This window comes from Hyaena hyaena, unplaced genomic scaffold (assembly GCF_003009895.1).
Source record: "Hyaena hyaena isolate Hyena2069 unplaced genomic scaffold, ASM300989v1 scaffold_229, whole genome shotgun sequence".
NCBI lineage: Eukaryota > Metazoa > Chordata > Mammalia > Carnivora > Hyaenidae > Hyaena > Hyaena hyaena.
The window spans coordinates 1547013-2123728 of record NW_024080861.1 but is presented as its reverse complement, the minus strand read 5'-3'; the positions used below and the strand labels follow the sequence as shown (position 1 = coordinate 2123728).

The following is a 576716-nucleotide window of genomic DNA, read 5'->3' as shown; positions in this document are numbered from 1 at the left end:
TGGATTCAAGGCCCACATCGAGCTCTGCATTGACGGTGCCACACCTGCTTGGGATTCTCTCTCTCTCCCTCTCTCTCTGCCCCTCCCCTCCTTGTGCTCTCTCTCTCAAAGTAAGTAAATAAACTTTAAAAAGAAAAAAAGGAGTTGCCTAGGTGGCTCAGTCAGTTAAGCATCCAACTTCGGCTCAGGTCACGATGCCATAGTTCGTGAGTTTGAGCCCCACGTCGGGCTGGGCTGTGCTAACAGCTCAGAGCCTGGAGCCTGTTTCAGATTCTGTGTCTCCCTCTCTCTCTCTGCCCCACCCCTGCTTGTGCACACACACACACACACACACACACACACACACACACTCTCTCTCTCTCTCTCTCTCTCTCTAAAAGTAAATAAACATTAAAAATAAATAAAGGGAGTGTAACATGGAGCTTCTTAAACACCTGATAGTCCTCAGTCAAAAATCTATGGCACCTACTAGTTGTTTGGCTTCCGGCAACTTAGCCTCAGTTTCCTTATCTGCAAAATGGGAACAGTACTGTTGTAATCCTGCACAGTGCTGCAGGAGGACCCAGTCTGAAGTACTCAGCAGTGGCCGGCTCACGCTGAATGCTCAGCCAGTGGCATTGGCTCAGTTATGAGTGAGAGAAGTGGGGGAGTGTGCCAAGGTCACAGACACATATGAGGGAAACAAGTGTGGGAGCAGGATATAGGTGGCTAATTCACTCACCTCCAATAAACCATGTCAGACGAGAAGAAGGAAATAAGTTTGTAAAGGGAACAAGAGACTTTGTCCATGCCTGGCTTGTTTAAACTTTGACTTTTAAACTTCCAGCAGCAACAAGAATCTTTAACTGGTCACAGAAACAGGAGCCGCCGGGTAAACTTGAACAGGGCCTCCAAGCTCTCTGAGCTGCACTTACCTCATCCATACAATGAGGGTCAAAGAACCCCTCACAGATTGTTGCAAAGATGAAAAGATAGAATAGATGCAAAGGCTTTTATGGAGATCTCAGCATATGGTAAATTCTCCATTCAGGTCACATTTAAAAAAATTTTTTTTAATGTTTATTATTTTTGAGAGAGAGAGAGACAGAGAGACAGAGATCAAGCAAGGGAGGGGCAGAGAGAGAGGGAGACACAGAATTGGAAGCAGGCTTCAGGCTCTGAGTGGCCAGCACAGAGCCCCAAATGGGGCATGAACCCACAGACCGAGAGATCATGACCTGAGCAAAAGTCAGCCGCTTAACCAACTGAGCCACCCAGGCACCCCCAGGTTAAATTTTTTAAAGGCACCAGAAGCAGAAATCTGGGTATAATCTTGGAGCTCTGCCCACTCACTCTTCAACCTCACAAGTGATTCCACTTCCTTTGTATCTTCTGTCGCTCTAGTCTCCTCTCCATGGACAGTTAATTTCTTGGTTCAGACTGGAATTGATTCTCATGTGGATTCACTGCAAGACTCCTCACCAGCCTCCCCTTCTCCATTTCTGCCCCCAGTACATCCTCCATATTGGTGCAGAATAAAAAATGTGAAGGAAACCTTTAAGATACAAATCTGATTGATTTTTTTTAAGTAAACTCTACCCCCAACGTGGGGCTTGAACTCATGACCCCAAGATCAAGAGTCACATGCTCCGTGACTAAGCCAGCCAGGTGCCCCTGACTGATACTCTTCCACTTGAATCTTTCAATAGCTCCGTACCACCTTCAACTAGCGATGCCTGTGGCACAGTAGGTAAGACCCTTCATCCTCTGACCTTGCACTCTCTCATCTTGTCTCTGCCATAGCATTCTATGCACCTTTTGATCCAGGCAAAATCAACGACTTGCTGTTACCCAAGGCGACATGAGAGCACCCCTGCCCTAGCGGTTCTGCCGAAGTCGAGCCATCGGCCCAGCCTCCCAGACCCCTTTCTCCAGCTAAATTCTTTTTCTTCAAGAATGGGCTCAAATGTCGCCTTTTCTGAGAAGTCCTCTGTGATTCCCTCAGTTGAGTTAATAACTCTTCTTATAAAATTAAGTATATATCAAAGCACTCACCATCAATTATAGTAATAACAGCTAACGTGTATTGAGTACTATGTTCCTAGAACTGTTCAATGCATTTTATAGCCATTAAAGCTCAATCCTCCTTTCATGGAAGGTAAGGCACAATTGAATGGTGCAAGAAACACCATTATTTTATGTTCTAATTAAACTTCCAGGGGCGCCTGGTTGGCTCAGTAGGCTGAGCATCTGTCTGACTTTGGCTCAGGTCATGATCTCATGGCTCGTGAGCTCAAGCCCTGCATCGGCTTCTGTGCTGACAATGCAGAGCCTGGTGTCTGTTTCACATTCTGTGTCTCCCTCTTTGAATCATTGAAATAGGGTATTTTAATCCAAATAAGGGAACCAAGGCACAAAAATGTTTAGCAATGTGCCCAGGGTCACAATGTAAGTGGTAAGCGAGCTGGGATTCATTCCTAAAGAGTCTGACTCCAGAGCCCATGCTCTAAACCACTTCCCAATATGAGTGTCCAGTTCATCTCTCTGTCTTTGCACTACCTACAGAGGTCCACAGGGGTGGAATTTTATTTATTTTCACATTTTCTGCACTTGAGCACAAAAGGCAGCACTCAGGAAACAGTTGCCAAATGAGAGAATTTAAATCTCCAAATAATCTTTATCCACTTATTTTTTTCCCAGTGGATGAAAAACGAAAGACTTTAAAGGACTTTATTTCATTTTACTTTTTATATTTAAAATTTTTTTAATATTTTATTTATTTCTGTGTGAGAGAGAGAGAGCGAGAGACAGCATGAGCAGGGGAGGGTCAGAGAGAGAGGGAGACACAAGATCTTAAACAGGCTCCAGGCTCCGAGCTGGCAGTCAGCACAGAGCCAGACGCAGGGCTTCAACCCATAAACCATGAGATCATGACCTGAGCCGAAGTTGGACGCTTAACCGACTGAGCCACCCAGGCACCCTTATTTAAAATTTTTAACATTTATTTATTTTTAAGAGACAGTGTGAGTGGGAGAGGGGCAGAGAGAGAGGGAGACACAGAATCCGAAGTAGGCTCCGGATAGGTGCTGATAGCCCAGAGCCTGACACAGGGCTTAAGCCCATGAGCTGTGAGATCATGACCTGAGCTGAAGTTGGACGCTAAATTGACTGAGCCACGCAGGCATCCCTTAAAGGACTTTATCTTAAAAGAAATAGATAAAACTAAGTCCATCAATTTCTAACTTCACCTAGTACATCATATTTAGATTAGTCTAAAAATAATTATTCTAAATCATAATTTACATTAGTCAAAATTATCCTAGACACAATTTATATAGTTAATCATAACGTATCCCCATAGATGCCTTCCAGCTCAAGAGGTCATCTATTTCCAGGAACACGTTAGTTTAGGAGGCCTGGTGAAGTGGCAAAGTTCAAAATGTTTCATCCTTACAGAAATTATGATGATTACGCTGTAGTCTCCTAGTTTGGAAAGTTGCTAATTTTAAGTGCAGGTTCAGTTTGCCCTTGTAGAATAATAATGCTGTTTTAGGGTATTTGATGTGACCAATAAACCCTAGGCTAACATGGAGAAAGATCTGAGAAGAAAATCCTACAAAGCACTGGAAATACATCTTTAATATCTTTAACAATCTAAACAATAGTACTACTCTTAAGAGCAACATGACCTTACAGAGCCCCAGAGAAATTGGAAAGGTAGAAATGAGGAACACAGGTAGAGAAATCCCTGTTGGAAATAATACTCAGGAAACTTCCATCAAATGGATGTAGTGAACTGGGTGGGAGAAAAATGGGGTTAGGAAAGATGGTCCATTTGATTGGAAAAGTAAGTACGTTACATTCTCCACATCTCTCCAGTGTTCTCCACAAACACCCCAAATTCACCTCATGCATTTCCTCCTATACTGACCTGCTGTATATTTCAAATTCTTGCCTGTTATTCAAGGCTTTATTGAGTGCCCCAATTACGATAGCTTCCAATAATCTACTTTTCTGGGACCATACTGAATTTGAATGTTAGCCTCCACAGGGCTCCCCGAAGATTCCCATGTCCTAATCCCAAGAAACCATATGTTATCTTATTGGCAAATGGAACTCTGTAGATGTGATCAAATGAAGGGCCTTGAAATGGCGAGATTATCCTGGACTTATCTGGGTGAGCCCAATTACACTGGGTAATCACAAGTGTCCTTAAGAATGGAAGGGAGAGGCTGAAGAGGAGGTCAGAGTGATGCAAAATGAGGGCACAACCAGCTGTTGCCAGCTTTGAAGATGGAGAAAGGGGGCCACAAACCAAAGAATGCAGGTTGACTCTAGGAGCTAGAGAGAGGCTAGGAAACAGACGTTCCAGAACCTCTAGGCAGGAACACACTGCCAACACCTTGATTTTAGCCCAAGGAGATGTTTATCAGAATTTGCTATGGTCTGAGTGTTTGTATCCCCCCAATATTCATATGCAAATCCTAACCCCCAAAGGTAATGATATTAGTAGGTGGGGACTTCGGGAGGTGCTAAAGTCATGAGTGTGTACAGATATAACGTCGTGAGTCACAACGATCAGTTCCTTATAAGAGAGGCTGCGAAGAGATCCCTAGCCCCTTCCACCATGTGAGGCTACAACAAATCTACAAGTGGAAGAGGGCTCTCGCCTGACTGGCCAGGCATCCTGACGGTGGACTTCCAGCCTCTAGAACTATAGGAGAAATACACTTCCGCTGCTTATAAGCCACCCAGCCTGAGGTAATTTGTTACAGCAGCCTAAAGAGATTAAGACCGGACACCCAACCTACGTTAGTGTTAAGATATTCAACGTGTTGTTTTATGACACTCAGTTTGTGGTAATGTTACATCAAGAGTAGAGACCTACTACAGGGGACATTTGAAACTAATGGCTCAATGGAATTCCAAGGATGTCTTATTTCAAATGATTTGTGATTTGAAAGCAGACAGAGTTTTAAAAGAGTCAAACTGTGATGACAAAACAACTCTTCTGAGGTATTTTTCATTTATTTACTTATTTTCTTTTTATGAAAACATTTTTAAGGCATTTTTATTTTTGAGAGAGAGTGTGAGCAGGGGAAGAGGCAGAGAGAGAGGAGATAGAAAATATGAAACAGGCTTATGAGGTACTTTTTAAAGCTATTTTTCACTTACATGATGTCCTTTTAACATTTTAAAAAAATTTTTTTTTGAGAGACAGAGTGATCAGAGGAGGGGCAGAGAGAGAGAGAGAGGGAGACATAGAATCCGAAGCAGGCTCCAGGCTCTGAGCTGTCAGCACAGAGCCTGACATGGGACTTGAACCCACGAACCATGAGATCATGGCCTGAGCCAAAGTTGGACGCTTAACCGACTGAGCCACCCAGGCGCCCCACGTGATGTCATTTTAAAACTCAGAGTTCCATTACCCTAGCTGTTGCTGAATATGTCTATGGCTCTTATGATTTTCAGAATGTTCCCCAAACTCTATATATCTTATCTGAGATGTGCAAATACTGAGAGCCACAAACATAATGGTTATTTTCATCAATAAGGATTGATGAAATCGTTGGAAAAGGATACTAAACCTACCAATTTTACATGGCACTGATTTCACAGTAGCTGTTTATATGTTGCTGAAGGGAAAGCTGACTTAAAAAAATTACCTAAAGTTTAGTTATATGTACATAAAACTGTACAAAAGTCAAGAACTTGGAGAAAATAAAGACAATTTAATATAATTTCAATCTGAGTCCGTAGTCATTTGGAAGTTTATGAGATGGTGGCAAGATAAAGCAGAAAAAGGTGAATTTTAATAGTGTGGCAAATGAAAATTTCACTGTGATTTAATTCCCAGATTTCAGTGCAGCCAGAATAAAAAGCATAGCAATTTTCTTTGCATTCAAAGGATAATGAAATAACTCAACTGTTCCTTGCATAGAGAATCACAATATCCCCCAAGACTCTGTGTCTCCAAAATCCACTCCATGGCTGAGGACAGAGCTTCTATAACTATGTCCTGAAGTCCGGTGACTCTTTCATTGGCTTCTACCAAAAAAGTTGGTCCTTCCTGCTCTGAGGTGAATGCAGAATACTGTGTCTATGTTATAATACTTACTTTTTAATTTTTTAAAAAAGTTTTATTTATTTTTACTTGGAGAGAGAGAGAGAGAGAGAGAGCACAAGCTGGGGAGGGGCAGAGAGAAGGAGAGACAAAATCCCAAGCAGGCTCTGGACCATCAGCGCAGAGCCCAATGCGGGGCTTGAACTCATGAACTGTGAGGTGATGATCTGAGCTGAGATCAAGAGTTGGACACTTCACCAACGGAGCCACCCAGGTGCCCCTCATACTTACTTTTTGAACCCAAACGATGAATTTCCTCCACTAGGAGGTTAACTTCGTGATCCACATTCATTGCTGCCTGGGGAAGAAAGTAAGTGTATTATTACCATTTCTATATCCCATTAACCACATCTTGCCAAATCTAAGGGCCATTTCTTATTTTCATATTGCATTTGTCATTGTTAATTTGCCATGTCCTTCTTCCTAAAAGTACTTGTGTGGTGTACATGACACCAGACTACCTCCATTTCCTCTTTATATCTTTACACCTGTCCCTTTGTGCTGACCCTATTCCTATTCTACAGAGGATATTGGGGAGAGTGCAGCTATTTTCCTTGTACCCACTATTAACTCTAAGCCCATCCTCACGGTGCTCTGCTTTGCACCAAAAATACAAAGGCGAGTGACACAGGTCCTGCTGTCAGGGAACTCACTGTTCAGAACATAGAAAGATGTGGGTTGGATAATAGCTATGTGATAGCATTCTCAGACTCGTGAGTCCAAGGCATTATGGGAGCACAAAGGAGGGAGCCACAGAAGACTTCGTAGAGGTCAGTGGAGAGATGTGGACTGGGCAGACCATTGGCAAAGGGGGCTCTATGAATGGGGATGAGCGCATGCAAGAAGCACAGAAACCAAGGAGGAAAAAGCACAGCACATTTGAGGCAGCTCCTGAGCTAGAAGCTGGAGTGCCAAGATAAAGGAACACACTCCCAACCTTCCCGGAGCCGCACCAGTGGGGAAAACAGATCAATACAGGACAATGATTCATGCGATGATGCCACTGGGTCACACGCAGGGCACGGCATCCTTCCCTGGGCAGTGTCCAGTACAGCCTGATTGCAATGGAGACCTGTGGTGAGGACCATTCATCTCAGAGAGGAGTCCAGGACCCACAGGAGCTGGGAGACCTCCCTGGGTTCACTAGGTCTTCTTCAGGCTTGTACGCCAAAGACTCCTGACCCATAAAGTCAGTCTAGAGAAGACTTGCCACTATTTTTTAAAGTTAAAGCTTCCTTTACACACTTATGCGATGTGCTTCATGTTGCTCTACTGGGAAGGATGGATAGATCGAATAGGCAGATTTGGGAGCCATATAAAATTTTCCTAACAATCAAAACTGTCTAACAATGAATCAGGTTTGCACCCGTTATTGGTAGCATTGATGCAGTAGTATGGATCTGTGAGGGCTACTGAGGAAACTAGCCCACACTGGACAGAAGAGGGAGTCAAATATCCAATTCTGACTTTCTGGCTTCCCCCCACTTTGAACATTTATCTCTTTAACACTATCCCCCCACTCACCCCTATCATCAGCAGTACATTTCCGACCTAGCTCTCCTTTAATAATGAGACTCAGCGAGGAAATTCCACTATTAATGTGAATACCTGCATCAAATTAAGCGGATGTATGCAGGTGCAGTTTAAAGAAAGGAAGGCAGGGATGCCTGGGTGGCTTAGTCCAGGCTTAGTCGGTTAAGCGTCCGACTTTCGCTTAGGTCATGATCTCGGGTTCGTGGGTTCGAGCCCCGTGTCAGGCTCTGTGCTGACTGCCAGCTCGGAACCTGGAGCCTATTTCAGAGTTTGTATCTCCCTCTCCCTCTGACCCTCCCCTGCTCACGCTGTCTCTCTCTCTCCTAGAAATAAATAAAAATATTAAAAATAAAATAAAGGAAGGCAACCAGCATTTCTTTATAGTGAATTACACACGAAATTCCTCATCTCTGTTAATTCATGTAATCCCAAGAAAACTTTGCAAAGTATTTCTTATTTATCCCCATTTTATGGATGATGAAACTGGCTCAGTTAAATGCTGTTGTCCCACAATTAACTGCTGTTTCTACAACATCATTTTGGTTTTTTTCTTTTCTTCTTTTTCTTCATCTTCTTCCTGGTTAGTATGCAAAGTGTGCTAAATATAATAGCGAGTTGTGTTTGTGGGAAATATTATATGCTGAGTACTCACTAAGGCAGAACACTTACAAAGAAGAAAGGCTCCCTGCCCAGACCCCTACCAGTAGGAATATAACAGGCTTAGGAACTATTGCTAGCATACACAATTTGCCATGATTTATTTCTTTATTTTATTACTTAGCAAGGACAAAGGGGAGAGAGATACTCATTGTTGTTACACATTGGAAAGCCCATGACATTTTATAAGGACAGAAGCCTGGGACTGGGGAAAGCCACAAGATCAAGAACAATGAAGAGAGAAGCCATCAGCAAAGCAAGTCTAAGGGGAAGAAAGAGATTTTCAGTGGGAGGCTCAAGGGAAGGCGGTGGTGGCAGATGCTAGCCGGGCCCTCTAACTGTGTCAGAATCTAATTAGGCATTGTGCGTGGGCATCACAAAGAAAGCGGAATGTCGGAGGATTGGGCCATATGCTGAAATATACACTTAAGAATATATTTAAGGACCTTCTTACAGTTTTTGTTTTAAGTTTAGAGGCAGTACATGGAGATTTTCTAATGCTCGAGGAAGAAAGCCGGCTGGAGCGGCGACGCCTGGGAACCAGCCCCAGCTCCCCCAGCTCCACAGCGGCACACAAGGGCTGGCCACTTTTTTCTGCGGCCCTTCGCAATCCCCGACCAGCAGCTGGTGGGGGTCAGAGGAAGACTCGGGTTCCTTCCTGCCAGCCCTCTGGCGCGCACACGCTCCATATTTGGTCATCCGTGCTCCAAGTTAGGGAGCCGGCCCGGAAGGGGTCCCAAACCCCTGTTCCCTGCAGGCCATCACACGGTCACCACCCTCCCCAGGGCAGGGTCGGGGCCAGGGAAGTCGGGGCCAGGGCCGCACTGCTGACTCCGGGGCAGCCCCCGCGGGCAGGGCCGCGTCCCGGAAGCCTTTGTCTCGGCCAGTCCCGCGCCAGTGCCGCCCGCCCAGCGCTCCCCCGGTGGCCGGTGCGCCCCGGCGAGCCGAGAACGCCCGCGCCCAAGGGGCGACGGCAACCGACCCCGCCCGGGGCTCCCCGCGCCCCCAGAGTCTCTCACCACCCCCACCCTCCACACCCACGATGTGGAGCCTACGGGGCCGCACCTACCGCCCGCGCCGCCGAGTCCGCGGCCGCGGGGCCACCACAGTCCCCGGGGGAGCCTGTCCCCTCGCCCCCAGCCCTCGCCCGCCCCGCGCTGCAGAACGCGCTCCTGCGCCGCCGGCACATGCAAAGCGGACACGCTGCACCGCGGAGCACACCTTCACCTCGCTGCCGGCTTCCCGGTGCCCCCCCCTCCCTCCGCCGGCCGGCACTATGTCACGTGAGCCGATGCGGAAGTCGGCAGAAGTGGGGGCGTAGGGGCGCGCCACCCCATCCGCCCTGCCGGGTCTCAGCCCAATTCCCAGTTACAACCTCCACGCGCCTCGGTCCTTCCCTCCCGGTCCCGGCTCCCATTCGCAGCCCCCGATCCCCCGGCCGCCTAGCTTCCACCGGACACCCCTGTCCATCCTTTGTAACTGCCCATCACCTTCCCGGGAGACCCACTCACCTAGCCGCCTCTTTATCTTCTCTCGGAAAAGCTGGTGCAGAGTCGGTCCGGACCTGGCTAATGTCTTCAACTCACCGAGGAGGAAGAGGCTGGGGAAGGAAGTGACTGAGGCGAAGAGAAAGGCTGGTGTGTAGGAGGGGGGTGGGAGGTGAGTTTAAGCGCTCGGGAAAGGGGCCGCCCACACTCCCAGGGACAAGCCTATGAGAAGCAAACTCGGGAGAGGAGACGCTCTAGAAGGGGACCGACTCCAGACAGGTGGCGGGGCGCCCGAGGCTTCTAGGAATACAGACTCAGAACTTCGAGGACCGTCACCTTTCCTTCGCTCTCTCGGTGCCAATGATTCCCAACCCCCACCTCCTATCCTGGGCGTTGATTTCCTGCCAGGATCTCTCTCTTTTAACATAAGAAATAAAGCGCCCACAACGTGATGACTGCTGAGGTCTCCCGGACTGAACGTGACATTGGTCCTCTATGCCTGGAGCAGGGGTGTTCAGAAAACCAGGAACAGGGCAGCAGGATAGACTGATGGGGGGAGGGGGGAGGGCAGTATTCTTGAAAACTAATTTTTTCTAGTACATAGAAATTTTACTTGGGCAATGTTAGTTCTTGATCCCAAGTGAATATAACTTTCTTCTCCTCTTCATTCATTATTTCCTACATTTAACTGCATAATTCGGTGTATTCATACTTCCTTTATTTTGGTCACTGTTGTTTTACTGTGTGTGTGTGTGTGTGTGTGTGTGTGTGTGTGTGACCGCGCACGAGCACGCGAACAAAAAGAAAGGAGAGAGAAAAGGAGAGATGCTTGCTATATCCAGAGTCCCTTCAGAAAGGAAATCTGGAGGGGCGCCTAGGTGGCCCAGTCAGTTAAAGGTGGGACTCTTGATTTCAGCTCAGGTCATGATCTCACTTTGTGAAGTGGAGCCCACCTAGTTGGGCTCTGTTCTCAGAGCCTGGAGCCTACTTGGGATTCTCTCTCTCTCTCTCTCTCTCTCTCTCTTGCTCGCTCTCTCTCTCAAATAAATAAATACATTTTGAAAATTAAAAAAAAAAAAAAAAAGGGAAGCTGAAGCCCTGCTCAGAGAAATGACCCAAACTTTCCTAAGGCAAACATGGAACAAATAAGTGCCAACCCCTCTCTGAGCTGATTGGATTAAGGGTGATCCTGTGACCCACAAGCACACAATCCATCAACTGGCCACCATCCAAGAAGGTGGCCTGGAACAAACAAACAGTCCTCACCAAACAGGGACTCTGATAATTAAGTGAGCAATCAGATTCTCCCTCGGAAATTGAAAGAGGAGAGCAGAGAATGAGCTATCTCATAGAAAAGCTGGAGCTGAGAGAGGGCTTCAGGCTGGGTAGAGAAAATGGGCCCGCAGAAAGCAAAACATTTGAGTAAGCAGAAACCCCCTGGGGTGAAGCAGAAGGTGGGCAGGGGCAGAAATGGTAGAAGCGAAGTCTGAGAAGCTGAGACCCAGTGATGGAATAAGAGCAATGAACACCCGCTCCCCAGGGGGTTTGACTATCCAGGTCCCCAAGGTTGTGCAGGATCCATCCGTTTTCCCAGACTGTATTCTAGTTACCCTTTCATAGTGGACACTGGTTATGTTGGGGTGACTTTGAATGTGTCTCTGTTCCCTATCACCAAAAGATTCTAATTCAGCCTAGGTTTCTCATGTCAGATGAAGTAGAAGATGACTCTGAGATCCTTTGAAGCCCATCTTTTTCTCACTGATAGTGAGAAAACTGAGAGGCTACATTTTATGTCTTTCAAAGTCTGCATAATGCAAAATCATAATGCAAGAGGATCTCATATTGAACAATTCTCCAAGCAGGCCCTGACTCTTTGGCCTGTGGCAGTGAACGTCGTTCTTCATTCAGATAACATCCGGTGAAATGAATAATCAATCTGTAGTGTGCTACTTCTGTTATGACTAAGTAATTCTGTTTCAGAGTACTGTATCAATGGGCAAAAGAAAAGAAAAGAAAAGAAAAGAAATAGATGATGGAAACAAGTAGAAGTCCCTACTAATATAAAAATGGATTCAGTCTTTGAAAATACTTTGCTTATCCATAGGCTGCGCTAACTATAGCATAGACTTTGTATTACTCTATACTCCAAGAAAATTGTTTCTGATGAAAGAAACATTAAAATGGTCGCCAATTAACATTTTTCATACTCAATTCCTACTCTTCCATTTCTCTACAGAATTTTGCCATCTTTTCTTATTCTCTCAGGAATATCATCATGTAGCTGAACAATGTGGAATTTTAACTGAAGAAAGCAATAAATAGGGTTTATCAGGCAGTTAAGAAGTATCTATTAAATATCAAGGATGTACCAGCAACAGTTTGTCAGTATGGGACGGTATTAAGTATCCTATGGCATGATCTTTGTCAAAAAGAACTTTCAGTAATATACATATGAGATATTAAGACAATCTTTATCCATTTATTTAATTGCATAATATATACCAGCACTGTCCAATGGAAATACAATTGTGAGCCACACATGTAATTTAAAATTTTCTATTAGCCACATTAAAAAATGTGATATTAATGTTAATAATATGTTCTAACCCAGCATATCCAAAATACTATCATTACCTCCTGTAAAAATTATTAATGAGATATTATATATTCCTTGTTTTGTACTAAGTCTTTGGAGTCTTTGGTATATTTTATACTTACAGTACCTTTCAGGTGCTTGATAGCCTTATATACCTAATGGCTACTGTATTAGTCAGTGTAGCTATGCACAATTCCAGAATTAAGCATGACATACATGCTAGTGATTTTACTTAAGAAATTACATGTTCCTGGAATGAGAAAAAGAGTAACATTATATTTAAAGTTGCCTGACAAATTGAAGTTTTCATCTTAAAAACATAATTGCTCCATTGTAATGAATAGAAAGCAGTATTTGTAAGAAATCTTGAGGATAACCATTCTATCCCCAAGAGAAAAGGGAGGGATTCATCTAAAAATATGACAAGAAGTGGCTCCTGAGTAGCTCAGTTGGTTAAGCATTCGACTTCGACTCAAGTCATGATCTCATAGTATATGGCTTTGAGCCCTGCGTTGGATTCTGTGCTGACAGCTCAGAGCCTGGAGCCTGCTTCGGATTCTGTTTCCCTCTCTCTCCGCCCCTCCCCTACTCACACTCTGTCTCCTCTCTCAAAAATAAGTTAATATTTTAAAAATGTAAAGAAAAAAATATGACAGAAATAGGGTTGCACTATTCATAATATTTATAAACTCAAGCTACCCAAATGCCCAATAACATTAAAAGAGTTAATAAATTGTGACATATTCATAAACTGGAAAATTATCTGCCAAGGAGAAGACCCACCAATAACTACATGCGACAATACAGATGAACCTCACAAACACAGTGTTGAGTGAAATGATCCTGACTGCTCTTGTTTTTACATAAAGTTTTCAAAGCAGGCAAAACTAATCAGAGGGGTTAAAAATTAGGATAGTGGTAGGGGCACCTGGGTGGCTTAATCTGACTTCAGCTCAGGTCATGATCTCAGGTTCTTGAGTTCGAGCCCCACATCAGGCTCTGTGCTGACAGCTCTGTGTCTCCCTCTCTCTCTCTGCCCCTCCCGGACTCATGTTTTGTCTCTCCCCCTCTCATAAACATTAAAAAAAAATTAGGATAGTGGTTATCTTTCTTGGGTGGTAAGGTGACTAAAATGGGGCACAACAGGGGGCTTAGGGATAGTGATCATGTTCTGCTTCTTTGTCTATTCACTGGTTAAACAGAAATTTTGAGAATTCATTAAGCTGGGCACTTAAGATTTTTTCTTGTGGTTATGCTCTATTTAAATAAAACAGTTAAAAAAAAAAAAAAAGAATAGAGGATCTTGGCCAAGCAAGGCCTATTCCAGGAATGTAAGGATTATTCAACAACATTAGAAAATTTGAAAGTCCTCTATGGCTAAAAGTCTTTAACTTTTATCTTATTAAATCATAAGGTCCATAAAATCAGTTGGGCCTGTCATTCTAGTTGAACCTATCAACACCTTGTGCTCATGTTAATGTGAAAGATGATGGTACTATTAATGATGACTGCGTGTCTGGGGTACTAATTCTGGATCCAATGGTAGTATTGTTTGAGTGCTTTGGTGACACAAAGAAGTAAAAGTAAAGTCTGTGCTGTCAAGAAATAATGGGGAAGAAAAGAAATAATGGAACTCAAGTTCTCTAGTTTTCCTTCGGTTTCTTGAGCTTTTGGTGTCATATCTTATTTTTTTTAAATTTTTTAATGTTTTTTATTTATTTTTAGGAGAGAGAGAGAGAGACAGCGTGAGCAGGGGAGGGTCAGAGAGAGAGGGAGTCACAGGCTGAAACAGGCTCCAGGCTCTGAGCTGGCAGTCAGCACAGAGCCCGACGCGGGGCTCGAACCCACGAACCGCGAGATCATGACCTAAGCGAAAGTCGGATGCTTAACCGACTAAGCCACCCAGGCGCCCCAGTAGAAAATGTTGTTTATTCCTAGGTCATGAAGATTTACACCTATGTGTTCACATAAGCAAGTGAGATTTATTCCAGGAATAAAAGTTCATTCAACAAATGGAAAATAATCATTGTATTGTGTAATACAATATTTTAATAGAATAAAGGGGGAAATCTACATAATCATTTCAGTAGATGAAAAAAAAAGAAGCGGTTGATAAAATGCAGAACTCTTTTACAATAAAAACCTTCAACAATCTAGTTAAAGAAGGAAATTTTCTCAACCTAAAATAACAAGGGCAATATAAAAAACTCATAGCTAGCATCACAGTTAATTGTGAAAGACTGGAAGCATTTCCCCTAAGGTCAGGAACAAGTCAAGAATGTCTGCTAAAGAATTCACACACAAAAAAGAGACAATAAGCCAGTTCATCAAGGTTGCAGGATATATCAATATATAAAAATCAGTTGTAGAGGCACCTGGTTGGCTCAGTCAGTGGGACATATGACTCTTGATCTAAGGGTTGTGAGTTGGAGCCCCACTCTGGGTGTAGAGATTACTTTTAAAAGATAACATCTTTTAAAAACATCAATTGTATTTCTCTTTACTAGAAATGAAAAATCTGAAAATGAAACTAAGAAATAAGTTGTGCTTATAATAACATGAAAAGAATAAAATACTTAGGAATAAGTTTAGAGAAGTGCAAGACTTGTATACTTGTGAAAATATTGTTGAGAGAAAAAAATTTTTCAATGTAAGTAAATTAGAAAAACACCCTGTGTTCATAGATTGAAATGTTTAATATTGTGAGATGGCACTATTTCTCCAAATGATCTACAGATTGAAGGCAATCTCTATAAAAATTCTAACTTTTTTTGACAAGCTAATCCTAAAATTCACATGGAAATTGAAGAGATCCAGAAGAGCCAAAAGAATCTTGAAAAAGAACAAAGTTGGAGGACTTGCAGTCCCTGATTTCAAAGCTTACTACAAAGCTATAGTAAGTAATGTAAAACTTAACTATATAGGTAAAGTAAGTGGTACTATAGACATATAGAAAATGGAATGGAATTGACAGTCTAGTAATGAAGTTATTCACTTATGGTCAATTGGGTTTTATAAGGTGCCAAGACCATTCAGTGGGAAGGAATGGTATTTTCTTCTTCTTTTAATTTTTTAATGTTTTATTTATTTCTGAGAGAGAGAGACAGCATGAGCAGGGGAGGGTCAGGGAGAGAGAGAGACACAGAATCCGAAACAGGCTCCAGGCTCTGAGCTAGCTGTCAGCACAGAGCCTGATGTGGGGCTCGTACCCATGAACCATGAGATCATGACTTGAGCCAAAGTTGGATGCTTAACTGACTGAGCCACCCAGATGCCCCAAGAATGGTATTTTCAACAAATGATGCTGGGACACTGGATTTCCATAAGGAAAATAATTGGATCCCTATCTCATTTAATACAAAAACTTAAAATGGATCAAAGATATAGGAGTAGAAATATAATATAGGAGTATATACAGGAGTACAATTATAGGAGTAGAAACTATTAATCTCTCAGAGCACATAGGTGTAAATCTGCATGACCTTGGATTAGACAACATTTTCTAAGATATGACACCAAAGGCAAGCAACCGAAGGAAAACTAGAGAACTTGAATTTCATAAAAATTGAAAATGTCTATGCATCGAGGACAGCACCAGAAGTAAAATCTGGGTCAGTCCCAGTCAATTTAGGACAACTGGTCACCCTACCCATATTTCACCCTTCTCTTTTGTAGATTTGTCTCAGTTGTTTTTCAGTTCTTCCACTTTCTTTTTCCTGAGTCTTTGTTGCTGCTCCAGTAAGGGAGAGGCTACATTATCCTTTATTGAGCCTGGGCCAAATGGTCTGTGTTGCCAGCTGAGAGTTAAAATTTCAAGATCATTGAACTTAATCATAAGAGGTTAAATGTTATTTGCAAAGAGCAACCAGATAGGCAGCTGTAGTGATCACAATGGAGTCAGGAGGCAAGGTGGGCACTGAGAAATGGAATTTCTAAACCAAATGTCCAGGGTGGCTTCTGAGGTTCACAAGGAGTGGAAGAGCTTAGTGCCACAAAGCATGGCAGTGGTAGTTAATCTGGCTGCACATTAGAATCATTTGCCAACCTTTAAGAAGTAGTGCCCATGACCCATCTAACCCCGTTAATCATACTGAGACATCTATATTTTAAGGTCCCAAAGTAATTGCAATATGCAGTCAATATTGAGGCCCAATGGCTCTAGTCAAGCCTATGAAGGCAGCAGAAATCTTGTGCAGAGGTTGCTCCAAGGAGTTCCTTGGACTTCTGCTTTTTTTTTTTTTTTCATGTTTTATTTATTTTTGAGAGGGGTGGGAGGGACAGAGGGCGAAGGGACAGAAGATTCAAAGAGCGCTCCTCACTGACAGCAGTGAGCCTGATGTGGGGCTCAAACTCACAAACCATGAGATCATGATCTGAGTTGAAGTCCACCGACCAACTGACTGAGTCCCCCAGGGTGCTTTTCAGCTGCTGCAGCTACTGTGTTTTTAGTTGATCCCACAGAATATAATGGGTCTGTTCTAGCTGATGCCCAGGCTCCCTCAATCATGTTGTCTCTCGTAGGGACGCTTTCCTAGGATGAGCAGATATCCCTTGGCAAGATAGGGACTCAGTAACATTGTAAGACTTGAGGGGTGCTCAGGAAGCCTCTTTCCCCCAAAGTATCTTTTCCACCACCATAATTTATGCCTGGAATTCCAATCAGTATAGGTTACTTTAATACAGATGTTGCAAATTTAAGTGCCTCTAGACTCAGGCAAATGAATGCAGTCTTCAGGATTTCCATTCCAGAATATTGAAAAGGTATCTGGGGTGCCTGGGTGGCTCAGTCAGTTGGGCATCTGACTTCAGCTCAGGTCATCATCTCACCATTCTGAGTCAGGGTCTGTGCTGACAGCTCAGAGCCTGGAGCTGGCTTCGGATTCTGTGTCTCCCCTCTCTGCCTTTCACCCTCTTGCTCTCTCTCTCTCTCTCAAAAATAAATAAACATTGACAAAATAATCATAAATTAAAAAGAAAAAGGGGCATCTGGGTGGCTCAATCAGTTAAGTGTCCAACTTCAGCTCAGGTCATGATCTTGCGGTTGACAGATTCAAGCCCCACGTCGGGCTCTGTGCTGACAGTTCAGAGTCTGGAGCCTGCTTCGGATTCTGTGTCTCCCTCTCTCTCTGCCTCTTGCCCTCTCATGCTTTTTCTCTCTCTGTCTCTCAAAATTAAATAAACTTTAAAAAATTCGTTAAAGAAAAAAAAGAAAAAGTATCTAACGGACCTAGTTTAGATTATTACTGATTATTACTCCCAGTTAACTCTAATGTATCCAATATATATTGCTGCATTCCAAAAGCTATACATGACATAGCTTCTCTACCAAGGAGGTGTGGGAAAGGAGTCACCCCAAAAGACAATAGTAATTCTGTAGATCTGCCCTGTACAGTAACTAGCCATCAGACCCATATGGATATTTTCATTTATTTTTTTTAATGTTTTATTTATTTCTAGGAGAGAGAGAGACAGCGTGAGCAGGGGAGGGTCAGAGAGAGAGGGAGTCACAGACTCTGAAACAGGCTCCAGGCTCTGAGCTGGCAGTCAGCACAGAGCCCGACGCAGGGCTGGANGGAGGGTCAGAGAGAGAGGGAGTCACAGACTCTGAAACAGGCTCCAGGCTCTGAGCTGGCAGTCAGCACAGAGCCCGACGCAGGGCTGGAACCCACGAACCGCAAGATCATGACCCAAGAGAAAGTCGGACGCTTGACCAACTAAGCCACCCAGGCGCCCCTGGATATTTTCATTTAAATAAATATCATTATCATTAAATTAATTGAAATGAAATAACATTGACAATTGAGGTCTTCAGTCACAGTAGCCTCATTTCAAGGGCTCAGTCGCTGCAAGTGGTTAAGGGCTGCTGTGTCATAGAGCACAGAACATTTCTATTTTTCCTGAAAGTTCTTTTGGACTGAGATAGCAAAAAAAAAATCAACAAACTCAGGAAAATTGCTAAGAATCTTAATAAGATAACCAATATTCAGCTCTTGCAATGTTTTCCCCACTCCCAACCTACCAATCAAAAAATTTACAAATTACTTTTGTTCTAGGCCTCCTACTTTTCTAACAAGAAACCTAAATTCTTACCCCAAGTGATTAATCCCCTAGGAATTTTATCCACAATTCCTCCCCTCAATCCTTAACCCTGCTGCTTGCTTGAGCTTTTTTTTCTCATCGTCTCAAGAAATTTCTTCAAGGAACACTTTAAACTTGCTGCCGCTATTCCTCATCATCAACTATTTATCTCATTACCCATAATTTGGCTTCTATCTTCACCTTTTTAGTACAGCTATTCTCTCTAGTCTTAAGGTTACTAATGACTCCCAACTGGCAAACATAATGACCTGCCCCAATTCTCACTGTCAGGCAGCTGTCTGTAGTACTTGACATTGTCACCAGTCCCCATTGTCATGATCACCACCCAATAAGGGAGAGTGAGTGGCTCCGGGGCACCACCTACCTGAAGTCTAGGCTGCTGGAGTTCAGGAAAAAGTGGAACTGTCAGAGTGGATGCCCAGGAGCAAGCAGGAGGCAGAGGACCATAGGAAGCGAGGTCAACTGAGGTCTCTTGAGAAGGAAGTGATAGTCTATGGCTGAGTCCAAAAGAAGCACAACTAACGTGGTTTGGAGTTGGAGTTATGAGCCAGAGTTTTTAGCCAGGAGAGAAGAAGATACATGGTTGTGTGCCTAGCATGGGGAACCCTAAATAAGCATTTACAGAGCAGAATTCATCTCCACCCCATCCCTTCACTAGACTCTGGACCAGATGCAGCAACAGAAGCAGATTTTGCCACTGGGTCCAGGACTGGGGATACAGGGGAGGAATCAGAATAGGGAAGCCAGGGCCCAGGGGAAGGAAATCACAGGTCCATACACCCTAAAGCTTCTAGAGGGATGTTGGAAAATACTACCCAGCTGATGGGCACTCTGCCCTTCTTCTTTTTTTTTTTTTTTAATTTTTTTAATGTTTTATTTATTTCTAGGAGAGAGAGAGAGAGAGACAGCGTGAGCAGGGGAGGGTCAGAGAGAGAGGGAGTCACAGACTCTGGAACAGGCTCCAGGCTCTGAGCTGGCAGTCAGCACAGAGCCCGACGCGGGGCTCGAACCCACGAACCGCGAGATCATGACCTAAGCGAAAGTCGGACACTTAGCCGACTAAGCCACCCAGGCGCCCCCACTCTGCCCTTCTGAGGGGACTCTGGGAGAGGCTGGAGTCCACAGCCTCAACTTCCTTTAATTATCAGTGGGAGCACTGGCAAACACTGGCACTCTGTAGGCACAGAAAGGCTAGAGAAGGAACAGCTCACCAGCTCAGACACTTGCCAGCATCAAGGGCTACCTCAATGCCATTTCTTCCTTCTTTAACTCCTTCACTGGCCTCTTTTTGCTGCTCTGGGGTTCTAAACAAGGAAGTCCTCACAGACAAGTCTACACTTGGCTTCTCATTCCACCCAACCCCACCCTAGCCCACACTCCTCTGTATGGGGGTCTCAGATCCCCTGGCTCACACCAGCTTTTCTGTGTCAGAATCTCTAAGGGAGACAGCTGGTTAGACACATGGAACCTCAGACTTCCGGAAACAGCATTGGCATCACATTCGAGTCTGGGATGCCTGCTGTGGTCCATCTTTCACTTGACTGCCGGGTTAACTTTCCAAAAGTGCAGGTTTAATCTGTCACTCCAAACCTTCAGAAGCTGCTGGTGGTCTATTAAATCAAGTATACACTCTTCACCATGCGTTTTAATCCTCCCACAACTTAGCCTCTACTACCTTCCGGATTCCTGACCATCCAAAGCCATCTTTCACTGCGAATCCGTCAAATTGCACTCCATGCTTTTCCTGCTTCTGGTGCAGAGCACAGTGTGGGGATATGGTGCAGATTAGTTTTGTTCTGTAAACATGTAGTTAGTGCTTCCTGTGTACTTGGCATATGACCTTGTACCTCCTGCTGTCCCTGTCCTGAAACCACCAAATCCCTACTTTCTTGCCTTTGCTCAGACTGTTCCCTTTGCCTGATGAGTCTCCCTTCCCTCCTCCTCCTCCACCATATCTTTGCCTCCTGAACTCCAAGACCGAAATTGAATGCCCTCACCTGAACAAAATTCCATGTGTTACACAAGGCAGAGGTGACCCAGTCACCTAGCCGGGCTCCTGTCCTAACTGCGTACATCCTTGAGAAAGGAGCTAAGTTCTATGTGTCTCAGTTTCCTTTTTATTTATGTATTCATGTGTTTACTTATTTATTTACTCACTTATTTTTTTTATTTATTTAGAGAAAGAGAATGAGAATGAGTAGGGGAGGGGCAGAGATAGAAAGATAGAGAGAATCCCAAACAGGCTCTACAGACCCAGCACAGAACCCTACCCAGAGCTCTATCCCAGGACCTCAATATTCCATCCTGAGCCAATATCAAGAGTCTGGCACTTACCAATTGAGCCACCAGGCCCCCCTATGAGCCCCAGTTTTCTAATATAAAATTAGTGATACTAAAACCTACTCACTGGATTGTTGTAATGATTAAACAAATTTGTGTCTCTTTTAAGCATCCGTCTTCATTGCAAAAGGATTCCGGGGAAATGAACTAATATAGGAACCATGTCCAGCCCTGTTCTTTTCCTTCATTCCAGTCCCCTCTGCCCCTGATGTGTAATATCCCCCTTAGAGAGTCCTCCAGTGCTTTGGACATCTTTTAGGACAATTATCTTGTGCCACCCGATGAAACACAAATATCATCATCATTTTTGAAATTTAATAAAGTCAATTCAGGTTCACTACTCCAATCCTCTAGAAGTCCAGTGCTCTGTCATATATTTTTGCAAATTCTCAGGAAATACATTCTCTTGCTTTCTGCTGGTTCTGAGTTCTCTAACCCTAATTACAACTCACGTTTCATGCATGTTCAAAATAGACATGGAAGAGCTCTATTTCTTTAGCTCACCACCCCCCCCACACACACACACCATTTCCGTCCCACCTCCCCAAAAAACCAACATTTGGCATTGGGTGAAGAATGTCAGGACAACCATAATTTATGACATGATGTGAGTTTCTAAAAAATACATACAAAGTTTATTAAAAATAGATTGCACATGACACTAACAGGCAACCAACGGAATGGAAAAGATAATTGCAAATGACGTATCAGATAAAGGGCTAGTATCCAAAATCTATAAGGAACTCACCAAACTCCACACCCGAAAAACAAACAATCCAGTGAAGAAATGGGCAGAAGATATGAACAGACACTTCTCCAAAGAGGACATCCAGATGGCCAACAGACACATGAAACGATGCTCAGCATCCCTCCTCATCAGGGAAATACAAATCAAAACCACACTGAGATACCACCTCACGCCAGTCAGAGTGGCTAAAATGAGCAGATCAGAGAACTCTAGATGCTGGCGAGGATGTGGAGAAACGGGCACCCTCCTACACTGTTGGTGGGAATATAAACTGGTGCAGCCCCTCTGGAAAACAGTGTGGAGGTTCCTCAAAAAATTAACAATAGAACTCCCCTATGACCCAGCAATAGCACTGCTAGGGATACAGGAGTGCTGATGCATAGGGGCACATGGACCCCAATGTTCATAGCAGCACTTTCAACAATAGCCAAAACATGGAAAGAGCCTAAGTGTCCATCAACTGACAAATGGATCAAGAAGATGTGGTTCATCTATACGATGGAATACTACATGGCAATTAGAAAGAATGAAATCTGGCCATGTGTAGCAACACAGACGGAACTTGAGGGTGTTATGCTGAGCGAAATAAGTCAGGCAGAGAAGGACAGATACCATATGTTTGCACGTATAGGAGGATTAGGAGGAACTTAACGAAGGACTGTGGGGAAAAGGGAGGGGAAGGGGGATGGGCATGGAGGAGGGCACTTGTAGGGATGAGCACTGGGTGTTATATGAAAACCAACTTGACAATAAACTATTAAAAAATAGATTGCACATGAAATACAGTAGGAATGGAACACCACAGCAGTTTGGATGGCTTTTCCATAGTAATACACAATTGTGAACAACACTTCTACCTGGTTGTCCAAGGATGGCCAAATCACTTGTTTATGGGTTTTACAACCACACATACAAATATCACTGTATGTAGACATTTACATGTATTTGCACGTGCTTATGTGTATTTATTATTTTCTATATATTAGAATTACTAAATAATAGTAATTTATCTACGTCTTTTTCTTTAAACAGCGTGTGGGTTGGAGAGCCTAGCTGGTTTGTTATTATTCAACTGGTTTATTCAGTTGAACATGTGACTCTTGATCTTGGCTTTGTGAGTTCAAGTCTCACACTGGGAATTAAGCCTACTTATTAAAAAAAAAAAAAAGTGGGTTTAGCCTCCATAACGTGGCCAGTATTCTTAAGATAAGGTTTAAGGATAGATAAAGGCAATTTATATTAAAGCAAAGCAGGCAATTTATAATGGGATATGAGATCCCATGTTCAAAAGTCCTTTCAGTGCCCTGGCTCTGGAATTGCTCACTGGCCCCTCTTTCTCCCTATAGCTCCTACCTGCTGCCAGGCACCGTCCTCACATCTTCCTGTCTGTTTGCCAAGGTCGTGCTTCTCAGGCACGAGAACCTTCAGTTCTCTCCTTTATTATGCAGAGAAGTTTAGCTTTCTAGTCCAAACTCCAAAGTCTCATTAATGTGCTCTGCTGAAAAGAAGCACCTTCTTTGACCGTTGAGCAACTTAGAAGACCTGGCAGAGGCTTTAGAATTTGCCTCTGTTGTTTCTTTTCTTTTCTTTTTCTTCTCTTTCCTTCTTTCTTTCTTTCTTCTTTCTTTCTTTCTTCTTTCTTCTTTCTTTCTTTCTTTCTTTCTTTCTTTCTTTCTTTCTTTCTTTTTCTCTCCTTCCACCATTAATCTCTATCCATGAAACTAAGCCCATAGCAATTTATTTTCTGTGGTGTGAATGATAACAAAACCCTCTTAAGATGACAAAAGATGCTACAGTCTTTTGTTTTAAAAAGCACCCTTACTGAAATTTGTATTGGAACTTGTACGATGGTTGTTCCCCCTTGGTAGACTATGACTAGTGAATTTTAAATGTTTTCCAGAGTGGACAGTGTCTTACTGTCCTTTCTCATTTTGTGTCCTTTGAAATGCTTGGTACCACGCCTAGCAAGGAGTGGGCACTCACCAATTGCTTAGTTGAATGGACTTGAGGGCTGACTATCTAACTTTTTGACTCCTCTCAAGGCTATTTAAAATGAAAGATTAGATGTATGAACCAGTCATCTTACATTGTAGTCTAGATCTTTTTAAATTTCATCAAAATTCGAACAAGCTTCTAGAAAAGAGGTAATATGAAAAATGTAGTGTGTATTGAGTACATATAATTATCTATATATATATGTATATATATATATGTATATATTTTTTTAAAAAAATTAAGTTCTACACCCAACATGGGGCTTGAAATCACAACCCTGAGATCAAAAGTCACATACTCAATGGACTGAGCCAGCCAGGTGCCCCCTTGGCATTTATATTCTATTTTCACTGTCCTCTTCTTGTGAGATTAATGTCTCGTCTCTACCCTCAGTATCAACGCTTCTAGATCATGTTGAACTGAAATAAGCTACTAAAATATAAAATTAGTTGAATACATGTTTAATGGGATAAAGGGAACGTTTCACTGATATTATAGTTTATAGCATGATGTGAATTTTAAATGTTTGCAATTACATGTAAAATTCTCCACAGTATCTGACTTTTAGCTGTCAGTTACGAGTAAGTATTTGTCATACACCATTCATTAAATCTTCCTGAGAAAAATTTCAGAGGAATATGATTTGATGGTTTTGTCTGTTTAAATTTAAAAGATCTATCAATGAGTAAAATTTAAAAGTCTTTTTGGCAGTTGTCATATGTATTTAATTAAGAGATGAAATGACAGAAATATGTGGGGAAGGCAGATATATTGCATTTGCTCCTTTTCTTGTCTTAGCAGTGTTGATACAACTGTTTGTGATGTTCTAAATAAGTTATAAGAAGTATTTGAGGGGTGCCTGGGGGGCTCAGTTGGTTGAGCATCTGAATTTGGCTTAGGTCATGATCTCATGGTTCATGGGTTCTAGCCCCACATTGGGTTCTGTGCTGACAGCTCAGAGCCTGGAGCCTGCTTTGGATTCTATGTCTCCCTCTCTCTCTGTGCCTCCCCTGTTGTTCTCTCTCTCTCTCTCTCTCTCTCTCTCTGTCTCTCTCTCTCTCAAAAATAAACATTTAAAAATAGAGTTATTTGATAAATAGAGATTTTCTAGGACTAATTACAATCTCTTCATTGATTTCTTAGGAACTCAGAACATGGCTTTTATTGCCACAAATTTCCTTAAAATAGCTAATTACTTCCTTGGGCTTAGAGAGTCTGATTGAGTTTGACAGGTTATGTCACTCAAGCATTTAGATTTCAATTTAAAAATTCAAACATCCAGCTGTTTCTAAATGGGTTTCTCCTCTGACTAGTTAAGTGGCTTCAGGGTGTCCCTGCAGGTCGGACACATCTCAGAAGACTGGCTAATATTAACCAAGATATAGAAGACTGTCTTTGAAATATCAATATTATCATATAGGAGGAACTGTGACTAAAAAAGCATTAGATAAGTTATCCACATGGAGGCATCTACAATTTGCAAATAGATTACTGTACTTGCAAAATCAGATTGTTTTCATAAAATGGCTTTGTATGCACAGAAATAAAGACAAAACCATTTGGATTATCCTAGAGGTTATCGAATCCCTGGAGCATTGATAGGAATTCAAAGCTTATGAGAGAGAAGAAAGGTGTGTCATAGCAATGAAAGACTTGAAGATTAATATTTTGTAAGTTCAGTTATATTTGCCTTTGGTAAATTTAACCATTAAACAAACATTTATTGAGTATCTACTGTGAACTTGATAAATCACTCTTATCTCTAGCAGGGATTTTCGGTGGGCTGTCTAGGGCCATTTACTCTGTTGGAGTAATATCTACTAGATAATGCTTGAGCTGCGATAATATAAGGCTCTTATCAAACCTTCCCTTTTTAGTATTCTACAGTGGTCTTCAGAAGCTTTGGTTTGCAGTTAAACTCTTGTGCCCATGAGTAGAGGGCCTCTGATAGCTAGCTAAATCCAGGCTTATTTTCAAACCAATTAAAGGCAGAAAAGTCCTAAGTACACACAGGGTAGAGCCCTCGGTGTGGCAAGATTTGAGATTAGAAAGACCTCCTGCTAAGAAGACTGTTTGCCAACCTATACCAAAGCACCTACTTGCATTTCCACAGGCAAAAGCTTGGAATTTGGCCATATCCGGAAGGTCACTTTATTATCAGTGAAACACTATCATTTTGTGATACTTCTTGCTTTCAGTTAATGTTATTCTGCTTTTCAATGATCATAAATGTTAAGTATGTTCATGATTAATGATAAATGACTTTTAATTAAGTATATCATTCTTGAGTTAGTGTGTATCATTACATACTGGCATCAGTTTAATTTCAGGCTCCATACTTTTCTAATAAGCCATTGCCAACTGACATGTACTTTTGAAAACACCTCAAATTTGCTGTATGGTAACAATTAACTAGTTTTATGCTCTTAATGCACCTCTACGATTTACAGGGAGCAGTTCAGGGTGAGTTCTGGCTGCTTTGGTCCCTGAGCCTAGGCAAGGGGCTTCTCCAGTGAAGAAGGAGATTCTGAGACTTAGGACTACTTTGGCTTCAAACACTGTCCCTCTTGGCAGTCCTTTCTAAGGTTGACTCACTCTGCCTTTCTTGAGCCATGGCCCAGAGCCTTCTAAGCTGCTTCTCCCCAATCAACTCCCAGGCTCCCAAAGAGTCTGGTAATCCCCTCTCATTGGAAAATCCCTCCTCTCCTACTTTCTGGCTCCCTCCAAAACATTGTCTTCCTCCACATCACTGTCTTCTCCTGTGGCATTTTGACAATAGACTTGATAATTTAGAAATTAATAAGTTAATTAAAAAACAGAAAATTTAGCTCTCCTTGAGAGCAGGAAAAGCTTAACTCCAAATTCCCTGTAGCTGTAAAGGTGAAATATTTGCATTTCATCTTTCCAGTGCAGACAAGCAAGGCAAAACAAGGCTCTCGGAGTAAGCAGTCTAAAAGTTCACAAGCCACTGCAAAATGTTCACGTAAAAAGGGATCAAAGTCTTTTAGAGGAGAACCAGACATCCTCAAACTGGGAACACAGCCAACGTGAGGCTCAGAAGTGGAGGGCGGGGATGGGGAAGTGCACAGATACAAAGTTCGATGCAGGGGACAGGAAAACTGTTAAGTGACTGTTTGTCTCCTCCATTAGACGACGAGTTTCTTAATGGCAATAATCATGTTATTCAGCAGTCTATTCTCAGCCTCTAGTACACTTATCAACATAGAATAGGTGCTCAATAAAGGTTGGCTTGAAATGAACTGAACTCCCCAAATTGTTTTCGTGATAGGAATTTATACACATCTGCAAAGCCCCCAGGTTGTCTTAAAAGCCCTACACATATCAGACAACTCTTGAACCTTTAGAGGGTTAGAGACACATTGAAATCTTAAATAAATTTGTGTCAGAACAGAATGGCAAAGTATGAAGTAAAGGAAATGGATGAGATGCATAGGGAAGTCAGTGTATAACGACTGTAATTTAAGGAGGAACTACAAGAAGAAGAATTAGTGAAAAGAGTCAGATTACAAATGTATGAGCATTGGACAAAGAGATCTTTGACGACTGCTATTTCGTTAGTCAACATCATGCAGATATAATAGTGAAATCTGCACTCAAAATATAAGCAGCTTCAACATGACTTTATCAATCTTAAGATTTGACTGCAAGTATCATATATATATGATATATATATATATATCATATATATACATGCAGCTCTGATATAAAACTAGAACTTGAACTACATGGTTAAAATGATTTATGCATAACATTGAAGTGTGTGCATTCCATAGGCTTCTACAGTAGAGTCTGAGTGACTACTGTCTCATTGATTTGTGATTAAAAGCTGCCTTTGTATTCACTTTGAGTTTTGTACGTATAAACGTTTTCTTATAGCTATGAAATAAAACATTTTATGTATTTATTTTAAAGTAATCTCTACACCCAATGTAGGGCTCCAACTCACGATCCCAAGATCAAGAGTCATATTCTCTTCTGACTGAACTAGCCAGGTGCTCCTTGAAATAAAACATTTTAAAACTGAAAAAAAAAAAAAAGAATACATGTCAATGAAGATCCTAGAAGAACAGAAAGAAAGACAACATAAAGGAAATAGGCAAAAAAAGTACCTAGGTGTAAAACACAAAGTATAAGGGGTAATTTTCTGTTCCAAAGTTAGTCCCATCAAATAATTCCTTTATTTTAACTCCAATTGGTCTAACTGACCAGTCTGTTGGGAACAGACTTAGAAACATCAGATACTAGTCTTATTTCCAAGAAACTCAACTTATTCTTAAAATAATGAAGGCAACTGGGCAGGAATTACAAAAAGGAAAAGATCAAGTAGATTCTGAAATCTGGCTAGTGTGAAGAATCAGGCATCACTCCCAGCTAAGTTCAGCCTGATCAACACCAGGATTTGTGGCAATATTGTTGTTTTTGTTATGTAGTAAGAGCACTTACCATGAGTTCTACCCATTTTCATTTTGTTCGTTAATTTTTTTAATGTGTTTCTTTATTTTAGAGAGAGACAGACAGACACAGAGAGACAGAGCATGAGCAGGGGTGGGGCAGAGAGAGAGGGAGACACAGAATCAGAAGCAGGCTCCAGGCTCTGAGCTGTCAGCACAGAGCCCAATGTGGGGCTCAAACCCTTGGAATATGAGATGATGACCTGAGCTGAAGTTGGACGCTCAACAGACTGAGCCACCCAGGTGCCCCTACACATTTAAACTTTTCAGTGCAAAATATACCATTGTTATGTGCACAGATACGTTGTACGGAAGGGTCACTAGAACTAATTCATCTTGTGTAACTCTTTTCCATCCTTCTCCTCCTTTCTCTATCTTTCGTTTACCTTACCTTCAACATCACCTCCAGTTTCAGTCTCCATCTTCCCATCTCCAATGACCTCCAATGTCATCACTTTTTTTGTTTGTTTTAAAGTTTTATTTATTTATTTTGGGGGGGGGGGAGGTAAGGAGAGGGGGAAGAGAGAGAATCCCAAGCAGGCTCAGTGCTGTCAGTGCAGATCCCAAAGCGGGGCTCAAAAACACAAACCATGAGATCATGACCTGAGCCGAAATCAAGAGTTTAACCAACTAAGCCACCCAGGTGGCTGGCACCTGAAATGTCATCATTTTTATTTCAACTCTCATATGTCCCATTCTATCTGTCAAAGAATTGACAATCACCCCCCAGTTCCTTCCTGAAGGAAAGGCCCACAGCATTTAAGACTACCTTGGCCTCAGCGTGCCTGGGTGGCTCAGCTGGTTAAGCGCCTGGCTTCAGGTCATGATTTCACGGTTTGTGGGTTTGAGCCCCATGCTGGGCTCTGTGCTAACTGAGCCCCCCAGGCACCCTGCTTCTTACCTCTTTGAAGGTAAGAAATGTTTCCTTCACATCCTCAAACTTAACATAGTGCCTGACATAAAGTAAATATTCAATCATTGATGAAAGAAACGGACAGAGGAGGGAGAAAAAGAAAGCAAAGGGGAAAAGGAAGGAAAGAGAAAGAAAGTTCATTGGGGAATTCTAGTCATAAAAGAGGAGCATGTAATACTGAATTTGTGGAAACCAACTATTTATTGGCACTCTGACAACAAAATCCTAACTGCTTCTCCACCTGGTCCCTTGAAATGTGCTGGCTAATTAGGGAGCATATCTTGAATGAGGTGGGAGGAGCCAGCTTTCACAAGAGTAAGATGTGTTCCAGCCTGCAGAGCAAGGTAGAAAATTAAAGCAACTGTTTGTTGTTTTAAGGGTCCCAAAATTTACAAATACAATCATCAACAATAAGCACTAAGCCAAACTAAACAAATACACAACAAACTTCATTGTGATTATCAGGGAATTTCAGGAAAACTTTTGGATTTGACTCTTAGCTGCACTTCTCTGTTTGTCTTATTTCTCCTGGTATAGATAATGGTTATTTTGATGACTGGATTCCACACCAATAGTCCTTTTAAAATTATTGTCTTTGAGTGAATGAACTGGTTTATTGAGTTACTTTGGTGAAATAGCTTTCTGACTCTAAATAAGGTATTATTCTGGGAAACATGGGTATTGCAAATCCTGGATCCCCGAGACTGAATCTTAGTGTGTTTATCGACTTCTTGTTGAATTGATCTTTATGAGTTTCTTTATCATATGCTACAGAAAGTAGCATACAGTTAATTATATAGTTCTTAGCTGAAATATACTTACCTTGGTAAAACCAGCTTTGCAACTGACCAAGTAATATATTTTACAGTGAGAATTTTTAAAAAAGTTTTTTAAAGACACTGTAAATCTATTTTTTTTTTACATTTTATTTATTTTTGAGAGACAGAGTGAGACAGAGTGTGAGCAGAGGAGGGACAGAGAGAAAAGGAGACGCAGAATCCAAAGCAGGCTCCAGACTCTGAGCAAACGTTCAGCACAGAGCCCGATGCGGGGCTCGAACCCATGAACCATGAGATCATGATCTGAGCTGCTGTCAGGAGCTTAACCAACTGAGCCACCCAGGCACCCCAATCCATTTTTAAATAATCCAAGAAAGGAGTGAAACTTGTCATTTATACTGAAACTTAATTATATTCTGCCTTTTAAAAAATTAACTATTTTATTTATTTTTTATTTTTTTAAGTTTATTTATTTTGGGGGAGGAGGGATGGAGAGAGAGGGAGAGAGAATTACATGCTATCAGCATGGAGGAGCTCAGATCTTATGAACCGAATCATGAAATCATAACCTGAGCTGAAAGAATGCTTAACCAACTGAGCCACCTCTATTCTGCCTTTAAAATAGTCACAAAAGGAGCACGTGGGTGGCTCAGCCAGTTGAGCATCCAACTCTAGGTTTCAGCCCAGGTCATGATCTCACGGTTTTGTGAGTTCGGGCCCTGGGTTAGGCTCTGTGCTGGTGTTGCAGAGCCCGCTTGGGATTCTCTCCTCCTTCTCTCTGCCTCTTCCCTCCTCATGCTGTCTCTGTCTCTCTCTAAATAAATAAATAAACTTAAAAAAATTAAAATAGTCACAAAAGACACATTAAAAAGATGGGCGTCAATTTTAAGATCTCAATTCAACAGACACATTTCTGAGAAAACAAATTTACTTAACAAGAAAAAGAAAATCTCGATAGGCCAATAATCCAGGGAAAAACTGATAAATTGGCAAAGAAACACCACCCCAAAAGGTCAAATGGTTATACAGGTGAACCATTCCATGGTAAAGAGAAAGACGGTCCAGTTACTTTGGAGATGAATATAATCTTAATAGGGAAGTGACAACATAGTACAGTGTCAACAACAGAAAGATGTGACGTTGAGGGAAAAGATACAAACTCGTTCTGTCCTCTAGTTATTTGTGTTCATTTTTTGTCAGTGATAGTATACATGGTTTTCAAAGACACATCATTTTACATGGCTGATTCATTATAAGCAGAAGCAGTGGGCCCTTCCATCAAGAGGTGGGATATAATTCTCTCATTAAATCCGGGCTGACCTTCGTGACTCACCTGTGATCAATAGAAGGCGTTGAAATGATGCTGAATAATCTCTTCCTTGATCTCTTGGGAAACTGGTACTCTCCCAAAGCCCAACCACCATGCTGCTGGAAGCCAAGCAAATGGAGAGGCCATAAGACACTGCAGAAGGCAACCCCAGATGAGTTTTCAGGCAGCATGAACCATTACCCATAGGAATGAGTCATCTTGGACATTTAGCCCAGTCTAGCCTTCAGATGACTGTGCCTATCAGGTATCATGAAAGCTAACTGCCTAGTCAAGCCTTTCCCAAATCCCTGACCCACAAAGTCATGTTTTGCCTCACTCAATTTGGGAGGACTATGTTATGAAGCGATAATGAAGCCACCTGCCTAAGGCCAAAGTCTCAGTTCTAAGAAATAATCTATCCCTGCCCCCACCCCCCATGCCCCCACCAAGTTTCTATATGGACAGATGGAACTACTTGTGGGAGGACTGGTGAACGACAGACGCCACCAATACGGAGACTTAAAAATTAGGGTTAAAGGCTGTGAGTGATTTTGTGATACTGCTTGATGCCCTAGAAGGCCAGACTGGACCGGCTAACTCTGAGGATACCTCAATATAGACGTGGGAACTAGGACCTACGAACCACGTTGCAGTGCAACCAGACGACAGCACAGGGACCCCCACCCCCCTTCCCAGCTTGCAGATTTAAGATTCCTTCTCGATCTTGCAATCAAGAAATCACGTGAGCTATCTCCATCCCCCACCCCCCCCATACTGCCCTCCCATGATATCTGGGAGAAGAGCAAGGAAAAGAGGAAGAAATAAGAATGGCTGAGCATTTAAGAGAAATACTGAATTACTTAAATGATTACAGTTTAAGAGGAAGATCCTGAGATATGATAACTGACAAAATTAAGTTAAATTCCATGCTGTTACTGAGGAAGATTATGTTCATTAGAGGAAATTAAAAAGCCACTTACACTATTTTCGTGTTTGATCCCACTATACTTATGTACCTGTACAGAAATAATTTTTAAAACAAGATACTTATCTTGACACAAGATTTTAAACACTAAGTGCTTACTGGTTATAACACGTGTTGAATGTACCCAAATCACTAGATACAGGTCAGGTTTTCTTTATCTAGAGGGTTTACAGTATAGTAACAACTTAAAGTCTAGGAGAAAAAGAATATGAGAGCTGATATTGATGTTTAAATAATTATACCTTACTAAAGGATATACCCGCTGGCTGTTTGGATTATTTAAACAAAGTGCAGGAATGAAGTTAAAAACAATCCAGAATCAGGGGTACCTGGATGGCTTAGTCAGTTAAGTGTCCAACTCGAGGTTTTGGCCCCGGTCATGATCTCATGGTTAGTGAGTTCCAGCCTGGCATCAGGCTCCGTGCTGGGAGGGTGGAGCCTGCTTGGGATTCTCTCCTTCTCTCCTTCTCTCTGTCCCTTCCCAGCTTGCTCTCTCTCTTTTTCAAAGTAAGTAAGTAAGTAAGTAAAAAAACAAACAAACTTTAAAAAAAAATCCAGATTTGAACTGATCATGTTTGTCACTGATAATAGCGGCTCGTTCTTCAATAGCAATTGGATAACAACCTTTTCCACTCATTCTCTCTTCTTCTTACACTGGCCAAAAAAAGCTTCCCATTTTACAGAAGAAGATGCTGCAGCTGAGAAAAATTATACTTGCCCTAGGTTCCCAGGCTTATAATTGCCAGAATCAAGTTTCAAACCCCAGTGTATTGGACCTCAAACTAGGATTATTGTGGTTCTATTACAACTTGATACCTTCCTGTCGCGATGGCCATTAAGATTTGTATTCATTCTATACATCTTTCATTTTTAAGGTTGCACAGAGATAATCTTTAAGCATCCTCAGAAAATTAAACATTGGCAACAGCAAAGCATGATATAGGGTTAAACAGGAAAAAGACTTTACAAAGCAGAAACACCATAGCTCTCTCTCTCTCTTTTTTTAATGTTTACTTATTTTGGAAGGAGAGAGAGAGAGACACAGCATGAGTGGAGGAGGAGCAGAGAGAGAGAGAGAGGGAGACACAGAATCCAAAGCAGGTTCCAGGCTCTGAGCTGACAGCACAGAACCCAACACGGGGCTCGGACCCACGAACCATGAGATCATGACCTGAACCGAAGTCTGATGCTTAACGTACTGAGCCACCCAGCAGCCCCAGCACACTGTAGCTCTTAAGCACCATGAAAGGTTATGAAATCCATGGCACTGTGAACTATTTTCATGGTAGGGTAATGAGGAGTTAGCAGAAATTAATAAAGGTTGTAGAAGTAAAATAAAGGACAGATTAATTTGTTTTATTTTTGTTAAATTAATAGTTTGAAACGTTGATGTGTTTGGAGATGACCCAGCCCAAGTGCAGCAGAGTTTTCTCTTTAGAAAATGCTACTAATGGCAAATAACTTGTTTTTAATACATTTAAAAAATTTTTTTAACATTTATTCATTTTTGAGAGACAGAGAGAGACAGAGCATGAGCAGGGGAGGGCCAGAGAGAGAGGGAGATACAGAATCTGAACCTGGCTCCAGGCTCTGAGCTGTCAGCACAGAGCCCGATGTGGGGCTCAAACTCACGGACCATGAGATCATGATCTGAGCTGAATTCAGATGCTTAACCAACTGACCCACTCAGGTGCCCCTAGAAATTTTTTCAACTACCTCTACGTGCTTCAGTATTACACAGAATAAGAAAAACATTTTGCTTTTTTCCTTGTTTAAGATTCATAATATTGAAAAAGCACTAAATTGAGAATGTTTACAAAAGAAACTAAGAGGAAAAACTGCCCTCCCTAGAGTAAGTAATAAATGTTGGGTTGATTTTTATTTGGAGAAAAGTACTTTTTCATTTTTGGCTAATCTCTTCTGAGAATTCTATTTCTATAAAGAATTGATTTATTTTTGCTGTACCAACAAATTTGTATAGATTTCTATGCCTTTGCTCCTGATGAACCTCATGCTAGTATGAAATCTTAAATTTATTTGACATTTTCTATCCCATTATTGAAACACTGATTTATAGGTGCAACATCCAAAAAAATAATCATGTTATGATTCCCTCCTAGTTAGGTAATGAAAACAGATCCCATTGGCAATATAGTCTAAGACTGCCTTAAGTGCTTTCTGGAAAAATACACTTGTGTTTTTTTCATTTGTTGATCCGATTATATCATTTATATTGATGACTCCAAAACAGGAAAAGAAAGAAGATTCAAATTAAAAGAAAAGGAAGGTTCCTTTTACAAATACAATCTTGAGTAAAAAAGATTTGCTACAAAGGATTACAAAGAAACAGGCATACAATGGCAAATAAAGGAATGAATTATATATATAATATGTACTAAAATATGTAGTAATGTGTAATACATACATTCAACTGATATATGTGACTATATAAATAGTAATCTATAAAATGTATATCTCTCTAATCCATCTCTCTATTTGATATTATATGTCTATCATTTTGGGTCAAGGGGTGCTTGGCTGGCTCAGTTAGAAGAGCATGTGACTCTTTATCTTGAGGTCATGAGTTCAAGCCCCACATCAGGTGTAGAGGTTACTTAAAAAATGAATATATAAAAACTTAAAAAAAACAAAAGATATCAAGAATATTCACCTAAATATTAATAGAAGTTGCCTGCAAACGGCAGGATTCCAGGTAATTTTTATTCTTTATCCTTTTCTGAGTTATTTTTATTCACAATGAGTGTGTATATGTTTACGAAAACAATAAGAGATTTTTCAAAAACAAAAAACCAGATATTTTGATTACAGATAGAAAACTACCCTCCATTCTAAACCCTACATCAAGGCACACACTGAATCAGCTGTGTGCCCAACACATAGATACAGTATCATGTTTTCTTCTAACTCCAGTTCTTTCTTCATGAGCCCCATAGCCAATTCAACAGCCACATTTCTCAGCAATTTACTATCATCATATCTTCCCAAAACATCAATTTTGAGTTTTATAAAATCAAAAACCATCTTCCTGTTTTCATAATTAATTTGTTTATGTAACACTTAACCCAATTATAACAATTACAGTAATAAGTACAACAGGTTGGTAAACACTAATGAACTCAATTCACTTAATAGGAGCAGAGGCGTGTGGGTGGCTTAAGTTGGTTTCCCCAGGAAACGCACTGAAGTGAAGAGTGGGGTACAGAAAGTTCATTGATAATTGCCGTCAGGAATAGCACACATATGGAACTGTAACGGAAAAAGTCCATAATTGGGTAGAGGGAGATCTGCAGTGTGGTAACATCAGAGGTCCCAACCAATTCCTGGAAGAATTCTGGAGCTGAGATGGATCTTCAAGTTGTCTCAAAACAGTGGGAAGGCCCTTAGACTCCTATATGCACTGAGTAGTCATTGGTTGTAATGCTGCCCCTAGGACGGAGGTATAAACTCAGGTGAGGAATCTCCCTTCAACCAAGGGCAATTCCTGGGGAGGGGTTCAGCTGGGAGCCCCTGACATTCCAGCATTCCTAACAGTGTAATTCCTAAAGAATTGTGTCTCTGTCCATAGGGGCAGTCATTGGGGTAGCATCCCACAGCAGCCACCACGGTCCATACTGACACCACCCATTTGCTTCATGTGATGTATTTACCCATATGGGAACAACTCTTCCAGGATTCTTCTGGATGTTACTTTCTAGACATTTTTATAAGAGGAAAGTTAGGGGAGTGAACTATATCTGCCACAATTGGAGCTCATTTCAAGGCTGCATCTGATATTCATCATCTCCTCTCTACTTCTCATTCTAGATTTCCCTTGACCTCAGCTAACTCCTCTGCAGCTCCAGATGGTTTCTCTTGTAAGGTGACACAGACCTTCATCCCCGGGTGGTCCGAGTCCTTTGTCACCATACCCTTCTCAGACTGTGACAGTTATACTTGCTTATTTATCATTAAAACTGAACAAGGGAGTACTAAGAGACTCCCCAGTGGTCTTCTGAGTGTGAAACATATTCTTTCCTACTTCAAGTGTGTAAAGTAAGCATGGTTTTCTTCTGATTAGTAGGTTCAATTAACCTCTAGTATGCTGATTCTTTTTTTCTCTACTAATCTATTGGCAGAGGTGCCCCAAGTGACTAGACTGAATTTGTAGCTTAAAGGTTAGTGGGACCTATAATACGCCTCCTAGTGAAGTCACTCTTCTTTGGGAACCAAGACCTCCAGATGCTCAAAACCTATAATTGAAGGGTTGGGAAGTGCAACACCACCTTCCCCCAAGTAGGTTGCTGAGGGCAAAGGCAAATGGGGTTGGTTTGACTTCTACTCCTTGGTTTCGTGCCCTGTTTAGTCAGTCTACCTTCTGAAGATGTGGTAGTATACAGGGATGTTGATTTAGTGTGCATGCTGTATCCTGGAGTGTAGGGATCCATAGGTGGAGAATATCATCTCCAGGCTGACATATCAACTGCCCCTTCAAAAGGCCATTCTAGACTCTGAAGTCAGTAACTTCTGGATGAGGTGGCGTGTGAGAAGTATTGCTGTAAAGTGAGTCTCTCATGAAGGGATGTTACACAGATTCTAAGTTGGTGATAAAAATGCTTAGACCTTAGATAGTATATTGCTGGCTAAGGCTTTGTGCATAGCAAAGCAAACTTATGTCCAGAATGTGTTTGACTCCAGGGCGCCTGGGTGGCTCAGTTGTTTAAGCGTAGGACTCTTGATTTCGGCTGAGGTTGCAATCTCACAGTGAGATCAAGGCTGGCGCCAGGCTCTGTGCTGGGTGTGGAGCCTGCTTAGGATTCTCTCTCCTTCTCCCTCTGTCCCTCCTCCATTTGTGCACACATGCTCACTTGCTCACACATGCTCTTCCTCTCGCTTTCTCTTCTCTCAAAAAAGAACCTGTTTGATTCCAGTACAAATAATCAACTTGTCACCAAGTATCTGATTGATATCCCTGAGGGATGATGTTGCATCAGAAACTCAACTTGGTGTTGAGCTGACCCCAGGCTGAGCTGAGCTGAACTTAACTCTTGCTTGACCTTAATGAGTGGAAACCCATAATGGAGGGCCCATGCATGCCTTCTGTTGCTGCCACAGGAGCTATTCAGTTCCCGAGCCAGTGTGCCAACACTGGGGTGACCACTTGCACAGGCTACTTGGCATCAACTAGCCAGGTTGTTTCGTCTACTTAGTTTCACTTGCCTCCTGTATAGTGGATGCTTTCCGGTGGGTGTCAGCGCACAGCACAAAGATATCTACACTCCATGCCCCGTTCCATAGATTTGATGACATGCTTTTCCCTTAGACCTCCTCCCTGGTCTTGAAAACTGCTTTCTTCCATGACCCCGCCATGCAGGCCCAAACAGTTGTCGCTCTCCATGAGTTTAATGCATATTCTAATCTCGGGCAATCTCTCCTATACAAAGTTAATGACCAGGTGCACTAAATGAAACTCTCTCCAATGGATTTCCCTTCATTAATGCCTTTTAGGGTGACCCCTGAGTTAGATAGAATCCAAAGTTTAATGATTCCATTCTGCAAAAAATAATAAGGCAAGACACAGACAGTAGAAAATGCTTACAAATAACGTCTCTGACAAAGGCTTGTATTAAAAATGTACAAAGAATTTTCAAAACTCAACAACAAGAAAACAACCCAGTAAAAGATGGGAAATGTTTAAAAACATTTTTTAAAGTTTATTTACTTTTGAGAGAGAGAGAGAGAGAGGAAGAGTGTACATGCAGGGGGGAGCAGGGCAGAGCAGAGACAGAGAGAGAGAGAGACAGACAGACAGACAAACAGACAAACAGAGTCCCAAGCAGGCTCTGCACTGTCAGCATGGAGCCCGATGTGGGGCTCAAATTCATAAACTGTGAGATCATGACCTGAGCAGAAACCAAGAGTCAGGAGCTTAACTGATGGAGCCACCCAGGCGTCCCCAGGCTGGGAAAAGTTTTGAATAGACACTTCACCAGAGAAGATAGTCAGAGGGTATGTATGCACTTGAAAAGATGCTCAATATCATTTGTCATTGGGGAAATGCAAATTAAACTCACAGGGAGAAACCACTTCCACATCCCTTAGAATGACGTTAGAACGGTTTGTGAGGATAAAGAGAAACTAGAATTCCATACATTGCTGATGGGAGGGCAATGTGGCAGAGGCATTTTGGAACAGAATCCGGCAGTTTTCTTAAAGTTAAACATACACTTACCATATGACCCAACAATCCCACTCCTAGATATTGACCCAAGAAGGAAATGTAGACCTAGGTTTGCACACAAAACCATACATACGTGTATGTATACGGTATCTTTAATAATAATCACCTAAAATTGGCAATGTCCCAAATGTCCTTCAATTACTGAATCGATGAACAAACTATAATCATTCATACAACAGAACACTATTTAGCAATTTAAAAAAACAAACCACTTTAGAAGCCAGAACATGGAAGAATCTGGGATGCATTATGCTATGTGAAAAAAAAATCCAGAGTCAAAGGCTATATAGCACACAATTCCACATATAGAACATTCTGGAAGAGGTAAAAGTGCAGAAGCAGAAAAAAAATCAGTAGTTGCTAAGGTCTGAGCGTGGAGGGCAGGGGTGAGTAAAAAGGGGCAACACAAGGGAACTTGGGGGGGAGTTTCAAAGAATGGTCCTGCATCTAGATTTTGGTGGTAGATACAGGACTATATGCATTTGTCAAAACCCATAGAACTGTGTACCAGAGACAATGAATTTTATTGTATACAGTTTATTTTAAAAACCTAGAGATTTCCAGTCAAATAACAGTTGATGCATTGGCTGGCAGTAACCAACTATTTGATCTTCCCCTGAAAGCCGGCATCTTTAAATTTGTAGCTGTATAATATAGACCATCTGTTTTAAAATAGCTTTCTCATGATGTCACTCTTAAAAACTGGTATGTCTAGAAATGTATACTAGGGGAAAAATCAGACTTGACCTCAAAGTGCATGTGTTAAATTGTAGTTTTTTCCCCTTCTTACCTGGAAATACAATTTTAAGTGACAGATGTAGAGAAAAATCTCTTTCATTTGTGAAACTGTCAAACTCTCCAGCCCCAAGCCCACCCAGAATACAGCAGGGGGCCGAGAAGGCGGCTCCCTAGAGCAGGCCTCCCTGTCTTTCTGAGCGTCTGCCTCAGCAGGGAGTGTGTGCTTGCTGGGAGGAGCTCTCACACAGGCTCCGTGCTCCTCACAAGCTGAGTGATGCTCAGGACTCCTTCGGGAGCCTGAGGAGTGGGTCTGGGGCTCAGGCAGTGGTTGCCCGCAATGGGGCCCATTTGGCTGCTTCTTAGTAAGCCCTTAGGGGTGGGGGTTTGACTTTGTTCTTTTTCTTTGGATCTTGTGGTCCTGGTGACTTTTTGTCCTCAGCTTGGTTCTGCTCCCCCTCTGTATCCAATGATAGTAGGAAGGCCTCGTAGAGAAGTGAGACCACAGAAGGAGGCCCCCCTCCACATTGCATAGCTCCCATGTAGTGTTCAATTCAGTTATAGCATTTGGCAAGGGGGAGGGGGAAGGGCAATGCAGGAGGGAATCCGGGGTGCTCTTAGGGTGAACTTGACATGTCTGACAATGAGATCTCCAGATGGAGGATTGCCGAGGACAAGACTGTGCTCTTTATTTTACACCAACTACGAGATGGCCAAGGTACACCTCAAATGCATGAAGTACGTGTTAGAATTGGGAAAGAAGAACCCCAAGTGTGTAAGGAGCCAGCTTATTCAAGGAATGGGAGGCAAAAGTAAAGGGACAGCACGTTATGGACTGAGAAGGAAATCTCAGAATCCTTGAACTTGGAAGGGAAGTAAGTGTTTTAGGTGGCTAAGGAGGAGAGGCGCTGGAAGGTGCTGGAGCTAAGGGAGCCAAATTAGGAGATTAGGGTGCTGACTGGCTCATCACATCATTAGTTCATTTGTTCACTCATTCATTCTACAAATATTCCTGCTGAACACCCTTGGCCTTGGATCCATGACAATGGACAAATATTTTCTGGTAAATACACGGATGGTAGTTGGGAGACCTAATATACAAGTAAGAAAGGCTCTAAGACAGTGATTTCAGACTTGGGATTTCCTGGGTTTTGAATCTCAGATCCAGACACTTAATACCAATGTGACTTAATAAATTAATCCATTTGTACCTCATTGTTTTCTCATCTGTCCAATAAAAATTCTAAGTGCCTCCTTCATAGGATTGTTGTGATTAATGTGGTAATTAGCGTAAAGTTTTAGAACAGTGCTGGAAACATAGTAAGCACTTGGTAACTGTTAGCTATTAAAAATGTGAACAGATATAGACTTTAATGTCATGAAGTTAAAAGTGTTACAAAGAAAACTAATTCAGGGAGGGGGATAGAGAGTGGTGGTAGAGCTGTTTCAGATCAAGTGTGGAGAGGAAGTTCTCTCTGGGGAGGTGACAGATGAGCAAGGACCTGAATGGTGTGAGAGAACAAGCCATGCAAAGGTCTCTATGGGAAGAATATTTCAGGCAGCAGAAACAAAGGCCCTGGGGCAGGAAAGACTTAAGGTCTAGGAAAGGTGGTGGAGAATAAGATGCTGAAGACAGTTGTGATCCAATCGCTCACCAGTATGCTCCTCCTATTTACACCTTTGGAAGACAAGTCATCTGTGAGGCTGTGGTCATCTCCTGCAGGTCTCCTGTTGGGGTATGTGAGATGTCTGTGTGACAAACTGAAGGTTTAGAGATAGGGCAACTTGAGCTTAATGGCAGGTTATATATGAATCTACCTAAAATGCTACTGATCAAGGGGTCAAGTTAGAAAGTATTTACAGCTCCATAGTTCTGTGTACACACACACACACACACACACACACACGGGAAAAACCCTTTATATGTTTTAAAGAAAGGTAATAAAATGCCTGTAACTATGCATGTATTAACATGCCATAAAGGCCTAGAGTAAGTGAGTAAATATTGACACTAAGTAGCACAAATAAGACTATAAATAGCTTCATGTGCCTTATGATTTTGCCTCCAAATGAGGCCGACCAGATTTTGCCTGCAAGGCGCTGGATTTTCAGTGCTTTTTGAATTTTGGATAAAGGGTTGGGAACCTGTAATAACTTCCTCCTCTGGGGCACTTATCGGATAAGAACTTTAGGGAGCAACATCTAAAAGACAAAATGAAAACCCAAATGGAAAAATCTGTATAAGAAATAGCCTTAACCACTGGCTTTGAAATATTTGCTAAGTATAAACCCTTAAGATAATCTACTCCAGGTAGCTTAAGACTCTCCTCGCTCACGCAGATCCTGATCAGAACAAGGCATGAGTTTTGTCAAGGAGAAAATTAGGAGCGGCAGGTGCCCCCGAGGTCGGCCCAGGGCCTACAGGAGTTTACGGAGTTGTTGGTATACATTTATGGCACTGAGCTCCCCGTGACCAGAATGACCTTGTACGTTAGAAGAAAACTTTGCCAGCTTTTCCCTCTATTCAGCAAATTTTGTTTCTCAGGGAAGCATGGCTTGGAGCAAGAGTGGGAGTTAAGCCTCAGTGCTAGGGTCACTGTGAAAGTTCCCAGATGGACAGAATCTCCATAGTTCTTCAGAGCCACAGAAATAGTGCATTTGTCCTCAGTAACATCTGACATCTAGAAGGTACCAACAAAGGGACCAACATATACAATCATAGTAACCTGAACAACGGTCCCCTTTGAATCAACGTTTATGAAACCTTTCTTGCCAGAAGCTTCGAAACAATCTAAACTGCACCCTTTATCTAAGTTGCCCAGGTCCCACAGAGCGGGGTGCGGTGGGCCCCTCGCCCCGGCGTCCCCGGGGGCTCCCAGCTCCTCCCTCCGGGGCTGGGGGCGGCTCGCCGCCGCGGGGCTCCGGCCACCAGGGGGAGCTGCGGCCCCCTCTCCCGGGAGCGGCCGAGCCAGCCCGGTGGGTGTTTCTCTCCCTCTCGCGCTCTCTCCTCCCGGCCTCACATCCGGGTCTGGAGCGCGGCCGCCGCTGTCAGTGCCGGTGCGGGCGCGTCGGGGGCCGGGCCGGGGCGCAGTAAATGGCGGCGGAGGGAGGCGGAGCGGCGGCCACGCTCAGCTCAGAGCCCCCGAAACTTTAGACTCGAAGCCCCACAACTTTCCGGGAAGTGCTGCCGCTCCGGGGTGGTGGTGGTGGTGGAGGGGGGGGCGTGGACGGAAGGGGAAGCCGAGGCGGGAAGTCTGGGGAGGGGGTGGGGGAGCGGCTGGGAGCCGGGGAGACTCGAACCCGCGGCGGGGGCGGGGGCGGAGTCCGCCCGTGCCTCGCGCCGCCGCGGCCCCCGCCTCCTTGCCCCGCGCCCTCGCCGCGGCCGCCGAGCCGGAGCCGGAGCCGCGCGCCGCGCCGAGCCCGGGACTGCGCGGGGCCTCGCAGGCGGCGGCGCGCCGAGCCCAGCCGGGCCCCCTCCTCGCGCCCTCCCGGCCCTGTTGCTCGGGCGCCCCCCGCGCGCGTGAGGCCGGGGCCGGGGCTCCCCGCGGCGTCGCGGGGCGAGGAGGAAGCCGGGCCGCGGGCAGCCGCCGCCGTCCCGGGATCTCGGGGCCGGGCCCCGGGCCCCGGGTCTTGCATGCGGGGCGGGGCGGCCGTGAGCCCGAGGCGAAGATGGAAGGCTTAACGCTGAGCGATGCGGAGCAGAAATACTACTCGGATCTCTTCTCCTACTGCGACATCGAGAGCACCAAGAAGGTGGCGGCCAACGGCCGGGTGCTGGAGCTGTTCCGGGCCGCGCAGCTGCCCAACGACGTGGTCCTCCAGGTAACGCCGCCGCCCGCGCCCCTGCTCGCGTCCCGGGCTCTGCCGGCGGCCGACCGGTCGCTTCCCCGCGGCTCCGGCCTCCGGCCGCCCGCCTCCCGGGGGTTGGGGGGGTGGGGCGCCGTTTCCAGCCGCACCGGCCGTGGGCCCGCGCCCCCGAGCTCCCCAGCTGCCGGCCGGGGCCGCAGGTGCCCGGGCGGCCCGGACTCGCGCCGCGGTCGAGGGGGAGGGGTCGCTGTTAGAGGACAAAAGTCACGCAGGGCTACAGTGGGGGGCGGGGGGCGGAGGGCTGGGTGTTATCGCCGAAGAACCGAAGTCCAGTATTTCTCGCCTGCTCTCAAAAGCTATTATTTTTCACAACTGGAAGAGCAACTTCAGATGAAGGATCTCGGATTGTTACCCTGTCTTCGAATCCTGATCCTGATACATAGCATAGCTCGCCGGGTGCAGCACAGTAGTAAAGTTATCAGTGTAGGTAAAATGTTTCTTAAATTCTTGAATTAGCCAGCAGGCGCGACAAAGTGGGTTTTGTAGGAATCGAAGAAGCCGTTTTCTTAAGGGAGCTGAATTCTTGGGGAGATCGAACATTTGAGTTTATAGCTGGTAGTTTGCAAGTGGCTACGGGAAGAACTTGTAATTAACTGTACAACGTGTGGCTGGTGTAGTGCTGGGCAGTTTTTGATGGACATTCGGTAACATCTAGTGGAACTTAGGGATCTGAGTTGGGAGCTGAGTATTGAGCAGCTGGAAGTCAAACGTGCATATTTGTCTCAATCTGATCCTAGATTGAGCCCTAGAGGAGCAAGCAGAGTACATTTTAAGCTTTCTCTATCCCATCTGTTTTTAAAATGGAAGGGTTCCTAGAAGTTCTTATCTAATTTATGTGGCGAACATTATTGTTACTCTGTTTAATGATTCATAGCTGCTGGTAAGAGTCTGTCTACCCAGCGTATCAGGAGCAGGTTTTTAAGCTTTCAACTTTGTGATGATCCAGGCCAGTTTACCTACCTCTCCGAAACTTAGAGCCGTATGCATAGGTGTAATGCCGTCTATACCCCAGAGGGCACTGAATCAGGAGGTTTGAGGCCCGGGTCTTTGACCCCATTTTATTGTTAACTAGCAGTGTGACTTTGGGCCAGGCACTTCCACCCTTGGAGTGTAAGTGTGTTCATCTAAAGAATGAGAGTCAGGTTTCTTCTAACAGTTCTGGAAATATAAAAATGCTCACAAAGATCTCTGTTTTAGAAGGTGACCTGTGCATTAACTATGAGAAAATTGAAGGAGTTCTGTCTTTTTGCATAGTCTTGTATGTGTCATAATGCTTTTTAAAAAAATCTTGGGAGGAAAACTTGGTTGTCTTAGATACCAGCAGCTAGGAGTCTCAACGTCATGCTCACCTAAAGGGACAAAATAAATATTTTAGGCTTTGGTGGCTCCTTATGATTGAATATTCTTCTTTTTTTGTTTTTGTTTTTGCTATTCTTTAAGAAGGTAAAAACCATTCTTAGCTCAGGGGCGTACAGAACGGGCCTGTAGCTTGCCAACCCCCGCTGAAAAGAAAGGTGGTACCAGTGTGGGGTTCTCTAATCCCTCCTATGGTTTTGGGGTTAGACTTTTAGAAAGAGCCCTGGCCAGAGCATGATCAATAATGATTTGCCCTTTTTGTAGCAATAACGAAACACACTTTCAAGTCATTTAGGAACTGAAATTAAGGAGAAACTTTACAAGTTCGGTTTTGGTTTATGTTTTTGGGGAAGGGGAGCTGAAATAAAACTGACACATATATATATTTATTTTTTAATTTTTTAAAATGCTTTTATTTATTTTTGAGAGAGACAGAGTGTGACCAGAGGAGGGGCAGAGAGAGAGGGAGACACAGAACCCGAAATTGTCAGCACAGAACCCAACATGGGGCTCAAACTCATGAACTGTGAGATCATGCATGATCTGAGCTGAAGTTGGACACTTACCCAACTGAGCCATCCAGTTGCCCCTAAACTAACATATTTTTAATAGTGCATGAAGACTTCAGGACTTTTAATGTATTATTTTAGGATAGACAAATTAGCATTACCCTTTGCTTGAAATATGTTTAATCCTAGTTATTTTTGTGTTTTGCTCAATTTTATTAATATTCAAAAAGAAATTTCTATTGCCTTTTTGTATGAAGAGAGGGCTTAAATACCATAAATATTCAGGATTCAGTTACAAGTCAGAAGCTGTAGAAACTTGCTGAAGCAGAACTCTTACAGTAATATGTACGAAGTAGTATTCTGGATATCTTGAAGGCAGTTTACTTAAAAATCGGCCTAAAATGTAAAATGTGAGAAAAAGGGGGAATATGAATTTAGTTCCTTAAACAGAGTTTGGGATTGGCTGAAAACAGTCCTTTGTTGCTTTCTAAGTGGGAAACATTTGGGTCAACTCAAATATATTGAGTGAGTTACTTAACTGGGCTAGGCTTTGTAGGGTGTCACAAGAGGAGTAAGAATGTCTCAAGGACCTTGTAAGTTACAGGGATACACGAGCGTAACATGAAGCACCCATGTGAATGCCTAGAGAGGTGCAGAGGAGGTTATGATCAGGAGAGCCTTCGTGACTTGAGATAGACGTTAAATTAGTATGGAGGGAGGGCAGTGGGATGGATGAGACTTTGAGACGGAGAAAACCCATGACCAAAGTAGGAAAGGGCAGGACCCTTTTCAAGAACTAGCAGATTTAGGTTTTGCTGAAGTTGGAGTATATTTGGGGGATAATGGAACATAGGTTAGAAAGAGACCATATTGCGAAAGACACTAAAGAAGGCAGAAGATTTCTTCTTTCAGTAAGCAGTGGAGACTCAGGATTTTTGACCTTGGGTGAGAGTTGGGGGGTGGGGTGAGGAGGCGGCTCTGCAGTGGTCTGGGATGGGTCCTGTGTAATGGGCGTTCAACCGGGGTGACAGCTGTAGAATAGGAAACAGATCTGGATGAACAGGTCTGTGTTATTGAAGGGCTGCTGGGTAGACACTATGTGAGGTGCTTTGTTGGATAATGTTTAATTGAGGCCAAATTATCAGGGCTGGGTGGAGAGCTTTGAACCAATTGTGAAGGTCACAGGGAGTTGTAGTTTAAGAGAAATGACTCATAAAAGCCATGCTTTACAAGGCCTTTAGGAGATCAGCGCAATAGGAGTTAGAGGGGTAGAGGCCTGAGATGAATTTGGGAACACATTCTCTGTTGCGTGTATGAAGTGGTGAGGAACTGGGCCACGGTACTCAAATGCAGGAGTCGGGGGGGACACTGGGGAGGATGATTTTACCTCTGGGGGGGCGGGTGTTTGACACTGGCTGGAGACATTTTTGGTTGTCATAACTTGTAGGGAAGGAGCAGTTCTCTGAGCATCTAGGGGATACAGGCTGGTGACGCTACTAAACATCTTACAGTGCATAGGACAGCCCCACAGCAGAGACGTATCCCACGCCAGCTGTCGGTCAGTGGTGCTGAGACTGAAGGATCCTCGCTTGGACGCTGGTGGTAACCGTGGAACAGCAAGAAAGGCTAGAACTTCATAGAAATTATGATGGTGGACCTGATGGGCCTGGGTTCCCTGGTGACACTTAGATGAGAGAAGAATAGAGCAAGGATTTCTTCGTTGGACTCATTCACCACCTAGAAAAGGGGCAGGAAGAAAGTTTGGTTTTAAGTCAAAGATACTGTCAATTTGACTTCTGGCATTTTGAGATGGCAGTGGAAATCTCCAGGAGGTATTTGGAAACTCATGGTATTTGTCCACACTGAGTGCTTGTTCTTACAGTGAAATTCAGGTATTTGGGGTGTCTTCTCTGCCTTTCTCACCTAAGTATTTTGGGGGAAAGGGGGCAGACAGCTTCTTAACTGGGCATGCATGTACACATCAGGGCTTTGATTGATGTAGTACTTTTCAGCATTTGTTAATAAAAGTCATGAGAAGGCTGAGTCATCTGGGAGAATGAGTACAGAAGACAAAGAACAGAAGGCTGAGAACTGAAGGGGGAAGGAGCTGGCATTTATTGAGTGCCTATTATGTTCCTTTTACTGGGCAAATCATTTTCATGCAAGAACTATTTGATCCTTACAACAACCCTGTAAAGTGTATTATTTTTATTTCTTAACCAGGAACCTGATAGGCAGAGAAGTTAAATAATTTGTTAGTGAATAAAGCATCTCTCCTTTACCATTATTCCTTACTACCTTTCAGCTCCTTCTTACTTTCACTTGTTCATGTGATTGGTTTGCTCGTAGTTCTCCTAAAGGATGGAGATTTAAGATTGTTTGAACTTGAATTACATATGGATTTCCCTCTTTGCATGATGAATAGTTTCACGTAGGATGATGTGTTTAGACATAGCCACTTAAGTGGGAAGATTCTTGTTGTTGGTGTCCTTTGCACACAGAGACACATTTTCTGTTCCTACAGCTGGCAGACATCTTCAAGTATCTCACTGCACCGGTTTTGGAATAGTAGCGTCAGCCCTGTTCTGAGATGAAAGGGTTGTTTTGGTGGGGGGGGGGAGGGGTGCCTGGGTGGCCTCAGTTGGTTGAGCGTCCCACCCTTGGTTTTGGCTCGATCTCGTGGTTTGTGAGATTCAGCCCCTCGTTGGGCCCTGCTCTGAAAATTCAGCCTGCTTCAGAGTCTCTCTCACCTTCTCTCTGCCTCTCCCCTGCTCATAGGAGCTCTCACTCTCTCTTAAAATAAATAAATTTTTTTTTTAAAGAAAGGTTTGTTTTTGGAGACAGTGTGTCAGTAGACAAGGTGAATGAGCTAAAGCTTTATAGCATTATGCTCTGCAACAGAGAGGAACGGGACTGGGTGGAGAACATTTTGGTTCATAAGATATAATCATGAGGAATTTTGTTCTTTGCTGAGCAAAAAAATGTTCATTGACTTAAAAATCACCTGATCCAGAAATAATTTATTTTATTTTATTTTTTTAAAATTAGGGAAAGTATGCTACCACACTAATCAGTATGTTTTCTTAGCTTTTACTTAAAGCCTCTACTTTGGGAAATGTTTTAAAACCTCATACAAATTTTGAGTGTGTAATTGTTTGAGAAAAGGTCCTAGTCCCGATGGTTCTTTTCTTGAAGGTTCTAACCAGTGTATCCCTATTCATGAAGCTAAGAGATCTCTTAGATCATTTGTGTTGAGCAACATCTTGGTAGAATATTTGAATAACATTAATATAATGGGTAAAAATGACAGCAGTGACACATAAACCATTTTGCATTTTTTTAAATGTTTTATTTCTGAGAGAGAGAGAGAGAGACAGCGTGAGCAGGGGAGAGTCAGAGAGAGACAGGGAGACACAGAATTTGAAGCAGGCTCCAGGCTCTGAGCTGGCTGTCAGCACAGAGCCCGACGTGGGGCTCGAACCCACAAACTGTGAGATCATGACCTGAGCTGAAGTCAAACGCTTAACCGACTGAGCCACCCAGGTGCCTCCAGTTTGCTTTTTTCTTAAAATTTGTTCAGTAATAAGATTTACTCATTAAGTGATACTACTGAAGTAAGGAATCAGAGCCTCAGTTGTTCATTGAAAGTTATAAACTTAGTATAGTAAGTGTCGGGTTTTTTATTCTGGAGCAGTGATTTCTTTTTTATTTGTAGTTTCTGAATCATTAAAACAATTACAACAAACTACAACAACAATCTTGCCTTAATCAGACACTTTTCTATACACAGCTGAAAACGTACTGTTCGCAACTGAAGTGACACTTAAGGGTTTTCTGTGTATTTTATTTACTTTTTAAATTTAGTTTTCCTATATCATGTTGTTTTAGTCTTTTCTTTTTCCTTTTAAATGAAGAGCTCAGAGTTAGAGACTTAGCATTTAGCTCATGCTGAGCATTTTGATGGCCCTGTAGAAGAGCATACAGGCTGGTCTACGGAGCTCTGCACATGGGAGGCAGGTTCCAGGCCTGCCTTTAGCCGCCTTGTGACCTTGAACAGATCACTTAATGTCTGGACTCTCTTTCTCACAGCCTGAAGTGATGGGATTGGGTTTTTCTTTTCTTTCTTTAAATGTTTATTTATTTATTTTAAGAGAGCATGAGCTTGGTTGTGCTCAAGAGGCTGAAGGAGAGAGAATCTTAAGCGGTGTCTCCCCCCTCAGCATGGAGCCTGTCCCTGTCCCCGTCCAGGAGGCTCTGCCTCAGACTGTGAGATCATGACCTGAGCTGGAAATCGAGGGTCCAGTGCTTAACCGACTTAGTGCCGCTGGATTGGGTTTTTCAAAGAAACGTGTTAAGAGTGTCGAAATGGCCATTCTGCCCAGCCACACCCTTAACATAGTGCACAGTCTTGAAATTAGTTGCTCACTGTTTTAACAGTGGAATTGATTTCTTTTACAAGTTTTGGAGATTTGAAGAGGAGAGTCTCGGCCTGGAATGCTGAAGTGAGTATGTATACAAGAGGGAACAGCTGAAAGGTTTGTAGGGCCCCCAGGTATTTGGCCAGTGAGAATTTGAAATGGGTGATAAAAGTTGGCATTTATCATCTTTTGCCTCACATAGTTTCATTTTCTGTAGCTTTTCCTGTGATAGATGCATCTTCATTCATCTTTTCCCTCCTTTACTTCTACATAAAGAATCTGGGGGGTGCCTGGGTGGCTCAAGTTGGTTGGGCATCGATCAGATCGAAGTCTCAGTTCAGATCATGAGCTCACAGCTCATGAGTTCGAGCCCTGCATCAGGGTCTGTACTGACAGCTCAGAGCCTGGAGCCTCCTTCAGATTCTGTGTCTCCTTCTCTCTATGCCCCTTCCCTGCTTGCACTCAGTTTCTCTCTCTCAAAAATAAACATTTAAAAAAAGAAGGAGAACCTTCTATCTGACGGGTTGTATATATAGGCATGACATAAAAATCAGGACATAATGAGAACTTCGGCTCAGAAATCCTTTTTTAAATTCATACCATACACTTAAGTTTCATTGAAATTTGGTAAATAGGACTTAGGGCTTTAAAAAAATACTATATCTTTTCTTCATTTTGTTTTGAGAATTGACTTTATGCTGAATTTGAATCTACCTTGTTAACTAATGAAGCCAGAATTTATTAGATCACGTATCTCCTAACTCTTGGGTTATGGATTCCTTTAAAATTCTGGTGCACATACAAGACATCTGCCTAGGAAACACAGTTACCCAAAATTTTGCATGCAATTTGAGGTTGCTAGCCTTCCTCTAGGTTAGTTAGGCTCATCCTACGGATGTCTACGTTCAGAAAGTTTTTGTTGTTGTTCTTTTCTTTTTAATGTTTTGTTTATTTTTGAGAGAGGGATAGAGACTGCGTGAGCAGGGGAGGGTCAGAGAGAGAGGGAGACACAGAACCTTGAAGCAGGCTCCAGGCTCTGAGCTATCTGTCAGCACAGAGCCTGATGCAGGGCTCGAACCCATGAACCGTGAGATCATGACCTGAGCCGAAGTCGGATGCTTAACCAACTGAGCCACCCAGGTATCCCAAGAAAGTTTTGAGGAGGAGCAGACAGACCTGTGAAATGCTAACCATAATGTGTATCTTAAGTCGGTTTTGTATATTTTCATGAATACTTCTTAATGGCTACTATTTATATTCAAGGTGTATATATAACAGAGGTAGAAAATTAGAAATTTTTCTTGCCCGCATGGATTATGCTAATGTTAAAAAGGAAAAGAACTGTGTAGTTAATGAACCGTTGCTAAGTCTGGGGACCTACTTAGCTGTAAGGGGAGGCTCCTCTGAGGAGAAGTGGGTGGAGATAAGGGAGCGAGAATGAGATGTTTCACATAGAGGGAAAGCGTGTGAAGGGCCTAGAGTTGGAAGAACCTAATGGTTTGAGGAAATGAAAAGCAGCCCTATGGGCAGGGACCGCGTGCTGCAGGGCCTTCTACCCAGCGATAAGGACGTTGGATTTTAAAATACGAAAAGTTTTTTATGAAGGGAGTAGCATCATCCATATTGTTTTTTAAAGATTCTCCTGCTGTGTAGCGAGAAGAGCAAACAAATAGATTGGCCAGTGGATATGCAGTAGCTCGGACAGGAGATGACTGTGGCGTAGGTGAGTGTGGTGGCAGTGAGATGGGGAGGGGTGGACATAGCGGAGATATTTTGAGGTGGTGAAAATCAGAGGACATGAGAATGGATTGGATATGGAACATAAAGGAGAAGGAAGAACTCAGAGATGTTGCTGGAAGTCACTATTATTGGATGGTTAGGAGGGGAATGGGTTTGGGGGGGTGGAAAGGTAATGGTGAATTCAGGAGTTTTTTGGGTTTGTTAATCCAAGGCTCTTACAATACTGTCAGATTGTCAGGTAGGCTTCTACCCGAGGGCACTGCGGATATTTGGCTTGCAGATGTCAGTTTGAAAATCATCAGTGACACTTAAAAGCCATGAAGATAGATGAAATCAGGGAGGAAGAGCCAACAAGGAAAGAAAAAAGCTGACTAGAAATAGAACCCTGAGGAATGCAGTACATTTCTAAGTGGGGTGAACTGGAAGGCTGCTACGGAGGAAGCTAAGAAGGCAGGCAGAGTGGTTGTAAGGAAATTGGGAATGTATATTGGGTCATGCCATGGGTGCCAAGCAGTGCAAGCATTTGAAAAGAAAAATAGTTAAGTATATTGAGTTTGGCCAAGAAGTTGAGAAGATGTGGGCAGAAATATGGTCGTTGGGTCTGGCAGTCTAGAGGTCATCAGTAACTTTGATGAGCCAATTTTATGGACTGGTAGAGGTGGAAGCCAGATTTGAGTGACTTGAGAGGTACCTGATGGCCCGGGAATTAGAGATAGGGTGTATAGATAGCTTTTTAAAGAAGTTTGCAGATGAAAGGAAATAGACATGGGGTAGAAACTGGAGGTGTATGAGGATATAAAGGAAGCCTGCCTGCCTGCCTGCCTGCCTTCCTTCCTTTTTGAGTATAAAAAATACTGCAGCATGATTTTAGTCATTAGGATTAAAAAGGGAAGAAAAGAAGATGAAGGAGGTATTGAAAAAGCAAGATTGTTCAGGATCCTGATTGCACAGAGAATGGTCTTAATAGTAAAGGGATCCCTTCCTCAGTTTTGGAAAGGGGGAAGAAGGAAGAATATGGATATAGAGGCAAGTAGGTACATAGATTCAGTGCAGGAAAATTATGATGTTCTAGCCTAACGGCTTCTATGTTTTGTACAGACTGAGGCAAAATTAACAGTAGTGGGAACAATCTGAATCTGAAAGAAGCAAAAAAATCTACTTACAGTAGCATCAAAAAGAATACATATTTGGGAATAAATTTAACGAAGGATAAGGTGTATGGCTAGTTCAATTGGTAGAGCATGCAGCTCTTGACCTTGGGTTGTAAGTCCAAGCCCCACTTTGGATGTAGAGATTACTTAAAAATAAAATCTTGGGGCACCTTGGTGGCTTAGCATGTTGAGTGTCTAACTTAATTTCAGCTCAGGTCATGATCCCAGGGATGTGGGATTGAGCCCCGTGTTGGGCTCTGTGCTGAACTGAGTGTAGAGCCTGCTCAGGACTCTCTCTCTCTCTTTGCCCCTCTCCCCTGCTTGCACAGGTTCTTTCTCAAAATAAATAAGTTAATTAATTAATTAATTAAAATAAAAATAAAGCATCTGACTCTTGGTTTCAGCTCAGGTCATGATCCCAGGGATGTGGGATTGAGCCCCGTGTTGGGCTCTGTGCTGAACTGAGTGTAGAGCCTGCTCAGGACTCTCTCTCTCTCTTTGCCCCTCTCCCCTGCTTGCACAGGTTCTTTCTCAAAATAAATAAGTTAATTAATTAATTAATTAAAATAAAAATAAAGCATCTGACTCTTGGTTTCAGCTCAGGTCATGATCTCGTGGTTTGTGAGTTCTAGTCCTGCATCGATCTCTGTGCTGACAGTGTGGAGCCTGCTTGGGATTCTCATTCTTTCTCTCTACTCCTCCGTATCATGCTCACTTGCTCATGGGCGCTCTCTCTCTTTCTCTCTCTCAAAATAAATAAATAATATTTAAAAAAAAAAGAAGAAGAACCAAGATTTTTATACTACAAAGTATTATTAAGAATTATTAAAGATTTAGGGACACCTGGGTGGCTCAACCAGTTGAACATCCAGCTCTTTGGCCCAGATCATGATCCCTGCATCTGCTTAAGATTCTTTCTTTCCCTCTGCCCCCTTCCCCACTCATGCACACTTTTTCTCTAAAATTAAAAAAAAATAGAGATTAAAGTTTTTTTAAGGTGATAGTTTTTTTTCTTTTTTTAAAAAAAATTTTAATGTTTTATATATTTCTGAGAGAGAGAGAGAGAGAGAGATACAGCATGAGCAGGGTAGCGTCAGAGAGAGAGGGAGACAGAATTTGAAACAGGCTCCAGGCTCTGAGCTGGCTGTCAGCACAGAGCCTGATGCGGGTCTCAAACCCACGAAACGTGAGATCACGAACTGAGCTGAAGTCGGACACCCAACCGACTGAGCCACCCAGGTGCCCTGAGATTAAAATTTTTTTTTTAATTTTTAATGTTTATTTATCCTTGAGACAATGAGAGAGACAGAGAATAAGCAGGGAAGGAGCAGAGCGAGAGAGGGACACAGAATCTGAAACAGGCTCCAGGCTCTAAGCTGTCAGCACAGAGCCCGACGTGGGGCTCGAACCCACGAACCGTGAGATCATGACCTGAGCCGAAGTCGGACGCTCAACCGACTGAGCCACCCAGGTGCCCCGATTAAAATTTTAAATAAATGTTTTAAAGTTTTTTTTATTTTGAGAGTGAGAGCACACACACACATGCATGAACAGGGTACGGATAGAGAGAGAGGGAGACAGAATCCTAAGCAGGCTCCATGGTCAGGATGGAGCCAGTCACAGGGCTCGATCTTACCACTCTGAGATCAGGACCTGAACTGAAATCAAGAGTCAGAGGCTTCCATTGACTGAGCCACCTAGGTGGCTAAAGATTTAAATAGCACAGCAAAGGAAACAACCCACAAAACTAATAGGCAACCAACGGAATAGGAGAAGATAGTTGCAAATGACATATCAGATAAAGGGTTAATATCCAGAATCTATAAGGAACTCACCAAACTCCACGCCCGAAAAACAAACAACCCAGTGAAGAAATGGGCAGAAGACATGAACAGACACTTCTCCAAAGAGGACATCCAGATGGCCAACAGACACATGAAACGATGCTCAGCATCCCTCCTCATCAGGGAAATACAAATCAAAACCACACTGAGATACCACCTCACGCCAGTCAGAGTGGCTAAAATGAGCAAATCAGAGAACTCTAGATGCTGGCGAGGATGTGGAGAAACGGGCACCCTCCTACACTGTTGGTGGGAATGTAAACTGGTACAGCCCCTCTGGAAAACAGTGTGGAGGTTCCTCAGGAAACTAACAATAGAACTCCCCTATGACCCAGCAATAGCACTGCTAGGAATTTACCCAAGGGATACAGAAATGCTGAGGCATAGGAGCACATGTACCCCAATGTTCATAGCAGCACTCTCCACAATAGCTAAAACATGGAAAGAGCCTAAGTGTCCATCAACAGATGAATGGATCAAGAAGATGTGGTTTATCTATACCATGGAATACTACATGGCAATGAGAAACAATGAAATCTGGCCATGTGTAGCAACATGGATGGACCTTGAGGGTGTTATGCTGAGCGAAATAAGTCAGGCAGAGAAGGACAAATATCATATGTTTGCACGTATAGGAGGATTAGGAGGAACTTGACGGAGGAACAAGGGGGAGAAGAAGGGGGGAAATGGTGGGGGAAAGGGAGAGAGGCAAACCATGAGAGACTCTTGAATGCTGACAAAAACTGAGGACTGATGGATGTGGGGGGGAGGGGGGATGGGCATGGAGGAGGGCACTTGTGGGGATGAGCACTGGGTGTTATGTGGAAACTAATTTGACAATAAACTATTTGTAAAAAAAAAAAAAAAAAAAAGTCTTGGGGTACCTTGCTGGCTCAGTTGGAGGATCATGTGACTCTTGACCTAAGGGTCATGAGTCCAGGCCCCTTGTTGGGTACAGAGATTACGTAAATAAAAAACCTTAAAAATAAAAAAATAAAAATAAAAAAAATAAAATGCAATCTGGAACTCAAAAAAAAAAAGGATTTAAATAAATGGAGAGACAGTCTGTGTTCATAGATCGTAAGATCGGATGTTGTGAAGAGGACAGTTGTTCCCAAACTGAACTATAGACTCAACAAAATCCCTATCAGAATTCTAGTAGGCATTTTTATAGAAATTGTGAAGCAGATTCTGAAGTTTATAGGGAAATGCAAAGGCCCTAGAATAGCCAGAACAAATTGAAGATTTGCCCTACCTAATTTTAAAACTTACTATAATATACAGTAGTCAAGATAGTGATTGGCATAAGATTAAGCATGAAAATTAATAGAACAGAAGAGTCCAGAAGTGAACCCTTAGCATTTATAATTACCTGATTATTAAAAAAGTACCAGGACAGTGTTAATGGACTTGAATGTCTAGTTGTGTATACATCACACTGTACACAGAAATTATCTCGAAATCGTCATAGACTTAATTATAATATCTAAACCTTTAAAAATTTTAGGAGACATTGGAGGAAATCTTTATGATCTTGTGTTAGGCAAAGTTCTTAGATGACACAAAAAGCCTGAATTGTAAAAGAAAATAAAATTGGACTTCATTAAAATGTTTAAAAATTTTAACACTGCAGAGGATACTTAAGAAAGTAAAAAGACAAGCCATAGACTGGCAGCAAATAGTTACATATTACAAACATAGTATAGGTCTTTAATCTAGAACATATAAAAAATTTTACAAGTCATTTATAAAGAAAAATCCCAATTAAAAATGAGCAAAAGACTTTAATAGATATTTCACTAAAGGAAATAATATAAATGGCCAAGAAGCATGTGAAAAAATGTTAAGCATTGTTAGTCATTAAGGAAATGCTGATGAAACCACAATGATATGCTGAAACACACCCACTCGAAGGGCTGTAATTAAAAAGAATGCCATTACATGGTGTTGTGGAGAAACTGGAACCCTTATACACTGCTCTTCCAAATGTAAGTGGTACAGCCATTTTGGAAAACAGTTTGGCTCTTTCGTAAAAAGTTGAACATAAGCTTATCAAATGTATCAGCAATTCCACTAATAGGGATCTACCCCAAAGTAATGAAAGTGTGTGCGCACAAAAAATTGTGTTTGTTAGAAGCATTATTCAACAACAGTCAGAAATTGGAAAGCAATCCAGCTGTCCATCAAATGGTGAATGGGTAAACAAAATATGGTCTATCCATGTGATGGAATACAATTCTGATAGGAACAGATTGCTGATAAATACTACAACCAAGATGAATGTCAAAACCATGATAAGTGATAGAAGCCAGATACAGAAGAGTACATATTGTGGGGTTGCATTTATACAAAACGTCTAGAAAAGACAAATCTATACGGAAAGAACAGTGGTTATGTGAGGCCAGGGTGGGCGTGGAAACACTGGAGGAGAACATTTGGGGCGAGAGGAAAGTTCTAACATTAGATTGTGGTGATGGTGTACAACTCTGTACATCTTCTTAAAATTCAGTGAATCATAAACTCATCATGGTTGAATTTTATGGTATATAAATTATACCTCAAACTATAAATTTTTTTGAAAATGGTTTTGCAGGGCGAGGGGAATGTATGAAATAGTCATCTTGGAGAATGTGAAAGGCAAGTGTGGTGGAGAATAATGGACCCTCTACTGTGTGTATAATACAGTTCTGATTATAAAACCTCAGTATCACTTATATAATCCGACATTTGTTAAGGGCCTTCCATTTTGGATATGGTATGAAAGGTGATATATTGATAATAATTTTTATGTGTAGAAGAGATTGCCACATGAAGATTTATTCCAACCAAGTATATTTACATGAAGCACCAGAATAATAATTCTGGCTTACATTTATTCACTGCTTCCTGAGTGCTGGCTATGCATGCCTTAGATGATATTAGGTTTTTTTATATGTACATTACTTAATACATTTAGAAGGGACTGAAAAAGTTGTGACGTAGAACAAATTGAGACCAGTTTCTGTCTGTTGACTTTAGGTCATATGCTGAATTTATACACGCTTAACTAAGATATCTTAGTTTTTTGGAGAGTTGCAGAAACACAATGCTTCAGAAATGATGTGAGTTTGAAATAATCATGCCTGGTAAGTAGTAATTTGATGAAATGGTAGTTTTAATCTATAGGAAGGACCACTTCTGGTTGCTGTCTTCTATTGGGGCCATCACTGTCACTATCGTTTACTCTTTTTGTAAGCTAAAAGTTCTGATGTTACTCTCAAGCACTGATTTGGCATCTTTGTGTTTCTAAAGTATTGTATCCATTCTGAGTTTGCATAAGTAGACAGATCTGGGACCAAATCCTCACAATTATACAGTATTAATATGCTCGTTTGTATAAAAAATAGCTGCTAACAGTGCCAATCTAAGAGTGATTTTTGCTTCGTGTCCATGCATTATATCAAATGTTGTACGTGGAAATAGAAGTATCTATATCTTTGAGAAAAGAAATCATTGTCTATAAACTATTTAAGGATTATTGATTTTTCTTCGTGTCTCATTTATGACTAGAAGGATCAGAGGTATGTTTAAACTGGAGTGTTTATTGCTATTATATTTTTTCATAGTTAACTTAGAAGAAATCATATTTTTTTCTAGAGCACTTATTCCATAGAAAAGTATTTAATTATAACACCCTTAAAATACTCTGTATTAACAAGTATTAAGTACTGTATAGTAAAAATAGCATAGACTTTGGAATGTGACAGTTTTGCATTTGAATGTCTACTTGATGCTTCTTAGCTCTCTTGCCCTGAACAAGTAACTTGACTTCTCTTAAAGACTCCCATTTCCTCATTTGTAGACTGAGGATAATACCAGAAGTTTTCATAATACCAAACCGAAATGAAGTGTAAACATCTAGCAGAGTGCCTGGTTCTAAGAGGGTGATTGACTAAGTTTCATTCAGTCCAGCTCTGCTTATATGAGAAAACTCCTCATTTATAGGATCTTGTCTTTTATAGTAAAAATCTCTCCATATTTCTTCCAACCTAGATTTATACCTTTCGTTATTTTTGTTGCACGAAATTAATAATACTGCCCCCAAATCGTTTGATCCTATCAGTAATGCCATTTGTTTCACCGTTTTACTACGTAATTAGACGATTTGTCCTTCTGAAATGAAGTATGCTGCCAAAACACTAGAATAAAGGAAGATTTTTTAGGTTGTGCTCTTATGTAGCTTGCAGCGTGGTTGTAACCACTGACAGAAATAAAGGAGAGAGGAGGGTTGCATGATCTTGTGGGGAGACATTGTGCTGAACTGTGGGTGCACTGAGGGAGATGCCGTGTCCGTCCGTCTGCGTAGCAAGAGTCAGCGGGCATTTCAGAGCTTGACAGTAGCCGCTGGTGGCTTTAGAGACTGTGCGAACTTGATGGTGATTTCTGAATGAGGCCATTCACTAAAAATGAGGATTACAGACTTCATTATATCTGACATGTTCTTTTGCAGTAAATGGTAAGTTGCACTTTTGTTTTAGAGATTTAGGTATTCTCGCTTAAGTCCTCAGAGTTCCTCTGGAAGTTTTTCGAGACTGTTAGGAAAGCAAGGTGGATGTGGAAGTATAATATTTGCCCGAAATTCGTCTAGCTTCTGAAAAGTTGAACCTTGGATGTTAAACCCAGAAGCATCTGCATATTGAATGTAAGAGGTTTTAGTTTGCATGCAATCCCCAAAGTCATGCACACATAGTGTGATTGCATTTTGGCTGAGCAGTGAATGTTGACGCTAAAGTAGAGTCTAACCTCTCTTTGGCCATCAGCATCTCATTGCAGCTTTGTGATTCTTATTTAACACAGGATCTCATTTAATCCTTATAGTAATCCTGCCGGGCATTGTTATTCCCATTGCATTAATAAGAAGATGTATGCTTTTACGGTTCTCCAGAATTAGTGAGTTCTTGGAGATTTGAGAACAAATTCCATGAATGTCAGTTACCCTGTAGCATTGCTATACCATTTTTGGGGAGATAGATAGTTCTGTTGAATTCTGCTGTCCATATATTCAAAATATTTATTTCCTATTTAATATCCTAAAATTACATTATTCGTTAATTCAACAATCACTATAAAACACCTGTTATCACCAACGTATGCATCCAGAGCACGGAGTATGTAATGATGAGTGAAAGATAGTTGGTTCTTGCCCTTTCGCCTTAGTGGTCTAAGCAGGATAACTGTGCCTGTCAGGTTCATGACCACATCCCAGACACATTTTTTGTAGTTAATGTTTGTTGGATGTTGGATGAGTGAGCATGAATTTATCTTTTTTTTTTCCAAAAGTATGTTTGCTTATCACTAACTTTAATAGATACTGTAATAATAATAAAATAACAGTAATAACAAATGCTGTTGTATAGTACCTGTGTGCCAGCTACTGTTAGTTTTATTTATTTAAACATTTTGTTTCTTGTTTGTTTATTTGAGGGGGAGGGAAAGCATGCACACATGGGCAGATGAGGGAAAGACAGAGACAAGGAGAGACAATCCCAAGCAGGCCCTGCACCATCAGCGTGGGGCCCGAACTCATAACCTGCAAGATGATGACCTGAATCGAGATCAGGAGTCAGATGCTTAACTGACTGTACCCCCCACATGTCCCTATTGTCCCTGTTTTTAAAATGAAGACTCAGAGGGGGTAAGTGACTTCTCCAAAATCATCACACAGCTAGTAAATGGTAGAGTTGGGATTTAAGTTGTCCAGCTTTCAACCACTATGTTGTATGATTAACACTTACCTACTTCCATGCTTCTGTCTTTGCCTTCTGACATATCTAAAATTCTCCAATTTCCCAAATTTCTTCTTTAAAATTACTTGACATTTCCAGACCTTGTTGAGAGGCCCCTGCCTGCGTGCAGGCCGCCCATAGTGCTGGGAGCCCTGTTAGAATCTAACAGCTACCTGTGTCATTCGGCCACATGGCTTCAAACATTTTGTAAATAAAACTTAAAAATAGGTTCTTCTACATTTATTTAGATGTCACTGATAGTTTTCAGCTAAGTATATTAATTTTATTAAAGGGATAAAATTAAAAACTTTTTATGGAAAACTTTTATTTAAAGACATTCTAATAGGTTATTAAGCTGAACACTTTTATTTGCTACAGCAAAGTTAGTCAAGATCTCTCTAGGAAGTCGGGTAACATTCATTCATTTGACTGTTTTGAGGGCCTGCTTAGCTCCAGAGGACTGACACTTAGAAGAAAGTTCCTGGAAACATGGTTTGGATCTTCTTAGCATAGAGGCAGCAGTTATGCCATAGATAGGAATAAGATCGGACAAGACGCCTTTGTTGAATGAAAGAAAGAGGAGGCAGCCTGAGGTAGCTGCTTGGGGGAAATGAACACAGAGGCCAGGAAAGAAAGCATGTCATGGAAAGATTAGTCTGTCACATGTCACAGAACTCAATATGGCGTTTCATAGAGGTGTAAGAGTGGATTCCTTGCTGACAAGTTTGTATATTACTTTCAAAAAAAATGTTTTTTAAGTTTGCTTTTTTTTTTTTGAGACCGAGAGAGCCTGCTCGTGCACGAGTTGGGGAGGGGCAGAGAGAGAATCCCAAGCTCTGTACTGTCAGCGTGGAGCCCAGCGTGGGGCTTGAACCAACGAACTTGAGATCATGACCTGAACTTGAAACCAAGAGTTGGATGCTTCATCAAGACTGAGCCACCTGGGCTCCCCTCAAAAATATTTTTCAATTTAGACTTTTGGTTAACTCATACTAGATTTTTCTTACATTCTCCCCATTGTTATTGAGATTTTTACTTTCTCTTCTGTGGTATTCAAAACAAATCCTTCTCATGATGAGTTCATTTCTGTATTGAGATATTTCCAAACTCCTTTTTTAAAGTCCTTTGGTTTCCTTTATAATTTTTATCGCAGACATGATATTTACTTAAATCTCTGAATCATCAAGAACATCTCTGTAATGTATTGTCTTCCATGGAATTTATTTGAAATGTATTGTCTTCCATGGAATTTATTTGGAATAATAATTTAAAAACTTTATAATATGCCACTTGTGGTTTGCTTCGTTTTGCTTTAAGTTGACATCCTGCTTCTTTTTCCTGATCATCCCAACAAGGTAACCCCCTCTGTAATTTTCCTGCGCTGTTCTGTATGTTTGCACTTCTATACAACCTGTGCTTTTAGCCTCCTGTTGTTGTGCAGATGTTTCCCGTGATAGGTAGACACCTAAAACCTATTGGACTGGTCATTTGGCACTTCAGGCCTTCATTCCTCATCAGTACATTGATGGGCCCTCTTCATTTTATCATGCTACTTTAAAAATTCCAAATGACAGTGTGTGAGCCTCTTGGAACAATATGAAACCTCTAAGACAAGATTGTATGGATCTTTCTGTTAGACCGTGAGTATACTAGGTAGTATTTTTGAAGTTGCTTAGGTGACTGGTCAGATACAGTGAGCATGCATAATAAGAACTTTTCTTTAAGGTACCATCTCTCAAGACTGTCCTGTTAATTTTTTTAAAGGTAATTATGGTTCATTTTAGTAGTAAACTCACAAGTTTCTCTGCCCTTCTGAGGTATAATTTCTAATTCTTGAACTTGGCAGTCAGCAGAAAGTGGTAGGCAATCCAAATAAGGAAACAAGTCAATAGTTACTAATTTAATTTTGTTGACACTTAGGGAGGGAATGCATAGCACTCTCATAAAATGCCCAGCAACAGCAGAGAGAGCTGTCAAAACTGAGGAGTCCTGTCTGCCAGTCTTAAAGTTACATACCAACTCACCCCCACAGCTCGCAGTCTTGTTTCTGATTATTCTCCAGACGTGGAGACGTGGACTTTGTGTTCCCACCCAGCAAATCTGTTTTCTGTTTGTCACACAGTTACTTGTTCTTTATCAGTTTCTTTTCATCAGGCTCCTTTCTTCATGTGCAGCACGCTCCGCCAACTTGCATCCTCCCCGTTTTTCAGAACACGACTTCACTTTTGTAGGTTTTGGAAATCTAATTTGAACAATCTCACCCTGACTCTGAGGCTTTAATTTGCCTTCCCCCCACACTTGTGTATGCGTCTTGCACTAGACTGCTTTTTGTTCGTTTATGTCGTTTAGCTGCTTTTCCAGTAGATTGACAACCCGACAATATTGCAAGTGAACGGAATGAAATTCAGGTTTCTTTTCATGATGTCTAGAGCAGCAAAAGCACATAGTAGATGTTTAGAAAACATAGCCAGCTTTGTAGGGCAAGCCAGTTGCTTAGCTCTGCCTGTTGCTGTGCATTCATAGATGCGATTGGGATGATGAATTAAGGCGAGTCTGGATTGCTCACCCAGCGGAGTGGGGCGCGGGGGCGGCAGAGCTCACAGCCCTGGATGTTCCCCTGCCAGCACTGCGGGTGCTCTCTCTCCCCACCCCAGTCAGCATTCTGGGCCTGAGAAGAGAGGAGGAGGAGGCGGCAAGCAAGAACAGGAACACATAGCACAGAATTCTCTGAGCTCTGACTTTGGTGGTTTGCTGACTGACATTGCCAGTTCCCCTTTCCTCTCTTTTGGAATCTCCCTCCCCCCCCCCGCCATTTCTTTTCTTTTTCTTTTTCTTTTTTTTTAACAGCAGTGTGACTGTAAGAAGTTTAAAGACAAACATAACTAAGAATTTGTTGGCAACTAAAATTATAGTAGAAACTGGATATATTGGCACCACAGCATATTTTGTCTCTTATAAAATGTAATAGGGGTACCTCAGTGGCTCAGTTGGTTAAGCGTCCGACTTCAGCTCAGGTCATGATCTCATGGTTCGTTGGTTCGAGCCCCATGTTGGGTTCTGTGCTGACAGCTCAGAGCCTGGAACCTGTTTCAGATTCTGCCTCTCCCTCTCTCTCTGCCCCTCCCCCGCTGGTGCTCTGTCTCTCTCTGTCTCAAAAAATAAAAGAACTATTAAAAATGTAATAAAGCACCGCCTCTGTCGCATTCCAATGTACCCACCTGAAAGTGGAAGATCACAGACCCATTTAAAGATGTGAGGCACACCCACATGACGTTGCACACGGATATAGCATATTCCCTAGCAGAGGCCATTGAGACTTGTGCCATATCAGAATGACGGGTTATACCATTTGTCATAGTCTGTATAAATCTCACAGGAATAATAGAAATTGCTGATGTGAAACTAGAAATATAAGAGCCTGCTGTTTTCTGTGCCTTCCTGCAAAAGGCTAAGGATTTTAATAGCCAGAGGGAGGGAGTTTATGGTTGGCTTTTCTGTTACTACCTTTTGAGCCCCTATGGTTAGAAATCTTTTACTTTCCTCATCATATTTCTGCAGATTCCCCCCTAGGACTTGATTCTGGAGGGAATCCAAACTTCGTGTTTCTCATTTGCATGCAACAAATGACCAAAGGGGCATTGTCATAGTTACTAATTGCATTGTGGCTGTTTTCTACATAGTGCTCTTTTTTGCTTCCTGTATTATTCATTTGACCCTGTACACCCATCTAACTGCCTTCCCCAGTTTTCTTCTTTCTTTTACTGCCAAATAACAAATGACCCAGATTTCCTCTCTGCTGCATATTCTCCCCTTACCCACTAGTACTTTAACTTTTCTATTACCCTCCTCCTCTATCCTTTTAGAAAAGGATATTCTTAAAGTTCACTTTTATGCTAGTAACCAGATTCTTAGGGTCTTACCCTGTTTTACTATTTCCCTTGCAATTGACACTGAATGACTTTTTGGTGGATATTGTGTTACTCGCTCTCTCTTTTTTTTTTTTTTTTTTGCTCACGTGATCCTAAATTATTCTGTTATTATATGTCTTTAGCATCCAGTCTTCCTAGTGTGTCTTTCTTGCTCAGAATTAGGTTTGACTCCTCCTTTCCTAATGTCCAACCTGTGAGATCCTTCAGATTTTCTTTCTTTGAAAGATACCAGCTAATCATTCTTCTCTATCTTTTGCGTTACCCACCTGAGCTCTTACTACCTTGTTGCTAACCTACTGCTGTAGCCTCCTGAATTTAAACTAGATTTTCTGTAATTGTTAAAGAATAGATAAGTGAATTTCTAAGATCTTACGGGATACTCTTCACAAATGCTCAGTAAATTTAGTCGTATTCAGAGCCCTCACCATTGAGCTAGGTCCAGTTGGCTGCATAGTCACCACTATAATCTTTGCTTTGACCTGTTACCTCCCACCCCCATTAGAATGCCCATCTTGTATAGATTTCCCAAAAAACTGTCCGTTCTTTAAGGTCCAGATCAGGCTTGCTTGTTGTTGTTGTTGTTGTTTTTCCTTCTTCTTCCTTAATAAATATTTTCAACCCATAGTAGTCCCTGTGATTGTTACAGCATCAAGTCCTAAGTATGTAGCATCTGTTATGGGCCACCATTGAGCTGTTTGACATATGATCACTTTTAAAGAGGCATTATTTCTGTTTTATAGACGAGACACCTGCGGCTCCAGAGGCTACATGCTCAACATGAGCTAGGATTTGAATCTAGTTCCATCTGATGACAAAACTTTATGTCCAAGACACCCAGCCATTCTGATGTGTAAAATGACAGCCTTCTATAATGGCTTATCTTTTTCAGTTCTGTGTTATGCTCACAACTAGGTTAGAAGTTCCTTGAGAAGAAGGGATGTGTGCTGGGACTTTTCTGTGCTGCCCACGGCCCACTGTGTACTCTGACCACTGTGTGCAGTACTTTAGAGGACATTCTGATGAGGTGTTCCTGCCGTGCTACTAATTACAGTAACCAGTCTGCCTCCTTTTTGTTTTTGAGCATTCTCCAAAATGTGAGTGGGGAAAGACTGTAGGTGTGGCTGCACACTTGAATTAAGGGAGGCAGTAGAAGAGCCTTAGGATTTGTTTCCGGAAGTGTGGGCTATGTACTCAGCAGGGTGTGAAAACGCACAGTAAGAAAGCTGTTCAGTTGTTTTACAAAATTGATAAAGGAGAAATTGCAGTTTGGTACTAGTAAGTTTTTAACACCTTCCGAACACATGTTATTGTCTTAGTAAAGAACAGGTAGGCCTTGATGTAGCCACGAGCATATTTTGCAGATAACAGTATTGAGCTGAAATTAAATAGCAGTTTGGTTTTCCTTGAACTTATTATTGCTTTTGTTATCTTCTATTTATTTCAAGTGATACTTATTTTTTATTTCTATTATGATACAAGTTCTTTTTAAAATAAATGTATTAACTTAAATGTTATGATGTAAAGAAGACCTGTTTAGGAACAGAACAGCACAAGTGGCCCGTGGACATGGCAGAATTTGTGAAGGTGGTGTGCAGATGTCTCAAGTTTGAGAAATGGTGGCATAATGGAAAAAGCCAGACTTTAGAGTTTCATAAAGCTAGGTTCATATTTTGGCCCTGCTGATTTTGAGTCTGTAAGCTTGGGCAAAAACTTTCTCTTTGCCTGTTTTGATTTGTAAAATAAATATACCAATACCCCCCCCCCTTTTAATGTTTATTTTTGAGACAGGGAGAGAGAGAGCGTGCAGGTGGGGTAGGGGGCAGAGTGGGGGACAAGGGGTCTGCAGCGGGCTCCACTCCAAGCAGCAGAGAGCCCAACAAGGGCTGAAACCCACAAACTGGGAGGTCATGGCCTGAGCCAGAGTCAGATGCTTAACTGACTGAGCTACCCAGGCGCCCCAGCAATGCCTTCTTTTTAGAGTTTTTTGAGGTTGTTTGACAAACCTCAACCTGGATAAATAGTAGCTTTTTATTATTATCAGTTTTGTTTATTATTTATTTCCTTATTTAGTCAACTGAAAATCTTTGATAGAATTTTAAAGACACAGTTTAATAGGATTTCTTACCCTGAAGCAAGTACTTAACTAATGTGGGCCTCACTTTCTCTGGACATTAGTTTTTTCATCTACATTTTGGAAATAGTGTAGCACTTGCCTTATAGGATTGTTTTGAGGGCTAAATTAATTCAGAAATGCCTAGAATAGTGCCTGGTACTTGGAGCAGTGCTGTACAGCCATTAGCTACCACTGTTAATATTTCCTTAGAAAAGATGTAGCTTCTCGGAAAATCCTAAGAATTTTTTTCTTTGTTCTTATTCTGATGTGAGGATGGAAGGTGTTTTCTGAACTTGTATATGTTTACTAAACGCCTGGTGAGTATAAAGCATTGTTGAACTGAGATCATGGTAAACTGGCAAGGGAGAATAAGGGGGTCTTCAGCAAAACTAGTCTGAGCTACCTGTACCCTAAAATTATTATAGTGTGCAGTTAAACTCAACAGAAGATTTAATAAACTCCAGAGAATTGAGGGGACTGACGTTGAGTCATTATGAGTTTTTGTATGTTACAGCATTTTCTAATTAAGTAAAATGCCACAGAAAATTTGATACTGATATATATAATTTATTAGCATTTCTTTAAGGTGGTGCCATGGGTTTGTACTAGTTCCATGGTTATATTTGCTCATATTCTTGTTCTTCAGTATTTATCTATTTTGTAAAATATACTGGTTTTAGGACAAGTCCCATTTTTTATTCCATGGATTAGTTAGGTACCTAAGATTTTGGTTGTAAAACAAATATGGAAAGCCAAATCATCTCCCTATATTCCTTCAGTAATTTAATTGGTACTCTTCTGATACAGGGGAAAATTGACCCTAAGACAAAATAAAATCAGAGTGTAGAAAGTTTTCATAATCAAATATTTAGTATGAAAATATGATAAAGCACTCATTCACAAAACTACTGATGCTTGAATTGCACACCACATATTGTTCTTTTAGAGCTAGATTTACAGGACAGGGTTTTAGCAAGTCACGTAATTATTTCCACTTAAATCCCCAATTCAAACAGTGAATTTAACTCCTTACATTTTTGCTTTTCATAACAACTTATATTTAAATATACATCCGTGTCATTTTTAAAAGGTGTTACGTAGCTAGTAATCTATTTGGTACTTTGGTAGAAATCGATTTTTAAAAATTAGATGTTTTCAGAGGGTACTTTGTGTTGTAATTATAGATTTGATATGAAATTTGCATTCAGAGAAATAATATTTCCACTAGAATGGATCTTAGAGGTAGAATCCAAACCTTTCTTTTGTTTTGGAGGAAAGTTGAGATATCTTGTGTAACTTACCTATATTCACATGACAAGTATTTATCAAAACTTGATTTTTTGGCTTACCCACCAAAACTCAAAGATTCTTGTTTTTATGATATAACATAACATAGTAAAGCTCTGGTATAATTCACCTTATTATGTGAATTTACCACTGGGCAGACATGATCCCTTATAAAATACTGTAATGGTGAAGAGAATGGGTTTCTATCCAAGTTCTGTTAATTTGCTGTGTGTCAGTTTCCTCATCTGTAAAACTGTGCCTGCTTCATAAGTCGTTTGGATGATTATATTGGTTAATGTTTTCCTGAGCTTGGATCAGTACGCGACACATTGAATGTACACTATTAACGTGAGCTTATCATAATCCTCATCATTATTGTTATCCTTATCCCGTAATAACCTGCAATAGCCCATGGAACAGTTTAGGGCACTGTCCTGAGTGAACAGACTCTTTCTCTTTATCACAAGTAACAGAAAGTTCCCAGGCCCATGTTTGCTGATGCCTGACCACTGGTAAGGAAGAATGTATACCACAGGTGCTTAGCCCTGTTCATTTGGACTCTGCTCACGGACTGCAGACACTTTAGAGCGCCACTGTATTCTGTATGTTTAGGAAGACTCACGCCCCCACCTGCCCCCAGGAAAGGAGCAATAGTAGTGACAGAGTGGGTAGGTAAGGACATTCTGTGGGGCCCCCAGCTTCCCCACTTAATTCAACCTCTCTGTCCTTTAGTTTTCCCATGTGTGAAATAGGATGAAAGACCCTGTCTTTCAGGAATAAAAGCTCCTGAATGAGCTGATTTGTAAAGTGCTTAGACTGACATCTGGTCTGTAGTGTTCAAATGTTTGACTTTTATTATTTTTTAAAAAATTTGATAAATCAGGAGTTACTGTGGTTTCAGAATAGTCTGTTAGGCCTCCATGTAAAAAAAGAAGGGTTTGATTACTAGTAACAGTTCCTAAAAGATATTATTCCTTAATCAAAAATAAATATTGGGGCGCCTGTGTGGCTCAGTCGGTTGAGCATCCGACTTTGGCTCAGGTCATAATCACATGGTCCATGAGTTTGAGTCTCACGTCGGGCCCTGTGCTGACAGCTCAGAGCCTGGATCCTGCTTCAGACTGTGGGTCTCCCCCCCAACCCCTGCTCGCACTTTGTCTCTCTCTCAAAAATAAATATTAACAAAAATTTTTTTAATATTTAAGATGGCGTATTTAAGTGAGGAAACAGGTGTTAAGTGTTGGCTTTGTCACCTTAGGAATCTTACTGGTTAACTAGGATGCTTTATCTTTAAAGGTGTTTTAGAAGGGCAGTTATAAGTCTGGGTTTGCTTGTGACAAGCTGGCTTATACCTCTTGTCCAGTTATAAGTAGTATCCCCTTTCATTCTTGCAAATGTCCTAGGTTGGATGTACATTTTATGGTCACTCTAAGTATAATTTACTGTCTGGATTTATTTCACTAGACTAGCCTCATGCCCCGGTGATATTTTATAGAGGCACACATGACTGTTGTAAGCTTAAGTTTGAGATGGTTTGTGGGATTTTTTCAAACCACTTTTGCATTTTTTTGTTGTTTTTCTTCTTAACTTTGCTCTGTATTTAAGTTTATTTTTTAAAGTCTATATTTATTGGTTAATGTAGAAGATACAAAAACTCATTATTTTAATTGGGAATTTGGGACTTGAACTACCAACGAACTTTGTAGGCAGTCATCCTAGTTTACACATCAGGGTCTTTGTGTTTAAGGCTATCAGAAGTGTTTTATTTGTTTAGATAACTAATGACTCTGATGCTATTATAAGCTGTAAAATATTTATTGGTCTATATGTACTACTCTAATCATAGTGAACTGTTAACAGGAGGTCGTATGGCCCATAGCAAGTAAAATTTGTAGTTAAAAAATTAGGAGTCAGATATTGCTAAAAGGGATGGATCTCTTTACCTATACTATCCAGAAGTTCAAGTTAAGAAATTCCATACAATTTAAAAATCTACCTCAGTCCTCTTTTGTGTTGACCATTTATTTAACTCAACACATTCTTTACGGTTCCTTTCTTTAGCAAGTAGAATAAAATCTGCGTTCTGAATATTAATAAGCTTCTTGGCCCTATAGCAATAATCTGTATTGTTACAGTGTGTTCTTTTGATAAATTTCTATGGTAATATTAGTGAGTAGAAAAGCAAATAATATATTTATACTTTTTCTATTGAATGGTTATAGGAGATATTTGTAGTTTTTCTTTGTATTGAAAAATAGACCTTTTGCAAATGTAGAAAGGGGAATAATACTTATCCATTACTTCCCTGATATTTCAGTGCCTGATATATAATAAGGGCTCGAGGAAAGACTGATATTGCTATGTAGTTGCAGCAGTTGTGACAAATTTTATACATTTCGTATTTTTGAGATGGTCTGTAAAATAATGTGTGCCATTGTCAACACAACAATATATAAACAGTTTTTTATTTTACCTAAGGACGTACTGTTGGGGAAGGATGTGGAAAACTCATCCTTAAGAGGATAGAAACATGGCTGAAATATGAAATGGAAGTTATGCATGAAGGTACAAGTGAAAGAGAAAAAAATCAAGAGAATGCCTATTCATTTATGGAAGTGTTAAGATAAAGTCATAGCAGGAGAAGGCAAAGAAGCCTTGTGATCTTGGACTGCAAGTTTGAAATCAAAGATTGTTGGAATTGCATAAGCAGAGCAATAAGCACTAAGAGTTTGGGATACAGAAGTGATGTGGCAAAAGTGAGATGAGATATTTGCACAAGTACAACTTCGGAGTATCTCGAAAAGGTTGGTGAGGTTCTATGTCACTTAGATCTGTGTTTACTAGGGCATTGGCAGTGGAGCTGGCCACAAAGTGATAGCTAAAGTCATTTAGGAATGCAAACATGCTTCCTGAGTGTAGTAATGGATATGAGTTACCCACCTGTTAGGTGGACTGGTAGCATATTTAAATTGCTTTTATAGCAAAGGAAAATACTAGAGATTAGTGTGTCTACATACTTTGTAAACAAACTAAACATCCTCTGTGTGGACAGCAGTGTTTGAAAGGAAATTAAGTCTTAATGCAGCAAATGGGGTTTGATGTTTGCCCCTGTCTTTGCCATTGACTTTAACCTTTTCTGCTTGCCACGATGTATTGCAGTGGTGAAGGTGATGTGCAGTGTGCGAGGATTGTGTGTAATCTAAATTACTTTGGACAAATCAACCAGTGTTTAGTATTAGAAAATATTTAACTTTTAAGGAAATGGTAAAAATGATCTTTCCAAGTAAGAAAGATTTTTTTTATGTTTATTTATTTTTGCAGGGGGTAGAGAGAGAGATGGAGGGGGAGAGGGAGGAGCAGAGACAGAGGATCCAAAGTGGGCTGTGCACTGACAGCAGAGAGCCCAATGTGGGGTGTGAGCTCACAAACCCTGGGATCATGACCTGAGCCAAAGCCAGACACTTAACTGACTGAGCCACCCAAGGAGTCCCCAAGTAAGAAAGATTTAATTCTTATGCCAGATAAAGAAAAAATAAAGAAAAGGAAAAGAAAAAAGAAATATTAATTCAAATGAAGACTAATAGAATGAATATGGTAAATCAGGCGGGTTTGGGCACCATGAGGGAGCGCTTCCCTTATGCACTAAGTGCCTGCCATGTTCACAGTACAGCGCCAGGTCTTGCGTTGGTTCTGGTATGACTAAGTGATAGTCTCTGCCCCCAAGGAGCTTAGTGGAAGGAGGGGGGTATTCAGAAGTATGTGGTTGGTTAACATACTTACACAGATAATTCAAGTAATTCAAATGGTAGAAGCTGGAGTACAAGTACAAAGAAAAAGTCATTTGATCATGGAGGTTCCTGGATAAAAAATGTTACAGGAAGGAGGAGGCTCTTAAGGTGTTTGTGAAGGAAGGAGTATAATTTTAATAGGCAGACATAGGTGATCTGCTGAGAGAAAACCAAAGGTATGAAGATAGGATAGTCCAGTCTAGATTGACCGAAGCCAGACTCAGGAAAGAATTTTGGGACTATAATATGGAGAATCTTGAAAAATAGACTTAGAAGTTTGTTCTTTTAAATATAATAAATAGTATTTAGAGCTGTATATTAGGATTGTTGATTTGGTAGCCTGTATATAGAAGTGGATAGCGACTGCAGCAAAGTTGATTAAAAAATATTTCTTTTGGGAGCCTGGGTGGTTCAGTCAGTTGAGCGTCCAACTTTGGCTCAGGTCATGATCTCAACGGTCTGTGGGTTCAAGCTTCATGTCGGACGCTGTGCTGACAGCTCAGAGCCTGGAACCTGCTTTGGATTCTGTGTCTCCCTCTCTCTCTCTGCCCCTCCCCTACTCAGACTATGTCTTTCTCTGTCTCAAAAAATAAATAAATATTAAAAAAATATTTCTTTCATTTATTCTCTCAGCCAACAAACATTGATACTTGTGCAAATGGAGTTCATCCACTGTTCTCTGGAGTCTCATTCTTGTGGAAGATGTTGACAATAAATTTGTAAACAGTAGGGTGCTCTAGAAAGGTCTCTGAGATTATGACGCTTGAGCTAAGACCTGTCTAGCAGAAGAAGCCAGCCAAGCAAAGATTTGAGGGGAAAGCATACAGAGGGGAGAGTAAGGGCAAGCTCCCTGAAGCAGGAGCAGTCTTGATATGCAGAAGGAAAAGAGGAAGAGGTGTTTCAGAATTCTTGTATTATTTATACTGTGCGAATCAGTGTGTAAGGATTGTACTGACAGACCAGTGAAGGGTGAGGTAACACATTTTCTTAGCATTAATTTTCCTTGGTTACTCTTCAGTTGTCTCAATACCTTGAGTCACTTTGCCAGGTAACAAGATCTTATATAAAACCATTATATAATGATTCATTAATGGCCTGAGAATATGTGTGTGTGTGTGTATATATATATATTCATATTGTGTGTGTGTGTGTCTGCATACAGAATCTTAGATAGCCTGGGGCGCCTGGGTGGCTTAGTCGGCTAAGCGTCCAACTTTCGCTTGGGTCATGATCTCGTGGTTCGTGGGTTCGAGCCCCGCGTCGGGCTCTGTGCTGACTGCCAGCTCAGAGCCTGGAGCCTGTTTCAGTCTGTGACTCCCTCTTTCTCTGACCCTCCCCTGCTTATGCTGTCTCTCTCTCTCTCTCTCTCCTAGAAATTAAAAAAAAAAAAAAAAAGAATCTTAGATAGCCTGAAACACTCTAGGACCATTATCTAAGCAGGACAGGTTAATATGTAATAATGCCTATGTAAATGATTATCGTTCCTGAAATTTGGTCTCACTTTTTCCCTACCCTACTTGCTAGGGGACCTGAAAGGACAATTGCAGGTTTGGCATTGATTTTATGCTATTTTCCTTCCCTTCCCTTGCCTTGCCTTGCCTTGCCTTGCCTCGCCTCGCCTCCCCTCCCCTCCCCCTCCCCTCCCCTTCCCCTTCCCCTTCCCCTTCCCTTTACTTATTTTTTGAGAGAGAGCACGTGCTAGCAGGAGAGGGACAGAGGGAGAGGGAGATGGGTCCCAAGCAGGCTCTGTGCCATCGCGCAGAGCCTGACAGGGGCGGGGCTTGAGCCCACAAACCACGAGATCACGACCTGACCTGAGCTTAACCGATGGAGCCACCCGGGCGCCCCATGCTGTATCTCTGCTATTAACTGTAGAACACCCTTTGGTACAGCACATGTAGGTGGATGGTTCACCAGCCAGCGTATGTCTTAAAAATTATTTTGAGTCCACATTAGCATTTAAAATTGAGAACATGTCATAGCAAAACTCCAGATTTCCAGCTTTAGAAAAAAAGATGGCATCACTTGGCAGCTCTTCTCTCTAGCAGCAGTTAGCTAGCGCTTTGTGGCCGTTGTTTCCTTCAGATCTGCTCTCCTCAGCGCATCGCATCCCCTACCTGGCCAGTGTCACTGGTGGATGCTACTTGTTTGCACCTGTTGACGGTGTGTTTTCAATGGCTGTTCTAGGGCAGGGAGTAGAGAGCATTGGCATCAAAGCAAGAGGTCCTACTGGCACTGTTCTCTGTTCTCACTCTGTAGAAGAACACAGTGTACCTTTCTGTAAATCCCTGATGTGAGGGCAAATTATTTTTATGTTGGGGCATCTGGGTGGCTCAGTTGGTTAAACGTCCAGCTTTATCTCAGCTCCAGTCTGGATCTCAGAGTGGTGAGTTCAAGCCCTGCGTTGGGCTCTGCATTGCGTGTGAAGCCTTTTTTTTTTTTTTTTTTGTAATTATTTTTATATGAACAGTAAGATGATGTGTGCTTCCCCCTCCCCATGTTGATATTTGTGTTGATAGGGCAAAAGTAGTGATAGATGAAACTGCCGGTTCCTTAGCACAAATCAGTGTAATTACCAAACTTTACTACTATTGTGTTCTTTCCGGCTGTACAGTAGAGAAGTCAGTTCACTTAAGAATGTTCTAGGTATAGAAAAAAATTTATTTTATTAAATCTTAATGCTTAAGTATATGTCTTTTAGTATGTCGTGTAATGAAATGTTAAGTATGCATAAAGCACTGCTGTATACTAAAGTATGAGGATAGTCTTAAGGAAAAGTGCTTTATTTGAGTTGTGAGCTGTACTATTTTTCCATGCAATACCATTTTTCTTGGAGAAACAGCTAGGTTGGATATTGGGCAGATATTTTCTTGAAAGTGAAGAAAGTGTGCCTAATAAAACAACTGGTGCTTCTTACTACTAATGATAAAATTCAAGCTTTCTGGAAAAAATTAGAATTTTGAAAAACTTAGGTCTGCAACCATGTGCGTGACTGCTTCCTATTTCATGACTTTTCTGATGAAATCAGTAGGGATATTAACAAATGTGATTTTTAAAATATTTTATAAATGAAATGTGTCAATATTTGGAAGGTCTGCATAATTCAGTAAACTAATAGTTCACAAATGACCAATGCAGGATGCACTGTACCAGGTACACCAATGCATTTTATTTTTTTCCAAATTTTATTTAAATTCTAACCAGGTAGTATATAGTGTAATACTGGTTTTAAGAGTAGAATTTAGTGATTCATCACTTACATGTAACACCCAGTGCTGATCATAACAAGTGCCCTCCTTAATGCCCATCACCCATTTAGCCCACACACACCTCCCCCACCTCCCTCCATCAACTCTCAGTTTGTTCTCTATAGTTAAGAGTCTCTTATGGTGGCTTCCCTCCCTCTCTTTTCCCCGTTCCCATATGTTCATCTGTTTTGTTCCTTAAATTTCCCTGTGAGTGAAATAATAGGATATTTATCTTTCTCTGAATGACTTATTTTGCTTAGCATAATACATTTTAGCTCTGTCCGTGTCATTGGAAATGGCAAAGTTTCAGCTTTTGGATGGCCGGGTAATAGTCCATTGTATGTATGTACCACATCTTTATCCATTCATCAGTTGATGGACACTTGGGCTCTTTCCATAGTTTAGCCATTGTTGATAAGGCTGCGATAAAAATAGGGGTGCATGCACCCCTTTGAATCTGGTTTTGTCTCCTTTGCATAAATATGTAGTAGTGCTGGATCGTAAGGTAGTTCTATTTTTAATTTTTTGAGGAATTTCCATACCGTTTTCCAGAGTGACTGCACCAGTTTCCATTCCCACCAACAGTGCAAAAGTGTCCCCCTTTCTCCACATCCTCGCCAACGTTTGTTGTTTTTTGTGTTGTCAATTGTAGCCATTCTGACAAGTGTGAGGTGGTGGTATCTCACCAGGGTGGGTTTGATTGTATTTCGCTGATGATGTGATGTTGAGCACCTTTTCATGTGCCTGTTAGCCGTCTGGAGGTCTTCTTTGGAAAAATGTCTGTCTTCTGCCTATTTCTTAACTGTATTATTTGTTTTTTGGGTGTTGAGTTTGATAAGTTCTTTACAGATTTTGGATACTAACCCTTTATGCCATATGTCATTTGCAAATATCTTCTCCCATTCTGTAGACTGTCTTTTAGTTTTCTTGATTATTTCTTCTGCTGTGCAGAAGCTTTTTATCTTGATGAAGTCCCAGTCATTCATTTTTGCTCTGTCTCCCTTGCCTCCAGCAACGTGTCCAGTAAATTGCTACAGCCCAGGTCAGAGAGCTTGCTGCCTGTGTTCTCCTGTAGGATCTTGATGGTTTCCTGTCTCACCTCATTTAGGTCTTTCAGCAGTTTTAAATATACTTTTGTGTATGGTATAAGAAAGTGGTCCAGGTTCATTCTTGTTGCTATCCGGTTTTCCCAACACCATTTGCTGAAGAGACTTTTTCATCCCCGGATATTCTTTCCTGCTTTATCACAGATTAGTTGTCCATATAGTTGCGGGTCCATTTCTGGGTTTTCTATTCTGTTCCATTAACCTGTGTGTCTTTTTTTGTGCCAGGACCATACTGTCTTGATGATGACAGTTTTACAGTTTTGTAGTACAGTGCCAGGTCTAGAACTGTGATGCTTCCAGCTTTGCTCTTCTTTTTCAGGATTGCTGTGGCTAGTCAGGGTCTTCTGTGGTTCTATACATATTTTAGGATTGATTATTTGTTCTAGCTTTGTGAAAAATGCTGGTGGTGTTTTGATAGGGATGCCAATGCAGTTTAAATGTAGGATATGTAAAAAGGTTTATTGATAAGGCTTTGGATTCCATATTGCAACTAAACTTTAAGCAATTACCATTTGTTGAGTTTTGGTATAGTATCAAAACATTAAGTCAAAATTATCTGAAAAGGCTATATAAATCAGCCTCTGTTTTCCAATACAAATCCTCATGAAGTGAGTGTTCTCTTATAGTTGAAATAAAGCATCATATTTCAATAAATCAAATATGAAGTAGATATGAGAATCTTATATTAAGGAAAGTTTGCTTATATAAAAAACAGTGTACTCTTTTCACTCAGTTCTGTTTTTGTTTTGGTTTTTTAATGTGTGCCCACTGTGGGGCTTGAACTCATGACCCAAGGATCATGAGTCACATGCTCTATTGACTGAGCCAGCCAGGTGCCCCCATACTGTTTTCTTTTTTTTTTCTTTAATTTTGGGAAATAAGTTATTTTCATAAAATTTTATGTTACAGGTAATGGGATTGTTCTTATTTTTAAATGAATTTATAGATACATATTCTCAAATTTCCCAGTTTAAATTCTTATATGGTAAAATCAATAAATAACCCACAAAAGCTTTGGGGGAGTCCTCAATAACTGTTTATTGAAACTTTTTTTCTCAGTAATTTTTTAAAGCATGAAATTCTAATATGGTAAACATCAATAAATACAACCCACAAACTTTGGGGGAGTCTTCAATAACTGTTTTTTAATGTTTTTATTTATTTCTGAGAGAGAGGCAGTGTGAGCAGGGAGGGTCAGAGAGAGAGGGAGACACAGAATCCGAAGCAGGCTCCAGGCTCTGAGCTAGCTGTCAGCACAGAGCCTGATGTGGGGCTCAAACCCACGAGCCATGAGATCATGACCTGAGCCGAAGTCAGACACTCAACCGACTGAGCCACCCAGGTGCCCCAATAACTGTTTATCAAAACATTTTTTTCTCAATAATTCTTTAAAGCATGTATAAGGGATTTTGAGATCAAAATATGTGAACATAACTTCTCTGAGATCTACAGCATTGATTCCCAAAGTGCTTTATACCAAGCATCTGATCTATGGACTACTAGCTCTGAAGCATTTTCGTTGAACCGAAGCCAAAAGAGGGTTTATTTCTAGACTATAGGATATTTTTAGTGTCTCATGGTTTAAAAATGCAGTGTGCATTCTCCAAGGGGGCTGTAAAATATCTCACCTTCTTTAACTACAGAGTCTTTAGCTTGACTGATGTTCTTTGGAATATATTTTGGAACTACTGTACTGTTCCATGAGCACGCCAGTATTAAGAGTTCTGCTTAGCTGTGCCTTGGAGACAGCTGGGACTGTAGCTTAAGACCAGCAAGTCTTTGAATCCTGGGGTGCCTGCATATCTCAGTCAGGTGAGCGTCTGACTCTTGATTGCAGCTCAGGTCCAAGATCTCAGGGCCTGAGATTGAGCCCTCCATCTGGCTCTGTGGGCAGTGCAGAGCCTGCTTGGGATTCTCTCTCTCTCCCTCTCTCTGTCCCTTCCCCTGCTTGCTTTTGTACATGTTAGCTCTCTTTTCTCTCTCTTTCTCTCTCAAAATAAATAAACTTTTAAAAAACTTGTTAAAAGGGGTGTCTGGGTGGCTCAGTCAGGTAAGCATCCAACTTTGGCTCAGGTCATGATCTCGCGGTTAGTGAGTTAAAGCCCCACATAGAGCTCTGTCCTGACAGCTCACAACCTGGAGCCTGCTTCAGATTCAATGTCTCCCCCTCTCTCTGTCCCTCTCCTACTCATGCTTGCTCTCTCTCACTCTCTCTCTTTCTCAAAAATAAAATAAACAATACAAAATTTTTTAAATAAAAAATTTAAAAAATTAACAAAAAATAAGACTTTGAATTCTGGCCTTGCCCCTTATTATTCTTGTCTTCCTTTCCTTTTAACTGGGGATACTGGTAGCCAACATTAGAGGGTTCTTCTGATCATTAAGTATGATAACAAGTAAATAGCCTTTCTAATCATAGGTACTGAGTATAATTGTTCTCTACTTTCTTCTGATTCTCTAGTAAATGTGAATCTTCATTACAGATATTCCCATGTTAGTAAAGCTAATGAGTCAGAATGGTGTAGAGACTAGTCTAACAAGTTAGTGGAGCAATAAAAACACACTGGTTTGGGTAGCCAGATATAGGTAGTGCATGTATGTAGACTAAGCTGTTTGCTTGAAGCCAGCAAACACAGTCTGCTTTGCCGCTGATGCAGTCCCACTTAACCTTTCATTTTAAAAACAATGAGTCACCTTATTTTTAACCTGATAATAACTATAAAGGGAAGATTTTATTTTCTATTTTATTATACAGTTGACCCTTGAACAATATGGATTTGAATAGGGTGGGTTCACTTACAGATTTTTTTTTAATAAATATAGGTACAGTACTCTAAATGTATTCTATTTTACTTATGATTTTCTTAAGAACATTTGCCTTTCTCAAGTTATTGTAAAAATGCAGAGTATAATACATATAATATACAAAATATGTATTAATTGATTTTGTTACTGGTAAGGCTTCTGGTCAAGAGTAGATTATTAAGTTTTTAGGAAGTCAAAAGTTATAAGTTTATTTTAGATTGCATGGGGGTTTGGCTCTCCTAATTCCTGTGGTGTTCAAGAGTCAGTCTTATTAAACACCCATAAAATTTCATCTTGGAGAGAATATACGCAGATGCTTCTCCATACTATGTGTAGTTACAATGTATTCCTCATTCTCTTTTTTCTGTATTCATATATTTTGAAATTCCTCTCATGGATTTAGGTTTATATGTGTAATTTGACATCTACTTTGATCTTTTCTTATTTCAAGTAAGAAATAGCTTCTCTACACCTTTATTGTTGTTAGCATTCCTGGACCTCATGTTCCGAGCCTAGGATTACACATGTAAACTCCCCTTCCGTTGTCACTATGTACAAGGCATCTGGACTAGAAGACATGCTTTAGGAGTTAGTGAGGGTACTTGCCCTGAGGAAGCCAACGTTATCTTGGGGAAACGACAACGGACAGCGTGTCTTGGTAGAAGATTACAGGCATAACTTTGAATTATAGCTCTGCCCTTCGGGTCCTCTGGCCTTAGTTACTTGGCCAGTCTGATTCTCTTTCTTGCTCTGTAAAATTATAATGATACCAATTCTGCCCCGTTGTTTTTAGGATTAGAAGGGAACACTTTGAGTAATTAGGATTGTGCTTAGCATTATGTGTTCTCAATAAATGTTAACCTCGCCCCTTAACCAACACACCTACCACCACCACTATATTTGTATATCCAGAAGTAAAATATAATACTCGAATACTTTGCTCTTTGGCAAGCTTTTAGTTATAACCATTAAAGAACTATTTATTCTTGTTTTATATGGTTTTAAAAGCTTGGTTCTATTTCTAAGCCATGGAGTGCAAGGCAGGAGGCCAGCAACTGGAAAGACTGACAGAGCCAAAGTAAGAGCTTGGCAACGAGGAGAAAGTCACAAATCATTAAAAAGAACAGAGCAAAACAAAAACCCAGTTAGTAGTGTTAGTCCATTAGGTGGAGAAGTGGAGAAAAGCATTCCACTTTTTCTTAGCTTTAAATAAGTAACTGCAATATAGGACAGTATACTAATTTGTTTCTAAAATCTATGTTGTCAAAAATAATGAGTCTATTAACTTGATCTTTTAAAACTATATGCTTTTGGTTTTCATCAAAATAATCTGCACGTGATGAAAAAATCAGGGGCTGTAAGGGCTTTATAAAAACAAGTTTCCTCTCCTCTTTCCCCTTTCTTATACTTCATATTGTTTCCTATAGAAACCACTTTGAACGTATTAAACTATTTGATGATTATTTCCATATTCTTTTTACAAATTCCCACTTTATTTTGGTTTATCAATTTTAGACGTTACCTTGTTATACAGTGAGGATTTCATTTAAGTTATTTCTGTTCTTTGCCAAAATTTTGTTAAATTTAGCTTCAAACTTTGCTTCTTGTCCTATTAATTCTTGTTTTCAGTTGAGAATATGAGTCCATGCCTTTTTTTAAAAAACAAAAACAGACCTTATTTTATCGAGTAATTTAACATTCACAGCAAAATTGAGCTGAAGGTGTATTTTCCATATACCATCTGCCCCCACACAGGCACAGCCCCCACCATTATCGCTATTCCCTCACCAGAGTGGTAAATTTGTGACAACTGATAAACCTTCACTGACCTCATAATCACCCAAAGGTCACAGTTTACACTAGGATTCACTCTTGGCCTTATACATTCTGTGGTCTTGGACAAATGTATAATGAATGACATGTACGCCTTATTATGGTAGCATACAGTCAGAGTATTTTCATTGCTGTAAGAACCCTAAATGTTTCAGTGTTTAATCCCCACCCCCCCACTTCAATCCCTGGCAATTACTGATCTTTTTACTGTCTCCATAGTTTTGCCTTTTCTAGAATGCCACTTAGTTGAATCATACATAATGTAGTCTTTTCGGATTCTTTCACTTAGTATTATATGTGTAAGATTCCTCCATGTCTTTTCATGGCTTCATAGTTCATTTCATAACATTCCGTTATCTGGATGTCCCATGCTTTATCCATTCAATCACTGAAGGATATTTTGGTTACTTCCAAGTTTGGGTAATTACGAATAAAGCTGCTATAAATATCTGTGTGCAGGTTTTGGTGTGGACATGAGTTTTCAGCTTCTTTAGGAGAGTGATTGCTGTGTGGGATGGGTATGGCAAGAGTACATTTAGTGTAAGAAATTGCTTCTGTAACATTTTGTATTCCCTCCGGAATGAGAGCTCCTGTTGCTCCCTAGACTCACCAGCATGTGGTATTGTCAGTGTTCCTGACTTTGGCCAGTTTAATAGATTTGTAGCAGTGTCGCATTGTCCTCATTTGTATTTCTTTGATGGCATATGACGTAGAGCATGTTTTCATATGCTTATTTTCCTTCTGTGTGTCGTCTTTTTTTTTTTTTAATATTTTTATTTATTTCTAGGGGAGAGAGAGAGAGACAGCGTGAGCAAGGGAGGGTCAGAGAGAGAGGGAGTCAGACTGAAACAGGCTCCAGGCTCTGAGCTGGCAGTCAGCACAGAGCCCGACGCGGGGCTCGAACCCACGAACCGCGAGATCATGACCTAAGCGAAAGTCGGACGCTTAACCGACTAAGCCACCCAGGCGCCCCATCCTTCTGTGTGTCTTCTTTGGTGAGGTGTCTCTTAAGGTCTTAGGTCCATCTTTTAATCAGGTTTTTAGTTTGCTAACTGTTGAGTTTTAAGCGTTCTTTGTATATTTGGATAACAATCCTTTATTAGATAAATCTTTTGCAAATATATTCTCCTGGTCTGTGGCTTATCTTCTCATTCTCTTGACCTTATCTTTTGAAGAGCAGATGTCCAGCTTATTAATTATTTCTTTCATGGATCATGACATTGGTGTTGTATATAAAAAGTCATCAGGTTTTCCTCTTATGTTATCTTCTAGAAGTTTTATAGTTTTGTGTTTTACATTTAGGTTTACATTTAGTTAATTAATTAATTTTAGGTTTATTTTTATTATTTTTGAGAGAGAGAGAGAGAGAGAGAGAAAGAGCAAGCAGGAGAGAGGCACAGAGAGAAGGGAGACAGAAAGCCAAGCAGGGTCTGCACTGTCAGCATAGAGCCCAATGAGGGCTTGAACTCACAAACCGTGAGACCATGACTGAGCCTAAATAAAGAGTCCAACGCTTAACCAAGTGAACCACCCAGGTGCCTGTAGAGTTCATTTCTTCTTAAGTTTGTTTATTTTTGAGAGAGAGAGCGATAGGGGAGGGGCAGAGAGAGAAAGAATCCCAAGCAGGCGCCCCTGAGCGGAGCCAGAACTGGGCTCGAACTCTCTAACTGTGAGATCATGACTGACCAGAGTCAGAACCAAGAGTCGGACACTTAACTGATTGAGCTACCCAGGTGCCTCTGGAGTAATTTTTTTTAAAGGGCTTAGGTCTACTTTTTTGGGGCACTTACCCTGCTTGGTATTCTCTTAGCTTCCTGAATCTGTGGTTTAGTGTCTAGCATTATGAAATTGGGGAAATTCTCACTCAATATTTTTCAGATACTACTTCTGTTCATTCTTCTCCTCTTGTCTTCTTATTACACAGTTGTTTTACCTTCTTAGTTGTCCCACAGTTCTTGAATTTTTTTTTTTCAGTTTTCTTTTCCTTGTTGCATTTCAGTTTTGTAAGTTTCTATTGGGATATCCTCAAGCCTTGAGGATTCTTTCCTCATCTGTGTCCAGTCTAGTAATAAAGCCCATCAAAGACTCCTCCTTCACTTCTTTTACATAGCATTTTTTTTGTTTTTTTTCCCATAGAATTTCAATCTCTTTACTTACACTGCCTATCTGTTCTTGCATGCTGTCTTCTTTATCCATTAGAGCCCTTCTCATATTAATCATAGTTGCTTTAAATTCCTGATCTAATAATCCCAGCATCTCTGCCATATCTGAGACTGGTTCTAATGCTTGCCCTGTGTCTTCAGATTGTGGGCGTTTTGGGGGTTTTGTTTGTTTTGCCTTTCAGTATGTCTTATGATCTGTTTTCTTGTTTTTGTTTTTTTTTCCTTGATAGCCAGACATGATGTACTGGGTTAATGAACTACTGTAAATACATTAAGGTGGGGGGAGAGAGGTAGCATTCTATAGTCTTAAGACTATGCCTCAGGTCTTGTACTAAACCTGCGAATTTTGCAGCTGCTTCTCAGTCCCACCTATCTCCACTTTACATGGGACAAGGTAGATAGAATAGGCTAGAGCTGGGTATTTCCCTTCCTCCAGGTCAGTTAGGCTCTAATAAACCTGGGCAAGTTAGGCTCTGGTTAAATAGGTTCTCTTGAGGATAAGCTTTGTTGAGAAGAAAAAGTAGATTCCTAGTAGATTACAAAATGGTTCCTTTTTTCCTTCTCTCTGCCAGAAGCACAAGGGGATTTTTCTCTCATATTCATTGTGAGAACTTGGTAGAGCTCCAAGAGGTAGAACTCAACAGTGTAATGGGGTCTCCCTCTAACGAGGTCCCCCAGAAGTTTTTATCTCAGATTTGTACACCCTGAGCCTATAGCAATTAATCAGTTACACCTCAGTCTTTTCTTCCCTGACACTGGTCGCAAAGAGGTTGATGCTGATGGGTTTCACCTCTAGTAAGTTGTGATTCCTTGTATCTGCCTTCTGTTAGTCTTCAGTTTAGGGAGCCAGCGGTTTGCTCTGTGACCTGACTTTTCTTACAGATCTAAGAAGAGTTTCAAACTTGTTAGCTCTACTTTTACATATTTAATATTGAGAACATTTACACATTGTTCTAGAACCATAATTTTTTTTTTTTGAGAGAGCGCGCACGCCATGCACACGTGTGGGGGGGGTAGGGGTAGAGGGAGAGGGAGAGAGAATCTTAAGCAGACTTCAAGCTGGGTAGGGAGGGATCTCTCTCCAGCTGAGAGATCAAGACCTGAGCCAAAATCAATAGACCCTAAACCTACTGAGCCACCCAGGTGCCCCTAAAACCATAATTCTTAATTGTTTAATATATTCTGACTTTTTTAAAAAATAAAAATGTATTTACATTATGAAGATATAAATATCTTTTTACTGCAGATGCAGTACTATAATATAGTACTATGATTACATTCTTTTTTGATTATTTTTTTAAATGTTTTTATTGAGAGAGAGAGAGAGAGAGAGAGCACGAGCACAAGCAGGAAAGGGGCAGAGAGTGAGGGAGACACAGAATCCAAAGCAGGCTCCAGGCTCTGACTGTCAGCACAGAGTCCAGTGCGGGGCTCCAACTCACGAACTGCGAGATCATGACCTGAGCTGAAGTCTGACACTTGACTGACTGAGCCACCCAGGTGCCCCAAGATTACATTCTTCCACAGCTTTCCCCCTCCAAACTTTCTCAATTGCCTTTTTTTTTTTTTTTTTTTTTTTTTTCACAGTTTTCTTTCATTTCCACTTCTTCCCCTTTATTATTTCTGAAATCTTTCTGGAGCTTTCTGTCATATCACTTAATCTGGACTGGTTGCTTCCCAGGGCAGTTGCATAGCTGTCCCCTGCAGCCTTGTTTCCCTGCTTTCTTGCTGTGTATCTGCTTTTTCCCTGGATGCTCTGTCTCTAAATTCTGCTGAATAACACCCTCAGATATTTTCTCAAGAAAGAGTTCACAGGAGATAAACTTTATTTCTGCATCAACGAAAGTGTCTCTTCTTTTCATCATCTTGATGCTAGTTTGGATACAGAATTCTAGGTTGAAAATATTTTTTTCTTAGAACCTTGAGGGTGTTGCTTTATTATTTTCTGTTATTCAGTGATACTGAGGAGAAGTCTGATTCCAGTGCAGTTAATATTTTTTACTAGTGATCAGTACCTCTCCCCTTACCCTCTTCCCTTCCGCAGATTCCAGGTGCTCTTAGGATTTGTTTTATTTACCTTTGCTGTCCTGAAGCTCCAGCATAATGGGTTCAGGATTTCTTTAACCTGTTCTGTTGAGCAATCACTAGACTCTCAGTCTGAAAGCTTGTTGTTCTTAGATTTGGGGAAAATCTCTTGTTCTGTAATTCTGTTTTCTCTGCATTTTTTAGAACTCTTTTAAATAAATTTTGTCCTCTCAAATTCTTTGTTTTTCTCACATATTTTCTTTTATTTTTCAATGTTTGTTTATTTTTGAAAGAGAGAGCATGAGAGCAGAGGAGAGAGAGAGAGGGAGGCACAGAATCTGAAGCAGGCTCCAGGCTCTGAGCTGTCAGCACAGAGCCCTATGCGGGGCTTGAACTCACTAATCGTGAGATCATGACCTGAGCTAAATAAAGTTGGACACTTAACTGGCTGAGCCACCCCGGCACCCCTCTCACTTATTTTCTAATTCACCCTTTCCCTTTCTACTTCTGGAGAAATCTTTATCTTCTAGTATTTCAGCTGAACTTTGTATGTTTCCTGACATCTTGTTCTTTTATTGTTCCTTTTTCATAGTATCCTGTTCCTGTTTTATGGATGCATTATTGTCTGAAATATGTCAGAGGATACTCACTAGAGTATTTTTAAGTGCTCTTTCTTTCTTGAATTATATCTTTCCCTCAGAGTTTTTTTCCCTGTTTTTAAACTTGACAGTTTTCTTGCATTATGTAGGTTTTCCACAGTTGCCTGTTGATCTTTGGCAACCTGTTTATATTTAATGCAGGAACAGAATAACTGAGCTCTTGGAAAGAGTAGGTCAGATGCTGACTCTTACTGAATTGCTAAATGCCAAAAACAGAAGCTTTTCCCTGGGGCAACAACCCCTGTCCATATCAGCTGACCTAGTACTTCCCCTGCATTTCATTCTTTAGAGATAGAGCTTTTTCTTTGTATATATTTGGAGAGTAAAGTGTGGTTGCTAGTATTCTGTGAGCAGCTGTAGAGATAGGGATCTTCATCTCTGTCCCAGTCTCACCCTGAGTCATACCTGGCATTTCTGGGTGAGGCCCTGGATTTTGCAGGACAAATTGATTCTCTCCATACGTACTCCTGGCACTTATTTCTTCCACCTACTTTATTAGGCCTGACTCCATCTGCTCTCCGACTGCTAAAATTTGTTGAGATTTCCTGCCTGCTCATTGTTGCCCCTTCTCTCATTTATTTTTGTGGATTTATTCCCTTAGTATCATTTTAATAAGATTTGTGAAGGGAGAGGAGGTAATTTCCTGTGCTCAGTATATTGTCTTAAACCAGAACTTCAGAATACTTATGAAGCCTTGAAAGCATCTTATATTTTAGAAGACTTTTCATGAAAAACTATAATAAAACCCACTTTGGTGCTTAAAGACATTAGCTCTTGGCTCTCAAGAGAATGTGGTTTTCAAGAATGACTTAGTGGGGCGCCTGGGTGGCTTAGTCGGTTAAGCAACCGACTTTGGCTCAGGTCATGATCTCACAGTCCGTGGGTTTGAGCCCCGTGTTGGGCTCTGTACTGACAGGTCAGAGCTTGGAGCCTGCTTCGGATTCTGTGTCTCCCTCTCTATCAGCCTTTCCCCCACTCACACTCTGTTTCTCTCTCCCTCTCTCTCAAAATAAAATCAAGACATTAAAAAAAAAAAATGAATGACTTAGTCTCTGAAGTCCTTGACTGAATAAAGTCCATTTATGATCAGGGTAGTTGATAAAAAAAATTAGTATATTTGTGGATCAGACACTTTTGTGTTTTATTAAATATGGTCTAATTGAATTCTCACAGCAGTCATAAGAGGGAGTATATTATTTTCCCAGGTTTCCATAGGAGGAAACAGACACAGTAAAGTAATATAACTCAAGTACCATATAAATTATACAGAATGATTCCCTAACCACATTGATCTCTGTAAGTATTAAAATGAACTACAGTCTAGTTTATCTTTTCTTCCTGGAAGTTAGTGGCTTTTTGATAAGTATTACGGAACAGAGTGTTCAGAAAAGAAGTCGGTACTGCCTTATTTAGCATTGCTATTGTTGTGACGCCAAGAAAATTAATGAAAACTTCAGCTTCTCTCCTGTCTCAGACCAGCAGCCAAGATTCTGTGCTGGTTAGTAAGACAGTCCGATCCCTCAGAGTTTGTAGAACTTGACTGTGCTACATTTTAAAGTATATTCCATTTCTAGAAATTTGTCCTGCAGTTCTGCAGATTCATGCACTGGACTGTTTATAGCACTATTTGTAATAGAAAGCTGGAAAACCTTAAATGTCCCATCAGTAGGGATTGGTTAATTTGTAATAGATAGATCCATGCATGGATGCTATGGGGGAAAAAAAACCTGAAAGAGATCTATGTATGCTGATATAAAAATATCTTCAAGTGATAACTGTGTGAAAAAGTCTTACATAGTATGGGCCTATATGTATAAAAAGTATATTAAGTATGTGTGCTCATGTGTTTGTATACATGCTGGAAAAATGGGAAGAACATATGGAAAGAAAGAAACATTATTTCTGATGGAGATTGTAGGAACTTTTAACTCCATATCCTTAAGTACCAGTTTATTTATTTATTTTAATATGAGCTTGTAAATTTTACAGTGTCATGAAAATAAAGCTTAATGGTTTTCAGTAGCCATCAGTAGTATACCAGCAACCACTAACTAGCCCTGGGTTTCCTTAGGTGAGTTAGAGTCTAATGGAAGAGGTCTGGGCATCTGTATCCTATCAAGGACTTTAAGCGGTTCTCAATATTAGGCAGCTGTGCAGGTATGCTCACAAATATGCATAATTTAGACTAAGGGGAAGTTAACATGGAGAGGTAGAGTGACACTACTTTGAATAATGCTGAACTAATAGTAAATTTCAAAATTTGGAGGCAGTAAATGATGTTCCAAGAAATTATCAAATGTTCTACTCTTTTTAAATGTTTGTTTCTTTTAAGAGAGAGAGAGAGAAAGTGAGTGTGCACAAGCACCGGGCAAGGGCAGAGAGAGAGAAAGGCAGAGAGTCCCAAGCTGGCTTTGCACTGTCAACACGTGAGCCTGATTTAGTGCTCAGTCTCACAAACCTGTGAGATGATGAACCAAATACAGAGTGAAAGATTCAATCGATTGAGCCACCCAGGTGCCCCAATTATAAACTATTTTAGAGATAGACTGCCTAATTGATACCACCTGACATGGAAGAAACAGACATATCAGAGATCTTGCTCAGGCGTGTCATAGGTGAATTCTTCCAAATCTTTACAGAACGTATAATTCCAACTCTATTTAAAGTATTTCAGAGCAGAGAGGAAAAAAAGTAAAGCTTCTTGTTAGTTGTGTTTACAAAGCCAACATAGCACCGCTGCCAGACCTTTCAGATATAGGAGTGTTACTTTTTGGCTGAATCATTTTAAGATTGTGGTTAAAATTTCATAAATATAATTTGAAAAAGTAATAAAACCTTGACTAAATGGAACTCATTTTAGGGATCAAAGGTGATGTTAGGAACTCTTTTAACAGAATTATTAACATTAATAGACCAAAGAGAAAAATTACAGTCTTGTAGTTTTCTGCCCCAAAATGCACACAATAATATTAACATCTGTTGGTGGTTTTTGAAAACACAAGACCCCAAACAAAACTCTTAGATGAGTGGAACTAGCGGAATCGTTTAACATAACACAGGTGTTGCAGAATGTTAGCCAGGATCATGCTTAATGATAAAATACTAGAAGTGGTCTTGTTAGGAAAAAGATGATGAATAAATTACCATTCCAATTAAAGTCACTATTTTGATAAATGATTCTAAAGATTATTTGAGGGAATAAATAATATGAGAATCGTCCAGGAAATTCTAAATGAGAAAAAAATTAAGGGCTAGGCTAACAACTCCATCAGGTATTTTTTTTAATGTTTTATTTATTTCTGAGAGAGACAGTATGAGCAGGGGAGGGTCAGAGAGAGAGGGAGGCACAGAGTTGGAAACAGGCTCCAGGCTCTGAGCTGGCTGTCAGCACAGAGCCCAACACGGGGCTCGAACCCACGTACCGCAAGATTGTGACCTGAGCCGAAGTCAGACGCTTAACCGACTGAGCCACCCAGGTGCCCCCCAGGTATTTAAATATTATAAACCTAAAGCAAGGAATAGCTGTATAGACGTGTGTAACACAGAAGTCAGAAAAAAATACATAACCTTTTCAGGTTACTGGAGAAAAGAAGATCAAGAAACACTCTCATATTTATAGTGGGACCTTTTTGAAAGGCAGTTGGCAATAACAAATGCATTTTTTTTTTTTTTTTTTGAGAAAGAGACAAAGAGCACAAGCTGGGGAGAGGGGCAGAGGGAGAGAGAGAGACAATCTTAAGCAGTCTCCATGCTCAGTGCTGAGCCAGACCTGGGGCTCAATCCCATGACCCTGGCATCATGACCTGAGCCAAAATCAACCGACTGAGCCACCCAGGTGCCCCTCAGATGCAGTTTTTAAGTATACCTATATTTTGGTCCAGCATTCTGCTTCTAGGAATTATTCCAAATTTCTTTAGAGACAAATTTTGTCTAATTCACAAGATTGTGATGATAAATCAGACCCCCTGGTACTGTTTCATCAGAGATTGTTACAAATTTGTATTCACAGCTTCTTTCCTCCTCTGCTGCTTTCAAGGGTTTGTGGTCTCTCAAATTGGGGTAGCTTGGAAAGATAGTCCTTAGTGACACCTATGCCTGACTTGGACTACAAAGTACATTTATTTTAAGTGACGTGGCCAGGATCAGTCATAGAGAAATGACTGCAAGTATTTTGCCTTTGAGCCCTTTTCTCTCCCCCTTTACAACCTCATTCCTGCTTTCTGATGGCGCAGTTTGATATATATCAACTCTTAAAATTTTGTTATGCCTGGTGTAGTAGAAAGATAGAATCCTTCCTTGCTCCTACCTTCCACCCCCGGCCGCTCCCCCTCACTACGCTCTAGTCCCTTGGAAAGAGCTTTGGGTTTGGAATCAAAGGACCTGGCTTCTAGAGCCAGTTCTTCCACTCACTAGCTCCGAGACTTAGGAGAAGCAAGGTTACCCTTCTACATTTACTTTCTTTGGGAAGCAAGCATCCTAACCTATTTTGTACTTGTCTTTCCACTTACATTCCTGCTGTTTATTCCTTAGTCCATTACAAACGCAGTTTTACCCTGCTGCATCTCTGCTAGTGTTCAGGCAGCAAAAAACCTCCTACTTGCAAAATATCGAATGTGTTTTTTTTTCCTTTTTTATTTTTTCCCACTAATTCTCTTTTATCAGTTTTCTGGTTTGAAAAAATGAAATATTTTTAGTAGTAAATACAGGCTCATGTAAAGAAAACATACAAATATCCCTTATTCTCAGCACCCAGAAATCATCACTGGCATGTTCACTACCGTTTATATGTATGTATCTTAATAAATTTGGGGGTATACTTCTATATACGCTTCGTGTCTTGCGTTTTGTTCTCATAACAGTACTGTAAGCAGTGGGTTTTAAATGTACGGTTTTCTCATCACATAGCTACTTCATAATCAAGTGTATCCACTTTGTTCTTGTGGTGAGTCTAGGTTGCTTCTCATTGCAGCACCTTTCTCCATGCATCTGTATGTGCAGTAGTGGTTTTCTTTCAGGCTGGCTTCCGCCTTCCAGAACCTCTTTACGCCTTTGATTTCCCCATTCTGCTGACCCTTTTTCCTACTGATTGTTTCATAGGCCCCTTTTTACACCTACACTTAGGTTTTGGTGGTCTCCAGAATTCGCGTTTGCTGCTCTGGGGCTTGCAGGCAGTCTCCTCCATTTACTCCCTCAGCTTCAGTCATCACCTGTTGTGTGGTTCCCAGGCGTGCAGCGCATCTCTGCAGAGTGCCCTCTTCTTCCGAGCACCCCCTCTGCGTTTCTTACTGTTCCCTGCACATCTCCTCCCGACTGTCCCATGGGCACCTGACACGCACGTAACAAGGATAAACCAACCAACTACATGCCATTTCCCTTTAGGTCTTCCCTTTATCTAGCATATATAGGACATACTTTAGATGTTTTACATTTGTTTTATAAGCAAAAGTAGCCAAGATATGTAATGATCCCTTACAGGATGTGAGTGGGCAGAAAAGGATAGTAGGTAGGGACCGTGATCCTAACAAAACGCCTGCGCATCTTTGAAGGCTGTGTGGCCTTCTCAGCTCTCCCTTTTCCTCAGAGCTGGCTAATGGGAATCTCCCTGCTTATCTTCCCTGCCCTTTTAAATTTATACAGAAGTGATGCCCCTTAGTGGCAGAATCAGGAACTTCTTCCATTGACGATCAGTCACATGAAACGTGTTTTCTTGTGCACCTAAACAAATTGTTATTGTGATTGTGACATTGTGACCTTGCTTGTTTTGCAATTCTAGTAAATACTTCTGACTTAACCCATAATATCTACGTACCTTCGTCTTTGAGTGTTTCAGGAAAAAAGAAAATAGACTAAATATGCTCCCTTTCCACAGGAATGTGTATCTTTTGAGAGGGTGAGACAGGGATACTTAGTGCTTATTTTATTCGAAGAGTATAGTGTCTACAGTAGACATTACTCCAGCTTTTGGAATTGTAATTAAATCTCTTAACCCAAAATTCTCTTTTCTAGTCTGATACTCAACTTACAGCTAGTCTAGAAATACTTGACTGGAATGGTCAGTGGAGATCCTTGAAGACCTTCATGCCTTAAAAAAAAACAAAGCAAACAAAAATTGGTTTAAAGAAAAGTAGTATAACCACAATTAAATACAATCTGGGAAATAAGAGGAAAAAACCCTACTCTTAATCCCTGACAAACCTGCCGACAGAGCTTTTATATAGCTGGTTCTTTTCACATTTGTGTTTATGTGGTTAAAATTACGTGTCCTGCTTCTTTTCCACTTACTGTGTCGTTTTATGACTGTTATTTTAAAAGGCTGCATAGTAATCTGTTAGTTGCAGGAGCTTTGGGCCCTGTTGCATGTACAGTGTTTATGAAGAGTGGATGGTACATTGTTTCTGAAAAATAGGACTCTTGAGCAAAAATAGTTATTCTAATAAAATAAAATTGTTATCACATGGATTTTACTAAATAGGAGAACTATATAACCTTCTTATTGTAAGGTCAATGCTTTTATATTTTCAGACTTCTAAACCTGAAACCCAAGGAGGTTGGTTGTCAGTTGGTTGTCAGACACATGTAATATACCATGTGTCAGCTATGTATTTTGGAGAAGTTACAAACGGACATTAGATACCTGTTTATGTGGAGGACTATTGTCATTAACATTTAGCATTGCATTCTCTTACAGATTATGGAACTCTGCGGTGCAACGAGGCTTGGTTATTTTGGAAGAAGTCAGTTCTATATTGCGTTGAAACTTGTAGCTGTTGCCCAGTCTGGTTTCCCTTTAAGAGTGGAAAGTATAAATACAGGTGAGTATAGAATACATTAGTAGCTGACATGAAAATAGACTTCTGATCACAAATTAAATAAAAGTCAGTAGAATTTATGACCCTAAGTGTCATGGCTTTAATCTCACTACCATGCTGTTTTCATTTGCGAATATTAGAAAAGTATCTCTTTCCTAATCTCTTATGGCATACATATGCTTAATACACATTTGATAGTAATATAAACATTGTTAAAAGTGATGATTTTTCGGAACTAATTCACTAAAAATTGCAGTTCTAGTGACCATCTTCTTATATGCCTTCCTTTTCTGCTAAGTATAAAATCGCATTATACCTTGTAGTTTTTTTGTTTAGGAAAGCTATACATTTGAAATTAGAAAGTATTAACCAAAGCTTTCTGATTGATAGAGACAATATTAAAATATCGGCAGACTAAAACCTAGTTGTAGACTTCTGGCTGCCTTACAGGTATCACCTAGGATAATTTGTTTTTCTATGACTTGGAGGCTTATTGAGTGGAAATTCTCTAAAGGTAGGCACCTAAATGTGGACACTTCTGTGGTTGTCATAGGGAAAAGGGGAAAGAGAACACTTGAGGTTTTCTGAAATGTTAGAATTTTTATGATTAGTTTTAAGCACCAGCTCCGTGTATTAGTCAGTATGAGGTTTTCATTGTGGACTCCGGTTTGCCACACATCATTCTTCTAGAATTGAGAGTGTATATTCTTTTCAGGTAATTTTGAATTCTTTTACTTAAATCCTAGATAAGCTTAGTATTTCCCATCCTAAGTGTGGAGATTCAAGACAGATGCAGATAATCACACTGGAGAGAAGTGTACTTTCTGTTAAAAATTCTGCTGTTTTGTTCTAGTCTAAAAGTTTGAGCCATGATTGACCTGCGAAGAAATTCTCAGTCTTCTTCCTTCTGTGTTTAAGATTGCATGTAGGATATTTGATGTAGAAGGTGTCATAAGTCAGACTAAAGTGGGTAGATCCGATGCCTTGTGCTATGTTGTTGGCAGGTGAACAGTTAAAATATTTTCAGGAACTTGTGCCATGAAAATGTCTAGATTAATCTAGTCTCAATCCCTAGTGACATTTTCTGTGTTTTACTTATAGCTGTAGCATCTTAAGAGAATCAGTACAAGTAGAAAGAGCCTGGCCTTCCCAGTCAGACTGACCTAGGTTCAGATCCTAACTGTCAGTTACTAACTACCAGTGACCTTGGCATCTCGTAGCCTCAGTTGCAAGCTAGATCCAGACAGGACAGTTATTATAGTTTTAGAAGGACAGTTGAGTGTTATTACTGCTTTCTAGGTTAGCATCTCCCTAAACACTGTAAGGGAGGTAGTCTCAGTGTGGTGGTAAACATGTGTCTGTGGTTTCTGTATCAGTGTTTGCAAAGATTCTTTCTAATATCTAATCTGCATTTCAGTTTTAATGTGTGACCTTTTTTCTTTTAAAGTAATGATTATTTTTGTGGTTAACAGTGAAGGACCTTCCTCTGCCGAGATTTGTTGCTTCAAAGAACGGGCAGGAATCTCGTCATGCAGCCTCATATTCTTCAGATTCTGAAAACCAAGGGTCTTATTCTGGTGTGATTCCCCCACCACCTGGCAGGGGGCAAGTGAAAAAGGGATCTGTAAGCCATGACACTGTCCAGCCTCGCACGTCTGCTGACCAGCAGGTAATCATGTGCACGTCCGCGTTGGCAGTTGATGTGCTGTGTACATGCTCCCATTCAGACATTTATTGGGTGCCTCACCGATTAAGGTGGAAGTCTGAGAAGAATAATAATGTTCTTTCCAGGAGCCTGCGTCCCCAGTAGTTTCACCCCAGCAGTCCCCACCGGCTTCTCCGCACACGTGGAGGAAGCACAACCGTCACCCCAGCGGGGGCAATAGCGAGCGGCCACTTGCTGGACCGGGGCCATTTTGGCCTCCCTTCGGTGAAGCACAGTCAGGTATTTTGAAACTCTTTAAAATGACAGTTACTTGTTAAGGGTTGTAAATGGAAGGAAACTTGATAATACTCCTTTAAGAGTTTCCTCCAAGATAGTTTTAAAAATTTGTAAGCAGATACATCACTTTAAACTTAATACATATAATGCTTAGACAAAAGTGTACAAATATCAGATGCTCTGAAGGTGAAATGAATAAATACTTATTTCCCATAATATTAGGTATATATTATATCAGCTCCAGTATTGACAAGGAAAGCACACAGTAACCATTTAAAAAGTTTCAGTGAGGTATAATTTTATTTATTTGCTATTTTTTTATTAAAGCTCTTTTTGTTTATTTTATTTATTGAGAGAGAGCGCGCACGTGTGCGTGGACAGAGTGGGGAAAGGGGGAATAGTGAGAGAGAGAGAGAGAGAGAGAGAGAGAGAGAGAGAGAGAATCCCAAGCAGGTTCTGTGCTATCAGCACGGAGCCCCATAGGGCCCGATCTCACAAACCGTGAGATCGTGACTTGAGCCAAAATCAAGGGTCGGATGCTTAACCGACCGAGCCTCCCAGGTGCCCTGAGATACAGTTTTAAATTGACAGAAGAGATTCAATGTGGAAATTGTTAACATTTCTTCAGAGTTAGAGTTTGAAAGAAAACCTCTATAATATGTATGTGGTGAGTTACGATCAAAAACCTATAATTAAAAACAATTGTTTTTTCTTCAGAAGTGAGTCAGCGTGTGTACCCATTCTGCCCTTAGGTTCTTCTGCGGGTGACACAGTGTGGTCAGGGCACTCTCCACCTCCACCACAAGAAAACTGGGTCAGTTTTGCAGATACTCCACCAACCAGTACTCTTTTAACCATGCATCCTGCTTCTGTCCAGGTGTGACATTTTATTGGTATTGCATTTTTATTTGCTTCATTCGGAGTGTTGCTGCAGTCATTGTTTTTGTATTTTGCTCTGGCACACTTGATAAATGCAAGCTCACTCTTTTTATAGAACACAGAACTCTGCTCTGTGCCTTTTCTAAAAGTCTCTTTTCATTGGAATGTTTCACTAAAAGTTTTGGCTGACTTTCTTTCTAATTATTCAATGAAATTTTCAAAGTTGTCTGTCCCTAGGAATATTTCCTATTTGCTTGGCTTTCTTAGCACATTTTTCATAACTTTCTGTTGCTCACATATTGCTATCATTCTACGCACTTATATAATCATTGTGCAGAAACATTCAGTAACTTGATTATAACAAGTATGTGGTTTGCTGATGAGTTTGTGAAGACTTCTTATATTTTAAACATCCACAAAAAGTAAGTTTTGCTTTCAAAGATAAGTTACCTAGCAATCTTGGCCCGTATAATCATTATAGATAGATACTGTACTGAGGAAAAAAATGTTTCATTACAGGACCAGACAACAGTACGAACTGTAGCATCAGCTACAACTGCCAATGAAATTCGTAGGCAATCCAGTAGTTATGATGATCCTTGGAAAATAACAGATGAACAAAGACAGTATTATGTAAATCAGTTTAAAACCATTCAGCCTGATCTAAACGGATTTATTCCAGGTGAGTTGTTAAAAACAGAAATTCTTGTAGATGGGACAGGACAGAGTCTCAATTTCATAATCTCAAAGGCATGGTTTTATCGGTCAGAGATTCTGAAGATAATCAATTCTCAAGTTGTTTGTTTAAAAAGAGTTTATAATCACTGGAGACAAAAACATAACTTTGCATATGTGTTAAGGTTACCTTTTTCCCACTGAAAAAAGTCTTAAGACTCTTACCCTCATTTTTTTCTTGGATTTGTGAGTTCAGAATAACATTAAACAACACTGTTTTAATATTTCAGGATCTGCAGCTAAAGAGTTTTTTACAAAATCAAAACTTCCTATCCTTGAACTTTCTCACATTTGGTAAGTGTGGCATATCTCACATCAGTTGGGTTATGTGGGTGGTTTCAGAGGAGTTTCCAGCAGGTGGATGTTTAAACCTTAAAAAGTAAACTATTAGAGTAATCTTTTCAAGAATGTTCTCCCCAAAGAACTCGGTATTGCCTTACAATAGTAGTCAGTTTCTGTCTCACTCTCTGGAAAAGAAAGAAATGACACCAATACAGTAGTTCTTTTTAAAGTCCCAAAATTCCTTAAGCCATATTAGCTGTTTAAACCATACTAGCTGTTTCTTGTTGCTTAACATAATGCATGGAATAAAAGCTAGTTGGTTCATACATGGTTGTTTATCCCATTTGGTTTTTAATAAGCCTATACCTATTATGTATTACCTATATCTATACTCGTACTAAGCCGTGCACTTAAGAACATTGTTTAGCTCCCATTTAAATCCATACCAAGACTCAGGAGAGCCGCGATGTAGTTGGAATTAGGCATTTAAGACAAATTATAACCACAAGTTACTTTTTAAACACAGTTATCAGATAAGCATAAATGCTCTTTCTACTCGATATTGATATATTTCTCTGTATTTTAAATTACTTTCTTAGCATTTTTAGTAGCATTGAGTGCTATAGTAGAAGAAAGATAATGCCTAAAACTGAAAAATCAAGAACTGGCAACATATGCATAATATTTATGGTGTCAGGCATTAAGTACAAAAGTGGTTGCGTCTACATCTAGAAAGTGGGACAGTAGTTGAGCGGGAGAGAGGTTCTGCCGTGTTTCAGTATCAAGCCTTGCGGTTCTGTCGGATGCTTTAAAGTGGGTACAGGTAGAACTCTGATCACAATAAAAAACAAAGTTTGTAAAAATTTCAGCGACTTATTAAATGGGCCTAGCTTTATCCTGTTACTAACAATGCATATGGGTTAAAGGTCATTTTTTTCGTGACCTTATTTATTGAGGCTGTTTTTAAGCATTTTATTATAAGAATTTTACACATTCAGAAAAGTTTAAAGACTTGTGCCTTGAACACCCATGTACCCACTGCCTGGGTTCTGCAGTTAAACAGTTTACTATATTTGCTTTATTATACTTCTTCCCATCTATAGGATTTTTTAAGTTATGGGTTGTACTTTTTCTGGAAAAGGATTTTTCTTCTTTTTGAGACCTAAAGGGATCCAGAGCACATGATTCTATTTATAGCAAGTTTGTCTTCCAGGGAACTTTCAGACTTCGATAAAGATGGAGCATTGACACTGGATGAGTTTTGTGCTGCTTTTCACCTGGTAGTTGCTAGGAAGAATGGCTATGACTTACCAGAAAAACTTCCTGAAAGCTTAATGCCCAAACTGATTGATTTGGAAGACTCGGCAGGTAAGAACAGGTGCTGAAGGGACCTGGTTACAGACCTTGATAAACATCACACTCGATTCTTAAGGCAAAATCAAGATAGATGTTAAAACTAAGCTGAACAACGTCGCCATTTCATAAGAGCATGTAGATTGGCCATCAGAATATGACTTACGGGCTGAACTGGGATTAATGGATTGTCTTAGTCAACTTTAAATAGATAAATAATACCTGGTGCTATGTTAGTTTACACTTTTGACTTCTGAGATTTTAAGAACATTTCACAGTATCTTGTTATTTTGCCACAAGGCCAACGCTTTAATTGCATTATATATTGTCTGAGGTGGATAAGGTAGCCTGTCTGTGTTATCCGTATTTTTCCATTTAATGCATTTTAATTTGTTGAAGGACAGTGCCTGGTTTATCATTACATAATAAAATCTGCAAGCATTTTCCTTTCAAGAGCCCAGCTGTTTTCTTCAGACTCCAAAGAAATCTGGAAATCTTGTGTTTCATTGTAGATAGTGCTATTTTGTTACCGTGTTTACAAGAATACTTTTGTAAATGCCCATATTTAATGGGCATTTCTTTAAAAGGAAAGACTATAAGGGGTAAAAGAGTAAGTACATTGTTTTAAAATTCAGAATGAATAAAAGGAATTCTAATGTTAAATTTTTAATGAGCCTAATTAAATTATTGTTTACAGTTTTCCTATCTAATTATCTTTTGGATATTGTGATGGAAAGAATTTTATACTTTTACAAGAAAAGCTGAAACAGAATTTGGCTCTGCGAAGGGCATTTATCTATTAGGCAGTGTCTGTTTCATTTAGAAATGCACATGATCCGACCTTATTGTCTAAATTATACAGAAGGAATCATATGCATATTATTAATGTCACCAAGAGAACAGTCTCCTTGATGTTAAGAATCTGAGTCTGCTTCTAGCTTGGCTAATTATTCCTGTGACCTTGGGCAAGTTCTGACCATTTATTTTTTGCCTTCTGTTTCTCCACCTGAAATGTGGATTTGATGCCATTCATGTTTCAGGACCTGAATTGGACACTGATCTTTTGGCAGCAAATAAATTGATGTAAAACTCTAGAATTGATTTTACGTTTTTTAGAAACACTATCCTATGAGAATCCTAGGATTTTCCCTATCATTTCAGATGGTTATTAGGCAACCTCTAACTTGAGCTGAAAGCTAAGTATTTTTGTGTACAATTTTGCTTCAAAGTACTTTGATTCCTCTAAGTAAGAAACAAATGAAAAGAACTCTTTTGAGCTTATTTGATAGTAGCCAGAAGGGGAAGAAATTTTGGCAGCTACGAATTTGGTGTGTCATTTCAAAACTTGGGCCTTGTATCTACAACATTTCTGTGACTTCCTTTGGAAACTGATAGCATACTAATATGAGGAAATAAGTCAAGTGTATTCTGTTATGTTATTTTCTAGAGACCTGTCTGAACCTGTATCTGTTGCATTCAGATTGGTGAATCTGGCTGTAGCATGTGGTCAGTGAAGTCTTTAGTTTCTGGTTTTTAATTTAAATAGATTCTGGTTCTTTGTAAACTAGACCTACTCCCTGAATTTTAAGGCTGATGAGTCAAGAAGTTCTTTTTTGGGCATTTGTCTTTTTAAACCTGCTAAATCTGTTTAGCAAAGAGACACTCTGGTTTGGTTTTGTTTTAATTTTTTGTTGTTGTTTATTTACTTTTGAGAGAGAGAGACAGACAGAGTGCGAGCCACCCAGGCTCCCCTGACACTCTGGTTTTTTGCCTACATATGTCTGTTTACTATTGCTTTAACTATAATTTTACAGGTATCAAAGAAACAGATAATTTTGTCCCATTCCAACATAATATTATATGGTTTTCTGATGAAATTTATTATAAACATTTGGCTACACAGTATTAAACTCAATACTTATAAATGATAAATTTGGGATTCTGTTAATTTGGGGGTCGGAGAAGCTGTTTAATCTTTTTTCACCTGCCTATCCTCAGCCTGAGATTCATATTAAAAAGAATATCATCCTGGAGCCTGCTTCAGATTCTGTGTCTCCCTCTCTCTTGGCCCCTCCTCTGCTCACATTCTGTCTCTCTCTGTCTCTCAAAAATGAATAAAAACATTAAAAAATAAAGGGAAGGGGATGATAAGACTGAGATTCATGGTACACAAAGTCCTTTGAATATAGAAATTGTGTGACACTGTGGATCACTCAGTATCCACAGAAATAATTTAAAATAGCTGTGTTTTTGGAAGTTCACTTTAGAAGTATTGAAAGTTAAAAGGCAAATACCCAAACAGTTTCTTTTGGAGGAGCCTGCTTGGGATTCTCTCCGTGGAGCCTGACTCATAGGCAAAAAGTAGTTCCTGTTTCCTCTGATGGCTCATAACACCGCCTCCATGCCACTTCTTAGGCATGCACATCACACTGAATCCTGTTCTTTTCCTCTTTCTACTACCTCTCTGAGCTCTTTAAGAAAAAGAAACCGAAAATGTGTCATGTTCATTGTAGTAGCCTAAGGACGCAGCACCTTGCCAGGCATGTACTAATGAGTTGTTCAGCACGTAATTATTGAGTGGATTAATGGTAAATGTGTGCCACTTTTAAAGTAAGGTATTTTTCTTAACACATTTCTGTTTGAAATATAGCTGTTTGTTACCATAAATTTGTGTGTTGGGACATACTAAAATACTAGTTCTGCAGGTATTCTGTATTGGCAGTTTAAATAACTTAAAAAGTAAGTGGTGAGTAGTGGTGACCTAAGTTACAGCCACTTGGGGTAACAAGTTAGGCTTTCTATATGCATGCAAATGTGGGTTGGGGACATACGTAATTTTTCCAAAATTATTTGACCAGGCTTACAGGATTAAATATCAGATAAAACAAGAACAACTAATGATCCGTAGGTGGAGTGCTTATGTGGGCCTGAATTAAAATACTTAATATTTAACATCAGCATTGAATTAGACACCTAGAGTAAATAAAAAAGGAAACTTGTTTTATATTGTCTTACCCCCCCCAAAAAAAAAAACCCAGAAAAAAAAATACAGAAATTCATCTATGGAAACACCTTTCTGAGGTCTTCAAGGACAAAACCAGACATGTTGAGATACTATACACCTTCAGCTCCATCCACAGAGACTCTTCTTTGGAGACAGTTGCAATTTGACATCTATTTTTTGTGATTATTTGGGAAATACCTCCCTTTTAAACTAGCCTGGAGGATCCTAGGTGGGTAGTAACTGGATCAGTCTTATTCATTATATCTCAGTACCTGGCAGGGTGTAAACTGAGGATGTGAGTAGGCGTTCACATTTTTGAAATGACTAAGTGGCTGAACCACTTGTTTTTAAAACTATTTTCTGTCTTCATACCACGCTGCTCACATGAGTACTGATACCTAGCTGAGACGCTCAGAGAGGGCGAGGAGTTATTCCCCATCATGATGATAGAGGAGGAGATAGAATATTTCATTGTTGCTGAGATGGTACGGAGTAGCATAGACCCCCAAACTCTTAGCAGTACTTCTAGCATGAATATATATTTTTTAATGTTTACTTATTTTTGAGAGAGAGCACAAGTGAGCACAAGCTGGGGAGGGGCAGAGAGAGGGCAACAGAGGATCCAAGAAGATCCAACACAAAGAAGGCTCTGTGCTGATTGTAGAGAACCCCATGTGGGGGCTCAAACTCACGAACTGTGAAGTCATGATCTGAGCTGAAGTCAGACACTTAACTGACTGAGCCACCCAGGTGTCTGTAACATGAATATTTTTAAAAGCCATAGACTTTTTCTGGATAGTTTGCCAAAAATCCATACTCGAGACTAGCTTTATGCCAGTCATTATTGAATTTTCTGTTTATCCAGAAACTTTCAACATAGAAAAACCCAACACAAATAACACATGCACATATCTGTTTTCACACACAAGTACACACTACATATCCTTGATTTTTTTATAGTGTTGAACATCTTTGCACTTTGTCACATATAGGGCTGTCATATTCTTTATCATACACTGTATTCCATAATGTAAATGTGGCTTAACCAGTGTCTTATTAATGGATTTTTGGGTAATTTCTTGACTCTGCCCTTAAAACAGTGCTGCAAAAAAGATACATACGTCTTTATCTTACACAAAGAATCTCAAATCGTTATTTAAAAAAATTTTTTTTTTTAATTTATTTGTTTAAAGAGAGAAAAAAAGAAAATCCCAAGCAGGCTCCATACTGTCAGGGACTTGGCCTCATGAACTTAACTGTGAGATCATGACCTGAGTCAAAACTAAGAGTCGGCCACTCAACCAGCTGAGCCACCCAGTCATCCCCAAATCTTTATTTTTGAAAATTCACTCTCCCAAGTGCCTTTAGTTGCTGAGGAAAAAATAAAATATGCACTAATATTGATTGTGAACTTTACACCTAAGGAGTTACTTCTCAAGCCTTCCCCTCCCCCCATACACACATATATATTCTTAACATTAGTGTCATTTCTTTCCAGGCAGTTGGGTGTTGTATGTGACAATTCAGTACAATTATAAATATTGGCAGAAATGCACCATTTAATGAAATTGGTCAAAATGATTAGAACTCCTCAGATTCCTGGCAAAGACACTTGACAACAAGATTAGATCATACTTGAAGGAGAAAATCTCTACAAGGATGACATAGTAGGGGTTTTAAAAGATTACGATTTAGGAGCACCTGGATGGCTCAGTCGGTTTAACATTCAACTCCCGATTTTGGCTCAGGTCATGATCTTGTGGTTCATGAGTTTGAGCCCTATGTCAGGCTCTGTGCTGACAATGTGGATCCTGCCTGGGATTCTCTCTTCCCCTCTCTCTGCCCCTCTCCTGCTCATGCTCCTCTCTCAAAATAAATAGGCTTTAAATAAGTCAAGGATTATAGTTTAAATATTAGAGTTTTATTAATAGTCCTTGTGAATAATTACTGATATTTTATTTAAAAAGGACACATTTTATACTTTTTCTTTACAATTGTGATATGAAACTCAAAAGTGAATTGAAAAACATCTATCTTCCTCTGTTAGAACTCCATGGAAATAAATGGGAGCATTGTCATCTCACTTAATATTGTGTCTTTATTTACCATGTTTATGTATAAGCCCTTAGTGTTCACTGATCAAATTCTTGCTTTTATTAATTTTACCATCAAATTACACCCCAAAATCATAGCATCTTTTATTCTTTGGTCTTTGACTCATTTTCACAATTTTCTGTGTTAAGTTTTGAAAACATAGGCCTAATTAAATTATGTTTTCTTCATGGAATTTTAGTTATTTTAACTGGATTCATATTAAATGCCCTTCTTCCATTTTTAGCTGTTCTTGGATAATGGGAACCTCCTATGTATCTGGAGATAATATTCTTTGAAGTATAGTAGCTGAGTCAAATAATAGCTCCTATAAAAAATCAGTACAAAAAAATAGTCAACAGTTTACAATTTAATTAGGATTTGGAGTGAATGTTTTGTTTCTTTTCAAACCTTGTACACATTTTTGTATTTTAAAAATGGTTGGTTTTAATTTAAGACTGATAAACTTCTATGTAGACTGTATAAAGGTCTGCTTACTGAATAAGTTTCCATTTTGTGGAGTGTTGGAGAACAGTGAAATTAATTTTGCGAACAGAATATAGTATTTTAATGGATATAATATCATTCAAAGCAAAGTATACCTTAAATTCTTTTAATTTCTTTTTGCATATCCATTGCTGTGTCTGTCTTCTAAGTGTGCATGAAAAATTCACCATTAGTAGTTTTACTTGAAGACTTATCATTTATCCAAACCTGTTTATTTTTTGTTTTAAATACTTTTTGTAAGAATAGTATCCATATTTCAAATAAGACATGTAGTTGCCTTTACTTTAATAAAGCTATTAAATGAGATTGCAGCTTTGACTCAGGCTTCATGATTGAAGGATTCTTCCTAGATTTATTTTGCTACTTGAAAGCAAAATAAGTTTTCAACCATAAGACACTAGGGAGCATGTATATTTCCATCAGGTTAATAATGGCTGGCAGTCAGTTTTGAAGCCATGTTAGCATGTTAGTGTAGTAAGGGAAAGATAAACCTAGAATAAAACAGAAGGTCCTTAAGATTGTTCAGCAGGCACACTATACTGACCTGAATCTGGGAACTTTCCAGAATCTTTGGAGGCTAGAAGAATGGAAACTACTGATAGTGTTTTTATTTTCTGGTATGATCCTAAAACTACAGCGTGCACTCCCCTAATATTATCATTTCTAACTTTAAATGTAGATCGACAATGTGGCAGTGTGATCACACTGAGTTGTGTCTTCCAGACCCACTTTTATAAGTGGAAATACTTTTTGCATAACAGCCCTTTCGGGGTTTACTTTAACCAATAATATAGGCTCATGCTCTTCTTTTTCAGCCCTGATGCTCTGATGATGTCAGGGGCAGAGCAGAACCCTCAGGAGGCAGGCAGGGTTGACACAGTGTTCCAGCGGCAGGCTAGGTTGGAACACTGCATCAGGTAAGCGTAAAACTACGCCCCTGCCTCCGTAAGGTACAGTTCTTAAAGACTCGCTCCTGTGGGTGGGCAGGAAGCTCTGGGTTGGCGTTTCTAGGGAGCCAGGGTGAAGGATGTGCGGTTTATTTACAGACCTCAGTCTCATATCTGTTGGTTTCTAGAACATAGGTAATTTGTTCTTTTTCTACTACCATTTATTGTTCTATATATGAGGCGGGAAAGAAGCAATGTGTAATTTTGATGATTTGTTCTAGAAATAAATTTTGGATTTTCTAGGACGGTGGGTTTTCAGACTTTTTAGTCTTAGGACTTGACATTCTTTTTTTTTTTTTTTTTTTTTTAATTTATTTCTAGGAGAGAGAGAGACAGCGTGAGCAGGGGAAGGTCAGAGAGAGAGGGAGACACAGACTCTGAAATAGGCTCCAGGCTCTGAGCTGGCAGTCAGCACAGAGCCTGACGCGGGGCTTGAACCCACAAACCGCGAGATCATGACCTAAGCGAAAGTCGGACGCTTAACCGACTAAGCCACCCAGGCGCCCCAGGACATGACATTCTTAAAACTTATCATGGGCCACAAAGAATTTATGTGGACGAGATCTATCAGTAGTTAACCCTATTAAACAAAATAGTTACCCTTTTAGATATTAAACCTGACAGATTTTATGCTTTATCTAAAAATAACAATAGTATACCTTTTACATTTTAACATATTTTTAGGAAAACAACCGTATTCTCCAAAACAAAAAAATTATATAAAAAGAATGGCCTTGTTTTACATCTTTGCAAATGTCTCTAATATCTGGTTTAATAGAAGACAGCTAGATTCTCATATTTGCTTCTGCATTCAGTCTGTTGGGTATGTTATTTCGTTTGAAATGTGTCAGGAATCGGCAGACTAAACGCCGAGGACCAAACCAGTGTGCCGCCTGTGTAGAGTCCACAAACAGAGTATGCTGGTGGCAGTGGTTTCTGCAGGGGCAGGGGGAAGGGAGAACAGTATTTCGTGACACATGAAAATTATATTAAAATTAAAATTTTAGTTTCCACAAATAAAATTTTATTGGAATACAAACCACCATCGTTCCTTCCTGAATTACTTATGACTGCTTTTGCTCTGCAGTAGCTGAACCGCTGTAGCAGGGACCATATGGGCAGTCTGCAAAGCCTAAAATATTTACTGTCCTACCCTTCGTAAGAGAAGGCTCCCGGTCTCTAACACGTGAAAAAAACGGGGCTTCACCAGTACAAGGGAGGACTCTTTTCAGATAATTCCAGATATTCTTTGGTACTACTCCAAAACCCAATAGACGGTAATTTCTTAAAGGTCAATTGAAAGCTGAAACCATATTGATGAATTGTTGGTACCGTTTCATTAAAATCCATAGGTCTGTCTTGCACTTTGAATACACTTTGAATGAATGCAAGCATGCATGCATGATTTTGTAGCAGACTGCATTGATTATTTATAAAAGATCGGTTCATTGAGTTTTACAGACCTTTCAAACATTGGGACATTTTATTATAAAATATCAAAAAAGCATATTTGTTAATATAACCTATCTTATCAAGGAAGTATTGGGAAGCTCTTGAGACTATGGGCATGGATACACATTTCCCGAAATTCTTATTTATGTTTGCAAGCTCACACTTTGTCATTTGTAACAAATGCTGAAGGCAGTTGGTTTTCCTTTAAGTGATCGGCTCACTTAATTGACTTTAGAGAAAACGCCTGCCTAATACCCAAGTCTGAATAGTTACAGTTTATCAGCCATTCTTTCCAGGATAATGGTGTTCCATGAAAAAAGTGTTGAGCTGACAACTGAATCAAGTACTTTTCCTTGAGACCTCTGTAATCCTGGATATCAAGTGGATTGTTTTCTATACGCCACCCCCCCTTTTATTTTTGCGGTGCAGAGTATGAAGGTGTGTTTTCAGGGTTGAGAGTTCATAAAAATAACTTGTAGTGTGATAATTGTAAAGACCCATGCATGTTTATTTGAACTGGACCGTGTGGGGTGAAGACTGTGATGACTAATATACTTTGGTGCCACTGCCTTGATTCTTGCTTATTGATAAGCCAGCAGTTCTACCCCCCATTGCTTTTGCATCACTGTTGTAGGCGCCAGCATAGGAAGAAGCATTATTATCATGACAAAAACCATTTTGACTTTTCAGACCCCATGGAAGAGTCCTGGGGACCCCTAGGAGTCCCCCCAGGACCACAGTTTGACAATTACTACCCGAGGAAAATCACTATTAGAATAATTATGAAGTATAATTATTTGGGTAAATAACATTTTACTTCTCAGCCTCAAGAGGCTGGGCCCAATGCAGTTTTGTAGCAGTGAACCAAAGAGATTCTCAGAATCTACCCTAAATCGTAATTGCCCTGAAATGGGGGTAGGATGCAAACTGATCCTAAATTTGTAAGCAGAAGACTGAGACAGGAGAGCAAGGGTCTGGAAAGCTAAACCAGGGCGCCGGTTTGCCCCGAGGTGATGTTTCAACCCTCACCCATACAGTCCGACTCTAGATAAGTTCTTTTGAAAGTTAATAATCCTATAGCTAATACTATTTCAGTTCTGTTTTCCTCCATATGAGCACCTGCTTTGGGGTATCTCTGATGGACATTTCTTCATTCATCACCCTCATTTCACTTTCAGCGAACCAGCAGATTTATAGCCACTGTCTTCCTTTTCTTAACTTCCTTTCCTTTGGTTATCATAGGGGGAAAACGTCCTTAATTTTCATCCCACTGAAAACTACAAGCTGTCCCCATGATGGATCTGTTCCTACTGTTTATCATAAATAACGGTTTCATTAGTCTTTCTCTAAGAGCTTTGAGTCTTCATAGAATATTATAGGAGGCATTGGTTCTATACCACTCCGACACATTTATTGACAAAGGGACAGGATTAAGAAAAAAATAGCAACTATTCTTGATCTTAGAAAACAAAAATTTATCAAAATATGATGTCACACTGTAAATTAGAACTTGAGGAAGTTATGTCAGGTTAAGTAAGTGGGAATTTGAGATAGACATGTAACAAATGGGGCAAAGAGAAATTTTGAGAACTTTTTCAAAATATTAACAGGTAATTTTTGTTTTAGTAAAGGAGAATGAATTTAAATGGAGAACCTGAAAGCAACTCAGGTAAATACTTCAGTGCCTGTTAAGTATTAGGTCCTGTGTTAGGCACTGAAATATAAAGGATTTGCTTATGAATTGACTGAAAGGTAAAAACCTTTATATTACTAAATTATTATATGACCATCTATTTAGAAATGGCAAATGTCTGTCTTTCTGATGGAGAAACTCAGGTGCTGTTTTATTCAACTTGCCCATGGTCAAATAGTGAGATAGTGACAGATTTTAGAATCATATTTTTGTTACAAGCTTCCAATAGATTAGATATTCCCCATTAATCTGGCAATTAATCTAATTTTCAGACTGGGATTATTTTCAAAACCATGTAAAATTTGGGAAAATTGGATTGAAAATTTAGTTACCATTGAAATTTCTTGTTTTTACATTGGAATGTAATTATATTGTAACGTAATTGTACATTGTAATGATAAAAGTTGGCTCATTGACTTTGCTTTTTGCCCAAGCCTGGGACCTTTCCTTTCCTTAGCTGTCTGCCTTGCCAATATATGCTGCTTTTTGGTAACGGGGAGATTTGTAGAGAAACTGTGAGTGAATTAGTTATAACTCAGCAGTTCCCAAATTATATTCGCAGGGAATGTGGAAGAATTTTGTTTGATAAAAAGGTTTGTATTTGGGAAAAACTGATTTAAATAAAGTTTATTTGCTCAAGGACATTACAAGTGTTTGATATACAGGTGTGCATGGGGATGTCCAATAGGGAGTTACAGGATCACCACATTCATTTGAACACAAAGCCTAATTTTTAAAAGCACCTTAATGTTTAATATTCCATGAAATACACTCTGGGACCTGGTGTAAGATTATTGGGAAATGATTCAAAATAATCCGTAAGAGACTCTTAAGTACAGAGAACAAACTGAGGGTTGCTGAAGGAGAGTTGGTTGGGGGGTGGGGAGGGCTTAGTGGGTGATGGGAGTTAAGGAGGGTGCTTGTTGAGATGAGCACTGAGTGTTATAGGTAAGTGATGAATCACCAAATTCTGTTCCTGTAACATTATTACACCATATGTTAACTAACTTGGATTTAAATAAGAAAAGACATCCAGCCAGGTAAAATTAAAAATAAATGAGTAAATAAAAAAGAAAAACGAAATGATTCAGAGCATGTGCCTATTGCATGGGTGTTATGTGTAACACTCTTTTTTTTCTGTTTATGCCTAACTAGATTTTCTTCTCATGGAAAGTTCTGGTTTCGAGTAGACAATAAGTAACAGTAATAAGTATTGCCTGATTGTTTGATCATTAAAGTGTTTATTTGGGAAACATGAGGAGAGCAAATTCAGATTATAAATTACTATTTTTGAAAATCTGTTAGCTTTTCTTTTATAAGTAAATATTCCTTAACGAAAATGTATTGTTTATAGAGAACTTCTCTATTTTTAAATTGCAGACGTTGGGGATCAGCCAGGTGAGGTAGGTTATTCGGGCTCTCCTGCGGAAGCACCTCCAAGCAAGTCACCGTCAATGCCGTCACTAAACCAGACGTGGCCTGAATTGAATCAGAGCAGTGAGGTTAGCAGATCTTCCCTTTTCTTTTACTAACAGTAACTGTTTTAAGGTAAGAAGTGCCAGAGTAATTTCAGCAGATAGCTCTGTCGGTATGCAGGCATGAGAGAACATACCCAATAGGACTCTGATAAATATTTATAATTACGTGACTAAGATTTTCAAAGTACTTTTTCATAATAAATATAACATTCATTTGGTTTCCAGCATTTATTCCTGCTAAAGCCATGTGAGTTAGATGGGGCAGGCACATAAGTTAACAAAGGGGTGCATATCTTGGCCAAGATATCTCGTAGCCAGTGAGAGTCTAGAACTAAGACTTAAACACAGATCCTTTGACATTCAGTCAACTATGCGCCCACCGAATCATCTTGTCTTTTTCTTCCTGTAAGCAAGGTATATGATAATATATTTGGAATCACAGCATTAGAAGTGAGTGTGAGAAGTCACTCATCCAGCTTTCTACATGAAAAAACCATTTTCTGCAGCCCAAGCTATTTATAAATAATTTAGTTCTATGCAATACAGAATGGAATGATGTAACTACTAAGTACAGTGGTTAAAAGATAGTCGTGTAAGACCAAGCACAGCACGCAAAACAGAATTTGAGACAAATACACTGCTTTCTTATTTGAACTCCACTATAGAAAACAATAGAAATAGGACCACTCTGATTAGAAAAAGAGAAGGCTGGAACTCCCCACCCCACCCCCACCCCCCCAATTGAACCCTAGTGCTATGTAGAACTCCTATTGAAAACCACCAGCCCAGCCTGTTAGAATGGTTTTCTTTGTGAACAAGTACCTTTTTTCTTCTGGTTTTTAATACCACTTTTGTCATACTACAGATCTAAAAGTGTGTTGTTTCAGGAAAAATTCTAAGCTTTCTATGTTTTCCATGTATTTTAAAGGCTGAAAAACAGTGATGGAAGGGACACTAGTTAATTTTATACCGTTGGAGAACAGAGAAGGAAGTGGCAAGTTTAAAGTACTTACAGCTGCTTTATGGCATAATCACAGATACGTGTCCGAGACACTGTAACATATATTTATTGTAAAATAACCATTTAAGTGGTTTTTAGAAGGAGAAATTAAAGCTTAAAAGAATTTACTTTAGTAGAAAAAGAAAATTTACTAGTAGAGAGGCTTTATAGAAAGTACAGTCAGTTTTCTTGAAATCACTAATTTTTGCTGCATTTATTCATTGTTATTTTTTAAAACACTATCAGGTGAAAGGACTATGTATATTCCATTGCTGTCAGTTCATAAATAAAAGCAACTCATTCTAAAGCAGCTCAGTTCTAAAGCCCATCTTCATTCTCAGTAAAATTGCATGTGATCATTAAAGACTAGGAATGGAGTCCCTTCCAAATTCTGATTTTAGTAGTTGGATTTTCCCTTAAATATTCCTAGCAATTTTGTAGTATTTGCTAAAAAGTTTATGAGTGTCACGGTGTTTTTTACTACAGGTGGAAAATCAGAATGTTACTAAAACTAACATTGATTTTGAGACATTTTAATAATATTTATAAAAATATACATGTAGGGTATGGAATTTAAATTATATTTTAATATTCTACCACAAAGCACTAATACTCTTTCAGCAAATACTTACTCAGCACCTGCAAATATGGATGAGGCTCTGGTTAACACTAATCATGATGCCTAACATTTATTTAGCATACATTTTGCTGTGCCAGCTCTGTTCAAAAAGCTCTTACATATATTAACCTCTTACCACTTCACAACAATCCTGTGATAGAGGTTTTATTAGCCTCATGTTACGTGGTAAAACTGAAGCGCAGAGAGGTTAAATAACTTGCCTGAGGTCATACAGCATAAGTAGGATTCCAGCAGCCTGGTTCCAGCAGAGCCCGTGCTCTTAGCCATTATACCAAAGTAAAGATCTGGGTGTCTCTCTGCTCTCTAGGTAGCTTACACACAATCTTACAAAGCCAAGTACAACTTCATGCCACCAAATAAGACAGGTAATGCCTTTTTTTAAAAAAATTTAATGTTTATTTATTTTTGAGAGACAGAGACAAAGCACGAGTGGGGGAGGGGTAGAGAGAGAGAAGCAGGCTTCAGGCTCTGAGCTGTCAGCACAGAGCCCGACATGGGGCTCGAACCCAGGAACTGTGAGATCATGACCTGAGCCGAAGTCAGAAGCTTAACTCACTGAGCCTCCAAGGCACCCCAGTAATGCCTTTTCCCCCCCAAAATCTTTTGCATCTAACCTTTTCTCCATAATTAGATAATTATGATTTTAAAAATTTCTTCTCTACCCCTGCAACAATAATTATTGAAGAAACTGATAATATTAACGTCACTGAAGTGATGTCCATGATAAAAGTGAATTATTATGGGTTTTCTTTACTCAAGAATCATTTTGAATGCATCAGTATTTCTTAGTATATCTTAATTTTTATGATTTCAAAACTTATCTATAGGGAGAGCTGTCAAATGATTTAATCTATTTTTATAAATAATTTTCATCAACGAATTTGCTAATCTTTAATTTCTACATGTCTTATCAAATTGAATATCACTATTTTAAATAGTAAGTGGAACTTTGAAGCATAAAAATGTATACTTTTCCACACTGAATTATAGAAAAGATTTTGGTTAATAGAGTAGGTGTGTCTGTGTGTAAACATTTGTGTGTATATATTGTATATGTGTAGATGTTTTTCCTTCTTCAGAGGATAACTGATCATTCTTAATCAAATTTTAATGATAATTTTAATGCAATTTTGATATGCCATTTTATTACTAAGATCTCCCAAACAAATGGAATTTACTAAAATTAACATATTACCACTCCACCTGTTTTAAGAGGTATGATATTTGTGTACCTCTTTTAGAGGAGTAGTATTTCACATCAAAATATGTCTTCTATATATAACACAAACTCAGATGCTTGATTTGCTCTCATTGTGGCCGCATTCTGATTTTTCTAGCATGGGGCGGGAGGCGGTGCCTGATGGGCAGTTCTGTCTTGTGGTCTGGCATGGCCCTGTTCGTAGTGCTGATGGCAGGGGCGACTTGCTACAGATTGACATAAGCTCAAACATATATTAATTCCAGAAATCTTTTCATTTTATCTCAGTTATATTTTATTAAATGTCTCTACATACGGATAAAATATGTGCACGTACATAATAGAATCATCTTTCAGGGGTCGCACTGGCAAGTCACATTGACTTGCTTTGCTTTGACCAAAAACTTCAGTACGCGGGATTCGTTAACACCTCCAAATCAGTACATTAACATTAGACTTTTGAAAGAAGGATTTGAAGTAATTCTTTCTCTAGTCAAGACAAACCCCTTTACAGTTTTGCTTTGTTGCCATTTATATCACTTAGATCCTGTTCCTATGTGTTTTGAGTTTTAATTCTGTGAGACTTTGAATCTCTCCTGTTGAGATTGCAATAAATTATTATATGTTTGAATGTGAAGCCGCCCGCCTTCGATTTTAAGATGGCCCAGCAGAGAAAAGTATATAATGTTCGTGGAGAAATAGAGATTTCAGAATTTTGTGAGGCCTTTGAAACACAACTTGCAGTGCAACCTCTGAATTACTTTGCTAAATCTTCTCCAATGATCTTTGACTCCATCTTTCTCATCATGCTGACTTGTCTCTCCTCTGTCTGTTCAGCAGTGGGAGACATTTAGTGAACGCTCTTCAAGCTCACAAACTCTGACCCAATTTGATTCTAACATTGCACCAGCTGATCCTGTAAGTCAATCACTTAGCTTGCTTGTTTGAAATTAATTTTATTAACCCAAATTTCCATTCATTATGGTTTTTAGCTGATATGCATGATTGAGTGGAGTGCTTAGAGGGAAGTGGTGGCAGGCTTTTCAATTTTTGTGTGCTTAATGGTGGAAAGAACATTTTTTTTTATCATTCTTTGTATTTTCTAGTTATTTTGGTGACAGAAAACTGTATGTTTTTAAAATCTGGTATATGTGTCTAAGGAAGCATTTTGTGAAAATTGATTTAGCTGACCTTGTTTTCATTTGCTAATTAAGTGTATGTTCTAGTAAACATATACCGTGCATTTCAGTGAGTGACACTTAGTAATATTGTTTTATTTGTATGCTTACACATCATGTAATATGTACTATGTATGTAAATACGCAGTGTCCTCTTTTATTTTAACAGTCCAGATGGTATGGCTTTGACTTAATTAGTATGTTGAGTTCTGTTACAGAGAATCAAGTTCAGCAAAAGAACAGAGTTGTTGGTCACAGATTCCCATTGTGCAAGGGAGCCTCCGTCTTGTCCTGTGGCTCACTGTGTTGCTTTGAAAATGCTACAAAGTTCACATCTCAGATTTAAAAAATAAATTCTGTCCCCATAGAATTAATTTCATATATGTCCAACTTGTCCCTCAAATTATTTGAAAACTTTAAAACCTTAGCTATTAACCATTCTTCTCACTGTTCACTCCTGCTTTTCCTTTCATTTTTTTTATCTTAAAGAGGACATGCTAACAAGCATCTTTCAGAAAGAAAAGAGGAAGTAAGTAGGAAGGAAGGGAAGAAGAGAGTTAAGGTAGGATTTTTTTAAAAAAAAAATTGAGTTGAGTGGAAAGATATGGAAAAAGTGACACAGGCACTCTTTTTAGATATTTCTGATCAAAGACAGCCATTAATTTTTAATTAAATCTAGAAGTAGCCTTATTTAATGTGGATTTGGAGGAAAGGGCATTTAAAGATAGTAGTACATCTTCAGTAGTTTAAGTTAATGGATCTTTCATGTGTTTTATAAATTTGAAGAATTTATATCTATTTGTGAAAGAGCAAGGATGCTGTTATATTGAAAACATAATGTATGGAAGTGTTTTAAGTGCCTGTTTCATAGTTTATTAATTATGGGCCAATTACTAGGTATGTAGATCATCTGTGCCTTTTGCTTCTCTTACTGCCATTTGGAGGGCATAAATCTTCAGTTTTGATCTGAAAATTAAGGAGGAATAAAAAAACAAAATATAATTTCTGCTGCTTATTAGCAGCTGTAATTAAGGCTCTTGGGAAGCGACAGGTGCTATAAACTGTAAGACAGTTTACCTTTGCTCTGAGTTGTATTTCTCCATATTATTTGTCTCTTACCTAGAGGATCAAGTTATTTTTATTTAAAATACTTAATAGAAGTACTTTATTGGGAAGTCAAGTTTGATGTAGCAATAAAGACATGTGCTGTTTTATTCTCTAACCCTTGAAAGAGGTGAAAATAATCATGGCATGATGATTATTTCTCAGGCCAGGAAAGAACATATATAAAAATAGAAAACTCAGAGGCAAAATAAATTGACTCATGACTGGTAGGAAATGCCAGGAAATATTTGACTTCATAGTATTGATTTTCTTGTAACCTTTTGGAGAAAACACCCAAATTTGTAAATTCTGGTGCCAGCGTCTAAAATGATATGGCTCGGCACTTTATTTTTTAATCTCTAGTGTGGCAGGAGGTTCTAGGAAGTAATGTTAATTGCTATTTTTAACTTGAATTTAGATCTCTAAACTTGATCAAGCCAGCAGTCTTAACTGTTTATTATCTGGTACCTAAAAATACCCTTTTTCTATTATGGTGCTAAACTTAAGTCTAAACTTTGTTCCCCAACTAGTAATCTCACTTTAAACCTTGCATTAAGAGAATGCCCTGCTGCCATTGAGGATCTCAGTTCTTACCCTTCGTTCAGTACTTACCTGGCACACTGTCTTCTGCAGAACACAGCATATACCCACAATCCCCAATGACCCTTTGCCAGTCTTCTGTACATAACTGTAAGTGAGTAAGTAAGGTCCATACAGATTAGAAGAGAGTTGCCTAAGAGAAAAATACCACTGCAGTTCTAATATGGATTTACGTACCTGACAGTGTTGGAAATATTTAATGGAATATTTTTTTAAAGCTAAAATTTATAATAAGCCATGTGCTCTCAATAAGGTAAAAAGTCTACAAAAAGCCTCATACTTCTCTGCAGCACCTAGAAACAGCTATATCGCACAGGACAGTGACCCCACATGCAAACCGAGATGGATAATTATTAGGCTTCTAGAATTGTGATGAAATGGAGTTTCTGATACGTCATTTCCAGAAACTTGATGGCTTTTATTGAACTACTTTATCATTAATAGCCTCTAGTAGAATCTGCTTCTGCTACTAAATTCTAGACCAATGAGAAGTGTGATGCACTGCTCCTTGCCACGATGGATGCCTGATCTTGAGTGCTCCGGAACTTCTGGGCAACTCGGTATAAAACGGAAGTCTACTTTACTTATGGATTATGCCTAGCCAACTCACGTGGTTTGGTGGAGCCCCCTTCTAGGTGCCGATGATACTCCCTAGAGACAGTTTTTACAAAAGAGGTTATGTTTGTATGCTGAGGTTTGAATGCAGCTCTGAATTGGCAGAGGTGGACAAGGGCATTCCAAGCAGAGAGAATATCACAGGCAGGTCTGGTGGGTGGCAAGAGTATAGGGGAGACATGAGGTTGGGGGAATGAAGGGGCCAAGGTTGAAACCAGACTGGGAAGAACTCTGTGTGCTGGACCAAGGGTCATAGACACGAGGAGCCAAGCGGGAGTGCCAGGACAAGGCAAGGTGAGGAAGGCAGTCAGAGAAGACCACTCCGGCCAGAAGCAACGTGAAGGATCAATGGGATCAAGAGAGAGCAAGATGATGAGTGGCACAGAAATGGAAAGTAGGCAGGCTGGATTCAGACAGGATAAGGGGATTTAAGGCATGTCGAAAACACAGAGAAATGAGCATAGTATATTTTTTAAAGTGTACATAAAATCATATGTCCAAATATATGACATAAATGTGCCATAAGTGATTAGGAATGAGTTTCTTGAAGGTGATGAGGTGACTTAAATAGGTAAAAGAAACTGGGCAGAGCCTGCTAGTCAGTCTTCATACTTTTTTCGCTGTTTTTAAATTTGGGGATGCCAACTTAGAGCAGAGAAGGTGTTACTTTGGCATCTTATGGCTCAGGACTCAGAAGCCTGTAGGCATTCGCAGTTCTTCATTTGGATGTGGAAATGCCTAAAGTCAAAGCTCTGTATCCCACTGCAAATCTCAACCACAAGCAAAGCTTCTGGCACAGACGGCAGCTGGAGGCTAGGCCTGCCGTCTGGGTAACGCCCTGGGAGGAGCCGCCTCCTCCTGCTAGCCGGACCCGCGGGACTGCAGCCGCGGCAGGCCCCCGGCAGCCAGCGGTGGTGTGACTGAAGTTTGTGACCCAGAATCGATTTGCTAGCACAGAAACTTAACATCAGTATTTGGAGAATGACTAGAACATTCATGATTTTCTTCTCCTGGGGTCATTACCATGACTTACATGGATTGTACTGGACATATGTGAAAAGGTTACTTCATAGTTTGAACTGTTGCAAGTTTTATGTATGTGATTTTATACACATATAGAATATATATTAGATGAATATTATGAGTTAAAACATCTAGTAAATGGGGTTTTTTGCTTGTATTTTTGTTTTTTGGGTATTTTTTGCCTAGTTTTAGGTTTGGAATAAGAACTTATCTCATGAACTATCATTTTTTTTCTCCTTTGACCTTGCCATATTAGGTTAAATTCTGATTCTCATGGCATTTATTTCTGCCACTAGAATTGTAAGTTAAGAAAGTAGTATTTATTCCAAAAACATTTATGTATGTTTTTTATAACCATAAATACAACAAAGAACATCCAAAGTGTGTTGCTAAAAGATTTCCGAGAATGACTCTATATTATATGAGAAATCTAAACTTTCATCCACTTGTAATATTCATATTTAGAACTGTAATTTTAGAGTTGTAGAGGAAATGTAGAACTTTGTCCAGAACCATGCTGTTATGGGGCAGAATATTGCTATGAATGGGTCTGTCAGTGTAATTTCAACAAAAAAGTCATTTGTCATAAATTGGTTGAATGTAGAGATTATGAGAGTAAGCCAGGGAGACCCGTGATGGAACTGAACTTTCTCTAACAGTGGCTTGGTGTTACCTGGTACTCTCAACCAAAAATGATATCTGACTTAAACTGAAAAGTCCTTATCCTTCACTCTAGATGTAAACATAACTCATAACTAGCTATCTGAAATTTCAGGATGTCAAGTTTAGTCTTTAGCAGCAGCACACACAAACTATGAACTGACTCTACACAGAAGGAGCTGAGCACCTCTCTCCCCACCCCCCACCCCCCCACAGTACTGGCTTATTTTTATTAAGCCAAATGCTAGATCTCATACTGGTTCCTCCCCTGTGGGTCTCCGCTCCGGGCCAGGTCTACCTTGTACCCAGGTGCACCTTTCCCTTTTTCTTCTCTTCCTGAGAGGCTTGTCTTCATCCTCTCTTTTTACTTGGCTCTTTTCATTCTTTTCAAAAGCCTATTTTGCCAGTTTCCTTACTCCTTTAACTACACTTGACACTCATGAAGGAATTGCGGATATATTAACAGTCATGAAAAGGTTTAAGAAAAATGTGAAAATGTTAAGAGTTGGAGTCTTACTTACTCCTCTTTAAAAATGCATGCCTTTGTGGAAGTTTTAAACAGTTCTATAGAACTAATCTGTAGAAGGTATATACTGTTAAAAATATACTGTTAAAAATATAGCAAGCATTATTACCTTTGTTTTATATAGGAAGAAGTAAACATCAGGGTTTGTTTTTTTTTTTTCAGCAGTTTAGTGAAGAAGTTCAATCTGTTAGTATTTGGGTTCTCTTGAAATAGTCGACTTGAATCTCAGAGGTTCAGATTTATATAATTTCATGAGATCACCTCACACTTTGCCTTTGATTATTGTCTCCAGTGGTCATTTTATAGATCTTTTTTTCACTCAAATCTTTAACCACTCAAGTTAACATGTACTTTTCATAAAAGAAACCAGCTTGTTGGGTATGCATAGTGAACCTGATTTTTTTACATATTATTCTGAAACTTTTAATTAAGAAATTGATTTTCATGCTTGCCTTAGCATGAATAAGAAAGTCTATCCACCACTTTTTAAAGTGTTGCTAATTTTTATGATTTCCTGGCGTCAGCTTGGCATTTTTAATGCAAAGTCTGTATTTCCCCCCATGTGTCTCCAGGATACGGCTATTGTTCATCCAGTTCCCATTCGTATGACTCCGAGCAAAATCCACATGCAGGAAATGGAGCTGAAAAGAACAGGCAGTGGTGAGGAGGCTGTTGCTGGGCTGGGCTTCAGATCAGTGGCAAACTCAAATGCAGTTATTCTTTGAGGGTTCAGATTCCTTTCATAATTGTTCATTTTTTAACATAGTGCTTTCTACAAGTGTACATATGTATGTAGGCCTGTATGTATTTTTCATCTTATGTTAGTTGAATTTATATTATAAAGTTTTAAAATAAGGACCCTTGGAAAATGTGACTGTTCTAACACCCTATGGGGTTATGGTAACTGTTGTGAATTTACATTTTAAGTATGCTCAGAGTTTCAACCAAAGAGGGATATGTTAAAATCAATTTTAGCTTTAGAATTGTTATGTTTTGCTTGCACTCTTGAAGTTTCTCCTTATTTTTGAGTAAATGTTTTAGTTAGGGCTCCTCAGAAGTATATTTATTTTCTATATAAATCAACATCATAAATTACTTTTTTTTAAAGAGAGAAAAAGCTTGTACATGGGAGGGGTAGAGAGAGGGAAGGAGGGAGGGAGAGAGAGAGAGAGAGAGAGAGAGAGAGTGTCTTAAGCTGGCTCCATGCTTAGCAAGGAAGCTGACACGTGGCTTGATCCCATGACCCTGGGATCATGACTTGAGCCAAAATCAAGAGTTGGATGCTTAACTGACTGAGGCACCACCCAGGTGCCCCATAAACTACCTTTTTTTTTTTTTTAAACCATATGGTGTTTTGTTTAAGTAATTACCCTGAAGAGATAACATTAATGAAGTATGAACATGCAAGTTGACTTTTCTGTTATGGCAGAAAACAAAATTCTGTGTAAACAACTTATTTTTATTAAACATACTATTTTGTCTTCTATCTTTGAGGTTTACCTGCTGCTTCTTTGAAATACCTAAATGAAGTCTTGAACCCTGAGGTTTATGAATTTATTAATTCAGTTCTTGTACTTTCACCTATTAATTCTCTACTAGATCATACTAATCCCACTAGCCCATTACTTGTGAAAACGTCTGACCTGTCAGAGGAAAGTAAGATAAATTCATCAGTGAAATTTGCTTCTGGAAATACTGTAGGTAAGTGAAAAATAGCATTACAGCTTCCATTCAAGTTGAGTGAGTCTGGATTTAGAGTCTGAATAATTCAAATGTATAGCTACTTCATATAACTTTCACTGAATAAAGTAGAGATTAGTCAGCCCTTTTAGACATCCTCCCCTCCCTCTATATGAGTAAATGGTTGCTCGTTGCCACGTGGACCTGCTTCGAGGCAGGCCTCTGGTGCCGCCCCTCTCAGCCACATTGAGTCCATGACTCTGCCCACCAGCTCCTTTCTCTCTCTCACAGTAAATTGTGTACATTCATTCATGCAGCCTACGTTACTGGAATACTGTGTGCCAGGCTCTGTTCTAGCCACTGGGGATTCAGCAGTTAAAAGAGAAAAAAAAAAACTTTGCCCTAATAGAGCTTACATTCAGTAAGGGAAGTAAAAGAAAAACTTTAAAAGAAAAAAAAAAAAAAAGGAATTCCTAATAGGATATAATTAACACACTGGATAAGAATAAAGCTGGAAAAGGAAAGAGGGAGTGACATTTTAAATAAATAAGGAGGTCAAAGAAGACCTTACCAAAAGATGACATTTGGGTTAAAACTTGAAGATGAAGGATTCGTCTTTGAATATCTGAAGGAGGGACATATAAGGCACTGGAAATAGCACGCGTGAAGCCCTGATTTAGAGTAGTCATCAGGGAGTAGTGTAGGAATGGCTTTTACTGAATGAGATGAGAAGCTATTAGAAGGTTTTGAACAAAGAAGTGATCTGGTCTGACTTTGTTTTAACAGGATCACTCTGGCTGCTGTATTGCTAACAGGCCTGAAGAAAGCAAGAGTCAAAACAGGGAAATATTAGACTAATATTTAGGCTGTACTAGAATAATACAGGCAAGAGAAGATGACAGCTTGGCCTGGAATGGTAGCTGTGGGAGTACTGAGAAGTGGTCAGATTCTGACTAGATTTTGTGGGAAAAGTACATGGGATTTGCTTACCTATGATATCGGATGGGGGTGGGAGGTCAAGGGCGATTCAGGGAATGTTGGCCTGATACACTAGGGATCGAGACAGGCTGTGATAAGAGAAGGTTTGCTGGGGAAGAATGAAAGTTGGGTTTTGGACATCTCGAGTTGGAGGTGCCTGTTAGAACATCCAAATGGATAGTTTTAGTGTCATTGCTGTATAATTACAACAATTCAGCTATTTGATAAGAAAAAGGAAAGGGGTACATTGTGAAAGGAAACTAAACCAAATAACCAGTTCCTTCAATTTATAATCCTGAAAGTGTGTAGCAGTGTTAGTGTTCTTTCAGATTGTGCCTGGAATGTCTCATTTTAAATCCAATACTCTACCACAACCATTAAGCTCCCTCTGAGGTTCTCTGGTCCTCATAAGAGTTTGAGGAATTGGCAGCGATATTTTCTCAGGTGAAAATGGTGAACCTCTGGCTAATTCATAAGTTTTATTGTTGTCTATGCATATTTTTTATTCCTATTTATATTAACTTGCTCTAGATCATAACTTGTTCTGTGTGCGTAGTATTTTGTTATGTAAATATGCTATGATTTATTTGATTTATATTTAATAACACAAGGATGAAATGTTAAACTGTCAATCTTTCAATATCTCTGTTTGAAGTAATAATTATTATAATTTGTTTAGAGTATCTAGAGTAAAAAGTGAATAAACTATTATTAAATAGGATATCTCCCATTTATTAGCAGATGGGTACAGTAGTTCAGACTCTTTTACTTCGGACCCAGAACAGATTGGAAACAATGTAACCCATCAAAGGTCAGTATTTCTGTCAATGAAAAGCATATGAAAATCTCTTGTCACATTGTAATATTGAGAATTATTTTAGAACCAAGTATAAATTATTTTCCTCTGTTCTTCAGTTCTCTGAACACTGTTAGGTTACCTAGTGGTTTATGTAGAAGGGAAATAATTTTGATTCTTCCAGCTCTAATAGGAAAGCAAAAGGAACCCTTGGTAGTCTGTGGAAGGTTTAAGGAGCTGCAGTAGCATTGGCAGTTTAGTCCTTTGTGAAGGTAAACAGTTGAGAGTCTATTTAAGTACCAAATATACAGATTTTCTTTTCGAGTCTGGTGGCAGGTACCAACCATTCTGTTTTGAGAGGCCATCTAGAAGCACACCCTAATGTCTGAAGGTGTGCTACCCTCCCTGAAGATCTGTGTGATACAGAACTTACCAAACACAAATAGAAAAAATGTGGGATAGGATGCAGGTGGCTAGGGATTTGTCTGCAAGGGCTTAACTTAACCATCCACTAAAATCCATGTACAGGACAGGAGTATCTTTTCTCCTCTCCTGTTACACCTGCTCAGTAGCATTTGGCCACATGCCTGGAGGATGTATAGAGAGACAAGTAATAAAGAATCTCAGAAGAGCTTCCCGAGTCAAAGCCTGCTTCTTCATAGAATTCTTTCTGTATTTCTTAGAGTTCTCAGTCATCTTGGGTTTTATTCTCCTTTTTATCCCTATAAGTGAGGACCAGATTGCCACAGTCCATGAGACTCTTCAGAATACAGAAAACTGTGGTGGCAAAAAAGTGAATCTCTAGGGTGGGTCGAAAATGAGGACAGTCACCTCTACAATGAGATGGCCTGTGGGGACGCAAGAATGGGCACCTCAGATAGTTGAGCAAGATTCCACTTCAGTTTACCAAACTTCAAACTTTAAAAAAGTTGAAAGCTAACCATATCTGAAAGTGAAGTTTCTCTCTTTTGAAAGTGATTTTTCAAACTAATATTGCCTTTAATTGAATGGGAAAAACGTTACTAGGTTTGCAGTCTACCTTGAATTCATGTTATTAACTTTCTTTTCAGAATTTTTAAATGTATAATTACCCTTTGTAATAAAAGGGTATTTGCCTCCTAAAATAATTTTTTTGTTTAATGTATCTCATAAAGTCTTCTCTTTATTCATCGGCATACTTGTAATACTACTTGAGAAAACGTCACACCAGTGAGATCCTTTATGCTTAGCCAAGTTGAATACTTAAAAAGAACGCTCTAGTACCAGTAACATGACCAGTTCTAATGGGTGGATTTTGTAGGTCTCATTCTGGAACATCGCCTGATAACACTGCACCACCACCTCCCCCTCCGAGGCCTCAGCCTTCTCATTCTAGGTCGTCGTCTTTAGATATGAATCGGACCTTTGCAGTCACCACAGGTAGGGGTTAGAGAACTGTAGTACCTATTATCATTTGATTTTAAAGTTCATTAAAGAGCACATTTTGTTTTATTTTCTCTTAATATGTCTCTTTTTTAATTTATCTGAAAAAGTTTGAATTTAGAAGATATCAAATGAGAGAAATTTTTTTCTTAATGTGTTTGAGTTCAAATGATAAAAGATGGGAACCTGAGAGAAGCCACAAGAGATTTGAAAACAACCATGTGGAGAGATTAAGGAGGGAAAGCTGACGGGTCTTCAGTTAGCTGACAGGAGAGAGAAGACGTATAACTTACTCCAAGGTTTTAATTTTTCTATAACGGGTTGTATTGTTATTATGTTGATCAAAGTAGAAAAGTTAGGAACAGAGGATGATGATGTTCTGTTTTAGACATCATCAGTTTGGAATGACGAGGAAAAGGAGACATAATAACAAGGCCATTGGACTTGTGGGTTAAGAAAGATTGTATTATTTGAGAATCATTTACATAGAAATGATAGAGTAAATGAAAGAACATTTGAAAGTCTGCATATTTTGTAGTGAGGAGCAGTCAAACAGGAGAAGAAAGCCACGATAGCACAGTGTAATGGAAACAAGCACGTCATGACCGCCTGTGCAACAGAACAAGAGAAATGAAGTCTTGAGAAAAGGCAATGAGGCTTGGCTATTAGGTCCTATCTGGACAGTTTTGCAGGATAATAAATGCCTTCTAGTACTTATCAGACATTCTTACAAATCTTCATCCTTTGATCACATTCACTCCGTTTGTTGTACTAACAAAGTATGTATTTACTAAAAAGACAACTTGTGTATTTACTCAGGACAACAGCAGGCTGGGGTTGTTGCGCAGCCTCCTGCAGTGCCTCCAAGACCACAGCCCTCACAGGTAATCCTCCAGCGCGTTCACTACTGAGTGCTCTTCCCTGTTCGCTAGAATTATTTTGAAGATCGGGAATTACCTACTTGTCATTCTTACTGAGCATTTCATTCAGAGAAGCTAAGTCTTATTTGGAAGAATAATCATCAGCATTATTTTTGAAAGAAGCTTAAAAGTGGACCAAAAGATAATGGATTGATAAAGGAGGATTCAGTGGAAAGAACGTGGGTTGGGCGATAGGAGACAGTTGTTTATGTCCTGGACCTATCAGTGACTTGGTGCCCTCACTGCATCTCTCTGGAGGTGCTACGCCACCAGTAGAGGGAGCGTCAGATGACCCAGATGAGCATCAGATGACCTTGCCGGGTCGAAATTGTTTCGGTCTAATCTGTTCTAAGATTCTGGATTATAGCTGTTAGTTTTATATGACTGGCTGGCTGACTACCTTTCACATGAATGAATTTGGTTGATTTTTCTGAGGTAGATCCTTATAATGAAGTTGGCTATTTGAAGTTAAAAAGATGGTTTCTTAATCTTTACAAGTAAGATACTGAAATTTGAAGATTTCAGTATTTATTTTATCTAAAGTACCAGTGAAAATACCCAAGGGGCGCCTGGGTGGCTTACTCGGTTAAGCGTCCGACTTTCGCTTAGGTCATGATCTCGCGGTTCGTGGGTTCGGGCCCCACGTCGGGCTCTGTGCTGACTGCCAGCTCAGAGCCTGGAGCCTGTTTCAGTCTGTGACTCCCTCTCTCTCTGACCCTCCCCTGCTCACACTGTCTCTCTCTCTCCTAGAAATAAATAAAACATTAAAAAAAAAAAAATTAAAAAAAAAAAAAAAAAGAAACCCAGTGAGTTGGTCACTCAAGAACCTGTTCTATGGGGAAGACAGACCTATAAACAACAGTTAAATTGCTGTGCCAGGCATGTTTCTCAAATGCTTTGTCACAGTTTTACTAGCTAGTAAAGTCAAGGGTCACCTTGAAGAGGTGTAAGTACAGTGAAGGAAGTAAGGCTTTAAGCAAAGACTTGAGAGATGAAGTAGCATTTCTTGGGGAGAGGGCCCTCTGATCAGAAGGAATGACATTGCCTGGTGTATTCGGGGAAAATGGGTTAGTTTGGGGCAGCTGGAGTGATGAGGGATGAAACTGTGGAGCAGGGGAAGCGGCGGAGCACCTCTAAAAAAAGGACAGAATTTTTCTTACGGGAGATGGAGAATTTTTAAGGGATAAGCTGGGAAGAGACTGCAGATGTATTACTGTATCGTCCTGTACTTCCATTGTAACGAAACTGCTCACACTGTATTTTAATTCTCTGTTCCCTTGTCTCTTATCCTGCACTAGACTATCTGCTTCCTTAGGTCATGGACCTTATTTTTTTGTTCACTGTTATTTCCTTAGTGCTTGGCCAAAAGTTAGATACTCAATAACTGTATGTTTGGGTTGAAGGTCTTAGAAGGATTGTTCCGGCAGAGCCATGGAGGAAAATTGGAGTGAAGTAACCAGAAGTATTAAGAGAATACTTAGAGCAGTGATTTTCACACTCTAACACCTTCTTAGAAGTATAATGAAATATCTTTTTTTTTTAAATAAAAGTAACTTTTAAAGCACAAACTATTGTGCATTAGCCCAATTTAAAAAAAAAAATGCAAGTGGAGAATCTGAGAGTTGGGCCAGACCCTCCCTGTCCTTGGTTTATGTATTTATTTTGAGAGAAAGTGAGAGAGCGGGAGCAGGGGAGGGGCAGAGAAGGTGAGAGAGAGGGCGCAAGCAGTCTCCTTACGGTCAGCGCAGAGCCCACGGAGGGTTTGATCTCATGAACCGTGAGACCATGACCTGAGCCGAAATCAAGAGTCGGACGCTTAACCACCTGAGCCACCCAGGTGCCCCTAAAAGTATCTTTTTTATTGAAAGTTTGTCATCTTCCCCTTTTGAATGTCTCAGCATTCCACTTACGGTTTTGTAGAGCTCGATGCTACTGTAGCTCCCTCCCTGAATTGACAAAGTTATCTGTATGCTGTGGTTTCAAAGAAGAAGGTTGCTGCCAGCGATACACTAATGTGTGTTCCTCCCTCCATTGTGTAGGCTGCTGGTCCCGTTGTGCATCGCCCAGTGGATGCCGATGGTCTAATAGCTCACACCAGTACCTCACCTCAGCAGATACCAGAGCAACCAAACTTTGCAGATTTCAGCCAATTTGAAGTATTTGCTGCATCAAACGTAAATGAAGAACAAGATGATGAAGCTGAGAAACATCCAGAGGTCTTGCCGGTGAGTTTTCAAGGGCTTAGCTGATTTTCTGCTGGGAAACTCTCCCCCACATTATATTCATAAGCAGGTCTGTAAACAGAAGAACCTCTAAGAAGCAGATACTAGAATGGACATTAGTGAGGAAAATATCTGCTGCTGCTGCTTTAGAGGATTTCTGTTCCCTAGGTCTGTGCTTCTTAATTTTTTAATTGGCCTTAGACACCTGCTGGTTGCAATATAATGCTTAATAAGAGTTAGCATCTGGGTGGAAGTTAGCTGTCGTGGGAAAAGACACAAACACAGCCATCTGGTCATGGCTAAAACACTGCTTAGGGGCTTGCATTCTAACGCTAAGCATCTGATGTGTGGTTTGGTGAAGATTTCCATGTAATACGTGGCTCTGGTTACCATAGTTACACTCCATTCGTGTGATAGTAAGTCACTTTAGTTACACCTACCGACGACAGGATGCCAGATTCAATCTTTGCCAGCAGTGTTTTGGGAGATTATGTTTAGTTCTAGTGGCAGGAACTTCTCTAGGGATCCCTGATGTCACTAAACATAAATGTGAAGCTGGAGAGACAGAGGAATCCCAAAATCACTCTTCTGATTGTCTCAACCCATATTGAGCTTCGTGACATCCAAAACTCCATGCATATTTGATTGGCATAGTTTTTTATTAAATAAAAGTTTCCTGTAGATCTGATCCATGGGAAATCTTCTAGTAGCCATTCTTCAAACCTGTAACTTTCTGCCTAGCCCTGGGGCCTCTAGGCTTGGGGTCTGTGTCTCCAGGAAGGCGGGGCGGGGCCTGAGGGAAAGGTGAGGCGGGGCACTGGGTGCTCAGCCTTCTGGGGTGGAAGCATCCCCTCCCCCAACCACGAGAACTTTCCAGACAAATGCTGGGCTGCATCCTCAGCCCTCCCCTGCTCCTTCGGAGATCTGTCACCTCCCTGCTCTCTGCCTTTCTGTAGGACAGAATGGTCACTGTGGGGGGTTTTCTCAAATTTCTTATCAGAAGGAACATTTTCTTAATATTTTACTTTCTAATTTGTTAACATATGTATTTATGCATAATTGTATACTGATTATGTACAGTTAGGAACGATAATCTATTCATCTCTAGGTTGAAAAAGCTTCTGATCCTGCAAGTTCTCTTCGAGTTGCCAAAACAGATAGTAAAATGGAAGAGAAGACAGCTGCTAGCGCTCCCGCCAATGTGGTATGCGACAAGTCTTGTATAATACTGTTTGTTTTGTACATATAAAATGTTACATGACATCATTTTCACTTTGTAAGATTTTTTTAAATGACAGAAATCTTAGAAATAAAGTTAACTGCAGAGCACCTACCCCACCCACTTCCTAGAACTGTAATATACTTTGTCTCAGAACAAGGTCTGCCTGTTCAAAAATTCTAGGACATAATAGTCTATCGTCTAGTTTAGACCATAGGTTCCCAGAATTTATCTGGTTACTGCATTCTTTCACATGGGTAAAATAGCACTTCCTTCTTGGTCACATTCGGTTTGTTTTATTGAGTCTTAAGTATCAGAGGGAAAAATTATCAACCTTGAAGGTGGTTATACTCTGTGCTGTGCTCTTCTTGACTGTTTTGAGGATTATTTTTTCCCCCACATTTTATGAATATTTTTAAACATACAGTAAGGTTGAGAGAATTTTACATTGTATACATCAATAAACCCACAACTGACTGTACCATTAGCTTACTATACTTGCATTATCATGTATCTCTCCATCCTTTATCTACATCAGCTTTTCTTATCTTTTTTTTTGCATTTCAAAGTACTTTACAGATACTGGCATATTTTTCTGTTCAAGGAAAAGTTTTGGTAATTATTTTTTTCTGTTCTCATCCAGGCATTCCCAGTAGTTATTACAGCATGCGTTTCTGAAAGTGCCTAAATACTACTTTCTGGACGCCTTATTTTTTAATGTATTTCTGTGATTTTTTTTTTAATACTGAATTTTATTTTTGTCAGCTTACAGCAACAAATAGCACTTAACCAAAGAAATGGCATTTGATTCTCATATTTATTTATTAACAGATCAAATCAGGTTATGGTAAATACCAAAATACCACATTCATATCTGCTAAGGGCAGATTCACAGTTTCCTACAAAATGCCCACTTGTATTCAAGAGTTGAAAATTATTGGGGTGGCTCTGTTGGTTAAGCGTCTGATTTGGCTCAAGTCATGATCTCATGGCTCGTGGATTCGAGCCCCACATCAGGCTCTGTGCTGACATCTCGGAGCCTGGATCCTGCTTCAGAGTCTGTGTCTCCCTCTCTCTCTGCCCCTCCCCTACTCATGCTCATGCTCGCGCTCTCTCGCAAAAATAGACATCTTAAAAGTTACAGTTATTGTGCATTTTAATTATGAGTTTTTAAAGTATTGCCTAGCTTTCCATTTCTTTATAAATTGCTTTATTATTGATGTATTTTAGTATTTTTGAGTCAGAAATCGTATGATAATGGATGCAGATTTCTGCATCCAAAAAAGGACTCCCTTTTTTATTTATTAAATAGGTATATATATTGAGCATGTTTCTTGTTAACATTTAAACTGTGAACCTTACAGTTTTGAGTCAGATTTGGGACTCAGGGAACTCATGTTGCCCTTTATAAGAGAGCGCTGCTGTGTGTGTGCATCCACAGTTGTGACGGCAGCCAGCCTTTCCTAGCAAAATGTAACATGGCTGTTGGTACATACGTATAAGTTGTTTTAAAGTGGGACAGATGACTTTTTAGAGAATAAGCAGTTTAAAGAAAGCAAATGATGTTGGTAAAGTGCTAATTAACCATGAATGTTTTCAAAACATGCTCATTGCTAATGGGATTCTCTTCTAGAGCAAAGGCACAACACCTCTTGCTCCACCACCTAAACCTGTTCGAAGAAGATTAAAATCAGAAGATGAATTAAGGCCAGAAGTTGATGAACATACACAGAAGACAGGCGTCTTAGCTGCTGTTCTGGCGTCACAGCCTTCTATTCCGAGGTAATCAGAGCAGCTCCCACACAAATGTAATTACTGGTAACAAAAAGCACAGCAAAGTATCAAACTGAAAGGAATTATGGTCAGACTAGCTCTGTAGTTGAGCTGAGGTTCTTAGCTTTTCTTCTTTAGCGTTTTCTCTTTTATGAGTAAGTGCAACATTCTTTCTGCTTTTCCTCTTTCTATTATCAAGTTCAATTCCAATTCCATTTTAAAACCCAGACGCAAACCCTAGAGCAGATTTTTAAAAAATTAATAGTGTAGAAAATAACTCCAGTATTTATACTGTGTTTGTCCTAGATCGAGAACCAGCTGACAAAGGGCTTGTGGGCCAAATTCATCCCAAAACCTATTTTTGTAAGGCCCAGCACTGGGAATTAGGCTTTCACATTTGTGTAGAAAAAAAGAAGAGCAAGAGAAAGAAGAAAAAAAAAGAGAAAAGGAAAAAAACACACACAAGAATATGTGGCAGAAACCATATGGCCCACAAATTTAAAATATTTACTGTGTGGTCGTTTACAGAAAAAAGCTGCTGATGAATTCTATAGAAGAAGAACAACTAAAATAGTAACAATAATAATTAAGCTTCTATACCTTGGGTTGGCCATTGGAACTAAGCAAGTGAGGCAAAAGGCTATGGTGTTAAGGCAAAAGATGCTTCTACTCTCTGGTGTTAGAGCTAGGTCAGGGAAGAATGGATAGAATTTAAAGATGGGGAATGAAAGTCATGGTTTCTTGCCCTCTTTATCTTCTCAGGTCTGTTGGGAAAGATAAGAAAGCAATTCAGGCATCAATTAGACGCAATAAGGAAACCAACACCGTTTTGGCCAGATTGAACAGTGAATTGCAGCAACAATTAAAGGTATTCTGAATCTTTACTTGGGAACTTCCAGGGACTCAGAACATCTCAGAGTTAACTGGAACTTCGAAGCAATCCGGCAGTTAATAGGCTAGTGTGAAACTTCCCAGGTAGCAAGAGAAACAAATGACTTATCTAAAATGTTCTTTACGCCTTTAAATCTTTTCATACTAAAAGGAATTCTGTAGCCTCGTCTCTAGTCTGATTGCCATAGCCTATAGCCTCCGTCTATATGGCATCATTGTTACTGTGATGTTCCTGAACTTTCGTAATGAAACCCGAGAGGACATGTTGTGACTCACGTACCTCCAAGATCATAGACATGGGTCTCTACACTCTTCTTGAATTCTAAGGTGACTTGAGTATTGTTAGCTTATCCTTTTATCAAAGGCAACTCAGAATCTATTAAAGGCACTTAACCAGGTCTAAAGAAGGAGGATGGGGACAATTTAGATCATGTCACGTGTGGAAGAGAAAAGACTCGCCTCAGTTGAAATGCCGCTTACGGCCAGCCTGGCCTCCTGTCATCTGTGCTTGAGAGGAATGGGTTTGTTTTTCTTATTACTGGGATTTCTTTGAGCCCCTACAAATAAAAATTAGCCAGAATCATTTATGGTTTATCAACATCATTAAACATTCATGTCTTGTAAACCAGTGGCTCTCAAATCTTAATCTGTACACAGTTGATTAGGGGTCACGTTAAAATGCAAATTCTGGTTCATGTTCGGTCTGGACTGGGCCCTGAGAATTCTGCATTTCTCATAAGCTTCTAGATGATGACTGTTGGTCTCAGTTTGAGTAGCAAGGTTGTAAACCACAACAATGAGAAAAGAGTCCATGGTCCATGGAAGTATAAGTTGAAATAGAAAATTGTAAAATTAATGCAGTTAGTTCATTCTCAAAACAGTCTGTTATATCCCTCATCTAGCATTTATCACATTGTCTGGAATTACTGTGTATGACACATTTGTCTCTCTGGCCTACTGAAATTAACTCACTCAGAGTAAATCCTAACTTTTTCTGTTCAGGGTGACCGCACAATACATTGTCCAAGTCAAAATACTTTTCAGAGAAACGAGAGAGGGATACGTTAATACGTAGGCCAGGACACAGAAATAAACTGGGATTCTCCTAGATGAACTTAGAACCATCTTGTCTCCGTCCCCAAAACCTAGCACATCTTAAGCATTTGATAAATACCTGTGAATGAATGATATTTTTGTATAACTCTTTGATCGAAGAAGAGATTTTTATTCTGTGTTTATGAATTTGGTCTGTTGTAAAGGAAGAATGTAAAACTGAGAGCAAGCTTGCTAGCACCATCCCCTGACAAGGAAGATTTATCAGCACATGTTTTTCTGAAGAACTAAAGAAACCTATAGAAACATCTGTATACAAACTATTTTAAAAGTCCTTTTTCTCACTATATCTGAGAACAGAAAATAGGAAGTATGACATGAAATAGGAAGAGGTAGTTGTGGCTAAAACACAATACTATCGGGATGGTCAAGAAAAAGGAAAAAAAAAAGTAGGTGAGTTAGAATTTGCTGGCTGTCTGAAAAGACTGCTCAAAATCAACAGTGATTAGAAATTCTGACTGCAAAATAAATTTATCTGTGAAACAAACTCAAGTGAGTTTCAGGAGTTGTGATGACCAGATATAATTACCAGGAGAAAGAATCTGATTGATTCATCAGCTGTTGCTGCAGGGAGTAGGCTTTCTGCAAACTGCAGGCATGAACAGCCATCGCTTGCAAGTATTGGCTTTCTAATAATTAAAAAACATTTTATCCTGATGTATTTTGTAAAAAAAAAAGATTTTAATTAAGAAACCACTTTTTTAAAGTGAAGTATCCTTTTAAACTATGACTGCTATCCCTTCATCTTAAGAAATTTAAATTGTTTTCTTGATGCTAGTTGTTAAATGTGCCTTCATTTTTATATACTTCAAAACATAACTTAGCTTCGCATCTTTTCCCAGGATGTTCTTGAGGAGAGAATTTCTCTGGAAGTTCAACTGGAACAGCTTCGGCCATTCTCTCACCTATAAGCCAGTGGCCGCTAACTGTGAACGTCCCCATTCTGAAGCAGCTCTGGGTTCAGGCCAATTTGGAGACCCAGACATTCAGCTCACTGCTTAGTTCAACATGAAATTTTATGATTCTGTTTTGCCCTATATGTTCACCTGTATTTAAGTATCTTTTATTTTTTAACTTCAACAATAAAAGGGTCAGGATGACTTTTTCTGGAGGACATATTGTTTTTGTTGGCATCCCACCCTTCTCTGCTCCACAGCATCAGGAACTCAGAACACTGGTCCCGTGTACGTGCGTGGCCAGAACCTCACGCTGATTTGATGTACAGAATGGCCTTCCCGTTTATATATCTCAAGCACAGACTGATATATTTGCAGAAAGGGAGATGAAATTAAATAAATTGTCAAGTTTTCTTTTAGGTTTACATAAAGCATCTACATTTATTTTGTAAAAATTTTAAAATGAGTTTCCTACTTAATCTTTTATTTGAAAGAACTATATTGCATGAGACATTCTTTAACCATAATCAGCTATCTTCAGGAGTCACATGGGACTTTCAGGTTCTTCCTGTCTACTTGTGGGTCAGATTTTATCCTTTTTCTTGTGAAAACTTGAGCCATTTCACAAGTAACTTAAAATTTTTGTGCGTGAGATTTTGACTCAGTAGTTATGTGAACTTATGAGGTAGCTACGAAGCCAGGCTTTTCTTAATTGTCTCCTAGAAGGGAAGGGAAAGTGGTGAAACCACAGACAATATAAGTACTGCCCACTTGCAAACATCACCATTTTTTGCATGATTTATTCACTTAACTCTCAATCAGAAGCTTATGCTTATCAGTCACTACAGAGATTATTTTCAAGTAATAATGTTTTAAAACTTCTGAGGGCATTAATTATTCACAGAATAAATGAAAATTCCTTGAGATTTCTAGTTTACATTTATCTATCAGGTCATTCATTCTTTTGCCATAAAGACAGGTTTTTCTTATTAACAGAGCTTCTGAAGTATACCCTATTAAGGATGATATACTGTCTTAGGATTTGTTTTATATTATACTATATGATACATTTTGATCACATTTGTAAATTTGCATTCACTGCTGACTAACAGCAGATGTTTCCTTTACTGATTTATTCTGTCTGTGGGATCAAGATGTTAAGCTGCATGGATATATCCTAACGGAATCAAAGTGTGATTTTACACTAATAAAACAGCACAATATTTAACTTCTGTACATTTTTTAAACAAGAATTTAAGTTTTTAAGAATTAGAGGGAATCTCTGTGTTTATTATTGAAAAAAGATGTTTAAAATAGCCCAGTTCACAATCCTAGACTGTACTAGATTTTATTATTATCTTCTTAAAGGGGAATATGAAACAGAAAGGAAACTGACAGCTGAAGGCTTCCAAGATTAATATCTACTTTAAGTAAAAAAATTTTATTACTACTACATACATCAGCAGAAGTTTCCAGGTGGCTCACAGGTTATGGCTTCGTTTGTTAAATAATTAACTGAAGGCTTCAAAGACACAGAAAACTACTCAGCACCTATTTGCCGTTTCTCTTAAAACAGAATTGTCTTAATTTCTTTATTTTTGTTTCTTAAAAGTTTGTTTTTTCCACCAGCCTTCTAATTAACAATGTCTAATTTAAGTATTTAAAACGTCTTACTTGGAAGGTCTAAAATTTTAATTTGAAGCCAAATAAACAAAAATTTTAAGTTTGCAACCAAAAAACACCAGAGGCACAGAAAACTTTTAGTGCCTGCTAGTGGTTTGTTTTTAATGCTCTCTGGAGGAGTACATTCATATTAAGGATATACGCGACAGGTTTTTGAGTAAATTGTCATTTATAGTATACACATTTCTAAATCAGTTCTATCATGAAAATTTATAACACTGTGATTGATAAATCAACAAAATATTTCTCTAAACTGATCATTTAAGAAACACTTTTTATTCTGATCTTGTTTGTCATTAGACCAAATGAACAAAACGCTCAAATTAATCTAATCATAATAATACTGTCTGTGAAAAATTATTACCAAAAGAAGTGCTTCAAAATTTTGGACTCAAGTTGTCGTTACTGTACATTTCACCTAGTTGATCGTGGATGATAAAGTCTCAAAGTTAGGAGGGACTTTCTGGATCATCCTAGTTCATTCTGCCATCATCCCATGACACTTCATCATTCTGCTTCCCACTGCATCTTCGGGAATAGAAAATACCTTGTGTTTGCCAGGCAGAATTAGCACCCGGAATGTCTTCTCACTTGTCCATACTACTTTTGATGGCACGTTGGAGTGCTGACAACCACAGGAATTTGTCAGCCTCAGCCTCTGTAGCACAAATCCACTCACGTTTTGGACCTTGAAGAATAAATGCATTCTTGGTATCTGTAAAAATATTTGAGGTGTACCATTTAATTTTGGCACGTCACAATCAAAAGAAAATGTTTTAAAATTCAAGAATTGACCAAGTCATCTTTAAGAATTTTTTAAAAACTAAAAAGGGAGTCCAACAAATAAAAATCCAATTTAGAATATAACTTCTTAAAAATACTGAATAATTTAAATATCTAAAATAACTTTGTATAATTGTTTAATTCTAATTAGCACTTATTTTTAAAGACTGCAAATGGTAGATGATGTAATATTCCTTAAGTTTTTTGTCTTGGCCACTCCAGAAGAACTGGAATCAGTGAGGTCTACACCAAGAGCTGGTGCAGGTACAGATGCTGAGCCATATGTATGAATCACGTTGGTCTGAAGGCCGGTATCAGAATTAAGCCAACTATGTAGCTTGAGTGCCAACTGTTTAGCAGGTTATAGAATAATGTTTTCACACAGGGCAAAGCTGACTAAGGGGAGATGAAAGCTGACTGCATCCTACCCTCCTTATCCATTCCCAGTGATTATAGTCATGTTACCTGAGTTTGTCTTCTAGGTGGAAATCCTTATTTTCGCCTTTGGTGGGGTTTTTTTGTTTTGTTTTTCAGGTTTAAAATGGGGCTAAAGCTAATGGGAAGTAGCCCTTTTTCGTTGCGTTCCTTCTCTAAGATCTTGGTTCCGGCTTTAGCCTTAAGTCCTGCCTTGACATGCAGTGAAAAATATTGGCCAGATTGTCTGGCCTACTAGAAATTGAGGAAAGAGAGGGATCCTTTTGAGCTTGGGAAGTAGAGTGTAGGATAATAACTAAAGATAGACACAGTATTTTTTTTAAGTAGGATTTCTTTTTGAAACAGATGATCATTCTATTGAGATTATTAGTCAGTGAAATGTTTGTTACTAAACATTCTATGCAAATCTGTTAATTACAGAAGAACTTTCAACTTGAATATGAATTTAAGGAATAAAAGGTACACCAAATCTATAATAATCACTTAGTCCTAGTGGAATGGGAATGTAGACAGAAATCTAAAATAGTAGCAAGTATAGGCAATATAGAGTCCTAGTAAAATGGAAAAGTGATCGATAATAATCTAATATTGTAGCAGTTACAAGAAGTAGCAAGTAGTAGTGAAGGGCTCCAGCTCTCCTGTCAGCTGCTTCAAAGAACTCAAGATGATGTGGGTTCATGTCTCCTTTTGTGATTTTTGAAATTGTTTTCCTAATATGTAGGGTGCATGTCTGAAAATGCAAGCATTCCTTTCTTTTGCTGTTTCTGATAGATGAAAATTTACATTAAATGAAACCTAAAAACATTTGGATAATTATTGGAAAATTTGCGAATTGAAATCCCAATCCTTTCCCCACTTTTAATAGTTAATGAGCATTATAAAATATAGCTTTTTAAAGGTATTTAACTCTTCAAAGAACGAAAATACATACATTTGGAATCTGGAATATCCTCTACAAGTAACCTATGAAGAGCCACCGATGCAATGAACTGGTAGGTTGATTTTGAAGTCCTTTCAAATGGAGTATGAGATGTGCCCCGACTAGAAACAAGTAGTGCATCATTGAAGAGGAAAAGACTGAGATCACGGGTGTGTTCATAGATCCTGTGTTAAAATGGAGAAGGGTTACGTATACATACTTACATACATGTTTTGTTACACAATTCATCACCCTTCATTGATAAGCAAGGTGTCCAGGCTTTTGCCCACTACAGACCTTTGGAATGGCTCATTGAAGTTCTGAGTATAGTCCCTTCTGTCTCAGGTGTGAATAGTCCCTCTGTCTCTCACTCAGACCAGGGCTCTGGGTGGGCCTCAAGGTTCCTGGTGGAATGGTCTGAACGTACTCACTGGCCAAGTATTCAGTCAGTATAGGGGGAAATGGAGGTTGAACTTTTCTTCCTTTATGACCTGAATCATGTGACAGCTATTTTTAAACTTTGGTCAAGTTTGGTATTTTATGTTTGAAGTATATGGGTAATCAGGAAAGTAAGTTTTTGTTTGGTTTCATCTTTAAAGGTAACAACAGTTTGGGGTAGAGAAAAGCTCAAGGACCAATGTGGCACAAGGTGTCAAGTACGAAGCAAGGAAAAGAAATTCATTTAACTCCTAGGTAGGAGATTAGAATTTTTCTAATTTTGATTGGAGGGCAATCAACAGATTATACACTTCATCAGTATGAAAGGTTAGAATTAAGTAGCTCTTCATTTTCACTGATTTTGCTGCAATGGTCAGCTGTAGGCATCCACAGGCAGAATGTGGTGTCCTCAACCCCCATCTATGACCCTCTTCACTGTTGTGTTGCTGCAGCCACGTCTCTGTGTGTGGTAGGTGCCAGTGTGCGGTAGGTGCCAGTGTGCTCTGTGTTCTAGCAAGAGTGCTCAGCAGAGAGTCACCGCCCCCACCCCCCCGCAAACACAGCGTCCCCAGAGTCCTCACACACACCAGCAGTGGCTAAGTGAAGCTGGCTCAGGGTTTTGATGGAGGATAACCAAACACCTTTCTTCTCTTGGATCCATCAGGAAATCCTCAGCTACTCCAAGAAAGGGAGTCTGTTTACTGGCTTGATGTTCAGAGGAAGGCTCTCATTTTTTATCTTCACCATCTTTGTTTCACTTTTAAATTGTCCACGTACAGCCACATAGAGTTTTACGTAAATGCTAAAGTGACATCAGTCCATGCCATTGGCTTTTTTAAATGTACTTTTTTTGTGTCACTTCTTTTTGCTTGGCTCCCTCTTCCCTACATTCAGCTCACCCAAGTTACTGAACTAGTACCTGTCTTTCTTTGTTTTCTTCTGTGCTCAGGTAATCACACGCATATGTACATATGTATATATACATCTATTTACAGGTAGGTTGCCATTATTTTACAAAAATGTAATATTATTCACACTTTTTTCCCTGCTTTTCTCCACAACGGAAATCAAGTTAACTGGTATGGCTTTAATTTATCCTTTTTAATGGGCAAATAATACCTTATGTTGTGTGTAGACCATTGTTTATTCAACTCTTCCCCTTTTGATGCACATTGGTTTTGTTTACAGGTTTCGGTCTTTTTCCTCCTTTTCCTTTCTCTCCCCTTCTTTTCACTAGTTCCCTATTGTCACTGTGAGCAGTGTTCCAATAAACTGATCTTTACACCGAGTCAAATCCTTTAAATGCTGTTCTTTAACAGATAGGCTTTGAGGAGTTGGATTGATTGGTCAAAGGGTTTATGTATTTTTATTGAAAATTTCCAGATTGCTGTCCATAAAAGCTGCTATAATTACCACTTAGAATCCACTTTATACAATGGCTCTGACTTATACATAGTACAAGACTTTTTAAAAATTTTTTTTATTTTTGAGAGAGTTGGGGGGGAGGGGCAAAGAGAGGGTGGACAGAGTATCCAAAGCGGGCTCTGCGCTGACAGCAGTGAGCCCAATACAGAGCTCGAACCCATGAACCATGAGATACAACCCGAGCCAAAGTTGGACGTTCAACCAACTGAGCCACCTAGGCGCCCCATAGTACAAATGTTAATATCCATCTACATTACCTGGAGAATTTTGTTAAAATGCAAAATTTGATGCCATAGAGCTGGAGTAGCCAGAGACTTTCTGCATTTCTAAAATCTAATAGATTTTCAACTCATCTAATAGATGATGCTGATGTACAGACCACATTTTGAATAGTGAGGCACTTAAATCATTTATTAGTTAGAACTATGCCAAGCTAGGCAAAGGACTGGTCTGGGAATGAAACATTTTTAAGGAGTACTAAGCTTCAGAGTCAGCTTTTTGGAGACTATTAGGAAGTACAGGTTGTGTTCGATTATAGATAAAAAGAAGAGCAGTGGTCACCTAACCCTAGAGCCAGCTTTTCCTTTTTCACACATTTCCTTCCCGTCTCTATGTGGTTATGATTTAGGCCGGAGGAGTTGGGGTGCTTGCAAGAAACAATATTAGAGATCAAGTTGATAGGGTATTCTGACAGGGGTGAGGGAGAGAGGAAGCAGGAAAGGCAGGAAATACATTTTAAGTCTAGATGTAACGGTCTGTAGTCTGTATGCGGTGGATGGTCACTTTTACATAGGAAACGACACCCATATTCTTGCCCTTTTTGGCAGTAATTTTACCATATTACTGATAAGAACAATTATTTCTCCTATCATACCAGTTTAGAAAAATGTTCAAACCTATAATAAAATTTTGCTCTTTTATCGCAATTATCAGAGAATATGCACACAAGTTTGCTTTAAAGAGGTGGTTTTGAAAGGAATGTCTGCTTTGGTAAATAATCACTTTTTTCCTTTGGAAGCGATAGCATTGAAAGTGGAGGTAAATGAAAGAATTCCAGTTTTGTGACCCACTTGGAGCAATTGGTTGGGGGGGTAGCCCAGGGAAGGGAAGGAGCAGGCACATTAACAAACTTAGAGTTGAGGCCATTTGTAATCAGAGCAGGGAAACAGTCTTGAAAACACACAAAGAGGGGCGCCTGGGTGGCTTAGTCGGTTTTGCTTCTGACTTTCGCTTAGGTCATGATCTCGCGGTTCATGGGTTCGAGCCCTGCGTCAGGCTCTGTGCTGACTGCCAGCTCGGAGCCTGGAGCCTGTTTCAGTCTGTGTCTCCCTCTCTCTCTGACCCTCCCCTGCTCACGCTGTCTCTCTCTCTCCTAGAAATAAATAAAACATTAAAAAAACACACACACACAAAGAGGCTTTTATTATTTCAATCTGATTATGAGAATGCTCATTAAAATATAGTAAAACCTTGGACCGTGAGTAACTTGCTCTGCGAGTGTTCTGCAAAACAAGCAAACGTTTCTAATAAATTTTCACTTGATAAACGAACAATGTCTTGCAATACGAGTAGTACATGAAGCCAAATGTCATGTGATTACGACTGAGTCAATGGTCCTTGAAATTCGCTTTGATATACAAGAGCTTTGGATTATAAGCATGCTTCTGGAACGAATTAACCTCTCAAACCAAAGTTTTACTCTCTCTATAAATCTGAGTTCTATCTAGAAAGGTTTTCAAAGCCACTTACTAAATTAACCCCCTCAAGATCAACAGTTTTCATCCAAAGACAAGAAACACCAGACCTTTGTAAAAAAAACATTAACAATTCCTCTACATATGTTAAAGTAAATAATTTCACCTTTCATATTGACATCATACAGCAGCTGAAGTGGCAACTATGGATCCTACTAGGGTTTCAGAAAGTCACTTCTGCTCACACTGAAAAGAACTAACCCTAAGGGTAGAGTTTTTTACTCTGGACTTGGACAGAATTTTTCTTATTCAGAAATAGGTCAAATGACTCAGCAAAATGGAATAGATCTATTCTAGTTTAAATTCCTAACATCATTCTGGAAGTGTTTTGTTGTTGTTTATTGTATTAGACTGCCAAAACAACCAAGTACCCAACTTCTGTAAATACATAAAACCTTCAAAGCAATTTTCAGAACGCAACCCCTGGCATGAACTGACTGAGCATCGGTTCTCTGAGCCGACCGGAGCCCAAACCCTAGCTCCCATACGTCCACACTCTGACTTGAGGGTTGTGTGGCTCTTTGAGTTCCCAGGATAAGAGTCCATTCAGAGTCCAGTATCCCTGGGAAGTCCCCAAAACAAAGTGGCCCTGGTAAATGACTGTAGGTCTCTCTGGGTAAGGCTAAAAGGAAAGTTTACAATATATTTTTGGCAGTGTAATACGGTTTTTCCTCAAAAGGACTCGATCTGAGAAATGGATGGCTCCATTTGGGGATTCAAGGCCATGCCACTATTCACCAGTCCTAGAAGGCTCACCTTTTGGCACCTTGGCATCAAGTGAGGGAAGGGGGGTGAGAAGCTTATTTCAAAACCAGCAGGCTTAAAGTCACATAAGTGAAAATTGGTGTTTCTGAAAAAAACGATAGTATAAAAGTTCCAAATTCAGAATCAACAACTCTTCTTAGATCCATCAAAGAGCTGCAGTCATAAGGTAAACCAGCAACCCAAAAGCCAGAGAGACACACTGATAAGGGAATCACAGCTTCCCAGAAGCAGAAACTCCCTGATGGAACCACATCAGGACAGGATAGTTAAAGGATAATTGACTAATTGCTAGAGACATGTGAACTAGTGTAACAGATTAAGAACTCCTGGAAGCCTCGCCTTAGGGGAACATTCTGTCCCCACTTGCATGAATTTTAAAGTTACAGGAGTTTTACTTCCAGGAGCCCCAACAGATTCTCCCTATAAAGATGGAAAGAAAACTCTTTTCATTCTAGATGGGAAAGGGAAAAGTAACTTTTCTGAAACATGCCCACAGAGTTCTCTTCTCCTTAACAAAGGACTGCCCTCAGAGGAAACTATTTTATCGGAATGGAACCAACATGGGGGAGGAAACTTGTACGCCCAGCTCCTCCTTGGTTTCTTGTGTCTTAGAGGGGCACCGAAACAGAACAATATAAAAAACATGACTGAGAAACACTTGTGAAGGTCCTCGCCTAGGGGCCCAGCTCACTAAAAACGAAGACCTAATTAGGAGACTATAGAACCCCTCTCCTCCCCTCCCTTCCATTTGACTACCACATCCATAGGACTCCTTTTAATGCCAGGGATTATAGCTAGCTATAAGGAACTAGAAGGCTCAGACTCCTATTTATGGGAAACTCGGTGACAAAGGGGAGACAAAAACAAGACACCAGAATTAACTGTAGCTTCTGACACCACAGCTACAACAAACAGTAAATAAACACAGCCTAACCTCTAGGCAGATAAACATAAAACCTCACACTAGAGATCTATTTACCTCAGTTCCTTTCACCCAATATATCTATCTAGCTTTCAACAAAAAATTACAGGTCATGCTAAAAGGAGAGAAAACACTTTGATAAAGCAAGCGTTAGAACCAGACTCATATGGCAGGGATGTTGTTGGAATTATTAAACAGGAATTTTAAATATTTATGATAAATAAATAAATAAAAGTAGACAACATGCAACAAAAGAACAGATGGGTAATATGAACAAAAAATGGAATCTCCCCCAATATAAAATTGTAGAAACTAAAAACACTGAAATGGAAATGAATAAAGCCTTTGATGGGCTCATTAGCAGATGTGACATAGCTGAGGAAAGAATCAATGAGCCTGAAGGTACATCAATAGAAACTTACTGAACTGAGAAGCAAAGAGAAAAAGGACTGAAAAAGAACAGACTATCCAAGAAATGTGGGACAATTACAAAAGGCATACCTATGTCTAATGGGAAAAGCCGATGGAGAACAAAGAGAAAGGACAGAAGAAATATGTTAAGTGATAATGGCTGTGAATTTTACAAAGTGATTGACAGACACCAAGCCACAAGTCCAGGAAGCTTATAGAATACCATGCAGGGTAAATACCAAAAAGTCTACACATAGGCATATTACTTTTAAACTCCAGAAAATCAAAGGCAAACATAAAATCTTGAAAAAACCCAGAGCACAAAAACAAAACAAAAAACCCACCTTAACAAAGAGGAACAAGAATGACATTGGATGTCTCCTCAGAAACCACGCAAGCAAGAAGAGAGTAGAGTGTAATAAGCATTTAAAGAAAAGAATCCAGCAACCCAGAATTCTGTAGCCAGCAAAATTATCCTTCAAAAGGGAAAGGGAAAGACTCTCAGACAAACAAAAATTGAGGAAATTCATTGCCAGTAGAACTTCCTAGTAAGAAATGCTAAAAGAAGTTCTTTAGGGAAAAGGTAAATTATGTAGATCAGAAACTCAGACTTACCTAAAGAGAGAGTGTTACCTTCATGAGAACATGAAGGTAAAATAAATTCTAACAATAAAAAGCTGGAATAATCCCTAGCATGTCTCCCACTTCACCAGTATGTTCAGAATTTGCTGGTTTGCTAGCTAGTTTTCTTCCATCACTGCACAAACAAAAACAACAAAACAAAACAAAAACACTATAACCGTGATAAAAGTGATACAATGGTGTAATTTGATTTTCATTTAGAATCATTCTAGGTAGGAATAGAAGTGAGAGGATTGGGTTTCCTCTAACCACCATCTGCCCCACCCCCACCCCACCTTCCACCTATGCCTTTGGGAAACATTCACTGAAATATTCATTGAAATGACAGGCAAATCCATTTTTACTTCTTTTATTGAAATTGGACAGATTAAGGGAGTTGACTTTTCTCCATTTGGTTGCTACTTGTTGAGTTCTCATTTTTGCCATTAATTCTAAGAACTTAGTTTTGCAAATAATTTTCCAAAGCAGGGATCAGCAAATTATGACCTTACCATTTGTTTTATAAATAAAGTTTTATTGTAACACAGCCATACTGGTTCATTTCTGTGTTGTATTATCTATGAAGATTGTATTATTTGTGTATTATACCATTATGTTGCTGCTTTTGTGCTGTGAAGGTGAAGTTAGCAGTTGCCACAAGGTATTTATTATCTGACCCTTTTTTTTAAGTTTTTATTTATTTTAAGAGAAAGAAAGAGAGTGGGGGGGAGGGGCAGACAGAGAGGAAGAGAGAATCCCAAGCAAGCTCTGCACTGCTAACCTGGAGCCTGCTTCAGGACTCAAACCCATGAACAGGGAGATCATGACCTGAGCTGAAATGAAGAGCTGGGAGCCTGACATACTGAGCCACCCAGGCGTCCCCCAATTTTTTTTTTTAATGTTTTATTTATTTTTGAGAGCAAGAGAGACAGAGCACAAGCAGGGAGGGGCAGAGAGAAAGAGAGGGAGACACAGAATCTGAAGCAGGCTCCAGGCTCTGAGCCTTCAGCACAGAGCCTGACATGGGGCTCGAACTCACAGACTGAGAGATCATGACCTGAGCCACCCAGGCGCCCCTCCCCCAATCCTGTTCTAAAAGAGGAAAGGGGATGCCAGCTGATGGGAATTAGCACCCTCCTATCTTTTGTTCTTACACTACTGTGAGGTGAGGAACAGATACAGTGAGCCCTCAATATAATAGTGGTTTCTTGGTGAGACCTTGTTAATACTAACCTCAATAACTATCTGAGGATAATTAACTGGCCTTCTCTTTCTTATAGCTGAGCAAATCACTCGTGTGATACCCACCATGTGGATCTCCTTTCAAGCAGGAAAGTGACCAACCTTCAGAATTCCTGCTCCTGTGCAGTTTGTGGTTCCCACAGAGACCATGTATTTTCTCCCATTCTATCCAGTAGCTGCCTGGACAATGTGAGTAAGGTAATACAGCACTTTACATTATCCCAGAGGAATGTGTGTGGAAGTTTCCAGTTCAGTACAAAGATTTCTTGTAAACGTATGTCAGACATTGTACTCGATCCCAGATACAAGATGAGCAAGTCATCGTCACGGCCTTAGGATAGTTAGATGTTTACCTTAAAGAGAAACTTACTCCCTCATCACAGCAATGAAGTTGGGCTACATCTTGGACCCTAATCAGATATCGGTTTTCCTCTGATAGAGTCTATGAAATCAAAAACAAAATTAGAAACATTCACAAATTTGTAGGAAATAAAAGTCCCACTACTACAGAACCATTTTTTATCCCACACACTGTTGAGTAGAACTCAGTTTAATTATGAAAAAGTGAATGTTTTTATTATGAACAAAACAGGCTTTCTTTAGAAAGACCACAGCCTTGACAATGGAAACTATATTTGAGGGTGTTATCTAATTTTCAATTTTTAATTTTTTAAATTAATTTATTTTTTAAAGTTGTAAGTAACCTCTGCACCCAACATGGGGCTTGAACTCATGACCCCGAGATCAAGAGTCATATGCTATTCTGATTGAGCCAACCAGGTGCCCCTGTTGTCTAATTTTTAAAACTACTGAAATTACTGTTTTACTTGTAAATTCTTTAAATGCTTTCCTAGTATTAAAAAAAAGGGGAATGGGAGCAGGAAGGAAGGGATCTATCAAGAAAGGGAAGTGAATGGATCGTTACAAATTAAGAAGTTAGGCCCTTGCACTGATGTAGCCATGGAGATGATCACTAGGTATGAACAGTGACTCAGAGATAAAGTTCAGATTCTATGAGTGCCAGGATTTGGGACTTTTTGTAATCCAATCAGCTTCACTCTCCCATCAAAAGGTAAAGATCTAAATTCTAACCAAACGCCTCCATCTTGTTTCCCCAATTTGACCAAATAAAAATATTGCCAATCAATTGATACTTTAATTCAACATAATTTGCTGGGCTCCTACTAGATGCCAAACACTAGAAGACAAGTAAATCATAGTTCATACCTGATGGAGCTCCCAGTCTTATGAATTAAGTGTTACAGAAAAGTGTGACAGAGATGTTCAAGGTGCTGCAGAATTCCCAGGAAGGGGGGAATTAATTCACGGCTGGAGATGCTGGGGAAACTTCACAAGGAAGATGATGATTGAACTTGATTTTTTTTTAAGTTTATTTATTTTTGAGAGACAGAAAGAGCAAGCCGGTGAGGGGCAGAGAGAGAATACCAAGCAGGCCCCACACTGTCAGCATAGAGCCCGATGCAGTGACTCGAGCTTACAAACCACAAGATCATGACCTGAGCCAAAACCAACCGACTGAGCCACCCAGGTGCCCCTGAACTGGATTCTTAGAGAATAAATAGTTTATCCAGTGGAATGAAAAAGGAAGGCAATTTTAGAGAAGGCAAAGCATGAGTGAAGCACAAATGTGTGAGGAAAGGTTAACATTATTGAAGAACTATGAGTGGATTTGTGTGCTTTGATCATAAAGTAGGGCAGTAAGAGAGAAAGTAGAGTGGGGCCAGATGATATTCTGTAGGTAACAGCTAACAGACAACTCCTGAGATTTCTTTAGATATCCTCAGTGCACAGAATCCTGCACCAGGCACTATGTGCAGGGAGATGTCAAATATTAAGAGACATGGCCCCTTTCCCCAAAGGAGGCCATGTTCACAAAAGTACCAATCACGGAGCTAAGACTGAAGAAAAATTATGGGATGGGGTCAAGTTCACTTGTGCCTCCTCTCATACGCATCCTTAACACTAGCAAGGAAGTGAAATGTGAGAGCTTGCCAGCACGTGGCACACAGCAGGCACTCAACAGATGTTAGCTGAATCGAAAAATGCAGGTCTCCTTTGCCAATGACTGGAGGTTATATTCAATGAGCATGAGATGCAGTGAGTACATCTGGATACGTACCGGGCATCCCCTGATGATTCTCTGTATGTCTGACAGCTGATCTTTCATACCGACGTTTTGCTTCATCTAGTAAACAAAGTGGTTTTAGGCACACTAAAATTATGAAAGTTTTATACATAAAAAATAGATTTAAAATATTTTACGTCACTCGATATAGGGCTCCGTATTTTCATAAACTTTAAGAAGAGTCTCAGTTTTGTGTCCCAATTATTTATTTATTTTTATTTTTGTTTCAGAGAAAGGGAAAATGCAAGCCGGGTAGAGGGGCAAAGGGAGAGAGAAAGAAGACCTTAAGCAGGCTCCACGCTCAGCGTGGAGCCTGACATGGGGCTCAATCCCACGACCCTGGGATCATGACCTGAGATGAAATCAAGAATGGGCAACTCGACTGACCGAATCAGCCAGGCGCCCCATCGTGTCCCCAGTGTTTTAAAACAAGATGCAAGTGACAGCACTGTATTTGGAAAATATCTTCAGGGCATAATATGTTATCAGGTTACATTCAGTCTGGAGCCCATGAAACATGCCCATCACTACAGTATTTTCAGGATGATAGTCTGTCTTCCAAGATGCCAAATTCTTTCAGAGGATAATTATGATTGCTTTACTTACTGAGTCAGAAAACTTAAATAACAAAGTAAGAAGTACCTTCAGAAACAAAGGATTTTGATTTTTTCCCCTTTTACTTATCTAGAAAAATCAATCCAAATATCCGTCTTCAAACTTTCATACTAATAAAAGTTCTATTGCACTTACACAGATATCTGAAAACATTCTGTCTCATGTTGTTCAGCTTAGAATAGATGCCCTTAGTGCTCCAAATCACTGAACCCAATGATTTCACATGAAAAGGATGAAAGGCTTTGAAGTAAAGAACACTACCAAAGGATAAGCTATTTCAGGATCTTTGAGTCGGTACCGCAAAGCATTGTAACATTCTTCAAGGACACAAACTCTTATCAGCAACCAACCTGATCCATATAAGTTTTATATTTTTTGACCAGGTCAATTGCAGCAGTCAAGTCCCCACGGTCACCATGTTCTGCAGGAGTATGAAGCCTCAGAGCGTAGAGAAGATTAATATATTCTTCAAATCTTCTGGATGGGTATAAAAGCAGCTCCGGGAGGCTGTAGGAGGCATAGGAAAGGGAACAGTGGTCACTTTCTGAAGGTCAAGGTATGCCCTGTACTTGGGGCACCCCTGCTGTACTTTCCCTCAGAACCTACCTCAGCATTTTGGTAGCAATGGTCTTATCATGCCTCTTCAGGAAAGCTCGGAAGGCTGGTGTCGTTTCTCTGCACTAAAGGTGAGCATTATACCAAAATTTTGTTCTTTGATACGGTTGAAAAGCTCCACCAGGAAAGGACAATCTATGAAATACTCAAAGCAAAAGGGCAACACCTACATCTGACCGAAGTATTATTAGTACTATTGGCTCTTGCTGACATACTAAGTACAGTGTATTAGTTATACCCCAGATTAACCCTATTCAGCGAACTGAGGCAGTATAGACAGAATGGCCTTGCAACCAGGAAAGCCTGAATTAAAATTAAAAATTTAATTTAATTCTATCTAATTCTATGTGACCTGTCAAGTTATTTAACTTCTCCGAGCCTCAGTTTCCCCATGGGTACCATAACTCTCATGGTGAGGAGAGGAAAAACCCTATCCATGAAGTGCTTGTCCTACAGTAAGTGTTATCTCCACAGTAAGAAACTGTTCACCTGTAATCCTGCTGTTAACTATGTTTTCACAGGAGCACTATAAAGAGGCTCCACTGTACTAAATATCTGTTTTAAAACAGATACTTTTAGTACTTTTTAAAAAGTATTCATTCATCATTATTGGGGCACTCAGTAAGTGACCTCATTTTTCTCAGTGCCTAAAAGACACCAGTAATGCTACTTTCGAGACGTCAAATATTCACTGTTGTAATATTCATAGCTACCGTTCATTGAGTACTGACTTATATGCACACTCCCTGCTAGAGAAATAGACACCATCGTTATCCCTAACTATAAAAATGCTGGTGGGGCGCCTGGGTGGCTTAGTCGGTTAGGCGTCCGACTTTCGCTTAGGTCATGATCTCGCGGTTCGTGGGTTCGAGCCCTGCGTCGGGCTCTGTGCTGACTGCCAGCTCAGAGCCTGGAGCCTGTTTCGGAGTCTGTGACTCCCTCTCTCTCTGACCCTACCCTGCTCACGCTGTCTCTCTCTCTCTCTCCTAGAAATAAAATAAAAAACATTTAAAAAATTTTTTTAAAAATGCTGGTATCCATTTGTTTATGATAATATCCTGTCCGAAAGGTTGGTTCTATTAAATGGTCTTATTCACGCAACTTTCCCATCATTCACTTGTCTAGCAGCTTTTAGTTTAAACTCCCTAAGCAGGGCAAGAAGAACACCACAAAGGGAGACATCTGAGGTCAGGGATGGTGTCCTCCCGGCCCCCAGGCCTTCCCCTTGGGGCCTTGGTGCAGACCGACACTGGCAGAAGTGAGAGGTGCTGTCTTCTGCTGAGCTTTTGATACAAACTGAAGAGGGAAGAAAGGAAGATCTCATTGCCAGCAGAAATCCCAATAAGAGCAGTGAGTGATGCAGAAGGAGCCGAATATTCCTGCCCAGACCACATATGGCATGTGTTGCAACAGGAAAAAATGTTTATAATGAACTTTCTAGGGAATGGAAGGCAAAGATACTCCTTATGGCACAGTGAGCTTTCACAGATTGAGTGTCCCTATTCCAAGAAACATATGGATTATTGATTCATTTTCTCCGTAAGAGAGTGGAACTTGTCAAGGTCACACAGGACTGTGTTGGCAGAGTACAATCAGGGCTCTCCATCTTGTTTCTACCTAACTGTTAGACATTTTTCTGTACGTGGGCCACAGGGTATCTGGGGCAGATGAAAGCTTGGACATGTGTGTGATTAGTTCAGTCCAACAGTCAGTTGCTGTGTCCTGCTGTATCAAGCACTAATGCTAGTCCCTAGTGATACAAAACGAAATACGTCAGAATCCCAAAGAGTTCACAGTAATCTTCGAATCACAGTGTCCTTCGAATCACACACAAAACTTCCTTTGGAACTCCAAAGGTCTTATACACGCCTGGATGGTGACTCAACATTACCTTCTCCATAGTTTTCAGAATAACCGGGTAGTTATTGAAGAAATTGGTATATATGTTCAACTGGCTTCCAAATTTGAGGAATATTTCTCCCACGCAGTGGGCCGGGCCCCATTCCTGCAGTCTGCCTCTCAGGTTGCCTAGAAACTGCCTGCCGTAGGAGAAAAGCATGCCCGTGACACCCTGGCCAGGGATAACCTAGGAACTTAACAGATAGGTTAGCTGTCATCAGTGCAGCCTGATAGGGCTTTTGTCAAATCTTTTTGCCTTGACACAGAGCAGGGCAGCTCTGTCAGGAAAGGGGGGGGGGGGCGGAACTGGGGTGTGAGGAAGTATCAGGCTGACTCTGGTGGAATCTCACCTCTTCCTCTTAATTCCTTGAGCCAGAAGCCCAGGCTGGCCTCCACGGGGCTGCCCCCGACTGTCCCCCTCCCACATGGCCAGCCAGGCGGGCAGCGAAGTTTTCTTATAGTCCTCGGAGGAGAGTGCTTGACTCGCTTCAAGTGTCATCACTCCCACTGGGCCCATTTCCCTGAGGCCCTAAGGTTGCCCTTCATTCCGCTGTTATGGCCTTGAAACCTGGAAGGGGCCTGTTCAACCTGTTCTTTTTGTAGGAGCTGGGGCTGCTGAGTGTGAGGAACCTCTGAGTTACCCAGGGAGGTCCTGGCAGAGAGGCACCAGCTCAGTTTCCCACTTGTGCGCATGATCACGTTTCTTTGCCAACCAGGGCATATAGGAAACAACCTGCTCTCACGGAGCCGACCCCCAGCCTTGGGTTCTCGAAGTACAGTATCCTAGAGACCTGACTCCATGAAGTCCTGTGTTTTCTTTCCCTTTGCTCAATGAGACACTGCTGATTAGGAACAGTGACAGATGCTCTCTCTCAAAAAATAAAAATAAAATAAAGGGGGCACTTGGGTGGCTTAGCTGGTCAAGCATCCAACTCTTGATTTGGGCTTCAGGTCATGAGCCCATAGTCATGAGATCGAGTCCCACATCTGGCTCTGTGCTGAGTGTGGAGCCTGCTTGCGATTCTCTCTCTCTCTCTCTCTCTGTCTCCCTCTCTGCCTCTCCGCTCCCCATCTCAAAAAAACAAACAAAAAATGAAACAGTAACAATCAGTTCTTCTCATCACCTTCTGTGTGAACAGTATACTGAATACAAAATCCCCAGGCACTGAGCTCCACTCCTTGAACTACGGTGTTGAACTGAGGCCAGGATAAGCCCCCAGGAATTCTCACTATTGGTCACAGCTCAGTAGCAAGAGCCCTCTCTCTTGTGAGATGATCAGGGGCTCCGAGAAGGGCAGAAAAGAGCCTCTGTACAGCTTTTGAAACAATTAAGGGTGTGTTCCTCCCAAGTCACAATGAATGAATAGTTGAAAAAATACCTATACAGAGTTTACCTGTTGAGACTTAAAATCTGCAAAACGTCAGAGAAAATGATCCGGATATTTGTGGCACTCAGAATTGCTCTGTTTGATGCCAGTGCTGCTTTCAGTGGTGCTGCGTAGACCTCCCTCACCGTTTCTAGCATCTGCACATATTTTCTCTCACTCTGTAAGAGTTCCCTGACAACTCCCGTTCTCTTTCCAGCTGAATCCATCTGGAGCTTTCTCTCCTGTAGAAAGGCATTAAGAACTCATAGGGAAAGCAGGATGACTCTTTCCATGGTTAGAGCCTCCAAGAGCCTGAAAGTCGAAGGAGGTAGACAAATGACCGATCGAACAGTCAGGCAGTCACTCTGAGGTTCCCCCTTTGGGGTTTGTGATATACAAGGTTGAAGGGGACCTTGGTAGGGGACTATGGTGGACCCTGCTAAACACTGCTTGATCTGATCACCAACTTGCCCCTCACATCAGGTCAGTCTTGGATCCTGAGGGTGCCAGACTGAGACTCGATGTCTATCTATCTAATCTACTTGAATACGTATTGAGTGACACATGCTAGGTGGTCACCACACAGTGATGGGAAGGCACAGAGTCTTGCCTTCATGACAGTGACAGTCTCATGAGGAAGCCTTTGGGGTGCCCACTCTTGATTGCTTTCCCGTGTCTTTTCCCCAGTGTCTTCTTGATTGATTTATAGTGTTTTATTGAGTACACTGCAGACAGCAGCACTGAAATGAGCTAACCGTCCTATCAATGAATCTGCTCACAGGCAGTTATGAAATAATAAACTCATGCTGTTCTTTCAGGATTTAGGAAAAAGGAAAAGGACCCTAATGTGGGACAGTGGACCCATTTGGCTAGGTTTTCTATACTTCATTTCTATACTTCAAAGTCTTGTTTTATCCTTTAATGCAGAGGGGGAAAAATCATACACTGGTGTAAAGAAATTCCACACCCTATTACTATGTCTGCTATGTTTACATATGGAGAAATTAATTTTCAGTGCGGGGACTAGGTAATTCTTTTATCTGTACTTTTCAAAAGTTGAAAAATGAGTATCTTTACAATAGAAAACAATGAAAGTGTTTAATTTTTGAAAACGTTATGGCCTTGTATTTGACCCTACAACTATTAATACTCTTAGAACACAATTTTTTCTTTTCCTTCAGCCCTCGAATGCCCCATACTGCCCCAAATGAAATATGACAATACAAAGTATAACGCTGTGTGAACTTTGCCCAAAACGAATCAACCATAACATGAAGTAGAATTCAAATGTAAAAGTAATGTAAGAGAAAAAACAGAAAACCCATTCTACGAAATACTATAAACACACTGTTTTGGTAAAGTTTTATCTTTCAAACACAGGATTTATATATATATATATACACATATATGTACATATGTATATATGTGTATATATATATATATGTATGATACTCATTTAGACATTCCTAATGAGTTAAAAAAATACAGTTGTATCCCCACCTGGCAGCTGGCTTGGAGCCCATATTATGCTTTTTTGTGTACAAATATTTTTAAAATATTGGAGTTCCCCAATTTATAATCATTTTGAATTATGGTTTCAGTTGTCAAACCTATGTTGTCCTAAAACCATTGTCAGATGTTGTGACCAATAGTGAGACGAGATACTATCATATTCATAGCACCATGTGAGACCCCTTCTCCTTGGTGATTCCCGGGGGTGCACCCAAGGGTGAGCAAGCACCCACACCATGAGGTCCACACGGGCGCAGCCGCGGCAGGTGGATTCGCCCAGGACATGGCTGGGCTTGGTAAGAAACTCGGCAGTTGAGCTCCAGGCTGCGGGATTCAGGTTTCTTTCTCCGCAGGTCGTGTGACTTTAGGGAAGTCTTTTAAGTGTTCTAACTGTAGCCCCTCATCTACAAAATGTGGTTGTTAACATCTACCTTAAAGGATTCTGGGAAGGGAAACATGGTGATGACTTTGCGAACGTGGGATGAAGAAAGGCAAAGTGGCCTGAGTGTATTGTGAGGGCAGGACAGGACCGCGCCTCCGCCAACTGCCGCCTCCTCCACCTGCTGCCCTTTGTAAACAGAAAGACAGGGCCCCAAATGTTATACTCAGTCTTTGAAGCCAGACTATGAGTTGGTGGGTCATTTAGAAACTGTGAACCTGTATGTCCATGTGCCATTTCTCTAAATGCTGTCCTGCTGTCGTATTAGAAAATCAGAGAGGGGACCTGGGTGGCTCAGTCTCTACATGTCCTGTTTCAGCTCAGGTCATGATCTCACGGTTCTGTGCGTGGGGTGGAGGGAGCCCCAGGTCGGGCTCTGTGCTGACAGCTCAGAGTCTGGAGTCTGCTTGGGTTTCTGTGTCTCCCTCTCTCTCTGTGTCTCCCCAACGCATTCTCTCTCTCTCTCTCTCAAAAAGGAATAAACATTTTTTAAAAATTAAAAGAAAAAAAAAAAAAAAGAAAATCAGAGTAGCGCAGAGATGGCTCTTGCTCCAAGATGTTACACTTCAATCCTGTTGGTTAACTTCTTTTCAGATCATGACATATTTAAAAGGAAAATCTACCTGTTGGATTCCCTCACTTATATTTAAGGTGTCTCCCCCACTAAGGGAAACAGTCAAGAAAAAGGAATTAACCAGAATAAAGGCTCTCACCTTTTTTTTTTTCTGGTCAGGAGAAAAACAATGGAAAATTCTCACTGTGTAATAATTGGCTTACCAGCTTAACCAGCGTCTCAAAATTTAGATCCCTTTTGCTGAGATTTGATTTTGTGTCCTGAGGGTCGTCTTCTCTACCATTTCTTTCCTGAGGATTAAATGCAGACGTGATTATTTGGAGGCAGGCCTTGGGATGTCTGAATGCCCGGGGGCTGCTGTGTGTCCGGGAGCTCTCTGCCTTCAGCCCTAACCACCTGCTCCCCAGACACAATGAATTAGGCACTTGACGCGGTTGATGACTCTCTTAAATTAAATCTTATGTTAAAAAAAGTAACCTTGAGCTTCCTAGGAACTATATTATACTTGAGAAACTGAATTCAGAGTAGCCCCCCTTCTCCCCGGGAGGCAGGACAGAGACCTGGGGTGGGGGGGGGTGGGGGGCAGTGCTAGCTGCTCACTGAGGCACAAGGAATCCCACACTTTCCAGGCCTCTGCCTCAATTCTGCTGTCATTTGTCCCTTGAGGACAAATGGCTTATCTTACTTTTAAAGTTACCAGAAGGGACATCTGGGTGGCTCAGTTGGTCAAGTGTCTGACTCTTGATTTGGCTCAGGTCCTGATCTGGGGGGTCGTGGCATCCAGCCTGCTCTGGAGACAGTGGGGAGCCTGCTTGGGATTCTCACTCTGCCCCACCCCCACTCACACTCCCTTCTCTCTTAAAAATAAATAAACATTAAAAAAATAATAAAGTTGCCAGAAGAAAAAGGTCACAGCACTTTGTAAAATCCACCCCTTTTAAAAATCTAATGAAAATGTGTGAGGAACAATTCGCATGCCCTCTCTAGACCTGTTTCCACATTTAAATATAGCTTATTCTTTCTTCACTTTCTCTTGTGGCTTTCATATAAATTAGCACATTAAAAAACAAAAATAGTCCCACCTGCTGCCTGCAGGGTCCTGCCTAGCTACGGAATGGTCCCGAGTTTGTGGTGAGAGCTAAGCATGATTTCCTGCTCAGTGCTGCCTTTCCTAGTCCAAGGTCAAACTACTCATTGTAACCGCTTGAGTTCTGTGGTGAGACGGGGGGTTGGGGGAAATCAGTGTATAATCAAGAGTTCTTTTGTTTTTTGGTGGGTTTTTTTTTTTTTTTTTGCCTTATTCTACTGAGGCAAAAAGGAATTTTTATTTTGTAACGGCAACCGTTCTTTAGAGCTACCTGAAGTCTTTCTATAGGCGGCCTGGTTCGCAACCCCAGCCCGCAGACTGAGCCTGCGCACTGCGCGGCGGCCCCGGAGTCTTTCCACCATTTCTTTTGCCTTCCCCGTTTGTGGTTGTCCCGTTTTAGCCTGACGTGTATTTATACTTCTGCTGGGGGTGAGGGCGGGGCGGGAATCTACTTTGAATCTTGGCAAAATCCATCAAAGTTTCTATGAATGGAACACACTCTCTTCTTTCAGAATAAATACCAGTTACTTATGTAGAGACACGATGACTTCAAGCAGCCAATGGTGACACCAACAGTTGTATAGGTAGAAGTGGCTGCAGACAGACGATGAAAATGAAACTCAAACTGGCCCGAGATCAAGAGAATCCAAAGGGGACAGAGCCGTCTGTGGATCCCACGTGTAAGGGAGGCCGCGTCGTCCGGGACACCTTCCTGCTGCACAGACGCACACGCGGCTCTGCCCGCTCCCCAGGCTCCCTGGTTATGGGAGAACCTGTCCGCTCACACGGGGGCTTTGTTTCACCTCCAGCTCAGCAGCGGCTACTTTTATTAAATATACATTTTTCTTTGCGGATAGGAAATTGATTTGCCGAGGTAATTTTGTTTGGATCTAAAAATAGCAAGTTTTCTCATTGTACACTATACACCTAATTTCTTTAAATTTTAGAGACGATTTTTAGATTAAGGTCTCATCCCTTATTTTGTTTCTAGGGATCAATTCAGAGGAAGTAACAGGGACAACAGACTTGGCAGAGTTACAAGGGAACTAATACTTGGGGTTGGCGGGCCTCTGCCTTGGCTCCCTCTGTGACATATAAGGGAGGCCACTGATTACATAGTAGGAGTTTTCCTGCCTTGTTTGCCTTTTCCAGGTTATTGCTGATGCTTCTCCCCCAAGACACTCAGTGCCTGGATTAGGGGCCAGGAATGGCTGTGAGTCTGGCTGTAACCTGTCGCCAGGGTTGTACACTATCAGTATAAACACCAGAGCGACACAAATCCAGGAGTCCCTACTGCCCAGTAAGACAGATAGGATCTGATTGGACAGATGGTAGCTAGGTAGGGAGACAGACAGACAGACAGACACCCATATACATTTACATCCATCTGTGTATACATATATGGACAGAGTCTGGGCCATGTGGATGGAGGGTAGGCCCTGCCTGGTCAGACCTTCAGACACAGCTCTGTGTGTGTGTGTGTGTGTGTGTGTGTGTGTGTGTGTATCTGGTCCTGGATTTGGCAGGCAAGCCCTCTTACAAAATCCCCTGTGGGATGGTCTAAAACCATCATCTCAGCAGAAACGATAACTTTCCACTCCTTTGGCTGTGAGTTTGTGCGTGCTTCAGGACAAATATCTACAGTTTATTTCTTTAATATTTATCTCTTTATTTATTTATTTCTAAGCAGGCTCCATGCCCAGCATGGAGTCCAATGTGAGGCTTGAACTCAGGACCCCGGAATCAAGACCTGAGCTGAGATCAAAAGTCAGACACTTAACCAACTGAGCTACTGAGGCACCCTAATATCTACAGTTTAAGAAAAAAACTCTAGGGGCGCCTGGGTGGCTCAGTCGGTTAAGCGGCTGACTTTGGCTCAGGTCATGATCTCACGGTTCATGGGTACAAGCTGGACGTCGGGCTCTGTGTGACAGCTAGCTCAGAGCCTGGAGCATGTTTCAGATTCTGTATCTCCCTCTCTCTCTCTGACCCTCCCCTGCTCATGCTGTCTGTCTCTCTCTCAGAAATAAATAAAACATTAAAAACAGTTTAACAACAAGAAAAGAAATAAACTTCTCCATTTTATCCTAATTCTACACCTTGGTTTAAGCTGTGGTTCTTCTTCCTGGAAGTCCCCAACTTGGTTTCATGGGCTTTATGCACAAGCTTGTAAGTATTAAACGGTAGAAAACCAAATAAGAATGCAACGCATATTTTTCTAATTTGATTTTTTTTTAATCAAGGAAATTCCTAGGCATTAAGGAGTCTTCTGCTTCTGTACTTTTGTTACAGGCAGGTGATATAATACGAGCACGCCTGCTTTCCAGCAGTGAGGCAATTTGAAGCCCAAACATTCTGTAATATTTTATTAAAGTGATTAGATGTTTTAGGCGTGCTTGTGTGGCTCAGTCGGTTAAGCATCCAACTGTTGATTTGGGCTCAGGTCACGAGCTCATGATTCATGGGTTCAAGCCCCCCATCGGGCTCTGTGCTGACAGTGTGAATGTATAGATCTAGATCTATCTATCTATCTATCCATCCAACTTATTAGTTCTGGTTCTCTGGAGAGCCCTAACTAATGCGTGGTCTGCAAGAATATTTTGGAAAGACAGATTTAGGGATGGGGCATGAGGGAAGCAGGGCTCTGACCTATAAAGGGCTTAGACGGTCCTGAAAATGTGTTAGGACTGTTCTTGGAACGGAAGCTTGTACTTGGGAAAAATAAGTCACTTCGTGGGGGTAGGAGTGGGGGTGGGATGCAGGTTAAACCAGGGGTCCTGCTCTGGTAACAACCAAGGGTGGGTCTGCATAGCTGCAGGTCTTTCATTTTGCTGAGCAAGTCTGGGAACTTGGCAGAAGGACGCTGCCGCCAGCAGGGCCTCCGAGGTTGCCCTCCCCTGCGCTGTGCTGTCCGCTAAAGACGTGTGAAGAGAGGCTTCCGGAATAGCAGGTTAATAGCCTGTAATTTGCCTGCTTGATAGAACTCACAGGTCCAGTCCCTCTAACAGTCTCCATGGTGAGCTCATGTTGGGGGTAGTGTCCCAGCCTTGGATGCAAGGGGTGAGTTTTCTATGGGCATCACATGAGATTCTATGGCCATCACTGGAAATGACATTTTCATAGAAACCAGCTCTCTGAATGACAGTGCAATTTTCAGTGTTTCCTGAATCCTGATCATTTCATTGAACCAAGAATGGGTGGATTCTGAACAGAGTACTGGCAAAATGATTCTTGTTTGCTTGAAGAACTGGCTCTACTCCCACCTTTTTTCCTTTTATGAATGTGAATCTCAACTAAGAAAAGAACACATCCTACTTTCATTAAAAAAAAAAAAAAAAAAAAGTGTCCTGAGCTGCAAATGAAAAAATTTTCTTGGGGCACCTGGGTGGCTTAGTCAGTTAAGCGTCCAACTTCGGCTCAGGTTATGTTCTCACGGTTCGTGAGTTTGAGCCTTGCATCAGGCTCTGTGCTGACAGCTCAGAGCCTGGAGGTGGCTTCAGATTCTGTGTCTCCTCTCTCTGCCCCTCCCCTGCTTGTGCTCTGTCTCTTAAAAAAATGAATAAACATTGAAAAAAATTTTTTAAAGCATTTTCTATTGAATCTGTCTCAGGACTCCACTGAGTGAGCTGCATAATGCAAATGGTGGACTCTTCTCCTGTGGCCCGAATGGTGTTACTCCAGTCAAGGAGTGCAGCTTCTGCTTTTAAGTGGCTTAAATGTCACTCTTATTATGAAACTACAAAACACTCTTTTTAATATAATAATCCATGAAAAGGAAATTCTTAGGAAAAATGACAAGTTGAAAGCTTTCCAAGTAGAATCATCATTCTCGTGTCTGAATTTCTTAACTATGTGTGTTAAGTGTGCAGCAACAGCATAGAAATGCAGCAATTACTTTACCTTCATGAATAAATCGAATGTTGCTTTTGGGTCATATTTTGTCACAGCAACATTTTCTCCAAAATCCTTGTTCTCTTTACTACTTTTCTTCAGCAGAAAATTGGACAAAAATTCCAGAGGTTTGTCCTAAAAAAACAAGATTGACCCCACCCACCCAAAGAAAAAAGAAAGTCCAATGAAAACATTCATTGTAATGTATCTGAAATACAGGTCAATAAAAGTAGAGCAGAAAAGAGAAACATTTTTTAGTAGCATTGTCTTCTCTCTACCTAACTAATTTAAGAGTCTAGGAAAGTCTAGGAAGTATTATTCAACTAAAAGCTATAAATGGGACTTTGTAGTTGATCTTGGTTCTCTTAATGTCGGGGATCTCTAAGTGGCTATTTTTTACAACCCGATATATTTCTCAGAGGAATTGTTCATACAAAGGGATAATCTGGTTTTAAAAAAAACCAATGCAAACTAATAATGTATTTAAGTGTTGGGTTTTTGAAGTTGGCTTTCTTTGAGGAAACACTTACAGAATAATCTTTTGAAAGTTCCACCAGTCCATCTGCCAGAGCTCGTGCAACTTCTTGGTTATTCAGAATGTTAGCCACACTCATGTGGTCAAACATAAATTGCCCTGCAAATATATAAGGCCATGTGCCTTGTAATTAATCTATGTAAGAGATGTGGTCAAGCAGAAAACAACTCAATCCTCACCGTTGCATTTTAGTGGATAAAAACGTGAAAAATTAAATTTGAAATTCCACTATGTTGGGGGGGGTATCTACCCTGAGAAAATATAAATTGACCAAGAGTAACTAAATGTGCAGCATATGAAAAAGTACCCATCCTGGTAAAGCTGATATCAAATAGAATCTATAAATTGGACAATAAGGAGACAACATGTGAAAATAAATCTTGTAAGTTTAAATTTTAGATTCTCAATCCCACCCCAAATTCCTCCTCACTCCCCTTTATCTTTGTGTTCAAGTTCATAAATACTTTAAGTCTACAGGATATAACATACAAACATAGTTACATAGACGTCTCTTATGTTTTTTAGTATTTTAAACAACATATATTTATATGAAAATAATTTTATTCTATTTAACGTCTTCCTTACAAATACCATTTTAAAACTCTTCTATCTTGGGACACCTGGGTGCCTCAGTAGATCGACTGTCCAACTCTTGATCTTGGCTCAGTCTATAATCTCACAGTTCATGTGATCAACCCCCACATCAGGCTCTGTGCTGACAGCATGGAGCCTGCTTGGGATTCCCTGCCCCTCCCCCACTTGTGCTTGCTCTCTCTCCCTCTCAAAATAAATAAAGATTTTTAAAAAGTCTTCTATCTTGAAAAAGCTAACTTTCTCACTTTTCTTTTTGGTCCTTAATATCTATGAAGAAAACAAGAGAAATAATTTCTTACAGCTTCATAACCATTTTTAAATATTGGCTGAACATCTACTAACTGTGGTCAAGTGGATAGTACATAAAACCAAGAGCACTCTCTGTTTTGCCCTGTTTTGAGGGCATTTATGTAGAGACGCAGGACACATACTGACATAAAATCTCTACATGTTTAGCTGTGTGTTATGGCTCTTGTACAGTGATTGTGGCAAAGACATTAACAGGAAACGGCAGCCAAGGGAAGAAGGAAGTAAGGCATAACTAACTAATGGCTTGATTTTGATGGTGTTTAAGTTAGATGGGAAGAATTAGGGATAAATTGAATATGTAGTTAAATATGGGAGGGTGGTCATTTACCCAGATGATAAATAAACAAAACAAAACAAAACCCTCATTTTAAAGGATGGACTGACTGATCTGACACAGAAAATTGTTTTCAAGACTCTATTGTGATAAATCAGTCATGAGTAAGGAGGGTGAATGGGAAAATACATTCAGTGATGTCCGGTGGGCTCAGCGGAGGACCAGGGAGCCCATCACCAAATTGAATATTTTATATGGAAAATAAATGGAACACAATCACAGAACAATTTAAGTAATGGGTGCGGTGTCTAGGAGGAGCTTACGTTTTAGAGCAAACTGTGGTGGGTAAAAGGGCAGAGCCCCTGGCTTAGCAAACACTTAGAGAGTTTTGTCTAGGTCAACAGCTGACTGGCACAGGATTTGCAAAATGGTATAATTTAAAATGAACTAGCTTCAGTGTTTTGAAGTTGAACATATTTGTCCTCAGTGGCTATTTATTATCTTGGAAAGGAGGTATGAAAGACAAAGGGAAGGAAGTTTTACTGAGCAGGTGTCAAGGTCAACTATTGCCTGAGCCATTCCTAAACCTGTATTTGCTCTGCAAACAGAACAAGCCTCATAACTAACCTGCAACAGAAGTAGCAGGGGTTCTTACCTATTATCTTGGCGCTGATGTTCTTTTGCAGCTCCTTGAAGAGAGGACTTAACTGTTTCCTTACTGATTTCAAGGTGTCTTCCAGAAAGTCCATGAGGCTGGACCACATCTGCAGCTTTGACTCACTGAAGTAGATGGACCATGGATCCCTTTCCCACGGTCGTCCCAGCCAATCACTGAGAACTGACATTATTTTCTCCTTTTATTTTTGTAGGCTTGAGCTCAGATGAAAGAACTCTTCTTGTTTACAGTGCAACAAAAGCTTAGTTGAATTTATGGCAGGCTTAATATCTTTCTCCTTAGAAGACTAAGATAAATGCCCATGGTCTGCTTTCAAAGGTAAAATTACAAACTCCAGAAGCACACAATGAATACTTTCAAATGCTTATCTATTCTTTGATAGATAAGGTTGGCATGTTATGTTTGAAATCACAATTAAGTAGCTGCTGGATTTGTATATCAGGAAGCAGAGTCGCCCATCGGGGTAAGAATATGCTGCCTATCTTTTACATCCTTGAACATACAAGAAAACCCACTCTGTTTGGCTTCCCCATCATGCCATCCAGAGCTGTCTTGGGCTTGCCAACCCTCTAGCTTTCTTATGTCATGGCAAGTGTCTCTCTGTAAATATCTCTGTATGACTGTAATGGGTGCTTAAGAGAGTTCTCTCCTCGAAAATCAATTACTAAATGATACTGTGGCAGGTTAAATCTGATTTTCTGTCCTTCAGGGGTAGATAGCCTTATTTGATTCCTGTTCCCCATTTTTACTGATAAACAAATGCAACTCTTTATAATATGTTTTTCCAGAAGAGAACTAAGAAGAGAGGGAAAAGGATGGATGAACAGAAGGAAGAGGAGGCAGAGGAGGAGAAAAAGAAGAAAAGCTGCCCCGGAAAGAAGAGTGTTTGCTCCCTGCAGCCCTTGCCAGGCTGGTGCCCCCTCCAGAAGGCTCAATATGCTCTCACATGGTGATGCAGCGATGTAAACTAAACTTGACAAGTGACTTCTGCTATGAAAATCTCTCAGACCAATGTGCTTTCTGTAGATACATGGAAACTTTTCCCTTGCAGGATTCCAAATCATGCCAGTGTTTCCCAGGCTTGGAAGTCTTTTGGCATTTGCGATTAGAGAGAAGCCATGCTTTCCATGGTTTTTACATGGCCTCAAACCCCAGGTAATAGGAGACCAGGGAGCTTTAAACGGACGATGACTAGATTAGCATTACTGTCACAGAGCAATGTGGCCCTCTTGCTGGTCAGCCAGTGTTGCATTTGGATTCAATATTTGCTGCCTTAGTATCTATACGAATTTTTGCATGCAGATGTATTTTATCTTTGTTTTCCCTGGCAGATGATGCAACTGAATTAGAATGGAGCAAGCCCCTTCACCATCACCTTATAGGTGCAATTCTTATTTCCAAATGAAACCACATTGATTATATCTCACTAAGAAGAATTATTCTTGATTATTTCTCTAGATCAGAAACTATACATGTTTAACTATTAGAAATGGTATTTTCCCAAATGTCCATCAACTGATGAATGGATAAAGAAGATGTGGTATATATATATATATATATATATACACATATACGTACAACGGAATACTACTCAGCCATGAAAAAGAATGAAATTTTGCCATTTGCAAGAGGGTCGAACTGGAGGATATTAGGCTAAGTGAAATAAGTCAGTCAGAGAAAGACAGATATCAGATGTTTTCACTCATATGTGGAAGTTGAGAAACTTAACAGAAAGCCACAGGGGAAGAAAAAATATTTAGAGATAGTTACAGAGAGGGAGGCAAACCATAAGAGACTTTTAAATACAGAGAACACACTGAGGGTGGAACAGAGAGAAGGAGCAGGGTGGGGCAGGGAAAATGAGTGGTTGACACTGAGGAGGGCACTTGTTGGGATGAGCACTGGGTGCCGTATGTAAGTGATGAATCACAGGAGTCTACTCCCAAAGCCAAGAGCACACAGTATACACTGTATGTTAGCTAACTTGACAATAAACTGTATATTTTTTAAAATAATGTTTTCAATAAAGTTTGTGCACATGATGGTTTGAAGCAAATATCTGCAATAAATAGCCCCTTTCTAAGCAAATGACTGAGTGGCAGGCAATGACATAGTTTGGATAGTGACAGCATTCCTTCAGAGGAGGAATGAAAGGCAGTAATTGACATGAGTCGGAACCAGTATTATTAGCTGTGCCCCTTTTGGTGGATGTCACCGGCCACTGTGGTCAGCCTCCATGTACTTACTGTGTTGGTAAGAGCCAGTTGCAATTCCAGCGGGGGCAGTGAAGAACGTGCCAGTTAGCTGAGACAGCTGAGAAAGAACTTCTATTCCTGCCTCTGCACAGTCAAAAATACTGTCATTAGTTTACTCGCAGGTTTTGCCTTGGAACAGTTAAGTATGAATGAGGAGCACTAAGCTGGCCAAGAAAGGCCACTAGGACTTCTCATCTTCTAACCAAATCCCTCATGGAACAGTCCATAAACACTTCCTAGCTCACCCCTAAGTGCTGCAGTCCAAACGCTTAATTTATGAGGACTACACAACAGGGTGGACAGAGATGGCACTTATTTTCAATTCAGAATACTCAGGCCAAAGACAGAGAAAAGTCTATGTATATATTCTCAAATAGTTAGACTCAAAGAAGTCTCGATGTGAGAAGACAGATTTAAAACTGTTGAAACTTAAATATGGTGGTCAAAATTACATGTGGCATTAGTTTCACCCCTTCTTCAGTGACTCAGCATAAAGACTGGATTATTAAATTCAGCATATAAAGTGAATTACTTTGAATGAAACTAATATATTGGGTTATGTATTTTAATTCTTTGTGGTCTAAGAAAAAAACAAATGACTCCAAACTCTTTCAATTGTTTGGGAAAAGATGGCAGTGGCTGAAAGGTTGAGATGTCTCTCATTTACTGGATTCTAATCTTTTTTCAAAGTTTATTTATTTATTTTTGAGAGACAGAGAGAAAGCAGGGGAAGGGCAGAGAGAGAGAGGAAGAGAGAGAATCCCAAGCAGGCTCGGCGCTGACAGCCCAGAGCCTGATGTGGGCCTCAGTCTCACAAACCATGAGATCATAACCTGGCCAAAAATCTAGAGTTGGGTTCTTCACTGACTGAGCCATCCAGGCGTACCTACTGGGGTCTAATCTTTTAACTGACAAATGGATCAATGAAATCAATAGAGTCAATAGGTATACCTACACATATGCGGTCAATTGATTTCAACAAAGATGCAAAAAGGATGCATCAAGAAAAGGATAGTCTTTACAAGGAATGGTGCTGGAAAAATTAGATATCCATATGTTAAAAAACACACACAAAACTTCAACCCGTACCTTTAATACTATATAAAGCAAACAAATAAATCAATGGATCAGAAACCTAAAAGTCAAAACTATAAATAATTCAAAAGAATGCAGAGGAGAAAATTTTGTGAAGGTTAGTTATGTAAAGAGTTTTCAGATGCAACACCGAAAGGATAATCTATAAAAGAAAAAAACAGATAAATTTGACTTCACAAAAATTAGGAACTTCCTCTCTTCGAAAGGGATTGTTCAGGGAAGGAAAAGATAAGTCACAGAGTGGGAGAAAATATTTGCAAATCACTTTTCTAGAATACGTGAAGAGTTCCCAGTTAAACAACAAAAAACCTAATTTGAAAAATGGGCAAAAGATTTGAACAGACACTGCAGCAAGGAAGACAAATGAATGGCAAATAACCACATGAAAAGATGTTCAGTGTGGTCAGTCATTAGGAAAACGCAAATTAAAACCACAATGAGATACTACTGCACACCCACTCAAATGGCTAAAACTAAGGAGACTAGGAACCCAGTGTGGGGGTGATACCCAACTCAAGTTCTTACACGCTGCTAGTGGAAATGGAAAATTCTACAACCACTTTGGAAAACAGCTTAGTTGGTGTTTAAAAAGTTAATGCCAGGGATGCCTAGGTGGCTCAGTCAGTTAGGCATCTGACTTCGGCTCGGGTCATGATCTCACGGGTCATGGGGTCAGGCCTGCTTCGGATTCTTTGTCTCCCTCTCTCTCTGACCTTCCCCTGCTCACGCTGCCTCTCTCTCTCTCTCAGGAATAAAAAAAAAACATTAAAAAAATTTTTTTAAAGTAAATAAAGAAATGAATAAAACGTTAACTCCGATCATATGACCCAGCCATTCCACTCCTAGGTATTTATCCAGAGAAATAAAAGCATATGTTCACACATATGTTCATAGCAGCTTTTTATGTAAGACCCAGGAACTGGAAAGAACTCAAACATCTATCACCAAGTGACTCAAGAAACAAATTGTGGTATATGTGTACAATGCAATAATTCCCAGCAATAAAAAAACAACGAGCCACTGATACAAGCATCAAATGGATGAATCTAAAATAGTTCTTCTGAGTGAAAGAAGCCTGGCAAAAAAGAATGCACGGTGTATGTATGGTTCCATTTATAGACAATCATATAAAATACAAACTAATATATTATGAAAGAAAGTAGGTCAGTGGTTGATTCATGGATGGGGTGGGGAGAAGTAGGAGAGAAAAATCAGAGTGCCATGAAGAAACTTCTTGCAAAGGTGACTATGTTCATTATCTTGATGTTTTATAGTTTCACAGGGTACCTATACATATGTCACATTTTATCAATTGCACCCTTTAAATATGTATGGTTTATTATATGTCATGTATACCTTTGTAAAGCTGCTTGAAAATGTTTCAATAATCTCCAAAAAAAAGATAAATGTTAGGTTTTTGGCTTATGAAGCAACTGAGTGAATGACGCTATCTTCACTGAGGACTCCTGGGGAAGGGGTGGGTTTGGTGCTAAGGAGGCAAGAAAGAGTTTTAACCCTGAGACGCCTATAGATGCACAAGCTAAACATTCATATCAGGAGGTCAAGGAGGAGCCAGCTCGGAGTCTGCAGCCGGGAGATCTTAGAGCAGGGAGCATAAACTCGGGAGTCCTGAGCACGTAGATCAGATGCAGAGTCGGGACTGGATGAGGTTGTTTAGGGAGAGAGAGTGGCTGTGGGAAAGGCTGAGTAGCCTGCCCAGGGGGTGGAGCCAGCAAAGGAGACCGAGAGGAGCCCACTGACAGAAGAGGTAATGCAGGGAGAGGGTGGTGTTTCCGACACCATGAGAAGAAGGGAGCATTCCCAGGAAGAGTCCATCTGCATGAAATACTGCTGAGGTCAGAGCAAGGTGAGCACAGAAGAAGCACCCGGGTTTTGGGCACGTGGAGGTACAGATAGTCTTCAGTAGAGATAAAGAGACCCTTTGGAGGAGCTTGAGGAGTGAAGGAAGGGTGAGGAAGGTAGTCAGCATAGACCAGTGCCTCTCCCAACATGCCCCGGGAGCAGCAGCACCTGGGAATTTGTTAGAAATGAAAACTCCCATCCCCCCTGCCAGACCTACTGAGTAAGAAATGCTAGGACAAGATCTAGCAATATGCACTTTTCAAAAATGTTTATTTATTTATTTTGATAGTGAGAGTGGGGAAGGGATAGAGAGAGGTGGGGAGAGAAAGAATCCCAAGCAGGCTCTGCACTGGCAGCACAGAGCCCCACATGGGACTCGACCCCATGATGCATAAGATTATGACCAGAGCCGAAATCAAGCGTCCGAGGCTTAACCGACAAGACTTCTAGGAGACTCAAATACACATTCACGTTTGAGAACACTGGGATAATCAGTATATAGGTATATATAGGTGAGGGTTTAAGGGAAGGTTTAAGGTCTCTTTTTTTAGGACAGGAGTTGCTATTACAGGTGATCCTGATTTGATAGAAATGACCCAATAAAGGAGGGTAGAGGCTGTCGGGAGAACTGAGTGTAGGAATGTGGCGTGAGGAGGCGAAAGGTGGTGGGAGACTGAGTCCAAGCGGGTGCTCCATCTGATTTGAGCAGAGATGTTTCTTCCATCGTAACAGAAGGGAAGACAGAGAGGGAAGGTAAGAGGCGGGGTAGGCGGTGGATTTGTTGGGGGGAGGGGAATTCGGGACTTTTCTCGAGGACATAAAAGGCAAGGTCAGCAGCTGAGAGAGCTTATTGAAGGTTATTGAAAGGTAGACAAAGGAGGAGAAGGGACGGTGTAGTCCTCTCCAAGAGCTGGAAAGGAATTTACCAAAGCAGGTGCTGGTCAGTGTTGCAGTCTCATTTGACATTTACCCCATCGAGGTCAAGTTCAATTAATAAGAATCGCCATATTGCTTTTTTCAACAGGCTTCAGCTGCTTTAGTGCAGGCGCGCAGAGGTTAGGAGATGATGGTGTTTAAGGAACATTGGAATTTAGCCAGAGAAAGAGAGCCAAAGAAGTTCAGATTCTTTGCAAGAGAGTAATGATAATGATGAACCACTAAACACAGGTGTAACAAGGCAGGAGCCAAGGATGCAGGCATGGTTGATAGTGTGGGAGTGGGAGTGCGTGCGTTGGAGGTCTTCAGGCAAAGAACTGTCAGAGTAGGAATATTTGGAGCATGGATGTTGGAATACTTGGCACATGATTCGGAAGTGGTACTCAGGGAGAAAATTGCTGGAGATCAAGCTTTCAGAGGTAATGGCTCCTGGGAATGACAAGCTCAAGGGTGATGACCAAGGTGGCAGAAAAGAGATTTTTGGACTGAGAGCTGGGGTCTTTTGACTGAACAAGGGTCTTGTTGGCTCATCCAGGTGGTAACGACATTTGACAAGAAGTTAGAGATGATTTGGGGGCCAAAACAGTGGTGAGAAATCTACCGTTTCAGCGTCATGAAGTTTCACTTGAGACAATTCTTTAATTTTTTTTAATGTTTATTTTTGAGAGAGAGACAGGGAGCAAGTGGGGGAGGGGCAGAGAGAGAGAGGGAGACACAGAATCCGAAGCAGGCTCCAGGCTCTGAGCTGTCAGCACAGAGCCCGACACGGGGATGGAACTCACAGACCAGGAAATCACGACCTGAGCCAAAGTCAGACACTCAACCAACTGAGCCACCCAGGCGACCTGAGACAATTCTTATATCACCAAATCTATTGTTCTTTTCCCCCTTTGCCCTTATTTTCAATCCTTTCAATGCTTTACTTTCCTAAATCCTTTCTTCTTGTTCTACTCAAGTTAAAATTTTTACTTTGCTCTCATTATAAAAGTAATACTAGTTCATTATAGAAAATAGGGAAGGAGATCAGAGAAAGAAAAGAAAAGTCACTTATCTAACTATTGTTAACACCTTGACATACATCCTTCCAAACCCTTTTCTATATACACCCCACCCCACCCCCCACCCGCCCCACACAGCTTTTAAACCGAGGAATCACACACCACCCATACTCTGATTTCAAAATTAGAAAATCTGGAAAACACATTTAGAGATAGATGCTCTTAATATTTTGCCATATTTCCTCCTAGGTTTTTCCATGCATATCTTCTATAGTTAAGATTACATAATTATAATAACTGTATAAGAAAAAATGTTTTACAATATTTTGTAATTCATTTTCTTTTAATCCTCTTCCCATTCTTTTGTTTTTCCCTTTTTCCCTGGTCGAACCCCGGCAGGGGCATGCTTCACATATATGAATAGTTCAGTGAAATCTGAAGATTAGAAGGAGCTTTAAAACTCACAGTTCCCTAAGGAATGGGTAAAAAGGAACTGTTCAAGAAAATTTAACCTTATACTCCCTCTGCTTTGCTCTGCTTGGCATTAAAAAAGACACAAAAATAAAACCAACACACACACACAACACACACACACCCATGAAGGCAGAGCTTTTATTTAACAGATGTCTAGAAAGTGACCTTGGCGTAATGTTTCTGAAATTTCTCTTCAAGTACTGAAATCAACTTTGAATTAGAGAGACTGATCCTGGATAGATGGGTGCCCAACACTGTATCAGTGACCAGCAACCAGGGCTCCTCTTTACCAAGCACTTCACTTGTTTCTGTTATTTGTTTGCATTATTTACTTTTAGGGGCGCCTGGGTGACTCGGTCGGTTGAGTGTATTATTTACTTTTATTATGTAAGTATTTACATTATTTTCATATTCACAAGTCCTGTAAGGTGAGATACTTTTCTCCTAACTTTCATGTGAGGAAACAGAGGTCTACAAACTTGCCTAAGGCCACATAGCTAAAGTGGTATGTGCAGGACTCAAGTTCAAGGTCCTTGGTCACCGAGTTCATGCTCACTCCTTCCAGGTTCAGAACACAGCAGGGAGGCTTTTCTCAGGTTGATAGATTATGGTTTCTGCCTGGCAGGCACCTTCCCCTGTATAGTGCAGGCTGATTTTACCGTGTTTTTCAGAAGAAATACAAATAATGTTTTTGGCTGGCTCTTGCTGCTAGTGACTTTATTTCTGTTCTTGCCCTTAGTTACTTTGACAAACTAACCCCAACTCTTCTCCCCCTAAATACCTGAGTGTGTGAGATATAAGAGAAAAAAAGAAACAAAGAGTAACATGTGACTGAATCAGATGAACTGAAGACATTGCAAAAATCCACAAAATATCACTACAAAGCAGGCATGCCCACGGCCTTTCAAAACTGACCTGATGCCCCAAGTGGTACAAAGATGTCCACGTGACCCCCTTCTTGCTCAGGAGCCACGCAGCTTCCTAATTTCTCCCAGAAGTCTCTCACTTCAGGCCCCAGTAAATTTTTAACACCGACTCTATAACCTGAGGGAAAAAATCAAAATGTCCTATTAGTTTGTAACATTATCAGGAAGAGAAACTCTCAGCAGTTTGTGAAAACGCAACCACAACTCAAAGAGCCAGTTTCTGCTCCTGAGACTCCAGTCCAGAGGGTGTCTCTCCGTCAGCCCTGCACCACTCTGGGGCCACAAAAGGACCCCAACATGGCTACAGTCTTCTCCTCATTCTGAATGTATCGGACACTATGCACTCTGATTTAGACATCTCTCTGACTCCAGAGAGAGGTATATATGCCCCCAAAGTAAAGTATATACACCCAAATAGCAGCAGTGTGTTACCAGGCTCCCAGCAAGGTTCAAGGTGGATGGCCAGTCAAGTCCGGAGATTTTTGCAACCAAGTTCCAAAGTAGAAATCTTTCTCACACTTGTCAACAAAAAAGAAGTCAGAACAGAAGGCTCCCAGAGATGGTCAACATCCGGGAATTCTATATGATGATTCCACTAATCAGAATGTCTGGACCCATTTCTAAAGGACCCCTGGGGGCTCTGAATTCTTCAATCCCAGGAAGGCGGTTGAAACAAAGTGAGGCAAGAATCCCAGCGCTTCACTTCTTTCTACCGAGAAGTCTAGATACAGAACGGAAGGACCTGTTCAGCTAACTGGAGTAAGAGGTTTTGTTTGGTTGTTGGTTTTAAGGCAAAAGCTCTTGCAGAAACACCAAATTCTATGGAGGGAAAAACTTCTGTTTTCAGGTATTTTGTTATGTTACTATTGATTTTTAAGAAGCAAAACAAAGGGAGCACCTTGGTGGCTCAGTTGGTTAAGCATCTGATTCTTGACTTTGGCTCAGGTCATCACCTCATGGTTTGTGGGATCGAGCCCCACGGCAGGCCCTGCTCTGACAGAGTGGAGCCTGCTTGGGATTCTGTCTTCCTTTCTCTGCCCCTCCCCCACTAGTGTTTTTTTTCTCTCCCTCTCTCAAAATAAATAAACATTATATATATATATACATACACAAACATATATCCATATAAATATTATGTGGTGTGTGTGTGTGTGTATTATATATATATATATATTTTTTTTTAAAGAAAGAAAACAAGAAAAAGGCAGAGTTTAGAAACCTTTCTCATCTGGAGAACAAATAGTCTGAGATGTTAGAAAACCCTAACAGGTTCTTCTATCCATGAGGTGACCCTACTGCACCGTGGTATAATGTGCATTTGCTAACTCTCCATCACTTAGAGGAAAGCTATCATGTAGTTAATCATAAATTTAAACCCCAAATAGTAGCCGTGCTTTACTTTGGGGGGAGATATAAAAATGGATGTGGAACACAACTTACTTGCTCCAGGCACAGTAACCTAAACAAGACAAAAATAAGGTAAAGATAAACCAAAAGTAGTTTATTTTTGTTAATAATAAAATTCACTAAACCTACTCCGAGTGTGCTGAGTTCTAGCTGTTAGCGAGTCCTCTTGCTCAACCAAAGATCCCAACAGTTAAAACCAGAAATAGACAAGACTGCTGAACTCATGCTCCAAAGAAAACCCATTACGCCTATTTCTTGCTGCACTTTCTTGAGGCATTGACAAGACATTTTGCAATGACTGGACTATTCCAATTGGACCAGAAAAGCCCTGATAGCAATGGAATGCCTTAAAGACCACACCCAAGAGTCCCCTTCCCTGCCTGTGATTGTGAGCTGAGCACACACCAACCCCCAACTCATGATCACGTGCTCCCTGCCTGCTCTCTTGCACGTACCCTGCTGAGCCCATCTTTATAAAACTCTAGTGTCCATCTTGCAAGCAGAGAGAGCAGGTGGAGACCTCTTCTGGCCATTGGCACCTAATACACATTCCTCCCTTTCTTTCTTCTAAACACTTGTCTCTTGAGCGATTGGCTTCTCTTGCCATGAGTTTATCTAAGTTTGTTCAGCAACAGCGTTGGCAAACCCAGCCAGGAACTATGCTTTAGATTTGTGCAGCCTCTTGGGATTTCCCCAGATGGATCAGTGGGCCCCGGCAGCCCACCAGAGCTTCGCTGCTCGGTCCCTGGGTTAGCAGCTGGGATAGATCATCGGGCAACATAGCCACAGAAATGGCAGTGTGATGGGTGGCTCAGGTACTCACTTTGCCGCGTTGTGAGGTCCCTGCCAGCCAGATCCTTGACCACCTTATCTTCTTTCTTCCCCCATCTCACAAAGGTGGAAGATTACATGCTAAGTAAATCTTAAAATAATTCTATCTTAGGTATAACAAGGAAAAAATGTAAGTTATAGTATAAGGAAGAAACTGAAACTTTAATTCTAAAACACTCATCATCTTCCTCCTCCCTGAAAAGGATAACCATTGACATTTTTAAAAATGTTTATTCATTTATTTATTTTGAGAGAGAGAGAAAGAGAAAGAGCATGAGCAGGGAAGAGAGAGAGAATCCCAGGGGCTTCACACGGTCGGAGACTGACTTGGGGCTTGAAACCATGAACCATGAAATTGTGATGTGAGAGCTGAAATTAAGAGTCAGAGGCTTAACCAGTTGAGCCATGCAGGTGCCCCACCATTAATATTTTTAAAAGATGACCCATAACAAGTTAATGATACAGCCAGTCCTTTCTTTTGTGGTATAAGCCATTTGGAAGTACAATGCATGCTGTTAGCGGTATTTGCTGTTTTTACAATTACTATACTTTCATCAAACTTAAAAACTTTTGTGCATGAATAAACATGATAAACAGAGTAAAAGACAACATACAGAATGGAAGAAAATATTTGCAAATCATGTACCTGATACGAGATTAATATCTAGACCATATAAAGAATATCTACACCTCAATAAAAAATATCAAATAAACCCATTAGAAAATGGGTCAAGGACTTGAATAGATATTTCCTAAAGAAGATATACAAATAGCCATATGAAAAAAATGTTCCACATCACTAATCATTAGACAAATGCAAATCAGAGCCATAATGAATATCATCTTAAACCCATTAAGATAATTATCAACTAAAAACAAACAAAACCACAGAAAATAATGAGTGTTGGCAAAGATGTGAAGTAATCAGAACAGTGCATGAGGGAGCAAAAAATGGTGCAGCCACTATGGAAAACACTATGGAGGTGCCTCAAAAAATTAAAAATAAAACTATCATATGGTCTTGGAATCCCATATGTGGATATATATCCAAAGGAATTTAAAGTAGAATCTCAAAGAGATATCTGCACACTCCTGTTCATTACGGCACTATTCACGATAGCCAAGATGTGGAAGCATCAACAAATGAAAGGATAAACAAAATGTGGTCTACATATACAATGGAATATTATTCAGCCATAAAAAGTGAAGGAAATCCTGTCATAAGCTACAACATGGATGAAACTTGATGACGTTGTTAAGTGAAATAAGCCAGTCACAAAATTAACTACTGTATGATTTCACTTAATATGAGGTACATAATGAAGTCAAATTCATAGGAACAAAGAGTATAATGTAGTTCCTAGGGGCTGGAATGAGGGAGATAAGGGAGGGTTTTGTTTAATGGTATGATGATGAATTTTACATATCAACTTGACTGGGCTACGGGTGCCCAGATATTTGGTCAAATGCAATTTTGGGTATGTCTGTGAGAGTGGGAATAAGATTGACATTTGAATAGGCAGATTGAGTAAAGCATATTGCTCTCCCCAGTGTGGGTGGGCCTCATCTGATCAGTTGAAGGCCTGAATAGACTATAAGGGCTGACCTTTCCTTGAATAAGAGGGAACTCCTCCTCTATGACTGCTTTGAGCTAGGATATCAATTCTGTTAGCAAATTGAAACTTTAATAGTATTCTGGAGGTCATACATGTGGCATGCATTGCTGCAAAGTTGGTTGTTGTCTCGAATCTCCCAGCTTACCTTGGAGTAAATTGATTTCTCTGCTGTCTCCTTCACTAAATATTCCCATGCTCTGTGCCTTCCGCCCATCCAGAGCTTTTTCTATGAGATAGAGCAGGCCCTCCAAGGTTAAGCCGCTGTATTCATACACCACAGAAATGATACCTGCCTTAATGCTGTCCACTACTACCTAGAAAATGAAAACAAAGCCCATTATTTTAGAATATTTATTAATAAAATAAAGACAATGGGTATGTAATATGCTGTGAGTTTTAAAGACTTCTTTTCAGAAACTATGGAAGGAGGAAGATAAGCTTTCTCCTTCATTGGTTTCTTTTTAAATAATTTTATTTCTTTTCTAATTATAAGAGGAGAAAATAAAGTATACCAGTAATTCCATCACTCAGAGGTAAATACTATTAACAAGTTAGATTATTTTCTTCCAGTCTTTTTATCTTTGTATATCCCCATGCAAAGACATGTGCAACTTTTAAAAAATAATAAGATCGAGATCATATGATTTTACAATGGACTTTTATTTATTTATTTAAAATTTCTGAGCGAGAGAGAGAGAGAGAGAGAGATACAGCATGAGCAGGAGGGTCAGAGAGAGAGGGAGACACAGAATCTGAAGCAGGCTCCAGGCTCTGAGCTGGCTGTCAGTACAGAGCCCAACGCGGGGCTCGAACCCACGAACCGCAAGACTATGTATGACCTGAGCCGAAGTCAGACACTTAACCGGCTGAGCCACCCAGGTACCCCACAATGGACTTTTAAAATAGACTTAAAGTTTGTATCTTAATTATGAATTTTTGAATTATCAATATTGATTGAATATATCCCACTTAAATATTAAAACCACTGTGCTTTGAATTCAACAACGAAATAAACTTTCTGTTGTGATAACACTAATTCATTAGCAGTAGATATGTTGGAAAGTTGTTAAAGTCCATGATTTTTTTTGCCTATAAACCTCATGCCGCTTTCTGAAGTTCACACAGTTGCACTGAAGAGAACTGCCACTTCGTTATGGCCTACTGTTTGCTTAAACAGTCATCACATGTATAATAAAATAAGTAATTATGGCATAGATTTACGTAAAGAAGACAAATAGAAGGACAGACCTAGTTTATTTTTTTTAATTTTAGTTAACATGCAGTGCAATATTGGTTTCAGGAGTAGCTTTTAGTGGTTCCTCACTTACATATGACACAACGTGCTTATCACAACCGCTCTCCATAAAGCCCATCACCCATCTAGCCCATCCCTACCCACTTTAAACCAGTTTGTTTTTTCTTTTCACCCATGTTCTGTCACCAGTTATCCTTTGTGCCCAGCTTGATGCCCATTATTAAACATCAGGGAAACTAACTGGGGCCACATGGAGATCAAAGCTCTGCTCTTGCTTTCATGTATATCCACTAAGCTGACCGGTAGTACATGATCAGAGTCGATTTCTAGGTGCCCAGCAAGAATACTGATTTCATATCTTGAAAGCAATCATCTTGTTAAAAATATGATTAAAAAAATACTTTCTAAGTAGGCCAGTGAATATAACCTACTCAATGTCACCCCATAAATATGTCCCTCTGTATCAATGCATATATACGTACACATATATACAAATATACACACTCACATATCTATAAAAATACATGCTTCCTATGTCTTCTTTGTGCTTCTTTTATTTTTCTTATTACTCACATTAAAATTAAAATATACAACTTCATTATAGAAAGAACATTTTTTATGTTTATTTTTGAAAGAGAGAGAGAGCATACAAAAGCAAGCAAGTGGAGGAGGGGCAGTGGTGGTGTGGGGGAGGGGGGGCAACAGAGGATCCGAAGCAGGCTTTGTGCTCCCAGCAGCAAGGCTGATTCTGGGCTTGAACTCACAAACCATGAGATAATGACCTGAGTTGAAGTCAGACACTCAACTGACTGAGCCATCCACACATCCCAGAGAAAGAACACATTTTAATTTAATGACACCCTCATTGAAGAGGTCACAAAATAGGATTTCTGACATTCTTCTTTTGAGAAATGATGGTTACATGATAGCATTTAATTCCTTGGGCATTCCAAAGAGGTCTTAAAATAATCCTTAATCACCTTGCTCTTTTTTGCATTGAGTGCAACAGATTCAATTCAATAAGAATTCACTGGACGCTTAACTAAATGCAAGGTAGTTTGGGCCTTTAATGCCTTTTTAAAAGAAATTTTGATTTATGGTTGTCTTTATTGCTTCTGAGTTTTAAAAGTGTTTTGGGTCTGTAAATTTCCACTTAGACCATTTTCCTTTCAGAAGATGAATCATTTCTATACACATGGTGGCCAAAAGATTGCCATACGTCCTCTGGTGTGGATGAAAAAGAAAAAAATAACCCAATGCCAAAAACAGCAGGCCTCCTAACATACACTCTACCTCATATGCAGGAATCCGAGATGATATTAATATGATGTGGAGCTGGGAAACATATGAAGAGCTGTCATCATTTTTATGAACACCATGCCAAGTTTTCTTTGATAACAAAGGGTAGGAATGGCTTCCAGAAACATTGCTTCTACAGGGAAAAGAGGGGAATAAGTGAAATTTTAATTTTCTATTAATTTGATTTTGATAACTGAGCACCAACATGATGTCTGGGCCTTACTTAGAATGACCAAGGCATGTGGCCACAGGACCTTAGTCTCTCCCTGAGGTTTTTGGGGACAGCAGCAAATGGGGTTCCTGCGTGGGGTGGCCTTTGGGGAGGCCTCTCCTCCTACATTTGAGGAATCCCAGAAAGGTCTCCTGGAACTTATTCAGCATTTGTTGGGTGCTCAAAATGAACATAGTGACATACTTAGGGGTTCAAAATGACATTTTAAAAAGGAACAGCTGAGAAATTTAAAATTTCCTAAATCATCTGGTCCCCACAGCTTCCTGAGTATTGTCTCTATCCTCTACTCTAACCCCCACATTCCCATTTGGAGATGCTTATCCCATAAAAATACATTTCTGGAAAAAAAAAGTTACTTTTGCTCAATAACTGGGCAGAAAATGTACTACATTACAGCCTCTTTGTAGGGTCAAGAATAGTTGAAATATAACATTTATTTTGAATGTTACAGATTTCTCTCTTGAGAAAACATGTTAAAGACCACTGGTCTTGAAGACCGAAGAGTTATTTCTGTTGCTATTTCGTAGGATAGGAGCCAGATAATTATACAGGCTTCCTGCGTGTTAGCTAAATTATTCTAGAATGAATTCGTCGTATCATGGGATGGTCTTGAGCCTTCAGGAGATGGAGGTTTGCTTACCTCTTGGGCAAAGCTTCTAAGGATGCCAGAACAAGCTGTTTCTCCAGAGCTTCATGTAATCCCACTCGATCCCTCACAGTCTGGGACAGCCGTGGCTGACATGTGGATTTGAACAATCGAGAGCAGCACGCTCCACTCGCCCAAGGGGGTCGAACTTTGAATAACTCCTCTGAAAAACAAACAGCACCAGCTTGGTTGTTTACTTCATGCTTCTCTCAGCCAAGTCCACATAGATAAAGGCACCAAAAATCAAGCTGTACCAGGGCACCGTTCCAAATGGCAATAATTGTAGCCCTTTCTACAGACTCTGTTTGGATTCCTTATTTCAGCACTGTGGCTGCAAGGAGATACCAATCATGTCAGGTCAAGAGACAAAGCTCAGAGAACAAGCACCCCTTTTCTTGTGGAAGCCAGTTAATCAATTTATAGGCCTCACGTCCATTTCTCCACTTCTTCTTGGCTTCAAGTAATTTCCCATTTGTTACGATCTCACCGGGTGTGAGTCAGTGGAAAAAAGATGGCAGAACTCAAATCACTTTTGTCGATTACTGTTATGCGCTGTGCAATCCAAAGGCTTAGCTGAGAGCGGGTCTTATCCCTCCTTCCTTTCCACCCTTCTTCTCTTAATGCCATTCTTCCTGCTTCCGTGCTTATTGTCATTTCTCCCTCTCTCTCACCAATCCCAATGCTTCTGTGCTGAACCTCTTTACTTGCTTCTGCCTGTGTTCATTCTTCTCTCTCTCTGTTTTTGCTCTCCTAAACTTCTAAACCCGAGAGTAACCAGAACAATAATGGAGGCACTGGTAGTTAACTTTTTGTATTTCATCTGAAGTCTTTTTTTTTTTCTTATTCATGAATTTGAAATATACAGCAGTGGGGTGGGGGGTGGGGGCGGGGGGAGAACTTGTCCTGAACATACTTTAGAGAATTCCACCCACATGCTCTTCCAGAAAGACATAACTATCCTTCTCTGTGGGAATTTGTATGTAAATCCACTTGTTTCTACAATAGTTGGATAAGATATAGTTTCAAAATGCTGCTCACTTTTACGTAGTGCAATTTTCTCCCAAATTATTTTTCTTAGGCACTTTTCTCTTTGTCTCTCCTGTAGCTCCTCATCTTCTTTCTTGGGTTCATTCAAGGTCCCATATATAGCAGTGGCTTCCCTAGGGATTAGCCAATCTAAGCTGGACACACAAGCAATGTAATGATGCTTCCAAGCACCATACTCATTATCCGTTGGAGTATAGGGCAGAAACCACCCAAACCTAATGCATTTGGGCATCCATAAGCAGTCCTGCAGAAAAAGAAATGAGAAAGAGAGGTTGCCAGAAATTTTAAAGGACAATTTCCTAGTAATAATGTCTCAGGTACACAGATAATTTTTCTTTACATTGAGATTTCTTGTGCTACTGGCTTGTCATCTAAATTTGACACTAACTAAAAAGAGTCATACCTTACTTTATAGAAAAGTAGTCTTTGATGACAATACGTTATATATGAATATATGTATTAGTCATCTGTGTACACTTGCTCCCATAGCATTTGATTTACCCTACATTCTGAGGATTCTGCTACTAGCAAGAGTGTATTAGTTTGTTTCAGACCAAATCTTCCACTGGGAACATCTTTGGTTGAACCATATGATCTTGCCAATATGCAACCAGCTTTGATATATGGAAACACCAAACTTCATGGGATCTAATCAAATCAGGTATCTACAGAAAATACTAAAAACAATTATTTGAAGGCATATAGAGCTATGAATGCAATGACTCATGTACGCATGACCCCAGAGAGAAGGGAAACCCAGAGAGGTGAACCCAACATTTGGCATTACTTTTCATTTCAAGGCATCTGACAGTTCCAAAGGAAAGGTCAGGCTGAGAAGCAAAGCAGAAAGTTCTGGCTGGAACACAGGGAAGCTGACAAGAATTTTAGGTATTCTCATGAGGAAGAGAGGAAACAAATTCAAATTCAGGACCCACTAAGGGGAAGAGCCCTGGTAATCACACCAGGCTTTCAGTTGAGATCCTTATCAGTGAGGATAAGGAATTAGCCAACTACCACAAAGACTGAAGCTAGCTCTGAAATATCTCCTTCTCTGACTGGAGTTAAGGCATCTATTCCTAGCCTAACCAAATGCCAGAAGCAAAAGCAAATTCCCTCTGGAAGAAGATAACCTCATCCAGAGACTCAAATTATCGACTGCAACAATATCTTATATCCAATATCTGGTACTCAATCAAAAATACCAGGCACACAAAAGGAGAATTGTTTGTTTCTCCTTTCGTCTTTTATGATTTTTTATTAAGTAGAGACCCTCAGGAGAGCCATGTTTTGTAATTGTTAGGCACAAACTTAAAAAATAAACAACATATAATCAATATGTCTTAGAAATTAAATAGCTAGGTGAGAAATTTTGGCACAATAATCAAATCAACATTCTAGAGCTGAAAATCATAATAGTTGAAATTTAAAACTCAATGGGCCAGTTTAAAAGCCAATTAGAATCCAGCTAAAGAGATAATTAATAAACTAAAAAAGCCAGAAGAAAGATCCAGGCTGAAATACTGAAGGCCAAAAAAGGTAGAAAAGATACATTGAGAGAGCCTGAAGCTTACAAGAGGGATGAGTCCGTCTTTGTTCTGTACAGAAGTACTGGAACCCCAGAGGAAAAAAAAGAGAAAATGGGGCAGGAGCAATATATGAGGGGATATGACAGGGAGCTTTTTGAAACTGAGAAAAGACATTAAATTTCAGATTTTAAAAAATCACTGTAAATCAGAAAAGAGGAAAAACGTGCATGCGTGCGCACACACACATTTCTGGGTACATCATATTAAAATCGCAGAAAACAGAAGACAAGACCGAGGGGAAAAAAATCCTAAAAGCAGCTAGAGAAAATAAAAATAGTACTGCTAAGGTGCAATAATAAAACTTCCTATTTCTTCTTCAAAAAAAAATTATGGAAGCCAGAGAATAACAGAAAAATTTCAAAATTCTATAAAATTAACTGCTAAACTAGAGTTCAAATTCTCAGTGAACAGTGAAAATATCCTTCAAATATGAAGGTGAAATCAAGACATTTTCAGACAAAAATAAAAGAATTCGTCGGCAGCAAGCTGCACTAAAAGAAATATTAAAGAGAATTCAAAAGGAAAATGATGAAACTCAGAGATGCAGGAAGGTATGAAGAGCAAGAGAAAATGTAAATATGTGGTTACCATAAATAAATATTGACTGTATAAAAGAATAGTCTTGTGAGGTATGTGTGTGTGTGTGTGTGTACGCATGCGCATGTGTGTATAAAATTAAAATATTTGACAATAGCATAGAAACTGGGCGGGGGGGGCAGCAGATGGAGGGTCCTAATCCCCTAGCTTTATCTCAGAAGTGGTAAAAAAAAAAAAAAAAAAAAAGAGAGAGAGAGAGAAAACCACCCCAGAATGAGTGCTATAATCTCTAATATAGCCAGGAGAAAACTGCTAAGAGTTTAAAATTAAGGATCTAAAAAACATCGAAGTACTCCAAAAGATAAAAAGAGAAACAAATATAAAACACAAGGAACAAACAAAAAGTAAACAGTAAAACGGTGGACTTAAGCTTACATATAAGAGTATGTGCACAAATGTAAATAGACAGATTACCCCAGCTCGAAGCCAGAGACTGTCAAATGTTAAAAATCAACTCCCTGCAACAATATTCTGTTTACAAGACATATTCGTTAAATATAAGGACATAGAAAAGTAGGGGCGCCTGGGTGGCTCAGTCAGTTAAGTGTCTGACTTTGGCTCAGGTCATGATCTCATGGTTCGTGGGTTTGAGCCCCACGGTTGGGCTCTGTGCTGACAGCTATCGCAGAGCCTGGAGCCTGTTTCAGATTCTGTGTCTCCCTCTCTGACCTTCCCCTGCTCACGCTGTCAATCTCTCTCAGAAATAAATAAAAATCATTTTAAAAACTTAAAAAAGAAAAGAAAAGTAAAGTAAAAAGTCAGGAAACAATACATGTGCAAACACCTCGCCTGGGTTCTTAAATGCTGCAGACCAAGGGCTCTCAGTTGGTTTTGTGTGTGGCCTCTTCCTGGAAAGCTAGGTATTCTCTGAGATCAGAAGCTAACACCAGCCCAATCTGGGAAGTTTGTACATGTTAAAGAAGTAAGTTATTGACTTGTATTCAAATATGTCTGCCATTACATTTCGTTAAATCTTTAAAAAGAAAATGAGACAAATAAACCAGAGGCAAAATTAATGGCAGAAGATGTTGGAAATCCAGATTTACATTCCTTAACAGACGTTAGTCAAAGAGGGATCAGGTGAGGTTGTGGCTGTTTAGCACTTTTCGAGGTGAATTATCATGGATGAAATAATACCGGACGATAACCAAAGCTTAACTAATTTCTCATGACAGAAGTGGACTTCTTTAGCCAAGATAAAATGTCTTCTAACTCATTAAATTGAGTATTTGAAGATGATTAAAATTACATGAATTATTAGAATAGTGTATATCCCCTCATTTACAAAATAAATTATTGTATTTAACTTCTCCCCATGTTTGCTCTGAAGGGCTAAGTTAATTATGGTTCAAATACCCTCCATTATTATCTTCAGGGCAGGAAGCTACCCAGGTGTCTCATTACAGAACACAGCTGTATTTGGGCGCTATCACTAGGAAGTGACAAGTAGTAAACCTGTTCAGTTAAAAACTTCCAGGCCCAGCTGACTTGAGCAGCTGCACACAAATCTTTTGGATTCAGAAAGGAAAAAATATATAGAGAAATGAAGCGCGGTAACACGGTAGAGAAATCCACTTTGGCCACTTGCGTCCTTTCTGAAAACCATTCTTGGACAATCCTACAAAGAAAGACACAGAAATTTAGTTCAGAACACTAGGGTCTAAAAGTGACCGAAAATCCAGTATAAATATTGGTCATTGTTCTTTCTATAATGTTCTAACTATTAAAAAAAAAAAAAAAACTTAAATCCTAGGTAACAGCTAGATTTTTAAAAATACTGTATCTACTTTCACTGATCCATTCTGAAGATGAATAATAAAAATATCTAAAATCCACATGGAAAAAGTCTGAAATAAACTTAGTTATTTAAGCTGTAAATCTGGATTTTCTGCCTTTTCCTTTACTCCAAATTCAATAAATCAGCAAGTCCTGTCAGCTCTACAAATAGGTACCTCCACGTCCAACCGCTTTCTCTCCACCTCCACTGCTATTACCACTGCAAAGCACCTCCTTCTCCCTCCTGCACAACTGAAAGAGCCCCTCCTGAGAGTCTCCCTCCTTCCACTCCTCTTCCTAGAGCCCATTCTCTACACAGCAGCCCAAGTGGGGTTCTTTTTCCAATTTTTTTTTTCATTAAGTAACCTCTATGCCCAACATGAGGCTGGAACTCACAAATCTAAGATCAAGAGACGGAGCCAGCCAGGTGGTTCTCAAGTTGTTGTTGTTGTTGTTTTCTTTTTAACGTAAATTAGATAATGTCATTCATACGTAAAACCCAACAATGACTTCCCAGTGTTATTAGAATAAAACCCTATGGCTACATCACACTTAGTGGTGAAATAGTAATGCCTTCTCCCTAACATAGGAACAAACCAAGAATGTTCACTCTCACTCCTTCAATTTAACAGGCATCCGAGATCCTAGTCATTTCAACGAGGCGGGGAAAAAAGTTACTAACATACATATTGGAAAGGAAGCAGTAAAACTGTCTCAATTCATGTATGTGGAATCTACAAAACCACTATTTAAAACATCTAAGGAAACTGCAAAACCATTTAAATTGTTGAACTAATTAGTATAAAATGATTGATGATTTTCTTTTGCCTTTTTTTTTTAAAGTTTATCTAATTATTTTGAGAGAGACAGAGACAGCACAAATGGGGGAGGGGCAGAGAGACGGAGATAGAGAATTCCAGGCAGGCTCTGCGCTGTCAGTGCAGGAAATCGTGAAATCATGACCCGGGCCAAAACCAAGAGTCTGATGCTTAACCCACTGGGCCACCAAGGACCATTAGATTTTCTTTTATCTTGTTAATGTTCAGAGGATCTATAGCAACATTCCCTTTTTCATTCCTGATATTGGCAATTTTTTCTCTTCTTTTTTCTTGGTTATTCTTGCCAGGGGTTTATCAATTCAATTACTTTCTTTTTTAAAAAACAGCTTTTGTTTTCATAAATTTTTCTCTATTCATTTTCTATTTTATTGATTTCAGCTTTTCATCATTTCTTTCCTTCTACTTACTTTGGGTGTAATTTGATTTTTTCCCCTAGTTTCTTAAGGTGGAAATTTAGATAGTTAATTTTAATCCTTTTTTTCCCTTTTCTAAAGTAAGAATTTAAATGGCATATTTTCTTCTACTGCACTTCAGCTCCATCCCAGCCATTTAGATGTGTTGTATTTTCATCGTCATTCGATTAGAAATATTCTAATTTCCCTCACGTGTGCTTTTTTGACCACAGGTTATTTGTGAGTCAATTTCCAAATATTTTCAGATTTTCTGGATACTTTACATTTTTTAATCTCAAATTTTATTGCATTGTTGTTAAAACATATACTTAATTAGATTTTAACAATTCTGAAATGTATTGAGTCTTAATTTTTGGACCAGAAAATTATGTTTCTTAGTGAGGGTTATTTTGCTCATGAAAAACATCTATTTAGAAGTTGTTGGGTTTAATTGTCTATGATTAGGTCAAGGTGGTTTAGAAATTGTTCAGTTCTATATTCTCACTGGTTTTTCTGTTTAGTTGTTGTATTATAATTCACTCATTTTTGTTTCATGTAATTTGAAACTATTATTTGGTACATACATATCTATAATTGTTATGACTTCATGATGAAGGGTATAGAATGTCCCTCTCTATCTTTCCAGTAATATTCCTGGTCTTGAAGTCCATTCTGTCTGATATTAATATTGCCAGTCTACTTTTATGTGCTTAGTATTTGTAGCCTAGCCTTTTACTTTTAACCAATCAGAATCTTTATAGTGTATCCTTTATGGTCGGTATATAGTTAAATCTTGTTTTGTTTTGCTTTTGCTTCTTTAAAAAAATTTTTTTAATGTTTTATTTATTTCTGAAAGAAAGACACACAGCATGAAAAGGGGAGGGTCAGAGAGAAAGGGAGACACAGAATCCAAAACAGTTTCCAGGTTCTGAGCTAGCTGTCAGCACAGAGCCTGATGTGGGGGTCGAACCCACGAACCATGAGATCATGACCCGAGCCGAAGTCAGACACTTAACCAACTGAGCCACCCAGGTGCCCCTGCTTTTGCTTTTTAAAGCTCATTTAACCACCACTGTCTTTTATTTGAGGGTTTAGTCTATTTATATTTAATATAATTATTGATATGATTGAATCCAGGTCTTAATTTTATTTTTTATGAAAGTTTATTCCTCCTCTCCTGTCTTGGTTTGAGATAATTAATTTTTTTTGTATTCCATTTCAATTCCTCTATTGGGTCTTTAGGATACTTCCTGAATTATGCAGTTAAGTTGTTGCTAGGAAGTACAATATGCATCTTTGACATTTCATAGTCTATTTAGACTGAATATTCATAAAATTCAAGAACAGTGCAATGGCATCATTCTTGCCATCTTTAAGCTTTTGTCACAATACAGCATCTACTTATGTTATAAGCTTCATAACACATTGGTTTTGTTTTAAACAGTCATATGTCTGTAAAATAACTTCAAATTTTTACATTTCCCCACACATTACCATTTCCCGCTGGTAAATCCAAGTTTCCATCTGTTATCAATTTCCTTAGCCTGAAGAATTTGTTTTAGCCTTTCTTCACTGCAGGTCTTCTGATAACAAACTTTATCACTTTCTTGTTATCTGAAAATGTCTTATTTGACTCTAATATTTTTAGTACTATTATGACTTGTATTAATCAATTTTAATAATTGTCATCTTGTAACCAGTCTGGTTTCTGCTACATCATCATCTTTTCCTCCTCCCCCTCCTCCTCCTCCTTCGCTTCTCCCTCCTCCTGTTTCTTCCTCCCTCACTCACATTTTATTTTAAAGCCAATCTAAGACATCAGATCACCGCATTCATCCCACCCACTTAGATGTGTTGTAATTTCATCATCACTCCATTTGAAATATTCTCATTTCCCTTATGATTTCCTCTTTGATATTTCTGTGTGCCTTACAAAACAATACGAGCATTAAAAAAATATATAATACCATCATCATGCCTAAACAAATTCAATAATAATTTCTTTTTAATGTTTACTTAGTTTTGAAAGAGAGAGAGGGAGAGAGCACAAGTGGGGGAGGGGCAGGGAGCGAGGGAGTCACAGAATCTGAAACAGGCTCCAGGCTCCCTCAGAGCTGTGTCAGCACAGAGCCCGATGCAAGGCTCAAACCCGCAAACTGCGAGATTGTGACCTGAGCCAAAGTCAGACGCTTAACTGACTGAGCCACTTAGGCGCCCCTCAACAATACTTCCTTAAAGTGATATCTATTAAAAAGAAACTTTATAAAAATATAGCATATATCAACAAAACTTCGTACATTATTCTGTGTGCCACCTGAGCACAAGTGGATCTTGAGTGAATAAAAAATCTGGGAGCTACATAGTCCTTAGACCAAAGAGACATTTTATGGTCCATGAAAGATGCATTGCTGGCCCTGCAGCAACCAACTACAAAAAAAAAAAAAAAAGAGAGATACTTAATTCCTAATTGCTCTCTTTAGGTATTGGCCATAAACATCTGTGATAATCCCAAGCCACCAAATAGGTCACCATATGTGAATAAGAATCACTAGAACAAGAAAGTTTGGAAGCAATCCAGGTAGTAGCAAATCAAACTCTTCCCTGGAACCCCTAATCTCCCCCAAACTCAGTGAAATTACAGATGTCTGTGACCAATCTCATAGCTGATTGGAAAATTTGGCAACAGAATTCACCAGAACTCCTTTAGCTCAAGCCATTGGGACCATGGAACTATTTCTCACTGCTGAGTGGCTTCTGCTGTCCTGTAAGCAGGTCCTAATGGACACAGATTAACTCACTGGAAGAAAAGTCCTGTCTCTGAATGGATCTCATTCTGCAGTGTGTCTTCTCTGAAATTCTCTGACCTTCTCTGAAGGTATAAGCTAAATTTCCACAGGGTGGGTCAAGCCCCAGAAAGTTCCAATGCGAAATGAAAATAAGATCTCCAATTAGGGGCAAAAAAGCTTAGTTATCTTCATAAACAAGTTGCTGAACACCCATAAGACCCAGGGACCGTCTTCACCACCAATCTACCTGAACTGCTTGCCTCACTGGAGCCTCATCTGTAAATAAATCTTGGGAGCAGGGAAAATTCTATCTTGCAACAGAAAGCCAACTAATAACACATGTAGAAGGAATTAAGAAGTTAAACAATGAGCTCTTGCCAGGTATCACAGTAAAAATTACATCAGGTAAGAATCATCAACGGATATTAAACCAGTGGGTGAAAGTATCATGAGGAACAGGGTATTTTCATAGACCCAAATCGTTTTGATTTAAAATTAATCACTCAAAGTCTTTTTAGTTACTTATTAATAAGTACAAAAGACCTAATAATCAATCATCTTAACCAAGTGATGAGAAGTCAACAGCATGAGCAACAGGACAAATCGGCATAATGTGCCCCAGTGTGGTCCGCTGAGAACACAGTGTCCCTTCTGTGTTATTCCTGCCAAGAACACATAACCTGAATGTGATCTTGAAGAAGTACCAGCCAATCACAAATTGAAGGTCATTCAACCAAGTAGGTCTGTACTTTTTTTTAATGTTTTATTATATTTTTGAAGGAGAGAGAGACAGAGTATGAGTGGGGAAGGGGCAGAGACAGAGGGAGACACAAAATCCGAAGCAGGCTCCAGGCTCTGGGCTGTCAGTGCAGAGCCCAAAGTGGGGCTCAAATCCATGAATGGTGAGATCATGACCTGAGCCGAAGTTGGATGCTTAACCGACTGAGCCACCCAGGTGCCCAAGTTGGTCTGTACTTTTAAAAGTGTTAAAAGACAAGAAAGAACTGAGGAACTGTTCCGCATCAAACATGGATACGGAGACAAGGAAACCAAATACAAGAGGTGACCCTGGATTGGATCTGGACTGAGAAGGAAAGGACATTGTTGGAACAATCAGAACTATTCAAATGGAATCTGTGGATTAGACCATAGTAGTGTATCAGTGTATCAGTGCTGATTTCTTGGTATTGGAGGATGTACTTTGATTTTTCAGCAGAATGTCTTTTTTTTTTTTTTTTTTTTTAAGGAAACACATACTGAGATGCTTAGGGTTAATGGCATCATGTTTGCAATGTATTCTCAAATGATTCAGAATAATAAGGCAACACGGTAAAATGCTAACCATTGAAGAATCCAGGTGAAAAGTTATAAAGGAATTATTTGCAGAGTTTTTTGCAATTTTTGTATAAGTTGCAAATTATTGCAAAAGAAAAAGGTTTTTTGATTTTTGTTTTAAAGAAGAGGCTACCTACTTCATCTGCAAGGTTTAGCAGTAACCTATTATGCTGAGTGTTTCTGCCCCTCTGGATTTATCCGGGGCCCCTGCTCATTCTTGATCCCTGTCCATGCAGCTTTGTCACAACCTAAGACAAAACAGTGGTTTCAAACGAGCCTATTGGTGGGGCGCCTGCATGGCTCAGTCAGTTAAGTCTCCGACTCTTGGTTTCAGCTCAGGTCGTGATCTTACAGTTCATGAGTTCAAGCCCCATATCAGCTCCATGCTAACAGGGTGCAGACTGCTTGGGATTTTCTCTCCCTTCCTTCCTGTCTGACTTTCACCTGCTTGTGCCCCCCCACCATGGATAAATAAACTTTAATATAATTATTATAAATACATACATACATACGTACATACATACATAAAATGAACCTATTGGCATGCCAGTCTGGGGAGTGTGTGTGTGTGTGTGTGTGTGTGTAAGCAGGAGAGCAAAGGATGGAGCCGTGCATGTGCTGGCAGCATGCCGTATCCACAGACAAGTGTCAGGAGGGCTCCTCTCATTGTTGAGAGATTAACATTAAGCCCAATGAGGCAGTGACGACACAAGGAACAGCTAATCCCCGTGGATCGCGGATCGGGGTCCTCACTGTTCCAGACAGGCATCACAACCCTTTCACTGGCTCCTGGAGGACAGTATGCTCTCACTTGGAATTATAAAGCAGATGAATAAAATAAGGTGCAAACCAGAAATGTTTTCAGCCTCCTTTTCAGAGTCAGGTCCCAGTATCTTGAGTTTTCATTCCCACCCCCTTCCCACTGCACAGCATCTATGGGTCCATCCCAGCCAAGCAAAGGAGAAGAACTGAATCTGAGTTACTGTTTATTTGTTTGTTTGTTTGTTTGTTTGTTTATTACAATATTGTATGTTTTTAAGTTTATTTATTTTGAGAGAGCAAGCGGAAGAGGGGCACAGAGAGAGGGGAGGAGAGAGAGAATCCCAAGCTGGTAGCACAGAGCCTGACATGGGGTTTGATCTCATGAACCGTGAGATCACGACCTGGGCCAAAATCAAGAGTCAGATGTTTAACCAACTGAGCCATTTGAGCACCCCAAAAGATTTTCTTTCTTTTTGAGAAAGAGAGAGAGAGAGAGAGATTGAGAGAGAGAGAGAGAGAGCACGCATGTGCTCAGGGACAGAGGATCTGAAGCAGGCTCCACGCTAACAGCAGAGAGCCTGATGCGTTGCTCAAACTCACCAACTTTGAGATCATGACCTGAGCCCAGGTTGGACACTCAACCGACAGAGCCACCCAGGTGCCCCCCCAAAAGATTCTATTTTTAAGCAATCTCTACAACCAACATGGGGCCCAAACTGACAACCCCAACATCAAGAGTTGTACCCTTCACTGACTGAGCCAGCAAGGCACCCCAAGAATCTGAGTTACTTCAATTATACATGTTTTACACTTGTTTCTAGCCTGCACTCCTACAAGGACACATTCAAGTATAATGAACCTTAAAAAAGAAAAAAGGAAAATGCTTCAGCCACATAAAAAAAAAAACAAAACTCAGTACCCAAGCAGCAGAACTAGGGTAGTTTGTGGTAATGACACTGTGGCTCACTGCATTTTAGTTAATGTTGCAAAGTAAGAAATCCGTGAAGAGAAATAACAACATGTAAAGAGACTATGAACAAAATGTGCTTTGCTCTTTTATTGTGACAAGGAGAGCTTCATTTAAATAATTCATGACACTACTTCGCAGCGTGCTACTGAATGTACAATGTGTACTTTGCAAAAATAACAAGGCTTAGGAATACGGAGCTTGAATCTAATTCTCAGCTCTTAAATTCCTGATAAGAAGTAGAAAGAAGCTGCCCAAATTGCGATGAAAAGGACTGAGAGAACAGCTTGCAGCGGTGGCCTGGATAGGGGACGTCAAGTTGGAAGAAGTCCCTGCTTTCTTGTTCCCCGGGCAGTACCGTGTAGTCTCATCTGGTGGCTTTACAATCACGTTATAGCACTGCGAGGGCCTGGATCAGGTGGGTTTCCACAAGGGATGCCAGTGTCACACCGAACATTGATTAGCTTTGGGGTATACAGGGAGTGAAGAACGTATGCTGAAGTCCTCAGTGAATGAGAGAGCAAAGCTGGGTGGGGGGGAAGCAATAAGAAAGGGTGACCAAAGAGTCTCTTTAAAAAGATTTTGAAATTGGGGTGCCTGAGTGGCTCAGTCGGTGAAGTGTCCTACTCTTGATTTCGGCTCAGGTCCTGGTCTCACGGTTTGTGGGTTTGAGCCCCACACTGGGCTCCGCACTGAGAGTGCGGAGCCTGCTTGGGATTCTCTCTCTCCCTGTCTCTCTGCCCCTCCTCTGCTCACTCGCTCTGTCTCTCAGAAATAAATACACTTTAAAAAAGAGTTTAAAATCATTTGTCTAGGGGCGCCCGGGTGGCTTAGTCGGTTAAGCGTCTGACTTTCGCTCAGGTCATGATCTCACGGTTCGTGGGTTCGAGCCCCGCGTCGGGCTCTGTGCTGACTGCCAGCTCAGAGCCTGGAGCNCGTCGGGCTCTGTGCTGACTGCCAGCTCAGAGCCTGGAGCCTGTTTCGGTCTGTGACTCCCTCTCTCTCTGACCCTCCCCTGTTCATGCTGTGTGTCTCTCTCTCTCCTAGAAATAAATAAAACATTAAAAAAGAAAAACGTTTAAAAAAATAAAATAAAATAAAATCATTTGTCTATTCTGATTCATAGTTACATGGATGCACATAAGCATAACAAATTAGGAGGTTATCTCTGGGCGGTGGGATTCGGGGTGACTTCCCCCTTTTTGCCTACTCACATTTTCCAATACTTTTACCAAAGCCTGGTATTACTACGGAAGAGATAAAGAAGGCCCCAGGCTTGCACCCAGGTCGCCCCTGCCAGGTAGAATGCTCATCAGCCTAGTCTTTGCTTGCCTCGCCTCCTGTGTATCTTTCAGACTCAAGCCCTGTCAGGGGAAGGCTGCCCAGATCCCCTGGACGAGGCGAGGTCTCCTTACTTTTCCTTTGCTACTTAGCACAATCGAAGCTATTTATCTGCTATCTGTGGGCCTGGTCAAGCCTGCCTGGGAAATAAAGGAGACTGCAGGCACACAGACTTGTCATTGTTATCAAAGTGCAGTATGCCTTTCCACTTCTGACACATGTTGTATAACTTGTGGCCAGGGAGGCAACATGGCGCTGGGGAAGGAGCAAGAAATTTTACCTGGAATGAGCATGGCAGATCTGTGTTACGTGGCTGGTGGAAAGCTACTTTTGCAACAGGGCTGCTGACCATAGAAGGTGATGGTAGTAGAGGGTGGTATTCCTGGGGTCCTGACATAATCCCCCCACCTCCCCAGTAGGCTGACATTCCTGCTGCCCACATGCTGGCGTGTGGGAGGAGGCCCCTCCCCCTCAATGTCATCTCACGGCCTCTGCTGAAACCTGTATCCTCTACACTTGATGTGCACTACCATGTAATCTAAGCATGGTTTTGCGTTTCCATTCCTGCCGACCCTCAAACTCCATCCCTTTTAGGGCTCATTCACTATTTAAAGGCTTCCTCTTCCACTGGACCTCAAGCTGCGTGAAAGAAGGCATGGTGTTTGTCTTGTTTGCTGCTAGGTCCCCAGCACCTGGTACGGTGCTTCTAACTTGGCAGGGGCTGAACAAACATGTGTAAGTTAGAATAAGGAATGAAAAAAATAATGAAAATAGAAGATCACTGCTTATATTAACCTCCTGTTCATTATAACAATTACCGCTGACCTAACTGGCCTAAAGCAGTACAAACGCATGTGGGCAGAGTTCTGGAGGTCAGAAGTCTGAAATCAGTTTCACTGGGCTCCAGTCAAAGTGCTGCCAGGGCTGGCCCCCTCTGGAGGCTCAGAGGGGACAATCTGTCCCCTTGTCCCTTGCAGGCTCTGGAGGTTGCTGGCCTTCCTTGGCTCATGGCCTCTTCTCCCATCTTTAGAGCCGGTAGCACAGGATTTTACACATCTCCATCTCTCCCACTGCCCCTGGCATGACATTGTCTGTTGCGCCTCTTGCATCCCTTATAAGGACCACTGTGATTACGCTGAGCCCCAAGAACGCAGGATAATCTCCCCACCTCAAAATCCTTAATCACATCTGCAAACTGCCTTTGCCCCATCATGTAACGTCCACAGGTCCCGGGGATGAGGGTATGGACATACTTGGAGGCCACTATTCAGTCTACCGCATCACTCTAACTTCTGAGACATGGAAAACACTCCAAATATTTGCAGTGGTGTCATGCTGTGCTGTCAGATACCCAGTGAGAGGCATGGACTGTCCCTTGTCCTGAAATAGGACATATTTTGTTCTACTAAAATATGAACTTCAGAGGGCAGGAATGTTTTACACTCTATTTAGTGTTGAATCCCATGTACCCAGAATTGTGTTGGCACGTGGTAGGCATTCAGTAAATATTTGCTGAATCCTGGATGAATAGACAGCATTCTTTCGACACCCATCATTTACTTCCCTTCCTTTCGGTAAAATGACTTCAGTTTCTATATGGAGACCCCTGTGGTTCTATAGAAGCTGACTCCGTCCATGGCTCTGAAAAGCGTATGGATAAAGGCTAATTCAATTTATTTGGGTCAATCTCCTGGCCACGGCAATTGGCAAAAGTAGGCATGGACCTACACCAGGCCAAGCAGAGTGAAGCTCAAACAAAGGAATTATTTTTATTTCTGTTCATACAGAGGAGACCTCATAATGAAGCCATGACTGCCCAAGGCAGAGCAGAAGAACAGAAAGAATCAAGTCATGGGTCTGATTACTAAGCCTCTGAATTGAGCTTCAACTGCAGCCAAACCTACTCAGATTTTTTCAATTATATGAGAGAGAAATAATTCCTTTATTACTCATGTCAAGTTTAGGGTTACTTACAATGAAACATTTGAAAACCACTAAGCAGCAGCGCCAGGGAAAGACGAAAATGGCACCTAGCGAACCTGAACAGATCATTCTGTTTCACTGAGAACAGAAGGAACAGGGTACTCATGCAGCCTGTGTTCCTGCCTCTGAGGAAGAATAGACTCTTGGGGCCACCAGGTCATCGGGCCGGTGTCTCACCCTTGGCTGTGTGCCACAGCACTCTGGGAACCGAGTCGATGCCACTTCGGCAGCCCCATCCCCGTGTGTTAAGACAAAATTTCTATGGGTGGGGCTCAGTTTTTACAAATGGGCCCAGCGCTTCTTAGCATCCAGGAATTTGACTTCCAAGTAGCAGCAGATCCCGGAGCTCATGTCAACCAAGCACAAAGCACTGAATGTGTGTAGGGTGGTCTTAGGAGGAGGGGGAGCTCCTTTTGGAGGCCCTGAGCTAACGAGGTCCTGAGACCCTGCATGGGAATCTCACTGGCTCTCCTGTGTGTAAAGAGCATCAGCTGAGTGTTCAGTGCATTTTGTTCTTCTAAAGATAGCTGGTTCACAGCTAAATTCTGGAGGGTTGATGTGGCCAGAGAAGGGACGACTGGATAAATGGACTATTATGGGCCATATTAAACCTACTTATCTTCCTTTCACTTAAGCAACGAGGAAAATCAGGGCAGCTCCAGGGTTAGTGACTTCAACAACTCAGTGATGTCATCAAAGGCCAAGGCCAAGAATCTTCCGCATTTTCCCTTTGCCTTGTCAGTAGTTTGCTTTGGTCCTTTGGCTCATTCCCTAAGGTGATTTTCAAATGACTAACCACGTGAGTGATTATCCTCACACAACAGGAACCCCAGGATGGAAAGGGCAGGTCCCTTCCTCAAGTCCCTATTTAAGTCCCTTTGACCCAGAAGAAAACTCTCCCAGAAGCTCTCTAGCAGCCACTTGCCATGTGTCCTTGGGCAGAATTAGTGTCTACATGCCCTTTCGTAATCCAGACACCACAAAGGGGGTGGAATCATCGTGAATCTGTCCAAGCCTGACTCACCCTTGGCAGGGCAGGGTGACAAGCCACTTTTGAAACATATAACACCTGGGGAGAAGTGATATGGAGGAATATGGAGAAGAAACAGGGAATGGTGATGGCAGACGGGTAATCAACAGTGTCCAGCCCACTAAACAGGCACCAAAGAAAGCAAAGATCTATCTAGCTGCATAGGTGTCTGATCTACCCAACCTTTCCAGAAGCCTGCCCCTTTACTTTAGAGCTCTTATTTGCCTCTGTTCTTGCTCCCCTCTATACTTGAGATCTGACCTGCAGGTATTTCTTAAATGGGTAAATGTAGTTATAATATCTGGTAATATAACTCTTACTCATTTTTTGCCTTTATATTTATACTTAGCTATTGCCATCCATTTTCCATTTTTAAGATTTATGTATTTATTTATTTTGAGAGAGAGTATGCACATGTGAGTGGGGGAGGGATAGAGAGAGAGAGAGAATCCCAAGCAGTTTCCCCACTGTCTCCATGGAGCCTGACGTGGGGCTCGATCCCATGAACTGTGAGATCCTGACCTGAGCCGAAATCAACAGTCAGATGCTTAACTGACTGAGCCACCCAGGCGCCCCTGTTGCTACCCATTTTATTTTCTGGATTAGCTTTAGAATTCATTTCTCAAAGTCCATAAGAATATCCTATTCGGGAATTTGCACTAGGACTGAATTGAACTTTAAGATTAATTTCGAGAAAATAGGCATCTTTAAACACGGCACATCTGTCTCTTAGGTTTTTGTTTTTAACAGTCCTTTAACAAATTTATAATTTCCTGCATAAGGGTCCTGCACTTATCTTTTTAGTTTCATGCAACAGACATAGGGAAGCAGAGCTCAGAGAAGGCAGTATGGGGGAGGGGATGGGGGAGTGCGCAGGCCCGACAGCCTGGGTGACATTATCTGAATCTAAGGATCTCACCCGGCTTGAAGCTAGACAAATCTTAAGTCGATACATTCCCATTTCTTCTGAAGCTGGCTTGAATTCCATTTCTGTTATTGCACTTGAAAGCATTCTAACCGTGACATCAAAAGAATGCGCAGGGAGAACAGGAGGAAAGGGGACAAACAGCCACTGAACGCTCACTGTGCACTTGGGGCTTATCCTTCTGCTTCTAAGACCTGCTGGCCTACTTAGGTCTCGTGGGCAGACACTTCTACACTGCCTCCGCTGCAACCCTCCCGGACATTTCCTCAACAGATTCTTAAATACAGGACAGAGACAAATGTCCTCTTAAACCCTTTCTCCACTTTCCAATGATTTATCTGTGAATTTGGCTGCTCCTACACAGAAGGTAATAGGATTCTTGGTAGCTGTGGAAGCTAATAGCATGTGCTTTATAAATGGCCGGTAGTCTTAATTATCAGGGCTGCGGCATGTGGGACACTGTGCAATGAACAACTTCAGGAGGTGCCGCTAACACAGATGACAGTGTGAAACAGCACCCCGGAGTTGTGCGACATGCCACCCTTGGGTATTACGACTGTGTCTCATTCCTTCTGGAGTTGTTACACAGAAGTTTGGAGTTAATTAAATAAAGAAAAGTCTTGACTGAAGCAAAGTATTAGTAATCTCCCATACTTGAGAACTTGTGATACCTTGAAAAGTTCCTTCCTCCCAGAGAGCTAGCAAATGAAAAATAATTTGGATAATTTTTTTGCTATTCTTGTAACTAGGAGTATTTGGAACATCTTCATCCATTCAACAAGCATTTACTGAGTGCCTGCTGTGTACCTGGTATTGCTCTAAATGTTAGGGACACAGAGAGTCACCAGAAAAAGTTCTTGCCCTCACGAAGCTAGTCTAATGGAGTAGACGCACGGTAAGTAAACAACTACTGTGCATGACATGATGTCAGGTGCTGCTAAGTGCTATAACAGCAAGTTAAACCTTTTAAAGTGCAGCACCACCATTGTTGAAGAATGGCACCACTTACAAAATGGGAACTGAGAATTTCAAGTGCATGGGCTTCGCCTAGCATAAACCAATGACCTTCCCACCATCCACTCTTCCTCTGTCCCCATCCCCACCCAATAAAACAGTTGGGTTTTTGGTTTCTCCTTTTCCTTGAAACTCAAGGGTTTTCCTTCTTAGCTTCATCCGCTTCTAAAAACTGCCCCAGTGACAAATGACAGTTGTCCCTGACCATGTGATCTATGTGAAAGGACGGAGGAGCAAGTCCAAAGCCCAGGGCTGAGGACAGGGAAGACTCAGGATGAACCGGATTTCCAGACTCATCTCGGATATTTAGAAACACAGTGTGCCTTTAATATGCTCTCCCACTGCCTCCACACAGAGATATTCTCCGTTCAAATGGGTGCTCAGTCACTCCGAGTGATGTGGCTGTTCTGAATTCAGATTTAACCTAGATGCATTGTCTCTGAGAAATTATACACCAGATCTCCTCACAGTCCACAGATGAGCTAGAAATGCTCACCTGAGCTCTCCCAGGGGCGGCTTGGAAAGACGGGGTAGGTGCAGGGAGGCGGGTGGGTGGGGTATTCTCTCTTCACTGTACATTTTTCTGGCCCACCCTGCTTCTGGTCAGCTCTGATGGAGACAGATGATGAGAGCGAATCCTTCAGCGTTCATGTCCTCCCTCCCCACCGACACACACAAGCAGACAATGCATCTGTGTCAGGATTGCACCTGCGTGAATGTCGCCCCAGGGACCCGCCAGGGAAGGCTACAGGTCTGAGCAGCTCCAGCCCTGGGATGAAAGGCCTTTGTATGGGGCGGTGCCTGCTGCTGAGTCGGGGCAATTAGAAACCGGTCTTGCCAGTGTGGCGAGGAGACAGATGCAAACATCTCCTGGAATTCCCTGAGGGACAGACGCAAACAGCCCACTGTTCTTTCAGGAGTCAGAGGAAAAGTCAGCCTAGTCAAGTGGAAGGGGGGTGGCATTAATGGAAGCCTTAGGCACGCGGTCATATAAGCATAACGCACTGGGGAAAATGTCAAGTTACAGGTTTGTAAACATTGCTGGGGTGGAAGATGTGCAGGAAAGATTCCCAGGAGAGGGGTCACTAAAGTTGAGGTGAGGAAAAGCTTGCCAGAGCGATGGTTTAAGAAGCTGAACCTTTGAAAATGTCTTAAATATCATACAAGATTTCCACTTAAGAAATCTTCTTAAGAGGGGCCTGGGTGGCTCAGTCAGTTAAGTGTCCAACTTTGGCTCAGGTCATGATCTCATGGTTCATGGGTTCGAGCCTCACACTGGGCTCTGTGCTGACAGCTCAGAGCCTGGAGCCTGTTTCGGATTCTGTGTCTCCCTCTCTCTCTTGTCTCTCTCTTGGTCCCTTGACCAGTGTAACCTGGTCACACTGTGTCTTGCTCTCTCTCAAAATAAATAAATAAATAAATAAAAACATTAGGAAAAAAATCTTCTTAAGTTTGAACAATATGGAATATATATTAGCACAGAAAAGAAAAATCCTAGATTTTGGAAGCTACCTCATTGAGACTAAGTAAAAACTTTCAAAGAAATTCTGACAACACAGTCCCACCCTATACTACCATATCCTGTTTAATAGCTATATAACCATAACTGCCTGAATTAAGACCAAATCATTCAGAAGTTATAAAACAAAACATCTAAACAATGGCTCCTCTGCCTTGAAAACAGGGATTGTACAAATACAGCCCAGTTTACATATAAATATTTCAGACATTCTCTCATGTATTTATAAGCTTATTCAGTGGTGGCGGAATAGGGACTATAGGAATAAATAAGGTTCCAAAGAAATGTTTAACAATTAAAAGTTGATTTCACTGTCACTGTTTGACCCAGCAGTTCCATTCCTAGGTCAAGACCTAAAAGAAATAAAGACACCCATCTAGAAAAGCCTGCGCTCAGATATTCATAGCAGCATTACTCATAATCGCCAAAATATGGAAGCCACACAAATGTCCATGAGCTTAGGAATGGATACATAAAATATGGTGTATCCACCCATGGAATATCATTTAACAATAAGAAGGAAAGAAGTACTGATATATGCTACAGAATGGATGAACCTTGAGAACATTGTTTTAAAAAAGAAAACCACAGGCCCGCAGCGACTTCACTTAGACGGAGTTGCCAAACCGGGGCTTAAGACCCAATCTAATTGCAGTTTCAACCTCCTCCGGAAATGGGGCTTTAACCGGTCAGTCAGGATAATTTTTCGTCCCATCTGCACCAACAAGTCTGGTACCTGGGTCCTCTCCATCCCCCAAAGAAAGATGAGGCAATCTACGTGATAAGACATGTTGTTCCCCTCCCTCCCCCCCCAGCAAACAGCCTTGTTTGGAACAATCCTTTTCTTCTGCTAATAAGTTTCTTGCCCCCACCCTCCATCCATAAACACTTTCCTTCCATTTTATTTTGTACAACTCCTCTTAGAGTCCAGCTCTACTTGCTAGATGGGTGCCGCCTGATTCCTGAATCACTTCATAAAAGCAAACAGGCCTTCAAATGTACTTGGCTGCATGTTGTTATTTAACAACAATACATGAAAGTAGCCAGCTACAGAAGACCTCATATTGTATTTATTTGAAAAGTCCAGAAAAGGCAAGTTATAGAAACAGAAAGTAGATTCGTGGTTGCCCGGTGCAGGGGATGGAGATGGGGAGTCACTGCTAATGGGGAGGTTTCCTTTTGGGGTGTTGAAAATGTTCTAAACTTAGATGGTGGTAGTGTTTACACAACTCTGTGAATATACTGAAACCACTGACTTGGACCTTTTGAATGATGACTTTTATGGTATTCACGTGAATTATATATCAATAAAGATGTTTAAAAGAAAGGTGATAGCACTAACTTTAAAAAATAAGATCAATTGGGCTTTTAGATTTAATTAAAATCAAGCATAACTTGAATTAGATTAGACTATCAGCAAATGGTTTCTGTAGTTGTTAGCAGGAGAGAAGACATGGCTGGCCCACAGAGAGAGAGAGGAAGAAAGACTTAATCCAGAGGTACTTGGGTGACTCAGTTGGTTGAGCATCTGACTCTTGATTTCACCTCAGATCATGATCACAGGGTCATGGGGGGGGGGGGGTCCTGTGCATGGAGCCTACTTGAGATTCTCTCTCTCTCTCTCTCTCTCTCTCTCTCTCTCTCTCCCCTTCTGCCCTTCTCCCCTGCTTGCTCACACTCTCTCTCTAAAATAATTTTTTTTAATGTTTTATTTATTTTTGAGAGAGAGAGACAGCATGAGCAGGGGAGAGTCACAGAATCCAAAGACAGGCTCCAGGCCCTGAGCTGGCTGTCAGCACAGAGTCCGATGTGGGGCTCGAACCTACAACTGTGAGATCGTGACCTGAGCTGAAGTCGGACGCTTAACTAACTGAGCCACCCAGGTGCCCCTAAAATAAATTTTCAAAAAAGTCTTAATCTAAGGAATAAGCTAATTGATGTTCAGCAACAAAAGCCACCACTACAAATTAAAAATGGGTTCAGGATGTCAAATCTAGAGACCAGACATTGATACACAACTTCCCCTAAATAAGCAAGCAGCAGCCCAGAATATGTAATAATAGCTTCCTATGAAACTATGAAATATATATATGTATATATATACATATATATATATATATACATATATATATGCAGAGATGCAGCTGCTATCAAACAACGCAAAGTAGTTCCACTGAGCAGATTAGTTCCATAGCCTCATGCCATAGTAAGTACTCAGGTACCAGACAAAGGATACGATTTCCAGTGACAAAATGTCAGGCCTGATGTTAATGAGCCTCAAAATATACCACAAGACCTCTAATGACCCCCAGTGGTTACAGCTAAAATTGCGTGGTTTGTGGTACATGAGAACAGAACATGATGTACCCTGAGCAACTATGGATTTGGGGTTTGGTCTATTATTTTACCTTGGAAGCTGTAAAGTCGGAGTGAAAGGAAACCCAGCCAACGACTCCTATAACAAGCTCCCTTCCCTGATTTTTAAGCATTGACTAAAGAGCTTATTTCTCTGTGGCCTGTTTTTGTAGCCTTTTTCAACACAGCCAGGAAGGTGCTCGCTTCCCTCCAGTGATTGGTAACTCCATCGGTGGCTGTCTGTGGACAACCCCCAGTGCAGCCATGGATGCAGGAGAAGGCAGCCAGGAGAGAAGGTGGGCAAGCAGGTAGGAGAGATGAGATGGCTGACTGGAAAGAGACGGGCAGAAGGAAGTGTAAGAAAGGGTGGAAGGCGGGTATTACAAACTAAAATAGGCCAATTTGGTTTTGCACGACTCTGGCACTTTTTGATAGTTGTCTCAGAAATTCAAGGATTAGTCTCTCCCAACAACCTCACCACCAGGTTGTAGTGAAAGCAACTGACACCAAACGATGCCATGCCTAGAGTCACCCTCAACAAACCTAGTGAACCAGCCCCAGACACTTCATACAGTCTCCTCTATGGGCTTGATGGAGCCCCAGCTCTCTGTCCTTTGGGTGAAAGGTTTACTCAGTTGAGATAGTACAATGTCCCAGAAACGAGATTCTATTATTACCCTCATTGTTAGGCTCAGGCTACCAGAAACCCCCAGACTGACAAGGGCATGGATTGGGGATAAAATCTTACAAGCACCTGCTACTGCGCTGGCTGGATTCTCAAGCCAGGTCCGGGCGGGTCAGAGGGCTCTCTAGATATTTTCAGTCCCACATCTAAATACCTTTAATTTCACCAATGAGTCCATTTCTAGCATTCATCTCACAGATGAACAAGCCACTAGTTGCTCTGATAATAACTCATGTCTGATATTTGCTATGCTAATTAGCAAAGTAGCTTGTAATAACTGAGACACTGTGACCTTCCCAATAACCGCGCTAGCTAACCACCCTTAGAGTATTAAATCCTGATCCAAACACTAGCTGTAATTTCAACCAGCACATTCACATATCACACCATCTCCGTTGGAGTATTTCAAAGCAAATAACAGACCTAGGAGGCAAGGGGAAGGATAAGAACAAGAACGCATTGGCAATTGGTGGCAGCTGTTACTATCCTTGCCCATATTCCTACATGTTGCTACCATGGCCATTCCTTGGATATTTTTCAGATCCATTCAGGTAACAATTATTTATGGACTGCCTATGTACCAGATATCTACCTGACAAATATTATCCTTCCATTCTAAGAAGAATTTAATATACTAAGAGAATGTTAAAAATTCACTGGCTGAAGTCTCTGCCATTTGCAAAACCTCAACATCTCACTGTGGTCTGAAGGTGTTATAACCCCCCAAGGCTCCATTTCATCCTCGAGGAGGAAGCAGCACTAGAAGATTCTGTTTATAAACCTTAAAATAGCAGTTGCTCTGTTTGTTCTTTTGAGGGGAAAGAAGAAAAAGAAACCCTTAAAGGTTATATAAACATTTTACTATATTTTACTTCCTTTAAGAACCAATGGTAATTGCATCCTTGGGCTACACTTACCTTAACTGTGATTTCGTGCATTGTAAAAAAATCGTGAATAAGAATTCTTGACGTTGCTTGTTAGTCCAGAGGTCAAACCAATGACTTATAAGAGCAACTCTTTCCTGAAAGAGCTGTAAGGGGGAGAAAATATCATTTTCCTGTATAGTTCAATCTAAGTTGCTAAGCAATCCTTAGACAGTCTACCAGCCTCATGGGTAATATTTGCCTAGCACATTACAGTTCACAAAGCCCTTCCAGGACATAGTAGGGGTCTATCCCTTCAGCTTAAACTGCTTTTATCTGGGGATAGAGACGAGCCCAGGCTTGTTGGGTGGGCTGGTGGGAAAGGCTGGCCAGGGGATATAATTACAGTGGGGCCCAAGGAGGGCCTCTCTGGAAAACAAAGAGGTAATGAATCCTGGCTCTTGTTTCTACCTAAACGAATGTGGCCTGAGGAAACAGATGCCAAACATTTCATCTTGAAAACACTTAGAGGCTACACTTGAATTGTGAAAACAGGATCATTTGAAGTAGGAATGATTTACTAACCCAGCGTCCTGCAGCTCCATAACCCGCACCAAAACAAAAGTTAATGAATACTGCTAAGTAGCCATTGTTTGACGTGTGTCCAAGGAAGGCATCCACCAAGGACCAGGGGCCCCCCAAACCGGGGTGTCAGCCCAGCTCTGTTCAGATGACATATACAAACTTGCTGGCTTTATTGCTGGGTCAGGCTCTGGCCTTAACCCGTCTAGTCTCCTTCCCTTGGAAAAGGCCTGAACCACCCATGAGTTATCAGCCTTCACCATTAAAGTCTGGCAGAACTGCCAAAACCATTCAGTAACTACTTCTTGCACCACCTTTCAAAGGAGGGGGCGTCCCCAGGCCATTGAACCAAACTGAGAAGAGAGGACTAAAGAAAAACACAGAGAATTAATTACACACAAATACTCTCCACATCAAACACCACCCAAGCACCTCCTCTTTTCTCCTCCCCAGCATACGGTGTTTCCTGGGGGCTTCTATTTTGTCCCTGGAGGTGCAGAGGAAAGGGGAGCATCCTCATAAAGTAGGAGTTGAGGACTGGAATGAGAAGAGACAGTCTTTGGGGCAGACAAATGGAAGTTTATTTTTACTTGAAGTGACTCCAAAACTAAATTCTTTAGAGTTTCTTTTTTTAAATATGGTGACATGAGACCCAATAGGTCACGGTAAAATTAGCCCTACAAGTTAAACTTGTTTTATTCCAGAGTATGTAACTTACCTCTCTATTTAACGACTTGTTGCTGAAAGGTGTCCAGGCACTGAATCTTGTGTGGGAGCACTCCATTTCCAGAGTTTTTCCAGAAGAATCCCAAGCTGACATCTCAGCAAATTATTTTCTTCCAGCCCTAAGAAATATAGCTTCATTTCAATAGAGGCTTGATTAAGATTACCTAGAAACATCCAATATTGTCCTCATAAGAATTACAATAATTTCAGCCACTCATTTACTTCTATATATTTATTTAAACATTTTTTTAACATTTACTCATTTTTAAGAGAGAGACATAGCACAAGTAGCGGAGGGGCAGAGAGAGAGGGAGACACAGAATCTGAAGCAGGCTCCAGGCTCTGAGCTGTCAGCACAGAGCCTGATGTGGGGCTCAAGCTTATAGACCATGAGGTAATGACCCGAGCTTAAGTCAGACGCTTAACTGACTGAGCCACCTAGACGCCCCATACATCTACATATTTACTTAGATAAAATTACAGCAAATTATGTATATATATACATCCCCGTGGAAGATAATCCGTACAAATATGCGCAGGGATTCCATGAACTTCTGCGCATTGCAGGCTATTCTGTCCTCATCTATTTGTACCCAAATGTGAATCTAAATCAGAGTTGTTTTTCACGTTGCTGGGAAAATGACTCAGAAATTGGACTGATTCTCTACCAGCCAGGAATACTGACTTTTTCTTTCCCTGGAAAGTAGTAACCTGAAGGGCTTAAAGAGGGCACTCTACCTGCCTAGCTTTTGAGAACACGATGAAGATACAGAGAATAAAAATAATGTATTAGTCATCCATTGCTGTATAACAAACCATCCCCGAATTTAACAGCTCAAAACAACAAAGCTTTATTATACTGGAGTTTCTGTGTGTCAGGAATCGAGGCACCATCTAGTGGAGTATCTAATCAGTCTGCTGGTGGCTGCCATAGCAAAGTATCCCAAAGTGAGTGGCTTGAACAACAGAAATTATTTTCTCACAATTCTGGAAGCCAGAAGCTCAAGAGCAAGGTGCCATCTGGTGACACCTGTCTGCCTGGCTTGGACACAGCAATCTCCTCTCTGTGTTCTTACAGGGCCTTTCTTCTGCGCACATACTGGGTACAATGGGTAAGCAGCAGAGAGAGAGAGAGAGAGAGAGAGAAAGAAAGAGAGAGAGGTCTTTGGTGTCTCTTCCTGTCCTTCTAAAAATATTAGTCCTGTTGGATTAAGGCCCCACCTTATAACCTCATTTAATTTTCATTACCTCTTATTAGGCTCTGTCTCCAAATATCGTTACATTGGAGGTTAGGGCTTCCACATGAAATGTGGGGGGACACAATTAAGGCCATAATAGGTACTTCTGCTTCAGGGTTTCTCATAAAGCTGCAATCAGAGTGTTGGCTAGGACTCCAGGCTCATGTGAAGGATGTGAAACTCTTTCATGTGGTTATTTGAAGGATTCAGTTACTCATGGGCTGTTGGACTGAAGGCCTCCATTCTCACTGGCTGTTGGCTGGAGGCCTCTCTTGTCTTAGTTGCTACATGGGCCTCTCCACAGAGCAAATAAGAAAGCAAGAGAGGGCACACGAGAGAGAAGCCAGTTTCTTTGTAACCTAACCTCAGAAGCGATACACCATCACTTTTGCTCTGTGAGTGAGAAGCAGCTCACTCGGTCCAGCCTCCTCTACAGCAGGGAGGATAATACAAGAGCATGAACAGTAATACAATCTATCTCACTTCAGTTCTCTTCTTTTTCCACATGCAGAACATGCTTGCCCACTTCTTAATGGACACAACCCAGAAGTCCCCCTCATCAATATTTTTAGCTCCAATCCCAGAAGACGTGGATGATTTACAACAGTCTCTATAGATCCAGATATAGCTCCTCTTACTCTAGCAATCTCTGAATTAAAAAGATAGGTTGGCCCTAGCCCTTTATACATATAACAGTAGAGCAGGGAAAGGGTAACTACAATAAACATTCCCATTTGGAAAGGAGAAGAATGACATCTAAAAGAGCTGATCCACAGCAAGTCTGAGATCCTGCTGTATGAAGCTGGGGCCCAGTGATCATTTTTAGTCTCAAACAATCGTGTTCTCTTCCAAGCCATGGCAGTGATTTCTTTGACAATACCACTTTCTCAAAATCTAGTTTAAGTTATGCTTTGATTCTAGGCAGTGTTATATCCTACCATTGTTTTGAGCCCCCCTACCCACCCCCTGTTTCTCTCTCTCTCTCTCTCTCTCTGAATTTGAATGCACATATTTTGAGCCTATCAGGCTTCTTTGGGAAGAGCCCAACCCTAAGTCTGTCTTCCCTGAGATATTTTTCCAACTGAAAGTATTTGCGGGTTATCACCTTGTTCCATTGACAGATCCTAACCCCCTACTCTTGCTTGGTCCTTCCACTGAGCAGGATTTAAGCAGCCTTTGGGGCTGAAAGGCCTTCTCAATTTATTTCTTTACTAGTCGAAGATGTAAATCAGTTCCATCTTCTAACCTAGCAAGTACCTGAGTTTTTGGCTCTCTCTGAATTCCTTTACATTCCGGCTTACAAACCAGCCAAATATTCTCTGAGCTCCTCTATTTCTGGTAGGTACCTCAGCAAATGCAGCCGGGAGTAATAAATTCATCCTAATAACATTCATTTTCTACCTCTTTGCATAAAGTACAAGCCATTTATTCTACATATTCTACAAAACTATAGTTTTGTAAGTTTTTTCCCACTGTATAACATGGCCTGCCATCTTACCAAGTATCTAACAACAATTTCATGCTGCCAGACCGGCTGTTAATACCACATAATTTGGAATGTGTTGCTATTGCTATAGCAACATCTTGCTCCTGGAACCAATATTTGTATTGACCAAACATTTAAGACAAATAACAGTAAACTTACACAAAATCTTCCAGAGAATGAAAAAAGTGGGAATTACTTCCAGGTCTTTTTATGACATGAGCATAACCTTGACAACAAAACTCAACAAGGGCCTTGAAAGAGAAATATTATAAGTCTAGTATCACAAACACAGATGCAAAAATCGTAACCAAAATCTTAGAACACCAACCCCAGAACATATAAAAGATAACATATCCCCACCAAGTAGGATTTATTCTTGGAATGTCAGTTTGGTTTGATATTACAGATTCAATGCACTTCTCATCCTTCACAAAACAAAGGAGAGAAATGATATAATAATCTGAATAGATATGAAAAGTGCATTTAATAAGCTTCAACATCCATTCCTAACAATAACAACAAAAGCTTAGCAAACTAGAACTTGAAGGCAACTTAGTGATCCAAATAAGGACATATTATAAGAAACAGCAGACTTAAGAGTGAAATGCTGAAGCCTTCCTTTTGATTGCTACTGCCACCTTTATTTAGCATTATCCTGGACATTCTCTCCAATGTAATAAAGCAAGAAAATAACATGCATAATAATTTAAAAAGAAAAATAAAGGTCATCATTACTTATAAATGGCATAACTGTATGTAGAAAATACCAAAGAATCCACAGATAAATTATCAGATTTAATGCATAAGCTTAGTAAAGTTGCTGTGCATAAGGGCAACATTTAAAAATCTATTTCTGTATATTAACAACAAACCCCTTTAAATAACAGTATATCATTTGTAGTGATTTTTAAAAATCCAATTTAAGTTCAGTGAGGGACAAATACTTCACATAGCATACTAAAAATTCTATCAAGAGAAATTTCTGAAAATCTAAATAAGAGGATACATGCATATAGGTGTTGGTTCTACAAAATTAATCTATTAATTTATATGATCTCAGTCAAAACCAGCAGGTAGTATGTGTGCGAGTGTGTGTGTGTGTGTGTGTGTGTGTGTGTGTGTTTGACAGACTCATTATGAAACGTGTATGGAAATGCAATGTATCAAGAATAGCAAAGACAACTTCAAAAAGAACAAAGAAGGGGTGACGGGGTGGCTCAGTCAGTTGAGTATTTGACTCTTGATTTAAGTGCAGGTCATGATTGCTGGGTCAGGGGATCAAGCCTTACATTGGGCTCTGCATTGAGTATGGACTCTGATTAAGATTCTCTTTATCTTTTCCTCTCTCTCTCTCCCTCTGCCCCCTTCCCTGCTTACATGCCTGAGAGAGAGAGAGAGAGAGAGAAATTTTTTTTAAAAAGAGAAAAGTGGTAAGACTTACCCTACGATGTTAGGACTTAGTTATGATAAAGCTGCTCTGCATAACTGCATGAGATATTGGCAGAAGAAGAGACAAACCAATAGAAACAGACCCACATTAGGGGTGCCTGGGTGGCTCAGTTGGTTAAGTGTTCGACTTCAGCTCGGGTCATGATCTTGCAGTTTGTGGGTTTGAGCCCCGCATCAGGTTCTGTGCTGGCAGCTCAGAGCCTGGAGCCTGTTTCAGATTCTGTGTCTCCCCCTCTCTCTGCCTCTCCCCTGCTCATGTTCTGTCTCAAAAATAAATAAACTATTAAAAATTTTTTTTAAAAAGAAAGAAACAGACCCACATATACATGGTCACTTGATATATGACAGAGGTGGCATGCAGAGCAGTGGAGAAAGGAAGATTCTAGTGAGCAACAGGTGGAGCAAAACAACTATTCATTTGGGCCACGCTGACCCCAGAATCATGAGAAATAATAAACAGTTATTGTGTTAAGCCCCTAAGTTTTAAGGTGGTTTATTATTCATCAATAACAACCGATACAAAACTTGGTACCTGGAAGTACAGTGTGGCCATAACATAACTGAGGCCGTATGGCATTGACTTTAGGAACAGGAGGCAGGTGGAAAGTGGATGGGTAGTGAGCAGACTTTCAGTGGAAGCTAGGAGAACAGCAGAGCTGCTATGGAAGGCTAGACAGCCAGTGACTGTGTTATATGCAGTGGAACGTTTAGTAACAGTTGCCTGAGTTGGTATGGACAACACAAAATGTACCAAGAAACACACAGATCTGACTAAAGACATTCTAAGCAGGATGTAGAAAAGGCTAATTGACCTTTTTAGCTGTATATCATGCAGTCAGAGAGACATGAAATGATCTGAAAGATCTATTTAGTTTTTGAGTAGAATTTTGTGGAAATAAAGAACATCTAGCACAGTATCTTTGGCTAGAAAAAAGTCTCAAAATAATAAAGGTCTCATTTCAAAGACTTCCTTTAGAAGGCCTTTGAAAGGTTTGAGATGGTACTGACCCTCTCATTTAGAAAATAAAAGAGTCGCCGGGCACCCAGGTGGCTCAGTTGGTTGAGCATCTGACTCTTGATTTCAGCTCAGGTCATGATCTTGTGGTTCATGAGTTTGAGCCCCGCTGTCAGCACAGAGTCTACTTGGGATTCTCTCTCTCTCTCTCTCTCTGCCTCTTTCTCTCTCTCAAAATAAATCAATTTTCAAAAAGTTATAAAAAGAAAAATAATGAGTTCCTAAGAATCTTAAAGCCTGCACCTTGAATCACAGCACAAGGTAGAGAGGGGCCTATCTTAAAGAGATTTGTGGAAATAGTCTTGTATTAAAATAGATTATAAAACAGATTATAATTAGGTACAGAGAAAGAAGACTGTTCTGGTGAAAGCATGACCAGATGGAAAGAAAAGGGACCAAGAAACTTTGCAATGGTCTCTGACACACCAACTTTCTATAGGCAGGAAGCAGGCTGAGAAAGCTAGGAAGCTAGGCAACCACAAGGACTAATCCTTTCTTATTGAAAAGGATGGAGGAGTCAGAAGGTGGAGCCAGGAAGCAGGAGTGCAGGGCCAAGAGAAGCTGCGGACAATGGAAGAGGGGACTACTCCCAAGAAGGAGACCTGGACTGTAGTCAAGGAACAATCCGTGCAACTGGCCTGGCTAAATTTCAGAATTGCTAGGTACCAGCAACTGCCCCAGGCCCTGTGTTTCCTGCCTTTATGAACAGGAAATGCTACCCTTCTTGTGTGTCACCAGTGCAAGGTGGGGGTCTGGGAGAAAGCCCAGTTCACAGGTCTCCAGATCAAGGGAAGCCACAGATAAGGAGCCTCATTTGCAATTGGCCTTGATACAGACCACAGGAGATGGGACTTCAAGCCTCATACCATAAACGGCTGAGACTTTGGGGGTCTTGCGATGGAGTAAACGTATCCTGAATGCAAAAGGCATGTGACTTGTTGTGGCCAAAGAGCTCGATGTGGTATATTGTCTGCGCCTACGGCCAGGAAACACTGCTCCCATCCTTGCGTATGTGTATCAGCTTTTCCATCAAGAGGTGGAGTCTTGGGGCACCTGGGTGGCTCAGTTGGTTGAGCGTCCCACTGCGTCTCAGGTCATGATCTCACGGTTCGTGGGTTCGAGCCCCACGTCGGGGTCTGTGCTAACAGCTAGCTCAGAGCCTGGAGCCTGCTTCGGATTCTGTGTCTTCCTCTCTCTGACCTTCTCCTGCTCACGCTGGCTCTCCCTCTCACTCAGGAACAAATAAAACGTAAAAAAAAAAAAAAAAAAAGAGGTAGTGTCTCTTGCCTGCCCCCTCTTTGAATCTGCACTAGCACTGCCTTGTCATAACTAACGGATGCTGATAAAGTGAAGATGTGTGGCTTCTGGGCCTAGGCCTTAAGAAGATTTGCAGTTTCTCATCTGGTCCACTTGGGCTCTAGCTGCCATATAAACAAGCCCAAGGTAGATTACAGGACGATGAGAGAGACCATATGGAGAGACAGAGGCGAGCCAGCCCAAAGCCGTTCCAGCCACCCTAGTCAAAGCACCAGACGTGTGAACGAAGCATTCTCAGGTATTCTGCCCCCACGGAGCTCCCAAGTGAATACAACCATATGAATGACCCCAAAGTATAACAGGCAGAAGAACCACCCAGGTGAGGCCAGCAAACCCACCGAGTCATGAAAAGCAATGATTTCTGTTTCAAGCTACCTAGAATCTGAGACTGTTTGTTATCCAGCACAGACTGACAGAGCCATATGCTGGTGAGCATCCAGAATCATCACCTACAGCTGGTGAACATGCAGACTGGTATATGTACTTTGCAAAAACAGTTTGGCATTATTTCCTAACGCTGAACATGTGCATACAATTGACTCAACAGAAAAACATGAACATGTGGACCAAATATATCCACAAGCACACTCCCGGCTACATCAGATAGCTCCAAACTGGAGAGAGTACAACCGTTCACCAGCAGTCAAATGGATAAACATATTGTCATGTATCCACGTGCTAGAATGCTATGTATCAATGAACGGTCTGCTACTACATGCAACAATATGTGTGAACCATTCACATAAGGCATTAAACAAAAGAAGCTGGAAACGACATACCACATTTTGTACGGTTTGATTCATACAAAGTTCTACACTACAGTGTTGGAAGTTAAGATGGCAGTGACCTTTGGGTAGGATAGAGTAGGTATGACTGGGGGGGACATAAGAGGTGCCTCTGGGGGCTGGTCCTGATCTAGCAGTGGGGACCCAGTGGGGTTCGCTTTACAATTCACTGAGTTCCATACTTATGATTTGCATATTTTTCTACATCTTCTATTTCTTTTTTTTTTTTTTTAAGTTTATTTACTTTGAGAGAGAGTGCATGAGAGAGTGGGAGAGGGCCAGTTTATTTATTTTGAGAGAGAGGGAGAGAGAGAGAGAGAGAGAGAGAATCCCAAGCAGACTCTGTGCTGTCAGCACAGAGTCCCATGTGGGGCTTGAACTCACCAACTGTGAGATCATGGCCTGAGCCAAAATCAAGAGATGAATGCTTAACGAACTGAGCCACCCAGGTGCCCCTACATCTTCTATTTTGATCAAGAAGTTTGAAAAAGAGATCACTTATAAAATACCAAACACTATTACGTATCGAGAAAAAAAAGTGCAAACTTTATGAAGACAATTATAAAATTTTATTGAACATTTTAAAGAACCTAAATAGAGAGAGGTGTTTTATTCATGAATTAGAGAATTCAGAATGAAGAGATTACTTTTCTCAAATGGATTCACCAATTCAATGCAATCTCAATTTTAAAAAATCCTAAGAGATACTGTGGTATGTGTGTGTAACTTAAAAAGCTGATTCTAAGATATTCATGGAGGTTTAAAGGGCCAAAAATAGTCAAGTCAGTCTGGCAGAACCCGGGAGGGAAATATGTTTCTAGATAGAAAGACTCACTGTAAAGCTGGAGTAATAACGTCACATGGCATTAGTACGGAGACAAATCTCTAAGCCCAGGGAACAGGAGACGAAGTCCAAAATAGACTCCTGTATACATGGGTACTTGTTAGATGATACATCAAAAAAGAAGAGATGGATTTTTCCATTTATAGAAACCAGAGCATCTGTTTAAAAGAAAGAGAGAAGAAATTGGACCCCTTTCCCACACTATACACATCCACACACACATCAACTATCTGAAGGCTTTCTATATATAAAATCAATTACACATGGTTTGTGATTCCCCAGAAGACAAAATTAAGAACTATGTATGAGGTCAGAGAGACAGATTTTGGATCAATCTAAGTGGGAAAACAACCACTTCAGCAGCTTTCAGCTGTCTCAGGAAGTTATGTCCATTACTGGAGACATTTAAAAAAAAATTGGATGACCACTTGTCGGTGAAATTCTAGCTGGGATTCCAGCATCAGAAAATGTCTCAGTTTCTAAGCAACATGCTGTTGCTATAAATTCCAAGAAGAGAGAGAACAATGGGTCCAGGCATAGCTGAAGAAAGTTTATGGGAGAACCAGAAGATTTTGAGAGTAAGACAAAACATTCGCAAGTCCTCTATTCTTACCACAGTTGAGAAATGGAAGCATGTTTTAAAAGTGAATATATTGGAAAGGCATGTACCATATTAGGAACAATTTTAGAAACATTATAAAGAGTAACATGACAACACTGAATCTGGATCCCTGCTCTGACCTCCTTTACCCCAATTAAAGCTTTGCAAGTAATTTAGTCTCTGAGCCTCAGTTTCCTCATGCGTAAAGCAAAGCAATGCTGCACTTGGCAGACTACAGTATAATAATGTGTTGTTCAGATAAAAACCTCATGGCAATGTGGGAAATTAAATACCTCCTACTGAATCAACATTAAATCAAAACAAATCCTTAGTTTCCTAAGACACCCAGCTGTTGTTATGTGAAATGCCTCCAAGAGCCAACATAAGGAGATTTTATTTAGCAAGTTCTTAAAAGTGTTATTATCCTCTGTGTTAAGGGATTACTGAGTTATATAATAAGCAGAACATTGCAGAAAGAATAGTCACTATCTCTGCTGGTGGACTTAAATATGTGAGTACAGTATATCATATATAGAGATCAGAATACAAATAGGGGCTCAGTCAGTTGGACGGCCAACTTCAGCTCAGGTCATGATCTCATAGCTTGTGGGTTTGAGCTCCGCGTCAGGCTCTGTGCTGACAGCTCGGAGCCTGGAGCCTGCTTTGGATTCTGTGTCTCCCGCTCTCTCTCTGTAACTCCCCTGCTCACACTCTATCTCTCTCTCAAAAAATAAAAAATAAACACTAAAGGGGCGCCTGGGTGGCTTAGTCGGTTAAGCGTCCGACTTTCGCTTAGGTCATGATCTCGCGGTTCGTGGGTTCGGGCCCCGCGTCGGGCTCTGTGGTGACTGCCAGCTCAGAGCCTGGAGCCTGTTTCAGTCTGTGACTCCCTCTCTCTCTGACCCTCCCCTGCTCACGCTGTCTCTCTCTCTCTCTCCCTCCTAGAAATAAATAAAACATTAAAAAAAATTAAAAAAAAATAAACACTAAAAAAAAAAAGAATACAAATAGAGAGTTAGAGATAGAGATATAAATTTCCATGGGATTATTTACATTCTTTTAAGATGTCATTTTTGCTGATTATTCAACCCAGGGAGAAATGGCATGCTGGCACTACTTCTTTAAATTGAATGATTTCTTTTCATATTCCCATATTTTATATTTTTCCAAATAGTAGTTTCATATGATATTAATAGGCATTTCCCAGAAAAACAGAATCTGTGGTTAAAGATGCTTGGGAAATGAGTGAGCACAATTAAACAAGTTTCTTTTTTATAAGATGTTTTGGAAACTTTAATATGATGATGCTCATTGTGAATCTCCAAGAGGAGAAAATAATATGCAGCATTTTTCTTGTTCATTGTTATAGGAACCTATCATAGTGTATATTGGTTATGTGATGTGGTTATCGTGGTGGTCATCTAATGCTGCGTAACAAAGAGTCCCAAAACTTAGTGGCCTAAAACAAGCATTTATTATCTCACAGTTTCTGTGTCAGGAGTCAAGGCATGGTTTAACTGGGTCCTTTGACTCAGGGTCTCTCACAAGCAAGTTTCAGTTGGGGCTATAGTCATCCAAAAGCTCAACTAGGGAAGGATCCACTTCTAGACTCATGTAAGCCTTTGTTGGCAAGATTCAGTTCCCACAGACTACAGGAACAGGGACTCAGTTCCTGGCAGGCTGTTAGCTGGGTGCTTCCCTTCCATGTGAGCTTCCTAGCTTGTTAGCTTACCAAATGACAGTTGGTTTCCACCAACTAAACAAGCAAAAAGGGCAAGACAGGGCAGGCAAGGTGGAAGTTGGAGTCTTTGTGTAACTGAATCCCAGAAGCAATACACCATCCCTTTTTGATTAGTCAGAACAGAGGTCAGCAAATGTGGTCAGCAGCCCATATTCAGTCTGCCTACCACTTTTGTAAATAGTTTTACTGAAGTCTAGCTAATCACATTTACATATTGTCTATGGTTGCTTTTATACTGTAACAGGAAGAATTGGGCAATTGAGAGAGAGACCATATAGCCCACAAAGCCAAGAACATTTACTACCTGGCCCTTTACATAAAAAGTTTGGCAACCCCTGCATTGCAAACAAGTCTAGCCCACGCTCAAGGGGAGGGGATTCACCAGGGCATCATTGTCAGGAAGCTGGGGCCATTGGGAGCCATTTTAGAAGCTGCCTACACTTAGCACCTGCACCAAAGAGGCACTTGGCCAGTACTTGCTGAATGAGTAAAGGAACAATTGTTCGCATCTACTAATTTTCCAAATTCAAGGGCTGAAAAGCAAGTTCCTAGCTAAGAAAAAGCCAAATTCCTTCACTGATTATGAGGATTTGACACCTGTGTCAAAACTGTGACAATTTATCAGCTTATGTGGATCTTATTAGTAATTCCCATCATTATATTGAGTTAGATGGTAAAATAAGCTTAGAATTGAATTAATATGTACATCTGACAGATTATTCTTTCACAGCATCAGCAAGTTGGGAGAAAGGGAAGTATTTTAGGGTAGTCATTTGGAATGAGAATTCTGGGGCAAGAATACTTCTTGTGAATTACGTTTACAATATGGCAGTTGCCAATATTTCTAATACCATGAGAGACTCAAAACCTATGTATGCAAAACCAAATTCTCATCCATTTTTCATCTTTTCTCTGTGTCCTTTCTCCACGGGCCAAAATACTGTCCCATGAAGTTCTTCTTTGATCATTTAGGATTTCTCTTTTTCCTCTTTTTCTTACACAAAGTAGCATGTCACTCCTGGGAAAGTAAAGGTCCAGCCACTTAGTGCCTTGTTCATAGACCAGTTTTCCACTGAATTGAGGGCCCAATGTGGGTGACACCAACTAGGGACTTCTTTCTTTGAAAAAAAAATTTTTTTTTAATGTTTTATTTATTCCCCAGAGAGAGAAAGAGAGAGAGACAGTGTGAGCAGGGGAGGGTCAGAGAGAGAGGGAGGCACAGAATCTGAAACAGCCTCCAGGCTCTGAGCTGGCTGGCAGTCAGCACAGGGCCCGACACAGAGCTCGAACCCATGAACCGCAAGATCATGACCTGAGCTGAAGTCGGACGCTTAACCGACTGAGCCACCCAGGCACCCTTAGGGACCTCTTCCTAACATTACCTTGCAAAACAAGGGCTATAAATGTTTCTGAACATTCTGAGAATGAAATGGGAGACCCCAACCTGTGGCTCTTCTCATTTATAACTAGATCCAATATACATATTGTTACAAAATCAAAGTGGGGAGGGAGCCAGGTAATAAATGGTATACTTATCTTAATTGTTGTTTGAGTGGCTATTCTGAAAGACACTGTGCTAGTAAATCTCTTTCCCACACACTAGCTCCTTCTCACATTCACTCTGCGAGTTAGATTCCAGAGGAGAAAAGCAGGGTAAAGAAAATCCTCCAGGGTCATACAGGGAATAGCTGATTATTGTGTTTAAAAGTCATACTGGATTTTCTCTACAGAGTGAGTGTAATAAATTGGATCTGTGGCTGCTATGGGTTAACTTGGAAATACAATTTCTCTTTCATGGCTGACAATACTTTACAACTGGCATATTGATGAGGGACTCAACAACTGATATACTACCACCTCTATGCTTAGAAAAGAAAAAAAAAAGGGGCGCCTGGGTGGCTTAGTCGGTTAAGCGTCCGACTTTCGCTTAGGTCATGATCTCGCGGTTCGTGGGTTCGAGCCCCGCGTCGGGCTCTGTGCTGACTGCCAGCTCAGAGCCTGGAGCCTGCTTCAGTCAGTGACTCCCTCTTTCTCTGACTCTCCCCTGCTCACGCTGTCTCTCTCTCTCCTAGAAATAAATAAAAATATTTAAAAAAAGAAAAGAAAAAAAGAAGTGGGGTGGTGGGTGAGGTGGGGAGGAGCCTATCATGTGACAGCCGAAACCAGATTAGGGGTTGAGATGGCTAGGGAATTGCCAGTCCATACAGAGTTAAATTACCACCAGGATAGCACAGAACCATGTTGTCTTTACGTTTCCACAGTCTTACACAGTTGGAGAAAATTCGCCTGGTCTGCCTCCACTGTAGTACACAAAATGACTTGGAGTGAAAATTGGAAACAAAACTCTGCCACAGAGGTACCTACATTTGAGTTCTTTTATGATTCACACATGCAAGTTGTACAAGGCTCCATTTATTATCTGAAATTTAAGCATGATCTATTTTTTCAACATTTCAGAGGCTACTGCAGAGTCACCTAAACTTTTAAAATATGTACTTGGCATTACTTCCTTGAGAAACTTTTAGATTCTATGCATTGAAAACAAAAATCTATAGAAAGTCTTCCTCCTGCAGCATGAAGAAGGAATAAAGTACTAGTCGTGGGGAAGAAATCCCAATTTAATCCCTTAAATACGCCTCTAAAGAGTTATCTGGTTTTAAAGATTGTAAAAAAGGGCCAGGGTACACGGACAATGTGGGTGATTATGAAAAACAGAAGTGAAAGATTTTTCCAGTTAAATGTATTCAGGGCATGTAAAAACATGACTTTATTTTGTACATAAACTGGTATATTATTTTTATTAAATGCACAAACAAGTAACGGATAATGAAAGCGACAGCATGTTTTGAGGAAATCCGCACTACTGATGGCACGGAAGGTGAAAGGAAAAGCCCTATTTGTGAGCCCAAACTGGACATCATCAAATGGCGGATTGGCTCGCTGATAAGGAAGTTTAAACCTATAAAATTAAAGTTGAAACAAGAAGCAATTGCACTAAACCCATTCGGGAGAAATAACCAGTTATGGCTGTTCTGAACTTTCAAGTTCCTAATCCCCACCTTCTCCTACTGAAATAAGCTTTAGAGCATGATTTTTGAGGCTCCCAAGGGGCACACCTGTCAAGAAAGGCAGAAAAACAAATGCCCGGGTTTTGCTGAACTTCGATACAAATGATGTCAGGATATTCTGTTCTGATACTATGGCAAAAGTTATTAATTAAAAAGCGCTGCACTGAAGACTTTTAAAAAGGAAAAAAAACAAACAAACCCTGGTAGTATCATGTCTTTAATTATTTGTCCTGTTCATCAAATCTTAGCATATTAACTCCTAGAGCGACACATTTCGAACCAGGACCTATATTGGCACAGCCTATTTCGCCGTCACTGCCCCACGCTCCCACGACTGACTCTACGGTGGGAAAGAGGGTGTGAACTGGAAGGAGAAGAGGAGTTGGTGTGAACCAGTCTGGGGTCGGTTGAAAAACCAGTGTTTTCCAAAGTGCTCAATAACTTAACTTCGTTTCTACCCCAAATGAATGCTCTGGAGGAGGTTAAGAGTTTCCTTGGCGCCGCCCGACTCAAACCCACGCACAGATCGCTTTTGCTTCTCCCCAGAGCCACTGCGGGTTTTTGTGGAAACTCGTGGGGCTGCTGCGGTTCTCAAGGTCATGGGTGGGGGAGGGGCGGTGCCCGCCTCCGCGCGGCTACAGGTCTTCCGGAGATCGCGCAGGGAAGCTAAACCGCCCGGGCGCAGTGCCCGTGGGGTCCCAAGCAGAAGATGCGCGGCCCAGAAGCCAAGGGCTTTACCTCCCGGACGTGGCCGAGGGACCCGGCCCGCAGCGGCTGCCTCCTCTCTGGACCGCGGAGTGAAAAGCAGGGGCTGGAGCCAGCGGCTGCAGCGGAACGCGGCGAGGACGGGTGGCGCGCCGTCTCCATGGGGACGGGCAACACCCTCCCCACGCCCCCCACCCCCGCCCCCCCAGCCCCCGGGGGCGGGGAGTGCGGGACCCACGTGGGCCACCTAGGCCTGTCCGCAGCCGCAGCGGGATTCCGGCCAGTCTCGGGCCCGCGCTCCTCCGCAGCCCCCCGGGGAGCCAGAGGTGGGATCCCCCCACCCCCGACGGTTTATAGCGGAGGGGCGGACGCCAGGCTGAGGGACCCCAACCGAAAGAAGATGGGACCCTGAAGCCAGCGTTAGCTTGGTCGCGAAGAAAGCCAGCAGTTTTAAGGCCGTGCGATGGGAAAGGTGGGGTTTATTTTCAGCACATCCTCTGAATATTTTAATACTTCTTGTCAATTTTAGCGTTATACAGGAGGTACCAAAACCGAAGCAAGCACGTTTAAGGGATCTGGAAGTAACACAAAATATGATAAATGGTTTGCTCTGGTAGTATTTTTTTAAAAATCATCAGTAATTAAAATTTGTCTACGAGGAATACAGCATAAATAGTAATTTTTATTCTAATACAGTTTTATTCTAATCCAGGCATCTCAAATTTTTCCTGTTGCCTTTAACATATGTTTAAATTGTGTGAGAGGGTACAAATTAGATGAGCCAAAATGTCATTACCTGAGACCCACATGGAGTCCCTTGACACAAAGGACAAAGGAACCAAATGAATAAACAAGGTCAATCTGATGCTCTGTCCGTAATGCACAGGAAACAGCTTTTGCTGTACTTTATCTCAGGACCCATCCAAGAAAAACATGTCCCATGGCAAAATTTCCTTTTTGCTTTGTCAGACCCTAAAATGCTATTTCCCCACCCTGGAATCCCTAGTCTCTCAACCCAACTGAAAAGTTTGAAACATTGTATTTAATATTCTGCTAATGTTCTCATTTTTAAAACCAACATCAAAAAAGAGCAATTAGGTAAGTTGATCAAAAAACTCAGAATGCCAAACATTACTAGGATTGAGATTTGTTTGCATCATTCAGTGGGTTTCACTCTCCTATCCCCAATTAGGTGCTTGTTTCTCTGTCCCGGAAATGAGGAAGAAGTATGGGCATCTTCTAAAACGTGAAGCCCACGAAGCTCCCATTGAATAAACGAAATGTGGCCTGTCCACACAATGGAATGTGATCGGGTCATGAAAATGAATGCAGTAGTGAAACATGCCACAACATGGATGAACCCTAAAACCTAAAAGATATTATGCTAAGCTAGTCATAAAAGACCATGTAGGATTCCATTTCTATAAGATGTCCAGAATAGGCAAGTTCACAGACAGGAAATAGATCAGTGGTTGCCGATGGCAGGAGGTTTGGGAGACAGGGAGTTAACTGCCAGTGGCTTTCTCTGTGGATGAAAATGATCTAGAGAGTGCAGACAGGTGCACAACTGTGACTCCACTAAAACCACGGAGTTGTACACCTTGAAAAGGGTCGATTTTATTGGTGTAGGAGTTATTCTATCAATAAAGCTGTGTACAATGAGCAAAACTAAATGTTTGCAGTACGTTATTGGGTAACAGCTGTGATATGCACCCTAAACAGACTTTTTAACTTTCTCCTCATGACCCCTATGAATTGGGGTAATATCATTAGTAATCTCATTTTCCAGATTGAAAACAAAACTTAAACCCAAAGAAACAAAGGTGCATGAATACAAAGCTAAGGGGAAGAATGGGGATTCAGACCAAGGTCTAACTTTATAAAGTCCATGCTCTTTTCATGACTGACACCAATATGGAAATGTGCACAAGGTGCAAAATCTGGAAGAGAATTACATAACCTCAAATTTTATTTAGTATTTTAAAAAAATTTTTAATGTTTATTTCTGAGAGACAGAGAGAGACAGAGCATGAGCAGGGGAGGGGGCTGAGAGAGAGGGAGACACAGAATCCGAGGCAGACTCCAGGCGCTGAGCTGTCAGCACACAGCCTCACACAGGGCTCGAACCCACAAGCTGTGAGATCATGACCTGAGTCGAAGTCAGTCGCTTAACCGACTGAACCACCCAGGTGCCCCATAACCTTGAATTTTATGAACACAGTTTACTTTGGAGGATTGAACCCTTGTATTCCCAGACTGGAGACTACAGGATTCTTCAAAATAAAGCAATAACAGCTAATTTAAAACAATCACTTTATTAAAAATAGCAATTTTCACAAATCCTCATTTAACATTTCGTTGGCACTGGCCCTTGGAAAACACACCAGTGTGTGTACTGATTGTCTAACGTAAACTGAAGCGGGGCTGCCCCCAAAAGCCTGTGCATTTTCAACTTCTAATCAACATGGGAATGAGTAAGTCTGGTGAGCTCAGAAAGGATGAACCCTCAGCCCTCCTAATAACATTTTGCACAAAGCGTTTCAAGTACGACCCCCGTAAGGCAACAATAGAAAGCATAGCAGCACAACTTCTGCGTCCCAGTTCCTGATCGAGCCTTCACCCAGGCCTAGGCTCCAGTTATGGTGAACGACAGCAAGGCAACTTTACTAAAAGCAGTAGTGAGGACAATCATTGCACTGGTACTTTGATTATTTTATTCCTTGTTGTGGAAGATGATTCTGCTACTGGATTCAGCTGGAAAGTTAGAAAACGCTGCTTTTCTTCCAAGCACGAGAAAGCAACTGCATGTGGTTTTAGCTGGTCGACGTATTCGGGATGTCTTGTGCATCTGCCAGATGTAGTTTCTGTCTGAATTCGTCAGTTAAGATTTTCACTTTATAATCAGTACTTCTTTTCAATTTTGGGGAATTACACCCAGGAGGTGAGAGAGAGGTATTAAAATAAAGGGAAGATGTTCAAAGGGAAGTGTCTGTGCCACTATGAGAAACCTGGATGTGAGAAGACAATTTTTAAATGTAATGAAGTAATTATACTATATCCAGAATTTAAAAGACTTACAAAAAGTCACTAAATCAAGACTATGTTCCAAGTTCTAACAGAGCACAGAATTATTTTAATGCGGCAAGAATCATTTTCATAGTAAGGAACTGATGAGAGGCAAATATAAAAACTTACTGGGTTAAAAAAAATCATTTGAGAGAACAACACCACTTTATCATCCTTGGGAAAACAATTTCTTTGTAAAAATCGAAAATGAAATCATCATAGCTCTAAAACTTTCCCTATAATCCTGAATCATTTTTCAAGAAGATTAGAAATCAGATGGATCTAACCCTTTCTTATCATTATTGCCTTTCATCTTTCTTTCATTCATCCATATCAACCACCTACTACGTGTATCTTCAAGAGCCAATTCAAACATTGCTATGGATACATGGGGAATAGTTAAGTGCTAGCAATACGCATATGGCAGAGGCTACAAAAATATATAAACATGAGTATGACCATCAAAGCCATTCCCATCTGCTGGAAGTCTGAGATTTAACACATAGAAAAATCAACAGATAATGAAATAAGGCAGAATGCTAGTTTGAAGTACAAATAAAATGCTTTATGAGAGTGGTCAGCTTCGGTGTTACTTGAGAAGAGAAAGAGGGGAGGCCAGAGCAACTCTAGGTAGAAAGCACAACCTGAACAAAGGTATTATGGTGAGCGTGAACATGACGTGTTCTTAGACATCCAGAGAACCAGCTTGGTGGGAATGAAAAATATAACAGGAGAAGCGCCTGGGTGGCTCAGTCGGTTAAGCATCTGACGTCGGCTCAGGTCATGATCTCATGGTTTGTGGGTTCGAGTCCTGCATCAGGCTCTGTGCTTACAGCTCAGAGCCTGGAGCCTGCTTCAGATTCTGTGTCTCCCTCTCTATTTGCCCCTCCCCCGCTCATGCTCTGTTTCTGTCTCAAAAATAAAACATAAAAAAAAGAAAAAAAGAAAAATATAACAGGATATGTGGGTTGTGATTATATTATTGAGAGCTGTTAAAAAGTCTAACATGGTAAAAAACTTGGTCTGAAATAGGAATGGCAAGAGGAGAGTGATGCTTTTAAGACTAATTTAGTGGCATTGTCTCAAGTTTACAGCAGCACTGTCCAAAAGAAATATAATGCTAGCCCCACATATAATTTTTAAAATATATTTTATTTACACTAATAAATAAAAACTATCATTTCAGCATGTAATCATTATAAAAATATTGAGACACTTTACATTATTTTTTTCATACTAGATCTTCGCATTCAGGTGTACTGATTATTCCTCTAGCACATTTCAGTCCATTTTAGCTGCATTTTGTGTGCTCAGCAGCTAATTGGCTTGTGGCTGCCATATTGGACAGTGCATTTCCAGAGATGGAATAGAAATTTCAAAGGTTATGGAATAACGTGATGAGGGTAGGGAATGAAGAAAGAATAAAAGGCAGAACTGATGATACCTGACAACTAAATGTAATTAAAAAATGGCAAAGCATTTCATGTCCATGTCCAGGCTCAATGGCAGATAGTGCCATGACTAAGTAGCAATGTCTGGTATAATCATAGGAGGGATTTAAATAATCTTTGGAGACTGAAAATAACAGGCAACTGATGACAGAGAAGGAAATTAGAAGGAAAGTATAAGACATTTATTACAAGTGAGGAAACTACATTTGCCTCAAGGCTACACACCTGCTTACCAAGATTTGAAACCAAACAATCCAGAGCCCATGGTCTTATATTCTATCATGTTGCCGTGTTTAACTGTGGTGGCTGAATCAGGCAAAGTGGTGAGATAAATAAGTCTAAATGTTTAACAAAGACTCAGTAAAGAGGATGGGAGATACTGACGTGTCACAAGCATAGAAAGAATACAAAGCACAGAATATAAAGCTCAAAATGAATATAAAGGAAATAAAAAAAAACAGGCACTAATATGAGAAGCCCCCTAGTTAACTCATATCTTATCCCCATGTTCAAGTCTTTCTTGGGAAGGATATGTTACATTAATGTTTCCCCACAGTTTATGTGGCTTCTCAAAAACCTTATTTTATTCATCTGTAAAATGGGAAGTATTAATATCACCTATTTATAAGGGTAGGACCAAATGAGAAAATGCAGGTGAAGTCCTTCATAAAACACTTGGCAGATAGTAAGTACTCAGTTAAGATTAACTATTAATTGTTATCACTGGATTTGCATACACCTATTTCTTCATTGTTACTGTATAATTTAGCAATTAGTAACAGTATCTGTTACAAAACAGTAATTTATATATATATATACATATAAATATAAACATGTTCTGCAGTATATATATATATATATATATATACAGTATATATATATAGTCTACAGTTTGGAAAATTTCATATACACATCACTATATGTAACAACTATCCCATATTACAGAGGGCACTCTGAGATGTTAAACAATCTACCTAAGGTTAATTATCAAAATTATCAAAACCAAATTTCAAAAATTAAATGTCTTGACTCTACAACCAGTATCCTTTTTAGTATCTCATTATTTAGTTCAGAAGGTTGTCATACCTCTCAAATTAAATTATCTTATAGGCAGGATCATTTCTCATTGTTCTTCTGTATCTCCCATTGTGCCTAGGACTATGTCCAAAAATACAGTTTGAAAAGTTCCTGAAATAATTGCTCCAAATTGGGATGTCAAAACCTGAATATTTTACACATACCTTGGTGATTTCTTTTAAGCTATTCCTATAATATACTTTATATATGCATCTAAAGTATTCTATGTAATGACAGGAAATTAAGTATGGCACATTATGTCTACATATCCAACTGCTATTTAACTTAAGAATCTAAGATTCAAGATAATTTCTACGGCAACTAGCCTAATCCTCAATTCTCTTGATTGAGTTTTAAAAGTTTGTTTCAAAAATCCAAAAACAATAGAAAGCAAAGCAGAACAAATCAGAAACAAACAAAATTGTAACATACAAAACAACTACAAATTCCATTTGGGAACCAAAGGGGAAGAGAAAAGGCCCCAGTAAATAATCGTACGTGTCTCTGTTCATTGACTGAGCTGTTCACCAGAAGTTATAATTTGTAAACTTTTCACTGTTGATATCAGGCAAAAGGATACATGGAAGAATTCAATTCTTCTAACTGTAACACAAAGAAACAAATTTAATTTTAATTTTTATAGGAAAAACATCTTAATTCGATGATTGTTTACACATTTTAAAAGAAACTGTTTTTCATTTAAGCTTTCGCTAAATGAAAAAGTGAAATGCTGAAAAAACTTCCCAAAAAATTTCCAGCTTGGGAAATTCACTTATGAAAAATAATTTTAAAGTAGCTTTAGCATTTATTAAACACAAATATGAGAAGAGAATTAAACCAGAAAATGGAAACTGGACTTTTATAAGTATTCTTAAAACCGCAAATAATTATAATCATCTCTAATAGTTTAAAAAAAAGTTGCCATTTTAATGATCAAAATATTAAAAAAAATTTTTTTAATCTTTATTTTTGAGAGAGAGAGAGAGAGAGAGAAAGAGAGAATGAGCAGGGGAGGGGCAGAGAGAGAGGGAGACAGAATCTGAGGCAGGGTCCAGGCTCTGAGCTGTCAGCACAGAGCCCAATGAGGGGCTCAAACCCACGAGCAGTGAGAGCATGACCTGAGCCAAATTCAGATGCTTAACAGACAGAGCCACCCAGGCGCCCCAATGATCAAAATCTTTAAAACCTTTGTGGATTACAAACAGATTTCACATATCCTTCAGTTTTTAGTATGTGGTAGAATTAATCACACCTATTTTACTGAGGGAAAAATCAAAATTACAGAAATGTTAACTAAAGTGACAAAGTTACACAGCTACAACTGAAATGCAAACCCCAGACTAAACAAAGGCTTTCTGGTTTCAAATTTCTCACCCTTCCACAGTCGCTTTCCTAAATGCACTGCAAATTAAGCTTCTATTTCTTTTTTTTTTTAATGTTTTATTTATTTCTAGGAGAAAGAGAGAGAGAGTGAGTGAGCAGGGGAGGGTCAGAGAGAGAGGGAGTCACAGACTGAAACAGGCTCCAGGCTCTGAGCTGGCAGTCAGCACAGAGCCCGACGCGGGGCTCGAACCCACAAACCGCAAGATCATGACCTAAGCGAAAGTCGGACGCTTTAACCGACTAAGCCACCCAGGCGCCCCTTAAGCTTCTATTTCTTAAGAGGACCTGGTAAAAGGACATATTTGCAAGACTAAAGGACTAGATGTGAAATCAAACACATAGGCTTGAAACTTTAAAAGTATGGGCATACAACTTCTCTCACATTTACTTATTCAAAGGATAAAGAAAAGCCACTGAAATTCATCCTCTTTTGTCATTAGTGAATATGGAAACTATTCCGAAACTGAAGTACACTAAATTCAATTTTTCTTTTTTTTTCCTCCAAAAAAGATATAAAGAGGCCAACGTAATTAACACCTCTCAGTATAAGAATCATACATAGTGTTACAGACAGAATTATGTCCTCCCAAAAGTCATACATTTTAGTTCTAATCTCCAATACCTCAGAATGTGAGTGCATCTGGAGACAGGGTCTTACAAAGAGGTAAGAAGTCAAAATGAGGTCAACAGGGTGAGCCAGTCTGGCTTGTGTCTTCTTGTATAAGAAGAGGAAATTTGGACGTAGGCACCCACTCATAAAAGGAAAATGCCATGTAAAGATGAAGGTGGCCATCTACAAGCCAAGGAGAGAGTCCTCAGAAGAAACCGACCCTCCCGACACGTTGCTCACTCCCTCTGGGCCTCCAGACCTGTGAGAAATAAATTCCAGGTGGACCCAGTCTGTGGCACTCTGTTACGGCGGCTTTAGCAAGCTAATAGAGCTAACAGAGCGAGGCACTAAATGACCTGAAACATATGTACTTATTTAAAATTAAAAATAAGTAACCGCCACCTGAGTAAATAACACAAAATGTATTATCACGTCAGGACCTTCTATACATTAAGATCTTATCATATATGTACAGAAGTGAATTTTTCACTTCTAGATTTTCCAGCATTCTCAAAATATACGCTGAGATGTAAATGTGGCCATTTTCTTGAAATGTATTTCTCTAAGAAAGAGTAGGACACGACATGTATGGAACTTGAAAATACTATACTAAGTGAAAAGAACTCAGACACAAAAAGCCACATATTGTGTGATTCTCCTTATATGAAATATCCAGAATAGGCAAATCTGTACAGATAGAAAGTAGACTAGAGGTGTCTAAGGGAAGAAGAGGAGGGAGAATCGAGTGGTACAGGGTTTCTTCTTTGGGGGGGTAAAAATGTTCCGGAATTAGACAGTGGGGATGTCTGCAAAAGGCTGTGAATAGGCTGAAAACCACTAAATGGTATGCTTTAACATGAGTAAAACAAGGACCTTTCTTTCAATAAAGAGTTTTGATTAAAGAAAGAATGAAGAAATATATAATATGTAAAATTCTTTTATATGAATATAATTTACATGTAATTCATTTTATATGAATATATAAAAGAATTACAGGCTATAAAAGAATTATACTCACATCAGACAGAAGCCTGTCCAGGTTGGAGTCACTGGCTGTTTTTCTCTTATCCTCAGGAAGTTCCTCTAACTCCCCGTAGAGCTCCAAATTCAAGCGAGCTAATTTCTCCTGCATTCCCCGAACGTGTTCCATCTGTTCAATGGAACATTCATTTCCTGGGGGAACATCCCAGAACATGAATAAAGATTAGGACAGTTCAAACTAACTGCCTTGAGGAAAAACTTGTAAATTCAAGGTACTCACAAGAACTTAGTTTTCTTTCTGTTGTAAATTACACTGTTAATGACTGCCTGTTTTCTGTGTATAATAAACAAATCGAATTTCTGACCAGGAAAAGAATAATCTGAGAAATGACTGTGAACACTAAGAGTATCAGATAGGGAAGATTTTCTTTAAAAAACAAAATCATCAGGCGCATGGTCGGTGGAGCCTATGACTCTTGGTCTCGAGGTTGTTGAGTATGAGCCCCACAGTGGGTATGGAGATTGCTTGAAAATAAAATATTTAAAATATTTAAAATAACAAAACAAAACAAAACCCCCAAAGCCCAAATCATCTCTTAGGTAAAGAAAATTCTTTTTTAAATAGTAACATCATTTCTAGAAGCAATAGCATCATCTAATCATGTTCAGTCTGACAACTCCCATTTGAACTGAGTGGGTCCAACGTTTCATAATAATGAGTGAACGTGAAAATCCTATAAGAACTTCAACCATGGGTCATTTTGCCACCAATTATGTATGCCTCCTTTAAGAAATATAAATGAGGGGTGCCTGGGTGGCTCAGTCATTTAAGCATCTGACTCTTGATTTTGGCACAGGTCATGATCTCATGGTTTATGAGTTCAAGCTCTGCATCAGGCTCTGAACTGACAGTGCAGAGCCTGCTTGGGATTCTCTCCCTCCCCTTCTCTCTGTGTCCCTCCCACCTCCCTCAAAAATAAATAAGCTTAAAAAAAAGAAATATAAATGAAAATATTTATGAAACATGAAGAATGTTATGAAGCATGAGAAACACAATGCAATATTTTCCATTGTACGTGCTAATGTAAGTGCAAGGCAACTTAACTGCTGAAGGACAGTTATGTTATTTATAACAGTTATGTTATTTATTGAGTAGAGTTTTCCATGGTGGCATTACCTGCTCAGGGCAGCTAAAATATATACGGTACATGACATATTACATATTTTCATATAGTTTAAGTATAGCCTCTATAACCTCTTGATACCAAAATTTTTTTCTAAAAAAATCTTGGTTTTCTTAAAAGTATACTATATCTCAGTGAAAGTTGAAGTACATATCTTGAATCAATATGAATTTATGTAAGTTATACTATAATTTCCCTGGGCTAGATTTATGCCATTTTCATAGATTGACATTAAATTATCTTTCCTACCACTAATTTTGAAGCTAGATATAGCTCTTTAAAAATCATCCTTTCTTCACAGAAACTACCTCATATTTCCTCTATTTTAATAATATTTTCCAACAATTAGTAACCTGGAAGAGCAAGTGAAAGAAATACCTCAAGAGAGAAAGGCATGTGTGTGCGCGCGCGCACTCGTGTGTGTGTGTGCGTGTGTGTGTGTATACTGGCTTACATATAAACTGTATCAATATATAACATAAATATATATAGAAAAAGAGAAAAGTGGGGAGGGGACAATATAGAGTAAAAATATAAAGTATAAATCACAAGGGATCCAGGTGATCTAATATGAGAACAAAAGAAGCTCCAAAAGGGTAAAAAGGAATAGATGGAGGAGAAATAAATTAACAACAGAAATAATGTTCCTTCAGATGAAAATGAGTTGCTAGGTATGAAGGGCTCACTGATTCCCAGGCAAAATCGATGAAAAAAACATAAGGAAAAAAACTTTCAAACATCAAGACAGAAAAAAATAACCTATTAAGAAAAAATTCAACGGGCAATTGACCCCTTATCTACAATACTTCTAGGTAGCAAACTGACAAATAACAAGGAGAGCGACTTCAATCCAAGAATACAAGCCACATAAGAGTAGGGGCAGAAAGGGTGTTGGCAAGAAAGCAAAGAAGTGATCCAAAGATTAAATCTCAAGTCTGGGAGAGAAGAAGAGAGGAGAGGGGAAAGTGAAAGTATTCTAAAGATACCATCTTACTGGATCAAAGTAAGGCAAGGAGGTAGAAATATAATAAAATATCTCTGTGAAATAAATAATGTATTTTTAATGTCTTCTTTTCAAATAATAGTCTAACCAAGACTGGAAACCCAGAAACTATAAGAAAAGATAAAACAAATAAATAAAACATTAAAAAATAATAATAAAAGGGGTGCCTGGGTGGCTCAGTTGGTTAAGCTTCCGACTTTGTCTCAGGTCATGATCTCATGGTTCATGGGTTCGAGCCCCGCATTGGGCTCTGTGCTGACAGCTCAGAGACTGAAGCCTACTTCAGATTCTGTGTCTCCCTCTCTCTCTGACCCTCCCCTGCTCACACTATCTCTCTCTCTCTCTCTCTCAGAAATAAATAAAACATTAAAAAATTTTATTAAAAAAGATAAAACATATTTCAGTATTCAAAAATTAAAAACTTTTACAAGGCTAGGGGCGCCTGGGTGGCTTAGTCGGTTGAGCGTCCGACTTTCGCTTGGGTCATGGTCTCGCGGTTCGTGGGTTCGGGCCCCGCGTCGGGCTCTGTGCTGACTGCCAGCTCAGAGCCTGGAGCCTGTTTCGGTCTGTGACTCCCTCTCTCTCTGACCCTCCCCTGCTCATGCTGTCTCTCTCTCTCTCTCCTAGAAATAAATTTAAAAAAAAAAAAAAAAAAAACCTTTTACAAGGCTAAATGTACCACAAAGTCCACAAACATACTAAATTTGGTAAAAACCAAAACTGAAAAAAAAGCCAAAATACAGGGGTCAAAGGGTTAGTATCTATAATATACAAAGGGCTCTTAGCAACTGGCAACACCTCCATCAACAAAAGGATAAATAAGCAAACAGAAATTTGGGTACAGATCTTGAAAAGAGCAATTCAACTTCTTAACATACACAAACTCAATAGTAATAAAAGAAATACCACCTCATACCAACAGTCAAAATCAAAAGGCTAGTCATACCTATTGCTGGTGGAGTTCAGAGAAAAGAGTTCTTTCATAAATTGTGGATGAAAACGAGAAGGACAATAGCTTTTTTGGGAAGGCAATCTGGATACCTTTATTAAAATCAGAATTACTGCTTTGACCCAATAATCCCACATATGCGAATCCATCCCAAGGAAATAAAACCACTAATATACATATATATGTAAAGAGATATTCACTAGACCATTGTGTTTAGTGGCTCAAAAATGGACAAAAAGTAAATGCCCTTCAATAGAGAAATGGTTAAATAAACTAGGGTATATTCACAACTTGGAATATTATGTAGCCACTGAAAAAAAGAATGAATTAGAGGTGACTGGGTGATTTAGTTGATTAAGTGTCCAATTCTTAATCTCAGTTCAGGTTGTGAGTTCAGGCCCCACACTGGGCTCCACGCTGGGCACTAAGCCTACTTAATTAAAAAAAAAAAAGTTAAAGAAAGAATGAATTAGGGGCTTCTGGGTGGCTCAGTCAGTTAAACGTCTGACTTCGGCTCAGGTCACAATCCCATGGTTCGTGAGTTCAAGCCCCACGTCAGGCTCTGTGCTGTCAGAGCCTGTTTCACCTGGATCCTACTTCAGATTCTGTGTCTCCCTCTTTCTCTGCCCCTCCCCTGACTTCTCTCTCTCTCTCTCTAAAAAAAGAAAAAAAAAGAATAAATTAGAGCTATACCAGGTGACCAGGTGAGATTTTCATTAGATATTCTTTAGTGAAGAAAGCAAGATAGAGACAAGTACATATAAGATACAATTTGTATTAAACAATGAAAACTAAACTCTTTGTGTATGCTTACATATATTTTTGTATTATAACCTAGAGAAAAATATGAAAAGATATACACCTCATTCTTAATGTGGTTATCTAATTGGGGTCAGGGGAGGTGGAGCCAAGAGGTGTAGTCAGGGAGGGGATATGAGGAGATATCTTCCTATGAGGAGATCCCTTGTCACATCTATCAGAATGGCTAAAATTTACAACTCAGGAAATAACAGATGTTGGCAAGGATGCAGAGAAAGGGAAACTTTTGCATTGTTGGTGAGAATGCAAACTGGTGCAGCCACTCTGGAAATTAGTATGGAGGGTCCTCAAAAAATTAAAAATAGAACTACTCTATGACTCAGCAATTATACTACTACATATTTATCCAAAGGACAAATATGCTGCTTTGAAGGGCCACACGCACCCCGATGTTTGCAGCAGCACTGTCAACAGCTGCCAAAGTATGGAAAGAGCCCAAATGTGCACTGACCAACAAATGGATAATGAAGATGTGGTACATATATGCAATGGAATGTTACTCTGCAATCAAAAAGAATGAAATCTTGCCATCTGCAACAATGTGGATGGAACTAGAGTGTATTATGCTAAGTGAAATATGTCAGAGAAAGACAAATGTATGATGGCACTCATATGTGGAATTTAAGAAACAAAACAGATGAACATAGGGGAAATATAAGATTAAAAATAGAACAGGAGGCAAACCATAAGAGACTCTTAAATACAGAGAACAAACTAAAGGTTACTGGAGGCGTGTTGGGAGGTAGTGGACTAAATGAGTGATGGGCATTAAGGAGGGCACTTATTGGGATGAGCACTGAGCAATATATGTAGGGGATGAATCACTAAATTCTATTCCTGAAACCAATATTACACTGTATGTTAACTAGAATTCAAATAAATTAATTAAAAAAGAAAAAAAGAAACCAAGGAATAAAGAGTGAGGGAGGAAAAGATAGCACTTCAAAAAACCAGTATGTATGTCAATGACATTTATGCATTTGTGTGAGATTGTGTACATGTGCATTCAATAATTTTCAAATTGCTTTAAAAAATACAGGGATATAATTTTAGCAGAGAAGGGTTATAAGGTTAAGTTGCAAGCTGGATACAAAAACTCTTGACTATATACTCTGTGAACTCATATACAAAAATACCTACTTGGAGGGTTTTTTTTTTTCTTAATGTTTATTTTTGAGAGAGAGAGAGCGAGAGCGAGAGAGAGAGAGAAAGCATGAGTGAGGAAAGGGCAGAGAGAGGGAGGCACAGAATCCGAACCAGGCTCCAGGCTCTGGGCTGTCAGCATAGAGTCCAACATGGGGCTTGAACCCATGAACCAGGCTGATCATAACCTGAGAGAAGTCGGATGCTCAACTGACTGAGCCACCCACGCGTCCTACCTCCTTGGAGCTTTTAATGGAACAATCATTTAACTGTTCTTATATCTTCATGAAAGAACAAAAACACCAGATTCTTTTCAATTCAAAAGTCAGGGATGGTGGGCAAGAAATAAGTTTAGGCTTAAAAGGTAAAGAAAAATGATCTTGAGTCTTTCCCAAACTAAAACAGTAAGTCTAAAATATTTAACTGGGGGCACCTGGGTGGCTCAGTCACTTAAGTGGCTGACTTCGGTTCAGGTCATGATCTCATGGTTCATGGGTTCGAGCCCTGAGACAGGCTATGTGCTGACAGCTCGGAGCCTGGAGCCTGCTTCCGATTCTGCGTCTCCTTTTCCCTCTGCCCTTTCCCCACTAATACTCTGTCTCTCTCTCTCTCTCAAAAATAAAGCATAAAAACATACTTTTTAAAAATAAATAAATAAAATATTTAACGGATGAAGAATGTTCCTTTAATTTGTTACTTTCAGGATAGTTATTCCATAAAAGCAATTATACTTAACATTTCTACTAACCCTCCTTACAAAAATGTTTTCATGACATTTTAGACAAATTATAGTTCATGACAAATGAAATCGAGGATGATCACATTTTATGCTTCTGGATTCTTTTCTTTTTTTAATAAAAGAAAATGATATTTTTTTTAATGTTTTATTTATTTTTAGGAGAGAGAGAGAGACAGCGCAAGCAGGAGAGGGTCAGAGAGAGAGGGAGACACAGAATCCGAAGCAGGCTCCAGGCTCTGAGCTGGCAGTCAGCACAGAGCCCGACACGAGGCTTGAACCCACGAACCGCGAGATCATGACCCAAGCGAAAGTCAGACGCTTAACCGACTAAGCCACCCAGGCGCCCCAAGAAAATGATATTTTTAAAAGGAATGGCAACATAGGGGCACCTGGGTGGCTCAGTCAATTGAGCATCTGACTCTTGATTTCAACTCAGGTCATGCTCTCATGGTTTATGGGATCAAGCCCTGCATTGGGCTCTGCACTATTAGCAGCCTGCTTAGGATTCTTTCTCTCCCCCTCTTTCTCTCTGCCTCTCCCCTGCACGCGCGTGTTCTCTCTCAAAATAAATAAACACGAATAAAATGAATAAAATAAAATAAAATAAAATAAAAGGAATGGCAAAATAAATGCAGAAAATAGGATGTGAGCATCTGGAAAAGAAAAACAAAGAGAAATATCTATGGCTTGCCGAATGCTTGAAGTTTTCCGGAGTGGAAATCATTCAAAAGGCTGAGAAGCCCCCTCTCCATCTCCTGAACGTCTGAGACATCGGTGAGGAAGGAGTGCTGAATGGGAGCTGGCTGTGCGCCTTTTCCTTCTCCTCCCTGAGGTCTTGTCTTTTCTTTCATCACTCTGCACAGATAGTACAGTAAAAACATTAATTGCACATAATTATCTATAATTTTTTGGTAAATGTTTATTTTTGAGAGAGAGCATAAGCAGGAGAGGGGCAGAGATATATATATGTATTATGTATATAATATATATAATATATAAGATATGTAAGATATAAGATACAATATATATTATATATAATTATATATATTATACATATGATATATAAGATATATAATTATATATATTATATATAAGATGTAATATATTAGATACCTTATATAAGATAAAATATATATATGAGATACAATATCTTGCTTTCCAAATACCTAACACTACAAAATACCCACATTTACGCAGCAGTATTAGATATCACGTTTAAACATGTTACTCCTGCTTCTTTCAGAGCCTCAAGATAAATGACATTCAGGGGCGCCTGCGTGGCTCAGTCGGTTAAGCATCTGACTTCAGCTCATGTCATGATCACATGGTTCGTGGGCTCGAGCCCTGTGTCGGGCTCTGTGCTGACAGCTAGCTCAGAGCCTAGAGCCTGCTTCCGATTCTGTGTCTCCTTCTCTCTTTGACCCTCCCCTGCTCACACTCTCTCTCTCTCAGAAATAAATAAAACATTAAAAAAAAAAAAAAACCACAAATTATGTTCACCAAATACTCCTAATGAGTACTTCTAGGTGGTAGGATTTCAGTGTTTTGAATTTCTTCTTCAAACTCTTCCTGTGTTTGAATTTTTACAACAAACACAAATCATTTCTATGACAATAAAACCACCTTATTTTAAAAAATAAAAACTGGGGCACCTGGGTGGCTCAGTCAGTTAAGTGTCCGACTCTTGGTTTTGGCTGCAGTCATGATCTCACAATTCATGTGTTCAAGTACTCCATCGGCCTTTGTACTGATGGTGTGGAGCCTGCTTGGGAGACTCTCCCTCCTTCTCTCTCTGCCCCTCCCTTGCCTGCCTTCTCTCTCTCTCAAAATAAATAAACTATAAAAATGAATAAATAAATAAATAAAAACTATGAAAACAAAAACTAAACTCAGCTTAACTAACAAAAAATCCATATATTTTTTTCCCTTTTCTGGCTAGTGCATCAGCTTTGTCTACGACTTTTCTCACTCCTGTCTAGTTTAATATGAGACGAAGTAAGTGTCTTCAAACCAATCATTCATTTTGCCTGTGCTAATCCCTACATACTATAACCTTCATAAATTTTTTTCTAAATCACATATAATATGTGCTTCCACTGTTTAAAAGTTAGGCCAAGAGGAAAAAAAAAACATTATAAGAATTACTGGGTTTAGTATTTACTTTGCTAGCATTTTGCTGTGATAACATGAAAGAAATAAATTCACCTTTTTAACTTTGGTCTCTGTGAAGTTGACTGTGATGCAGGATTTGAAAACCCTGTACTTTTACTGACTGGAATGGCATTCTTTTTGGCATTAACCTGAGTAGAGTGGGCACTAAAAGACTTAGGACTCCGCCTCTTCACCTTCCGCTCCTCCATTGTTTTAAGTTCCTTATTGCACCACGGCCAGCTTCTTATGACCTAAGGAAATACAGCAAAATGATACATATATGCTAGAAAATGTGAAAATGAAAGAGGTTTAATCACCCACTTCATAGCCTTAAAGAGGATCAAGAATTGCAGAGGTCATTAGATAAAGTTAAAATAAGGATCCCTTAGGTTTGACCTACTATGCTATGTACACAGAAGCTCTAAGCAAAATTGACTGTTGGACAAAAATTGTTATCATCATTTTCTTTATTCACTCATCCCACAAATATTTACTCTCTTCCACTTTCCAGGCACTATTCTGGATATTGGGAAGATGGTAGTGAACAAGACGAAGTCCCTGTTCTCAAAAAGAGCCTACAGGATGAAAGGGAAATATACATAAAAAGAAACAAAATAGCAGATATTCCCAGCCTGACTCAAGTTGTAGGTAGTCTTTAGATCTCCCTGCTTAATATATTCTTTGAAGAACCAACTAGATTCACCGTTATAACAGATTCACAAATGTGTAACTAGCAGGGGTATTTGCATTTTAACTAATAACTAGAAATCTTATTTCAACTACCAAGCAGAAACTCAGTTCCTACCTAGGGATAATACTGATTCTAGTTCTTTGATCCAGTCCAGTGAAATTCTGTAAAATTAAACTTGTTCCATGACTATTCTGAATATACCTTCTCTACCTATTTCCAACAATACATGAAACTGTATATGTTTGTTTCATTTTGCTAGGAATCAAAAAAGTTACACCATAAGGTTCCAGCTAGCCCTTCCATAGAGAATATGTGTAAGGGCTTCTATTTACCCAATATTTCCCCCTTATATCATGTATTAACTACCCTTATTTTCCTAACAGCCATCCATCTAAAAATATCCTTTTACATTTTCTTTTTGCTTATGCACGCTATTAAATTCTTCTCAATTATATTGCTTCCTGTATCATGAGATAGAAATTTACATAGCTATTTACCTCATCACATTGTAAAGTGCTTTCGCAGTATTAAGCTTTTGTGTACATGGTGTTGAATATAACAGTGCTATGACCATTCAAAAAGATTCAAATCCACTGAATTGATTTGTCATTCTTGAATTTTAATGAAAACAGATTTTTTGCCATTGTCTGAACTCGGTAGCACTAGCACTGGAATTTAAGCCATTTCCGCTCATTTGGCTCAGGCGGACTCTAGACAATCATAACTGGATTGACATATGATACCCCCAAAGCAGCAAAGGTTGAAAAGAAAGGCTCTAATGATCAGTCTCTAATCCCAGATATCAAGTGTAAATCCTTTCAAAATTTGAATAACTTTTCCTTTAAAAAGCATTTTCAGTAACAGAACAGGCACTTTGGGGTTATTTCAGCATGGACACAAATTAAATGGAATTTTAATAAACAGCTGAATAGAGACAATAGGGCATCAGTTCTCCAAAGAGGCAAGCATCTATATAAACTTGTATACACAAACACATGAACCTTCAAATTTAATGATGCTAATACACCATCTGGTGATACAAGAAAAAGAAAAACAAGGCCTGGGTAGTAAGGTAATGCAAATAAACCAACAGCAGTCTAAACTATGATGTTCTGAGGGGTCAGGGCTCCAAATGTATCCGCTTTTGGAAGACAACATCTCTGCCACAAAAGAACCGAAAATGTCCCTGAATAACAAGCAGCAAGGAACCTTTTAGAGAAGGCCTCCGCAGACTGCTCACAGTTACTCACTGAGTGCCAGGAGCACACAGCCTTCAATCAGGACTAGGAGTCCCTCTGGACTTCATCTTTATTCTCCTTCCCCAACCAGCCAGCACGATGACCCTTCACTTCCCCAAACTGAGCAGTGGCTAGAGTGGGTGGTGGAAGAGGCCTAAAGGGGACACTGTGGAAGCGCCTCTGCTTCCACTTCGTACCTGAGGAAAGAGAGGATCGGGGTCCTCTTCCTCAACCTGCAAAGACCCCGGAGTCCCCGAAGCCACCGCCGCAGCTGCAGCCCCCGACGCTACCGCTGCAGCTAGAGCCGGGGTCACATCCCGGACCCAGCGCCACCACAGTACCCTTTGTTTACGGAAGTGACGCAAGGAGGCGGGGCCTCCGTGCCCCCGGCGGAAGCCTCGCCTCTTCCTGCCCCAGCAGGACGGCTCCTGGCTCCGCCCTCGGCACTGCCTTGCTTCTGCTGTCTTGCTCTCCGCTGTATTTTAGGCGAACGTGGACACAGAGACCATAGCTGGACTTTTATTTTGGGTTCTGTGGCCCCGAAGCACGGAGGGATGGGTGTGGCCGTGGAGGCAGGCACGGGAAACGCAGTGCGCCCCCCGGAAGCTGCCCCGCCCCCTGGCTGAGCGTCGGCTCCACGCACTACAATGCCCAGAACGCTCTTCGAGCAAGCTCCGAGGCGGAACCCGAGTGTCGTCATAGCAACCGAATCCACTGCCTCGCCGAGACTTCTCAAGGTAAAGCTTGGAAGCGTGAAAAACCGTTCATTCTGTTCAATGACACAATGCCAAGCTCCTAAACGAGATTCTCTTCCTATTTATAGCTACTCTGCTCAGGCCGTATACATACGCTGTGTCTCACCCTCACTGCAATTCCACGAGGCAGGTAGTATCCCCCTTTTAGAAGTGAGGACTCTGACACTCAGAAAAGCTAATAAATCCGTGTCTCTCGTCACCAAGACATTTCTTTCACTATACATATTTCTTCTGGAGAGAGAATTGTGTATTGTGTGGGAGAGAACTCTCCTAAATGAGGGGAGAGACCCATGTTTCATTCCCTAGTCTGGATATCCTTTCCTGTATGGGGACGTCTTAACGTTTGTAAATCTTTGGATTGAAGAGACCCTGGATAGTACCACATGTTTCCCCTGAATTTGTTAATGAGGAAACCGCATCTAGAGATTGATATCAATACATCGAAGCTAGAGAGGCAGAGCAAAGTGGAACCCACGTATTCTAGTTTGGGATGCACTTCCACCACCACTCCCACCAGTTTCAAAAATTAAGAAATGTTTTGAAAATAAAGAGTGAACATCTATGTACCCATGATCCAGAATGGTATGATGATACATTTTGTCATTTTATATTTTTAAGTGAAAGAAATAGAACGTTACACATTAAGTGGGTGCCCCTATTCCCAGTACCACTCTACTTCCCTTCTGAGAGGCAAGTGTGGTCTTAAATTTGATATGCACCTTGCTGATCTAGGTTTGTATACCCTCACGATTACACGTATTTGTAAGCAATATATGGAATGACTGGACTTTCAAAGTTTTACATGAATGCCGTTTTGTGTACTGATCTACAACTTGGCTGCTTCTTTCAGCTCTGTTTTTGGGGTCTGTCCATATTGATGCATATGGCTAGACTTCATTTGTTTTAGCTATAGAGTATTCTGTCAAATAAATCTGCCGCGCATTGTTTGGGAATTCCTACAGTGATGGATAAATTTTGGTTGTTTCCCATTTTTCACCATTACAAACAATGTTGTATGGTACAATCTTCTCGATGTCATTTCTCAATGTCTCTTAACTAATCTCTGAATTATTTTATCTGTATGAGCAGAGCATGCAAACTGGTAATTCTCATGCTATTCTAATTTTTTTCAAATTGGTTGCTAACAGTTAAAATGGAAGGAATAAAGTAGAATCAATGTCATTCCATCCATTTGGCATTCCAATAATAATGGGAAGATCTGACCATACTAAGTCTGCACCGTAGCCTGGCAACAATAGTTCAAACTGAAGAACAGCTGTTCCCTTTAGATCATTTCAAGTGTTCTCTGGCTTTTCTCTAAGTCCTTCTGCCTTGAGTACTCATCTGAGCCCTGTGGTATTTGCATTTACAACCCCTAATATAATGTAGGGACACACGAAGGTATCCTGACAAATGTACATATTTTGGGTTTTCAGACTTCTATATTGAGTCCCTAGTTTGGCCAGACAGTTATAGGAGGTCAGGGGACATCTATGAATAAGATGGACAAGAGCCCTATAGTGACAGATCTTACATTCTTGATAAAGGAGATGGACAGTAAATTAGTAAACAAACAAGAGTGTTTCAGTTAGTAAAAAGTGCTCTGAAATAACAGCATAAGGTCATAGGGCATTACTTTAAGGGGTGAGGCACTGAAGAGGGAGTGTCAGGGAAGGCCTTCCTGAAAAAGCAACTTTAGGGGTTGAGTTATGAATGCAGTACAGGAGCCAGCCATGGAATGATCTAGAGGAAGAACACCCTTGTGGGAAATGTATGGTTAAACCACAAGTCTTCAGGCACACACGAGCTTGACATATTTGAAGAAGCAGGAGGTCTGTGCGGCAGATTGTACTGACTTAGAGGGAGAATGCCATGAGATAGAGCCACAGAGGTACAACTTGGAGTCTGATTTCTTTTACCAGGAAGAAATCTAGAGTTCTTTCCTGAAAGACATTTTGTTCTTTGAAATATACTAGAATTTCCTTTAAACTGCAAATATCCCTCCTTTGGATTGATTGTTAAATGGACACTTGGTGTAAATTAATCAGACCCTTTCTTCCTAAGGACAATATTTAAAGGATAGGAGCTTTGATGAGCATCACTCTCCAGCCCCACTGCTAATATACGCTGTAGCATAGGTAGGCAAGGAGGAGTGCTGTTGGTGAATCTTCTAGTATAGAGACTGATGGGAACATACAGTCCACGGGCCCTAGACCTACTAAGCCAGAATCTCTTGGGAACTCAGGAATCTCTATTTTTAAAAATATTTTTCGGGATGCTTAGGTGGCTCAGTTGGTTAAGCGTCCGACTTCAGCTCGCGTCATGATCTCGCAGTTGGTGAGTTCCAGCCACGCGTTGGGCTCTGTGCTGACAGCTCAGAACCTGGAGCGTGCTTCAGATTCTGTCTCCCTCTTTCTCTGCCCCTCCCATACTCATTCTCTCTCTCTCTCTCTCTCTCAGAATAAACATTAAAAATTTTTTCTTATGGAAAACTTCAAACATATATCAAAGAATACAGAAAATTACAATGAACTCATTGTACCCATTATCCACCTATTGACTCATGACCAATTATGTTTCACCCCTTTCCCTACATTTTCTCTTCTTGTCTATTATATTGAAGCAAATCCCAGACATCATTTAATCGGTAATATTTCAGTATAGACTCTAGAAGATAGAAAAAAACTTAACTACAATATCACTGTCATAACTAAAATAGTAATAATTGCTTAATATCATTAAATATCCAGCCAGTGTTCAAATTTCCAATTGCATCATAAACATAATCTTTTTTTTCCACATTTTTTTTGAATCAGGAATATTTTTCTGTCAGGTCATCAGGTGATGAATGAGTTTGGAAGCCAGTGTTTTACACCTTCATTCTTGAGATACAAGCATGCATTGTCCTTTCACTTGAGAAGGTGACATTGTAGAGGAAAAGACAGGTATCTCAACCCAAAGCAAATGGCTACTCTACCTCAGAACCTGGAAGAAAGTCTCCCCTTGTTGTCCCTGTGGTTCTTATGGGAAGAGGTGTTATTTTGTTTTGCATTAGTTTGGAAGCCGACTCATCATTTGCCTAGTGTTTTCTACCTACTTTTCCTACTTTCTACATTCCCTGCTATGCCTAGGCCAGGAGAGTTCAGGCTCAGTGCTTCCTCGTGTGCTTGGCTCAGAAGACAGCTAATAAAGCCCTAAAACATAAATGAACTTGCCATATTCATGAAACGGACAGAATGTCAGGGTCCTGGCCTACTCTAAGCTATACATTTTAAGCGTTAGTGAAGGGCTCAAAAATAAATGCAGAGCCTCTTACAATTGTATTTTCCTGCTAGTTGCTTTGTAGGAACAAACAAGGGTAAACAACAGACCTGAAAAATGGCAAAGTCTTAGACATTTACAGAATCCTTACATATATGGTCTTTGCCCTATTTGCGTTTTCACTAGGCCACAAGTTCCTAGTTGACAGATACCATGTTTTGATTTTGTATCTCAAGCACATTGCATAGAATGTGACATAAGGTGGATACTCGATAAATGTATGTGTTGTGAATTAATGAAGTTCTCTGATTTTATTTCTGAAAGTGAAGTGATTTCTACAATCCCTCTTTAATCTCCAGAGTCCAAAGATCCAGCCCTGTCACAGTGCTAATCAGATAACATCACTAATGCCCAGGCAAGTGCTCCTTTTCAGTGGGGCAATTTGTGGTTTGGACACCACCCTTCCTACCTAGGAGATCTGATGAAGGAACGAATCCGAAAGTTTAAGGAATTTGTTAATTCGGTAATTCTTTTAAAACTTAATATTTGGGATAGTTTTAGTTTATGACTTTAGAAATTAATGTTTAAATGCAACTTCACATTCACACTTCCTTCTTAAGGCCAAGAGCAGTTAACAAGATTAGGGAATGGTTATCAGCAAGATATCAGCAAGAGGATAGCTCATCTTTCCAATATCTTTTCTCCAAGTTCTTGTAGGAACACCCCAGCTTTAGAAGAAGGCTTGTGTTATAGGCTTAACCAGAAAGTGAAGTATACCGCGGACCAGAAAATTAGCTATAATGCATGACAGCCTTCCATCAGTTTTCTCTCCTTTGTTGAATTTTAATTTAAGTTTAGCGGTGTCACCAGAGTACCACAAGACCAGTAAGAAATACGTGTAGGGATAGCTTACAGTGTAGCAGAGAGAATGGAAGGGAGGTGGGGGGCAGCAAAGCAGGGAGGAAGGGAAGAGTAGAAGATGCCCTCATAACACATGATAACCAATGAGGAAATTTTAAAATGTTCTTTAAAACCTAAACTGCTACCACTCTGCCTTTTAAGAGCTGTCATAATTCCTGTCGAGGGGAAATAACCCTTGTATGGGGGGGAAAGGGGATGATACTCTAGGTAGATAGCCCATTGTATGTCATAAGGGAGCAAGGAGAGTTGGATTTGCCCAGGGGGACAGGAGGCTGAGTTTGGGATATGAAATTGAGCAAGTTGAATTGTTCTATATAATAACCTGGGAAGAATTGCTCACTGTGGTAGAAGGTAGGGGTGGGGAAATGTTGAAAAAAAGGACAGCAAAGAAGGGAGCAGAGTGAGAAAGGAGAGTCAAAGTGGTGGCGGGGAGAACACTTTAAAAGGATCAGTGAGGTCCATTGTTCAATTTGTAATTGTTAGTGTTGCTCTCATCACACACACACACACACACATGCACACGCACACACACGTCTTCCATGCTTCTAAACTTAAAGATAAATTCGCTGCAAGATCAGTGCTTTGTATGAATCATTATGAAAATCAACTAAAAGGGGCACCTGGGTGGCTCAGTCTGTTAAACGTCCGACTTCAGCTCAGGTCATGATCTCATGGTTTGTGGGATTGAGCCCCGCGTCGGGCTCTGTGCTGACAGCCAGCTCAGAGCCTGGAGCCTGTTTCAGATTCTGTATCTCCCTGTCTCTCTGACCCTCGCATGCTCACACTGTGTCTCTCTTCTTCTCTCAGAAATAAATAAAACATTTAAAAAAAAAAAGAAAGAAAGAAAATCAACTAAAAACATTGTGTTCTACACCTTTGGGAGATTTATGGGGAATAAGAGCAACGTGTGTGTAACAATAAAGTGATCTATAAACAGCACTATGTCAGGTGAAGGAGGAGCTTAGAGTCCAAAGTGAGTGGAAAATTATAAGCCACAATCTATGCTGTAATCTTGGAGAGGGAGGAGTTTCCCACTACATGAAGACAAGTATTATATTCAAATTTGCTTCACTCTTAAAGGGGCAAAGGTACATGGGATGATACCTGTTAATATGCTAGTCTCTCCTACCAGTCTGTTAGCTACTCATGGAAGGATCTAGGTTTTACACATCTTTATATCCCCAAAGTTAGCATAGTGTCTGGCATACCATAGGAAATTAGAAAATGTTCATTCAATTAATGAATAAATGAGGAAAGAATTAGACCTATATGATGGCAAGTGGCAGATGGCATTATTAAACCAAGTGTCACCATAACTCAGATTACTTATTCAGGAATTAGAATTTAGATTGATTCTTAGTCATACCTGCCTCTGATCTCCAGGTGGCAGCATTATCTCATATTAAATTGTTCTGAGACCAGAGTCCATTTAACGTTGAGAACATAAATGAGTTAAAATAAAAACTGAATTCTTAGTTTATTTCTGTAATTGTACAGATCCAAAGAAGTAATAAAATATAATTATGTGAGGTTATGGATTTTCCCTCTAATTTCAACACAAAAGAAAGCAGTTTCCAAAACCTTGATAGTGAATACAAATTGGGGGTAGTTGTTTACAAAACACATGTATTCTGATCAAATTATGAAAATGTGTGCGCGTGTGTGCGTGTGTGTGTGTGTGTGTGTGTGTAGGGGGAAAGAGGAGGAGGGGGAGAGAAAGCGAGTGAGCAGTAATATGTCTAGAAATAAATCCTCTTCCAACAAATAGAGTGACCAGATTAAATCCAGGATGGTTGGTTAAATGTGAATTTCAGATACACAAAGAATGCTTTATTTGTATAAGTCCCACGCAATCTTTGAGACATATTTATACTAAAAAATATTCCTCGTGTATCTGAAAATCACCTCCTACTGGTCATCCTGCATTTCCCCTTGCTGAATCCGGCAGTCTTAACCAACAAGTATTCTGTTGTTGATAATTCCAAAATAAGCAGAACTTCACCAGGTCTGCAGGCGCAGCGGTGTTTCCTTATTTGGAGAGATGGAAAGGAAGTGGCTGATAGGATCGGCTTCCTCATTGTAAGTCCAACCTTCTGCCCGTTGTAGCTACCCGTGCAGATCAGAGTTCTTTAGCTGAGTAACTTTCAGGAAACTGACCCCTCAGCCAAGTGCAGATGATATAGTCTAAAGAGATTATTTTATACAAATGCAGTGTTTTCTAGCATTTGTGAGCCTGGTTCTAAAAGCCAAGCACTGTGAATAAGCAAGGAGATCTTGGATCCCTTCACCTCTGACTTACACTTTTCACAGGTGCCTGATGCATACCAGCTGTGTTAACACAAACAGATGGATTGTTCACGAAATAAGTCCTATTTCAAAAAAGTAAAGGATTTTCTGGTAAATTAAATCACATGTCATAGTTTCATGTACACTTGCATACTTAACGTAAGCACCCCCTGTCTTCCAGATAAAATGCACTTCAAAATTTCACTTGCCAATATTTCTGAATTCAAAATAAGCTTATTTATTGTGAGTATTAGATCTTCAGATTACCTAGTAAGAATATATTTAATTGATTATATGACTGAAATACTCTTTGTAGTTACATTTTCTTTAAAATTTAATATAATAAAAGGGGTTTTTAAAATTTTTATTTTAGAGAGAGAAAGTACACATGTGCACATGCAAGTAGGGGAAGGGCAGAGGGAGAAAGAGGGAGAGAGAGAGGGAGGGACGGAGGGTGAGAGAGAGAAAGAGAGAGAGAGAGAGAGAGAGAGAGAGAGAATCTTAAGCAGGCTCCATGCTCATCATGGAGCCCAGCTTGGGCTCGATCCCACAACCCCGGGGTCATGACCTGAGGCGAAATCAGGAGTCAGATGCTCACCTGACTGAGCCACCCAGGTGCCCCCAGCAATAAAAGTGTTTTAAAGATCAAGAAATAGAAAAGTTTTTAATATATGAAACATCCATATTTGATGAAATTCAGTGACTGTTGTTTATTTTGCTTTGGCTCTGGGCCAGACGCCATTCTAAGGGCTTTAAATGAATAAACTCATTTCATCCTGCTAATAACTCTGGGTGGCAGATTTCCATGATGATCCCACTTCACAGATGAGGAAACTGGGGCAAAGGAGAAATAGCTGCCCAAAGTCACACAGCTAAATATTAGAATGGGGGTCTGAGCTGGCCTATGGCTACCGTAGGCACTGTTCACCATAGCTACATTAATTTAAAATAAAGAGGTAGGAGGGGAGCCTGAGTGGCTCAGTTGGTTAAGCATCCGACTCTTGATTTTGGATCAGGTCACAATCTCGTGGTGAGATCGAGCCCTGCATTGGTCTCTGTGCTAAGCGTGGAGCCTGCTTAAGGTTCCCTTTCTCCCTCTCCCTCTGCCTCTCTCTCTCTCTCTCTCTCTCTCTTTCTCAAGAAAAGGTAAGGGACTTGTCTGAGAAGATTTTGAGGGTGACATCTATCTGATCACTGTCTAGGATGGTGTACAGTATTTTTCACTGAGCCTAGAACAGCTCAAAGTAAATGACTGGGTGTTTTGTCTTAATTTCGGTGTAGTATGAATACTACTTTGGTGCTTACCACCCATGAGGGAGTTATTTTGGAGTTTGTAAATGGACCGAAGAATGTTAGAGAGGGAAGAGGATTTACCTGAGGTAACTGGCTAAAGAGCTCATGAGAGGGGGAAGTGAATTAAAGAGGACAGCGTACACTGTATGTGCAGTGTGAAGGCAAGATTTCTGGGGTGGAAATCAGTTATTGAGCTGCGACCCAAAGAGAAGGGGAATGTAACTTTGTATGGTTATTTCCATGAGTAGGAAAGGAGAAGTAGGAGGGATACTGCCCTGTGTTACTGTTAACTCTCTCTAAGTCACTTAGGTGTACAATTGCCTGAGGGGGTTCTCGTGCCCCCGGGTGTGGGCAGTGGTGGTCTCCCAGAGAACGCTGCTCAGAGCCATGATCTCTCACTTGCTGAAGGCACAGACTTCGGTTCCCAACTGGTTGCCATCAGATGCTTTGTCTACCCTTTACCCTCTCCCCAAGAGGTAAGAGGTGGTGAGGGGAGGGGGAAAGAGCCCTGAACTTACTGTGTAGGGAACAAGCTTCTGACCCTCCTACCTACCTAGTTCTCTGACCTTTGGCCCCTGTTTCCTAAGTTGTGAAAATGGATACTACCCACTTGGTGATGTAAGCAGTGGGCAAATATTAGCTGTGGTCCCCTTTAATCTTCACAGCCATATGAGGTATCATTCCCATTCTCCAGATGTGGAAAAGGAGGCTCAGAGAGGCTAACATGGTGGTGGAGATGGGCACCCCTGTCATGTAGCCCTGATGCTGTTGATCTTGTCTCTGCTGTGCTGCCTGCGGTAGGAAAGGAAAGCACTGAAATAAAATGGTTCAGCGTGTTCTTCCGGAGTGAAAGTTTTAAAAAGCCTTCTGCTGCTTCAGTTCTCATAAATAGGAAAACAATAAGTAAAATCCAGGAATGTATTTTCCTAAGATAACAAAAATGGAAAGGCTTAAAGGAAAATATAATATTTATATACATTCAAAAAAGCTTTCAAATTATTATTAAGTATGCACTTATAGCATTCATTCATTATAGTGACTTTTATTTTAAAATTATTATTTTTGGGGGGTACCTGGGCGGCTCAGTCAGTTATACGTCACACTCTCACGGTTTGTGAGTTTGAGCCCCGCATCGGGCTTTCTGCTGTCAGCACAGAGCCTGGTTCAGATCCTTTGTCTTCCTCTCTCTCTGCCCCTCCCCTGCTCCCTCTCTCCTAAAAATAAACATTAATAAAAGAAAAAATTTTTAAACATTTTAAAAAATAGTAAAAGTATTTTTTTTTGAGAGAGAGAGAGAGAGATTGAGAGAGAGCACATATAGGCAGGGGAAGGACGGAGGAAGAGGGAATCTCAAGCAGGCTCCAGGCTCAGCACAGAGTCAATGCAGGGCTCAGTCTTACAACTGTGAGATCATGAGATCATGACCTAAGCAGTATATAAGAGCTGGACACTTAACCAACGGAGCCACCCAGATGCCCCTAAAAATTGTTCTTTACCTCACAGGTAATGCAAGCTTGTTCATTCAATATGCGTTTTACTGAGTATCTTACTCTGTGCCTCAGATTTTCTAGGCTAAGTGAACAATATGGACAAAAATCCCTGTTCTCATAGAGCTTGTATTCATATGTGAGCATGGCCAATTCTGCGTGAATTAACCAAATCTTTGTTATAGAATAAAAAGGGATGACCTTTAGGGGAAAAGATGGAGCTGGGCAAGGTTTGTGGTTGCAGCTATAGACATGGCATTCTAGGAAGGCCCAACTGGGCAGGTGAGTTTTAAGCAAAGAGGAGATGAATCTTGAGACTGACTGGAGTCAGACCAGAGCAAGGACCAGCACCCATGGTGTGAGATGGGAGGGCAGGCTGGTTAGAGGGGGGTGAGTGAGAGAAAGGCAAAAGTGGTGGGGTGAGAGAGGCGAGGCTATATGGATGGTGGGGTGGGGGGAGGCTGAGTAGATTACATGGGGCCTTGCAGGCTGTTTTAAGGGTTTGAGCTTTTTCCCTTTGAGAAATGGAAACACCTGGAGAGTTTTGAGCAGAGGAGAGACGTGGTCGTCTACATTTTGATAGATCACTACTTCAGCCTGCTGCTGAGGATAGACTGTAGAGGGTAAAGTGGAGAAGCAGGGAGGCCAATTTGGAGATCATGGTGGTGATCCATGTGAGACATGGTACCTGGATCAGCTGTAAAGGAGGGGAGAAGTGGTCAAAACCCAGATCCATTTTGAAAATAAAACTAACAAGATTTATGGAGAGATTCGGTGGGGGCTGTGAGACTTAAGAATAACTCCCAAGTTTTGTTTTTTTTTCTTTTTTAATGTTTATTTGAGAGAGAGGGAGAGAGAGAGAGAGAGAGAGGCAATGCAAGTGAATGAGGGCCAGAGAAAGGAGACACAGAATCTGAAGCAGGCTCCAGGCTCTGAGCTGTCAGCACAGAGCCACATGTGGGGCTCAAACTCACAAACTGTGAGATCATGACCAGAGCCAAAGTCAGACACTCAACTGACTGAGCCACTCAGGTGCCACCCAAGGTTTTGGCCTGAGCAACTGCAAGAAAGATTTTCCATATTAGATGGGAAGACTTATGTGTTGAAATGTGTGGGAGGGGGCAGGAAGTTCGCTTTTGGTTGTATCATGTTTGACTTGCTGATGTTTAGACGTTCAAGTGAAGATGTTGAATAAACAGTCATATATTTAAGCCTGGAACCCAGATCTTGCCTGCAAATGTAAATTTGCCCAGCATATTATTGGTACTTAAAGCCATGAGATTCCATGAGGTCACCAAAATAATACAGACAGAGAAAACTACTAAGGACTGAGCCCTGGGAAAAAGGAGGAACCAGTAAAATTAGAAAACAGAAACAGGAAACACTAGCAAAGGAGAAAAGAAAAAATATCCACAGAATGTGTACCATTCACATTTTGTTATATATCATTCTGGACCTTTTTCCCTTTATGTATGTATATGGCTTCCTTTTTTAATAAATAATTTTATTTAAAAATTTTTATGTTTCTTTTTGAGAGAGAGAGAATTAATAGTTAACTTTAGAAATGTATTCTAAAAGATCACTTTATGGATCTCTTTAAAAATGAATTTTGAGTAGATTAACATATGTAAAGCTTGGTCTTAAAGTAAAAGGTAGTGAAAAGTTCGTGATGAAAAGGAACTCTTGTTTTCAGAGACAACCTGTGTTTTTGGTTTCATCCGTTGCATGTATGTGTATGTGTGTGTATACAGACGTGTTCCCCCCACACTTAGTGTAGGCACATTGTTTAGAAAGTTTCTTATTTCACTTAGCAATGTAAGTTACATTGCATTTCATATTGACATATACAGAGCTACCACTTTCTTAATATAGTAGGATATTCAGAGTTAATTGATGAAAGCTGCTCAATTTTTCTAGTGAAAACTGTTAAGTAAAGATGCTGAAGTTCCCCCCTCTTCCAGCCTCTGGTAGAGCTTCCGGTCTGTCTCCCCTTTGATCCTCTTTTTCCTTCTGATCATTCAGTTCTTGGAGTTTCTACGTTTTCTCCTTACGGGAACATATCTAACAGGAATTGGATCCTCTCATAGTTTTTGTTTTCTTTTCTGTCCTGAGAAAATTTAAGTATTTGGTAAGGATTTTCTACCTCTTTGGAATAGAATGTGAGGTAGGGGACAGAGTCTACAAGAGGTCATGCCTCACTGGAGACGCGGGCTTGTAAACAAGTGAGTACAGGGCCACATTTTACACGCGGCAACAGAGAAATGAACGGAATGCTCTGGCAGCCTGGGGAGTCGAAGGGGAAAGGGGAGACTGACCTGGCAGAAAGAGTGAAACTACTATAGGACAAGCAACCAGAAATACAATATATATGACCAGACAGAATGGTTCCTGTCCTCGGGCCTAAGGAGAAGGAACAGTTTCCTTGGCCTGGGTGAGCAGGCCCTTCATGACCTCTGGGCTATCTGCCTCCTTTCCCTCGGCCCCTTATTTGCCACTCTGTCCTTGGAGGCACTTCCATAACTGCTCTCACGCGTTCTGTTTCCTTGGCCTAGAACGGCCTTGCGTATCTTCCACCTCTCAACAGCTCAGTAATCCCAGCGATAGCAGCGTCACGAGAAGGAGAATAAACAATCTAAATGATCGTAGTAGCCAAAATCTGTTGTGCACAAATTTACATACAGCCTCATTTCATCCTTTTAACAGCCTTATGAGACAGGTACTGTGTTAACCCTATTTTTAAAATGAGGATATTAAGGTAAAAAATATCACATAGATTACCAAAGTCATACAACCAGTCAGTCGTGGAGCTAGGATTTTTACCTAGCTCTAGCTAATCCCAGAACCCACCTCTTAACTTCACTTAGAATTTAACTCTTTAGTAAAATAATCCTGCAGCTTGAATATCTTAAACAAAAATTTCCTCATAAGTACTCCAACAGCATTATTATTATAGCACTTATTAGTATAATACCCATTACAATGACTTTTTACTTTTATTTTTCTAAAGAGCAAAAGTTATGTCTATTATAGAAAATTTAAAAATGTATATAAGCAAGGTAAGAAGAATAAGGAAATTATTACCCAGAGTCTTACATTCTGAGGAAAAAAAGAATTTTAATCAACAGAGTACATCCTGTACGATTCTATTTATATGGATTCTGGAAAAGGCAAAGGAAAAGAAAACAGTGGTTGCCAGAGAGTGGGCTACAAAAGGCCTTAGCACTGATGGAAATGTTCTGTGTCTTCATTATGGTGGTAGTTACATGACTGTGTATATTAAAATTAAAACTAAAGGAACTGTACCCTTAACAATTACATTTTACTGTATATAAATTATATCTCAGTAAATCTGACTGAAAAAAATTAACACCTTGAGGTATATTCTTCCCCACTTTTTCTTATGCCTATATAGTTAACATATATCTTTAAAACTGATTTTTTTTTTTATTGATTGAAATAAAATCTGTCAGAACATTTTAGATTTACAGAAAAGCTACAAAGCTAGTACAGAGTTCTCAAATAACTGCTCATGTTGTTAACATGTTACATTAATATTATACATTTGTCATAATTGTCGAGCCAATATTGATACATTTATTTTAACTAAAGTTCACAGATTTTTCTGAGAGGCTTAGTTTTTACCTAGTGCCCTTTTTCCGTTGCAGGATCCCACCCAGGATGTCACATTACACTTATTTTTTGTGTCTCCTTAGACTCCTCTTGGATCTCACAGTTTTCCAGACTTCCTTGCTTTGGTGACCTTGACAGTTTTGAAGTACTAGTCAGCGATACTATAAGATGTCTCGCTATTGGACATTGATTTTTTTCTCATGATTAGACTGGCGTTATAGATTTTGCAGAGGAAGACCACAGAGGTTAAGTATCATTTTCATCACATCTGTATTATGCTTTATAATCTACCTTTCACTCAAACATATATCAAAAGCATAATATCTCTTACTGACTGCATAAATCTGTAGCTGTCTTAATGGTGATAATATTCTGTTGTATACATGTGTGCAAACATCTTTGCAAACTTGTCTGATGATTTCCTTAGGATAAATCCTGCGCTCTGAGGCTCTGCTGAGGCAGACTATATTCACTTGTTGTTGTTGTTGTTGTTGTTGTTTAAGGTTTGGTACATAGTGCCACAGTGTCCTCCAGAAAACTTGTTACCAATTTGAGCTTCTAGCACCGTGTTTCTGTTCTGTTTCCTTACGTTCTAGCTAATGCTGGATATTATTCTCTTCAACCTTTGTCAAATGTAGTTGAAAATATATCCCGTTGCATTGTATTTGTTTTTCTATTAGTGTCTTCTGCCAAACAAGGAGCTCCTAAAGGAAAAAGACTACATCCTATTCATTTTTCCAATAGCCAGAGTCTGTTACTGCCTGAAAGAAACAGGCACTCAGCAGAAGGGAGGGTGGACAGGAATCCATCCATGACTGCGTGATCCGACAAGAGAATCCATGCTAAGAAGAACCTTTTCACCATCACTGGCTGCAATTGTACCCTCTGGGCCAATGCCCTATATGCATTATGTAACCTCAAGGCGTGGTTCTAATAGTGTGAGCCTCAGACCAGGTAGGAGAGAAATCTACACTAGACCGAAAGAAGGTAAACAAGATCTCGTTGTTTTCCTCAAATAGCAAGCATGATGGCTGGGGATTTATTTTACCTCCTCTGAGAAAGAGGATCATCTGATAGTTCTTGTAAGCTGTAATGCACTTAAATTTTGAAACAATGAAATATATTTGTGAATTCCAGATCTTTTCTTTTAGTCAGTGCCATCTTAATATTTGCCACCTTATGTTTAAGTCATAACTGCCAAAAATTTTATTATTTTTTTCTGTACATGTTTTTTTCTCTAATGTTTATTATTTTTTCTCTAATGCTTTATTTACACCCTTTCTTATAAAACTTTGAATTTCTCCCCTTTCCCATACTTTGCTCTTACCAAATCTTGGGGTCACTTATAAATGTGTTCTGTTAAATGACTGATAAATACTACTTTTTCCATTTGTCACTGGAAGAGGACACTATAGAGAAAGAAAACATACCTTTTTCATATTAATTATTTTTGGCTTTTTCCCACTAGTTTTGTAATGTTGACTCACTACTTAGTATGGTCTGAAAAAAAGAGAAATGATTTTGAGGATTGTTTGTGACCCAACAGACTTTAAAGATTATTAAATTTTTCAGTTTTCAGTGGGAGATTTTTCTCAAGGCGATGCTTTTTGGACTGTACCTCCCATCTAAGAACTTCCATATGTTGTTCACAGAGACTTCCCATCCCTTCCGGTTCTCACTTAATCTCTCTCTGGGGTGTGGGAGTGCCCTTACTATTCTTCCAATCTATGCTCACAAAGAGTGAGGACAAATTGTTAGATGGGGTGAGAGAGAGAGAGAGAGATCATACATTAGGATGTGATGAAGCAAAATTCAAAGATCCAGACAAGTTTCTGGAATAGGAAGTGCTGTAGTATTTAAATTAACTTTGTACTTTGGATCTTTTTGTGATTTTTAAAGAATCTCTTAGTAGCTAAATCTATAAGCAGAAAAAAATAATTGAGGCTGTTTTTAAAAAGTAATCTCTGCATCCAACATGGAGCTCAGACCCTTGACCCTCAGGATCAAGAGTTGAGTGCTCTACCAACTGAATCAGCCAGGTGCCCCTGATTAATGCTATTTTGTTAAGTAAAAGAGAGAGGTTTACAAGATGGTGACAAAATATTTAAAACAAGTACTTTATAGTGAAACAAACCTAACCATTGCTCCTCTCTGTTAATTACTTTATCATGAAGTTATTTTTCTTTTATATACACATGGGCTATAAACATTTAAGTTGAATGCTTTAAAAATATGCCTTTAGTTTTATCTCTTGTCCTTAGTGATTGTCATATTAGTTGTCTTATTTTGGTGACTTAGAAATTATTTAATAATTCCTCTCATTAAAACATTATCAATAATTATGGTATTTGAAAAGGTAATAGTCTCTAAGTCAAATTAGTTGATATTTTAATAGTATATTTTTTTGTTGCTATAAATAAGTTATATTTATCATTCAACTAACAATGCCTAAAGAACTTTACTTTTAACTCCTTTAAACTAGAATTTAGAACTGAATGAAGATGAATAGAAGTCAAAAGAATGGAAGGTGGGAAACAATGAAGAAATTAAATGTCACTTAAATTATCAGCGTTGTTTACCTGAGCCTGTAACTGAGTGAGAAGGAAGAGGATCAGAATTGAGTTACAAGAAGTAGCTTCATACCTTTTCTATCTTTAAAGGATCAAGCTTGATAAGTACTCTAGAATGTTTCCTTGACAATCTGAGGAAAGAAGATTTGGGCTCTAAGTCTCCTCTGTCACACTAGGGTTTAGGCATTTAGAGATCAATTGATAATCATCAGGCCTTTAGGTTAACGAAAATGAACATATCAGGTGGAATCCCATGACCTCAATTCCAGAGTGTTAAATATTTTAGCATAGCCAGAATATTAACAGCTACACTAAACCTTTCATATATGAAGTTAGGCATATAGATTTCCCATTAAGCATTTTATTTTTTTTTTTAATTTTTAACAAAAATTTTAATGTTTTTATTTATTATTGAGACAGAGAGAAACAGAGCATGAGTGGGGGAGGAGCAGAGAGAAAGGGAGACACAGAATCCGAAAGAGGCTCCAGGCTCTGAGCTGGCTGTCAGCACACAGCCCGATGCGGGGCTCGAACCCACGAACCGTGAGATCATGACCTGAGCCAAAGTTGGACGCTTAACTGACTGAGCCATCCAGGTGCCCCTCCCATTAAGTATTTTAGAAAAGAAGTTACCAAGACCCTATTAAGCTCCTTGGCTGAGTGCCATGCAGGGTGATGTCAGCCTAGCCAAATGTTTGGATAAAACAAGAACTTCAGATGAAATGATAATTAGCCATTGTATAAATCAGCAGGAGATTAAAAAATATCTATTTATTTATTTTTTAATTTACATCCAAGTTAGCATATAGTGCTCCAATGATTTCAGGAGTAGATTCCTTGACGCCCCTTACCCATTTAGTCCATCCCTCCTCCCATGACCCCTCCAGCAACCTTTTGTTTTTTCTCCATATTTAAGAGTCTCATGTTTTGTCCCCCTCCCTGTTATTATATTATTTTTGCTTCCCTTCCCTTATGTTCATCTGTTTTGTACCTTAAATTCCTCATGTGAGTGAAGTCATATGATATTTGTCTTTCTCTAATTTCGCTTAGCATAATACCCTCTAGTTCCATCCATGTACTTGCAAAATGGCAAGATTTTATTCTTTCTGATTGCCAAGTAATACTCCATTGTGTGTGTGTGTGTATATATACCACATCTTCTTTATCCATTCATCCATCGATGGACATTTGGGCTCTTAACATACTTTGGCTATTGTTGATAGTGCTGCTATAAACATTGGGGTGCATGTACCCCTTTGAAATAGCATACCTTTATCCTTTGGATAAATACATAGTAGTGTAATTGCTGGGTCATGGGATAGTTCTATTTTTAATTTTTTGAGGAATCTCCATACTGTTTTCCAGAGTGGCTGCACTAGTTTGCATTCCCACACCAGTGCTAAAGAGATCCTTTCTCTCTGCATCCTCACCAAATCTGTTGATTCCTGAGTTGTTAATGTTGGCCATTCTGACAGGTGTGAGGTGGTATCTCATTGTGGTTTTGACTTGTATTTCCCTGATGATGAGTGATGTTGAGCATGTTTTCATGTATCAGTTGGCCATCTGGATGTCTTCTTTGGAGAAGTATCTATTCATGTCTTTTGCCCATTTCTTCACTGGATTGTTTTTTGGGTGTTGAGTTTGATAAGTTCTTTATAGATTTTGGATACTAACCCTTTATCTGATATGTTGTTTGCAAATATCTTCTTCCATTCTGTCAGTTGCCTTTTAGTTTTGCTGATTGTTCCCTTCACTGTGCAGAAGCTTTTTATTTTGATGAGGTCCCAATAGTTCACTTTTGTTCCCCTTGCCTCTGGAGACAAGTTGAGTTAGAAATTGCTATGGCCAAGGTCAAAGAGGTTTTTGCCTGCTTTCTCCTCGAGGATTTTGATGGCTTCCTGTTCTACATTTAGGCCGGTTATCCATTTTGGGTTTATTTTTGTGTGTGATGTAAGAAAGTGGTCCAGGTTCATTTTTCTGCATGTCACTGTCCAGTTTTCCCAGCACCATTTGCTGAAGAGACTGTCTTTATTCCTTTGGATATTCTTTCCTGCTTTGTCAAAGATTAGTTGGCCATATGTTTGTGGGTTCATTTCTGGGTTCTCTATTCTGTTCCATTGATCTGAGTGTCTTTTTTTTTTTTTTTGGTGCCAATCAGTTGAGATTTTTTGAACAACTCTGTGAAGTCAAGATGGCAGAGGCAAACTTGCCCACATAAAACAATAAGAAAATAGTAAATAGTGTTCTCTGTTCCTGTACTCTGTTCCCATCACATCACTACCTTGCTCAAAAGCCTCCTGGTTGTCCCTATTTCTTAGAGAAGGGTCTCCCCAAATATGCCCATGGGACACTGGTATTCTATAAGATAGTAATAGATCTTACTGTAAAATGGATGCCTATGGAAATTATTTCCTAAAGTATATTTTTAAATCTATATGTATGTAAGAAAAATTCTAAACATCTTTAAGAAATTATTAACATGGGATAATCTTTGTTTAAGAAGTGGAGTCCCAACTTCTGTGCATCAAAAATCACTTTTAAAAGGTCAAAAACAACAGAGACTGAAGAAGTTACATGCTACGCATATAATTAAAAGATTGGGGGGGCGCCTGGGTGGCTTAGTCGGTTAAGCGTCCGACTTTCGCTTAGGTCATGATCTCGCGGTTCGTGGGTTCGAGCCTCGTGTCGGGCTCTGTGCTGACTGCCAGCTCAGAGCCTGGAGCCTATTTCAGAGTCTGTATCTCCCTCTATCTCTGGCCCTCCCCTGCTCACGCTGTCTCTCTCTCCTAGAAATAAATAAAAATATTAAAAAATAAAATAAAATAAAAAAATAAAATAAAAGATTGGTGTGTATATATTTATGTATCTATCAATATATAGAGAGAAAAGATATAAAAAAGAATATTTACACAGAATATATAAAAAATATGGACAAAAGGCATGAATAGGCAGTTCACAAAGGAGAAAATCAAAGTGATCAACAAACACATGATGTTGAAATTGGCTGGTAATCAGGTGAATGAAAATTAAAATAAGATACCATTGAATACTCAGATTCACAAAAACTAAGTCTGACAATATCAAGTGCCATCAAAAATGTGAAACAGGAATGGGGCTCCTGGGTGGCTCTGTTGGTTGAGCTTCTGACTCTTGATTTTGGCTCAGGTCATGATCCCAGGGTCATGGGATCGAGCCTCGCATTTGGCTCTGCAGTATGCGTGGAGCCTGCTAAAGATATTCTCTCTCTCTCTCTCTCTCTCTCTCTCTCCCCCCCCCGCCCATGCCTCTCCCCTGTTCATGCTCTCTCTCTTTCTCTAATATTAAAAAAAATGTGAAAAAAAGTGAAGCAGGAACCTCACACTGCATATGGGAATATGATAAGTACCACTTTGGAGAGTTGATTAACAGTATATCTAGAAAATTACAATTGTGCTTAACTCATGACCCAGCAGTTCTGCTTCTAGATACATTCACCTACAACATTCATTGCAACATTGTAATAGTAAGAATTGGAAGTCATATCCATGTATAAGTGTGCCTAAGTGTCTCTAAGGGAGAATGGATATACTAGGAAATATTCATTCACTGATTCGAGGAGAATTTACTGAGTACCTGTAGTATCCCAGTGCTGCTCTGGGATACAGCAGTAAACAAAAAAACGTCTGCTCTTACAGAGCCTACAATTCATTGAGTGGGAGGATGTAGGGTAGGGAGGAGATATAGTAAAAATATGATGGACGAGAGATGATGATGTGTCATGGAGAAAAACAAAGCAGAGAAGGGAGGGCACGGTGAGTTGTCGGTAGTCAGGAAGATCCCTCAGTGCAAGTGCCACATGAGCAAGCCCGAGGGAGGTGAGGGTATGAGCCATGCAGGCATCTAGGAAGGGGCGGTGGAAGCACAGGAGGCTACACATGTGAACACCTTGATGCCGGAAGATCCTGGTGAGTTTGAGAAGCAGCGATGGTGGGGCTGCGAGTGGGTGAGGAGGTGGCCAGTGCCTAGAGCCAACCTAGGCACTGGCGATCACTTTGAAAACCACTGCTGTCATCATCGGGACACACATTTATTGAGTACTCACAATATGCCTGGCATCATTCTAAGCTTTATACACATATTTTGTTACTTAACACTGACGCTCATCTTCAGTCTTAAGATATCTAGCCACATTTCATAGATGAGGAAACTGAGTCATAAAGAGGATAACGCATTTTGGGTCAGTAAATTGTGGTGTGCTGACTGCAAACCAAACCAACGAGCAGACTCTCAGCCACAAGGCGGCCTGCTTCTTGCCTTTCTTCTGTCTAGAAAGAACATGCTCCTTTCCCACCATCTTCCACTATGCCTCAGGTCACCTACGGGCCTCGTTCACTGTCATTACCTTGAGTTTTGGTACCCTCTCCTCCAGAATCTGGGAAGACATGGGATAGGACAGATCCTCTATTCCCTGGCCTCCTCATCCTTTCCATCTCCCTAAGACTCCCATAGCAGGTTGTACAGGACTACGAAACTTCCTAAGGAAGGGCTGGGGTAATTTCATGAAAGGGTTTCACAAGTTGGACTTTTCTCTTGATTCTCAAAAGGAAGGCAGATTAAATCTTAGGCCCTGACAAGAACATCCTCCCTTCCCACTTATCCCCATTCTAACCTAGTTCCTCTACTCCTTTTAGGCACCTCCTTGGATGTGGAATCTTCGATATTCTCTTTATTATCTGGGCAAGAGCTTCAGACTTCATTACCTCCTCATCTCCAGTTTTCTTCTGATTTGTTAGTGGTAGTAGTGGTGGCTTCCTCTTCTGTCTGCCATGTGGATTTATGATGTTCCATTCCCACTATAAATTAAACTTTTCTAACTACACTCATTCCCCATGAATCTGAGGCTGAAAGAAGTCAATTAGGAAAAAAAAAAAAAAGCCATCTTGGGTTTCTCACACTTTCTGAATCCAGAAGCAAATCTCTGACTACTTCAGAGTGAAGCTGAACAGTGGCATGAGTTTTTAAAAAGCTGGGAAGTGAATGGCAAAAACAAGGTCCAGAGCAGTGTTTCTGGAATAGTCTACTGTTTGGGTATAAAGGTACTGTCTGCAAGGACACTTGGCATTAATGACAGCAGTGGTGGTCTCTGGGGAGGTGAGCTAGGGGATTATGGCTCAAGGGTGGGGGAACTGGCTTTCTACTCTTGTCCCTTTGTACAGTTAGAGATTTGGGTTTTTACCAGTATGCATAATACTTTTTATTTTATTTATTTATTTATTTATTTATTTATTTATTTATTTATTTATTTATTTATTTATTTTTAAGAGCTTGAGAGTGAGTGGGGGAGGGACAGAGAGAGAGGGAGACACAGAATCCAAAGCAGTCTTCAGTCTCTATCTGAACTGTCAGCACAGAGCCCGACGCAGGGCTTAAACCCACAAACCATGAGATCATGACCTGAGCAGAAGTCAGAAGCATAACAGACTAAGCCACCAGGTGCTCCTACATTTTTAAGAAAGTAAAAAAAAAGAAAGTAAAATTAACAGTGTAGAAGTGAACTACGGAAAACATAGTTATTTTTGTAACAGCTTATTTTAAAAGTGCTTGGATGTCACAATATATGCAATATTCCCTTTGCTGTGATGCACCTTGTGAAATGCAGCTTTGTTTTGTGATGACAACATGAAGGAGTAGACTTGGTGCAGCACTGAGATGAGGTCTTGACCTTCAGTGTGACTCTCAACATCAAGTAGCCACATTATGGGGGAAAAACCCCTTTCCCATTTAATATTTGTGCATGCTATTTTGTATAATAAAAATATGAGAGATATTTAATAGTAGATATTATTTGTTCTTCATAAAACGTTTTGATTTTTCTATGGCTGAGTCTTAAAAATGGAGCAATATCCAAATTTTATCATTTCTTGCAGTTCATCTGAGGGGACAGTTTCGGCTGCCTACTTTAATTCATGCAGGCACTGTATCTACTGATTTTCTAATGGTGTTTCATCAAGATGTTATTACATTAAAAAAGCTTTTAACTTTTGATGGCCATCTATGAATACATTATACTTATAAAAAGCACTCTGGGGTCAGTTAGCTTTGGGAAAGGATGACTCTGAAACTCCTCAGCCTTTCTCCTTCTGGTTCCCATTCATTTTCCCCTTTTGTGAACTTTTGCTTTAGCCAAAATATTCTAACCCTTGTCCCCTGGTTCCACTTCATTTCTTATATTTTCTAGACCTTGTTCTTACTCCTCTGATCTGGACCCCCACCCCTCCACTTTTAAAACTATGCATTTAAGACCAGAAGAAATCTACCTTTTCCTTTAAACTTTCAATGACCATCCCCAGCTGCAGTGACATTAAATTCCACCAAACTCCTATTAAGTACAATTTCTTTACCTCACTTGGTCATTATCATTTACTAGGAGCAGTATACAGAGTAATCTTCCCACCCCACCCCAAAGGTGTCCATGTCCTAATCCGTGGAACCTACAAATATGTTAGGTTGCGTATAAAGAGGAATTAAGGTTGCAGGTGGAATCAAACTTGCTAATCAGTTGATGTTAAGGTAGGGAGAGTATTCTGAATTATCCAGGTGTGCCCCCCTGTGATCCGAAGAGTCCTTAAAAGTGGAAGAGGGAGCCAGAGGAGAGAACCAGAAAGACAGCATGGAGAGGACTCAGCCTGGTATTGCTCACTTTGAAGAGTGCCATGAGCTGAGGAATATGGGTGGCTTTAAAGAATACAGATACTCCCGTGAGAGCCCTCAGGTGGCATGTAGACCTGCTGATACCTTGATTTTAGCCCAGTGGGATTCATTTCAGATTTCTGACCTCCCAAACTGTCAGATAGTAAATTAAACCACAAATTTGTGATATTCTGCTACAGCAATAATAGAAAATTAACATATACTAGGATTGCTTAGTTTTTTTAAATCTATTTTGACATCATCCTTTTAAGTGATTTTAAGTTCTGAGCCTTAAATATCTTTGTAGGCCAACATCAAAATGTCTGTTGGCCATAGAAAGTGTCATAATCCCAATTCTAACAATCCAAGAAGGACCAGGGAAAGTTAATCCACTGAGAGACTGTATACTAACTTTGAGATGTCATACACACACACAGCCTCTATCCAGCAGCACATTCTCCACTTTAACAATTCTGATAGCGGCCATGAGTATTTATACCTGGTACTAAAAAGCTCTCCTGGGGTGCCTGGATGGCTCCGTTGGTTAAGTGTCGACTCTTGATTTCGGTTCAGGTCACGATCCCAGGGTTGTCGGATCGAGTCCTGTGTTGGGTTCCAGGCTCTACACGCAGCTTGGAGTCTGCTCAAGATTCTCTCTCTGTGTCTGACTCTGCCTCACTCCTCAAAAAAAAAAAAAAAGTTCTCCTGAGCTAACTTGAAGGAGAGGAATGTAATATGTGTGCAGCCTCATACTGAATTACTTATTAGTTACACATGATGGGGAGGGTTTCAGATAGCTATTTTAAAATGTGGTTCCATTGTTTGATGTTTACAAAGCCAGTAGTTAACATTTACAGTGTGCTCATTAAGAACCAGGAACAGTTCTAAATGCTTTACATCTATTTTCTCATTTCACCTTACAACCCCCAAAGTAGAGCCTATTATCATCTCCATTCCAAGGAAACTGAGGGTCGGAGACATTAGCTTGCCCAATGACCTAGAGCTTGTAAGTGCTGGAATAGTGAGTGATTCAACCCTAGGCATCCAGGCTCCAGAACCCAAGCTTTGAATTTTAACTTGTACCCTCTTAGTGGTTTATCATCAATTTCTTCATACTTGACGGCCTGAGGTGGTTAGATAAAAATAAATGTTGGGGCGCCTGGGTGGTTCAGTTGGTGGCTCAGGTCATGATCTCATGGATCATGGGTTCGAGCCCTGCAATGGGCTCTCTGCTGTCAGTGTAGAGCATGCTTTGGATCCTCTGTCCAGCCCTCCCCGCCCCTGTCTCCCCCTCTCTGTCAAAAACAAACACTTAAAAATATAAACAAACAAACACATAAATAAATAAGTAAATGTTAACTATAGGTGGGTCTTATTCCATTCATTTTTCCTACCTCTTTTCAATCATTTATTTTGTAATCAGTATTTGGAAATTTTTCCTTAATTTTCATCTCAGCTTTTCTGTGTTACTAGCTTTGTCAAAGTTCAGGCGGAGGCAGCAGTCATCCATCCTAAAAGGTAAATAGTGCATACTGGATTCACTCATTTGTGAACATTTGGATTAGAAATTAAATTTGACATTTGAGTTCCCAAAGAACATGTTTTTATTCCATTTGTTTACATTAGATTCTCATCCATATAACATACAGTAAAGTATAAACAGTGAATATGTATGTTGAAACTTTGGGTGATTTTTATGTTCTTGACCATTCTTTTCCAAATCCTTTTAATGAATGTGAAGTTTTTATGATTCAAAATACTATATAAATGTTAAATCACAAATGCATTCATATTATACAAATTTTATTTTATTTTTTTAGCTGAATTAAAATTGTTCTAATATAATTTTTTGTCAAATTGGCTAACATACAGTGATATTACACAGATTTTATGTTTTTCCACTTCACCATATTTTAAACACATTCCCATCTTACTGATACTATTTCAGTGACATAATCTTATTCTATAATATGAATATATTACAATTCACTTTGCCAAGATCTAATCACCTTATTCTCTTTTCAGTTGTGAGAAACAATGCTACAGTAAACACTTTGTAACTAAGTTTCTGCAACTAAGTGTCATGGGCTTTGGTCATTTCCTTAAGTTACATTTCTACATGTGAAAATGTTGTGCCAAGGATTTGCAGGTTTTTAGAGCAGATTTTCATGGCGTTTTAATAGAGGCCAGATTTCCCTCCAGAACATTTGTACCCCTCTTCCCGACTTCTCTAGCAGTGCTTGAGAGGGTTAGATTTTTTCCCCTCCCTTGACAACGCTGGGTATTTTACCTTGTATTATTTGTGACCTTAAACATTTCCTTGTTGTATATGTGTGTCCTCTTTTGTGAATTGCCTGCTTTAAATTTTTTTTGTCAATTTTTTAAAAAAAATCTGTGTATTTTCCTTATTAATTGATAGAAACTTCTGCATTAAAGAAATGAACTCTTTGCCTTATTTTTTTACACGATCATTTTCCCTAGCTTTTCATTTGCCTTTACGTTTTGTTCATGGTGGGTCTTTTATTTATTTTTTTAATATAACTTATTGTCAAGTTAGCTAACATACAGAATATATCATGTGCTCTTGGCTTCAGGATAAGATTCTCATGATTCATCACTTAGATACAACACCTGGTGCTCATCCCAGCAAGTGCCCTCCTCAATGCCCATCACCCAATTTTCGCCTCTCCCCATGGTGGGTCTTTTGGTTTATTTCTTTGAACTTGAAATCAGCAGGATGAATTATGCATACTTCTCGGCTCATGGCTCACCTTTCTTACTGCTTCACATCAGGCCCCTCTCATGTGGTAGCTATATTTTTTCTATTTTCCATCCTCCTCATACAGCTGTCTTGTTCTATACCTAGTACCCTGGCCCTTGGCTCCTAGTCTATAGTGTGACGTCGGTAACACAGGTTCTCGAATATGTATCTGCTCTTAAAATATATAGATATGGAAGTGTATGTAGTATTGTTTCATGTGTGCCCCTGTTTTTAATTTTTCTGAATCACATGGTGCTGTGTAGACCACATAGATTTTGCTGTATGTCTTTACTTTTTCACTCAATGCTATGATTTTAAGATGAATTCATGTTTTAGTATGTATCCGTAGCATAAAGCTACAGTGCTTAACTTATCCATTCTGACGAAGGTATACAGCTCCCCTGTGCGATAGACAATGTTGGCCTGATTATCCCTACATATAAGCCCATAGTCACTGCTAGGTGAGTTTTTTCTGGACCTGATTCTGGGTCATTTCTGTGCTATAACCTCAGTGTGGTAAAGCCAATGGACTCTGCAAAATAGTGTTTTTAAGTGCATAAGATAAAACACATGGGATTACAGAAGAAATTACTTATAGTAATACACAGCAATTGTGTTTCTTGATTAATTAAATATGTAATAACTAATAACTGACTGTTTCAAGGTAGTAATAACCATAAATAATAATGTCACCTGAAAATATTCATGAGTTTTATTTATCCCAATGTCACAGATATTTTCAATGGTTTGTTGTCTATATATATAAAGAAAATACTAGACTTTATTGGCACATCTAACTCTGTCTCTGGGAGGACTTTCCTTTGCCTCCATCTGTTTGTATGGAGTTGTGTGTATCAGGCAGTGCGTTTTTGGCTCTCGCTCAACATATTGAGTGAACCTGTCTGACAACTAAGCCCAAGTTTTATCTTCCCCCATAGGTTGGTCAGAGGTACGAAGTGAGCCATCAGTGCAATAGAAGAAGGAGATGGGGAGCTTGGGCCACCTGTTTATGTAACTTACCTGAACCCTGGGGACATGCTGAATCTCATCCTGTGTGTACCATTTTCCTTTTATGATGGGTTACTACTACACCTATCTGAACTTAACTGTTTGATGGATGTTATAATCATGAATTAATGATGGCTTGTACTGGTTACATAGTCATTTGATGTCCCGGGTCAGGAGCTCAGTCTATACTGGGGACACCAGGAGCCACTTTTCAAATGGCAACTAGTTCTCTGCCACCAAAGCATAAACCTAGGGTCTGAGTTGCAACTCTTCTATTAAGGTTGACCTATGACTCTTAATATCTTTAAATCCTTATATATCAAGGATACTTCTAATTCCATTGGTTCTCCATTAGTGTGTGACTTGAGTGATCTAAAACTGGTAATATATTTTCTCTTCCCTCTAGGCCCCACTTGAAGCTGGCAGCCCTCTGAATTGCTTAATAAATAGGTTGGAGCCATATCCCCCAGTTCAGTAAATGCTGCCTCTAAAATCTGAAGAGACACACCAGGCCCCGTCTGTGGCTCCTAGTGCTAGTGGTGCAAGGTACAACAGTCTGTCCTATTCCTTAGGTGGCCTGAGACATGCCACACTGCTGGACCTCTCAAAGTTTCACTGAAGTAGCAGGTCTTTGTAGTGTTTATCCCCCTCCCTCTGGCACGCATCCAGAGTACTTTCTAGGCCATCCAGAGAACTTGCCACTTCCTCTTCACCAAGTCTACTTATGATGTCCAAGTGGAACAGCTTGGTGTTCTCGAGAGTGTCAAGATGATCAGGGATTTTGCAGACAACATTATGAAGAAACCAGAAGAGTTTATATAGACCTGAGTCAACACAGAAAAATGTACTGCTGTCCTTCTCATGTAAGTGTAAAAGTATTTTTCATCCTCTTTACCCTTGGGTATTGAGAAGAACATGTTTGTAAGATCAAGAGCCCTTTGCAATCCACATACCAGAGCTTGTACTGATCTTTTGTATTAAAGATACTATATCTAGCCCATCAGCTGCAGTTGGAGCTATCAAGTGGTTAAGGTTAATACATCACCATTAGCCAGCATCATCTATTTGCAGAGGTACTACAAGTAAATCAGGAATATGATGGAAACCCACACCTCAGCCTCCTTTAAATATTTGCAAGTTGTGTGCATTCCTGAAATTTTTCTTGGGATATGTTTGATTTACTGTCTTGGCATTTTTACTAGGGATGGAGGGGGTCATTTTTAAGGATTTCTTCATAGCCCTCTGCCCCCAATTTTTTTAAGTAGGCTTCACACCTAGCATGAAGCCCAATGCGGGGCTTGAAATCATAACCTGGAGATCAAGATCTGAGCTGAGATCAAGACTAAGTAATAACTGATAATTTCAATGTAATAATAGCCATAAATAATAATGTAACATGAAAATATTTATGTTTTATTTATCCCAATGTCACAGGTATTGTCAATCTTAGAGTGGTTATTGTCCACATACATAATCAAAGAAAATGCTAGACTTCATTGGCACATCTAACTCTGTCCCTGGGCGGACGTTTAACCAATGGAGCCACCCAGGTGCTCCTACCCTGCAATAACTTTTACACGGTCAGTCAGAGAGTGTGAAAATTCTACCAAATGATAACTATGTCTGTTCAAATTTCACAGTAGGAAACTGGGGAAATAACCACAAAATAAGTTATTTTGTATCTCCAGGAAGTTTTTAGCCTCATAGTAACATGGACTTCTGCCTTTATCTCTTGACATCCATAAGTCCTTACTCTATCCACTGGTCTATGATGGCATTTTGGGTTTGACTGTTCCAGTGGCCGTTCAGAGCCTATTATGTAACCATCCTCAACAAGTGTGGGAGGATTCCTTTCTCTAGTGTTCAGTTTCTATAGTAAATGGCTGCAAGATTGGGGAAATGTTTAGTGTGCATACTTGAGGAGGTATTATAAAGTCCTTCCACGAAGAGACCCATACTCCCCTTTAATCATAGCCTCTGGTCTATGAGTTGGTTTAAAATGGGATTAGAGACCACAATATTTTTCCATTTTGTAGCTGATGTCAATCTTAGCAGCTGTTTCTGGTTGTTGTTGTTTTTGTTGTTATATTTGTTGTTGCTGTTTCATAAGGCAAGTAAGTAATAACCTTGACTGGATATCTGTCTTGCTCCTAGGAACATCATAATCTATTAACCATTTGCAAGGATTTTTGTAGGTAAAGATAACTCTTGTTATAATTCCAGCCTGCTGTTATAGTAGTTATGTCCATATTGACTCTGTTGGTAGGTGCCACTCCCTGGCCTTGGCCATTCTAGAATTCTGTCACCTCTTTTGAAGGCTGATTTCAAGACAGCCTTCTCTTCAACATATAGAGGAAACGTGTCATTGAGTTTCTCAAATAACCCAATGCAAACGTCTTGGTGCATTTCTTATTCCCTTAGTGAAGTCCATGTTCTCTAGAGCTTTCTGGCGAATATAGTCAGATAGTGGGTTCTCTGATCATATATAACAAGTGTAATTAATCTATTTTAACATTTTTACCTCCCTGAGACTTAAGACCCCTTCTTTACCATTCTGCCATCCCAACCTCATTTATGGTAAGAAGTCTGCATGGCCAACCTTCAGGAGCCCATCTTAGCAGCATATAAAGATGACTTGAGATTTCCTTTCCAGGAGGCCTAACCACACGTCACAGGAGAGTGCTTTAATATCAACTAGTTCCCCACTATGCAGATTTATTTTCTTTCCCTTTACCACCACCCTGATTGAACATTCTCAAAATACACTCCCACACATGTTCCTCCAGTTCTTGCCAGTACTGATTATTCTGGTCCTGTAATTGTTTTGATTGTATAAGCTATTTCCTCCTCGAGTAGGAAATGTATTTTCCCAGTAGACACTTGTTATTCCTGAGGCAGTGAAGGATGTGGTGTCCGATCTTAGACAGAGGAAAAAAAAAGCATTGTCTTGCAAGACGCCTGACTCAGGTGAGGTTTTTGCAAAGCTTCCAGCCATTGTGAAATTTTTCTCTCTAGCAAGGGGGAAGGGGTTGCTTCTTCTGGCAAAAGATTAATGGGAACCTGGGGATTTAAGATATTTCAGCTTATCCACCCAATGTCACCGTCTCAGATGTCAGGATGCAACTTTTCCTAGCAGAGCCTTGACCTTGGCATAGAAGACTTTTTGAGGCCATGCATTCACTCTCCTTTGCAGTTTTGCCACCCTTACAATTAAATCTTGGGTCTGATATATATATATATATATATATATATATATATATAAATCAGCATATATTGCCCTATAGCCACAGGAAATGAGAGATATTTTATTTTTCATTTTCATTTTTATCCCTTTTTCTTTTTACTTTTTATCAAGCTATAATTTACATACAGCAAACTGTACTCATATTAAGCATAGTGCTTGATATATATTTACACTTACGTACACCCCTATAACTATTACCCCATCAAGATACTCTAGATTTCTAGCACTCTAGAAGGCTCCTTCGTGACCCTCTCCCAATCAACATTTTTCTCTCAAAGATATCACTGTTTGACCTTATTCATCATAAATGGATTTTTCCTGTACTTTAACTTCACATGAAAGAATTTGTGGTTTGTACTTTTGCTCCCCATTATATCTGTGAGATGCATTCATGTGTTATATGAAGCATTAGTTCATGTTCATTGCTGTTGAGTATCCCACAGTGTACCACAATTCATTTATCTGCTCTCCTGCTGATGGACATTTGGCTGATTTCCAGTTTGTGCTATTATGGTAAAACTTCCATGCACATTCTTATGTAAGACTTTTGGTGGAGGTAAACACTCATTTATTTTTGGAGTAGAATTTTCCAGGAGGAGTAGAGTTGCTTAGTTATTGGCCATATGGACATAAAACTCTAATACTGTTAATCAGTTTCCCAAAGTGGCTGTACTGATTTAAATGCCCCTACCATCAACATATAAGATTTGAGGTGCTCCATATCCTTACCGGTTACTCACTTCTCATTGACAGTCCTTTTCATTTAAGTCATTCCTGTGGGAGTGTGGTAGTTGCAGTTTTAATATGTATTTCCTTGATAAGTAATGACATTAATCATCTTTTCATATGCATTTTGCCATCTGTTTATCCTCTTTGTGAGAGTTTTGGGGGCAGTTTTTAAATATCTGACCGTATAGGCTTCTTTTCTTCTTATTGATTTGTTAAGAATTCTTTATATATTCTGGATCTAAGTACTTTGTTGAATACATGCTCCAAGTCCTTGGTTTGCCTTTTAACTCTCTTCTTAAAAAAAAAAAATTCTCTATACCCAACATGGGGCCTGAACTCATGATCCTGAGGTCAGGAGTTGCATGTTCTACTGACTGAGCCAGCCAGGCACCTTGCCTTCTTAACTCTCTTAATGGTGCCTTTCAGTGAACAGAAGTTCTTAACTTTAATGAAGTCCATTTATCAATCTTTTCTTATAGGTAGTGCTCTTTATGTTCTGATTAACCATAAAGTCATGAATATGCTCTCCTGTGTTTTTTTCCTAGAAGTTTTATTATTTTACTATTTACATTTAGGCCCAGGATCTGTCTAGAATTAATTTTAGGGTATAGCGTGAAGTAGAGTTCAAAATTCACTTTTTCCATATAGAGACACAGGAGATCAACCAGTTGTCAAAAAGACACTACCATGGAGGACTTTTATATTTATAGGAGGCTTTGAGTTGGTAGTTGGATGACATGAGTATGTTTTCTTTTATCAAGAGTTGAAAAATAGCTAACAAATGCCAAACCATTCTATAATTCTTATAATTACAATTGCCATCTACACTACTGCCAGACTACCACATAACCCATGCTTTGCCTTCTACTTTCATCATAGTCCAGTCCAACATAGATAATTGCAATTTGTGAAACCGTTGTTATCAGAGATGATAAGCATCTTCCATACTACCAACAATGGGATTCTTTGGCTGCATGACCAGTGGCTTATCCAGGTTTAGAATCTTGTCTTGAGGGTTTTCATTCTGTGGCCACTTCTGATATCATCTTGCTTGTTCTGAGTTTCCCCCAAAGCAGAACCTGGTCTAGGGTCGCATTGTGGTGGTTTACTTGGGATGTGATTCCAGGAAGTAGAAATGAGAAACCAAGGAAAGTGAACTAGGGAAGGAGGGAAATGTAACACTAGACTGCATTACTAAGAGATTAGTGCTTGTTCTTCGGAGTCCTTCTGCAGATCTCTGTGGAAGGGACAAAATGAGAAGCATTTCCCCTGCTGCTGTGTGTGCACATCTGCATGCAGTGTGTCGGTTCCATGGGCTTCTGTGGTCCTACACCACCGTGCCAGAGAAGCCCTGGGTAAGAAACAAGAATGTGAGGCCCACTCTTGAGATGAGCTGTTGAGAGAGAAAAAGAGCCAAAGCTTGTGTAGAATCATTTGTATCCCAGTCAGGTGTAAGAAAGGGAGATGTACACAAGAGGTTTAATTGAAGTATAGGTGACACACAGTGTTACTAATTTCAGGTGTACAACATAGTAATGCAGCAAGTCTGTACGTTATGCAGTGCTCACCACACGTGTAGCTGCCATTTGTCACCATACAGCACAATTATAATACCATTGACTGTAATTCCTGTGCTGTACCTTTCTTTTTAAGTTTTTAATTTTTTACTAAAAGCATTTTTTAAATGTTTATTGATTTTTGAGAAAGAGCATGATTGGGGGAAGGGCAGAGAGAGAGAGAGAGAGAGACAGAATCTGGCTCCAGGCTCCCGAGCCATCAGCACAGAGCCTGATGTGGGGCTCAAACTCATGAACTGTGAGAGCATGACCTGGGCCAAAGCCGGATGCTTAACCGAGTGAGCCACCCAGCTGCCCCCCAAAGTTTTTTTTTTTAATGCTTATTTGTCTTAGAGAGAGACAGAGACAGAGTGCGAGTTGGGGAACGGCAGCAAGAGAGAGACACACACACAACCTGAAGGAGGCTCCAGGCTGAGCTGTCAACATAGAGCCCAACGCGGGCCTTGAACCCAGGAACCGTGAGATCATGACCTGAGCTAAAATCAAGAGTCAGATGCTTAACCACTGAGCCAGCCAGGTGCCTCAGGTTTTTGTTTGTTTGTTTGTTTGTTTGTTTGTTTGTTTGTTTTTAAAGTAATCTCTACCCCCAACATGGGTCTTGAACTCACAACCTCGAGATCAAAAATTGCATGCTCTACCAGCTGAGTCAGCCAGGCACCCCTCTATGCTGCACCTTTCATCCTTGTGACTTACTCATCCTCAACTGGAAGCCTATATCTCCCACCCAATGCATATGTTGATACAGCTCATTGGACCCAAGGGTAACAATGTAGCTAGGTATCAAAAAGTGTCTGAAACTCACTGTTTGAAATCCCCTCACCATATCTGCTTTTCTCTGTACATCTGCTTCATTTCCAGGTCCTGGGAGTACAGCTTTTTGTTTGTTTGTTTCACAAGTGCATGGTGGGTAGGAAATGACCATCCATGTCGTTTGTGTTTACATGTTCCCTATTCAATATAGCAATCAGACTGAACCAGAAGCTCTTTGTCCCAAGTCCAAATTCCCTGAAATTACATTTTATTGGTTCAGCCTGGGCCAGATATCTGCTACTAATCTGATCTATTTGAGCCAGTGGAGCTGGGCCATGTGGTTCTGATGCAGCTAGTGAGAAGGCAGTCCTAGGGCTATGGTGTAGAGCAGGGTTGTTGTCTTACGGGCTAAGTACAGTGTCTTTTGGAGGAGGCCACCTTGTGTGGTACTCACTGTATCAACCGAATCCCTCAAAATCTTGTGATTTCTGTTCTTGATGTATTGCTGAGAAAGTCTTTCTCTACCTCATGATTATATAAACACAACATTTTATATTTTCTTCCACTATATTTACATGATTTCTTTTTTTTTAGTCAAATTTTTAATCCACCTAGGACCTATTTAGGTGCAAGTTATGAGATAAGACCCTAACTTTAAAAAAAAAAAAAAGTTCTGTTATTTAGGGGGCCTGGGCGGCTTAGTCGGTTAAGCACGTGGCTTGATTTCAGCTCAGGTCATGATCTCATGGTTCGTGAGTTCGAACCCATGTTGGGCTGTGCACTGACAGCCTGCTTGGGATCCAATCTCTCCCTCTCTCTCTACCCCTACCCTCTCCATCTCTCTCTTTCTCTCTCTCAAATAAACTTAAAAAAATTCTTACTTATGTTATCACCAATTATTCAATAATCCATCCTCTTCTCACTGATTTAAAATATCATTTTCTTATATACCACATTCTATACACAACATGTATGTATATGTCTATAGGTGTAGTAGTGTTTCTGGAGTTTTCCATTGGTTAGCTTATTGCTATTTTAACGTATATATTTATAATTTATAATATAGTATATGATAGAATGTTTCAAAACGAACAGGTATGCTATGAAACACGTATTCTCATTTGTCTTAAGTTCCTTTAGAAAAGCAACTGAATCTATATATTTTTTTAAGTTTATTTATTTTGAGAGAAAGAAGTAGAATGAGCGGTGGAGGGGCAGAGAGAGAGAGAGAAAGAGAGAGAGAGAGAGAGAGAGAAAATCCCAAGCAGGCTCTGAGCTAACAGTGTAGAGTCTGCCATGGGGCTTGAACCCACAACCATGAGATCATGACTGGAGTGGGAACCCAGAGTTGGATGTTTAACCAACTGAACCACGCAGGTGCCCCTCTACTCATATCTTTACATTGCCTAGCACAGGTTCTATGCATGCTAGATAATGATGATAATGATAGTTTATATGTAAAAATATGTATGCATGATTAAAAATACATATTAATTTACAGTTTTCTTTTTTTTAATTTTTTAACATTTATTTATTTTTGAGAGAGAGAGAGAGAGAGAAAGATAGAGTGTGAGCAGGGGAGGAGCAGAGACAGAGGAAGACACAGAATCTGATGCAGGCTCCAGGCTCTGAGCTGTCAGCACAGAGCCCAACATTAGATTCCAACTCACAGACTGTAACATCGTGACCTGAGCTGAAGTTGGTTGCTTAACTGACTGAGACACCCAGACACCCCTAAGTTACAGTTTTCAACATGCTTTCATAAAGTGTTGTACATTATCTAGAAAAGAGCAAGTTGATATGTTACTGCATTTCTCTTATTTGGTACAGTTTACATGGTAAACTGGTAGACTTGATTATTGTTCCTAATAATTTCCCTTCTTGGAAGAGGACTGTATGTCCCTGGCCATTCTAAGTTGCAGTAGCTCCTGCGAAAGGAGCACACATCCTTGCAACTTTGATGTTAGCCTTGGCCACGTAGCTTGTTTTGGCCAACGGCATATGAGTGGATATTACTTACCATTATGTCTAAATAGAAATGTTGACTATCTTTGTTTTCTCTCTCTCTGTTTCCTCTGCTATGTGAATAGCATGTTTCTGATACTGAAGAAGACACACGTAACAGGAGAAGAATTATGATCAACTCATGGCTGATGAGCAACACGAATGAGAAATAATCCTCTATTGTTTTAAGCCACTGTGATTTGGGGAGTTACTGCAGCCTTATTAGTAAAAGCTGACTGATACACATGCCATGCTTACTGTTGACGATCATGTTTTGAATAAGCAGATCTGGTTCAAGTAGATATCTTTTATAATAACTTGAAGTTCTTTAACTCAAAGAGTTTTTATAAATATAGTAAAAAAGGTTAATTAGGATAACTGAACCTCACTATGGACATGTACCACCTAAGTTATCTTAAATACAGTCAGATGTTAAGCTGTTTAGGTTAAAAAAAGGCCTAATAATGGTGATAATTATAAAACTGTATTTGGCAAAAAGAGAGATTGAATCTGAAAGAAACTCATGACTAATAGATGTCTTCAAAATCTGGAATATGTCCAAGGCAGTGCAGGGACAGTTATGTGTGATCACTGGAAGGGTCTGTTATTAATCTTCTAAGAGAAGACCTCTGCTTATCTTAGTGTTTTTTTCTCCACTCGCTGCCTTCCTTATAGTCTATCCTGTACCTTTCTCTTCCTCAAAGTTTCTTCTCTATCTGTCATTATTTTTAATGCCTTTGGCTTGCTCATAACTTCAGTTTGCTTCTCGATCCTTCTAGGACATCTTTGAAACTTTAGCTCCCAGTATTAGTTGCCTCATCTATATTCTCCCATTTTGAATTCCTGAGAGGATGGTTTTGTTTATGACCCAGCTGTAGTGGGTTAAATAGTGGCCCTTCCCCCAAAAACGATGTCTACTCAGAGCCTCAGAATGTGACCTTATTTGGAATAAGGGTTTTTGTAGAGATGGTTAAAGTATGGATAATGAGATAAGATCATCCTAGAGAATGGTGACCCCCAAAGCCAATGGTGAGAGTGTCATTATAAAAGACAAAGAAGGCAAAGACACACAGAGAGGAAAAGGCCCTGGGAAGATGGAGGCAGAGATGAAAGGCAGCCACAGGCCAAAGACTTCCAAGGGTTTTCAGCCACCAGCAGGTTTGAGAGAGGCACGGAATGGATTCTCGCTCAGAGCCCGAGAGGGAAGCCACCCTACCAACACCCTGATTTCACACTCTTGGCCCCCAGAACACTAAGAGTACATTTCTGTTGTATTCAGTCATCCAGTTGGTAGCAATTTGTTATGGAAACTATTGGAAGCTAATACTCTTGTTCATTTCTGAAGGCTTTTTTTTTTAAAGATTTTTTTAAAGTTCATTTATTTATATTAAGAAAGAGAGAGAGCGAGCACAGGGAGGAGCAAAGAGAGGGAAAGAGAGAGAATCCCAAACAGGCTCCATGCTGACAGTGTGGGATTCAGTCTTAAGAGCCATGAGATCATGACCTGACCTGAAATCAAGAGTGGAATGCTTAACCAACTGAGCCACCCGAGTGTCCCCTTCTGAGGGCTCTTAATGTTCATGAGCCATTGACTGAGCCATGGATCTGGTAGCCCAGGGTGATGTGTTTGGAGTCAGATCATTAGCAGGGCTGTGGACAGGGTGGTTTGCTTTGAAGAGACTGGACATGGCACGTCCTAAACAATTTAATGGTTGGCTGCCAGGCACCCATACTGTCTTCTCTTATGTATAGAAGTGTCCCACCTGGTGTCCTTCAACTCTGCCACATGGCACTTCCCGTGTCCAATGGGATGGGCATCTGGGGGTCTCAGAAGCATTTCAGAATTTAGTTGTCATTATTAGAATCCTTGTTTTCTGGGCAATGTCCACTTCTCTCATGTAATCGAAATCCTGTTTAGTGTTAACATCTTTGATATTTAGCATCCTATAGCTGAGACTGAAGTTCTCAAATGCGAATGTGTGATCTACTTTAAACGTACATATACTGCTGAAGACCCTCATTCTTGCCTTAAATAATTTTAATAATAATGATGCTACCTTGTAATGTCTTAAAACAATAGGTATAAACCTTTAGAGCAGGGGTTGGCAAAGCTTTTCCTGAAGGATCAAATAGTACCTTTTTTAGGCTATGTGGGCTATATATCTCTGTTGTGACTATTATGGCATGAAAGCAGTCAGGGACAGTATATAACTTAATGAGTGTGACTGAGTTCCAATAATATTTTACTTGGAAAACACTGAAATTTGAATTTCATACAATTTTCACCTGTCGTTAGGCATTGGGCTGACAGCGCGGAGCCTGCTTGGGATTCTTCGTCTGTCTGCGTCTCCCCAGCTTGCTCTCTCGCATTCTCTCTCTCTCTCTGTCTCTGTCTCTCTCTCTCTCTCAGAATAAATAAACACTAAAAAAATAATAAAATAAAATTCTTTCCCCCAAACTATTTAAAAACAGGAAAACCATCCTTTGCACTATAGTGGCTCTGTAAACACAAGCAGCAGGATATATGCTGACTTCTGTTATAGAAGATGCTTGATCTTCCTTATCCACCCCAAAGTCACCACTTATTTTCTTAATAGGACTCTAATTTCATTTGGGGAAACTTTCCCCACCCTCTCCTCTCATTGAAAATTGTCTGTGTGCTTCAGGTCATGCCGTAGGAGCCCGTGGCCTTGACTCTAGCGACTGCTTCCCTCGAGGTGGATACTGTGGTTGTCTGGGGTCTACTCTCTCTCTTTTCACAGGACCTTGTAGCAAGAGGGAAGGCCTGAGCCTGGAGATGCCGGAGGCTGCCGCATGAATCTTAAGAATGAAGCTGACACAGCAGAAGGCTGAGCCAAAAAACTAAGAGAAATTGAATTTTTATTACATTTCTGGAGCTCCTGGATCAAGCCACTCATGACACTAAACAACCCCAAGGCTTTTTCCACCCCATGAATAAATAAATCTTCATTCCTCTTTCAGTGAGTTTGAGTTTAGGTTCTCTGTCACAACAAGATACAAACTGAGGCAAACCTCTTACCTTGAACGTTTATTGTAACTATAAAACAAAAACAAAAATGAGGTCCCAACATAACTACCAAACCAGAAAAGTTCAAGTCAACAATGTCATCTTTTTGTTTTCTGAAACTAAATTTCTTCTCCCCAAATGCCAAAGGCCGTGGCATTGATGAATGCATTGTGGGTTGTTTTGAGTTCTGCACACCTTTGTGTCTTGCGCCTAAGGCATGTACTATGTAGTCAATCATTTCTTCATTGCTTTTCTTTTTCTGAACTATTACAAAACCTTAATTCACAGAGTTTGCTATGACCACATTCAGCCTTCTCTTGGTACAAATGTATAATTTATATAGCAAGTCCAGTTCTGTACTCTCCTTAATTGCTAAAACAAAGAAGAACATCATTGTGCTTGCCTTTCAAATTATATTGATATCAAATTAAAGTCTCATTTTATTAAATTACTTAGGGCAAGCCTTTGATCTATGAAAAGATGTTTCAACTCTGGACTGAAAAGAGAAGCTTTGTGTTTCAACAGGAAACCAATTCAACTGTGGTGACTGTGTTAGTCTGTCACTGGGACATGCCAACTCTCAGCAACTAGGCAAGCCTATTATGTCTAGGCCTGCTTCATTCATTTTTGGGCCAGTTTCTGCACCTTCCACTGACTCCCACCTGTGTCCCATAATTCACTGGTGTTGTCTATTACTTCTGTTAGGGATTTCAAACTAATTGTACAATTTGACAGAGTCTCTTACCTCCAATTGCATATAAAGTCTGCATGCCAGTTTTTAGGTGCATTACTAAAATCTGTACATGTTCTGCCTGTTTTAACTAGGAGTGGTGAGTGAGTCATCTATTACTCCAAAAAACAGCAAAGAACTCACCACTCTGGCTTGTACCAGGAAGCAGTTCTGGTCTTGCCTAGAGGTCTGCGGGGTAGCGCTGCATTAGGCTGCTGCAGGACAGCTTGGCTGTCGGCTTTGGGTCAAGTGTAGCACTGCCTGCATATCTCACTTTGGGGCCCAGACTGAAGCGACGACAGTTAACTGGCATCGGCTGTCTTCATGGTAATCATGGGAGTGCGAGACACTGAGCCAAAGGACACAGGACATTTAAGTTTTTGTGCAGGTCATGTTTGCTGACGTTCTGTTGACCAGAGCAAGTTCCATGACACAATATCAATAAAGTGGGGGAAACACCCATCTACTCTGGCATGCCTTAGGTTTCCATGGCTGAGGGAATAAGGGAAGAATTGTAAATTGTACCAGTCTGGTACCTATGGCATTACTTGGTATGAACTTTGTCTCTGTTTCTCCAACTCTCTGATCTCAATTTCTATTGCTAATATGCCCTGTGTGAGTGGATGGGCTTTCTATAGCCAATTTGAATTTTAAAGGAAGAGAATAGTTTCCAGATAACTTAATGGCCATAAAACCAGTAGCTGTTACAGCTGAGTTTCCATTTTGACTCAACCTTCTGGCCTTGTTGATTTATTTAATGATAAAATTAATATTTTTAAATATATTGGGGCACCTGGGTGACTCTGTCGGTTAAGCATCCGACTTGGGCTCAGGTCATGATCTCATGGTTTGTGGGTTCGAGCCCTGCATCGGGCTCTGTGCTGACAGCTAGCTCAGAGCCTGGAGCCTGCCTCAGATTCTGTGTCTCCCTCTCTCCCTGACCCTCCCCTGCTCATGCTGTCTCTCTCTCTCAGAAATAAAGCATTAAAAGAATTTTTTTTAATCCTTTAAAAAAGTATTTTTAAATACATTAAGCTTTAATTTTTGTGTTTTTGTGCAATAAAGAATAAAAACATATGTGATTATGTCATTTTGATGTATCCTTGAAAGTACCATATAACTAGTAAGAGATAGGGGTTCTCATTCACAGCCAGATTTGTAGAACCTGGCGTAGTTCTGGGCATATAATATATGCTTAATATTAGTTGATTGAAGTGCATTGTTTTCTTATTAATGTTTATTGATCAACAGATAGTAACTTGTATCTGAATAGACATTTTCTTAATACAATGATGTATATATAATCAATATCCTCCAACTTCAGTAGTGCCTGTTAATCACACCAAAAAGGCATTTGTAACGTGATGCATTGAAAAGTGTTAAGTTTGTGTTTGCTCTTTTCAGGACCAATACAGACTATTGGCTCCTGTTTTCTCAAGTCTGTTTTAAAAAGTATCTATTTACATAGCCTTTTGATGTGCTAAGAGCCCTTAGAAGAATAGCTACATGGATAGAAATATAGGCTGGGTTTCCTGGGTAGCTCAGTCAGTCAAGCGTCCTACTTGGGCCCAGGTCATGATCTCACTGTCAGTGACTTTGAGCCCCATGTCAGGCTCTTGTGCTGATGGCTCAGGGCCTGGAGCCTGTTCTGGATTCTCTGTCTCCCTCTCTTTCTCTGTCCCTCCCCTACTCACACTCTGTCTCTCAAAAATGAATAAACATTAAAAAAATTTTTTTAAGATTCTTAATATAGGCAAAATCTACTTATTTTCAAGTTTATAAATATCAAATCATGAAAATGTCATTTAAATTTACTTTTCAAAAGCATTTAAAATTAAAATTATGTGTAATATAGGTATAAAAGACCATCATGCATGAGAAAGGCTGTAAAAAGAATCCATGCTGCTTGAAAGAGTATTTTCTTCCTAGAAGGAAGTAAATTATTTCCTATACTTGATTTTATGAAAAAAAGCTTCATAAAACACGAACTTAATTGAAAGACAGATTTGCTTTTCATAACAGGTCATTTACTTTGGGGAGGAGCAAGACCAAAGTAACAAAATACTTTCTTGGGCTTTCTTCAGTGATTCTGAAAGTTCAAGGTATTTCCTTTGCTTTCTTACAGGAAATGTTTATTGTAGCTTAAACATGCATTAATGTCTCAGGTTATAATCATTTTTGCCACATATACTTACGGCCTAAAGAAAGGAAGGAAACTAATATTCATGAAGTGTCTACTCTATGCCTGATAAGGTGCTAGAAGCAAAGATATTTTAAGATGAGGAATATCATTATTTCAGAAAAGAGGAAACTGGGCTCTGTAAGTGACAGAGTAGTTTGACTCCAAAATCATGTTGTTTGGCATGAACCAAAACCCAAGAAAATGGTCTATTTGATAGTAGTAAACTGGCATGAACTCCACTTGCAAATTCAATAATTACAGTGTAGTAAAACCAAGTTTTATTTAAAGATAAAACAAATGACAACTATGTACATATATTTTGCAATAGACAAATCACAGTGGTCCAAAGTCCTGCAGCGGGTATTCCCCATTGCCACATAAGAGGCCCTGAGGAATGGTTCAAATGTGGATCTACCCACTAGATGCTCCTCAGTCTTGGGCTTGAGTTGACACATTGACTGCTCCTGGCTGGAATTCCTCCTTGTGGTTGTCCCTGCATTGCCTACAGCTCTGACCTTACCCCTAGCCTCGGAATCCACTTCCTCTTCTGGTGGTATCTTGTTTTTCTCATGCTTCAAGACCCATTTTCCAGTCTGGTGGTCCTCTAGATATCATTCTTTGACACTTCTTTATTTCTAAGAAGACTTCCAAATTCCTTCTATTCCAGGCAGGAGTTCTCTTTCATCAAAAGGGGGTCCTCTTCTTGATTATCAATTATAAACATCTAGCAAGCACTTGTTGTGGTTAAAGTCTGCTTCTAATGTGTCAATCCTGTTTCCAAAGAATTTATCATCTACCTAAAAGCTATCACAAAAAAATAAAAGCTTCCCAGTGAGAGCTACAGATAAGAGTAGTAAGCGCCTCACGACTTTATAGGAGGAAAGGGCGGACATGGACTTCTGTGGTTCCGAGGGAGCTGAGACTAGAACGGGCCTTGAAAGCATGAGGTGGCCACAGGTCCTCCCTCCCCCCCCCCCCCCCCCCCCCCCCCCCAGTCTAACATCATGCTCTGGCTAGCATAAAAGGACACCTCAAAGACATGAGGAACACATCGGGACTGCCATTCTGGAGGAACGAAGGCATCAGCTTACTCTTTCTCGTATACTTAGTCACTTTCCCTCTCCCCTTGCAGAACTTGAAGAGAGTTTGCTTTCTTCTTCATCCATGGCTTCACTCTCAGAGCCTACACTTGTGAGAATACATAGACCAGCTCTGCTCTGGGCCTGAGGGGGAGACATACTTGTGGCTTCTACGTCGCCTGGCTCAACTTACAAAGTATGAGATAAATAGGCAGACATTCTGGTCATAGGAATAACCACTGCGCATTTCCCTTGAAGAATTCATGTCATATCTCTCTAGAGACTCTTGTGGTAGGTTGAGGCACGATAGCAATAAAAAATGGCTAATGGCTCAGGTTTGGGCATAAATAATATTGTCCCTAAAGTGATTTTTCTAAGTGTAGCACTAAGAATTGAGATAAGTCCAGGAGGCTTCAACTAAGCTAAATGCAGAATTTGGAAAAATATCAGACTATTATTCCACTGCTCCAGGGTAAGCTGATAGTACTCAGTGCTGAGGATACTGAATCAGAGGTCTTCTGTGCTTCTAGGTGCTTCAAACATGTTCCTGGGAATATATATCTGGTGAGGTGGTAGCTCTATTACAACAGCCTAGAGAAGTTAACTTGCCCACATTTATGAAACTATTAAGTGACTGATTAAACATTTGTTCAGATGTGAATGTAACTTCATGGGTTATACTAATTTTTATTTACAAGTGAAGAATCAACCACCTGAGAGTCAAATGAATGGTTCCAGATTGCTCCAATGCTCTAATTTACTAATTTGCTAACTTAACTAGTTTTTAATGTGTACAGAAATGGTGATGAGTTAATGTTACTTCTCCCAAGTAATGAATTTGCATTTAAAACTAGCACTAGGATGGGACGCCTGGATGGCTCAGTCAGTGCGGCATATATATGACTCTTGATCCTGGAGTTTTAAGTTTGAGCCCCATGTTGGGTGTAGCGATTACTTAAAAATAAACTCTTATTTTGAAAAATGATAAATAAAATTGGCACTAGGATGTACCTTAATGCAGTTATTATTTTTTTCTTTTCTTTTTTAAAGCAATATAAACTCACCACAAATGAAAGCTTACTCCAAAGCCCCTTAAGTAGATGTGTGTACAGCACAGCAGTTCAGTCTCAGATGTAGGGGTGTGAAGGAAGGAGTATACTTACAGGGTCTTTTCTTTTTTTTTTGTATATATATTTTTATTTATTTCTCGGAGAGAGAGACAGCTTGAGCAGGGGAGGGTCAGAGAAAGAGGGAGACGCAGACTCTGAAATAGGCTCCAGGCTCTGAGCTGGCAGTCAGCACAGAGCCCGACGCGGGGCTCGAACCAACGAACCGCGAGATCATGACCTAAGTGAAAGTCGGATGCTTAACCGACTAAGCCACCCAGGCGCCCTTTATAGGGTCTTTTCTTCCTCCATTTCTTTTTCCGGGTTTGTCCTTGAGTGACCCCAGCACCCTCCCCGCCCTCCCCCCGTGCCCTAAATTATACATGTGATGACCAAGTCCTAACTTAACCCCTGCGGGGCTGAGAACTCTGATCTGTTAGATCTACAGAGATCTTCAAGTGTGCATCTCACAGGCAAACACAACCCTTTCATGGCAGCCAAACCTTGCCTACAATTCAAGAGTCTTTTTCCTTTAGAGGAGATTGGTCTAATCTAGATAATAGAGATCTATCCCCGCTTAAGTTTCAGTTGTGTCATTTTGATTATAAACATTAGAAATATCCTAGAGCTGTCTCCAAAATTCACATCATGTCACGGGTAGGGGGTTAGGGAAGGGAGTGGTTGAGAGCTCAGTTATCTCTGGTTCTGAGAATTGCCTCATTTATTTGCTTCATAGACCCCGCCCCAGCCCCAGAATGAAAAACATTATGTAATTATTATGTTGTGATATTTCATCTTAGTAGTGAAGAATGTTTTTAACTTCTTTGGGGAAAAAGAAATGAAAAGATTGATTCTATTATATATCTACATGTCAGAATTTCATTGATATCACCTTTAAATTATATATTCATTCTCCACGAAAATGAAAAATTTTTAAATGTTAATTTTACTTAAATGGTTCCGTCCTTAAATTGATTCAGGAATCAATTTATGCTTAGGGAAGCAAAATTCACTTTGCCCATCACAGAAAGCAAGTTTCTCAAGCCTTCCTAGCACAGTTTGAGAAAACATTTTTTCTTAGATCTTTTATAGTCTCTGGAAGAATAAACTACTGATGTCAGAGAGAGTCTATTTTCCCTGATATGTTACTTGTATCAGTTGCTTAACTGAAAACCCAAGAAAGAGCGGCTTAAGCAAGTGAAGGATATATTTGCTTCAACCAACAAGATATCTGGGGGTAAGCTTCTGGAGCTGGAATTGGGTTCAGCATGCGGCTCTCATTTTGAACATGAAAAGATACCTTCATTTCAGACAACATGTTAGTTACAAGCGGGAGAAAGAAAGAGGAGGAAGGGCAAAGTGCAAAGGAAACTGCCAGGCCAGTCTTTAAAAAGGCTCCTCTAGAAGCTGTAAGCAGAGACTTCTGTTTATACTATATTGGCTGGAACCGAATCACATGGCCACCCTACTTCTATTCATCCAGCCTAGGAAGGCAAGTGTCTCTGTGTCCAGCCAGCATACTAGGAAAGGGGCTGGTTGGACAGGTGGCCAGCTTACAGTATCTGCCACCACTGACTGGGGCTTTTTCTCTCCCTGATACCTTGTCACATGGAATTCTTTCAGACAATAACTTTTCAGTTCAGAAGTTCCAGTTAAAGAATGCAATGTCCTCACCACTTATTTCCTCTTTTAAATGATAGATCTGGGCTGTCTTGTCTCTAAATAGCTACTTACTGTAGCTTGTGTTTTGAAAGCAGCATATCTAAGATCAAATGACAAAATGAAGGGAAACATCTTGTGACCTTTTTGGTTTTAGCCATTTGGGATGTATTTCTTCCCAGGACAGACAGTTCAGTATTTTTAAATATTCTGATGTTTATTTGTTCAAGACCAAGACAGGACTACCATGAATAATGAATGTATGAAAAAAGAGGCAAACAATGAGATACATACTTTTGGAAATCACTTGAGTCTATTGAGCTAAAACAGTTCCAGTTGAAAGAACTGTATTATGTTTGTCTAGGAGGCAAAAGGTTTGCTAGTTTCCATGAGTAAAATTTCACATTGTAGTTCTTAAACTCTGTTAAAGAAACCTAAACGTTGTTCCCTGATCAAGAAATATCTAATTTTGAGTAGCAGATCCTATATAATTCTCGTCATCAGATTATTGCAATTCAGAGCTTAAAAAAATATTCGTTTTGGGGCGCGTGGGTGGCTTAGTCGGTTGAGCGTCCGACTTTCACTTAAGTCATGATCTCGCGGTTCGTGGGTTCGAGCCCCGCATCGGGCTCTGTGCTGACAGCTCAGAGCCTGGAGCCTGTTTCGGTCTGTGACTCCCTCTCTCTCTGACCCTCCCCTGCTCACGCTGTCTCTCTCTCTCTCTCCTAGAAATAAATAAAAACATTTAAAAAAATTTAAAAAAATATTCGTTTTTACAATTAAAATAAGACACTCTCATTAGAGTAAATTTGTAAAAGGAGAGAAGATTTGTTCATATATCTGCTATTATGAATATTTAACATTTTTTCTTTGTTAATTGGAATTTTTGGAATTTTGGAATATTTCTGTTCCTGAATAGGAAATAACAATAGCCAGTTACATACAAACTCTATGCTAATAATTTTGTATGTATTCTACAACCTAATCCTCTCAAAAACTCTAGGAGCTAGGTATAATTTTATCCCTTGCTTATAGATGAAAGTAGTTATGGTCACATAACATGCTCAAAGTCACATGGTTCATAAGTAACATGGCTGGAATGTGAGCTCAGAAAGTCTTCAGAAACCTCAAAATTCTCAGGACCTGAATTGGCAATGTCAGGTATGTAGGAGGCTGAAACAGACTCGAGGGCTGATCAGTGCTTTTCTTGTATCAAGTGATTCAAGATTCCAATTTTCAAGAAAGACTGATGGCTCCGGCCGTCCACCAGGAGCCTAGATCCTAGGACCACTTGATTCTTGTTCTTCCTGAGGGTTCAAGTTGCATGTCTCCTTAGATTCTGTGAGCTCCTCCATAGTGTTCAGTAAACTTTTACCTTACTTTCCAGAGTATTTCTGATGCTTCCTGTCAAGGAACAGTGATATAACAGGTTTTGTGACAACCTAAACATTTTTTCCATAGGAAAATGCACAGTTTCCAACAAGAAATCTATAGATGAACTTAAAAACCGTTCCTTAGAAATTCTAATATCCTATTAATAAACATAACCTATTATGTGTTTCTTACATCCTATCCTAATTAATCTTTTTTAAAAAGTTCTCTTTCTTAGTACTGATTTGGTTATTTTATTACTGGAAGTTATGTGCATAGACCCCTAATATATTTGACCCTAAGATTGTGTACATTTAGCCATTTCCATTTGGCAGGGACCTTACCTATTTTACATACTAGCTAGCATACTCTTTATGGTCAGTAAAAATTACTCCTACTGTTTCATTTGTTTTTTTTAAATTTTTTTAACATTTATTTATTTTTGAGAGAGAGAGAGAGAGAGAGCGAGTGTGAGCGGGGGAGGGGCAGAGAGAGAGGGAAACACAGAATTTGAGGCAGGCTCTGGGCTCTGAGCTGTCTGCACAAAGACCAACGTGGGGCTCGAACTCATGAACAGTGAGATCATGACCTGAGCTGAAGTTGGACGCTTAACCATGTCTAACTGGCTGAGCCACTCAGGTGCCCTATCATTTGTGTGAGTTTAACAAATCCTATTGTGTTGATTCATGTGTAAAAACTTCAAACAAAAGAGGCAAACTGAAAGTCTCCTTTTAACTCCTCCCAATCCTCATCCACTTCCTGGAGGTGAATTCAGTTATCAGATGGAGGTGGAATCTTCTTGCTGTCTTCTATACATTCACCTACATGCCTGTCCACATACAGAACTCTAGAGGTTTGTTTTGTAAGTTTCATTCTTTAAAAGGCTTCAGTGTGCTAATGGATGCAGTTTGCTCCTTTCATGACCACGCATCCTGGATATTCTTTGAAACTGGTGCCAGGCATCCAGGTAGACCATCGTCTGGATCTACAATGGATTATGTGATAGTCCTCTTCTGATGGACAATTCAGTTGCCTGTGATCATTTATTATTACCTAAAGCTGTGGTGAACGTCCTTTATACATTTCTCCTTGTGAACATGGGCCAGTATTTCTCTAGGATGAACATCTAGAAGTTGATTTCTTGAAAAGATGATCTTCCTCCACTGAATTGCCTTTGCATCTGTGCTAAAAATCAGTTCTCCATGTATGTGCGGGTTTGTTTCTGCAATCTATATTCTGTTCTGTTGATTTGTCTATCTTTGTTTCAATACCACACTGTCTTGAATATTGTGCCTTTAAGAGTAAGCATTGAAATCAGGTAGAGCTAGCTCTACCTTTGTTCTGATTTTTTGAAAGTTGTGACTATGTCAGGCCCATTGCATTGGATTTCAATATGAATTTTAGGATTGACTTATCAGTTTCTACAAAAATGCCTCCTGGGACGTTTTAGGTGGATTTTTAAAAATTGAGATAAAATTCACCATTTTAGCCTTTCTAGGTTTATAATTTAGTGGTTTTTGGTATAGTCACAAGTTTGCACAACCTTCACCACCATTTAATTCTAGTACATTTCCATGACCCCAGAAAGAAACCTTGTATCCATTATTGATCATTTCCCATTACCCTACCACCAGCTCTTAGTAACCACTAATCTATTTTCTGTTCTTATGGATTTGCCTTTTATGGACATTTCATATAAATGAAAGCATACAATATTTGCCCTTTTATGTTTACCTTCTTTCACGTAGCACGATGTGCTCATGGTTCATGTTATAGCATGTATCACCTTCGGGGGTTTTAATTGGAATTGCATTGGATTCATAGGTCAATTTGGGAGAACTGACATTTTAACAATATCAAGTGTTTGGACCATGACAAGATAAGTCTCCATTTATTTAAGTCTTTAACTTCTCTCAGCAGTGTTTTGTGGTTTTTAGTTTGGAGGTCTTTTTATTTATTTATTTATTTATTTTTAATGTTTACTTACTTTTGAGAGAGATTGAGTGTGAGCAGGGGAGGGGCAGAGAGAGAGGGAGACATAGAATCTGAAGCAGGCTCCAGGCTCCAAGCTGTGAGCACAGAGCCTGACACAGGGCTCGAACTCACAAGCCATGAGATCATGACCTGAGCCGAAGTTGGATGCTTAACCAACTGAGCCACCCAGGCGCCCCTAGTTTGGAGGTCTTGCACATATTTTGTCAAATTTATCCCAAAGTATTTTATATGTTTTTGATGCTACTGTGAATTGTTTCCTTTTCAAATTTGAATGTCCAATTGTTAATTGCCAATATATAGAAATGCAATTGATTTTTGTATAATAATTTCACTGATTTTTCTCTGTGGTTTTTATGTTTTCTATTTCTTTTATTTCCTCTCTAATCTGAATTGTTTCCTTTCTTCTGCTTACCCTGGCTTTGATTTGCTTTGTTTTTCTAATTCATTAAGGGAGAAGCTGGATCAGTGACCTGATACCTTTTCTTTTTTCTAATATAGATGATTAGTGCTATAAACTTCCCACTAAATCGTGTTTTAATTTTCATTCAGTTAAAAAAAAATCCTTTCCAATTTCCCCTCTGAGTTTTCCTTTGACTCCTGGATTATTTAAAAGTGTGTTATTTTGTTTCCAAATATTTGAGGATTTTCCAGAGATCTTTCTGTTATTGATTTTTTTTAATTTTTAAAAATGTTTTCATTTATTTCTGAGAGAGAGACACACACAGCATGAGCAGGGGAGGGTCAGAGAGAGAAGGAGACACAGAATCTGAAACAGGCGCCAGGCTCTGAGCTAGCTGTCAGCACAGAGCCTTATGTGAGGCTCGAACCCATGAACTGTGAGATCGTGACCTGAGCCAAAGTTGGACGCTCAACCGACTGAGCCACCCAGGCACCCCACTGTTATTGATTTCTAATTTAATTCTATTGTGGCCAGAGAACATACTTTGTGTGACTTGAATCCTTTTAAATTTATTGGCCAGCTGTTTTGTGGCCACAAATATGATGTTTTAGTAAATATTCCTTGTGCAATTGAGAAAAATTATGTTTTCTGTTGCTTTTGGGTGAAGTATTCTATAAATATCAAAGCAAATTGATAGGGCCATTCAATTTTTTTTTCTTGATTTTTTTTGTCTACTTGTGTTATTATCAATTATTGAGAAAGGGATATGGATATCTCTGACTATAATTGTGGATTTGTCTATTTGTCCATGCATTTCTATCAGTTATTGCTTTATGTATTTTGAAACTCTGTTACTAAGAGCATAATTACTTATGATAGCATGGGGTGCCTGGCTGGCTTAGTCGGTAGAGCATGTGACTCTTTACCTCAGGGTTGTGAGTTCAAGCCCCACACTGGGTGTAGAGATTTAAAAGTAAAATCTTGGGGCACCTGGGTGGCTGAGTCGGTTAAGCATCCAACTCTTGATTTTGGCTCAGGTCATGATCTCATGGTTCATGGGATAGAGCTCAGCATTGTGCTCTGTGCTGACTACAGAATCCCTGCTTGGGATTCTCTCTCTTCCTCTCTTTACCTCATCCCCCTCACACAGTCTCTGTCTCTGTCTCACTCTCTCAAAACAAATAAACATTTAAAAAAAGTAAAATCTTCACTGGGTGTTATATGGAAACTAACTTGACAATAAACTATTTGTAAAAAAAAAAAAAAAGAATGAATAGAAAGGAAAATCTTAAAAAGAACCTGCTTATGATGGCATGTCCTCTAGATGAATTGATTCCTTAACATTATAAAATAACCTTCTTTTATCTTAGTAATATTTAAAGTTCTTTCTTGGGCACCTTACAGTTCATTTTTGTTTTGTGTTCTTAAAATGGCCAAACTGACAATCTCTGCCTATTTTGGGGACATTTGGATTATTTACATTTAATGTGATTATTGACATGCTGGTTTAAGTCTGTCATCTTGCTGTTTATTTTTCATTTGTTTCACCCATTCTAAGGTTTATTTGAGTATTATTTCTATGATTCTATTTTATTTCCTTTATTGGCTTTTTAACTATAACTCTTTATTATTTTTGTAGTTGCTTTTGGGTTTATAGTATACTTTTTAACTTACCCCAATGTACCTTCAAGTGATATTATATAACTTCCGTTAAAAATTTTTTTTAAGTTTATTCATTTATTTTGAGAGAGAAACAGAGAGAGTAAGCAGGGGAGAGGCAGAGATAGATGGAGAGACAGAATCCTAAGCAGGCTCTGGACTGTCAGTGCAGAGGCTGATGCAGAGCTCGAACCCACAAACCATGAGATCATGACCTGAGACAAAAATAAGAGTCAGATGCTTAACCGACTGAGCGACCCAGGCACCCCCATCACTTCACATTTTTAAAGTAACTTATAACATGTTCTTCCATTTCTCTCCTCCCAACCTTTACACTATTGGTGTAATAATTTAATTATACATGTTGTTAACTCTCTAATACCTTGTCATTATATTTGTTTAAACATTCAGATGTCATTTAAAGAGATTTAAATAACGAGAGGAAAAAATCATATAATTTACCCATATAATTACAATTTCCAGTGTTCTTTATTCCTTTGTTTAGATCTGTATTTCCATCTGGTATCATTTTTCTTCTGCCTAAAGGACTTTCTTTAATATTTCTTAAAAGTGTAGGTCTGCTGGTAATGAATTCTTGCAGCATTTGTATGTCTCAATAAAATAAAGTCTTCATTCTTAGGATTAGTTAACAATTTGTTGTAAGTTTGAATATAAAGTGTTTATTTATCCATGTTTATATTTGTATTATGAAATTCCATTTCATAATAATGGAATTTTGTTAGGTTTAGTGCCTACAATGGGCTAGACTTTTTCTGGATGAAAGCGCTGTCCGAGAGTACGGGCAACACCAGGTTTTAGCCCTCCTGGAACCTATAATTCAGCCACGGGATCTCCCAATCAATGTGTCTAGTCCCCATTCGCCATTATAATTGTGTCTACATTGCCCCGCAACAACATTTTCCTTTTAAATCCTGGGATACCTTTATGAAATTATTTTCAACTCTTCTCCATTCCCTTCTTAAAATTTGGAATTATTCAACTGCTATTTTAGTATTCATTTAAACTTCTTTGGAATTCCTAAGCTTAGAAGTTCTTGTATGAGAACACCAAAGAACCAGAGAAATGTATAGTTTTTGCAACTTTCTAGTATGTTGTAGTGACTGTGTAATACAGTTTGTTCTCATCTGAGCCATAGGCTGACAGCTTCTAATTCTCCAGGGAACTTTGTTTAGCAGAGCAGCTGTTGGTTTGTTAGTCTGACTTTGTGTCAGAAATTCAGTGTGAAGAGTGAATATAGCTCACTTAGTGGCAATGATTATTTTGTCAATGCCAATTAGTAGTACTAATTTAATAGGGGAAAGTAACTTAAAAATATATACTGAGCAACATTTTTATCTAGTTTGCCTATGGTATCTATTAGAAGTAAATATATAGCTTTGTTTTACGTTTTCTCAAGTAACAAATGTAATTGTTAAACATTCTGTGAAAATATAAAAGCATGAAGACTAAACATATTATAAACCTCCTTAAAAAATGTTCCATTGAAAATGGATATATTTTGGGGCACCTGGGTGGCTCAGTTGGTTAAGTGTCCAACTTTGGCTCAGGTCATGATCTCGCGGTTTGTGGGTTTGAGCCCCGCGTCGGGCTGTGTGCTGGCAGCTCAGAGCCTGGAGCCTGTTTCGGATTTGGTGTCTCCCTCTCTCTCTGCCCCTCCCCCACTCATACTCTGTCTCTCTCTGTCTCAAAAATAAACTATAAAAAAATTTTAGAAAATAGAAAATGGATGTATTTTTTTAAAAAGTTCATGTTGTTGATGGATAATGGGTGCCTGTGGGTTAGGGGACAGGGTGAGAGTCTTGACCTCAGGTCTGGAGCCTAGACTGCAAGTACAGGATAGGGTAGAATGAGCCCTGGACAAGGGCAAATGGAGTTAAAGGTACAGAACTTTGTATTAGAACAGTTCAAAATGGCAAATGGAAGGAGCTTTTCTGTGAAACAGTGAGTTTCACTAGGTGTATTAAGCAGAACCCGGGTACTATGGAATGTCATAGGGTATACCTGTATTCAGGAAATATTTCTAAACTCTCTCTCCATTTTAAGATTTTTTAATTTTACTAGTGCTATATATTATAACAAAAGGTTAGAAATAACACAAATGTTCCACATTAAGGAAAAGATTAACACAAACTATGACTTACATGCCTGTTAGAATATATAAAGCTACAAGTTTACAGTCTGAGTCATTAATGAAAAGCTCTACATAGGTATTTTTTTGAAAACAACGAAAATCACAAGTTCATATTGCTTATAGGAGTATAAAATATGCTTATTATTTACAGAGATAAATAACACTTAAAAATAATGAAAACACTTGAAATAAAAATTAATGGCTGAGTAGATTCTTTAATTTTATGTAACATCCTTTAGAACCTTAGACATTTTGTTTTTAAAGAGAATCTATGTATTTTATTGAAGAAAATTAGTGCTCAAGCATGAACTAAGGACAAATGAATTAATCCTCACAACAACCCTAAGAGATATTATTATTATTATTATATATTTTTAAGTAAAAAAAAAAAGGCAAGGTGGAAAACAGTGTGCAGAATGCTACTGCTATTCGAGTCCACAAACACAGACCTAACTTTGCATATGCATCTAGAAGAATAACTTTCTCTCTCTCTCTCTCTGTCTCTCTCTCTGTTTCATACACACACACACTTGCCTCTGGAGAAGGGAATTGGGGTTCAAAATAAGTTCAATACGGGGCGCCTGGGTGGCTTAGTCGGTTAAGCGTCCGACTTTTGCTTAGGTCATGATCTCCCGGTTCGTGGGTTCAGCCCCGCGTCGGGCTCTGTGCTGACTGCCAGCTCAGAGCCTGGAGCCTGTTTCAGTCTGTGACTCCCTCTCTCTCTGACCCTCCCCTGCTCACACTGTCTCTCTCTCCCTCCTAGAAATAAATAAAATATTAAAAAAAAAAAGATTCTAAAAAAAAAACCAAAAAAACCAAAATAAGTTCAATACCTTTTTGTACTATGCAATTACAATTTTTTATATTTATTATTTTAAGATACTATTTAAAAACAAACATGGGTCTATACTAGAAAAAAGTCTCTTTTAAAGCTTATTTACTTACTATTTATTTTTTAAAAGTGTATTTATTTTGAGAGAGAGAGAGTACACATGTGCAAGTGGGGGAGGAGGAAAGAGAATCCCAGGCAGGCTTCACACTGCCAGCTAGAAGCCCAATGCGGGGCTTAAACTCACAAACTGCAAGATTAAGACCTGAGCCAAAATCAGGAGTCAGTTGCTTAACTGACCAAGCCACCCAGGCACCCCTTATTTATTTTTAAAGTTTATTTATTTATTTTAGAGAGAGCACAAGGTGGGGGAAGGGCAGAGAGAGGAAGAGAGAGAGAATGTGCTGTGAGTGTGGAGTCCTACGCAGGGCTCGAACTCAACTAATCATGAGATCAAGACCTGAGCTGAAATCAAGAGTTGGATGCTCAACTGACTGAGCCTCCCAGGTGCCCAGAAAAGGGATCTTTTTTCCTGAATTTGACGTCCATAAAGAAGACCTAGTTGCATGACCAGAAGTCAGTGCTTGGGATGGGGTAAACAATGCATATGAGCAATGCATGAGGGTCATGTCCCCATTTAAGATCCAGACGAGAATGAAACCAGCCACTAGATCATGAAACAGAGATTAGGACAAAATAAGGAGGTTAAATTAAATGAGAAGTCAGGAATCCAGAAGGAGAACAATTTCTGGGCAAATGGCGTATCAAAAAGCTACAGCTACGGGGTGGTCAGATCTAAAGATGGTTAAGAAATTCACAAGAGCAGAGGGTCAGAAAGCCTGGCATCAGTATCTGTGGAGCGGTTCATTAAGCAGCAGCAAAACTTCAGTCCTAAGACCGATTCCTCATGGTGACACAGGCACCTACTATGCACCAATAACATTTTAGCAGGCATAAACCAACATATTGAAAATTTAGGGAGAGGAGTGCTATTCTTTTTTTTTTTTTTTTTTTTTAATAATCTCTATATCCATCATAGGGCTTGGACTTACAACCCTGAGATCCAGAGTCACATGCTCTACTGACTGAGGCAGCCAGGCGACCCCTCTCTAAGTCATTTAATAAGCAGTCTGACCCTAGGGTTTCTAGGCAGGTGTTGTAAAAAGGCTTACTCTTGCTGTTTGAGGCCTAGCAAACATCACAGACTAACTAGTGTGTTAGTTTTCTGTTACCACTGTAATGAAATACCACAAACTAAATGGCTTAAAACAACACAGATTTACTCTCTGACAGTTCTGGAGGTCACAAGTCCAAGATCAGTTTCACTGGGCTAAAGTCAAGGTGTCCTGTGGGCTTCATCATTTGGGAAGGTTCTAGGGGAAAATCCATTCTCTGCCGTTTTCTGCCCTCATCCCTTGGCTTGTGACTGTATCCCTTCTGTCCTCACAGCCCCTTCCCTGCTCTCTTGCTTCCGTCTTTTCTCTAATAAGGACCCTTGTGATTATATTGGGCCCAGCCAGAAATTAAGAATAACCCCTCACATAAATCTAGTGATTCTGGACTTTAGTCACATCCACAAAATACCTTCCTAGCAGCACTTAGAAAGATTAGTGTTTGGTGGGATCACTAAGGATTATAGCCTAGCCATAAAGCCGATCATTACATTTACCTAATATTTTTCTTTAACATGACCACGATTTATACATGTTTACTGAAAAAGAAAATTTTATTTTATTACATGAGGAAAAAGCCCACATCACATCACACTCCATAAACATAAAGTGTATGAAAATAAATACCATGAAAATACTTGTTCACTTCCAGCTAGATGCCACTGCCTGACCAGGGCTGAGCCTGTGGTTTGGTCTCATTGTTTACAAAAGCAGAGGACCAAGGGTTAGGGAGAGGTTGACAATTCGGCATGAAACAGAGCCTTTCTCCTTGATAGGAAAAGAAGGACTAAAAGACTTTCAAAAGAATATAACTTTCTCAATACTTAATGGAAGCATCTGTGTCCCAAATAAAATCCTGTCACAGATTGCCAGAGATTCTTTTTCAGACTTTGGGACCCATTAGCGATGTTTTCAAATCTAAGTTTGTTGAGTGAGACAGGCTGAATTTAAATCCAGAATTTTTGGGGTCCCTGGCTGGCTCAGTTGGAAGAGCATGCGACTCTTAATCTTGGAGTTGTGAGTTCAAGCCCTACGTTGGGTGTAGGAAATACTTTAAGTAAATAAATAGTTAATTAATAAATCCAAAGTTTGTCCTTCATTTGCTAGCTTTTCACTGTTACACCACCCCTACAAATCTATTTCCTTACCTGTAAAATGGCAGTAATAAGAAAATCTCCTTCATAGGCCTGTTAGTAGTTATTTAAATGAGATAATGTGTGTATAGCCCACGCACGTATAGATAATGGTATAATGCCCAGCACATGGTATGTACTTTAAAAATGTCAATCACTTTTGGGGTGCCTGGGTGGCTCAGTCAGTTACGAGCTCAACTCTTTGTTTTGGCTCAGGTCATGATCTCATTGTTCATGCAGTTGAGCTCCGGGTCAGGCTCTGCGCTGACAGTGTGGAGCCTGCTTGGGAATCTTTCTCTCTTTCTCTCTCTGCCCCTCCCCTGCTTATGCTCTCTCTTTCTCTGAAAATAAATAAATCAACATTTAAAAAATGTGAGTCACTTTTAAAGCAGAAAGTCACTGTTGTAACTGATATCATGGTGCTTTCTGGAACAATTAACCTTCTTCCTCTCTACCCTGAAGCTGAGACACTTGTCCTTTGACCAAGCCTCTTCACTCTTGAGGTGTAAAAATCTATCACTGAATCTTTTATTTCGACTATGGAATCAGTCTATTTAAATCTAAGAGCCTTTGTGGAAGGGACACAGAAGCTGATGTAGGTGGAAGTTGTTGGCAAGGTCACCTGAGCAGTAGATCCTCAGTACTGGCTTGCCATAATCATCATGGTATATCACCAACGGGTATTTAGGGGTGAGCACCTGCTGTGGGTGACAGCCTTGAGACTACTATGTGAGGTGGCCCTTTGTGAACATTTGGCTGGATGTCTGCAACATGCCCTTAGAAGCCATCAGGAGCCATAGATCATGTGAAATTGAGCTACTTTATGGCTAAGAGACACGTGCTACAAGGAATGAAATTATAACTTGTTCTGAATTGTACTCCACATTTCCCCTTGGCTGCCTGTTTGCTTCTCAGTATAATTTGGGGTGTTGACCATGACTCACAAAAATCTAGGTGGTTTTGGGTACAAAGCTGTCTTATAAACTACCTTTTTCTTTAACTTCCTTGTGGCCAAGATCAGCAAGCATAGTTTAGGATTTAAACTGCAGAAAGTGTGCTCTTTGATGAAAGATGCTCATATGTTGTAAACATTCTGATATGAGAAAACTTTAGTCTCCTTACCCACAGGTTATAATGGATGTGTAATTTTTAATGGTTGATTTTTTTTCCCCTAATATGTTTTGTTTAGATAGGGACAGCTGGGGAAGACATATTATTTCAACTCTTTATGGGCACAAACTTAAAAATAATTGGTTCTCTCTATAAAAATCTTAATTGTATATTGAATTATTGCCAAGTTTTCCTAGTTTGTTGGGAAACATGAGTTATGGCCAAAGTATTAATAGAAGTTAAAACTTAATTCTTGAAATTACAGTTGGAGTTATTTGAATAGTAAGAAGGTCCTGCTTTCCAAATTGCATTTCCATACTACTTTTAAAATAGCCTAATATAAATGACCCAAATAAGCCCACATTCTTTCTCTATCTTATGCAATTAAAACAGTATTTTACAGAAGAGAGCTGGTTTGCTGCAGTTACAGTCTTACTGTGGAGAAAAATAAACTGCTAAAATGCTTTTCATTGAGGTGAGGCATACATCCAGACATTATGCAGTACAAAGCTTATGCAATTTTGGAGTCCTTTTCTGAGGGGAATAAAAATGAATACCAAACAATTGACCTTGCAAACTTTACAAAATTATCTGACTCTGTGGACACATTAAGGTCCCCTAACAGGGCTCAGGAAAAATCCAGTGAAGGGGCCCTGAGGCTCCAGCTTCATTACCTTCACAGTAAAGTCAGCTGTGACTAAGATACATTATTGCTGAAATTTCTGAGAATGTTCCAGTTTCCCAAATTAATTCAGAATCTGTTTGGGTTCAAACCTTAGGATGGGCAAGTAGTACAAATAATCAATTACCTGTACAAGGTGATGAACTATTCTGTTATTGACAGTGTTCCCTTATCATGTTTGTTTATTGAAGTATGATAAGACAAAAATTCTAGCATTTTGCAGTTTTCATTGGACATAGGCAGAATTACAAGTAGCCCTTTCACAAGATGTGAGAAAAATTAAAGCCAAGGGTAATACATCTCTGAAAGCATTTTTCCCTCATTGTAGATTTTTCTCCTGGAGACTTGCTAAGTAAGAGAATTACATCTTCCTTGTATCTACATAATTACTTTCTTAAAGAATGTTATATACATATATTAGGTTTCACTGGGAGTGGAAAAGAAAAAGAAAAAAAGAGTAAATCAAGGAGACTAAACTTAAAATAACTTCTCTGTAACTGAGAAAGATCAATTTTCCTGACATGCCTTGATCTCCATGATCAAAAAGAAGATTATTTATTTATTTCAATGTTTTATTTATTTCTGAGAGAGAGAGAGAGAGAGAGAGAGAGAGCGCACAAGTAGGGGAGGGTCAGAGAGAGAGAGAGAGACATAGAATCTGAAACAGGCTCCAGGCTCTGAGCTAGCTGTCAGCACAGAGCCCCACGGAGGGCTCGAACCCACTAACCGTGAGATCATGACCTGAGCCGAAGTCGGACGCTCAACCGACTGAGCCACCCAGGCACCCCGGAAGTAGACAATTTAGATATTTACTCCATGTAGGAAATGTGGGCGATTTCTATAGATAATTCTAGAAGAAACTTTGTTTCAAAGCTTCCTGAAATAAGAAAAGAATGTCTTTCATTTTCCATTTGACTATAGGGACTCAGACTCGGAATTCTTTCTTGTCTCAGGTACACAGCTTTAACAGCCTAATGTTCGTTCATGTTTTACGTACATTTCTTCTTTTTGAAGATGATGAAAGAAATCATTAAATGGCCAGAAGATGGGGGAATGAGAGGTAAGAGGCATGGAATTAGGATCCTCACTTAGAAATTGGAGAAAGAGGGGCGCCTGGGTGGCTTAGTCCGTTAAGCGTCCGACTTTCGCTTAGGTCATGATCTCGAGGTTCGTGGGTTCGAGCCCCGCGTCGGGCTCTGTGCTGACTGCCAGCTCAGAGCCTGGAGCCTATTTCAGAGTCTGTATCTCCCTCTCTCTCTGACCCTCCCCTGCTCACGCTATCTCTCTCTCTCTCTCCTAGAAATAAATAAAAATATTAAAAAAGTTAAAAAAAAAAGAAATTGGACAAGGAAATTATTATGGAATAATCAATTCATCTGAGTCACCTTATCATCTTACGAAACTATATTTGGTGCATGGACACTGGAAAAGAGAGAGCTCTGCTGTATGGATGAGATGACTTAACACACCCATGTGTGACAGGACTGTTTGATCTAGTCACTCCGGACGGTGGGTGGGCACTGAAGTTTCCAGGTGGGCTCGTTGGGTTCAGGCATGGCCCCTTGACAATACTGGTGACCTTAGAACATTAAAAATAAAAGGAGGGGTTGGGGCGCCTGGATGGCTTAGTCCGTTGAGCGTCCGACTTCGGCTTAGGTCATGATCTCACAGTTCGTGGGTTCGAGCCCTGCATGTGGCTCTGTGCTGACAGCTCAGAGCCTGGAGCCTGCTTCAAATTCTGTGTCTCCCTCTCTCTCTGACCCTCCCCTGCTTGCACTGTTTCTCTCTCAGAAATAAATAAAATTAAATAATAAAAAATTAAAAATAAATAAAAATAATAGGAAGGGTTAACTGGGATTGATGGCACTCATATTAAACAATTAATTTATAATTAATCTAAAATTAGATTTTTCAACCAAGGATTTGAGGCAGCTCACTAGATACACATGTAAAAAAGTACATAAATACAATATTTTTAAAACCATGGCCATGGATACCTGGGTGGCTCATTTGGTTAAGCTTCTGACTCTTGGTTTCGGCCCATGTCATGATCTCACAATTGGTAACATTGAGTCCAACTTGGGGTCTCTGCTCCTCTGCTTACTCTCTCTCTCTCTCAAAATAAATAAATAGGGGCGCCTGGGTGGCTTAGTTGGTTAAGCGTCCAACTTTCGCTTGGGTCATGATCTCGCGGTTGGTGGGTTCGAGCCCCACGTCGGGCTCTGTGCTGACTGCCAGCTCAGAGCCTGGAGCCTGTTTCAGTCTGTGACTCCCTCTCTCTCTGACCCTCCCCTGCTCACGCTGTCTCTCTCTATCTCTCCTAGAAATAAATAAAAAAAAAACATTAAAAAAAATTTAAAAAAAAAAAAAAAAAATAAATAAACTTAAAAAAAATGATGGCCATGTAAAATAGAATAGAAGATTAATAACTGTGGCAGTGGTATTGAAGATATATAGAAGACATATTTCCTGGCCAGAAGGGCATAGACACTTCAGTAGAATAGTAAGTTTATCTTGAAATTTCTTAGAAACCAAAGTGAAAAAAGGAAACCATGGTCATTTTCAAAATTTTAATTAACCATGAGAGAAAAAATATTACTTCTGGGAAGCAAAACTTTCATAACATATATTTGAAAGGAATTTCTCAAGTGAAGCTATTGTAAACAATGTCCAGAGCAAACAAAAATAATTAGTTTATAAACTGTTTCTTGTATTATCTGTTGATGAAGGCCAGCTGAGTTTTCAAAAAGCTGCTGAGTAAGAACAGTTCTGCAGGGAGTAATCCGTACTATGGAAAGGACCTAATATGGACTACTAAACAGTTAAGCAAAGTATAAATATGGAAGCAACATGCTAAAAATCATAACTGTTAGTATAATACTGGTATTTCCAATTCCTTTGTAATAAGATGTTGGAGAAATTGGTTAAGAGAGTGGTTCTCATTAAGTTTTTCTTTCTTTTTAAAAAAAAACTTTTTAAAGTTTTTTTTTTTTTATTTTGAAAGAGACAGAGAGAGTAAGTGAGAGAGCGGGGAGAGAGAAAGGAAGAGAGAGAATCCCAAGCAGGCTCTGCACTCTCAACATGGAGCCCGATGTGGGGCTCAAACTCATGAACTGTGAGATCATGACCTGAGACAAAACCAAGAGTTGATGCCTAAGGGACTGAGCCACCCAGGCTCCCCTGATTCAGGTTTTCTTTTTATCTTTGCCATTCGTTGTTCTTTGTAAACTTCATATGTTGAATAATGGTAAAGGATTTGTATCTAACTGCTCTGACTGAGATTTTAAAGATTACTTATTTGCTGCATTTAATTTTCTATAGCTATTTTCCCTCTCTGAATCACAGGTCCTTCAATACTTCTTGTGATGGTTGCTTATAGAACAAAAGGATGGCAACGGGATTTCAGTAAGACATTTGGTAAACTTCCATATAGACAGGATGGAGGAATATAACTGGGGAGGCAGATTTGGGAAAAAAAAAATGTTGATATATAGGGGCACCTGGCTGGCTCAGTTGGTAGAGCATGTGACTCTTGATCTTGGGGTCATGAGTTTGGGCCCCACACTGGGTATAGAGATTACTTAAAACATAAGATATTTAAAAAATAATTGATAGATAAATGGCTGCTATTCTGTTCATGACCCTGGCATGCTGTAAAGATGAGTCCAGGTATTAGAAACTGAAGGAAGAGCAGGCTTTGGTGGAGGAGTAAATGAGCTCAGTTTTGGACATTGATGTGAGACTTTCAGGTTGAAATATTCTTCATTGGTTGAATAAACTGACTTAGAGGAGGGAGGGAGGATGGAAGGTAGAGAGATCTAGTTATATAACAAGCATTTATTAATTGCTAATCATGGTACTAGGCAATGTCTGAACAATTTTACCTGTTGTAACTCACAACATCCATATCAGGATTATTCTATTTTGATCTCTGTTTTACAGATGAGGAACTGAGATATGACAGGTGAACTGTCTGTCCCAAAGCCACACAGCTGGTGAGTGGTAAGAGCTGAGTTGTCAACCCTGGTTAAAGGTACATAGAGTTAGGATTAAGCAATAGCTGAAGTCATAGGCATGGTTGAGTTGCTCAGGCAACCTGTATGAATTGAGGTACCTCAGCTTCTTGAGGATCTGTGAGTTGGCTTTGGTGGTTTAGGAAAATAAAAGCTGTATTTTCTGTGTATATGCATTTTCTGAAGAGTATGTTCATTACTCTGGTTCCCCAAGTTAGCAAAATATGATCTAGAATAAGTAAGGAAGAGCATGACAGAAACCCTGGGAACAGTTTCGGGAAAAGGGGAATGATCAATAATGTGAGAGGCGGCATAGAGTCAAGGGGCAAACAAACAGGAAGTGACATCAGCAGAACCATTTCAAAGGAGGGAGGGGTGAGAAAGCAGATTGCGGTGGCTTGGATTGTGGACCTGGACACTATGAATGCAGACTTTTCTAGAAGCTCGACTATGACGTGAAAGAGAAAGAAGGGGGGTAGTAGCTAATTATATAGGGAATCAGGATGAATATAAGTGGTTTAATCTTTTGATGAGAGAGATTTGAGTATGTTTTAAGTGCTGAAGTGGCAAATGGAGAGAGAGATCAAAGATACAAAGAAGCAGGTAATTGTAGGAGCACGGTATTGGAGGATGCAGGAAGGGATGGAATTCTAAGCACAGGCAGGTAGAACATCTGTCTGGACATGAGGTAATGATGAGTATGAATATAGGTAAATTTGTAGGTAAAGTAGAAGCCTCTATACTTTTTATCATGAGGAAATAAAGCCCAGATAAGCAAAGAGATTGATGTAGGGTCTCACAGCCAATTTGGAGCACTTTGGGAGCTAGAATTCACTGCACTTTCCATGACATTGTGGGCTCTGCCAGTGAAAAACTCTCCCCTTCCTTGCCTACCAAGACACTAGGTTATTTGGAGACTTTCTCATGCTTTCTTGAGAAATTCTTTTCTATTTCTTCCTTGGATCTTTATTCTTCTCTCATTTAAATGTGTTCTGTGCCCCCAGGTAGTGTGATACAATTGAACAGTTACAGACTTTAGAGCCTGTCCTGGCTTCAGACTCTGACTCTGTTCTTCCTAACTTTGTGATCTTGGGCAAGGTACTTAACTCTACGGAGCATCTCAGTTTCCTCATGTGTAAAATGGGTACAATAAAACTGAACATCAGATTGCGTGAGGATGAAGTGAGATAATATGAACAAAATGACTAGTGCAATCCCTCGTGCATAAGAGGTGCTCAGAAAAACAACTCCCTATCTATTCTCTCTCCCTTGGTGAAGTCCCTAGAGTCCCAGGCTCTTTGGCTTGATGCAATTTTGAGAAAGTCGCTTAATCTTTCTGATTCTGTTTTCTCAGGTCAAAAGTGGAGACAGTTTCACTTATTAGGCAACACTGTTGTGAAGAGAAGGATGACTGGAAATCTCCAGGAGGGTGGTCAGTAAATCTTTGTTGAATCTGAATCTCATCCACCTCCTGAACTTCACTCAATGACTCCTATGGCCACCTCTCCAAAGCGTATTTTCCAGCCTGTTCTTCTCACTTGAGCATCAGGCTCTATTTCTAACTACTTGTCAGATATTGCCTGGATCCTATACCAAGGGGTATAGTTGCTTTTATTTTTAACTTGCTATATTCAGGATTCATCTTCGATCACTTCCACGTCTAAGATAGTTGGCACGCCCCTTCTCCTGACCTTTACCTTCCCTGGTCCCTGGCGGCAGCTGTGTGTGTCTTCTCCCATTTCTTCTCATCGTGCTGGTCATTTTCTATTTATTCTCTCTCTGTCATGCCCACGAAGGCTGATTCGTGTGCAGCACCTCTCAGTCTCCCTTGCCAGGTAGATTTTCATTGGAAGCCCCTGTTCACAAGGAAGAAAAAAGCTTCTGTTCTTCTGCTCAAAACATAGCCATGGTTCCATTAAATTGGAAGCTAAGACTACCCGCTTGATTATTTGAGGCTCTTCCTGCCACGGAGTGGTATTGGCTGCTTACTAAGAAGAAATATAGTTGTTGCTTCACAAAACCATCAATGGAGAATTGTTGTCCTCAGGACTCAGAACCTAGAGGAATAAAGGTCTGGATCACCCCAACCAGGGATGGCCAACAGTCAAGAAAACATGGTAGAAGAAGGGAGCTGTGATTATCAGCTTTGACGTCAAGACTAGTTACAGAGGTGGCTGCATGCATAACTTACGCTAATTGATTTTTTTCTTTATTCTCCCACTTGCCTTCTACCCTGTGTGCAGAGAGCCAAGAGAATGAGAGAGTGAGAGCATGAGTGGGGGAAAGGCAGAGAGAGAGAGAGTTGAGAGACAGAGAATCCCAAGCAGGCTCTGTGCTGTCAGCACAGAGCCCAATGCAGGGCTCAGCCTCATGAACTGCAAGATCATGACCTGAGCCAAAGTCAAGAGACAGTTGCTGAACCTCCTGAGCCCCCCAGGCACCCGGTTGGCCCTGTTACTCTACTCACACTTTCGTGCATTGTCTCTTCGTTACATTGCCTTAATCGAATGATCTCAGTTGGTGTATTTCCTTTCCAGACTCTAACAGAGATAGTAATTTAAAAATCACATCAATAGGGGCGCATGGGTGGCTCAGTCGGTTGAGTGTCCAACTTTGGCTCGAGTCATGATCTCACGATCCGTGGGTTCGAGCCCTGCATCGGGCTCTGTGCTGACAGCTCAGAGCCTGGAGCCTGTTTCAGATTCTGTATCTCCCTCTCTCTCTGACCCTCCCCTACTCACGCCGTCTCTATCTGTCTCTCAAAAATAAATAAAACATTTAAAAAGTTTTTAAAAATCACATAAACACAAACTCTAATATGTTCAAGAAGAAGTATAGTATCCCATCATAGGGAGACCTGATCTGGCTGGCAAGCTGGGGAGCGAGAAGGGTTTTGTCAAGGAAGTGACTTTTGAATAAAAATCTGAAGAGGGAGTCAAATTAACTATGAAGAGCATATGAGAGGAGAGGGAGAGACAAAGACAGAGGATGAGAATATTCTCACTGAGGAAAACATAGTGCAGCAGGAAATAAGGCTGGAGAAAGATAGGGAGAGCACTCTCTGGACTTTATGATCCTCCTTAGAGATAATCCTAAAGATAATGAAAAAGCTTTGAAGGTTTTTGAGCTGAGGAGGAACACAATCAGATTTGTATTCGAAGAACTCTGGCTAATCAGAGACAAGTGTCACTTTTAATTTTGGGAAAATTACCACTTGCCTGCCAGTCTCTTAAAAGCAGATTTTTTTGTTGTTTGTTTCTAGAAGTTTCCAGACTAGCTAGCCAGAAATTTCTATCACTTGGCAAATCCTACGCTTAAACTAGAGTAACTCCTGGACAGAATGCTACATGCCACAGTGCCTGTTGTATCTTTTTGACACCATGATAATTTGTTGCATTTCGCCCCTGCTGGGTAAAGATAATAGTAACAATATAGTGACCATTAGACTTGTAATACAATAACAAATTTGAACTATGTATCAAAAAGTTGGAAAATACTATATGCTCTATCGGAACTTATTTAATTTCCACTCATTTTTGGAGTCTTTACAAAATATACAGACTTCTACAACTTTGGTCTTAGAGCTGATTTAGCAGGATTTCTGTCTTTTCTTTCTTCAGGTATGTTAATGAAAAAATGTGAATTGGGAGTGCTAGTCTTGATTTGACGTTCAGATGTAGCCTAGGGCCGCAGGGCTCCGTACTTTCTCAGTTCTCAAGGACTCTTGAACCGAGAGTAACAGAGGCATGGGTAGAGCTCAATCCCTTGCTGAATATACAGTGTGAGAAAGAGCGGTGACAGCCAGATAAGAGTGATGTGACTGGAGCCCAGGACACCAGCCTTGTGCACTGTTTCTACCTTATTACCCTTGCTTGGCATCCACTTGCCTTACTGACTCAGAGTTACGGAACCAGCAACTGGGAGTAATGTGCCATTGTGAGATTTTGCCTCTAATAATTTGGGCATGAAACAGTTTGTCTCACCAGATTAGTGTTATTGACTGAAGTTTGTCCTTTAAAAAGATATGTTGAAGACCTCTCCCCAAGTAGCTCAGAGTGTGCCATTATTTGCAAGTAGGATATTTGCATATTACTAGGTTAACATGGAGTTCTTCTTGGAGTAGGGTGGGTAGGCCCTTAATCCAATAAGATTGGCATTGTTATTAAAAGAGGAGAGATACAGAGACAGAGACTTTGGGGAAGAAAATGGCCAAGTGAAAATGGAGGCAGAGATTGGAATGATGCACCCACCCATAAGCCAAAGAACACCAACGACTGTCGGCAAATACCAGACTCTAGAGGAGACAAGGAAGGATTCTCCTTAACAGGTTTCAGAGGGAACAGAGTCCTGCTGACAGGACTTAGTTTCAGACTTCTGTCTTCCGGAACAGTGTGACAGTACATTTCTGTCATTTTAAGCCACCTAGTTTGTGCTAATTCATTATGGCAGCCTGAGGAAACTGATATAGTTGGCTTCAGCTTTTATCCTGAGCCCCTGAGGTGAAATCCTACATCTATTATCATTTAAAGTTTGAGTTATATTTGGTAAGATTTACTTAATACTATAGGGAAAAATTATTGAGAAAACATTTCGTTTCAAATGGGAACAGTACTTTATTTCTACTGAAGGTAGACTTTAATTTTTTTGGATACCTTTTGGATGATTATCAAGAATACATTAAGTACGCATCCCCTGGTTGGTTGATGAAGTTTGCCTTCCTTTCTCATTAAGACCGTTTTTATTTTAAATTCACATAATCATAAATCATTGTTTAATCTCTGAGATTTCAAATTTGGTGCCTCTCTTTCTAGCCAACTGCTCTTGCCTATTTTTTCTCCTACTCCTTCACAGTCACTGAACATTTCTGGGGCCTTCCCCAGATTGTATGTGAAGCTTTGCCATTGTATTTAGGTCATTTACTTATATTTTTAAATCCACTTCCTGCTCCATAGTCAGCCTTTTAATGATGGCCCTTGTCATTACCTTGGCCACCGCAGCCCCATGCCACTTAGCCAGTGTTCACACCACATCGATCTGCAGCCATCTGCTGTGTTCCGGAGTTTTAGAGTGCAGAGGGTAGATCTGTGTCCACGGGGTCCAGTCCTTACCCAAGCTCTCCAACTTCCTGAGCCCTCCTCCGTTGTTCCTGTATTCACCACTTGTTGAGTCGCTAGGAAATTCCTCACATTGCCTCTTACATCCACTCCAGACACAATTTTGCTCTCGTTACTGAGACCCAGGCCATGTGGCAACTTCGCTTTAATTCTTGGTCTCATCTTTCCATGTTCATCTAATTCTCTCCAGAGTCTCCAATCCTTTGATGACCTACTACTTCCTCACCTCATAAATCCCCATGTATTCAACGGTAAGTAACAGAAAATCTCAACCAATAGGAGTTTAAGCTAGTGCTTCTCAAACTGTAAAATACATCTGAATCACTGGGGGAACTTGTTAAAACATAGATTGTCAGTCAGTTGGTCTGGGGTGGGCCCTGAGAGTCTGTATTTCTTGCAAACTCCCAGGCGATGCTAATACTACCGATCCCCAGAACACAGGGGTAAGTGCATATGGAGCCATCCTTGTGGGAGTAAGCTCAGTATTTGCATGGTGGCTTTGATTCTTCTGGTCTCCTCCTCTTCGTCTCAAGATCCTTGTGCAGCTCCTGGAGCCCATTCTCACTTGACTGCATCCAAACGCAGCAAGGCAGGGGTCTGACCAGAGATGAGAATGAGAGAGCGTTTCTCTTCCCCTCCTCTTCTCATTAGGGAGGTAAATATTTGTTGAAACCTCCTGATTCTCTTTACAATTCATTGGCTTAGAACTGGGTCACACCTGACTAATCACTGTCAAAACAGAATGGGATAGATAAATTATGATTTATGTCAAGAGGCTGGACATACTGGCAAACAAGTTAAGTCCTGTCAGCAGAAAGAGGAAGGATGGCCCAATAGAGTAAGCAGTTTCAGCCATGTGTGGTTTTCAAGTACCGTTGTGAGTGGATTTTTTTTTTATAATATTGCTTCATCTAACCATTTTTTGAGCTTCTTTTCAAGCAGTTTTCTCTGTGAATGTTCTAGTTCTATCACATGTATATTCTCTTTATTCATACGCCTGAAATCTGGCTTTTCTCCCTATCATAATGCACTTGCTCTTTTGGAGGTTGCAGGAACCCCTTCCTCACTTTTTCACCCTTCAGCCCCTCTACCCTTGGCATTGGTGAGTCACCACTCAGATTTCCTCCTCCTCTGTTTCCTTCAAAGCTTCTTTCTTCTCTTGCCCTCTGGCTGGGGGCTTTCCCTCACTTGGACTTTAGCTTTCAGTTCATGGCTCCTTATCCTCACCTATTAGCTCTTGGGACATCTCTTCTGATGACTGTTAACTGTCACCTCCGAGGCTTCCAATTCTTTTGTGGATTCCACCCCCTAGATCTTTTCTTGCCCGTCACACACTTCCAACTGCATGTCACACCAAACCTCTTCTCATCCTGACTGGTTTCTTTTCCCATTTCCCTTTAGTAGCTGGCATTAAATTCTTCTTGGGATAAGTTAGCATAATGTTTTGTTCCGTTGTCTTCTTTTACAGGATGTTAAATGGTAAGTTGTGACCAATGCACCAGGAAGTGACACATACTGGATACCAGAATGAGTTGTGATGAAGACTACAATGTGGACATTTCAAAGTAAATGGTGGAGGGCTGGTTAGATTCTCATTCATACAGAGGGTCTAAGAGGGAGGTGGCTGAAGATTGGGGAGGCTCTGGGAGATTTTGTTTGAATAGAGCTGCACCAGAAGCTCTGCTTTCACCTCTGGCCCATCCCCCCACAATGGGCAAGCACACTGGCATCTAATACCAAGCCCAGTGAGAAGGGGTTCCTTAGGACCTCTGAGAGCTTGGCACAGGTTGCTGACCAACAGTGGGTGGGCGCTAGACTCCCACCTGAGGAAGTCACTACATTCTATGGCAGCGGAGTAGAGGGCTATGCCTGGGGGGTGACTGTTCTACCTTTTAACCACGAACCTTTTATTTTTATGTTTTTTTAAATGTTTTATTTATTTCTGAGAAAGAGAGAGAGAGAGAGAGGAGAGGGAGACACAGAATCTGAAACAGGCTCCAGGCTCTGAGCTGTCAGCACAGAGCCTGACACGGGGCTCGAACCCATGAACCGTGAGATCATGACCTGAGCCAAAGTCGGATGCTTAACTGACTGAGCCACCCAGGTGCCCCAACCATGAACCTTTTAAAGGTGTGTGAATCTCAGAGACCATATGTAGAGTCCAAAGTAGGGGGTCAGCCTGGGATCATTTTAAAAGGAATTCTGCCTAAAAGGTCCCACTAGAGGGTTGATAGGTCCCCAGTGCCAAGAGTCTGTGTGGAGTGGACTGAAGGAAAGCCAAGACTGAGGTAGAATAAGCAGTTCAAGAGAATTCGTTGCCTGTATTTCCGGAAGTAGGGTCAGACATTGCCAGTAAGGGGCCATGAAAGTGTTCACAGAAAATTCAAATATCCACCAGGCCCCGACGGGGTGATCTAGGAAAAACTTCCCTGCCCTCCACTTCTCCCTCTCCAGATGACTGTTAGCAAGCTGGCCGGGGCGGGGTGAGATGAAGCAGGACCAAGCTCTGTACCCGGACTTCTGCCCAGAGAAAGTCCCTGCTGGGGAACAGGACAAGCAATTTTAGTTACTGAATAGAGAGCATGTCTTATTTCTTAGAATAATGGTAGAATTCTCTATTACTTGAGAGAACAAAATAGTTATGGGACTGTCATTCAGTTTGAAGAGAAAGAACTATCATCCCTCAATAGATTCTTAACAGGACAGTAGGCAACAGAACTTAAGTTGCACTTATGGGTACTGTCCATGAATCCTATTTATTCAACGTTCTGGTTACATACGGTTTCAGTTCAGCTTCTGGAGCAGGGATGAAATCATTTGATCAAAAAATTCTATTCATATTGCCCCAGGTTTACAAACTTACAAACATATCCTTGCTCCTTTTATACTAGTTTATGTGGTTAAACTATATTTCTTTTCAGACTAAGAAACAATCTCAAGGGATGATGATGAATGCATAAAGAATAATGTTTAACCACAAGACTATTGAAGCAGTAAACGTTATGCATGATAGACCACATGTATCTAGACTACATAAAGACCCATTACATCTTAATAACAAAAAGACAATAACCCAATTTAAAAATGGGCAAAGGATCTGAGTAGCCACTTCTCTAGACATAAATTATATTCTTCAATAAGTGGCCAGAAAGCACATGAAAAGATGTCAAAATCATTAACTCTCAGGGAAATCAAAATCAAAACCACAATGAGATACCACCTCACAACTGTTAGGATGGCTCTTATAGAAAAGACAGATAATGACAAGTATTCATCAGGATTTGGAGAAAGCAGAACCCTCATGCACGGGGAACGTAAAATGGTGCAGGTGCTTTGGAAAATGGTCTGGCCATTCTTCAAAGGTAAATGTAGTTATTACAGGATGCAGCAATTCTAATCCTAGCTATATATTTAACAGAACTGAAAACATATGCACACAAAAACTTGTACATGAATGTTCACAGCAGCAGTATTCATTCATAATGGCCAAAAGGTGGAAACCCAAATGTCCATGAATGGATGAATGAATCAACAAAATGAGAAACATCCATACAAGGGAACATTCCTCATCCACAAAAAAGAATCCAAGTTTTGATATACAACATGGATGAGCTTTGAAACATATGCTAGGTTACAGAAGACAGACACAACACAGCATATATTCTATGATTTCCTTTGTATGAAATGTTCAGAAGAGGCAAATACATAGAAACAAAGATGAGTGAGTGCTGAAGAGAATTGTTTGCGAGGGGAAGGAGGTGATTAAATTGTTCTTTTGTTTTTAGTGTTTACTTATTTTTGAGAGGGCAAGAGGGTAGAGAGAGGGGGACGGAGGAGCGACAGTGGGCTCAGCGCTGACAGCACAGAGCCCAACGTGGGGCTCAAACTCACGAACTGAGAGATCATGACTTGAGCCAACATCTGCCACTTAACCCGGCCAAGCCACCCTGGTGCCCCTAAATTGTTCAAAATTTGATTTGGTGGTGATGTTTGCAGAACACTGTGAATATATATATATATATGTATGTATGTATATATATGTATATATATTTAAAAAACACTGAACTGTACACTTAAAACTTTTTTAATGTTTTTATTTTGTTTTTGAGAGAGAGAGTGTGTGAGTGGGGAAGGGGAAGAGAGGGCCAGAAGCAGAATCCCAAGCAGGCTCCAGGCTCTGAGCTGTCAGCACAGAGCCCGACCTAGGGCTCGAGAACCCACAAACAGGGAGATAGTGACCTGAGCCGAAGTCAGAAGCTTAACTGACTGAACCACCCACATGCTCCTGAATCGTACGCTTTAGATAAGGTGAATTGTATGGTGTATGAATTTGGAATGTTACTGTGGTCCACTAGACTGGAAGCCTCACCATGGCAGGGATGGAGCCAGCTTTGCCCATTACCTTCTCTCTGGCCAATGCCTCAACAGGCAGTGGACAAATATTTGAGGAAGCAGCACACTTTTATACTGTACCTGTCATTTAGGCAGTGCTTCATAAATGCAAAGCCATTTGTTCACTGACAGCAATAGTTCCTTTGTGCCTCGTAACAACTCCAAGGATGGTCGCAGTGGGCGATTATGAGACTGTTATCTGTTACTCGCTCCTATTGTGAAAGATGATCTGCTGTACAACGGGGGAAAGACCCCAAAACGTTTCTGCTTGCTAACTTTTTATCTCAAGATGCTCTCTCAGGCCTGTTTGTCTTGCATCTCTCGTGTCTCCCAGCGAGAAGAATCCACTTTGTAGCATGATCAGCAAGCACAACTTTGATAGACCGGTTCCCAAACTGCACCCCGATGGCACAGCAGTTTGGGCCACTTGGGGGGCCGAAGCCAAGAACCTAGATTCCTTTTCTGAGCAAACATGGCGATGGGACCAGTAGGATTTTAGCTTCAGGAATTCGGATGCAGTCTCTTCAAATGCTTCTAACCGTAAGGTCTGAGTTAGTGTGTGTGTGTGTGGGGGGGGGTGGGGGGTCCCCCGATCATCCCGTCAATAGCAATCAGTTTAAGCACCTTCCAGGCACCAAATTCAGGTCTCTAGGTTCTGGCCCCCTTCTCCCACTCCCCAAACTGCCCGCCCCCAGGCTTGGGAGGAGAAACTCCCAGCTAAGAACCTTTCCAGCTGGAGGAGAGGGAGCCAACTTGCTAAGAGAAACTCCCTCGAAAAGCCCTTCAGAAAAGAGGTCCTCAGAGGTTTCATCCGATGGGGATTTGGACTCCTAGTCGGCTACGGACACTCCCCCCACCCCCACGCCCGGCCACTGTGCGATTTAACGATGTTCTCCTTTAGGGCCACACAGGCTGCCAGAGCCTTGGCCGACTTCCAAGGTGGGGCTGGGGGGCCCTCGGAGGCCCCGGGGCGTTCGTCGCGCGGGGGGGGGGGCGCCTGACTCACGGCGGCCGCGGGCTGGAGCGCAGGTGAGCAGCCGGGCAGGCTTCGTCCCCCGCGCCTCCGCCTCCGCGGCGCCCGCGCCGGGCCCGGGGGGCGGGCGAGGGCTCTGCCCAAACACCCCGAGGCTTTGGAGGGGGGCGGGGCGGCGACCCGGGAGCCCCCGGACCGTGCGGCCCGGGCCGCCGCGGCGAGCCCCGCCGCCTCCCCGCAGGCGCTGGGCGCGGCGGCCGCGAGAGCCGCAGGTGGTTCCCCGGGCCGGCCCTTTTCTCCTCCCCCTTTCCTTTCTTTCGCCTCCCCTCCCTCTCGCCCGGTGTCGGCGGCACTTCCCCCGCTTCCTCCTCCCTCTCCAATCGGGAGGGAGGGAAGGAGCCGCCGGCTCTTTCCTGCCTCCCTGCAAACTTGAGCGGGACTCCGGTCTCCACTCGCCGCCGCGGCCGCCGCGCCCCGCGCCCGGGAGCTGCTCCTTGAACTTCCTTTCGCCGCGCGGCCCCGGCACCCCGGCGGCGGGAGGACGCGGCCGGGCGCCAGGCAGCCGCGGCTCCGACCCTCCGGAGCCCTTCCCCGCGGCTGCCCGCGCTCCTCTGCCTCTCCGCCCGTCGGTCCGTGCTGCCCGCCCGCCTCGCCTCCTCCCCGCGGCGGGAGCCACCGGGCTGCCCCCCGGCGCCCCGCCGCTGCCCGGACTTTCCTTTGTGTTGGATGCGCACTCGCGCCCCGCGCCGACGGGCGGTGGACTGAGGGCTGCGCCCGCCCCGGGCGGCCCGCGCGCCCGCGCCCCCCGGGCCCCGCCATGCCCTTCCACCAGAGGACCGTGGAGCCCGCGCGGCTGCGCCGGCCCGAGGCGGCCGGGGCCGCGGGCGCGCCGCTCTTCCGCTCGCTGGAGCAGGTCAGCTCGCACGCCCTGGTCCGCCTGCTGGCGCAGCTCGCCGACCTGTCGCGCTGCGCGGGGGACATCTTCGGCGAGCTGGAGGGCCAGGCGGCCGCGCTGGGCCGCCGCAGCGCCGCGCTGCACCGCCGCCTCGACGCCCTGCACGCCGCCGCCGTGCGCCTAGACCACCGCCGAGTGAAAATCCGTGAGTAGCCGGCGGGTCGGGGGAGGGGAACGAGGCGGGGAGGTGCCGGGCCCCGCTGCTCTCTCCCGCCCCCTGGCGGTCCCCGCTCGGCTCTCGGGCCGCGGCGCGGAGCCCCAGACCCCCTGCGTCCCTCGAGTGTCGGCTTCTCGGGTGCGCGCGGCCTGACCCGGGACGCGGCGGCCGCGCAGGTGGTGGCTGGTGCGGCGCCCTCAGACTCTCGGGTTCCGGGAGGTTCTTGGCCGCCTTGGCCGAGTGGGCGCTGAGTGTGGGAATCGGGCGGGCCCGCCCCACTCTCCGGTCCTTCTCTTCTGTGTGGGAGGCAGAGAGGAGACCCGGGGGCGCTGTAGACAGAGGAGGAGCCCAGGTCGTGGGAAAGGGTCAGGGGAAGGCAGCCTATACGAGAAGCCAGGGTGCAAGATAGGTATGGATATAGAATGATTACAGTTCTCGAGAGGCCGCCAGGCTCTGTAAAAACCCCGGGGGATCTCAGTGAGCGCTGGGGGTGCTTGTCACCTCTCTGCCTACCGCGTACCGGCGCTCTCACCTACAAATCAAAGTATGCAGACTTTTAGTGAAGGGGTGTGGGTGTGTGGGTGTGTGTGTGTGTGCGTGCGTGCGCGCGCGAGCCTGTGTGTGTGCTCATGCCATTTCGCCTTCCCACCGCACGAGCTCTTTGTGATTCAAAGGACCTTGACCGTGAGCTTAGACTGAATCCCATTCATCGTTGCCCTCCTCCAATCCTGAAAATCAAGTCTGTGTCCTGACTAGTGATCTCTCCAAGCACCCATTTCATTCCAGCAGCTTGACTAGCCCTCGTGAATGAAGTAACTGGAATTTCCTGCTGGCTCAAAGCAGAGAAACTTTCAGGGTGATGTTTGTGTGGTTTCTCCCCATTTAGTACACGGACTTGGTCATAATCCTAAGTGCAAAGAATAAATTGGAGTTGGTTGATGGATTGCAGGCTGTGAGGGAAGGTGTTGGAGAACATGAGCCTAGATTTCCGCAGCTCTGGATGAAATAGTGTCTCTCTTACCGGCACTTCATCCACAGTCTCAAATAGCTGGTTTTCCAGTTTTTCCCTTGCTAGAAGAACTCGGATATACTTTAATTACCTTAAATCCGGAGGCATTCGAGTATTGCTTGCCGCAGTACATCTTTCTCACGTTATGAAGTTAGCATGTGATGACTTTACATTTTACGTCTCTTTCATTGTGTTGTCAGCAGATCGTTTTAAGTTGTGGACAGTTCCCAACTGGGGGAGAGCTTTTCCCCCTACCCCGCCAAAAATGAGAGGGGGAAAAATCAAGGTGGTTTCATAAAGTTGTTGGACAGAATGTATCTATTTACAGTGAATAATGACCTCCTGCATCTGGATATACTGCCCTAGTGGAATGTCAATCATCTCCGGGGCGCCTCACTGCTTCTTTGCCTTATTTTTCGTGGAGTGACTGTGTGGGTGAATGAGAATTTCACCCGTGAGGAATGATGTGCTGGGGCAGATCTGACTGCTAGGTGAACCGATCTATTGTGGGAATTAAAAAACAAGAAAAACCTCCCCGACGGTCAAGAACTCCTCCTTTGGCTAATTTAGTTTTGCACTTGACCATTACTTTTCGCTCTCTGTGTGCATGTGCACCAGTCAGCTAATAGTCAAAGCCAAACACTGCCCAAGTGTCCTAAATTAACTGAAATTGTCCTAATTAGTGACTGAAATAACTCTTTTAAAAACTTTTCACAAGTTTCTTTGAACTTTAAATGGCTTTGGTTTTGTACCAGAAAACCTAGCTCATCATTTTTTTTTTTTTTTATGACCGAGAAGGAAGGCTTTTATGGAATGTAATTACGTGTGAGCGTATAAGTCCACATATAGAGAAGAAAGCTGATCTGTAAAGACATTAGTTTTTGTCACCTTCACACATTTAATTTTTTTTTATTGCTAAAGAGCAATGAAACACCTATGTATTCATTTTACTTGGTTTCTATTAGGATTTAAGAAAATGCCTCAAATTTGTTCCCAAGTGAAAACTACATTTTGACATCATTTTGGTGCCATTTTAGGCAGGTCTTCCAAATAGCATACTCCATTAGAAAGGGCACATAGGCTTGTAGACTTGGAATTGACTATGAGGGCCATCCACTTCATTAACTTAACGAGAGAGGAAATCGAGCCTGAGCGAGGTGAGGGATTCACTGTGAGTATGTGGTGGGCCCATAGCACAGCTAGGCCTGGAGCCCTGACCTGTCTGGCTCGCTTGCTGGCCGCACTGCGTCTATCCCTTCCTTTTAGGATCATGTGGGAAAAAGGAACAAAGTTTAGATACATTCCGCAAATAGTCCGAAGGATAACTGTGACAGGTAATTTCATCCTTCTTGTCAGGTAAAGCTTTTCACAAGTCTCCCAAGGAGTAAGTAGCAGAACTAACCAATTACCAGAAGCCTGAGCTGCAGGGGGAGGTGATACATGTTGCCTTGCATGATGGGTCTGTACCACTATAAAAGGCATGAGTGCAGCTGTGTCGAAAGCACGTGAACTTTCTCTTTGTAATATAGAAACAGGATTTTGGTGCTGTGGGCAATGATTCTAAGAAATATCTCATCAAGTTTGCCATTCCTTAAAATCTCGTAGGTAGTTATCCAAAATAACTTTTTGCCGTGAGTTGGAGAGAACGGTGTTATTTTTTCTCCTGCTTTTCTTTAAAGACCCCCCTAATGGGGTCCCGACATCCCCAGGGTGGAAGGAGTGCTCCCACAGCATCCATTATGGGCCTCCGGTGTCTCCCTCTCACCATGTTAACAGCATGGGCTCAAATGGTGTATTCACTTCTGCTCCCCTTTGCGAGATGGCAAACTGCTGGAGTCCAGGGTGGCTGCATCTTTATTTTTTCAAAGCTTAGGACAGTGCCTGGAATGCGATAGCTCCGTAGATATTTGAACGGAACCAGTACTTGGTTTCGAAGCACTCACTGTTGGGAAAAACTGCAGAGACCTTCGGGAGGGACTGTAATACTGACGGCTGCAAATCCACATGAACAAAGATTACGATCATGAACATGATTAAAGATAATCACTTTAAAATCAAATGAAAAAGTAGACTTTACATCTTTTTAAGGTTTTGTGCTGAAGCCCTGGTATGTTCTTTTCTCTAAAAGGCAAACTTTGTTAATTTTGGTGACAAAAGAAGTGCTTATTGAAAACAGTAATAGCAGGGGCACCTGGGTGGCTCAGTCAGTTCAGTATTGGACTCGGTTTCAGCTCCGGTTATCATCTCGCGGTTCGTGATTTCAAGCCCCGCATCAAGCTAGCTCTGGGCTGACAGTACAGAGCCTGCTTGGGACCCTCTCTTTCCCCCTCTCTCTGCCCCTCCCGTACTTGTGGGCACCCCACCCCTCATGCACTCTGTCTAAATAAATAAATAAACATTAGAAAAAGATTTAAAGAAAATGGTAATAGCTAAAAATGTGGATAGTTATCTCTCGGCTCTGTAAACAATCAAAACGAACTTTGCTATGCAGAAATTGATAGGTGCTCAGCCTCATAACCTTTCATTCTTTTAAGCTCCCACATGATCTCTTTCTTTTTAATATTTATTTATTTTTGAGTGAGAGAGAGAGAGACAGACAGACAGCATGAGAGCATGAGCAGGGGAGGAGCAGAGAGGGAGACATAGAATCCAAAGCAGGCTCCAGACCCTGAGCTGCCAGCACAGACCCCAATGCAGGGCTAGAGCTCACAAGCTGTGAGATCATGACCTGAGCTGAAGTCGGAAGCTTAACCCACTGAGCCACCCAGGCACCCTGTTTCTTTTTATAATTAATAGCACTATACTTATGTAGTGCTTTTATGATCGAGAAAGTATTTTTCATATTTATTATTTGACTCAAAAATCTGGTGAGGTAGGAAGGCCAGGTTGCATTATAGTCCTTTCACAGACAAAGAAATGGAAGCTCTCGAACTAGTATGAGGTATACCTTAGATAGACATTGAGATATCTGATTTCTGTTCCAAAACTTTACTTCATCTGAACAGTGGATAGGAGATGAACACTTCACCTGGGTGAATATGAAATGTAATTGTGGAAAACAGAATAGGAGAAAAGATGATATGCAGCCTTTTTTCTTATAGGTCCAGAGAAGCAGCAGATTTTTTCCCCCCCCAGAGACTGTAGACACGCTCCAAGTTCAGGGAGATTTGTTGCATTGCACGACGGTTGTGGGCACTTTCCACATCTGGTGTATGTTAACGGTGCTCCCATGGAGTTGGTGCTTCTCAGCCTGCTGAACTTTGACGTGACGGTCTCGCTAGAAGGTATACAATTTTTGTAGGAGAGGTGATGGGTGTTGAAGATAGTTGGCTGGCAGAAAGATTGTTACAGGCAGTCTTTGCGTGAATAAGATGTGAGCTTGTAGTGTCTGCGTTAGGCGGGTGCAATAGCCTAATACTGTCTGGATGGCCTCTGGCGACTAGCTGCATTGTCCTGCGTCATGGCAAACTGTCCCTTGACCCAACCAGAGGGTTGTCTGTCCTGATGTCAGAATATCTTTGCTTCTTACTCAGAATTAGCCTTTTATGTAGGTGCTTGTCAGAATTCTCACAGAGTGGAGGCTTCACTGCCCTTCTAAGAACAGGTAGTGTGGTTGTTTTTGTATCTGCCTGCCTGCCTGCTGATAAAATGTTTGTATTTCTGGTGAAATTGGCTTAAGACTTGCTTTCATTGAAACATGCTAGGGAGGGTGTTGGTGTCGGAATGTGGTTTCCACCCACCTCTCATCCCTGGAGGGCCCCTAAAGGTACTGACAGAAACTGACACTAGCTGAACAGCCTGGTTGTGCCTCAGGTTAAAGAGGCTCTATGAAGTGAAGCAGTGTTTTCTATACTTGTCTGACACTGAGAATTGTCTAGAACTCTCCTTAAAGTTTCGGACTTCCAGATCCTTCCCAAGCCTTACTGAGCCAGAGCTTCGAGTATGTTTAACAAAGGCCACTGTGTACTTAGAGCCCTTTGAGGAGCCCTGAAATGGACAGATCTCATTGGATTGAGAATTGGGAGGCTGGAATCTGGCTTCATGCTGCCATTTTCTAATGCAGATTCCGATTAATTTGTTCAGCACCTCCAGGCCTTAGTTTCCTTATCTGTAGAGACTTTGACTAAAATAACCTTTACTGGCCTTTTCAGTTTGGGCATTTTGTGATTCTACTGAGGGGTTACTATTTATAATATTAGTAGTGCAGATGACCTTGCAAACATGACTGATCAGTAATCTCTCTCTAATTCTTATGATTAGGGATTTAAACATTGTGTGTGTGTGTGTGTGTGTGTGTGTGTGTGTCTGAAATAAACTCTTCATGACTATAAGGACTCTTTCTAATCATATTTGACCCACATAGAAAGCATAGAGCTTGATGTTTTGAGGGGTTAGGGGCTTACGGCTTCCTCATCTTTAAAAAGTGCTAACATCCTTATGGAAGGAGAATTATAAACATATTTGCCATATGTCAGATTTCTCAAAGAGAGTTACTTATTTTTTTAATTATGAAAGCCAAACATCAGTTTACTCATTGACTCTTGGGTATAATACAATTACCTAGTTCAAAAAGCTACCTATGTTTAGGTTGAAATGTTATTCTAGCAATAATCTAATTTTCCCTCTATATTAGAGGAAAAACCAATACTAAAATTTCTTCTGTGTGTATTGCTTTAGTATTGGGACTAGCAAATAAAAATAATTTTTAATGAGAAATATTTGAGATTTTTAATATTTTGGAAGAAAATTCAGAAAACAATGATGCAGTGTTTCCCTTGGGCTATCATTTTAATGTCTTTTTAAAAAATGAAGTTTTAGGTATAAAATAAAATGGTTTCTACCTAGCTGGGCATCTAGTGATATTTTTGGGTTGTTTACTTCTGTTTCTCCTCAAATTGGCTTTTACTCTGGAATAAACTAAATCTACAGGATTTGAAGTTCAAAATCAACAGGATGGTGCTGACGGTAATCTTGCTTTCACATGTTACCTTTGTGGTTGGCACTTCTCAGACTGAGCACCGTAGCAGCGTCTTAGACAAATGTAGCAGAAGAGAGGGAGCTTCTGTTATGGAGGGAGGGCTCTTCTGAGAAAAGGCCCTGGGGGTCCCAGCCTCAGTCCCTTTCCTCGTGGATTAAATGACACGTCTGTGAAAACATTTAGCATCCCTCAAACAAAAAATGACATTACTGGGGTGCCTGGGTGGCTCAGTTGGTTGAGCATCTGAGTTTGGCTCAGGTCGCCGTCTCCTGGTTTGTGAGTTTGAGCCCCATGTCAGGCTCTGTGCTAACAGCTCAGAGCCTGGAGCCTGCTTCAGATTCTCTCTCTGCCCCTCACCTGCTTATACTCTGTCTCTCTCTCTCTAAAATAAATAAACATTAAATTTTTTTTTAAATGACATTACTAATATCAGTATCTATGCAGTTGTAGCGGCGTAATTCCACTTTTTGGTACTGTGCTTTCTGGTGACTTTGTATTGCCTGCTAACGCCAACAGCTGATACAGGCCAGACTTTTTTTTTTTTTAATAGTTTATTGTCAAGTTGGTTTCTATATAACACCCAGTGCTCATCCCAACAAGTGCCCTCCTCCATGCGTATCATCCCCCTTCCCCTCTCCCCTGTCCTCATCAGCCCTCAGTTTGTTCTTAGCATTCAAGAGTCTCTCATGGTTTGCTTCCCTCCCTCTCCCCAACTATTTCCTCCTTCTCCTCCCCCACGGTCCTCCATTAAGTTCCTCCTAATCTTCCTATACGTGCACACATATGGTATCTGTCCTCTCTGCCTGACTTATTTCGCTCAGCATAACACCCTTAAGTTCCATCCATGTTGCTACACAAGGCCAGACTTCATTCTTTCTCACTGCCATGTAGTATTCCATGGTATAGATAAACCACATCTTCTTGGTCCATTCGTCAGCTGATGGACACTTAGGCTCTTTCCATGATCTGGCTATTGTTGAGAGTGCTGCTATGAACAGTGGGGGGCATGTGCCCCTATGCCTCAGCACTCCTGTATCCCTTGGGTAAATTCCTAGCAGTGCTGGGTCATAGGGGAGTTCTGTTGATAAATTTTTTTGAGGAACCTCCACACTGTTTTCCAGAGGGGCTGCACCAGTTTACCTTCCCACCAACAGTGCAGGAGGGTGCCCGTTTCTCCACATCCTCGCCAGCATCTAGAGTTCTCTGATTTGCTCATTTTAGCCACTCTGACTGGCATGAGGTGGTATCTCAGTGTGGTTTTGATTTGTATTTCCCTGATGAGGAGGGACGCTGAGCATCCTTTCATGTGCCTGTTGTAGGCCAGACTCTTTAATACAGGAGTCTCCCCTTATCTGCCGGGAGGTTCCAGGACCCCCAGTAGGGGCCTGAAACCACAGATGGTACCAAACCCTACGCATACAATGTTTTTTTCTGACATTGTGGTAGGCTACTCTTGACCCTCTGAAGATGCGTCAGAAGGAGGATCATCTGCTTCTGAACTGCGGCCACCGGCCACCGTCTGGAGTGACTGAAACCGAGGAAACGGAACCGTGGGGGTGGTGGGTGGGGGGAGGCTCTACCGAGTGTAGACAGCTCTAGAAGGTGGATACTGTTATCATTTCTGTTTGTCAGATGAAGCAGCTAAGGCACAAGTAATTTGTTTACCCACGTCCACAGCTACGCGAGGGAGCCAGGGTTTGCACCAAGGCAGGCTTGTCCCTCTTGAAATTCCGCGGTGCTGTCTCTCTTGAAATTATGACGCTGTGTACTCAGATGAGGAAAGCTGACCCCAAGATGATGTGGCGAAATCCCTGTCACACATCTGAGGGAGAAAGCCCCTGTCTTTTGGTCTTTTCCCTTTTCCTTGTCCCTCTGTTTTGAAACCTCTCAAACCACTAGGAGATGGCCAAGAAATTTGAGACCCACGTCTAAGCTGTTGGCCCGGCTCCTGGCGCGACACTAACCTGTATTTAACATTTCCTGTTGTTGTGCAGATGGCTGAGAAGGCCGGCTTGGCATCTGTGTGCGCACCGCACCCGTGTGCACACCGCACCCGTGTGCGCCTATGACCACAGCCCCTCTGGCCCGGGGAGGCTGCGACCCTGGAGCCTGCATGGACACAGCTGCCCTAATTAGGGGCGAGCGGGCCTTGGGGATGAACCTAAAAGCACTTTTGATTTGGGGGTGCCTGGGTGGCTCAGTTGGTTGAGAGAGCGACTCTGGATTTTAGCTCAGGTCCTGGGATGGAACCCCACTGAGGGCTCTGCCCTCAGGAGGCTGCTTGGGATTCTCTCTCTCTCTCTCTCAAAAATAAATATAAATATTAAAAAAAAATAAAGACAGCATTCTGATTTAAAAGCTGGAGCGTGCTGCCCAGGGATCTGAAGGCGTGTGTGGTTCCTGACCGCAGTGTGTGCAGGCCTGTTGTTGCTGTGTGCTTCCCAGGAGCTGGGGGCGGACCCGAGCCCTTGTCCGGGCGCCTGTGTGTATGTGTCCTCTTCCTCAGAGCCCCTTCCACCCTTCTTTCCTCCTAGGGCAGGAGCTGCACACGCTCAGCTCCCGCTTGGTTTCCGAGCTGTGAGCGCTCTCCATTGCCTCAGTTGCCCAGGCGGCTCCCCACCCCGCACCTGGGCTTTCCCTGGGCACCTTGGAATGCAGAGCACATACATGTTCGCACTGTTTCATTCATCTCGCGTTTCCTACACTTTCTGAATCATCAGATACACCAGGGGCTTGTTTAAAAACAGATTCGCAGAGATTCTGGAGATTTTGAGTCATCGAGTCTGGGGCGAGGCCAGGAACACGCCTGGCTAACAAGTACCCCCAGGTGATTCTGATTAACCAAGTTTTGGAAACACCAGCCCATGTTGTGTGTTAGGAATCTTGTCCGGGGAGCGGGCAGGATACGCATGCGTACAGGAGACGTATTTTGGGACACGATGCCAGATCAGCGATATGGGCATTCAGAGCCGGAGGAGACAGGAACTTTACAGTTTCATGGGGATGAGCAGATGTGTAAATAAATATTAAGGAATAGGGGGCACCTGGGTGGCTCAGTCTGTTAAGCGTCCGACTTCGGCCCAGGTCGTGATGTCCTAGTCTGTGGGTTCGAGCCCCAGCTCCAGCTCTGTGCTGACAGCTCTGAGCCTGGTGTCCGCTTCAGATTCTGTGTCTGCCCCTCCCCTGCTCATGCTCTGTCTCTCTGTCTCTCTCTCTCTTTCTCTCTCAAAAATAAACATTTAGAGGAAATTAAAAAATATATTAAGGAATAAACTTAACCATTATTTGTAGCATTGTTCCTAAAAGAAACTCTGTTCTGAAGTCCCAATTGCCAATTTAAGTTGGATTTTCAGAATATATCTAACTTAGAAGACCTGCCTGTAAGCATGTGGGACAGAGGCCTTCCCACGCATGTAAAATACTCATTTTAAATGTTCAGAGCATATTTTGTTTAAAAATTAAGTTCTAAAAAAGAAATATAAACCTTCTGAAATAAGATTTTTTCTTCCTTGTGGGTTGGTGGATTTTTCTTTTTTTAGTAATGCTGTATTTTGACTTAGTCTTCTGATTTGTTTGACAAGAACCTTCCTCACATGCGGAAAAGCAACGTCTTGCTCTGAGAGGACAGACCCTGTTTCAGGTTATTCCCGCAGGGACGTCCTCTGTGGTACTTTCTTCCAATCTCGGCTCCCTTTCTCATTTTAAAAGCTGGTCAAGATGTTATCAGTAATGTATAGAGAGCTGCGTGGTAATGGGCTGGTTTACATTGCGGTAACACACGGTAAAAGAGAATGGGGGCTTTCTGTACGACAGTATTAGAGGTCTAATCAAATGTCCTGGGGCTGACAGACCACCATGCATAGCAAAGGAAGTGGAAGTAAGCAGACGCTGTGCTGTGTACAATCAGATTATGCTTGATGCTCTTGGAGCACTGTGGTCTCCCAGGTCATGGTCTGGCTGCTGTGACCATCACTGAGGCCAAGGCACTGCCCCCCATCCCTGCACCCCCCCCCCCTTACCCCTGCCATGCCATCCTCCTCCTCCATGATATTAGCTAGCCGGTGGCACGTCCAGAAGCTCCAGGCAGCCTGACTCCACAGCCATTGCTCTTTACCTCCACGTTAGACGAGGGTTCAGGTTGCTGGAAAATCATGATGCAGCCTCAATCATCTTAGCATAAGTTTTCATTGAATTTTCTTCATTTAATTTATTGACCAGCCAATATATTTACATTGTTGGAAAAAATAGATCTAAAAAGCTATGCAACAGAGTCTCTCTCCTGCTTCTGTCCCCTATCTGCTTTGCCGTCCCCCCAACTAGAAATAATCACTTTTATCAGTTTCTCCTTGTTCTTCCAGAGCTTCTTCATGCAAATATAAAAAATATTATTTAATGTTATTTTCCTTCCATTTGTCATACACATAATTTCAGGATTATCCTGTTCTTTATTCGTGTACATAATTCTTTTTTTTAGATGTTTTATTTATTTTTGAGAGAGAGTTAGAGACAGTGTGAGCAGGGGAGGGTCAGAGAGAGAGGGAGACACAGAATCCAAAGCAGGCTCCAGGCTCTGAGCTAGCTGTCAGCACAGAGCCCTACACGGGCTCGAACCCACAAACCGTGAGATCATGACCTGAGCTGAAGTCGGATGCTTAGCCCACTGAGCCACCCAGGCGCCCTCGTGTACATAATTCAAAGTGTTTATTTTCATTATTTTTCTGTATGTCTTGTAGCCAGTTTTTTTTTTCCTATTTGTGAGGTTGTACTTTTTTTTGTCCGAAAATGCAAACGATTTGGTAAAATTAGATTAACATTGAAAGGGGGTGTCAATTTAAGTTCTTTATTTGTTTTATTGCTAATGCTTTTATTTTAGGTATATTTTATTTTATTTTTTGTTTTAGGTATCTTTTAAATAGGAGCTCCCCAAGAGATGATTAATCTTTTCCTTTATTAAGAAAGGAAAAGGGAGGAGGGACTTGTGTTAATGTCTGTAACAACACAGCGTAGGTTGAGTATATTTAAAAGTGGGCATTTTCTGCCTTCTGTCTGGATATCCTGCAAGCTGAATGTGCTTCCTGGCTCCAGAGGGGACTATTACCAATATAGGGCCGGATTTGAATTTCAGTGTGAATGTTTTACTCTGAGATAGTGATTTCACTGGCTAAATAAATGCATCCGATCATAAAGTCTGCCTGGGATTTTAATTTCACTGAGTCGGTTGTAACTACCTTGCCCGTACAAAGTGACATGACACACATGTGAAGGAGACAACCGTGGTCATTTGAGTCATTTTTTCCTGTTTGTTAACCTGCTTATGACCGAAGGTTTGTACAGAATTAATACAGAAATGACTAATTAAACATTATGCATGAATGTAGCCTCAGAAACATAACACAGCCTCTGATGTACGTTTTGTATAAATAAAACTACATTAAAAAGCTTTAACTTTTCTGAAGTAAGTCATAAAATAGTTTTGATTGTAAGATGAGTGTATACTCACCAAAAAGTTCAAACCTGTAAAGTACAGAATATGTAAAGAAGAAAAAGTATCACAATCCAGTGTGTCCAATTCTTTTTTTTTTTTTTTGCTAATATATCTATATGAATGGCTCTGTATCTAAGTATAGCAACAGATAACATTTTTTAACAGAGCATAGGGCATCACTCTCTATAAATAGTTTTGTGTCCTGATTTTGTAAAACTTAGGTTATATTGTGAGGATTTCCTCCAGCTCATAGACATCCAGAGACTGTTTTAAAGAAGAGAGACGTCAGGGTGCATCTTTCTGACAGCCCCTTATTTTGTTTTGGCTCCCAAGTGAAGTCCTTTTGATGTTCTCTGAAGTCTGTTTACACAAGAGTTATCAAGTAGACAGAAGTTTGTTATCTTCTAGGACTCCCTAGGGGTTCCTCTCTGTGTTATTTGTGAAGCTTTAAGTCACACTCGTAAGGTAGCATCTAGGAGGAGATGTGCCGGAATTCTATCAGTCCAGTAGATTGCTAAGTCTTTATTGCCATCCCCATCTTCTGGAAAAATTAACCCTATTTTCTATCTAAGGTTGTTGACCCACAGTGATGATTCTCTGTATCTTTATAGCAAAAAGATCATTGAGTCAAAAGATGGTTGGTTGTGGCCTTTCCTTAATGGTTCTTTAGTTGAGTAGTATGCCTGTTTGCTAACAAATTATGTTGCTTTGTTTTTCAAAGAGAAGCTACATTTCTCTTTATCCCTTAAAAAACAAATAAACCGTTTCCCTTCCCCCTCCACCAAAATGTCAATCAGACATCTGTCTCTAGGTTTGTCACCTTGGCTGGTGCCTGCTCTTGCACCATATGGGTCTGTTTAGATTTAGCTCAACCAGATTTAAAAACAACGATCTGTCACCTATCTCGTACTGCAACTTTGGCTCTTGTTTTGTGGGAAGATGATGATTAAACAACTTGTTCCTAGTATTCTGAACTTTGGGAGGTTTGATTGAAAAGTTAATAGTCTATAGAAACATCGAGGGACTGGGCAGATTCACCTGTGATAATGGTGGCAGGGAATGAAGGCATAAACGGAGGTGGGAGAAATGTCTTTGAGTGCCATTAATAGTATTTTACATAATCTAAATATATTGCTTGCAAATTGCAAGGTCTAATCAATAAAAATAATTGATGTGAACATTTATGGGATAACATTTATAGCTAACATTTATAGGATACTTACTAAGTGCCAGTTTCATTTAATCCTCATAAAAACTGTATGAGAGACATAGTACCACCCCCAGTTTACTGATTTTACCGAGTGGCTACAGAGAGATAAAGTAATTTGCCCAAGGTCATACAACTGGAAAGTGGTAGAGACCAAATGTGGTATAGGTGAGTTCTGTGTCAACACTTTATGTGAATGATTGTAATTATTTTTTTCGTGAAATTTTAAGTTCATTTTAATATTGAAAAGTTGCTGAGTTTGGCTGGGAGTTGATTGGTATTTTCTATTTTATTGTTTTTTTAAAATGTTTATTTTGAGAGAGAGAGAAACAGCACAAATGAGGGAGGGCCAGAGAGAGAGAGAGACAGAGTCTGAAGCAGGCTCCAGACAGCTCTGAGCTGTCAGCACAGAGCCCAATGTGGGGCTCAAATTCACAAGCTGTGAGATCATGACCTGAGCTGAAGTTGGAAGCTTAACTGACTGAGCCACCCAGGCGCCCTATTTTATTCTGGTTATTTTAAGTCATTGTGCCACCAGCCCAGTGGTATGACCTGTGGGGGTGAATTAGTGGCTTTTGTGACCGTGCTGTTGTGAACCTGTAGAGAATTAATGAAGTTTATTTGGTTCTTTGAGCTGCACTAATGAACAGTACTATAGCCTCTAATATAGTCCTTTTTTTTTTTACAGCTTCTAATAAATTTATTTTTCAGTTAATAAAAATGCAGTATTTAGACAAATCGTCAAATTTTCAAATGTAACATACTACCCATAAACTATATTTTTAGCTCAAACTACATCTAGTTGCTTACAAGAACTAATTTCCAAATACTCATCTTTGAATTTACACAACTGATGTTTAGAAGCTCTTTAAAGATCTATCTGTAAATTAAAAAGTTAAGCCAACTTGTCTGCCTCTACAGCTTACCCGCGGCAGATGAACCAGGACTGCCTGACTGCACAGGCGGCTCTAATATAGTCCTTTTGTTAATGCTTCCCATCATTCTGGCTTCTTTTCCTTTGCCTGACATTCATGATCAATGTCAGAAGATGGGTGATTTAGGAACAGAATTCAATTTCTGAGAGAGAGAGAGAGAGAGAGAGAGAGAGAATGAGAATCCCAAGCAAGCTCCATGCTGTCAGTGCAGGGCTTAATCCCACGACTGTGAGATCATGACCTGAGCCGAAATCAAGAGTCAGATGCTTAACCAACTGAGCCACCCAGGCACCACTCAATGTCAGGCTTATTTTTCTTTGCTATGTTAGGGGAAACTATTCTCTTTCCCTTTTCTCCCCAAGCTTGCCATCTTTCAGTGTTGTAACACTAAGTGCTATCTCAAGCCTGTACCTCAAGGTTTACTTAGTTTACTTGTTAGTGACGGAGGATAGGATGAAACTGGCTGGCCTTTCCTCTACTCTCTAGAACATTTACCTTCGTTGATGGAAAATACCTTCAGCTCTGTGATGCTTGCTGGTGGCACCAGCCAAGAATTTAACTTAAATCAGCAGTCCTGAGGTTCTAATTCTTGGGTTAGCAGCATCAGCGTCTCCTAGGAAATTGCTAGAAATGCGAAATCTTGGCCTCACACCAGACCTCCTAAATCAGAATCCACGAGAATAGGCTCAGCAGTCGGTGCGTAACAGCCTTCCAGGTGATTCTGATGCCAAAGTTTGAGAACCACCGTCTGCAGCGCCGGAGAGGTGAGTCAGCTCGGAGACCTTCGCCCGTGCTGCTTGGTGGGCCGTGACCGGGGTGCAAAGCTGAGTCCCCAGGGACTTCTTTAGAAGCTGGACCATATGGCCCAGGACAGTACGGGTTTAGGAACCAATGCTTCATTACCGCGCAACAGAGTTTTGCTTTCAGCGTCTTTGAATCCCTGCCAATTTGTGCGTTAGAGGCACACTTGCTAGTGTGCCTTCGCCATTTGGAGATTAGTAACCTGGCCCTGGGCTTGTTCATCATCCTCAGGGCTAAGGGCAGCCTCTCTGATTTCCCTTTCACTAGGAACTTTCAACAACATTCAGAGAGCAGGGAGGTGACTCACCACAATCACAGGGTATGGACATACTTTCTAAACAAAATCTGAGGAGAGAGGATTATTCTCCCTAAATACTGATTATATAATACCCCCATTTCGATTTTTTAGTGTCTCCTAGAAGACGTAACTAGGAAAACTTTAGGCATACGTGGGAAATCTTAATTGTGGGTGGGACAAACATTTGAATAAACATGAGGAAAATATACCAGCATGAATGTACTGAGTTTGGTGTTCTGTTGCTGGTAGCGGAATCCTATTTTGCTATACCTGATATAATTCAGCTTTTCTGTGAATTGCTTTCTTATTTAGTAATCTGCCCATAAAGTAGCTGTTAGCATAGTATAATCCATTGTAATTCAGAGAAATGAGAGATAATTATAGCAGTTTGATAAAAGGCAGCAGAGCCTAGTGGTTAAGAGACAAGATTTACTAGCTGTGTGACCCTGAGTAAATTATACAACCTCTCTGTGCTTAAGATTTTTTCCTCTGTAAAATTGTCACTGTACTAATGGTTGTACAGATAAAATGCCATATTTAGAATAGACCCTGGTTCATAATGAACAATAAATATTAACTGATAGATACTTTGGACTGTCTTATTATTTTTTAAAACTATTTTTTTACCTTTTTTTCTGAGTATATTACAATCTAAGCATAAATAAAATTAAGACATTGGCATAAAGGTTTCGACTTAATTATTTAATTGAACTCTTGAAGTTTCCTAATGAGTGTGTGTGTGCTCTGGTTACATGAGTTTTCTAGATAGCTGATGGCTAGGTTTGATAATTGGACTTAATGTGGGAGTTAAGATCATTGTTTTGGGCATCTTGACAATTCAGTTCTGTTTTTTTTTTTTAAGATTCTTTTTTTTTCATGCTTTAAGCTTTTTTTTTTTTTTTTTTTTTCAAATAGTTTATTGTCAAGTTGGTTTCCATATAACACCCAGTGCTCATCCCCACAAGTGCCCCTCTCCGTGCCCTTCCCCCCCCCCCCCCCCCCCCCCATCAGTCCTCAGTTTGTTCGCAGCATTCAAGAGTCTTTCATGTTTTACCTCTCTCTTTTCCCCAACTATTTTTCCCCTTCTTCTGTCCCATGGTCCTCAGTTAAGTTCCTCCTAATCCTCCTATACGTGCACACATATGATATTTGTCCTTCTCTGCCTGACTTATTTCGCTCAGCATAACACCCTCAAGGTCCATCCATGTTGCTACACATGGCCAGATTTCATTGTTTCTCATTGCCATGTAGTATTCCAGACAATTCAGTTCTGAAAGTGTAGAATACTAGATGAAGTTTATTCAGCATGTTCTCTAAAAATGGTGTTTTGGTTACATCTCTGATATGAGTTTGTTTTAATGCCGTTTTCCATTTTTCGAATTGAGATCAGATAAAATCAAGTTAGGGGTTTTGGTTTGTTGAGTTCCAATGAGTTGGTTTTATAACACATGTAATCTCTAGTTTAGAAACTTGTCAAGTTACAAAAGTTACTTTCTAAGTAATTTTAAACCTACAAATACATTTCCTTTTAAATCATGCTTCTAAGGCTTAACCAGGCTGGGGGCAGCTCCCCAATGTGAGCTCATCCTGAAATGTCAATCCCCGGACCGCAGCGCTGCAGGGCTTAATCATCATGGAAGAAGTTTCTGTGGCAAAATGGATCGGAATGGACAGCCAAGACACAAGATCACAGTTTTCTGTCCTCCCAACCCCTTTCCTAAGCTGTGTGACCCTGGCTTCAGCCATAACACGGGTGATTTAGATCAGGCTTCCAAATTCCTTTTTTAGGGGCAGGTGGACCTCACGGTTTGGGGATAGCAGGATATTTGAGTATCAAGCTTGGGAAGCAGGGGATAGGAGAGTTTCCAGGGAGTGTGGGTGCATGGGACCGAGCAGTTTAGACCCTGTACTCAGCCAGGATGTTGGCTGTGGATCTTCACTCCAGGTAACAGCTCCAGGCCAGCTGAAGGAAGGTGAACCACCAGCAGCCTGCGGGTTGCTGTGGGAAGATTGGCAAGTATATGTGGAACTTTTATATCTGTCTGTAAGAGGCTGCTTGTACTGCCTCTTTTAATTTTCTTTAGGAGTGTTTACATGTTTAAGAGTCAGTAGTTTTATCAGTTTGAAAAGCCCACTTAATTTTTTTTTTTTCTTACTTACCTCTGTTTTATATGGGCATGCATTTGCATTTGATTTCTGTTCAAAGATTGTGGGTTTTTTTTTTTTTTTTTAAAGCAAACAACATGCAAAGCATTAAAGATCCTTTCCTGTTCCCTGGTGCATTCTCTGTAAAAGGATCTGAATTGTTTATAGAATCCAGCGAGCTTTTGGTAAAGTACATGTTTTTAATTCGTGTTGAACATGTAAGGAAAAGACAGACTTGAGCTTGTTAAAAATGATTCCTGTCAAGTCCCATGTAGCTTCACATATCAAACATGACTTGGAAATGTTTTTCCCAAGTGGCCATGTCTGAACAATTTATGTTCTTGAGGGAGTTCCTTGGAAGGAATTAAGTTCTGGGAGGTCACATTTTTCTTTCAAGTTCGATTTCCAAAGTGAAAATGAACTGTTTTTTAACTTGAACTTTGAAAAAAAAATTCAGTGAAGAGCTTTTAGAAGACTGTGCAATGATTGTGTTCTGTGGAGCTGGGTTTCCCCATCTCTGTAGCCAGAAATGAATTTGGATGGGTTTTCTTTGTAGCTATAAAAACTAAGAGAGAAAGGGAAGGAGAGGTAAAAAGTGCTGAGTCTGGGAAACTGTTCGAGTTACTTAAATCTTAGCTACATAAGTGTCTGTTTATATTAATGGGGCAGGACCAAATAACAATAGTCTTTTTTTACCCCTAGTTAAGTATTTCCCCGCTGGGAAATCACTTTGCAAATTCCTCAGGCTTTCTCATTGAAAACATATGAACAGCTAAAATTTAATATTTAGCATAATTAAGAAATACACAGTTTTTACTATATTCCAGTCATGGTGGCCTATTTGGTTATTGACTTTTTTTATTGATTATTTGGGCTAATGGAGAAGAGGTAATGGGAGAAATCTAGAAATATTTTTACTCTGCTGGGTCCTTCATGTGTTGACAGTCATAATGGCATATGTTAGGGTGAGCTATGGTCATATCTGTTTTAGAAAGAATCAGAAAGTGTTCTGAATTACCTACTGTGTCCCGATCAGGTTCTTCCCTCGAGTCCCCCATTTCATATTAGAAATAGATCATATTACCTCTCAGGTGGCATTGTGGATCCAGACTAAGCTGAAGTATGCTTTTCATATGAGATGGGTTTTATTTTCCTGGTTAGAGATAATAATTAAATACTTTAAGTTTTAAGTTTTATTGTTGAGTGGTGAGTGGTCAGAAGTATAACTACTGAGGCAAAAGAAAATCATAAGGAGGAGGCAGTGATAAAATTCTTCACTGACTAATGGTCACTACAGCACTTTGAAAGGTCATGTATTTTCTTCAGCATGGACAGACTAAGATGTCACTGTTACAGGACAGTTAAACTACCTGCTGTGACTTTTCCCTGGTGGCTGTGGAAGGTTTAGTGATTCATTTCATACTATGGTGAGCTGGCTTTGTGGCCATGGAAGGGAGCAGTGTGGGTTGGCTAGAGTGGAGAACCAAAGGACATGGTAGTCATTTACAATTTTTAGCTGATTTTTGAGAAATTTGCTTCCGTATCTTTAAGCCTCAAGCTGTGTTTGCTACTTCATGTTTTCTTTTGTAGTATGAGGTATTGTCTGTTGACTTCTCAAGGTGAAAATGAAGCTCTGTTTCCTTCTCCACCATCTGACTCCCACCATATATGTTCACCTCTCATCCCCACATCCGTACCGTACACTTATATTGGGGTTTTGTGTAGTTCAGTATTCGATACTTACGATGTTGTTGACAGCTTACACTATTTAGAGCCAAGCCCTTCATCAAACATGATTATTTTTCCTTTACTATATACCTTTTGTTTTCCCTGGCATTAATACTGGCCCTTTTTGGTGTGTGTGTGTGTGTGTGTGTGTGTTTTATGTGTTTGTTAGTATCTCAACTGCAAACTCTACCCTGTCAGTATTTTCTTTTTACCTTAAAAATTCTATCAATTTTACCTTTTCTGAAGAAGCTTTTCTCCCAGAGCTTTCAGATTGAATCTAACCTAGGTTGATTTTTCCCTGTAGCTGGTGCATGACTGTCATTCTTTTCTCCTTATTCTAGAGATTTCTTGTCTCTATGAAGCCTGCCTCCTCCTTCTTGGTTTAGTGCTTCATTTTGGTAGAGCTCTGCTTCCAGTAGCTTCCTAAGAAATATTGTACAGCAGGCAAATTTTTTGCATGTCTACCTTCTCATTTGATTGATAGTTTTGCTGGGTAAGGAATTCTAGGTTAAAAATCTTTTACTTAGTTTTTCTGTTTTGAAGACATGGCTTTCTTAGTTGCCTTTAGTTTTTAGTCTTTAGTTTTCTAGTGTTGGTGTAGAGAAGCTCGACATCCTGATTCCTGACCTTTTGTGTGTAACTTCCTTTTCCTCTAACTTCCTTTTCCTCTCTAAAAGATTTAGTCAGTTTAATCTCAGTGTTCCAAAATCTCAGTGATGTCCTTCCGGTGTGAATGCGTATGTTTTAATTAGTATCAATGGATACTTGATGAGCTCTTTGAATATAGAAAATCTTGTGCTTTAGTTTTGAAAGAAGTTTTTGAATTAATTTTTAGTTTCCTCTCAATTTTCACTCTTCTTTATAATTTCAGATGTTAGATTTTCTGGAATGATCCTCTAACTTTATCTTTTCTCTGTGCTTTCTCATCTCATTGTCGTGTTCCTTTTTGACACATTTCTTACTCTTTCTCTTGTAGCCCATTCTACTGAGCTTTTCATTTCTGCTATTTCATTTCTTTGTATAACACCCTGCTCTTAATTCATTGAAGTACTGTCTCTACTTATCTCTTTGAGAGTATTCGTAAGTTTTATTAGTGTTATTTACCTTCAACAGTGTTTCTTCCAACTTGTTGTTTTCTGTTTTGCTCTGTTTTTTTTTTTAGTGATTTTCCTGAGATGTCTGGTAGCCTTTGGTTGTCTCTTCATTTATAAGTGAGGGAAGGAAAGCCATTTGGAGGGTCTGAGGGTTTGGATGGAGCCTGTTGATTGGGTAGATGGATTTTGTACAGGGCCCCTGTTGTCAGTGGCTTTAGGCCATTGTAGGCTGGTCAGATTCTCCAGAGAACACTTGTCTAATCTCTTAGCTGGAGGGTAAGTCCTGGTTGTCAGCTGCCCAGAGACTGTGGAAAAAAGGCAGGATATTTCGGCATTCAGAATGCATCTGTTTACTTAATCCCTCTGCTTTTGGTAGGTTCTCAACTGTGCCTTGTATTCTTGAGCCAGAAACCCTGTGTTTTAACCTCTTTTGAGAATTAACCCCCAGTCTTCTGCCAGAGTGTACGAGGGGCAGTGACTAGTGGCTTGGAGTGGGATGGGGGATGTAGTGTTCAGACTGCATAAGCAATTTTCAGCCAATCCTTATTTTAACTGTTACCCCTTTCCCAAGAGAATCACTTGACCTGTACTTCCAGAATACTTGTTACGACCCAGGACTGAACTTTGAGAACTCTGCCAAGTAAATTGAGTAGGCTCTTAGCTTTCCTCCAAGCTGGTTTAGGATTGGCTCTACCAAGTCTCAAGTCAGGTACTGCTCAACTTGTTTCCTATTCCAGCTTCCAAAAATGGTCTCAATACCTCTCCTCTCATTCTCTCCATTTTTTAAAAAACAATTCCTTTGTTGCAGTTTTAGTGGGGCTTTGAGAGGGATCTAGATTGGATGCCTGTGTTCTTTTCACCCCCTTTGCTTAGAGCCCCTGGTCACTTTCTATGTGTATGTCCGTCTGTCTTCTAGAACAGAGCATCTTTCCTGCACACTTCTCTCCCCTATTCTGTTGGGGATACCGCTGTCTGCTGGCTGTCAGACCAGACTGTAAGGGTCATCTTTGACTTTTCATTTCCCTTGCTTCTCCCATTATATATCAAGCCAGTGAGCAATTTCTTTCAGGTCTCCCTTATTCTGTAGTATGAGTCATGGGGCCCCCATATTCATGGGAGGATCATAAAAGTAGCAGAGTAGGCAGGGGCTTAACAGCCTATCCTAGTGAGGCTCAGTCCACTCTTAAATGGGAGTGGACTGCTCCCAGGAGGAGAGATGGGAGCTGGGTCTTCAGTTTGTCTCATTTTGTCTTCAGGGGTAGGTGATGATGTCTTCTGGGTTGAATGGACACTCTATGGAGGGCTGATAGAAGGAGAAAAAACCTTGTTTTGGGGGGCACTTCTACCATGTCATCATCAAGACTGGCAACCACTCACAACATGTCCGACACCAACTGTGTGGGTCTTCTCCTTTCATTAAGTAATTCTAACACCAATCACCTGAATCCCACAGGTTAAAGGCTCAGTCTCAAAAGACTCACCCCCCCTCGGGGCGCCTGGGTGCCTCAGTCAGTTTAAGCATCTGAATTTGGCTCAGGTCATTTTCTCGCCAGTTTGAGAATTTGAACCGCATGTCAGGCTCTGTGCTGATAGCTCAGAGCCTGGAGCCTGCTTTGGATTCTGTGTCTCCCCCCTTTCTCTGCCCCTCCTCTGCTCATGCTCTGTCATCTCTCTCTGTCAATAATAAATAAACATTAAAAAAAAAAAAAAGGCCCCCCCCCCCCACTTCAGATACCAGTTGCAAGTCCCAGGTTGTCACCCATATTTCTAGGATATAAATTGAGAGTTCTCACAACTCCCTCCTCTGGACTGATGATTTGCTATAAGCTCAGAATTCAGGGAAATGCTTACTTAATATGTCTTAGTCCGTTATAAAGGATATAAGAAAAGATGTAGATGAAGATGTACACATGGAGATCACAGGAGTCTGCGAGGAGTTGTGGTGTACTGCCCTTCTGGCACACAGATGTGTTTACCCACCAGAAGCTCTCTGAACCCGATTTTTTAGGGTTTCTAATGAGGTTCCATCACTTCGTGTCACAGCTGATTAAAAATCATTGGCCGTTGTTGGTTGAGCTCCATCTGCAGCCCCTGCTTCTTCCCCAGAGGTTGGGGTAGGGGTGAGAGTGGGCAGGCCTGAAAGTTCTAACCTTCTAATCATGTGGTTGGTAACCAGCCCCTATACCTAGAGTCACCTGACTAACAGAAATTCAGGTATGGCTGAAAGGGGCTTGCTGTGAATAACCGTCATCATCTTTGCCACTCAAGAAATTTGGGGGCGCCTGGGTGGCTTAGTTGGTTGAGGGTCCGACTTTCGCTTAAGTCATGATCTCGTGGTTCGTGGGTTCGGGCCCCGTGTCGGGCTCTGTGCTGACTGCCAGCTCAGAGCCTGGAGCCTGTTTCGGTCTGTGACTCCCTCTCTCTCTGACCCTCCCCTGCTCACACTGTCTCTCTCTCTCTCTCTCCTAGAAATAAATAAAAACATTAAAAAAAAAAAAAAGAAATTTGAAGAGTCCTGGAAGTTCTGTGCCACAAAGCAAGACCATATACATGTATATTTTTATATCATAATGTCACAACTAGAGACAGGCCCCAACATTATTCTTACCAGCCCTTGTCATTTGAGGACCGCATCATTTCAAAAAGAATTTCTCCTCTTCAGTCATTCCCTGGGGTGTCAAATTCACTTGTGCACTTTGCTTCCAAATGAATGTTCCTAAATTAGTCATCATTATTTTTTTTATTGAGATATAGTTGACAACAATATCGTATTTAGTTTTCAGTATATAACAGTGACTTGAAGTTTATATGCATTATGAAATGGTTATTATAAGTCTGGTTACTATCTGTGGCCCTGTAAAGTTATTATAATATTATTGGCTCTATTCTCTATGCTGCACATTACATTCCCATGATTTATTTTACAGCTTGAAGTTTGTCCCTCTTTACCTCCTTCACTTATTCCCCCCCCCGTTACCCCTCTTTTCCCAGGTAACCATCAGTTCTTTGTTTATGATTCTATTTCTATTTTGTTTTGTTTGTCACTTTGTTTTTTAGGTTCCACACATAAGGAAATCACACCGTAGGCTGAGCACCTGGGTGGCTCAGTCGGTTAGCGTCCGACTTCGGCTCAGGTCATGATCTCACGGTTCATGGGTTCGAGCCCTGTGTCGGGCTCTGTGCTAACAGCTAGCTCAGAGCCTGGAGCCTGTCTTCGGATTCTGTGTCTCCTTCTCTCTCTGACCCTCCCCTGCTCATGCTGTCTCTATCTCTCCCTCAAAAATAAAAATAAAAAATAAAAAAAGGAAATCACACTGTATTTGTCTTTCTCTGACTTATTCATAATACCGTCTAGGTCCATATCCCTGTTGTCACAAATGGCACAATTTTATTTTTTTAATGGCTGAGTCATATTCCACTGTGCATGCACACCACATCTGTACTCAGCCATCTGTTAATGGGCATTTAGTTGTTTCCATATCTTGGCTATTGTAAACAATGCTACAGTGAACACAGGAGTGCATGTATCTTTTCAAATTAATGTTTTCATTTTCTCTGGATTAAATATCCAGAAGGGGAATTGCTGGGTCATGTGGGATTTTCTATTTTTAATTTTTTTGAGGAACTTCCATATTGCTAAAACAGTCTTTATGTCACTTCTTAGTTGAAAACTCATTACCTATAAATTAAAGTCTAAAGTCTTGACATGCAAGGCATTTTCTACTCTCATGTATGACCTCCGTGGTCAACACATGGGCGTCCCAGTTGCATCCCTTTGCTGACTTTGTGACCCAGGCCATGCCCTGTCATCGGTCTTGGTTTTCGCTTCTGCAACGTGGGAGGATTGTTAGGTCCAGCTTCTAGAGTTAGGTGATGATCAAATGAGATAAATCTTATGAAAAAATTTTGTGAGCTAAAAGTCGTATAGAGACTAACTTTTTATTCGTATTCCTAAATATCTAGGTTTGTGTCCTATTTTTTTCTAGCATTCCCCTTTTTTCTATAGCTTGGCTAGTTTGTCACAGTTCTCTGACTAAAATTTGCTCACGTTTGCCCCACGTTCTTTATCACTAACAGTGATAAACAATTGGAATAGTGATCAGTTATTTAAGACAGACATCTGCCTTGTCCGGTCAAGGCCTCAAGCATGGTGTCTGTACTGAGAATATTTTAGGATGATGTTCCTGATTATATTCGATCCTGGAATGATTTAGGCAGTTTTCAGCCTAAATTTTCTCTGTTTATTGGAAATGGCACCTGTATTTCTGGGCTCAGTTAATTTCTTTCTAAATGCCTTGCTTTTCTTCTTAAATAATACTAACAATTAGGGAACGGTTTACTTTACTGTCTGTCTCTCTCTTTCTCTCTCTGAAGTTGAGCTAAAGTATAAACTCAGGAATGGTAGCTGCCTGGTATGTCTCAACATTCATTACATGCACATACAAATATTCAGACAGAGAGAGAGAGATCTAAATGTGGTTATCAATGGATGAAGTTGAAAAAGTGTTGGAATTTTGAAGATTTTATATTCTAGTGTTTAACACTATGACACATGGGAAAGTTCTGTCACCTCTCTAGGCCTTGGTTTCCTCATTTGAAGTGTAAGGGAATGAAATTACATCACCTCTAGAATCTAAAGTAAAAGAAAAAGTACTTTTTTTTTTTTTGAGGGGTTTATAAATTACTAAATAGCTGCCTACATTGTGATATTCTAGGGGTGCCTGGCTGGCTCTTGATTTCGGTGCAGGTCATGACCTCACTGTCATGAGACTGAGCCCCACATCAGACTCCGTGCTGCTTGGGTTTCTCTCTTTCTGTCTCTCTCCCCTTTTCCCCTTCAAAATAAATAGACATTAAAAAGATAAAGATTCCAAATTGTGATGGTCTGAACTGACATCAGAACAGATCATAGAGCAAGAATTGAACTTCTGGTGGCTTCAATATGTACTATGACTTTGGTCACTGAATAGTAAACATTTTTCTCTATTTGGGGTGATACAAGGGAATTATATTTTCCTTGGAGTTCTGATTAAAGTTGAGACTGTCCATGCTGGTTTAATATTTGGCATATGCATCCATTATAGAGTTCTTTCTGAGTGGTCCTAAGTTTTTCACAGAGTCTGTAAGAAAGATGTTATAATGCGAGGTGTTTTTTTTTTTTTCTGATTTCAGAGGAAGAGTTAAACATCAAGTGCTAAAATGGTAGAACTATATAAGTCATGAACTTTATTCATAATCCTCTTTCTTAGATAACTACTATTGGTAGTTGGCGTACAACAGGTTTTGAAGATTACGGGTTTTCCAGTTGTCAGTACCTCTCATTTGATAGTTCCCCTTCTAAATGAATGTCCATGGCTATATGGAAAGGAGATGGAAGTAAAGAAGATAATGAATAAAATGAGGATATATTCTTTGAGCTGGCAGTTAACATGTCTGGAATTCTTTCTGTAAGCTGCTCTGCATTTGACTTAGGTGGGATTTGGTGAGTGAATGAAATTCTAGAAGAGAGCTGAAAACATTGTGGTTGACCAAACATCGACATTCTATCCTGCTTCCCTCTCCTCCCCACCCCCCATTCCGTAGAATACCATCCTAAGTATATGCATTTCCATTCAGTCGTTTCTAAGAGAAATTATGTTGTGTCGAGTGATGGTCATACTATCCTCCTTAAGTTTTTCTACACAGCAGAACACAGGCTTCACTTGGATGATTCTTCTGCATTGTCTCAGGTTATGACACAACATAAAAATCCAAAATTTTGGTGTAGACCAGAAAGTAGCTCTTTGTGTTGAAGTTTTCTGTTATTTCAAGCTATCTTTTAACGGTACCAAAGGTCGCTTCATTGTTTTCTTGATTCTTTTTTCCCTTTTACCCCATCTTGGCCAGTTGTAGAAATATTCTTTCGTTTCAGTGAGAAGGACATTGTTATGTGGCAGACTGTACCTTTTATGGTCCTGCAGAAAGCCTTCAACTAAAGAATTGATGTTTAAGCTGTTATTGGACTTTGAACTCTGCAACAGCCCAGAAGTAGGTATTTTAAAATTCTACTTTGGTTTTTCTTGTTAAGCTTGTACTATTAATTAAGTTCTGAAATGGGGCTCTGGTGTTCCTGAATTTATTTTTATTTTTATTTTACTTTTTTATTTTTAAAGAGAGAATGTACGAGCAGGGGGAGGTGGGGAGAGAGAGAGAGAGAGAGAGAGAGAGAGAGAGAGAATCTCAAGCAGGTTCCACACACAATGTGGAGCCCAGTGCGGGACTCAATCCCATGACCCTGGGGTCATGACCTGAGCCAAAATTAAAGAGTCAGACGCTCAACCAACTGAGCCACCAAGGCGCCCATGTTCCTGCACTTAGAGCTCTGACTAGGGGTGCAGTTCTCTCTACTTCTTTGCCTTTGCTAAGGAATTGCCACATTAAAGGGACGTTGACAGTAGTAGTGGTGATGGCCCTCTATTTTCCCATGTAACACCGTTCTGGAACACTAATTGTTACAAATAGAGAGACACAATTTGATATTAAAAAAAAAAACCCAACAGAAATATTATTCTGTACATTGCAGTGAAAGTATTCTTTTTATAATAGGCATGTTGAGAGAGTGTGTATTTATTCCAGCATTGCTGGTGTTGTGAAAACCATTGTTGAATTTTTACAAACTTGAATCTGGAATCTGTTAGCACGTTTATATTTTTGGTTTGTATGCAAGTATTAGCTGTATGATTAAATTGTCGTGGAAAAGATTCCTGTGTCACAGAATTTTATTCCCCACACCCGCCAGCCCTACTCCCTGCTTCAGATTCATCAACATTTTGGTGTCTGTTCTTACCCGCCCCAATTACACTGTTTAGTCATCCTCCTATGGATAGACTTCTGGGTTGGTTTTCAATTTTTACCATATCAAGTCACGACACAGCAAAAATCCATATAGCTATCATCAGGTATTCATATTTTGACATGGAGCGATAGTTTCCAGACTTATTCCTGGAATAAATGTCTCAAGATCATTAATTTGAAAGATGGCACTGATTTAGCTGCCAGTCTCTGTGTTTCATTCATTTCTTTATTTTACAATCAGACCATTTTAGTAGATGTGGCTTCTGAATCGCGTTTAGTTGTAATAGCTGATTTTTCTGAACCTTTAGTTAAATAAACGTATTTTGATTCCGTGTTAACTTTCCCCACCAAGTTCTAATTGCTGCTGTTTTCGACTGGGTGGCCTTTCCTACAGTTTGTCCATCTGGCTAAATCTACTGACTCTTAGAGATCTGGCATTTGAGGCGTGTTGTGTACTGGTTCCTCTGTGCCTCCCCAACTCTCCCGAGTTCTCAGGGCACTCTGGACCCACGCATCTTAGAGCATCCATATGTTATACCGTGTTTGTACTTAACTGTGTGTGTCCTTACAGATCAATGAGAGCTGACATTGTTTTTGTTTGTTTGTTTTTTAATGTTTTATTTTTTCAGAGACGGAGAAAGACAGAGTGTGAACAGGGGAGGGGTAGAGAGAGGGAGACACACAATCTGAAACAGGCTCTAGACTCAGAGCTGTCAGCACAGAGCCCGATGCAGGGCTGGATAGAACTCATGGACTGTGAGATCATGGCCTGAGCTGAAGTTGGATGCTTAACCAGATGGCCCAGATTTTGGGTTTAATCTGCATAGTGGTGCTAGTTGAAGCCACAGAAGTAAAAAATTGCAGTTAGGTTCTGAGTCTGTAGACAGTTTAGCCGTAGAGGGGTGGCTGGCTTGGTTGGTGGGGTGTGCGACTGTTGATTTCAGGGTTGTGAGTTTGAGCCCCGTGTTGGGAGGAGCAATTCTAGGGAAATAAAATCTTTAAAAAAGGGAGGGAGGGAGGAAGGAAGGAAGTTAAGTTGTTAGAAAGTTAGGTTGGGGCAGAATGTGAGCATCTGAAAGCTCTCTTCTACCAGTAAGATCAGTAGACAGGAAGACTGAGAAATGAATACAGGATTTGGGAGAGAGAAAACAGAAGATGAAAAATAGACAAAATTATCATGAAGGGCTGGAGAACTGTTCATTTTATTGCCTTTATTTCTTATTCTCCTTTTCTGATGTAGCTTTTGTGGTGGTTAATTTTATGTGTCAACTTGGCTAGGCAACAGCACCCAGATTTTGGTCAAAAACCAATTTAGATATTGCTGTGAAGGTATTTTTAAGATATGGCTTACATTGAGGCTTCTGGGTGGCTGAGTTGGTTAAGCGTCCAACTTTGGCTCAGGACATGATCCCACGGTCCAGGGTCAGGCCCCTCATCAGGCTCTGTGCTGACAGCTTGGAGCCTGGAGCCTGCTTTGGATTCTGTGTCTCTCCCTCTTTCTTTGCCACTCCCCTGCTTGCTCACTCGCTCACACACACTCTCTCTCTCTCTCAAAAATAAACATTAAAAAAATTAAAGAATACTATAGAATTAACATTTAAATCAGTAGATTTGAGCACAGCTCCTTACCCTCCATAGTGTAACTAGAAGATCTCTTCCTATCAGTTGAAGGTCTTAAGAAAAAAATACTGAAGTCCCCCCAAGGAAGAGGAAATTCTGCCTCCAGATTGCCTTTGGACTTGAGTTACACTGTCAGCTCTTTCCTGGGTCTCTAGCCTGCAAGACAGCCCTGCAGATTTTGGACTTGCTGGCCCCCAAAACTGTATGGGCCAGTTCTTAAATTTTTGTCTAGATGATGGTCATGTGTGTGCATGAGCGTGCGCGCATACACACACACACACACACACACACACACATACCCTATTGGTTTTGTTTCTCTGGAAAACCCTGACTAATACCAACTGCAGCATAACTAGAGTCTAGTTGTATTTTGTGTTTACTGACTTTGTAATGCTGAGCTCTGTCTAGATTTTTTGAGTCCTTTGACAGACAACTCTCCTTTTACTGGGTAGTCATCCGATTCTTCGCTTGCTCATAGGTACCTGTGTGTACCTATTTCTCTTGCTCCATTATATTATTGTCATTGTTGCCATGTATGCCTGTTGCCCCAAATGGATCTGGACCTTCCTGTAACCTAGGATTTGCTTTGCTCCCACTAGCTTGTGTGGCTTGGCTAAGCCAGCCTAGGTGTCATGTAAGAATTTGTCGCTATGTGTCTATTGAGTGAGTTTAGCTCTTACTTGATACTAGAAAGAAAGTGAAAGAAGCACCAGAATGACAAGCGTGACCAACATGCACCGGGAAAGGTTGGCAAGCACACTGGCAGCATCTTCTACTAGATCATGGCCTTGTCCTGGATGGCAAGGGTGAAATGTATCGTGGTGGTTTGGGTACCATGGTGAGCCATTATCTAATCAGTAGTTGTTTTAAAATTTGTCAAATCTTATTCAGGCATGATTTTACCAGTCCAAAGCAGATAAAGCTATACATAAAAATTATATTGTAGATGGGGCGCCTGGGTGGCTCAGTCAGTTGAGTGTCCTACTTCGGCTCAGCTCATGATCTCACAGTTTGTGAGTTGGAGCCCCACATTAGGCTCTCTGAGGTCAGTACAGAGCCTGCTTCAGATCGTCCGTGGCCCCTCACCCCTTCTGCCCCCTTGCCGCTGGCGTGCTTTCAAAAATAAATAAACAAAAAGAAAAGAAAACACAGAAGCATTAAGAAGGAAAAAGGAATGCTTGTACCCTCATTATTTACAGTTAACTATGAATAACTGAATAAATGAATAACTGTACATTTTGGTTAGATGTACCTAAAATTTAAAATATACTCAGATCTATGCAATGATAGTATATCATACATGTTGTTTTGTTACTTTCTTTTTTCAAGTAAACATGTCATGTCATTTTGCTGTGTTTTTTTTTTTTTGTTGTTTAAGTTTGTTTATTTTGAGAGAGAGAGAGAGCAGAGACAGCACAAGCGGGGAGGGGCAGAGAGCGAGGGAGAGAGAGGATCCCAAACAGGCACAATGCTGTCAGCGCAGAGCCCAACACTGAGCTCAGTCTCACAGACTGCGAGATCATGACCTGAGCTGAAATCAAGAGCCTGACGCATAACTGGCTGAGCCACCTAGGCGCCCCCTATTTTGCTATTTTAAACTATATTTTTAATATCTTCATAGTATTCCATTACATGGAAATATATACTAATCAGTCCCCTTATACTATTAGGCATTTAATACGTCTTTTTTTCCCCTACTTTAATCATGGGCTCAGTGAACATATTTGCACATGTATCTTTGTGTACGTGGCTATTATTTCCTGAGAAGGAATTGTTAGACTCTCTGGATCACATGTAGGCAATTTTATTTCCATTTATTTATTTATTTATTTTTAAAGTTTATCTATTTTAGTAATCTCTATACCCAAAACGGCTCGAACTCATGACCCCGAGATCGAGAGTCATATGCTTTTCTGATTGAACCAGCCAGGTGCCTGTAGCCCACTTTATTTTTAAAGGAGATATTTTGCTATATGTTTTAAGTGTCCTTCAGAAAGGTTTTACCAATATTCATTAATTCCATTGGTTTATGAGAGATCCATGGATAGTGTTCTTACAACAGGTACAGGTATGTAACTAATTATTTTTTCTTCTGGGACAGGTTTCTTTTTCTTAAGTCTAGAATATTCTGCCTAAGATCTTGTTCAACCTGTTAAGCCTATTAGTGATTCTACCAGAATAAATTAATAGTCACCATACATCCATGCTTGTTTGAACAAAATGCTCAAGCATCCAAAATATGAGTAGCCAGTCTTACAGCATTCACGAGTGACTCACTTGTTTGTCTGAAATGAGAAAAGATGGGAGGAGGCGAGTCAAATGACTATGAATCTTCTTTAAAGGAACCATAATATAGTATGTAAGACCAAAGGACCCGCCCCAACCCCAGTGCTTGTGGGAGAGAGGATAGCACATTGAATCATGAGATATTGTCACAGAATTCCACACTATAATAAATGATTCCACTATCAGTTGAAAATAATGGCCTTTTTCAAGGATTGGGAATATAACATTTCAGTTTGTACCTTAGTGTGTTTTGGGCAAGCAGCATTAGAAGGGTAAATATTGCAGCCTCAAGTTGAATTTTTTCTTGTATGGATTATAATTAACCTGTACTTGTAAAATAGTTAATGATGATCTGGGAACCTTTTAGAACTGAAAGGAATCTATGAAAGCCATGGTACCTATTCCTGTTTTTTTGTTGCTATACTGGTTAACGTTCATAAAGCCAAATTTATTTAACTGAGGAACTATCACTTATTCTTAGATCTTTTTTGAAAAAGTTTTATTCTAGGTATAAGTTTGTTTTCTCATTGAAATTCTTCAAGAATCTTTTTCCTACTTAGATTTAATTTATTCTCTGTTAAGTTTGGGGACATTCTGGAAACTTTGAGTTTCTGGGCAGAAAATGAAGACATGATTTCATAGAATCAGCCCTGCTGTTTCTTATTTTTGTTATTGTTGTTAACAAATGTAATAAAAGGTAAGTCTGTGATGTGAGAGATGACATTTAAATTTTCTCATATTTAACCTTTTCTTTTTGGTTAAGTAACATTAAACAATTATTGGAGTTTTGAAATGTGCAGATAAATATAGTTCCTTTGGTCTCTATAAGTTAAGGGGGCATATGGGACTGAATACATCTGCCTTTCTGTGCCTTTGGTCAGAGTTCTATATTTTTCTCTCCGATATTTCAAGGGAAGAGTAAGGAGTCCTTTTATAAAAAACATTTCTGTGTAATCAAGTCTGTGAGTTTGATTCCTTATTCAAATGGAAGTACTAAGACACACATTAACCTGAAAATTTTCCTTGCCCAGGCTCAACTCCTAGATCATTGAAACCTTAGATGTTTCAGCATAGCCTAATTCAGAGAAGCAGAGGAAGTTTGAAAACAGAACAAGTGGTTTAAGAACACTGCACCTATTGTGGGTGTGCTCCTGCAGAAGGGGAATCACGCAGGTGTGGCTCCTGCTGCTGGCCGGCATCAACACTGCTAGGTTGAAACCTTGGGCTTCTGTGCCTTCCGCTGTGTAGACTTCACAAAAGATGTACTATTTTGTCTCAGCATAGTAGGTGTGTTAGCGTTACATGAAGGAAGGACATCGTGCAAGTTCTGTATTTTGGAAAGGGGTGCGGTAGGAGAAAATCCCTCTTAATTAGCTTTTTGTGTTTAGTTGCCTGATTTCCGGTTCTATTCATTTACCATACTGAGTCAAAATATTATGAAATATTTTTACTATCGGGTATCTTTGTAATTCCTGTGCTCTTCAGTCCTCACCAAATCAGTTGATGTGAGAGCATCATTCTTTTTAACTTCAGATCCATACTTTGGCAGGAGATGCCCAGGACTACCTTGGCTTTTCTATGGTTGTGGAGAAAGATAATACCTCTGACAAAGCTGCCATTCAGAAATACCTTCCATTATTTATTATATTATACTTTCATGAGTAGTCAGGAGAAGTATGAGAGTGATTTTATAAGAGGACAGTTAAGAAATACAGTATTTCAAGCACAGCACTCATATGCTACTTCCCATTCACTTGCTCTTTGCCAGTAGATGTAAATGTGGAATAAGTGGTCCAGTCCTGTCTTGGTGTGAGTACAGCGCAGTTTACCAGCCTGTTGACATCATATGTATGACAGAATAAGAGTACAGTGTAAACAATTTTTTTAATGTTTTCTATTTATTTCTGAGAGAGAGAGAGAGAACATGAGCAGGGGAGGGTCAGAGAGAGAGGGAGACACAGAATCTGAAGCAGGCTCCAGTCTCTGAGCTGTCAGCACAGAGCCGGACGCAGGGCTCAAACCCACGAACTGTGAGTTCATGACCTGAGCCCAAGTCGGACGCTTAACTGACTGAGCCACCCAGGCGCCCCACAAGAGTACAGTTTAAAAGAAACAAAACAGGAGTGCCTGGGTGGCTCAGTTGGTTAAGCATCAGACTTGGGCTCAGGTCATGGTCTCCTGGTTGTGCATTCGAGCTCTGCTGTGCTCTGTACTGACAGCTTGGAGTCGGAAGCCTTCTTCAGATTCTGTCTGTCTGTCTGTCTGTCTATGCCCCTCCCTTGCTCACACTCTGTCTCTTCTTCCCTCTCAAAAAAATTTTTTTTAAATGTTTTAAGTAATAGAAGAAAAAAATATTCAAAGTTCTTTCTGCTAGCCCCAGGAAATTGTTTTGTCATAGAGTGGATTTTGTCAAAAAAAAAAAAAAATTCTTTAATTCCAATTTAAAGTTAGAAGGACTCACACAGACTATAATAGAACTCAGTTTTAGGAGAGGGCTGTAGATAGCAAAACTTTTTGCCAAGATAGTGTTATGGTTTCCTTATCACATACTCTTAAATGACATGTTCAGGAACTTTTTAAATATTTCCAAATATTTTATCTTAAAAACCTCTTTTTTGCCGTTGTTTTCTCATTGAAATTTATAGATTTTTTTCATTACCTAGATTTAGTTCATTTTCCAGATAGCTCAGGGACATTCTAGAAACCGCCAGCTTCTACACAGAAATTAAAGACATGCTTCATAGAGATAGGATGGCTCAGACTTGGTGTTTTTATCTTTCTCCGCTGCTATTAATGAAAGGTAATAAAAGGTAAGTTCTTTTACAATACAAAAATGAGAAGTGAAGTTTAAATTTTCTCATGTTTGATAATATATATTATTAAAACAAATTAAACATTAGCTTTGGTGCTGACGTTATGCCAGGAACTGTTTATCTTCTAAAATGCTTGGACATTGGTTTTTGTTGGGTTAATAATTTTCTTTGGTCTCTCTTTTTTTTTTTTATTCATTTATTTTTGAGAGAGAAAGAGAGAGAGAATATCTCAAGCAGGTTCCACAGTGTCAGTGTAGATTCCCCTGTGGGTCTTGAACTCACAAACTGAGTTTACGAACTGAGCTGAAATCAAGAGTTGAATGGTTAACCAACTGAGTCGTCCAGGCATCCCAAGCCCTGAGTTTCTAATGTCATCTGAGGCAATGACAATTTGCTTATGAAACTTTTCTGAAAATGTGTATAAATTTCCTTTAAAAATCATGGAATTGATAATTAAAATGTAAGGAATAAAACCTGGGTTGATTTTTTTCAAGCACCTCCATATAGGTACCTTTCAGTTGTTTTGGCTATAAATCCTGCAACCTTCTCAAAGTGTGACTGCCCATTTTTTTATGAGTATGGTTAGCAGGGAGATCCAGTTCAAACAGTAGAACATTAACTGTGAGTTGAAATGTAAGATTATGTGAGTGTGTGTGAGTGTGTTTATGGGGTGGAGAATGATGCGTACAGATTGAAGCAACAATAAGTGAAGCTGAAATCCTGTAAATGAGAACTGATTGTGATAGCTGATAAATGTGGAAATGGGTAAGAAAACATGGTATGTAAGGAAGCATACGTTTTCTTCATGGTTGTCTTCTCAGGATAATTTGTGGTCTTGAGAACCTGCCTGAGGTTTCTTAATAATGTTTTCTTAGCTGGCTAATTAGGATAGGCTACTGATGTGATCCAAAAAGTGGTCAGCTCCAAAAGAAGTTGCCAAAAGAAGGGAAGCCTAGGTATCTGCAAGTCTGTAGGGGAAAGCCCATTTTATTGAGAGGTCAGTGGCCAGAGGTGATCCCTGGCGCGCCTGTGGGTATCATCCCAATGTACACTGGCAGCTCTGTCTTCTTTACTCATTTATATATTGCGTCTTCCCTTGATCAGATCTTCCCTTTTCCTCTATTATCCTTGATCCTCTTACAGTCTCAGCAAGGGGAGTCAGTGCTGTGTTGCGGGCTTTCCCCCATAGATAATGTATCACTAGGAGCGTTTTCAGCTGCAACAGAAAACCCCTGCTTTGGAGTCAAGACACTGATTTTTCTCAGGTAACAGAAGGTCAAACAGGTAGGCAGTCCAGGGTCATGCAGCTGCTCAACACTGTAAAGGACCAGGTCCTCAGATCTGGGAGGTGGAAGGGGGGAGGGCAGGCCATCTTTGTCACGTGGGTTCCTCCATAAAAGTACAAGTGGGCCGCTGCAGTTTCAGGATTTACAGCTGAAAGAAGAGGTAAGAGGGAGGGCTTTCTTCTAATGAGGATTTTTTGGGAGAGGTGATCTCTCTGGTGACTTCTGCCTACATCACACTGAAGAGTGTATGCCCACCACTGGCTGCAAGGGGGTCACGTGCTTTTGTCTGGGCACATGGCTGCCCTGGATGTTAATTGGTGCTGTTTAGTAAGGAAGAGTGGGGAGCGGATCCTGGATTGTCACTGCGGTGTGTACAAGTCGCTGTTATTGTTCCGATGATTTTACTTTGGATCTGATCCTTCTAAAATAATTGCTCACCTAAAATGATAGTACTTCATGTGGCTTTGCTTAATTCTTAGAGTTTCAAAGTCGGAATGCAAAATACTAAATACCATCCAGTATTTTATTAGAAAGACCAGTTGTGTTAATTTTTCGTTTTCAACTATTGCTGTGGAACGTGGACCATCTCTTCTCTGACTCATCTCAACCCTGTAAACTAGTTAAAACTCATGTCCAGGAAGGTATTTGTTTCACAGATTTTTTTCCAAAATCATCATTCAGCAGCCTCTTCCCGAGCAGTGGCTCTTAGAGGTTGAGTGGAAAGTGGTCAGTGGGTGACATGTGGCCTCTGACCTGGTGAGACAGGACAGTGGGTACAGAGTTCAGAGGTAATAGTTTTACACGTATTGTGGGAGGAGGGTGACAATGGGGACCTAAGTAGTGTTATTGTTTAATTTCCATGTTTTAAATTACTTTTTAATGTGTGTTTAATTAGTATATTGAAGAGAGATCTTGTCACTTTAATGACAGTCTTCCCTCCTTGCTTTATAGCTTTTTCAAAAGGCTCCACAGTTCTCAAAATAGCCACTTAAGGTTTGTCAGTATATTGTGGACTTTAGTTTCCCCAAATAAAACAATGTTAACCTAATAAAATGGAGAAAGAAAGTCTTTAAAAAAATCAAATAATATTGGAGCTCATCAGGCAGAATTTGTAAATCTGTCTTCTGAGGGCCCCCAATTCAGTACATTCATGGGTACGTATGCCAGAATGTGGTTGATTTATTTTCACATAATTGCAGTCATATAACAGCTCTTGTTCTGCAACTAGCTTTCTTTTTTCCCCTCGTAATACCCTTTGAAAAAATTCTTTATAGGGAACATGGAATAGTCGTTTTCTCACTCCAAGATGGGACCACTCTCCCTGCTCAACCCCGGGAATATTTTTAAACATGTAGGAGAATTTTATGAAGAAATATCCTGCCTCACATGCCGGCATTATCCCATTGAGAAACAATGGTATGGAAAGACCTTATCTTTTAGACATTTAAAAAAAATATATAATTGAAGAATGTGATTGTACCATAAGTATTTTCTTACCGATGGTCCGTGTCTTGAAACATAAGATATCTGTGTATGTGTAAGAGCCTAACATAAATTACTGGAAGAATTGCTGGGCCAGAGGGGTTTGCCTGTTTAAAATGTAGTTATATGCTCCCAAATCATTCTTCAAAATGGCTGTACAAAATTACAGCCCTAATAACAGTGCACACTTTTTCCCACATCCTTTTCAACACTTGATATTATCAGTTAAAAAATATTTTGCCTACATAATAATTCCTACATAATAAGGAAAAATAAAATCTTGTTTAAATTTCCATTTTCCTGTCCAAAAAAGGCCCATTACAGTACACTTTCAATAGAGCGGTAAGTGACTAATTTGCTTTTGGAGACACACAGTTAGTGCTCATCTGCTCTTGATATCCTGCTGCCTGGTTCATTCATGTTTCAGAAGCAGTCCTGTTTACAAATTGGCCAACCCCTTTGGAGTGTCTTTTTAGTCTCATCTGTAGGAAGTGTCATAGTGATTGGCAGGAGTGATTTTTATGAAAGAAGAAGCTGTTTTCCAAACTCTGGTTGCTTCCCAACTAGTGGGTTGGCAAAACCAAATTAGGGACCATGAGCAGGATAAAAAAAGAAATAGAGGGACACCTGGGTGTCTCAGTTGGTTGAGCATCCGTCTTTGGCTTAGGTCATGATCTCACGGTTCATGGGTTCCAGCCCCGCGTCGGGCTCTGTGCTGACAGCTCAGAGCCTGGAGCCTGCTTCAGATTCTGTGTCTCCCTCTTTCTCTGACCCTCCCCTGCTCACACCCCCCCCCCAGAAATAAATAAAAACATTAAAAAATAAAGTAAATTATAAAAAAAAGAAATAGAAGAGAAAATAATGGAGAGTCTCATATGCACTAAAGGTATGACTTGTTTCATGAAATGTACATATTAGAATGTGGATTAAGCATGTCTGTTTATGTGTGTGTGTGTGTGCATAGTTAGAGTCTGCTGTATTGTGTTGTAAAATCTCTCTGTGGGTTGAGGATTGCTGATATGGAGAATCTTAGCTTTAATATTTTTTCAAAGCACAGTTTCTTTCTATCTTAATCGAGGCAGAAGTTTCATACTTAGTTGTGGCATTATAAAAACAAAAATAAGTTGCTAATAGTATCAATACCTTGCAAAAGGTTAAAAGCGAAGTCTTTTAAAGGAGCTTAAATGCTTAAGATAGATGTCACCTAATTGGACTTGGAGATGCATTGGGTGTGGAAAGGCAAATTGGCTTGGGTGCAGGATGAAGAAATGATGAGTTACACCCTTCTCAAGTTAGTTTCACTGAGCAGTCCCCGCTCTTGACTCTGTGGTAGCTGTATCACCGTGCAGGCGAGGGAGCACAGAGGAAATCCTGATGCCCTACACTTTCTCCCTGTGAGCAGGCACATGTTGTAACGGATCATCCAAGAGGAGTAGCTTGAGCTAATTTCAAGTATTCAGCTTTCCTCAGTTCCAATATAGATCTTATGTTGTTTAGAAAACTACCTGTTGGTGATGATAATAAATGGTGATCATTAAAAAAAAAAAAAAAAAGCACGATGGAACACTGTGCATGTGGGTGTATTTAATTACCTGGCAGGTGTTCATATTTCTGGAGTGTGAAACTTATGGGTAAACAATGGCCTTTCTGTTAAAGATTCTACCCACACTTTTGTGTTTCTTTCCTTTCATAGTTGGGTATTTTCCATCTCTTAGAGTGCAGTAGTAATGATTAAACTGTGTTGTACGGTGTGCTTCCCAAGTGATTATATTTTTCATTTGTTTTACCTCGACCAAATCTAATTTTCTCACTTGAATTATTCTTACTCAATAATTGTATCTTCATAAAAAAATGATATGAATGGAAACTTTGAATCTTATTTTCCAGATTTGTAAATAATGGTGCTAGAAAATTTGTGTTTTTAAAGTTCTGTGATGTGAGGGGTGCCTGGGTGGCTCAGTCAGTTAAGCTTCTGACTTTGGCTCAGGTCATGATCTCACGGTTGGTAGGTTCGAGCCCCGCGTCAGGCTCTGTGCTGACAGCCAGCTCAGAGCCTGGAGCCTGTCTCCCGGATTCTGTGACTCCCTCTCTCTCTGACCCTCCCCTGCTCATGCTATCTCTCTCTCTCTCTCAAAACATAAATAAAACATTAAAAAATAAATTAAAAAAAAAGCCTGTGATATGACCATAAATTAATGTCTTCCAAATTTCTTTCAAATTTGGCAACTGTAAATACCAAATAATGACTATTATTTCACAGACCAAAGAAGACGGAGGTGAAAGTTCTTTAAGGACTGTGAACACTCCTATTACTGGGTTACATATGTTGCAGATTGTTACCACGAAGCATAGAGAGGCAGTGTTAACACTGAGTATACTTATTGTGTTACTTTAAATTTAGGTAAAGCCTTTTAACTCCAAAAAGTTTAAATAATTTTATACATATTCTTTTTGAATCTAATTCTATGTATAAGATGGCATCCTGGAGACAGAACATGAGTTTTTCTGTCCATCTCAGTATTTGCCCAGTTGTACTGAATCATCTTGATACCTTGTGATTTTGGGTCAGCCTTTCCTATCAATGCAACATACTCTCTCTCCTCCTTGAGAAAACTCCTTGCCATTCACGGTTCATCCAATGAAACTGCAGCATTGGGAAAGGGAAGACAAGACAGGTGACCCGAGTAAGGGTTGAAGTTTTATACATTCTACTTCTATTTTGTTAATTTGTATAATTTGTGTAGTTACTTAAATGATGTAGATGCTAATTGAACGAGTTGGCTTGATGAAAGCATCTTGCGCGTTGGAGGAAGAAAGTCTTATTAGCAGATGTTTAGAAACAAAAAGGAAAGCTAACATTGTAGCACATTATGCTCCATATGTTACATTGAGGGAAATGTATTTTGTGAGTTTCTTTGAATAGAATTCTTTGTGTTCTTCCACATGCTTTTTCTCTTCTTTTTCTCAGATACGCTCTCCCTAAATGTAAATAATAAATTAAGGGAAAAGGGACAAGTTCAAAATTAGAAAAACTAAAGAAATGCCAGTAGAAGTCAGTTATATATGTTTTTTCCCTTTGAATATATTAGGTATTGCATTAAATTGGTTGGCATGTGTAATTAAGTCTTGACAGAGGAGTATCATGGCATTTTATTTTGAAAATATGAGGCAATTTAAGACAAATTTGTTACAAACAGATCTAATTTGCTCTTTCTAAGGAAGACGCACACAAAGACTTCCAGTAACAGAATTCCATGGTTCTTTCCAGTGGCTTCTGTAGAAGAAAATGGTCTGTGTTGTATATGGGTCTCATTTATGGGAGATCCATATTGTTTCAAGTTTCAGAATGGCTTCATTGACTTTTAGGCTACTGAATAGAAATGGTATTTGAAATGAGAGTATTCTCTGTGTTTCCCAGCAAGGGACTAGAAGAAGCTCACAAAACCCACACTCTCCCAGGGCTGTGGTCTGTGAGTTCTGGGTGTGAAGGGTGAGCCACTGCTTGCTATTGTTCATGCACTAATTCTACTTGTTAGGCTGACAGTCATTCTAATGGCTGATGAGGGTGTAGTGTACATACTTTCCTGTAATGACCTGGTGTATCATTCCTCTTGTTCAGCTTCTTGAGGATTACATGATATGTAATAAATAATGACTCAGGTTCTATATGCAGCTTCTTCTTACTTTTATCAACAAATGATTTAATAATACACAAAAATCACACATATTTTAAGGTACAAATTTTTATACCAATTCCAGTCAGTTATCTACTTCATGGTTGACTGTATTCATCTTACCAGTAAGGATTTTCTCCTTCCTTTCCACCTGCTCAACCACCCCCACCTATTACTTTTCTTTCACATATTTTGCTTGGATTTTTTTTTTTTTTTCTGGGCTCTTCCACGAAAAAATAAAGTGTAAGTTCTGAAAGTGGAATTAAATTTCCCTTATGGTCTGTTATGTTAAGAGGCTCCAATAAGACTCCTCTAGTATTTATACCATCATGCAGGCCCCTCCCTCAGAAGGTGTGGGTTGGGTCTGTGACTTTCCCTGATGGAATCAGCAGAAGTGACATCCTGTAAGTTCTGGACCTAAGTCTTAAGAATTCTGGGCAAGTACATCCAAGAAGTCCAGTTACCCTAGTGGAGAGGCCACACAAACGTAGAGACCTGGCTCTTCCAGTGTTCTCGCTGGTTCCTGTCAGCTCAGTGTAGCCTCATGTGACAGCTGGCAAGATGAGCTACAAAGAACCTTCTGGCTGAGCCTAGCTTAGATTGCAGAATTGTGAGTAGTAAATAAAACAACTTTTTGTTCCGCCACTAAGTTTTAGGGTAGCTTGTTAGGCAGCCAGAGAAACAAAAACACCCCTGCATTGATAGACATTTTAAGTGCATTTTAATAGCTACTTAGCAATAAGTTACATTTATGTGCAAGAAAGGTAAAATATAAATTACTGCTAATCTTCTATTAGAATAGATTTATCAATGTATTATGTGCTATCCACTAATGTAGTTACATCAAGAGGGAAAGAAATGAAATAGCCACTGTAGAGGTTCGAAGGTCACTCAATGCTCTTATAATTAAATGCAAGCTTTGTCATCACAACTGAAGAAAGCAGTGATGACTTAAAAGTTTTGCAGCAGTTTAGACCACAAAGCTGAAAGAGCAGTGTATGCTAGAAAAGTAACAATATAGAGGCATCTGGGTGGTCTGGGTGGGTAAGTGCCAACTTCAGCTCAGGTCATGATCTTGCAGTTCATGGGTTCAAGCCCCGCGTCCGTCTCTGTGCTGACAGCTCAGAGCCTGGAGCCTGCTTCAGATTCTTTGTCTCCCTCTCTCTCTGCCCCTCCCTTCCTCACACTCTGTTTGTCTCTTTCTCTCTTAATAATATATTAAAAAATATATTATTATTTTTTGATGGGATGAGTTTTTATGTTCCTTTTCCTCCCAGAATCCTTTTTCTGTTTCAATTGATGTTTCAGGCTAAATGGCTCTGTAGGTTGACTGATTACAAATGTTTTCACTCAAGCTCTCTAGCTTTTAAATCTGTCTGTAAGCTGCTTTCTTAAAAAAGTGAATAAGCTTAGGAAATAATTATTCCTCAAAGTACACAAAACTCCTGAGCACACTTTTGTTCTGTAGACAGATCTGATTCATCAAGAAACATCAAGATAATTGTCACGATTTAAATTTTTAAAAGAAACCAAGAAGCCTTTGGCTCAATTGTAAAACTTTCTGTTGCTTTCTTGGCATAATGCCTTGAATTGAATATTTGGTGCTGTACGTTGCTCCATTTTTTGTTTTGCTTTGTATTTTTGCCCCTGGGACAGGAAACTACAGAACAAAATATATTCATTTTGGTAACCAATGCTGGTCCTTTGGTGACTCATTATTCTTCAGTGATTGGTACAGAAGAGAGAGGCTGACACTTCAGTGTTGCTCCCTGGTGGATGCAGATGATGAGCCAAGATTTTATTTTTTCATCACAGATATTTTGGAAAACTGGGAATCGCTGTTTTGACACAGGAAGAAAGCCTTGCACATTAAAGCACTCTTGTTTGTAAATTACTTCTTTCAGGTCGACTAGTATGCTCCATTTTAATTAAAATTCTTAATGGGCTAAGTTTACATTTGAATTTAATCTGTGTGGCTGTGTAAAAGCAATTTTTCTAGAAAAACATTTTCTTACAAGACTATAAGCTTCACGACGGCAGAATCATGTCTTGTTGGGGACTCTAAAACCCTGAGTTGAGGATAGGTGTTAACGTTTATAAGTCTCAAATTATTTTTTGAATTAATGAATATAGCTTTTTAAAAAATCATTTTGTTTTTTAGAAGTTTCTGGTCTAGAGAGAACATCAACAATTCCAGATGGGCATATTATGTTGAAGGAATCACGTTTCCCAACTTCTTCCTTAGTAGGTGGTCGCCAATTTTTTCTATCCCAATTCTATAAAATATTGATAATAATTTTTAATTAAAGTATTCATATATGCTGACTCTTCAATATATTATTTCTGATTCTTGCAACAGTTTATTTGGAGTTAGGAGTTAAAAATATTGTGTAGCTGATTTTCTTACAATTCTCTACCAAAAACCTTTATGACAAGGGATTTATGTGGTGTGTTAAGAATGTTTAGATGTTTCTGGAATTACGGAGTTGGAAGATGCTTGAGTAGGAAAGATGCTTTGGGAAGGCTTTTGTATTCTTATAATTATATGACAAAATGAAAATTTTAGGTTTTTGGGAACTTTCCTAGGTTTCTCTGTTGACTGCTTGCATTTAAATTTTTCTCCCACATAAAAGAACATAAAACATTTTGGTTTGAGGTTTGTCTTTTTGCTCAAATGATACCTATTCTGTTTCACTCATTAAAACGCTTTTAAAAAATTTAAGCAATATATATTGAACACTTATTTTATGCCGGACACCTCTTAAATTTTTGAAGTGGCTCAAGTGAAGGGAAAGACCCACTTCCCAACTCTGAAGAAGTCTACGTTCCAGTGTGGGGACCACACCAACAATACAAATAACAGCAAGTAGATAGGGTAGAAGGTTATAAAGGTGATGAGGGCTATGGAAAAAATAAAGTAGGGTAATGGAAATCAAGGAGAGAGAGTTATCATTTTGAATAGACCAGGCTGGCCTCATTAAGAAGGGGACTTTTGAGCAAAGATGGAAGAGATAAGGGAGCAAAAGAGGAAGATGCTTGATAGAACACCTTCTCTGCAGAAGGAAGGGGATGGAGGCAGTGAAAGGGGCAGGGAAGGGCCAGAGAAGAGTCCTGGGGCCCAGATTACCTCTTGCCTCTGAGGAATCCTTTGATGGTTCACCTTGGTCCCCATTGTTGCTAGATCATGCCAGACCTTAATGGGAATGATCATTGTATATCACTCTATTACTATTCATCAAATCATAAAATAATACCAAAAAGAAAAATGATTAGAGTAGACCCACATAATAGGAAGTGACATTGAAACATTTCTATTGTCCTTTATGGTTTTGAGCATCTATTTAAGTCACACAGTACCTCAGTGATAGAATTCCTGGTCAGGCCCCAGAGGCCTTTTAGATGTTTAGGGTTCAAAAACTATTGACCTCGTATTCAAGGTTAGAGACCATATAAATCAGCTGATTAAAATGAAAGGAGTTGGAATATGTAACATTCCTTGTATCTGTGCATGTACAAAGCAAATACTCTACAAATATTAGTTGCATCTAGAACCAGAATTTTAGTAAAAGAATTTTTTTATGTTTATTTGTTTTTGGCAGAACGTTAGTTGAGGAGGGACAGAGAGAGAGGGAGACACAGAATCTGAAACAGGGTCCAGGCTCTGAGCTGTTGGCACAGAGCCTGAGGCAGAGTTCAAGGGCCTGAGGAATGGCGAGATCGTGAGCTGAAGTCGGATGCTTAACCGACTGAGCCACCTAGGCGCTCCTAGAATGAGAATTTTAAAGTAGAGGATAAATTATAATAGTTACATATCTATATAAAAAACACAAGTCAATTTTTAAGTTAATTTTTATTTAGAAGTAATAATTTATCTTTTGTCTAATTTCTGTTTTGTGTCTTGTCAACCTTATTTCCTTATCTCATAGGCCCTGCTCCTTCAAATCAAAATCAGATTTTGAAATAATTGCAGTAATAATAATAGCAATGCCTATGTCTCCTTTAAAAAAACTTTTGTTTATGTTCATTTATTTTTGAGAGAGAGGGATACAGAGTGCCAGCAGGGGAGGGATACAGAGAGAGAGAGAGAGAGAGAGAGAGAGAGGGAGAGGCAGAATCCTAAGCAGGCTTCAGTCTCTGAGCTGCCAGCACACAGCCCTATGTGGGGCTCGAACTCAGGAACCGAGAGATCATGACCTGAGCCAAAGTCAAACCCTTAATTGAGCCTCCTAGGCACCCCCTATGTCTCCTTTTTAAAAATGCTGTTTTATTATTTGTGTGTTACATCTTTTCAATAGAGATGATTGTTAAACTGACTACCTGAGAGTTGCGAAGAAATTATTTCTTCCTGACTGTTATAATATGAAAAAAGTGCATTGAGAATTTTTTGCTGTCTTCTTATTCTATGGCATCCTGTCATTTTAAATGACTAATATGTGTCAATTTGAGAAATGTTTTCTCTTTTATTGAAAGTGTAAATCCTATGGTTCTATTAAAATCATACCTAATTGTAACATCAGTTTGATGACTGAGATATGTTTATTTAGAACACAGTGTGTGCCAGTGGGGGTCTAGGTGCTAATACAAGCATATCTCCATCTAATGCAATACATACAGCTTTAAAAATCTATGTGAATGTCATGCATTTGACTATGGGTCCTGCCCATTTTAAGGATGTGTCCTTATTCAAGTTCATTACTTAATTCCGTGAGACTCGGTATTTAAAAAATAGACCGAAGGATATCTTCATCTTCAGAATTGTGAGGAATAAAGGTGATATTGCAGAATGATGTGCGGAATGTCTAATGTAGTGCTTGACTCCTTGTAGATCCTCAACAAATGGTGGCCCCTCTTAATCAAGAAAAACTTACTGTGTCACTTTTTAGCTATTGCTTCGGTTTGATTCGTTTTCATCTTTGACATGTTTCTACCTAATATGTTAAGCTTACCTGTGCCTGCCCTGTTCTTCAGTCTTTTGAAAATAACCACTTAAGTGTTTGATGATGAGTACGTCTATGAAGCAGATCCAGTATTTAAAAGAATCTCAGAGTAACACATTTTGGGATGATTACCCTTTAATTATAGTATCCTTCTTTGAACTCTTGAGTCTCCTTTTTATTATCTTTTTTGCTCCCCTGCTCACAGCCCTTATCTGCCTGTGCTCAGCCTCCTTTTGGATCTCCCCTCTAATTACTGCCTCCCTCCCACTTGTATTCTACTGTCCACATTATTGCTAGACTAAATTTTCTAAAACAACATTCTACCTCCTTTTATTTTCTTTGGAAAAAAAAAAAAAAGAAAAGAAAAGAAATGGGCATTGGCTCTCTGTTACCAAGTCTGAACTCCTTTGCCTAAACTTCATGGTTTACTACAATCTGAAACCACCTTATTTCTTCATGTAATTTCCCATGATTCCTAATCCATTTATTCAGTGGAGACTGTACACAGCTCCGTACATTTCAGACACATTCCTATCTTGAAAAGCTTTTGTGTGCATGTGCCATTCTTTCTGCTTATGTTGTTCTTCCTTATCTTCTCTACCGTAGGCCAAACCCACTTTGTCAGGATGTATTCAAGTTCTGTGGTCTCTTCAGTGTCTTTTTTGACTCTGATTTCAGGGATTTTTCCCCCTCATGTATAAAATAGTAAAAAAAAAAAAATTAAATGAGAGAATGTATCTGTAAAATACTCAAGGCTCATTTTAGTCTTACCTCTTGAGGGGAAATATAAGTTCTTGTAGAATCTGGTATTCTGTAACAGCATCTAGCCAAGTGCCTACTCCTCAGTGAACACGTCAGTGATTAGATTCTCTAAACTAGTGTCTTTAAATCACTATTTATATGAATTTGGGAGTATAACATAATAGAGTTTATAAGGGAGATTTAATCAGATGGTAATTTGAAAGACTATTCAAAAAACAAACTAACTCATTTGGAATACATAAAAAACATGATACCTTTTTTCTTTCTTTCTTGGAGTCTGAAATGATATGTTAGAAAACATGGACTTTGTTAACAGTTCAGATTTTGGAAAGTTGATAGAGGAAAAGGAAATATTTTTCAAGTCATTTACAAACCCTTTAGATTTCTCTGATATAAAAGTGAGAAAAAGGGGTGGGGAAGGAGAGAGGATGAAAGGGACAAGATGCACCATGACTCAGCTAAGTGGTTTTTTTTCACCTTGACATTGATGACTGTCTTGAGTTGGTAATTATTCAGCACCTGGCACTTGGTATTTGCCCAATTGACTTTGTTATGTTTTGCTTTTTAAAATTTACTGCTTATTAAGGTATAATTTATAAGCACTCAGATGCACAGATCTTAATCTACCATTTGATGAGTCTTTAAAATTAAGTGTTCACGGACAGCCCAAATCCGAATTAAGACGTAGAATATCCAGGACCCCAAACAGTACCCTGAGCTCCCCTGTTCCCCATTCCAGCCAACAACCCCACATCCCACATGAGAGGCCCCTCCTTTTCTGATTTCTGTCACCCCATGTTGATTTTGAACTTCACACACAAGGAATCCTATTGTGTGTATTTGTGTTTGGCCTCTCTCACTCAGTGAAATATCTCTGAGATTCATCCATGGTGTTGCATGTATCAGTAGTTCATTCCTTTTTATTGCTGAGTAGTGTCCCATTGTATGAACATACCTAAATTTGTTTGCCCATTTTCTTGTCAGTGCACATTTGGATTTTTTTTTCCAGTCCTGGACTACTGTGAATAGTTACTATGAACGTTTGTATGTAATTTTTATGGGGAGCATCATGTTATTTTTCTCAAGTGGGACTGATGGGTCAAAAGATTGGTATATAGTTCACTTTAAGAGACGCTCCTGGTGGCTTAATTGGTTAGGGTCTGGCTCTTGATTTTGGCTCAGGTTATGATCTTACGGTTCATGGGATCGAGCCCTGTGTTGGGCTCTTCACTGACAGCCCAGAGCCTGCTTGGGCTTCTTTCCTTTTCCCTCTCTCTCTGCCCCTCCCCTACTTGTGCGAGTGTGTACTCAGGTTTTCTCTGTCTCTTAAAATAAATAGGCATTAAAAAAAAAAAAGCTACCACATCTTTTTCCAAAGTGGTTGGAATGTATGAGTGTTCCAACTGCTATCCATCCTTGCTAATACTTGATATTATCATTCTTTTTAATTTAGCCTTTCTGTTATATATGAAGATATATCTAATTGTGGTCTGAATTTTCACTTCCCTCATGTTGACTACCTTTTTGTCTACTTCTTGGCCATTTGACTACCTCCTTCAGGGGAGAGTCTGTTCAAGCCTTCTGCTCAGTTTTTGGGGTTGTCTTTTTGTTATTGAGTGGTAGGAGTTCTTTACATATTTTGGGTATTATTCCTTGGTCAACTATATGATTAGGAAAATTAGCTTATATTGACTTTTTGTTCTTAGCAGCTCAGAGGTAACAGTTCTGGAGAGTTACTGGTGTTTTAGACATTGTATCTTTGCAGGACTGTGTAAAGGCAGGAAGATGAGGGAGAGGTGGAGACCAGGCTCCAAGAGAGACCTTTTATCATATGTTCTCTCCTTTTGTTTTCTTTAAAAATTTTTTTTAAATGTTTATTTTTATTTATTTATTTATTTATTTTACAAATAGGTTATTGTCAAGTTGGTTTCCATATAACACCCAGTTTAAATGTTTATTTTTGAGAGAGAGAGAACGAGCATACACACGAGTGGAAGGGGGCAGAGAGAGTGGGAGACAGAATCCAAAGCAGGCTCCAGGCTCTGAGCTGTCAGCACAGAGCCCCACGCGGGGCTGGAATTCCCATAACTCATGACCTGAGCTGAAGTCAGATGCTTAATCGACTGAGCCTCCCAGGTGCCCCTCTCCTTTCATCTTCTAAGACATTTTTTTTCTGTTTCCCACAATACCTTCATCGTGACTCCCCAGGAGACCTCTCTCTATGTCTTATTGAGAAGAACTGGGCTACATGGCCACTAGCCACAAGAGTGGCTGAGAAAGTGTCTTTAAAAAAAAAAAAGTCTCTGTGATAGGTGGGTGAGTGAGAGTGGGGTTAGGAGTGAAATGCCTACGTAGCAAGTCAAGCGTAGGGTGTCTCAGGAGAGGAATACATGTATCAAGCTCTTAGAGGTGTGAGGGCATAACTTGTCTAGGCAACGTGTGCTAATTTGAGAGAAAAATTGACTAATTGCTTGAAGAACCTTTGTAGGCATTTTTTGAATGTGTTGATAGCCGATGGGCAGAACATCTGTCTGGCCTAGGAATGTAGTTTGGAAGCACTTAGGCAGTAGGTGGTACTTGAAGCTATGGTGGCATTAACATTGCTCAGTGAGTTTGTAAAAGATGAGAAAAAGGCAGAGTGTAAGCCCTGAGGTAGTGACTTTCAGGGATATCCACAGGAGATTGTTCTACAGAAGTAAACTGAGAACAACCACCAGGAGGATAGACAGTTTTACTCTATCCACGGAAGGAATTTCCGGAAGGAGACTGTTGTCAGTGGAGTAGAAAGTCCCAGAGAAGCCACTGTGAAGGTGTCGGGGGAGATCTGTTTGGTTTTGACAGTTAGGAAGATATTCTAGATCTTCTTCCCGGAAGCAGCTTTTTGGAGTGAAGGGAGTATAAGCCCAACTGTAGTCCGTTGAGGGAAAATGGCAGGTGAGAAGATGATGGCATTGAGTTTAGACTACTTAATCAAGACACTTAGCCATAATTCCTTTAGAAGAAAACTTAAATGGAAGAAGCAGTAATGTTTATAGAGGTTGATGATATTGGAGGAAGGGAGGAGGTGATGGCCTCGTTTCCCTGAGGAAGAGGGATTCTTCTCTTCTCTTCTCTTCTCTTCTCTTCTCTTCTCTTCTCTTCTCTTCTCTTCTCTTCTCTTCTCTTCTCTTCTCTTCTCTTTCTTTTCTTTTTTATGACCTAGGAAGGGGTTCTACATCTTCATAGGCTAGAGGAATTTGGTAACAATAAGGGGCACTTCATCCTTTAAGGATGGAGGGATGGATGGGTGCAGGCGTTCAGGGGAAGGCAATCGTCACCGGTTTCTGTGGGCACAAGGCGATTGCCCCGATTTTCTTTCAAATAAGAGGAGCAGAATGGTTACCAGCTGAGATGGAGTTTGGGACAGATGGGAGAATTATTTTATATTTCTTTTGCTTTTCAATTCTATTTTTGACCAGGTCTGGAATATTTTGGAAACATAACCAGTTAGAAATATTGCCTGTTGGTGTCAGCAAAGCTGACAGTTCATGCATTTTTGGAGAGCTCAGTCTGATATTATATCAGCCCATGTGCTTGGAAGGGCTCCAGATTGAAGGTTGCTTCCGTTTTACCAAGCAATAAATATTTTTAACACGCCCTACCACATACAAGCTGTTTCAAAAGTGCTGTGAAAATACTAAGAAATTATAGACTAAGTTTGATTGCCCTAAGCCCAATCATCAGAATACTAGATTCCTTTTACTTATTAGCTATGGCATTTTATGCTATAAGATGGTAAAAAATAAACTGGCAACAAATAGATACTTCATATAGACAACAGACCTATTAAGACAGTAATAGATAGTCGATATAGACCATGAGACCTTAGATAGTAAGAAAGGGAAGAGCTTACAAATATGCACGCTGTACCAATTTGCATGGTAACTCAAAATGTTCAAAAATGAGGTGGTTTTCAGTTCTCTCTGAGATTATAGTCTGTGTAGTATGAGTCTGATGAGAATTTTGAAATGCTGATAGCATTCTATCAGAGCTATATGATGAAATATATCATTCTGGATTTTATTTTATTTTTTAATGTTTATTTTTGAGAGAGAGAGACAGAGAGACAGAACAAGCAGGGAAGGGGCAGAGAGAGAGACACACACAGAATCTGAAGCAGGGTCCAGGCTCTGAGCTGACAGCAGAGAGCCCGACGCAGGGCTCGAACTCACAAACCACGAAATCACGACCTGAGCTGAAGACAGACACCTAACGGAATGAGCCACCCAGGTGCCCCTAGCATACTGGATTTAAAAGCTGAGTTTCTTCAAAAAGTAGTTAAAATTCAAACATTAGTTTATATGTAAGAAGAAGAGGTTTGTATATACCAGTGTTTTAAGGAGTTCAATGAATAAAAAGTTATTAGACAGCAGTTACTTATTGTGCGGTGAATGAAGTATACTTGGGCTAAATTCTCAAGTTTTTGGATAATGCTTTTTCTCCTGAAGATATTTTCAGGGATACCCTTCATTCTTCCCAAGAGTATAGATGGAGGGAAGAAATAATTTGACAGTTTTCAAGTGGACATTAAAAAAAATAATAATCAATTTCCTTAAAGTTCCTGATTACTAGCCCTATGCATTTTGCTGTATCTCCTCTTCAGACAGATCAAGTGATGTGAGTATGAATCTGCTGTTAACCCAGATTTAATGTTATTAAAGCAGATGGCACAAAAGAAGAAGAAAAGTCTTTTACCATCCCTCATGAGCAAAGCTTAAACTTATTTATCCTCATCCAAAGGCAGTTTCTCTCTGTTTTGGCCTGACTTCTGGGAGCCCAGAACTCTTAAAAGATGTTTTCTTGAAAATAGTGAGCTCTTTTCTTGTCTGTCCTAGTATTTTTGGCTGAGCTTCCGATGTTCTGGCTGCTTTTACTCATTAATATTCAGCCTGATCCATAGTGACTGAGGAGGCAGCAAAGGGCTGGAAGTTAGTGCAATGAAAGGTCCTATGAAGGTTTTCTGACCAAAGATGCAAATGTCCCCAGGAAGAGTGGAACCAAATTTCATCTTCTCAAGTCAGTTGAATGCTTAAGGCTTTCAACTGATTCAAATAGGATGGTTTTTGTTTTTGTTTTCCTTTTGATGTTGATTCAATTAGGACTTAACTTTTCTGCCTTCTTTACAGTTAAGGATGCTTTTCTCATTGAAAACAAAGTCATGAATTAGGTTAAGAAAGGCATAACACATTTCTTAAGCATATTTACATCGATTGACAAATATTCAATCGTTTAAGAACTGCTGCCAGCGATGTGGCTGAGATGAAATTGATTGTAATAAATGGAAACTGTATAACTTTAGAATGACTTGTTTTCTTTTTAGCATTTTGGAAAAACGTATTTAGCTCTTCATCCAAAGGTATAATTATTTCTTTCAAAGACTGCTTTGAAAAGAGTAATCAACTTACATAGTTTACGAGGTTTTACAGTGTACAGTCTTTTAATAGAATTTTTGGTTTATTTTCAGGAGAGAGTGACTTGTGTTCTGTTGACAGAAATCTGAAAAATACATAATTAAATAGAATGGTCATTATTTCTCCAGACTGTATGACTTTACAGAGGCTGCTTCCATAGAAATTAACTTCTGATTACTATATATTTGCTTATTAATGTTCGAGGCTTTGTTTAAGGTTAGAAGGAAATCCTGTTACCACAAATACTTTTGTAACAATTTGTTGCCACAACTAAATCTGTGCATTAAAAAAGAAATCTGGTAATTGCTTCTCCTTATTTATTTATTTGAGAGAGAGTGAGCGAGTGCGAGCGAGTGAGCGAGTGCAAGCGAGTGAGCAAGTGAGCAAGTGGGGGAGGGGCAAAGGAAGAGGGAGAGAGAGAATCTGAAACACCCCCAAGCCCAATGAAGAGCCCCACGAGAAGGGGGAAGGCTGGGTCGGTCTCATGACTGTAAGATCATGACCTCAGCCCATACCAAGTGAGAGGCTTAACCAACCAACTGCTTCTCTAAATTTAATTTAATGTAATACTGTTATAAAAGTTACTGAACTACAAATAAATTTGGTACTTTTAAGTCATAGTGGGATCTGGCCCTCGTTAAAATAATTAGGGATGAAGTTTTTTTGTTAATTCATTTAGTTCAGTTGTCCAACACAGTAATAACTTCTGGGTAGGGATGATGGAAGAAAAGTAGAAAGCATGATCTCCCCCGAGGTGGCCGACTTGGTTCAGTCACACTATGAAGAGAATGTTCCTCCATGTACAGGTAGTGGGACTCCCTAACATTATTTTAGTAGCGAACACTTTTTCTAAAGTTGCTGCCATTTGCAGACAACTGTGTCTTATCATCCGAATTCTGCCAGTGTCTCTCAGAGGCCGACATGTGGTGGTTGGAAGTGATTGAGCTCCATACTGATGGGCGTGATGTTTTCTTTTAACCCTGTCAGTGTTGGATAGAAATGTTGAGTTTCTCCCACATCCATTCATCCTGTAGATATTGACCAAGCACTCGAATAAGTGCCAAGGCCAAATATTTCTTGTAGTTACAGAGTTTCTGCAGTCATAGTTTCTGCTACCCAGTGTAGCTTCAAATGACCTTTCATCTTGGCCAATGACTACTGTGGACAAAGAATGGAGGGACATTCTTTAATTATACAGAAATGAGTAGTTCAAAATTAGTACTTTCAGTTATATATTGAATAATTCTTCTTGGGCTACTCAGGGCGACTTAAAACAGCGAAGTGGGGAATTAGCCTAACTGTAGGACGTTGTCTTGCAAAATGTGAAGATAAAGCTGTTGGTTATCAACTGTGTAGCAATTCAAGTTTGTCTTGTTTTTAATGCCAAATGTTAAAGTATTCTCCAAGATATACATAATAAGGATAGAGTACAGGAAATTAATAAATATTGATCATAATGAGTGATGGGATAGCTGCATTTATTTTATGTATATATTTAAAAACTTAAAATAGTTAAGCTTTTTCAGATAAAATATGTTGACAAAACATTTTTAAGGGTTGTAGGACTTACCGAAATGAATTTCCTATATCGAGGATGCTACTAATATAGTGTAATGAATACTATGAAAATTTAGATACTTTTCTTCTCTGATAATTGAGGTCATTCAGCTTATATTGGATGTGGATATATGCATGTGTGTCTGATATTTTGTCTTAATTGAAAATCAACTGTTAATTATCAAACTGCTACCATAATGGTAGTCTAAGAGGATATACAGTGGGCTGTATAAAACTTAGTGTTGTTTTCATTATGACATTTTGTATGTCTTATATAGAAACCCAGAGGAAGCAAATAGGGGAACTACTATTCTATACCTAGTTTTTATGTACAAAGGAGAATAGATTCAGGAATATTTCATGTAGTAATACTGTTGGCATATAGCAACCAAACTTTTTGTATATTAACTATTCATCCCTAAAATATAGGCCAAAAGAAAGATAATTTTCTTGATTATGCTGAATGTAGAAATTGACAAACTGCACTGGAAGTAGTGTGAGAATTGAATTTTCTAGGTGTAGAATTTTATGGTCTTATTCCTCTTGGAAACAGGTGTGGCATTAGCTTGGTATTTTTGTAGTGAGAAATACTGAATGGAGAAGATTCTATCTCATCAACATCTTATTAATCCTAACATTACCCCAGAGAAGAAAGAACAACCCAGGTATTCCAAATTACTCTGTGGAGAAAGTAGAAAGTAGATTTCGTATTGTCTTAAGATATTTATGTGCAGCAGAAATTTAGATTAGTCAGAAGTATCTTACTCCTGACAGAGTAAGAATGTATATATGATATACAATAGTTTTTAATAAAATTGCTTTATTAGTATTAAATTTTTAAATATTTATTTTTGAGAGAGAGAGAGCACCTAAGGAGAGAAAGAGACAGAGGTTCCAAAGTGGGGGCTCCACAATGACAGCACAGAGCCCAATGTGGGGCTCAAACCCATGAACCTGAGGACCATGACCTGAGCCAGAGTCCATCGCTTAACTGACTGAGCCAACCAGGTGCCCCTACAATACTGTTTTTGTTTAGTCTTGATTATTAATAGTGATAGTTACAGTTTTAAAAACATGTTTTAATTATATAGACAATATTTGCTAATGCTGAAAATTTGAAAATTTAGCAAGCTACCACAGGGAGTTGGGGTAGTATTATATTCTGCCTTTTTTTCTAAGAGTATTTTAAAATTTAAGGAGTAGTTGAGATTTAACTGTGTATATGTATTCATATATAGAATGTTATAGTTTGATGATTTTTCCTTCCATTTACCATTATCTTAACTGTTTCTTCAAGTATTTTCTTGTAATTGTTAATGGAAACATAATACTCCATCATATTAATGTGCCATAATTCAACTGCTCCCCTATTGTTGAACATTTTTTCTAAGTTTTTACTATTGTTAGTTTACTGTAGTTTGTCATAATCATGATGAGCACAGTTACTTAATTTTTTGATAGGACTATTTTTGTTATATCTGTTTACTATGATAAAATTTGTACATGAAGTATGTATATGGCTTTTACCATTATTTGATTTAAACTTTAATATGAACATATGAATACACACAAATTTGCTGTATTTTTTACTTTTTGAAAGTAATTGTGATGTTAATTCCGAAAAAAAAATGCTACTTTAGAGTGAAGATTGACTAGGTACGGTTTTGCATTGTTTTATTTAACTTTTTAAAGTTTATTTATTTATTTTGGGAGAGAGAATCCCAAGCATTCTCTGCATTGACAACATGGGGCTTGAACCCACGAACCATGAGATAATGACCTGAGCCAGAATCAAGAGTCGGATGCTTAACTGACTGAGCAACCCAGGTGCTCCTCACTTAACTATTTTATTATTTTATATGTGTAGCTTTAGATGTGATCGCAAGTGTCTTTTACACTACAGAAATATCAAATATGTTTCTGAAAGTAGGAATGTAATGGGAGAACGCTGAGATAGCTGTCATGATAGGAATATGGGAAGGGGAAATAGCATCTGATTGACCAGGGAGATGGGGGAGCCTTCACTGTAAGACTTGGAGGAAGGCATGACTTTGAATTGCATATTGAAACCCTCTGCAATAGTTAATGAATCTATAATGATCTATAAAACAGAATCTTTAATGCAAGGTTTAGTTCCTACATTGAAGATTCAGCTATGAAAGCAGGGACGCTTCACTGGTATCTGGTCTTTCCTTTGATAGACACGTAAATCGTAGGACAAATAAGAAAATATGTATATCAGTTATAGGGATGATTTATTTTTTGGAAGGTTGTCACATTTTTCCAGTAAATACCCTTGAATCTTTCTTGGGAAATGGAATTTTGTTGCATTTTGAAATTTCTTCTTTTTTAATATAGATTTTCTTTCCGTTTCTCAAATTCGTTAATGTATTTCCAGTTCATACATCTTTAGTTCTAGTTTGCTCATTCTATGTTTATTTTGTCTATTTTTATTAGTGTAAAAAATCTATTCACTTTATGCATGGATTGTTGACTTTCGAAAGAATCGTCTGTTGGTTTTGTCCATTTCATTGCCTTCTCTCTCTCTCCGCTGTTTGTTTCTTTATTGAATTTGGCTCTTCTAATTTTATTTTGGTTTGTTACTTTGTTCCTTTTCTAAGTTCTTTATCAAGAGGCTTGGTTTCTTAGGCTTCTCTTTTTTCTTTTGACTTCGTTACCAGTGTAATCAGTTAGTCTTAAAACAATAACTTCGTGCTAGAATCACTAGAGCAGTTTTTGATGTGTTTTGTTAGGTTATCCAACCTATTAAAGGACATCTTATTATATTCTGAGTTTCATCCCAGGTTGAGCATATCTTTAATATTTTGTATTTTAGTTTGCATATGTTTAGACAGTATTCAAGACTGATTTTTTTTTTATTTTTACTATCTAATTTTAGTACCTATCATGTTAATGGTAGGACAGATTTTTTACCTCATGCATGACCAATTTTGTAAATGATATGGTTAGTGTGAAAATGAAGTATGTTCTTCTGTGCTATTTATGTACCCCTATGTGGCTGTTAGGTTATCCCCAGGCTAATATCATTGTCTATTTGAACTGTCTTGTCCCAGCAGGGGCCTTTCAAGTCTTAAATTACTCTTGTAGTTTTCCCTCAGCCACACCATCCCAGCCATCCTTTTGTTTACATTGCTGCTAGCTTTGCATTTATGTATTTACTTATATGCTGGCTAGACCAGACCATTTTAAAATAAATTTGCTTCAAAACACCTTGAGGTTCTTTGCCTACCTCTCTGATAGCTAGCGTGTTTTGAATACCCACCTATGGGCAGTTACTTTTCCAGCCCTCGTCTCCTCTAATCTTCCCAGGATCCCTGCAAGGTATTCTCGTCTGACAGAGGAATGTCTCATTTGACTGAGGCATTCAGAGGCTGGACCTGTTCCCCCGAGTCACACGCCTGGCAGGAGAAGAAACATAGGGCTATCTGCTTGCTCGGGCTGGCACCAAAGTGTGGTCTTCCTCTTACAGTGATAGCAATATTGTCCCTCTGTTCTGGTTTTTGCACATGCTGGGTACAGCTGGGAATAGCCGCTAAGTCTTAGTCTGCATGTCTTTTTGGTAGGTAATCAATTATATTTAAAAAATACATTCATTCCATTTATTTTATTTATTTATTAAAAAATTTTTTAATGTTTTTATTTCTGAGAGAGAGACACACACAGCATGAGCAGGGGAGGGTCAGAGAGAGAGGGAGACACAGAATCAGAGGCAGGCTGCAGGCTCTGAGCTAGCTGCCAGCACAGAGCCTGACACGGGACTCGAACCCACAAACCGTGAGATCGTGACCTGAGCCGAAGTCGGGTGCTTAACCGACTGAGCCACCCAGGTGCCCCTTTTCCATTTATTTTATGTTTGAGGTATGTCACAGCTAAGCTACCAAGTGTAATGGAGACATTTGTGCTGTTCTCCTCGATCTCTATAGTTTTTGCATTTTCTTGCCTTTGCCCTTCCGAGATGGACTTGGAACTCAGATTTTCTGTGGACCCAAACTGGAAGGTAGTGACATGGGCTTATTCTAGCTAGGCGGCTCTGAACTTCCTGTAGCTCTGATTCATGTCCCATGGGCAGTGTCATTAACTTGCCCAGCAATCTCTTTATGCAGGAGTCAGTCCTCTCCAACCTCCTACCGTTGACATTAACATATCAGCAGTGTTTCTAGCGGGAAGTGGCAGAGGGGTGGGGGCCACTCCTCTTGGTGCTCTTGTGGCCTGATCTGTCCCATATGCCCCTCCTCACTGTTCCCTCGCGTCCCAAGCTTCTAGGGCTAGTCAGGAAGGGCTGCTCCTACGGGGGCGGGGGGGGGGGGCTCACTTATACTATTTCTCCTCCCCAGATGTGACTCATGTACACAGCCAGGTGGAATTGTGCACCTGTTGCCTATCTCCACTCCCTACTTCTGCCCAGAAGATACCCAGCACACTGGATGAGACTTGAAGATTGGAGGCTGGCTCACAGGGTCATGAAGGGGAGGACACTTGGGAGGTCTTCCTGCTTGTCTCAGACCTGTGACACGAGTCAACACCCCGAGGCACTCGTCAACACTGTCGTGAACTAGAGGAGGCTGTATTTGCCCAACAATGATTGGGAATATTATTACATGTTTTTTTTTTTTTTTTAACTTTTTAAAAATGTTTTATTTATTTCTGAGAGAGAGACAGAGACAGAGACAGAGACAGTATGAGCAGGGGAGTGTCAGAGAGAGAGGGTGTCACAGAATCCGAAACAGGCTCCAGGCTCTGAGCTTGCTGTCAGCACAGAGCCCGACACGGGGCTTAAACCCACGAACTGTGAGATCATAACCTGAGCCGAAGTCGGACGCTCAACTGACTGAGCCACCCAGGCTCCCCTGCAGGTGTTTTATACTAGAATCCTCTACCTCACAATTCAAAGATACATTTGTTCTAATGTGAGATGTTCGTGTTTCAACAGGCTTTTAGAATGGCATTTGTAGAGCAGAAAAGAAAGAGAGAAATGCGTATATTTCTGCTTTTTCCATGAGTACTTGCAGTAAAATTGTTTAAATTCTTCTTATCTCCTATTAGCAGTCACCATCTTGACTTCTTTTCCTGAACTGGTATAGAGTTTACTTATTTGAGTAAGTCCTATTCCATCACTACAGAAATGAGATCCCTTGTAAGGTTCTCTCACTACCCCTTGCCCTTCTCAAAACGAGTCACGTTTTAAGTCATTGTAGCACTTGGTTAACATTAAATTCTTTTGGGTACATGAGTCTGTTTCATAAATTCTTTCTGCCTCTTGTTTTTGTTGTGGCCTTCTCACACGTTGGTCTTGTTGGCAAATTGTTTCAGATCATTTAGGTCATGAAATACTTTGTTCCGTCTTCAAAAAGAACAGGGTTTTTGCCTCACTTCCAGGCCTGGGGTCACCGTTGCTTTGTGCAGATTTCCTTTCAAGCTCCTTTTTCTCTTCACCTAAATCTGAAGGGCTCCTTTCTTTGCATCTTAAATGTTGTCTCATCTTCTTTCTTGGCAGGAACTAAGGAGTATCTTGTTATTTGTGTGTATGTGTGTGTGTGTGTGTATGTGTGTATGTCTTTAAAATGCTGTTCAAAACCCTGATCAGTAGGTTATGGTTGTTTTATTGTTGTTTTCATTTGGGTGGCTTCTACCTGAAGTTTTTTTTTTTTTTTTTTTTTAATCTTTTTAATGTTTACTTATTTTTGAGAGAGACAGACAGAGTGCACGCAGGGGAGGGGCAGAGAGAGAGGAAGACACAAAATGTGAAGCAGGCTCCAGGCTCTGAGCTGTCAGCACAAAGCCTGATGCAGGGATCAAACTCAAAGACCGTGAGATCATGATCTGAGCTGAAGTCAGACACTGAACTGACTGAGGCACCCAGGCGCCCCTGAAATTCGTTCTTAGTAAGTACTCTTTCCCTTCAGTTTTTAGAAATTAAAAGAATATATATATTTGTGTAGCTTTGGTTCCTCAAACCTATCCGATCTCTGCAATTTTCTTGGTCCAGGAATTCATCTTGCAGTGTTCTCATTCGCTTGTGCACATTGTATTCCTCTATTTTCAGATTAGTAAATGCTCTAGAGTAGGTTACAATTTTGATTTTTTCAGCTTACCCATCTAAACCTTTAGCTTCTTTGTAGAGGAGTGGTTCTCACACCTTTTGGAACAGCAGGTTTGAATATTTCTGGGTTTGAACACGACTCCTGATGAGTGTTTTCTAGAAGAGCTTTGAGCCCCTTCCCCAGAAAAAGAGAAATGAATATATAATTTCAGAGCTGCATGCATCCTGCGTTTCTATAGGCTTTACCCTTCCTTTTTACAAACTCCATGGAGAACATACTATTCCCTAATACTGCTTGAACTTGCCTTCATCACTTCAGCATGTATTGTGGGTGTCTTTGGCAGGTCCTTTAATTAGGTGGGAGCGCTGAGTATGAAAGTAGCAGCCCATCAATCCCTCCCATAATTGCTAGACTTAATTTAACTAGCTTTTAATAACCACATTATCCTGTTCTTCCTCTATACATAGACACTTAGCTTGGGGAAACTTTGATGGGCCATTTATACCATTTTCCTGTTATTATTTTAGGTAGCCTGTCCCCTCCTCTTTTTCACTGTCATACAACGGACAATGTAGGGGAAGTGATCGGGGCCCCTGAGGCACGTCCAGGGACAGCCAGGCCCAGGGCTAAGGCAGATGACTCCAGAGATGAGAGGCAGAGACTCCAGTGTGGGAATATTGGCTTCTTAGGTGATGATTTACATGTATTTTTATAATTTATTAAAAACAATCCCCCCAGCTTTATTAAGATAGAGCTGACATATGACACTTTATATGTTTTTGATATCAAGCATTACAAATTAGATTTAACACACCATTATTGCTCAGGCTGGTGTCATTTAGATGTGATTGACAGGCGCCTTCAGCCTGGCAGGTCACTTTGTGCCAGTCATTATTTCCTTCACACAGAAGTGCTTTTAGAAAAGCATAAAATTTTATAGAGGCAGAAGAAAGAAGGAAACACATTCTTCCCTGCCGTAATGGGGCTTCCTCTGTTCCCTTTATGCCTTCCTTTTCTGAAAATTAAAGTCGAATTTGTTCTTTAAAAATCTGAGTTCGTATCTTGTCAAGATTTCATATACTTCTCTGGTCATATTAAGCAGGTGAGTGGTTTTTCTACAATGATCTAAACCGCTAGTCAGAAAATGATGTTCTCAACCCGGGCGTGGCTCCCAGCAACGGATATTTGTCATTTGAAAAGTGTGTCCCGTTTTCAATTGGCCGGGACTTGACCACAACTACTCATGAGTGTGTCCTGAAGATGCCCGGTGTTCAAAGTCATGGAGCCTTGTGGTCTTAAACCAGGTCTTCCCTGTGTGCAGGGACCAGTGGAGGAGCTTTTGAGCAGTACACATGCCTGAGCACTGCCCTCATCCCACCGAGTGAGAACCCGGCGCTGGGTCCCGGGCACGTAGCTCGCAGCAGAATCTCCTTGGGTGGCTTGTGCGCAGCCTTGATTCGGAAGTACTGAGCTCACAGGTGTTCTTCCCCAGCATTGCCAAGAATGTTTGCATCGTTTCTTCCTCCAGGAAAGTCTACATTTCAAGTCTCTATAGATTAACGCTTAGCTAGCAGCATACAAGATCATGTCTGTATGAAAATATCTGTGTATCCCTAATTAATGAATTTGCCAGTGGGTGTTCCCTAGTTTTGAAACTTCTCCTGAGCTCTACCCCTGTGTATCTCTAGTGTTTTAAGTGAAACCCAAGAGGGGCCACAAAACTTTATTAGAAGTGTGTGGTGGCCAGAGTCAAAATGTGCGGTGGGGGTATCTGCAGGGGTGAGTGTGGGGCTGTCATCACCTGGCGCTCCACTTTGCTGCCCTGGCACAAGGGCACGAGGCTGGTTGAGCAGCACCAGACGGAGCTGGGACCGGACAGGGAGGGGCCTTCCCATATCACACAGCCCGTGTTCCAGGAGTAATGCCAGGTGGTGCCTGCGCGGCTGGAGAGGGCCCGGCAGACCCAGGAGCTCTGTCAGGCTGGGCTAGTTCTACCCATCTATCTAGGGGCGCCTGGGTGGCTCAGTCGGTTAAGCTTCTGACTTTGGCTCAGGTCATGATCTCGTGGTTCGTGGGTTCGAGCCCCGCGTCGGGCTCTGTGCTGACAGCTCGGAGCCTGGAGCCTGCTTCCGATTCTGTATCTCCCTCTCTCTCTCTGTTCCTCCCTTGTTCATGCTGTCTCTCTCTCTCTCTCTCTTTCTCAAAAGTAAATAAACACTAAAAAAAAGTTACTTAAAAAAATAATACCTATCTTAATTTTTTTTTTATTCTCTGTCTCACAAGTATGACTTTTGCTTCTGTCCTCAACGTGGCAGATCCATGTTATCCTAAAGAACAGTGTTTTCTCTATTAACAGGTAGCAGAGGGAGGAATGGAGGAATAGATGGATGAATGAAAGAGAGGTGAGCTGGGTGTGTTCGAATGGAAAGAGGCGTGCTTTTCCAGGTTCAGATAGAAGACAGAGAGAGAAACAGATGGGGGAGGTAGCTGACCCCGGTGAGTCTGGGAGGTGAAGTGGATTTCATTAGGGTGGCAGTGTGTGGTTTGTCTTGTTCCTGTGAGGTTCTTCTTGTCACAAACCAGAGCACAGACTTGACTTCACCTACAAGTTGCCTCAAAAGATCTCCTCCCACTCTGATTAGCTCACATTTTCTTTCTTTCTTTTTTTAAAAAAAAATTTTTAATGCTTATTTATTTTTGAGAGAGAGACAGCGTGAGCAGGGGAGGGGCAGAGAGAGAGAGAGAGACAGACAGACAGACAGAATCCAAAGCAGGCGCCAACATGGGGCTCGAACTCACGAACCATGAGATTATGACCTGAGCCGAAGTTGGACGCCCAACCGACGGAACCACCCAGATGCCCCTAGCTCATATTTTCTGTTCTGCGGTGTCCCCATCACCATGTGATCGCCCCTTCCTCTAGAGTCTCTGGTCTTCCTCCTCTCCCCAAAGTGAGTACTGTGGTATTTGAGTCATTCTTTACTCTTTTGCTTTTAATATAGTCTCTCTTGATTTGCTTCTTGCTTTATGTGAGTGAGTTTAGTTATCCTCCCAAGCAGACTGTGACCTGATGAGGAGCAGCCCTGCGTGTTAGGTCACGTTTTCATCCCCATTGCGTCCGGGAGAGCGGCGCTGGGTCCTGCACAGACCCTCTCCGAGGGCCCACAGGTCGCTTCCTTTTGGCTTGTGGCTTGATAGATGATGAGTGACGTTTCGCAGACTGGATCAACCCTAGGAAGAGTGGTTCGTGTGAGCTGACTTCATTGTGCTCCTTTGACCTGGTTCTCGCTGACTAGGCTGTTTTCCTAGAGAGTTTACTCCCTTTGCTAATAGTAGCGGTGGGAGGAGGTGGGTGGGATATAGACTGGTTTCAAAAATTCCAAAGATCTAGTAAGACCTGTTCACAGCCTCTCCCTTCAGGTTCCGGTTTTTGACAGGTGGGCCCTGTGGCCTGGTTTTTCCAGATTTGCGGGGGCTCCCCTGCACCTGCTAAGCCCTGACCCAAATACTTGGTGTGGGAGGGTGAACCGACTGAACCTTTTCCTCTGATTTCTCTTTCCCTCCTCTTGTTACTGCCTCTCTCCCTCCCTCTCCCCGCTCTTACCCTCTCTCACTGGAGAGTTCGTCATGTCACGGGTGGTCCCCCACTGCTCCTGCTACCAGTTTAGCTACTACGTGGGGTTAGTATTCTACTTGAATCACTCTTTTCCATTGACTAGCGTCTTGGTGTTTAAGAAACGCAGCGTTGTAGGCTGCCTGGCTCGTATTCATGAAGTCACATTTGCAATTTTCCAATTCCATGTACAACTCTACAGCAATAATATAACTGTGTTACAGTGTGTACTTCCCATGTGGTCTCTTCCGTATGTATTTCAGAGACAACACTAACAAGAAACAAAATCCATGTATGATTTATTATTTGTCCCGCTTCAGGTGAATAGCAAATCAGAGTTTAGATGTATTATTTTAGGGGCTTTGGTAACTTTGATTAGAGTAGATATTTTGAAAGGGAGTGCTAAACCTGCATCCACATCAGAAAAGACATCAGCAGGAGTTGTGGGTATTGGCGTAAAGTTGGGCATTGCATCTCCAGTCAGTTGATATAAGTTTGAGTTGCATCTCTCTTTCCTCCTATTATTATTATTATTTTTATAATCATAAATTATTATTAGTAGTAGTAGTAGCAGCAGCAACAACAACAACAATAGTAATTTTAAGAACCTGGTTTGCTTACTTTAGTTCTTTCTGTATCAAAGAGTAATTTCTTTAACTGGCAATTTGTGGTCGTGTATAACTTGAACGTCTTTTTGTGGCTAAAGAAGGCAGGGAGTATGTTTATGAGTAGAATCATCCTTTCCACAAGAAGGGACTGAAAGGAAACATTTTAAACGTAACGTACGAGGACCTTGAGCCGTGCAACAGTGCAGCATTTGGAGGGCAAGGGCTGGAAGGGCCTCCTGAATGTAGAGAAGGCTTGGTTGGATGGCATTGACCTTGGTTCACACTCTGCAGGAGCATGGGAGAGGTTTCATAACATTGGAGGCTCTCCGGGGGAGAGCTGGGCTTTCTCGCTCTTTTCTAGAGCCCTGGAACTAGGCTGTTTGAACTCAGATCCCAGCTTTGCCATTTTCTAGCTTTGTGATTTGGGTGTATTACTGAAATTGGCTGTATCTCCATTTCGTCCGCTGAAAATGATGCATGTTATTGCTACCTCGTAGGGAGAAGACTCGTAAGTGACTTAGAATAAGGTCTACCATACAGCAAGCACTTGCTTCACTTAGTTGTCATTTGGCTACAAGCAACAGATCCTAAACAGTGGGGGTTAACACATTTGGATATTTAATTTTGTCCTGTAATGAGCATTTCAGAAGTAGGCAGCCTAGGGCTGGCCTGGTGGTTTTGTGACACTGTCATCAGTCAGACTCTAGTATTTCCACTGTGTTGTCCTCAGTGTGTGTCTCTGTCACCTCATAGTCACAAGACGGCTGCCTCGGCTCCAGCAGGAAGGTGACTCGAGGAAGGAAGAAAAAGGGCAACAGGGTGAGCATTAGCTGAATTGCTTCATCTTATGAAGAGATTTCCCAGAAGCCTCACCCATCCATTTCCACTCAGGTCCTGTTGGCCAAAATTATATCACACGGCCGTACTAGTAAGGGAGGAAAGGTCTCCCTTAAAAAACATAGTTTTTTTTTTTTTTTTAAACTGGACACATTCATTTATCATTTTTAACAACATCAAGCTTGTTGTTGGTAATGAGGAAGATGTAGGAGATGGGTAATGGGTAGGCGAACTCGCGGTGTCTGCCGTAGCACCTAGTACTCCCATAGAAAGTGCCCTTGAATGAGACTGTCCCCAGAGATGGGAACCCTGGAGGGAGGAGGTTTCTGGATCCCACCAGGATTGTGGAACTCTGCGCACCTTCTGGAGACTGACTCGTGGACCGCAGCAGCAGCTTTCGTTTCCAGGCCATCCCAGGGCTGACATGAGCCTACCATCGACTCATTCCACATCTTTCTCCCTGTTTCTCAGCCTTGCCTATCGCTCCTCCCCTGTTACTTCCCAGGGGACTTCAGTCCTTATCAGACGTTTTCCCTCTGTTCTCTCGCCCACAAATTCCAGGGTGCTTTGCAGGGGTGCCTGGAGGCTGCAGCCGCCCTGTGGGCCCACCAGCACCCAGCACTGAAGGCAGGATTCAGGGCAGCCGGCCATCTACGAGGGGTGGAGAGCAGGCAAGCGGCCTTTGGGATGTGCCCAGTGTCCAGCTCTCCGCAGGGCGTGATCTTTCCTCTTCTGATCGAATTCTTAGGCCTTGCGCACCTCCTCCATTTTATTGGCATTCCATTCCCATGCTGAGTGTTGATGAAATGGAAAAAGAGCCTCTGCCTGAATTTGTCAGCAGGGGAAAACTTGGCTCACGGTCTTGGACGCGGGCTTGGTGTTTCCCGTCTGTGGGGGCCGCCACCAGAGCGCTGTGCCTACAGCACCGTCAGTCAGCGATTCTGAATTTGGGGAAGGGCCAGAGGCCAGATGTCATCATCTCAAAGCTTACCTCAGCCAGAAAGGAAGATTCCCTGGCATGGGAACAGCCACTTCAAACCGAGGCTTGAGCTCTGTTACAGGCTGTGTTACTAACAGCCAGTATTTTGGCCTGCATTTTGTGAAAAGCATAATACCAGCCAACATTGAAGCAGGTTTCTGTACCTGTTCACAGTGGTCTCACTTGGCCTCCAGAATCCGGGAGCTACTTCCATTTTAAAAAAAGGCCCGATATGGTGGTTACTCAGGATTTGCTTAAAATCTACTTCTAATTCCTTTAGGTCTCTATAGAGGGTCAATGCAAATACAATTAAGGATCCCTCATTATGGAGACATGAATACTTTGTCGTCTGGCTGAATCTAAAAGTGGTATCTCCAGGGGCGCCCTGGTGGCTCAGTTGGTTAAGCGTCCGACTTCAGCTCAGGTCATGATCTCTTGGTCTGTGGGTTAGAGCCCCGTGTTGGGCTCTGTGCTGACAGCTCAGAGCCTGGAGTCTGCTTTGGATTCTTTGCCTCCTTTCTCTCTCTGCCCCCCCCACCCCCCCAACTTGCTTGCTCTGTCTCTCTCTCAAAAATAAGTAAACATTAAAAAAATTTTTTTAAGTGGTATCTCTAATATCTTCTCTCTTAAAAAGATTTTCCCCCCTTCAATTAAGTGGCTTATAAGGTATATAGATCAGCAAGGGAATTTCATTTTTTTAAAAAAAATTTTTTTCAATGTTTTATTTATTTCTAGGAGAGAGAGAGAGAGACAGCGTGAGCAGGGGAGGGTCAGAGAGAGAGGGAGTCACAGACTGAAACAGGCTCCAGGCTCTGGGCTGGCAGTCAGCACAGAGCCTGACACGGGGCTTGAACCCACGAACCGCGAGATCATGACCTAAGCGAAAGTCAGACGCTTAACCGACTAAGCCACCCAGGCGCCCGGGAATTTTCATTTTTAAAAGTATATAAACTTGTTTGTTTGTTTACCACTCTCTATATTCTGCAAACCAGTTCATTTAGTATAGGTAAGGTGTGTTTAAAGCCCACAAGTAAAAGATGAATGCTACTGTGTCAGACTAATGGAGAAGGCAGGCGGCTGAAAGACCAGCATGTCGATTCAGTTATATTTTTTATATGTGGAAGCTTTCTCATAGTCAAATGTTCAATCAGTGTAATTCTCTTTGACCATCCTACCCATTTCTTAGTCCCCTCCTCAGAGGTGAGCAGTATTTTCACACTCTCATGTCTTTCCAGACTTTTTTGTATGCATTTATATTTACCTATGCAAATTATCCTTAAAACTGAGTATAATATTATACATTATACAACTTTCTGCTTTTAACAGAACAATGTATCTTAAAGATTGTCATATATCAGTACATTTATACTTGCTCATTCTTTTTAAAGTTTTTGTTTTAGAGAGTGTGTGTGAGTGGTGGGGGGGGTGGGCAGAGGGAAAGAGAGAGAGAGTGAGAGAGAGAATCTTAAGCAGGCACCATGTTCATTACAGCCTGACGCAGGGCTTGATCCCATGATCCTGGGATCATGACCTGAGCTGAAATCAAGAGTCAGACACTCAACTGACTGAGCCACTCAGGCACCCCTGCCTCGTTCGTTTTTATTGCTGTATAGTATTTTGTGTTAGCTATACCATGGTTTTAGTCATCGCCCTGAGGTTGGGCATTTACACTGTTGCCAGTGTTTTTGTCTGGGACATTGTTTTTTCTTGGAGGGACATTACAGTGATGTAGTTCTCATCTTTGTCTTCCTTTATATACATGCAGGTGTTCCTCCGGGAGAGAAGCAAAATATTCTAGGCACAGAGTATGTGCATTTACAATTTTAGTAGGTATTTCCAAGTTGCCTACTAATGTGGCTGTGCCAGTTCACCCTCCCGGTAACAGCGCATGAGAGTTTCAGCATACTTTTTCTCACTTGGCATTTCTTTTCTGCGTTTTTTAAACAGCCTTTAGTGGTTAGCTTTTGTGTACATTTTTATTATATGACGTGTTCTGGGGCTACACTTAGCACTCATGTATTTAACAATGCTTTTAGTTTGAAACGGTGTAACTGTGAACTTGCCCCTGTTCCGCTGAAGCAGAAGCCTGCTGAGAGGCTGTGTCACCTCGAGCTCTCTCTGTGGGTGAGCAATGGTGGCGGGAAAGCCATTATTAAGATGTCGCTGCTGGCTGCTCTGTGTAGTTGGCTCTGTGAGTTGCCTACCAAACATCCTCCGTCTCTATACATTTCTTGTTAGCAGTGTCTCTTTTTTCTGCTTCTGGAAAGTGACCTCAATTCAGAAGTCCATCACTGGACGTAGCATTTTCCATGCCACTCGAGTTCAGGCTTAAACATATGATGTAGTTCTGACTCATGAGAGGTCAAGAATGAATGAGAAGAATTTCCTCTTAAAAAAAAAAAAAAGACACAGGAAGAGAGGAACTCTTCATGTGCACATATGGTTTCATACCGTGACGTCTGTAGTGATTGTGTCCATCTTTATGAAAAGAACAACATGCTAAGGGAAGACAGAAAGAGAGGGGGTCTGCTGGGTCAGCTAGGATTGCTCTCAGCTGCAAGTAACAGAAATTTAGCTGAAGTGGCTCAAATAGGGATTTGTTTATTGAATATAATTTATTGTGGGGTTTATTTCTTTATCTTGACTCAGCTTCTGAGGGATGTCATCAAGGCTCAGATTTAACCTCATGCTGACCTTGGTCCCTTATACTTGTTACTTCCTAGTTACAAGACTGCCGTCTCGCTTCTAGGGAGACCCAGCTCCCATGCAGCAGAAGACAAAAGCCTTTAGCAGACTGGTTCTTTGATCTCTTTGCCAGAACACGGTCACAAGACCGTCTTTGCCCCCAACGGTAACTCGGAGGTCAAATGTGAGGCATAGGGGGAAATGGTTTTCGTGACTTGCTTACTAGACAAACCGTGATTTTTCTCCTGTTTCAGACTCTCCGGTCCTACAACAAAGAAGTTATCTTTCTGCTTGAGCCATTTTGGGTTGGGTTTGTTTGCCGCTTGTAGCCAAAATAGTTGTAACAGATTCAAATAAACACATGGGAATATAAGGCCATGAATCATTGTGCTTCTTTCAGGCATGAATTTAGTTATATGCTCCTTTGATGGCTGTGTGCTATTCGTGCCTTTCTAGCATGCATTCCCTACAGCTTTCTGTAAATGCTTTTGTTTTCCTTTGGAGACCTCCTGTCCCGTTCGTGGTTTAGGTGACTTTTGGCGCAGCTGAGGGACCGTGAGCACTTGTCGCAGGACCGGACAGAGCTGCCCTCTTGGGCTCACTGAGCGGGTGGCCTTGAGCCACGGGGCTGTGGCTACAGCTCTTGGGAGACCGGATGCAATGAACACCGGGCAAGGGTAGGAGGGAGGAGAGTTTTGCGATCAGGTCTTTGCAACTGTCTTTGGACGCTTCACTTTTACATCTTCTAAGGTGGGTTTCTAGGATTTGCTACCGGATGCCTCACAGAGCCCCCAGACCTAACTTTTCTTTTCTCTCAAATCTTAGTTGGTTCAAAGATTTGTTTGGTACTTTGGCAGGATGTGTTGGTAAAATCCTCTGGGGGCGAACAGCCAGCCTCTCTCCTTATCTGAGTTGGAGCTGCTGGGAGTGGGGGGTGGGGAGGAAGCCAAGAGTGTCCTGGTACATCCTCAGGTCACGTAGGAGGGAGGAGCGCGCAGGTGGTGCGAGAGGAGCCCAAGGTACATGGTGCAGCTGAGCACTTCTGTCCCGTAAAACGGACATTCCTGGGACGGCGGGCGGTGGTGCTACCACACTACGGTAGTAGTCATAGCAGCGATGATTGTGGAGCACTGCTCTGTGCCAGGTGCCGAGTGGAGCACTCCGCATACATTATTTCATCTAATCTTTATACTGACATCTAGGGGAGGTCATACCGATATCACCATCTTATGGGGGGAAATGAAGAAACTCAGTCAAACAAACACCGTGTATGGCAGCAGTGAGGCTTGAGTGTGGGCTGTCTGATTCTTGGACCCTTGGTGATCTATTTCCAGCCTGCCTCTGCTGTGTCCTATGTTCTTCCCAGCACCGATGCTCTTGCCGTGGTTTTCGTCCCCAGCTCAGCCTCCTACCACTCTGTGTACCATTTCTATTAGCTTTGGCCTATGCACCCCTGCACCCTTTGAAGCCTTTGAAAAATCGACTTGCTTATCCACCTTTCTTGGTCACTTTATATGAAAGTTACATATTTCTGGGGCTCAGCCAGTTGAGCACCCAGCTCTTGATTTTGGCTCAGATCATTATCTGTCTATCTCAGTGTTCGTGGGATCGAGCCCCACGTCAGACTCTGCATTGACAGCCTGGAGCCTGCATGGGATTCTCTCTCTCCCTCTATCTCTGCTTCTCCGCTGTTTATGTGCACGTGCGCCTGTGTGCGCACTCTCTCTTTCAAATAAATAAACTGAAAGAAAGTTACATATTTCTGGGGAAAACTCTCCAGCATGTTTCATCTATATCAGCAGTTGTTCATCTTTTGGGGATCGTGCACACTTTGGATAAGCTTTGCTCTTCCTACAGAAAAATGCAAATATGTATATAATTCATGTATAGTTCCATGAGCTCATGTTATGGTGAAAATCATTTTTTTTTTTTCAATACACCTGGAGTCGCTCACAGAGTAGATGCGTAATACAGTGGGGATGAAAAAAATATTCCTATCATGTGAATCTTTTTCCTGTGTTTAGGATTTCTTCCTGATTCCTCAGAGGAGAGGGATAGTCTCAATCTTATACATTTTTTTGTATTGTGATATAACAAACACAGTTATTTATCTTATACATTGTAGAGTTTTGTTTATAGTGGTAGTTGAAGGAGACCCCTCTTCTTTATTTTTTGCCAAATCATCCCTGTTTCAACTAGTAACTGCAGTTTGTAGTCCAGAGTAACAGATCAGGGAACTTTTTTTTTTTTTAATAGAAAGTTAAATTTAAATGGAAAGTGAGTAGAAATTAAAAGTTTCAGTATGGACAACAAGTTTTTATCAAACCTGATAGGCTTCAGAATAGGTTTATGCCTCAAACCTATTACATTGTAACAATGCCTGTTTTATAGAGAAAGCAGAAATTCTTGGATATATAGTCCACTGAAACTCATATAAAATTTTCACCTGTATCCTTTTACTGGTTTAAGCTGATGTGCACATGTGGAACGTGAAAATGAGATTCTTTTTTTTTTTTTTTTAGGATTAACTGTTAACATTCTGTTGCATATATGAATTATAGCTTTTGTGTTTGGATCATTGGTGCTGAGATTTAAAAACCTTGAGACTGTTTTGTTGTTGAAAACTGGCTTCCTTTATCTCAGAAATTGCTTGGTATGAAAAACATGTCATTCAAAGTAGCTTTCATGATTCTCTGACAGACAGACATGTTAGCGCTTTTCAAACAAACGAAAGCATTCATTTAGTATGATTTCTGCCCTTGTGAGCTAAAATATGTGCTTAGACAAAGCGGTATCTTGGCCCGGGATTCTTTTGTTGGGGCTCAGTGTCGTGGAACAGATTTCCCTGCCCAGCAGCTGCAGCCTTGCCCTGTGGCTGGACAGTGAGGGTGGCTGGCAGGTTGAATGAAGCGTTGGGGGAGGGGGTTGGGGGGAGGGGGGAGGGGGAGGAGGAGGAGACAGGAGCTCTCCTCTTAGGAGGCTCCAGTGACACCACCATGTCTCCCCAGAGGACCTCAGAGAGAGTCACACCTCCCAGGGCCCAAAGAGGCATACTGCCTTCCCCTAGCCATCACCTACTGTTGGGGCCTAGATCGTGGGATTGCATTTTATTTCATAGTAGGTATGAGTTTAAAGAGAGTACATAGCAGCATCCATTTGGTCTCCCAAGTGTGTTCCCTTTCAGTAGTTGTCTTTCGGAAACAGATCTCAGCAGTTAGCTTGAAAGCCATGTGGGGAAGGAGACAGACAAGAAACCCCACTCTGTGACTAGGACTCCGGACAGTCCTCACGTTTGTGAGGCATCCATCCATCCATCACTTTTGTTTTTGCTTTCGTTCTGTGCAAAGCAAATTGTTTTTCTTGAGTTCCCTGAGCTTTTGTACACCGAGGAAAGAATCGGAGCATCAAAATTTTAATCCTGATTACATTCCATCTCACTTCCAACTCAACCACAAAAAATGTGCCCAATTTTAATGTGTAATATGTAAGTTGAAAATCCTTGGTATAAGACTCTTTGCTCTTTTGTTTATGGAGCAGATGAGGTGTTTTTGCCTTGTGATCTGTTTCAGTGATGGTCTTTTTCTTTCAGAGATTTTCTTTTTCTTTTGGCTGGTTGTACTAGATGTCAGTATGTTGCAAAGTAATGTTCATTGCAGTGACGTCAGAATCTGATAAGGAGACTATGGTTGATTCATCTCTGTCCACAATGTTGACACTGTGGTGTGCGTTCAGTGAATGGATGAATCTATTCTTGCTTGGGCACTTACTGAGTGTCAGGCATGGTGCTAATTAAAGCTACCAAGTTTAATAAGGTAGTGTTCTTAATGAGATGGAAGAGGGAGATAAGGAAATAATTCCTCAACCCTAGAGAGCACGGCAGGCAGATGTACAGGGTTTATGGTAGCGCTGGAGAGCATTTTAAAAAAAATTTTTTTTTAATGTTTTATTTATTTCTAGGAGAGAGAGAGAGAGAGAGAGACAGCATGAGCAGGGGAGGGTCAGAGAGAGAGGGAGTCACAGATTGAAACAGGCTCTAGGCTCTGAGCCTGCAGTCAGCACAGAGCCTGACGCGGGGCTCGAACCCACGAACCGCGAGATCATGACCTAAGCGAAAGTCGGACACCCAACCGACTAAGCCACCCAGGCGCCCCGAGAGCATTTTATCCACCTCTTGGGTACCTCCCCTTGGAAGAGATCCTGTCTTAGCTGATTAAGGAAGTAGCACAGGTAAGCCACATGAAGGTGTGCAGGGCACTGTGAATCACAGGACACAGGGACAATACACTGCATCATATGTGTGGGGAATATAGACACCGGGGATATGATGCTAGGTGGCTAGGATTTGGTCGCAGCCTACAGAATTGTTCTGGGGTGACATGGTCAATATGCGGAATAAGTAGATGATTCTATGGGCTTGTTCAGTGAACAGATATTGAAAACATCCATCATGATGGACACGGTGGGGGCGTAGTATCATTTTGTCATTTTGGAATTTTGTTGATAAATTAATTACTCCTTGTCTGTAATAGATGGAATGAGACAATGGATACCATCATCTCTTGTGGTGAATGAAGTATTTTGGTTGTGAGAGGGGAAGGAGATGAAGATTGTGGAGTGTTGACCCTCCGGGCCGGAGCTGGTCGGGGAGCACTCAGGCTGCACTTCGTAAGAGACTGGAGCAGGAAGTACTTGCGTTCAGGAAGCTCTTCACTGCTTCGTGAAGTCCCTTCACCTTGTGTTATTGATTGTGAGCTCACAAAACCTCTGTTGAAAAAGCAGAACATTCTCTTTGAGTTATAGTTGAAGTTCAGAGAAGTGAAGTGAGATGTTCTGTAATATGCATTTAGGAAATTGAAAGGTATGTTAAGACTCCAACTTGTGACTTGAGCCGTGTTACTACACTTTCGCTCTGTTTGGTGGCCACAGAATCGTTCCAGCCCCTTTTCTCCAACACTGCAAGCAGCTTCCCTCCAGCAGAGAGACCGCTGTGTGGACAGACCCCTAACAGCATAGAGATGTGAATCAGGTTATATGACGCCTCACACTGATGGAAATCTTGCCTTTTTGGTTATGCCTAACATCTTAGGAATACCCTTCAAATCAAATAATACATGGCGGGAGAACAATGCCAAGAAAACCAAGATCGTCTTTTTTTCTTGCTCAGCAGTTCTGTGCCACATACTTAGAGCTGATGAAAGTCTGTTCTATTTTCCAGTGCCTCAGTGTTTTAATTCTAGCCAACTCTTTTTTTTTTAATTTTTCAATGTTTTATTTATCTCTGAGAGAGAGAGACAGCGTGAGCAGGGGAGGGTCCGAGAGAGAGGGAGACACAGAATCTAAAACAGGCTTCAGGCTCTGAGCTGGCTGTCAGCACAGAGCCCAACTCGGGGCTCGAACCCACGAACCGTGAGATCATGACATGAGCCGAAGTCAGACGCTTAACCGACTGAGCCAGCCAAGCGTCCCTCTAGCCAACTCTTTTGAGGTGAGAATGAGCATTTGCAGTTTTGTTTGTTTACATAAAAAGATAATTAGATGAGAGTATGCAGAACATAGTGAAATCCAAGTTAGCTCTGTTGTCTTGGTAACTGGGCTATGCCGATCAGTTTCTTGCTTCAATAATACACTACGGTTATAACATGTCCTGACCTTGGGAGGCTGTGTGATTGGTATACCACTCTCTGCACTAGTTCTGCAGTTTCTTGTAAGTCTATGATTATTTCAGAACAAAAAGTTAAAAAACAGAACGTGCCACTGAAGTTAATGTTAAGGAAAACTGAGATTTTCTTTAGGTTTGAAATAATTTGCTACAACTAAATTATAGCACAAATAATGATGAACATACTCATCATTCATTCATTCACCAAGTATTTATCGCATTGTTTGCTTGGGTCATGCGTTATCCTACTTGGAGAATAATGAAGTTGTGCCCTTCTTCAAGGAGTTAGCCAGTAAGAGCCTCCCCTCACTTCCTTTGTTTCTGTGCAGGGGAGCTGGGATTTTTAACTTGAGGCCCATGGATTTCAGGGGTAACATTTGTGTGTATACGTGCTTCCTGCAGAAAGTATCCTTAGTGTTCATCAGATTTTCAAAGGCTGAGGACTGTTGCCCTAGATGATTACTTCCCTTGCGTAGATTTTGAAAAGAACTGGAGACCGCATTGGCACTGACCATATTTTTATTGGCCCCTCCATTCCACATGGCCAGCTTGCCTACACAGCTCTGCTGTTCAGATGCTGTGTGATCTATTAATTCCAAGCAAAACTTAAGATTCACAGTGTATTCTACATGTTCTCTCTTCTGTATGTGGTTGGTACAGGTGTGTGATTTTTCTCTCAAAAGAAAAATTAAAATTGATCTGGAATTTACATTGAACTGCACTGCCCTGCACCTGTGGCCGTGCCCTTGGTAGCATTTAATGTGTGTGACGTGTTTTCATTTGAAAGGGGTGAGCTGTTCTTATAAAAGAGAGTCAAAGTTGAGAGAGGAAGATTTTGGACTAAAATAAGGGGTTTTGGGATAGTAAGCATTTGTAATGGTAACTTTTTAAAGTCAGCCTCCTGTCCTTAGACTGTGGGCCGCTTGAAGGCAAGGGCCAAACTCAGTTACTTTTGTGTGACAGCATCTGGTGTGGAGTCTGGCATACAGTAGGTGTCTAGTAAATGTTTTATAAAAGTCCTTCTCACATAAGCACCATTTCTACTGTGCAGGTCCCACCCAACTTCATAGTGTTTATTACACTGATCACAGAATCATGGTGGCTAGAGCACTTGAATGGTGTTTTGTTTTCAAAATACTCAAAATCCTCAAGTGGCTCCCTCTAGAGGTGCATAAAATATTATTATTCTTTCAGCAAACTATTCCATTTGAAAACTTGAAACTCATTTAAATTTTGGTTCATTTTGGGAGCTGAAGGCATCTTCTCCCTTTCCATAAAAGGAAGCTGAGGCTAGCAAATAACATGAGCTGAATTAATTTTTGTTCGTGTTGGCAATTTCTGTGTTGGGAGTGCTTTCTCCCTGTGGGTGCTGCGCATGCTTGACCATGGTGATGTTCTTTGTAGATTTTTGAACTGTCTAGGAAGGAATTGTTTTAATTTCTCACAGCACAACAGTGTCTTGAGTGTATGAGTTCTTAATGCATATGATCACAAGGATGTGATTCTAAACATTTGTGTATACTGATGGTAAAAAGAAGAAAAGACATGCATATTCATTCCAAGTAGATTCCCTTAGCTGCATTATCCATGGAAAATAATAAATGTCCCAAATTGTTGGGGGAAACTCTGAAATTAGATTGAATAAACATTTAAAAATAATTCTATTAATATGAAAAACATTTGCATTTTTGTGTAAACTGAAATTAAAAATGCAATACCCATATTTACTCCGAAGAAATTAAATAAACATATACATGATCTGTAGCTGAAAATTATAAAGTGCTAATGAAAGAAATCAAAGACAGCTTAAATACCTAGAGACATACCATGTTCATGGATTAGAAGGCTCATCATATTATAAACATGTTGGTTCTCCTCCGAATTTATCTAGATTTAATGTAATTCTCATCAAAGTCTCAGCAGTATTTTCTGCAGAAATAGACAAACTTACTCTAAAATTCCTCTGGAAAAGGAATGGTCATAGAATAACCAAAACAACCTTGAAAAAGAAAGATAAGATGGGAGAAATTGTGTTTTCTGATGTTAAGTCCTGCTATATAGGCTGAGTAATCAAGGCTTTGTTGTATTGGAGATGACTAGACAATAAATAGATGAGTAGAGCAGAATAGAGGACTCAGAAATAGATCCAAACAAATATTCTCAGTTTTTGACAAGGAGAAAAACAATTCAGGCCAGGAGGATTGCCTTTTAAATAAATGATGCTGGAGCAATTGGACACTCATTGGCAAAAAAATGAACCTTGACCTAAGCCTTATACCTTATACAAAAATTAACTCAAAATGGATCAGGGATTTAATGTAAAACATAAAACTGTACAACTTCTAGGAAAGAAAAAAAACACACAGAACATCTTCAGGACCTGCATTAGACAAAAAATATGCACCAGACATTGCACTCGAGAGTATACAGATGGCAAATAGCGTATGAAAAGACATCTAACATCATTAGCCATTAGAGAAATGCAAATTAAAACCATAAAACTAAAACAGAGATGTTACCATATATCACTCAAATGGCTAAAATAAAAAATAACACCAAATGCTAGTGAAGATGCTGAAAAACTGCATCATTTCTGCATTACTGGTCCAACCACTCTGGAAAATAGTTTGTCATTTCCACTTAAAAATAAAAATAGACTCAGTTTGCCTCGGTGGCTTAGTCAGTCAAGCATCTGACTCTTGATTTCAGCTCCAGTCATGATGTCACAGTTCGTGGGTTCAAGCCCCATGTCGGGCTCCATGCTGACAGTGGGGAGCCTACGTGAGATTCTTTCTCTCTCCCTCTCCCCCTCTCCCTTTCTCTCTTCAAATAAATAAACTTAAAAAAATAAAAAGGACTTGCACTCTTAGGCATATATCTCAGAGAGATGAAAACTTGTACATGATGTCAATAGCAGCTTTATTTATAATAACCAAAAATCAGAAAGTACCTAAATGTTCTTCGGTAATTTGAACAAACAGTGGTACATCCATACCATGGAATAATACTCAGTAATAGAAAGGTATGAATGACTGATACACAAAACAAAACATAGGTGAACCTTAAGAAAATTATGTTGAGTGAAAAAAAGCCACCTAATCTCAAAAGTCAACATGCCACAGGATTCCGTTTATATAATATTTATGAAGTAACATGGTAGAGATGGAGAACTTCCATCTCCAGGGATTAGGGATGGGGTGGGTGTGGTTATAAAAGGGGTAATATGGGGGAGCCTTACGGTGATGATACATATAAAAGTATGGTGGTGGGTCTGCAAAGTGACACGTAGAATTGCATAAATTACACATGTGCACACACCCAAAATGAGTCCACATATAACAAGTAAAATCTGGATAAGAGGTATGCATTGTACCACTGTCCATTTCCTGGTTCTGATACTGTGGTGTAGTTATGTAAGATGTTAATGCTGGGAGAGGGTACATGGGACTTTCTTGTACATTGATAAGGATTTCAAAATAAGAAGTTTTAGAAAACAAATCTGATGCTTCATCTCCACATCTTAAAAAAAAATTCAGCCTATTTTTTAGTTATTATTTTTCAGTATAAGCATGGCACTGTCTCATTGTAGTCCTAAGATGTAATGATACGCTTGTTTTGATTTAGGCATTTGTAATCTGATAGATCTTATGAAAAAATTAAAGCCTCAAGCACATTAATATCAGCCTCAGTTTTTATTTTTAAAATAAGGGAATTCCTGAGTTTTTGTGGTGCTATTGCCTAATTTAAGAAAAACATGTGTTTTCTGCATGGCAGGTGCAATTGAGCTGTAATAGCAGCACATGTCCAGAGATGGAACTGCGGTCCCGGCCCGTTTTTATCTTCCCCAGTTTGCACTCACGCTATAAGGTTGTTTTCTCAGCGGACTGTGTCTCCTTTTCCTCTCAAACTCCTGGATTCTGTAAGGGTTCCTATGGCTTCAGGCCTTCTCAGCTTTAGAGATGGAGGCGAGTGAAATGTACGGAGCTCCCTACTTCTCCACCATCTTGCCTCCTCCCCCTAGAGATGGAACTGAATGCATCACAAAAGGTTAAAGAGTTTTCCAAAAGATTACAGAGAATAATTTATATTTCCTTAATAACTTAGGTGCTCATTTAGTTTGGTATTGGGTATCCATAAAACTAAAGAACATAACTTGAATGGATTGTAAAAATAACAGTGGATATGGTTGCTTTGTTAGAATGAAAGAGTTAAAAATCAGCCCGAGGAGCATAAACAAGAGGTCCCCGAAAATCTTGGTGACTTTTACTTTATTTTTAAATTTTTAAAATTTTTTGTTTCAAATTTTTATTTAAATTCTAGTTACTTAACATAGTGTCCTATTGGTTTCAGAAGTAGAATTTGGTGATTCATCACTTACTTATGAGCACATATATCTGTGCTCGTCATAATAAGTGCCCTCCTTAATACCCATCATACAAGTGCCCTCCCTAACACCCATCACCCATATAGCCCATCCCCTGCCCCCCCTCCCTTCAGCAACCCTCAGTTCTCTAGATTTAAGAGTGGGTTATAGTTTGCCTCCCCACCTCTCTCTTGGTTTTTCTTCTTTCCCCTATGTTCATCTGTTTTATTTCTTAAATTCCATGTAGGAGTGATCTCATATGGTATTTGTCTTTCTCTGACTTATTTCACTTAGCATGATCCACTAGATTTTATAGTCCTTCCTTTCCAGTAAATCCAAATTCTGTCTTATACATTTAATCTCTTAAAAGGCAGATGAATACTGGAATGACAGTCCTTTCCAAATAGATACTGCATTTTGATACACAATGATCCATGTGGATGTTTCATGTTACTGACTGAAGTGGCTGTCTTTGTGGGATGCATTTTCCAAAGGACATTTTGAAATATCAGAGGTTGGGATTACTATAACACATCATTTTCCCCTCTCACAAATTAAAGTTTTGGATCCCCATAATTGCCAAACGTATAAATTCTAATGAGGATTAAGATCTAAGTGTCTGCATTCTCTGTTTACTAGAAACATTAAGGTTATTAAAAGTATCAAAATTATTTTTCCATTTAAATGTACTGTAATTGAATAGGAAAGAAATGACCTGAACCTGAGAAAGCATGGATTGCAATTGATTTAGCTTAACCTTGTTCTCTTTTGATTAAAAAGGAAAAGTTTTAAACTATTTAGAAAGAAAGTTCTTAAGGTTTGTGTCACTGAGCAACCTAGAGTTTAATGCCCCTGGATAGTGCTGGTAAACACTTCATTTGTGCAGCAGGCATTGCTAAATCAAGTTTTAAAGAAGGCAGCGAGAGAACATCAAAACACCTCCATTATTGCTTCATTTTAAATTTACTACATTCTTCATCTGGGCATCCAGAGTATTATTTTCTGAATCATTTTCAGCACCGATAAACAGAAAAGACATGCAGATGACATTGGAAAATTATTTTCTAGCCTTTCTACAGGTGCAAACCTCACTCAACCTGAGACCTGGCCTTGAGATCAGATTGGACCCAACTGAACATCTGTCATTTGATAACCACAAGGTATCTCAAGCACTGGAGGTTTCTAGAGTATCTGGGTTACGCGCTGGGGTAGATAAGCCGATTCTAATTTTGTTGGCACCATTATTTCTGCAGTTATTATACATACAAGGAAGAAAAAAGACTCAAGAGTTCCAAATCGTTTTCACAATGTGCAGGTTCCCATTAAAACATCCTACGGCGTCGAATTCGTGTTGATAAAAAAGTATATAATAGAATTCAGAACAGCTAGGGGGCGCCTGGGTGGCTTAGTCGGTTAAGCGTCCGACTTTCGCTTGGGTCATGATCTCGCGGTTCGTGGGTTCGAGCCCCGCGTCGGGCTCTGTGCTGACTGCCAGCTCAGTGCCTGGAGCCTGTTTCAGAGTCTGTATCTCCCTCTCTCTCTGACCCTCCCTTGCTCACACTGTCTCTCTCTCTCCTAGAAATAAATAAAAATATTAAAAAAAAAAAAAAAAGAATTCAGAACAGCTAGGTAGCACGGAATGTTTGATTAGGTTATCACGTGTCCCTGTGTGGAGAGGTAACAAATCTGATCCTCATTTCACAGCTGGATGAGCTTGAACACCAGAGAGTAGGTGGTTTGCTGACACTCATCTGCCGGAAAGCTGCGCTCTGAACTCTGAACTCTGACTTTCACATCTTGTGCAATCTAATGACTGAAAACATGAGAGCGACCTGAATTAAAAAGAAATGTGCAGAAGGCCATTTACTGTAATTTCATCTTCAGTATAGTGCTTAGGGTGTGAGAATGCTGCCATCCTAGAAGGAACGGAGTCAGGATTGAGCATTGGGTAGAATCCTATAGTTTCTTCCTTCTCATCACAAGGAAGAGCTACCTCATTTTCATTGGTTTGCACAAATCTGAATCTGTGAGTGTGGTGGGGAAAAGACCCAGGCCAAGGTATTTTGTATTTTAGTAGCACTTAGAAAATAGACAAATGACATGTAGAAGGGTTGTGACAAGCTCCACCCTGTGCTGGTTCTGTTAGAGGTGGATCGTCAGCAGGGTTTGGAAGAGTTGATGTGGGCAGGCAGCTACACAAAAGCGTAGAATATCCTTTAGATAGTGGTTCTATCTTGTAACTACTGTTTTGTGATATCCTTTTCCTGCCTGGAAATGGAATTTCTTAGACCTCACAACCCATCTCTACACAAAAAACTTAGAAGTCAATACGATGCTCTAACAGTAACACAAGGGTCAATGAAAGGCCCCTCCGTAGCTTTTCATATTTGTTGCTCTGACAAAACTAGAAAGCGTCGCGAGTCAAGCAGGTGCTTACCTGATGTGGAATGTCACGATAGGAAAGCCGGCGACTCAAACACTGAGCCCTGGCGTGGTCACCAGTGCAGCTTTCCGAAATGGTGAACAGTTGTCGAGAAAATTCCAAATGAAGCGAAGTAAAATGATTCTTTCAACGTCAGTGGTATCGGTATTTCTGGAAAACTTAGCATCCATTAAAGTCCAGCACAGAGACTTTATTTTTATATAAAGTAGAAATGAGTTTCTGAGCTCAGATAATGTGAAAAAAGCTGTTTGTCTTATGACATAAGCCTAGAACTTTTGAAATCTGTGAAAGATGCAAGATGCAAGACTGTATAGTGTCTCCCATGATGCAGGATGTTCAGTGTCCCTGCTGCCTGCCCACAAAATGCCCCTCATGTGACAAGCTGAAATGTTGCACACATTTCTCAGATGCTCACGAAGGAGAGATACTCTTTCCACGGAGAACTGATGTTCCTTTGTTCTTTTTCTTTGCTGCTCTGTTTCTTTGCTGCTTTTGATGATTTTCCTACTTTTTAGATGAAGTCACACTTTCGTACATTCTGCTGATTTCTCCTCTCATTGGATATAGTTGTGTGTGTGGATGGCGGAGAAGGAAGATTGTAGTTTGTAGTGGTGGAGAGTATTTTGATGATTTTTGCAATAATTTATGAGGGAAGTGGGTCTCTCTACCTTTGATAGTGCTTTTGCTCCTGAAAAATATCAATGGCCTGACCTCATTGTCTCCATAGTTAAGCTAGAGATAATATTTAACATTTTTTTAATGTTTGTTTTTATCTTAGAGACGGACAGAGCATGAGGAGGGGAAGAGCAGAGAGAGGGGGAGACACAGACTCTGAAGCAGGCTCCGGACTCTGAGCTGTCAGCACAGAGCCTGATATGGGGATCGAACCCATGAATCACAAGGTCATGACCTGAGCGAAAGTTGGACACTTAACAGAATGAGCCACCGAGGTGCCCCAAGCTAAAGATAATATTTAAAAACTATTGTGAAAGGATTGTTAATTGGGATTTAAAAAAATTTTTTTTAATGTTTTTAATTTATTTTTGAGAAAGAGATAGAGACAGCATGAGCAGGGGAAGGTCAGAGAGAGAGGGCGACACAGAATCCGAAGACAGGCTCCAGGCTCTGAGCTAGCTGTCAGCACAGAGCCCGACGTGGGGCTCGAACCCACGAACTGTGAGATCATGACCTGAGGCAAAGTCAGATGCTCAACCGACTGAGCCACCCTGGCGCCCCTGGGATTTTTTTGAAACCCTTAACTATTCAATATTATTGACTACAGAATTTCAAATCCTTGAAAACACCTAGTTTTGGTCATCAGAGCAGATTTGGTCATTGAGAGCTGAGTGTGACTCTGTAACTTATCAAAAGCTTTGCTATATTTGACTAGTGTGTACCAGCATTCAAACTGGTGGAGTAGACACAGTTTGCTCTAACATAATAGCAGTGATTTGTTATATTATTGTCCTCAGATAATGTTAATTGTGTTGCATTTCAGATGTTACACCTCATGAAGGCGTGTTCCTCTGCATGCCTCATCCCCACTCCTGATTTCCAGAGCCAGGGTTGTTCAGGGGGTCTGATCCCCAAATTCAGTACGTTGGACTAGGTTGAGCACCAGCCCCAAGCTGGCCAGTCAGTTTCTCCTCTTGGGAGCTGGTATTGTAACAGAGAGAGAGGGAGAGGGAAAGGAGGGGAGGAGAGAGGAAGAGAGAGAAATTTGATTCCTTTGTGTAGTAGACTTGGGGGCTAGGACTGGAAGAAGGTATGGTTCTTTCTGAGGACTGAGGGAAGGATCCATTCCAGGCCTCTCTCCTTGGCTTATAGACAACCATCTTCACATTGCCTTTCTTCTATTTGTGTCTGTCTCTACGTACACATTTCCCCTTTTTAGAGGGACAATAAGGATACCAGTAAGGCATTGAATTAAAGCCCACCATAGTGATCTCATTGTAACTTGACTACCTCTTTTAAGACCATATCTTCAAATAAGGTTGCATTCTGAAGTACTGAAGTTTAGGATTCCAGTATATCTTGTTTGGTGAAGTGGGGGAGTCACAATTCAACCATCAGAGATGTTCTAAGCCCACATCTTACCATGTGCATTGGGGAGCACAGGGAGTTGATTTGTAAAGCACAAACAAGATGTGGACAGAAATAACTTCATGGATTCCTGACTTGTCGTTTCCAATTTTTTTCTGGCACTCAGTTGTATTCCTAATGTCGGTTTCTGGAGCTACCATTGTGGCCTTCCAGTATATTCCCCTTGGTTAAATTTGTTTAAGGCAATTCCTATTATTTTTAGCTAAGGGATGCTAAGTAATAGGAGAACCCAAACAGACCGGCCTTGTGATATGCTACTTTAAGGAGCTAGGGATTACCTTGCAGGTTTTGTGAGGCCATCACTGGTTAGATGGCCTAGAAAAAAGGAAGCAGGAGGGACCACTAGAAGCCTGCTGTAATCGAACCATGAGGTGATGGAGGGAAGGTTAGAAAGAAGCCAATAAATATTGGTCCTTTCCAAAGTCCCTATTACTGTATTTTATGGACTAAATATGTGTGTTTCCCCCAAATTCATATGTTGAACTCCCAAACCCCAGTGTGATGGTTTTAGGAGATGGGGCCTTTGGGAGCCAATGAAGCTATGAGGGTGGAGCTCTCACAAATGAGATTAGTGTCCTTCTAGGAAGAGCTCACTCGCTGTTCTCTGCCACGTAAAGATTCAGTGGCAAGACTACCATAAGCAAACCAGGAAGCCGGCCTTCACCAGACACTGGATCTGCCTATTTGAGCCGCTCAGTCAGTGGTTATTTTTGTCATAGCAGCCTCAGCTGACTAAAGCACAGTATAAACCCTTTCATTTAATTAGGCCTCAATTAAAGATGTGAATTAAAGAGATAAAGAGAGGGGGTGTCTGGGTTTAGTCGGTTAAGCGTCTGACTTCAGCTCAAGTGGTGACCCTGTGGTTCATGGCTTTGAGCCCTGCGTTGGGCTCTCTGAAGTCTGTGTGGAGCCCGCTTTGGATCCCCTGTCTCCCTTTCTCTCTGCCCCTACTCCACTTGTGATCTCTGTCTCTCTCATGATGAATAAATACTTAAAAAGAAAAATAAGAAGATAGAAGGAAAGTGAGGAGCCCATGTTGATTTTGAACTTTCTTTCTTGGGCAGCAAGGCTGATGGCTGTGGTATTAGCCAGCCAGAGGGCAGAATGACTGTGTTTGAGGAAGGACTCTGAGTTTTGATCTGCAAGTTGCGAGCTTGAGGGTCTGCAGGGTGGGCAGATGGAGGTGGTAAGCTGGGTGTGGTAACCGGAGTGTGGGCACTGGAGATACGGCAGCCAATTTAACATGTGATGGTGTTTCAAGCCATGTTGACCAGAAGGTATCACCAGGAAGTAGAAGAGAGAATCCCAGAAAGGGCCAGTGATGAACATCACCATTTGAGGGACAATCAGAAGAAGAGGATCAGGAAAGAAGACTAAGGTGGAGAAACAGTCATCTGATGTAGCAATTAGATTTCAACAGACTCACCAAACAACAGAATAATGAGAACAAAAGTCATGAAGCTGAGCACCTGTGTGTTGAGGCAAGAACCGTGCATCCAAAAAAACAAAACAAAACAAAACAAAACCGAAAAAGCTGTGAAGCAACATAGATTGTTACTCCAAGATTGTAAGAAGGGAAGAGAATGATTGCTCAAGAGGAAGACAGGATAGAAGGAATGTTCCCACATGAAGGGGGGAATCCATATTCCTTCCGAGATAATGCTACTGAAAGTAGCCATTATTCACTGAGGCAGGCAGGGTGTCTGGCTAAGTGCTCTACAAACATGATCTAATGTAACGCTTCCACAGACTGGCGAGACTGTAGACAGGAGAAGTTCAGCAGGTAAGATCTTTCTGCCATACTGCAAATCCTTGCAACTTGTACAGTGTCAAGCCAGTAAAGCAGCCAGTCTGTCTGAATCCAGAGTCAACCCACCCCTCATATCCACCCACTACCCTACAAAATGACTTCAAGGAATCAGCTTAATACAAGAAAATGCAGAAAAGGAATTTAGGCCACCTTCTGGAATTTATAAGATGGGATTTGGCAAACATCCCACATTATTGAATTTAAGTTGAAAAAAATTGTAAATGTCAGTAAGAGGCACAGAGGTCCTGTTTTGTTTAGAAAGAAATTGGCCCCAGGGTTAAATGTGTAAATGAAATAATAGAGGTGGAAATTAGAGATTCATTTGGGTGGTGGTCAGGAAAAGAATCAGGTAATGGAAAGCTACAGAACACTTAAAAAAAAATTTTTTTTTTATTTTTGAGAGACAGAGCACAAGCAGGGGAGGGGCAAAGAGAGAGGGAGACACAGAATCTGAAGTAGTTCCGGGCTCTGAGCAGTCAGTGCAGAGCCCGATGTGGGGCTCAAACCTACAGACCGTGAGATCATGACCTGAGCCAAAGTCGGACGTTTAACCAACTGAGCCACTCAGGTGCCGTATAGAGCACTTTCAATAAAGGTCAGTGGTACAAGAAAGGTGACCACCAAGAGAAGAGTTAACCAACCTAGACACACTTGTCAGAAAGCAAGAAAGGCATGAGTTTGAAACTGAATTAGGAGATGAGAAAGTCAATGGTTAATGCAGGATAATTGAATAGGAAGTGTATCATGAAAGAGGGCCTCCCCCTCCCCCTGCGATGAATATCAGTAGAAGATGGAAGGGAAGAAATTAATGAACTAATGTTGTTCTTCACTGGGTAAGTCAAATGGAAGTGTAGCATTCATGCATGTCGTATCGTCTCTGGTATCTGTAAAAGGGCACATGTGAAATAAAACCATCCATTGACAAGTTAAAAGCTTACCTATCCTTTATTGTAGTTCTGCCTGCCAACCCACATTCCCCTGCCTTCCTGACAAGGAACCCTGCCTTGTTTTGCAAGGACCCCACCACTCCTTACTCAACCTGTGTCCTTCTCAAGTCCCAATCCACTGACTCCTTAGTGGTCCTCAATAAATACCTCTTAATTCTGTGTGTACTTTTGTTTCCATTTGAGGCAGGACATTTAAGAGATTAAAGTCTTGTTAGAGCATTTTATGTACTTGCTCAACAGTTTACGAGCTCAATAAAATAAATACTATTTTAAGCTAGGAACCAGGGGATCTTAAGTTTACATGAGATTTTCACATTTTAAGAAGATGATGTCGATTATCGCTTGGCTATCTCTTCATTATCGTATTTTTAACCCAAGGTGTCCTTGGAAATTACACTTTTTAAAAAAATTTATTTTTGAGAGACAGAGAGCCAGGGGAGGAGCAGAGAGAGAGACAGGAAGACACAGGAAGTGAAGCAGGCTCCAGGCTCTGAGCTGTCAACACAGAGCTCTACATGGGGCTTGAACCCCTGAACTGTGAGATCATGAAATGAGCTGAAGTCAGACGCTTAACCAACTGAGCCACCCAGGTGCCCCCAAGATGTCTTTGGAATTTTAATTCCAGATGTTGGAAAACCTAATATACCTTTATATTTAAATGTAACTTTGTCAACTGATACAAGACTGTATGCTACATAAGAGAACAATGTTTCTTTTGGACTTTTAGTTGAAAGAGGACATGCGTATAGAGGTGTATCCTATATAATAAGTGCTTTTTAACTTGCAGATGTCTTACTGTTTATTGAACAGTTTCATAGTGGAGCTAGTTTGTCCTGCTTCTTGCACCTAAATGCATTATGACCTTCAGTCATGGTTCTCCCTAATATGCATTTGCAAAAGGAAGCAAGAAAGGCAGTGATAATATTCAAATAACAAAAAAGGAATGCCATTTACACGGGACCCGCTAGAAGTAAGGCAGATTAAGCTTTTCGTATACTACTCACTATTTGGAGGTCTTAACCTTTTGATCCCAGGGTGGAAATCTGTTGCACTTGAAGCTTTCTTTGACAGAAGTGTTGTTGTTCTTATTGTTGCTTGTGTATTTTTAAAAATTTTTGGTTGTGCTTAACCCCTGCAAGGTTGGGGTGCTTTGCTACTGCTCCCTCTAGAGACTATTTTACAGGGTTATTTCACGGAAGCTCTGATAGTTATCCGCTGGATAGTTGAATCCAGGTGAAACATGGATGTGAACAGAAAAGGGTCCACGACCTCAATCCCGAGGAGAAGCTCTGCTCAATTAATTGCAGCCAACTCCTTGGGATGTCCTTTGGTGGTGCCATCGATTCTTTCAGGAACCTTGGCTATTTTGCCAAATGTACCACCCCTTCGTAACCTTAAGCCTCCTAACAAATGGAACCCTGTTCAGTAGGTGTCATGATAGTGGAGCAATCCATTTAGCCCATCAAAATCCTCTTTTGACTTGTCCACATCATCTCCTGAGTCTGTTTTTAGATTTATTAAGTGCTTTTCATGCAGTCGGTGAAAAAGCTTTCATTTAAGAAATTGTGTCCCGGGGCGCCTGGGTGGCTCAGTCAGCTGAACGTCCGACTTCAGCTCAGGTCATGATCTCACGGTTCGTGGCTTCGGGCCCCACGTCGGGCTCTGTGCTGACAGTTAGCTCAGAGCCTGGAGCCTGCTTCACATTCTGTGTCTCCCTCTCTCTCTGACCCTCCCCTGCTCACACTGCCTCTCTATCTCTCAGAAATTTAAGAAGAAAGAAAGAGAGAGAGAGAGAGAGAGAGAGAGAGGAAGGAAGGGAGGGAGGGAGGGAGGGAGGAAGGAAGGAAGGAAGGAAGGAAGGAAGGAAGGAAGGAAGGAAGGAAGGAAGGAAGGAAGAAGAAATTAATTGTGATTAATTGTGTCCACATGGCCCTGGAGGCTCCCTGTTGTGGTTTAGCAACAGTCAACACGTTGCATTGGTTGCTGGGAAGTGCAAAGTGGAGTCAATGCTGGCATGTCAGGGAACCCTATCCTTAGAGCCGGGAGAGTCTCGGGTGGTAATAGACCCTCTTCATTTTACAGTCAGAAGCCCCTGGAGTTGCAGCGACCTCTCCAGGCTGACTGTACTGGTCAGGCAGTGACAGTTCTGACTGTTCTTTCTACATCAAATTGACCCCTGAATACCTATAGGCTTTCAGATATTTGCCAAAGAAAAGCCTTTCTAGTTGCTTGGCACAAGAGCTGCAAAAGGAAGAGATCCTTTCATCCTGGATATTCTCATTTTAAGTTTTCAGAGAGAGATTTAGGACCTTTTTTTCCCTCCTTGGGGTGGGAAGAAGGCAGTGTTAAAGGGGAAAGAGACCCAGAAATGCCACCACGCTGTTACTAAGAAGGAGAAAGGTGGCCATATAAGATAGGCTAAGTAAATATATTTTGGGAAGAAAACTTCTTCAGAAATCACTTTCCCTTATAGGCGATTGACCTACTTATGAGCCCCTCTAGAGGCCTATACACTGTGCTGTGTAGCGTACAATAGTGTTCGCTCTAGCACAGTGGACATTCCTAGTTTTGACTTTCTCAGGTATTGTCCAGAGGCTAATGAAGTGTTGAGTCCCAAATTAGGGTCATGTGCTGGGTGGGCCACGTGGGGGAACGGGGGCCGAGGCATGTGTGAACCACAGACACCCGTCTGCACCTGCAAGAGCTGTGTCAGGCACTCCTTGTTGTAAGAAATACAACAGAGTAATATATTTCTGTTTCCTTGTGAAAGAGGCCGAGAAAAGAAAAAGGCCACCTGTGAATGCTATTGATTTATCTGTAAACTTGGGGACTCATTAAAATGTTGCTAGGTAGCCCTTCCCTTATTAATGTCAATGTGCTCAATTTATGGTATGTGCACAATCAATTACTTGTCTATTGACTTCATCTTCCTAGGAAGCAAAATGGTGGTTTTCAGCTTTGACAGTTGCTCTTTGAGAATCAGGTTGGATTCTGTAGATTTGGCACTGGGCCATACATCTGTAGAGTTAAAAGCTGCCTAGGTGATTCTGATGTATGACCCATGTTAAAAACCACTGAAATAGACTAGAGCATGCAGATCAAAGAGTTCAGGGAAAATGCACAAACACCCTGATTCATTCTGCAGGAACAGGTAGAGGGGCAGTTGCTTGGAGCCAGGGAGTGATTCCGGAAGCCCAGGGGAGTTGGTAGTCTGGTTGGCAATGAGAAGTTAAGCTATGAAGGGTTTAGCTCTGTTAGGCTCCTTCTCCTAATTCCAATTTGACTTAAAACGGAGACTCTCAATTTATCCTGGAATAGTTGTGAATGGGAGCCTAGTGTTCTCTGCTACTAAAGACCAAGAACGTATAATGCTTTTAGAAAAGTCATTTCTCCACTCTTGGAAGGTACTGAACCAGTGTACAGTCTAGTGTGTTTTTCATAGATTATCCCCAACATCTACCCCCCCCCCCCGTAATAAATGTGACCAAATAAACAGAAATGTCCCCATTCCCCCAGTCTTGGAAATTTACAGCATTATTAGCATATCAAAGGCTGGGAGAGTCCTGCTGTTAACAAAAACAAACAAAAAAAACCTTTTAAAAACTTTCTTTGAGTTAAAACAAACCTATTTGCATAGGAAGAGACTTTTTACTTCTATACCTTCAACGAGGCACTATTCCCTTAACACTGGTTTTGGAAAGACTGGCCAAGTCTCTTTGATTCAGTAATTTTCTTAACAGTTAATTTCTGACAGATGAACCTCTTTTTAAAATCCCCTTTGAAGTTGGACTGAATTAACAAATGGAAGGCTTGGCAGAGCAGTTTACTAATTCATAACTATATCCCTCTGCTTTCTTTGTGTTGCTAAGTACTATAATCTTTGACCTGAAAGGAAGAATCTGCTAACAAGTAAATATTTAAAAGGCCCCATGAAGTATAATGTGCATGAGTTTGTGCCTGGGGAGCCCGTCTGCTGGATGAAAGAAATGACTCACTTTTCATCTCCTAAATAGGCTGTTGTTTTACAGTAGGTTGAAAAGTATTTTAAGTGCTAAGAGTTGGATCTCTTTTTATTTTTAGATTTAGTTAGCCATTCGCTTCACTGATTCGAAGGTGGCATGGTAAGTCGTAATTCCTAAGTGTGTTAGTACCCAGGACGGGTGAGTTAGCATTCCTGTGAATGAATGACCTCTGTGCTCCCAAAGGCTACTTGGAACAGTTCGAGGAAACGGAAACATGACTCATTGATGTGCTTGAAGCGTATCAGGGGGGACTCACTCACTTCAGAGCCAGACCTGAAGTGTGGTAGAGCAGGCAGAGCTCAGATGGGGTGAGTCCAGAGCTCTGGTCCCGATAGTGCCACTACCCACCTCAGGGAACATTAGCCTCACTACCAAACATCCCTACTTTCTGCATGTAATGGGAGGTGTGAATTACTTGTTGATAGCATAGCTTCCGGCTTGAAGATTAATGAGTCTTTGAATTCAACTGATTTTTCTGTTTGTGTGGAAGTGGGCGTGTGTGTTTTAATGACCATCAGATGGGATACATCCAGGCTCCATGAAATGAACATTTATTTTTAAGATTTGAAGTGAACTGCTGTGACAGTTCGACTAGGGGAGTCCATGACAAAAATGAGGAAGCAACTCAACTGTGATTTATAAGGCTGTGGGCTACTGATTTTCCGTGGCTGTGGCATTTGGTATATAGAATGATGCATATGGGATACTACTGGAGAAAGGTTCTTTACTGTTTATAGGGCAGTGGTCTGCTCTATCAGGATTTCTTTTCAAAAGCTATAAAATAGTTCCTAGCTACCTCGTTTGATGTGCCTTACTTTGGTTTTTAGAAAATGTTTAGATCACCTCCTGAAATACATCCCAGATGTTTTTCCTGAGCAAAAGCAATCTGCATATCTGCCACTTTCCAATTTTTAACTCTTGCTACAGAGTTTCTGCAGTGATTATTGTATAAAAATAATCATGTGTTCTATTATTTTCATCCAATGAAACCTAGATTGATAGGTACCTTGAAATGTTGGTGCTGTGCTTATTAATTACATATGTATTCTTTAAAAGTGATAATCTGGTTTATCTGGTATTATGTTTGAAGAGCAAGTAATGCCATTTTCTTGAGGCTCATGATTCATTCTCGTTAGTTTTATTATGGCTGTGAGGATACACTAACTGTCATAGAATAATTGTGCAAAAGAAACCCCAAAATATTTCATGTGGTAACTTTCAAAGTTAAATATTTGAAAATTTCTGTAATTTTACCTTTTTTCTACAGCTTAAGCCACAATGTACTATTTACTACCAGTGTTTCCTTCTTGAAAAACTTATTATCAGTAGTCCTTTACCTATTCTTTTTTTCTGATTATAGCCTGCAAATTCTCAGGTTCAAGTAGGTATGTCTGACCAGTAACATTTACCACAGTGCTATGTGCCTTACTCAGACTCCCACTAGGTGGCGATATTGCTATTCTTGTTTTGTTTTGTTTTGTTTTGTTTTCTTTTCCTAAGTGGCTGTATCGCTTTTGTTTTTTTGGTCTTTTACCATGGGGTTCAGAGAGGCTTGTTCAAGACCAACTTGTCACTAAATATGTATTGAAATCAAGATTGGAATCCAGCTTTTCCTGATTCAAATATTTGTGCTTTTTGCCTCTCTATCACCTATCAGCATGTTTTTTTTTCGGGGGGGGGGGGAAGGGAGGAGGAGAGGGATAAAGCCTTATTACTTACATTATATATTAAGTAAATTTTTACTGAATATCCACAGACTTAAAACTGTTCTTCTCAAGGAATTGCGCATTGTTGGTGGACAGGAGAAAGGATAACAGGGTACCTAAGGCGTGTCAAGGAATCCTGTGTGGCCAGCTTTTTGGTGACATGCAAGTTCTCAGGATGGAGTAAATAAACAGTAGCCATTTCGGAATGTCAGAAATGATGCTACAGGGGCAGGGGCGCTGAGACAAGTCTAGAAGGGCAGATTGGACTCTTGTGGGGGCCTAAATCAAAGGCCCGGAAGCTTGGGTTTGATTAGCAATGGTGGCCAGTGAGGAGGGTTTGACAGGAACAGGCTGTGGTCTGAGCTTGATGTGACCGGGTGTGGACGCCAGAATGAAGCATAGACACGGCGGGGTGGGGGTGGGGCGGCAAGCTGAGACCGAGTGCTCCTGGAGCTTTCCTTAGGGGCAGAAGGGAGAAAGGCAGAGGGACATCTTGATTGCTCTCAGTTTTGTTCAAAGGGAGGTTCTCTTGGCATTTGGGTACAAAGGCGGGGGGTAAGGCTTAAAGGGCAACCTTACGGTATAAAACGGGGCAACCAGGGCAATGTGAAAGGTGAGAGTTGAACTATGGTAGAGAACAAGGACCCTGTGGAGAGAGGCAGGCAGCCTGTGGTTAGACCATTCTCTCTATTTGTGAGGTGGTTCGAGACAGACAGGATTCGGGGAGGAGCCAGGTTGCAGGGGTGAGGAAGAGGGGACACTGAGAGTAGTGGAGTCTCCTGACTTCTGACTCCAGACAGAATTTGTACCAAGGAGCAGAACACCTGGGGGAAACATTTTGTTATTTGAAGTAGTGGGAATCCGATGGAAAGGAACACAGTGTCTAGAAAAAGAGATTGACGACACACAGTAGGGAGCAAGTTCAATGGTGCTGCAGGCAGGGATGAACCGGGAGAGGGAAGGTGGGATAAATGAGGCTTCGAGGTGAAAAACAGGGACAGGGAAGGGCTGGGCGGGGCAGCCCCCAGCCCACTGGAAGGCTTGCTTAGCCCAGCAGCCACTTGGCCCCCTACCCTGTCTAGTCCGCCTGCCCTTTGTTGCTTCTCTGACCAGCTTGGGAAGTGATTCCTCCCCTGTGGGCAGGTCACGACAATAACCCCACATTAGGTTGTGGATGGGTGCCCTCCAGGTAGGTAGTAGTACACCGGTGGGGGAGGGGGCACCAGACTTGTCTGGCAGGCCCCCCAGGCCATTCCCTGGCTCTTTCTCCAGAGATTCTGTGAGTCTGGGCCCCAGGGTCTGTATTTTAATAAGTGCCCCCAGGTCATGCTGATGACCAGGCAGGTTTGAAACTCTGCTGTGGGCGCCTGCCCGTCCTACAGGCTGGACACTGGCCTCTCATACTTCTTTTCGAGCCCCCTCCAGTGCTGGCAGCTTCAGTAAAGACGCTTCTGAATTTTAGTATGTAGGTTATTGAGGCAAATGGATATTTGACTTTTTATTTTGTAAGATACCTTCAGTTTCCTTTGCTTGTTCCTAACCTAGTCTTTGCCTGTGTTTGAAGACAAGCATCACTTCCCTGAGAATCTACCCAAGCCTCTACCGCCTGGGGCTTTATGGAAGATGGGTTGTTCTGTTCTGCCACCTACTGGTCAACTGCGGGCAAACCATGTGGTGTTTGGCTGCTGGGCTCATTCATAAGATGCGACTGCAAGCGTGGTTTTCAGCGGACCATAGATGAGGACAGAAGTCTTACTTCTAATAGAGCCATCTGGTCTAATTTAACCCTTTTATACTTACTGTTGCAAATCTGACACAATTAATTTCCTCTTCTCTGGAGTCTTTTTTTTTTTTCCAGCCCAGGTGTTAAAATGTTAATAACAACAACTCGTTTTAAGATTAGTGTGCTGTGTTAATCTCAGAAAGGTTGTTTTTTACATGCTGCTTGTCCCTCCTGTGAAACAAACGATTCTGGTGAATTTCAAGGCAGTGGTGAAGACAGATGGGATTCAAGCCCCAGTGTGTTGGAGAAGCTCAGTCTTGGAAAATTACTGTATCTCTTAGGATCAGTTGGTTTTTACTGTAGTTCCAGTCTATCATCATCATCATTGTCATCATCATCGTTTTTTTTTTAATTCGTTTTATGGTTTATTTGTTTTTGAGACAGAGAGAGACAGAGCATGAGCGGGGGAGGGGCAGAGAGAAAGGGAGACACAGAATCTGAAACAGGCTCGAGGCTCTGAGCTGCCAGCACAGAACCCGATGTGGGGCTTGAATCCATGAACCATGAGATCATGACCTGAGCCTGAGTCAGATGCTTAACTGACTGAGCCACCCAGGCACCCCATCATCATTTTTTAAAATGTTTTATTTATTTCTGAGAGAGAAAGACAGACAGCATGAGCAGAGGAGGGTCAGAGAGAGAGAGAGAGACACAGAATCTGAAGCAGGCTCCAGGCTCTGAGCTGGCAGTCAGCACAGAGCCTGACGCGGGGCTCGAACCCACGAATCGCGAGATCATGATCTAAGCGAAAGTCGGACGCTTAACTGACTAAGCTACCCAGGCGCCCCCATCATCATCGTTTTAAACCGTGTCTGGCTCTGGGACCCAACATTGCCGATGATCCATACCTGACAATTTCTGAACATTTTATGGAGACCCTCTTAGACTTAGCTCCTCACAGTGTAAACTACTTAGAGGTACTTTCTACAGCCACTGAGCCATTATCACAGGGCAGCCAACATCCTCTCCGATTCCTTGTTTCCTCATCTGTGAAATGTAAGTGGCAGCATAATCTCCAAGATCCCTTTTGTCCCCAAGCTTCTGTAACTTCAGCAGTCAGCAAGAAGTGTATGCCTTGGTGCCCCTAGTGACTGTGGAAGGCAGTGTCTGCTCTCGGTCCTTCACTTGGCTGCCAGGCTTTCGTATCCTGGGCGCCACTGACACCAGTCTGATGTCAGGATGCTTCTGAGTAGACTGATTTCATGCTTTGCATCCAGCACCCTTCTACACACTTTTTAAACTTAGAATTGGAAAAATGGCAGGCTTCTTCATGTTCCTTTAAACATTATTGATTGAAACAGAACTAGCCTTTAATTTTGCTTTATCTATAAACAAGATAGAAACTTTCTTAGAGATCAGGAAGTAGGGGACCTACCTAACATAAATCATGAAGCTTTTTAAAAACGTATGTGCCAAACAGAAACCCAGAACCCAATCTAAATATGATCTATTGAATGAGAATCTCTTATAAAAGAGGCTTCTGATGTGCAGCCATAGTTGAGAATGAAGGCACTCATACAGTTTCAGGTGGCCTGCCCTATCTTGCATCTCTTTGAGCAATGCTGGGCCGTCAAACATTTGGGTACTTGCAGTGCCCCAGGCACTGTGCGAGGGCCTGGACCCTGGACACCCACAGATACTTAGGGATTATCTGCTCTGGCTGTGTCCCTCTCTCCCACCTTATGAGGCTGGTGGCGAAACATTTTATTAGACTGCCGATTTCTTTAGTTACACTTTAACATGAAGCTATCCTCTAGTTAGGTAAACTAGATCTTGATCTTTCCTCAGACTTCATCGTAATTTCATTTTGTAGAGGGCATACTTATGTATTGATTCTTAAATGATTTGGATAATTCTCAAGTGATGTCACTTTTTTTAAATTTTTAAATGTTTATTTATTTTTTGAGAGAGAGAAAGACAGCATGAGCTGAAGAGGGGCAGAGAGAGAGGGAGACACAGAATCTGAAGCAGGCTCCAGGCTCTGAGCTGTCAGCACAGAGCCTGACATAGGGCTCGAACTCCTAAACTGCAAGGTCATGACCTGAGCTGAAGTCGGATACTTAACCAACTGAGCTACCCAGGCGCCCCTAGTGATGTCACTTAAGAAAGTGACATCATTTGACATGATCTCAAATACAGGCTAGAGCCTGCTGTAATTTCTTATGTGCTGAATAAGTAGTATTGAACTATGTGATAGATTAAAAGTTACTTGAGACCTTTAGGGTTTTTTTTTCCTCTTATTTTGAAATTTAACTTGCTGTTGGCTAAGCATTTTCTTATCAACTATAACCAATAAAGTGTTATGGAACTATATAGTAACTGGTATTTTTCTTCTATGTTCATTTTTTTCCCCTAGAAAAATCATCAGCAAAGTAAACTTTAGAAAATTCCTGGAACACATTTTGAGCGCGAGAGAGATTTGACGAAATTTAGCATTTTCTACTTCTTTGTTTTTTAGCCATTTGAAGTAACTGTCATAACTTATGTATGAGGTAAGGAGCTACACCTATGCTATTTTTGTAGTTATTCCTTTTAAGCTGTTAGATTTCAAATTTTTCTATGAGCCATTCGTGGCCTCATACACTGTGGGAAGAGGAACGTGCCTAGTGATTGTGAACAGGTCATGTGCAGGGACTTGAGAATTTTGTTTTATAGGTGAGACAAGGTACTCAGTCCTTTCCTTGGAGACGGTGGTGTGAGTGAACCGTTTCCCTCCCTGCCAGCTCCCCAGGTCCTCATGACACGGTGCCACCCACTCCCGGCCTTACCTGTCACCTCACTTGTCCACCAGCCACATCTGCTTCAAGACCTGGAAGGTCAGTGGCTACCTCTTTGCTGCTGCTGAAAATAACCTACTAATTACTGAGTGTGATGATGTCAGCGTTTTCTCATTTAATTTTCATAATAGCCTGGAGAAAGTCTCCGGTATCTCCAGTGTGCAGGGGTTTGAGCCTAGGGGTTGGGAAACCAAGGACATTCCCCACCTGGGTGCGTTTTGAGGTCACACTGTCCCCGTTCTCCCCATGTCTGAGGGGGACGACCGAGTGGCCGGGCTCGGGGTAGGGGTGGGGAGGTTGAGAGGGACATCTGTCTCTGTCTCCATTTGTGCTTCAGTCAACCCCCTCCAGGCTGCCATCCGTGGAGAGGGTCCAGCGTGTATTTTGTAGAAGTACTTCATCCTTCTTTGAAGTTCTCTTTGAAGGCGTATCTCGGAGGAGTGTATTATAGAAACAAAAGTTCTCTTGACCCCACTATCCATATTTGACCCAGGGGAATGAGTGTTTCAACCAAAACTTCTGAATGTCTGAAGTGTCCTTTCGGGCTTTTGTTTTCTAAATTTCTTTTTATTAAGGTGAGTTTGTTATCTGAAGACGTGGACAGCTGAAGTAGTCATTATCCAATTGGATTCCCCTTCTCTAAATAACCTTTTTTCTTGGGGACTTTGATGACTGGCAGGAGCTGGCAGTGTCTATGACTGTAAAAATTGTTGCGCTAAAGAGAAAAGCATATAAAGATAAAGCCGTCTTTATATTCTGCTTGTTATGCTTTCATGAGTTCCAGAAAGGTTAAATTTGGTAGGCTTTTTAAGAAAACATTCTTAGGCAATGAGTGAAATGTTAATAGACACAATATATAGGAGGGACATAAAAGGCCATGCCCTTAAGCAAATTTGCACGTCAAGTATAGAAATGTAGAGCTCATATTTTAGATCTATCCTGCTGTGAAATGTTCTTTTAATTACCCGAACAGGGCTGTCGGAAAAGGGTCAGGTAAATTGGTTAATAAGAGGTACACGCCCGTGGTGCCTTTAGTTGAAGAGTGAGTGAAAAAGTTTTTCATATTGACCATTTTATAAAAACTTTAAAATAATTTGAGCAGGGGCTCCTGGGAGTCAGTCAAGTGTCCAACTCTTTTTTTTTTTTTTTTATTTAAAAAAAATTTTTTTTTTTAATGTTTTTATTTATTTCTAGGAGAGAGAGAGAGACAGCGTGAGCAGGGGAGGGTCAGAGAGAGAGGGAGTCACAGACTGAAACAGGCTCCAGGCTCTGAGCTGGCAGTCAGCACAGAGCCCGACGCGGGGCTCGAACCCACGAACCGCGAGATCATGACCCAAGCGAAAGTCGGACGCTAAACCGACTAAGCCACCCAGGCGCCCCTGTCCAACTCTTGATTTTGGCTCAGGTCATGATCTCATGGTTCCAGAGATCAAGCCCCATGTCAGGTTCTGCACTGAGTGTAAAGAATCTGCTTGGGATTCTCTCTCTCTCTCTCTCTCTCTCTCTCTCTCCCTCCCTCCCTCTCTCTCTCTCTCTCAAAATAAACAAACTCAAAGAAAATGATTTGGGCAGTATAATACCATTTATGAAACTTAGACAAAACAGAACTATATCTTATTGATGAATACACTGACACCCAGAAAAAGTGTGCAGTATGTGGGAATGATACAGGCCACACTGAGAATAATGGCTACAGTGGGAGACTGGGGACAGGAGGGAAATTTATCTCTAACATTTTAGTTTTTAAAAAACAGAAGTAAATATAGCAAAATGCTAACTATGAAATCTGTGCTGATTTCTCTTCCTTTCTTTGTGTTTAAAATAACTCTGAATGAAAATTAAACATTAGATAGTTACAGAATTTTCAGTGTGGGGAGGCCTGGCTGGCTCAGTCAGTAGAGCGAGTGATTCCTGATCTTGGGGTCATGAGTTCAAGCCACACATTGGGTGTAGAGATTACTTTAAAAAATAAAATCTTAAAAAAAAAATTTACAGTGTATGTTTAGCTGTAATGTTTTTTTCCACATATTATGTAAAAAATAGAAAATCCAAAATAGTAAAGATTAAAACAACCTGTTATACTTCATTCTGCTTGTAATATCTACTGACAATATTTCAGTGTATCATCCTAGTCTATGTGATATACATTTGGTTTTATATCTATGATGTTTGTACATTTTCAGTGAGATTATGAGTAGTGATTTGAAGCTTATGTATTTACTTGATATTTTAGTGTAATTTTAGGTACTGAAGTTAGGTGTCAAAACTGGTGATTTTCAATTTTTAATATGCAGAAGACTCATCTGGGGAGCTTGTATAAATGTGGATTCTCGGGGCACCTGAGTGGCTCAGTCAATTAAGCATCCGACTTTGGCTCAGGTCATGATCTCACTGTTCATGGGTTTGAGCCCTGCATTGGGCTCTGTGCTGACAGCTCAGAAGCTCAGAGCCTGGAGCCTTCTTCAGATTCTTTGTCTCCCTCTTTCTCTGCCCCTCCCCAACTCATGCTCGCTCGCGCATGCGCGCGCGCACTCTCTCTCTCTCTCTCAAAAATAAATAAACACTAAAAAATTAAAAATAAAGAAGTAAGTAAATAAATAAATAAATGTGGATTCTCAGGTCCCTCTTCAGAGGTGTGTACTAAAATAGACTCCAGGAATGTGCATTTTTGTAAACAATTTTATAAAATTTATTTATCTTGAAAGAGAGCGAGAGAGGGAGAGAGAGAGCAAGAGGGGAGGGGCAGTGAAAGGGACAGACCAAATCCCAAGCAGGCTCCATATCGTCAGCGCAGAGCCCCATGTGGAGCTGGAACTCACAAACTGTGAGATCATGACCTGAGCAGACATCATGAGTCAGATGCTTAACTGACTAACTGAGACACACAGGCACCCCAGGAATGTGCCTTTTTAACCCTCCTGGTCCCCTCACTCACCTGCCCCAAACCCATGGTGATTCTGATACAGGTGTCCTAAGGAACACAGTTTGGGAAACATTTGTGTGCACTGTCTCGGCTTGGGCAGCCTGTACAACTCTGAGCACAGTTTATACTTCTTTGTCTAATCCAGAGTCAGCAAACAATAGTCTGTGAACCAAATACAGGCTACCACCTGTTTTCGTAAATAAAGTTTTATTGAAACCCAGCCACCCTGATTGGTTTGTGTATTGTCTGGCTACTTATTTTTTGCCACGATGGCAGATCTAGTAGTTGCAACAGATTATAGAGCTGGCAAGGCCTAGAATATTTACCGTCTGGCTCTTTACAAAAATGTATTCCGACCCCTGCACGTAATCTAGCATTTTGTGCGGGAGAGTATCACAGAAAGTACGGGAAAGAAACTGGAGTACATTTAACAGGAGAAAGTTGAATACGGTGCTGAAGGGCATGTAATTGACCAGTTTAATTTAACAAACATCTATTTCATCTTGCCGTGTACCAGGCGCTGTGCACATGACAAAAGGCTTGGTTTTCCCAGTTTACCATCTTTAATGGCTCAGATGTAATAGGATAAGGACATCATCTCTCTTTACGCGGTGCTTTGCCGACACTTGGCAGGGTACCTAATAATCTAGTCCCTGCAGTTAGGAATGATGGCCTAGGAGTCTTCAGCCCTCCGTAACTTGCCCAGCAGGTGCCCTGATAAATGCGATTCAGAAATGTGCATCTCCTCCCCCCAACTTGTTCAGATGAGTGGAGTGTATTGCTGTGCCCCAACCACATTTGGCCAATGGAATGTTAGCAACTTTGATGCAGAAGACGCTTAGGGAGTTGAGTGTTGCTCTTTGGTGCCATTACCATGAGAAAGATAAACTTGGACTGGCCTGCTGGTCTTAGGATGGAGGGGGTCAGGAGAGGCACCAAGGGACTACCGCTAAGGTGACTAATCAATCTGATATGCCTGGAACCGCCCCAGTTTTAAAACAAGTTCCATGTCCTGGAAAATCCCTGAGTCTTGAACACACCGGGGCAGCCGCCTTGGAGCAGAGCCTCCCCCAGCTGAGTCCAGCCTAGACTAGCTGAGCTCCAGACAGCCCACAGACTGATGAGAAACCATGAATGAGTGTTGTCCTAAGCCACCGAGTTTTGGAGTGGTTTGTTCGGCAGCAGTAGTTACGTGATATAGTGCCCAATAAACACTTGCTTGTTTGAGCTGAGATAGCTCCTAGTTGAAGTTGTGAAGGGTGAGTGAAAGTTCAGCAAATGGAGGAGATGGCAAGTGTATCAGCAGATGGAGCACCATGAATCCAGCACCAGGCGCTTAGAGTACGGTGTGAGTGGGCGTGTGGGGGACAACTTTGAGGGGTGCACAACTGAGCGTGGGGCAGCCCATTCCTCAGAGCACTGCGGTAGCCCAGGTGTGAGACCTGAGGCTGAGACAGTCAGCAGGAAAGAAGGGAAGGCCAAGGTTTGGTTGTCCGGCAGACTTTCTTCAAATCTCAATTCTGTTACCTAATAACTTGGGGGATATTAGGCAAGTTACTTTATCACCTTTTTCTTCAGTGTCTGCATCTATAAAATATGTGTAATATATTTTGCACAGGGTTTTTGTCCGAGGGAAAAAACTAACAGGAAAGGGCATGTTGTTTTCATTCTAACTCCACACTTCCCTGTCAAGACGGCGGCAAACCATTTGGCTGCCTGAAAGCCAGTTGGACATTAGGACTATCTGTTCAGTGTTGTCAGAACTCTTCAGAGTTTGCTTTTCTTCACTGTTTTTTTTTAAAGTTTTAAATTTTATTATTCATTTTCACTCGTTATGCCCCAGGGGAAAAGGGATTATTTGGATTTGAGGAGAAGGAATACTCTGAAATAACTGAAGATTACTGATTATATTCATCTATGTATTGTCAATAATTTAAAAAGTGCTCTTCAAATTAACGCCACTTTGGCAAAAAAGTAGCACTTTTCATCACATCATGATCTACCTCACACAAAACTAAAAATATTTTCATCTGTGGGAGCAACAGGTACATGGAAAATCCTCCTCTCAGTTTTGCTGTGGACCTAAAACTGCTTTAAAAAAAATCTATAAAAAAAAAAAAGAGGAAGAACTGAAAGTAATTTCCAAATTTTTAAAAAGTATATCTCCCCCCTGTCCCCCCAGATAATCTATAAAGGACTTTATAAGAATGCACTTAGGGTCCACCCAGATCATCCAGGATAATCTCTCAGGTCAAGATCTCTAATTTAATCATATCTGCACACTCCTTTTCCATATAAAGTAATATTTATAGATGTTTCTCCTCCCATTACACTAAAAAAAAAGAATCAAGGATTATAAGGGCTATTAATTTTCTGCCAAGCCACTGGTTTTTTGTTTTGTTTTGTTTTTTACCAAATTATCATGTTGGCCAAATTCAGTGGTATGTTGGAGCCAGGGTATACTGGCTTTGAAATCCAGTTCTGATATTTTTAGGATTTTAGCAGGCTGGTTGTGAAACCATTGGCAGCTTGAAATTGGCCATGATTGGGAGTGTTTACACCACAGAAATACTATAGATCAGGGCTTCCCACACCCCTCACCCAGGCAGCTGGCTTAACAAGACTCCATTGACTACCAAACCCCTTAATCACCAGGAAATTCATCTCTGAGTACTTCTCAGCCCTCAGAACCATGTCAGGTCTCCAGAGGCATGGCCTAAGGCCCCTACTTGCTGCTTTCATTTTCCTTCTTGCATTATGGTAAAGATAACTGTGTGTATATCTTGTGTCCTAGAATATATCGTAAACTCCTGTAGGGCGGGGCTCTATCTTTTGTGCTTTAGAATCAGCTTGCCTGACTGATCTCCCAGAAGGAGACCAATAAATATTTGAACTGATCCCTTTATCTGGGTTCTTTCTCATCATTGGAGATACTAAAAAAAACTGATGTCTAGAGGGAATTGCACTAATCCTAAATATATATATTTGCATTTCTGTCTCCTTTGTTTGGTCACATGTTTTAATCGGGGTACAGGGTACCACCAGTATATGATTTTATGCCTATTTTGTTTACTCAAATTGTTAGAAGATTTGTTTGGTTCAGTGGAGTCACTGCAGGTATCGGCAGTATCTAACCCATGTGTAATGTGGCACGGTAGTGTAATAAAGGATAGCTAAATTGATAAAATGGCTGTTGAAAAACCAGATGTATTCAGTGTTCCCCATAGGTTTTGCCATAAACCCCTTGGAGCGTCACTTAAAGGTTGATTTAAAAATTTTCTTTGTCTTCAACAGGTACCAGGAAAAACTGATGTAAAAAAATTTCCACTGTCACAGAGCAACTCAATTCACACTGTAGAACACAGGAGGTCCGGGCCTGTCTGTGTGGATTAGCAGACAGGATGTGGGCTGCTTCACAGAGTTTGGCTCATTGTGATTGCCACAGATTCTGCGCCAGATCGTTAGATTCTGGAATTTTGGTGGATGAAAGCAGTGCAGATCTCCTAACAAAGTACGGAAAGCATAGAGCCTCGCAGTTTGATGGCCCTGTTTCTTATCAAAGTGAAGCGGTCTAACTCTATGACTAATAGAATTTTATTACCACCCTTTAATTCAGGTTATATAGATTTTTGGTCAGATTATAAATTTTTACTTTTGCCTTTTGGAATTTAGTGATAAAGGAAAGATTGCTATAAAGCTCTAATTATCTCCTTCCCTGAAACATGTTAAGATCAAAAGAAAGAGGTACTTGGAAATGAATAGACGGGTTGTATTGCTCACTCTTTCAGCCAGCAGTCATTACCGCTGGCTGTGCGAAGGTAAGAGACACGGAGGTGGACAGATGAGATCCCTGTCCTTAGGGAGCAGTCCAGTCCAGTACTGAGCTAACTCAAGGCTGATCTGGGGACTGGCATCACGTGGGCCCTCGGAGGGCTTCAGAATTTCAGGCCTGACTCCATGCCTGAATCAGACTCTGTGTTTTAATAAAATCTTATGTGATTTATGTACATGATAAAGTTTGTGAAGAAAGGTTGAGTAGGGGGCGCTCCTGGGTGGCTCAGTCGGTTAAACGGCCAATTCGGCTCAGGTCATGATCTCACAGTTCGTGAGTTCAGCTGTCAGTGCCAAGGCCGTTTCAGATCCTCTGTCCCCCTCCTCTCTGCCCCTCACCTGCTCACTCTCTCTCAAAAATAAACATTAAAAAGAAAAAGATTGAGTAGATAGAAAAAAAAATAATTACAGGGATCGCTGGAGAGACCATAGGAGTGGCATGAAGTACAAAGCAGATCATGATTAAAATTCTTTTTTAATTTTTATAAATTTTTATTTATTGAAATTTTTAATTTTTTTAATTTTTGAGAGAGAGAGAGAGAGACAAAGTGAGGGAGAGGCAGAGAGAGAGACACAGAATCTGAAGCAGGCTCCAGGCTCTGAGCTGTCAGCACAGAGCCCGATGTGGGGCTCAAACTCACAAACTGTGAGATCATGACCTCAGCTGACATCGGACGCTTAACCAAGTGAGCCACCCAGGTGCCCCACCTCCCCAATTTTGTTTTTTAATTTGAAATTTTAGTCTCAGAGTTAAGTTTCTCCTTGTTCTTCTATGAGAAGAGTGTCAAAGTCCATACTTAGTTTTAGGGGACCTTTTCATCTGACCCCTTTGGATGGGGACCTTTCCTTGGTTAGGGCTGGGACAGAGCTCCATTCTTGGTCCTCAGCTGCTAATCAAACCTCTGACACTCCGTGGTACCCATCAGTCAGTGATGGCGTCTGTACGAGGCAGCCTTTATGCCCTTGCTGTGCGCCACCTCCCCCCCGGGGGGGGGGGGGGCTGAGAGCAGTAATGCGCTGCCATATTGCTCCTATATCAAGTGATCCCACAGGAACAATGTGGCAAAGCCTTCCCGTGTCAGACCATTTCAGGAGTCTTTTTCAGATATGAAGACGTTGAAAGGTGGGATTGAGGCTTGTGATGACACATAATTACGAATGTCTGCATTTAATCTTTCTCTTTAAGGGAAATATCACTGTTCATTTCACTGAAAGGAACCTCACTACTCTGTCTTTTTAAAGCTAGAGCCTGATGAAAACACCGTAATTCTCTTGCTTTTAAATATTGGAGCAGTAGTAGGTGAGGAAACCCTGAACACAGGCCTGATTTTGTTTTCCATGACTTTCTTCTTGAGCAAATCAATTTAATTCCTTAGGGGATGGGAGGTGGATGACAGGGAGGATTTAGTGTTCTGTGGGCGTTGGCTCGCAGTGGCCCTGGGTGGGTAATGGGTTTTGTTTTGTTTTGTTTTGTTTTTTCATTATAAACCGTCTGACTCAGAGTGTTCACTTCTAGATGTTGAGATAAGCATTCATTCTTAGCCTGTACAAATTACTTCATAGAAAGTTTGCATTTAAATCGACCCTTAAATTATTTACAAGATCCGACAGTTGGGAAACCAACCACCCCCAGTCCTAGACGCTAAAGGTCCCTTTGGGTCGTCTGAGTGATTCATGTGGTAATCTGACCGGGTGTGGACTTGGGTGCCCCTGGCCGGTCAGGCTGCTGCAGAACAGGTCACGGTTTACATGGGGGATTGTTCTTACTGCCGCGCATGTTTTCCCTCCCCTGTGTCTGTGTGCACTGCCTGTCGTTGCCCGCCCCCCACGCCCCCTACCCCCTACCCTCACCAGTGTCTTCAGGGCATCTCTGTTCTCCATAGGGTTCTGGCTTCGGGGTTCTGCCTTCTGGGTTTGAAGGGAGGGGTCAGGGCAGGTTAAGGGATACCTGGACCTTAAAAGTCTCGTTGCTCCTGGGGCGCCTGGGTGGCTTAGTCGGTTGAGCATCCGACTTTCGCTTAGGTCATGATCTCGCGGTTCGTGGGTTCGAGCCCCGCGTCGGGCTCTGTGCTGACTGCCAGCTCGGAGCCTGGAGCCTGTTTCAGAGTCTGTGTCTCCCTCTCTCTCTGACCCTCCCCTGCTCATGCTGTCTCTCTCTATCCTAGAAATAAAATAAAAATATTAAAAAAAAAAAAAGTCTCGTTGCTCCTTTGTAGCCTCTGAAGCCAAAAAACTGATAGCACTTGAAATTAGTTTCTACTCTTGGCTGGCATTTTACACAGATGGCAAAGGAGGCAATTACACGCCTGAGCGGGCTGAGGAAGGTTTGTCTAATCCTATGTCTTGTCATGTTTAACAATTTTTACTAAATCAAAGACTTCCATTCGAGCTAAGCTCCTTTTTAAGGATGTCAGTATATATCGGAACATGAAATATCATGTCTCTTGGCAAAGACTTTCCAAACGTATTCGATCTATCCAGGTGACTCTTGGGAGAAACATAAATAAATCTTTCCAAATTAATGGATATTTGACCGAGGAATTCCCAAAGAAGATCCCAGAGCTTCTTTTAGTAATATATGCTGGTGTCTCCCAGTTTTTTTTTTTTTAATGTTTTATTTATTTCTAGGAGAGAGAGAGAGAGAGACAGCATGAGCAGGGGAGGGTCAGAGAGAGAGGGAGTCACAGACTGAAACAGGCTCCAGGCTTTGAGCTGGCAGTCAGCACAGAGCCCGACGCGGGGCTCGAACCCACGAACCGTGAGATCATGACCTAAGCGAAAGTCGGACGCTTAACCGACTAAGCCACCCAGGCGCCCCGTGGTGTCTCCCAGTTTTTATAGGTAACTTTTTTTTTTGTAATGTATGACTTAAATCATTCCAGAAATAATATCATTTCTTGTTGCTTTGTTTTAGCAATGGGTAAATTTCTCACTGCCCTCACATGTTAAGAACTTCATACAAAAGAGGCACTGAATCGGAAACCTGTATTAGATCCGCCTGGGGGCTGCTATCCAGAGGCTGACCCCCCAGCCGTTTCAACCCCGTGAGGTCCACCTCGCCAGTAAAAGGGCAAGGGCGCTGGCCAGGAGGCAGCAGAAGCAAAGCCCTTGTACAAAAGCTACGCATTTCTTTCCATGGGTGCTTATCAACTTCCACTAAACACACAATTTAAGCAAGATTCTTTATCTGATTGCTCGATAATTCCTGGAGCCCAGCAGTGGCAAAGCGGTAGGAAGGGAGCAGTTATTGGCACGTTCGATGACAGCGCAAGTTTCGGTTTGACGGCCTGATGGGAGAGGGGAGATGGAAAAACGCGGCACCGCGAGGGATGCAGACAAAATCTGTGCAGCAGGTCTGTTTCAAAGGTCTGAGAAAGGTGTATTCTACTGTAGATTTTCATGGGAAAAAATGTTAAATTGAGATGTTTTATTACCCTGAAGATTCTATTTGAAGTAATTTGAAGAAATGGGTTAGAAGGGATTTTCCACTGCAGGGTCTTTGTGAAGATCAGCAGTAATATACATGAAGTGTGCATTACAAAGTAGCCGTGACCCTGGTGAGCAGCTGGGAGCAGTGGATTTGTATGGCTCTGGGGTCCAGAGAATTAAAATGTGTGGTTCATTGTAATTACTAAATAAATACAGTTTGAATGAAGGAAATAGCTTTGCAAGCAGCCCACTTAGCGATTTCCTAAGCTAATGGGAGTACCTATCTAACACAGATAGGGAAAATCTAAAAATTTCCTCTAAAGCTAATTTAAACTATTACGTTCTATCTTGGCCATAGAGGAACTCTGATCCAGTTGTAAAAGTAATTAAATTATTTGACCTCCTTTTACGTAAGTGAAGATATTAATAGTCAAGGGCCAATAAAACAGAAATATGGAACAGCACCAGTCAATGGAGAATTTGATATCATGCAGACGTATCCACGGGTCTTATGAATAATGAGGGATATATTAAGTGGGGAGTCCAGCATAAGAGTGTACTTACTTTGAAGGAGAGTCATGAGTCTAATCCCTGAATACACCAGTTATCCGTCTTGGCTACTTGGCAGTGAATATTCCTTCAGCCCCTCCCACGAGCTTGCTCTCAGATGTGTACAAGGACAGAGGTACTGGAGGAAAACACAGCAGTTACTAATGACACTAATTCATCTCTGCTATTGTGTGTGCATGTGTGCAAACTCCAAGGTGGGTGGGTTGGAAAAGCATTCAACAGTGTTTTGTGAATGGAATGAACAGCACAAGGTGTATTTCAGAGCTTTAGGTGTCTCTGGATTAAAAATACAGCTGCAGGGGCACCTGTGTGGCTCAGTCGGTTAAGCATGCACTGGATTTCTACTCTGGTCATAATCTTCAGGTTCATGAGATCGAGGCCTGCATGGGGCTTATGCCGGCAAGTGGAGCCTGCTTGGGATTCTCTCTCTGCTCTCTCTCTCTCCCTCCCTTGCTCTCTCTCTCAAAATAAATAAATACACTTTATATATATGTATATAGCTCTAGGATGTAGACATCAGGGAGGGAACAATTGTATTTTTGGGGGGTCCATAAGGATCTAAGGTCCTTAGAGAGTGCACCCACGGATGTCAGGGATTCCTGTGAATCTATGGAATGGAAGACAGTGTTCAGGATGTTTGTATACTTTCCGGAGCAATGGTCTTTTTTTTGTTTCAATTTTTATTTTATATTTTGAGATTCTCAAAGGGGTCTTTGACTCTGAAAGGGGATTTGATGTTTGAACTTGTATAGGCATTGACTGGTGCTATGCATAATTATTATCATTTTTACCCTTATGAAAGTGATCAAAGTAGAGGTATCATTCCAGTTTAATAGCTCAGAGTGCTTGGTGATGTAGCCAGCACTTCCAGTAAGGGGCAAAACTTTGAATCCAGTGGTGTCTGACATGACCTGCTCCTATTCCCGTGTGGTATCCTCTGTGTGATATTGTGTATTGTGTATGTGTATGCCTGAATTTCTCCATCTGGGAATTGAGGGATTTAAACTACATGAGCTCTTGGGGCACCTGGGCGCCCCAGTCTGTTACACAACTGCCTCTTGATTCTTGCTCGGGTCATGATCTCATGGGTTTGTGAGTTTGAGCCCTACATCCGGCTTTGTGCTAACAGTGCAGAGCCTCCCTGGGATTCTCTCTCTCTCTCTCTCTCTCTCTCTGACCCTCCCGTGCTCTCTCTTTCTCAAATAAACTTCAAAACAAAAAACTACACGAGCTCTTGAGGATGCTTTTAGCTTTTAAATTGATTCCATGGGGGTGCCTGGATGGCTCAGTCAGTTAAGCATCTGACTTCAGCTCAGGTCATAACCTCCTGGTCCATGGGTTCGAGCCCAGCGTCAGGCTCTGTGCTGACAGCTCAGAGCCTGGAGCCTGTCTAGGATTCTGTGTCTTCCTCTCTCTTTGCCCCTCCCCTGCCCACTTTCTGTCTCTCTCTCAAAAATAAACATTAAGGAAAAATTGAACTGATTCCATATCTGTTAATTACCTGGACTGTTTTGTAGCTTTGCCCTTCAGTCCCCAGTGCCCATTCAGTCTTGTGGTTTTCCTGGTGGTGCGAGCAGGCCACCTGAGGCATGCTTTGCAGCAGCTCTGTGCTTTTCTTCTACACATGTCTCAGTCCTTGTAAACGTACAGCGCTTGTAAACATGCAGAGCGTTTTTCTTAAAATCTCTGTGGATCGCAGTACACATGTGATGCGGATTCCACTTTTATAATTTTTTTAATCAAAGTTTATTTTCTGTTGCAAGGTATTAGTTTTAATATGTTTGCTTAGTGCTCAGTAAAGTCAAGTGAGATGGACCCAGTTCTCTACTTGTTGCTCAGCCTTCCTCGGAATAACCCTTGGGGGAGGGGGTGCCTGACCTCAGTCTCTGTGATGGAAAGTTATAGGGACTTTTTGTGCCCCCAGGACCATGGAATTATGCTGGCCTTGGGTGAAATGCTGCACCCAGTGCATTCCAACTTGCTGCTCTGGATATTTTGCTTGTCATAATTAATGGTTTTATGAGGCTCCAGGCTAGAGCCTGCAGCCAGATGCTGTTAACATAGCTCTCAGATGATGGTTCTCCTTGATAGGATGATCTTTCAAAACTAGGGAGGAATGACCCCAGGGGCTGCCTGTGGGGAGGCAGGAGAGGTTCCTTGGTCTCACCCCCCACTTCGGCTGCTGGTGGAAGACAGGAAGGAGAGGCAACAGCAGGTGTGAGAATGGCTGCATTTCCCCTTTGTAGGAGCTGGGAGCGAAGGGATAGCAGAATCCCTTTCATTCTCTTTGGAAATACATTTTCTTAGATGATCACATCCCTCAATCAATCAAGGAATGCTGGATGTTTGTGTAAAACTATATGTTCTTCTATACCCCCTTCCCAAAGTCCTACCTTCCTAAGTGTGGTCTGATGATTAATAATCGAGTTCTTCTTCTTCTTTTTTAAATTCCCAGAGGTCTGTATTCTGCACAGACTTGTATTTTCCGTAGCTTTGCGGGAGTTCCGAAGTTTGAGCCGCCACTGAAGTGTTGACTGTGGGGAGGAGGCGGGGTCTGCCGTCTCCAATGAGGAGCCTCCGGTGTCGGGGAAGCCTATCCCCTCTCCCCGGAGCGCTCCCTCTGTGATCCAAGCGAGAGCCACGCAGCCAGCCGGGTGTATTGTTTGCGGAGCCCTGTGGATGCCGAGCGGTTCAGGTTCACCGCCGGGGAAGGAGGGCAGGTGGGCGCCGCGTGATTCGGTGCTGCGCTGCGACAAGGGAGCCCGACTCTTCGATTCCTCCCGAGACACCTGTGTGGGTGAAGTTTAAAGGGGGCGCCTGGGTTGACGCCCGAGCCTCTTTCTCCAGCCTGAGGAGTTCCTGGCCGCAGCTGCCTGCCCGCGTGGGGAAGGATGCCCGGGAGAGGGGCAGGATTACCCAGTGCGATGCTAGGTATCCACCAAAGAATCGGAGTGCCTTGGCTCTGCTCTCCAAGTCCTGACAAGTGTTCCCGAAATGAACACCTGCTTCATTTTTAAAATTCTACCAAGTGCCGCCATGTGGCTAGGATAAAATACATTTTGTTGTTGTTGTTGTTTTGTTTCCTAACCCCCCCCCCCAAGTTTCCTTTTCTTTGTAACTGGGGGGGGGCACAGAAGCGTCTTGCTGCATAATGCCCTGCCTGACTCTCAGTGGGAAGGAGCAGGCTCGTTTAAAGGACATAGAACAGTTGTAACACCCAGCGTCTTGTTTTGCGGGGCTGTCCTTTGTCTGTAGTGGATTCTGGTGTGAAAGAAGATGAAAAAGGAAGGCTCGTCAGGGTCTTTCAGACTCAAGTCAAATGCAGGGTCTCTCTCACGGGCTGTGAGTTGGATAAATTTCTGCTCCTTGTCCAGGCAGACAAAGAGGCTGTTTCGCAGTGATGGAGAGCTCTCCGTCTGTGGGCAGCAGGTGGAAGCAGACGATGACAATTGGAATTACAGAACCCAGGCCAGAAAAGGTGACTTGATTTTTCTGTTTGTTTTTATGTAAACATTCTTAGAAGTCTGCACTGTAGAATTCTTTTTCTGCCGCCGATTTCCCTTCATGATTTTTGACCCTAGGAGGAGTTTCTGTTTTGGGATTCGGTGTCATTCATTGATTGTTTCCATGTATAAAATATAAGTGCTCTTCCAGCTAGATTCAGCTTGAGGTTGTGTCCCCCTGAGAAAGGTTAAATAACTGTTTGTCTTTAGCACTCTTGATCCGCACACTCAGGTGACTTGTGAAAAGTTCAATGGTAAACCGCCCCCACGGAAAGAGGCTTCTGCTCTTAACGACCTGAAGTTAGGACATGGAGCTCTTTTCGGAAACAGTACACTGACACAGCTTTGGGAATCCTGAATAGTCTTCTTGCATTTTCCTTTAAGAAGATTGATGAAGGACACCGGACCCTTGAAACAAACAGGTGTTAGAATGACATCAAGGAAAAGGAACACACGAAGGGCTTGCCCTTGATATTGTGGCCAAAAAGAGTTTTTGGACTTCTTTCAAGTTCCTTTTCAGACCACTGTTGGTCTCTGTTCTGAGGTTTAGCGTGTCTTGCCTTCCTCAAGGTGAAGAGAAATATCAGTCCTGGTGGGAGAGAGGGAAGTATTTCAGTATTTCTTAACACACCCCTGTTTTATGTTTAAAGTTTCTGAGTTCTTCCTCTTAGAGTGTTTACTGTAGAGACTGAACTGTTAAGCTCTAAAATGGTTTCCCCATTCAGTGCTGAGGCAAAGCCCGGTAGGGGGGCGCTATTTAAGTATTACAAAGGAGCCGGGGCCAGACATTCCGAGTGATTGTGTTTTCCCTGTTTATCACATTCTTCCCGTGCCAAAAGAAACCTCGCTAGAACCTTTCAGCGACCTGTTCTTTCCCTGCTTTTAGGAAACAAAACTTCTGAAACCCAAGAGAATAAACACAGTTAAATATGTGCTGATGGACACAGTGGTTGTATTCCACGGACTCGGGATTTAACACAGCTCTTCCTCCTGTATAATATGTGTTAAGCCATTTGTTCTTCTCTACTAAACTGTGGCACGGGAGGGACTAGTTAATGCTCTTAGAAGATGTTAGTTGTTTATTATGTCAAGAAGGGGGTTAACAGTGGTCCGCTGATACTGAGCTTTAAAGAGGCAGGTTTTTAGTTCAGATGGGGCATAATTGCCACGCAGAGAAAAGGCTTGGTGCTTTCTGGATGCAGTTGTGTGATTTCGTAAGTCCACGAACTTCACCCTTCTAAATCAGGAACACGCTGTGGTTGTGGTAAATGGGTGGGTTGTAATGCTTGAAGCAAAAATGTTTGGAGGGCGGATACAGTAGTGCTGCGGTGGTCAGAGGGTGTAGTTGTGATTCCCTTGGCCTTTGCTTAAAGGTTGTTCTTTTATGACTCGTTTTAAATCCGTCACTGTCACATTTCCGTTAAAGACTATACACATGTGAGCGCATGGCTTTAGGACTTCTACCAGAGATGCTCCGTCTAAATTAGCACTAAAGGGAAGGAGACTGAATTTGCATGTGTTCGTTTTAGCTGGAAGCGAAGCAAATACTGTACACTTGACTTGTGAAAAATAATGAAGTTCTTGTAGAGAACTGGGATGACTTGTACAGGGTGGGAGGACTTGTTTCTGCAACAATACAAAATATTGTGCCCTTACTTCTTAATGTCATCGGGGATACAGTAGCCCGGTGAGGAGCAACGCAGGCATAATGCAGTGTGTAGATTTATACGGTTCTTAGAAATAATTGCCCGTGGGTACGATTACCATTTTTGACATATGGAGTGAGGATGAAATCCTTACAAAGCTGCCTGTAGATCAAAATGTGTGAGAATCTATTCTGTTTTTGACTGACATTGGACTTACAGAAGAAGACTGTCTCCCAACTTGGGAATGCTGTCCCAGGCGCACGTTATAACTGCTAACCTTTTTTTTCACATAACCCTTCCCTTTGAAGAAGTACAGAAGTGACATTTGTTTACACTTCCAGATCAAAAGAAGATAAATGTTTCAGAAAAATTAGGCAGGATTCGAGGTTTTGTTCTGTTTTGTTTTCTTCCTTAGCAGTATCAAAAACGGCGAAAAAACCTCTAGCAAGGATTCTCAATGCTAAGAATGCCCAATGGCCATATTAGGATTTGGTTGTAAATAAATGTGCAGTGAAGACACACCGGCCCTATGGGAATTGCATAGCAGCTTCCTTTTACTTCATATCTGTCTGTGCAGACCACATGCTTTCCTTTCAGCCTGCTTCCCCCAACCCCCTTTAAACTGCACTGATTTCTGAAAACCTGCTTTCCCTCCTCCTCTCCCCCACAGACCGACACCACCACCAGGCAGTGACAGCTAGAGGTAGGACAGAGTGGCTTAACAAGTTAACCCTGCTTTAGGATTGTGTCCTATGTTACCACCCCCCACGCCAACCTCCCACGGTACCTCTGGCCGCTGGGGTGTCCAGTTGTGCAGCCTTAGGGCTTTCTCCCTTCCATCCAGCAGCTGCCTCAAGGCCGGAGTGCTTGCCTGGCCACGTCTCTAGGTCACACTGCTTTGCACAGTTAGCCCACTGAATCTTTACTGTCAGTGTGGTCAGTATGTCGTATGCATGCTCATTTTCTAGAACAATTCTTTCAGGTTTCATTTCAGAAGTTCTTTTATAGTGACTGTGCTGAATTGCTTACTATGTAACCTCAAAATAAAGTTTTCAAGTAGTTACCCTTAGGGATGATTATCCGTACCCAAGCCTGTACATTTGCACTTTAATGTTGTCACATATACTCAAGAAACTTAGCATAAAACTACAGTGCTTGAAAAGTTTTGGGACAGTGTTTTTTATAAGATTAGATGTTATTAATAGGCTACTTTTCCTGAGTCTAAAAAGTAACTAGAAGATACATAAATGGTTAAGCCCAAAGCAATCACAACTAAGCACCTGCGTGTTTTCTTTTATTCCAGCCCATGACAAGTTTCAAAACTTCAAAACGTTTGTACTCAGGAAGGTAAAAATGAATTAAGTAACAACAGTGATCAGTCCTTATATTCTCAGTGGGATATGACCCATTGTAATAGCAGATGATGTTTTGACTTAATTAGCCATAAAAACCAAGGGTGTGAATCAGTATCCTCTTGGGTATAAATTTAGTGAATCATGAGCTGTTTTATTAAATGCCTATGTAGTAAAAAAAAAAAAAAACCGTGGAAGTCAGCTGTAGGTGAGACAATAGGCAGCTTTTCACATGGAGTTGTGAGAGCATTTATTGAAGGAATTTTTAGTATTACGCTTGGGATACAAAGAAATATAGCACCCAGGCTGTGAAGTCATGGAATTCATTCTTAAATGGAGAAGCAGATAAGATATCTAAGGGGGGAATTACAGAGAAAATACAGGATAATTGTGAAAACTGTAAAATGAATGGCTTAGATGAGAAGGTCCAGATAAAGATACTTTATCTTGAGCATGTTCATGTTTTGCATGGTCTTCTGGCTGTTGCATTGATTCACACAACCCTTAATGAGCTCCTGCTTTGTTTCCAGCACTGTGGAAGGTTCTCAAGGGAAACTAATGACTAGTATTTATTCTGTGCTTCCCCATCTTGCTCACTTACCCTTCTCTTGTCAAATAAAACCAAAAGAGGTGGAATAATAATGGGGTAGCCTCTCACTGAGCAAAGCATGTTTTGTTGTATCCCCTGCTCTGTTCAGCTGGGCAGAGGCATGATTGATGATCTTGGTATTGGCAGATCGGCACAGAGAGAGGGAAATTGACATGCAAAGCCTCGATTTAAACAATAGTTTCATTCTCCTCTTCAGGACGTTTATCACATGTGCTAGTAGCATTACCAAATTTGAATCATTTGAATTTCCATTTTTTTCCAACCGAGGAACTACAAAAAAGAGCCAGAGAACGAATGGCCTTACTAGGTATCAGGGGTAATGAATAATCCATACACAAGATAATCAATTGTTGAGCGTGGGAGTTGGCTGTGTTTAAAGTCATTTCATCCCAGTGTCCTCCCTAGTAAAATAGTTGGCAGAAAACAGGATCCTGATTCATAATTAGATTAGCAATGATTTCAGATATCACAACGGAAAAAAAAAATGACACAAAAGACCAAAAGCAGCAAGGTCAAGATCCTGTTTCCATGTAAATAGCTGTGATTTCTTTTTGATCACAAAATCTTTAAAATTATGGGATTTAAGGACATTTTCCTCACGGCATTAAAGAAACCTAAAAGTATTGGCAAATATTGCTAAAGTGGCCCCCTGCATTTGAGAGTAAAACTAGATAAATAAGTAGCATTTATTCTGGGGTCACTAGGTGCATTGGAAGAATATCTAAATGGAGTTCATCTTGGTGTCTTCATAAAAGAGATGAGAAGAATATTCTCAGTGCAGTGACTAATATTTTCCTTCTTTCTACTGCAGCTGACATTCTGTGAAAGAGACAAATAGTGAGTGCCACTTAATATTTTATCTGGTTCATTGAGACTGCCCTTTATTGACCTTTGATTATTTTTTCTTTCAAAGTTGGGAATCTCTGTTCTTGCTGCCTTGTTGTATTGCAAAAATGATCTTATTTGTTATTAAATTGCAAATTCTGTTGAAATGATGTTTTATCTGATATCCTCTATTGTCTTAAAAGTTTGTGGATTTATTTTGAGAATTAGACACTTGCTTAGATTATTAGAAACAGAGTATTAAAAGAAGTAACTTATCATCAGAGCATTCATTTGAAAGTTTGTAACCTGTGTTCTCCTTCACTGAAATGCCTTTACTCGGTTCTGAAAACCTTTTTGAAATTGTTCTTTTCAAACAGTTGCTTTTAAAATAACTTCAAAAGACCCTACACATTAACTCAGATTAATTTTTATAAGTCTCTTCCAATTACTGTAGAATGTGTTACATTGCTATGTAATTTTCAAGGGTTTTTGCTTTAGCCGTAGTATTTTCTATCAGAGTTTTAAGTGAGGTGTTTTTTTATGACACTATTTCCTATGAATGACACTATTTCCTATGAAATACTTCTGTTAACTCCAGTCTTATCATTTAAAAAATTTTTTTTAAAGTTTATTTTTGAGAGACAGAGAGAGACAGAGCACGAGTGGAGGGAGGGGCAGAGAGAGAGGGAGACACAGAATCTGAAGCAGACTCCAGGCTCTGAGCTGTCAGCACAGAGCCTGATGCAGGGCTTGAACTCATGGACCATGAGATCATGACCTGGGCTGAAGTCAGAGGCGGCCCCCAGGCACTCCCAATCTTACCAGTTTTAAACTTCTCAAGATCTGTTATATCTACACCCTCTAGTCCATCCAAGCTATTCAGGCCCTGCTCTGCCCTCACCTTGCCTTCTGAGTGGTTCTTCTACGCCTTCTTGTTATCTTCACTCTTGTCTCCCTTTGCACTATCTGTAAGTCTGAGTCTACACTGTAATCAGAGCGATCTTCCCCAAATGCGAATATCATTGGATCACTCTTCTCTTGCTCCCCATTGCCTACAAAATGAAGCCTATCTCACTCAATGGAGCACGGGCCCTGCACCCTCTGACCCCTCACTCCTCGCCGTCCCCGCCCTTTGTAACCTCCCCCAGTAGTAAATGGATGCACTGCTCTTGCACTGCCTTGCCGTGTATCTCCTGTTCCCTGGGCCACTATGCTCCACTCCCCGCCTCTGCCTGCTGGCTTCCTGCTGGACCTTCTCTGCTTTCTTTAGAACTCTGTGAAGCCTTCCCGAATTCCCTAAGGGTAGAACTGATTAGTCCCTTCTCAGCGTGATTTTTCCACCTTCTACATGCCTCAGTAATTGTGCTTATTATATACCAGATTGTACTTATATTTTATGTGTCTGTGTCTGTAGCTAGACTGAACGCGTTTAGGACAGAGACCAAGTCTTATTTATCTGTTTTATCCCCAAGGCTAAGTGCTCAATAAATGGCTGCTGCCTGGGTGAACATAACTCATCTGGACCCTGTCAATAGAGCTGTTTGCAGGGGCCACCGTGCCCCACAAGGCGTGTGGGTTATAGATAGCTCTGTGCGCTTGCTTTGTCCCATATACTGACAAACGTAACCTTACAAGTGCTCCCAGCTCTGAAGTCTCTTGAGTGTTACGTGAGAGAGGGTTCACTTTGTGGGAGCATAATTTTGGTGGCAGTCTTCTGTTTCCTGTTGCTCACGCAAACCGTGTGTGCATCAAATAATTTGTAGAAACATTTGCTCACGAGTGTTTGGACCGCTAGGGAAGCTGGCTTAGCAAACAGAGATGAGGTAGGAGATGGGCTGGTGCAAGTCCGATACGGTGAGGCAGCAGCGTGCTCTTGCAGTGCTTTCTTGACCAGTTCCTCTGCTCCACCTTTGGTCTCCCCACCCCCGGCTGCCCTGGAGCCCAAGTGAGGCTAAGCCTGACGGAGCAGCCTAAGGGGTCTTGCAAAACATCAGACATAAGGCACGTCATGTAACCCTTACGGGGTTTCCTTCTCAGGGAGTGTGATAACTGGTCCCCACAATGTGCTGGAAGGCCTGCCCTGGTCTGCCTCCCTCCCGCCATGGCTTCCCCAGCGGCACGTCTGAGTCATACCGGGACCCTTGCCGTTTAGAACATGCCATGAGGTTGACCTTCCCTTCACCCAGCTACGCACACCGGCCCCTCCTTCTCCTCTTTCAGATATTTGCTCCAAAGTCATCTCCATGACCCTGTTTAAAGCTGTCACATCTTACCCTCCTCTTAGCCTTTCGAGCCCCACCTCTATTTTTCTCCGAAGCACTTACCGCCATCTAACATACTGTATACTTTGTGTACAGCTGACCCTTGAACAAGACAAGGGTGATGGGCACTGACCCCTGTGCAGTCAAAAATCCCCATATAACTTTTGACTCACGGAAAACTTAACTACTAATAAGCCTGCTATTGACCGGAAACCTTACTGATAACCTAAAGAGTTGATTAACATATTTTCTACATTCTATGTATTCTTACCTAAGCTATAGAGAAAAGAAAATGCTAAGAAAATTATAAGGAAACGAAAGTACATTTATAGTACTGTGCTGTATTTATTGAAAAAAATTCGCATATGAACGGACCTGCAGGGTTCAAACTCTTGTTGTTCAAGGGTCAACTGTCCCCTAAAGCTAGAATTTAACCTCTAAGACAGGAGGGATTTTTTTGGTATGTTTTGGTAAGCAGTATATCTGCAGGCCGGGCACATAGTAGGTATTCAGTAAATTTTAGTGGAAAGAGAGAATGGTGCATAGTGCACTAACTAGGTCAGGAAATCTAGATGGTTCTGGTTCTGTCACTTGCTCATAATGTGACCTGGAATAAGTTACATCATCTGTTTAAACTCTAGTTTCCTTTTCTGTAAAATGGGATAATACCTAGTCATCATACATGTGAGTAGTAGGTGCAACTTATGTATTGAATAAATGAGTGTATGTTTTATCGATGACTGTATCAGCTTACCAGCTGGATCTGGTTGTATTTAATGATACTGGCGGAGAGGTTGGCAATCTCTTTGCTATTGATAGTTAAGTTAAAAGATGTCTTTCTACTAGTGTAGAATATACTGTTCTGTAGAATTTTCCGTGTAGAAATAAGTGTTTTTAAATTGAATTTTCTAAAAAGTTTATTTATTTTTGAAGGCAGGGGGCAGTGGTAGAGAGAGAAGGAAGAGAATCTGACAGTATGGAGCCCAGTATGGGACTCGAACTCATGAACCATGAGATCATGACCTGAGCCAAAGCTGGATGCTTAGCCGACTGAGCCACCCAGGCGCCTCTAGAAATACTCTAGAGTACTGGTATAACCCAAACAGCCCAACTGGAAGCTGTCGTCTCCTTTACATAAACCTTCAGGTAACACGTACCACAGTTTTTATGTCAAATCCTGAAATGGTTAAAGTACTCAATTGAACGTCATGTCTAGATCAGTCCTGCTGCCCGTAAGTATTAACAATAGCTAACATTTAGTGAGGGCTTGTCATGGCTAGACACTATTAATAACACATTACATGGGAAAACCCATTTAATAAATATTGTCTGGATACCACATTCAGTAAAAATAATAGTTTGATAAGCAAGGAAGGGTCATTAGGGAGAACTGAAAACTGGGCAGAGAAACAGATGTGGTGAGACAGGGAACCAGGTGTAAGTAATTCTTCAGAAAGAGAAAGGATGTTGAAGGCACTTAGGGTATCTTGAGGTCTTGGACCCAGTATCTTCTGGTTCAAAGGTACAGGCTCTGCTTTGAGACTTTGGGCATGTGCTTCACTCCTTACCTGAATTTGAAGCTCTTTGAAGTCTATTCTCTCTCTTATCCAGTGTCTCATACTTTGCAAGAGTAGCTATTTGGTGTGTGAACACACGGTCAAGGCAGTGTTCAGGGGAGGCTGCTCGGTTATGGCGCAGAATGGATTGGAGCAGTGTAGAACCCGAGAAGCGACAAAGTGCTGGTGGAAGCAATTATATAGGTACAGGAGTTATGGATAGTTATGGAACTACAGATTTTCATGTGAGGCTTTTGTTATTAAGGGAAGCCCCAAGATTTAATACTTACTTGTTGGTGTCACACAGCATCTGTGGTAGGGTTATATGTTTTCTAGCTTTATGAAAGGTGGGTCGTCTTCACATTGTATTTCTAACTATCCTAATTAAAGATGATATTTATAGTGACCACTGTCTTAATAAAGGTGACTGGGAAACTTACGTATAATCAGCATACATATTGTTCATATGCAGAGCAATGCGTGTGTAAGGCTGGGGGGCTGGAAGCTGGTTGCAGCGATGCCTCTCTGGTCTGCCCCTCTTCAGCTCTAGTAAATCTTTCTTTTCTATACCACCGAATCTGGCATCCCAGATTGTTCTCTGTCATTTATGGCTGAAATTCGATGAGTGACTAATCATCAGAGACATTACACCAACAGTTGTTTATTTAGTTCTTGCTAGAAGCCATCACCATGCTGACTGCACAATATTTTGGTGACATAAACACATATGATACATGGTGGGCGCTTGCCTATCAGGTGTCTGAGACAGTCTCCCTTGAGGGATTTGTTAGCTGGAGTTCCCCGCCAGTGCTCCCCCCACCCCGAGGCCAGTACTACCTGTTATTAGACTCATTCCCACCGTCTGGGCTTGTCTTATAGATTCTTGTGTTTTGAGAGCTCCTATTGCCCAGTAGACTTGATAGAGAGCCACACCTTGGCAGAGCCACACAGAGGAGCAAGCCTCTCTCAGATTCTGGGGGGAAATGGCTTGAATTGTGAATAACCTGGAATGACCCTGGACACAGGGCCTTCCCTAGAGCAGGCACTCATTAAGTGCCATTTTCATGCCCTACTACTTTCGAAAAAGAGTGTGTTGGGAGCGGTAATGAGTGGAAGATAATGGGAGAAGGTGGCAGTAGACTGGAGGAGGAAAGAAGATGGGATAAGTAATAAGGCAAGAAGAGCTAATGAGTCTCCATACTTCTCTCTGCTGCCTTCCCTATAGTAACAGCTTTCTGATCCCGTTTTCTACATCAGTAAAGTAATGGTAGTCTGCTGGGACCTGGTCAAGTTCCTGACTGCTGTTTGCGCAGCTAATTGTACGTCTGTAGTATTTTGAGGTTGCTTTCAAGATATAGCTTAATTAAATTTCTATACGTGGTCGATAAGGTTCAGAACAAGGATAAAAGCTAAGTATTCACTGGTTAAAAGAGTTTTAGTGGCATGTGTAAATTATCTGCTTTGGGTTCAGTATATGTTTATCCTTCTCTAAGAAAAGCCCATTTGTAAGTAAGAGCCACCAGCAGTTGAGATTTCCATAAACTGTATCACTTGATTTTTTGTCTTTTCAGTAAACTTTAAAAGAGAGAGTAAGAATAAATATATTTTATTGTTGGTACAGTTCCCTTGCCCTTATTCCCGAAGGTTCTCTTTTACTTTGTAACTGGAAACGCCTCAGCTAAAGCAGAAACTCGGTGTCGGGTGTTTCTGGATTACATTTTGAGATAAACCAGAATTCCTACCCGAACACAGGTGTGTACTGCTTCAGTCTCAATTGGTTGGGGATTCTTTTACAAAGCATACAAAAGACAATTTGTGAATTTTCCTTGGTGGGTGGTTGTGGCTGGTGTTGGCTTGATTGCTGTGGTCATCTTGACTGGTAGTTATTTATTTACATAATTTTTTTCACCAACAGAAAGTACATAGAGAGCTTTGCCTTCCTGGGAAAGGAACTTTGATTTTCCCCTTAAAGTAATTTTATCGCAGAGTTCATTAATATGCTCTATTCCTGCTATAAAAATATCTTTGAACCATTTTTCTTTTTAGCTAGCTGTCATATTCTTGGTCATTCAGTATGAATGCCTGAATGTCATTCTGTCTTAGGATCCCACTTCTGTTTTGATTTGTAAGCAATTTTTTAAAAGACACCTGGTTGCATTTGGGGCATTCTCATGTGCTACTGATGTTTTCTGAATCTGGCAAGGTTGGGATTTTTCTCCATCAACATTCCTTTGGGTCATCAGACCTTGGTTACATCCCACACACTAGGGTATGTGTTAGTTTATCCACTTGACCTAAGTGCTTAAGTCTTTGTAACCACAGAAAGGTTACATAGCTGGTTTTAGAAATCTTGAAGGTCGTACGTCAACTCCAACTAATAAAGGTTAGAACAAAAATCAGGTTAGTAAAAGGTCCTCTAATTTCTGAGCAAGTTGAGCCAAGTTGCACTGTAACAAATGCTTGTTTGGGGTGGAATAAAGAATCTTCTACAGTAGAACTACAGTATGAATGTCTTGAGTTTTTCAGTGCCAGAAAAGTTTAGTTAAAGTTGACTTTGAATTTTTTATTTTAATTTTTTAATGCTTTATTTCATTTTCTTTTATTTTAACTTTTTTGAGAGAGAGACAGAGCATGAGCAGGGGAGGGGCAGACAGAGAGGGAGACACAGAATCTGAAGCAGGCTCTAGGCTCTGAGCTGTCAGCACAGAGCCCAATGCGGGGCTTGAACTCACAAATGGTGAGATCATGACCTGAGTCAAAGTCAGATGCTAACCAACTGAGCCACCCAGGTGCCCCTTAAAAAGTTGACTTTTTAAGTCAATGACTATCAAAAGTTTTGCCTAGGTCCAGAGTAATAAGTACACTTTAGATTGGTTTATAGTCCACACATTGTGTATACATTTGACCTTTGAACAACATGGGTTTGAATTACATGGACCTACTTATACATGGGTGATTTTTCCCTGATAGATACAGCACAGTACTGTATATGCATTATCTCTTCCTTATGTTTTTCTTAATAATATTTACTTTTCTTTAGCTTACTATGATATAAGAATATAGCATATTGGGGAGCCTAGAAGGTTTGGTCTGTTGGGCGTCCAGCTTCAGCTTAGGTCATGATCTCATGGTTCACAGGTTCGAGTCCTGCATCGGGCTCTGTGCTGACAGCTCAGAGCCTGGGGCCTGCTTCATGGATTCTGTGTCTCCCTTTCTCTCTGCCCCTTGCCCACTCATACTCTGTCTCTGTCTCCATCTTTCTCTCTCAAACATAAATAAAACATTAAAAAAGTTAAAAAAATAAGAATACAGCATATAATACATATAACATATGAAATATAGATTAATCAACTTTATGTTATTTGTAAGGCTTCCAGTCAATAGTAGGTTATTTAGTAGCTAAGTTATTGGGGAATTTAAAAGTTACACACAGAGTTTCAACTGTGCAGGTGTTGAATGTGGGGAGGAGTTGGTGTGCCTAACTTCCATGTTATTCAAGGGTCAACTGAACACACGCACACACACACACACACACACACACACTGAAGCAAAAGTTTTGCAAAGCTACTTCGTTGTTGCATGACACCATGCAACAATTTTCTCGTCTGTTTTAACTCTATTTTTTTAAAGTTTACTTATTTATTTTGAGAGAGAATGCGTGTGTGCGCAAGTAGGGGGGGACAGAGAGAGAGAAAGAGAGAATCCTTATAGCGCAGAGCCCAACTTGGGGCTCGAACCCATAAACCATGAGATCATGACCTGAGCCGTAATGATGAGTCGGACTCTTAACTGACTAAGCCACCTAGGTGCCCGTTATTGTGTTTTATTAGGCAGAAAATGTCAGTCCTGACCTACTGAAGTGATGCTGTGACTCCCTTATTACATTATAGCCTTCAATTGATAAAACACTGCTTTCAGTAGATGTCACTTCTTTGGGTAGGTTCTTAATACTCTTGTGTACCAGGTCACTCCTTTACAATGTTTAGGGGTGACAAAGTAGGATAGAGTTTCTGTAAATAATCCATTGTCATTTCAATGTTGTAGAAAGGTCTCGCACTTCTGAAGTGTCCTGAGATGCAATGTAGATTAGTGGCACATCCTCATCTGCTCTGAGGACTGACTTACGATCATGAGCGTGTAAGCATTCACCGGGCTAAGTTCTCTTCTAGCTTGACCTCTGAGCCTCTCACCCAAAACTATGTCAGTGAATGAGGGGAAATGCTTCAAAATTAGGTGGGACTGAGTGATTTCCATTGTAAACCTTGTTGCCTGATGGAGCACAGTGTCACAGAGCTCACGCTCAGCGGATTACGTACACCTGCTAACCGACCCAGGGGAAAGCTCATGAATAGCAATGTCTGAAGAATTTCTGCCTTGTTCTGGGGATTTCTCTGTCATTATGCTCACTGGCCTACCTACTGTCTGTCGCCCTTCAAGGAAAATCAGTTGAGAAGTTGCGCCCATTTAACTTCACTTTCAAATCGTTGGACTCTAGTCTATATGTGTCAGACATCTGATGTCTATTGGAGGGAAAGCTCATTTCCTTTGAAATATAAGGTTATTGTAAAAAAACAAACAAACTGGTATTGGTTAGAGATACTTTTCTAATGTGGACTACACGCTAGCTTATATAAAATGTTAGAGAAATATACCTTTTATTTATTTATTTGTGTTTTTATATAACAGAAGCTTGCCTAATTCATCTTTCAGAATCTTATTTTTTATTTTTTAATTTTATAAATGTTTATTTATTTTGAAAGAGAGGGAGAGAGAATGAGTGGGGGAGGGGCAGCGAGAGAGGGAGAGAGAGAATCCCAAGCAGGTTCCATGCTGACAACACAGAGCCTGGTGCGGGGCTCAATCTCACCAACTGTGAGATCATGACCTCGGCCAAAATCAAGAGTCAGGTGCTCAGCCGACTGAGCCACCCCCATGCCCTCATCTTTCAGAGTTAAAAATATTGTCTTATGAACATTGTTCTAAAGTATACTCTGCAGATAGAGTCTGTTTGCAGGTTATGGTTTACACAGTATTCAGACATGTATTATCTCATTCCATTGTTGTGACGGTCCTGTGAGATGGGCAGAACAGGTGGCATTATACCCTGTGGTGGCAAGAAAGTGGCCCCTGAAAGATGAAGTGACTAACCTGAAGCCATATAGATAATAATGGTATAGATTGGGTTTGAGTCCACGTCTTGTGACTTAGTCACTCTTTCCATGACACTGTACAGTATCTCTGCTCAATCCTCAGAGCACAGTTGAACTTGCTTTGATGCTTCGGTGTCACTGTGAATAGTCACTGAACAGGTAAGAGCCTGGTGACACCCTGGTGGTGTCTAAGATCTTTGCTTTGGCACCGAGTGGGTCTCCACTGCCTGCTACCTGTGCCACCTCTGCCATTAGGCTGTCAACTCTCTTTTCCCATTGTCACTGTGCCTGTCTCTCGTCCTCACTACTATCTGACTTGGTATTTCTAGCTTGTTACTTGTGTGGAGTGTCTGGGCATCCAATGTATTGCAATAGTGTTGGTCAAAAGATTATAATAAGATCCTGAGCCATAATCCTGTGGGTGGTGCTTTCTGGTTAGAGACCATTTTGCCTTCTTCGTGGCCATATTTTGAGTGGTTGAGTTTGTCAGAAAAGTGATCTCTTGAGAAGGAGGATGTGACTGTAATAGGTAAATTTGTTTTTTCATGTTTATCTTCTGTTGGCTTTCCTTCTTCGTACAGTCAAATAAAGTGCATGTTTGCATTAATGTTATGAAATTGTGACTTTGTTTGGCCATCCTGGTTCTTTTTGTAAATGTTAGATTTTAAGCACTTCTATAAAATCACCGTGAGTTTTCAAGGAGGCTCAGTACACTGTTTCACTTAATAAACAAGGGCAGCTTTGCCGCTTTTAAGCTTTGCTTTCACCACTAACCACTTTCTCCAGTAACGTGTTATGTTCTCTGTCCCTTCTCCCTCCCCTCTCTTCATTGCAGCTGATATTTGGACACCAAGTATATGGTTGAAATTGCCTCCCCATATCTTCAATTCCATATCCTTATATCATCTGCTTAAAAAAATTTTTTTAAATTTTTTTAAATGTTTTATTTATTTCTAGGAGAGAGAGAGAGAGAGAGACAGTGTGAGCAGGGGAGGGTCAAGAGAGAGGGAGTCACAGACTGAAACAGGCTCCAGGCTCTGAGCTGGCAGTCAGCACAGAGCCCGACGCGGGGCTCGAACCCACGAACCGCGAGATCATGACCTAAGCGGAAGTCGGACGCTTAACCGACTAAGCCACCCAGGAGCCCCAAATTTTTTTTAAAAAGATAGTGAAGATGAGACTGTAGCCTCAGTTCTTCTCCCCTGAGTATTTTTAGTTAAACGCTTTAAATGACACTTGATCCTCATCAACACAAATGGCAGTGATATACAGTGTGACTGAAAAAAATGATTTGACTCTGTCTTTTCTGTGAATTCATTTTTTTAAAGTTTTTAAAAATGTTTATTTTTGAGAGAGACAGAGAGAGAGAGAGAGAGAGGGAGCGAGTGCCCATGCACAAGCAGAGGAGGGGCAGAAAGAGAGAGAGATAGAAAGAGGGTCCCAAGCAGACTCTGCACTGTCAGCACAGAGCCCAACGCGGGACTCAAACTCATAAACCGTGAGGTCATGACCTGCACCAAAGTCGGATGCACAACCGACTGAGCCAGCCAGGCACCCTCTGAATTTCTTAATAAACCGGTAATATCCCAAAACTCGGAATTAACATGATCTTTGTATAGTCTATGTTGAAATGTTGTAACCCCCATTTTACATCATAGGCCCACAGTAGTAGCTCGTTGAATATACAGGAGAGCTCCAAAAATGTTGGGATGCAATTTGAATAAGTTGAAAGTATAGTTTCAAAAAAAATGTTTTTTTTTTTCCTGTGACTCAAGAAACGAGGCTCAGAGAAAAGTAACAATTTCAAGAAGCACTGTTACCTTTCTCTCATTCTCCAAACATTAGAGAATTAATAAAAGATGCTCACTCCTGATATCAAAAGCTTTTGATACCCAAGATAGTTACTCTGTGTTTGCATTGTAAAGTCTCAGAGATGATACTTACAAAGATGTTATTCTTTTCAGATAAAGTAAAATTTCAAATAAGTCTGACTCTTTCGTGTATACCTAATTGGAAAAGCCAACTTGAGCAATTATTTAGAGGCAGTGACCACAGATTTTCTTCTCTCAGTGTCATTTAAGAGCATTGTAGTAAATATTTGTAGATAGTCTCTGAATTGGAGCTATGAAGGGATCTGAGTAGAGTTAGCATCACAAAACAAGACTAACCTGTTAGGGTCCTGCAGAACAACCTCAGAGAGGGCCCTGGCTGCTCCCCGTGGTGGACAGATGGGAAGGGAAGATCCAAGTAGCTTGCTTACCACCTTCCATCCCTCACTGGCCCAGTGAGGCTGTGCCCTCTCTTCCCTTTCTCCCCTCTCCAGTGGTTTTCAGGTTGTGTTCCTCTCTATTCTTTAGTTTTGACATTCCTGACCCCTCTGGGAAGGTCAAGCGGCAGATTCCTTTGCTGACCTTACAGAGCAGTTTGGGAAGCTTTTCATTCACTGTGTATCCCAGAGAACGTTTTCTTGGATAGATGTGCAGAAAGCAAGCACCTTCCTAATGATGGAAAAGGCAGAGAAAGGGCAACATCAACCCTGAAAACAGGCTCTCTGGTGTCACTTTTATTCTACTCACAAAAGTAAAATTCATTCAGCTTTCAAAGAATTGAAGGGAAAAAAACAAACCAAACTCAACCCCTCCCCCGCCAAAAAAAACCTCACCAAAAAAACAAACAGAAAACCCCAAGGGCCCTGCGCTGTAGCCTTTCTTTTGCATGAACTAAAGTCCTCAGAGAAAGTCGAATAACTTAATAGAGCTGTCAGAAGTACATCTGCCTTAATATAAGTGCCTTTTCAAACTTTAAATGTAGTATTCTATTTTTGACATACAACTTTTTTCCTCTTGAGGGGCTGGGGATTTATTATTATTAATAGCCGAATTTGCAGAGATGCGCTCAATAAAAATAGAACACTGAGTAAATGCCAGCCATAACCATCAACAGAATTGTAAGTGACTCCTGTTAGGGCTTAACTTTACTGTTGTCAAGCAAAGAAGGGAGGGCCGGAGTGAGGGAGAGAGAGAGAGAGAGAGAGAGAGGGAGGCACAGGCAGGGAGGGAATGAAGGAGGAAAAGAGGAAGAGGTAAAACAAAAATAAAAAAGGAAAAGACTTAGATCTGTTTTGCATGATCAAAGAGGAGGATCAGAAAAAGCTGTTTCTGTGGTTTGCTGTGTTTTCTGTGGATCTTGTAACTCTGTGATTATCATGCACTGTGGCAAGATGCCACCCTGAAATTGGTCTGCCAATTTGAAGAGTCATTTTCTTGCTTATTTTTAAACTCCTCTAAGGACAGGGGAAAAAAGACTTGAAGGAGCCTAAATAGTGTGGTTTCCTCAAACCATTATTGTTTTAAATCCTGTGAGTCCTGAAATAACTGGCTATTCCTGAAGTTTCAAACTGCCTGACCGCTCAGAAGACTTGGCGGTTGAAAGGGAAGTGATTAGCCCCTTCCTTTGTCACTGAGGTTTAAGTGGGTCAAAAGTTGGAGAACGTGATTTATTTCAGATATAAACTGCCTTTTTGTGGCAATCTAGTTCATTACGGAGTGTTGAGTTTTTCACATACGTTATGGGCTTTCAAATAAAGTGTTCTAAATTTACAAGTCTTCAGTGAACTTAAATGTTAGAGTAAGTATTTTGTTATCTGTGTGGAAATTAGCAGGAGCCTAGGCATTTTAACTTGGCACATCTTCCTTTTGGTTTTTATCTGTTCACTTGATGATTAAAGGTAATAACAGTCCAGTTACTCTCTCTGGTTATGGGCTTATGTTTATTAACAAGGAAATTGTGGCAGAACTCATGCTCCTCTTGGTTGACTGGTACACGATCTTGAGTAATTCTGATTTGTAGACTGACTTCTCTAAGCTGATTTAGGAGGCTAATTGTGTGGGTGGAAGAGTTACACCTGTTTCTATGGCCAAAGGTGGGTGATTGTTTTAACTTCCTCAGATTACTCAGATACTTAGGGGGAAAGGATACAATTGACCTCTCTATTTTTTTAGTTTTTTGTTTTTAAGAGGAGTTTTCACTGATATATGTATTTGGGGAGTCACATATTGATGAAATATGCGGTATGAAAGGATATGAGGTTATTTTTATGTGCTTTGAACTTAGACTCTTCAAAATATGGACCTATTAGGCATATCGACAATGGCAGAGCTTTACAAAAATGAATTTTAGACCCTAGGGGTTTAATTTTTCTCCTGTAATACATTTCATAATAAGCTCACTAAGAAAGGGGATTTGGGGTCATTATTATGACATCTTTTTGGTCTCCTCCCTCCAGCTGGACACACTGACTTCTATGTTCTTGTATGGAGACTTTCAAAAATTTTGTTTTCTTTTCCACTTCCATCATCCTTCAGACATTTAATTAGGCTGAATGAGGATGGGAAAAACCGCTTTCTGAGTTTGTTGGAGAACGTGCCTTGAGAGAGAATGGGTTTTTTTGTTTGTGGGTTTGAAAATGAGGCCTCTTTAGATCATTAGCCTTTTTTTAAATAGTGTTTTTTTTTCATTATTGACATAATTCACATGTAACATTAGTTTTAGGTATACCACATAATGATTTGACACTTGTCTGTACTGTGATAGGCTATTAAATTATGATTTTATAAAAATTCCACCATAGGTTTAACTATTAATAATGACAAGTAACTATTATTTAATAATGAGTTTCTGTATAATTATATGTAGGGAAAATATTATCTATTTAATTTTAAGGGCTATGTTAAATTTGTTTATGATGTCTCACAGGAATCATGATGCTATTGGATATATATCTCGTCTAAGTTTTGGACACTTTCCACTAACATTTTGCTTTTGGATAGACTATTAATGTGATAACAATTTTGATTCATACTCAAACATTGATCATTTATTCTGTTTCAGGTATCCCACAGGGCGTTGGAGGTTAAGTGAAAATGAGCAAGTCCCTACTTTGAGGACCTCTCATTTTAGGTGGGCAGACGGAATTGAGACACAGTGCCCCCTGCTTAGGGAAAGTGCCCTGGTGACTTAGCACAAGGAGAAATTGATTCTGCTGGAGGAGAGGAGGATGATCAAAGGAGACTCGAGAGAAGTGAAAGACAGGCTGTGAGAGAGGGGGCTGCATTTCCGAGGAAGGAAATGATTGCCTGATAAAGACAGTGGAGGTATGAGACCATACGGAATATGCACAAAGCCTGCTGTCAGGGCCCCTGGGTGGGGCTGTGACCAGAAAATTGGGGGAAAAGAATGGAATCCAAGTGTCAGGCAGGCCTTTACTGCTAGATGAGGAGTATGGGGTTTATCCATACCTTGTGTTTTTTACATAAGTGGAATCCTCATCGTCATCATCATCGTCATCATCATCATTTTCCTAAAGGAGGGAATAGAGCAGATGGAGCTCTTTTGGAGAGGTGTAGTCAGTATGAAGGTGAATTAAGAGGTCACATTTAGAAAGAAGAAATAAACTATGAAGACATCAAATAGCGTTGTAGCTTGCAGAAACATCTCCGCCATGGGTAGTACCTTTGGAAGTTACATCAGGCAGGATGGATGGAGCGAGGCTGCACAGGAAAGACTCCTTCCTGCTGCTGTTGCTTACAAGGTGGACACAGTGGAGTGGGTGGAGGTCTAGACTGGAGGCCAGTGGACAGCAATGGAGTCGCAGCAGCTCTGCACATCTGAGGGAGATCAGGAAAGGAGGTAAGATCACCCAAGAGCTCAGGCCAACTCGCGGACTCATTATTACATTCCCAGAGAAAATAGAACCAGCAGGACCCAAGAGTTCTTTAAAAAAGAAAATCAAGTCATTCGGCTATCAGAGCCAGGGTGGCATGAATGAGATTAGAGACGGGAGTTCATGGGAAGGAGCCAAACGAAGACTGCTTTCTTGGCTGTGACATCATGAAGTCCAGACTCCGCTTTGAAGGGGGAAAAAAACCCAATTGAAATGACCCTGGCTCAGGAAAGCATTTTTAAAAATGGCCAGTTAGAGAGAACTCCCATGATTCCTGGAGGAAAAGTAGTGACCTGCATGTGAGGCTGCCTGAGGCCAGCAGCCATTGAAGAACACTCGGGAAGGGTCTGCCAGTTTCCTCACGTTCTGTAGCTGATTTGGGTCCAGCACGAATTAACCTGTCTTTTTAATGAGCCAGGATTTGGACATCTCAGAGAATGGTTGTCCCTGGATTAAGTAGTTCACCTCTGCCTCCAGAGTACAGAAAAATCAAACAGGAGACAGGGCAAGATGATGATAGGTGGAGGAAGTGTCTGGAACAAAGACCTGTGTCCAGGTTTCCCCATGAGGACCTAGCACTGCTACAGAAGTAGCCAGACTGGTGCACTAGACCTGGGTAACTAACTGGGGAAAAAATGATGTTAGCCAATTTAAAGTTACAGTGCTCTGATATTTTTTTCTTCTTTCTCTTGGGCCTGTGGTAGTAATGCATATATAGGAAAACTCAGAACGCTGGTAAACACGGAAATACTGTAGAACCGTTGCGGAGCTGGCAATGACTAAACCTTTAGTAAGATGTTCTGATGGTACCACTCAGGTTGGCCACGAGAGGGACTTCTCTGGTCCTTCTGATCTTAAAAGTATCAGAGGGTTTCAGCATCCTCAGTCTCTTGTAGTATAGGGGAAAATGGAAAATGGTGTTTGTTAATAGGTCTTTAATCTCCTCTGACTTTCAAAGCACTAAGATAGAGGTATGAAAACAGGCCTTACCTGGTGGAATACTTTTCTTTTACAAACCCTGGAATGGGTACAGAGAAGGAGTTTTTCATCGTTATCTGACTCTTTTGGTAGGAGTTAGAGTCAAGATGCACAGAAAGAAAATAATGGCTTGCCTGCTTTTCTTGCACAATTTTGTCTTGTGTTTTGCTAGGAACAAGTAGAATTTTGAGTCTTTCTAGATTCACTAATTCAATGCGTCGTATAAATTAATTCCTAATTTACTGATATCTTCACTATTTTATTGAAACAACTAAAAATTTTTGAGCACACAAATTTCATAGTGCTGGTTTGGAAGATCTAAATATCTGAGAGTTTTTGGCTATATGTAGGGCTACCACTCCCTCTGGCAGAGATGCTAATGTTAAACTTTAACACAATGCTGGATGTTGTAATCCTCCCAGGGAGAGAAATGCTTATGCTCTAAGGTCATGGCTGGCAAAGGCACCTGTGTCCTGTCCAAAGGGTGGTGAATTCTGCAAGCATGCATCAGCCCAGGTTCGCTCTCCTCATACAGGATTCCTAGGTTTATATATATATTTTTTTTAATTAAGAATTTTTTTAAACGGTTTAGTTATTTCTGAAAGAGAGAGAGAGACAGCGTGAGCAGGGGAGGGGCAGAGAGAGAGGGAGACACAGAATCTGAAGCAGGCTCCAGGCTCTGAGCTGTCAGCACAGAGCCCGATTCGGGGCTCGAACCCTGTAATTCAAACAGTGAGATCATGACCTGAACCAAAGTCAGATGCTTAACCGACTGAGCCACCCAGACGCCTGATCCTAGGTTTATATTTTTCAATCTCAGTAGTGATGCTCACTGGTGACAGATCATAATAATTTTCATAGATACTTCTTATTTTTTCTCCTAGATTGAACAGTGTGCCCTTTCATGTTTTATTTCTCACACATATTCACAATTGGTTGATGGTGAAAACAAGGGATTTAAAAAGCATTTATATATAGTTGTATGTTTGATATTAATAAAAAACTGATTCCATTTTCACTGCTTGCCTTTAATACCGTGACCTTTTCAGAGTGATACCCATAATTTCACTAATTAAATAGAAGGTGACATTTGTGCTGCTTAGGAATGTTCTAGGAAGATTTTTTTTTTTTAAATTTAGCCACATGGTGTGGAAGAAACAGGTTTAAGCCCATGTAATCATAAATTAAAGTTAGTTTAAAAAGGGAAAAAAAAGTGTCCCCCTTCACGCACAAGGCTTACTCAGCGAACTATGTTAGTTTCCTAGGGCTGCTGTAATGAATACAACAAATGGGTGGCTTGAGATGACAGAAATGTATTCTCTCCCTGTTCAGGGGGCCAGAAGTCCAAAATCAAGATGTCCACAGGCCATGTTCCCTCCAGAGGCTCTAGGGGACAATCCTTCCCTGCCTCTTTCAGCTTCGGACAGCTCCAGGTAGTCCTTGCCTTGTGGATACATAACTCCATTCTTGCGGTCCCTTTACGGGCTTCTCTCTGTGTTTTCTGTCTCTTTCTTTAAAAGAAATACCCTTGTCCTTACCACCACCCTAATCCAGTATTAGCTTACCTTGATCCTTACCTTAAGTACATCTACAAAGACTTTACTGCCAAATAAGGTCATATCCTGAGGCTCTGGGTAGAAAGGAATGTTGGAGGGGAAACTATTCAACCCATTACATTGAATTATTGATGTTGTAACCTGGTAAGCCAGCGTAGCTTAGTTAGGCGGTAATAGGCAAGAAGCTATCATTGATCATTATTAACTTTGTGTATTCTTCTAATATATAACTTATCAGATTATGTTAGTTATTTATTCATCCACCTACCTCTTGCACTAAACCATGAGAAGGCAAAGGTTGTCTCTTTTCCTGACAGAAAACACTTATATTCACATACATATCTATATTTATATATGTCACAGTGAAAAATTAATGGGGTAGGCTAAAAGATTGAATATTAAAGTTAGTTTAGTCCCCACATTCAGTGCACACATTTACAGCTTTATGAACTGCTGTGGAGGCCAGCTCAATAATGCTACAGATATGGCTGCAATTAAGTTCTCTTTGCTTTCCAATTCAGTATTCTTTCTAGCATGTAAAATCATCTCTGTATTAAAAAGTTTGACTGTGGGGCACCTGGGTGGCTCAGTCGGTTAGGTGTCCAACTTTGGCTCAGGTCATGATCACACAGTTGGTGGGTTCGAGCCCCCCATCAGGCTCTGTGCTGACAGCTAGCTCAGAGCCTGGAGACTGCTTCAAATTCTGTGTCTCCCTCTCTCTCTGCTCACTCTGTGTCTCTCTCAGAAATAAATAAAAGATTAAAAAGTAAATAAATAAAAGGTTTGATGTAAGTATTCAGAGTGCTGCTAAAAGCATATAACCATCCAAAACTCCACACTGACCTGTGTTCCGAAATCCTAATTCTCCAACATGTAGAATTACTCTCTGTGCAAATTAAAAAGGCGACTAAGCCAAAAGAACACTTTGAGGAATACCTTTGCAATTGGTAAATCGCATGGGAGAGCACTCAAAATAAGAAAAGACAAGGAATGACTCTGCCCATCTGTGGGGGCTGGAGAGGGTGTTCCATGGTGAGATGGAAAAGGCTAAGTCAGGTGGCTTGACACTGATCTTGACACAGCTGCTGGTTAGTTGGGCAAATCACCTCATCTCTGAAGCAGTCTCTGAGTGATGAGTAATAAGGTTCCAGCTCTGTTCTAGGAGTTAATATACTGTCATTCCATGCAGATGTTTTTCAACCCAGCAGCTTCTGGCTAGGGTCCTCTTACATGTCCTTGTGGACAAAGCAACTAGTGCAATGGCTTCCTCATCATAGGGAACTTATTAACCAGGCACTGCTGGTAATACTTCAAGACGAGGAGTAGAAACCAAATGAGGGTACGCTGACCTGTATGTTGAAAGCCAAAAGACACTGAGCATCCACACCATGTCTCAAGGGCTGCAGCGAGCACTCCAGGACACAGACAGATAGGTTAGTTCTGTGAGTCAGTTTCCTGTACCCTGTGAAGTCAAAAGGAAGACCTGCACACAGCAACGGACCTTGCAAACAATGGCCACTTCCGGTGGCCAGGGGACTCAAGAGTCTCTGAGCGTCTGGAGGGCACTCACAGTTCAGACAGCACATTCAAGCAGGGTACTCCTGAGGCCACATTTGTAGACCGTTTCTCTTTAGATACACAGTGAAGTTCCTTCTTCCACTTTGAACCTCTGTTAAAGAGTTTACAGTGATCTTGAACTCAGCCAGAGTGAACTTAGCTTTTCAGTGGAGAAGGAGAAATTTAACAAGCGGATTGTGGCTGCAGCAGACTTAGAAATTCACATCCTCTGATGCCAGCTAAAGTGCACTGATGTTGGTTTCCTCGTGTGAAAATTGACAATGCCATGGAAACGTAACAACGCTTCAGATTTGTATCCTAACACTCAAGTTTATTAATAGCAGCAGTCGTAATAATAATGACAGTCAACATGTCCATAGTGCTTACTATTTGTTTGACACAGAAGAGGGTGCTTCACATATATCCATTCATTTATAAAGATTCAGACAGCTGTGTGCTGTTTCACATCATAATGTTTAGTGCTACTTATGTACCAGCATATGAGTTGTTCCATATCAGAAAGAAAAAAAAAAAAAAGCATATGAGTAACATAGGAATAACAAAGCCAAAGAATAGTAGTCTATTCTATATACTATATATATTTATAATTCATAGCAAAGAGTGAAACCAAGTCAAGTGATTTCCCCTTTGTGTTGATCACGTGAGGTCCTGCATCTGGTTCAATGGAAAAAAAAAAAAAAACCCCTGCTGATAAGACAAACAAATGGGCTTGCCCTTACGCAGTTCTGCGCTGCGCTATGTGAACAGTCCCAGCTCCCCTCACTTTCCAAGATGATCCTGGCTGATTCTCTGGTGTGAAGCAGCGTATGAAAGATAGGGAGGTGTCAGCAGCTTGGCCCAGAAAGCCAGGGATTGGGTAGTGGCTTCCTGTAATCGCAGTAGCTGGCTGGCTGCCCTGCTCTCTGGCAGTGGATGTGGGGAGGTGGGCTGGGAGACGGCTGTGCCTAGCACTGCAGGCTACATGGGGCTGTAAGAGCACCAGCCCCTCCATGGAACTGCTTCAGAATGTTCTGCCTGAAAGGTGAGGGGGCGTTGGGTGCCTTTGGGTGGTGAAGTTTTAATTAGGAAAAACTGTCAACTAGCATCAGAGTCTGAGTCTCAGTGCTAGCACTATTAAAAGCAAAGCTTGAGGGAGTTTGTTAAGTCTGAAAGTGAAAAAGTCATTGTTCTTTTTGTTGTTGTTGTTGCAAACAGGAAGAAAGACCTCCTGATGGGGAGATGAAATTTTCTTTTAGACAGAAAGGATATTTCTCTGTTGGGACATGTTTTGTATGTGCTTCGTCGCAGCCAAAAGTAGTTACAAGTTTAGTATTAAGGAAATTTAATGAAAGTAGGAACGGTTTGCAGTTGTCACATGAGTTCTGTCAGAGAAGTTTTCATGCGACAAGTTGCTCATGTACAGGATCAGCATGAATGGAAAGAGGGAATCAATTCTCTTCTTTTAAGCTTTAATGTTTGAATTCAGGAATGAATTTTACTGTAGAGCATACTCCTTGTTCTAGCTATGTATGGATGATAGGGCTTCCTAAGTACTGTAAGATGGTGAACGTGTGAGCATGTGTAGAGATTCCTTGATTAGTCAGGGAGTGTTTTCTCTTTTTAGGCAAGTATTTTTTTCTTCAGACTATTTTTGTCTATTTTTGTTCCGACTCTTGTCTTAATGTAACTAATTTAGACATTGTAGAGTGTGTTTGTGAGATTGTTGGACTGGAAGAGTTAAAATTAATTTCCTTGGAACCGGGGTAGACTTTTTTGTTCCTATCTTTTAGTGTATGTCATTCTCTTGATGGAAAATTCTTGACAGCTTTTCAGTTTTGGGACATTAAATGATCCTGGCTTACTCACTTTGCTGATTTCTCCTTTGTCGGCAAAGCTTATTAATGGGTTATGGACATGGATTCTGTAGATTGCACTTTTACAGTTTTAACTCTCATCTGACACCTTAAAAACCAGCCACGTCTTTAATAGTAAACTCTGAGTCTGGTATGTTTGTTTCTATGGTTTTTACAAATTTGATGAAAGCAAGAGGGGTAAGAACAAACAAGGACATCACATTTTTCTCTCCCTACGAATTCAATTAGTTCTTGCTATAGAGAGTATCTAGTTGCAGTGGATTTCTAATGTGCTCTACAAGAGTGAAATGAATTTGGATAGTCCTGAAAAATAACTTTAGATGAAATGAGTTATGAGCTCTCATGATACTGTTTGTTAAAAAACTTGTTTGCTCAAAAAAAAAAAAAAAAGCGTAACTATGAAGAGCCAGAATTCAGTATTATGGGAGGAGGGTTGGTGTCATTTCCAGTGCAGTTGAAATCATGGTGATCTAATGATAGCTTGAGGTTTAGGATTTTTAATTGAATGCAGGTGTGGAGTTGTTGCAGGGTCTGACTTCTGCAGATTCAACATATCTGTCTCCACCTATTCCCATAACAGCAATTTCATTTTATTAAAGAATCTATCAATTTCATGGACTCTTAGTTTCCGTGGTAACTTAGGAAATTTTAGAAAGTCAAGTGAATGGCATGTGATGACAAGTGAGTACTTTTGTGCTGAAGTGTGCGTTCTAATCAGGAATCCACAATCCCCTGTAAAGCTCACTCTGATCTCCCAGCAGCCAGGACCAACAGTTGACATTTGGCTCCCTTCCTGTGACTTATAGCCTCTTGATTTACAGTCATGATTTGTCGCTTGCCCTTTGTGCTTCATACGAGGCAAACACATGATGAAGGAATGGTGAGTGAGGTTGCACACAGGACTGTGAAGGGCTACTTGTGGGTGCTTTGTGTTTCCCCCATTGGAGACTTTTTCAGAGGCTTCCATTAATTAGCCTGTGTCTATGGCCAGCTGAGGTTCTAGGGGCTATTGAGTCTGTGGTTGACCATTGACATTAAAGGAAACATGATTGCCCTTTTTTGGGGTAAGGTATGGTTCTGAATATTCCTTTTTATTGTTGAAAGAAAACACTCACATGAGGCAGTCTCCCACATTGCTGCAGGGTTTCCTTTGCTCCATTTAGACTATTTTTTTTTTTTCCCCTAAAGTCATGTCTACTCAGTTTTTGGTCAATTTGGTGCTAGAAAAAATGCCTTCTTGGAAGAGAACTGTCATCTTTGTCATTGCTGTCGGCTGTTATAACTCACATAGTTACAGTCACTCTTTATTATTGCCATTGAAGTAGCTCAGATACATTCACTCCACCCAAGTTCATATTATATGAGCAGCATCTGAGCTCCCACCCTCTGGGAGGATGCTCTCTTGAGTTCTGCCAAGGGTCCCTGTGGTTAACAAAGCCGTTGTGTGTTGCTCCTTCGCTGTGTCATCAGTGATCTACTGTGGTCTAGGAAGTGAGTTTCTGACTAATCAAATAATATGATTAACAGCAAACTACCATACATGTATTGGAAACCATCCATGGATTACTCTCCATTCAAAATATCAGAATAAAATATTTTTACCACTAATCCTGGGTGGAACACAAGTTTCTCTGAGACGATTCAGGATGCACGTTTCTTAATTATGGCACACCAGCATCATCTTTGTAAATATTACTTGTCTTTGTAGTGTATCTCTAACTCTGAAGACTGTTTTCCTTTCAGTATCTGTCACAGACAGATATTTTGTAAAACAACATTGTGCTCTGTGTGATACCACGGTAAAGTCAAACAGCTATAGAAGTTAAGCATTTACTCTTGTTTCCTGTCGCAGACTGGTAGCAAAGCATTGGCCAAGTGGCACTGCTTAGTAGAATTCTAGAGCTTCTATAACAAATTACTGGTTAGTAAGTGGATTAAAGCAGACATTTCTTGGGAAGCTTGGGTGGCTCAGTCAGTTGAGCGTCTGACTTTGGCTTAGGTCACGATCTCGCGGTCTGTGGGTTTGAGCCCCACATCAGGCTCTGTGCCAACAGCTCAGAGCCTAGAGCCTGCTTCACATTCTGTGTCTCCCCCTCTCTCTTCTCTCCTGCTTGTGTTCTCTGTGTCTACCAAAAATAAGTAAATTTCTTTTTCCTTCTTCCAGTTTCTGGTGGTCTTGGGTATTTCTTGGCTTGTGGTAGCATCTCTGGCTCTGTTTTCACATGGCCTTCTTCCTGGGGTACCTCTGTAACATTTTTCCCCCAGGTTCACTTATTTATCTTTTTAAAAATTAATTAATTTATTTATTTATTTAGAGAGTGTGCTTACACATGCACGTGAGTAGGGAAGAGACAGAGAGAGGGAGAGAGAGAATCCCAAGCAGGCTCTGCGCTCTGCCTAACATGGGGCTCGATCCTACAGACCATGAGATCATGACCTTCAGCTACCCAGGTGCCAGTATCTTTATAATTAAAAAAACAAAACAAAACAAAAAGAAACACGTGTCATTGGATTTCTGATCTACCCTACTCCAGTATATGACCTCATCTTAACTGATTATATCTGCAAGGATTCTTTTTCCTAACGAGGTCACATTCTGAGGTTCCTGGTGGACATGGATTTAGGGGGATACTGTTTAACCCATTAGAGTAGACAGGTTGTAAAATCCCTTTGACTGAAGGTAGCCTTATAGGAGGTGTATTGAATGGAGAGCTACACTGTAAGAATGACTCTCCAGTATAGGTGCTTGGGGATACACTTAAAACTTAAGTTTAAGACAGGTTTGCCTGGGCAGGTAGAAAGGTCAAGAATGTGCCCACTATGATCAGTCACGCAAAAGAAAATGTTGCCCTTTTGTATCCTATAATGATTCCAGTTTTCTTCATGAACTCTTGCCCTACCGAGAAAGGGGAAAACAAAAAACAAAATTGAGCTTGGTTCACTGCAGTCAACTCAGTGCGGGCCAAAATTTAAACAGTTGCCTTAGCTAGCCCAGTCTGTCGGATGACTCAGTCTTTCAGAAATCTCCTATTACCCTCCTTCTCTCCAAAGTGGATTTTGTTGCTAAGTCTTCCCCTTATTAATATAACACAAGGGATGCATGCTAAGTTACATCCTCTTGAATCATTGGCTTATTCGTTAATTTTTAAAATTGTAAAGCAAGATACCTCTCTGTAGTTGAGTTAAAAAAAATAAAGCATTATTTTAAAAATGTCATTCTTAATGTGGAAAGGAATACTCATAATCCTTTTGTGGTCTAAGAATAATTTTAGTATGTTTTATGAGCATCATAGACCTTACGTTTCTGACTTTAGTATTGGGTTTTACCGAGTCGGCATCCTCTCCAGGGATTTCAACCTGGCTTTGGTGTTGGACTAGATTCTTTCTTTTCTCAGCTCTTCTTGTCATGCAAGATCTGGAAATCCAGTTTCATGGATTGGAAAAGTGGTAAATTCTATGGAGTGGGTGTACCCCAGCTGCCTGCGTGCTCAGCGTGGTAGGGTCCTGTCTTTATCCGTTTCTGCCACAAGTTACAGACTTAGGAAAGCCTTTAGGTTGCCTAATAATAGCAGAGAGTTATGTTGGAGATTACAGCTATGAACTATCTCAGGCATGTGTTTCTGCTCCCACGAGGGCCGTTCATGCTAGAAGCTCAGCTCTCTCCCTCGTGCACCCTGGAACAGATCAGAGTACTTCCCAGTTGTCTTGTGTATGTTGTGCATGTAAAAGAATTCCTTAGATTCTTTTCTTGGCAGCATTTGGAAAATAATGTCTGGAATCAGAAACAGATTTGTTATTTCTGTGCTGAAACAAGTGCATTTTTCAAGTTAGCTAGCAAGTAACCATTTGCTCTGGAAGGTTCCCCACCCCTTCTTAAGTCAGGATGAAACTATCAAGTAAGGACTGAGCAACGTTTATGCTATTTTGCTATTTGGTATTGAGCATCACTTGAATAATCAAAATGCGAAAGTGACCTTGAGAATAATGCATCTTTCTCAATCTGGATATTTTACTAATCATATATTTAGACTTTGAGTTTTACTTAAATTAGCAGCTTTTAGGACTGTAGTCCTGCAGGCCTGCCTATTTCCCCTCCTCTCGTTTCGTTTAAAAATTGCATATAATTGTTAGTCAATAACCGACAGCTACCAAAGGGAATTCACATTGCTCAATCTGCAATTTAAAGTAGCACTTTTAATAAACACACTGGTGATATCATGCATTTTTCAAACTGGCGGCAAAGCTCTTGAAATTTAATAAACCAAACAAAGCTGGCCCTTTATTTCCTTTGTCTTTCCCTTAAAAACTTTATCATGCTTTCTGGTTCTTTCTTCCTTGTACGACTAATCAAAATCTCGCTTTTCAATATGTTAAAGGAAGGAGGAGCCAGATCACAAAGCTGAATAGATGATATAATACATACTAGGAGGTGCTCTCCTTAAGGAATGAAAATGCAGTTAACCGAGCTTTGCTGCCTAAAGCTCACAGGGCTGGGGGTCTGCTTATTTCTAGAGCATGCTCTGTGCAAAGATAGTGCTCTGGGTAATTTGGTGGAACTGAATCAAATGACTTGAATTACCAACAGTGCTGGCAAAGGTTTCAGTTAAGTTCTCCATTTTAATACCTCCTGTTCCATTTTTACCTTTTCTTGTTTCCTCTTTCTTCCTGTCTTTTCTAGTGTTTTTTTTTTTTTTTTTTTTTTCCTTTCCCACTCTTATCCTCTTCTGATTGCCCATTGAGGGAGCTGTATCGCTCTAGTTACGGAGGTGTGATCAGTAGTCTGCACACGCGTTAGTAAAGGTGATAGTTAATAGACGAAGGCAAATGGATCAGTGCGATGAAGGCAATTTACCACTCGGAACACCACGTCACCACCATCAAGCAGGCACAAAGGTATGCAGGGGTACGTATTTTCCTCTTTTAAATGTCAGAAGGAAACACTGCTTGAAAACAACCTAAGGGTCTTTAAGCAATTAATAGCGTTTGCATGATTAAATAGCTTGGCAAGATTTTTTTTTTTTTACTGGGGGACACTAGGCGGGAAGATGGATATCCTTAAATTGAAAAACGTCAAATTATTTTATAAAATCATACATGGCAACTGAATTTGAAATGAGGAGGTCTTAATTTGACAGGCAATGCAATGCCAAACCATTTGGTATGATGTTAGCAATGTTTCCTCCATCTGCTGGCTACATGACACTTATCAATAGGTTTTATTTGGGTTTAAATTTTTTATTGTTGGTGCTGTCAAAATGTAGCTGATATTGAGAGCCTTTGAGACAAAAAGACATGCTGACTTGAACTTGTGTTAAATTTGTATGTGGGAGGAGGGTACATGGTAAATGTGAACACTCATGGCCACTCTTTCTTTGGAATGTCTTCTTATAACAAAAAGATATAAATAGCACAAAGTGAACTTCAGGAACTGTGTGTGGAAATATAATGAAAGTAAATTTATGTTTAAGTGGAGACTGGTTTTCAAAGGTCAGATTATATATATGTTTGTTCTTGAGACATTCTGGAAGGCAGCGTTTGAAAACAAAGAGAATCTCTCCTTCGGTGACCGCAAGATGACATCTATGATCTTTATTTCAAAACTGTGCAAGCTTTGAAAACTGTGCAAGCTTTGTTGTCCCTGCAACTTTAGAATGAAAGTTGTGAGCAGGGCCTCTGCTCTCCCAAGTGAGCCGCTGTTCACAGTAGGGGGAGTAATGAGGGAAGGCTGGACTGTGGCTTCAGAGGGTGATCTCAGGAAAGGGAGGCAGAGGGCATCCACATCGTTCAGGGCAGCCTCAGGAGAGAGGCAGGAGTCCAGGAGATTCTAGAGTTGGCAAATGATTGGCTGGGGAAACTGATTAGTACCACAAGTTAAGAATAGGGACCTTTCGGGGCGCCTGGGTGGCTTAGTCAGTTAAGCGTCCGACTTTCGCTTAGGTCGTGATCTCGCGGTTCGTGGGTTCGGGCCCCGCGTCGGGCTCTGTGCTGACTGCCAGCTCAGAGCCTGGAGCCTGTTTCAGTCTGTGACTCCCTCTCTCTCTGACCCTCCCCTGCTCACACTGTCTCTCTCTCTCCTAGAAATAAATAAAACATTAAAAAAAATTAAAAAAAAAAGAAAAGAATAGGGACCTTTCAGGGCACCTGGTTGGCTCAGTCGGTTAAACATCCGACTTTGGCTCAGGTCATGATCTCAACGGTCCGTGGGTTGGAGCCCCGTGTCGGGCTCTGTGCTGACAGCTCCGAGCCTGGAGCCTGCTTTGGATTCTGTGTCTCCCTCTCTCTCTGCCCCTCCCCTGCTCTGACTCGTGTGTGTGTGTGTGTGTATGTGTGTGTGTGTGTATGTGTGTGTGTGTTTGTCTCAAAAATAAAAACACACACAAAAAGGAAAAATAATAGTGACCTTTCTGTTTACAAACAGAAAAGGTTCCTCAGCAAATGCAAAGGGAGCTTTGGGAAATGCCCTGGGATTAGATGATGTGGCAGAAGAAAACAAAACACGGGGAAGCACTTAGCACCCGTTGGCACCCCATGCTCCATCCTGGCCATCTCCTGCAGACCACGCTTCTACTTTCCCCAGACTCTTCCCTAATTTCTAGAGGCCAAAGGAAGCTCTGGTCCCTTCTGTTTCCCTAGAAAAGTGTTGCCATAACAGAATACCCAGTTGTAGGCCAAAAAGGCCCGTATTATCCCAAGGTGCCTAATTTGCATATTGAAATTCATCTAGAATTTGTTGAGATTCTGAGATACCTCTGAAGTTCTCTCATCTGGCCAAAATGTTTTGTCAGAATTTTAGGTATAAGAGTTTATTCATCAGATATTGATGGATACTTACCATGTGCCAGGTGCCCCCCTCCCCAGGAAAGCCTTCCGTGGCTGAGGCTCCCGGGCTCCTCAGAATGCCCAGGCCTCAGCTTCTGTAGAATCCAAGACCTCCAGCCACTTTCTGGTCTCCTTGAGTGCACTTTTGGGGGTCCCTCTTTCCCTGAGGTAGACTTTAAGAACAAAGCAAAGCCAGAGACTTTTTCAAGGGTCTTCCTGCCAATTATGACCCAAATAACAAGAAGAATTAAGAGGTTAGTGAAGAGGATTCTGTAAATTCCAACTCTGTCCCTTAACAATACAAGCTTGAGCAGAATCTCCTTAGTTATTAGAATACAATCTACCTGATAAAATATTGAGGATTAAGTAATACCTTATATGAGATGCTGGGCATTTTCTCAAAAGTATGTAGTAATGGCATTTAATTTGACCTGAGTGCTTTATAAAGTTACTGATGAAACCTACCTTGGGCTTCTGAAAGTAAAGACCAATTTGTACTTTAATCTGTGAGTATAGTGTTAACTATACAGTGAGAAAGATGCACTGCTGGATTTTTTTTTTAAGAGAGAGTACACAAATTGGGTAGGAGGAGAGAGAGAGAGAGAGAGAGAGAATGAGAATCCCAAGTAGGCTCTGCACTGTCAGCACAGAATTCAGTGTGGGGCTCGAACTCACAAACCCTGAGATCATGACCTGAGCCGAAGTCAGATGCTTAACCGACTCAGCCACCCAGGCGCCCCATATCCTGCTGGATTTTTATCACAGCACATTTACACCAACTCTTGTAAAGTTTTCTGGAATCACAGTTGCATAAATACACCCAGATGAATACAAGTCACATATACTGGCAAATGAACACGATAGCAGTACAAATATTTTGAAAGCCCTGGAAGCCAGCGAGCGTATCCTGATACCATTCTAACTGCTTCATTGGAAGTGTTTGCTGCCACAGCAATGGAGACAAAACCTTTCCTTTTTGGAAATGTTTCCTGGCAGAACCAACACTTGATTTAAAAAAAATTTTTTTAAGCAAGATTTGGACTCTTCATGATGCGTTTCATAAAGTTGTTTTGTTTTCAGACAATCTCTCCGTAATTATAGGAGCGGAATGGCTGGCTGGCTGGTTTTATCTTTACGTAGGTGATAGTGTCCTTATCTTAGGATGAGTGCTTAGTGAGTGAGTGGTAATGAGGTCTCCTTAATCGCTGGGTTATTTCCTATCTTACCATATTCCTAGTTCTTCAGTAATCGGTAGCCCACTTTTCATCTCTGAATAGGCTAGTAACTGTGAATGGGGTCCAACTGAATCGTCCGTGAATTACAAAGGAAGTTTAAAACAAGTAGCACCTTGGAAAAGTGGCATTGTATGTCCATTCCTCCAAAAATGCAGTCCATAAACACCGAAAGGACTGAACATGGAGGAGTCAACTTTTGATGGCTCCAAGCTTGTTTTGAATATAAAACATCAGTTTGATACTTGCTATCACTTTTGCATTTGGGTTTATTTCCCTGCGCCTGCAGAGACGGCTTTCAGTCGCTTATTGAGAGCATCTAAAGCTTCAGTGTCCAGTCTCTTCTGCTCCCCATAGAAAGTTCATGTTGCTATGGCAAATGTGATCAATCTTGATGTATGTGCCTTTTGGCTTCTGGTAGCAAGTTTGGCTGAAAATGAGTTTATGTTACTTGCTCCCTGCCCCTCCCACACCTTCATGAAATCCTAGAATGGATCCATTGTTGGCATGTTATCTGTAGACGATAAAGTGTCTGGGAGCCAACGGGAAAACAGGAGACCCTAAAATAGATGAGATTTCTTTGGCACGTGACATACCGAAGGGTTCTTCCAGATTTCTACTATTTTGGACTGTATTTGACTACATGTTTTTTACTTTAATTTTCCCTTTTCCCTCCTTTCAACATTGGAAAGAGACCTCCATGTTCTCTGCATGAAAAGTAGCTCCTTTTGTCTGGTGGCCCCGAGCAACTGTGTGTGATGCCTGAAACGATGTCAGACTCTATGGACCCTGTAGAGCAATGAGAGAAGAGGCTTCTCTTGGCCAGGGTCATGCTGCCTTCACTGCACAACGAGAACCCATCCTGTGATTCTCTAGTCACTGCCAAGAGCCCTTTGCTGTTTTCCTGTACAGGAATCTAGTATTTGTGATGCACCGGTAATGCCCACGTTTCTGTTCTAGCCTAGACCTCTCCCCTAAACTGCAGATATGAATATCCATCTGCCTGTGCCACGTTTCCAACTGGATGTCTAGCAGACTTCATGATTATATGGAAACTCTGTGTCCCCCTCCTATTTGCCCCCACATCTGTTCTGTGCCTTTCTCATTTCAGTTAGGGGGGGCAAAGGAATCTTTCATATATGAAGTCATATATGACTCCTTTCTCTTTCATATGCTGCATTCAGTGTGTTCAAAAATCTCATTGAATCTATTTTTAAAATCTCTTCCAGAATCTGACTACCCCCCCACACCTATACTGCCAACCCCCCCCCCCCCCCCCCCCCCCCCCCCCCCCCCCCCCCCCCCCCCTGCCTGAGTCCCACCTGGACCACTACTAACTTAGCTTCCATGTAGAGACTGTTTCAACCCAGTAGCCCGTGTGAACCATTAAAAACACACGTGATCGGGAGTGCCTGGGTGGCTCAGTTAAGCATCTGACTTTGGCTCAGGTGCGTGATCTCATGGTTCATGAGTTTGAGCCCCGCATCGAGCTCTCTGTTGTCAGCACAGAGCCCAGTTTCAGACCCTCTGTCCCCTGCCCCACCCTCTCTTTCAAAAATAAACATTAAAAAACAAACAAACAAACAAACAAACCCATAAGTGATGGTGCCACTCCTTTGCTCAAAGCTCCATTTCGCTTGGAGAAAAAACTTGAGTCTTGGCAACTTCTTGTTATTTCCGGGGTGTCAGTCATGGGCTAAAACTAAATCATAGAAAAGAGGGGTTGTTATTCACGCCACAGGGCTTGCAGCTGTGTCAAATCCTTCAGTCTGGCTGAAGAGGAAAAAGAGTCCCAGGTGAGTCGTGCCTTGTTTGATGCTCACAGAAGGTCTGGTCTTTAATGACACTCCTTTGTCTTCTCCGCAAGGGAAATGGAGATCGTTTTACCCCATCTCATTTTAGCATTTAAGGTAATAGCCTGTGGATTTTTAATGCCCAAGATGTACCTTTGGTGTTTACTAAATTGATTTGATAAAGTTTTGGTTGGGATTCTTCAAAATTGACTCCCATGGCCTTTTTGATCAGAGAGCCCATCCAAATTAGAAAGCTCACTTACATGTTTAATAAGCACCTCGGTTTTCATTCTTAAGCATGTGTTTGTTTTGCTAAGCTTTGGTGTGTTATAAAGCATAGCAAAAAGTCCTCTCGTGACAGGTGCAGGATGGTTTTCTTTCACAGCATTGTAAAACTGGAGCACAGCTTCTGACCCCCTCATTGAGGCATGTCCCTTGGGACACGTGTTACTCTTGGTGTGTGCTTGTGACTGGTGATTTCACTTCCCTACTAGATTCTACGCCCCTTGAGGGCCCAGCACTTCAGTTTGACCAAGAAGGAATTCCAATCGATATATGCAGATTAAAGGCATGAAACGTAATATGTAACCTCATTCAGGTGAAAAGGGCTTTAGACATCACTCCCTCTGGAAATAAATGGGCCTTTTGGACTATCACTTAAAATAGAAAAGGGGATATTTTCTACATTCAGCTGAAAACATGTAGACAGTAAGCAAAGCAAGAAAGATTTTTAACTTCCAGAGTCTTATTTTCTGTAACAACTGGATGGAAAAATCTAATGCAACAATTTCAATCATTAATGGCTTGGGAGAGTGGGAAGCTGGTATAAAGGAGCAGTTCTAGAAATTCAAACATTGTGATGACAGGGGAGGTACAGTTCTCAGGTGCCTTCTTGGTCTTTGAAGTGGCGGGTCAACTCAAGGAAATGGCCCGGGTCCTGCTGGTTTCTCTCAAGCCCCATTCCGAAGGACTTGCACTTCTCCTGACTAAGGGATTGAGGGCTTACTCACCAAGGAGAAACATACCCTTATCCAAGCGCTTTCTTACCTCTTAGCTTTAAAACAAAAACAAAAACAAAACAAAAAAACACCACCAGTCCAATGCCTAGTCTGGTGAATGGGCAGTTGAGCCTGGACAAAAAAGAAAAGTGGTAAAATTATCTTTAGACATACGGATTTTTTTTCTCTTAGCAGACCAAATATGTTTTTTCTTTTTTCTTTTCTTTTTTTTTTTAACATCTGCTAGAATATTTCCATTGGAATTTTACTTCCTTTTGGTCTTCTCATCCCTTGTAACTTTTCAGGCCACTAGATTATTTTCTAGGTCCCCCCTGTATGCAGTTCATTCTACTTTCATTATAATCTTTGTTCCCCATTTTCTCTGTAAATATACATACGATTTGGTCACTATGTTTTCCTCTCTGGGCTGAGTACCATAAGAACAAGCTGGTTATTATTCAGGACCTTATGCAGACTGCACCTAGAGAAGCTCTATTAATATCTGTTGAGCGATGGAGCGCTTAGCTGCATTAGGGACTTTCTTCCTTTCCTTCATCGCTGTGAACTGTTATGGTTATTAAAAGTTACAAGAACTTTGATGAAGAGGTTGTCCTTACAGCTCAAAAACAATGAAGATGACGGACCTGACATTTTAATGACCAGTTGAGATGTTACTAAAGTGCACATTCAGGAATATGAGCCTGAAGCTTCTCGACGTTTTTAACCGTAACTAAAATTTTTGCACGTGAAGCAGAAAGATTGCTAACCTGGGACTCAGGGAGCATTTCTGGATCCTGAATCTATCATTTACGGACTCTGAGGAAGCCACTGAACCACTCTGAGCCGCCGAACACGTAGAAGTGACTGTCCTGCTTGCTTGTTGGGGTGGTTCTGTGGGAATCCGATGAGATAAGGCGCCTGGAATGTCGCGAGAACCTGGCAGTCCTGTCTCCTCCTGTCCCCCGTCTGCCACACTTCTGGTACGTCTCCGCCTTTGCGGTGCTCTGGAACCCGTCTGTCCTCTCTGGCTCCTGGGCCAGCCCTGCCCAGGAGTGGGCATTCTTTTTCTGGCCGATCAGGCTCCTAACTCCCTGATTCTAGGCTACTTGTGTTCTGGATCCACCTAGACTCTCTCCAGAATGTGGTTTCTCCTCTGGTTACCACTCTTCTGTCCCCTCACCATGTTATTGTACAAGGATAAAAGTCGATTTCCTTCTCGTGACGTAGATGAGCCCTTCATGAAAGAATGCCTCCATATTCTCCCCTTCAGCTTCAGTTCCCACTAGCCACTCCCCTTTCCATATTTACCACTTTTTTTTTTTTTTGAGAGAGAGAACAGGGGAGAGGCAGAGTGAGAGAGGGAGAGAGAGAATCCCAAGCAGACTCTGCATTGTCAGCACAGAGCCTGATGTGGGGCTCGAACTCACGAACTGTGAGATCATGATCTGAGCCGAAACCAAGAGTCAGATGCTCAACCACATGAGCAACCCAGGCGCCCCCGTATTTACTTACCACTTTTGTTCATCTTCCTCTGCATGTGCCAGGATCCTCTGCTTAGAAGGAACCTCTGTTTCTCCCCTGGTGCATCATACTAACGTTTAGGTTGGACTGACTCCATTCAGACGTGACCTCCTGTGAGAGTCCTCCCCACAGACGTTCCTAAGCTGGTTTCAACTGCTCTGTGCTGGTTTCCACATGCCATGTTGTCCTGCTGCAGTTTTCTCGTGCAAGGCAGTAAGGCAGGGAGTATGTGTTTTTCCTTATCCTTGATGCCAAGAATCACATAAGTGTCAGTTGGTTGAATTAACTCATTAATGCTTGAAAATTTTGTAAACTACGAGGGGAAAATTCTGGTACATCATCTGGCTTAGTATTAGAAACAAAATAGCACCCATTCCCCTGCCCACATATAAAGTTATAAACTGTCCACACCTGGGATGCTGTGCCTCATCCCAGCTGTCCTCTATAAATAATTTCTCAGGTGTTGAAATGCACAAAAAGTTTCAGTTAAGATGATATGCCTTGGAAGGAGAAGTGACTATGCCAAGACATCCTCAAATAATTTGGATTTTACCTGGGAAAACCATGTTTGGGATGCAGCGCCACAGTGCTCTGTACGAGGAAGTGACATGGATGTTGCGAACCAGAGCTAGGTATTCCGGACTAGCGATAGAGCATTCGTCACCCGGAATAGTGGTGCAAACTGAAAATATTAACCATATGAGAAAAGCACACATAAACAACCATTGATCCGTTACTGATTATCAAGGTGAAATTGATAATCATTCTGAGTCTTGGCATCGAGGCATCCAGATAATGAAAAGCTCCATTTTGTGGAGCAAACTCTGATGGACAGAATTTTGCCCCCCAGGACTCTTATCCCTTGTGCCGTGCCTGTCACTGTGTCCCACCGCGTGGCAGAAAGATACTCTACAGGTGTACTTGAGGTTCCACTCAGTGACCGTGAAGGGGGAGTCGCCTAGATTATCCAGGTGGGCCTAATGTGATCCTGGGAGCCTTTAAGAGTAGAGCTTTATCCCAGGTGCTGGTGACGCGGAGTCAGGGAGAGTCTAAGCGTGGGAAGGAGTCGGTGCGTTGCTGGCTTGAAGATGAAGGGAGCCACTAGGAAACTGTGAGAAGGAACTGAATTTTGCCAACCACCTGAATGAGCTTTCAAGTAGGTCTTCCTCCATGATGTCCAAATAAGAGCCTAGGCCAGTCAACACCTTGACTTAGGCCTTGTGAAATATATATATATTTTTAAGTTTATTTATTTTTGAGAGAGAAAGAGCATGCAGGGGAGGGGCAGAGAGAGAATCCCAAGCAGGCTCCACGCTGTTAGCATGGAGCCCAGTGCAGTGCTTGATCTCACGAAACTGAGCCGTGAGATCATGACCTGAGCCAAAATCAAGAGTCAGATGCTTAAATGACTGAGCCATCCAGGTGCCTCTAGACCTTGTGAAATCTTAAACAAAGGACGCAGAAGCCTTCTGGACTTTGGACTTACAGAACTGTGAGATAATAAAAGGGTATTGTTTTAAGTTGCCAAATTCATGGTAATTTGTTACAATAGCCATAGAAAAGTACTACCCCAGCAAAACAAAAAATGGGGCTGAAGCATGGGAGCTTCTTGGTTTGGGGACCTTTCTGTTGGGAAGACTTGATTTCAGGTGGACCTTTATATTGAATGGACCAAGCTTGAAAACACTAGAATTGAAGGCCCTTTCTGACAGCTGTAAGGTGTCTTTATTTCTGGCTGATCTGAGATCTTTCCCTCATGTCGGAGCATCATAGCTGATCCAGGGTATGCCCCTCAGTGTGTCTCAGACCTCTAAGGCCTCCGGTGGAAAAATCAAGGCTGATCGTACATTATTATATGCTGATTTTGTACAGGAGCAGTTAACAATAATCAGAGGAATAAAGATGTTTTTGGTAATAGAATATCAAAAGTTTGCTCTGTTTTTCCAAGTGTTGTGTAAATGCACGACATCTGAGATCTTTACTTTTTGTACTGTTTTTCTAATATTGCCTTTATGGGAGCTGTTCTGTCCAGCCCCCCTACAAAGCCTTAAAATATACTTTTTTTGCTAATAAAAATTCAGGAGTTGATTCAATGTCATTTAAGAAATACTGTATTTTCATTGGAATTCTAATTTGTTTCATGTTTACTTTTGAGAGAGAGACAGAGTATAAGCAGGGAAGGGGCAGCGAGGGGGAGACACAGAATCCGAAGCAAGTCCAAGCTCTGAGTTGTCAGTGCAGAGCCCAATGCAGGGCTTGAACTCATGAACCTCAAGATCATGACCTGAACTGAAGTCGGATGCTCAACCAACTGAGCCACCCAGGCGCCCCTCTCATTTCAATTCTAAAAGCCGTTTATTTTAGTTGTGAAGTGCAAGATGGGCAAAAAGTCTGAAGTCTGGGCTGTGCTTTGCCGATGTTGATGAATTTGTCTGTATGAAATATTAAAACAGTTGGCTTGGTATCAGTTGGCTTGAAATATTAGAAGAGTTGGGTCTGCACGGGATGATAATAGAGTCAGAAATTAACAGAGTTGATAACCCTATTTAATCACTCACCTTTGTAGTAATTAAGTGACGACCGCCTGCATCTTTCTAGGGGAAAAGTCATGAATTATACACTTATTCTTCTCAAACATGAAATAACAGGCTCATAAATAATTCTTTTAATGACTAGTCAAAGAATGAAAGTTAAAAAGACTGGCTACTGACTTATGGGCCACCGGTGCTGATGAAGTTTACAAAGCTGACAGTTTTTTTTTTCTTGCTTGCTTTAGTCATTTTATAGGTGTAACAATTTTTTTTTTTCTAGGAGAGAGAGAGAGAGACAGCGTGAGCAGGGGAGGGTCAGAGAGAGGGAGATACAGAATCTGAAATAGGCTCCAGGCTCTGAGCTGGCAGTCAGCACAGAGCCCGACGCGGGGCTCGAACCCACGAACCGCGAGATCGTGACCTAAGCGAAAGTCGGACGCTTAACCGACTAAGCCACCCAGGCGCCCCTATAGGTGTAACAAATTTGAGCTGTACTCCTTAATTTGGGAATGAGTTTTATTTGATCGGCACATTAATTTCATCATTCAGAGATTGTCCACATTTTCTTTTCTAAGCCAGTCTCTCTTTTGCATTTTAGCATATTTGTTTTCTTCCAAAGAAACATATACTTAATATGAGAGCAAACCCATTGCACAGTAGTGTGTGAGGTCCAGGCGAACACTAGTACTAAATTGTCTACTACATGGCTCCTGAATTGTCACTGTGCACTTCCTTTCTAACTTGATCCTAAAACTTGGCACAGTCGTTAACCTGGATCTGCTTTGTTTTTTTTTGTTTGTTTGTTTTTCGTTTTTTTTCGTCTTCTTCTTTTTCTAAATATGTTCACATCTCTTCTTTTGAATGGAAACCTTTGTCTCTTTCTCTCTATTCTGCCATTCTCCGTCACTTCTCTATTACTCCAGTTATTCTTGGAGTATTAGGAATATGTTTTTAAAAAGTAAATAGCAGAAATAAAATCTTTATTTTAGGCTTATCATGTAGTCATGTGAAATTATATTGACTTACAAAGCCTTATGATTATGTCAGATAACTTGATTTCTTCCCATAATCCTTTCGTGTGAGTCTTAGATGGACAATTTGCCAGTTCCCAGTAAATTACAAAATGAGAATTGGACAATGGCCCATGTACCTCAGAGCAGGAATTTTGGGAGGAATAAATAATAAGAAGGATCTGGCATCCAATTCACAGGTTCTTGTTTGGGGCTTTCTAATCACTGATGACTTTGGCTCCGCCAGTGGAACTATATGGCCGTGGGACAAGTCACTTAACTTCCCTGGGTCTCAGCTCTTTCATCTCTAAAAGGCAAGTGGTAATTCCCTAACTGATAAGATTTTCATGAACTTTTAAATGGGGTAATGGATGTAAAGCTTTGCCTGGAACCTTGGCCAGACCCAGTGACTGTTAACTGACATTTTTCTTTCTGTCCTGTGTGTGTTAAATGCTCACAGCCTCTGCGCTTCTGACTGGTATTTGTCACACTGTAGTGCCAAACAGGATCTTTTCACTTTGGGTTTTTGGTTTCCTAAGTGGATTGGTAAGGGTCTTGGTCTGTACCCACCTCTTTCTACTTTTCATATGTAAATACCCACAGCAAATGTCTGGACCCTGGTAATCCTTTGACACTCTGACTTGCCATTTAACGTGAACTATACATTCAGCTGCTATTCACCGATGGAAATGAGGGGATTTGTTTTCATGGCGTGACAAGCCTTATAAGCTTCATGAACTCTTTTGTCACTTCAGATTTTAAAAAGACTTTTTTCCCCCTCACTTTCTCCTTCCCTCCTGCAGACTTGCACACTGCTGTTTGTGAGTAAAGTTGGAACGGTCATCCGAATGTCTGTATGGTTTTTGGTGTTCCGTGGTGTTGTTTTCCTCTGTACTTAACTTCAGCTTCCAAAATATGTAACTGTGAAAGAAATCCTTATCTGTATGAGCCCCAGTGCAGCCTCACAGAGCTGGTCTCGACCTCCTATGTCAATAGGATAAAAAGGAGGAGACCGAGGAGGGGAGACGTAGATTTGTGCACTGCTTATACAGCTGGCTCAATTTGCTTTTCCTGCTTAAACACTGCAAAGCAAAGACAAGCTAAAGTTACACCCGTGACAGGGTGTATTACCTTTTAAAGCATATCTTTAAGTGCTTATCCTGCAAAGAGGCAGAATGGATGCTGGGGGAGTTTCCAAAAGGTATCAAAGAAGACAAACTTCTTATGGCAAACTATCAAGATGGATTTCATTCAACTCAAGACCATATGTCAGGTTATTTTCAAATTCACTAGTATTACAGATGAAAAGTAGAAAAGAGGATATTTAAATACAAGAGGAGATTCTTTAGAAAGTAGTGATACAGAGAAAGTTGAGTTTTGAAACTGAGGGGATGTAGCCAAAACTAGTCAAACCAAAATTAGTCAACCTACATGTTTTTATTTTTAAACAAAAGAATAGAAATCAAGCTGCTGACTCGAGGAAAAGGATAAAGGAACATAGTTATTGGAAAGCCTTGTAATGAGGATGGGAGGAAAGTGGCAAGCCCACTGGAATGAGCTTCATATGGCCTAGGTGTTTGGGTAACAGAGAGAGCAGGGAAGCAGCATATATGAGAAGGAAGAGAAGTGGGAGCAGTTTATGGCAAAATATGATTTTTTAAAAATATTTTTTTTTTATTTCTAGGAGATAGATACAGCGTGAGCAGGGGAGGGTCAGAGAGAGAGGGAGATACAGACTCTGAAATTGGCTCCAGGCTCTGAGCTGGCAGTCAGCACAGAGCCCAACGCGGGGCTCGAACCCACGAACCGCAAGATCATGACCTAAGTGAAAGTTGGAAGCTTAACCGACTAAGCCACCCAGGCGCCCTGTATGGCAAAATATGATATTTTAACATTATAGCTTGGGAGCCCAAGAGTACATTTTAAAATTTATGTTTTTTAGGAGCACCTGGGTGGCTTAGTCGGTTGAACGTATGGCTTCGTCTCAGGTCATGATCTTGTGGTTTGTGGGTTCGAGCCCCGCGTCGGGCTCTGTGCTGACAGCTCAGAGCCTGGAACCTGCTTCGGATTCTGCGTCTCCCTCTCTCTCTGACCTTCCCCTCTCACGCTGTCTCTCTCTTTCTCTCTCAAAAATAAATAAAAACATTAAAAAATTTTATTTTTTTAAATGCACGTTTATTTATTTTTGAGAGAGAGAGAGAGAATGAGTAGGGGAGGGGCAGAGAGAGAGAGGGAGACCGAGGATCTGAGTCAGGCTCTGTCCTGTCTATGCAGGGCCCCATGCAGGTCTTGAACTCACAAACCGCGAGATCATGACCTGAGTCAAAGTCAGACACTTAACCAACTGAGCCACTTGGGTGCTCCTAAAATATGTTTTTAATATTGGGATCATTTTGCTAAATATTTTCAAATATTTTCTTTTTCTACAACACTTCCTCATAAGATCCCAAAATATTTCTCTAACACTTAACTAGTCCTTAGAGCTGCCCTGATGTATCAGCCCAGCCAGCCTTTCTGTTTTGTTTTGCTTTGCAACCAAAGTATATCCATGGTTTTTATATCTTCTAGCTTTGTGTATGTTACATGGTGAGTGTGTAGGACTGAGTCCTTGCTGTTTCTGAGAAGCCGGAAGCATTCTATATTCTATTCTGTCTGCTTCACGTTGTTTTGTGCCCAAAATAGAACTTAGAGTTCAAGTAGTGCCATTTTACCATTTCAGATTTGAAACACCCAAAGCCCGGAGGCATGAAGGTCCCCTGAGGTCTCACATAGCAGGGTGCGAACTAGTAGTTGGTCCTGGGCCAAAGACTTCCGTCTCCAGCGTAGTTTGCCGACAGCCCATTTGCTATATGTACCCACCCTTTTTCAAGACCCTTTCGACCAATTTTCTCTTTAGCTTTGGCAATCAGGGCTTCCATCATTCAGATGATTTTCAGAAAGATTCTTTTTAGTTTATTTCTGATAGTTTAAGGATGGCCCTGTGATAATTTTTAGGCTATCCTTCAATATTTTAAAAATCTGTTTTTACTTGAGGGCCTGTTTACCATGGAAAGAAAACCATTAAGTCCCTGCACTAGTCTTTCCTTTTTAGAAGACTTGTTGGCAGTATCTGCTAAAGCTGAATATACACATTCCCTCTAAACCAGCAACTTCCCCTTCTAGAGTACGCCCAACATAAAGGTAGAAATGTGTTCACCAAATGACCTCTGTGAGAATGTTCATAGCTGCACTATCCATAAAAGCCACAACTAGAAAAAACAATGACAACAACAAATGGCCCTTAATAATGCAATGAGTAAGTGTTCTCCTCACTGTACAGCCGTAGGAATAAACCAGTTACTACTGCACGCACCGCATGGGTGAATCTCACAAGCATAGTGTGAAGTGAAATAGGCTAAACACAGAAAGTGTGATTCTGCTCATTAAACATTTGAAACCAAGTGAAACTAGTCTGTGGTGACTGTGTCAGGGTAGTGTCACTTTGGGGCGTGGGGGTTGTGACTACAAGGGCATGAACAGAGTTCTGGGAGCTCGGCGTCATCTGCATCTTGATCTGGGTACTGGTGACATGGGCATCCGCTTTGTGGCACACTTCCATTTTGTGCACTGTTCCATACCCAATACAAAGTTGACTTAAAGCCCAGGCTTAATTTTAGCTTTAGTTTTCCTGCTTTGTTTAAGTCTGTGTAGGGCTCAGCTCTCTGTCTGCTTCAAGAAGTGCTCGTTCCTGCCTTAGCTATTCCCAGAGGTCCTATTATGTGGTGAGTAGGTAGGAGGAAGCCTTCAGCATCCCAGGCCTGGTTTGAATTCTTGAGCCGCCACTTGGCATGCTTATGGCTTTTGAAAATTACTTACCTTCTTCCTGAGCCACTATTTCCCCAACTTGAAAAACAGGGATAAATAAAAGCCCTAACCCTCTAGGGCTGTGATGTGAGTTAAATGCAATATTGTGCATGAAAACTAAGCTCAGTGTGAGCACCATTTGCTTCTAGCTCTTCTTTTTCTCTTGTTTCCCTAAAGACTATTCTGTGCTTTTCACATACAGAGCAATCTTGCCATTTGGCATCAGGCTGGACCTACAGCTTAGACACAGGTTTGGGTTTTTCCATTCTTACCTCCTTGGAAAAGATTTCATAGTTGAAATTGCATCTCTGTTCTAGTACTTTATATTCATGATTACAAATCAGTAAACCAATCAAGAATTCCTCTCTGTGTCTACTGTCTTCTATTCCTGGAACTATTTGTTCTAGCTTTTTTATCTTAAAATTAAAAAAAAAAAAAAGTCATGAAAGGGTGTGCATTGGGGGGGGGGCAGTGGAAGAGACCCCTTCTTTTTTTTCCATTAATGAAACTCATTAATTCAGAGAATAATTCCCAGCCTTTCTGCTTTGAAGATTATTGTCATTCATTAACCTAGATTGTTGAATCTTGTTTCATAATGGAATCTAAAAAAGGCTCTGCGGTGGCTTGTGGACTCGGAAACAAATGAAAAGAACTTGAAGAAAAACGAACCAAACAGTTTTTGAAAAAGGAAATTCTAAGCACTTATTTCAGTTCTTGACATTACTTGACCTTGCATATCCTTCAGTGCCTATCTGTTTTTCTGTCTTCAGAGCAAAGCTTAGTAACCTAACTTAGTGGTCTGCATCTGATCTTCCCGCCTCCCTACCTCCTGGTCGCTTTTTCACACACCAGAATCTGGATTTCTGGCCCTCCAGCATCCTGGGTATTGTTTTCAGGGTTTCCTGAAGCTCCCATGTAGCCAGATGCAATGCTCACGGTGCTCTCCTTGCTCTGTTAGCCCATTCTGTGGATGTGCTTACTCCACTTCCCACCCCCCTCAAAGGTATTTCCTCTCTGGATGTCAAGAAACTAGTTTTTCAGCCACTTCTCATTCCTGGAGTGGAATCTCCTCCTCTTTTTCTAAGGAAGAGCCATAGGGTTAAATCTTCTGTTTTTTTGTGTGCCTGCCTCCTTTCCCTACATGCTCTCATTCGGTGGCTTGAAGTACCTTCTGTATGCTCATTTCCAAGTGGTTTTAATCTCCAGCACTGGCCTCTCCTTTGACCCTCATGCAACTGTCCACGTGAGATTTCCACATGCACGTCCAGTAGGCTGCTTCCCACGTGCCATGTCTGGATTCCTTTCCCTCCAACATTCATTCCTCCTCCGGGGTTCCCCTTCTCAGTAAATGGCATCACCAGCTTCCAGCCAGCACCTTTGGGAAAAAGTGGAGTTCTCTTTGATCCCTCCTTTTCTTTCGGTCGTACATCTAATCTTTCTGTTCCGCCTCCAAAATCTATTTCGAATCCACCCATTTCTCTCTTTAAGGATAGTTCAAGCTGCCATCATTTATTGCGTAGTTCATGACAATAGCTTCCTAATTCTACTTGCCCATACACAACCTGTTCTCCATATGGTGGTCAAAGAGAGCTGATTGAAGTTCCTGTGTGTGTTGCAAAAAGTTGAACTCAAGGTGGACGTGGCCAACTTTTCACTCAGGCTATATCGTGGATAGACATGGCTCTGATTTTTTTTTTTTTAAAGATAGAAAATTTCAGCAATGTATATGTGAAGAAAAGCATTATTAATCAACCCTAGCTGATTCCTGAAATGGAGGGAATAAGAAATACTGCCAGTGTGTTCCAGATCTTTCTCTCACTACCCTTCTAGAACCCCCTAGCTATGTGTGGAGGAAACTCCTTTCTGAAGCACAGAGAAAAGATACCACTGCGAACAACCCACATACACTGTGCTTGTTTTCAAGGATTGCTTACAGAATTTCCCTTGCTTTCCTGCTGATCTTCTGATGGGGACTATGTATCATGGACAATAGGAAAGATATCTTAGACAAATGTCCTATTTGCCTTGCAAAATTTAATTATTCATGTATGGAGATGGGAGCAAATTACTTTCTCCATCAAGGATGATAGCTCTCTGATTTCTTTATTTTTTTATTTAAGAAAAAATTTTTAATGTTTTATTTATTTCTGAGAGAGAGAGAGAGAGAGAGAGAGAGAGCAAGAGCATGAGCAGAGGAGGGTCAGAGAGAGTGGGAGATACAGAATCTGAAACAGACTCCAGGCCCTGAGCTAGCTGTCAGCACAGAGCCTGATGCAGGGCTCGAACCCATGAACCCATGATATCATGACCTAAGCCAAAGTTGGACACTTAACCAACTGTGCCACCCAGGCGTCCCTCTGATTTTTTTTTTTAAACTGGATAGGAACATTAATATTTCATTCTTTTATTATAATATCTGGGTGTTTATGAAGAAATAAATATTTGCAGGTAATGAGATACATAGAAATTCCATTTGATTGCCATTGTTTCTTGATAAAAGTTGAAGGTCTTCACTTTATCAAAAGAAAAATTGAAGAGCAGAATAGAGTTTCTTTTGAAGATATGCTTTCTATTCAGTTATTACCATGGATTATACTTTGAAAAAATACTCGTGAAGATATCACTAAATACATGGTAAAGCATTTTTATTCTGCCTGATTCAGAGAGGGTTTATTTGTGCAGTGGTGCTCGAAAAGTTATATTTTCTCAATAGGTCCTTACCTATAGAGTGTTTTAGTCTTCAGTGGCTTTTTAGAAGTATAAATGTTGAAGTTACTATGTCATTGCCTAGATTATTCATTCTCTTGCTGTGAAGCTTACATCTCACCTCTATTTGGCATTATTTTTCATATATGACATGAATTTGAGCATGTCTTTTTAAAAAACCTGTGATTTTCTTTCTCTGTCTCTCTTTCTTTCTTTCTCTTCCTTCCTTCCCTGCTTCCTTCCTTCCTTTCCTTCCTTTCCTTCCTTTCCTTCCTTTCCTTCCTTTCCTCCCTTCCCTTCCCTTCCCTTCCCTTCCCTTCCCTTCCCTTCCCTTCCCTTCCCTTCCCTTCCCTTCCTTTCCTTCCTTTCCTTCCTTCCTTCCTTCTTTCAAGTTCTCAAGAAAGGAAACCCATGGGAAGAAACCAATTCTGGACTCTGTTGAGTTTTTCTACTCGACAGCTCACAGTGTGGAATACTACTTGAGTTCTTGGAGGCTGCTAGTACAATCTAAGTGAAATGCTTCAACTTCTGATTCGGGGAGTTCTAGTGTTATAGCCATATTTCTGGATTTGAATCAAAACTGAGATGAGAGACTACAAATCCCAATTAAGTTTGGCCGATTTTACTGCTTGTTCTTCCTGAAGATGGTGGCTAGGAATCCTGCAGCAGGTTCTGTTTTGGCTCACCCCAATCCTGGTCTGGCCTGACTCCTCCTGTCATGGTAGCCAAGCAAATACCTTTACTCCCAGACTCCCTTGCAGCTAGAGTCCAAGTATGTGACCATGGCTCTGTCCGCCAGTATTGAATATGGACGCAGTATGAAAATCAGGCGGTAGCTGCCTAGGTTGTTTGCATCAACTTGTAATCCTGGCACCATTGGCCTTTTGCATTGGCTTCTGTGGACACTTGGCATCCAGACTTGCACATGATCAGCAGTGACAGCAGGTGGCAGCAGCAGCAGTGTTTCACTGTGACAGTTTTGGCAGTGCGGCTTGTCAACTCCTCACCCCCTGGCCCTCCTGGAGATTCTGGAAGCTCCTTAATACCTGTTAATAAATCCTTTTTGCGTAATGAGTAGATTCCGTTGTTCCCATCTAAGTACTCTGACACTGCCTTCATGGCCGCTTCAACAAGGTGTCGGCTGTCTTGTTTCAGTTGTCTGATGTTCTTTCCCTAATACTGATAGTGGTTAGATGTTCTTGTGTGTTCTTTATCCGAACTGATGCAGTACATCAGTTCTATATAACTAAGATTGGGGGAAAGTCAGCATTTAAAAAATAAATACAGAGAATATGTGATTTTGAAGCTATGGGCTTTTATCGTGACCGTATTGTTTATGCAAACTCCAGGCTTAGAAGAAAATCAGTCTATGCAGCAAATAATCAGGAACAAAAGTATTCATCCCACATTGCCCAACATTATGAAATCAAAAGAGAGGCTGGTAAGGCTAGAGGCTAACCCAAGTCAGTGGGTGGACGCATTCTACTCCTGGACTGTTGGTGTCTAGGTAGAATAGATAAAGCATATAAAAGAGGCAGAAACCATGACCCAGACAAAGGTTAACAAAAGGAGGGCAGACTAGTTACCCCCATTCCTTCTTTCATCAACATGTTCACCTTGGATTTATAGAATCTGCCCACCTTTTTACCTACCTTTTCAATTCAGTTTTCCTTTGCCTCTAAGTTTTTTTCTAAAACACAGACCACTATCTTGTATGAAAACTTTTGATATTTAACCCTAACTAACTAACGGAGGTCTAACCTCTTTAACTTGACAGGCAGGGTGCCTCACAACTAGACTGGTGCATATTTCCCAGCCGTCTCTCCCCCTGCCCTTCTTACGAACACCACTTGGTCATCCCAGGGGGCCAGCAGATTCTCTCAGGAAGGTTCAGTTGCAGACACAGTGTAAGCAGAGTTAACAGGGTGCATGGTACTTATACAATCATTGGAAAAGCTTGGGAAACTGGTCCAAGAAGAACTCCCAGGAATAACCCCCCAGACACCATCTCAGAACTGACTTTTACCAAGGGAGCCATTACTCTACTGCAGCCAGAAAGCTGGCACCCGGTTTTTGACTCCCAGCCTCAGCTGTATACCTCACTAGCAAGCAAATGCCACCTGCTCTGCCTCCCATCCACACGAAAGTAGGGATTGGACACGGACACTTCAGTCGGCACTCCTTCCGAAATACCCCAACAATCAAACTTACCAGCAGAAATAGCCAGAGCAGCAGCAGTGTGGACTCATGTCCTCAGTCATTCACCAGGTGTCCCAGCTTTGCAAACCAGGTATAAGGGAGTTTGGGAAATGTGGTTTCAGCTTCTAGACATTCACATTCTACAGTGCATTCTGCAAGGTGGCTTGGGGCTTTGCAGGCGATGTGCACCTTCCGTTCTATACATAACTCAAGGATTCCCAACATACAAACGACTTGCTCTCTTTGCTCTTGCTCTTTTGTTTAGTTGGAATGTGTTTCCTGTCCTTCTCCATCTAGCAAGTTCTCATTCATTTATCACATGTCACCTGCTATGTCATGTTTTCTCATTTTCTCTGATATTATTTCCTTCTAGTTCCCATTAGAGGGCACCCTCTGTTTAAAAATGTGTCTTATTACCATTTGATTTTATCAGTCTTATATCCAATGGAATTCCTAACAGACAAGGAAAAGGCTGCTTATTCATTCATTTTGCTCTTCAGTCAACAAACGTACTGGCATCTCCAAAGCCAACGAAGGCCCAGTTCCCATCCTCAAGGAGTGAAGGTCCTAGTAGGGGAGATAGATAAGTACAGTTAGGAGGGATAAGCCACAAAGGAGTGGGTAATGGGGAGAAAGCATGGGAGACGAAGGGGTCAAGGAAGACTCTGAGAGAAGGTTGACTTCATCTCTGTTTCTCTAGGGCCTAGTGCTGTGCTTGGCGCGTGGTGTCTGCAACGAACAAGTCAAGCCTGGGAATGAATGAAGTGATTTTTTTGAAATGAACATTAGTTATCTTTCAATACCACAGAAGAAAGCTAAACTCTCTGGATCTTGTGTTTAAACGTTTTCTTTCTGTAATTCATTCCTTTAATACAATAATACTTTTCGGCCTACCGCTGTGTCAGATCTGGTGCTCAGCCCCTAGGCTTTGTGAATACAGAGAGCCGTGGCCTCGGGATCTTGTCCAGATCATGTGTCTAGTGGGACGTTAGTCACTAAGCAAACAGCTATACAAAAACAAGGAGTAGCGCTCTAAGAAAAGTATGGGTCTTGATGAGGGTGGTTAATAGGAGGTGTAAACAGAGTCAGAGGATGAGGAAAGATTTCCTTTCCCGAGGAAATGTCAGTTAATCTGAGACCCAGAGGATGACAAGAAGAGAGCAGGTAAAATGCAAGTCCCTGGTCGTCCTGGCTCCCATTTTTACCTACCAACCGAAAGAGGTTTCCTTTAACTCTTATTCTCCCTGTTCTCTAGCTCCAGTAATCATTTGATTGCCAATATACTTGGTATTCAGAAAATACATTCCAATTTCAACACACAGGGAAGCTTTTCAAAAAAAAAAAAAAAACCCTTAAATTTGTGAAGTGAAGATAGCCATTATCTGTGTGGAAGGTTTTGTTATTTGCAGGCTATTTCCTAAGGGAAGTTTTCATAGAGGTTAGACTGTTGCAGCTCTGTAGGGTAGAGGCTTTTCAGTTCCTGGTTCTTTTCCGTCTCTTATCCATTTCCTAAAAATGGATGCTTATCCTCTTTCTTTGAATGTACCCATGAATATTATGTGTTGTCACTTTTTTAAAAAGAAGATTTAATTTTTAAGTAATCTCTACATCCAACGTGGGGCTCAAACTCAAAATCCCAAGATCAAGAATCACACGCTCTTCCGACTGAGCCAGCCAGCTGCCCTCTTGTTACGTGCTGTTCCATTATATCAAATGATGGAGTAACTGACTTTGCAAAGTGAACTGCTTGAATTTGGCTTTGACCCCACAAAAATATCAGGGGGGTGGGGCTTGCCGTGCATGTGTGGGACACACAAAACATTAAGGCAAACAGTCTCAAAAATTAACCTAAGAATGGATCATTGATGCTAGAGCATGAATAGATTGAGAGGAAGGGCATTTTATCAGTAGAGTAAGAAGACAAATGTGTGTGGGGAATGGAGGCAACTTTAGGGAGACCCCATCCAGACAGGGCCGGCTGAGGGAAATTAGCTAATCCTTTGATCACTGTGGGAATCTTCTGCAACCCTTCTCTTGCCATTTGCATAGCCCTGAGAAGAATTTGCAGGCTACTGCTGAAAGCAGTTCTCTGCCCAAGACTCCCAAATGATCCTCTTTACCACTGTGATGTTTTTAGGACATTCTACACATTTTAGTTCTCTCTGAATGAAGCATTCACATTGCCATTCAACATGTCTAGTTTGGGGTGCATTCTAAGTCAGATTATACAAGAAGCTATTTGTGGCATTCGGCAGCTGCAGACAGCAGAGGCCATTTCGGTGGTGGAGGGGGGCAGCAAGGGAGAGTGGTGGTATTAAACACAATTTAAGTGAAGCTGGGAAGTTCGGAGTAGAGTTATCGTTGTTGATGGGCAGTTGTGACGGTACTGACGAGAGGAAGGAAGGAGGTTCCTGAGCGACCAAGTGAATTTTGTCCTAGGTCAACATGGGGAGTCCTCCCGGCAAAAGCTCTCCATAGATGCTCAGGGATTTATTTTGATAATGAATGTAATCTGTCCTCTGGAGTCTGTGGCCGATTCCTCTATCCAGTGGGACACGGTTGGTGAGTATTTCTCTTCAGAAAGTAGTTATAAGAAAATAATTCCATTCCATTGTGCATAAATATCGAGACAAGTGTAGAAAAGTGCAGGTGTTTTGGGAGCACCTCAACGTTTATGTAATTAAGTATGATTTGCTAATAAAAGGCGGCAGCTCCATTTGAACTTGTTTTATCGTGTAATGACTTATATGGACCGCTACTCACAAAGAGATGGGTGTTTCAGAAAAAGTGATAAAAATGAGTTGAGCTGACTCTTCTGAGAGCTGCTGGACAATTTGACTGAGTTTTGCGAAATGATGTGGCATCGTAAGAGCCTGTCTGCTTTATTTTCTCCCCAAATATCTTACTTTTCTTTTGACCTGGTTCAGGAAAATACTGCTTATTTTTTACCTTATTGCTGGTCAGATTTGTATAGTGATTTCTACTCCCTTCACCTTTTTTCCTTAGCAATAAAAGGGAAAAAAATACAGTGTACTAAAATATGGACTCTCTGCACCTGTCGTTACAACTCCAAGCTTCCTATTTTTGGCCGCATGCTGAAACTGTTGTTAGTGAGGTACATGAGAAAAACCGCTAATCTCAATCTCTCCTATTATTTTTACTTGCTAAGATGTGACGAATTCCATTATTTTTTCTGCTGTTTTGAACCCTCACGATACCGATGGGGAAGAGCTAAGCAGATCATTTTAACAAAGTCGGGCCAGCCATCACCTCACATCAGTGTTCTTGTTTTGATTACCATTTGATTTTTCTCAAATTCTGTGTGGGCCTAATTATGTGGGCTCTGCGATCAGCACACCTCCCTTCCTACCAGCTGTGCCCTAATCGTATTGCCCGCTGGTACCAGGGAATGGCAGCGAGCAAGGGGACACTTCTGGGGCATCACTTCAGAAATCTGCATTGTGAGCTCCTTGCTTTAGAAATCTTGGGCTACTAGAATGTAGAGCCACTGAACATATGTGCCCCTGCAGTGATTGATGCTTTGACCCTTGCCTCTTGCTCTCATTTGTTGTTTACTTATTAAAAATAATTCTTGTCTCTCTCAGTTGAAAGAAAAATCAGTGAAAGAAGATGAAACATTGAGCTCATAGGAATGTTTTATTCATTTCAAAAGTCTTTGACTGCCTGACTTTAATGAAAGTCCCACACTCTCTAGACTGATTCTGAACATCGTTGTATGCCTGGCTGACCTTCCTTTGCTCCTGCAACCCGTCCAGTGTGATTACAGAATCTTCCTAGCACTCACGCTTAATAAGGAGCTCGGGTTTCTCTGTTGGAAGCATTCTGCTGTGTATCCACTAGTTTAAGACTGTAATTCTTTTTTTTTTTTTTTTTTAAACCAGACCTAATGAGATAAATGTTATCTTCACCTAGGTCAACCTTTACAATTACTAGAAAGCCAAATACATTAGACATTTTTAACTAGTGTTGCTGGAGTTCATCAGCACACCAGAGCGGTCTGTCTTAATTTGTCTAATTATCATTTTGCATGCGAACCAGCTGGCCTCTTAACAAAAGCAGTTGGTCACACCAGTTTACTAATTGTAGCGCTCATCTTAACCATATGTGAAACAATAAAAGAAATCACAGGAAGCAGAGAAAAGAAAAATGGAACAGTTTATGAGGTTGGTCCATTGCTTACAAAATAATGCCTTCAAATGCTTCTTTAAGTCTTACTACTTAGTGATCATTAATTGTAATTGATTTAAGCAATGATAAGTAATCATTTTCCTTCAGTCATTTTAAATAAAGCTTTTTGTGTGTGTGTTTCTGGAGAATATGACTTCAGAATCATTTTCTCTCTAAATGAAAACACTTGCCTTTGGATTCCTTTATTGCAAGAGTTTATGTTTTGGTTGTAAATTGACACGGACCTTTATTCATTTAAATGTTGGTGTCCCCTCATGGCTTCAGAAATGTTTTACATAATTCAGGGGTGCTTCCTTAACCTGTGCTTGGTTGCAGATGCTACATAGTTTAAGAAAATTTAACAGAGATTATCGAGTATGGGTCTTCCTTTGGTGGAGGAAGATGAAAATGTTTTTTTGAGACCTGTTAAATTAGAGCTGTTTCTTCCAAGCTCTTGTCTTGTTTAGTGCACAGTGTCCCCTGTAGGTGGCGATCTTCTACTTTATTTTGTCAGCGGCCCCCCACTCCCACCTCCACATGTAGTCATGTTGAGGATGGCCCCTTTGCTCTCAGTTTTTTTCTAAGTAGAAAATTCCCAAGTACAGATTTCTTCTAAGTTTCGTAATACCATCAATCAGTGTATGCTTATATTGTCTAATTTTAAAAGTACAAGAGAGCCCAGCGTATAAAGCACTTCAGCTAATCACATGGCTCTTAAGTTAGATCTCTCAGATCATCACATTCATTATACTTTGGCTTTTCATGCCACAATGAGATTTTTTTTTCTTTCTTCCCTGAAGATTTGAAAAGAAAGATTGAATTGATTTTTTTTCTTTTCAAATGTGACGTTCATTTCCCTTTAAGTTATTCTTATAATAAAAGGATGTAATTATGATAATTTTAAATGGCACAGAAAATTATCCTCTTCTGTAAGACATGGTAGACCCCTAATAAGCATTCTGTGTTTCGAATGATTGAATTAAGAAAGGTAAAGTGAGTTAACTTTAGAATTGATCTGATTAATATGTAGCTCTACTCATATACATTATTTTTCTCCTGAATGAGCCTTTATATTCCAAATATAGGCCGAGTAGAATGAATTAGATGAATCAGTACTAGGCGGGTGGGTGGATTAGAGCTCTACAACATGTCACGAAGAATAATTGGCACAAGCAGAAGAGGCTTAGAGTTAATGAAATTATTCATTCTTTCTGCGAGACAGATGTAGTTCACTTTTGAGGAAGTCATCCTTGAAGCAAAATTAAAATGGCCTGTAATTTTGAAATAAAGAGTTACGAAAGCTCTGTCAAGGAATGTCTCTTAAGGAAAACCAAACAGGGCATGCCATGTGGAGCGCTCGGGGATCGAGCATCCCAGGTGGAAGAATGACAGGTGTGAAGACGTAGAGGCAGAAATGAGCGTGGACAGTTGGAGCCCTGCCCCGCCAGCCAACCGCCAGTGAAGACAGAGGTAGCTGGGTGTACTGATGCCTGGAGCGCACGATGGAGGATTGGGGCGGTGCTGGATAGCTCCATGATGCATGTGCTGCGGCTCACTTGTTTTATATAATAAAAAAGAGTGGATTGGATGCCCTTTGAGACTGTCTTCACCTCTGTCTAGGAAAATAGGAAATCTCCCCTTTTCAACTTGCCCTTGCCATAACCCTGCTCTCCATTACTTCCAACCTCAGGGCTCATTCCCTTCACAGAGTCCTCCGCTGTCAGCCCCACATTGTGCCCATTATCTGGGGACAGTCTCCAGATTGTCCCCTGCCCTGCGTTAGAGAGACATTGCATCCTTCCATCCCTGCGGGCGGGGTTGAACTTGGCACGCTGTGTCAGCAGGACTCCCTTTGTGTTTTAGACTTTTGATTGGGGTTTCATTTTGTCATAGCATGTTTTCTGTCTGCCTCGCCTTTCATTTGTTCAGCATTTGCCACATGAATACTGTGGCTTGACTAAACTAGTCACAATGGTAGCAGACGTTTTGAAATTGACCGAGCAGATGGTGGCAGTGGTTTTAGATTAAATTATTAACTAGGATCCATAGCAGAAGCCTTTAGCTTCAACATATGGGGAGTAAAGGCTGTTTCCTAGCATCCGAGTTAACTGGCCAAGAGGATGCCAGATCAGGTTCCTTCTCAATAACTGATACATTATCATCTCTTAAGGTTTCCCTTTCTACACCCACCAACTTCCCCACCGGATCCTGATGGGGAGATTTCCACTGGTTTAGTTTTCAGTATGCCATATGATTCATCATTAAAGATTAATTCAGAAGCAGAAGAAAGAAAAGATCATTGTACTAGTGAAGTTCTAGAATGCTGGGGATTTTTAAACATACTTTTATGAAATCCCATAATTTAAGGGACATTTAATGTAATTCTTCATGAACATCTGTCATCAGACATTTTCTTTCTGGGACATATCCCTAAAACATTACCGTTGCTAAATTAAACAAAATTTTCTTAATGTTTGTTTATTTTGAGAGAGAGAGAGAAAGAGAAAGAAGGAAGGAATCCGAAGCAGGCTCTACACTATCAGTGCAGAGCCCAATGCGGGGCTAAAGTTCACAAACTGTGAGATCATGACCTGAGCCAAAAGCAAGTGTCAGATGCTTAACTGATTGAGCCACCCAGGTGCCCCTCTACAATATTACCTTGTGTGTGTGTGTGTGTGTGTGCGCGCGCACACACACATTTTAACCTCATTAAACTGTAGAAAGCATAAGATTGAGATCCCACTCTGTATAATTGAAATATCTCCACTTGCCTATCTATATAAGGCCTTTCTTTATAGCTGGTTTATCTAAAACTAGTACTCTATCCAGGATATGTATCTGATTTTATGTTCCTTAAATCTCTTTTAATCTTGCACATTCCGGTATTATTATTTGTCTTACTGGAGAGACCAGACCAGTAAATGTTCCACTTTTAGTTTGACTGTTCATTTTTAGCTCTTGTATCCCCTTTAAATGGGAAATATTTAACTTATGAAAAATGTTTAACTTGATTTTACCATAGGTGATATGTATCCTTGGTATTTCCTCACACCAAGGGACACATGCTATTGCTTACCTCATTTACATCTGCAGGACTAGGAATTGCTCTAATATTCCTTGTTTATGGCAGCAATGGAATGTAAAATTGACCAATGAATCAATGAAGTTTTGAATGCTTAACATCTTAGACTATTGAGGGAGGAATAGCAGGAATTTGTGAGAGCACCTGCTATGAAAAAATAAGAAAGAGATTCTTTAGTCACATGTAACCAACTCACCTTTTGGGTTATTTCTAATCAGTTAAATCCCTAACAGCAACAACCTATAGTCAATTCAACTTGTCTTGAATAATATAAAGTATATCTTTTCGTCTGTTGTGTTATATCCTTAAGGGAATTTTTTTATATATGTCTTAAATTACAATTGAGTTAACAAATAAAATTTCACCATTAAAGGATTTTTAAAAAATTTACAGTAAAATATATCTCCCTGAAATTCAGTTTTATCTCTGGACATCTTGTATTTTATCTGATAGCCCACATGTTTTGTTTACAATTTTATTTAGTTATTTATTTACTTATTTACTTACTTTTAAATGTACATCCAAGTTAGTTATTATAATGTAATAATAATTTCAGGAGCAGAATTTAGTGATTCATCACTTACATATAACCCCCAATACTCATCCCAACAAGTGTCCTCCTTAATGCCTTTGCCCAATTAGCCCACCTCCCCCACCCCAAACCCTCCAGAAACCCTCATTTTGTCCTCTGTATTTAAGAGTCTCATATGATTTATCCCTCTTCCTGTTTTTATATTGTTTTTGTTTCCCTTCCCGTGTGTTAGTCTGTTTCATTTCTTAAATTCCACATATGAGTAAAGTCATATGATATTTGTCTTTCTCTGACTTATTTCACTTAGCTAATACTCTCTGGTTCCATCCACGTTGTTTGCAAATGGCAAGATTTCATTCTTTTTGATCATTGAGTAATATTCCGTGTGTGTGTGTGTGTGTGTGTGTGTGTGTGTGTGTGTATCACATCTTTATCTTTTCATCTATTGATGGACATTTGGGCTCTTTCCATACTTTGGCTGTCATCAGTAGTGCTGCTATAAACATTGGGGTGAATGTGCCCCTTTGAAACAGCACTCCTGTATCTTTGGATCAATACCTACTAGTACAATTGCTGTGTGGTAGAGCAGATCTACTTTTAGTTTTTTGAGAAACCTCCATACTGTTTTTCAGAGTAATAGCCCTGTGTTTTAAAGTTACTCTCTTATTTACACATTAACTGTATTAATTCATCTGCCTGTGTTATTTGCTTTGCAGCTTCAATAATGTTATTTTGATACATAAAAATGACAGACTATATATATAATTGCCCTCAATGTGAATGAAAGTATTTATAAAAACATGAGGCCTAATCCTTACCTCTGAAAGTAAGAGTTGTGAGAAAACTCTAGGACTAAGCTATTTATAAGTTTATTACTAAATCATTAGTATGAATGTTGAAATAGATTATGCTGCTAGTTAATTTTTAAATAATCTCTAAATTCTCTTACTATTAAGTGTATGTGTTTTGTGTTATAGGCCCAGGGGCCTTCTACTGGGAACTTTCTGCTATGATGTTTTCCTGTGCTCCAGGTCTGAAAAGCACAAGAATGAACGGGTGTGTCTGTGGATTTAAAAAATGTATTTCAAGTATTCAAACCATATGTAAAGATAATGACGACACCTAAATTAACTTAGTCACCATACAGCCTTTCTCTTTTAGATGTTAAGCTTGATTTTTAAAATAGCCTAAAACAAATTAACAGTCAGTAAAAGTCCTGTTTATAGATAAGTTTCTGCTGAGAAATTTTATATTTTGAAGAGGTAAATTTTCCTTTGAGGAGAGCTTAAAATTACCTTTTAGTACATGGCCCTGATCAGTACTCCATTATATCAGATTTTTTCCCCCTCTCTCCCTTCTAACTTAAAAAACCACTGTGATCTTTATTGATTATATATCCCATTTTCAACTGATCAAGCATTCAAATTCTGTGTAATTCAAGATGTGTATATTATATGGCATAATCATACCTCATTTCGGCATATAATTAATTCTCTGGACAGTATTTGAGAACGTTCCTTTTTAGTAAATACTGTTTAACAAAGCATGTGAAAGTTTTTTGGATTTAACATAAAGACTTGTAATGCCCCAACTGCATTGAATGCGCAGAAGATGGCTTGAAGATTTGCAGAAACGGAGGTGGGGGACATGGGGAAGAACTAGAGGAAATAGAAACTTTTTCTGTGAATCCTGGGAGCCTTAGACCGCCCTGCTCTTAAGAAGGTTTTGGGGTTAAGCATATAACCTTTTGTCCTTAATAATAACAATAAGGTTGTATTTAAGGCTATACTAAAGGTGAAGACCTGTGTGGTAACGGAGTCCTTTGTTAAACAGCTAGGATTTGGGACTCCTGGGTGGCTCAGTCAGTTGAGTGTCCAGTTCTTGATTTTGGCACAGGTCATGATCCCAGGGCTGTGAGATCAAGCCCCAAGTCAGGTTCGTCGCCGAGGGTGGAGCCTGCTTAAGATTCTCTTTCCCTCTGTTCCCACTACCCACAAGTACACACTCTCTCTATATATAAACAGCTAAGGCTTAATTTTATTTATTTTATTTTTTAAAATATAGTTTATTCTCAACTCCGTTTCCATACAACAACCAGTGCTCATCCCAACAAGTGCCCTCCTCCATGCCTATCACCCATTTTCCCCTCTCCCCCACCTCCCATCCACCCTCAGTTTGTTCTCAGTAATTAAGAGTCTCTTATGGTTTGCCTCCCTCCCTGTTTAATCTGTAACTATTTTCCCCTCCCCCTCCCCCATGGTCTCCTGTTAAGTTTCTCCTGATCCACATATGAGTGAAAACATATGGTATCTGTCTTTCTCTGCCTGACTTATTTCACTTAGCATAATACCCTCCATTTCTATCCACGTTGCTACACAAGGCCAGATTTTATTCTTTCTCATTGCCATGTAGCATTCCATTGTATATATAACCACTCTTCTTGATCCAGTCATCAACTGATGGACATTGAGGCTCTTTCCATGATTTGGCTATTATTAAAAGTGCTGCTATGAACATTGGGGTATATGTGCCCCTATGCATCAGCACTCCTGTGTCCCTTGGGTAAATTCATAGCAGTGTTATTGCTGCGTCATAGGGGAGTTCAGTTGTTAATTTTCTGAGGAACCTCCACACTGTTTTCCAGAGGGGTTGCACCAGTTTACATTCCCACCAACAGTGTAGGAGGGTGCCCGTTTCTCCACATCCTCGCCAGCATCTAGAGTCTCCTGATTTGTTCATTTTAGCCACTCTGACCGGCGTGAGGTAGTATCTCAGTGTGGTTTTGATTTGTATTTCCCTGATGAGGAGGGACGCTGAGCATCATGTCATGTGTCTGTTGGCCATCTGGATGTCTTCTTTGGAGAAGTGTCTATTCATGTCTTCTGCCCATTTCATCACTGGATTATTTGTTTTTCGGGTGTGGAGTTTGGTGAGTTCCTTACAAATTTTGGATACTAGCCCTTTATCCAATATGTTATTTGCAACTATCTTTTCCCATTCTGTCAATTGCCTATTAGTTTTGTTGATTGTTTCCTTTGCCTTGCAGAAGCTTTTTATCTTGATGAGGTCCCAATAGTTCATTTTTGCTTTTGATTCCCTTGCCTTTGGAGACATGTCAAGTAAGAAATTGCTGTGGCTGAGGTCAAGGAGGTTGTTTCGTGCTTTCTTCTTCTCTAGGGTTTTGATGGTTTCCTGTCTCACATTCAGGTCCTTCCTCCATTTTGAGTTTATTTTTGTGTATGGTGTAAGAAAGTGGTCTGATTTCATTCTTCTGCATGTTGCTGTCCAATTCTCCCAGCACTATCTGTTAAAGAGGCTGTCTTTTTTCCATTGGATACTCTTTCCTGCTTTGTCAAAGATTAATTGGCCATACATTTGTGGGTCCAATTCTGGGTTCTTTATTCTATTCCATTGGTCTGTGTGTCTGTTTTTGTGCCAATACCATACTGTCTTGATGATTACAATTTTGTAATGGAGGCTAAAGTCTGGGATTGTGATGCCTCTTGTTTTGGTTTTCTTCTTCAATATTACTTTGGCTATTTGGGGTCTTTTGTGGTTCCATACAAATTTTAGGATTGTTTATTCTAGCTTTGAAAAGAATGCTGATGCAATTTTGATTGGGATTGCATTCAGTGTGTAGATTGCGGGTAGTATTGACATTTTAACAAAATTTATTCTTCGAATCCATGAGCATGGAATGTTTTTCCATTTCTTTGTGTCTTCTTCAATTTTCTTCATAAGTTTTCTATAGTTTTCAGCACACAGATCCTTTTACGTCTTTGGTTGGGTTTATTTCTAGGTATTTTATGGGTTTTTTTGTGCAATTGTGAATGGGATCAGTTTCTTGATTTCTCTTTCTGTTGCTTCATTATTGGTGTATAAAAATGTAACTGATTTCTGTATGTTGACTTTGTACCCTGCAACTTTGCTGAATTCATGGATCAGTTCTAGCAGACTTTGGGTAGAGTCTGTCAGGTTTTCCATGTAGAGTATCATGTCGTCTGCAAAAAGTGAAAGTTTGACTTCATCTTTGCTAATTCTGATGCCTTTTATTTCATTTTGTTGTCCAATTGCTGATGTTAGGACTTCCAGCACAGTGTTAAACAATGGTGGTGAGAGTGGACATCCCTGTCGTGTTCCTCGTCTCTGGGGAAAAGCTCTCCGTTTTTTTCCCATTGAGGGTGATATTGGCTGTGGGCTTTTTATAAATGCCTTTTATGTTTAAGTAAGTTCCTTCTATCCCAACTTTCTCGAGGGTTTTTATTAAGAATAATGCTTCATATTACATTTTTATACCTTAAGCATATATTCCTGAAACATACATGTTACAGACATAAGTACAGTATGGGAAGACCAAGGGAGTTGTTGAAAAACCACCCGGAGCAAAAATGGATTCTGACCTCCTCACCTCTGGCATGGGTTGGTACACCAGCTCCCAGCTTCTCTCTCTGCCCCCAGTCAATTTCATTCATACCCACTGCTTATACCTTCAATCTTTTTGAAATGTAACACTGGCCTTGCAACTTTCCCTTGTCAATTCCACCAATGACTCCCTGGCCCACCAGTGAAAACCCACCTCTTTCTTCACCTCCCTTGCTGTCTTTTTCCACATCACCCCCCCGCCGCCCCCCCAACCCCCCCCCCCGCCATAAGCTAATCAAGAACCTCAGAAGCTCTGTGTATCCATGACTGCTTTGTCTAAGAGTGCCCTCTTCCCCTCTGTTCTCCAAATGGGGTGGTACCCTTTGCCATCTTTCCCATTAACATCATGGTCTTATCTCTCCCTGCGCTTGTTCATTACTTTATTATTCTTATCTGTCTGGGCGTGTCACCCCACTGGACTCTGACCTTCCTAAGGTCAGGAACCAAGTTTGATTTACTTTTAACCCGGATGTTGGATGTCGAACACAAGGCAGTTAACAAGTTCTCTATGTAAAATTGCTGAATGGTTGAATGCAGATCAATAGTTACAGTTGAATTTTTTCGAATATGTATTACTTTGAAAAATATTTCTTTATCTCTTTGCTAATATGTTGCATATCTACTCCTGGGGAAGTAGTCAGATAGCTATAGAAATAATAGGTGATGCCTAGAATAACAATTTTAAATGTTTGGTCAGAAATAAGATCTCATTTCAGTGAAAGACTAAGCAGAAATGTTGGAACTTAATAAGGATGAAAATATTTCTACAACAGTAGTGGTAATGGAATTCCTGAGACCAGGAGAAGCCACCAGGATTGCTCAAGTGATGGAGAGCATTTGTGTGGGTTGGGGGGGGGGGGTGTTAGTATTTGGCAGTGTTTTTAGAGAACAGTGATTCTCAATATTTGTCTTATTTATGTGTCCTAATAAGGACTTTTATGTAAGATATATTAACTCGAATGTACTAACTAAAGATATTTTTTCTCAACTTAATATGTGCTAATGAAAGAGAAATCAGGACACCCAGATTCTCATCTTAGATCCTACATTACATTAGCTTCTAGATAACAGTTTTCTCATTTCTAATTGAAGCTGGAATCTACCTTCTGGTTCATTAAAAAATTGACTATAGCCTTAATAGAAATGAGAAAGTTCTTGATAAGCAGCTAAGGGTTTGAGGGGAAAGCAGATTGGCTTAAATGAGACATCCTGCATGAGATAATGTGAAATTTAGGTAGAGGTTAGCAATATGGGTCTGGAGGACAGACAGATGAAAGAGATAGTAGGAGAGGAAGATTGAACAGAGTGTTTAAAGGCAGTAGCTTAATCCACGGATCAGCAGTCTTTTTCCTTAAAGGTCCAAGGAGTAAATATCTTCCCTTCTGCAGACCATGCAGTCTTTGGTGCACACAGCCTGCGAGCAGCCGTAGGCAGTAGATAAACCCAGTATAGCAGTATTCCATTACAACTTGACTATTGGACACTGGAATTTGAATTTCATATAATTTTCACATCATGAAATATTATTCTTTTAATTTTTTTTTTAAACAAGTTAAAAAGGGCCAGCTAGGTTTGGCTGAAGGGCCACCATTTGCTGCTTCCAGCCTGCCATTCTCCAGTAAAATCATTAAGGTTTCAAGGGGTGGTAAGTAAATAGCACGGGACAAAGGTTTAAGGACAGGCTCTTTGAAGCTTGTTAAGGGTTTGTTAGAATCCAGAGAAGGAACAGTCAGATGTAGGAAAGGAACAAGTGTTGATGGAGAGCTCAAGAACTGGGTTGTTAGTGGTCTATAATTAAATTCAGAGAGGAAAGAGGAGACCATTGGTTCTAGTTAGAAGTGCACTGGTGACCACTGAGAATTTTTTTTGTAAATGGACAGAGAGAATTTTAGGCTGTAGAAAAGATAGTAAATGCATAGAAACTGGAAGTTATAGGTTTAGAGCAGCCATTCATGGAGCTGGTAGTTTAATTCTGAGACCAGCAGAAAGACTGTGAGGTCTGTGAGGTTGATTTCTCTTCTATGAAAGCATAACTGACCCTTTATTAAGCTTAGAGCTGCTTAGCTATCTGTTAAGATTTCATTCATCTGTCTAACAAATATATATGCTTACCATATACCAGGTACTGTTCTAAATACTTATCAATAGTTACTCCCTAAATCCTCATAATAACCTTATAAATACTCTTATTGCCTCTATTTTACAGATGAGAAAACCAAGGGATGGAGAGGCCCCTCCTCTAGTAAGGAAGTGGCTGGTATCCTGGGTGGGATGGTGCCAGTGTTGGGCTCTTCAGTCCTACATATGACTTGCTGTCGAATTTCCATGTCTGGGATATTGGAACTTTTTTTTTAAACGGTTGCTGCTATTATAGGGCTAAAATTGGAAGAAGAAGAAGTACCATGGATTTATATATTCTCTGTTGAATATATAAATGGGGCAACTAAAAATTAAAAAAAAAAAAAATACTAGACCCTTCCCTAAACACCTGGCTCTTCAATAAACTATGACACTGAGGCCATGCAAATTATAAGCCACTTCCCTCTTCTCATGCTGATATGCAGGATATAAAGTAAGAGATGATAAAGTTATCTGGGGAATCTTTGTATTTAATAAGCCCTTTCAGAACACAAGCTAATGGGTAATGTCATAAGTAGCATAATTATTTGGCCAGCAACTGAAAATCTGGACTTGGGGGAGAGACAGCATGGAATAAGGCACAGGGGACCATGTACCCCAGATGGTGAGGCAGAAGCCTGCCTTCTGCCCCTAGCCTGACCACTGACTAGCGTGTAACCAAATACCAAATAGCAGCATTGTCTTTACACACTTTTGGCCACTTACTAGGAGGCTTAATATTGAGTGAGAAAGGAAGTTACTCCATGTGGACTCCTACCACTGTTCATTTGCTTAGAGTACGTCTAGTCACTTCTCTGGCTAGCCCTTGCGTCCCGGTAATGTCTCACCCCTGCCCAGGGAGCAGAGTCCCTCTTTAAATGAGAACCAGTGGGATTCACTGTAGATTTTCGTTTATTGCCATCTCCTCAAGGTTTTTACTCAAATCTCACCTTGTCAGTGAGGTTTGCCCTGACTCCTATTTGATAACTGCAACCTGGCCATTTCCTCATCCCTAAAAGTGTTTTTATCCTGTTCAACCTCTTCTTTTGCCCATTGCACTTACCACCTTCTAACATGCCATGGAATTGTAGTTTATTGTCAAATAAGCTAAGCTCCGTGCTTAATATAAGAGAATATAAGACCTCATGATTGTACCCCAAATGCGTGGCACTTAGTATTGTGCTCAATGTACCTTTTTACTGAGTGTTGGGAAGCCGAGGTTGTATATGTGGAAAGCTGCATGGTGTTTTCAATAGCAAGTATATGAGGTGGCATTTAACCTCCAAAACTTGTGGGTTGTGACTAGGACAGCTTTTGTCCTGCGCCCATCAGAAGCTACTACCTGTCTCCAGCACAGTGAGGCTGAGCCGCAAAGCCGGGTCCCTCTGGCTTGCATAAATGTGTGTTCCTAAGGGGAATTTTGCTCCCTAATTTAAGGCAGCTTTATAATTTAACTTTGGAGTCATTTCTCATTTGAGTCATTTCTTGTTTGCCATCTGGCCTTGTAATTACTCTTAAGTAAAGCTATGTATAGGAGGAAAGACACAAACTGGAAATCTGTGATACTCTGTATGGTGAGATGATAATACATGTGTTTTACTTGTTTGTTTCCTTTGTTTTTGCTGCTGTCCAAAACATAAGATGAAGAGTTGGGAGGGGGGTGGCAGGGGGGAGGGGAACATTTGAGGAGGAATCATTCCAAAGCTTTCCCTAGAGGGAGCCCCTTATATAAATTTTCTTCTTTGACTAAGAGCTTTTGTTATAAACTAAATGTTTTGCATTAGTGGATTATTGCATTTTTCCATTCATTTACAAGTCTGGCCCTAAGCTATGAAACAAGAGGTTGGCTAACATGTCTCCACAGCTGTTCTGACGTGAATTGAAACTCGGCAGAGGTGTGAGGATCATTCTTTTCCTTGGTCCGTTTTCATAGTATCTCCCTACCTGGGGTTTCCTTTTTCTTCAGTCCCTGTATCCCAGAAGGTACTTTTCCAGTGCCGGCTTGTGTATTATTATTTCTGATTCTTCCCTTTCTACTTGTGTCCCCAGTTCATAGAGGTTAATTGCAAATGGACAAAAGAACCAAACCCAGGAGCATATATTCAAATTAAAAGAGAAACGTAAATAATGTTTGTTTGGAATTACTATTCTCCCTTGTAAGGAGGGGCTGGATGTGTGTATGTGTGTGTGTGTAGAGTTTTTTAAACCAGATGCTTAGATGGTAATTAAATTTAAAATACAGATTTAAATCATTACAGTACAATTACAATGCTGATTCTCAGTCACTGGCAAAACAAACACAAAAAACCAAAAAAACAAAAACTGAAAAAAGCAAACAAAAACCTACTTGATAAGAAGCCAGGAGGTACTAATTTGCATGAAAATGCAACCAAGTCATCATTTACAGCTCTGAGGAGGTTCTGTCGTAAAGTTTTACTGCTTGTAAAGGTTCCTTTGGTGTGGGAGGCAGAGCCTGGGGGCGTGGTCGGGGAAACAATACTTGGGCTCTTCCTCCCCCCTCTCCCCCCCACCGCACCCCCACCAAATCAGTTTAAATGCCTGAATTAACTGGAGAGTCCAAGAATCAAAACATACTTGCTGTACGACTAAGACTCTTGTAGGCTCCAGTAAAAAAGATCTGGATGTCCCTAGCAGCCTAGTGAAAATAGAGCACACATTTGCTTCGCCTTGACTTGCGTAGAGGAAAATCGGCTCTATTTTTGTGGACTCCAGAGAGGAGAAACTTCTGATCTGTTGGCGAGAAAGTGAATAAATGAGCGCTGAGGCGGAAAGACTGATGTGGCCATCATGCAAATAAGAACGGTGATTGGCTTTCTCTTTCTGTGCACTTTGTCACTGTGGCTCCCAGCCTTAAAGATTAGGTTTCACTGGGAGCTTTTCAGGTTCAAGGACTGTTAATGGCCTGACAATAAACTCAACCTCAACATTACATCAGCCCCCGGCAGATGTCTATGGATTTGAGACTGGAGGAAGAAAGTTAGAATCTGGAGCAGAAGGATACAACTTGCCACCTGTCTGATGGGCTGAGCTTTTAGTGTGATTTAAATTTCTAAGCTCTATGCAGGCATTCTGGAAATGGTGGCCTTCATTAATGCAAAACTCAAGTCTTTAATTAAACTTTTTAAGAAAAAAAGTAAGTAATTTCTCCCCCCCCCCCCGTGTGTGTGTGTGTGTGTGTGTGTGTGTGTGTGTATAATTTTTATGTACTACTTCATCTTTTTGAGTGATGGAATTAAAATGTGAAACAACATAATCAGCAAAAATTAAACTCCATTTTTTACCAGGTTGTTCAAGTACTTCAGACTTTATAACTCTAGGGCAGAATTGTGATTTTAGCATGTCTTATTTATTTATGGTTGGGATTTTTGGTGAATTTACTTCTTTTGTGCTTCTCAAAAGAAGCCCTTTGAAAAAGGGAGAAAAACCTTGTATTTACCTCAGATCCACCTTGATAGATGGTTTTTTGATTCTTTGGCTTACTGTGCAGGGAGGCTGTGTGTGATCTATCGTGTATTTTGGAGATGATCCTCTAAAACTCCCTGGAACTCTCTGTTCCGTATTTTAGAGCTCGAGGAGAAACTCTGTCTAGACGGATCAGTCACTGTAAAGAGTACAGCTTTTGTGGCCTGGCCTCATTGTGTACTTCCCGTTGTCTTAAATTTCTTTAATCCAGGTGCTTCTTCGTTCTCTGCAGAGTATACATTTTACAAACGCATGGTTTTGTTTTTACATAGGTGTTGGCTGAGTTTAGTGTAGTGTTTGGACCAGTAATTTAAACTGGATAAATGCGGATGGATAAGAGCACTGGTAATGGAGATAGTGGGGAAAGCAACAAAAAACAGCACTCAGGGCCCATTCTCTGCAGCTCCCTTGGTTGAAGGCTGTCTTTGGACAGACCGATTAAAATCTGCCCTGGCAAGAGCGAGATGCTGCGGAGAAGAAACAGCCATTCTTTCACAGGAGCCCGTTGGTAGCTGGACAAGGGGCTGATGATGTGATTGCACAGACACAGTACCATTGCTTGGATTTGATTTGTAATTGATAAATAGGAAGTCTCGCTTCTCAATATTTTCCAACTATGAAGCATGGTGATCCAGCCTCAAATAAGTGCACATCAGCACAAAACATTGCAGTTAAGAATGGCTATGCTTTGGAGGACATGTGGCGAGTTGCGCCCTGTATAGGATTCTCGTGCACACACATAAAGACTAAATCACGTCTTTGTGGATCTTATGTATTGAGATTGATAGTTACGTGCACCATGCAAAACGCTGTTCAACAAGAGGTTACGTGAAATACGAGGTACCTAATTTACATGCTGTTCTTGTCAACCATTAAAACAGCAGACAACCCACAGGCATTTCTGTTTTTAGCTTGATGTCTAGTTCTCAATGTTTATTTTCTCGTTCAGCAATTTATGGAGAAGGTGGGCTGATTTGAGAAACAAATTATTTGGAGATGAGGCTTGTTGAATTTAATAGCTGTAGACAAGATGGGCTGTGGGGAGAAAGCTACTCTGTGACTCAGCTTCCCAGGGGCACCAAGAAAGGCCAAGTTCCCCTTCAGCCCAAGCTATAAAGTCAGGGGCTTCCTTAGAGTTATATCACTGCTCCTACCACAGTCACGCTTTACATATATTATTTCATGTGGTTTTTATAGTAGCTCTAATATGGTGCTATTAGGTACTTTAACTTAATTTAAAATATGTTCAAATAAAAAAGTTCAGTAGTTCATGCATGCTTATTCATTTTATCTTGAGACTCTATTTTATGGTCTCATTTCCAAAACATACTATGTTGTAGTAACACATATGCTCAGTGCGCACTTTATAGCGCAGGTCAGGGTCAGCAAAGACTTGCCCCTGGCCCACAGTTCTAGCATTTACTGTTTTTACAGGTGGGGCTTGTCCCCCTCAGTAAATGTCTCAACACAGAGTTTTTCTCTGAAACGTCTCTAGTCTCTCCTTATTACGGTAGCAGGTATATAGAAAGTGTTACATTTGTTGACGGTTGTGTTTGGTACCCCCAGCTTCGCGTTGGGCTCCACTGGTACCCCCAACTTAGTTTGTGTTCTCAGGAAAAAATGAAAGAGACACCAAGATCCCAAGCCCTCGGGGGAATCGAGGCAAATTATTATAGAGATTTAGGATACTCCTGTGGCTGCACATCATTTCCTCCTCTAACATTCTCATTTGTGTTAGGAAAATTCAATTGAATTGGATTATTTTGGGAAAAGCTAATTGCCTTGGAAGTGTAAAAAAAAAAAACCACATTTTAATAGAAAAGTATTCCATGAAAAAAAATTCCACGAAAGCAGGAAATGTAGAGAAAAATCTTGTCACACAAATTGATTTCTACTTTTATGAGATATGCCATTTAAATGTATTTCAAAATATTGAATCTGCTCACTTTAAAAAAAAGGAATTGAGCTTATTACAGTGATGTTTTAAAGTAATGCTTTAGAGGGGAAAGATTTGGTCTCAGCCTCTTAATAGGAGATTTGTTTTTGTCTTGACAGTCTAACATTTACTGATGTGATGGCAATGTATGATTAGATAATACATACTCATTATGATGGAGTTAAGTGGGAAGTGGAGGTCTCTATCAATTTTATTTATGTATTTTGAGAGAGAGTATGTGTGCATGAACTCACAAGGGGAGAAGAGGCAGAGAGAATCCTAAGCAGGCTCCACACTGTCAGCACAGAGCTGGACGTGGGGCTTCATCTCATGAACTGTGAGATCATGACCTGAGTGGAAATCAAGTGTGGGACGCTTAACCCACCGAGCTACCCAGGTGTCCCTTTATCACTTTTCTTAATTGTTTTCTAACTTTGGAGTAGAGCAAGTGCCTAAAATGCTGGGCAGCAATTAACTGAGGAAACAAATTCTACCAAAACATCGTGGGCGATGATGGACAGTTTCAGCTTTTCCTATAGGGACAAAACACTGTGTGTGACGGACCTTAGAGCCTAAGGTGAAATCTTATTCAGAATTTGCTCCATTTCCCCCTTGTTGGCCCTTAACCCACGGGTGTGTTAGGCACCAGGAACCCATCTTTCCATAAAGTATTTGGAGCCGCTGAAGCTTATTTTGACACCATGATTTATTCTGCCTTCCTTCCTACAGCTGTTTCCAACCTCGATGAGGAGAGTAGATGGACGGTCCACTACACGGCCCCGTGGCACCAGCAGGAGAATGTGTTCCTTCCTGCCACCAGACCGCCCTGTGTGGAGGACCTGCACCGCCAAGCCAAGCTCAACCTCAAATCCGTATTGAGGGGTAAGACTGCATCCTGCAAGCTTGCAGTTCCGGGATCGCTGACCGTTAGCAATCAAACTGGGCTTCCATTTCTATTTGTAAAAGAAGACCTATTTATAGAGAGCATACAGGATGCTGTTCTTTCAAAGTATCATAAATACTTACAACCTAATACATGCCCAATACATTCTGGTTTCTGTGGAAACGCACATGCAGATCTGCCCTCAAAGACCCCCACCCCTGCTTAGAAACTCTTTAGCATGTTCAGGGGCACCTGGGTGGCTTAGTCGGTTGAACATCCGACTTCGGTTCTGGTCATGATCTCACGATTCGTGAGTTCGAGCCCCACATCGGGGCTCTGTGCTGACAGCTCAGAGCCTGGAGTCTGCTTTGGAGTATGTGTCTCCCTCGCACTCTGCCCCTCCCCGACTCATGCTCTGTTTCTGTCTCTCAAAAAATAAATAAATGTTTTTTTTTTTTAAATAAATAAATGTTTAAAATATTTTTTAAAAAAGAAAGAAAGAAAGAAAGAAACTCTTCAGCATGTTCAAGCCACCAGTACTAATTTAATCCAAATAAACCCCTGCTGACATGGGACATTTTGCCATTGCCTTTTTTAAAGAAGTATTCAAAGCAGATTTGTTAAAGCTAATACTTTCTAATGGTTTGTTCTGTTTAGTTCAAGTTTGGCGGAAAGGGGACCTATATATAGACTTTGAAAGCATTCAAAGTGGTTGGTTTTATCGGAACTTGGGCAGCACCCAACTGCTCTCCTGTTAAGCATTAGGTTTTGTCAAAGAGGTGGGCAGACTACATGATGGACAGTGAGAAATAGAGGAAGAGTGTACTCCTGTATCTAGTTTAAATTTTTTACTTTTACCTCAACTTCCTGTGGATGTTAAGGAGTCTAAATGTGTGGCAAGGAGGGCTTCTTAAAAGTGATAAAGAAAGAGGGGGAGGTCCCTGGGTTAAGCATCCAACTCTTGGTTTCAGCTCAGGTCATGTTTATGAGCTCAAGCCCCACATCAGGCTCCACACTGACAGTGCGGAGCCTGCTTGGGATTCTCTCTCTCCTCTCTGTCTGCCCCTCCTCTGCTGGCGTGTTTTCTCTCTCTCTCTCTCTCTCTTTCTCTCTCTGTCTCTCAAAATAAATAAACTTAAAAAAAAAGTGATAAAGAAGGGAAGAAGTTCTTTAAACAAAGGAGTGTCTTAAGATTCAGAGACTTTTTTCTTAAAACAGCAAACTTACATTCTTATTTTACCAGATGCTGGTTTTACTAATTTTCTCCTACCAGGCAATATTTGGGGCACAGTTTTATTTAAAAAGTACTTGTTGCTGGGGTGTCTGGCTGGCTCAGTCGGAGCTATGCAACTCTGATCTTGGGGTCCTGAGTTCGAGCTCCACACTGAATATAGAGATTACTAAAGTAAATAAATAAATATATAAACTTAAAAAAAATCAAAAGTACTTTTTGTTTTTCTGAAATGTAACTGGATATCCTGTATCTTATCTAATTGTGAAAGACTTAAATCTGGAAGAAATCTGTTATTGATTCAAGGGAAACCCAGCACAAGGAGCCCAACTAATATTTATTAAACACTTGTCTATATACCAGCTTCAGTTCTAAACCCACAACACACATTATCCCATTTAATCCTCACAATAATCTTGTTTACTATTTTTATGCAGATTTTACAGATGATGAAGTGGAGACACACAGATTCGAAACTCACCTGAGATCTCAAAGTTAGCTCTTTGTTCTGTTTTATTTTTTTTTTTAAGTTTGTTTATTTTTGAGAGAGAGAGCTGGAGCAGGGGAAGGGCAGAGAGAGAGAGAGAGAGAGACAGAGGATCTAAAGCAGGGCTCGAAGTCATGAGCCACGAGATCATGACCTGAGCCAAAATCAGACGCTTAACTGACTCAGTCTCCCAGGCGCCCCTCAAAGTTAGTAAATGATGGGACCAGGATTTAAACATGAACAGTCTGAGGCTGCAGGGCCTATGTTGTTAACTGCTGTATTATATTGTCTTTAACATCCATTTGTTGGAAATTTTTTATTCTGGTAGAAATGCAGGCTACAAAGGCAGGGTCTTGGCTCTCAAGGAATTTATACTTACTTCTATAGTACCAGTCAGAATTGTCAACAATTCTCAAGAGATGTGCCAAAAAGTACTGTATAGGAATTAGAGAAAGCAGATAGTTTCTTCCTTTTTTTTTTTTTAAGTTTGTTTGTTTTGAGAGAGAGAGCGAGCGAGCACGCAAGTGGGGACAGAGCAGAGAGGGAGAGAGAGAATCTCACCAGCGCGGAGCCTGATGCGGGGCTCGATCTCATGAACCATGAGATCATGACCTAAGCCAAAGTTGGACCCTTAACCGACTAAGCTACCCAGGCATCCCAGAAAGCAGATAAATTCTGCTTAGAGAAAGAAGGAATAGCTATCAAAATAGACTTGGTATTCTGAACAGAACTATACAAGTATTTTAGATGATCACCCTAGTTTTTCTTCCTTGAATCTTTCCTAATGCTTAGATTACCTCATGTATCTTACAGTATCTTACAGTCTTGGGCATTGAACTGTACAGAAATTCGGTTATTGGGTCCCCTTTTTCATTTAGCCAGTCATATAATTTGTGACTGTATGCTTAAATGAAAAGAACTGCTTTACTTGGGTTCTTTTATATGGCCTTGGAATTGTCCTTGGATCTTTGCTGCCTTCATGATGTACCTAAATCAATCCAAATTTTCTGCTAAATCCCATCACTACCTAGTGATTTATCTTCAGTACATTTTGAACAAGAGCTTCTCTACTTATATTTCACCTTCTTCCACCAAATAATTAATAAGAATAGTAAATGGCACGGTTCCCAGGACAAACCCCCGAGGCAGTGCCATTGTTAACCTTTCTCTCAAGAGCTACACCATCTGGCTTGTGGAGAAGCTCTCAGGAAGGTATGTGTGAGTTTAAATATCAGCCCCAGCCTTTTTTTTTTTTTTCCTTCCTCTTTTTCTGATCACTCTTCAGGAAATTGTACTTCACTACCTGTTTCATGTATTTTCAGGTATCAGATCAAAGCTTCTCTTTTCTTCCTGTAGAAAATTGAACACCTGTATATAGATTTTTCCGATTTTATTTTCTTTTTGATTATTCAGTAGCTCCATATGAAATATCATCACCGCTGGTTTTCCCTGCACTTGAATTTTATTTTGAAAAGGTAAATGCTTTAGTAACTGCCTTAATGCCCTAAAATGCCTCATCGAAGGGACTTACTATTTAATAAAATTAATAACTTTGGAAAATTCTTGGAGCTCATCTTTTAAAGTCTGGATTTAAATACTCCTTAAGAGACTTTAGATAACTAATAATGTTAAGAACAGTGATTGAGCAAAATCAAATGGAAAAGAGTGTCTGAGTCGTTTTCCTCTTCACTTATTTACTTTTAATCACATGCACAGAACTTCATACACCACACCTCACATACATCACACTAGCAACTCAAGATAAACATGAGTACAGAGCATTTATTGCCTCATTATCAGTGAAGATTAAACAGAAAAAAATTCAGTTCCTGGATATATGGCACGTATAAAGGTGTGATGCTATACAAAAGCTATTAGTCTAAGTTAATTTGACCTCAGTGTTCTTTGTTTAAAAATATAGAAAGGTAGTCAGGCCACCTGGGTGGCTCAGGTGGTTGAGTGTTGCACCCTTGATTTTGGCCCAGGTCACAGTCTCAGGTTTTGTGAGTTCGAGCCCCGAGTCAGGCTCTGTGCTGACAGCATGGATCCTGCTTGGGATTCTCTCTCTCCCTCATCTCTCTGCCCCTCCCCTGATCACTCATATGCTCTCTCTCTTTCTCAGAAAGAAATAAACTTTATATATATAAAGGTAGCTAATTATTAACAATGAGTAACCTATTTTGTTCGTTTTCTTCTTACTGTGACCTTATCCATAATTTCAAGGAAGGAATACTATTCTTTAATGCTAAACAGGTTGACACTTTTTATGATCATTAAAGGCTCATTGTAGAAGTTCTTCTGTCAGTTTTTATAAGGAGGTCAGCTCTCAAGGATCATAAAATAGGGAAATGATATAGTGAGTACTAATAAATTAATAACTAAGTGTCATAAACATTTGCTTATTACAGTAATGCAGAAATACAGGTAGCCACTGAAGGTTTTACTGGAAAATGTTTTCATGAAAAAGCTAAGTTTGGGTTAGCACATAAAGGCAGGTAATGAACTCAATGTAGTAAGTATATGAGCATCAATTCTGTACTATGCCAGGAGATTTTAAATGAACTAATAAAAGTACATGGGTCCCTGATTTAAAGATCTGAGCTTGCTGTCTTGTGTCAAGACTGAAGTAAATAGACAGTGGTGTAATGGAGAGGTGTATGAAGTCCAGTGGGCAGGTAGAGAGCTCAGTCAGCTGGAAAAGAAAAGCTTTGGAAGACCCCTTCCCCACCTCCCCCCATTGAAGGGGAGATGGACCCAGTGTGTAAAATGGCATATTGAATGCCTGGAGCAGGTGTCTTCCATGTACAAGTTCACTCTATTCTGATTTAAGTAGAGCAGAGATCTTTTGTATTTGTTGTTGGCTAGTGTCTGGAGAATTTGATCGAATTTAGTGGGCATGCTTTTAGAGCAGATGATTTGCTTTTGTTGATTTGTTACTAGAGATTTAAGTAGTGATTTACTGCTAATGAACACATAAACATGTACCTAGATTTATATTTTTTTTTAACATTTATTATTTTGAGAGACAGACAGAGCATGAGTGGGGGAGGGGCAGAGAGAGCGAAAGAGAGACACAATTAGAAGCAGACTTCAGGGTCTGAGTTGGCAACACAGAGCCTGACGCAGGGCTTGAACTCGTGGACTGTGGGATCATGACCTGAGCCAAAGTTGGATGCTTAACCAACTGAGCCACCCAGACACCCACATGTACCTAGATTTATAAATGGTATTTTGATATTTGGCTTAACAGGACATCTGTCTGGCAGTGAACAGTTAATTTCTAAAGATGGATCCCATTATCTGTAAAGAATTCACTTAACTTTTTACTGAATTTCCAGAAGAAATCTACCTTTTAATCTCCATAGTTGTTTGAACAGTTCATGAACTTCATCAGAGTTAGATGTTATGATGAGTAACATCTACTTAACTAAATTTTTATCTGTATAATTTTTAGCATCATTAAAAGGGCCACATTAAATAGGAAAAGCAGGGGGGCCTGGGTGGCTCAATCAGTTGAGTGTCTGACTTTGGCTCAGGTCATGATCTCGCTCGTGGGTTTCCCGCATCAGGCTCTGTGCTGATGGCTCAGAGCTTGGAGCCTGCTTTGGATTCTGTGTCTTCCTCTCTCTCTGCCCCTCCCCCACTCACGCTTTTCTCTCTCTCTCTCTCTCTCTCTCTCTCTCTCTCTCTCTTAAAATAAACATTAAAAAATTTTAAAAATAGGAAAAGTGGAGCTGAGGGATGGTGGGTATGGTTGGACTTGATAAAAGCTTCAGATTTTATTCTTTTTGTAACTGTAGACCTCATTCAACAATTATGAGTATATTAAAGGCTTAAATCAAACACCTTATTTTCAAGCCCCCATCCCCCAAAAGCCCAGCCTGAGAGGGAGTGAAACGTAATTTCTCACACTATGCTCAACAGGCAGTTTAGTTACTGCGTCCATGTCCACTCCTGCCAGAATTAGCTCACAGAGCATCTGTTGTTGTATCAAAAATGTACTCTAGTCACAGCTATATCCTCCCTGAAGAAATACATTCTAGCAGGTCAGCCGGCTCTGTGGCTCTAGAATTAGAAGTGCGAGCACAGGGAAGAATGTTGGATCTGACCTGTGTCCATTCAGTCAGTGGGTTGGTTATACTTATTATAGGAATGGAGGATTTACAATGTGAAGAAATAACTGTGCCAACTGGTTAAAAAACAATAGTATATATACCAACCCGTTCAACACCGGAGAATGGAATGGTACACCTTTCTTCAAATTAGGGACAAGATTTCCAAGTAGTTCCAGCCAGGTTCCTCTGGTGGTTCCTGACACACAGACTTTATCTAAGGGACACTGCATCTACCTTTCATTGGCAAGAAGCCTCCTACTTCGCTTTTGGCTTCGATAAGCCTGTTCTGGGAAATGTGGTGAGATTCTCTCTGGATTTGATGAGGCACCTTGGCAATCGTATCTGTCTGCTTTGGGCATGTGGGTTGCTAGGATATCCCAGATGCCCTGTGGCTTTGTCTGTAGATACTCCTCTGGGGGGGACCTGCAGCACCTCGCACAGGCCTGGTTGGGAGATGCCTTTGTTGGTGTAACCTTGTGGATGTTGACTGAGAGCTCTCTCTTCTGGAATGGTATGTCCACTCACCATCTTGGACACACTCAAGGTGAACATACTGCTTTGCCCACCTGTGCTAAACCTTGAATTCTTTTTTGTCACTTTTTAAAAATTATGACATGTAACACAAATACATAAACCATGTACAATTAACAAATAATTATAAAAGCAAATATCAATGTAACCATTACCCTGGTCAAAAAGTAGAATATGACCCAAACTCTACAAATCTCCTGTTGTTGCTTTCCAATAGGAAAAAATCCAGGTTTAATGCAAAGAGCATGGGTTATGTCTAGGTTCAAATCCTATCTGTTATGTGCTTGGCTTCTATGACTAAGTGCAATGGAATACAAATCCAATTTTATAAATCTCAGGTCTCTTTCTCAAATCCTATCTGTTATGTGCTTGGCTTCTATGACTAAGTGCAATGGAATACAAATTCAATTTTATAAATCTCAGGTCTCTTTCCGAAATGATTTCCTTCATGATTTAGTTGCTGCTTTCTCTTCTACCCATGATGCTCCAGAAATATGCTGTGGGGAGGAGGGAGAGAGGAACAGAACAAGAAACATGGTCAGATGACAGGGACAGCCACAGGCACTTGACACTCAGGTTCATTTCATCCACATAAGCAAGGCGCGTTTTTCTCCCTGCCACCACCCACCTCTGAAAGATGTCTAGACTGCTAGAGCTGGAAGGGACCTCTGGTAATAACCCCGTTTTTATTTTGTCGGTAAGCAAACCATGGCCTGCAGAAGAGATGGGATTATTGATAGCTACTTTGCAGTTGAAAGATGACTAGGTCAGGATTCAAAATCAGGTTTCTTGCTCAGCCTAGGCCAGCCTGTTCGGATCTCTGATCCTGAGGGCGCTGAGACATACCCCTTGGATGCCTGTCCTCAACGTTCAGAAAGGTCATAGGGAGGGGCATCTGGGCGGCTCAGTCAATAAGTATCTGACTTCCACTCAGGTCATGATCTCGTGGTTCGTGAGTTTGAGCCCAATGTCAGGCTCTTGTGCTGACAGCTCAGAGCCTGGAGCCTGCTTCAGATTTTGTGTCTCCCTCTCCCTCTGCCCCTCCCCCCACTCATGCTCTGTGTTTTTTTTTTTTCCCTCAAAAATAAACATTAAAAATTGTTTTAAATGTTTTATTTCTTTCTAGGAGAGAGAGAGACAGCATGAGCAGGGGAGGGTCAGAGAGAGAGGGAGTCACAGACTTTGAAACAGGCTCCAGGCTCTGAGCTGGCAGTCAGCACAGAGCCCGACGCGGGGCTCGAACCCACGAACCGTGAGATCATGACCTAAGCGAATGTCGGACGCTTAACTGACTAAGCCACCCAGGCGCCCCAAAATGTTTTTTAAATTAAAAAAAAAAAAAAGAAAGGTCATAGGGACAGGGCTCACTCAGAATCCAAAGGCCAATGACAGGTTCAGTTTCTCATTAGCTGATTCACTTAGGGAATGTATATTACCTTGTGGATGCCTGAAGGTGGGGCTTCTCTGTTGCTCTGGAAATCCTTTCACTCAGTCCTGATTTCACTGAAGCTCAAGTAAGTTTAAGAGAAGTACAGAGAGGAAGCGCCATCATGGGTCATTGGGTGTGACAAATATCTGTAACTGCCCATTTCATCCTAATGGTATTTGGTGTGTATTTTTAGAACTATAAAAATCTTCAGTACCTCCATGGACTTAAAAAAAAAAAAAAAAAGACACAGGCTGTAGAAGGGATACTGGAAAGATAAGGGGACCAGTGACTCAGCACCGAGTTTACTCTTTGGTCGTTACTTGTGCTCTTCCTGAAGAATCCTTAGGTACAATTGATAGGTAGAAGGAGAAGGACAATTATCACTGATTAAAGGAAGGTTATTTTTAATATGTGATAAGTAGGAAATGTTACATGACTTATAATCATTCATCTAGAATTTTAACTTATTTTCTAGTTTACACACAAAGAGGTCTAGATTTCAGGTGGGGAGAGTGATAAAGCCACTCAACAGGGGTAGGGAATATATTGTTTCATGTTTCCTAAAACATAGCGGCACTGCCATTTTGTTCCATTGTCATTAGCTAGTCAAGAAAATGAGCTGAGAGGCCAGAATTCTGATGCCAGTGCTGCCAGTATCCTTTGGGGTTTTAGAAAACCATATCCCATTTTGTCCTTTGTCCTTTGTCCTCTTGAAAACAGCTGCTGATGTCTGAGTTCCCTTCGGAGCTCAAGAGTTCTGACTGGCCTCTCGGTACTTAAGTGCTGAAGGGTGACACATGTGAAGTTTACTGACACAAAGACAGAGGCGCCTGGGTGGCTCAGTCGGTTAAGCGTCTGACTCTTGATTTCGGCTCAGGTCATGATCTCATGGGTTCGTGAGTTCGAGCCCCGAGTTGGGCTCTGTGCTGGCAGGGCACAGCCTGCTTGAGATTCTCTCTCCTTCTCTCTGCCCCTTCCCCGCCCCCGTCAAAATATATAAGCTTAAAAAAAAATAACAAAGATAGAACTTACTGCTCACCATAAGTCATGACAGACTGGGTTATCAAAAACCCAAGTTTGTGTTGACATAAAAATGTTCTAAATGCATCCTGCAGGTGAAGCACAGGCTGAACGTTACAGCTGAGTCAAAGATGAATGAAGGATATTGCCGCTTTCACCGGAAGCTTAAAGATAGCGAGAGAGAGAAAATCTATTCCTGAGTGACAAGGTTGATGAGGGTGGTATCATCAAGTCTCACCCCTGCCCCTGGAGGTTGTCTTTAAAACAAAAATCTGATGGTTTCTCTCCTTTGTTAAAAATTCCCTAAGAGTTCCTCTCACAGACAGGATGAAACCTAGGCTCCTTAGCTTCTAAGAACCTTCATGATCTGTCCCCAGTTAGTCTAGCCTCATCTGCAAGATCGCCTTTTCTCCGCCATGCTTCTCTACCCCTCCGCCCAGGTTCTTACCTGTGCCTTTACCTATTCGGATAAAGTCCTGCATCAGAATGCTAGCTTGTCTTGTCCTTCCTTTCTCTGCTACGTGTCCCAACCTGGTCCTTCTCCCTTGTGTATCATAACCTCTTGCCCCTGGCTGACTCCTATTCCCCCTGTAAGGGTCCCCACAACATGTACCCAGACTCCCCAGGGCAGACTTGGGCAAGCCTTCTACACTTTTCCACACATTCCCACAAAACCTTCTAGCTCTGCATTGAACTGCTTGTTCTGTGCTGAGTAATTGTGTTTACTCGTTTGTCTCCCCACCTGACAGCAAGACCGTTGGGAGCAGGACCTTTCCTTGTCATTTGTGTGACCCCAGCACACAGTCTGGTGCTTTACTTAATTAGGTTGACTTTTCAAAGACAAATGGTAATGTTATTAAAAGCTACTCTTGGGGCGCCTGGGTGGCTCAGTCGGTTAAGCGTCTGACTTCGGCTCAGGTCATGATCTCACAGTCTGTGGGTTCGAGTCCCGCGTCAGACTCTGCTGACAGCTCAGAGCCTGGAGCCTGTTTCGGATTCTGTGTCTCCCTCTCTCTCTGACCCTCCCCTGCTCATACTGTCTCTCTCAGAAATTAAAAAAAAAAACCCAAAAAACATTAAAAGCTACTCTTTTTCTGTGTTTGATATTTTGTTGGACTATAAGTACTGTTGTGTTTGTGAAAGTCCTGGAAAGGTCACCTAGAACTCAGAGGTGAGAGCCAAAGCCACAAAACAAGGAGTGGAAATGCAGGAGTGAGGAGGTAGAGTATTGGGAGAGTGTAGGATCGAGCCCAGAAGCCTTTATTTTAGGGGGCTGGGAAGGAGAAGTTGGTAGAAGAGTAGTTGGGAAGAGGAAAGCCAGTCAGGATGGGCAGTCATCATGAGACTCACAGATGGGGAGAGAGTCTGAGGAAACGCTGCTAAATTGGTTCTTAGACTGCCACTGGTGACCTTCCAAAGAGCAGTTCCAAAGAAAGCTTTGGATGGAAGAAGCCAGACTTCATGAGAGACAAATTATTTTTGTGAGCAGAAATACAGTACAAGAAAGTTTTTGAGAAACGAAGTTGGATAAATGATGTCAGCAAAGCAGAGAGGGAAGGGGCAGTATTTTGAGGTGGTAGCCAGATAGAGGTAACACTGTTACTTGTTTTAAAAATTAGAGTCGATTAAAACATGGTTGTAGATGAGCCATGAGGAGGGGAAATGATGGCGGATACAAAGAGAGAATGGGCAGGATGTTCCCTGAGGAGGCCGTGAGTTCAGGGGCGCAGGTTTCCACCTGAGCTGCCTAGACAGACAACTGAGAAACGCTTTGAGATGGAGCAAAAGAAATGGTGAAGCTGTTCATTAGGTGGTGTTGGAGACTTGATAGAAACGTGGCCCCCACTCTATTGCTACTATATTCCTAGTGCTTCCATGAGAAGAATGACTTCATTTGGTGCCGTCATTCAGTGCTTGTGAATTTAATTAGGTTGACTTTCCAAAGACAAAAGTTCATGTTGTTGTTATTAAAAGCTTTTATTTTTTTTTTTAAGGTTTGGTATTTCATTAAACTTCTTTTGGAAATTTTGTCCTTAGGGAAAGTTGCCCGAGCTGATCAAACAGGGGACTAAATTCTCTATTGAGGAAAGAGAAGAGCAAAGATAAAAATAAGGAATTAACAGAATGGAAATGCTGTACAAAAGAGGTTATTTAACTTCTCAGGGATTTGATGGCTCAGGGAATTTTTTTTTATATAATACTAACTATTCTGAGTGTGGTAACCCTGAAAGAGTAGCTAACCTGTGAGCGGGAAGTCTGATGCAAGAGCAAGGAAAAATGAACCATCATTGCTTTTTCAGTAGGTTAAGAGACATGTTGCCTTTTTTTTTGTTTTAAATGGTAAGCAACACACAAAAGAGAGAATAGCAAAGACAGTCATTTAAATGATCCAGGTCTTAACAAAGCACTATGGATTGTTTAAACAAAAGGCTTTTTGTTTTGTTTTTGTGTCCATAGCCAGTCTGCTGTTTCAGCAATTCTATTTTAATTCCTGATAACGTGAGTAACTTGAGTGGCCTCTTTCTATATTTCACTCAGTGCAGCATAAAAAATGCTACATTGAAGGTACTGTGGATAAGGTTTGTTATCACTCTCTGTACAGCTGAAGCCTCTGGTGTTGGTTTAGAATCTTTGCAGGCTATTTGATATCAGGTAACCTTGACGATGCTCCACTCCGGCTTTCTCATTCTAAAGTGAAATGAGATCACCTGCATGTTTGGCTGCCAGAATTGGCCAACTCTTCACACGCTCACATGAGTCATGGGCACCAGAAAGCATTCGTTTTCATTTCCATCAGATTGAGTTCTTTGATGCTCCTTGAATTAACTTGGGGATGTGAAGAGAAGAAATGTTAAAAATCAGTTTTCTACAGTGGCAAATAACCTTTAAGAGTCCATCTTTCCCATGGTTTGCAGTGCAAGATAAAGCTAACAGTTTTATCCAACTTCTTCAGTCTTAAGATTTAGTTCCCAATTTTTTTTGGAGATTTCTATTCCTCTCTAGGAGAAATTAACCCTAGAGGAGAGGGTACTAGTCAAAATGACCTGTTAAAAACCCTTCTGCATAAAGTGAAATGGCCTGTGGTGGTTAAAGTCAGTGAAGGCAGAGATTGCTCCCAGGATCAGGAGGGCGGTGGTTCTTTCCAATACATGTTAATACGTTAGTCAGCAAACTCATTTCCTGTTTGACTTTTGAGCTGATGACACAATTGTGCGTGTTCTCTCTGTGGTGCTCTACCTTCCCCATCCTAATCACTTGATTTCCCCAAGTCCGCTATGTAGACTGAAATGAGAAGTCCTGTGGAATTGTGCTAAAATAATTTTTAAGGATATAAATTCTACAGTTTGCTCGTCATTTTTTCCCCCTCCCTTGGCAAAGAAACCTATCCGTTTCAAAGGCATCCATTCCATCACCATAGCCCATCTTCTACCCTACTCTTACCCAAAGCTTCTGGGAGCTCTCTCTGGTTATATCTCATCAGAAATCTTTTGGGTATTGTCCATGATACAATTAGTTTTTGAATACTGGATTTGATCAGTTTCCCTGAAATTCTGCTGAAACTAATAAATTTCCTTGGATAGATAACACTGAGTTCTGGACATCATCTTCCCTATCTCATTCTTTTCCTACCTGCTTTTCCCTCATCCTTTTATTTTTTGAACATATGATTGGGGCCCCTCCCCCATTAAGTTCTGTATTGATGCTGGCCCCAGCCCATGCTCCTCAGTTGTGCTTAATAAACATTGGTGACATGGCCAATATAGATGAGAGGCAGGTCATATGCCTTGGGTTTATTACCCTGGAACATGTGTTCAATGATAAAATACACCTGGGAGAGGAATGGGAGGCACTTGTATCATGTAATCGCAGTACCCTTTCAAGTACTGTTCATTCATTAATGAACTCACCGAGCACCTGCTAGCCACCCACAGCGTCACATCATGCAGGGCTTAGACACTGTTGGGAGGAGTTTGCTTTTTACTTTCAGGGCTGGGAAGCTATTGGAGAGGTTTGAACTCCGGAGTGACATAATCTGATTCATCGTTTTAAAGTGGCTGAATCGGGCTCTGTGTTAAAGGTTCGCCGCATGGGGGCCAGGTGGAAGCAGGAGACAGGGTGGGGACCAGCACAGTAATCAGGTGAGAAGTGGTGGTGGCCTGAAGCTTCCTCCTGTGTTGGGGCTGGAGTGGGATGTTTAAAGCAGGAACCCTCGAAGCATTTTAAGGGAGGCTTGACGTGCAAGGCACTTAGAGTAGCAAAGTTGAAGCTTTTTCTGAAACAAACCAGTGTTCTTTAGGAACTAAAAGAAGATGCCAGACTTAGCATTTCTCCCCTCTACATGGACCCTACCATAAGCTAACGTCTTCTTCATCCTTTGTTTCCTGATCTCTGCTGAAGTTATTCTGTTGGTGAGTGTGAATCATTTGGGACATAATAATAAAAACAACCAGATCAACCCTCTTTTGCCCCGGGACCTTTTGGCATTGCTCACTTGGAATATGTCGGAAAGCTCAAAGATCCAAATTCTAGTTTCCCTCTTTTCTCATACTGAGATTGGTGGCTCTCAGACCAGCAGTTATCAGCATCTGTTGGGAATTTACTAGAAATGCAAGTTCTCTGGCCCCACCCCAGACCGAGTGAATCAGACACTCTGAAAGTGGGGCCAGCAGTGGGTTCAACAAGCCTTCCAGGTGCTTCTGATGCACCTTAATTTGGAAAACCTTGGCTCTATAAACTGCCATGTGAACTTTTTCTCAGTCAGCTTGGCCCTTTGAAAGTTGATAGTATCCCTTCAGCTCCACTGGCTAGGATTTGAACACACAACTGTTTGCTTTCAGGGTTTGAGCTCTGGACTGCTGCTGCTCATCTCTCTGGCTGTTAGAAGAAATTGACTTTCACAAATTGAAACTCATTCCCTTCAAGGGAGCTCCCTTTTCCTTGACACTTGGGTGATACGTGGCATATTTTCTGATTGGCCTTCTGTCTTTCTTACCCTGTTAAGCAAATTACACTCTAGCACCTGGAACATTTTGTCTTCCATGCATCATTAAGTGAGGAGACATTTGTTTTCAGAACTTTTAGATGGGCTTGGGATTAATCATTAAAGCCGTGCATTTTCTCCTTATCCTTTTATGTTTTATGGTGGTTTGGATGTGAAATATCATTGAAATAGTGACTGACAAAGAAGTGATCTTACAGACTCAACTGTGTATTTGTTGGAAGATAAATTTCGCTTTACTACTTCATATATAAACAACATGCTTTTATGCCATTATAAGTATTACTGTATAACTATATAAAAATTCTTACTCTAAGAGGGGAGGGGAGAAAAAAACCAATCATTAGTCTGATACTAAGCCGAAGGGCACATTTATTTGAAATCTAGCATTTAAAATTGCAATTCAGTTATCTAGGAAAATACCCGTATCTAAGATCTATATTAAATTCATGGTGTCTTTAAGCTTTCACACAGCTTTTCAGCTCACTTGATAGGCTGTAGATAACCAAGGAACCTAAAAATGCCTGAACGTCTAGAGTCCCTTAATTATTCTCACTTTTTATTCTTAAAAACAATTTAAATAAGTTGAAGTTCAGCTGTTTGAAGAATTTGCGGAAAATCCAGGTGTATTTTTGAAACATCTAGTAGGCCTAAACGGCAAGGCAGAATGTGAACCCCAGTGTAAGATTTTTTTATTTTCCAGTGTTGCCAGACCCAATAAATTAATGAGCTAGAAGGTAAATCCCTTCTATTTTAAAATGCATTTTGGTTTAATTTTCTTAAGAAAATAAATTCCCTAATGGTTCCAAAGTGCAATATTTGAGTGCAACAGATTTTTCCTATGTGCCTACTTAAAAGCTCAAATTAGATTAGCTGTATAATGCCCAGTACAGCTGTTGGGTTGGAATTGATTTTGATCTCAACATGCATGTTTATAGTCTGATGTGTTCTTAGTTCTCACTAATGGACAAAGATAAATCATAGAAGCAGCCTTTTACCCTGTTGTTGATAATCTGATGGATAAATAATTGGGATAGAAGTTTGGAAACCTGGATCTTCCAGAAACTTTATACCTGGGTTTCATAATCCATAAGACACGTACAGTATTTGTTCTCCTTCAGTTCCCACAGAAATACTTTCAACACAAATCAAGTAATGACAGCCAAGGGCTTTCCATTTAGAAAATAATGCATTTATTTATTGTCAGTAGTAATGGCTTTAAAAATCAGTGATCTGAAAAAAGGACTTTTTTAGACTATGGTTCATCATAGGACATTCTCACTGAAGCAGCACCTCATGACCATTATTTTTATAATTAATTTTGGAAGTGGAATCCTCCCAATTTCAGTGACCTTGGATTACAGTAGGAGGATTATGAAAGATTTAATACTGTTAAAAAGAAACCACATTCAGATTTTTAAAATATGAGATGTCTGTGTTGTGATGAGCACTGGGTCTTATATGTAAGCGATGAGTCACTCAATTCTACTGCAGAAACCAACAGCACACTATATCTTAACTGATTAGAATTTAAATGAAAGCTTATTTAAAAAAAATAAAATATGGCATGTCTAGAATGCTCTGCTGTTGTGAAATACCAAAATTGTGCTTTTGACTTGAATGTTCCAAAACTTTCCTGGCGGTTCATACCTGCACACACCAACACGACCCATATGACTTGAGGAGTGACAGTATTACCTTCTTATTTGATCCTTCTGGCTTTTACTACAGCAGTGCTTATTTCAAATACTTTCTTCATCATTCCTTCACTTCTCTTTTTTTTAATGGTTATTTATTTCTTTATTTAAAAAAAAATTTTTTTTAATGTTTTATTTATTTCTAGGAGAGAGAGAGACAGCGTGAGCAGGGGAGGGTCAGAGTGAGAGGGAGTCACAGACTGAAACAGGCTCCAGGCTCTGAGCTGGCAGTCAGCACATAGCCCGATGCGGGGCTCGAACCCACGAACCGCGAGATCATGACCTAAGCGAAAGTCGGACGCTTAACCGACTAAGCCACCCAGGCACCCCTAAAAAAATTTTTTTAATGTTTTATTTATTTCCGAGAGAGAGAGCATGAGCAGGGGAGGGTCACAGAGAGAGGGAGACACAGAATCTGAAACAGGCTCCAGGCTCTGAGCTAGCTGTCAGCACAGAGCCTGACGTGAGGCTCAAACCCACAAACCGTGAGATCATGACCGGAGCTGAAGTCGGACGCTCAACCAGCTAAGCCACCCAGGCACCCCAATGTTTATTTTTGAGAGAGGGAGACCGAGCACTAGTGAGGGAAGGGCAGAGAGAGAGGGAGAAAGAAAATTCACAAGCAGGCTCCAGGCTGTCAGCACAAAGCCCAACGAGGGGCTCAAACTCACAGACTATGAAATCATGACCTAAGCCACAGTCAGATGCTTAACCAGCTGAGTCCTCCAGGTCCCTCCTTCCCCTCTTTTTCACATAGTCTAACAAGTCAGCAAACTTCTCACGGTTTTCTTTTTATTTATTTATTTATTCATTCAGTTTTAAAGAGAGAGAGAGAAAGCATGAGTTGTGGAGGGTCAGAGAGAGAGGGGGAGAGAGAGGATCCGAAGCAGGCTTTGCACTGTCAGTACAGAGCCCAATGCACGGCTCGAACCCACAAACCATGAGATCATGACCTGAGCCAAAGTCAGATGCTTAACCAGCTGAGCCACCCAGGCGCCCTCACTTTTTTCCTTTTAGCATCCCCTTATCATACGATATCATTTCTTTGGGGTCTAGAAGACCCCATTATGCATCCAGTGTCTCCTCTCTACTGCTCCTCCTTTTCCCTCTCATTGAAGCAAATCAGGCTTATTAGTCATTTATTTCAGGTAAGAACTTTGTTCCCTTTGAGTATATTTCAAAATCTTCATAATGAATTCAGGAAATTTTTCGCTATGTGTATGTTTTCTCTTATAGAAAATATGAAAAACTCAACTGTGGTGCATTATAGCAGTCGGTGGTAACAATGTCCGTGCACGTTTCCTGGCATCACTGAATGACTGGCTTTCTCCTCCCCTAGATAACAGTCAGGCTCCTATTGTGGTTTATTTAGAATGTATGTATCCGAGTAGTTTTGAGCTGAGTCCTCGATCTTAGGAAAGTGGGTAGGCAGGAAGAAGGTGATAGGTGGAGGGAGGATCATGTCACTTCTCTGTTCCAAGTCTCCAGAGGCTGTCCCTCGGCCTCGTGGTAAAAGCCAGAGTCCTTGGAACCCTCGAGGCCCTACATGGTGTGTCCCTTGTTTACCTATCTGGTTCTTACCCCAAACTGTACCTTTCTCTACTTCCTTCTCAGGGTGACGGGACCTACTTTCTTGGCCCAGAAATCACCGCTCAGTGAGTGAGGCCTGCTACAAATGCCCCTCCCCGTTCCCTTCCTTGCTTTATTTTTCTCTTAGCACTTAGGCCCTTCTAACATGCTACGTGGCTGACTGGGTTTTGCTTTTTTATTTTTTCTGTTTGTTGTCAATGCCCTTATTAGAACATAAGCTCCATGATGGCAGGAATTTTTGTTCTGTTCACTGTAGACTCTTCTGTGCCTATAAAAGTACTTGGCAGGGAGTAGATGCTTCATGAATATTTGGGAATTCACGGATAAATGTGGGATGGAGTTGCTTTGCCTTGGAGTCATGATTACATGAGTTACCAAGGAGAAACTATTGTCTTAGGGACTAATGTCTTGTAACCGTGCTTCTCCCTCTTTGGCAGTAGATGCCACTGTACCTTCTACTCCTCCTTGCTTTTCTTTAGTGGAAAACATCAGTTGAACTTCTGTACTATGTGAGACATAGCAGAGGATCTAACAAATATGCAGTATGGTTTATAATATGGAAGAATTCAGGCTAACGTCGAAGGTTGGAGTGACTGGGGAAGGCTTTGTGGAAGATAGAAACTGAGGGTAAACCTAAAAGCAGGGGTGGCATTTGGATTAAGCTGTCTGGAAGGAGCACGGCGGCTGCCACCATGGACCGGTGGGACCCAGCCTGGACTGCTGTCATCTGTAAGGCGCTTTGGGAAGTGATGATGGTAATATACATGCTATGGTGATACGTATAATTAACATAATTTAGGAATTTATAAAATACCTTCTAGAAGGGAATCACAGGGTTTTCTCTTCCATCTTAAAATGCTGAGTCTTCTAATATCTACATTATTTCTCTAAGATATATAGTGTTTTCACTTACAGACTTGCTTTGCCCCTAAGGGAACGAGACTTTCCTTAATTTTGGAAGACCTTAAATATCAATATTGGGTCTTTTTAAAAAATTTTTTAATGTTTATTTTTGAGAGAGACAGAGTGGAAGTAGAGGGAGGGGCAGAAAGAGAGAGAGGGAGACACAGAATCTGAAGCAGGATCGAGGCTCTAAGCTGTCAGCACAGAGCCCAACACAGGGCTCAAACCCACAAACTGTGAGATCATGACCTGAGCCAAAGTCAGACGCTTAACCAACAGAGCCACCCAGGTGCCCCAAATATCAATATTCTTTAAGATAAATATTTACTTATTTCATTTCATACTCATTTTTTATGAAAATATAAGTGTAGGGGAAAAAACTATAATAGAGCTAGTTTAACATCTTTTCTTTCTAGGGAAGAGTTTTGGGCACTAAACCTCAAACTGAAAGTATTGATTTGCTCAGAAAAGGCTAGAGTTCTTTTTATCCATTACACATGGTCCAGAGAGGCATGGAGTGGGTAGTTTGTCATCACAACATTGTCGCCATCTGTAAGTTTGTTTATTTATATATTTTTATTTTTTGAGAGAGAGACAGAGTGTGAGTGGGGGAAGTGCAGAGAGAGAGGGAGACACAGAATCTAAAGCAGGCTCCAGGCTCTGAGCTGTCAGCACAGATCGTGACGCGAGGCTTGAACCCACAAACGTCAGATCATGACCTGAGCCGAAGTCGGATGCCTAATTGACTGAGCCACCCAGGTGCCCCGTCATCTGTAAGTTTTTAACCTCAGGGAAGAACACCAGTTTTGGGGCCAAGGCACCTGGATTTTTATGTTGGCTCCACCACTCGGAGTAAGTTTCTTTTTGTTTGTCAGCGTTTATGATGTAAGATGTGGATGAGCACAGTCCATATCTCTTAGGGATTGTGAAGAGCAGATGACTCCCTGGGTGTAAGGTGCTTACTAAAGAATTAGAACCGTGGTATGTTTGCAGGGAGCCCTCGTCACAGTTAATATGAAGTGGTGACTGTTAGGTCTGCAGAGAACTGTTACCACGTCTAGTCTTTCCCACCACAAAGGGTGACTTAGGACCTTATAGATGAGACCGTGGGGCCTAGAGGTGCACAGCTCTTCTGTAGCCAGATGGGCGCCTCCCAGTGTCCAATTCCCGTCATAGTTTCTTTCAGTGATGCTTTGGTGCTCTTGCCAAAGGGCAGCCACCCCCCACCCCCACCCCCACCCCCATTTCCTTGACGATCCTGTGCGTCTCTGCACTGGTCTAGCATCTCCTGGTCCCAAATTATGTAAATTTCCTACAGCTGCTGTGACAAAGTACCACAAGCTGACTGGCTTTGAAAGCAACAGAAATGTATTGTTTTACAGCTCTGGGGACTAGAAATACAAAATCAAAGGGTCAACACATCGTGCTCCCACCAGTCTTGAGGGGAGAATTCCTCCCTCCCCTTCTAGCTTCTGGGGGCTCTGGGAATTCCTTGGCTTGTGGCTATGTAACCCCTAATCTCTACCTCTTTCTTCACGGGCTTTCTTCCTTCTGTGTCTGTATGTTTCTGTGTCTTCACACGACCCCACGGTCTCTGTTCTTCCTTCTTATAAAGACATGAGTCATATTGGAGAAGGGCCTAACCTAATGCCCTCATTTTAACATGATTACATCTGGAAAAGCCCTGTTTCCAAATAAGGTCACATTTGCAGGTACCGGGGCTTAGGGGTACCTAACACATCTTATGAAAAGAAATAAAGCCTCGTGATGTTTTGTTAAAGACACAGCCAAAGGCTTGGTAAAATTGGAAGAATTCTGCAGCCAATCTTGTGGAATTACTCACTGGCTTTTAATTAGAAGAGTCTGAGGTAGTTATGGCTTATGTGGTAGATTCTGGCGGCAATGTCCATGAGTACCTGGTTGCAGATTCCATATCAAAAGCCTTTCAACCTCATTCAAGAAGGTTTGGAAGTAAACATGAAACAAGCGTAGTAGGGATCCGGAAAATCTCAGATTTGGCATTACCGCTGTTTGAAAGAGTCACTTGAATAGTTGTTGAATACTCTCATCTCCCTCCTTGCTCAGGAGTAGGATTGCCCATTCTAGTCCCTTCTGAAGTTACATATGGGCACGTGGCTTGTTTAGGCCAAAGAAATGGGAGTAACGTCACCAGAGGTTATTTCTGGGAGGAATTCCAGGAGCCAGTGTGAGAAGCACCACATTCTCACCATGCTGCCGCGTGACCAGTGAGCACAGATACTTCCCTCTTTCCGGTCCCCAAGTAGAGCTCTGCTGGCTCTATTTACACCAAAGATTCTCCTAGTTTCTGAAGCCATTGAAGTTTTGGAACTATTTGTAACTGCTGCATATTCTAGCTAATTGTGACTGATTCAATAAATTTAAAAGTAAAATGTGGAGAGTGGAAATGCATTGAGGTTTCCAGAAGAGAAAATTATGTTGGATAACTCTTTCAAATCTCTTTCTTTTATTTAAAGGTTTATTTATTTTTGAGAGAGGGCACAAGTGGGAGAGGTGCAGAGAGAGAGAGAGAGAGAGGGAGATAGAAGATCCAAAGTGGGCTCGGCACTGACAGCAACAAGCCCGATGCAGGGCTCAAACTCTCGAACCGAGATCATGACCTGAGCCGACGTCGCAGGCTCAACTGACTGAGCCGCCCAGGTGCCCCCAAGTCTCTTTAGTAGGTAGACTCTTTTAACATGTCTAAAATATTAACATGAAAAGTCTAAGAAATAGCCAAATACACGAAAGTTTGGAGGCCAAGACAGGTTTAAATTCATAGGATGATTAAATAACCATCCAGTGATATGACATTTTTTTCTTCCATATTTAAAACTTTGGTCTAACAAGGACTGTTTGTCCACTGTTCTTGCGCTGAAGAAAATAGTTTGACATGAAAGGAAAGAGGAGGAAATTTATGGTTGAGAAACCAGAGGATACAATGAACAGTGATACCTTTATCCAAGAAGTACTATGAGAACAATAGGTGGGTTTTACTCCAAATTTCTGTTGCAAGCGGAGTATGTGTTAAAGGTAGATCTATTACATTTAGTATCACATTTCTAGCCTGTAGCGGCCGGCCTAGCTGGCTCTAAAGTATGCTTTGCCTTACAGTTATTCTCAGTTTAGTGTTGGAAAAATCTTTGTTTATTCACGATGGCTTGCACTTACTTGTATCTCACACACTCCAGACACTAAACTCTATTTAATGAACAAAGCCACGGTTTCAGAAACTGGGAGCTGTTGCAACTTGACAAGAGGAGATTTTCCTAGATTTCCTCTAATGTTGGAATAAGATAAGTGACAGTGGAATTTGATGACTTTATTAGATTTCAGAAATTTGATAAGAGTGAAAAAATTGGTCATCTGCCATAAATGTCTGCTGTCTAGTCTCACCTTAGACCTGGAACCCTATTTCAGTTGACGTACCACCATTTAAACACTTATGTGACGCAAACTTCGTTGTGGAAAAAAGAGGCATTGTCTCTTCAAGGAGGCCTAAAAGGTGATGGTGGAAGTACTGACATTTGCCAGATTTTCATACTTTTATGGATAATAATTTTGCAGGTCTTTGGTCTTTTGAGATTTAACATCTCTCGTCATGTTAGCTATTTTTAATATTGCCAAAAGCATTGGAACTAGTATAGCCTTTAGAGATTGATCCCGCCCAACAGCCCTTCCTTATTTTCCAGCAAGGACTCTTTTCAAACACATCTTACATGGTACCCAATACATGAAAAAGATTTTCCATATTATAAAATTTTGTGATTTTATTTTATTTTTTTTAATGTTTTTATTTATTTCTAGGAGAGAGAGAGAGAGACAGCGTGAGCTGGGGAAGGTCAGAGAGAGAGGGAGTCACAGACTGAAACAGGCTCCAGGCTCTGAGCTGGCAGTTAGCACAGAGCCCGACGCGGGGCTCGAACCCACGAACCGCGAGATCATGACCCAAGCGAAAGTCGGACGCTTAACCGACTAAGCCACCCAGGCGCCCCTAAAATTTTGTGATTTTAAATTTATTCTTCTTAAAGGGTCAGTTAGTGAGGGGAAAAAGACTAATTGGAACAACAGAAGGACTTAGTTTAAATTTTTTTTTTAAATATTTATTTATTTTGGAAGGAGAGAGACAGTGCTAGTGGGCGAGGGGCAGAGAGAGAGGGAGATACAAAATCTGAAGCAGGCTCCAGGATCTGAGCTGTCAGCACAGAACCTGACACGGGGCTTGAACTCACAGGCTGCAAGATCATGACCTGAGCTGAAGTCAAATGTTCAACTGACTGAGCCACCCAGGTGCCCCCAGAAGGACTTAGTTTAAAAGGGCCTTGGCTTGAACATCTGGCTGGCTCAATTGGTAGAGTATGTAAATTTTTTTTTTTTTTTTTTTTTTTTTTGGTAGAGCATGTAACTCTTGATCTCAGGGTTGTGAGTTTGATCCCCATATTTGGTGTAGAAGTTACCAAAAAATAAATTCTTTAGTGGCACCTGGTGGTTTAGTCTGACTCTTGATATCATCTCAGGTCATGGTCTCACAAACTGCTGACACCAAAGAGCCTGCTTAGGGTTCTCTTTCTACGCAGCCTCCCCCACCCCCCAGCCTCTCCTCTGTTCATGTGTGCACACATACACACACTCTCTCTCTCTCTCTCTCAAAATAAGTAAATAAACTTTAAAAATAAAATAAAATCTTTAAAAAAAAGGGCCTTAGCCTTCACTTTGTATTTTGTTTTGTTAAGTATTTGAAAACAATGAATTGTAACATAAGTAGCTACAAAGTGATAACTGTTTTTTTTGTTTTTGTTTTTGTGGACATGTGACTGATTGCATTTAACTTTTTGCTTTTCTGTTTCAAGTATAATTAACATACAGCGTTATATTAGTTTCAATATAATGTACTCAATTCTGTACATAACTTCATTGTTCATCACAGTAAGTGTACTCTTCGTTCCCTTCATCTATTTTCCCCATCCCAAGCCACCTCCCCTCTGGCAACTACCAGTTTTTTCTCTGTGTTTAAAAGTCTGTTCCTTTGTCTCTTTTTTCCTTTGTTCATTTGTTTTGTGTCTTAAATTCCACATATGAGTGAAATCATATGCTATTTGTCTTTCTCTGATTTCCATTAGCATTATTTCTCTAGGTCCATCCATGTTGTTGCAAATGGTACGATTTCATTCTTTTTTATGGGCTGAATTATATTCCATTTTAAATATATGTACACACACAAAACACACCACTTCTTTATCCATTCATTGATTGATGGACACTTGGGTCGCTTTCATAATTTGGCTATTATAAATAAAGCTGCAGTAAACATAGGGGTGCATATATCTTTTCAAGTTAGTATTTTTATTTTCTTTGAGTAAATACTCAGTAGTTAATTACTGGATCATATGGTAATTCTATTTTTAATTCCACAGTGGCTGCACCAGTCTGCATTCCTACCAAAAGTGCATACAGATTCCTTTTTCTCCACGCCCTTGACAACACTTGAGTTTTTTATTTTAGCCATTCTGATGAGTGTGAAGTATATTTCATAGTAGTTTTGATTTGCATTTCCCTGATGATGAATGTTGTTGAGTGTCTTTTTACGTGTCTGTTGGCCATCAGGATGTCTGCTTTGGAAAAATGAATATATCCTCTGCCCATTTTTTAATTGGGTTATTTGTGGGGGCTTGGTATTGAATTGTATATGTTCTTTATATATTTTGGATATTAACCACTTACTGGGTATGTCATTTACAAATATCTTCTCCCATTCAGTAGGTTGCCTTTTTGTTCTCTTGATGGTTTCCTTCACTTATATTACTCTCAAAAGTTTAATTTTGCATTTCTTTCCTTAGCCAGAAGAGACTTAGCTAGAAAAAAGTTTTTGTGGCTGATGTCAAAGACTTGCAGCCTAAGTTTTCTCCTAGGAATTTTATGGTTTCAGGTCTCACATTTAGGTCTTTAATCCATTTTGAGTTTATTTTTATGTATGATATGAGAAAGTGGTCTAGTTTCCTTCTTTTGCATGTAGCTGTTCAGTTTTCCCAGCACAATTTGTTAAAGAGACTGTCTTTTTCTCATTGCGTATTCTTGCCTCCTTTGTCAAAGATTAATTGTCCATAAAAGCATGAGTTTATTTCTGGACTTTGTATCCTGTTCCCTTGATCTATATGTCTACTTTTGTGCCAGGACCATACCGTTTTGATTACTGTAGTTTTGTAGTATATCTTGAAATCTGGGATTATGATACTTCCAGTTTTAGTCTTCTTTTTTATGATTGCGTTGGCTCTTCTCATTCTTTTGTGGTTCCATGCAAATTTTAGGATTATTCTGTGAAAAATGCTATTGGTATTTTTGAAAGGAAATGAATTAAATCTGTAGATTGCTTTGAGCAATATGGACTTTTTAACAATATTAGTTATCCCAATTCATGTTTATTTGTGTCATCTTCAATCTCTTTCATCAGTGTTCTATTGTTTTTGGAGTATAGATCTTTCACCAACTTGGTAGGTTTATTCCTAGATAGTTTACTCTTTTTTGGTATAGTTGTAAATGGGATTGTTTTTTTAATTTCTCTTTCTGCTACTTCATTGTTACTGTATAGAAATGCAACAGATTTCTGTAATTAATTTTGTATTACATGACTTTACTAAATTCATTTATCAGTTCGAGTAGTTTTTTGGTGGAGTCTTTAGGGCTTTCTGTATATCGTATCATGTCATCTGCAAACAAGGAAAGTTTTGCTTCTTCCTTACTAAATTGGATGCCTTTTATTTCTTTTTCTTATGTGACTGCTGTGGCAAGGACCTTCAGTACTATGTTGCATGCGAGTGGACATCTTTGTCTTGTTCCTGATCTTAGAGGAAAAGCTCTCAGCTCTTCACCATTGAGTATGATGTTAGCTGTAGGTTTTTCATACATGGCCTATTTTATGTTGAGGTGTGTTCCTTCTAAAGTGGTAACAGTTTTTATTGGTTTGTTACACAAGGTAGGCCCTGAATCCTCAGGAGACTTCAGTTGATAGGAACACAGAAGTGTTCATTTGCAGCACAAGTTAATGAAATGCAAAATTATTGAATATTACTTTTTTATCCTAACTTTAAGGTAATTAATTAAAGAAGATCAAATCACACGCTTACAGAATCCCAAAACTACATGGAACACTGAAAACCACTAATCATGCTTTATGTAATATTCTCTCTGTAGAAGGAGAGTAGAATTCTGACTGTTCTATTTACATTTTTTTTTAGAAAACTTGTTAATATTGGGAAAAAATGTGAAAATGTTTCTCACTGAAAAGAGATTAATATGAGTAAATCCTTATTAAACAATAAGTTGTATTTTGGAAGTTCCAGAATTTTTTAAAAAAATTTTCCGGGGTGCCTGGGTGGATCAGTCGGTTAAGCGTTTGACTTCAGCTCATGTCATGATCTCACAGCTCGTGAGTTTGAGCCCCGCGTTGGGCTCTATGCTTTCAGCTCAGAGCCTGGAGCCTGCTTCGAATTCTGTGTCTCCCTCTCGTTCTGCCCCTCCCTTGCTCGTGCTCTCTCTCTCATAAATGATTAAATGTTAAAAAAAATTTTTTAATGTTTTTCCATTTTACTCAATATTAAGAGTGGTTGCAAGCCAAGCCCACAAATTAGTTAGCTCCTAAGTAACTGAAGTAGCTATCTTGTGATGACATAACACATTTTTAAAGTCAGTTTGGCATTCTGAAAGATCCTCGTGACTATCTCCATGGGGTTTTTAAAAATCTGATTTGCAGTTCTGGGTTGGAATCTCTATTCACTCCCACGTGAGGTAGTAAAGGAGAATAAGGGGTTTTCCCCCAGTTGGAGAATTTTTATCCTTTCACGGACATGACTGTTCATCATCTCCCGTCTGAGGAGAATCACAGGCCCTAGTGTTGTCACAAAGGAATGCTGAAGATGCCCTACTTTCGTTCTGTGCCACCAGGTACACGGTTTTGTCGTGCTGTCAGAATGGAAAACCTTCCTGAACCAAACACATTCACACTCGTTTAGCGAGCTGGATATTTAAAGGTACCCTGTGGTGAGCGAACCCTTTTGCAGGGCAGACGCCTCTCGAAGGTGCTGTCTGGGTAATAAGAAATCTCTTGGGGCTTTAAAAAGCCACTAATGCTTTTCTTCCTGCGCTTGCCCCCACCGATCTGAGTAAGTGTGATTAGCACAGTGGTCCCTCCTCCACGAGAATCGCTTGTCTCTGAGCAGCCGATGGCCCCAGCCTTGCTGCACAGCGGGGCGGGGCACCCCCAGTTACCTTCCACTTGCTGGTGCCAGCTACTTCCCTGAAGTCTGGCGGATGGCTCAGACTGCCACCTGGCTTCACATTAAATTCCACTCAACGGTTATCGCCTGTTTGGCATCAAAGTTAGGTTGAGAACTAAAAATAAAACGAAGGCATTGTAATCCGTGATTTCTCATGTCCTTTCCAGCTGATGAGTCTAGGAAAGGAGCATAGTGTGAGAAGTATTGTAGTCTTTGATGGGGAGTTACATAATCAGTTGCTGTGTATAAAAATTATAGTAATTAAGAACCTGGAGGAAGTTGATGGAGGACAAAGTGGGAGAAAAAGGCGAAAAATAGTTGGGGAGAGGGAGGGAGGCAAACCCTGAGAAACTCTTGAATGCTGAGAACAAACTGAGGGCTGATGGGGGTGGGGGAAGGGAAGGGGAGAGATGGGCATGGAGGAGGGCACTTGTGGGGATGAGCACTGGGTGTTATATGGAAACCAACTTGACAATAAACTACAAAAAAAATAACGCAAAGATTAGGACAATAGTTAAGTTGTATATAGATAGGTTAGGAGTCATTCTGTCTGGCTCACAAGAGGACGAATGTTTTTTGAGCTGGTTAATAAGTTGTTTGTGTAAAAAAAAAAAAAAAAAAAGAGCCTGGTTTCACATTCTGAGTCCATTGCTTATCTGCATAACACTTACTGAGAAAATAATTTAATTACTCTGAACCCAACTCAGAGGGTTGTTGCCAAGTCTAAAGGTAATCATCCCATTAAAGCGTATGAACATGGGGGCACCTGGGTGGCTCAGTCGGTTAAGCGTCTGACTTCGGCTCAGGTCATGATCTCATGGTTCGTGGGTTCAAACCCAATGTCGGGCTCTGTGCTGACAGCTCAGAGCCTGGAGCCTACTTCAGATTCTGTATTTCCCTCTCTCTCTGATCCTCCCCTGCTCACACTGTCTCTCTCTCTCTCTTTCTCTCTCTCTCAGAAATAAATTTACAAATTTTTTTAAAAAAGCATATGAACATAGTATATAGTGTATAATCTGCTAATTCCTAGTTGTTTTTATCATTTTCATTACTAATAGTATTATTATTTTGAAAGCTTATGCCTAGGAAAATATTACTAGAACAGGTAAATAAAGAGAAGTAAACAAATTCTGGTTTTTAATGAACTCCCTCCCCCACCCCCTGCCCGGCCTGTCCCCTCTGCAGAATGTGATAAACTGAGGCGGGATGGCTACCGAAGTTCGCAGTACTATTCTCAGGGGCCCACCTTTGCAGCCAACACCAGCCCACTCTGCGACGATTATCAAGACGAAGATGAAGAAACAGATCAAAAGGTAAGGCTTCCCAGTTCAACACGGGGACCCAGATTGCGTCCTGGAACAGGAAAACGACATCAGTTGAAAAACTGGTGAAGTCAGAATAAAATATGGTTTCAGTTAATAGTGTTATCTCAACTTAATTTCTTAATTTTGGCCAAGGTACCATGATTATTTAATGTGTTAACATTATGGGCAGCTGGGTAAAAGGTTCACCAGGCATTCTCAGTGCTATCATTGCAACTATTCTGCAAGTCAAAATTAGTCTAAAATTTAAGAAAAAAAAAAAAGGTAAGGTTAGGATTCAAGGAATTCATTAAAGGGTCACAATCAGTAAGTATATTCTATGCATTTTGTATATTCTCTCTTGGGTAGAAAAAATGAAGGTCTTATTTTTGTTGTTGTTGTTTTCATATGACCAAGAACCCACTCGGATTCTAAAACAAGAGCTCTAAGTATAACAGTCAAAAGTCACTGTTTCAGAGGGGGCCATTGTTTCTCGGAAAGATCGAACAGAAGCAGCACATTGACTTAATATTATCAAACTGGTCAGTTCATTTTAGAGACATTGGGTCATATCGGCAGTCCTTTTTCTCACGCCATCTCTTATAATATGTGCAGACTTCTTAAGGCAAATATACTTTCTCAGTAATAGATGCCCATGAGAAGATAAAAATATAGGGAGATTTTGACTTACCTGGTTTTTAAAAATTCATTTTATTTAGTACCATGGACTTAACAGTTTGATGGACACGGGTTGGTTTAGAAACCATTTTTTAATCTAAGAAATTTCAGTGGGATTAGGTCAATACATAAATGCATTACTGTTTAGAGAACATTAGTCCAACTTTATTGTCCCTCCCCACATAAATAACCTCAGAGAAAAGGGTGGATAACAGTTGATCCAAAATGGGAAATTTACTGCCATAATTTTTTAGTCTTCTAATAAAAACCCAGGTTTTTATTTGAGAACATTTTTCTTATTTCTTTAAAAGTATGTTCCCACAGCGTCTGAGTGGCTCAGTTGGTTGGCCGTCTGACTTCGGCTCAGGTCATGATCTCACAGTATGTGAGTTTGAGCCCCACATTGGGCTCTGTGCTGACAGCTCAGAGCCTGGAGCCTGCTTTGGATTCTGTGTCTCCTGCTCTCTCTCTGCCCTTCCCCGACTCATGCTATGTCTCTGTCTGTTTCAAAAATGAATAAACATTAAAAAAAAAAGTATGTTCCCATATTAGCTTAGTCCTCTGGGACTCAAAAATACACAATACTGTATTAAATACTGTAACAGAAAAAACAGCTACTTCAAAATTGATCGGGCTTTTAATTTTACAGCGTTTATTTTTTGCTCATTGATATGAGTAAGGAAAATAGAAATCAAAGATGAGTTATATGGTGAGGATTGTGTCCTCTTCTTATTTTTAATTGTTTTTCAGCCTTATTGAAATTATAACTGACAAATAAAATCGTACATATTTAAAGTGTGATGACTTGGCATGCGAATACTTTGTGAAATGGCCATCACAGTCAGGTTGATTAACAGCATATCCAGGGCTCCTGGGTGGCTCAGTCGGTTGAGTGTCCAACTTCAGCTCAGGTCATGATCTCACGGTTCGTGGGTTCGAGCCCCACATCAGGCTCTGTGCTGACAGCTAGCTCAGAGCCTGGAGCCTTCTTTCGAGTCTATGTCTCCATCTCTCTCTGACCCTCCCTTGCTCACGCTGTCACTGTCTCTCTCTCTCTCTCTCAGAAATAATTAAAACATTTAAAAAAAAAAAAAACCCATATCCAGCATCTCACATACTTGCCTTTCTTCTGCACGCTGCACAAGTGCTTACATTTTACACTCTTAGCCAATTTTAAGTACTTATTATTATTATGATATACTTATTAACTGTATTATTATTATTAACTATAGTCACCATGCTGTATGCATGGGATTCCTAGCACTATAACTTACAGCTTTGTTGTATAACAAAAAGGCTTGTACCCTTTTGGACCAGCATCTCCCCAAATTTCCCACCCGTGAGATTTTTCTTATTTTATCCAGATACACTTCGACCTTTAACTGATGTTTAGAGGAGGAAAACCGAGTTTATAATGGGACCCAGTGGGACAGGGGTGGTTTAGATGCAGCATGATTATAGGAGTTGTGACTGTCTGGGTGTGCAGAGTCCCCTGGTGGCAGAGTGACATTATGAGAGGACATCCGCAGGACTTCTGGAACTTGGAATTGTAGTTGTTAAATTCTCACATAGCTGTGAGCTTATGATGCTCAGATCTGAGGGAAGGTTCAATCTCTAGGGACTAGTTTCTACTCCTATGTGAATTGCCACGGATCCCTCCAAGCCATCCTCTCGGAAATGTGTGGAAAAAGCAAAAATCCTCGTCCCTGAGAAAATACAGCTCCTGTCATGTTGAAAATCAGTCAGCAAGTAATGGTAACATGTAAGAATATATACAGAAATGTCTTCCTTTACATGATCAGACGCAACGTATGACAGCCTGTTAAGCAGAAGAAGGACCATAGTGGGACTTGGTAGCGCTGATGTCCACTAGGACGAAAACCAGAGTTGATTGTGGAACCTCCGGTCTCCTCTTGGGGCCAACTGCTTCTCCTGTAAAATGGAGCCATGGGAGCAGGGGAGGAGCCTTCGCTGGTGTGGGTGGTGGGAGGGTGAACAGTTTCCTGGGCTCCCTGGAAACCCTCTGAACTCAATCACAATGTCTGAATTCATGGTCTTCCTATATTTGGACTCTCATAAAAGTGCATAGTTGCACTTACTTTCCTTTACTGCTATGTGTCCTTGGTTAAAAATGTTTTGAGGGGCGCCTGGGTGGCTCAGTTGGTTAAGCATCCGACTCCAGCTCAGTCATGATGTTACAGTTTGTGATTTCGAGCCTCGCATCAGGTTTTGTGCTGACAGCTCAGAGCCTGGATGCTGCTTTGGATTCCGTGTCTCCTTCTCTCTCTGCCCCTCCCTCCTTCATGCTCTGTCTCTCTCTGACTCTCTCTCAAAAATGAACATTAAAAAATTTTTTTCAAATAAAAAATGGAACATTTCTTCCTTAAATATTTAGAAGCAGGTTGAATTATGTTCAGAAATTTTTAAATCATTAGGTCTGAATGTCTTCTCAACATAAGGAATTTTTTCAGAATAAAATAAATATCAAATTATATAATGTATTCATTATAAATGAGTCTATATTAAAACATCAACTAACAAATTATACTGTCACGTTAACTAACTTCCTCCTTCTTTACCTCCCACCCTCCCGTCCTTTTCTCAGCTGGGCTGTATCATTCAGTGTTGCATTAACTTCTACAATTTCTTGGCTCCATGGAGCATCAAAAACCCTATTTGCCATCTCACTATTGCACATCCAATTTGATGGTCTTGGAGAACATTCACCATCTTTTTGTTTATTCATAGTTACTAGATTAATTACAGTGTTCTCTATCAGACCCTATGCTTTTTTGTTGCTTTTTAAAAAATTATATATGTCAGCAAGACCTAGGGCTGCCCTCAGTGGCAAAAGGCCTGAAATTGATGTGGAAATTAACCTTTGTTTGTTCTTGTACTTTCTCTCCCACTTCCTGTGGGTCCTTTACCCTAACTAGTGCAGCAATATCTTCAAGTCAACGCAAGGGTTTCACTTGTGTGCACCCCATGCAGTTCCTCATGCACGATGGGCTACGCACCTGGCTCATTTATTCCACAGTCATTTCCTGAACAGTTACTCGCCCTGAGTAAATACTCACCCTGAATCAGGAGTTGTTATCAATCTTTGTGACCCCTTCACTGCTCACTGTATCATCATGATGCTCTGATGTCTCTGTGTTGTGTGGCCATCAGTGGTAGCCATTTGCACAAATTCCTTTATCCTTCCTTAATGTGTTCCTAAACAGAGCTACTTAAGCACAGAATTATAATTAGTTTTCAGGTTATGTATTTATTAAACATGGCCTGTGTCCCCGGGACTGCTCTGGGTGCCGAAGATGTAACAGTGAAGCTAACAGAAAAAATCCTTGCCTTCGATCAGGGTGGATTTGATAGTGAGACACCAAGAGTAGAAAAGCAGTGATGCTGTATTAGAAAGTGTTATATACTCTGGAGGAAAGTAACGCTGGATGAGATAGAGGGGAGTTGCCATTTTTAACTAAAAGGGTAGGCCTTCTTGGGCAACGTAGTCATTGGGGTTAGAAGAGTGAGCCAGGCAGAAATCGTAGAGAACATTTCAGGAAGTAGAGTAGTCAGTGCAATAAATGTTTCTTAAGAGTATATGCTGTATACCAGGTACTGCAGAATGGAAAGATTAATAAGTATCTGTACTTGTCTCAAGGAAGTTATAGCTGTCTGGTAGGGAGAACTAACCAGAATAAAAAGGTATATGTATGTATATATTTTATATATCTATATGTATGTATGTATATGTCTACAGTAAGTGTTTTTCATACAGTAACACGTGAAAGAGAAATTCTAACTTGGGCAGTTGGGAAATGGGGGGGGAGTGGGGAGACATGTAAGAGGTAAGAGGAGTCATAGGGCTCTTGCAACAGGCAAGACATACCAAGGACTTAGACAAAAGAATGACTGTGTGAATGGCAAGGAAGGGGAAGACTTTCAGAGATGAAATTAATTAGAGGGTGGCATTCTGGGAATTAGACAAATTTCAGATCTTAGCTCTGCTACTTTTTAAAAAAAATTCTTATTTGTTTTTGGGAGAGAGAGACAGCGTGAGCAGGGGAGGATCAGAGAAAGAGGGAGACACAAAATCCGAAGACAGCTCTGATACTTGTTAGGTTTCTTGGGGTGTGTCATTTGGGCCTTCCAGGCATTAATTTCCATATCTGGAAAATGGGGAGTGGAATACTATTGTTCTCTGAGTTCTCTGAATTTTAAAAAGACTGTTCTGGCCCCTGGGTGGCTCAGTTGGTTGAGCATCTGACTTTGGCTCTGTTCATGATCTCGCGGTTTGTGAGTTCGAGTCTCACATTGGGCTCATTGCTGTCCGTGCAGAGCCCGCTTCGGATCCTCTGTCCCCCCTTTTCTGCCCCTCCCCAACTTGTGCTCTCTCTCAAAAATAAACATTTTAAAAATAGTAAAAAAAAAAAAAAAAAAAAAAAAAGGGCTACTCATTCATTCATTTACTCAAATATTTATACAGATTCTCCAACAAACCAAGCATCATTGTATGTTATGCAGACCCATCACATGAAAAAGACAAAGCCCCTGTCCTCAGTGGGGAAACAGCATTAAACAAATGAGTGTAATATAACAGAGTGGTGAGACGCATTATGAAGAAAAATAAACCGGTAGTAAGGAGAATTTTAGAGTGGCGGGGCTGCTATTTTAGATTGAGTTTTCAAGAGGGGCTCTCCAAGGGTGTCATTAGAGCAGATCTCAGAATGAAGTGTACGAACAACACGTGTGCATATCTTTGGGTGGAACTTTCTGGGAAGAAGAGATAGTAAGTACAAAGGCCTGGAGACAGTAATATGGTTAATCCTGTGGGTGAAGTAGCCAGATACCAGAGTGGCTTGCAGTGGACAAGGGGAAGAGAGGCAATCATGACTTTGGGGAAATAACCAGGGGCCAGATCACATAGGACCTAAGTGGCCGTGTTGAGAACTTTGGATCTATTGTTCTTGGGTGAGATTGGGGAGGCACTGGAGGAACTGAGGTAGAAAGTAGCATGATCTGATTTTCTATTTAATGCAATTTGGCTGCTGTATGGAGACAAGACCATGGAGAGTTGAAAATAGAAGTAGAACGATAAGTCAGTAGCTATTGCAGTAATCCTGGCAAGATATAGCTGATGCGGGCTGGGACCAGGGGCACGGTGGAGAAGATTCTAGGCTTATGTTGAAAGTGGATCCTACAGAATTTGCTGAAGTGAGGAGAAAAAGAAGAGTTAAGGATAATTTCATTTATTGTCTCTCCAGCTTGATCCCTCTAGAATTCCATTTCAGAAATTATTTGACCCCATGAGAAATTCTGTTCCGCTGATGCTACCCTCTTCATATCCGCAGTCATCCTTCCCCATCTTAGATGACATGACCCACAATTCTTTGTGCATACTTGCAACTCTGATGGCCCCTGTCTCTTTCAGTCACTTTCCTGAAGTCATCCCAACCCCATTTGAACCCAGCTGTACCTCTGCTCTGCACTTAAAGCCTGGCTCACTAAGCAAGGCTAGAGGAAAACCCCGGGTTTTATTAGCTGATTATACTATAAATGCCTAACCTCGGACCTAAAGTGCCAGCACTCCTCATATATTAGCTCATCAATTCACTCTCCCACTGCCCAAATTATAGTCCATCCTTCTCAAATCTCCAGACACCATATTTTCTGCTTTACTCTCAGATACCATCTGTGATATTTACTACACTGTGGGGAGAGAAGGGCAGGGGGAGCAATCTGAAGGCATATCCTTTCACAACCAAACCTATTGAATGGCTTGCATCTGTTCCTACAGCTCCTCACCCTTGCCTGCCATTGCAATGGGTGCATAGTCCTTGCTTCCCTTCTGCCCTGCTGCACCCCATGTGCTTAGATTAGGGCATGGAAGGTAGTCAGCACTCAGTATTTTTTCAGTGGAATGATTAAGTCCAACTTCTCAAGAACTTCATCCCTGCAATTTGCCCCTCTCCCTTTGGCCTAATCCATTTTCTCTCTTTATTGCATCAGAATGTCATTATACGAACATGCTGCATTGTTTTTCATCTTGAAGAAACCCTCCTTTGACCTTTCATCCCCCGCTCCCCCAAACTCTGCCATAGTTTCCAGTTCTTTATAATAGAACTTCTCCAAAGAACTGTCTAGACTTGCTGTCAGCACTGCCTTTTCTCACAATCTCCTTTGAACCCCCTCCAAAGAAACTTTTATCCCAGGCACGCTACTGAAATTACTCTTGTTAAGTCTGTTCATCACGTCGATCTTGCCAAATCTAATAGTTCTCAGCCCTCCTCTGATTCAGCCTCTCAGCAGCGTTGGGCATAGTTTACTCTTCTTCTTCAAATACTTTCTGTACTTGGCTTTCATGGGACCACACATTCCCTGTTTTCCTCCTCCCTCACTAGCCAGTGCTTCTCTGTCATGGTTGGATGCCCTTCCATATTTCTGGTGTGACTCTGCTCCTATGAAACAGGCTTAATCCTTAGGTGATCCCACTGAGACCCATGGCTTTAAATTCCAGACACTGAAGTTTCCTAAATTTCTGTCTCCAGTCCAGACCCATGCATTTATCTGCTTACTATCTGTCTTATGGGTATCTCAAATCTAATGCCACTATGTTCATTCTCCCATCGCTACCTACTCCTTTCAGAGTTTTCCCCACCTCGGTAAACCATATAACTCCATTCTAATAGATACTTAAGTCAGAAATGTTGGCCACATTCTTGATGCTTTTCCTCTTACACCTTCAGTAAATACTATAGAATTATCAATTCTTGAACCACTACTAAAACCCAATATCCAGTGTTATGCAATGATGAAGTCCAGGGCATGTTTCTGAGACTGGATCATCAGGGCACACTGGAGGTGAGGTTGTGAAAGACCAATGAGAGATGGATCCACTCTGTAGATACTGAGTTCACCAAGAATGTCAACAGGAGGAGTGGTGGAGGGAGGCTGAGATGGGATCATCACAGGGGAGCCATGCTAAGTGATGGAGTTAGCTTTTATTGCATAGCTAGTAGGAAGTCACTAACATATTTTTTAATGTTTGTTTATTTTGAGGGAGAGAGCATGAGGGGTACAGGCTGAGAGAAAGAAAGATAGAATACCAAGCAGGCTCCATGCTTGAACCCCACACAGGGCTCAATCCCATGAATCGTGAGATCGCAACCTAAGCAGAAATTGAATGCTCAACCAAATGAGCCACCTAGGTGCCCTATGGGAGTCACTAACATTTTTAAGCAGACGACTTGATGATTAGGAACAAAAGTTGTATATACCATCTTTTGTTAGATGGAAGGTGTTTAGATAAAGTTGAAACTGATTTTCTAATTTATGTAGTATATCAAACCTGACTCTAGAACTCTAGAGTATTTTAACAGATTGATTTCTAATTTGAAGAATAGAGAAATGTTATCCAAAATTCACACCAGATTGACAAAATAAATGGTAACTGTGTGAGGTAATAGGTGTGTTTACTAGTCTCATTGTGGCAATCATTTTGCAGTATATACATATAACAGATTAGCACATATTACACCTTAAACATACACAATGTTTTATGTTGATTATATCTTGATAAACTGGGTGGAAAAATGAAGTGCATTTAAAAAAAATTGGACCAAATTACAAAAAGCACCAAGTTCAGATGGTTTCACAGAGAGGGCTCCACTAAAGCTTTTAAAGAGTAAGTATATAAGGAAGGGAAGGAAAAGAGAGAAAGGGAGGCAAACCATGAGACTCTTAACTTTAGAAAACAAACTGAGGGTTGGTAGAGGAGAGGTGGGCAGGGGATGGGCTAAATGGGTGATGGGCGTTAAGGAGGGCACATGTGATGAGCACTGGGTATTATATGTACGTGATGAATCACTAGATTCTACTCCTGAAACCAAGATTACACTGTATGTTAACTAGAATTTAGATAAAAACTTGAAACAAACAAAAGAAAAAGAAAAGAAAGAGTAAGTAAATTCAATGCTTGAAACTTTCCCAGAGCAAATAAAAAGAAGGATATGGTGTGATATTTTATTTTTAATGAATTAGCTTAACCCTGAGACCAAACCTAACAAAGACTACACAAAGCAGAAAATCAGCTGGCCAGTCTCACTCATGAATATTATCATTAGAAGCCATAAGTAGAGTGTTAGGAAGCATAATCTAGCAGCTCATTACAAGACAAATACTTAGAAATGAACCTGGATTCATCCCAATAGGAATGCAAGGATTTTCAGTATCCATTAATCACATGTTAATATATTAATGGATTTGAAGAGAATAATCAGATCAAAACCTTAGATAATGACAAGGTATTTGATACAATTCAACATCCATTCTTGATAAGAAACAGTCCATAGTATAGGAACAAGTAGATACTCGTACCTTAAAATGTATCTGCCTTGTCACCAAAGCCAACGTGCTGTTTCTTGGGCCATTATTCTTAGAATGAGGCATAAGACAGAACACTCTTGTCACTATTATTACAATGTATGGGAAGAACTGGCCAGAACACTTAGAAAAGCTGTAGGATAAGAGGCTCAGAGATAAGGGAAGACTGAGATTAAATTATCATTCTTTGTACATGATATATTTGTATACTTGGTAACTCAGGAAAATAAAAATTTGAAACTGCCATCAACATTAGAATTCAATGGCATAGAAAGGTATGAAATTGATGTATGGAAACCAATAATTCTCATATCTACCAAAGCAAGTTACAAGATATAATTGGGAAAAAATCTATTTAAAGTTATAATAGCAGATGGGGCGCTTGGGTGGCTCAGTTGATTGAATATCTGACCCTTGATTTCAGCTCAGGTCACAATCCCAGGGTGGTGGGATCCAGCCCCATGTTGGCTCTGCACTGAGTGTGGGGCCTCCTTGAGATTCTCTCTATCTCTCCCTCTGCCCCTCTCCCCTGCTCTTGTGCACTGGCACTCTCTGAGAGAGAAAGAGGAGGGAGGGAGGGAGGAAGGGAGGGAGGGAGGGAGGAGGGAAGGAAGGAAGGAAGGGAGGAGGGAAGGAAGGAAGGGAGGAGGGAAGGAAGGAAGGGAGGAGGGAAGGAAGGAAGGAAGAGAGGGAGGGAGGGAGGAGGGAAGAGAGGGAGGGAGGGAGGAGGGAAGGAAGGAAGGAAGGGAGGAGGGAAGGAAGGAAGGAAGGAAGGAAGTTGTAGTAGCAGACAAAGTAGGGATAAATTAATAAGTATAAGATCCATGTGAAAAATTTTTAAATATTATAGAATAACACAAATAGATTTGAATCAAAGAAAAGACTTATTCTCTTAGAGAACTCCATATCAAAAAGTTATCATTTCTGCCCAAGTTAATTTATAGAATTAACACAATACCAATAAGATGTTGAGTGGTTTAGTTTTGTTTGGGTTTAAGAGTTAATTTGGGGAATGGACAGAGAAAGGAAAGGGCCAGGGAGGCTGGATCTAAGGGTCATAGCTGGGAAAGCTGTAACCTAGAAGAGCAATGAGGAGGCAGAACTAGCCTCTCCAGGTATTAAAAAGAGTCAGGAATTGCTCAGTGTGGAACCTGAATATACAGACCAGTGGGACAAAATATCAAACACAGACTATAAAGACCAGAAGGCTACCTAAATCTTCATGGGATTTAGTACATGACCAAGTTGACATTTGAAATTGGGTGGGAGTCCAGTAACTATAAAAGGGGTTCCAAGCCAGCAGTTTATGGTCTCTATGTTAGGACCAAGACCCTTAAGTGCAACTCATGCTCTTAAAAGTCATTTTAATAGTTGGGGTTATTTTAGATACAGAGATCAAATTTGAGACAAAATGCTGGGGCAAGCCTTTACTTTGTATTTTCTAGGTAAGTGGGAGGAGTTGGGGTGTGGTGAGGAGAGCAGTGGACTCCACAGAAGTTAACAGGTGCTTAGACTACCTGTGCTCTGACCTGGAAAGAAGTATACAGAATGAAAAGCATCCAATTTGCATTTAACAATAGGAAGCATCTATTACGTGCTGAGGATAGATGCACTCTCCTAAAACGAGAGCTGCTGACAAGGTAAAAGCTAAAGACATAAATTAGAACAAAGAACCTAGGGGACATCTGTTCTGTGTGTTTATTCTAGAGAATTTTTCTAGAATAATTATCTTAAGGCAAAACAGTTACCAAGTAGGACTCCTGTGTATGGTACAAGGAACGGTATTTTGCTAATGATATCCACATGTATCTTTCCAAGTGTAGTAAGAAAAATAATTAAACTATTTCCAAGGATATGTGTTCTATGTAAACATGCATGACAATTGCTGTCTGCAAAGGGATTTAGAAATCTCACAGAGTACCTTTTTTTTCCAACTGTGAAATCAGAAAATAAGTCATTGCTTTAGTGTTATTCTAGTCTTGACATTGTTTTGTTCTTTCAGTTTTCAGTGTGTATGAGGTATTACCAAACAGGTTTTTCAGGTTTTTGAAGGACGTTCAGTTATAAGTGCCAAAATATTTCCTGTGAGTTGATACGGCATTTCTCCAACTGCCATTGTTGGAGGTTATGTTTGATGATACTGTTCACTGAATCAGGGAAACATTCACAGAGGCCCCATTGTCTCAGCAGAAAGGATGTCAGTTATGAGTTTCTCAATCTCTTATATAAAATTAATTCCCAAACACATACATTAGACTGGGATTATGGCAATAAAAGATTGACTCTAATGGTAATGTTGTAACTTGGAATTTTCTATTTCCTGTTATTCTTTGAACAAGCATCTCAGATTCTGTTTTAGTTCTCGTTGATGAGAGATCCTTCAGTCAAAGGAGGACTCTGAAGAGACAAAAAGGATAGTAGACCTGCTCTGTAATTGCACATATTGGAGGCTTATATATCATGATGCCTGAGATCACCTATTTGGGGCAGCTTTTCCACCTGTTGAAGCTGAGTGGTTTGGGGTAATTGCTTCTCTCGGTGAGCTTCAGTTTCCTCGCTGTAAAGAGTTAGAAGCTTCATGTTCTGGTTTGCTCAGGACAGTCCTGGGTTACAGCTGCTCTCCTGCGTAATTATTAATAGCACCCCCTTTGACATTCAGAAGGGTTCTGGTTTTACTAGTAAATTACACGGTCACCTAACCTCCCTTGGAGAAGGAAGTGGTGAGGTTGAAATGAATTAATGTTTATAAAAGTCTTCACTGGGTACTTGGCACATAGAATATGCTCAAATAATGGCTAGTTCAGTATTACTCAACTGCTTGGCTTTTCAAACCAGACTACAAAGAAAATGACTCCAAGACAATGAAATTTGGCAACTCTCCCACTCACCCTAAGTCTTTTATTCCACCCACATAGAATTTCCTGCCTAAAGCAATGAATTTGAGAGGTTTCAGCATCTATAACAAACTTTCAATTGTTGCGTCTTTGTTGGTTGTCTCTAAGTAGAACTGCGAGAAGCCATACTAGTACTAACTTTACACTAATGGTAGAACACTTTAGAACACTTGCCAGACTTTTTCAAGTTCTCATTTTCCACAGGAGCTCCAATGGAAGAAGTGTTTTAATAATCATTACTATCATTTTGACGATCTGGAAACCAAGATGTGGCTAGAATGCATCAGGGAAGACGCAAATGTAGGGCCTTCACTTTATACTCTGTTTCTCTTCCCTGTGCCATGTTGGTTAAACAAAACAGGGAGTTTACTAATTCCCCCAATGCTGCCTTATTATGCCTATCATTGGCATTTCTCATTCCACTGTTGACTTGTCTGGCATTCGTTCATTCATGCCATTTTTTCAAAAACCATTTAGGTGCTACTTCATCTCAGTATACAGATACATTGCCTGGCCTAGGATGGTTTATGGTCTAGACGCCATTTAAGATGACTCCGGGTGCAGTCCTTTGTATTGGGTGTCTGTGAGTAATGCCAGGGCACAGTGGAAACACAGAGGAGTCTATGCTAGGTCCATGTGTTCAGTGGTCCCCAGTTTGGGACACTTTGTTACTTTGTATCTTGCAAACGGGAATGAGAAGACCCAGGACTGTCATGTTTCCGGGCCTTTCTGCATTCAAACCAATGAAGGTGTCTCTAAAAAATTGTTCCAGTTTCTCTTGTTGCAAATGTCCCATTACACTGGAATAAGGCTCCATTCATATCTGCCTTCCCCTTTAAATGGGGACACAGCATCCCTGTCTTGTTGATATCTGCATACCTCTGTATCTCCCAACATGGAACCAAGCACTAGCATGTGGAACAGTTCAGGAGCCAGAGACTAGGCTTAGTGTTCTATGGGAATCTGTTTAATACTTATTGCAACCATGCAAAGTAGCTTGGATTGTACCCATAACACAGATGAGGAAACTGTATTTTGGAGAGATTATATCACTTGCTTAAGATCTCATAGTTTTAAAATACTGAAACAGAAATCTTTTTTTTTTTAATTTTTTTAATGTTTTATTTCTGAGAGAGAGACAGACAGTGTGAGCAGGGGTGGGTCAGAGAGAGAGGGAGACACAGAATCTGAAGCAGGCTCCAGGCTCTGAGCTGTCAGCACAGAGCTCGACGTGGGGCTCAAACCCATGAACGGTGAGATCATGACCTGAGCCGAAGTCGGACGCTTAACTGACTGAGCCACCCAGGTGCCCCCAGAAATCTTTGTTTTAAAGCAGTGGTGTTGTGATTTACATAAAATAAATGCACATATTTAAATTATACAATTTAGTAAGTTTTGATATATGTATATACACATGAGCCCATCACCACAATCATGATAGTGAGCACCTTCAGCACCCTTAAAAGTGAAGCAGGATTTATGGCTCTGAAGAGACCCTGTTTTGCCTCCAACATTGAGTATATGGGGGAATTGAGCCTTAGCTATGGCTTTTTCCTCCTAACCACTCTGTTTTGAGTGTTCTGACTTGTTGAAGTAACAGAAGAACATCTTTTACAACCTAACGTCCATCAGTAAAAGAGTGAATAAATAAATATGTATTGGAATGGAGTGTATACCCAGTAAAATGAATGAATTATAGGCTCACACAGAAATATGGATGTGTCTTAGAAACATGAGTAACACAACACCGAGAATGAAACCATTTTTATAAATGTCAAAGCAAATATAAACATGTAATTCGCACATATTGGTACATATATAACAAAAAGTAAGGGGATAATTAACACACCATTCATGACAGCGGTTACCTTGGGGGAAGCAGGGGGGGAGCATGGAGGTAGATGCAGTTATTGGTAATATTTTATATAAGTCATGGGTCGGGTAGTAAGTTCTGAAATATTCACTATGTCATATATTTTGTATATAGCATCTATTAAATTTAAAAGATTATAAATAAGAAATACTATATCAGTTTAAACATTTCGGCTCTAAGTATTTCCCATTATTTTAAGGAAAAGATCCTTAATATGCAATAGTTTAAGTCCACAGTATTTTAATTCAATATGTAGTGACGACAAAGAGGCTAGCTTTGTGGTAAAAGGACCATTCTGCTGATGGGGGAGAGAAAGAACAATGAAAGTTATTTAATACTGTGGATTGGACACCACCTCCTGGCCATGGAGCTGCTAGCTGGGCCACGAACTGTGCTTCTGTATGGATCCATTTCCACCGCCCCTGCTTTTTCTTGTTGTTGTTGAGCCTCGGGTTTGTGGGGTGGAGTGGGGAGTAAGGAATAGGAAAGAACAGAATTAAGTCAGATATTTTGTGTCTAAGTATATTAAAAATAGAAGAAACACATATAGCCAAAAAAAGGCTGTGAAAGTTTTGACACCTTAGGAAGGCATCTAAAATCTTGAAAACCAAGAGTCAACCCAAGGGAGACTTCCTTCTGGGAAAAACCACCAAAGATGGAGTAAGTGTCCTGCAAAAAAGGAGTGGAATGTATGTTAGTATTCTCTTAACTAGTGCTCTATATAGTTTCATCTGCTCTACATCCATTCTCATGTAATAATTGATAAATGAATGCTAAATTTAGCTCTGGTTATAATTGCATTTTTTAATTTCTGGGAGCATAGCAGATTAAACAGGGAAAAGCCTGCGCTAATCTGAGATTCACATTTAAGCTCACTTTTTGATCACTCAGCCACCTGCCAAAGAGACCATATTTCAGGCTCCACTGTCCATGTAGTAGGAGCTTATCTGCTTTCCAGACAGGACTGAGGAGTCTCTGAAATGCAGGTCTGCAATGTCCCAAATCCACACAACTGCCTGCATGACCAGTGATTTCCCTTTCTAAGTAATCTGACACGAGCAATTGTGACTTCCTGTCTCATTTGTGACTCTTCACTCCTTCCGGGATCAGGGTATGGGGTATTGGTGAATGTTATTGACCAACAGACAGGTTTAAAAACTGCATTGAAGGTCTGAAAGCAAAGCAAGTTTAAACTCCATATTTTAAAAAAAGTCATTCACTCTATATTGAGGTAGTCCGATATTACGAGGCATAATGAAGCTATTTGAGTTATTCTGTTCTCAACACACGCAGTTGAGTCACTCAAAACCTACAGCTGGTAAATGACAAGAGCAAGGATGCTGATACTTAGTGTTTCAGTCCAGGGTTTAGTGCTTCTTCCACTGCACCACACTGCTGGCTTCTCTACATTTCTAAAAAGTTTACTCTCGAAGAAGAGATATAAATGGAGATTTTATCTTTAGATCAGACAACCTAGTAATGCAAATATTGCCAAGTTGTTATTTTAACACTGTTTAACAGCAGAGACTCTGGGGTCAAGTCCGGGTTCTAATCCCAGTAGTCTATTTGTGAACATCTCAAAAGTAAAGTTACCTTGCACTATTTCCTTATTTATACAACGAAGCAAATGCTGTAAAGATTAAATGAGGTACCAATTTCTATGAAGTCTGTAACACAGGGCAAGGCATGTAGCAGCCAGTAAATAAATGGGGACCCTTTTTTAGCTAAAATCCTGAAATAGTTCTCTATGCAATTCTGATTTAAAGCTTCCTGGAACTTATTTTCTCATGGGAGATAAAACAAGGTAAATATCCAAAATATATGTATACTAGTGATATGTACTTAAGAGAAAAGCAGAGAAATGAGATATAAAATATTAGGGAGGAGTTGAAATTTTAGGTATGCTGAACAGGTAAGACCTCAACAAGAAGGAGCCTCTTGAATAAACACATGAAGAAAAAGAAGGGTGGATGTATAAGGGAAGAGCATGTCAGGCAACAGGAGCTGCAAGTGCAAAGGCCCTGAGGCAGGAGTGTGCATGATATGCCCAAGAGACTACATGGAAAGGATGGTGTGGCTAGAGTGAAATAAGGGATAGAATAGTAGGGGATGAGGTCAGAGAGAGCAGTGGGTCATTTGCAGATCATGTAGGATCTTGTTGGTCATAGTAAGGATATGGCGGGTTTAAGCAGAAGAACAACATGATCTGACATAAATTTTAAATCTTTTTTTTATGTTTATTTACTTTTGAGAGAGAGACAGAGACCGAGCATCAGCAGGGAAGGGGCAGAGAGAGGGAGACATAGAATCCGAAGCAGGCTTCGGGCTCTGAGCTGTCAGCACAGAGCCCAACGCGGGGCTCAAACTCACAAGCCATGAGATCATGACCTGAGCCAAAGTCGATGCCTAACGGACTGAGCCACCCAGGCGTCCCAATCTGACTTAAATTTTAAAAGGATTCCTCACACCTCTGTGTTGAGAGACAGATTGGAGCGGGAGTGTGAGCAGTATAGGGAGAATCATGGAGACCAGGTCAGAGGCTAACATAATAATCCAGAGGATTACAGTGTCCGTCTTAATGGAGAAATTATGATGTGTTCTGGCACTGAGATGCAGGAGGCGTTTCCTGTTCCCCTGCTGTATTTATAAATACTAGGGGGGATGGGCGTCCGATCGTTCTGAAGTCCTACTGCCCAGGCTTTCTGTTTTCCTTAGTTGTAGCACTGTGTAGTAGGGACATTTGCAGATAACTTTGTTCTCTGCCATGCTTGGGAAATTTTCTCACAAATGAAGAGAGCACTTTATAAAATAGATTACCTTTGAAAGTTGTCATATTGGAGCTGTCCCTGGCGATCATCCCACGCCAACAAGGCTAAACTGAAGTACTTTTTCCTTGTGATAGTTATCAATTCTGACGCCGTCAGTCAACTAATGGAAAAGTAGATTACGAGGGCTGTTGAGCACCGCTGAGAGGCACACAGACGGGGGAACTGCACTGCACCATCTCCCCTGGCAGATGTCCCATGGAAACGGGTCCCCTCCCTGCAGGATGTCAGCGTGCTATGTATTCTTCATCAAGCCGTAGTTTTATCTGTCTGTTAAGCCTAATGTTTACTTAGGATTTGCTACCTATAGCCTTCAAAGTGTGTGCTGTATTTCAAAATTACCTGAAAACTTATTTCTATGTGTATATCAGATAATTGGAATAACCCTCTAAGTTACGAGGTTGAGATTCAGTCTTCGTGAAGACTACGTCAGGAGATGGACACGTGAGACTTTTATGCAAACTGTCATGAAATTCTCATGTACAGTTAGTTTTGATTTACTTGTCTGTGGGGGTGGTTGTGTCTTAAGGATAGAGAATATGTATTATAAGTCATACTTAACAAGAGTGTTACAAGTGCAAAAAGGCTGGAAAATGATTCATTTATATCACTGTGACTTAGCTGCCACTGCGACTGGAACATTCCCTTGTTTATCTTTCAAGGAGAGGTAGGCGTTGTAACCATTGGTTGGCGTTGTAACCATTTTGCCAGAATTGGATCACACATGAAATGGAGATGGTGTAATTTAGGATCAAAATCAGATGTAATTTAATATCATCATTAGATGTCGGTAACATATGCTCATTATACATTGAGTATATTTATTTGTCAGTTTAATTACAAACATTATTTCACCATATTCATTAGGTGGAGGAGCTACCATATCATTTTACATTTTTATGTATCAAGAATATAAAGTCAAAGAGATGTTTAATTATGATTTATTTTTATGTTATTTATTCCCACAACACCTTTATTATTGGCAGCCTTTTTGCAGTAAGAGAAAGAAATTGCATACTTGTCACTTCATGATTTTGCTTTATTATTTATTTTTTTACTAAGATTTTTTTAAGTAATCTCTATACCCAGCTTGGTGCACAAACTCACAACCCCCCTATCAAGAGTCATTTTTTCTTCTGACTTAGCCAGCTGGGTGCCCTCAAGATTTTGATTTCTTAAAGTCACTTTTATAGGACCAAAACCTTCATTTTCATGATATTTAAGAGTCATAGATATTTTCACAGATTTTATCTCATTAGGTCTTTTAAAATATTTTTTTTAACATTTATTCATTTTTGAGAATAAGAGACAGAGTGCAAGCAGGGGAGGGACAGAGAGAGAGGGAGAGACAGAATGTGAAGCAGGCTCCAGGCTCTGAGCTGTCAGCACAGAGCCCGATGTGGGGCTCAAACTCAGGGACAGTGAGATCATGACCTCAGTTGAAGTTGGACACTTAACTGACTGAGTCACCCAGGTGCCCCTTAGCTCATTAGATTTTAAGAATAGCTCTTTGTGGGGTGCCTGGGTGGCTCAGTCTGTTGGGCGGCCAACTTTGGCTCAGGTCATGATCTCACAGTTCTTGGGTTCGAGCCCCGCATCAGGCTCTGTGCTGACAGCTAGTTCAGACAGAGCCTGAAGCCTGTTTCATATTCTGTGTCTCCCTCTCTCTCTGATCCTTCCCTTCTCACGCTCTCTCTCTCTCTCTCTCTCTCTCTCTCTCTCTCTCTCTCTCAGAAATAAATAAAACGATTTAAAAAATTAAAAAAAAAATAGCTCTTTGTGGGATTCAAGAGGTAAAATGGGATTCTTTCCCATTTTACAGGAGAGAAAGGGTTCAAGAGCCCAGAGGTCATGTGACTATCAGGTATAAGGTGAATAGACCCAGATCTTTGGATTCTTAGTTTAGACTCTATCCCCAACACCAAACTGTTTTAATTGGCTCTTCTGTAGTTCTTTTCAAATTCGTGGAAGGCTGGTATTATATACTGATATTTTTGCAGTAAGATGAATTCAGTAGTAATAAACAGTGAGTACAGTGTTCTTCTAAGTGGTTGAAGTTCCTAACAGATGTATTTCTTTAAATTTCTTACCAGTATCCTCTTAGAAACTTACATTAAATCCAAGAAGGTATCCATGCCTGTTTTTTAAAGATAGATAAACCCTCACCAACATAATATTGAATGAAAGAAGAAAGTCCCAAAAGAGAATGTACGTTATGATTCCCTTTAGGTCACATATAGGCAAACAAAGCTATGGTGTTAGAAGAAGTCAAAGAGTAGTTACCCTTGCTTAGGGGTGTGTGGTTTGAGGGGGGGAGTGTTGAACTGACTTGGGTGCTGATTATACAGGTATTTCCTTGGGAAGGTTCATTGCCTTTTTTTTTTTTTTTACAAATAGTTTATTGTCAAATTAGTTTCCACATAACACTCAGTGCTCATCCCCACAAGTGTCCTCCTCCATGCCCATCCCCCCCTCCCCCCCATGTTCATTGCCTTTTTTATTCTGAAGTAAAACTCTTTTGAAAAATGCCTTATTTTCAGATGTGGTGGTTAGGTTTAATACTTTCAACTCAAAGAACAGTTCTTAGACATTTATTGTGTATTAAAAACTGTCATTTCACAGCAAAAGCCAATCACCCTTTTTTGTCATTGTTATTGTTTGTGAGCACATTGCGTTTGAGTTCTTGGAGCTTCCTCATCAAAGAACGAGCTGCCACCGTGCAGCCATGGTACTGCCCATCCTAAAAATGCTTGCCCAGATACATTCTTGCTTATGCTTTTTAAGATGTTATGGGAAGAAGTGTATTAGAGAAGGTCTCCCCCATTAGGATGTTAATCTGTATGGAAACAGAAACCGCCAGAAAGGTTTTTGTGGAACTCTGATAAGGCGCAGAGTCAGCTTCTTAGAGTTTAACAATTTCACATTGATTTTTTTTTCATATAAATGGTTTCAGAAGAGCACACAATAGCTCTATCATGTCAGAAATGTTCCCTGAGGTCAGAGCCTGAAGGAAATGAGGTTGAGGCTAGAAATGACTTTAAGCAAACAAAATTTTAATAAAAATGGAAACCAGTGGCCACAGCCCTGATGCTTCTCTGGGCTTCTAGCATTCACCTAAATCCATAAGCTTTCTGACCATGGTAAATATAGGAAAAACAGGAAGAACTGAAAAGATATTGAGGGTCAGCAAAACCGTTTGCATTCCTCACGGTTTAGAGACTAAGACCCCAGTGTGAATCATATATATAACAGGTCAGGCTCAAAATGATGAGCAGTTTTCCTGCAAATTATTACTTCTTTCTTATATGTGACCAGTTTTTTTTGGCTTGCTTTTAATCAGTTGAAAAATTCTTTTATTTTTAAATTTTATTTATTAGTTAACGTTTATTCATTTTTGAGAGACAGAGAGACAGACTGTGAGTGGGGGAGGGACAAAAAGAGAGGGAGACACAGAATCTGAAACAGGCTGCAGGCTCTGAGCTGTCAGCACACAGCCCAACACGGGACTCAAACCCACGAATTGTGAGATCATGACCCGAGCTGAAGTCGGATGCTTAACCAACTGAGCCACCCAGGCACTCCAGTTGAAAAAAATTTTTAAATAAGAAATGTATTCTTAAATGTCTTTGCCAGCTATTTACACACTAGAGCATCTACTTCCTGTTTTCCCTGCAGTGTTCGATTTCTTCATCAGAAGAGGAAAGACTTATTTCCATCAGGAGACCTAAAACACCAACCTCAAGTGACTTCTCTGACCTTAATACTCAAACGAACTGGACCAAGTCACTCCCGTTGCCAACGCCAGAAGAGAAGATGAGACAGCAAGCCCAAACGGTCCAGGCTGATGTGGTTCCCATTAACATAACTGGTAGGCTTTGCTATGCAGAGAGGTTTCTAACTGTACTTGGGAGAATGACTTTGGCTTGTGTTTGTTATATGCTCTTAGCAGTTCATTGATACATCAAAGATAAATAGCTATAGTCTGGCTTCCAGCTCTGTGTTTAAGGAAAGGAATACTAAAATTTATATGTTTGTATGCATATGAACTATCTCTTGCTTGTAAGATTTAGGGGGCTGTCATCAATGGTTGATGTCATAGAATTCATAGAGAATGTGTGTCTTTTTTCATTGAATTACTTCTTAAAAATACTATTTTATTTGGGAACATCTAAATATGGTCCTGGCTAAGGAAACAATGGCATGTTTCCCTTTTCAAGGGCTGTGTTATATAGTATTTTTGGAAGTGAAGAAGTAACAGTTTGGTGATATTTGAGTGATAGGCTTTCTTACCTTTTTGCCTTCTCAAATATAAAAAGGGAAAAATTGCTTAAAATAAGAATATCAAGTGAACTAATAATAAAAATTATACAAATAGAGTTTTAAAGTTAATAAGATGGTCAAGTTATATTTTGATCCCATAATTTGAATTCTAGAATCTTCAAGTTCCTTTAGAATATTATGCTCAGATTTTAATCATCTGTGATATTTAAGGGAACGGATAACAAGGCAAGGTACAGCCTTGTTCCTTAGAGGAACTGTTAAAAGATATCAGAATTTTCCTGCTTTATCAGTTTCATACCTCCTGAAAAAGGTCTGTGATTTGGGATGCGTACCAAGTGTATAACAGATATGTTAGGAGTTAACATTGGACAGTGTGTTCAAGAGAAACAGATTGCCAAAAAGCGTCATTGATAATCAGTCCATATAAAGTATGGCCTATAGGGCCAGAACCTAAAAAAAAATCAGGTGACCAATAAGAATGAGTTTTCATAAAAAATTAGGATGAAAATCCTTAGCACACTTGCTATATTTCTGAAACTAATGCTGTGGTCGGCTGTTAGAAAGGTTTTTGCATTTTGATAGTTATTGAAGATTTTAAAAAAACAAAACAAAGCCTTTCAGATGTTTTAAAGTTATATTTAATATAAAAATTGCATCTATTTTGAATTCCTGAGAAATTTAGTAAATAAGTACATGAGTTATTTTGAATTTCTCGTACATTTTTTCACGTTTTTTGTACTTCAGCCTTAAAGAAATGGCATAGTATTTTATTCCATTTTCTTTGCAAATAATATTGTTGATCTTACCAAATGTGATTCTCATGCATCTAGGTCATATTTTTTAAAGATTCTTTTTAGAAGTAGCTGTGTTTCAGTACTGTGTTTATTACTTAATGGATTATGTGGACACAAATTTTCTGTAAGAAAATGTATTTACATTATTTGATTGATTAAATGCAGCAGAAACATAATTACGTTATATATGATTAAATGCCTCAGAAGTAATATTGGAAGATAAGAAGATTGTGCTATGAAATATGGCAGTCCTTAATGGAATCAGGATAAATGCATTATCTTGAGATCAGGAACTTTAAAGCAGAGTAACTATAGCTTCAGAAATAATTATTTGCAATAAATGAATTGTAACAACAATAGACATTACCTTTTATTTGAGCTGTAATTCTCTCCTGTTGATGACTAAGTGGATATGAATTACACAGAGTTTAAAAGGAGGCCTCCAAATGCCACACAGGAAAGGTGAATGACAAAGAAGTGAGCAATATGAGTTATGTCAAAATGCAATTTACTTTTAATTGAGTGATTAACATTTTCAGAAATGTAATTATTAAATATAATACCGAGTTACATATGTATTGATCCATCTTCTGGATCCATGTGTTCATGTACAGCTACAGGTATTTCATAAAGACATTGATTTTTCTACTATTCTGACATAAAGAAGCATTAAATTTAAAATTTTCACTTTGAGCAGTCGAGTTGACTGAGGTCAAATACAGCTTTGTGCTCTTTACACGGTGTGTGTCTGAAGCCCTAGAAGGCTTTTGAGACTAAAATGTAGCTTTCTGTAGGGAATTATCATGTGCTCATTTATTTGGATGAACATTGACCCTCTGGTTTGATTTTCAGTCAGGTTCAGCAGGGAAAAGAAATGTCGATAAATATATTATTTTACCTCCAGAGTGAAGCGGGCCTGGCAAAGCAGCAGAACATAAGCACAATGAGCCCGCCAGCTTGAAAATCAATTTAGTCCCTTCAGTCGCAGTCCTGTAGGGACTCATCATGTTCTTGGAGTTGAGGAGAAAAACGAATGTTTACAATGAAATGCATGTATGGTTAAGGTTCCTATTCTGCCACGTGGATTAACAAGTCTTCTACCTGGAAGATAGAGTGGGTCAACGTGCTTAACAGTTTTGGCCAACTGACTTCGTACTAATGTCTGAGTTAGCTAAGTCTATTTCTATGTAGTACCCATGACTAAGGCTGTTTTTCAACGAAAGGGAGTGAATCAGTTCCTCTCAACAAATGTTTATTGAGTAACTGCTTTGTGTCAGGCATTGAGCCGAGTGACATGGTGAGGCTGGGGGAGGGGTTGTGCTAAGGTACAAGAATCACGTTTAGTCCACCGTGGGGGACAGACACTTTAGGTCATGATGCAAGATGGAGAGTTTGGTGCCTTTAATGGCATATGTCTTAGATGTCCATTCTCATGGTTTGTTTCTTAATTTCCTTGGAATTTGAGTGGTTTCTTTGTTTTTGTTTTTTGTTTTGTTTTGTTTTTTAAGGAAGCAAAAGTAGATACTAAATGCAACTATCTGTTAATGTTTTTTCTGTTCTTAATACCGTGATACAAGGAAATTGTTTTCCTCTGCTGCAGGGAACTGTGGACCATTGAAGTCATCATGGCTTGCCCCCTTCCACGCACAATACATGCTATTGCACATAGTGACGCATTTATTGCAGTGATGATATCTGCTGGTGTTTCACAGTCTTCTCTCAATCATGTCTGGTTTTCTCCATTAGGAACAAAGTTGCAAGCATTTATTTGTGTTTGTTGCTTCGTACATGAAATGTGTTTTGATCATGCAGATCTTTTATCTTTCATTTTGATTTAGATACATTTCTAATCACAGTTTATTCCTATTTAGAGGGTGCATTGTTTACAACATTCTCACTTGGAATATGTGTCAGTATTATCAAAAGAGTGAATGTTTTTATACTTTTTTGTACAACATAAGCATGGTGGAAGTATATAATTTGTGTATGTGTGTATTTTTAAAAATCTCGTTTTGAGGAGAATAACCATTTAACAAAGAGCGCTACAAAACTTTCTTTCATTAAATTGGCAAATAATTTGAAGCAGACTGATCAGTAACTAATACTTTATTATTTTATGGTTTCTGTTGATGTGTTAATCACACAAGTTCATACTTTAGAGCAAAAAAGGTGCTGTGGATATGGCATTCTAGGTTTGATTGCAAAACTACCTGAAATGTCTGAATTAAGGTCAATCATAAAAAGTGATCAAGAAACAGAGAGAAAGCAGTTGAGCTTTAACAATAGCAATGCTACTGGGTCTCATTGTGGTAAAAGTACTTTATCATTATAAGGCTTTTTATTGGTCATTACAGTTGTATCTACACCTAGCAATTACCACAGCCTGCCCAAATGGTCAGCCTCCTTGATAAAAAGAGAAGGCTCTGCATCCAAGAATTCTTGATTAAGTTATTTGTATACTCACATAGGACCAGACATTATATTCCTCTCTAGAGAAAACAAATGAATACAATATGCTCATTGCCTCCACCACATCCTATGCTGATTTGAAGAGTGATTTTTGGTGGCTGGAGGGCCGATTTAAACACTTCCAAAATGACCCATTTTTATTTAAATAACAGAGAATCACTCTTCAAGTCTGTTCTTAACAAACTGGCACTTGGCACTTGGCATTTGTTACCCCAGCTCATTTGCAAATGAGATCAAGGTGCTTCCTTTGGAAGTAGACCGGAAATGGAAAAAAATAGCCTTATTATGATAATGTGCTTTCCTTCTTTTTTGGGGGGGGGGGCTTCAGCATTCATTCATCATCATATGACTGGCTAACCTCATTATTAATACCTTCTTATCATTTTACAACAAGCTTCTGGAAGAGAGTGCATGGTGTCTGCTTGCTTGAAAATAACATTGCTTTGCTTGTTCTACTACTCTGTATTAGGGGAGAATTTCGATCGCCAGGCCAGCCTTCGGCGGTCTCTAATTTACACAGACACTCTGGTAAGACGACCGAAGAAAGTCAAAAGGAGAAAGACTATTACAGGAGTCCCTGACAACATACAGAAGGAGCTAGGTATGGCTTATCAGAACTGTATTCTGTTGCCCCTCGTTACTGCTCAGCATTACTACGCTAACCTCATTGTGGTGCTTACGAGATCAATACATTCTGATAGCCGTCCGGCGCCCCCAGAGGACCAGCTTCTCTCCTGAGTGCAGCACTGGGTACCAGTCTTAACATCCTCTGCAGATGACTTGTTGACTTTTGGTGAGAAGGTCACAGGAAGAGCTTATATGAAGATTGTTAACTGGGATGATAGAAATTTACAGTAACGTCATCATCTCCACATACCTTGCACATTGTGTATTTCCACAATGAAATTTACCTTTCATTTAGATCTTAAGTTTTCATAAAACCAAAAACCCATTATAGGACTTCGGATTATGACTGTGGACTTCATTGGTTAACACTGATAACGATGATGGCATTTTGTCATCAAAGAGACAGCAAGTGTGAGGGAATTAGTAAATTTCAGTACAATAGAAAATACCCATTTATATTGGATAGTGCCTTAATGGAATGTCCAAGGAAACAATTTCATAGATTTTCAATTCAGTACGTTTCAACCTGTGATAAAAACAGAAAAGAGAGATACCCCCTCTTTTTTCTTTGGCTAGTGGAGAGGGTTATTTATTTCATAATTCGCTTATCCATATTATTTCTGCTTATCTTTATATATGCTTTGGATAACCCTCTCATTCTCCTCTTTCTAAATTCATGTCCTCCTCTGGTTTTTAATGGGCTTGTTGGGAATGTACAGAGGCAGCGGGGCACACTGGGCCCGGCCAGGGACTCCCACGCCAGGTGTGTGGATTTGAATCCCAGCTCTGCTGCTTACGCCCGGGGTGGCCTCAAGCTGGTTACTTCACCTGTCTGAGTCTCCTTCCTCATTCCGATAATGTGGTTGTTGGTGTTAACAGAACATGGCGCATATGGTTGTTTGAGCATGTAATGAATTCAGACAGGCGAAGCACTTGGTGCCCGGTACGATATGTTTACCATCGGTTAACATAAAAACCGCTTTTGTAATTACTGTAGGGCACTTAATACTGCCTATTTTGAAATTTGCCTCTTTCTCTTCAGCCAACCTGTGGATTTATTTTCTTAGAGTTACTTTCACCTGATGTTTTTACTTTTATTCGCTATTGAAGGTTACAGTCTAGAAACTCAGGATAATGATTTCTGAACTTGCCCAGCAGTCTTTGAGTCCAAGTGGGTTTACCCTAGCTATCGTGATGTGTGCTAGTACACTGAGGTACCGTTGGCTACTTCACCTTCCGGGGCTACCAACATTGTTCCTATGTGTTTTTTTCCCCAATACACCTGCTTAAATGCCTTGTTTTAGGGACAGAAGGCTTACTTCCCTTTCCCTGGCATTCCCTCTTTCACTGCCACGCAGTTCTCCGGTAGGTACATTCCGCCTTCCAGACTGAAGCCACAGTGGGACAAGAATAGCAATGCTTTGCTTTTGCTCTAGGTAGTTCCGGTGATCCAGGTGACCTCCAAGTGCCCGTCGTACTTCATAACACAGGGTCTTTTGGCAAAAAAAGGCAAGATTGCGTCCGCAGGGTTTAAGAAATTTGTCTTCGGTTCATGCCCCTGCATCTGCTTCCAGGTCTGGGCCGGTCCTCCTGGATCCCATTCTTTAAGACTCTTGTTCTTCTTTTCTTCCTTTAGGTGACAGCTAACTTATGTGAGAAACTAGTTTATGTTTTAACTGGTCTTTTTGGAGATGTTCCTTAACCTAAAGGAGTGACTTTAAAGACACGCCCCTTGTAAGATAAAACGTTGATATTTCGGGTAGTCTACATTTTAAGTGGCTGAGCAACCAAAATAGGTAGGTTTTGGATGGCTTTGTGCAGAGAGTATAAGAATAATTTGGCTCAGAACAACATATACATACACACAAGTATTCATTATGAATTATCTCTAGGTCTACTCCTGTTCACTCCCCCTCCGTCTCTCTCTATATGTAGATATGTAACATGATTTCTAGAACCTCAGAGATAATGAAATTTATCACTTTTATTACTAAACCAACCAGTACGGAGCCAATAACTCCGTTGCCTCTTTGATCTTACTGGAATGATCTGATCATAGGTAAATCAGATCGTCTTTAATTTTATTTTTAAAATCAGTGCTTGAGTCTCTGGAGCCCAGACACATGTCTCTTGTGTGTAATGTAGAAATACTAACAATGGTGGAGGAAATACCTTTGCCCACATCATTGCACTGTGATCTTGGCCAAACCTGAGACGATTGAGGTCATTGCACAGTTGATGACATGACCTGGATCGTAGCTGGTGGTTCACTGAGACAGCTGTATTGAAGCGAGAGTGAGTTAAAAGCAAACAAACAAACAAAAAAACAAGATAAGCAACAACTGTGGTTTTATAGATAGACTAGTTGAAAGGATTGATAGAGTAAAGGAAAATAACATTTGAATAGAGTAACATTTAGCAGAAAATTTAGATTATGTATTTTCTGCATTCAGTTTATGACTTCTGACTGATCTTTCTCCCCAATATTTCGTACTTACGAGATGTCTGGTTTGAAAGCTTTGTACTACCTAAGTAATGTTTCTCAAAAACAGACACTTGGTATTTTCCTTAAAAATTCCTAAAAAATTTAGTCTTTTTTAGACACGAAGCATAGGGAAGTATGGCTGAGTCAAACAAATTAGATAAAAAAGAATATGATTATCTGAAAAAAAAAGACATTCATTCAGAAAGATACTTCCTGTCCACTAGATGCTGCCCAAGCTGCTGTGGCTTTGGAGCTTTAAAAATCAAACCAGGTGCGCCTGGGTGGCTCAGTTGGTTAAGCATCCGACTTCAGCTCAGGTTGTGATCTCACGGTTCGTGGGTTCGAGCCCCGCATCGAGCTCTGTGCTGACAGCTAGCTCAGAGCCTGGAGCCTGCTTCAGGTTCTATGTCTCCCTCTCTCTCTGACCCTTCCCTTCTCACGCTCACGTGCGCGTGCGAACTCTCTCTCTCTGAGAAATAAAAACATTAAAAAATGTTTTAAATAAATAAATAAGAAAAATCAAACCAGAGATTCTTCCAGAATTAGACAGTTGATTGTGCTTAATTATATGCAGTTTTGACTTCAAAATCCATTAACAGTGGATTCTAGAGATGAGTCTATTTTATTTTTATTTTTATTTTTGAGATGAGCCAATTTATAATACTTTGAAGTCAAGGTATGATGTTTTGTGTTTAGAGCTTTTTATGGCCTATCATTTCTTGCCTTCCATGTCAGTCAATCAGACAAAACTTGTAATTTTTTCTTTACTCTTATTATCTTAAATATACATAGAAATGTATTTGAACAACCCATTATGAGCTTTCATCTTTTAGAATCAGATAGGATTATTTTGTTGGTATGTAATTATATTCAGCTCCTGAATGATTTGGACCATCCTTGAGCAATATGTATTCCCCAAGCAGAAAAGGCTTCCTCTAAAGGACCCCCCTTCCGAATGATTTTTGATAGTTTGTATGAAGAATGTTAAGAACATAAGACCACACATGACTTTTTAAAAATCCACGTATTAAACCTCCAATTAGCTGACTTGTAGATTACTGTCATCTTTGATTACATATGTTTTTTAAAAGTTGGACATACCTTTTAGTATTGTGCAATGAGTAAAAGAAAAAATATAATTATTTCTTTATATTGTAAAAGCAGATAAGTCCATTCAAGATTTTTATCAGCACCTGAGAGGTCTATATTTGTAGACCTCTCTCTTTTTTTAAGTTTATTTATTTATTTTGAGAGAAAGAGATTGGGGGAGAGACAGAGAGAGAAGGAAAAGAGAAAGAATCCCAAGTAGGCTCTGCACTCTCAGTGTACAGCCCAATGTGCGGCTTGAACCCATGAACCTTGAGATCATGATCTGAGCTGAAGTCGATGCTTAACTGACTGAGCCACCCACGCACCCCACAGATCTCTTTTTATAGTCTGTTTTTGTTATTGAAATCTAGTCAAGATAGCATTCATCTGTGTCCTATAATATGTGACACATTTTGTACTCTGAAAATATTAGGCAGTCTGTTTTGGGAATAGAACTTCAGTGGTCCCTATGATGAATGATATGTGAGTTGTTTTTTACACATATTTTTTTTTTTTTTTTTTTTTTTTAAATATTTTTTTTAATGTTTTATTTATTTCTAGGAGAGAGAGAGAGAGACAGCGTGAGCAGGGGAGGGTCAGAGAGAGAGGGAGTCACAGACTGAAATAGGCTCCAGGCTCCGAGCTGGCAGTCAGCACAGAGCCCGACGCGGGGCTCGAACCCACGAACCGCGAGATCATGACCTAAGCGAAAGTCGGACGCTTAACCGACTAAGCCACCCAGGCGCCCCTACACATATTTTTAAAAGTCTTTAGAAAGACTTTGTTTCAGAAAGTTGTACTGGGCTGTAGATAGCAAAGAAGTGGTTATATTTCCATTTTTAGAAGCCTAAAATGGTTTCACATTCAAAGTTGTTACCTGAATCAGTACTTTGTTTATGGCCCTTAAAGACCATTAAAAATCTACCACTGAACCCATGCAAAAACGTCTACAATTCTAGAAGAAAAAGCATGAAAACCCATCATTCAATGGAGTAAGTTAACATGAATATTTGGAACCAAACTGGTGCAAATTGGTAGAGCCATGCAAGTCAATTTCCCCGCCTACTAAAACATCTTCTAAAATATCAAAACCTTCATTTCTTGTTTTCTTTCCTCAGATTTTTCTCCTGCCCTTTGCCCTGCTTCCTGTGTGTGTGTGTGTGTGTGTCTGTGTGTCTGTGTGTCTGTGTGTCTGTGTGTCTGTGTCTATCTGCCTGTCTGTCTCCAGTAAGCATAACTGGCAGAGAGTAGGAGGAACAAATAGATCCTCTTTGCTAAAGATACAAATATAAAAATATTCTCCATCATCACAGTGAAGGAAAGGGCTTTATGCTTTATTCCTCACAGGATGACATCTCCTTTGTGGTTCATACAAGAACATTGCTGCCGTTTTTGTCATATCTTTTGCTATGTGGATAAACAAAAGGCTTTGTCTCCAGTCAGGGACACGTGGTTAACTCCTGTGGGACAGGAGAGGAGTTGTCAGGCACCACGCCACCATGGTGTCCCTGCCCAGGTGAACAGTGCTGCCAGCAGGCACTCAACTTGCATTGCTCAGCAAAGCCCCTGCTTGAGATTTTTTCAGGTTTTTGAAACAGCGTAGAGAAGACTGGTTTTGCTGCCATTTTTCAAGATTTAATGCGTCCTAGTGGTTACTCTGCATGAATTGATTTTGCTCTCTCCCTCTCTGTCTCTCCACTTTAGCCAAGTTGTTGGTTTCATGTTGTTTTTTGTGCTTTTGTGGTTTTGGGTTTTTAAGATTCTGTTCCTTTCTAGGTATCTTGAAATCTAACCATTATATACACTTAAGGTTTCTTCTCATCCATTTCCCATTCTGTTTGGACCTTCTTATGCTTCCCTCACCCCCCTCCCCACCTTTAAACATACCAACTCTCGTTTGGTTTTAAAGCACCAAGAAATGAATAACCCTAATTTGAGGAAATGCTCACTGGATCAATTCTTGCTGCTTTTCCCCCACCAGAACATAACAGATTGCCACTGGATTTTGAATGTCACTCACAGACAGATGACAATGGTCTAAGATGGGTAATGAAATGTTTGGAACACAGATGGGCCTGTGAATCATTTTTCCCTTGAAATTCCTTCTGACATAAAAAAATTAATGTCATTAACACTGTTTTATACCAACATCCCCTGTAAATAATATCTCTGTAGCCCGACTATTGATCCACTACATTCGTCTTTGGGAAAAATGGTCACCGCTTGACAGATACTCTGCACAGTCACCCGGTGGGTGACAGGCCACCTTGAAATCGTTACCAAAAGGAGGTTATTTGAAAAGTAAATCTTCCTCAGAGCATTCAGCTTTGATCTCAAAGAGAACAACTGAGAATTCCCTATGTAGCACTCACCCTGTAAGAGGGTTTGAAGTACCAATCAAGAGAAGTACATGAAATTCATAATAAGGGTTTTTATTTTAGGAGCGATTAGTAACTATTTAAACTCTCAGGTGCCTACAGGAGAAAAGAAAAACTAAATCAAACTGGAAAAAAAAAACCATATTTTTAAGTACAGCAGAGTAAAAAGGGGCTGAGGGTACCAGTGATGAACTAACGTAGTTTTGTTTTTAGGTAACAAGCCTCTTTCTGCTTTATCTCCAGCATCAGGCACCGGCCAAGATGATGTCAGTGGTCACTCAGTGTACACCCCAGACCTCTACTCTACGCTGGGAAGGCTGGACAGCTGCCGGGCTGCGGGGCAGCGCTCGGATACCAGGGACTCCAGCTGCCAGACTGAGGAAGTGAAGGTCGTCCCACCTTCAATGCGAAGAATCAGGGCACAGAAGGGGCAAGGCATCGCGGCCCAGATGAGCCACTTCTCCGGCTCCTCTGGGAACATGTCCGTGCTGAGTGATTCCGCGGGTGTTGTGTTCCCTTCTCGCCTCAACAACGATGCTGGTTTCCACAGTCTTCCACGTTCTGGAGCAAGAACAAGCCTCCAGTCCCTCGAGCCACGGCTGGGGCCCCTGGGCCCTGCGGAAGACCTGGATGGCGCTCGCCCACGCCAGAGCGGGAAGCCACAGGTAGATGAGAACCCAGGACATCTGGGAGGTGCCTTGAGGACTGGAGCACTTCTGAGGCCCAAGTCCCAGGAGCTGAGGCACTTCGAGAACGTCCTAAGCCCAGCGTGCGTGGTTTCTCCTCACGCCAGCTACTCCACCAGCATTATCCCAAACGCCACACTCTCCTCCTCTCCGGAGGTCATTATTATTCACGCTGTTCACAGTCCAGGACAGCTGGACGGTAAAATTACCAGCTCCTCTTCATACATGAAGGTAAAATCCAGAGACCACCTCCTCTCCAGGCACGCTAGTAAAGAGGACCATCAGTGTCACGGCGGTCACTGGACAGAGGGTCACCCCCCCGTTCTTTCTCAGGCCTTAGATCCCCGTCCCCCCAGTGCAAGCATGCTGTCGTCCCTCTGTGATTCAGCGGTCTCTCTAAATACTCCAGCAAGTCGGGAGAATGGATCCCAAGTCATGACCTATCACTGTAAAAACAACCTGAGCCTTCCAGCCCACTCCCAGGATGTGGATGGCAAGAGCGAGGCCAGTTATTCAGGAAGCGGGGGGCACGGCAGCTCGGAGCCCTGGGAATACAGCGCCTCGGCTAACGGGCAGGCATCCCCACTGAAGACACATGCAGCAACGCCTGGCTACTCCACTCCCGGAAGCAACATGAGCAGCTGCAGTTTGGATCGAACGTCCACCAAAGATGATGCCAGGTCCCTGTATTCAGAGGAGCACGATGGCGACTACACGTCTATGCACCCCGACCCCGGACACGGATCTGGAACCCTGTGCAATAGTAGCGATGGCTTTGGGAACCCCAGGCACAGTGTGGTCAATGTTTTTGATGGGAGAGCTCAGAAAAGCCAGGGGGACCGGCCACATTACCATGACAAATCCCTTTCGCGAAACATCTCTTTGAAGAAAGCGAAGAAGCCGCCTCTGCCCCCTTCTCGGACAGACTCCCTGCGCAGGGTTCCCAAGAAGGGCATCCAGTCCAATGGGCAGGCGCTGAATGAGAGCCTGATCGCCTCGCTCCAGCACTCGCTGCAGCTGAACCTCCCGGGCAAGGGCGGCAGCTCGCCCTCCCAGAGCCCCTGCAGTGACTTTGAAGAGCCCTGGCTGCCCCGCTCGCGCAGCCAGAGCACGGTGAGTGCAGGCAGCAGCATGACCTCGGCCACCACCCCCAACGTCTACTCCCTGTGCGGGGCCACGCCATCGCAGAGTGACACGAGCAGCGTCAAGTCCGAGTACGCGGACCCTTGGGGGTACTACATTGACTACACCGGCTCGCAGGAAGACCCCGGGCTCCCCGGCGGGGCCTGCCCGGCCGGCAGCGGGGCCCCGGCCGCAGAGGAGCCAGTCCGCCAGGTCCAGGAGGGCGCCAGGACTGCGACGCCCCAAGTGCCCGGTGGCTCAGTCAAACCAAAGATCGCCTCGCCGGAGAAGTCCCACAGAGTCACTTCTCCATCAAGTGGGTATTCCAGCCAGTCGAATACACCCACAGCCCTCACCCCTGTGCCTGTGTTTTTAAAATCAGCGTCACCAGCAAACGGAAAGGGGAAGACCAAGCCCAAGGTGCCAGAGAGGAAGTCCTCTCTCATATCTTCAGTGTCCGTCTCCTCGTCGTCCACCTCCCTGTCTTCCAATACGTCCACGGAAGGAAGCGGGACAGTGAAGAAGCCTGATTTGGTGCTGGCCTCTCCCCTCGCTACTGCTCCTCTTCCTCCTCCCCCGCCTTTAGTAGACTCCCCGGAGGGCTCTCTGCCTCAGTCTCCCCTTTTCCCCCCTCCACCCCCAGAAGTTCTCACTCCCTTCTGTCCCCCCACTGGCCAGGGCTTTCCCCCTCCCCCCAGGGCACTTAGCCCCCTTACCCTGGGTGCCTCGGCTTCCCTGCCACCTCCCTCTGCTTCCGTACCCTCCTCAGCTCCCCCGCCTGCCCCACCCCTTGACCCCAAGTTGATGAAAGATGCCAGGCCTTATTTCAAAAGATCTGGGCAGCCAGAATGCTCCTGGGAGGCCTTTAGGCAGCCTTCTAGCAAGGAGGAGGGCAGTAGACCCCCCATGCCCCTGATAACCACTGAGGCATTGCAGATGGTACAGTTGAGGCCCGTGAAAAAGAACTCAGGATCCGAGCAAGCACTGTCATATGAACAAGTATCTCAGGAAAAACTAACTCCGGTTGTTCCCCAGTATCATTTAAAGCCATCTGCTTTCCTGAAATCCCGAAATAGCATAAATGAAATGGAGAGTGAAAGCCAGACTGCCTCTGTGACAGGCTCGCCGCCGACTCCTGCCAAGAGCCTGAGTCAGGGTCACCAGGACGGTGCAGCCGAGCGTGGCCTCCCGAGCCGCAGCCCGGGCAGCGCCCGGGAGCCGGAGGCCGAGCCCGGCCCCGGGGCCCTCCCGCTCCAGGAGCCCCCCGGCCCTTCACCCAGCAGGAAGCCACCCCCCATTTCCAAGAAGCCCAAACTGTTCCTCGTGGTGCCACCTCCGCAGAGAGATTTCACAGCGGAGCCCGCGGAGAACGTGAGCGGAGCGTCGCCCAGCCCCTCCAGGGGAGAGGCCGCCGAGAGTTGTAGAGCCGCGGCCGGTCCTGCGGAGGCCGGTCCTGGGGACACCGGCCCTGGCGCCGCGCTTCTCGAGGGAGGGGCCGCAGCACCCGCGTCCCCGGGCAGAGTGAGAGCCAATGTCCCCATGGTGCAGCCCGATGTCTCGCCAGCCGCCAAGCAGGAGGAGCCAGGTGCCGAGAGCAGTGCAGACGGTGGAGGCAACGCGGAGAGCTGCCTGTCTCTACAGGGCGGAAGGCGTGAGTCTGCTTCTCTCTCTCATTCCCCTCCCAACATACGCAGCCGAGGCAGAAGATAGGGCTGGTGCAAGTTCAAGGTAAAGCTAGCCGCGTGTGGGCCGAGTGTGCTGCCTCACGCTTAGGTTACCAACTTGGCATTTTATGATATTAAAAGCAAAAAAAAAATCTAGACCTGAGGGGAGAGCTTACTGGGCGTCAGAAAATAGAGGGGCAGGGTGGTCTGCAGCAGACGGGGAATTAAATGCAGTGAGTAATCTCCCTTCTGGGGAGCTGCAGAGAAACGTTAACAAGACTGGAGAGAGAGATTCAATAGGAGTTCCAGACCTCAACAGAAAAGAGGGAGCTTTGGCTATTGTGATCATAATAAAAGCTCACACTGAGGACCCCACAGCCCGTCCCGGGGCTCTCACGTTTCGGGGAATGGCGGGGAAGCAGACCGGGAAGCCTGGCGAAAGCGTGCCAATTCAAGTCACTTGTGCATCCTGTATTGGCTTGCGTCTCTACAGCCGGGGTGCCAGAGCCAGACACAGCCGCTGCTTCCTCGGAGGCCTGTGACTTCCTTAGGGAAGAGGGGAGTGAGGAGGTGATGACCCCCAGCAGACCCCGGACCACAGAAGACCTTTTTGCAGCTATCCACAGGTATCCCCAACTCCTTGCTCTTACTAGTGACTGACTCTGTGAGTCTTTCTAAGTGGTTCGTCAGTTTGTCTTCCTTGAGGTGGGTTTTTTTTTTCTGTCACCCATTAACTCGATTAATATTATTATGTTTTTTTAGTGTGTGTCTATGTTTTTCTTTCTTCTGACTTCGTTTTTCTACTTTGTTCCACTGATTTTTATGACAACGTGGGGGACAAGGACTCAGTGGGTGCCTTCTGCCCAACACTGCGCTTGCTGGCGAGAAACGCAATGTGTCAGTCACATGACAGAGTATTTACAAGAATTGGATTAGAGCAACGGATGGTCTGGTCCAGGAAGAGGAATGCTGGGTTTTGTGAACAGACTAAGATATGCACAGACCAAGCTCAACAAGACTGCTGTTTTCCTAAGAGTGTTTTTCTATTATTATTTTTTTTATTTCACAGAAATATCCGGAATTTTTAGTGCAGTTTTCTTTGGCTCCTTTTAAAGTGTTTCAGTACAAGAGCACAGTCTTTTCGAAGCAGGAGCGAAAGGAATTAAATGTGTTGGTTAGTGTATACTGTTAGTGCCATCTACTGGCATCAGAAATTGTTGGGGTTTTAAAAACAAATGTAGAGTGAATGTTTCAAAATAACTGTTGGATTTTTTACATATGGTCACCCTGCAGAGGGAATAGGATTTAGCACTAAGGCTATATATATTGCCTTATTTTTCTGGCTGTAAACAGCCGCGTACTCCCAACAGTGTCTCTGTAGGAATAGATGAGACTGTATATGTGCAAGGACTTTGAGCCACAAAGCCGTATCAATCCTTTGCTTCTGTCTCTGCTCCTTTACCACAGTGTTTTCAGATTAAATCGTAGGAATGTCTTGATGCTGCCAATGCCTTATATTGCCCTGAATCAAGGTCCCTTTTTTTTCTTCCTGGAACAAAGCATCCTGTAAAACCATTAGACTCTCTATGTGAATAACCTTGTATCAGGACTGTTTCCCCAGTTTTTGGGATCTGAGAAGGCTGTTGCATGAAATGGAAAGTGTAGTATTGTCCTGATGTGAAATTCCTTGTGCAGCAAATAAATATCTAACTTGGAGAGGCAGGGGGTAGGGGGAACCAAGCTAGGGAATTAGGTGTTTCTCAAGAATTATGTTCTTTTTTTTTTAAGGTAGATTCTCTTACAATTTTTTATTATTTTATTTGAGAGAGCATGAGCAGGGGAGAGGAGCAGAGGGAGAGAGAGAATCCTAAGTGGGCTCCACACTCAGTGCAGAGCCAGACACAGGACTCTATCCCACAACCTGGGGATCATGGCCTGAGCCGAAATCAAGAGCCGACGCTCAACTGACTAAGCCACCCAGGCACCCCAAGAATTAGGTTCTTTACATCTTAGCTCTAGTATTGGTATTATATCCCAAAAGACTGCCTCTTTTAGCATTGTCTGACTGGTTTCTTTGATCTCCTTAGAAATAAAAAGGTGCAGCTACTTACGAAATTATTTCTGAAAACTGTAAAATGAAAAATGCTGCATCTTTGAAAGTGACTTTAGTGGCACTTGTAGACGTTTATGCCGAGGCTTCTATTCTAAACATCCTAGAGATGTAATAAGCACTCAATCGATACTTTCTGAATTAAATGAAACCAATTGGAATTTAACTATTAGGAAATTCTTCCAGAACTTGGCCTCTTTCATTTCGTATGGAATGCACTGGTTTGCTAAATGTGCAAGCATTTACATTTGTAATAATAAATGCCTGCACACTTACTTTCTGCAGAGAAGATACGTTGCTCGTTGCTCTGTGTACTAAATACGTGGTCTCAAGGAGGAACCCAGCTATTGTGGGACCAATTTACTATGTGCTTTTCAGAAAAATATGCCAAATGTCTCTTCCATATTTTACTTTGGCAATTTTATTAAGACCCCGAAAAATCTGTGGTTTACTCGTGAATTACATCTACTACAGATGTGGGGATCAGCTGGTCTATTATTCTGTGTACATGATAGAAATAAAGGGTATGGATTGGAGAGCGAGCGAAGATACCTGCTGATTTCCGTTTTCATATTGATAATGTATTAGCAGACATAATAAAAATCCATCTGAAGTCTGTGATTTTTAGGGCTTTATTTTCTATTCTTCAGCACTGAAGCTAATAATTTAAAAGAAAGAGTATCTAAGCTGAACCACAGCTTTCAAATTTTATAATGCAAATGAATTCACTTCAGATTTTAAAGCCAGATGGAAAATGTAGAACACCAGTTGAGGTGTGAAATTTTTATATTTATTGAAGTAATTAGTTTTTCAAGCCAATGTTAACTGTTTGAGTGCTTTTTATAGCATCTTCTTTAGAAATACACACACAGAGTGTGTGTGTGTGTGTGTGTGTGTGTGTGTGTGTGTGTGTGTGTGTGTATAAATACCTATACCCTATACATACATATATGCAGAGAATTCGTGTGCTTAGATTTAATTCTCATTTTCAGGTGCAACTGCTTTGACGAAACAACCAAAAACTTTTATAAATTCTCATCTCCTCTCTTAATTCTAAACCCACAGTTAGAGGCCATTAACTTTAATCAAGTATACCTGTGGCTTGATGTATGGATCTCAGCACACCCTTACCTTTTTTTCCTTAAATGTTTATTTTTGAGAGAGACAGACAGAAAGAGACAGAAGTGAGCAAGGGAGGGGCAGAGAAAGAGGGAGACACAGAATCCGAGGCAGACTCCAGGCTCTGAGCTGTCGGCACAGAGCCTGATGTGGGGCTCAAACTCACAAACCATGAGATCGTAACCTGAGCCAAAGCCAGACACTTAACTGAGTCACCCAGGTGCCCCAGCACACCCTTACCTTTTAAGAAACGAACCAAAGATTGGGCTATAAAGCCGTATCTGCAAAATGAGATGGGCAGAACTGCTTCTGAGAAGTTCAAATAAGGCTTTAGTGCTAAATCATATTTACTCTCCAGGGGGACCCCTAGACGTTGGGAGGTCGGGTAGGAAGATAGTCTGCCAAGTCCTAGTTCTTATATTAAGCTGTGTGGCTTCACTCTTTGGTATCAGTTACCTTCTCTGGTCAGACCACACCAACTAAAGCCATTTCCAGTTCTTAAGATTCTGCGATGTTACTATTTTGGTGGTTTCTTTCCGCTGCCCGTCAACAGAGAGTCCAGAGCACCACTCTCTGGTGACAACCAAGCAGAGCCATTAAACCAAAGGGCCATAGGCCAGGCTCTGCTGTCTCAAAGGGGGTGGTGCCATGTCCGCTTTGGCCACCCTTCAGACTTTGTTCCGGTCCCTACTGACTCCTGTCTTGTGCTTTGGGGGCTGCTTTTTGGCCAGAGCATGGAGAGGGCCGTGGGAGCGCCAAGCCCAGGGCAGCCATCAGGGGTCCATTCGTCCCATGTCTAGCTGTGCGAGGCCACGTAAAAACAGCACTGCAGCTGGCCTTGCGGCAGGAGGAAAGGATCCTGTTTCCCTGCATGGCACCCCCGGGTCTGCTGAGCACGCCCTCTGTGCCTGCCACTTCATGGCTGTTATCTGCATTCATCTTTATTGGTGAACCAGGAGCTGTTGTTTCCCTTTCCAGATAGGATACTGGAGCAGAAACTTTAAATTGCTCAAGGTCACAGAACAAGGAAGCTTTAGCATGGGATTTACCCCAGGTCTGTGTGACTCCACAGGCTCCTTATCTCACTGACCCCTCACAAACACCTGTGAGGTTAGTATCCTCGCCCCCGTTTTTACAAGTATGAAAACTGACTAGTTTCTCCAAGGTCACACAGCTAAAAGTTGGCAGTGTTCAAGTTCAGCTCTGCACCATCCTCTTAACCTTTTCCTGCTGCATATTCCAGAATTTTACAGCAAACAAAGAGATGTACCCATGTCTTTATTTTATTAAATACACCGAGTTTCCTTAAAGCACCTGCACTTGACTGAGAGATTCCTTGCAGATTGAGTTGTTATTAAGAAGCAACCAGCAAGGGGCCCCTTGGCTCATCTACTTGATTATCTGAGTCACTCCCATACAAAACACATTGAACAGCAAGGCTCTTAGAGCCTGAAGACAAAAAACACCCCCGAGAAACATTTTACTTTTCCCTAAAGGCCCCTCCTCTGTCACATTCCACCCGCATTCCTCAGATTTTCTTGATCAGTTAGAGGTTTTGTGAAGTCAGTCAGGAAACAGGATCCGGTGTGGAAGGTGTGGAAGGTTCACTCTTGTTTTCTGGAAAACTGTGGACTTATAGAAGTTGACATATGGTCCAGTAAGAGCCAAGAAAGGCGGGTTTTATGTCACACTCTAGAACGACTGAGAATGCAGAGCTATAGAATTGTTCTAGAATGTGAGGTGGGGGCCTGCCTCTTGGTGGGAGATATTCTGTGGGTTGACTTACTTATTACTCCTGTTCAAGGGCCAGTACCAAACAAGAAAAGGAAGATTACAAACAAGGGTGGTCAGCAGTGAAATTCACTCAGGATCAGTCTGATACTGGAGTGTTAAATAAAATATGGCAATAGAAGCTTTTGAAATGATCCGCACCACAATAAGTTAATATGATATTTAAGATTCATTTCAAAATAGTCCAGTGAGGGGACAGATGAAAGAAGGGTGGCCATGAGTTAATTGTTATTGTAGCTGGGTGATGGGCTTACATGAAAATACAATAAACTATTAAAGGAACTCGGAATGAATGGTGACTGGAGTATGCAGTAAGAGAAACGGGCAGTTGTGACTGACATCCCACGGCCCACTTGGAATTAACCTTTATCTTAATGTTCTTAAATCTTAGATCCAAGAGGAAAGTCCTTGGCCGCAAAGATTCAGATGACGATCACTCCCGAAACCATTCTCCCTCCCCTCCAGTGACACCCACTGGTGCTGCCCCCAGCCTGGCCTCCCCAAAGCAAGTGGGGTCAATTCAGAGAAGTGTCCGTAAGAGCAGCACCAGCAGCGACAACTTCAAAGCTCTGCTGCTAAAAAAGGGGAGTCGGTCAGACACCAGTGCCCGCATGTCTGCAGCCGAGATGCTGAAGAACACAGACCCTAGATTCCAGAGATCAAGGTCAGAGCCTTCACCAGACATCCCTGAGAGCCCATCAAGCTGCTCCCCAAGCAAGAACAGGAGGGCCCAGGAGGAGTGGGCCAAGAACGAAGGCTTGATGCCTCGGAGTCTGTCCTTTTCCGGCCCCCGGTACGGCCGCAGCCGAACCCCACCTTCTGCAGCCAGCAGCAGGTACAGCATGCGGAACCGGATCCAGAGCAGCCCCATGACCGTCATATCGGAAGGCGAAGGGGAAGCCTTGGAGCCTGTAGACACCCGGGCTCGGCGGGCCCTGGGTGCTGCAAGGGACTGCTCACTGGATGGACTGGTGGGGGGCGAAATGGACAAGGGCAGCCTGCTCGGTGGTGGGGAGCCCGCTGCCTCACCGCAGGCACAGGGTCCTGACCCCGTGGATGGGACAGTCAGTGCCGAGGGCACAGGTCCATCAGAACGATGTGAAGGGCCTGTGGGCGAAGAGAGCTAGGGCCAAGAATGTGAATCTCCCAGGCAATGTGAGGGAGACGCACAACACATCGCTCTAGGGAGCCTGACAGGTACCTTCCCTGCCTTGCCCGTCAATCCCACTCGGCGTTTGTGCTGTGGGCCTGGGCACTGCCAGCCCTGCAACAGAAGGGGGATGTTATTCAGGACTCCCATGGCACTTGCCCTGTGGCTAAAAGCAAGTAGAAGCTTAACTTCTGAAAGTGCTTCCTGGGGAAGATTTCTTTATTTCCTCCCTCCTTTTTTTTTTTTTTGGGCTAAATGCCAGGTGTGTGTGGGGAAGGGTATGTGTGTGCCTGCATTTTGAACCCCTTTATGTTAAAATGCACGCATGCGCACACTCACACACACATAGACACAACACACACACACACAAGTAGCACGTACAGAAACAGGAGAAGGAAAGACTGTTTAGCTGGGTAGAAAAATGGAGTCTTCTGGATTAGGTGGGCATTACTTGAAAAGTATTCTGTTTGGGGAAACTAGTGAGTTCCCGAAGATGGGAGAGAGAGAGAGAGAGAGAGAACCATTCCTTCTAAGAAAGAGGGGGTAGATTTGCTGGTGCCCCTGCAGAGGACACGGGTACAGGCCCCGGTGTGCTTTCAAGGTGAGCCATGTCATGATGAACCCAAAACGGTGGGAAAGGGCTAAATGACTAATGGGTTCAGGTACTTTTTTCTGGGGGAAAAAAGGCTTGGTTTCTTTTTTGTGAAAATGACAAACGTGGGGATGTGGCAAGGCGGTATCTTGGAGCCCTGCTAGGGGGCAGCCACAGAAGACACACACCTTCTAGCCTGAGTTTTAGACATGTGTACGAGTTTCTCATGAATTTCTTCCTCGAGTAGCTGCCGAGGCCTTCCTTGAGAACGAAGAGGACAGTGTGCATGCACAGAGAGGGTGAGCAGGGAGAGAGGGGAAGGGGGTAAGTGGTAACGCTGCTGGGAGCTGTTTCCTGCTTATGAAATAAACGTATTTTTCAGAATTCCATTTGGAAACTTGCACTACAGAACTGTGGGTGGAGATTTCCCGTTTACAGATATTTTTACCAGAGTGTAAACTTGCATTTGGCCATTTCTTACCACTTGAAATGTCAACATTTGCTAACTTTTTTGGATATCCTTTTGGTGACACCAAAGAGAAAGGCATGGCTATTTTTCCTTGACCTGCCTACAGTATCATGTCCTCATTTAGAAAGGTTTATCAGAATCAATTATATATTATCCTACTCTGAAGAAAATGCTGAATAGCTCTTGTTAGTGAAATACACTAATAAAAATTGGAAGGGCTTGGCTCTTAATTAGCCATGGGAAATGAGTTTTTAGATTAAAAAGATTTTTTGCATCATTTGGTTTGTGAGTTTTTATTATTTTTTTATAAGTAACTGAGTTGGCTAATTACCTTCTAATCTTCTCCAGTTAGAATTTTTAATCCTTAGAGGCATGGGAGAAAAGTGTGTGAAGTATTTATTTTTATGTCCTCCTCTTGAGGCCCCCTCCCCCATTCCTTCCCAGCCGCCGTGTACCCAGACTCCTTTGTTTGTTGGCTAAATAAAATAAGTCTTCTTCATCAGAAGGACTTGAGATGACAACACGGAGATCCTTGGCCTGTGTATAGTACAGTTGCCGACAGGCATCTCCCTCCGTATAAAAATATCATCCAAAAGTGGGACCTCACAGGCCAGACTCTCAAAAGGTTTATTACACATCCCAACTTTAGATTCCCATTTTTGACACATCTCTGAGACAAAAACAAACCTGAAGAATGAAGGCGTCTTCCATTCTCTGCAGAAAACAAACCCCTTCTTTTCCCACAGCCCTCAATGACGGCCAAAGGCTGAAGGACGTTTTACCATTTGGAGCTACTGTCTGCTGCCCTGGGCCCAAGGGTCTTCTCTTCTCCATTTTAGAAAAGTGGTGTTGGCTTTTGAATATGAACCTCCTAGCCCCCTAAACCTGATTAGAATGTACGCGACTATCAGACAACTTTAACTTAATATATAAATCATTTATGTCGAAGGTAAAGTAAAACAGCATCAAAACTAATTATAAAATTATTTTAAAAATCCCCATTTTTAAAGAGAAACAAATACTAGGTTTTACAATTTGCTTTGAATAAAACAATTGTAAAGTAAATAGTTGACCCTGATTTCTTTTCTTTTGTACATGCATTTTTGAATAATAAGATAAGTCTTCTTTCACAGAACTGTTGAGTGCTTTGCTGGATACAAACAGAACAGCAGTAAAGACCAGAAGGTGCCTGTGGGAGGTGGGGACCCAACAGAGAGGAGATAGAACATCGCAGGCACTGTGGATGGTGACATCTAAAAGGACATATGGAAAAACAGCTCTGAACAGTGTCCTATGGACTTTTGAATAAATATGAATAATGTGTTGACTGATAGTTCAGGTGACGGGGCATGTGGAGAGATGCAAGAACTTTTCACAGGCACAGATGACATCTAGCGAAACAAGACTCTAGACTCATCCCTGGAATATATGGCATCTTTAGCTCTGTTACTTTATTCCTCTGTGAGCACTTGCTGCTGTTAACAGACCCCATCATCTTTAAGAAGTCCGTTAGGTTAGACTTGTGACCCTTCCTTATACCCCAAGGCTGTGAGTCACTGATAATCATAGAAGCTCTAGGGATCAATTATTTCCATCTTATTTTTCCTGAAAGTTGGGGGAGAAACAGTCACGTGGTCTGCCAGGCGGAAGCCACCACAACTTTGGTCTGATTTCTGCCCCCCTATTTCTGAAGGATGTTGATTAAAACCATTTCTTCTCCCTGAGGGTGTGAGTTTATATTGTTAGGAGAGTCACAATAACAAGGAGAAGAAACAGCACGCCCAGCCCTGTGGCGGGTGCCCTGGGAGGACAGGTGAAGCATGGGATTGGCTTTGCTGGTTGTGCCTTAATGTGTTTGCAGCACATGAATTTAATATTGAATCTATTGCTGAGATTCCATCAAGAATGAGTACAACAGGATAATATACTTGGGTGACACTAGAATATTATTGGTGGGCAGGGTGGGAAGGAGGGACTTTCAGATAAAACATGGACATGACTCGAGGTCTGTTTGATTCCTGAGGTCTGCTTTTTCTGCAGTTACCTCTTCAGTTACTGTGATATAGTTTCTTTTGATGAGCTGCTCTACCTTCCACACAGGCCAGCCTTTATTCATAGAACACAGACTAGAGCAATCTAGAGTCATGTATTCGGCATTGGGGGAAAAAAAAAGCCCTTTATTAAATACTTCTAATGTGCTAAGGCGTAAGGGATCCTACGATGTAAAATGGTTAAGCGTCCAACTCTTGATTTCCACTCAGGTCATGATCTCACAGTTCGTGAGATTGCCCTCTGCATAGGGCTCTGCACTGACTCTGCCCCATCCCCACTCACTCTTTCTCTCTCTCTCTCTTACACAATAAATAAATGATAAAAATGTGGATGAGATTTCATTAATAGGCTTCAAATCTAGTGAAAAAGACACACACCCCCTGTGAACTATCGTGTAAAATGTGTCAGAACGGATGAAAAGGAAGCGCACTCTGAGCTCCACAGCAAACGCTGTTGGGGCCCCACACCCCGTGTGTTCTCCTTTACCGCTGAAACACCTGACATTGATTCGAGATGGCAATGCACCCAACCGAATCACTATACCTCACAGCCTCCCCTATAGTCAAGAGGATAGAGTTTTGGCCAGTGAGACATGAGCAGCGGTCTGGAAATTCTCGCAAGGTTGCTGATATAGGAGCCAGACACATCTCTTATCGCTTCCTTTTTCCCGTTTCTCCCTAAATGAATGGGAGGCTAAAAGAAAAGTACTTTTCCAATGTATCAGCACCAATGGGTTGAAAGCCACATGTTGTGGAAGGTGAAGGAGAAAGGAGCCTGGTCCATTGCTTACATCTGGAGTCACTGCATCAGCCTTAGGCTGTCTACCTTCTAGGTACACTGCAATTTTCACTCAGTTGAGTGATAGGACTCTCAGAGGAAGGTGTCATTGCTGGGGTTTTTTAAGGTTTTATTTTATTTTAATTTTTTAAATGTTTTATTTCTGAGAGAGAGAGCATGAGCAGGGGAGGGTCAGAGAGAGAGAGGGAGACAAAGAATCTGAAACAGGCTCAGAGCCTGATGTGGGGCTCGAACCCATGAACCGTGAGATCATGACCTGAGCCAAGGTCTTTCGCTTAACCGACTGAGCCACCCAGGCGCCCGTTAAGGTTTTATTTTTAAGTAGTCTCTACACCCCAGGTGGGCCTCCAACTCAAAACCATGAGATTGAGAGTCGCATATATACTAAGCCAGCCTCAGGTGTCATTACTTTTGACTAGATGGATGGGGGAAAGATTGGTTGAGAACCTGAACTAAGACTCCATGGACAAGGAAGATTTCAACAAGCAGGGGAGGTTGGCGGGATAAGGGCCCTCCAAATGGAGGGGACAGCATGAGCGAAGGCGCAGAGGCCAAGGGTTTGGAGGAAGCCATGTAGTTAAAATGTCTCCAGAAGAACATAGTAGGACGTGAGACTGGAAAGATCATCTCAGGCAAGAATGTAGAAGGCCTGGGATGTCCTCCCAAAGAATTGGGGTTTTGTTCTGTAATGTTGGGAAACAATGAAGGCTTGATAAGAAGGAGAATGATGTGACCTGGTTTGGTCCTTAGGGTTCTAAAGCTATACTCTTTCTTGTTGATTCCATGTAATCCCATAGCCTTATATAAATGTATATATTTATACTGGTGTGTGTATATATACATACTGACAACTGAACATCTCCTGTCCTTCCTCTGTGAACCCCCAGGTGGTATACCTGCTGCTTACTCAAAATCTGCATTAAATGTGTTTTAGACTTAGTATCTCCAAACCATACTCCCCATCACCATCTCTACCTTATCAGTTAATGGCATTAGGCAATGGCTCAGGCCCCAAATCAAGGCTTATTCCTGTGGTCTGTTTCCTTTTCAAGCCACATCAAAACCTCAAGCAAGTCATGGGAACTCTACCACCAAAATAATTCACAGATCCAATCACTTCTCACCAGTTCCACTGCTACCTCTCAGATCCAAGCTGCTATCTCCTAACCAGACTATTGCAAACACTTCCAAACTGTTCTTCTGGTCTTTACTGTGCACCTATAACCGCTCTTAATTCACCATACAAAATAAGCCCTTAAAAACAGTTCATAGCACTCCACTGCTTGAAAACCTCCAAAGACTGAATCTTACAATTGGAATAGAGTTCGAACTCCTTGCTGTGGCCTTCAAGTCCTTTAAGATCTACCACTGTTCCCCCCACCCTCCCTTCCAAATAGTCTGGTCTAATTCTCCTTTCTGCCCCTTGGCAGAAGCTATTTCACACCTCAAAGCCTTTAACTACTGAAAAGAAAAGTTCCTGTTCTTCTATGTTGGCTTAAGTTCCTCAGGAAGTAGACACTGGGACCATTAGCAATGCAAGGTTTTATTGGAGTGTAACACCATTAAAAGGAAAAGCAAAGAAGTGGGGTAAGACCAGATTTGCAGTACTGACCTTACACATCCGCCCAACCAACCTATGGGGAACTCTGGGGAAAGATGACACGGCGGAGGGCTCCTGTGTCGGACAGAAACAGCGAGGTCCTTTACCCCTGCCCTGTCTGGTCTTTGACAAGAGGCCACTCTGAGAAAAGCATGCCTTCAGTTTCCACCGCCTAGTGGAATCATTGGTCCCCAACCCTTGGAATAGTATGGCCTCAGCTTGAAAGCTAAGGTGGCCCCTGAATAAGCCACCAGTCAGAGGCTGTCAGCCAACCACACTTTTTGCTGCTGGATGGCCAATCTTGAGATCTAAGTGGCACATCTCCATGCCTGCCACAGTCCAGCCCTGTCACCCTGTGGGTCTGCTTCCCCAACAAACGTGGAAGGCCATTCCGCCAAGGCTCTGGTGGACTTCTGTCTTCCTGAGGAGAAAATTTTGTTAAAGGAACTTTGTGGGACCAAGTACAGCCCTCCTACCACTGGTCTGGGGCCACATCTGGTGCTTCTCCTCCCCTCCTCCACCCACTCCGTGCCCTTTACCCTCAACTGCCACCTGTGCTCATCTCAGTGGCTTTCCTAATGGTGTGAACCACGCTTTCATTGCCGAGGGCTCTGAGATCATGAGGATCAAACCCTTCTGGGACCGGGTCTGCTACGCTTGTCCATTCACGGCTCCAACTGAGCAAGGAGTACACAGGGTGCACCAAGTGAGTGCCCCGAGTTTCACCCATCATGTAACAGCAGGCTTACCTCCTTTTTCACTCCAGGGTCAGGTAACCCTGACAAGATGGTGACTCTTGCCTGCTAGACCCTGGACGCAAGGAGTCCAAAGTCCCCAGGTGGCAGCAATAGGTGAAGTTCAATGGGACCCTTGTTCTGTTGCCTAGGGAGGGTGTACACCTTTGAGAACAAGGACCTCTGGCTCTGCAGAGCCCAGAGCTGTGGGGCGGGAAAGCTTGTGTCTCTCAGGAGCTCATTGGGAGTTATGGTAAGTAGGGTCACTCTTGCTTCCACCCCTTGGTTCTCAGGGCCACGGATGTTTCTGTTGTGGACACAGCACTATGTAAGATCTCCGACTTAGTAAGCATACTGTCTTGGTAGGGTGTTGGTTGAAACCAAACCAGAAGCTTCTAGGTGGCGCCGTACATGAGAGGCCTAGTGGATCCCATGGCCATAGGTAACTCTCCCTGCCTGGGTGTTCAGTAAATCCATGCCAGTGGATCAGAGATTTTGTGAAGTCGCTAGAATGGGGTGCTGTTGAGACGCTATAACCAGGAAAGGGAGCTGCATACCTAGAATAAGTGTCTAACTTTGTGCAGATGAACTGCTGGCCCTTCCAGGAAAGAACGGGCCTGATGCACTGAGTTTGGCATCAAATGACCAGCTGATCTTCTCCTGGCCTCATGGGGGTCTCAGCACTGCTATCTGTTGCTGGCAGGCTAGACGTTCAGAGTTAGCAGTGACTAGGTCAGCCTTGGTAAGTGAGAGTCCGTGTTGTTGTGGGCTCATGCATAGCCTCCATCTCTGCCACCATTGCCACCTTCTTTGTGTGCACATCATGCCAGCACTGGGGCGGGCACCAACGAAAGCTAACAGCAACAGGCTAAGTCATTTTGTCTTCGTGGTGGCTTAGTGCCCCTCTGTGGTGTGCGCTTTCCAGTGGGCATTAACATGAGACAGCGTTTCCATGCTCTGTGGCTGCTCCCACAAGTCCTTCTATCCCAGACTCCCTTGCCTCAATCACGTTTTTTTTTGTTTGTTTTTTGCTTTTTGTTTTCCTTTCCCCTTTCCAAACTCCTAACCATTTGGCCAGGCCATTTGTCATGGCCAGGACCCCATATATATTTCACTTTTCCTCCCTCACAAAGCAAATGACTAGGTTCATTGCCCCAAATTCTACCGCTGCCACACTTTTTTTTGCAGAAAGATTGCAGAAAATTTTTTCCTTGAGGCTGCCTTTCAACATCACCCCGGAGTGAGGGGATAATGCAGCTGCTGTCCATGTTCATCTTGCGGCCAACTCATCAACATGCCAAGTTCAAGCTTTTCCTTCCTCCTTCAGCTGATCATACAGGTCCTCCAAACAACCACAGGGAGGGAGGGAAGGGGGGGTGGGTGCAGCCACAAGGACGTGGAAGTGGGGGTGACCTGCTCATGCAGCTTGGTTATGTACTCTGGTCCCGCTCATGATCGTTCCTGAATGTACCATTTCTGCCTAATGATGAATTGCTAGTGTCCTACCAACTTTATGACCTGATGGTTCTGATAGGACCCAGCTGAGGTGGGCAGTTCTGGATACATCATCACCTGGTGTCTCATGGTTGCATCTCTACCAGGCCCCGTAGCCTTGCTTCGGGAACCCAGGAGACTGCATTGTGATTTCCCATTGGGGCTTGTCATGGATTCTACACTGCATTTTGTTTTCACCGCTGACACCTCCAGTAGCATAGGTCTGCCGGACCACATGGGCCATGCTGCTAATTCCTTCCCATCTGCCACATCTGGGACTGTTCCTAACTGATTTCTAGTTATGGGTCATAATTTTCTGTTCCTTTGCATTCTTTTTCTAGTAATTTTGCATTGAATGTTGGGAATTAGGCTGTTTGTGGATGGATTTTGTTGTATCCCTTTAAATAGTATTGGGCTTTATTCTGGTGCACAGCTATGTTTCTTGGAATCAGTTTGAGCCTTTCAAGGCTTGCTTTTAAGTTTCATTAGGTAAGGTCCAGAACAGCCTTCAAGAGACCATTTAACCTCACTACTAAGGCAATACCCTTGTGAGGACACCACCTAATACTCCATGCATGATGAGTTATCTTCACTCTTGCTAGCAGAAACAAAACTGTTCCCTGAAACAATAACAAAACAAAAACTGTTCCCAGCCCCAAATAAAGCTGCGAATCATTACTTCTACCAGTTTCCAATTTTTCGGTTCTTGGCTTGGGTAGTTTCTTTTTATACCTTCACAGATCAGTCTTGGCCAAGGACTCAAGGGGACTCACTGTAGATGTATAGATCTCTGTGTGTGTGTGTGTGTGTGTGTGTGTGTGTGTGTGTGCGCGCGCGCTTCTTCATCCTCCATGCTGCTGAACAATTCTATCCACTTTCCCTTCCCTTAATATGGATCTCTGTCTCCTCAACTCAGTGAGACTGCCGGCCTCTATTTGACTTCACCTACCTGCTTCATTGCCTAGAAAGAGCCTCGAAGACATACGTTTCAACAATCTTTGAACTGACCTTTCCCACCCTCCTCTCAGAAAACAGTCATGTGCTATGGACTTTCAATGTCTGGTTTTACCATCACAGCCAGAAGTGGATGTGGAATACTGTTTTTGATTTAGTGCCCTGATTCGGGGAGAGGGGGGTTAGAAGCTTACACTCTTTCCTCACAGGTCAAGGAATTAATGTCGTATTGTCCTATCCTCCAAGTATTTTAATCTTAATTATACATTCAGGAATTGAGGAACTAACCACTGACCGGTTGATCTCCAAACCCAGGGGACCAACTGGAAACCAAGTTTTGAGTAGAACTGCATTTATTTTCTAACCTCCCTATGGTCCCACTTAATGGGGGAGGGCAACTCTGATGACACTTTGAGTTTCTGGGTGTCCAGTGTCAATCTGGACCCCAACGTATCTGGGCATTTCTCTTTCTCCAGTGTATATCCCCTGAGTAAATGGACACAGTTCCCTTTAGAAAAATATTGGGGGACTCATTACTGTACACACTTGCTGAAATATTGCAGTGTTCTGTTCCCTGGGAACCCAGCCATCTCTTCAGTCAGTGAGTTTCGAGTCTGAAAACAGGCTCAACTCTAGAAACTGGGCAAGGGATTACAGTTGTGGAGAAGGGGTGATCTACTCTTATCTATTCTTGCTCTCTTTTGATTATGTAGAAAGCATTACCTGTTGGCTTCTCCACCTATTTCATCCCTCGAAATGTCATGTTCCATTAACCATCTCCATAAGACTACAGCTTAGGTTCCCTTGGCTGCCCTTTTTTATTTAAAAGAAATTTTTAATGTCTACTTACTTTTGAGAGAGACAGAGAAGCAGAGCACAAGCAGGGGAGGGGCAGAGAGAGAGAGAGAGACACAGAATCTGAAGCAGGCTCCAGGCTCTGAGCGGTCAGCAGAGGGTCCAACATGGGGCTTGAACTCACAGACTGTGAGATTATGACCCGAGCTGAAGTCAGATGTTTAACCACCCAGGCGCCTCCCTTGACAGCCCTTTCCACCTTACTGGTTAATATGATAACGCCCCCTGCTGTCTGCACTGCAACCTGAGCTCATCGCAGTCTCCTCATCACCCACATGGCTCTCAGCAAGCCAGACTCCACCCTAACCTGTTCTGCCTGCCAGACTGCAGAGGAGAACCGCCTCTGAGCAACGTGGTTTTGCTCACGCACCTCTCATCTGCGCCTTCCCGGTGGCCTTGCTAAAGGGCCAGTCCTCTGAGCCTTTCCTAGGAACATAATTGCTATGGATGGAATTATCGCAACCCATTCCCCCTCCCCCCCTTCACATGAGGAAGTCCTAGCCACCTCTGTGATGGTGTTTGAGACAGGGCCTTTGGAAAAGAATTCACTTTTGATGAGGTCATGAGGTGGAATCCTCCAGGTGGGAGTAGTGTTCTTACAAGGAGAGAAGGAGACCAGAGCTGCCCCTTGTTGGTTCCCAATTTGCCTCAGGAACTTCCCAGGTATCCCCTGACATGCACCCTCCCCCCCAAACAGAGGGCAGGGAGAGACCAGAGAAAGAGGTAGAACGCTCCACACTGGTAGGTGGCAGTTTTAACAAGCAAGGGAACCCCTGAGGTGTGTCTTAGGCGGCTGCAGGATGAGCAGTTTTCTGCACCCGCCTTCCAGAACCTCCTAGGTTTACAGCAGACCCCCTTTAATGTGCAGCTTCACGCCGCACCTCCGGGTGCCCGCGGCCAACCTCAGCCCGGCGGCAGACGGTCCTCCATCCTCGGTATGAAGTCTGGTCAGAGGGTCAGTAGCGCCTAACACTGCATGGCACTGCCCATGTCACTCACCTGGCTTCACCTTGTCACATAGGCACTTCATCATCTCACATCATCGCCAGAAGGGTGAGTACAGTCCAGGAAGATTTTGAGAGAGACCATATTCATAAACCTTTCATTAGAGTATATTACTATAATTGCTTTGATTTTATTCTGGGTTATTGTTAATCCCTTATTGTGCCTAATTTTTAAAAGTTTAGGCTGTATCATAGGTAGGTATGTATAGGAGGAAACGTAGTATACATAGGGTTCAGTACTATCGCGATTTCAGGCACCTGCTGGGGGTCTGAGCATGTGTCCCCTGCAGACAAGGCAGGATGACTGTGCTGGGAGGCCTTCACTGGGTGCAGGCAGGTATCCAGTCCAAATGGCCCCATCACCGGTTCTACCCCAAGGCTGTGTCCTTGCAGGAGCAGCTAGTGGTGGGAAGGGCAAGTGGAACCCACATTCCAAGCACAGGGCAGAGGTGGGGAGCCTCTGACTATCTGAGTCCAGCTCTTGGGTCAAATGGTAGTCATGTCTTCTTGATGACCTCCTCTGATTATCCCCCCACCCCCCCTCCACCTGGGGAGAGAGAGAGAAAACAGCTGTCAGCAAGCCAGAAGGCAGGCCCTCACCAGGCACTGACTTGGCCAACACGATGATCTCAGGAGTGAATTTCTGTTGTTTAAGCCACCCGACCCCGTCTACGTGGTTTGTTACGGCAGCCCCAACAGATAAGGCAAAAATCTCCTGATGGGTCTTATTGCCGCAGCCAATTATCCTTTCCAGCATGGCCCCTTCTGGGAGCTTTGCATTCCTTTTTCTCTGATCTCTCCTGGCAGTTCGGGCGTTTCAACATTTCTGTCACTTTTTCCATGCCTCTAGGAGTCACCCACCCTAAAGCAGTGAGTTTGCACCATCGCCTGGAGCTTATCTCATGGTTAAATCCCATGACCTGAGTGATATCCCCAAGGCGGTAAACATTCCCTCTGTCCAGTCTTCTGACCGAGCACCTGCAGAGCCTGCTCCCAAGGGTGCACTCCTGGCCCCTGGCCCTACGGCACCTTTGCCACATCATCCATTTCTCCCTTCATCCGGCCTGGCATGACCCCAGCCAGGTGGTGCTATGACTTAACCTTGGGCATAGACCTGGGAGATGGGGTAGGTCAGCTTCTAGGGACACCTGTTGCCTTCCGCGGCCAGATCTCTATGCATATCACATTTCCTCCTGTAGCCTCGTTTCCGTAGTGTGGTGGTTATCACGTTCGCCTCACACATTTCCTCCTGTCAGGGTAGGAGAAGGGGGGAGGGATGGTTCTAGTCCTTAATGGGGAGGCAGTGAGCCTCTTCGGCAGGCTCTTTCAGGGGGTCAAAACTGTTGGGGGTACACGCCAGCTGTCCTCTTCTCATTATCCAGGTTGGTCCTGACCTTGGGATGACACACCTGACTTGGTTGAGCATATTTTGTTTTTAGTTTTTTATTTATTTATGAGAGAGAGAGAGAGAGAGAATGAATGGGAGAGGGGCAGAGAGAGACACATACAGAATCTGAAGCAGGCTCCAGGCTCTGAGCTGTTAGCACAGAGCCCGATGTGGGGCTTGAACCCACAAACTGCGAGATCATGACCTGAGCCGAAGTTGGACGCTTAACCAGCTGAGCCACCGAGGCACCCCTGGTTGAGCACTTTTTAATGTTTTTAGTGGTTACTACTTTTACCATCAAATCCTGTGCTTGACCTTCAGTTTTTTCTGCTTAACTTCTGCATGAGGTGAGGGCTGCTTAGCAAGTTACCAAAGAGGCTCCAGCTCTCACACAGTTTATTGTTGTTGTTTTAATTTATTTTTGAGAGAGCGAGAGTGCATGCATGCAAACAAGTGAGCAGCGGAGAGCCAGAGAGAGAGAGGGAGACACAGAATCTGAAGCAGGCTCAAGGCTCTGAGCTGTTGGCACAGAACTCGATGCGGGGCTCAAACCCATGAACCCAGAGATCATGAGCTGAGCTGAAGTCAGATGCTTAACTGACTGAGCCACCCAGGCACCCCTCTCACACTTAAATTGTTGGTTAACTGACCTCAGCTTTTCCTCATTCATCTGCAGGACATTAATTCATTATCCACTCCCACCCCATATCACCAGAGACACCGAATCATCCACCAGCCATTTTATGCTTCACCAGAAGCAGGTCTTCCCATCTAGTTTTAATAACTAGACAGTCCTCTCATGCCAGAAGCTGTCTATACACTGCCTGTCCACCAAGGATGTGAGTCTCATAACCAGCCAGGCAGAGAGTGACCCAGTGTCAAGAGGCTGTCTTATTGCCCATGACCTTGGGCCACTCTGATCCCAGTTGTACTAGGATGCTGAGCTGGAGTTCAGAGCACCAAACACGTATGACAAAATTAGTCTCTGAAAGGAAAAATGAAAGGCAAGGTTGGGTTGGGGAACAAGGGTAAGTAAGACTGGACAGGGGAACCATCAGCCTTCATCACAGATCCGATGAAGTCTCTGTAGCCCACCAGGGAGCTCCAGAGCAAGGACTGCTTATTTAGAAGGGTCCATAGGGCACCTGGGTGGCTCAGTTGGTTAAGCGTCCAACTTTGGCTCAGGCAATGATCTCACTGTTCATGAGTTCGAGCCCCATGTCAGTCTCTGTGCTGACAGCTCAGAGCCTGGAGCCTGCTTCGGATTCTGTGTGTGTGTGTCTCTCTCTCTGCCCCTCCTCTGCTTGTGCTCTGTCTCTCAAAAATAAACATTAAAAGATTTTAAAAAACACACAGAAGGGTCCTGAGTTGGGCAGAAACAGATAGTTCTTGGGCCACCACCTTGCTCAGTCTTTGGCTGGAAGATGCTAGAAAACAGCGTTCTGTCAGCTCCCACTGCCCTGCTCGGGTGTGGGCTCAGTACGTGTGAATAGAGAATAGTGTGAATAGTGTGTCATTATCTTGCACCTGCAGTAGACCCTGAAGAAAGTGTCAGCTGGAGATGTCAGCTGACCACGCCCCTCGGAGCCGGGCAGCTGGTCCTTTCTCCCAGGTGGATCTGAGGGCCACAGCTCCATGGGCTTGCCTGCCACAGCTCCAAGTGTCAGGAAAGAAATGACTGGCCTTTGGCCACAGTTCCACCTTAAGTACCAGAAATGATCAGTGACAACTTCACATCAGTAATCTCCTAAATCAGGCCAATCAGCAGCTGCCTCGCTCGGGGACCTGCACCTCCACAACTAAAGCTTGATCCCTAAGGGATTCTGTCTGCTAACCCTTGCCCCCCGCACCCCCCAAACCCCCGCCCCATGCTTCCTGAAACCCTGTCAGCAGTTTTCTTTGTCCAGAGAGACTGTGCAAGCACAGCTGTCTCCCGCTCAGCAAGTGCTACGTGCAGCTCTTTGTTCTGGATACTGAAGGTGGCCTCTTCCTTTGACACGGTCACATCTGCCCAGGATGTCCCCAGCCCGCCGGGCTTTCATCTGACTGGCTCCTTCTCGCCATCCCAGTCTCAAATGTCTCCCTCTCAGAGACAGTTGACCCCGTGTGAGGTCTACTGCGCCCTTCGGAGCCACACTCTAACCCAGGGTTCGTTTGCACAGTCTCCATCTCTAGAGCATAAACTCCGCGAGGGCTGTCTTCTCTGGACGGGGCACTGAATGGAAGAGCGAAAGGAGTTTCAGGGCTTGATAGTTACAAAGTGGCCGCTGAGGGCGCGGTTCTACTCCCCACCCCGCGCCCCCACCCCGCGCCCCCACCCCGCGCCAGCCCTGCGAGCTGTGGGCCTGGAACACAGCAGGTGTCCCACACAGTGAAATGTTTGGGGAGAAAGGTTAAGTGGTAACTAGAAAACAGGGAACACACGCCCTCAGTGTAAGGGAATGTTTTCAGACTTAGAAAGAAACTCTTAGAGGAAACTGACACAATCATTGACATGTGGATGGCTCTGTGGAAAGAATTGGTGGCTGGGGGGGTGGTCACTTTAATCCCTCTCATGATTCCTGAGATCCCTCCTTAAAACCTAGCACTCCTAAGGAAGATGGGTAACTTCCCAGGGAAATCAGATAATCCAGGCAAAGGAGAGATGGGAATTCTTGTCCCACATAAGGGTCTGGGGATCTAGGCTATAATTTGGGGGGGGGTGAGGAGGATCAGGCAGAATCTGACCCTGTTGATAGAGTGGTTGGAGCACGTGGGACAGGAAGGCCTGAGGAGGAGAGCAGGGCACTAATTCGTGGAGCGAGAATGAGACCAAAAGCCAAGGTGGACGGTTTAGTCTTAGAAAAGAGTCTAGGGGCACCTGGGTGGCTCAGTCGTTGGAAAAGTGTCCGGCTCGGGTCATGATTTCATGGTTCATGAGTTCAAGCCCCACTTTGGGCTCTGTGCTGACAGTGAAGAGCCTACTTGGGATTCTTTCTTGCCTTTCTCTCTCTGCCTCTTCCCCACTCGCTTGGTCTCCCTCTCAAAATAAATAACTTTTGAAAAAAAGTCTACACATAAATTTCCTATAAATAGGAGAAGAAAAAAATATCCATAGAAATGTTGGCATAAGTGATATTTTGTAGTCAGTGCCAGCCACGTAATTATAACAACTGATTCATTGCCATGAGATGTATTCTTTGGATTTTGGGCTGAAAAATGGTTTAGTTTATAATTTATGGAAGAGAAGGGAAAAATTAGATACCCTGGGTTTGCAGAGTACAAAATCAATTTTTAAAATTTATTTATTTATTTAATTTTTAAAAATTTATTTCTGAGAGAGAGAGAGAGAGAGAGAGAGACAGCATGAGCAGGGTAGAGTCAGAGAGAGAGAGGGAGATAGAGAATCTGAAACATGCTGAGCTGTCAGCACAGAGTCTGATGCGGGGCTCGAACCTATGAACTGTGAGATCATGACCTAAGCTAAAGTCGGACGTTTAACCAACTGACCCACCCAGGTGCCCCAATTTTTTGATTTTTTAAAATTTTAATTAAAAATTGTTTACTGTTTATTTCTTTATTTTTAGGTTTATTATTTTTTATTTTCCTTTTTTTAAATGTAGGTATAATTAACATATGGCATTAGTTTCAGGTGTATAATGTAATGATTCCTTATTTGTATATATTGCAGAATTTGTTTATTTTTGAGAGGGAGAGACAGAACATGAGTGGGGGAGGGGTAGAGAGAGAGGGAGACACAGAATCCCAAGCAGGCTCCAGGCTCTGAGCTGTCAGCACAGGGCCCAACCCGGGGTTCAAACTCACAAACTGTGAGGTCATGACCTGAGCTGAAGTCAGACGCTTAACCAACTGAGCCACCCAGGTGCCCCATTTTCAATCTTATTTTATTTATCTATTTATTTATTCGTTCATTCATTCATTCATTCATTTTCAATCTTATTTTAGAGAGAGAGAGCAATGGTGAGGCCTGTGATCATGACCTGAACCAAAATCAGAAGTTGGATGCTAAACCGACTGAACCACCCAGGTGCCCCTCAATTTTTTTAGTTGAACATATTTTACACCACAACTAAATGTTGGTCATCAGAAATACGCTTCTCTTAACTCTAGATGCTGGCGAGGATGTGGAGAAACGGGCACCCTCCTACACTGTTGGTGGGAATGTAAACTGGTACAGCCCCTCTGGAAAACAGTGTGGAGGTTCCTCAGGAAACTAACAATAGAACTCCCCTATGACCCAGCAATAGCACTGCTAGGAATTTACCCAAGGGATACAGAAATGCTGAGGCATAGGAGCACATGGACCCCAATGTTCATAGCAGCACTCTCCACAATAGCTAAAACATGGAAAGAGCCTAAGTGTCCATCAACGGACGAATGGATCAAGAAGATGTGGTTTATCTATACCATGGAATACTCCATGGCAATGAGAAAGAATGAAATCTGGCCATGTGTAGCAACGTGGATGGACCTTGAGGGTGTTATGCTGAGCGAAATAAGTCAGGCAGAGAAGGACAAGTATCATATGTTTGCACGTATAGGAGGATTAGGAGGACCTTGACGGAGGAACAAGGGGGAGAAGAAGGGCGGAAATGGTGGGGGAAAGGGAGAGAGGCAAACCATGAGAGACTCCTGAATGCTGACAAAAACTGAGGACTGATGGATGTGGGGGGGAGGGGGGGATGGGCATGGAGGAGGGCCCTTGTGGGGATGAGCACTGAGTGTTATGTGGAAACTAATTTGACAATAAACTATTTGTAAAATAAATAAATAAATAAAAAGAAATATGCTTCTCTTGTTTAAAAAGGAATTTATTGCATAAGCGCTGTCTATTTTATATAGAACTCTAGAGTGAATACTAGACATATTTACCTCTTACCAGTAGAGGCTGGTACTGGGGATATTCTAGCAGGAGGGGTAGGAGTCCTCCAGTTGGTTTTGTTAAGTGAGCTGAAGAAGAAATTTAATTTTTTGGCAAGCATCAAAAGGCAAAGAACCAATAATCAATGCAAGCAAATAACTTTGGAAGATAACTGCCTGAGATTTTAAAATTTTACATCCATGATAGTTTCAAAGCCTGAAATTTAGTTTGTTGTGTATCAAAAATTACAACTTAAAAGGTAGCTCTGAGGCCATAGTCCTGTGATTCCGTGTAACGTATGAGATGTGGGATGAATGCTCCGTATGGTCCTAGCCACTCCTGGCCTGAAGGAGCCACACTCTGGAACAGTCGCCGGCCAGTGAGGCATAGTGGTTAATGACATGGACTCGGGGGTCCGACTGCCTGGACCCCAATCAGCCTCTGCCCTTACAGTTTCATTTGCAGCAAGTTCCCAAACGTCTCTGTGCCTCAGTTTCTTCATCTGCAAAACAGAGTAGATACCATGTGGCACCCAGAGTTGTTCTGAGGGTTGAGATGTAGTAATTCAGGCGAAGTGCTTAGAATGGTGCTCCTAGAATGTAATCCATACATGCTGGCTGTGGAAACCATTAACCGTAGGTGTGTCTTTATCCAGGTTAGTAATCCAGGCCAGGGAGAGATGGGAATTATTATCCTATATAAGGGCCTATGGGGAACTAGGATTGTGCTCACTATAGGTATCCTGGTTAGGGACTATATATATATAAAATTTATTTTGAATATATATATTATTTATTTTGAATATATTTTATTTTGAATATATATATTTTATATATATATTTTATATATATATATATATATACACACACACACACACAATTTATTTATTTTGAAGGAGAGGGGCAGAGAGAGAGAGGGAAAGGGAGAGAATCCCAAGCAGGCTTCGTACTTTGAGTGCAGAGCCTGATGCAAGGCTCGAACTCACAAAACCAGGAGACCATGGCTGAGTTGAAGTCAGACACTTAACCGACTGAGCCACCCGGGTGCCCCAGTTAGGGAGACTAATTTTAAGAGATGTCACATAACGTGGGGGTTGAAGGGACCTTAGCATCATCGGGCTCCATCCTCTTACCACTGGATCTCACATCTTCTGCAGAAGCGATCACACGACCTCTGCTTGAACACACGCCGTGGTGGGATACGCAAGCAGTGTCATTCCGGCAGCTTCATTGGTGGGAGGTTCCTGAGCCCCAACCTGCTTTTCTCTGTCACGCCTCCAACCACCAGCCCTAAGAGGCCATACTAGTTACTGCCTTTCCCAAAACAGGCTCCCACTTATCCGCCTTTTAACCTCGGTGTGTACTTTCAACTGATTAAGTCCTTTCCAGCCTAACTTTTAACTCAGGCCAAAGACCAGGTGGGCAGAGTAGCCCCTGCAATAAAGACCCTGCATGATTGACCCCAAGGCCATGATCGACCTGACCTTTACCGCCCACCTGCACGTACCCACCCACCTCTGTACCACATTTCCCTTGAATAAACCTGCAAGAGTTTTTAGCACGTTGGAGATCATCTTTGAGATGATGCTGGTCTGCTGTCTTCAAGGCAATGGCCTCACATTGAAATGAATTCCTTTCCTGTTTCTGCACTGCTCATTCCTCTGTCTCTGGATTTTGTCAGCGGCCAGTGGCCGAACCTGGTCTGTCTTGAGACCCTTGGAGTCAGGTGTGGTTGCACCCGTGGGCCCTGGTGACATCTGAATGTGACTTTGTCTTCTCCAGGACAAGCATATTCTGATACAATCAGGCATGCATTTCAGCCTCCTTGATTTTGTGGCAATCCTTTCTTACAGTAACTAATTTAAAAAAAATTTTTTTTAATGTTTTATTTCTTAGAGAGACAGCATGAGCAGGGGAGTGTCAGAGAGAGAGGGAGACACAGAATCTGAAGCAGGCTCTAGGCTCTGAGCCAGCTGTCAGCACAGAGCCTGAAGTGGGGCTCGAACCCACAAACTGTGAGATCATGTCCTGAGCCGAAGTCAGACGCTTAACCGACTGAGCCACCCAGGCACCCCTTGCAGTAACTAATTTTTTATACAACCTCCAGAACTACATGAAATTCTTTAAAAGTGCATGTGAATTTTTAAATGATGTGTTTGTATACATGCCTTCAGGGGGAAGAAAACATGCCTTATAGTGAGATTCAAAATAGGAAAGAAGTCCCTAACTTCATAAATTTATTCTTTGCCGTGAAATATGATTGACACTTCTGAGTCAGGTGGAAATTTTCTCGTGCGGTGGGGGTGGTGGGCAGATGAGAAAGGGGATTCCATGGCGGGCAGGGTGGTGCAAAAGAATTCCATTTTTGTTCTCAACGGAATGTCACCTGTCTAGGCTTGAGAGCCTAGCCGTTGCACACAGGATACCTCTTTAACATTTTTATTGCTAATATCTAGAGGGGATAACATCCAAATGACACAAAGCCAAGTGGAAAACAGCAACACGATTGTGATACAGTGAAGAAGGGTGAAGCAAAAAGACACTTCCTGGACCTCATAGAAATAGACCCCTTCGGAGCTGTGACGGACTCACATGTTTCTAGAAAACTGTCCCCTGCTACCTGTGTATCTAGATGAGGCTTCAAGCATTAAAAGGCACCTTGGAAATCAGCTCAATTCATTGTAGTTCTCGCAGGTAGAGATACTAGAACCCGCGTTTGACGTGTAGGTACTCTTGATGTCTATGCTCAGCAATCATACTTCCTTTTTTCCTTCATTCGGTTTCTTTGGAGGGTTCATTTTTCTGGATCAACCACACTTCATTATTTCTATCAAGCAACTTGAAAGGGCTGTTGTAGCCTGCAGTGTAGTAAACCTTCTCGTTGAAAACTTTTCCTTCTTCCCTCAACATGCTTGCTAAGGTCAAAAGCTGCTCTTGATTCTTTTGAGCACTAGAGAATCCATCGAAAGACCTACAAAGGAGAAAGCAAATAACCATGAGTGAGTCTTATGCTGATGTAAAGGTCAGTCTGAAAAGGAAAGCAGAAGCCGATACCACGAGGTGCTGCTCCCGAGCCTCCCCTCCCCCTGCCCCCAGCATTCTCGTCCGGCGTGCATTCTCACAGTGGCCTCACCACACGGAGGACACCCAGGAGGAGGCACGTGTCCCATCTGCTGGCAGGCAGGTTTGGAACTTTCACCATTTTGTGCTCTAACTCTTGCTTCTCAGACTCAGGAGTGCACAAGTGACCTGAGAAACTTGCTAAAATGCAGATTCCAGAGGTCTGGGGTGGGGCCCGAACGTCTGTATGCCTAACAGGCTCCCGATAATGCTGGTGCTGCTGGTCGCTGGTCACAATGACTCTCCCTCAGGAGACCCCCTTTCAGACCTACAGTTGCTATGGAATCTTTCCCTCCTGGGGAAAAGGGTAGGCTCCACACTACTGACGAATAGGACACAGTTTTGAATCTAAGAGTTTATAGAGGGATGTTCTGGCCGCTCTTTCTACATAGCCCGAGAAGAGATTTAACAGAGACAGGATCACAATATGCTTGGGAACACCAAGGATACGACTGAATCAGGAGTAAGGGGTGTCCTCTGAGTTGGGTCTGGAATGAATGGTTTTGCTGGGCAGAAAAAGGGAAAGCAGAGAAGGATAAGAAAATGAACAGAAGTTGAAAGACACAAAGCATGTTCAGAAGGAGCCACAAAATGAGCTCTGAAAGGTAAGTCAGAGCCAGAAAGAAGCTCGTATGCCACCCCAGGCCTTTTGAGATTATTGTGAAGGATGCTGAGCAGAAAAGTAACTTGATAGGATCTGGGAAAGACGGATGGAAAATAGACTGGAGGGAGGAAAAGACAGTCAAAAGACTTAAATAAAACGAGGGAAAAGAGAATAAAAGTTTAAGTATAGATTTTAAAGTATATAAACAAAAATATCCTGAGGTTAAACTATAACAACACGCAGCTGACATGTAAACACGATGAATTTGATTTTGAACGTTAAGATTTGGAAACACAAAATAATGAATATTCCCATTATGCCTTCAGTAGACTAAGTTTTATTATCAATGTGCCAATGGAAACAATTAGTCCTACCATTCTTCTGCTGAGACATAAGCTCTCAAGGGTATAAACCATGTCTATTTCATTCAACAATGTTCATCAGACACCTAGTATCTTTCAAATCCTCATTGAATAGTGTAGGAATCTATGTATGTACATGTACATGAAATAAAACATTGAGGATAAACTGATAAAACTGTTCTAATTTTCAGAATGTTAACTGATAATGATAACTCTGAACCATGCGTTGAGAGACATTTTGCCGCCTATATGTATTCTTTTTTTAACAAAGAGCCAACTTTTAGGATGCTCGGTCTAAAGGAAACTGGCCTTCAGATCCTATTTCTTCCTTGAAATCAAATCTTGAACCCCCTAGTTAGAAATCACCTTTTGTTCTCTGAATACACATTGTTCTACAAAGATCCATCCAAAGCTTTACTTGGTACCCAAACTGCTGACTCCCTTCCCACACGCCTGCCCCGCGAGGAGCTGTGGGTATGAACATGGTGCCATGTTGCCGTATTCTCGAGAATGTGACCGTCTAAAGGTAGATCATTATAACTAAGAAGAACAGAGTGGCTGGCTGACTGGGGAAACTGAGGAAGGCGTCACAGATGAGGTACTATTTGATACGAGTCATGAAGGAGAAAAGGAGATGCTCCAAGAAGAGGAGAAAGAAGAAGCTAAAACTAGCAGGAAGGTCATGTGCATGTTCTAAGTATTTTACGGACATAGACTCATGTAATCTTCAGGGCCATCCTATGAGGCAGGTAAGGACTGTGACTATACACGTCTTACAACTGAAGAGCTTTGGTCCAGGACAATGTGAGTAACCTGTCGCGGTCACGGGTAAAGAGACGTGGCAGATCTCAGCCACAGCAATCAGACAACAAAAAGAAATTAACATACTTTCAAATTGGCAAGGAAGAAGTAAAACTTTCACTCTTTGCAGATGATGTGATGCTATAGGTAGAACCTGAAAGACTCCACCACAACCCCGCTAGAGCTGATACGGGAATTCAGCAAAGCCGCAGGGTATAAAATCAACATACAGAAATCAGTTGCATTTCTATACAGCGATAATGAAGCAGCAGAAAGAGAAATGAAGGAATCCATCCCATTTACAACGGCGCTCAAAACAATATGATACCTAGAAATCACCCTAACCAAAGATGGGAAAGAGCTGTACTCTGAAAACTATAAAATACTGATCAAAGAAACTGAAGGGGACACAGAGAAATGGAAAGACATTCCATGCTCCTGGACCAGAAGAAACATTGCTAAGTTGTAATACTACACAAAGCAGTCTACACATTTAATGCAATCTCTATCAAAATACCAACAGCACCTTTCTCAGAGCTAGATCAAACAATCCTAACATTTGTATGCAACCACAAAAGACCCTGAGTAGCCATAGCAACCTTGAAAAAGAAAAATCAAAGCTAGAGGCATCACAATTCCAGACTTCAAGTTATATTACAAAGCTGTAGTGATTAAAATGATATGGTACTGGCATAAAAACAAACACACAGATCAGTAGAACACCCAGAATAAAACACCCAGAAAGGAACCCACAATTATATGGTTAATTAATCTTTTACAAAGGAGGAAAAAATATTTAATGATTGGCTTGTCTCTTCAACAAATAGGTACTGGGAAAACTGGACCACTTTCTTTTGCCATGCACAAAATAAATTCAGAATGAGCTAAAGACCTAAATGTGAGACCTGAAGCCATAAAATCCTAGAGGAGTACTTCTTTGACATCACCTATAGCAACTTCTTTCTAGATATGTCTCCTAAGGCAAGGGAAATAAAAGCAAAAGTAAACTATAGGGATTATGTAAAAATAAAAAAACTTCTGCACAGAGAAGGAAACAATCAACAAAACTAAGAGGCAACCTATGGAATGGAATATTTTCATATAATATATCAGACACAGGGTTAGTATCCAAAATATATAAAGAACTTACAAGACTCAACACCCCAAAAACCAAATAATTCAATTAAAAAATGGGCAGAAAACATGAACAGAGCCCCACATCGGGCTCTGCACTGATGGTATGGAGCCTGCGTGGGGTTCACTCTCTCCTCCTCTCTGCCCTTCCTCAGCTCATGCGCTCGCTCTCTCAAAATTAATAAATAAACATAAAAAACACGAACAGACATTTCTCCAAAGAAGATATACAGATGGCCAAAAGACACATGAAAAGATGCTCAACATCACTTAGCAGGGAAATGCAAATCAAAACTACAAGATATCACCTCACACCTGTCACAATGGCTAAAATCAACAGCACAAGAAACAACGGGGGTTGGCAAGGATGTGGAGAAAGGGGGACCCTCTTGCACTGCTAGTGGGAATGCAAACTGGTGCAGCCACTCCGGAAAACAGTAAGGAGGTTCCTCAAAAAGTTAAAAAAAGAACTACCCTACGATCCAACAATTGCACTACTAGCTATTTACCCAAAGAATACAAAAATATAATTCCATGCACCATGGTGTTTACAGCAGCATTATCTACAGCAGCCAAAGCATGGAAACAGCCCAGTGCCCAACGATTGGTGAAAAGATAAAGATGTTGTGTGTGTATGTGTGTGTGTGTATGTATATATATATTGTATCCCCACCCACTTACATGTAGAATTTAAGAAACAAAACACATGAGCAAAGCCAAAATCAAAAAACAAACAACAACAACAACAAGAGGCAAACCAAAAACAAACTCTGACCTATTGAGAACAAACTGATGGTTTGAAGGTGGGCAGAGGCATGGGTTCCCTAGGTGCCTGGGATTGAGAAGGGCACCTGTTGTGGTGGGCACCGGGTGATGTGTGGAAGTGCTGAATCCCTATCTTGTACTCCTGAAACTAATATTACACTGTATGTTAACTAATTGGAACTTAAATAAGAACTTAAAAAGAGAGAGAGAGAGAGAGAGATGGAAGAACATGGCTTGCTCAGCGAAGGGTGGGAAGGTCAGGGGAACATAACTAGTGGGGAGACAGGCTGGGTCACATTATAAAAGACATTGTGAACAATCTGAACTTCACCCTGAAGCAAGCAGAAAGGCACAGAGATTTTCAGTGAAGCCTCAGGTTGGGGTCTTTGCTTTGCTGCTGTGGTAGTGAGAAAGGTCACGGGCTCAAGAGTGGAGCGGGAGGGGAAGAGGACAGTGGGCAGGTTACTCCCAACAGCTGGGAGCCAACTGAGGCACAACACACGAGACCTGCGATGAATAAACATCCGAGCACGCACGGGGGACCAGGCGTAGCGCCGAGCACTGGGGTGTACAAAGATGACTTAGGCGTGGTTCCTGTAAGACAAGGAGCTGAGGAAGTTACGGGGATGGAGAGAAGGGAACAGAATCCTGGATCATTTCCAAGGGGAATGGACCGGACCTGGCAATCAGGTGTCAGGGAAGAGTGTGCTGATGGCGGCCTTGGGGGTCTTTGCCAGGAGGCTGTCTGGCTGATGAGGCCCTTTACTGAGACAGGCACGATAAGATCACGGCCCATATAAACTGGGAATTGGGGGAAGGCTCATTTTTAGAGCTGTTGAGTCGAATCCCCACCCACTTCACATGGAAATGTCCAACACGTAGGGAAACCGGGGTAGGGACACTGGACACACAGAGTTAAAGCTTTGTAAACAGATCACCCGGAGCAAGTCTGTTCTGACATGAGGGTCAACGTGGAGCACTGAGCGAGAGAGAGGAGCAGGAGGAGACAAATGCCAAGAGAGTGACGTTCTGAGACTTCACAGGA

At 41.1% G+C, this 576716-nt stretch overlaps 6 protein-coding genes and 2 long non-coding RNA genes across 17 annotated transcripts in view; 3 read left to right on the top strand and 5 right to left on the bottom strand.

Moving 5' to 3' along the window:
* Positions 1-10009, bottom strand: part of ABRACL (ABRA C-terminal like) — a 12558-nt gene extending 2549 nt beyond the window's left edge. The window contains exons 1-2 of one of the 2 annotated variants that reach the window (XM_039243581.1): positions 9805-10009; positions 6335-6397 (exon numbers count right to left, since the gene is read on the bottom strand). In XM_039243581.1, coding sequence (XP_039099512.1) covers positions 6335-6395 — 61 coding nt within the window. In that variant the 5' untranslated portion in view covers positions 6396-6397; positions 9805-10009. Of the gene's footprint in view, positions 1-6334; positions 6402-9804 lie in introns of both variants that reach the window. The other variant, XM_039243580.1, reaches the window with a different exon arrangement.
* A 32396-nt stretch (positions 10010-42405) lies between these two features.
* Positions 42406-130435, top strand: REPS1 (RALBP1 associated Eps domain containing 1). 5 transcript variants are annotated; one of them, XM_039243590.1, is made up of 20 exons: positions 42406-42811; positions 91283-91406; positions 92876-93072; positions 93195-93348; positions 94098-94159; positions 94744-94906; positions 95190-95253; positions 96455-96609; positions 107669-107790; positions 111442-111522; positions 116883-116970; positions 117910-118011; positions 119704-119779; positions 121065-121183; positions 122006-122070; positions 124146-124331; positions 125437-125532; positions 127181-127329; positions 128083-128188; positions 130167-130435. In XM_039243590.1, exons 1-20 carry the CDS (start codon positions 42659-42661, stop codon positions 130233-130235), a joined length of 2331 nt encoding a protein of 776 aa, XP_039099521.1. In that variant the 5' UTR covers positions 42406-42658; the 3' UTR covers positions 130236-130435. The 5 variants fall into 5 exon arrangements, with proteins under 5 accessions (XP_039099521.1, XP_039099520.1, XP_039099519.1 ...); XM_039243589.1 differs by having other exon boundaries at positions 94098-94222; positions 119707-119779; XM_039243588.1 differs by having other exon boundaries at positions 94098-94222.
* Positions 130436-131991: 1556 nt separating this feature from the next.
* On the bottom strand, positions 131992-199152 carry ECT2L (epithelial cell transforming 2 like). Its single transcript, XM_039243587.1, has 20 exons — positions 199087-199152; positions 197841-197953; positions 178670-178832; positions 175023-175275; positions 173979-174147; positions 173101-173239; positions 170698-170866; positions 166688-166816; positions 160398-160490; positions 158131-158313; positions 156294-156397; positions 150989-151075; positions 148288-148502; positions 146886-147033; positions 144986-145059; positions 144730-144886; positions 143759-143824; positions 141972-142060; positions 134053-134225; positions 131992-132618 (listed from the first exon to the last, which is right to left on the bottom strand). Exons 1-20 carry the CDS (start codon positions 199150-199152, stop codon positions 132491-132493), a joined length of 2718 nt encoding a protein of 905 aa, XP_039099518.1. The 3' UTR covers positions 131992-132490.
* A 16487-nt stretch (positions 199153-215639) lies between these two features.
* Positions 215640-232528, bottom strand: CCDC28A (coiled-coil domain containing 28A). The gene is given in 8 exon segments (XM_039243567.1): positions 215640-216211; positions 219518-219540; positions 221949-222103; positions 228440-228603; positions 229954-230150; positions 232026-232193; positions 232195-232344; positions 232472-232528. Coding segments are annotated over 8 exon segments (969 nt in total). The 3' UTR covers positions 215640-216156.
* Positions 232529-304286: 71758 nt separating this feature from the next.
* NHSL1 (NHS like 1) lies at positions 304287-554211 on the top strand. Of its 4 annotated transcripts, none has more exons than XM_039243573.1 (8): positions 304287-304652; positions 483928-484080; positions 511557-511684; positions 531997-532189; positions 536335-536466; positions 542688-545903; positions 546410-546542; positions 551328-554211. In XM_039243573.1, the coding sequence occupies exons 1-8, from the start codon at positions 304370-304372 to the stop codon at positions 552061-552063; spliced, it is 4974 nt and encodes a 1657-aa protein (XP_039099504.1). In that variant the 5' UTR covers positions 304287-304369; the 3' UTR covers positions 552064-554211. The 4 variants fall into 4 exon arrangements, with proteins under 4 accessions (XP_039099504.1, XP_039099506.1, XP_039099507.1 ...); XM_039243575.1 differs by lacking the exon at positions 304287-304652 and adding an exon at positions 413378-413673; XM_039243577.1 differs by lacking the exon at positions 304287-304652 and adding an exon at positions 437835-437953.
* Positions 399579-412752, bottom strand: LOC120239370. Of its 2 annotated transcripts, none has more exons than XR_005530420.1 (3): positions 411697-412752; positions 410190-410313; positions 399579-400157 (listed from the first exon to the last, which is right to left on the bottom strand). It is a non-coding gene; the product is annotated as an uncharacterized LOC120239370 (long non-coding RNA). The 2 variants fall into 2 exon arrangements; XR_005530419.1 differs by lacking the exon at positions 399579-400157 and adding an exon at positions 409365-409583.
* An 8037-nt stretch (positions 554212-562248) lies between the features above and the next one.
* On the top strand, positions 562249-568005 carry LOC120239352. The gene is made up of 3 exons (XR_005530413.1): positions 562249-562297; positions 562503-562687; positions 567971-568005. It is a non-coding gene; the product is annotated as an uncharacterized LOC120239352 (long non-coding RNA).
* A 3303-nt stretch (positions 568006-571308) lies between these two features.
* Positions 571309-576716, bottom strand: part of HEBP2 (heme binding protein 2) — an 8221-nt gene continuing 2813 nt past the window's right edge. Inside the window, exon 4 of the mRNA XM_039243565.1 lies at positions 571309-571856. Coding sequence (XP_039099496.1) covers positions 571658-571856 — 199 coding nt within the window. The 3' untranslated portion in view covers positions 571309-571657. The remainder of the gene's footprint in view (positions 571857-576716) is intronic.

Coding starts and splice junctions, on each gene's coding strand:
- REPS1 (XM_039243588.1), top strand. CDS start 42,659: ATGGAAGGCTTAACGCTGAGCGATGCGGAGCAGAAATACTACTCGGAT. Junction 93,349..94,097: donor CTTCGGTGAAGCACAGTCAG/GTATTTTGAAAC, acceptor TTCTGCCCTTAG/GTTCTTCTGCGGGTGACACA. Junction 127,330..128,082: donor TCACAGCCTTCTATTCCGAG/GTAATCAGAGCA, acceptor TTATCTTCTCAG/GTCTGTTGGGAAAGATAAGA.
- ECT2L (XM_039243587.1), bottom strand. CDS start 199,152: ATGGAGTGCTCCCACACAAGATTCAGTGCCTGGACACCTTTCAGCAAC. Junction 166,817..170,697: donor AGAAATCAATTTACTCCAAG/GTAAGCTGGGAG, acceptor TTTTTCCCTCAG/GTTATAGAGTCGGTGTTAAA. Junction 147,034..148,287: donor CAGATTTTAAGTCTCAACAG/GTAAACTCTGTA, acceptor CTCCTACGGCAG/GCAGTTTCTAGGCAACCTGA.
- NHSL1 (XM_039243573.1), top strand. CDS start 304,370: ATGCCCTTCCACCAGAGGACCGTGGAGCCCGCGCGGCTGCGCCGGCCC. Junction 532,190..536,334: donor GGTTCCCATTAACATAACTG/GTAGGCTTTGCT, acceptor ACTCTGTATTAG/GGGAGAATTTCGATCGCCAG. Junction 545,904..546,409: donor GTCTCTACAGGGCGGAAGGC/GTGAGTCTGCTT, acceptor GCGTCTCTACAG/CCGGGGTGCCAGAGCCAGAC.